At 52.3% G+C, this 550315-nt stretch overlaps 10 protein-coding genes, 1 long non-coding RNA gene, 1 other non-coding gene and 1 pseudogene across 20 annotated transcripts; 7 read left to right on the top strand and 6 right to left on the bottom strand.

The window, feature by feature from the left end:
- The first annotated feature begins 6506 nt into the window (after positions 1–6506).
- PGD (phosphogluconate dehydrogenase) lies at positions 6507–22343 on the top strand. Its single transcript, XM_032863372.1, has 13 exons — positions 6507–6593; positions 7217–7292; positions 8088–8267; positions 10576–10641; positions 11777–11895; positions 13004–13073; positions 15258–15392; positions 17510–17699; positions 20930–21060; positions 21237–21370; positions 21535–21634; positions 21773–21895; positions 21980–22343. The coding sequence occupies exons 1-13, from the start codon at positions 6586–6588 to the stop codon at positions 22097–22099; spliced, it is 1452 nt and encodes a 483-aa protein (XP_032719263.1). The 5' UTR covers positions 6507–6585; the 3' UTR covers positions 22100–22343.
- A 6754-nt stretch (positions 22344–29097) lies between these two features.
- On the top strand, positions 29098–39017 carry CENPS (centromere protein S). Its single transcript, XM_032863373.1, is given in 6 exon segments — positions 29098–29166; positions 29169–29369; positions 32085–32208; positions 32904–32937; positions 37036–37102; positions 38763–39017. Coding segments are annotated over 6 exon segments (633 nt in total). The 3' UTR covers positions 38901–39017.
- A 4343-nt stretch (positions 39018–43360) lies between these two features.
- LOC116871041 (cortistatin-like) lies at positions 43361–45207 on the top strand. Of its 2 annotated transcripts, none has more exons than XM_032863374.1 (2): positions 43361–43741; positions 44925–45207. In XM_032863374.1, the coding sequence occupies exons 1-2, from the start codon at positions 43637–43639 to the stop codon at positions 45138–45140; spliced, it is 321 nt and encodes a 106-aa protein (XP_032719265.1). In that variant the 5' UTR covers positions 43361–43636; the 3' UTR covers positions 45141–45207. The 2 variants fall into 2 exon arrangements, with proteins under 2 accessions (XP_032719265.1, XP_032719266.1); XM_032863375.1 differs by having other exon boundaries at positions 44934–45207.
- A 5594-nt stretch (positions 45208–50801) lies between these two features.
- DFFA (DNA fragmentation factor subunit alpha) lies at positions 50802–58916 on the bottom strand. Of its 2 annotated transcripts, XM_032863377.1 has the most exons (6): positions 58723–58916; positions 56860–57021; positions 55446–55588; positions 52669–52858; positions 52298–52449; positions 51309–51594 (listed from the first exon to the last, which is right to left on the bottom strand). In XM_032863377.1, exons 1-6 carry the CDS (start codon positions 58844–58846, stop codon positions 51382–51384), a joined length of 984 nt encoding a protein of 327 aa, XP_032719268.1. In that variant the 5' UTR covers positions 58847–58916; the 3' UTR covers positions 51309–51381. The 2 variants fall into 2 exon arrangements, with proteins under 2 accessions (XP_032719267.1, XP_032719268.1); XM_032863376.1 differs by lacking the exon at positions 52298–52449 and having other exon boundaries at positions 50802–51594.
- A 1739-nt stretch (positions 58917–60655) lies between these two features.
- On the top strand, positions 60656–196337 carry PEX14 (peroxisomal biogenesis factor 14). Of its 2 annotated transcripts, XM_032863379.1 has the most exons (9): positions 60656–60740; positions 74608–74655; positions 110024–110108; positions 168766–168894; positions 185301–185386; positions 188309–188411; positions 189561–189658; positions 193372–193463; positions 195359–196337. In XM_032863379.1, the coding sequence occupies exons 1-9, from the start codon at positions 60705–60707 to the stop codon at positions 195804–195806; spliced, it is 1125 nt and encodes a 374-aa protein (XP_032719270.1). In that variant the 5' UTR covers positions 60656–60704; the 3' UTR covers positions 195807–196337. The 2 variants fall into 2 exon arrangements, with proteins under 2 accessions (XP_032719270.1, XP_032719271.1); XM_032863380.1 differs by lacking the exons at positions 188309–188411; positions 189561–189658.
- On the bottom strand, positions 70429–70535 carry LOC116871407. Its single transcript, XR_004383380.1, has one exon. It is a non-coding gene; the product is annotated as a U6 spliceosomal RNA (small nuclear RNA).
- Positions 196338–204562: 8225 nt separating the features above from the next.
- CASZ1 (castor zinc finger 1) lies at positions 204563–349479 on the bottom strand. 3 transcript variants are annotated; one of them, XM_032863382.1, is made up of 21 exons: positions 349352–349479; positions 316710–316859; positions 269075–269126; positions 257235–257273; positions 228973–229449; positions 225058–225892; positions 224016–224084; positions 222398–222488; positions 221545–221709; positions 220496–220668; positions 219478–220322; positions 217029–217164; positions 216718–216781; positions 215264–215418; positions 215037–215159; positions 213774–214112; positions 212041–212239; positions 211187–211358; positions 209364–209515; positions 209016–209157; positions 204563–206360 (listed from the first exon to the last, which is right to left on the bottom strand). In XM_032863382.1, exons 4-21 carry the CDS (start codon positions 257248–257250, stop codon positions 205240–205242), a joined length of 5274 nt encoding a protein of 1757 aa, XP_032719273.1. In that variant the 5' UTR covers positions 257251–257273; positions 269075–269126; positions 316710–316859; positions 349352–349479; the 3' UTR covers positions 204563–205239. The 3 variants fall into 3 exon arrangements, with proteins under 3 accessions (XP_032719273.1, XP_032719272.1, XP_032719274.1); XM_032863383.1 differs by lacking the exons at positions 269075–269126; positions 316710–316859; positions 349352–349479 and adding exons at positions 208096–208396; positions 257717–257895 and having other exon boundaries at positions 206250–206360; XM_032863381.1 differs by lacking the exons at positions 269075–269126; positions 316710–316859; positions 349352–349479 and adding an exon at positions 257717–257896.
- A 125537-nt stretch (positions 349480–475016) lies between these two features.
- On the top strand, positions 475017–475093 carry LOC116871412 (annotated as a pseudogene).
- A 37096-nt stretch (positions 475094–512189) lies between these two features.
- TARDBP (TAR DNA binding protein) lies at positions 512190–518531 on the top strand. Of its 2 annotated transcripts, none has more exons than XM_032863389.1 (6): positions 512190–512308; positions 513309–513556; positions 515228–515391; positions 516568–516708; positions 517433–517603; positions 517972–518531. In XM_032863389.1, the coding sequence occupies exons 2-6, from the start codon at positions 513319–513321 to the stop codon at positions 518500–518502; spliced, it is 1245 nt and encodes a 414-aa protein (XP_032719280.1). In that variant the 5' UTR covers positions 512190–512308; positions 513309–513318; the 3' UTR covers positions 518503–518531. The 2 variants fall into 2 exon arrangements, with proteins under 2 accessions (XP_032719280.1, XP_032719279.1); XM_032863388.1 differs by having other exon boundaries at positions 512191–512308; positions 513305–513556; positions 517972–518530.
- Positions 518532–518879: 348 nt separating this feature from the next.
- LOC116871047 lies at positions 518880–520032 on the top strand. The gene is made up of 2 exons (XR_004383332.1): positions 518880–519179; positions 519912–520032. It is a non-coding gene; the product is annotated as an uncharacterized LOC116871047 (long non-coding RNA).
- A 2599-nt stretch (positions 520033–522631) lies between these two features.
- On the bottom strand, positions 522632–523791 carry LOC116871337 (mannan-binding lectin serine protease 2-like). Its single transcript, XM_032864028.1, has 2 exons — positions 523769–523791; positions 522632–523434 (listed from the first exon to the last, which is right to left on the bottom strand). The coding sequence occupies exons 1-2, from the start codon at positions 523789–523791 to the stop codon at positions 522648–522650; spliced, it is 810 nt and encodes a 269-aa protein (XP_032719919.1). The 3' UTR covers positions 522632–522647.
- A 644-nt stretch (positions 523792–524435) lies between these two features.
- On the bottom strand, positions 524436–536615 carry MASP2 (mannan binding lectin serine peptidase 2). Of its 3 annotated transcripts, XM_032863384.1 has the most exons (10): positions 536548–536615; positions 536233–536461; positions 535918–536095; positions 534952–535083; positions 532925–533121; positions 532704–532851; positions 528923–529041; positions 527429–527507; positions 525236–525370; positions 524436–524732 (listed from the first exon to the last, which is right to left on the bottom strand). In XM_032863384.1, the coding sequence occupies exons 1-10, from the start codon at positions 536550–536552 to the stop codon at positions 524626–524628; spliced, it is 1329 nt and encodes a 442-aa protein (XP_032719275.1). In that variant the 5' UTR covers positions 536553–536615; the 3' UTR covers positions 524436–524625. The 3 variants fall into 3 exon arrangements, with proteins under 3 accessions (XP_032719275.1, XP_032719277.1, XP_032719276.1); XM_032863386.1 differs by lacking the exons at positions 524436–524732; positions 525236–525370; positions 527429–527507; ... (1 more) ...; positions 532704–532851; positions 532925–533121 and adding an exon at positions 534237–534355; XM_032863385.1 differs by lacking the exons at positions 524436–524732; positions 525236–525370; positions 527429–527507; ... (1 more) ...; positions 532704–532851; positions 532925–533121 and adding an exon at positions 534603–534641.
- A 5530-nt stretch (positions 536616–542145) lies between these two features.
- SRM (spermidine synthase) lies at positions 542146–546222 on the bottom strand. The gene is made up of 8 exons (XM_032863390.1): positions 546033–546222; positions 545337–545457; positions 544729–544821; positions 543756–543909; positions 543045–543128; positions 542787–542932; positions 542559–542681; positions 542146–542448 (listed from the first exon to the last, which is right to left on the bottom strand). Exons 1-8 carry the CDS (start codon positions 546197–546199, stop codon positions 542428–542430), a joined length of 909 nt encoding a protein of 302 aa, XP_032719281.1. The 5' UTR covers positions 546200–546222; the 3' UTR covers positions 542146–542427.
- Positions 546223–550315: the final 4093 nt, after the last annotated feature.

Raw genomic sequence — 550315 nt, forward strand, 5'->3', positions numbered from 1 at the left:
ATGTGATGACAAGAGAATGGCACTTTACCTCTGCGGCATTCTTCCACAAAACCCACAACCCCAGTTTAACCAAGAGAAAAAACATGAAAAAAAAAATCCAAATCGAAGGGCATTCTATAAAATCCTTGACCAGCATTCCTCAAAATGAAGGTTACGAGGGGCACTTGGCGAAGTTGGTGGAGCACGTGACTTGATCTCAGGTTTGTAAGTTCGAACCCCATGTTGGGAGTAGACATTACTTAAGAATAAAATCTTAAAAAAAAAAAGGTCATTAAAAACAAGAAAAGACCAAGAAATTGTCATAGCCCAGAGGAAATAAGACAAGATAGCTAAATATAATGAATCCTGGTTAGCCCCAAACAGGAAAAGTGCATTTGTAGAAAACACTGTTCTAATGAAGTCTGGAGTTCGGTGAACGGTATTATACCAACGTTGTGCTTTCTTAGTTGTGACTTTCCCACTACCCCTGCTTATGCTCTACGTCTCTCTCTCTGTCAAATAAATAAATGAAATCTTAAAAAAATAAAAATAAAAACAAACAATGAAGGGGCTCCTGGGTGGCTCAGATGGTGAAGCCTCTGACTCTTGGTTTTGGCGTAGGTCATGATCTCAGGATCATGAGATCGAGACCCTCATTGGACTTAGCACTGGGTATGGAGACTGCTTAAGATTCTCTCTCTCCCTTTCCCTTCCTGCTTCCTTCTCTCTCTCTAAACAAAACAAGACAAAACAAAACAGCCAAAAAAAAAAAAAAAAGGAAAAGATTTGAATGGATATTTCATCAGGGACAATACATGAATAGCAAATGAGCATTTGAAAATATGCTCATCATCATTAGACATTAGGGAGATGCAAACTGAAGCCACAAGGAGCTACCCCCTCATACCCACTGGGATGGCTGGAATCACTCAGACAGCACCAAGCGCTGGTGAGGGTGCGGAGAATCAGAAAGGCTCCCACACTGCCCACAGGGATGGGGAATGGTGTGGCCACTGTGGAAACAGCTCAGCCCCTCCTCAGAAGTTAAACACGCACCACAGGGGCCGTTTCTGCGGAGTGTCTACCCAAGAGAAATGAAAACATGCCCACACAACAATTTTGTATGTGAATGTTCAAAATTTATTCATTTACTTTTATTTATTTATTACTGCTTTATTTATTACTTTTATTTATTTACTTTTTAATTAATTTATTTATTTGCATTTCCAAACGTCCATCAACAGGTAGACAAATTGCGTGGCTAGATTACGCACAGCGGACTACCACTGGGCGATAAACAGCAACGTATCGTTCAGTTGTGCGGCAGCACGGACAAAGTCAGAAACGTGCTGCGTGGAAGAAGCCAGACACGAAACATCACACCCTCCAGTCCTACGAAGATTCTAGGATGGGCAAAACCACAGAGACCAGAGGTTGCCTGAGGCTGGTGGGTGGGAGTAGAGGTTGACTACAGACAGGCACAAGGGAACATTTTTGGGGTGACAGGGACTGGTGAGTGTCACACTGCTGTATAAATTAACTAAAGGTCGTCCAACCATACACCTACCATCTAGGGATTGTATGGCCCATAAACTACACTTCGAAACATCTTTTTTTCTTTTTCAGCTTTATTGAGGTATGGTAGGAAATTTAAAGTCTATCTCCTGATGATTTGATATACACACACTGTGAAAGGTGGCATCCCATCTAGTCAATGCTTCTATCATCTTATTACTTGTGTATGTACGGATCTTTGGGAAAACATGTCAGTTCTACTCTCTCAACAAGGGTCAACCATACAGTATCATGTTATCAGGTATAGGGACCGTGTCAACATCACATCTCAGAACTTGCTCGTCTCCCAGCTGAAAGTCTGTGTCCTTTCACCAGTCCCTTCTTTCCCGCACTGCCCTATACGTCAATAGATCTTTTTTTTTTTTTTTTAAGGATAGTTCTATGAAGAAGTTGTGACATAATTTTTTTTATGTAAGCTCTATGCCCAACATGGGGCTTGAACTCACGACCCCGAGATCAAGAGTCACAGACTCCTCCAACTGAACCCACCTGTCAGCCCAGCATACGATTTTAAGCCAGCGTGCCGATAGAGTTTATCATTCAAGCCAGAACAGTTTAGAGAGTGAGAAGGATTGCTAACTAAAGCTATGCAGGAAAACAGGTGTGAATGAAGAGTGTTCCAGACATCTGCATGAACTGTGCCCCTTTAATGATTTTTTTAAAATTTTTATTTTTTTAAAGATTTTATTTATTCATTTGACAGAGATCACAAGTAGGCAGAGAGGCAGGCAAAGGGAAAGGAAGGGAAGCAGGCTCCCCGCTGAGCAGAGAGACCCGGGACCACGACCCTAGCCGAAGGCAGAAGCCTCAACCCACTGAGCCACCCAGGCACCCCTGTACCCCTTTAAAAAAACAAAACAAAACAGTATAAACCAGACATTTGACAGCAACAGTTAGTGAGTGGCCATCCATTGTGTGTAAAGCACAGGAAGGTGCTAGAAACACACAGGACCGAGATAGACATGGTGTGTCTGCTGCTGCCCCCTACCTGGGATCCCCGAAAGGGATGTAGGGCAGAGACAATGACTATGGGGAAGAGGATAGGCTGCTTGGAATGATACGCATTTGGATGAGGAAGACATACTGCGCGATTCATGGGTAGGTCAGGGGAAGTTTTTCCGTAGCAAACAACTCAAACAATGGAGCATTTTGTCACCAGCTGAGTTAGAACTGCTCAGAAGCCTTGCAGGAAGCTGCAAAGTTGCTTTTCTGCATCTATCCCCAGAAGGCTGGGAGAAGCCTGGGAGAAATGTTTTGATTCAATCCTATTTTCCACTACAGTGTGCATCTCTTCTGTGTCCATTCCATAGAAAAAGACAGAGGGTAGCATGTCCCTGTTTTGTCATTTCATCCTAGAGCTACCCTCTGAGGTTTTGTCCTTCCTGTTTTACACATGAAACTCTTGAGACTCGATAACTGGCCTCAAATTGCATAGCTGGAAAGAAGTGGAACCGGAGCGAGCTAAGGACAGTGTGACAGCAAGACCCACTCTTCCCCTTCTCTATCAAGCAGCTTCTGGATCATCTGAGCAGCCGTCTGATGGGACTTCTGCACGCTGTCCTACCACTGAGTCTGTCTCCAGACTCCAGGGTCCACTGAGGGGGACCTTGGAGAGCATCTAATCTGTCCCTAGAGGGGCAGTTCTGATGTACGTCTCTGATTAAGGCAGTCTCGGCTCTCTGAACCCCAATTTCCTCCTCTCTGAAACAGGAGTTGGGCTAGATCTGTGGTTTGCAAACCACTGCTCTCAGACCCTTTTATACTCTTAAAAAGGACTGATGATACAGAGAGCTTTTGTTTCTATTCTATGAATATTTACTCTTTAAGAAATCAAAATGGAGAAAATTTTGAGTAACAATTTCCCAAAACAAAAGGAAACTCAGTGTTTTACAGTTTGTTTTACAGTTGTGAAACCTAATGTCTGGCTTACTACAGTTTAAGACAGCTGGATTCTCTTACTTGCTTCTGCATTTAATCTCTTCCATACCACCTGTCTCAGAGCCTCTAGAAAACTCCATCGGACACTTGTTAAGAGAACGAGGATGAAAAAGGCAAGTCACATCTTGCTAATCCTATCGAAATAGCTTTGTGCCCACTTCTCCCTGAAGAGGGTACCAGGGACCTTCACGGTCATGGGCCACCCTTCAAGAACTATTGCAAAAGGTGATCCAGAGACCATCTGGAGTGAGAATCACGGGGATGAGAAAATGCACTTCCAGACCTACCCCAGATCTGTGAAATCGGAGTTCATATTTATCAAGCTTCTTTGCACACTGGAGTGTGGACACACTTCATTGGGAGAACTCCAAGATTCCTGCCAGCTAGGTCCACCAAACTACAAGGTCGCCGAAGCTGGGGTGAAGACCCAGGTCTCGGCCTCAGCGGTGACCAGTGGCCAGTGATGGCAGCGGCTCTGCCCTCCCTGGTTTAGCCTGCTCCGTCAGCTGCCCGTCTCCATGTTCACTTTCTTCCCCTTTCAGGGAGGTATTAAGGGCAGCCAGGCATCTCGCTTGTAGCTTTAAAATTCATTCTGGGGCATCTGGGTGGCTCAGTCCATTAAGTGTCTGTCTTCGGCTCAGGTCATGATCTCAGGGTCCTGGGATCGAGCCCCACATCGGGCTCCCTGCTCAGCGGGGAGTCTGCTTCTCCCTCTTCCTCTGCCCCTCCTCTCTCTCATGTGCTCTCGCTTTCAAATAAATAAATAAAATCTATTTTTTTTAAAAGCTACTGTTCCTCTTTAAAAAAATAAAATACATCCTGGGCTTTATTGGCGAAAATCAAAAACAAACAACAACAGGTGTTGGCACAGGAGGTAGAGGAAGAGGAAACCTCTTGCATTGTTGGTGGGAACGCAAACTGGTGCAGCCACTCTGGAAGACAGCATGGAGGTTCCTCAAAAAGTTAAAAATAGAGCTACCTTATGATCCAATAATTCCACTACTGGCTATTTACCCAGAGAATAAGAAAACATGAATTCGAGGGGCGCCTGGGTGGCTCAGTCGGTTAAGCATCCGACTCTTGATCTCAGCTCAGGTCTTGATCTCAGGGTCATGAGTTCAAGCCCTGAGTTGGGCTCTATGCTGGGTGTTGTGCCTACTTGAAAAAAAATGCACTAATTTGAAAAGATGTATGCACCCTTATGTTTATAGCAGCAGTACTTCCAGTAACCAAACTATGGAAGCATCCCAGTGTCTGTCGATGGATGAATGGATAAAGACGATGTGGTAAATATATATAAAAGATTTCTATCGGAATCTTACTCAGCCTTAGAAAGATGAAATCTTGCCTTTTGCAACACGGATGGAGCTAGAGAGTATCATGCTAAGTGAAGTCAGTCAGTCAGAGAAAGACAAATACCAAATGATTTCACTCACATGTAGAACTTAAGAAACAAAACAAATGAAAAACAGACAAGCCCAAAACCAGACTCTTAACTGTAGAGAATAAACTAATGGTCACCAGAGCCGGCCGGGGGGGGGGGGGGGGGGGGGGCGGGGTGTGTGAAACAGGTGGAAGGGATTAAGAGGGTAGTTATTATGGGGTGCCTGGCTGGCTTAGGTGGTAGAGCGTGTGACTCTTCAAGCCCCTCATTGGGGGTAAAGATTACTTTTTTTAAAAAGGGTACACTTATTGCGATCAGCACTAAGTAACGTATAGAATTCTTGAGTCACTACGCTGCATACCTGAGACATATTAAAATACTGCAGATTAACTATACTGGAATTAAAAAAAAATGACTAATGCTGAACCAATACATAATTAAAATAAATTCTGGGCTTGCTTCCAAGCCCGTATTTCTGCAACCAGGAAAAGCAAGGAATGAAGGAAACGGTCTCACGGGACAGGGACTTTTTCTTCCTCAGAAGGAAGTTCTGTTGTAATCTTGGCCCCACCTGGACATTGTACAGTGGGTCAACCACAGGGTTCATGAACACCACCCTCCACGCAGGAGAGGAGAGAAAGGAAAATTCGAACTTCAGGACTGTAAGGCCTGGCTGGTACAAAATGGGCAAACAGGGAAGCAACTCAAGGAAAAGAACAAATTAACAGAATGCCTTTAGTGCAGAAAATAATACAGGAAAATTTCTACATCCAAGACAGATCCTGAGATTTTAAATATTCAGAGTGAGATTCCATTAGCACTCAAAAATACTGTTAACTGTGATTTACTCAGACCTAACTTCCAACAGGAAAAGACAACGATAATGGGACACAGCTTACAGGTAAGTTATTACACTGTCTCTCTTAAAACCTGTATTACAAAGTAACTTGTGCAGTTGCTGGGATGGAACTAGCTTTGGCCCTGAATGGGTCACAACTGGGCCACTAACTAGCCATGAACCAGCTGCGTGACTTTTGTTTCTGGTGAGCACTTACTACGTGCAAGGGTGCAAGGTACATGTTAGATGATATGAAGCATTCACAGAAGAAAAAAAAATCATAAAATGTACTGGAGGCGCCAACCCGAGTGTCCTCTGCTCCGGGGTCCGGGAGGAGCCGCCCGCCGTCCCTCCGCCGGTGACCGCGAGCCGCCGGGCCCCCAGTGCCCGTCCCGGGAGCCCCCACCGCGCCCCCTGTGTCGGTCCCGGGAGTCCCCTGCTCCCGACCCGGCCCCCTCGCTTGTCCCGGCGCCCCCGCTCCCTCCAGCGGTCCTCGCGCCCCGCCCACGCCCCCGTGCCCGTCCCTGGTGCCTCCCGGCCTCCTCCACCTGTCCCGCCTCCTCCACCAGTCCCAGGCGCCCCCGCCCTGCCGGCCACTGCGTTGCCATCGATGTGTTCGGCGCTCTCCTGAGCCGGCCCCGGGAGTGGGCGGGTCCGTTTGCCTCAGGTGGTCTAACAGGCGCCGGGAAGGGCCAATGGCGTAGCTACAAGACCCGCCTCTTCCTTCCGATTGGTCGGCGCCGGAAGGCCGCGGCCAAGGCCCTGGGGGCCAGAGCAGGAGCGGGACTCAGCCTCGGTCGCCGCGCCGCGCGCTCTCCGCTCTTCCGCTCCGTCCGCTCCTGTCGAGTCTGCCGCCGCCGCTGCCGCCGCCATGGCCCAGTGAGTGACGGCCCGCGGGCCGCGGAGGAACTTTCTGGGGGCCGGCGCGGAGGGCGGAGCCACCCCTGACGTCGCCTTGACCACGGGGGTCGCGGGAGTCCGGCCTCGTGGCGCCCGGAGTCCCGGACCTTCAGTGTCCCAGCCCCGTCGGGCCCAGGCCCTCTGTCTCTCGCGGCGGCGCCGGGCGAATCCCCGTGTCCAGAAAGGGCCCGGCGGGGAGGGGTCCGGCATGGCCGAGGGAAACCCGGGCCGGAGCCGGAGGGGAAGTGCTTGGACGGTCAGCGGCTGTGCCTGCGGGGCTTCTGCCCGGCGTGGGGGCGTGGGGGACGGGGGCGGCCGCAGTGAGTCATTAGCGGGTGGCCTGGGGCAGAGCAGAGGTTGCACGCCCTCCTGCAGGATTAGTGGGTCTCAAGGGAACTCACCGTCTGGTGAAGTGGGGAGCGCAGGGTGGCCCGTCTGCAGTGGCCTGGGCGGTGCACGCCTGGTTCTCAAGGGTGAAGGGGGCTAGGGGAAGAGGGAAGGCAGATTGTTCATAGGAAAAGCTAGGACGCTCTGGGTCTCTGCGTTGGAATGGGTTAAGTGGAGCTGACACGTTTTCTTTGTTCTCTTTCCTGGTCTTTTAGAGCCGATATTGCACTGATTGGACTGGCTGTCATGGGCCAGAACTTAATTTTGAACATGAATGACCACGGCTTTGTGGTAAGTCCAGAGGACACACACTTGTCTTGTGGGTTCTTGGTGTGTCTTGGTACGCTGCTGCTGATTTCCAAGATCCTATGCAGCTGCCACTTCTGACAGATCCCCTGTTGCTGCTCATGAGGTTTTGCCAAGGAAGGACAAGCACCAGTTCGCGTGTGGACAGCGGGGCTGGGGCCGGGGGTAGCTCCACCGTTCTCTGAAGGAGAGTCTGCTAAATGCATCTGTACGGTTGCAGCCGGAATAAACCTACCCAGATCTTTCTTTTCTTTTTTTAAGATTTTATTTATTTATTTGAGAGAGCGGGAAAAGGGAAGTATGAGGCAGGGGTGAGGGGCAGAGGGAGAGGGAGAAGCAGACTCCCTGTGGGCGGGGCTCTATCCCAGGACCCCAGGATCATTACCTGACGGGAAGACAGACGCTTAAGTGACTGAGCCACCCAGATGCCCCATCTTGCCCATAGCTGGAGGAGGAGAAATCCGCCCTGGGTTGGTAGAGCTCTAACGTCATTGTCTAGTGAGAACTGGGGTGAGTGAAAATTTAAACAGTACAAACACTAAGCTTGTTCTGATACAAAGAGTATTGGTGACAAAAGATAACAGTTTGCAGCATCGAGTCCCTTGATTTGAATCCGAGTCCCAATCAGCTGGTGACAGACTTCAGCCTGATTTGCCTCGGGCAGCTGACCTTTGCTTCTGTTCCTTTCTCTGCGGTAGAAGTTTCACTGCCACTTAATCTAGGGTCTGAAAGGTCTTCGGTGTCCCGGATCTCCTGAGCAGACCTTTTTTTTCCTTCTAGGTTTGTGCTTTCAATAGGACAGTCTCCAAAGTTGATGATTTCTTGGCCAATGAGGCAAAGGGAACCAAAGTGGTCGGTGCTCACTCCTTGGAGGAGATGGTCTCGAAGCTGAAGAAGCCGAGGCGGGTCATACTGCTGGTGAAGGCCGGCCAGGCTGTGGACGATTTCATCGACAAACTGGTGAGGCCAGCTCTGCTCCCAGCTGCTGCTGGCGGGGCAGCTTTTCTCTTGCAGTCTGTCAGCTATGTCACCGCTTTTTACTTAAGAGATTTTTTTTTTTTTTTTGCCTCTTTGGTGTCTGGATGTGAGCTGCTTAGTTCAGACAAAACAGTGCTTCGATGTCTCGGTGTTGGTTAACCTGATGGGCACGGATTAAGTCACCGCGTATCCTCAGGTGGTAATAATTCCATATATATGAAATTTTGGGACACCAAGAGACATTTCAATTAGAATTCACTAACAGTAGGAGTAGAAGTAGTAGGGAGCTTGGTCTGTATCATCGATGGTCAAAAAAGTTTACTGTTTTGGTTGTGGATTATGCGTGCTTAGAGCTGTTCACCAATAAACCATGGTATCCAAATTTAGAAGTAGATTTCACTTTTTTCAGCATTTGTATAAAGTAACAGTATGTAAATTGTTGTATAACTTAATATAAATGATGAGATCCCCTTAGGGAATGCTAGGGATACCTACATGCTGGGTCCTTATTTCTTTTTTTTTTTTTTAAAGATTTTTTATTTTATTTATGAGAGAGAGAGAGAGAGCGAGCACAGGCAGACAGAATGGCAGGCAGAGGCAGAAGGAGAAGCAGGCTTCCCATAGAGCAAGGAGCCCGATGTGGGACTCGATCCCAGGACGCTGGGATCATGACCTGAGCCGAAGGCAGCTGCTTAACCAACTGAGCCACCCAGGCGTCCCCTTGGGTCCTTATTTCTGAATGATTTGTTGCCTCTAGCAGGTATGTCTTTTTTGGAAGGAAAAAAACCTATGTGTATGGGCTGCAATGGCCTTGCGAGGACAGGAGGGTGACCCTCGGGCAGGCGCCCAAGAGAGGGCCTCTGTTGTACTTCTGGCCCTGAGCCTCGGCTGTAGGGGCACTGCTTTGTGTAGGGCTCATTCTGTTTCTGTAACACATCTGAGGCTGACGGGTCCTGTTGGCCCCAGGGCTAGGGGGCGGTGGGTTTCCCTGCGTGCTTCACCAGGCTGTGCCCTCACCGAAGGGCCGATGGCCACTCACCCACTGGGATGGCAGTGGGAGGGGAGGAGCCAATGGCGACAACAGGTTCTTCCCCAGGGAATGTCCCCAACAGCGTTTTGTTGAAGCGCTGTTGCTGTGAGTGGTTTCTGGGGCGCCTGTGGGGCTCTTCCTCAGCACAACTCACCGCCAGTCAGTCGGTGGAGACAAGCTCGCCGCCAGTGCCCGGCAGCCTTCGCGTGCTTTTCCCACCAGCAAAACCCACAAAACCACACACAGCATATGGGCGAAGGGGAACGGGTGGAAACAGCTTACGAAGATAACTCAAATTCTCAGTGACAGCTCTGGAAAAACCAAGGCATTAGCTGTGAGAACGTAGGGATAGACAAAGGCAAGGGATGAACAGTTCCTTTTCTGTGGGAGTCCTGTTAACAGTGGGGGGGGGGTCTCCGCAGGGAGCAGAATTTGTAACCAGTGTATTACCACTTTGAAAAAGAATGACCTAGAAAGGAAGAATGCTGTGATAAGGAAAGGACACACCAAGCTTTTCGTGTAGCGAGATGCTAAGCTGATCATGATTAGGTATACACAGAATGGACTGGAAGGCCGTAGCTTATTCTCCAGCATAAGAAAGTACGAAGCCACGTTCACTGGATCCTTGTGCGGGGAGACAGAAGAATAACTAGTAAAGCCAGCCTCGTCGTGCCCTGTAGGAAGATGTGCTTGTCCAAGGCCTGGTCTCCTCCTGCCACCTCCAGACGGGACTGGTCATGGAGTCAGGCACCAGACCCGCTGATGGCTGTTTACCGGGCCCCTCCGCTGCTGTGGGCAGATTCTACAGGAAATGATGGGACCCTTTAGAACAAGTCCCATTGCTGGGATTTGGGACTGTAAGACAGCCGGTGGCACCCAGTGGAAACAAAATTTTTCAAGCAGGTTTTGGTTGTTGTAAAATTTTAAATCCCGTTCTTTTTTTTTTTTTTTTTTAATATTTTATTCATTTATTTGACAGAGAGAGAGATCACAAGTAGGCAGAGCAGCAGGCAGAGAGAGAGGGGGAAGCAGGCTCCCTGCTAAGCAGGGAGCCCGATGTGGGGCTCGATCCCAGGACCCTGAGATCATGACCTGAACCAAAGGCAGAGGCTTAACCCACTGAGACACCCAGGCGCCCCAACATGTGCTTTTAGATTGGATTTATCTGGGATAAATTCTTGTTTGTTTTAATTGGTCAAGGTACGTTCTATTTTGTCTTCCATTTCTTTGGCCCACTGTAATGCTTGCGTCTGGTTACAGGTACCATTGTTGGACACTGGTGACATCATCATTGATGGAGGAAATTCTGAATACAGGGACACCACAGTAAGTATTCTTCAGTCTTGAGTTCTTCCTGGTTCTGAGAACATTCTAGAAAAAAGTATCAGCATTGCATACGTGCTAAAAGACTGGACCGTCCTTCTGCAGTACTGATCCTGGGGCTTGGTGCAGACGCTGCTGTCCTCAGCCTCTGTTTCTGCTAGGACGTACTTGAGGTCACCGCAGGCATATGTGTAACTCAGAAGGAGGGCTTCCCCGTGGATGCAGGAGGTGGATGGTTCGTGCTTAGCTCTTCCCTTCTCCGCCAGCAGCCCATGGTTGAGAACCACAGCTTTAATGGCCTCGTGTTCTGGGAGAAGACCCTGTATCGTCCTAAGTGCCAAGTGGCAGGAAGTCATACTTGTATGAAGCCAACTCTTAAAAACCAAACCCGCACCCCCAAAGCCCACCAGCTCTTAATGGAGTCTGATGGTACTAGACCTTCCAGGAAAATGAGATTTATTTATTATTTCCCTTTGGGGGAAGGGTAGCTATTTTAAACTTCCATGGATTTTTTTTTTTTTTTAATATTTTGCTTATTTATTTGTCAGAGTGAGAGAGCACAACCAGAGGGAATGGGAGGGAGAGGGAGAAGCAGGCCCCCTGCCGAGCAAGGAGCCTGATGTGGGACTCGATCCCAGGACCCTGGGATCATGACCTGAGCCAAAGGCAGTGCTTAACCAACTGAGCCACCCAAGTGCCCCAGATTTTTTTTTAATTAAGTAATTTCTATGCCCTCAAACTCACAACCCTGAGATCAAGAGTCACACGCTTTACTGACTGAGCCAGCCAGGCTCCCTGGATTTTTTTTTTTTTTTTTTTTTGTCCTGACTCCCAAACTGAGGGTATTAAATCTCTTTTTAAAATTATTTATTTCTTTTTATTATTTGTTTATTTTTTTAAGTAGGCTCCACACCCAACGTGGGGCTTGAACTCATAACCCTGAGATCAAAAGCTGCATGCTCTACCACTGAGCCAGCCAGGTGCCCCAGGATAAAATTTCTGGAATGACCAGGTTATTCTTGGTCTGGGGTCATTTCATGTCCTGGGTGGGCTCTCCATATCTGTCTTATACCTCCTCTCATCCACTGGGAGAAATTGTCATATGGAAGCATAATGAAATTCTTTTTCTCTCATGTAGAGACGATGTCGTGACCTCAAGGCCAAGGGAATCTTGTTTGTGGGGAGCGGAGTCAGTGGTGGAGAGGAGGGGGCCCGGTATGGCCCCTCACTTATGCCAGGAGGGGACAAGGAAGCCTGGTGAGTATCAAAGGTGCCACCCGTTTCAGCATAAGGGAGCCTGAGCTGTGAGGGGAGTGAGCCTTGGGTACCTCTTGCCACCCTGATCTCTGCGGGGCCTGAGTGGTGGAGATGCCAGGAATAGTTCTTCTGTCTGTACATTTACTGCTTTGACATCCTGTGTGCGAGGTTCTCTTCTGCCCTTTGTTCTCTGCTATTCCCTCCAAGACTGATACTAGAAGCTCTGAACAGGCTTACCGAGTTCAAGGGCTTTAAGGAAGCCGTTTGAATAATGTCCTGGGCGCTGTGTGGACTAGGAAGTAAAGTCTGCCTCTCTAAGTGGTGCCCAGTCCTAAGATAACTACTCATTTAATAATCATGAGTGATGGAAAAATCTGATGGGGCCTATTTTGTCCCTGGGAGAGTGAGGTGGAGGTTTTGTATCTGACTTGGAGACAAAACAAGTTTTACACTGTGCACTGTGCTGTCCGTAAGGGGAAGTGTTGGCCATGGCATCGGTGATGTAAGAGCAGGGGTGCACGAGGCGCAAGGGGGGGTGGTGAGCGGGACAGAACCAAAATGAAAAGGTACAAGTAATAATCACGCCTGACTCAGATGGAGGGAAACCCGCTGCTGAGGTTGCAGAGAGAGCAACCAGACGGAGGGAGGTGGGTGAGAAGAGAAAGAAAAAAGGGATCCTTTTGAGGGAGACATGGAAAGGTACCATTCTTTTCTTTTTTTTTTTCTTTTTTTTGGTACCATTCTTTTCTGAATGAGTTTGATTTCCAGTGTGCTAGAATTATATTAGGGGTTAAAGTAAGGAGTGATCAAACCTGATTCCCAGAGGTAAAGGGTTTCCTGGGGAAGGTTATTCTTTACATTAGCTATCTGATGAGTTACTTGGGATTCTGTGCAGTATGTGAGATCTAAGAATTTTATTTATTTATTTATTCGAGGGGGAGAGAGAGAGTGAGTCAGTGTGGGGAGAGGCAGAGGGGGGGAGAGAATCCCAAGCAGACTCCCCACCCCCCATCCGCAAGAAAACGATTGGGGTGGGGGGTCCTTGAGTATTTAACTGAGATCTCGGTCCCTCTTTTCAGCAGCTAAACTACATGGTTCCTTCCCACAGGCCCCACATCAAGGCAATCTTCCAAGGCATCGCCGCAAAAGTAGGAACGGGGGAACCCTGCTGTGACTGGGCAAGTTCTGGCTCCTCTTTCAAGCCGGCTGGTAACACGGGCACAGACGGGACAAAGCGCACAGAGCCAGGACCACCTGGGGGGGCCACAGTTAGTTTGGTGACCAGCGTCACAGTGTTGACGTCGCTAGTGCAGCGATGGCCTAGGACATGAGCCTCTTTTACGTGGCCTTGCTGCCGCCTGAGTATTTCAGAGCCTTGAGGCTGGTGTTAAAAACAGCCCTGCTCCATTCATCTAGACGTTGGATTCTTCAAGAAGGCACAGCAGGGACGAGGTGAAGCGAGACTCGTGTCATTAGCTATGTGACTTCACGAAAATGAAGAAAGTGTCACAGTCAAAGGTGGGCTTTGCCTGCCTGCACAGAAGGAGGAGGATTGAGGGGCTGGTGCGGTGCGCTCAGAGGTCCAGGCCACGGATGTGGAAAATCTTTCCCACAGCTCGGGATCAGGTGTTCTGTGCTCGAACAGAGCCTGCAACATCAGGCCTTCCGCGCGCATGAAGCAGGAGGGAGGCCTGGGCTTGTTCCTGTGCGCCACCCTCCCTGTGTTTCGTGTTGCCGCTAAGATCAGTTCTGTCCCTACTGCAGACTCAGGCCGTGCCACGGGTGGGCAGAGCGCCAGGCTGAGAGACCTGACCTGTCACCCCGGCCCTCCGTCCACTGTGGGCCGTTAGCGAGTCAGTCAGGAAAGTATGCGGGCTTCAGTCTTTGGTCCCTAAAATGTGAGGAGGGGCGTGGTCTCCGAGGTCTCTAGCTCCTAGTCCGCTCTGTTAGTTTTACTTCATGTGAGGGAGGTAAAAGGTAGAAATGGAGGAGGCCTGAGGCAGACGAGCAATGAGGGGGAGGCCCGACCGTGCCCGGGGACGGCCGCGGGAACCCCCGGTCTGGTCCGTGCCTCTTCACCAGTGTCCCCGAGTCCGGCCTGGTCTGCTTAGGGTGGAGAGGGGCGGGGCTGGACCTGGAGGGTTGAGGATGTTCTCATTAGTGTCAAGGACTAGGAAGGGAACGTTCCAGCCTCAACAGTGAATTACTGCAGTGAAAGGACAGCTGCAGTCACTGCTTTGTAGACACACTTGGGACAGAATCATGATGAGAAGCCAGTACTGGCCCTGCTGGGTCTTGACCGAGTTGGGGGCTGACATTCCAGAGCCCCTGGGCTTACTCTCCGGCTGTTGAGAAAGCTGGTGTGGATACTGAGAGCAGACGCTCCTTCGTTCACTCGGAAGACGGTACTGGCCGTGGTACTTGGCGGCCACAGAAGGCATCAGGATCCGAAGGGGGCAGGTCAGCTGTGGAAACGCAGATGGCGGAAGTCTCCGACAGATGGGTCAGTCGTACGAATCCCAGCGGTGACAGCAGAGAGCATGCAGGTCAAGCAAACCTCGGGCCACCGCGCACGTGGATGCCTGTTATGGAGATGGCTGCGCCCACTGTGGAGCTCGTCACCACCGAATGTTTGACCCTAAAACTCCCTTTGTTCTGATGCCTGGCCCACCGAGTGATTTTCAGATGCTTTGGTTCCCCGGGCAGCTCGTCTGTAGGGACAGAACGTGCCGTTGGGACTGAGACTTGTAACCACTAAAATCTGTAGTTACTTTAACTGAATTCACAGACTGGTGTTCCAACTGTATGCGTCCCGCCAGCTTTCTCATAAACTCGTATCTCGTTAGTGGAGACGCGCTGGCACGAACACATTTCGAGGCTTACCACGTGGACGGCCAGACCGGGGATCCAGGGTCATTTTACCCCTTGGTAGCCCCGTAGCAGCAACTACAACACAGTTACATGTTTTCTAACTTGCCGGTGGTTTAATCAGCCAACGGGCTGTAAGCCCCGGCGGTGGGAGAGTGGTAACTTCGGGAAGAGGGGGTCTTTCACTGAGCGAGGGCCCTTCCTAGTAAGGGAGGGCGGGAGATGCAGGCTCATGAGCTGCACGTGCTTGTTGTGAGTTGGGAGGCTTGGAAAAAGCTCGAGAGAAACAAGTTCAGAATGAGTTTGAAAGAACACTCGACTGGATGGGAGCTTTTATTGAATTGTTACGTAGTGATGCTTAGTGTTAAAATACTACAGATATTTCCCTCCAACCTGTTATTTTTTGTATGGGGAGGAGCCTTGCCAAAGAATGTGCCGTGGGCTTTCCCGGGGTCCTGCCTCTGAAGGCTGCCTGGTGCCTGTTGCCTTGACAGGTGGGAGACGAAGGAGCCGGCCACTTCGTCAAGATGGTGCACAACGGGATCGAGTACGGGGACATGCAGCTCATCTGTGAGGCCTACCACCTGATGAAGGACGTGCTGGCCATGGAGCACGACGAGATGGCAAAGGTGAGTCCCGGGCCTGCGTCTGGGCTGCAGCGGGCCCCTCCTGCTCAGGTGAGAGGGATTTGCCTGCAGTAGTAAAGCCTTCCTCTGCCTCCTCCCAGTGGTCATGCTGGTGGGAGGATGGACTCAGCCCAAGGGCACCTGGGAGGCTCCGTCGGTGAAGTGTCAGCCTTCAGCTCAGGTCGTGATCGCAGGGTCCTGGGATAGAGTCCCGCATTGAGCTTAGCGGAGAGCCTGCTTCTCCCTCTCCTCCCCGAGCACGCACCCTCTCTTACTCTCATTCTCTCAAGTAAATAAAAATTTTAAAAATCTTAAAAAAAAAAAAAAAGATGGACAGCCTGATTGAAGGGAAGCTGTACAATAGGATAGCTAGCCACAGAGCCAGATGTCCCCCGAGAACCTTGGCATTGATCACTAGCACCATTTAGTGGCCCTTCTGTGTCGGGCCTGTGTGCTTTCATGGTCGTTATCTCATTTGGTCCCGCATCGTCCCACGGGGGAGGCGGAATGGAAGCTTGCTTTCCTGGTCAGGTTGGGACTGGCTGTTGGACAGTTAATCAAAAGTTAGTCAAAGTGGGGGAAACATAAACATCCCCCCCCCAGGGCGCCTGGGTGGCTCAGTGGGTTAAAGCCTCCGCCTTCAGTTCAGGTCATGATCCCAGAGTCCTAGGATCGAGCCCCACATCAGGCTCTCTGCTCAGCAGGGAGCCTGCTTCCCCCTCTCTCTCTGCCTGCTGCTCTGCCTACTTGTGATCTCTGTCTGTCAAATAAATAAAATCTTAAAAAGAAAAAATCCCTCCCCCAACATTTTATTAGGAACCAGATGTTCAAAGACACAGCAAAGTTGAAAGAATTTGGTTGTGAGCATTTGTGTGCATAACACGCACATTGTCCTACTAGCATTTTACTTGCTTTGTCGAATGTCCCTCTTTTATCAGGTTGATCTTTTGAAAATACATTTCAAGGGGCGCTTTGGTGGCTCAGTGGGTTAAAGCCTCTGCCTTCGGCTCAGGTCATGATCTCAGGGTCCTGGGATCGAGCCCTGCATCGCGCTTTCAGCTCCTGGGCGAGCCTGCTTGCACCCACCCCCCCCACCTTTGCCTGCTTCTCTGCCTGCTTGTGATCTCTGTCAAATAAATAAAATCTTTTTTAAAAATAAAAAAAATTAAAAAATAAAAATACATTTCAAGGCTAGCACCAGTACTCTTTTCTCTGAAGACTTCAGCATTGTCACTAGGTAAACATTTATTTTAACTGGAAATAGAGGAAGACACATTCCTCACCCATCCAGTCCTTTCCGCCAAGTGTGGCTCTGCTGGCCAACGTCCTAGTCCTCTTTCTCGTCGTCTAAGGTTTCCCCTTCCAGCGCCTTCAAGTGATCGAGTGATTTAGGGACACTTCCTTGCAAGGTGCACGCTGCAGAATTCTTCCAGAGTTTTTACAGTTTTTCCCCCTAATGTTTTTGTTTTAAAGTTTATTTTTTTAGTAATCTCTATACCCAAGATGGGGCTTGAACTCAGAACCCCGAGATCCAGAGCTGCAGCCTCCCCTGACTGAACCCCCTCCCCGGCCGCCCCTCCTCCCAACTTTGAAACGTGTCATCCTTGCTCTCTTTCATTGACTTGCCTTCACTCTTCTTTCTTAAAACAATTTAACTTTATTTTCGTAGAAACAGTGCTTCTCTTGTTGTGTGTTCAGATGTAATCAATTTACTGAAAACAACGTATTTATGGATACCAGTGCTGTCCTATATGCTGGGAACTGTTCTCGGTGTTGGGGACATAATAGCAAAACACCCAAAGCCCCTGCCCCCTGGCCGCACGGAGCTGGGACACACAACAGTCGCTCTGCGGCAGTGTGCAGCTGGCTGGCGGGAGCTTATGCAGGAGAGGAGGGGGGCGTAAAGAGGTCCGGTGAGCAGGGACGGCCTCCGAGGAGGCGACGGTGTGAGCAAGCACAGCTGGCTCGTGGGGAGCAGCAAACTCGACTCGGGAGCGGGGCTCAGCCCCGAATATGGAGCGAGTCGTGAGCACCAGTCGCTGCAGACGAAAGCCGGGGGCCCAGGGGCTTCTGCGTGGGCCTGGTTTCTCTCACGCTGTTCCTCCCACGTCCCGCGCTAGGTGTTTGAGGAATGGAATAAGACAGAGCTCGACTCCTTCCTCATCGAGATCACAGCCAACATCCTCAAGTTCCGAGACACTGACGGCGGACACCTGCTGCCGAAGATCAGGGACAGCGCGGGCCAGAAGGGCACGGGCAAGTGGACGGCCATCTCGGCCCTGGAGTACGGCGTTCCCGTCACCCTCATCGGTAACGTGCGCTCCTCGCCGAAGCCCCTCGTCTTTCGCTCTTGCTGTGCTTCTGGGATGCTGGTGTAGACCGGCCCCTGGGGACCGGCCTCCGGGAGCCTGTGTGCGGCGCTCAGTAGCCTTCAGTGCTTTCCGCTCCTCCAGCGCGAGAGCCTGTGCTCTAGCCTCTCCTCCTGCCACCCTTCTCTCGGCCATAGGGGCTCTGAGGGGCACTTGGGAGTTGCTGGCTTTCTTATCCAGTTCGACCTTCCAGTTGGCTTTGTCTTGGGGACTGAACTGTGGTCAGTGACCTCCATGACCTTCTAATGGGGAAGGTCCCGGTAACGAAATTGTTCATGAATGACATGAGCTTCCGTCCTCAACATTTGTTAATATTTTGCTGTGGTTCCCCCTCCCCGATACTTATTTTTTATTTTATTTACTTAGTTATTTTAAAAAGATTTTATTTATTTGACAGAGATCACAATAGAGAGGCAGGCAGAAGGAGAGGGAGAAGCAGGCTCCCCACTGACCAGAGAGCCCGATGTGGGGCTCGATCCCAGGACCCTGAGATCATGACCTGAGCCGAAGGCAGAGACTTTAACCCACTGAGCCGCCCAGGCGCCCCTATTTTTTATTTTATTTAAAGGTTACTTATTTTTAAGTTATTTCTACACCCAACGTGGGGCCTGAACTCATGACCCTGAGGACAACAGTCACATGCTCTTCCTACTGAACCAGCCAGGCACCCTTCCCCCAGATATTTTAAAAATAAAATATAGCCTATACATTTCAGGTCCTTTAGGAACTCTCTTCCTTTGTTCCTTCCCCTTTGTTTAAAGAAAGCCACGATCCGGACCATTGGTGTGTGTCCTTTTCATGGATGTTGTGTTTTAGAGCAGCGAGCTCAGCCTCGAACTGGAAGATACAGGGCGATGGAAATCGTAGAAAGCAGAAACGAACAGATAGCAGATAACAAGAGGATTCATGAAACAAGTTGGTCCTTTAAGAATAAAACAGATAGACTTCTGGCAAGATTGAAAACAGTAGAACAAGGTGCCTGGCGTGCTGAATGAAAGGCTCATCTCCGCTCCTGGCAATACGGCCCCCCCTCCAAAAACAGATTTTCCTCTCTGCTCGGCTGGTTAGAGGCTGCCTCCCCCCCCGGAGTCTCCTCCCACCTTTCCTTTTCCTATGGATTAGGCCTCCCCTCGGCAGGGCTGCGAGCCACGCAAGAAGTGGGTCGCTTAGCCACCTTGGTGCAGAGGGCTGCGGCCACTCTTGAGCTAACGTGAGGGCTGCCCAGGGCAGGGGAGCGAGGGCACAGCCACCAGGAACAGTTTCTTAGTCACTGACACCAGTGGAAGGGCGAGGGAGGGTCAGAAACAATCCTGCTCTCAGGTGGGAGAGGCCCACTTCTCCGGGTCGGAGGCAGGCCAGGCTTCGTCCCTGGGTGGGCACCCTTGGTGTTTGCTGGACCAACAGGGAAGGAAGTCTTCGAGCTGACCCTTGGGTAACACGGGGTGTTGTGCCACCCTGGCCTCCTTGCGCCAGCCATGTCACACTGACACTTCCGTCCCCTGGTGCCTAGTCATCGTGTGTGTGCAAGGCTGGCGAGGGCGAGCCCACCGGGCCGCCCCGTGACGCCGGTGTGTGTGTTCCGAGTTTGGACAGTGCTGTTGGGTGTGTGGCCAGTCCCCTTCCCTCAAAAACAAAGCCCAGAGGTTTTACTTCATCTTATCTGCGGGGGACAGATTCGTATGTGTAATTTACTCTAATTGTGTAATGTGTCAGTTGAGCAAGTCGGCTTTTCTAAGGGCAAATTTTTGAGAAGGTGAAATATCTTGATATTAAAATCCCATATTAAAATGTTGTTCATTCAAATGAAGCAAAATTATGGTGATTGTACTGGAAAAGAAATTTAAATAATTAGAAAATGGGGTTTTGGGGGCTCCTGGGTGGCTCAGATGAAGTGTCACCTTCGTTTCAGATCATGATCCCGGGGTCCTGGGATCGAGTCCCGTGTCGGGCTCCCTGCTCGGTGGGGAGCCTGCTTCTCCCTCTGCTGCTCCCCCTGCTTGTGCGCTCTGTCTCTATCAAAATAAATAAAATCTTAAAAAAAAAATGGAGTTTTTTGAGGGGCGAGTCTGCTGTTTCTCCGTGTACTGGCTGCTGCAGACAACCCCCAGGCCAGGGTGACACCAGTGTCGTTGAGCACTGCGCGAAGTTCAAGGCTGCCTGCTGCAAGCTAGTTTTCAAGGGCCAGTGAGTGCTGCTAAAGAAGAGAGTCTTTGGTGAACATTCCAAAATCAAACCCCTCCCAAGTGAAATTGAAATTTTCTTTTTACTTTTTTAAAAAGATTTTATTTATCCGTTTGTCAGAGAGAGAGAGAGAGAGAGCAAGCACTGGCAGATGGAGGCAGAGGGAGAAGCAGGCTCCCTGCTGAGCAAGGAGCCCGATGTGAGACTCGATCCCAGGACGCTGGGATCATGACCTGAGCCGAAGGCAGCTGCTTAACCCACTGAGCCACCCAGGCGCCCCTGAAATTGAAATTTTACATATGGACCAGCAGAGTAATTCTGAACCAAAGTGGTTTTACTTCCTTGTTTTTTCCCTAGAACTCCTCCCGTTTACTTTTTTTAAGATTGTATTTTTAAGTAACCTCCATACCAATGTGGAACTCAAACTTACAACCCCAAGATCAAGAGGCGCAAGCTCTACTGGCTGAGCCTGCCAGGCGCTCAGAGCTCCCCTTGGGAACTGCACATTGATCTTTGTGACTGTACTTGTGTTCATGCTGGAAGATTGATTTCTTTGGAGTTTTTATTATCAAATCAACTGTCTAGAGGTTTTTATAAGTTTAAAACTTTTTATAAGTTTGAAAATTCTTTTTTTTTTTTTTTAAATTTTGTTTATTTATTTGACAGAGGTCACAGCAGGCAGAGAGGTGGGGAGGAAGCAGGCTCCCCTCTGAGCAGAGAGCCCGATGTGGGGCTCGATCCCAGGACCCTGAGATCATGACCTGAGCCGAAGGCAGAGGCCCAATCCACTAAGCCACCTAGGTGCCCCAAGTTTGAAAATTCTTTCTGAGCCAGGTTCAGTTCTGTGGCCTAAGGTTGAGACTTCAGCTCTTGGTACAACTGGAAATCTGTTCCTTTACTAATTTCCCTCATTCTTTCTGGCGTCTGTGTACTCTTTTCCCGTCGGCTTCATGAGTGAGCTCCTGTCATGCTCTCCCCTCCGCTCCGCAGGAGAAGCGGTTTTTGCTCGATGCTTGTCATCTCTGAAGGACGAGAGGATTCAAGCCAGCAAAAAGTTGACGGGTCCCCAGAAGATCCAGTTTGAAGGTGATAAGAAAGCGTTCCTGGAGGATACTCGGAAGGTGGGGCCCAGTCCCTGACCGTGGTGGCTGTGAGTGCCTTGAGTGGCAGTGGGGGCGGGAGGCCGCGGGAGGCCGCAGAGTCCAGCCGTGTCCTGTTGCCACCGTCCACGCTAGGCCCGGCCTGCTGGCGGGGAGGACGCAGCTAACTCAGCTCACACGGGTCCATCGTCCCTTAGGCCCTCTACGCTTCCAAGATCATCTCGTACGCGCAAGGCTTTATGCTGCTGAGACAGGCGGCCACGGAATTCGGCTGGACCCTCAACTACGGCGGCATCGCCCTGATGTGGAGAGGGGGCTGCATCATCAGGAGGTAAGTGTGCGGCACACGCCCCCCCCCACCCCTCACCGTGCCCCCGAGTGGTGCTGTCAGCACCTGAGTGGACAGTCTCCCTGCCGACTCCTTCCCCTGCTTCCTGCCGGGCGCTCAGTGCGCCCAGGTTAAGGCGGTGCTTTCTTCCCTCCTGATCATTTCAGCGTGTTCCTAGGAAAGATAAAGGATGCATTTGACCGGAACCCACAACTTCAGAATCTCCTGCTCGATGACTTCTTTAAGTCCGCTGTCGAGAACTGCCAGGTAGGCCGCCCAGAGCTGGGTGCGGGGGTTTGGTTTTTCACTTCCCAGCCTCGGCGCTTGTGGAATTCTGCCACTTGGGAAGGAAGCAGGCGTCTTCCCTGCGGGCTGACCCCTCGTCTTTGGCGTGTTTTGGCTCAGGGCGCGTGGCGGCGGGCTGTGAGCACCGGGGTCCAGGCGGGCATCCCGATGCCCTGCTTCACCACCGCCCTGTCCTTCTACGACGGGTACAGACACGACGTGCTGCCGGCCAACCTCCTCCAGGTGAGCTGCCCGAGCAGGTGGTCGGCGCTTACCGGGTGGTGGCCCGTCCCTGTCACTCCAACCACCCGACTTCTTGTTTTCTAGGCTCAGCGGGATTACTTCGGGGCTCACACTTACGAACTCTTAGCCAAACCCGGACAGTTTATCCACACTAACTGGACGGGCCATGGGGGCAGCGTGTCGTCCTCGTCATACAATGCCTGATCAGACCAGTCACCTGCCATGGTTCCCGGGACGGGGGGAGACATTCCAGGGGCTGCCCGATGCTGCTCACCCAGCCCTCCGCCCCACTCTCTGCTCAGACCTTTTCTAAGATAGTCTCCTAAGGGAGTCCTGACAAGGTCACGTGAGTGTCCATGTGAAGTGGCCCTGGGAGAAGCACGGTGCCCTCTGCCCTGGCGTCCTGGGGCCGAGCAGGAGGCCAGCCTGTACACGCCCGTGTGCCCTGGCCCCACGCCGCCAAGTGCCGCCGAGTGCCCTGCTCAAGGCACGCGTTGGGGGGGCGTCGCTCAGACTGGAACGTTTGTGTCACGTGGTAGGTTTCCCGCTTTTCTCCACATAATAAAAGGTAGATCCTACGTGTGCCTGTTCTCAGTGCTCTCCCTCGGCCACGCGGAGCCGCCAGTTTCCTCCCACTGGAGCCCGTTTCCTTCCAGCCTCGTGCGCTTTTTCCTCTCCATTTTCTTTTTAACCCACTGAGCCCCCCAGGCGCCCCATCTCCGTTTCCTTTTTAAAAAGACTCCCAGAGAATACAAGAAACACAGCAGGGTTTAGCATCCTGGTTACCTGTGCGGGGAAGGACGAGGAGGCGACACGGGACACGAATGTTTTCTTGGGTTGGGTGCTGGTGTGTGGCTGTCCGTGGAAGAGTCTTCGTGCCTTCTCTGTGTCACACTTCATGCTGAACGCGTCAGGAACTACATTTAAACGACGTGTGCCCCCCTAAGCCGGGCTCGTGGGACCTGGGCATTCTTAGCGACCTGGGCCTAGTCTTCAAATTGGGCTGTTCGCTTTATCTTGTTTACTCAAGAGAAAGAATCCTACTGGCGTGCTTACTTACTGGTAGGGTTACGTGGCCTGGGGCCAGTGGAATTGCTTTATTACAACAGCTTAACTCCTGAAGAGTTCTCTGGAACGCTCTACACAGTCCTGAGAGAATCCTAGCATAGAGCAGTGCTTCCTTGTTTTGACAGCTGGCGTTACTCTGGCCTCTGACCGCTTTCAGAAAAGCGCAGGGGCTCGCAGAGCTGACCCGAGAGCCCGTCCTTTTCATTAAATACTCAGCTTTTGAAGTTCTCAGGCTGGATGTGAAGCCTTAGCTAGACACGGCCCTGTCGCCCCGCCCCCACCTTCAGATCTCAGAGGTGCTGAGTCACTGCCCGTGACAGTGTTTTTTCTTTCTTAAAAGATTTTATTTATTTGTCAGCGAGAGCGCGCAGGCACATGGGAGAAGGAGCGGTAGGCAGAGGGAGAAGCAGGCTCCTTGTTCAGCAGGGAGCCCGATGTGGGGCTCGATCCCAGGACCCCCGGATCATGACCTGAGCTGAAGGCAGACACTTACGCGACTAAGTGTCCCAGGTGTCCCGACAGGGCCTTTTTTTTTTTTTTTTTTTTTTTTTTTTCCCCGGGCCCCATGCTGCCTTATTTTTTTGCGGAGCGTTCAGTGATTCTCTTGTTACATAGAACACCCAGTGCTCGTCACACACGTGCCCTCGCCCCTGACGGGGTTCTATTTTAGGGGATGTGAACCCCTCGATGCAGCGTTTCTCACAGGTGATCTCTGACCACCTGTGCTGAGGCAGGCAGTTGCCCCTCGGGTGGAGAGCGAGTCCTTCGAGAGAAACGCTAGGGAGGGGCGGGAGGCCAAGTGTCAACAGCGTGTGACGTAGAGCTGGACTGTCCAGAAGAGTGAAATCCTACTACCGCGTGCAGCAGAACTGACCCTGCTCAGCACCCAGAAGCTACGGAGCTTCAGATCCAGCCCCTCCCTGCCCCCTGCCCCCCTCTGCCGAACCCCTGACGCTCCCTGCCCTCAGTTTTCCCGTGTGTAAAACGGGATCATAGGGCCTGTCTGCTCACGGCTATTTTGAAGACTCGAGTAAGAACAGGCCAGCACCTGCAGGCAGTGAGCCCCTCTGTGGCATTACTATTCCCGCTTCGGGCTGCCCCTGTCCCTGACGCAGCGGGGTTTCTGCCAGTTGGAAACCACATTTGCGTCCCAGCAGCCCGTGGCGAGTTCACTCTGCAAACCAGGCCTCGGGAGGCTCCTGGTGGGCTCCCCTGCGTCTGCTGGTGGGGCGTGTAGGTCGAGACCGACATCCTCCACGGGCCAGAGGAGGCCGGTGGCGCTTCTCTGGTTGTGGTCAACCCCCCAGCCCCGGAGGAGGGTCTCGAGAAAAAGGGCAGATTCGGATTCAGCAGGATGGGGTGCGGCCCCGCGCTGTGCGTGTCTCATGAGCTCCCCGCTGCTGCCGCGGTGGCCCCTGGACCCGAGAAGGGCCTGGGCGCACGCCCCAACTCTGTTGGCCAGGGGTGGCACCGGAGGCCTCTGACCGCCACTTCCTCATCTGCGAAGCAGGTTAAAAACCACTTCCCCGTCCCCGGGGACGGTAATGCTGTGTGAAGTGGTTGGCCCAGCACCTGGCCCAGCACCTGGCCCAGCAAGGCCATAATGAAAGGCAGCTGTTCTCACTGTGGGAGGCTAACGGCCTCTGCCCATGCCCTTGGTGGGGAGACTGTTCCTACCGGATCGGCTTTTGGGCTTCTTGAATTTTATATCCCGTGACTGACATGAAGAACAGGTCCGTAAGAACTGTTAGCTCCGGTAAGGCCTGCCCGGATGCCCCGCTAGGGGCCCGGGTCCCCTGCCCAGCCCCGCTGCCAACTCACCGCCGCGCTGCACGTTACTGACCCTCTGGGCCCCAGTGCTTTCTCAGTGGCACAGAGGCCACTGCGTACGGTCCCGGTCCGCCTCCTCTTACCCGGCTCCTGCGGGGGGTGAGCTGGTCCGCAGTTCCCAACACGGTGGCAGTGGCCACACTGGGGTTCCGCCTTCCGCCGAGTCTGTGTCCTTCGGCCTGGCCACACGGGGACAAGCCGGTGTCTACTCCAGGAAAGGGCCTCTCTGGGGGCAGACATCCTAGGCCTATTCGTTTCGGGACACAGACAAGTTGGTTATAAAGAGCGACAGGTCAGACGGGAGCAGACAGCATTTCTCAGCAAGGAGACTTCTGGCAGGGGTGGGCGAGTCACACATTCCTGGAGGAAGATGTGGAGCCCCCCCCCCCCCTTTCAGGACAGGCAGAGAGGCCTTCGGGATAAAGGTACTATGTTGGTGAGTACACTCACACGTACGTTAGCGCGTCTGTGTTCGCTGCCTGGTAATCCTGTGTGCTGTCGCAGTTACCGCCGCGGGGTACGTTACAAAGCTCCCGAAGAGCGGGTAATAACCATTATTACCCTAATTCTGTGGGTCAGGAACTGGAAGGCACAGAGGGCATAGCTCGTCTTGTTCGATGGTCTCTGGGGCTCAGCACAAAGACCTGAAAGCTCGGGGACACTCCATGACCAGGGACACTCCGAGGTGTCTGTCCTCTTTGTTCATCTGGTGGCCAGTGCTGGCTGCTGGCTGGGACCTCAGCGAGGCTGAGGAAGGTACGTGTGGCCTCACCGGGTGGCCTTGGGCCGCCTAATGGCCTGGCAGCCCCGGGCTGGGTTAACGTCTTACCTGGGGGCGCAGCTCCAAAGCGGAGTGTTCTGGCGAACAAAGCGGACATGACCTTGCTTTTTAAGACCTAACGGTGGATGTGGTGCCGCATTGTTTCAGCCACGTTCTGTCAGTTACGAGCAGGTCATAAGCACCCCAAATTCAAAAGGGGGATGGCAGCGCGGCAAGGTTCTAGGGGAAGCATTTGGGTCAGGAGAGGGTAGCTCGATTTTTTGAGCCAATGGCTGCCACATATGCTTTTCTGGAAAAAGGTGATTTGTTACACGAAGCCAGGAGCTCTGGCCCTATTCGGGAGTTTTCCCGAGCATCTCACACCATATCGATGGCACATCCAGGAATATAATCAGAACTGTGGGCCAGGCACTGTTTTAAGGGACTCATTTACTGCAACACCCCCCGAAACAGGTACTATCGTTACCCCAGTTTACAAACGAGGAACTGGGATGTGAAGGAACTTGTCCAAGGTCCCAGGCCCCTGAAGCCCCGTCGCCAGAACACGGCCGCCCCGCGCACCACCCTCCTGCTCCTCGGGCACATTCACTCCTCCACGTGGCCCCCCGCACACTTACTGGCACCTCCACGTGCCAGGCACGGTGTCAGGGACCCCGCATCCATGCAGGGAGCAGACAGAAGGTCCTGAATCCTTATGACGGCCAACAGAGATCCAGTGTTCAGAGTCAGCATTTATAGGGCAGTTTTGGAGGAAATAAGTGATGACTGTTAGTGAACTAAGTGTTCAGGGCACCCTGTTTAATGCAGCTGAAAAGGATCCAGGAAACCCGCAAAGGCCCGTCTGACGTAGGGCGAGGGCTCAGAAGCCAGGCGGCCGCTCGTCAGATCTGGGCTCCACCACTTCCTAATGTGTCAGCCTCGAGCAAATCCTCTCGCCTCTGTGACCCTGGCCCCTCACGTATCAAATGGGGCCTCAGTACCCACCGTGAGGGCGCCTAGAACAGCCCGGGATCCTAGTAAGCTCCAGGGAAGGGCAGGCTCACCCCTGGCAGGACCAGCCTGGTGTCACAATGTGGCACAAGGCTGACATCTAGTGGCCATTGTCGTGGCTGGGTCTTCACCCGGCAAAATTGCTCCATCTGAATTGATCCGTTTTCTGTGCCATAACGTCTCAGCTCCAGACCTCCTCTATCAGACTCTGAAGTGCGTGGGGCCCCCACAGACCCCTAGAATGATGTTCTTTTGCCCTGGGAAGCAACTGATTTGTTTATACATATAGATAGATGTGTGTGTGTGTGTGTGTGTGTGTGTGTATTTTTTTAGAGAGGGCGGGGTGGGCAGAGCGGGAGGGAGAGAATCCCAAGCGGACTTCACACCTAGCACGGAGCCCGATGCAGGCCTCAGTCTCATGATACCGAGATCACAACCTGAGCCGAAACCAAGAAGAGGACGTCTAACCGACCGAGCCACCCACGCGCCCCGGCAAGCAGCTGCTTTAAAATGGGGTAACATGCAAGGTACAAAGCACAGACAGGGCCCAGGAGATAACTGTGACTATTTCGTGAGCACTTAGGTGCAATTTCGGCCTCACAACCACTCTCTGACGTTAGTACTAGGGTCCCCACTTTATAAATGCAGGAACTGGGGCTTGGAGAGGTTCTGTGGCTTGCCCTGGGTCATAAAGCTTGTGACAGGGGCTGGACTCTGGACCTGAGGTCTTGGCCTAGGGCTGGAGCTCCCCACCTTCTCCCAGCCCACTCCACACCCCGTACCCCAGGGCCCCCTTCTTTCCTGCTGGAGACCAGAGAGTGGCAGCAGGGGGAGCAGAGTGGCTACTGACTGGCAGAACTGGGCGTGCTAAGGCAGAGGCCGCACGTCCGGGACATCCCATGAGAGGTTGACCCTGCATGGCACTGGGGACCGTCCCAGAAGACTGGACACTGGGATTCTCTCAGGGAGCAAGAGAGAAGAGGCTGGAGGCAGCTGTCATCTCAGATCCAATGGAAATTGATCAGAAGGCCAATTCCTCCTAAAAGAGGTTCTCTGGTCTCAGCCATCTGCACACTTGTAGGGCTTGGGGGGCACTTCTGTGGAAGAGGAAGGCCAGGAGTGGCTTATGGGCTTACCTTTAATTGTAAAACACGCACACACTTGTTGAGAAATGTGGAATACAGGAAAATATGAAGTGAAAATCTGAGTGCCTTTCTCTGCCCTCTCCTCAACTCACTGCTCAGAAGTCAACTGTGTTTATCACGTGTCCTTCTGGCTCTTTTATTCCCACATCTCCATACAGGTGCGCACGATCTTTTATTTAAAAAACAAAAAAGGTTATTTGGTTCATACCAGTCTGTCTGCAAGTTTTCTCTCCCTTAACGTCATCATTCTATAAACTGACAATTAAAATACGTTAGAGCTTTGTGTTTCTAAGAACCCTTTGTAGACATTTTGAAAAATAAAATCTCCGGGTTCGGTGAATAACCAGCCCTCATAGCTGTGTGTGTCAGATCGCTGTGGGATTCCGCAGAGACGTGGTCCGCTTGCAGGTGAGGAGTCAAAGGGAAATCCCTGTGGGATTCTGCCCCACAACTTCTCCCCCTGCCCCCAACTTTCTCCACACAGGTGGCAAGCAGGGAGGTTGCCTGAGTGTTCGCTCCGTTGAGCACACCCCGAGCGCCGTGCTTTTCTTCCTTAGTTCCGTATTTGTCAGGAAAGGCCGGCGATTTCCTCTGCACCAGGAAGGGGTTGGAAATACCCGCAGCGGCTCTCAAAGCTCACCTCCCGCTGTAACCAGGAATGAACACAACCCTAAGCCTTAAGTGTGCGGAGGCCCAAGGGCAGTGTCTGCTCCCTAATGACTGCAGCGACCCCAGAAAAATATACAACCAGGTCAAAGGCCTTTTTAAAAAACTGGGGGCCCTGGGGCGCCAGGCTGGCTCCGGAGGTGGAGCTCGGACTCCTGATTTCAGAGCACGATCTCAGATTCCACGTGTCTCCGAGTCTGCTTTCTCCCTCTCCCTCTGCCCACGCGCAAGCTCTCGTTCTCTCTTTAAATAAATCATTAAAAAAAAAAAAAAAAAAAAAGTTGAGGGCCCTGGAGCACCTGGCTGGCTCAGTTGGACCAGCATGAAGTCTCTGGGCGCGTGAGTTCGAGCCCCATGTTAAGCAGAGGTTACTTTTTTTTTTTTTTTAATTTGGGGGCCCTTGGACTGCTGATGAGTGACTGAGCCTCTGCTGTGTCACCTACTCATTGACTGCGCTGCCGAATGGGACAGTCATCCAGCAGATGTCTGCAGACTGACGTCCTGACGCGGCTGTTGGCGACACAGTTACGGACACGGGATGGATTCTGCAAGGCCTGAGAAAGTTAGAGCCACACGCATTTTACAGGGAAGGGTGCCGCCCGGCGACGCTGTCCCTGCACATACGCGTTCTTTCCGACCGCTCGACTGAGCCTCCAGCCAGGGGCCGAGCGGCGGGGAGCCGGTGGGGGGCCAGCGCGGCAGGGGGCCAGCGCGGCGGGGAGATGGCTTTGCGCCGCCGGGCCCCGCCCCCGGACCACGAAGGAACGTTCCCGGAACGGCCGCCAGAGGGCGCGCGCGCGGCGCGACGACCTGGAGCTTCGCGCTTTGTCCCCCCGCGCGGCCCGTCGCCCGGCGCCGCGGCGGGAAATACGACGCGCTCCTCCCGGCCACCACCTCCTTCTGCTCTCGCGCGCCTGCCGGGGTCTGCCCTGCTGTGATGGAGGAGGAGGAAGAGGGAGCGGCCGAGGAGCAGCAGCGATTCTCCTACCGACAGGTACGGGAAAGTCGGGTCCCCGCCGGGCTGGAGGGGGACGGCGTCGAGCTTCCGGAGAGGGAAAGCCCCCGAAGCCTCCGCCGCGCGCTCCCTGGGGCGCGTTCCCGGGGGCGGAGAGTGCGCTCCGGCCGCCTGCGCCTGCGCCAGCTGGGCTGCCGCGGGCGGTGCTGGGCTGCGGTCTCCAGGGCAACGCGGGTCGGAGTCGGGCGGAAGGGGGGGCACCTCCTGGCTGGGACAGCCCTTCTCAAGACAGGGCTCTGGTGAGGATAGGGTGTGCGCCCCGAAAGGGGATCCAGGCGAAGCCTTCCGCGCGTGGCCCGGCTCGTCGCCGCCGGGACGTGCGCGCTCCGACCTGCAGACGCGGGGACGGCGTGCGAGCGGGATGGCCGGCCGGCTCCTTCCCGCGTGGGTCCCAGCCCCGGCCCCGCAGCCCGAGCGGCGCGCGGCTCTGCCCCGGCCGGGCCGACCCGCTTGCAGAAGCCGAGCGACCGGAACCACCTCCCAGGGCGGTTGCGGGCCGCGCCAGGACCCAGCGCCCGGCGCGGAGGCCCGAGACCGAACCGCACCGCCCCGAGGAGATAAAAAGCCAGAACCAGGGCGGCCGCCCCGAAGAGGGTGAACTGAAGAGCCGGGAATGAGCTCAGTGCCCGGGAGCTGTTTGCGCACCGGCTCCCTTTCTCTTGGGAAGCGCACGGTTTCGGGAGAAGTTGCGAGAATAGTGCACGCAGCAGCCGCGTGCCCCTCACCCGGAGTCACCCGTTGCTAGCGCTTGGCGGCATTTACTCCTTGGCTCTTTTTTCTGAGTCATCGGAGATTTCATTGCGGGCATCTTCACACTTGCCCCTTAAGCTTTAGTACCTTCGTGCGCCTCGCCCAGTGGCCGCGGTGTGCGTTTTCGTCCGTGACCTCCAGTACCGCGCTCAGGCAGTTCCCTGTTGGGAAAATCCAGGCGCCCGACCTGCCGTCCGTTCGCACAGTTCCCCGGTGGTCCCGAAGCCGTTTCTCCTACTGGTCTTCTTGCTCTCATCCAGGATCCAGTCAAGGGGCTAACGTCAATTTAGACATCCTGTCTCTTTGATCTTCCCGGGAACAGTTCTCCTCCACCTTCTTTGTCTTTCCTGACGTGGACGGTTTTGAAGAGCCCACGGATGGCGAAGGTGTCCCGGGAGATCAGCTCTGAGAGCTGGGCTGCCTTCTCCAGTTTTGTATTCTCAGACCCTAGTACAGAGCCTGGCCTCCCATGGACAGTCGGTGCTCGCTGAAGAAATGAGTAAGGCTGCAGAGATGGGCCGAGCAGGCTCCCGCTCATTCCTCCCCCTGTGCTTGGCGCTGGGTGGACAGGAGGGAAGGAAACGGACAGGGTCCTGCCCTTGAGGAATTCAGGATCTAGGGATTCAGCCTTGAAGTGCAGTGTTGTCTGCAACACTGAAGAAGGCACTTGGCCCCGTCCAGGAAGCGTGCAGAAGGAGGAGGGACAGAAAACTTCTGGAACATTCAGAAGGCTCCCTGTCCTGTTCTTCTAATGACACCCCCACATGTACATAAAAAAGATGACCGGGGAGGCTTTTTATCCCTCTCAGGGTGATGGCCTCTTTGTCTTCTACCATAGGCCTCAACTTACCTTTTTTTTTTTTTTTTAAGATTTTATTTATCTATTTGACAGATCACAAGTAGGCAGAGAAGCAGGCAGAGAGAGAGGAGGAAGCAGGCTCCCCGCTGAGCAGAGAGCCCGATGCAGGGCTTGATCCCAGAACCTGGGATCATGACCCGAGCCGAAGGCAGAGGCTTTAACCCACTGAGCCACCCAGGCGCCCCTCAACTTACCTTTTGACATCCGAAACTAAGAAAGGTCATTGCCCTTGCTTATCTGTCTGGCCTTTCCCTGGGGGTCCTGGACCCATGTTTCTGCAGTTCCTCTTCCTCGTCTCAGCTGTGAACACCTGCTAGGAGAATTTATGCTGTTTGGGGGTCAGCTGCCCCCCCGTCCAGTTCAGTTCTGTCTCTCGCATAGAGAAGGAGCACATCCAAGGGTGCAGTAAGTTTGTTGACAGCAGACTGAGATCTTGGCCTGGCTTTGTTTTGCTTCTTTGCTCTTCTGCAAGGGAAAGCTCTGTTCTTGAGTATCTAAAAGGGTTGCTAAGGAACAGTGAGGGTCCTGGTAAGGAACAGGGAGGGCTAGCAAGCCAACAAATCAAAAGAAGGTAGATGTGTCCTCATAGGCCTTTCCCAGCATGGTCCTGAGCATTTGTCCGTTGTCGCATGCGGGCCTGAGGCTGGCAGAGACTCGCAGCAGAGGGATGGGATCCTTTCGCATTTCACTAGAGGAACCCTTGTCTGCTTTTTCACTGTTCCCGAAACACCTAGCATATGCCTTTGCTCAGTAGGAATGGGTACACGTTTGTGGAACATCTGGGAGAAGTCATGCAGGTATTTTGCAAATGCGAATCTCACTTTTATCCCCGCTGACCTGCCATTGTAATTCCTTATCTTTACTTGGCCTAAATCATAACCATTAGCCAGGAAGTAATGTTTCTCCAAGTCACACTCCAGAGGGCCTCACTGATTTATTAGTACACTTGAAAAGTCACGCAGCCATTATGGAAAGTGCTGAAGGAATTAGGCCGAGCAGAGCCTCTCCTCGGTCTTAATTTTCAGAGACGCGGAGAGCCTTTCTCTGCAACCTCACCCATGAAGTATTTTGCTTTTTTGCTTCAGAGGCTGAAAGCAGCTGTCCACTACACTGTTGGTTGTCTCTGCGAGGAGGTCGCATCGGACAAAGAGGTGCCTTTCAGCAAACAAACCATCGCAGCAATCTCGGAGCTGACCTTCCGCCAGTGCGGTATGAAGCCAGGGCCGCCTTCTCTGTGGATAGAAATCTCCCAAGTAGCTTTGCGCGGGAGAAACGTGTGGCTGGTCTTACCAACAGATGGAGAACATTACCATCGGGTGCTATTCATGAAACATTCCTTTTCCTGGCTGTAAGATTCAGATGTTTTACGGAAACATCTACTTCTGTTACCTAACACTGGGCATGAACCCCTTTATTTCTTCTGTTTTAAACTGGCTGGGATATTAGTGTAATAGACATTGTAATAAACATGGCATTTTTATTTCATTGCTTTATAACAGTTTTAGATCGCCCATGCCATGTTCATATGACAGCTGAGCTTGTGACATTGGTATCTGCCCGACATCCAGGAAAATGAATGTCCTCTCAAGCCTTAACTTGTAGCAAAATTTAAAGCTAAGGGCTAGTTTCATGGAAGGAGAGGTGTGGCCACAGTGACCACAGTTATGGCAAGGAGGTCGTAATGAATAAAATACACAACCCAGGCTAAAGGCTCCCAAAATAGAAAAAGCCAAAAACAGCGAAAAGCTCCTGTCCAGGGATGGGGCGGCCCGAAGTGCCTCCTCCCGCCGCGGAAGGGGCTTGTTGCATTAGTCACTGCGTTGTGGGAGCTGAGGTTGCACTTTGCCTCCTTCCGAAATAAGATTGACATGAAGATCGCTAAAGTACTTCTTTTTCTCTTTCAGAAACTTTTGCCAAAGACCTTGAAATGTTTGCAAGGTGGGTAGAGAGCTTGCGCGTCTGATGCCGTGTGTGGTGACGTCCTATTCGCGCTCTCCGTCTGGTGGTGCATTTCCGAGAGCTTTCAGGTTGTGTGTGTGTATGTGTGTGTTTGTGTGTGTGTGTGGATTTGTTGGAAGCTCATCCCTCATCGTGATTCTGCAAGAATAGAACATCTGCTTTAATCACATTCATTCAGACTTGATTTGGCATTTTTTTTTTTTTTTTTTAAAATATCTTCTGAGTACTTTTTGTCAAAGAAGCAGAGTTGTTCAGTTCCCGGTTAAAAAGGAACAAAGAACAGCTGGAGGGCTAGGAGCGCGCAGGGCGTGTGTGTCCCGCAGGGCACCCTGTGCCCGGTGGCACAGCGCCCAGTACCCAGCTGCCAGCACCCAGCACCCGCCCGCTCTCAGCCCCAGGTTCGCGGCGTCTGTCACCAAAGAGACACACTCCTTGAGAAGTGGGTGACTTGCTTTCAGCGGGGACCCTTGAGCTTTTACATGTGATTTACACTCATCTCTTCAATTAGTATCTCAGGTAATTGAAAACAATCGCAACAAACTGCTTTTACGGAGCAGTTTGAGTGACGGGGGCCGCGAAGGGCTAACACTTTCCAATTTGCTCCCACCTCTGAGGCGGTGCCAGCCTCTCCCACAGCCCAAGCTTTCACCTTGCTCCTCTCAGCTCTTTGTTGCTGGGGTGAGTATTTTGAATGAATTAAAGCAGTAGGGTCTCAGAGGGCAGACTCTAAATCTTTCCTGTCCCTGTGTATATGAATCCCTAAAAACCGCTCAGCATCGCCAACTTGGCCAAAAGGGGTAAGATAACATTACGGGATACTAACAGCGCCAGCCTTTTCTTCGTTGTAAATTCAGGTGGTGGATCCTTAAGCGGCGCCCACTACCTCCCCCACCGTGTCCCCTGCGATTACATGTGTCCCCCCTCTTGCCATGTCTTTCCTTTTTTCGGAAAATACAACTTCTGTTTATTACGAAGGGAGGCATAGAAATTAAATATGTAAGCACGTGATTATTTGGTTTGAACATAAAATTGATCAGCACCGAGCTGGGTTTCTGCGTCTCAGCACCACTGGCGTTTTGGCCCGGCTTGTTCCAGGTTGCGGTGGGGCCTGTCTTGCACATTGGAGCGCGTTTCTGGGCCTCTCCGGCCTCGCCCTGGTAGATGCCAGCAGGAAGCCCCCAGTCACGACTTTACCTGCCTTTTCTATGTTCGCTGTGGGAAAAGACAACAAGCGTTTTTAGATGCTTCGGTAAAAATACTAGAAATAAGAACAGAATTGGAAATATTTAGCATTGTAATACATTAAGCTTTCAGGACTCTGTGTTTTATGATTGCATAAAGGTTGATTTTCTTTTGCTGGCTGCTTGGTGGGTGGGGGGAGAGGGGTGTGTGTCACTAGACTGTGAGCTAGGGAGGTGTGTGTAGCTTAGACTGGAAGCTCCCCAGGGAAGGGCGTTACCTAAGTCAGGGGATCTGTGTAAGGAGGCTGTCTGGCTGCTGTTGTCTAAGTGGGAGAGGAAGAGGCTTACTAAGGGATGCCTCCCCTCTGTGTCCTCCAGAGCTGTTCCCGCTCCCCCTGTCCTCTGAACCCTGAGCCAACACAACTGTGGATTTTCTTTGAAGACTCGTCCTTTGTCTATTTTCATAATACTAAAGTTTGCTGTCATATAAAAAAAAATCCTGTTTTAAAGTTTATCACAAGGTGGGGGTAAGGGAGCTCCTGGTGGCCCAGTCCGTTAAGCATCTGCCTTTGGCTCAGGGCCTGATCCTGGGGTCCTGGGATCCAGCCCCGCATCGGGCTCCCTGCTCAGCGGGGAGCCTGCTTCTCCCTCTGCCTCTCCTCCCTGCTCATGCTCACTGTCTCACTCGTTCTCTCTCAGATAAATAAATAAAATTTATTTATTTATTTATTTATTTATTTGACAATGAGAGATCACAAGTAGAGAGGCAGGCAGAGAGAGAGGGAGAAGCAGGCTCCCTGCTGAGCAGAGAGAACCCGATGTGGGGCTCGATCCCAGGACCCTGAGACCATGACCTGAGCCGAAGGCAGAGGCTTTAACCCACCGAGCCACCCAGGTGCCCCAATAAATAAAATTTTTTAAAAAATTAAGTTTTATCACGGAATAGAATTGATATTCCCAGAAGGTAAGCTTTGTTTATCCTGTGGCTTTGTGTTTTCCCCGAGGCCACTGTCTTCTAGAACTGTGAGTCCTGCAAGGAGTCTGAAGGACTGCTTCAGGCAGCTGTGTATTAAATGGTCTTTGTAAGCTGGCTGGGGACCTAACCGGGATCTGTAACATTGTTTCCATGAGAAAAGGGGTTTAAATTTGATACAATTCACCTGTGGAAAATTATTTCCCAATTTAAGTTGTGAATTTCCTTTACTTGGCTTTGAAATCTCCAGTCACCTGATACCATTAACGGGTTAAAGATGTCACATTTTGAAGAAGATAGATAGGAGACAGTAAATAGATTCTAGGAACATTTTGGGAATAGTCTTTAAAACCTGTGTTGCTAAAAGTGTTACATGAAAAACTGCTTTGTAATTTTCCCCCTGGGTAATTTTCTGGAGTCGTCTGTTTGATTTAGAGAGTGTCTGATGTGCGGGGCCGCTCTGTTTAGGGAGGCGCTGGCATTAAAGCGGGGTGCAGAGCTGGCACATACCAAGCTGCGTAGTGGAGAGGCTCGGCCTTGCGGTTTCCCGAACATGCCTTGCGAACAGATCAATGAACCTCACTCTGCAAACAGGTCACTATGCTGCTTCCTCCTGCTTGTTCCTTTTGTGGCACTTTGCGAAGCATGTGAAAACCAGCAGGGCAGCCTGAGCGCATGGCTGAGGACCACGCTGTGTCCATGGCACCTAACCGCCCCCTCCCCCCCTCCTGGTACGTCTGTGGCCCGGCACCCTGCTTTGTGGCGGCTCTGATCTCCCCGTCTGACTGTTCCCCTTCTCTGCTGGGCCTTGCGGATGGCTAATTAGAAGTTGTCTCCTGAAGTGGAATCTGTCGCCACAGGCAGATGCTGTCAGTGGTGAGGGGAGGACATGGGCCACCTGCACATTTAGCGGGATGTGATGGTTTAGTTCGGCCAAATTATGGAATGTAATTTCTGTGATTTTATCTTTAACGGAGCAAATAGTCAGTGAGGACTGTGTTGGCCAGTCTACTGGTTATCAAGCTTACGAAGATGCTTACTTATTCCTGTGGGCAAAGTTTCCGCTTATTTTTGGCGGAAGTGAGAAATGGCAAGAAATGGTGTAATTAGGGGCGCCTGCGTGGCTCAGGTCATGATCCCGGAGTCCTGGGATCGAGTCCCATGTCGGTGTCCCTGCTCGGTGGGGAGTCTGCTTCTCTCTCTCCCTCTACTCCTTCCCCCTGCTCATGCTCTCTCGTTCTCTCTCTCAAGTGAATAAATAAAAATCTTTAAAAAATGGTGTAATTAGAGCAATAAATTATTCACTAGAGCTTATTATCTGAAATTACCTTTTAAAGCAAAGTTAAGAGGTCTGGAATGAGAATTTGAGTCCAAGTTGTGAGCAGGACACATTCCCCCGTTGAAAGGACGTTCTTCATTCTAGCTCGGCTGTGTCTTGCTGGGAGGTGGGGGGGGGGACGTTTGCCCAAGCTGCTTCCTGTCATTCAGCCCTCAGAGAAGAGCTTCTGTGTCTTGGGATCTTTGTTTTTCTGCTTCACATCAGTTTAAGCAGAGGCGATCTTTGTGCCGTGACGTACGGTGCCACTTTCTCTTTCCGCTAAAGGCGTGCGCAGACGTGCCGTGTGTGCCTCCTGCGGTGTCCGTGTGGCCGTTGTGCCCAAGCAAGTGCCCACTTGGGCCCCCGTGACCTCGGGCGGAGGACGACAGATGGGCTGCTGCTTCCTTGGTCTCTTTATTTAATTAGTGTCTTGGCGAAGTCACTCCACTCATTTTTATGTCATTGTTGCTTAATGAATTTAATCTAAAAAGATGGGCTACTTAGAGATCCTTGCTAGTTTGGAGTCTGACCATGAACTTTTGGGTTTCATCAAAACTCAAAGTGATACTAAACATTTGGGTGAATTGTTCCTGCCCTTTCTACAGACACGCGAAAAGAAGCACAATTAACACCGAAGATGTGAAGCTCTTAGCCAGGAGGAGTAATTCACTGGTGAGAGATGAATTTCTTTCCTCACTCCCCTTTCCCATCAGAATACATTATTCCCAATTAATCACTTCCAGCCATGAAGCGATTCCCCAGGGCACCTTGCATTAAAAACGAGAGACGGTTGAACCATTCAGACCTGCCCGCAATTTATAGTCTCTCTTTCATTATGATGGATCTTGCTAAGCCAATTTGAAATTTTCTAATCAGCACTCTCTAGATTTCATAATTTGCCTTTTTCGTAACATCTCAAAACTTTGGCCCTGTGTTTCATTTAGCGCACGGTGTCAGAGACAGGCCACAGGCTAGAGCGTGTGGGGAGAGTTGTGCTGCGGTGCCCGCAGCTCTGATGGGCCGGGTATGGAAGGAGGGTCCGCACAGCCAGAATGGGCAGAAAACTGAGCAGGTTTCTATCTCTCCAGAGAAATCTAGACGTCGTCTTGGCCACACCCTCAATTTCCAGCTGATGCTGTGATCACCCCTGACCAGTGGCTGCAACCTGGGGCAGCCCCAGGGCAGCCGAGGTTTTCTGACTTTGTCTGATCCTGGCGGTGAGGATCCTTTCCATTCCCCATCCTGAGAGCGCCACCAGGGCAAATCTCTGTCTCTTCTCTGCTCCATCTGCGGTGCCTAGGATAGGGCCTGGCATACAGCAGGAGCTCAATAAGTAGTTGCATAACAGTTGACAGTTTACAGGGGGCTTTTGTAGGTATTATTTTACATATATTATTTAAACCTCATAACCACCCCCTGAGGATTTTTCGTAACATAATTTATTAGCCCGATTTTACAGGGGTGGCCGCTGGAGTTCCGGAACCTCGCAGAGCTAAACACGGAGCTCTCGGGTGGGCAGCCGAACCCGGACGATCTAGCCCGGAATCTGGTGCTGCTTCCACTGGGCTCTCTTTCCTAATACCCTCTCTCCAAAGTAGAAGTCAAGGTTAAGGATGATGTGATTTCTAAGGAAAACAGCTAAGGTGGCAGGTGGTGCTGTGTGTCCGCAGGAAAGATACTTCCCTCTCTCCAGCCGTTCTGTGCGGGTCACGGCTGGTAGCTGGCCGGATTTGGCGAGCCGGGTCTGCCTTTTGCAAGGGAATGGGCAGTGCCAGTCATCTTAGAATATTAGCTGGGAAGTTATCTGTTTGTTGGACATAGGTCTACTTCCAAATACTGTTTCTATTTTGGGCTTTTAATTCTTTTTTTCATGACAGAGTTGTGGAGTTGGTAAAATTTTATGCAGTTTCATAAAATTCTCCTCGATGGCTGGGCCTGGAGTTATTTCCCCGTATCCCAGGCCCTGGTGCGTAGGAGCTGCTCGGCGATGTTAGTGGGACGCGCTGAGGGGGTGTGGATGGTCCTGGGGCCTGGCAGTATACGGAGGCCTGGCGTGCCTTCTGCTCGCCCCACATTTGAATTCTTCCGATCACTCGAGGAGCTCCTGCCTGTTGGGTAGTAGCATGGGCAGCCGTCGTGTGATGTCTGGAGTTGACTACTTCTTCCAGAAACAAATTGGAAGTTCTGTTTCACTCTGAGGAATGTAACCCAGGGTTTTCCCCCCAGGGGGCGGTTAGGAGGGGTGTAGACTCCCTTCCCCCTCCTAGGCTTATAGAGTGGCTTCACAACCAGCCAAAATGTAATTCTTTAATTTTTTTTTTTTTTTTGGTAGCTAAAATACATCACAGAGAAAAACGAAGAGCTCACTCAGTTTAACACAGAACAAAAAGCAAAGAAGAAGAAGAAGCTAGAGGACGACAACACAAAGTCAGTGGCTGTGGCCGCGGCTGCGGACAAGGACGGTTCTTGACCCTGTGGCCACCGGCAGACGGGGCCTCCGGCAGGGGGTGCGGCAGGGAGCAGCGCTGCCACAAAGGGATTTTCGAAGGGATCAGTAGAGATTAAAATAAAAGGCTAAGAGGCTTGCTGGGCTGCATTCTCTGAGTCATTGGCTGCAAAAGCTAGTGTCCGAGCGGGAGACGCTAGAGCAGAGGGCTCCCTGTGTGTCCCCCCCCCCCCCGCTGCACCAGCACAGGGATCCATGTGGTCACTGGCGTCGATCATCAAGTGGTGGCCACAGTGCCATGTGCTTGACTTTTTCAAGCAAATATCTTCTTTATTCTTTATTCAAACTTCTCCTTAAAGTTGCTTTGTTAGTTCCATCGCTCGCCGGTGTGGCTTCTAAGCCTGCATCACGTGTGACCAGGAGGTAAATGGGACGCTCACAGGTGCACGTTTGGAAAATGTCCGTTTTCAAAGGTGATTTTCTCCAGAAACAGAGCTTATGCCACTTTTCTCTGGCCATCTTGTAGTTTAACTGTGGTTCTATGGGGTGAAGACTTTGCTTGAGAGGAAAACCTCCATTCGCCAACGCTTCCGTGGCGGGGGGCTCTGGTTCGGTCTGTGAGGGCTGGAGCTTCCAGTCCTGCTGTCTCCTCTGCGGGGTGTCGGGGGCGCCCAGGGCATGCCCGTGCCTGCTGGGGCAGGAGGGACAAGGAACGGGACTGCATTCGGGAGCCCTCTCAGGGCCAGGCTTCCCTGGGGCTCCGCATAGCACCTCCGTGTCCCCTCACGGCCTTACGGGATGGATCTGATTCTCCCCACTTTACTGATGTGCAGACAGGCTTGAAGAGGTTGGCGCGCTGCCCAGGTCTGCTGACTGGTTGAGACAGTCTTCACCCTGGGGGGGTGCTCACGCCCAAAGAGGGGGAAGAGAACAGGACAGGTGTTCTGGATAGGACAGATACGGATCAGCAAAAGACACCCCACAACAATTGGCTCTCGAGGGGACACATAAGCTGTGGGCACAGGAGGGCCCCGAACACAAGCTTCACAGTCACACTGTGTCAAGTGTCACACCAGGTGAGAGAAGGGAATCCTAAAGCTTCTGTCCTGAGCGTCCTGCTCCCAAGATCCGTATGGCGCAGCTTCCTTTCCGGGTCGGCTCTGTCTGTCCGCATCAGGCGACGCGGGCGGCTGGACGCGGCAGGGCCACAGATGGGGATGGACCTCCGGGTCTCACGACTCCAGTGGCGGTGTGACTCCCTGTAGCTCTGTCTTCTCATCAGCGAGATAGGGCGTGCGTGACAGAGAGAATGAGGAGGACTGCTGTTGGGGTTCTCGTTTTTATGGCTTCCATAGCTCTCTGAACTCCGCATCCATGGGACTGGAAGTGGAGAACTCTGGGTGCCGTGGGGGTCCCGCGTCTAGTTACAGGGCAGGGGGGAGGGGATGGGGGGGACCCTGGCCCTGGCGATGAAGTTTTCTAGCCAAGTCTGAAACTCAACTTGATGTTCATGTAATCTTTTGGTGTATGTGCACATTTATGTATGATTATGTTTTTGAAGATTTCATTTATTTGCGAGAGAGAGAGAGAGTGAGAGAGAGAGCACGTATGGGGAGGGGAGGAGAGGAGAGGGAGAGGCAAACTCTCTGAGGAGCTGGGAGCTCGATCACACCTGAGATCATGACCTGAGCTGAAGGCAGATGCTTCACCCACTGAGTCACCCACATGTCCTGTTTATACTTCAGATGAGAAGGCTTACAACACGTTTTTCATGGCTTGTAGCACAGGAGGGGTCAGACTCTGCGAGGAAGAGCCGACTCCCTTTCCTGGGTTCTCTGGAGCGCCCCCCCCCCCCCCCCCCCGCATATGCTCCATGTGGGGTTTTGCTCACTCTGGAATGTCCACAGTGATCATTCTGTGTGATTCCATCTTTGGGGACAGATGGCAGAAGGGACTTGTGGAGGGCCCTGCCTCCGCGGGCTGGCTTCCTCAGAGTCCTAGAAGCTCCCCTAAACTTGAACCTATTAACCTTTTACCAGGCGATGAACCAGATAAGGAAGTGGGTGTCTTTGGAAGGAATGTGTCCTGGTCACATAGAAGGGGGCAACTTCCATTTTTAATACTTGCTGTCTTCTTGTTAGACTAGTTTCTTGAAGCACTTGAAATAAAGGGCCGCTGGTGACGTGTTATTACTGAAATTCAGCGGAGTCAGGGAACTTTGAAAGCCTCCCTTTCTGCACACAGCGGCAGCTGGAACGCGCCGGGAGAGGTCTGCGCGGGCTCGAGCACAGCTGAGGCTTTAAAACCCGTAAGGCCCAGGGGCGCCCGGGTGGCTCAGTGGTTTAAGCCTGTGCCTTCGGCTCAGATCATGATCCCAGAGTCCTGGGATCGGGCCCCGTACCAGGATCTGCTCAGCGAGGAGCCTGCTTTCTCCTCTCTCTCCGCCTACTTGTGATCTCTGTCAAATAAATAAATAAAATCTTTAAATAAAAAATAATAAATAAAACCTGTAAGGCCCAGAAAGCCTCCACTGGGACATGCTTCTTCCTTTACTGAACTGTGGAATTTCTAAAGAGCCCCTCGGGGTCCTTTAGTCCAGGTTCCCCACCACCTGGGAACTCCCGCAACATTCTCCAGGGACAAGAGCCCTTCCGGTGATGGGGCGCTCGCCCTTAGGTTTCTTCTGTACTTAGAGAAAAGTCCCACCCTCAAACTTTCTCGGTTCCATTTGGACCTTTAGAAGGAGCACTCTTGTTTAAAATAATTCAGGACTGAGCTCCTTCTAATCAGAAATTCCCATTTGACATCTTTCCAGGAACACGTTCTTGCCTAAAACCTTAGGTTATCAGCTTCCGGAGGGCAGGCTCTGGGCTGCACAGGTGAGGGCGGGTGCCTCCTGCGGTGTGGGGCTCGCGGCAGGCACCCAGGATACCCGGACCCCGGCGTGTAAGATGTGCTGGTGGAATAAGTGGGAGCGCTTGGGTTGCTCGGCTCTTGTCGGGCGGGGGACTCCCACATGGAGAAGGACGGAGGATGTCTTCTTCTTAGCGCTGCCCGATGTCCGTGCCTCTCGTGGGCTCCGCGTGGGCTGGGTGCTTCACGGGCGGTACCTTTGTTGGTCCTCGCAACAGCTCTTTGAGGGGGTAAGTAGGTACTGTCTTTTTGTAGCCCCATTTTACAGATAAGGCAACAGGCCACAGAGAGGCCAGGAGCCAAGCCTTCAGCCCTCTCCTGGAAGGACCAAGACCGGTGGCCGCTGGCTTAAAGGCCGCCCCTAATGAGGGCACGTGGCCTTCCTCCACCCGTGGCACCCACCCTCCCCGGCACACTCCCATCGCGCTGGAGCCGCCTTCCGTTCGTGGGCTGTGGGCGCTCCCCGCTGGCTAGGCTCTCCCGGCCCTGCTGGCCTGGGCGGCGTGGGTCCTGCGCAGCTCTGTGGATGCGTGCTGGGTGCTCGGAGCGTCCAAGAAGTCGGTCCAGTAAACTCGGCAAGAGGAAGCCGGCCGAGCTGCTGTGAATTTCTCATCTGTAAAATCTCTCCATCTGGGGGGCACCCGGCAGCCTTAGTCAGTAAGGGAGGGGATCCTTGATCTCAGGGTCATGAGTTCAAGCCCCATGCTGGGCATGGAGTCTATTGAATTAAAAAAAAAACCTCAATTTTTAATACCGTTTGTGGGAATTTTCTTAGGCAAAAAAACCATTATTTTCGTATAGAAAGAAAGGACCAAGCAGCCTGCGGTGATGACTCCTTGGGCCACGCCCGTTTGGCCTAGAGTCGCCACAAGCCTCCGCAGAGCTGGGTTGAAGATGGAGATTTCCCGGGGGGGTGGGGGGGGGACAGGGGCGTGAACTAGGACTTTGGAAAACGGAGAGAGTCCGTCCGTCTTCACTCTTGGAGAGAGCCGTCCCCTCGGCGGCTTCCCTCTTCCACTTGGAACCTGGCCGTGGCTGCTGGCCCGTGTGGCAGGTCTGTGGCCAGTGACTCAGTTTACCAGCTGTCTCGGTTGGACGAAGACGGTCTGCGCATTTGCCTGTGGAATTCTGAAACCGGGGCCAGGGAAGGGGAAGCCCCGGCGGGCGGCGCAGGGGGCGACTCCACGCTCCGGCCTTCCCGGAAGAGCGGGTCAAGCGCAGGTCATCGAGTCGGAAGTAGCAGGTCCCGCCGGGGCGGCCCCGCGCTCCGGAACCTGCCGCCCTGTGGTCTGGGTTTGCAGCCTCGCTGCCTGCGGTTCGGGGAGAACCGCCGGGTGCCCCGAGCGCCTCCCTGCACCCCCCAGGCCCCGCCTCGTCTCTTCGGCCCACGGCGGATCCCGTCACACCTCACGTGGGCGGAATTGCGGCTCCTCGGCTCCTCGGCCGCCGCTGATTTTCTATTGTGGGAAATCACTCGGCTTTGTGCTCCCGCTTCCTGCCGCGGCGCGCGTGGTCGCGAGGAAGCGGGGCCGCGGGGGCGGCGCACGTGTCCTGCCAAGTCAGCAGCCCCGCTCCCAGCTCGCGCCCCGTCGGCGGCTTTAATGAAGGGGTTAACTCTGTTCCAAAAGCGCTTTTGTGGGCTGATGGCTTCGGCAGGTGCGTCACTGCCTGAGTGTGAGGGAAGCGGGGGCACAGGCTTTTGACAGGCACAGAGACCCGAAACACAGCCGCAGGTGGAGCGTAATTAAAATGCCCCCCGCACCCCACCCCTCCACCAGACCCAAGTGCACAAAACACCGACTTCGGGGCTGCCCAAGACGAGCAGCCCCAGAGCTTCGGCCCTCAGAATGCCGCCACCTCTCTGCTTGCTGCTGCTGCTGCTGCTGTCGTCGGGGGCCACAGCCCCGGCCGCCCTGCCCCTGGAAGGTGGCCTCGAGGGACACGACGACCAAGTGAGTAGCGCGACGGGGCAGGCGAGCCCGCTTTCTGGGCGGCTGGTTCCTTGGCCTCCTCGGATCGCCCCCGTCTCCGGGGCCGAGTGTGTGTAGGACAGTCAGCAGGCAGGGCTGACCCTTGCGGTGTGCCCTTCAGCTGTCCCCGGGGCCCGGGATGTCCCCTCTTAGACCACGGGTTCTCGTTTACCTTCGGCGGTCCCAGCAACCTGCAGGGAGCTCGGACACTCAAGGGGGAGCCTCCCTGCCCGGCCATCTCCATCGTGCCATCTTTGAAACAGCCCGCATTATTCACACATGCTTCTAGAATCTTAATTTATAGGTATGGGACTCTTCTCACTGGCGCAGATTCATCGACACCATTATAGTTTCTGTTGTGAGAATTCGTAACTTTGTAAGGTGATTTATTTTTCTCTCCCCCCCCCCATTTTGAAAAAGTTCCAAGAAAGAGTACATAAAGTTGGCCATTAAAAATGGATTTTTCGGGACGCCTGGGTGGCTCAGTTGGTTAAGCAGCTGCCTTCGGCTCAGGTCATGATCCCAGCGTCTTGGGATCGAGTCCCACATCGGGCTCCTTGCTTGGCAGGGAGCCTGCTTCTCCCTCTGCCTCTGCCTACTACTCTGTCTGCCTGTGCTCGCTCGCTCACTCTCTCTCTCTAACAAATAAATAAATAAAATCTTAAAAAAAAAAAAAAAAATGGATTTTTCTCTAAAATTACCAGATGAGTTTCAGACAAGTCATTTATCATCAGGTTACTCCTAGAAGCTTTCTAAGGAATTTGAAAGAGGGGAATATCACGTCTCAATCTGATCTGTCTCAAAGAGTAATTTGTGGACATCCAGGAGTCAGACTGGGCACTTGGCGGCGGGGAAAATGATAGATTTCCTGACCTCTTCTAATGAAGGACCTCAGCCAAGATTATGGGCCAAACAAGCCATTTGTTTTCTTTGAAAATTCTTAACTTTTCCTTCTCTAATTAGAACTATTTCATTAAAGTGTTCTCTTAAGTTCTTCATCCTTTATTTTATTTTTTAACTTTCTCATCCTTTAAATGGAAATGTGATTTATTCTTCTGAAACATCTATTTTTTTTTTAAAGGAAGGAATTATGGATCTTTTAATGCTGGCTGAACCAGATGGTTGATTATATTTCTTTCCTTTGTTCTCTGCTTCTTTTTAAAAGCATCTGCAGGAAGGGATGGAAATGAAGAAAAACAGCCTCTTGACTTTCCTGGCTGGGTGGTACCAGTGGGTGTCCCAGGCGGGTGCAGCTTCCTTCACAGGAGGGGGAGCCGGGGAGGCGGCCAAGCGACAGGGCGTCCCACCCCCTCAGCGGTCACTGCGGGAGAAGACACCGTGCAAGGATTTCTTCTGGAAGACCTTCTCCTCCTGCAAATAAAACTCCACCCCCGATCGCTCATGCAAAGGAGTGTAACGAACCATCTGAATAAAATGTATTAACAGCTGTGATCTTTCTTCTACTTCCCGTGTAATATGAAAAGTTTTATTTATTTATATCTTAAAATATTTTATTTTTAGGGGCGCCTGGGTGGCTCAGTGGGTTAAAGCCTCTGCTTTCAGCTCAGGTCATGATCCCAGGGTCCTGGGATCAAGGCCTGCATTGGGCTCTCTGCTCAGCAGGGAGCCTGCTTCCCCCCCCCCTCTCTGCCTGCCTCTCTGCCTGCTTGTGATCTCTGTCAAAAAAATAAAAATCTTAAAAATATATATTTTATTTTTAGTAATCGCCACACCCAACGTGAGGCTTGAATTCAGAACCCCAGGATTGAGAGTCCTGTGCTCCACTGACTGAGCCAGGAGGGCGCTCCCCAAAGTGAACATTTTTGATAAAGATGTTCATGTTTTCTGCTGTATGGGACCCACTGGGCTTTCTTTCCACCTTCGTTATGCGCTTGGAAGGTCTTCCCTTGTCTCCCTTCCTTTGATTTAAAACGGCTAAAGGTAACATATTTAGGAATCTAGAGTGATGTCTTACTCAGTTTGTTTTCATAGAAATTGTCTAATTTTAAAAAATATTTCCCTCATATTAGAAGCAAATTTTTAACATTGTGCTCCAATGTTACTTCTTGTGTTTTGGCGAAAACCAATTTAAAAACAAATGTCATGCTCTCAAGCATGATCTCCTGTTCACATACTTATAAGAGTTCCATTCAAACCTGCTCTGATAAAATACCCACACTGGTTTTCATTAGCAACTTAATTTTAATTTGTTACAGTTCTTTCATGGATCAGGGCTTCTACATTTGCGTCTTGAAGAATGAAGTCTGTTTGTTCCAAGGCCTTATTTCAAACCAAATACACAGCAGGGCTGCTGTCTGGCCTGATTGCCTCAACTTCTAATTCCAGACTATCAGGACCACAGGGTCCAGGCTTTGTTCCGTGACAGATGCACACATGTATTTTTTTTTTAATATATTTATTTATGTAAGACAGAGCGTGCACACAAGCAGGGGGAGCGGCAGGCAGAGGGAGAAGCAGGCTCCCCGCAGAGCAGGGAGCCCGATGCGAGACTTGATCCCAGGACCCCGGGATCATGACCTGAGCCGAAGGCAGACGCTTCACCGACTGAGCCCCCCAGGCGCCCCCAGATTCATATATGTATTGATATCGTTATGTGTATAATTGTGATATTTTCCCTCCACAGAAGGGACAATGAGTGATGGCTACACAGGAGGGGGGTTTCTTTTTCTATGATATGAGGCCGAGCAGCTGTCAAGCCGCACGTGGACTGGGATTTGGGGCTGGTCCAGTGAAATGAGGGGTGAACAAGTCAGTCAGTTTCTAAACCCCCAATCAGGTCTTTATTCTCCCCAGAGCCCCAACGTCCTCGCTTGATTCCGTGTATCGTTTATGGCTCTTGAATGACAGACTCTAACGGAAACTTCCAGGGTGATGGTATTTCGATGCTAAACTTCGAAGTTCAGAGAGTGCTTTGGAGTTACAGGAAGTTTCTGAGGGTCTGCTACGAGGAAGCTTGGCAAAGGCTGGCTGGAGGAGCATCGTCATCGTCTTCTCTGGACGCCAGGGGAGCAGGCGCGGAGAAGTACTGCTGACCGTTCCATTCTGTTTTCTGCGGCGCTGAGCTCGTGTTCGTAATTACTAGCTGAGTAAAGTATAATGTGTTCGAGCAGCCTTAATAGCACCCGCACTTCCAAACACAGCAGCTTTAAGAGACCGGTAATTGGGTCAGTGCCCTGGTGCAGGATGCCAGCCTGAAGGGCTAGCTAACCTTCAGAACTTGGTCTTTTAAGACTTTTCTAGAAGAAATAGCATGCTCATTGTTTTTCAGTTTCAACTGGGGTCATACGTACAGAGTCCTTAGGATTGGGGACTTTTAACTTTGAACTAAGTAATATCTGAAGGATAATGAGGCTATGCTAATGAGACTGGCAGGACATCTGTCAAGTCTAAGCTTACCTTATTTGGTTCGGGGGCTTAATAAAACGTTAACTGGCCGCAACTGTATGGTAGGCTAGATTAATATGCTCATGATGAATACATTAGGGTGAAACAGGTATATTAGGGTAATTTTCTACCGTCAGGTTTCGGGTAGACTTTTCTCGAAGTATACCTTTGTGTAGCTCCACATAGACAAGTGTGTAGATGTGGTCATCAGCACCTGGACAGCTTGTAATTCATTCTTGCGCACTTCTTTTTTAAAAACTTGTTATTTGAGAGCGAAGCACAGATGAGCAGGGGTTAAGGGCAGAGGGGGAGAGAGAGAATCTCAAGTAGACTCCATGCTGTGTGCAGAGCCCAATGCGAGGCTCGATCCCATGACCCTGAGGTCATGAGATCATGGGCTGAAATCAAGAGTCATATGTTCAACTGACGGAGCCACCCAGGCACCCCTCTTGCATTTATTTCTAATATTTGGCACCAGAATGGATCCTTAACTGCTGAGAAAGAATTCAGTGTGACACGAACACTCGACAGAAATCCTTCCTAGTAGTCCCATTTCAGGACTAATGGCAAACCATTCTAGGCTTTAGGAAACTCAGACCAATAGGTTCATGGGAGACACTTAAAAAACTTGATTTAGTAGCACCTGCTGAAGGGATCACCCACATCCTAATACCAGCTTCTTCAGTAGAGCTATGGGTTCCATTTTTAAAAAGTTTATTTCAATAACCTCTACAGCCAGTGTGGGGCTCAAACTCTTGAGGTCAAGAGTTGCACGCTCTGCCAACTGAGCCAGCCGGGAGCCCCTGGGTTCCATTTTGAACAAATCAGAAGAGGAAGAGTTAGGTAGGTTTTAAAAAGAAGGAAAATTTCAGTTTCTAGATGAGAAAGGAAGAGGAAATGGGCAGCTGGGCTCCCCGCTATTTCTAGCTTGTCGTAACTCTAATAAAAGTAACACTGACTTATCTTTTCCACTTATAATTAGTTAAGGGATCAAAAATACATGTGCTTGTCTTGTTAAAATAATTGTAAACTGGAGGAAAAGCTACATTTTGGTGATAGTTCTTAGAAAACTGTTGGGAAATACTGAGGAAAATACATTATCTGTCCACTAACCTGTTGGTTCATTTCCTTGTAATTGCAAAGTGTGCTCTTTTTAAAAAAATATTTTATTTTCGAGTAATCCCTACAACCTGCATGGGGCTTGAACTCACAACCCTGACGTCCAGAGTAACATGTTCTATACTGACAGAGCCAGCTGGGCGCCCCTGCAAAGTGTGTTCTGATTTAGTTTGAGCAAACAGTGAACTCTGAGGTTCTGCAATCCAAAAATTCAGTGCATTTCCTGGGAATGAGTCTATCCCCCTCATTGGAAGCCTTCCAGTGCGACGGAGGACCCCACTGTCAGAGGACTCAGGCGTGGCTGGGTGTTGAGAAATACCACTTATAAAGTCCTTAAAAACTTCAAGTAATGCAAGACGCAGCAAGTGGGCGCCTGGGTGGCTCAGGCCCTTAAGCATCTGCCTTCAGCTCAGGTCATGTTCCCAGAGTCCTGGGATTGAGTCCCACATCGGGTTTCCTGATCAGTGGGGAGCCTGCTTCTCCCTCTGCTCCTCCCCACACTCACGCTTGCTTGCTCTCTCTCTCTCTCTCACACACACACACAAATAAATGGATAAAATCTTAAAAAAAAAAAAAAGAAAAAAAAGACACAGCAAGATATTTTAAGGCAAAACCCTACAAATAAAATAGAATGGAGAAAAACCCTGAAGCCCCCCCCCCCCAAAAAAGAATAAAAGAAAAAATTGAGTGGATGGCTAAGAAATAAAAGAGCTAAACAATCTGGTTAGTAAAGGCACATTAATCATTTTTGTAATTAAGGAAGGTTTTCTTTTCCCAGACTGCTATTATTTTATCCCTTTCTCTCTGGAAAATAGAAAAACTCATTAGTTTTTTTTCCCTTTTGCTTTTCCCCAGAAATTAAAGGTTCCTAAGCGGTGATTAGCACAACTCCTGTCAAAGCCAATTGCCTAATGGGGATCGACATTTGACTTGAGCTGAAAGAACGGAATGTGGCTAATGCAGAGTTCAGTAGTCCCAGCTGCTTCCTTTGACATTCTTTTCTCCTACCGTAAGAACAGGCTGCCCTGCTCGCTCTCTCCTATTTTTAGACATTTTGCTGGCTGCTACGTTTCTGTTCTAGAAGGCCTGGAGGCACATCAGTGCAGGGAAGGTGAATGGCACTGGGGGCAGTATAATGCGTTTGCGGCTGCAAGCGCTATGCATTTTGGGCCCGAGTTTGCAGACTAAGGTCTTCACTCTGTGGATCCATAGCTAGGGGCCCCCTCACGCAGCTCTGTCTTTGCTCCTGCCCTGCCCCCGGGGGGAATAAGGGAACCTGCTCTCCAGCCTGTGCTAGGTACTGGGCTCCTCCTCAGACACTACTTCATTTAACCCTTTCAACAGTGGGCTTGGTTCCCTCCAAGTCTACAGTACTTTCTCCATTATTCTACGCAGCCAAGAGGCTTGGTGGATTGGTTTCTAGCATAGCATACCAGCACCAACACCCAGGCCAGCCACCGAGAGCTCTCCTGTGGATCGGACACACATCCCTAAAGACCGTATTTTTTAACTCAGTGGGGCAAAGATGGAGATGACGTTAGGACTGGTGAGTAGAGGTGCCACTGTTCCTGGAATCCAGGCTTCCTTTACCGCTGGGCTCACTGTGCAGTGCTCGCGGGGCTGTTTACTGCGCTTACACCACCAGCACTGCGCCCGCGGTCAGAAATCTTTTGGCAGTTGTGTTGTAGGCACAGGAGGACTTTTCCAGTTCGAGCTGACTCCCACTTCTTAGGTTGGTGTGACAAAACCAGTGATCTGGATGCAGAAGGAAGAGTGTGTGGACCCAAGAGAAAACACCTGTAAGTGGGAAGATCACTGGGAACCCGGTGGCTCAGTCATCATCAGTCATGATCCTGGGGTCCTGGGATCAAGCCCTGCATCGGGCTCCCTGACTGGCAGGGAGTCTGCTTCTCCCTCTCCCTCTGCCGCTCTCCCCAGTTTGTGCGTGTGCTTTCTCTAATAAGTAAATAAAATCTTTAAAAAAATAAGTGGGAAGAGTACTGGAATTCGAACCAGAATCCTGGCCCTCCAATTAGCCTCCTGGCATGGGGCCAGTCTCTGTGCCGCACCGAGCACAGCTTTGCTCATGTGTGTGAGACGACGAGCCACACCCTGGCCAGCTCACTCAGTTTTGCGAGGCTCCAGGATGGTCAGTGCTGGCACGGAGCAGACTGCAATGTACCAGAAGAATCCCCCGCTGGCATTAGTGCCCCTCCAGGGGCATCCTGAAAGTGTGTGGGGATGTTTTCAGTTGACTCAGGGCCTGCAGACTGCCACTGGCATTGAGTGGGTGGAGGGAGGTGGGCGATGCCAGTTCTGCCTGCCTGTGCAGGATGATTCTGGACAACAACGAAGAACTGGCCCATAGCATGCATGAATTTGAATGTCATGCTGGACATTCATCTGGATGGAAATCTGTTCCAAGTCAGAGTACAAAACCTGAAGACCAAGTTTGTACAGAAATAGGAAGTATACAAACCAGAAGGCTCTGCTTTGTACCCAGAGAGACTCACAGTCATATCACATGGAGATCGATTTAATGACCTTTCATCCCCCCTGCTGATGAAACATATTAGAAAACTGGAAACAGTCTCACAGTGGTAACAGATATAATTTCACAATTAGAAATGGCAAATTGCACTCACCATATGTCCCTGTGGTCTGCAAACTTAATATGTGTCTTTATACAAACCAAAAAACTCATTAACTTGAGACGCGAGTTTGTGGCCGTACATCAACTCCATTCTGTCACCTTCTCGACTATCATTTGTACTTAGAATTCTGCAGTTCTGGCTTCAGAACAAGGATAGTGCATCTGAAATTTTTTTTCACTGTCCTTGACAGTTTCTTTCAAACAGAGAACGTAAGAAGCTGTCATCAGAAGAGGCGGGGTTCTGTTGACACAGCCTCGTCATTCGAACAGGTGGAAGGGCTCTTCTGGAAGGGAAGGAGGCCAGTCCTCCGGCCTGTTCCGGGAGAACACCCTGTAAGGTGGGGGTGGAAGGGTGGGGCGGCTAACAGTAAGGCAGCAGCTCGGGGAATTAGGTTGAAGGTATTTCTTGTGAATAAAAACAAGGTCACAGGTTCTCCAGCAGCGGCTACGCAGGCTCTTGTTTGGCTTGCTTGGGCTCCCTCGGTTCTCCAGGTGGCGAGCTCTTCCTCGAGGACATGCTCCGGAGAGAACGCAGGCTCTGCACCTGCTGGAGACGCAGGCTGAGCTCCTGGTGACAGGCCTGCTGCACTGTTTCCGTCTTCTTTACGTCCCAGCTCAAGGCAACGGCAAGCGCTCTGGGGTCTTCCTTGGTGACCAACTGCGGCAAGAACAAGAGCCACTGAGAACCACCACCTCTCCTCTCAGGCTCCCATGGGCTTCTTTAGGGGAACAAGACCAGGCCGCACCAGCCTGGGCTACGTCCTGGCACGGAAATGGCAGAGTTTTCTTTCGCATTTGGCGGCCACAGGCCTTTTTTTTACCCTCCAACACCGCCAGGAAAGGATCTCTGGAAAGGCAAGTCCTCCACTTATAGGAAATGTAGCCCAGTGCAAGTCAACAGGTTTCCTTCCTCCCAGAGACACCAGGGAGGTGCTTGGGACAGGGACAAGGATGAAGAACGAGAAGTGGCATCCAGCTTCTGGTTCCGTGGCTGTGGAGCCAGCACAAGAGGACCCCCGCAGGCGGGCCTTTCACTACATCCCACATGTGCCTCACCGACTACGGATCATCCTCCGGGGCCGAAAGAACCAGACACCTGAGCCCTGCCATTCCTCCCTGTCAACGTTTGCTCACTCCATAACCCGCTGTGCCCCAGAGAATAATGTTTGACGATCTGAGGGAGTGCACCCCGTTTTGCTCAAGCCATGTGATATAGATTAAATGAGATGCTTTGCAAATGGGCAGCTGTGAGTCAGGGTCTGCAGAGGTGGAAAGTGCCCACGCACGCACCTCTGGAGGGCAACACTGCACCCCCGGGGGGAGTGGCTCGGTGCAGCTCAGGGTCCCTGGTTCTCGCCCACCTCCAAATCCCGGCTAGACAGACTCAGCTCTGGGGCCGGCTTCTCCTTCAGTGCGGTAAGGACCTGGCCGGTAAGGGTGACTCCGGAGGAGCTCTCGCGGTTAGTCCCCGCATCGACTGCATCCATGTCGTCACTGAAGCCGGCGCTGGACTCTGCAAAGCAGATGTGACGGAGACAGCACACGGTGTGAGCGCACCGCCACACACCCAGCAATCAGTCAGGCAGGACAGAAGCAAGTCATTTCATTTCAGGACACCAGCAGCTGCGGCTGCTCTCCTGTCTGACCCCATTATAAACACCGGTTCTCTCCCCAGGAAAGGCTCTCCAGGCCCTCGGCCCTCAGGGGGACTCCCCTGGCCAGTGGTTCCTACCTTGCTGCTTTGACAAGATGCTGCCCTCCTTCTCCAAAGCCTGGAGGTAGAGCTCCAAGAGCTGCTTGGACTGACGGGCTTCCTCCCTCTGGTCAAGCACCTGCTGGAGGGCGTTCTGAAGCCCCTGCACTGTGATGCAGCTTTGGCAGAGCTCCCGAGCCAGGTCTGAACACGGAACGTCCATGAGCACCTAATGAGCAAAACAGACTTTAAGAAACCTACAAATCGGGGTGCCTGGGTGGCTCAGTGGGTTAAGCCTCTGCCTTCAGCTCAGGTCATGATCTCAGTGTCCTGGGATCGAGCCCAGGGTGGGAGCAGGCGCCCCTCTCTCTCTAGCTGCTCTCTGCCTACTTGTGATCTCTCTCTGTCAAATAAATAAATAAATAAATAAAATCTTAAAAAAAAAAAAAAAAAAAAAAAAAAAAGAAACCTACAAAAACTTTCAAAATCCAATGGCCCTGACCCGGCAGGCTCTCTCCTTCCTTCAGCAATTCGTGTCCTTGCCGCCTCTAGGGAACCTGCCAATGTTTGCCAACTACACGTCTGGGTATTTATTCTATAGAAAGCATGTGGGTGAGATGACACTGGTCTAAGTTTTAGGTCACGCTGTCTGGACCAGCAGGACTGATGATAGCCCAAAGGTCCACCCAATGGGGATGACTCCTTAAGTAAGTCATGGTACACCACAAAATGGAATACCATGCAGTGGTAAAAAAGAACAAGTGTTTTTCAGATACTGATCTAGAATAATCTCTGAATATCTTTTTATAAAAGATTTATTTATGGGGCACCTGGGTGGCTCAGTCATTCAGCGTCTGCCTTCGGCTCAGGTCATGATCCCAGGGTCCTGGGATCGAGCCCTGAGTCGGGGTCCCTGCTCAGCGGGCAATCTGCTTCTCTCTCTCCCACTCCCCAGGCTTGTGTTCCCTCTCTCACTGTGTCTCTGTCAAATAAATAAATAAAATCTTTCAAAAATATAAAATAAAATGAGTTGTTTGTCTGGAAAAAAAAAGATTTATTTTTTTTAAGAGAGAGAGCACATGTGCATGCGTGAGCAGTGATGGGGGACAGAGAGGGAGGGAAAATCTCCAGCAGCCCCCCTGCTGAGCATGGAGCCTGTAGCGGGTCTCAATCTCATGACCCTGAGATCGTGCCCTGAGCCAAAATCAGGCTGGAGGCTCGACCGACTGAGCCACCAAAGTGCCCCTCTCCAAATATTTCTTTAAAAAAGAGTAAATATGCTTCCACTTGTGTAATATAGGGGAGAAGAAAATATACTTGTATTTACTAGTATACGAAATAGCCCTAGAATGGGAATCTGAGAGATTGGTTATCTCTGGGAAGGGAAATGTAGTGGCTGGGGCAGGAGTAAGATTTTTCATGTATACCCCTCCCCCTCCCCAGCACCTCCTCCCACCCCCCTCCGACCAGGCCAGGCAAACAGCTTTATTGAGATATAATTCACACACCTCACAATTCACCCATAGGACGGGCATACCTAGGCGGGTTTAGCACCTTCACAAAGCTGTGCAGTCATCGCCACGATCCAGTTCAGAACATTTTCACCACCCCGAGAAGAACTGTACCTACTAGCAGTTACTCCCTGTTTCTTCTCCAAGTTCCCCCAACTGCAGCCCGAGGCAGTCCACTCGCCTACCTTCTATCTCTATGGATTTGGCTATTCTGGCCCCTTCATAGAAACGCAGCTATAAATCCGTGGTCTTACACGTCTGGCTTCTCTCACTTAGCACGGTATTTTGAAGGCTTGTCCATGTCACAGCGCGTGTTAATACAGCATTCCTCTAAGGGCTGAATGACACACCATCGTGTGGCTGGGCCACATTGTACTCACCCGTTTATCAGTGCCTGGCCTTTGGGTTGCTTTCACTCCTGGGCTACCAGGATAGCTTTCCATCCCCTCGGATTTTGAGCCATGTGACTGTATTCATATTATTTATTCAAATATATAAGCTTGTAAGTTTAAAAATTACCGAAGCCACTCCTTGAAGGGGCCTCCCTTGACCTCCCCATCTAGACCACTGGCTGCTCTCGGCACACTGGCTCACGGGCTCCCCATCCAAGACGCTTCCGTCCATAGAATTCGGAGTCTGGCTTGTTCACCACTGCACCCCCTGGACAGGACCCTGCCAGGTAGAGGGCAGGGGCTCAAGAAATATTTTTGGGAATTAACACATACTATTTTTATCCCAGTTTTATTGGACAGGAAATGTAGGCAAAGAGGCTAAGTTACTGGCTCAAAGTCGTAGTGAAGGAGCTGGGATTTCTTTTGGCTCCTCTCATGCTCCTTGGTGCTACGTCCTTAACTCCCCGCCCCCCCTCTGTGAGCCTAAATAGGTCTAGTGGGGCCTGGACATCTGTATTTTCTTTTCTTTCTTTTTTAAGATCTTATTGATTTATTTTGAGAGAGACGGAGAGTGAGAGAGGAGGGGGAGGAGCAGAGGGAGAGAGAATCTCAAGCAGATTTCGTGCTGAACACAGAGCCTGATGCGGGGCTCCATTTCAGCACTGTGAGATCGTGACCTGAGCCAAAATCAACAGTCGGACACTTAACGGACCGCACCCCCCAGGTGCCCCTGAGCTTCTGTATTTTCTACTCTAGATGCGAGAATTAGAAAATGAAGAGTGTTGGTTGTCACCAAAGCAGTGCTTGAAAATTAAGAAATAATGAAATTATTCGGGCAAGATGCATGGAAACTAAGGGTCTGGGGGCAGCGGAGGCTAGGTGAGCGTGGCTTCGGGCTGTGGAGGGGGCTTACCTGGAGGTCTTCCTCGGACAGGAGGATGATGCCGGACAGGTCCTCCTTCAGCTGCCTGGCCACATTCTTCCACTTCAGCCCTGCCCCGCTGTCTGTTTCATCCACATCAAAGGACTCTTGGGAAACCCACGCTGTGCCTCCATCTGACATGGGGGGAAGCCAGTCACAGGCAGACCCGAGGTGCTATGTTCACCTCCTCCTCCAACACACAGGCCTCGAGGATACTGTGCGTGCTTCCCTGACCATTTAGGATAATTTCAGTGGTGAAGGAAGAGTCTTTCCTCAGGGGTTCAGAGGAAAGCCAATCCTCATCTAGGACCTCTATTTTCCCTTCTTTCCCACCTTTGATTTTTTCCTGTTTGAAACTGCTCTGTATCCTTCTTATGGAAAGAAGCCACTTAAAACCTGCTACACGGTCACGCACACCCAGGACCCTACCACACTACCCTTTAGGTGGGCTGTATTTCTGCGTGCACCCCGTTTCCGTACACAAAAACGTTCATTGTCCCCAGGGCTTTCTCCTGTGCTTGCAGTTAGTCTCATCCTTGACTGGAGGAGCTGAAGCCACTGTCTGCTGTCCCTGGGGCTGAGTACAAACGCGGCTGGCAGAGCCACTGCTGGAGGGTGACTTCCTCAATTTGGCGGCATGGTGGCTTTCTCCAATGGGGACATTTCTTAGCCTTTGATCCTTGCTCATCAATATTAGTCCCCTTTGTATCTCCAGTGATGATGATGGTGTAACACTTACTGAGAGCTTTCTGTGGGTCAGGCAAGATCTACAGGCTTTTTATCAGTGGTTCTCAACTGGGAATGATTTTGCCTCCCCCCAGAAGACATTTCACAATGTCTGAAGGCATTTTTGGTTGTCACAATCGGGGTAAAGAGATACTGCTGGCATCTAGCCGGCAAAGGCCAAGGTTGCTGCTCACATCCTGCGATGGACAGAACAGTCCCCACAACAAAGAATTCTCCAGCACAAAATGTCAATAGTACTGTCGAGAAAGCCTGGTTTGGTATATATTACGTTCTATCAGCCCTACCACACCTAGGAGAGAGAGGTACTATGTTATTACCTCAGTAAGATGCTAAGAAGTTAGGGAACTTGCTCAAGGTCACATGGCTAGCAAATAGTACTCTGGAGTGAATCTGGACAGCTTGACTCTGCCTGGATCTCCCTGCCATCCCGCATTTTAGTTACTGTTGGTCTTTAAGTTATTTGAGAACCGGGCTCACGTCTCATTCATCTTTATCCCAAGACTCAGCACCACGCCGCGGCATGCAGAAGGGGCTCAGTGAATGCTGGCTGCGTCAATGCTGAACCAGACAAACAGCAACTAGGCGTCTGTGCAGTAAAACGAATCCCGGTGGATGTTGTATTGCATAGATGACTTTATATGTGGCCAGGGTTTCTTACCTGAATTGCTGTACACCCACTTCTCATTATTGGCCAACGCTACAAACTTGGTATTGGAAGGTAAACACAGGAAGTAATCGTCATCATCCACGATGGTGCCATCCTCTGCCAGAACCAGGGTGACTGGAGCCAGGGACTTATCAATGGCCAGAATGTCACAGGCTGAGAGGAATAAAATATTTGGCAATTGACAAAGTATCCATAAGGAAATTACATCTGTCCCTGTACTCTCACTAATATATGCTCCCAGAGCATAGCAGAATTCCTGGTAGTTAACGTAACTACAATAACTAAAACTACTGGCAAATATACCACTTACCACATGCCTGGTACTAAGTGCTTCTCGTATACAGTATTCTCCTAAAAATCCTCTAAGTATGGATGATTGTTATTCCCATTTTACAGATGTCAAACCCAAGGCCCAGGGAGGTTAAGTAACTTGTCCAAAGTCACACAGTAAGTGTCAGAGCTGAGATTTAAACCCACAGACTGACTCCTGAGGTAGCTTCTCTACATCCACGTTAGAAGGCCCTCACACAGCTTTACTTGAAAGACGGTTTTGGTTTGAAAAACAAAGCAAAGTCTGATTTGATTCCATGGGAACGAGCAGTCTTTCATTCATTTACTCGGTGGTCATCTTAAATCCTCCTGTGTCAAAAGTCAAAAGAAAGAAAGAAAGAAAAGAGAGAAAGGAAAGAAAAGAAGGAAAAGGAAAGAAAAAAAAAAAGAATAGAAAAAAGGAAATGCTTTGTGTTCTTTGAAGCATTGATCTCTGCATCCTTTCTAACCTACAGGAAGGCACAAGAGAAGCAGAAGTTTGTATCAGTAGCTTCTCATCTTTATTGTCACAGGGCAAGAGGCTTGTCCAGGGAGATCTGCACCTCCCATTTGGTGATGACAAAGTCTAAAATGCGACTGGGATGAGAGTGAGCAGCAAAGTCGCCACGAGATGACATATATGGCTGGGCAATGCTGTCCAGGACCCAGATAGAACTGCAAGTCTTGCAAAGGCTGAGCTCCAGAGAAGACAAACACTTAACACAAGCTTCTGTGCCCAGCGCATCCAGCTAATGCACTCAAGGGGAACTAAAACTTAAGCACCCTAATGTCCAGAAAAATATGTTCACGTTGGTATGGCAGAAACCATCTCACTAAAGCATCTATAACGCTTTGGCAGCTCCTGGGTCTCTGAAAGATTCCTGTCTGGTATCTTTCGGGTCTTGGTGACTCTGAGAAAAAGCACTAAACACTGACATCCCCTTTGACTACATCCTGTAAAGCAGGGCTGGAAATATTATACCCATTTTGCGGATGAGAAAACTGAGGGTCGCGGGCTGCTTAAGTACAAGGTCAAGCGGCTAGTCAGTGTGGGGCCGGGACTCAGAACTCTGGTCATTCACAGCACCTGCTCCTTGCCTCAACTCCAGAATGGTCCGTAGCATTTCCCTCTTGGCCGCACAAGTGCCTGCCAGAACTGACGGTGGAAAGGCGCTACCACCCCGCCCGGGCGCTCAGCTGGGGGCGCGAGGATCACCGTAGGGAGCCCGGGTGGCAGGAATACACCCCGGGCTGGGTCTGGTCCGAGGTCTGAGTGATTTTAGGCAATGCACCCAAGTGGAGTCGGTCTTAATTTGCATATTGCTTCCCGTCTACCTTCCCGCCATCAGGAGTCTCACACGAGATAATCGCTTTGAAACTTGGCAATCGCTGTGCCCACGTCGGTTATTTCCGTCCCAAGCCGCTCCCGCTGACCCGGCTTCGCCCCTGCCAGACATCCTCACCCGGGCCCGCTCCCCGCAGCCACAGCCCCGGCCCCGGCCTCGACCCCGGCCCCCACAGCCTCCGCCCGCGTCCCTCGCCCACCCTTGCTCCTCAGCTCCTCGAGACAGGAGGCCGCCACGCCATGCTGCTCTCGGCTGTGGTTGCGGCGCAGCAGACAAGGCTTCAGAGCCCGGGTCTCAGTCTCGGCTTCCCCGACCACCTCCATTCTCTTCAGGGTGGGACCTGACTGACTCGAGGAAGTCAGGGAAGTTCGGCGCGGCGCCCTCCTCCCACCCGCGGCGTGCAGGGAGATGTAGTTCTCTTTGCGGCAAATCACGCGTACCACCAAGGTACGCCGGGAGATGTAGTCTTAGTTGCGGCTAATCACGTACGGCTTCGGGGGCATGCCGGGAGCTGTAGTCTCTTGGTTCGAAGCCTACTTCGTTATGTTGCTCAGTTCGGCCCAGGGGAGTGTTTTTGTACTTTATATTTAGGAGTTTCAGTACCGGGATCAAAATGAGGTCAACAGGGATTTATTTTGCATTATGAAAGACACGCATATATACTCCCTTGTGTTTTTAGAGCACTCTTGTTTACATATATAGATGCATAATGTTAATATTTAAATGGAACAATCTGTCATTGTACTGTATTAACTTGTTTTCCCTCTCCAAACTGAAAAGATCTGTAAGATGTCCCAACTTTCAGGATAATCTGAAGGAAGTCAGTTTAAAAATTGATGACTGTAGTTTTCAGTCCTGCTGAAAATGTAACAGAGAAGCATAAAATACATTTCCACCAGTTCGATTCCCTGCTTTAGCTGTGCAAATTGGGTTGGGATCCCGGAACAAATTGCTTACACAACTAGATTAAACATTAAGGTCTCAAAGAAAGCAGAGGGGAAAGGGAAAATGTGAACCGCATCATAGTTTGAGATTGTCCAGATGCTGCTTGGCAATAAATTCATCTTCATTCTAATACTGCTAGTTACCCACTCTGAAAAAATTAAACATTAAAATAATGATAAAAAAAATCAGGGGCACCTGGGAGGCTCAGTGGGTTAAGCCTCTGCCTTTGGCTCAGGTCAAGACCTCAGAGTCCTGGGATGGAGCCCTGCGGGGGGGGGGGGGGGGGGCTGTGCTCAGCGGGGAGCCTGCTCCCCCCATCCCCCCGCCTTGCCTACTTGTGATCTCTCTCTCTCAGACAAATAAATAAACAAAATCTTAAAAAATTAAAAAAAAAATCAAAAAGTTTCCTCGTTTAAAAGTGGGGGCATATTATGTAAACAAGAAATAGTCCATATTCATTGAGTCTCTTTCATGTTTTGTTTATAAGAAAATAAGATATCTCCTAAGGAAAGAGTAGGCATTTAAAACAGCTTTTGGTAGGGGGAATTGCTACTTGAGGCAACCGTTTTGAACACTCCATAATCAATCACAAGACACAACTGCAATACGAACTAAGTTCTAATACATGCAATCTTTTCGTGTAATTTTATAGTTAGCTTAAAAATCTAACTACTATAAAGTAAGAATGTGGAAGCCTCTCCTCTCCAAAAAAAAAAAAAAACAAACCTCCATTCAGCGTTCTCCTAAAAGACCTGCAAACCTTTATCAGAATCCTATCTCCAAGATGCTGTAGTTGTGTGTGCAGGAGCTGAGTCCTGGATCTTTTTATTTCTAGCGGTTACCAAAGTGCCTGGCAAATAGTAGGCATTCAACAAAGGGTACTGAACTGAACCATAAATTAATTAATTTCCAAGTTTCTTCCCATTCATTCATTTATTAAAGACTTCGTGAGTCCCTGCCTGTACCCAAGGCATCGTGGGGATGGGCAGAGATTTAATTCAATGAGAATAATACACATATAAAAATGCATAAAGGACGGACTTAGGATCTTCCTGGCCAGCGGAGACCTAGTGGCAATAGCGTGAGGTGACCGAGACGTGGGAGTTCACGCTCCTCCCAAGTGCCTGCCATCGACCAGCTCAGTTCCGGCTACTTCGGTCTGGGCGTGTGTGCGAGAGCGAGGGCGCTTGGGAGAAGCCTCGCCCAGCGGCGATAGATTAGTTAGGCCTCAGAAAGATGGCGTCCTCGGAGCAGGCAGAGCAGCCGAGCCAGGTAAGGGGAGTGGGACTGCCCTGCCGTAGTGGCGGGGACCCTGGCTGGAGGGGGCGCTCGGCGTGCGGCTGGCAGCCGGGCGGGGGCCCAGAGCCTCCGCAGCGAGTGGCCCCGACCTCTTGCCCCCTCCTCGGCCCCGCCCCTTCTCAGGTCCTAGCCGTCCGGCCCCTCCCCCGGTGACCCCTCTTAGACCACATTCCCGAGCTCGGGCTCGGGGGCACCCACGGGCCCCCACTTCCAGCCTGAGGGCCCCTCGGGCCCCACTTGCACTTGGCCGGGACGGTGGCAGGACCCTTGAGAAGCCTCCAGCCCTGAGCTGTAAGGGCCCCTGCTTGAGAAGATAGGGGTGAGAGGCTCGATCGTTCTCGGTTGTCCCCTCCCAAGGAGGGCCCTGACTCCATCAGGGTTCCCACTTTCCCACAGCCTCCGCCTCGCTGAAGTGGCCCCACTGCCAGCCTCTTTGTCACCTTTGCGCTTTCCCTGCCAAATTGGAGGGTCGGAAACGTACTTGGACCCTCGCAGTGCGTTGGTAGGAAAGGGACTCACTTGTAAACAACAGACGCCACCAGGCTTTTGGTTGAGGATCCGTCCTTGCTTCCCAGAGTTTGGTTTTCTCTGCCAAAGGACTCCGTTCTAGCTTTTCAGACACCGATTCAGCTAACTCCCATTCCATTTAGGGGACCTTGAGGGCCAGTGCTCTTGCCTGTGCATCTGCTGTCGGGAAGCAGTGGATGATAAGGCCTAGGAAAGGATTTGAAATTCAGAGGTGGGGTGGGCTGGAGTGAGATGGATGGGGTAAGCGGTACCTAGCATTTACTGAGGGTGTGCTGTCATGCTGGGGACAAATTAACGTTTATGGTTGTTTAGTGCTCATTATGACCTTTATGAAAATCAGGCTATTAACCGCCATTTCACAGAAGTGGATGCTTAAGGTCTGTAACATGCCCTAAATCATGTGTCTGATTGGGTCTGGATTTAAACCCAGATGTGTGACTCCACTAGTTACCACACATGCTTAAATTTAGTTAGGATTAGACAGAGGAAGAAGAAAATGGTTCCAGTCTGGACTTCATCATTCACCTCCCACCTCCTTGAAACACCTGTAGACTTTTCACAGGTTACTGGTATTTTCCTTCCTTGGAAGAAGAACACTGCTTAAAGTTTCTTACTGTTATATTCTTCATGATAAGTCTATTACAGGAATAGCACTTAAGAGGAGCTGTGTGTTCCCCAGACCAGCTTCTGTTAGCAGAGTGCGTGATTCAGAAAGATGTCTGGATTGTAAATTATGGGAAATAACTAAGACTGATTCTGGCCTTCTCACTGTCAGAAATTCTGGAGTGTAGGAGTGTCTCAGAGGAGGGGGCCTTCTTTCTTGCCTTCTCCCTCTTAGCTTGCTCAAATGCTGAGGCTTCTCAGAATCTAGGCCTTTCTGAACTGTTATATGTTAGGAATGTTCACAGCCTGAGATTAAAGGGGTCTTCAGTCCTGATTCTTCTAGGACTTTTAGTTTGCCAGTGCTATGAAGGTTACTAAAACGCTTGCCACTTGGAACCGTTGTGGTGCCCGAGGATTCCTTTGGTTCTGGAAATTGTCCTCTCGGTATGTGTAGAAGGGATCTAAGGTCCTTTTCAGAGGGTTTGGCCAGCACTTGTTTGGTTTGGTTTTCAGCTCTGCTTCTCCTTTGCCCTCCTTTCCAAAGCTGGTAGAGATGGGATTGCATCAGAATACGCTGGCAGTCTTGGGAGAATTTGAGCTCTTCATGCCAAATTCTGTCACCGTCTAACAATAAGCTGCAAATGCACACTTATTAAATGAACTAACTCTTTTCAGCAGTTGCTTGTCATTTTATTTTCAAGTCCTGATCTACTTGGCTTCCCATTCCTCCAGTCAAAGCAGAATGGAATTGAAGGGACTATTTGGATGATTCCCTGCAAACCTGGTCTGTAAGAAAGAACACATTTTGCCTTTGGGGCTGAGTCAGTATTTGTTTCATAGAAGGTCTGTTGGTTGGCTGTGTGGCCTCAGTCTCTCATTTTGAAAGATACAGGGTGATACCCAACCCTTTCTTCCTTTGAGAGACAGTGTAGAACAGTGGTGTGGGCACCAAAGCCATCCCTATTGGCTTAGAATCCTAGCCCCACTACTTAACAGCTGTGTGATCTTGGGCAAGGTACTTCTTTGGCTTTAGTTTCTCCATCTGCACAATAGGAATAACACCAGTGCCTATCTCAAAGGATTTCTCTGAGAATAAATGAACTCACTTAATTAATTAATTAATTAAAAATATTTATTTGTTTATTTATTTTTAAGATTTTATTTATTTATTTGACAGACAGAGATCACAAGTAGGCAGAGAGGCAGGCAGAGAGAGGGGGAGGGAAGCAGGCTCCCCACTGAGCAGAGAGCCTGACGCGGGGCTCCATTGCAGGACCCCAGGATCATGACCTGAGCTGAAGGCAGAGGCTTTAACCCTCTGAGCCACCCAGGAGCCCCTATTTTAAAGATTTATTTATTTGAAAGAGAGAGTGCACACGTGTGCGCTAGCAGGTGTGGGGCAGAGGGAGAGGGAGACAGAGTCTCAAGTAGACTTCCCACTGAGTGTGGAGCCCGATAGGGACTTGATCCCACAACCCTGAGATCATGACCTGAGCCGAAACCAAGAGTCAGACACTTAACCAATTGAGCCACCTAGGTGCTTCTAAATTAACTTAATTTTAGAACAGTGCTTGACATAGTGTGTTATCTGTTATTATTGCATTCATTAAACTCTGGATTTTCACTTACAAATGAGAAATCTTTTTTCAAGTCTTATAATGTTTTTTTTGGGGGGGTATGATTTTTCACATATTGACTGCCAGCCCACTAAAGTTCTTCTTTTATTTGTTTTGGAGTCATTTCCTTCCAATTTAAAGGAATATCCTGAATGTTTATTCTAGTTGTCCTTTGTGACTTTTGGAAATCAGTAACATACTTGCTTTTTTTCATAATGGTGGTCGTTTTAGTCTTTCTCCAGGACGGTGTGTTGGAGTTGGAAGTCAGATTTATTGCTTCCTACCCTTGCTCTGCTTTCTTCATGTTACTCTGGTGTGCATGGTTGATCTTACGAGAGGCCCTTCTAGTCTGTCTGTATGTGGTGTGGCCCATAGGAACAGGAGCTGTTATCCCTGTTTCTGTACTTCCCCACCAGTGGTCTTCAATGAAGAGCAGAAGCACGGTTCAGTCTGATTGTTTAGTGGTTATTGACTGTTGAATATATTACAGAACATAGATTTCAAATCTGTCAAGATTTCCTGGATGTAGTATATTTGGGACTGAGAAAACCCAGGAGCAGGGAAGGGAGAAGAACCCAGTGAGGACAGTAGGGAGTAGAAGAGCATGACCTTGTATCCTGACAGACTTTGAACTCCAGCACTCACGCGTATCAGACTTGCCACTCCACCTCTCTGACCCTGTTTTCCCCTTTGTAAAATAGCAGTTAACCTGCAGGGTTGTTCTGAGGGTCGACTGAAATCGTGGACATAAAGAGTATCTGCTTCAGTCGGTGTTCAGTCTGCCTTGGTTCCCTTCTCCGAGAATCTGTGGGTAGTTTTGGAAATCTGCTGAACTCTTGAATCACAGTAGTTCAAACGAGATACTTTCCCCCTCACCTTTTTTCTATTTTGAAAAATTTCCAACCTCTAGAAATGTTGAAAAAATTATACAGAGAACTCTTGTAAAACTCCTATGAAAACTTCAAGATACACTGTTTACATTTTGCTGAATTTGCTTTATTCTGTCTCTTTACATATTTTTTTTTTAAAGATTTGAGGGTGAGTTACGGACATCATACCTCACCTTGTCATAAGAGTGAGGTTACTCTCTTATATAACCGTGATACCGTTATCACACAAGAAATTTAGTGTTGAAGGGTGCCTGGGTGGCTCAGTGGGTTAAAGCCTCTGCCTTCGGCTCAGGTCGTGATCCCAGGGTCCTGGGATTGAGCCCCATCGGGCTTTCTGCTCAGCGGGGAGCCTGCTTCCTCTTCTCTTTCTGCCTGCCTCTCTGCCTACTTGTGATCTCTGTCTGTCAAATAAATAAATAAAATCTTAAGAAAGAAAAGAAATTTAGTATTGATAAAATCTTATTTACTAATACAGTCCACATTCAGATTCTCCCAATTAAGAAAAATCCAAATCCAATCAAGAAATAGGGATTGCATTGATTTTTCTCTTTCATATGCTTTAATCTAGAATGATACCCTAGTCTTTAAATTTTTTCTTTTTCTTTTCTTTTTTTTAACTGAAGTTTAACATATACTCAGAAAGTGTACAAATTATGAGTCCGGCCTAGTGAATTCTAACAGTGAAAATACTTGTGTAACCAGTACTTACATTAAGAAATCAAACATTACCAGGACTTCAGAAGCCCCTTTGGTGTCCCTCCTGTCCAACCCCCTAAAGGTTGCCCCCATGATGACTTAAAATTCATACATTAATTTAATAGCTTATTGAGTGACAAAGTCCTTAAGGCCAAAAACTTTACTGTGGAATTCTAAGAGGTGTGTTGTGGTCAGTTTAATGAGTTTTGACAAATGTATATACCTGTGTAACCACCACCACGGTCAAGAGCAAAATAATTCCAATTTTCCTAAGTGTCCCCTTATGCTTTGTCCCAGTAAATTCTAGCCTTTGGCCTCAGGAAATCTGAACTACTTTCTGTCATATTGATTATATTTGTCTTTCCTAGAATTACATATGAATGAACTCATAGTGTATGTGTTCTTTTATGTCTCACTTCTTTTGCTCAGAGTAATGTCTGTGAAGCTTACATTGTTGTATCAGTAATTCATTATTTTTTATTAGTATGTAATATTCTCTTGTATAGACATACCACAATTTGTTGATCTGTTAGTTTATGGACATTTGGATTCTGTTAATTATCTATTTCTGCATAATAGCATTACAGCAAATTTACATAAATTACCAAAAAGAGCACACATTTTTTTGTTTCAGTTTCTACGAGTCAGGACACAGTTTAGCTGAGTCTGACAAGACAAGAAATCAAGGTGTCTGCCGGGGCTGTGATCTCATCTGGGTGTTGGCTGGGGACGGATCTGCTTTTGAGCTTGTGTGGCTGTTGGCAGCATTTAGTTCCTTATGGCCTGCGGACTGAGGACCTCAGTTATTGGCAGTGAGCCAGAGGCTACCAACATGTTTTTTGCCACAGGGGTCTTCCTAACATGGTCTCTTGGCTTCTTCAAAGCCAGTGGGGAAGAGAGTCTCTTAGCAAAATGGACATTATAGTCTTACATAATGTAACCACATACATGTAATTACGTTCATCCTGTCATGTTTGCCATGTCCTGTTGGCCAAAAGCAAGTCACAGGTCCTGCCCGCTCTCAGTGGGACCACACAGGGGCAGAATACTAGGAAGTGGGGGTCCTGGGAATTACCTTTGAGTCTGTTCCCCCACGTGATTGGTTGTAGTGGGGCTGCTCTGAATACTCATGTATTCTGAGAAGATATGTTTTCATCTTTTTTGGTAAGACCGTATGAGTGGAATTGCTGGGTCATATGGTAAGTATATGTTTAGTCTTATCGTAAACTGCCCAAGTGTTTTTACACAGTTGTGCTTTTTATTCTCACCAGCAGTATACGAACATTCCACTGTCCTACATCCATACCCACATTTGGTATTGTGTCTTTTTAATTTTAGCCATTCTACTGAGTATGTATGTGGTGGTATTTCCTTGTGGGTTTTTTGTGATGACTAATAACATTAGGATCTTTTCATGTGCGTATTGGTAGAGACTGGGGTTCACCCCCCCCCATATGGATATGACTTATTCCAGTATCATTTCTTGAACAGGTTACCCTTCCTCCATTGAATTATCTTGCCACCTTTGTCAAAAATTAAAAAATTGGGGGCACCTGGGTGGCTTAGTCAGTTAGGTGTCTACCTTCGGCTCATGTTGTGATCCTGGATCTAGTCCTGGGATTGAGCCCCACATCGGGCTTCCTGCTCAGCAGAGAGTCTGCCTCTCCCTCTGCTCCTCACCCGACTCATGCTCTCTATCTCAAATAAATAAATAAATCTTTTTAAAAAATTTAAAAATTGTATATGCGTAGGTCAGTTTCTGAGCTCTGTTTCGTTTCATTTATCTCTATGTCTCTCCTAATGCAAATGATATGCTGTCTTGATTGCTGTAGATTTATAGTAGATCTTAAAATCAGGTAGTGTAATGTCTTTTGACTGATTTTTCAGAATTGTGTTAGCTTTGGTCCATGGCATTTCCATACAAATTTTCATTTCATTTCATTTCACTTATTATTATTTTTTAATATTTTACTTATTCATTTGAGAGAAAGAAATAAAGCATGAGCAGGGGGAGGGGCAGAAGAAGAGGGAGAAGCAAACTCCCTGCTGAGCAGGGTGCCCGACACAGTGTTCAATCCCAGGACCCCAAGATCATGACCTGAGATGAAGACAGATGCTTAACTGACTGAGCCACCCAAGCACCCCTTCATACAAATTTAGAATCACTTTATCAATTCTTACAGAAAAGCTTGCTGGAATTTTTGTTGGGATTGTGTAGAATCTATAGATCAGTGTGGGGGAGAATTGACATCTTGGCAATATTGATCTTTTTTTTTTTTAAGATTTTATTTATTTATTTGACAGACAGAGATCACAAGTAGGCAGAGAAGCAGGCAGAGAGAGAGGAGGAAGCAGGCTCCCCGCTGAGCAGAGAGCCCGATGCGGGGCTCGATCCCAGTACCCTGGGATCGTGACCTGAGCTGAAGGCAGAGGCTTTAATCCACTGAGCTACCCAGGCACCCCGTCAATATTGATCTTTTAATTCATTAACATGATACGTGTCTCATTTAGGTTGTCTTTTATTTTTCTCAGTAGTGTTTTGTAGCTTTAAGTTTGTGGGTCATGTACACATTTTGTTAAATTTCCCTTCTAATATTTCATATTTTGGCATGCTGTTTATGGTTGTCATGTTAAAATTTCATTTTTAATTGTTGAATGCTAGTATACAGAAATAAAATAAATTATATCATTGTTTACAATAGTCATACTATGGAAACAGCCCAAATGTCCATTGATAGATAAATGAATAAAGAAAGTGTGATATATATTTATATATATGTATATATATGAATATATAATGGAATTTTAAAAAATATTTTATTTATTTACTTGAGAGTGATAGAGCATGCACTAGGGGCAGAGGGACAAGCAGACTCCCCGCTGAGCAGGGAGCCAGATGTGGGGCTCAATCCCAGGACCCCGGGACCGTGATCTGAGTCGAAGGCAGACACTTAACTGACTGAGCCACCCAGGCGCCCGTATATAATGGAATGTTAATTCAACTATAAAAAAAGAATGAAATCTTGCCATTTGCAACAACGTAGGTTGAGCTAGAGAGTATAATGCTAAGTGAAATAAGTTAGAGAAAGACAAACACCATATAATTTCACTCATATGTGGAATTTAAGAAATAAACAAGCAGAGGGAAAAAAATAAGAGAGACAAACCGAGAAACAGACTCTTAACTGTAGAGAACAGACTGATGGTTGCCAGAGGGGAGATGTGTGGGGGGATGGGTGAAATAGGTGATGGGGATTAAAGAGTGCACTCATCATGATAAAAAAAATAATAATAAAATAAATAAAATTGAGTTTGTATATTGGTCTCGTATCTGTAACCTTGTTAGACTCACTTATAATTCTAATAGCTTTTTTGGTAGATTGTGTGATTTCTCTGTAGATGATCCTCTCATCTGCAAATGAAGATAGCTTTACTTACTGCTTTCCAATTTATATGCTTTCTAGGACTTCTCATACAGTGTTAAGAGGAGTATTGAGAATAGATATTCTTTTTTTTTTTTTAAGATTTTTATTTATTTATTTATTTGACAGAGAGAGGGAGAGATCACAAGTAGGCAGAGAGGCAGGCAGAGAGAGGGGGAAGCAGGCTCCCCACTGACCAGAGAGCCCGATGTGGGGCTCGATTCCAGGACCCTGAGATCATGACCTGAGCCGAAGGCAGAGGCTTTAACCAGCTGAGCCACCCAGGCACCCCAAGAATAGATATTCTTGCCTTATTCTTTATCTTAGAAAATTCAGTCTTTACATTTAAATATGATATTAGCTGTAAGTTTTTTTGAAGGTGCCCTTTATCAAATGGAGGAGATTTAATTTTTTTCAGCTTTTTGATTTGCTGAGTATTTTTGAAAAAATTATGTGTTTTGACTGTTGGCATGTGCTCTTTTTGCTATCTGTTGTTCCTGTTGTTTTCTTTATTAATATGATGCTTCATATTGATTGATTTTCAAATGTTAAACCAACTTACTGTTTGTGGAATAAATCCTACTTGGTTATGATGTGTTATCCATTTTATATATTGCTGGATTTGGTTTGTTAGTATTTTATGAAGGGTTTCGTCATTTATGTTTAAGAGAGATATTGATTTGTAGTTTTCTTTTGTGTGTGTGAAATCTTTGTCTAGTTTTGGTATTAAGGTCATGTTGCAAGGTAATGTTGCCCTCATAGAATGAATTGGGAAATTTTACTGTTTTTTTCTTTCTTTTTTCTAAAATAGTTTGTGTAAGGATTCCTGGGTGGCTCAGTTGGTTGGGTCACTGCCTTCGGCTCGGGTCATGATCCCAGGGTCCTGGGATCGAGTCCCACATTGGGCTCCTTGCTCAGCAGGGAGCCTGCTTCTCTCTCTGCCTCTGCCTGTGTTTGTTCTCTCTCTCTCTCTCTCTCTCTATCTCTGACAAATAAATAAATAAATAAATAAAATCTTAAAAAAAAAAGTTTGTATAAGATTGGTTGTATTTTTTCCTTAAATGTTTACTAGAATTCACCACTGAAGCCACCTGGGCCTATAATTTTTTTTTTTTAAGTTTCATTACATATTAATTTCTATTTTGTTTTATTATTTTTAAAAAGATTTTATTTATTTATTTGACAGAGAGAGAGAGAGAGATCACAAGTAGGCAGAGAGGCAGGCAGAGAGTGGGGGGGGGAAGCAGGCCCCCTGCTGAGCAGAGAGCCCGATGCAGGGCTCAGTCCCAGGATCCTGAGATCATGACCTGAGCCAAAGGCAGAGGCTTTGACCCACTGAGCCACCCATGAACCCCTATTTATTTATTTTTAATGATTTTATTTATTTTGAGAGCGAGCGAGCATGCGAATAGGGGGAGGGCAGAGGGAGAGGGAGAGAGAATTTCGGGCAGACCCTTTAAAGGTCATGATCCTGGAGTCCTGGGATGGAGTCCCACATCAGGCTCTTTCCTCAACAGGGTGTCTGCTTATCCCTCTGACTTTCCCCCTCTCCTGATCGCTCCCTCTCATTCTCTCTCTCTCAAATAAATAAATAAAATCTTAAAAAAAAAAAAAAACTAGAAATCTATAATAGAAAAAAAATCTGGAAAGATCCCAAATGTTTGGAAATTAAACAACAGATTTCTAAATTATGGGGGAAAGAAGAAATCATAGAGAAGTAAAATATTCTGAGCTGAACAAAAATGAAAACAATATAATTTAAATTTGTGGAATGCAACCAAAGCAGTGCTGGGAAGGAAATAACATTTTGAGTACCATACTAACTTTAGAAAATATGCTAGAGAAATAAGAGCAAATGAAACCCAAAATAGAAGGAAAGAAATAAATGAGAAATTCTACACGTTGCAAAAAACACGGAATGCTTTCAGATTTGCATGTCATCTTTGTGCAGTGGCTGTGCTAATCTTCTCTGTGTTGTTCCAATTTTAGTATATGTGCTGCTGAAGCAAGCACGTACTTTATTTTGTATTTCTTTTTGAAATATATTTTCACTGGATAATAGAATTCTGGGTTGACAGGTTTCCCCTCAGAGGCATTTTAAAGATACAGTGCTATTATATTTTTTATTTGGGTTGCATATCTTCTGATTAGAAGTCTGAATTCATTCTTGGTCTTGATTAATATTTGTAGGTAATGGTTTTCTTTGTTTTCTGGCTGCTTGTAAGATTTCTCCCTTTTCATGGGTTTTTAGCAGTTTGATTGTATAGTGCTTTAGAATGCTATGTGTTTGCTTTGCTTAGGATTTGTTGAGATTCTTGGATTTTGGAGTTTGTAGTTTTCATCAAACTTGGAGAATTTTCATCCATTATTTCTTCAAGTATTTTTTGTTCTTTTTCTTTTTTTTCTCTGCCCTTCATTTTGGTCAGTTTCTGTTGCTGTGTCTTCAAGTTCACTTACCTTTTTTTCTGCAGTATCTAATCTACTGTCATTCCCATTTGGTGAAATTTTTATTTCAGATACTATATTTTCATCTCTTGAAGCTCTACTTTTGTTTTATGCAATATATTTATTTCTCTCCTTACTACAATCCTGTTTTCCTTTGAATTTTCTTTTTATTGAGGCATAATTGACATATGTCATATTAGTTTCAGGCATGCAACATAACGATTCAGGTATGTATTTTTAGAATTGCATTAAGTTCTTGAATAAAGTTATGACACTTGTCTTAATGTTGTCTGTAAATGATTTCTTCTAATTTTTCTTATTATTATGGATCACACTTCCCTGCCTTTTGACATCTTTGAGATTATTATTATTTTTTAAAGATTTTATTTATTCATTTGACAGATCACAAGTAGGCACAGAGATGGGTAGAGAGAGAGGAGGAAGCACGCTCCCCGCTGAGCAGAGAGCCTGATGTGGGGCTCGATCCCAGGACCCTGAGATCATGACCCGAGCCGAAGGCAGAGGCTTAACCCACTGAGCCACCCAGGCGCCCCCATCTTTGAGATTATTGATTGGGTGCTGGATGCTGTGAATTTTTACATTGTTGAGGGTCTGGATTTTGTGGTCTTATTTTGAAGAGTGTTGAGATTTGTTCTGGTAGGTAGTTGGGTTACTTTTGGTTCATTTTGATCCCATCAAGTCCCGTTTTTAAGCTTTGTTAGGGTGGACCTAGGATGGCCTTTACCCTAAGGATAGTCTGCCCTTCCCCTACCAGGCTGTGGTCCTTCCAGGTCTCCACTGAGTGCTCTGACCGAATAGTGAGGACACCCCGTTCTGGTGCTCTTGGCTCACAAGGGCCTGTGAGGGTTCCGGGGGCCATTCACCTCACGGTTTCTTCATTGCTGTTTCTCAGCCAGTGGAGTTTCACTCTGTGCTTGCACACGTGTTACTGTACACACATTTACTCAGGGAGCCTCTGTGCAGGTTTCTGGAGCTCTCTTTTGGCATAGCCCTCTCCTTTCTACAACTTGGTCTTACAACTTTCAGCTGCCTTAGCCTCCCTGAACCCTAATCTCTGTTTCCTCAACTCAGCAAGAGACCGCCTTGCTCTGCTGGGATTCCCCCCACCCCGCCGGCCCCATTCCCCTTCTTCGTCTGAAACATGCCTCTTGGCAGAAAACCAGAGTGACCGTAGGGTCATATCATTTGTTTCTGTTCTGTCCGGAATCAGTACTATCCAGTGTCTACAAACAGTGGTGTCCTGTGTTTTGTTTAGTTTTCTAATTGTTCACAGTGGGAGGTTAAATCTGGTCCCAGACTACATCACAGACAGAGCAGAAGTCTGGCGGTTGTATTTGAGCGGAGGAGCGAGAGCATATACCTTCTGTCCGCTCATCTCACCCTGAACGTGAGGTGGTGGGATTTTCCCCATTATTCCCACAGGTGGGGAGACTGAGGTTCGGGGAGGTTGAGCAATAGCCCCACAGTCACTCACTTATTGCTGCCAAAGTTCATGCACTTGCCTCTGTGCCAGCGCCTCTCAAAAAATAATTGTTGAATTGAACCTTATTCTTCCCTGCAAAGAACTACAGACCAGACTGGCATAGGATGTGCTCAGAGCTACCCAGCCTCGGGGCAGGCGTGGGACAGGGTGTTCAGACAGGTGCTCGGACCTGAGCTGTGTGTGCCATCGGTCTTTGTCGTTCCTCAAGGTCAGCACCTGGGCACACCTTCTGGCTGGGGGAGGTCGGCGCCTGGGCATCAGGAGAGAGAGCACCTTTGTGCCTATCAAATCGGGAGCATCTCTCTGCCACTGGGGTCTTTTTTGGTCTGTTCGTTTTTTTAAAACAGTCTTACGCTCTTGCTCTTGTGGCCACATTGAGAGGGTTTTCTGTGTTAGAGCCATTGTTGTAGTGGTTTGCTGGGGTGGGCGGGGGCGAGATCTGATTATTACTGTTTTGAAATTACAGTCTGTTTGCAGCGTGGAAAATGAATTAGAAGAAGCCAGCCGACATGGATGTGGGTGAACGGTTGCGAAGGCTCTTGGCAGTGGTCCAGGGAGGAGATTTTGGAAGCTTTGACCGAAGTGATGGCAGTAGAAGTGGCGAGAAGTGGACGGACTGATTCCATGGATATTTAGGAAGGAATGTTGGCAGGACTTGATAATGTGTTAGCTCTGGTGAGTGGGAGAGGAAGAGTTGTCCAGAATGGTCCTTTGGACCCGGGTTTGTGTATTTTGCTGGAAGACTGTGCCATTCTTGCAGACAGGGAACACTGGAAGAGGACCTGTGGCAGAGGGAGAGGATCGGGAACCTGAGGAGGAACTTGTTGAATCCAGAGGAGGCCGGAAGTTCGGCTGAATGGAGAACTCGGAGGGAGTCAGGGCTAGAGGTCTAAATGCGGGAGGTTATTCCTGCCCACTGGGAGCCTTAGGAGGGAGCGAGCAGGGTGGGGGAGGGGAGGCAGGGACCAGGAGCTCAGATTCCCTGAGACTTTCCACTTGGTTTCATGCGGGCTGACCTCGTCCTGGGACTTCGGATGAGGAGACAGAGTCTTTCTCCTAGCAGAGTCCTTGTCATTGTGCTATGTGCCAGCCATTCGGGGGCAACGGCGAGCAAGGAGATCTTTGGGGACCCTCTGTGGACTGGACTCTTTCCTCTCCCACCTTCCCCCCACCCCAGCAGGAGGCCTGGCACTTGCCATCTGAATGAGGTGGGAGGAGTGTGGAGGCCGGAGGCTGGCTCTGGAGACCCACAGATGAGCTGCACTTGTCTGGATATTATCTGTAGATAATTGGAAATTGGCTTGAACATCAGTAACAGTAAACTAATCAGAACTCCCTCAAACTGCTTGTTCTAGTCTTTTGGAGATTTGTGAGTTTCCTCTGAGTCTGTCTGTCTCTGTCTCTTCCTTTCTCTAAATTTGGCCAGATCATCAGCTAAGGGTTGGAGGCAAATGGGAGATTCAGTGAGAGGAGAGGGTAACAGACTGCGGCCGGCGAGTGGGCCGCATACTCCTTGCCGGCTGGTTGGTCTTTAGGCCCGTCACTAGCTTATTTACACAGCAGGTTCCAGCTTCCTTACTGCTGGGGATTGGGGTCTTCAGTGATAGGTGATAGTAGGAACCATTGTCCCTAGTTTCTTTGCTTCCTGACTCCAAGTAGATGCCCAGAGAAAATCCAGATTGTGGGTACCTGGGGCCCTCTTGTGGCTGGATCTTGTTCTCCACTTCGTCTCTGCTTTTCCTGGACGCTCGGTGGGAAGATGGCAAAAGGGAATTTTCCCTCTCACGTGAAGCCTTTCCCCCGGACTTTGCTTTTCCTGTGGCTCTTGTGATGGTCCGCAGCCCTCGCTGCTCACCTGCTGATCTCGGGCCCTCCTAAGCCAAACCTAGCCTTCTCCTTGAGGCGCTGTGGCAGTGAATGCAGAAGCAGTCTCTTCACGTTCACCAGTACATTCAGACTCCGTGGGCGGGCCGCTTCCTACAGGCAGCCCACCGTGGAGCCCTCTACAGTCTGAGAGCTGGTGAGAAGTAGGAGGAACAGGTGCTGGTGTGTGGCTTGAGAATGGCATATCTTTGGTTTTTGGATGTCCATTGGGTGGCACTGTGATCTTATTTTTGTTTCTGTTTTTCTTTGCAGCCAAGCTCTACTCCAGGAAGTGAAAATGTGGTGCCTCGAGAGCCTCTGGTAAGTACCCAAGATGTGTAGTATCGTTTCTAGTCATGAAAATACTGTGCGAGTGTGGAGAGACCCTAGGACCCGGTAGTTTTGCCTCCTCATTGTCTCCTCAAAAGTAAGTGCTGTGTGGAGACTAACTTAGTGACCTTTGACTTATGTCTTACTGTCTGGCATGTAGGGGTTAGTGGGCTGCCTCCTTAGGAAAGCCTGGTCTTTTCTGGAAGGGAAAGCATCCACTGCAGGGTGTGGAGCACTGCTTTGTTTGTTGCTGATCAGTAGTGATCAGTGGGACGCCCGAACCTTTTGGAGGTGGAGTTGGGACCAAGTTGCTACTTGATAGTCTGAAATAGCCATTTTGCTCTTTAGGGTGAGGGCGCGGTGCAGTGGCCTTTGAGGAACAGGTAAGGCAGGGAGTTCTGTGTTTGCCTGGTGGCTCATTTGTGATGCTCACTACCAACAAGAAGTACTTCTAGTACTGACAGGGCAGTGGCCTCCTGAGTACTGAATGAAGGTAACCCTTCTTCACGAAGTGCTTTTGCTTTGATGTTCTGAGCCCCAGTCCCTGCCAGCAAACCCCCCCCCACCCCCCGCCATTTTCATCCCGGCTTGCATTTCAGGGCCCGCCGCAAATCCTGTTTGTTGGGTAGCAAGACCTGTTCTGCACTAACCAGATAAGTTTTATGGCGGGCCCGCTTTTAGAGCTTTGTCTTTGTTTGGATGGTGATAGCAAGCTCAGGGATGCACCGCCCAGCTTTGGTTTCCCAGGCCTGGTTTTCTTGCCTCTCCTCCAGCAGTAGTGGGAGGAGGTGATGTGAGGCCCTTAGCTGCGTGAATAGGCCTGAATTCTAGCCCGCACTCAGGCTTTCCAAGGCAGAAGGTGAGTTGGGTTTGGCGGAGGCTGAAAGACCAGGGTGATGCAAGCCCTGCTGCGGCTGTTTCAGGGAAGTGTGGTTGTCTTCTGTGACACCCGCTGTTACCAAGCGTTACCGAGTCCAGCTCCCTTCCCACCACATCCCACAGTGCCTTCAGTTCACTCTTGGTATTGCCTGGGTTTGTCCTGGAGGTCAGGGAGGTGGAAAAGCCAAAGGCTTCAGAAGGGCTTCCCCTTGCCAGGCCCTTAGCTAGGAAGCTGGAGTGTTCTTCTGGGGCCTGTCAGTGCCCCGCAGGCTGGAGTTGTGGTTGGTTTTGGATTAAAGTCCAAATTGAACGCTGTAGTCCTCTGCAGCCCTACCTCCTCAGTCTCCTTTTACATTTTTGTCTACTGACCTGACTACTAACCCCCAGCAAAGCTGGCTGGTCCTTCTTTTGCAGCATGATTGTGTCAACACTTGGGGGTTCTTTCTAGCAGCGAGCGCTAAGCAGTGGCAGCCTTGCCGATTTCTGGGCATTTGGAGCCCTGCAGCCCCTTTGCTCGGCTCGTGTTTCTGCATGCTGTTCTTTTTCCTGCTCTACTCTTCATCTGCTTGGTGTTTGGTTGGATTTTCATTTCTTTCTTTTCTGGGAGGCCCCGAGCAGTCTTCAAGCCCTAGTAGCCTGTGATCGTCCAGAGTTCAGACTTATTCTCTCCAGGCCAACTCTACAATTACCTTATATTTAATTAATATTTTTTTCCCCTCTTTACGTACTTGCTGCATAATTGCTCAGAGGAAAGAAAACACATAGCAGCAATTTATATATATATAAAAAAACAATAATTAAAAAAAAAAACCCGAAATAAACTCCCATCTCATTTGGGCTGATCCTATGAGTTGGGTAATTAGGGCCCTATTAAAAGGTAGACCCTTTCTCCTTCCCCCCCTTTTTTTTTATTAATTTTTTTATATTAAACTCCCACAGTCTCTCAGTCATGCCCTTATTGCTTTTGGCCAACCATTCGCAGTGGCCTGATTAAATGAGGGCACCAGCCGAGTTGTATGGTCTTGTGTGAGCTACTTCTGCCTCTCGAGAGCAGTGGTGGGAGGGTGCCAGGCAGTGGGGCGGGCCGAGGACTAGCGAGGACTCATGGCGCGTAGGGGTACAGGACTTTGAGCTGGCAGTAGGCTGGATGAGAGTCACAGGGTGCTGGCGAAGGGATGGGGTGCTATCCCCCACCCACAGAAAGCCCACAGCCCTCTGTCTGAGTCTGCCTTCCCTAGGGGAGGTTTCTCAGGCGTGTGTGTTAGCCGTCTCTCGGATGCTCAGGAGGAACAGACAATTGAAGAAAAATTAAGGCTTCTTCTTAGGTAATTTATGCATTTTATTGGGGGAAGAAAAGGCATTTGTACACATGAAACAATTAGTAGACAGCACAAGACCATATATAATTTTAGCAAACAGTACAAAATCGCATATAATTTGGTGCAGAATTGCCTGTCTGGGAGTATAAGAGCCCTCATTATTCAGTGAAGGAAGAGTTCTGCCCGGGTTATACTTAGGGATGTTTTTTGGTGAAACTTGAAGCGAGGTCTTGAGGAGTAGGATTTTCCCATGTTGGGGGAGCACCCTGCTAAGTTGCTTTTGGTTTTGTTTTTAACTGAGAGCATATTTTCCATAAAATTCTTCCATGGAAGCTGCCTGTTCTCTACACTGGAAGGGCTGAGCATGGGATACTGAAGGCATCTCCTCTTACTCTTGGTCTCCAGAACTATATGATGACTTTGGAGTAAATTTTCCCTTTATTGGGGAAGTGAGTTGTGACCAAAGAGGCTCCGAGGAGTGGTCAGTACAGCACAGATGGCATGGACAGGTGATATTCTGGGGTTCACACTAGTTTTTTGCTTTATCTGCTGGAGAAGGAGGGCCTGATTTTCATTTCTGCCCTCTCTGGCCCTATCGAACCAAGTTGTGATTGTGGTTGTGAGGAGTATTGCCTTGTAGTCTCTGAAGGACGCATTGATGTTTTTCGCCACCCCCTTGTCCAGGTGACAGGTGACACCCACACATTGACTGCATGTTACCTTCCCTTGCCCCTCAGTCCTCCTCCCTGCCATGAAAAAAACCACCCCAGCAACCCCGGCCATATGAGTGAGATAGTTGCCCTATAATGTCGTAATGCCCTCGGTGGTGGAGATTGCTGAACAGACTGGTCTTGATAAATTCTGTAAACTCCCAGTTGAAATTCCCTTATTATTGACGATAAAACTCTGCCCAAGTTAAAATGGCTGATTGCTGTTTCTACTTCATATTTTCTTCCCTGAGCTTTGCCTCCTGGGGCAAGGAGCTTTGGCAGTCCTCCAGAGTATTGACTTCCAGCTCCCCCCACCCCCCAGCCAGTTGTAAACCTTCCGTAAATTCTCTCAGACCCAAGTTTTCTCATCCCCTGTGGTGGGCATGTGCTCGGGCCTTGGGTCAGGTCCTGCATGGCTCTTGCAGGATCAAGCCCCACGTGGCTGATGGGTCTTTAAATGGGTTGTTTGCACAGAGTAACTGGGGTTCTGTCTTGCTGGGATTCAGAAACTAGGTGGCTTTTTTTAAAGATTTTATTTGTTTATTTGACAGAGAGAGAGAGAGAAAGAGTGTGTGTGTGTGTGTGTGTGTGCAAGCTGGGGGAGTGGCAGGGAGAGGGAGAAGAAGGCTCCCCGTTGAGCAGAGAGCCCGACATGGGGCTCGATCTCAGCACCTTGGGATCATGACCTGAGCCGAAGGCAGATGCTTAACCTACTGAGCTACCCAGGCTCCCCAGAAACTAGGGTTAAGTAACCATTTTTTAGTCATCTGAGTTTAGGTTATTTGAAGTGAGCAATCAATAAAGTTTCATGTGTACCTTGCTCACTGGTTTCAACACAAGCTCCTCAATACCCAGCGGTCCTAGAAGCTGCCTGTTTTATATGATGCTTAAACTAGCATTTTGGCTTTTTGCTCCTTGACACCAAGTTCTTCCTAATGGGTGTGTCTTCTGCCATTCTTTCTTCCTCTGACTTAAGGTATAGTTTTTTGGTTCTGTTTTGGTTTTTATCCTTACCCTGCATCCCTCCACCTCAATACTCCCAAACTACAATGAATTTATTTTTATAAAATATGATGGTCATTTCTACTTTACCACCTTCCCTAGGCTTAATTGTTTTTAGTAGGGTGAATTATTATTAAAAATAAGGATGCCCTGCACTCGCAGAGCCTGGCCACATCTCAGCTTCGCCCTCGAAGTACAGAATATCCTGTAGCCTCCGGTTTCTGCTTGAGGCTGATGGAAACTTGCCCTGGGGTCCTACATCATGGATCCGATCTCAGTCCTTCTCGGGAAACTCATCTACCTTATGCCTGGGACACCGGAGATACTCTGTTTGGTTTTTGAAGTCAGTTAATCAGAGGCCAGTAATCAAAAGGCCATTAATCATTAATATCTTGCTGAATTCAGGGAGTTTGTGAACTCTTCTTTAAGAATACCTATGGCTAGTTGCCTATCTCCTAGAGACCTTGAAGAGTGTATTCCTGGCACTCACCCTGTATTTGTAGCTTTTGTGGCTAGAGTACTTTGGTCGTACCTCCTGGCGGGCTCACCAGGGACAGGTGCTTCTCGTGTCTTGTCCCCACCAAAAATCTCTGAAGGATGACATCCACATGCTCAACCCATTTCTTAGTGTACACTCATGTGCCCATGTGTATATGTACGTGTGTGTATGTAGGATGTATAATGGATATATTTCATAAATGCCAAAGCAGTTGGCAGAGAAATAAAATGGATTAAAAAAAAAAAGATTTTATTTTTAAGTAATCTCTGTACCTGATCTGGGGCTTGAACTCAAAACCCCGAGATCAAAGGTAGCATACTCTACCGACTGAACCAGCCAGATGGCCCAAATTCATTTTAATATTGTGTTCATGAAGATACATTCATAAGCTCAGGGGCAGTGAAACTGGCCCATTTAGAGATTTCAGAAAATTGTCATTTTCTTTAGGAAAAACAAATCAATATGGCAGATCTAAAGAATTAAGCATCATTATTGTGAGGATCTGTCGTGGTTGAGTCCTGTGCTCAGTTAGGTTTACTCAAGTGAGCTGTAATTTCAAGTCAGGGTCATCTGTCTGGGTACAGGTGAGTGGGGATGACATCATAGGGCTAATCCTAAATCCGCTGTACTTACTTCTTTTTAAAAAGTGAATCATCTACAGATGTTAGTACTTAAACCATTACTAGCAGCACATGGGGGGGGTGGGTGAGCCCCTCACAACTGCTGCTGAGAAACTTGGGACTGAAATCAGGAGCAGACAACTGAAGGGTGGGGATGGCGGGACACCCCTCTGATGACACGCCTTTGTCATGGGAGCAGGCCTGAGGCCTGGTGCCTTTCAGATAGGGAAGGTGGTTGGCTCTCCTTTCCCACTCTTAATAGATGGTGGAAATCCTACAGTGATGAAAATGCTTATTTTGACACTGACACCCTTTGTGGGGAGGGTGCCAGAGAGTTCCACAGGTCACGGGGAGAGGAAGCTGATGAGAGTTCTCGGTGCTGGACGAACATGAGAAAAGCCTCATTCTGGCTCTGGGTGGATTGTCTATAATCTCTAGGCCACTTACTGATTTTGAAATTACTGTCTCTCCCTGCTTTGTCCTTCCTGTTCTAGAGGAGGTTTATTGAATAGATTAGGTGGAGGCCCTTCAAGTTCTTTCCTCTTTCAGGTGAATGAAGAGGTGCTTTTCTTCAGTTTTAAGGTATCCTTTTATAAATCATTATTAGACGAATCGAAACTCTTAGGAATAATAATTAGGGAAATGGAATTTGAAATAGTTACTCAGCTTTGTTTATACTTTGGGTTCCGGGCTTTTATGGAAATACCTGCCATTTGTCAGAGTTCCTGTAGTCAGAGGCCCTGTCTGGTGACCAACCCAGCAAGTGTCCTGGGGACCCAGGAGCCGAGCGCCCCCGTGTCTTTTGCAGAGTCGCACAGAGACTGGACGAATTCAGCCCATAATCTTGTCACCTGCATCATTCGTCCAGAAGGACAGGCTGCGGTTGCCCGCTGTCTCCTGGAGATGTTCTTGGTCATTGCTGAAGAGGGGGTAAAGGAAGCTCTTGCTTGGGCAGAGGGACAGTCAAAGGTTTTTCTTCTGCTGCAGATCGATCATTATCTTATTTGAAAGACTTTCACTTAGAGGCATTTTTTTTTAAGTGCCACCTAAAGGATGGGTGTTCCATACGCCAACTCCGTAAATCTCTCACGAGCCCCTGGTTTCAGGACCGCCGAATGTCACGTACTGAGGACTGCCAGGTGCCCTGCGTTTTCCGGGATAATTTCAGTTGAAATATCTTCACGCATTCTCCAACCACGCAGACCAGTTTGGGTTTGAGAAATACGGTCCTGTAGTTCAGAACCACTTCTGCGCTCTGGGAAGCCGCGGGAAGATGAAGTAGTGCTTTGCAGGAGGTCGCATTCGCCGCCCTGCCTTCTCCCCTCCCAGCTCTCCCTTCTTTTATGGTTTGTAGTTATCACCGAGATTTATGCTTGTTGCTCCACAAATCTTCTCCCTGCCATTATGAGTTTGTCTCAACAGCCTAGAGATGGGGCTGACACTGAGTGATTCTTGAGGTAAATCTACCCGGGGGCGCTCTGTGACGCTCAGAGTCACACAGGAGCTAACTCATAGCCCCCAGTGGGCCGGATAAATTGCCCTTGTCGAAAAAAAGACGTGCTGCCACCTTTGTGAGCTCTTGCCTTAGCAGTGTCCCTGGTGGCACAGGGGCCTGTTTGTGCTTACTGAGTCTGGGGGGTGGCGCTCTGGGTCCCAGTCACACCCTTCACCCAGCAGTGTCTGTCAAGAGGCCCTTCTCTATCTCTCTGCTTCTCTCCCCCCTCCCTGTCTCTCTCTCTCTCTCAGTCCCCTGTGACCCCAGTGGGCTGCAGCAACAGGATCTCTGGGGGGACAGGCCAGCTTTCTGCAGCCTGGTGGGGAGGAGCTGCTGACAGGAGCGGCGTGCACCCTGATGGTTTGTACAAATGGCTTAGTTTGTCCACATTTCACTGCAGATGGATTTTGGTGGAAAAGGGGAAAAAGTAGACCGCACGTCTTAAACATCGTTTCTCCCCTTTCCTTATACTTTGTCTTTGCAGCATCCTTTTGGCTTCTGTGTACTTTCAAGACTTATTTCAAACCTCTTGTCATGTGAGGCACCAGCATCAGTAAATACGTATTTTTTAAAGTATCAAGAGCTCACATTAGACAACCCCTTGAGGCGGTTGTCCTGCTGTTTGGCACCAGGAGGCGCTGCTCTAGGAGGCCTGGGGGGCTCCGAACAGGCAGCTCCTGGCCCGTCCCATCCACCCCCACTCTACAGACCATGAGGTCCTCAGCTCGCCCTGAACCTGTGCGTGCCCATCTTATTTGTTAGCGAATGAGGCAGTTTTGTTAAATATGCTGTAAACACGCGAAATACAGAAGTGCGCAGAGGGAGCTACAAATACGGGGTGATTTGTAAACACGAACGTGAAAAGAAGGTTCTGGGGAAGCTAAGCCGAATGCTTTGGTCCATGTGAATTTACCAAAAGAGAATGACTTCTCAAGTGTGAGCAAGATGACAGTTAAACTGGGGGAAGATCATAAAAATCCAGAAGTATCTAGTACTTTGATTTGCCTTACTGGTGTCTTTAAGTTCTCACTTTGCTTTAGAAATTGCAAAGGGTGTGTCATGGGTGGGGTTAATGCAAGAAAGATGTCTGGGAACTTCAGTCTGTGGGCCCACACTCAAAGAAAAGGGCTTGGCTCCACATCAAAAGATTAGCAAATGACTGTACGTTTATAGGTTTTGAGTTAATGTAAAATGTTTAAGGTATGTGGAGTAGGCTCTGTTTTTAATGATTCCTGGCTTTAACCGATTTTTTGATTAACTGACCAATTACCAGCTCTGATGCCCTAGGTCAGGAGGGGTCTCCCGTGCATTTTTGCTGGGCTTGGTGCTGGTCTCTTCATTTTTGTTAGTTTGCTTCACCCTAACAAGCAGGAGAGAACTGAACTACTCTTTTCCTCAGTTTACAGCGAGGAAACCAGCCCAGGGCAGTCCAGTTCCTATAGCTTGCAAGGGGCGGGACTGGGAGTGACCCCCCCCCCAAGTGCAGGTGCGGACAGCCGAGCTCTCTCATCTGGGTCACAGGCAGGGACAGCGTGCTGACCTCCGTCTGCCTCCAGCCAGGGTGCAGGAGGGGCCTCGGCTCTGTTCAGGGACTGCCGGGTGAGTCTGGGCCGCCTCTGAAGCTGCTGCCTTCGTGCGCGCTCCCCGGTTGGAGTCCTTCGTACGCATCTTTGCTGTTGAAAAGGCACCTATTAATTTATCAGAGGTGATGTGGGCCTCCTCGTGCTGGAGGAGGCGTCTGTGCCCATGTACCTCACTAATGACAGGTTAAGGGATGGAGGAGAGATAATAGGGTCTTTTCAGCCGTGCCTCTAGAGCCAAGTGCTGTGTCCCTGCTAGCTTCTAGGGGGCAGCAGCTGCTTGCTGGTTTACCTCCTGCGGGCGGAGGAAAGGTTCCACAATTGAGCCCTTTGCCTTCCACTCGAGCTCCGAGCTCCGCAGTGGAGCTCCGCAGTGGTGCGGGGCTGTGCAGGTCTCCGGGAGTCGCCTGAACCCGCATGAGTAAAGAATTCGCAGGATCCAGGGCACTCCATCCCTGCTTCCTCTGCCCCCCTCAGGTAGATCCTTTATCTGCGTTCCCATCAACACCCATAAATCCCTCACTGTCACAGTGAACAGCAGAGTTCGCTTGCTTTGAAGATAAGAGACATAGAGACGTTGTTAAGAGGGTAAAATCTCTTTGTCAGATCTTACTTGTTGCCATTGATAACCCACTCTAGTAACGTGTAGATGTTTTGAAAATTTCCCCTGTGGGCACGTGTCTTTTCTCTGTTGGGAACAAGACTGTCACATGCTGGATTACCTGTTCTTCCTCTGGGCGCGTTCCCCGGCTTCCCTCCCCTTCTCTCCCCCACCCCAGCCGGGGTTTACAGAGGTGTGTATGTTTTCGGTTCTAAATGACTCACTTTCATGAGCACATCCAAGGAGAGACTTTGGATTTGCTGGTTTTTTGAGACGTTGGGGTCCAGGTGTGCACATGGCTAACTTGTGCCTGGTGTTGGAGTGACAAGCACCCGCCCTCCCGCACGCCGGCATTTCACCGGGGCCTTGGCTCTCAGGTCATCCAGCCCTGTGGCTCAGGCGAGAGGCGGAAGGGGGAAGGCTTGGTTGCAGGCAGAGCTGCATGGTTGCAGTACACACTGAGAAGCAAATTGGCCACGACATTTCAGCCCTGGGAGGTTTATTTAGGATTAGCTAAGAATTCTCAGCCCTGACTCCACTGTGGGAGGAGCTGGTGACTGACGGCCGCTCTCGGGGCTCTGCCTGCTTGCGGGGCTTTCATCTGACGACCCCCGAGCACTGGGGAAGGGTGGGAGTTTCCATGCCAGCTCCCAGAGTGGCTTTCCTCAAAGACAAAGGCATGCCTCTTCACCTCACCTCTCCAGCTCTCTCTCTGTTGTCTCTCTGAAAAATGGCAGTTAATAGAACCTGCTAATGAACAGAAGAAATAACTAGAAATAGTGGCAAGTCATTTGACAGTGGAGTGGTTTATAACTTCTGTTTATCAAATGATTATAATTATTATTATTGTTATCTCTATTGGATTTTTGAAGAACTCAGCCTGGTCTCCAGAGCCCCATTGATACTGCCTTTTCTTATTTTCTTCATCATGTCTAGAAAATAACTTTATTCCAGTGAAATCCAGATCTGTAGTCCTCCTCCCCCCGGGCCCCCCACGCCCTGGCTCCGTCTCTCCCCTCTCTGCTTATCTTCCGTGGCCTCAGCGGGCTCCATCAGGTGGGGTATCCCCCACTGACCAGCCTGGCAGAGCTAATACTGGCTGCAGGAACGCTGCGGTGTTTGTTTTTGCCGTTCCTGGATTTGGTTTAATGTACAATTGATTTTTTTAATGTATTTAATCATTTTTTTCTTACCTCATAAGGATTAACCTGCACAAACCTCATTTTATCCTAAGTGTGGCTTTGGGAGGAAGGGAGAAGAAAATTGAGTTTCTCTAGCTTATTTTTATTCTTTCACTTTTTATTTTCCGAATGGCTTTTCCTGCTGAAGCAGCTCCGTAAAATACAATGTATTTTAGGGGCCATTACTTACTCATTACTAACTGGTCTCTCCTGCTTCCCTTTGTCTGTGAACTAAATACAGGGGGCCTAAAGATAATTGGTAGCTCTATCACAGACTCGCCAATTATAGATCAACAGGGAAGACAGCCCCGTGATGGTTTGTGGTCGCCACTGGCTGCCCACCTAGCAAATGTGAGTTATCCCTCCGTATCTGCCACCGGGCTGGGCTTGACTGCAACAGGCCTTTCCTAATTTTGCACCTTGGCTTTCCTAATTGCTGCACATGGTTTCCCTGATTTACAAATGTCAGCTTCACTTTATTTCTCCCTGTGAGTGGTTCTCACGTCCGTCTTGGTCTTCTTATTAGTTCCTGCATCTTTGTTATGTCTGTGAAGTATTAACATAGGTTTTGTTTCTGTTTTTCTTTGCGGTTCCCTGTGGGCCTAGAATGGTTAGGTGGCAGGCTGCAGATAAAAGATGCTCTTGAAATTAGTGCTTTTCTGTAGTTTGGTCTGCTGAGTCCAAGTAAAGGCAAGTCTTTGTGGGTGCCCAGTTTCGTCCCCTTTTCGAGTGTTTATCTGATTTGTATGAGAGGAGGCCCAGGACGGGGGAGGAGAGTTGCACCTCACTGTTAGGTTACCAAGCTCTGGTGGAAGGCCGTCAGGTGCAGACATAGCATGGGAGTCCCCATGTCATGCAGCCGAATTTCCAAGCAGAATGCATATTTCGTTCGTTTGTCTCCTGGGTATTTGGCATCCCATCTGTGGGATGGGAAAACATCCTTATAGCTCTGCTCTGGGCAGGAAGTAGGCGCTCAGTACATTTCTGTGGAATGTGTGTGTGTGTGTGTGTGTGTGTGTGTGTACGCGTGCAAGCGTGCATAGACTCACTTCGGTCGGTGGTGATAAGCCCAGGAGCTGGAGGGCACAGCTGCTACCTGGCTCCGATGGGGTCTCAGGGTGTGAGGCTCCCACTGGTGCCTACATACGCGGGTGTGTAGTGTATCATTGCCACGTAAGCAACATAAAGCGGGCGTTTTATGACAGGGAACATCAGAGGAAACATTAGAGCTGAGACCTTTATAGCCTTTCCATTATTATGGTTTAAATCTTGACAGTCTTTATTCGCAGTGACACTGGGACCAGCAACGACCGAGCTCACTCCCACCGCCCTGTCCTCTCTCCACATCCTGTTCCGTCGCTGTGATAGGCATCGCGAGTGTGCGGGCAGCAGGGCCGCTCTGCAGTTTGTCTAGAAACAGCCTCTTTTGACTCAGAAGTTGGAAACCAGATGACTCACTGTTCTGTTTGTTTTATTGTAACTGTCATTTTGTAAAATGCCCTGAAAGCTTTAAACTGTAAATGCCAAAGTGGGCTTTTCGTCTTTCTTTTTCAGTTTGTTTCCTCTTGGGTTATCTCTCATCTTTTCTCTCCTCTCCTTTCTCCTTCCCTTTGATACTTTGTTTCTCTTTCATTACTCTCTCTCTACTCTCTCTCTTTCCCCCCTCCTCCCTGCCTTCTCTCTCTGCCTTTTGAGGGCTGTCTCGGGCCTCTGCAGTTGAGGCGGCCTGCTAACATCATGCTGCTCTCTGTCCCGCCACCTCATTGAGAGTCTACACCCTCCAGTTTTTGTGAGGGGCTTAGACTTGGAAACAAACATCTGCCCACGTCAAAGTTTATGAAGTACTTGTTGGTGGCAGCTCTAGAAGCTGAGTGCCATGTCAGATCATAACAGCTACTCACCTTCCGTGAATCTACGTTTTGCACAGTGGGTACATCCTGGGTCTGCCCACATACCCATCTCCGCCCTTATGGGTGCCACAATCATGGTGAGAGCACAGGATTTCCTACGACTGACTGGAGGACCAGGTACCAGTCTCCCTCAGCAAAGTGCTGATTTCCGTGAGAGGTCTTGAGCGGGCATGCCAACCATTTTTGCTCCACGATGTCATTTAACTGGAATTCTTGAAGTCAAGAGCACCTGCTGAGTCCTATAGCTTAGGTGGGATGTTGGGATCTAAATTTTTAAGGACCTGAGCTCTCAAACCAGGACTTGCAGGATCTTTTTTCCAGCAGTTTCTGACACCTTGGCACTTGGCTGAGTCACCTGATTGATGACATGAACATCACTGGGTGTTAAACACCTGGCCAGGGAAACAGGGACCCTCAGTGGATTCCCCCAAAGGATGGCAGACAGATTGTGGAATTTTAATGAAGGTGGGGTGGGTCCCCGATGTTCATCTGCTTTGGAGCATAGCAGAATCCCAGCATTAACTTCAGGATTGTCGGTTGGAAGCCTGCACCGGTGTCAGTGGTTCTATTCCGTGTCGGTCAGGTCCATAAATCCAACAGGACTAATTTTAGAAGGAGCTAGTTAGAATGAAAAGGAGCAAAAACTTCAAACGCGCAGGAACCTCTCTTAATCGGATACTCCTTGTTGTTTTTCTTCTTCTTTTAAAGGCTTTTGGTCTGTTTTGGCCTTCAGAGTGAGCCACCCTCTGAAGTCTGTTATAATTAAACTTCTTTCCTATATGTGTCCAAGGAAGGAGAGTGTTTCTCAAGTTGTGAATCAGGGCAGGGTGGGGGAAATGGGCTGTCGTTATAATATTTAATAGATTGATGGCTGTGAGTTTTAAAAATGAGTTCTGTGTATCTGTCTGCTGGGTGGCATTCAACATAGATGCTCAGTTTCTCACCCACTTGGCTTTATGTCTGATTCCAACACGACCGCCATCCCTGCTGCTGGAAAACAGAAAACCACAGGCTGTTAACTTAATACTCTTCTCTTCTGGGGCTAGGGTGGGAGCAGGGTGGGAGTGGGTAGGCAGGAATGGGGAGGGGGGCAGGGGCTTCACATCAAGATACTCTCACTCCCCACTGGAGACAGATGTTCCCTTGTTCCAGCCGACCTTTGAGCAAGGATTCCAGAGTTTCTGGCCATTTTAATTAAACCTCAACAAGAGGTGCCTGGAAAGCCTGTGTATGACCTGGACATTTACTCCTCGGGACCAGGAGCAGCCTGCCAAGTGTCCGTTGCAGGCTCCCCCCAGATTCCCTGCCTATGGATGATTTCTCCCTTCCTGGGCAGGGCGTGTTGGAGAAGCAGAAGGATCATTTAGTGCTCATGGCTTCTCTGCTGAGCTATCCAGCGGGGGTGCCAATTCTTCCATTTAGCTGACTATTATATAGCCCTTAAAAGGGAAGGGTTTATTTTAGCTGGCTGCTATATTGATTGCTACAGGGACGTTTCTATTTTCACTGGCTGCTATATTGACTGGGAAAGGGAAAGGGGCCGTATTGCCGGGAGCTGTCATATTGACTGTTACAGAAAAGATCTGTATTTAAGCAGTACCAGTGCACTGGGATCTCCCAGGCAGGATATTAATGCTAATTCATCCGCTCACCCCCTGCTGCCAGTGTTATTTGTTTAAATCTGTAGATTCCCACAGCGCGTTTATATCCTCACTAGAGTGAGCTCTGCTCCCTGTAATTATTTAACATTATATGCTGATATAAATTGTAACAGTTAAAGAATGGTAATGAGTAGCCAAAAAGAAAAGAAGAAAAAAGAAGAGAAGGAAACAGGGGAAAATGGGGGAAAAACAAAAGAAAGGGAGAAGATATATTAAAAACACATATGATGTGTACGTATGAGAGGCGTGTACGTGTACACGTATGACATTAGAAACAGAGTCAGTTTCTAAAACAGCAGCGTACAACTTGTGGCAGCCTTTCTCCCACTTCAAGTTGACTTGTACAGTGCGGCAGAGTCCCTGCCTTGTGCATTGGTGTGTGTGCGCGTGCACACGTGTGCTCACATCCCCCGTCAGAAAGAGACTGTACTGATGTGTGTTCTCTGCAGTTTGCACACACGTGTATTATCACACGCAGTGTGTATATGTACTCCGTGTAGCAGCAGGAAATTTATCCATTAACAATTCAGTTTCTTTAAATATTTTTATTTTTTTGATAGACAGAGATCACAAGTAGGCAGAGAGGCAGGCAGAGAGGAAGGGAAGCAGGCTCCCTGCTGAGCAGAGAGCCAGGGACCCTGGGATCATGACCTGAGCCGAAGGCAGAGGCTTTAACCCACTGAGCCACCCCGGCGCCCCAGCAATTCAGTTTCTTGATGACTACCTGATATCTGAGTTTCTTTCCAGCTTCTGCGTTTGGGCAGGAACTCTGGGCCCGAGACCCATCTCTGGGAGAGCCACAGGGAATGCTCAGTTGGGATTGAACCAACAGGCCATTGGGTGTCACTGTCGCTCTGTTGGCTGTAGTTAAAAGAGGGCTTTTCTGCTGGGGAAGCTGGATCTCACACGAAGTTCTACTCAAGTTGGAGGTGTTGTCTTTGAGTTGTTTGTCTGAATTTTGAGACACCCTCCCCACCCCCGTTGTAGAAATGGTTGTTTTTTTTGCTGTGTTAAGCCCTGGCATTTATATTGTTCTTGAAAACTGTGTGCAGATGGCCAGTTTGGCTATCACCTGGAGCATGCAGGATGAGGACTTCCCCTGAATAGAAAACTTCCGCCTTCATAGAAAGAGCCCGCTCAACAGCATTCTGGAAACCCTTGTTGAACGAGGAGAGGGGGTTTGGGCAAGAGCTTGAAAACAGAGGAAGAGAAATCTCCTAGCATTGTCTAAATTCGGTGAGTGCCTGCAGCTCCTCTGCTGCCTGTCCTGGCCTCGTGGAGGTGGGAAGTGTGCTGAGCGCCAAGCTGCCGCCCGGTCTCGGAGGAGCGGACGTGCTCCTCCAGCTGGCTGCTCCGGCAAGCGTGGAGCCGTGCCAGGCTTCACCACAATTCATACTGTGTCAGTTTAATAAATGCACTACTTAAATTATGAAATTACAAAAGAAAAAAGAGAATGCACTTATTCAGACTCTTAATACATTAAAAATAAGGCATTAAAACTCTGACTTTTTTTTTTTTCTTCCAGAATCAATAATGAACAGGAAGGGTTGTAGACATTAACAGTCATGGACATTCAAACTCTTATACATAAATTATCTCAGAAAAATGCACATAAGACTTGAATAATGTAAATACATTAATGCATTTAATAATTTAAACATTAAAGCGCAAGCAGGAATTTGAGGCAGAGGCTGTTCTGAGGTAAGGGATTGGTCCTAGAATGTGTGTGTCCTAGGATCGATGGGTGATTTCCCCTAGAGACACCCTGGGAAGAGAGTGCCTGGCTTGCTGGTGTGAGTTCCCATGCCAAGAATCCCTGGGCATTTCTGATCTCAGCTGCCTCCCAGCCCTGCATTTTCATATGTCCCGACCTTCATCCTCAATTCCGTGTTCTCACTAGTTCTGTGCTTCTAATTGTTTGTTCGAAAATCAAATGCTTCCACTTCAAAAACCAGTGAACTTTGAGAGTGTCTTGGTTGGAAAACCAAGCCAAATTAAAAAAAATCCTTCACCCAGCTCTGGCTGCTTGTGTCTGGGAATACGGAAGTGCTTATTCTCATCATCTGGCTGTGCGCTCAGCCCGGACCTCCCCGCAGCCCCACAGTCAGTGGGGCCAGGTCGCAGTGCACTGATGGATTTGGAGACACATCTGATGGGAGTGCAGAAGTGACGTGTGGTGTCGGCGGCTCGGTGTTGGGCATGAAGGCCACAGGTCGCCCCGCCAGGAAACAAGACAGGTGCCGTGGTGTTAGACTCAGTGGTCGGTGACTGCTGGTGCCTCACCTCGATTTGAGGGTTTAACCACCAGAGAGACTGATGTTACTGTTTTGTTCCCCTGTCTTCCAAAATTGTATTCACAACAGCAGAAACACTGGAAAGTTAAAACCCCCTTTTCTGGCAGAATACACAATGACTGGATTCAGTCTTTGGCATCTGCACTGTAGAGTGCCCTAGGAAAAACTCGGAAGCCAAGTGTTCATTTGTCCGGCCCGCCGCTGTTTCCCGGTAGCTCCCCAGCATCGTTTGATAGCCCGAATCACATGCGAAACTGGCAGAACCACAGCAAGTGCGTTACCGGGCACGGAGTCTGAGAACTTTTTCTCCACCTGTGGAGGAGGTGTGTTCACTGGGTCAGTGACGCAGGTTTGCTCCCCTGGGTTTGCCGTGGGCCTGAGGGACCCTTGAGAAATGGTTATCAGATGGTAGTGACCAGACAGAACCTGTTTTCGTGATTGCCAGATCCGTTAGAGACTCTCACCTGGATCTCCGATCTCCTACCTGAAACTTGACCTGGGGTCATCTTGATTTGACCTAGGCCTTGTCTGTTCTGGCATCTGTGGCTTTGTCTGCAACCAATTCCAGGCTCTGTTGCAGCCAAAGGCAGCTGCTCTCCAGCGACCAGCGATTGTGGTTAGAAGCCAGCTTGTAGCCATTCTCAGGACCGGCCGTAGACTGTCCTGGTGTGGGGACCGGACAAACAGCGTTGGGCTGTGCTGCCCAGACAGCCAGAAGGAAAACCAGTTTTTGTTTTTGTTTTTTTAAAGAGTTTATTTATTTATTTGACAGAGATCACAAGTAGGCAGAGAAGCGGGTGGGGGTTGCGGGGTGGGGTTACAGTGAAGCAGGCTCCCCGCTGAGCAGAGAGCCCAATGCAGGCTCGATCCCAGGACCCTGAGATCATGACCTGAGCCGAAGGCAGAGACTTTAACCCACCGAGCCACCCAGGCACCCCAGGAAAACCAGTTCTTTAAAAACTGGTAATCAAGTGTTGGTTTTGAAGGGAGTAGTGTCAGGAATGGGTGAGGAGCCTGGGAAGAGATCTTGAGGTCATTTTGTCACCCTTGGGAGGTACACAGTTCTTCTCCACACCTTGTAAACAGTGTCTTCAGGTCATGATCCCTTCCCCATCTGTTTTGCCTTAAAGAGGCATGGCCTTCCTGGCCAGTTTCTTTTCAGCTTCAGGATGAGATGTCAATCCCAGGTCTGTTTTGTTTCTTTCTTTTTTTTTTTTTTTTAAGATTTTATTTATTTATTTGACAGACAGAGATCACAAGTAGGCTGAGAGGCAGGCAGAGAGAGAGGAGGAAGCAGGCTCCCTGCTGAGCAGAGAGCCCGATGTGGGGCTCGATCTCAGGACCCTGGGATCATGACCTGAGCCGAAGGCAGAGGCTTTAACCCACTGAGCCACCCAGGCGCCCGTTTTGTTTATTTCTTTTCAGAGTTTTTCAAAGCCCAGGCCTGGTCCCTCTGTTGCTTGTCGACTGGAGACTGGACTCGTGAATAGTGGCTGTCTTTCCCGCCTGCACTCCCCCCTTCATCCTGGCGCAGGGAAGAAAGTGAAATCGGGGAGCACTCGGATCAGGGGGAATCTAATTCTCTCCGGGTTAAATCTAATCTAATTCTCCCTGGTCACACCCAGGGAGGCTTGCTTCTCTTCCCTTAAGTTCCAAGAAATGTTTTATGGCCTTAACCGCATAATATGCTCGTGCCAGATTGGGACGCGTAGCAGAGGTGATGGTAGGGGGAGGGGACACAACCTCACTCTCTTGTTGGAGGTGCACCGTGCTGGCTGCCGTCAGGCGGAGTGACTAGATAGCACTGATTGGGGGTCAGTTCACCCCTGTGATATATCCCTTATGCAGATTTCCTTTGAAGAGTGAGGAGTCAGGTTCATTAATTAAAGGAGCCTGGCTCGAGCGCCCTGTAATTATAGGTGCTAGAAATCTGAATTTTAAGAGGTCTGTGCAGCTGCATTTTGAAAAATGTTAGGGAGGCACCGAGAAGTACAGGCTGTGGGCAAGAATGTGGCTGAACCAGATTTGGGAGGTTCAGGTTTTGGCAGAATTCCCCTTTAAATTCATATTTATTCTTTTTTTTTTTTTTTTTTTAATGGGAAGCTGAAGCTCTGATTTTTATTTATTTATTATTGTTACTGTGATTATTTTTGGGGATGAAATTTACACCCTGTGACAGGCTGGTATTGTCAGAGTATGGAGGCAAAAATTATAAATTAGAAGACGCTTTGTTTTTAAGGAAGCAAAGGATATCTTTGGGTTCTAGGGATGCAGTGTTTGAAAAAATTAAGTAACTTCTTTCTTGAAATGAGTGAGGGGGAAGGGAACAGGAGGTTATTTTGAATGCGATATATAGAGAGCAGTCCCTCTCTATATGTGCGGGACTCTAGAATCTTTATGCCTCCTTCTTTTCCCCAGAACAGTGTCCCCTCTGCCATAAATCACCTTTTGATGTGAACCCAGAGGTATAAACAGAAAACTTCAGACCTTTGTGGGAAGTCCTGACCTGTCCCTTTTCTTTCTCATTTCCTTAATTATTTGTAGGTTGACCTTTTGCTTTGGGTGGTTTCTCTCTCTCCTTTTTTTTTTTTTTAATTTTTCTGTTTGATTTATAAGGTCTCTTCTTACTTCTTGTTAAAAGCCTTTATTTTGGACCGTGACTGTTTTCATCTCTGTTAATTAACACAGCTAATTTGGAATATGGATAGGAGGAGGAAAATGAAGATGTGTAGGGGTCCCTCACTCACTTCCCCCAAGAAGGAAAGAGGAGGCAGGCGGTGAGTGGGGTCTCACCAGAGACCTGTGCGGCCAAACACGCGGCTCAGACACACAAACCCGAGGCCTCTGTGAGCCTCCTTTGTCCTTACTGGCCGTCTTTTTGGGGGTCTTGCAAACGTTATCCCATTTCATAGTGTGGACCCTGCCTCTCCTTTGGGAATTACAAGAGGCTGAGGAAATATTTTTAATGAATAAATACACACAGATATATATATATATATATATATGTGTATATATATATATAAATATAAATGTTAAAAGATAACCTTCTGTACTCTTTTCTTCCATTCGCTTATGTGCATATACTGGGAAATCTAGTGAACCCATAAACTGTGGAGTAGAACAAAAGTCTCAAAGGCTGTCATTTGCTGCATTTACAATATGCAGATTGCAATTCCAATTAGATTGAAACCTCTATTTAGCAGAGTGGTTTTGTGAAATAAATAACTTTTGAAGAAGGCCTACTACATATAATAAATACCTATTTTTCCTTCACTCGCTGGCATCGAGCTTCCTGCCTTCCAAACACTTGCCCTGAAGTGCTGATTCAGAAGCAGGCGGCATCTTTGGGCTCTTTACAGAAGAAATGCTTCTCCCTTGCTTTCCTGGCACAGGGATTTCATCCTTGATTTACAGGGCTCAGCTTGTTAGCGCCGGCAAAGGGGAGATGGTGTGAAGGTCATTATGTCCGTTTTGTCCTCTTGGAGAGAGAATGAGGGTGTGTGTGTCTCCCTGTGTGCGTGCGGTGGTAGTGGTGGGGTTCTGGTGCCCCCCGCTCTGTCCAAATGAGTCAGCCAAAACTCTTGTGTCTCTTTCCCACCCTCTCTACTACATGTCATCCAACAGGGGGTGAGTGATTTTGAAAGCCTAATTCAGAATTTCAGGAAGAGTAGTGCACCACCTAGTAGAGAGCTTCCTCGTGGCGCCCCCCCTTTCATCCTCCTCCCCTTCTCAGCCCAGGCGTGACAAACTGGCGGGTAATGAACAGATCAGGTCCTCCTATTAGGCAAGTCCCAGGGCTGGAAGCTGCTCTCGCTTTGTGCAGGTCCTTTAGTAGCTCTGCGCTTGTGGGTGGTGGTGCTCTAAGTGGCCCTAGTAGAGGGCAGTGAGTGCTTTGGGGAAAAGCGAACAGAACGCTCTTTGGAAGAGAGAGTGCTTAAAAGGGAGAGAGGGGGGCAGTAGGTGCCCAGCTTGAAAGCACCTGGTGAAAATACTTGGACTTGCACGGTTGCGGTCCTGAACACCGTTGCCTGTCTCAGCATCGGTCCTCTGGGTTATAATAGGATGCCTGATTACACAGAACATTTTGAGGGCCACTTAGTCCCAGGTTGGGCTGTGCATTAGGCGGCTAATCCCTTGCCCTAACGCCGGACTAGAATCGCAAAATTGGAAGTAAGCCGTGTGTTGTCTTCCAGCTTTGGCGGTAAATGATTGTTATAGGTGCTGCCCTGTGTGGCTTTTTCTCAGCTCCCCAACTTCTCTTTTCCCAGTGGAAAGAAAAATTCATTATGAGAGTGTCTTCTTCTACGTACCAGTGACTTTTAAACATGACTTTTCTACTTACCTTATGTGGCTGCTTTTCTCATCTTTGTGATTTGAAATATTGACATGTAGATTAATATAGTAATGTGCAGGGGTTACACATAGGCTCAGGTCCTCGGGCCTGGCATGTTGGAGCAGAAAGAAATACCTAATTGCATCAAAACCACTCTAAGTTCATATATGTGGAACCCATCAAGCTGAAAGCATCCAGACAGCATCTGCTGTTATCAAATCACTCGCGAATCCAGCTAATTAAAATAGAGCTTCATTTTTCTGAACCATTGTTTGGCAGGAATTCGAAACGGGTCTAACCCAATTTCTGCGTGTTTATGAGCCTTTATTATATCAGAGGTACTTTTCTGTAAATGTACAGGGCAGCGTTAAATGAATTGACCCGCGCGGTATTGCTGTAGACGCACTGTGGACTTGCTAATGATCTCTCCTCCAGCTTTCTGGTTTTCAGACAGACTCCGGAAAGCTTCATGCTTGCCTTTTCTATCTTCTGCTCTTTGTCCTCCTCCTACTCTTCTTTTTTTTTTTTTAATTTTCAGTTTTTAGCTTTTACTTTTGACTGTCTTGCTTTTTTTTTTTTTTTTTTTAAACAGGACACACTTTTCATATTTGCTCCCTCAATGTTTGCTTTTTCCATTTCTTCGGTTTTTTTCTTTCTTCCGCCCTTCCTGTTCACCTGTGCTTCCCGGGGATGGGATTTGCGGGCTCTTGATTTCTCGCTGTTCCCTATTCCTTCTTCCCCCTCCCTTGTCTCTCCTCCCATCTCTTGCCTTTGACATTCTCTTCATCGCCTTTCCTGGAACCTTCTCTTTCTCCTTTTTCACCCCCTCCCATTTTTCGCAATAAAACGTTCTTACGCCTTTGTCTCCACATGCAGATGCAGATTAGGGCAGAAAGTCGGTGCCTGTGGAGGTAGAGGCATTGGCTGGTGGGAGGTGATGTCAGCCTGTTTTGTTTCTCTGAATTTGCTTGCATGCTTTATTTTCGGTTTTTAAAAGATTTTTCAAACCACATCTACTCTAGTTTATAGTCTAATAATCTTACTTTGAAGATCAAAAGTGTGGTATAAATGCTAACTTATTCTTCCACGTGACACTTCGGCGCGGCGCGTCTCTCAGCAGCCTTAGTTCCATTTTACAGATGAGGAAGTAGAAACAGGAAAGGTAAGCACCTCTTGGAAAGTTACCAGAGAAGTTGGTGACTGAGTTAGAATTAGAACCAGGTCAAGTTTGGCTCTGCTTTGTTAATGATCCCTCCTTATCAGAGCTTACTCTTTGCCCTGTAAGAGTCCTTTGTAAGAAAGGGCGAGAGGACACTGCTCTGCCTTTTTGCCCTTCTCTTCGTGTTCTTCCTTTTAGCCTTGTGAAGTTTTTTACATTTATAGTCTTTAGACGTTAAATGAATTTCTAGGTAATGCCTGGGAAAGGAGGAGGCCAAACCATTTACGGGCTGGTAAAAACCCATCCCTTACAGTCTTGAAGCAGAGCGCTCACTTTCTGCTTCCAGCAGCTTCCAGTAAGTGGGTCCACGTCACATGCGCTGGCCCCAGTGATCAGAGCATTGTAGGAAGCACTGCCGTATTTGATTGAATTTAGCCATTCGGGAGTGACGTGTATATGAAGTCGTCTCTTGCATTACTGTGGCCTTTATTATTGCTAATGCATTCTGACATTACAGGTGTAGCCTTGGCCCTCCCACAAAGGGCAAGGCTGCTCTTACCAGGCTTAAGAGCAGAATTCATGAAGCTGTTATACAGTGAAACTGGTGTTCACATTTAGTTAATAAGCAGAGTAAGGGAGATGCTTTTATGGAAAAGATAGCCAAGTGACAGAGGCCTTTCCTAATTTCTCACCCAGCATTGTTTCAAAAACTGGATCTGTTATTGTCCTCCTACAGAGAACTGGGGCCGAATGGATAGAAGGCTCAGGAAAGTAGATTTCAGCTCTGTTTAAAGAAGGACTCCTAAGGGGCACCTAGCCTTCTTAGTCAGTAGAGGATGGGACTATTGGTCTCAGGGGTGTGAGTCTGAGCCCCACATTGGATGTAGAGATTACTTAAAAAAAAAAAAAAGGACTCCTGAAAATGAATTGACAGCCTCTTGAGACTGTGTTCTCTTGTTTCTCTTATTTTATCTTTAAGCATTGACGAGGAAGCCCATGATCATTTGTCTAGGTTGTTGAAGAGAGGAGAGTCTTAGATCATATGAGGGACCAGATGGCCCAAGATCCCTTTTGACTCCTTTCCTTCTCCTGGATTGTAACAGCAAAAGCCATATCTCTGCTTGTTGTAGCTGGTTTTGTCAGGGCCTGGTGTGCTGTGTGGAACCGGTGGGTGCTCAGCCACGAGTCATTATTTAGTCTTGGGCTTCCCGCTTCCTAATCTAACTTGAATCAAAACTGTTCTTGTTCAGGAAAACCACCATCTCTTGCTCCCTCCTGGATGAGTCACAGGCACAGTGAGATGGCCATCCAGATCCAAACAAAACACTTTGAAACTTTGGGCTGGGAATGACATAAAATGGGTTATATACTTTCTTACTTTATTAGGCAGAGGATCTGGAATATAATTTAGTCCTCATGACTCAGTATTGTCATTGTAGATATAAATGTTTATACTGTGTTACAAGTGTAGCTCTGCTTTCAAAAACTGTTGGACTGTAGACATGTTGTATGACTCCACCTATGTCGAATGGCCCCCAACTAATAAACTTTGAGTTTTTTATTTGCTTTCTATAGGTGTTTCTTTCTTGACATTTGTTGCTAGACTTCTTCCACGGTCTGGTCTTTGTCCCCTAAGTATATCTCTGTTAGCTAGCTTGTTTCTCTTTTCTCGTTTACAGTATTAAAACTGCAAATGGCTATCAGATAACTAAGCCTGTATGTAAAGTAAGTTGTAAGTAAGTAGTGTGAGTAAAGCTTTGCTAGGTCCAAAATACGTGGAATCTGTCATTTCTTTTTTGACAATGGCGATTTTCACCCCTTTCCTTCTCTCCTTCTTCTCTGTTGGTTTTTTTTACCCCCCCCCCCTTTTTTTTTATTTGGGTGAGATTAAAGAGCTGAGCTCCAGAAGGGTTGGGTCTTATCCTTGATTCTCCTTGACCTGAGCCCGTATTCCAGGGTGAGGTATCAGAACAGGCCTGCTGCCTCTGGGAGTCAGCTGAGAAGTGATAGACTGGATGGCAGAAGGGTCCAGAAGGTGTCTGCGTAAGCTCTCGTTTTACGGAAATGAAGGAATGAATCTACGGCCGGAGTGGGACTTGAGAGGCTGGGTCTCAGGACATGTTAGTGTTAGGGCTGGACTCTGTGTGCAGGTGTCTTGAGACCCAGCCTGCTTTTTGTTCTGCCATCCTACCAGGTTCCGTTCCTTATCAATTTTGAGCAGAACGTGGGTGAATGAGGAAATACTGGGTTTGTGCAAGGTAAAGTTATGGAGAAAACCTCTCTGCTGGCTAGGGGCAGGTTCATATGAAAGTACATAAAACCAAAAATGGTTTCTGTTTGTTGCACTGTTTGGCTGTGTTTGCACTCAAGGCTGATATCGATATTGTAGGAGAAGCTTTAATCCTTTCATTCAAATTTACAAGAAATGCTGTTTCCTTTTAGTTAAAAAAAAAAAAAAAAAGTCCAAGAGAGCATTTGATTTGAGGAACCAAAAGTCTAGAAAATGTATCCGGGAGTCCTCGTCAATTTGGGGCATAATGAAATATAAAAAATACTCAATAAAAGCTCCTTTATTACTTTAACTGTTTAAATGTGGAGTTTTTAGCCATCAGGTTAATGTTTTGGTATCATTTTTTTATTTGATTGTGAGCACTTTTCCAGGTAGCTCTGCCACTCGAGCGCTAATCAGATTCCCACAGATGAATGGTGCTAGCTGCAGTCTGACATCACCGCAGTTTTGCTTCGACATTATTTTATTTGGTTTTCCTGTAAAAGTTAATAACTCTGTGTCCGTGTGTTTAAACAGGCAGGAAGAGGGAGAGAAAGGACAATGAGCAGAGAACGGTGAGCGAGGTCTCAGAAAGCTTCTGCCAGACTGAGGAAATGTAGGGATTTTTGTGATTTCAGAGTATTTCACCCTCCTGGTGGGGTGTGGAGAATCAAGAAGGTTGCAGAGCAAGATGGTAATTCATAATCCTTCAGATAACAAAACGTGAACTTCTCTGTTTCCCAGACAGAGCTGGAAGGAACTGGAAACGAGCTACTGTTGATTTAGAGGGGGAGGAGCAAGGTGCTCAACAGAACTGATTTGCTTAATGGTGAAAATTGTTTAAATGTTGTGTTGATTGTAAGTAAATTAGGTACTCAGTTTAGATGACCAAGATTGGTAAGAACATCAGATGTCGGGTGTAGAGAGCCTCCGTTTGATCTGTCCATCAGAGGTGGGAGGTCTGTAATGAGGGCCTCATGGCCAAGGTGGCTCTGGTGTCTAGTAGGCTTCTCTTGAATCTTTTATCTTTGAAGGTGTATTTTTTTTTTTTATTGGTAGCATTGTTAATAATAGGAATGTTCACCATGTTTAGTGAAAGATAACAGAATGGTTCAAGGCCATGATAATTACCATTTGATTCTTCCTGTGAGCCGTGGATTTCCTTGCTGAGCTAAAAGTTTTTAAATTGGGGCTTATCAGAGGAGGCAACTGGAGTGATAGTGTTTGATTCACACTCTCTTTTCTGAGTGGCCTGTGGGTACGAATCTGACAGTGGGGGTGAGAGTTCCACAGCCCTTGTTTCAGTGCTTCTGGAAGACATAAGAAGAGCGATGCCTTTCTCCCCATCTGTGTCCGAGGCATAGCTTGACTTGCTTCTCTATTCTGTACTCGTGGCGTCGACAAGTTCCTCCTAAAGTCAGCTACAGCAGCATGACCTACATCAGATATCCCTTTCTTAGAAGATAGAAGCTGGCCACCAAGTTTCTTATCTCTCATGGATGACAGATAGCCAGAGTCGGTTCTACCGATGTGGCCCATCTCTGTGGACAGCCTATTCCTGTCTGCTCTCTGGGGCTCATGTGCTTGGGGAGGAGGGTGCTTTTCCTCTGAGAGGAGCTGATTTCATTTCACTCGTTTCTAGAAACTGTTTCTAATCCCTATCATCTTACTATAAATTTGAAGATTTTTGAGTCTGCCAGTATAAGGAATCATACTTTTGGATCTCATAGTTTTATTTTTTTCCTCTTAGGCTATAAAAGAACCTAAACTAAGAGCAGAAACTAGGACTTGGTGGTCTTCTGTTAGTGCAGATGTTAACTGTTTACTTACCTGGGCTCTCCAGCGGATGTAAGGGTGATTTAAAGGCTTTCCGTGTTTGTCATTTTATATTTATTTATTCATTGGTATGCAAAATATTTTACATTTAAAATAAGATTTATCTGTTTATTAGAGAGAGAGCGAACATGAGCAGGAGGGGCAGAGGGAGAGGGAGGGGGACTCTGAAGCAGACTCTGTGCTCGGGGTTCGATCTCATGACCCTGAGATCATAACCTGAGCCAAAAACCAAGAGTCAGAGGCTTAACTGACTGTACCACCTGGGCAGCCTGTATACAAGATATTTCAAATAACACACTATCCGGTTAAGCAATATCCAGTCTCAAGGCCAAGGCTATTGCACGTGAGTTAGAATGGAGTCCAGGCGGCCCAGCTGAAAATTCCTCTTTTCTTTCTTTCTTTTTTCTTTTGTTGTTTTGGAAGAGTACAGATTAATTCAGTAGGTTAACTAGGGAATGCTCCATGTAAAGAGGGCAGATGAAGTACAAAAGCAAAAAAGTACAGCATAATGTCACAGTGTGGAAAGAGCTAGACCTTGTCTCTCCTTTTGTGTGTTGCATCGCACTAAAGAAGAGCTAGAGGCATACTTGCTTCTGTTATGAAAACAGTTTTCTCTCTTCTTTTACTGCTGTCCGTCGTCTGTCTGCTTATTTGCTCAGTCCCAGTACACGTGTATAGTGGTACCAGGACTGTTGACTTGCACTCCCCGGGAAACAACTGTGTTAACCACACGTCAGTGCTTACGTATGGTTCCTTTAGTCCTCAGACTACAGTCTGCACTTGTTTCCTGAGGTACGTTCGTAATTTTCCCCACATGCCCTTCAATGAACTTACGTCCTACACCTGAAACACAGATTCTTTTTTTATTTTTTATTATTTTTTTAATTTTTAAAAAGATTTTATTTATTTATTTGACAGAGATCACAAGTAGGCAGAGAGGCAGGCAGAGAGAGAGGGGGAAGCAGGCTCCCGGCAGAGCAGAGAGCCTGATGTGGGGCTCTATCCCAGAACCCTGAGATCATGACCTGAGCCGAAGGCAGAGGCTTTAACCCACTGAGCCACCCACGCACTCCCGCCAGATGCTTTTTTTAAAATAAATTTTTACCCCCTTCACCCATTTCTTCTATCCCTCAGCCCCTGTCTCTGGCAACTACTAATCTGTTCTCCCTATCTATGAGCTTGTGGTGGTGGTGGTGTTGCTTTTGTTTTAAGATTTTATTTATTTATTTGAGCAGCGGGGAGGGACAGAAGGAGAGGGCGAGGGAATCCCAAGCAGACTCCCTGCTGAGTGTGGAGCCCAACAGGGGGCTCCCTGCCACCACCTTGAGACCCTGACCTAAGCAGAAACCAGGAGTCCGACGCTTAACTGACTAAGCCACTCAGGCGCCCCTTATTTGTTTTTTTTGTCTTTTTTTTTTTTAAATTCCACATATAACAGAGATTATATGGTATTTGTCTTTGTCTGACTTCACTTGGCATAATACCCTTCAAGTTCTTCCAGGTTGTCACAGATGGCAAGATTTTGTTCTTTTCTTTTATGGCTGTATAATACTCCTCCATGTGTGTGCACTTGTGTGTGGGGGGGGCAGGGAGAGAGAAGGAGAAAGAGAGAAAGGAAGAACACACGTAATAATTTCTTTATCCATTCACCCATTGGACATTTAGGTTGTTTCCATAGCTTGGCTATTGTAAATAATGCCATTTGTCATTTTAAATTCTTTTCTTGCTGTCTTTGCATTCAAACTGTTTCTAGGCTATGTCTGTTTCTATTGTATTCAAATCTATTTTTTAACATTATGTCTTTCTAGTTTTTTTGTAGCATGTCTGGTAGGAGTGTTTTTTAGTGATGCCTCAAAGGTTTTAGTGTTGTGTTGTATGTGGGGTGACTGTAGACAGAATTTTTTGGTCCAGAGCTTTTCTTCCGTGGAATCCAGGAGCCCATCTCATTGCCCTCCGAGCCCAAGGTGCTAAGCCAACCTAAAGGGGCCCTGTCCTGCACCGCCTGATGGTCATCCGTTTGGTGTCCAGCCTCTACCATCTCTATCTATGCCATAACCTTTGTCCCCTTTCTAGTCGTCCCACATCTCGATAATGCATGACCGGAGAGAGCTTTGCCAATCTCCGTGTGGCCCCGACGTCAAAAGTAGGGGGACTTGAGGCACATCTGAGAAGTAGTGGTGTTGGGGAGCCGTAACCTTCAGAAAACAGAAAATTCAGCCTGCGGGGGTGGAGAGGCACAGGGAAGCAGAAGCAGTGGTATCATTAGGAAGGTCCTGGGGACTGAGTGCTACGTATTTTTAGTGTTGGAGTCACCGGCCACCGTCACTGAGTGAGCTCACAGTTCTCCTAGGGAGCATCTTGGACACTGAGTCATTACATTCCTTTGGAGTGATTCAACTCAACAGCTTGACACCTTCATTAATTTTACAACACGAAGCCTCGGTGCTCTCTGCTTCCTCTTTAGCGGCGCAGGAAATTAGAGGAATATAGAAAATGCAGAACCTAGGGAAACTGGCAGAAGGAGCAGTCAAGGAGCTGTTGAAAGACACCGTGTTAAGGAATTGAACTCCTTGCCTTTTCTTGGTATCTCTTGGGACCGAGCACCCAACTCTTGCCACACATCTCTGGCACATAAACCTTTTATTTCTGTTCCTGGCACGCCGGCTGGACCTCCGACTTGCAGCCAGCTCGTTTGCCTTCTGCGCTGAGGTCACTGCTACCGTGATCCGTGTATAATGGCATTTTCCTCCTCTTTTCAGTATGGAGGCTATTACAGTTTCTTCTCTAAGCAGGACTTCAAACAATTTGCTGCCAGTTGGATTTCAAAGCCAAGGAAAAGGCAAATGTCATCCTTTTTTCCTCCCCTCTTTGGGTAACTGCTTTGTTGGTTGCATCAAAAATTAGAGGGGCTGCTATCTAAATTCAGGTGGGGAATGCATGGGGACAAGGCATTTAAATTTGCTTTTCTTTCTCCCTGAAGGAGAAAATTCTTTTCCTTCTCAACCTTTCCTAAAAAGGAACTTTGATCTTCTCAACCCAGAAGCCAGGGTTTTCATTTCCTCTCCGGCAAGCGGCAAGCGTGTGCACTCCGGCCCTGTGTGCGGCAGGCATGGTGACAGGCGAGCTGGCGGCCAGCTCCTGCCTCAGCTCTGCGGCCAGCTCCCCGTGGGCTGCAGGCTGGCACCGGAGTACCCTCCAGAGTCACCCTCGCGCCCTGAAATCACTGTCACTTGATAGTAAACCACGCACGTTGGCTTGAGATGCTTTTTATTTCCACACACATTTCTGGAAGAACTAGTTTAATCAAATAACAAAACAATGACATGGTGACAGACAGTTCATGCAATATTTTTAACTCGGGCCAAGAAGAAAAATGTAAATGCAGAGGTATTTCACTTTGAAAGGTAGTTTTGGTGCACACGACGTTGCCACTTTTCATAAAGGCTTTTACTACATATATCAGTGTGTTTTAAGAGAGACTAGGGTCAATAATGCGTGCTTTGGAATTCCCTAAATATAGATTTACACAGCAGACCTTAAAAATATTATGTTCTATCATGTCAACTCTCATGCACTCCTACCAGATACATTTTATTTCTTTAATGTGAAAAACAAAAGGACAGAGGAAAGTAAAACAAAGGAAATTAGGGCCCACAAGCTTAATTAGTATAGGGTTGGAACCCAAATCAACAATGGGAAGGACACAGTGACAAAAACCAGGAAATTCCAAGTTGAAAGAGAAGCTCCTTCCTTTAACTCCTTGAGTGCTAGGGCGCTTGCTAGCGTACTCCTTGCCCAGGTGCAGGAGGCTGGCTCTAGTACAACGCACTGTCTTTAGCTTTGAACTTCCTGGCTTTTGTTGACTTCCCCCTCTCCTTTCCCCCCTTGATGTAAATGAAACATACCTGTGTGTGTGTGTGTGTGTGTGTGTGTGTGTGTTAACTGTAGATAAATGGGCTAGAAGTACCTCTTGATTTTGTAACCCTCAGAGAAGGAGAAAGAGTGAAAAAAAAAATTCCTGTCACTGTCATCTGTTCATTTTTAATGAGCAATTTTAAAAAATTGAAAATAAAAGAGGAAAATGAATAGGTGTTGAACCAGCCCGTGATATGTAAATGCCAACTAGTAATTACCTAAAACCTCAATTTTCATTCTGTTTCATCTTGCAAAACATTTCATTTTCCCTGAGTGAAAACACTTCACTGGGGCTGTGCGAGTCAGCGGGGCGGCTGCCCCTGGCCTGCGCGGCCGCCGGCTCCGGCTAGGGGGCACTTTGGCTCTGCGCTTGGGCTGCCCGAGCAGCGCGTCCACCTCAAGGTTATTCCCCTCTTGCCATTCCAGTGGTTTTGCTCCGTGCGTTCCGTGGCGCCCCTCCCCCCGCTCCCACTGTCTGGTTTGGGGAGCCTCGTTCCTCCTTGTCCTTGCACGGACGGGATCGTATTGAATTTTGGCTGACCGAGCCTTCCTGTGCATATTAACTTTCCCCTCACCTGCCTGCGAGCCCCTCGGCTTCCGAGGGGCACCTCGCACTCTTCCGAGCGGCTTTTCTGCCAGGCCCCCTTCCTCCCTGTGGGATTTCAAACGCAGCAGTCTCAGTTTTTATGTTTACTGCTGCTGCTTTTTCTTCTTTCTTTTCATTTGGGCGACTGGGGGGAGGATGGGGGGCGGCCCCCCTGGTTCTGAGCTCACACGCGTTTGCTCCCGTGCCGTACTTAGAATGAGGGTTCTGACATTTCTTTTGCGGGCTCATAGATTTCCTTTTGTTGTGGTCTAGGATCTGACCCCTGGTGGGTGCATTCGCGCAGCGTCTCTCTGTGTGGCTCATGGGTGCCCCTGCTCCTAGGGCCGTTACCCTTCTCAGCCCCTTCCCTAGCTAGAAGGAGAGCAAGGAGGCTTGAAAGAGCCTGAGATGGGCGGCTGCAGATTAGAGAAGATTCTGGATGCCGAGAGCCAGAATTATGTTGTCCTAGGACCCTGGATCTCAGAGTGCTTTGCCTGGAATCTCAAGGAACACGGCCTCTTTAGTGAGATATATAGCTTCATAATTAGCCCGTTGCATTTTTTCACGAGTGCTAGCATCAGCGTTCTACGATGTGTTTCTCTGATTAACAGCTGCTTTGCAACTATTTCCTTGTGCCACCGATGACCATATTTGTCAAGGAACTCCTGACAGAGTACTGATTTCTTACTAAAATGCAGCATTTCTGTTTGAAGAGGGTGCTCTCATTCTCAGCGCTACTCAGCTTTTAAAGTCAGTCCTTGTTAAAACTCCACTTGGCTTTGGTCTAACGCTTGTTAACAGGATTCTGGGTATCTACCTACTTCAGAGCTCGAGCATAGGAACCTTTCACAGCAATTTAATCTTCTGAGCAGCGCACGTGCGGCCGCGCAGCCTCGGGAGTGGGGTTTCCGGGCCGCACATCGGTCATTTCTTTTGCCCTCTGGTTGTGATCTCTCTGGGTTAAAAAGGACTTGGCTTTGGTTGTTGGTGTCATTAATTTTTGAATATTTTTAATATTTTAAAATGGCTAATGAAGGCTCACAGTTTAGGAGATAGATGTGTATGTAGCACACAGGAGTGCTGGAGTTGGTGGCATTCCAAATAAGTGTCACTGGAGACAATGCATCCGGTTTACATGTCAGGTGCAAAGTGCTCAGGCTTCCTCACACCCCAGGCTCGTTATTAGGCAAGCTCTGTTCTCCCGTCCCCCTGGTGCAGAAAATAAAGTGTGCGTTCTGAAGATCACAGTGTGCAGGTCTTTTGTAGGAGAGTGGGAAACACATAGGAAGCACCTCTCCAGCGAGGACTGCCAGAACCTTGATTCTTCTCACCAGGGATTACTTACCCTACACAGTGCATTTAACAGCCCATAGTTCATTGTAGAGAGCCTCTGAGTATACCATATTCCATTGATTTACAGTGACAAATCCTGGGCTCTCAAAGAGGGATCTCGCGATTGGCCGATCATCTGGGGTCCATAGGGACGTTCAGCCCCAAGTACCCTCTTCCTCCTGGATGCAGCGGTCCCTCTGGCATGTCCAGTGTGGAGGTGGGCAGTCACTTTAATGGCAAACAGGGAAAATGACTAAATCTCACTAAGACTGAGGAGTTGGTGATGCCAGGATGGTTTTTATTTTGCTTTTTGGGGTAGGGAGGCAGAAGATAGGGTCACAGGAATAGGAGTGGCAAGAAACTTTGCTTCTGTTTTCTTCTGAGTTTGTCACCTGTATTTTTGTGACTCCAGCTCCTGGTAATTCAAGGTGCATTCATTAGGAACTCTCGGTGCAAGAGGATGGGAAAGGAACGCTGATTCCACGTTTCTCGTGGGCTCAACAGTGAGTGGCTTCCCACAGCGGCATCAGGTGCTTTGCACCAGACTTTTCCCTGGCTTGCTGCACTCCCACAACATGTGCAATAAAGTTCCTGTCTCCGTTTTACATCTTTGACATTGAGGCGGAAGATTTGGCCTGAATTTATGTTATTTAGTTGGGCACAAATATAACCCATGAATAGTCACATTCATCTCCTAATTAGAAAATCAAACGATAATACAGGACAGGCTGCAGGCACCCCATCACGGCGGCCAACAAAAGCATGCTGTGTGTGTTGGGCCTCTGCAGAGGAAGAGTCAGTTGAGTTGCTTCATGAAGTTAATGAAAAGTGTCCAACAATGGGTGAATGAAAGATGCGGCGAGCAGCACTGGCAGTTATTAGTGTGCTAAAATCTTCGCATTGTGGGTAAAGATTTGGGGGAAATCTTGGGCCATCTGTAGATGAATCAGCGGCCATATAAAATTCCAGATTGGACAGGCCTTTTCCAAAACCCTTTTGTGGCGCCAGGGCCTCAGGCGGCGGGGTGGGGTCGGGGGACGGGGGCAGTAAAGAGTAGCCAAAGAAATAATCAGTGAAGGCAGAGGGAGGTTTTCCCGTGTTCACACTTACACGGAGCTGCTTCTCTGGGTATCTTTCTTATTCAGCACATTATGTTGAGGCTGTTAGTTTGGATGCTTTATATTTTTGCGTCTGGCGTAGCGATACCGCCGCTGTTAAATGTGTGATTTGCCTGTCGCCTGCATTTTCAGACAAAGATCAAGAGGAACATAAACAAGCCCCAAATATACTTTATGTAGGTGTTTGGCAGTATGATTTTATATGGCTTGAAATTAGTGAATGGAAACTTTAAAAGAAATTGTTCATATTTTTGCAAGTTTGAAGTGTGCCGGGACTTTGTCAAATTCCCGTTAAAATAAATACGTCAATTTCATCTCCCTTCTGAATTCATTTATCTTGCTTTTTTAAAAGGTGTTTTCTACTTTACCTGATGTTTAAATTGGATTCGCTCGTTTATGCTGTTCTTTGCTATATCCCCCACGTTTTTCTTAAATGAATTACTAATGACAGAGCACTCCATCATTCCCTCTCTACAGCCACTTTAAGGAAAGCATGGTGATCTAAACCTTTTAACCTATTAAAGATGATTTTTCCCAATTGAATCAGACCCACCACAGGTGTAATAACTAATCATTTAAACTACACCTGCTATTATGTATTTTTAAGCCATTATGCGTGTTGGATAGATGATAATTCATGTTTATTGCATTGTCCGATGGATCCGTTTTGCCTACACTAGGCTGATTAATGTATTTAAAGAAATAAGAGATGCAATTTTTAAAAAAAAATTGATGGAATGCGCCAAGCACTGCATTGAGTGCACCATTAAACCCATCAGAACTTTGCTCTCTGACCAGAAATGCATATACCAAGGACTATATTAAAAAAGCAAGGTGAAACCTGTGCATTTTAGTGGTGGGATTCTGTTTTCTTTCTCTGTCATGGAAAATTTTGGAAGGATGAAGGAAAGGTCGATGCTTCTATGGGTAAATGAGAGGAGCCGTGCCGTTAATATCTGCTGCTTAAGGCCCGCTCATCCACATTCCCTCTGACACCTGGTGCACACGCCAGCGCGTGCACTCTCTGCCGCATGATACTGGTGCCGTAATTGTCTTGTGTGTAGAAGGTGTGTTTTTCCTCCAGAGGAAGAACAGTCATCCTTGAGCCATGTGAGCCAGGCCGATGGCCACTGACCCCGTGGGGCCTGTGACTGTGTAGCTGTCCACTCCTTCCTGGACATGGGCCTCTCTTCCTCTTGTCTCTCACCTTCCTCCTTCCCCACATCCTCTCCCCACTTCTCCTCTCCCCACTTCTGCCTCCCCTTCTGGTCCAGCTCCTCTGCTTTCTCTGCCTGTCCCATGGCCACCTTCTCCCCTGTCGCTCTGTCCTCCTCCCCTCTTCTGTTTTCCGCTTCTTTCTCTCCCTTCTCCCATCGATTCATTAAAATGCACCCATTTTGTCGATGTCTATCAGATTTTTCTTAGATTTGGTACCACCCGAGGGGGGTACATGCGGAATCTGGAGCATCGGTTCCTCTCTGGTCCAGAGCTGGTTGGCTACCACCGCAGCTCATGATGGGTGCTAAGAGGTTTGCAGTGCTGGACGGATTACAGCCAGTCTCCAGGAACATGAATGTGTCCTATCGCCGCTGGGCCTGCATCTGAAGGTCTGGGACACCTGAATTCATCCTTCAGGGTGAATGTCTCGGGCAGCCTCCAATAGAGGGATTACAGGGGAAGGTACATAAGGGAATTGACCTGGCTTCCCTCCCCCGCATTTATCCTCATATCTTTTGTTACCAGAGAGGTCTGGCTGGTCTCAGGATTAAATTCATATAAAATATGAGGGGAATACTTGTGAGTTGTCGTCCTTTGATAGTCACAGTACTTCGTGTTGAGTCTCTGGGTAGCTGCCACCCTGAGTCTGAAGGATCTTAGAAAAGTTCCTTATATTTGGTCCCTTACAAATGTTTTCTTTCAACAGCTTGGGAGTGAACGCCGGGGTCTGTTGACTTTACCTGTAACGCGAGAGTGTATTATTCTTTTGGTGTTGATGAGATGAGTAATGCCAGTCATTTAAAATGGCCCCTTTCCTCTGTGGGGCAGGTTGTCATGTCCCACCCATTGCAGTAGTGCCTGGGATGGAGCACACACAAGTGATGTGCAAAACACATGCCTCGTGTGTGCCGAGTGGCGCGAAGGCTAATACCTTCAGTGGTTTTCCTTCCACCCCTTCCTTGGCTTATTTGCAGATATGAAGATTTCATTAAATAATATCATTACCAGAGATGGGGGAGCATCTGTCAGTCTGTCAGCTTTTAGCCATGAAACTCCAAACTTTGTCCTTTGAAGTCTCTTCAGTATCTAGCTCCGTTGCATAAGAGGGACCAGCGCGAATGGCCGTGTGCGTCGTCTCTTATGTAATCCTTCCCAGCCGGTCTGTGCTCAGCACTTTGCCAGGCTCTGTGGAGGCAGCTTGGTCTCTTCTCCTCCGATGCTTGCAGTGTAGTTGGGGAGGCAGCCTGAACATTAGAAGACAGTATAATTATGTCTTCAATTATATGGTACACACTACGAGCATTAAAGAATTTAAGAAAAGAGGGAGATCAGAGATGGCTTGCTTACTTAGGGAAGGCTTCGCGGAGTTAGCACAGCTATAAAAGGGCCGTGCTGGTGTGCATGTGTGTGTGTGTGTGTGTACATGTGTACGTGTGTGTGTGTGTGTGATGTTTAAACTGGTAGAGGCGAGAAGAGAGACCTTTTAGAACAAGGGCATAGCGCGAGCGCAAGGATCGTGACATGGATGAACATCGCCAGGAGAGGCTACCTGCCGAGGAGCAGGAACATTCAGCTTGAACAGGGAGAAAAGGAAAAGATTATGGCAGGTCTTAAAAGCTAGGCTGAGGGGATTAGGTTTGATAGAAACAGATACAGGAAGCCAGTGGGAACTGACATAGTCTCTTATTTAGGTAGATTTTCAATGTGAGAAACAACTGATTATATATTTGACCACAGTGCTGTGCTTATTTCTGTGGACCTAGGATAAACTGGTGGGATTTTTAATCATGAAATTCAGACTATTGAAGTTTACTTTTCTCTCTCTTTTATCTCCCTGACCAGATTGCCACAGCAGTGAAGTTTCTACAGAATTCCCGGGTCCGCCAGAGCCCACTTGCAACCAGGAGAGCATTTCTTAAGAAGAAAGGTACAGGTTCCCCATGGCCGTGCAGCGTGGCCTGCAGAAAGGGACTGGGGACGGGACAGATGGAAACCCTGGTGTTGCTGGAGGGACCTTCCGTAGCTGTCCCATTGGTGTGGGGGTGAGGGGAGCCCCCTCAGTGGGAATGCAGGCTTCTCTCCTTACAGTGGAGCAGAGAGACGATACTGTCTGGATGACCCGGCACCAGATGTAAGGCCAACAGCTTAGCCCAGGACAGCCCGGCATGGGCAGCAAGAAGAGGCCCACTGGATAAGACCGGAGGACTCCTGCTTCTGGTCCGTTCCTCTGCTAATACGACCCAGGCTACACAGAGACTAGCTTTAGGTTAGGAGGTCGGCTGCCTCAGTAAAGAATCAGGAAGAAAGAAATTGAAGGACGAGGGAAATGAGATGACTAAACAAGGTCAGGTTAAGGTCAAGCTTGGGGTCAGTCTGATTTACGGATTGAAGTGGTAAATTACTGGTTTTATGGTATTTCTGTAAGCAGGGATTAAATGGGTCTTGACAAATTCAATATTGTCCAAAGCAGAAAGAATCTCTTCTGGCTCTGTTGCAATTTAGGATTTTTTCTTGTTCTGTAAAATAGAAAGCAGACCCCACAACAAACAAAAAAAGGAATGTGACTTTTTTACTCTTTGAACATCTGATTTTCTAGAAAGCTGGAAAGTTATATAAAGGCTCTTATACACTATGGTGGGGGGAGCGTTTTCTTCCTCCTCCTCCTCCTCCCCCTCCCCCTGCCCAGCCCTGGCAAACAAAACTCTCTTTCCTTCAGGAGCTGGAATGTCAGCTTCAGAATTCGAGGTTGTGAGCTTTAAGTCAGCCGTGGGTGGCTGGAATAGAAGACGGAGTGGTTTGGTGGTGTTTCCTCCATCTGCCCCATGGCATCCCACTGCAGAGATGCTCGCAGGACCATGTCCCAGGCCTGCACCCTTGGGGTCGGGGCAGAACGAGCCTGAAGCTCTCCATTTGCAGGCATCTGTTCAGAGGTAGCCTTAGGGCTGGCCTCTGCGACGGAGTTGGTGAGGGGCGCTGTGCATTTGCAGGCGGCATCGCGCTCGCCCCCATCAGTGGGAGGTTATTACAATTTGGAGTGTGTTGGCCGGCCTCTCTACTCCGCAACCATCATGCCATAAAAGAGTTTTTCCTTGAAATATGTGTACCTATGGGGAGTAATTAATCATAAAAGCTTGGGGATTTCAGCTCTCTCATCAAAGCATCGAAGCCAGGGAAAGCTGAGCCTAAAAGCTGTGCTGATTACCCGGGGTAACCTGAGACAGAATCTATGGTTGCCGAGAGATCCTCTGCCCCAGTATATTGTGCGGTATTATAACTGCCTGATCTTCTCTCCCACTGACAATGACCAGTTATTCCTCATTTTCTCTCAAACGCAGCTGGGTTAGAATTTCATTTGCAGAAGGTATTTAGAGCAATTTAGAGACAAATGTCTCTGGTGTTTGCTCGGCACTTCCCCACCGCAGGCTTTGCTGAGCAGTTTTAGTATCGGGAGCTCCATCTAATCTGTTTAATTTTAATAAATCCCTGACTGGGAGAGGGAGAGGGAAAAAAGGAGAGAGAGAGAGAAACTCTGGACCAAATAATACTTCTTTTGAGTTAGTTGGCTGATAATTACTGTGGAGAGGAAACTGTTTTGTGCAATTATTATCTGTTGCTCCTTTAAAAATAACACAAAACAAAACTGATCAATTAGTTAACCCATCGAAGAGTGTTTGCCCTACACATGCCCCATTCTGGGTCCCGGGGACTCCGCAGAGAAGAGGGCAGACAGCGACCCTGCCCTCGCCGGGCTGACATTCTAAGGGGAAGGCAGACATTTAACCAATGAGAAAACAAGATCATAGTATGTAGAGTGGCAGGTGCCACAGAGAAAGACAATGCCGGGCGCGCAGGGCTGAGGAGCACCAGCACTGGGGCGGGGTGGGGGGGGGAGCTTCGGCTTGCACACCTGGACACGGCCCCCGGAGCATGCCTCTCTGAGAGGGTGATGAGTACTGGCCAGTGTGCAGTGGGTGCAGTTCCTCCTCGACCCCTGATGTGGGTGAGAGTTTTTAGAATTTCAGGCAGCAGGAACCCGGAGAGGCCTCTTACCCTTCTTCCTCTAAAGAGAGCCACAGGAGTCTACCCTGCGCCTCTGTCCAGAATCACTGGCCGTAATCACCCATCTCCATTATCCTGTAAAATGCTGCTTCAGTCAGTAATTATCTGTTTCCGAGTTGAGTCCCAGTAGGGTTAGTTCTGGCAGGACCTTTTCTGGGCAGAGGATTCCAAGATTTGATTGGAGTCTGGGGAAGAAGCGCCCCTATGTGGATTTACACTTCACTTTTTAAACTTCCGACTGTTCGGTGGGTCAGGTGTACACGGTCTGCTGCTGGCGCTGACGGGGTGAGGGAGGAGGGGCTTTGGGAGAGGAGCCAGCATCTCCCCTGTCCCTAACGGTGCTTGGGAAGGAAAGAGAACTGGCTGGCTGGTGTGTAGGGGCGGGGAGAGTGTCATAAGGGGAGGGACCAAGGTTCTGGCATCCTCCCCCCCCCGGCGCCCCGCAGGGCTCATTGCAGGGGTGGGTTTGGAGCGCTGGCTTTGGGTGAGCTCGCAGCTACTGTAGTCTTGGCTTTTCCTAGCAAATGTCACTTCAGGGAATTGCAGTGGAGCACTGCCTTGAATTATAATCTTGACTTTCTTTTTTTTAATAAACATCTCTTTCCTGAAAAGGCAAATCCAATTTTGTTTTTCTTTTAATATTATTTAATATTTAATATAGAAATTGAGGTCCCTGTAGTGCATGTCAGTTCAGTGGAAAATGAGGGTTACTTTAGGCACATCAGCTGAGTTTGTTTTAATGTGAAGCCTCAGCCCGGAGCAGGGCTGCAGCCTGCCTCTGTCACTGACAGGTTACATGTTGTGCTTTCTGATGCAGGGTTCTGGGGGCACCGGGGGCAGGCTAGTGGGGAGTGGATGGAATAGGCAGGCAAGAGCATTGGTTTGCAAAGGTCTTCTGTGTTTGTGGTTTTTTGGTTTTGTTTTGTTTTTGTGTTTTGAGTTCTCTCTTAGATGCTTTAAAGTCTGAATATGGAGTCATTAATGAGAAACATGAAGTTATTGGAATCATTTATCATTTTCCTTGAAGTTTGTACTGCCATTTTGTGTAATTTACAACATTTCTTTCTTTTATCGGGAATTTTTTGGATGGCAGAGAAAAGCAGCTGTTCACCTTCGGAGTATTAGAATAAACGTTTTTGTTTTCCTTCCAAGCACTCGATTTTGCATACGGCACCTCAGCCACACAGGCAGCCACGCATGAGCGTCACAGGAATGTGCGTGGGGTTTATGCCCTCCTGGAACTGGACCACGTACGGAGGCCGTTCTCACCAGGAAGGCATCATGTCTGGGCTTTAAGTGGGTTGCAGTTCAGGAGGTTAGAGCAGCTTAAACACAGCCATAGAATCGGTCCAGAAAGTTGAAGGCTTGGACAGTGTTGTCAGTAGGCTTCCGTTGATTTGACACCCTATCCGACCACAAAGTGTAGGAGGCAGGCTGCTTCCAAACATGTTGGCAGCCTGAGTGTAAGGTGGGTAAAAGTGATGCCTATTCGTTGTGGGGGGCATGAGGGGAGTAGGTGAGGTGGGTGGGGAAGATAGCGCTGCCTGGTAGCTTACTCCTAATATATGTGTTGCAGAGCAGGCTTCTAGAGAAATGAGCATCATTCACTTCTGTGTAATCCTTTATAATGGGGCCGGGGTGGTGTTGGATGAGACTTGTGCTCCTTGTGCCTTTCTCAAGTGTGTAAGTAAAGGGCTGTGTTCTTGCTCATCTAATAAATAGTCCAGGGGGAAAGGAAAACTAAACAAAAGAGACACACCACCATCCTTTCTCATTCTAAAAGGTGAAACAAGATCTTATCTTTCTTCTGTTCCTGGAAGCGGAACCCCTAATAGCAAAGCTGCCTCCTTGCTGGAAATGAACTTGAGGAAGAAACCTGATGGTCTCAACCTTGGGAGTGGGGTAGAGGTGAAGGGCTGATCTCGATGGAGTATTTCAAGGGGGAGTAAATTCTTACACAGATTTCAATTTAACTCTCTTTTATTACTTTTCTTTTTTATCATTTACATCCATTTCATGAGGTAGTTTGCATGTCCTTGGATGGAATCTCGTTACCATGAAAGCTTTTTTAGCATTGATTTCATAACAGTCTTAATTTAATAGCTCCGTCATTACTGAGAAGCTCTGGGAGTGGGGCCCTGGCTTTCCAGGTCACTGACCTTTTAATTACAAACCTTGTTCTGATGGCCAGGTTATCGACTGGACAGCTCCCAGCTTGTGCCCCCAGGATGAGAACGAAAATAACTGTTTCCTCCCCCATCTCTAGGAAAAAAAAATTGTAACCTCATGTGTTTCTAAAATTAATTTTCTCCTTCAGCTTTACTTTGTAATTAATTCTTTAATGTGTCTTAGTGAAGCCAGAAGTATTTTTATAACGCTGTTTTTTCTAGAGCTTGGGTCCAGCAGAGCGCTTGAGGGGGCAGGGAAGGAAGACCCCATGCTTGGCTGTGGCCCATTTCCTCACCCTCAGAAACTTCTGTGGCTGAGCTGAAAGGCAGGGTATTGGCTTTGTGAGGGGTTGTCTGGCCCTTCTGATTCTTTCTTAATGAGATGTGGATTGTGGCATCGAGACTCAGATCCATTCCTGCATTTGCTGGAGTAATTGTGTCTTTTCTGTCATGGACATCTTATTTCTCTGTTTTTTAAAAAGTAATCTCTACCCCCAATATGGGGCTTGAGCCCAGGACCCCAAAGTCAAGAGTCACATGCTCCACCGACTGAGCCTGCTGGGTGCCCCTAACACGGACATTTTAAAAAGATGCTCCCCTTCTGGGCAAAGACGGGGATTAGGTGATTTTTCTCATTGTCTTACCTCTCTGTTAGTCAGAGATGACTGGAAGAAACCAAATACCCGACCTCGAGAGTTCTGCTCAGTAAAGAGGTTGAGCTGAATTAGATGGTCTGGGTTCTCTCTCACTGATGATGAAGAGGCAAAGAAAGAGGAGAGGATGGTGGCTGGTGAGTAGGGTGGCCACTGGCTCTGGTTTGCTCCACACTGTCGGGGCTTTCACACTGGAACTCCTGTGTCCTGGAATTCCTGTGTTCCTTAGGCCTAGGCACACGGGTCACCCCACCCTGGCAGGGCAAGCCTTACCCCGGAGTGTGAGTGACCCAGAGAGACAAACTGGGTGTGCTTTTGGAAGCTGGAGGAGGAACTTCACCAGCAGTCAGTCCCCGAGAGTCCCGCCTGCAGTCCAGTGGCATTTCCTCAGACACTGCCTGCTGTCACTCCCCTGGAGCCCAGCCCGGCGTGGGTGCGTGGGTCCCGTGCGGAGAGCCTCTGGGGCTGGGGCCGCGCCCTGCCGGCGAGTGAGGAGCTGCCCGTGCCCGAGCAGACAGGGCTGTGTACGGCAGCCGCAGGCTTGTTCCTGAGGATGATTGAGCACCTCCATCCATCTGTTGTGAACGGACCGTCTTCCTTCCCTGCCAGTCTTGCATCTGCAAATCCGTCACCTGCTGTTCTGGACCAGCCTATCCATCACACTGACTGGTGTTCCCCCCATCAATTTTCCTGCTCCCCTTGTTATCCAAACTTGTCTTAAACTCCAGAGATTTTTTTCAGCATCCAGGATGAGAGCTGCAGCAGCTAGACCAGCGGAAGGCTGTAGAAACGGGGACGCCATGGCTTCCCTGTTTAGAGGGGGAGCTGGTAGCACTTGTTCCCCTAAGAGTCACGTGGTTCCTACACTTCAACCTACCACGGGGGACCACGGCCCAGAGGAGCTTTGGGGGTGGGGTGGGGTGGGCAAAGCTCTTTTGGATTTACCCAGTTGCTTTGTGGTTTTTCCCGAAAATGAAGAATGATTCCTCTTTTCTTAACCTTGTGTGCCTGCAACAAGGCCACAAAGAAAAGCAAAGTGACATTATCACGTATGGTAGTAGTAGTTTTGAAGTTTTTTTTCTTTTGGAAAGGTAAGCTATGTACGTGGCTTCAAATATTAAAACCATAAGGAAAGATATGTGGTAAAAAATTAGTCTTCCTTTTGTCTCTTTTTCCCGTGCCCATCATTCTCTTTTCCAGAGGATGCTTCTGTTTATTCACAGTTTCTTCTGTATCATTCCCAAGATCATCTATCCATATAAAAGCACGTTAATATTTATTACTCCTCTCAGAGAAGCACAAACACTTTAAATACAGTAATAGCATATTTTGCACTTCACCTTTACACTTGACATTACATTTGGGCATTCATTCCACATCAGCACCTACGGATCGGACTCATTCTTCTCAGTGGCTGCGTAGTACTCCAGGATGAGTGTATATCAGACATTTTTTTTAACCAGTCCCAAATTAGTGGACATTTAGATTGGTTTCTGCCTTCTGCGAATGCCCCAGCGAATATTCTCGTGTCGACGTTGTTGACCCCGTGTCAGTTGGCACGATGCTAAAGTAGAAGCGTTTTGCATACGTGAGTAGGCCAGGGTACATTTTTCTTGCTTAAGGTTTTGTGAGACTTTGAATAGAAAGAATATAGAAATAATATAAAACTGTTTTCTAATATAAACGGGACTATAGGTAGAAAGAAATTAATAAGAGAGAAAAGGCTGCGTAACAAATTGTCATTAACGCTTAGCACAGATTTGGATTCCGAGAGGATGTTCTGGTCATTGGTTACAGGAAAAATGCTTTCTAAAAGAATCTTTTTTCAGCCCCTTTTTGAAGGGATGTGGGCTCAGAAATTTACTTTTTGATGGAAAAAAGCATTCAAATAAATGGAAAGCTTCAGAAACTTGGCTGCAACCTGTTCCAAATGGAACATACGGCTTAGTGTTCTTTTGTTGTTATTGGACATTTTACGGGTCTTTGGCCATTGGTTAGGTGGTTGGTCTTTATTCAGTACCTGTTGTGTGCAGAGTGTTACCAGGTTAGGCACTTCCTGAGAGAAGAATGAAGCACCTGTCTTTCACAGTGTAAGAGGCTCCTTAGAAGGAGGAGGGGACGGGGGTGGAGTGCCTCTGAACAGTGTCTACACGGACCCGCAAAGGGCACCAGAGTCTCAGTGAGAAGGCGGCCCTGTCCCACCAGGACAGACCGGCGTGTAAAGCTCGCTGGGCTGTGAGTCCCCCGAGGGCAGAGACTGTCTCACTCATCCCAGCTTCCTCCATCGCCAGCGGAGCAAGCCCCAGTGCGAGGCTAAGGCTAAAGAGGGAGGGCCTGGGCAAACTAGGAATACAAGGTGCTTACCAGGACGAGTTGCAGAAGGAGTTCGTTTTTTTTTGACTCGACAGCTGCACACATCTGTTCGTCTCCGGCGCACATGTAAGGCGGTTTCAGGACTGCTAGCTTGTTCGCCGTCACCGACTGGAGTATGGTGTTTGTATGCAGTTCTTTTTGTCTTTAGCCTTGTAGTGTCAATGCAAATGCTCTTTTCCAGTTACTTAGGTCAGCAGAGTTCCTTCTTAACTGTCTTAACATGGACAAACTGGGAAGCGGTGGGTGTAGATGGTCAAAAGAGTGGGGAGGTCTGTGTTCGGGAGCGAGGCTTACGTAGAGGCTTACGTGCTGTTAGCTGGGTTGGCCCCTGGGCTCTGCAGAGAGGAGAATTGAGGTTGGCGAGATGGGCAACAAGGTAGGAGCCAGCCTTAGGACTCAGTATTATAAATCACAGTTGACAGCAGTATTTGAACCAGTTGAAACTCTGTCACGGTGCTATCGAGGAAGTTAACTCTGGGCTCTGCATTTAAGCTGAATAGGCCTGAATAGAACCCAGAGAGAAGAGAAGGCGCTGCCACGTCTCTTGTCAAGTTGGAGGATCTGGATGGGGAAGGTGGCAGCAAAGATGGAAATCAGAATGCCAGCACAGGGGGCGCCCGGGGGGCTCAGTCAGTTAAGTGTCTGCCTTCGGCTCAGGTCATGATCTCAGGGTCCTGGGATCGAGGCCCGGATTGGCCTCCCTGCTCAGTGGGGAGCCTGCTTCCCCCTCTGCCGCCACCCCCGCCGCCTGCTCGTGCTCTCTCTCTTGCTCTCAGTGAAATACAATCTTAAAAAAAAAAAGCCAGCATATTTATGTAAAGAATTTTAAGATTTACAAAACACAGATTAATTTCTTCTTCACTGTGGTCTTTTAGTAGGCAAGTTAGTAAACTTTTGTTGAAGGAATGAATATGTGATTTAATGAATCTCCCATTTTATAGATGAGGACACGGAGGCTCAGAAAGATTAGGTAGTGCAAATACGTGGCAGAAGTAGAGGTAGGACCAAGTCTTCTGGCTAGAATTCTTTGAACTCTGCCCCATTATTTCTGGGAAGAAAGGACAGAGCTACAGACATTGTAGGAAAAAGAGTAAGCCATGCTCAGTAGTAGACTGGGTGTGAGAGGTGAAGGAGACAGGACGGAAGGAGACTCAGGGTGGTTTTGGTGGGTTAAGCAGCTTTACAGAGGTCTAATTGAGAAAGAATAAACTATATATATTTAAATTGTGCAACATTGAAATTTTTGACATGTGTATAGCTGTGAAACCATCACTGTAGTCAAGATAGTGAGCACCCTGGTCACACCCAGTTGTTTCCTCCTGCCTTCCTTCTGCCACCCCCCACTCTGGTTCCCATGTAAGCTCCCTTCTGCTTTCTTTCACATAGATTACTTCGCGTTTTCCAGAATTTTATATAAATGGGATTGTAGCTGTGTATACGTTTTGGTCTGGCTCTTTTCACACAGCATAATTACTCTGAGGTTGTCTACGTTGTTATGTGTGTTAGCGTTTCGTTCCTTTTTTATTGCTGAATAGTATTCCATTGCTTGGATAGAATACGACTTGTTTATCCATTCACCTGTTGAGGATTATTTGAGTTTCTGGTTTTTAGCTAATAAAAATAAAGCTGCTTTGAATATTTGTGTATAAGTCTTTGTAGGGACATATGATTCTTTTTCTCTAGAGCAGGTACTCAGGGGTAGAATGTCTGGATCCTGTGATAGGTGTATGTTTAACTCTTGAACAAATTTCCAAACGGTTTTCAAAGGTGGTTGTGCCATTTTGTTCTCCCCAGTCGGGTATGAGTGTGTAGGTTTGGAGCCTGGAGAAGAGGAAGATGCAGGTGTCATATTTATAATGTCTTTTCAGTGGTAAAACCACGTGGCTCTGGAAGCATTGTTAAAAGAGACTAAATAATAGGTATGTTTGGAGTACTCCAGCGTGGGAGGTAAGAGTGCACAGGCTGTCTAGGTTGAAATGCTAACGTCACTACTTTCTAGCTGTGTGGCCCTGGATGAAATACTTACCCTCACTGTGCTGTGGTTTATCTATCTGTAAAATGGGGTTAATGGTAGCATTTACTACAAAAGGTTCTTGTAAGGATTAAATGAAAATAAGGTGAAAAGCACTTAGCAGAGTGCCTGGTGCTGAAAATAAGGGCTTAGTTGACGATGACCATGATATGACAGAGTATATCCTGTTAGAAGGCAGACTCTTAATGGGGTGCCGTCAGTTTGCTGTCATGTTATGTTTTTTTTTTTTTAATTTATTTATTTGACAGAGCTCACAAGTACGCAGGGAGTCAGGCAGTGTGGGGGAGGAAAGCAGGCTCCCTGCTGAGCAGAGAGCCTGATGCGGGGCTCGATCCCAGAACCCTGGGATCATGACCTGAGCCGAAGGCAGAGTCTTAACCCACTGAGCCACCCAGGCGCCTCACTCTCATGTTATGTTAAAAAGACACCTGTGTTGGTATCATAAAAATCCACGTCATGAGAACCTCTAGGAATTTTGAGCAGAGGGGGATTTAATAGAGGCAGTTAGAAGCTTGCTCGCTATAGAAAGGGCTGGAGAGGGGAATCAAAGCCAGGCCTCCAGGAATGACTTTCAGAGCATGGAAGGAATGACTTGCCGGGGGGTGCCGCTCCGCCCCCTGTTCAGTCAGGAAAGCGGGGAATCGGGAGGCTGCCACCAGAACGTTCAAGTTCAAGAGCACACCCTCGTAGCTGTAGCTGTGACTCAGGGATCAGGAAGTTGCCGCTGCCACCACTGCAGTGTGTTCTACATCCGTAGAAACAGTGACAGGACATTAGGGTGTGAACTTGGCTTCTGCCTCTGTAAAATTGCCCCCAACTCCCGCGAAGCGAGGGCTAGAGATTGGGCACTGCGATAGGGAACCTAGGTATTTCCAGTATCTGGCTTGCCGATTGGCCCATGTTCGCCACAGTCAGAAGCAGCAGATACAGGTCTTTGACTTCGTTTCCGCTTTTCAGATCACCTGTGAGTGCTCCTAACTCCCATCCAGAACCCTTGCTGCCATGGAGTCTAGGGAGGGTAGCCTTTAGCATCCGGCGTCTCTAATAGAGGAAGGCACACTTGGAAGAGGTGGGAGTGGACGCTGAGCGCCATTGGAGGAGCCCGGAGAAAAAAAAAGATTCACACATACAACATATTTGCCCCCAAACAGCTTCTAAGCGCCTCTTGATCACAAGCCTCTTTCTTACTGAAGGCTTAACTGGGGATTTTTCAAGCCATTTAGATAAACGGTCTGCAAAATGAGGGAGGCATTCGTTGGGCTCCGAAACACTCTAATAAAAAAGTTCCCAAGAGAGTTCATGGTTTCAGTCTTCAAGCAGGTGGCGGTGGTTTAGTTGTCGATCTGAAGTACTTCATTCTACAAAGAGCAAGTTGTGTGTATGGAGGGTTTTGTGTTCAGTCACCTGTTTTGAGAAGAGCTGGCCCGTTCGTTGTTAACGGAAGCCGTGTAGTGATGTGTCCTCAGTTTGTCCGAGAGATAAATATTGACGTGTTTTTTATCGCCACTGGCTTTCTGAGCTGTTGTAAGAGTACTTGTCAGTCCTTCCTGGCTCACTTAGGGATGGGGTCGTAATGAGATTCAGCTGCTAAGGGTGGGCACTCGAGTTTTTCACCAAAGGGACTCCATGGTACGTGGGTTTGTCCGGGAAATGTGGAACGTTTAACCTAAGGTCTGACATGAGGCAATCTCTGCTTTACAATGTTTTATGTTGACTGGACTAGTTAGAAAGATTTTCAACTAACTTTGAATAGTATTCATTCACGTACCAGTCCGTTATTGTATTAACATTTGTGAGTCTCTCCTGCTGTGTGTGTGTGCATGTGCTAAGAGTATCTGTGTTTGCGAAGCATGAGTTAGTGTGTTTTTATTTATTTATTTATAAAAAGATTTTATTTATTTATTTGACAGACAGAGATCACAAGTAGTCTGAGAGGCAGGCAGAGAGAGAGGGGGAAGCAGGCTTCCCACCGAGGAGAGAGCCTAACTCCGGGCTCGATCCCAGGACCCTGGGATCATGACCTGAGCCAAAGGCAGAGGCTTTAACCCACTGAGCCACCCAGGCGCCCCTAGTGTGCTTTTGTTTTAAATTTACTTTTCGTTGTAGGCTTGCTAGGTTGGTCAGTCGACAGTTCTATCTTCTTTCCATTTGGGGTAGTGAGTAGAGGTCGCTTCTAATGGTCCCGAGGCCGCAGTGTGATGGGGCAAGCAGGCTCCTGTTTCCATTCAACAACTCGACGACTTTTTCCCTTCTAACTTTCCACAGGCCTGCGTCTGGTTTCGAAACCAGCCTGGTAGGCGCTAGTCTTCTCAGATGTCGCTCCTTTCATCAGACAGAAGACTTGTGAGCGCTCCAGTCTCTTACTGTTAATTATTCTTTTTAGTTTGAAAGCCCTTTCGAGCAATCTTTCTGTAATTAGATTGTCGAGGAGATTGTCTGTAGTAAGACGGTGGTCTTTAAGTTTTGTGTAGATTTTCAGTTTGTTAAATGATTGCAAAGGCTTTCATTCATAAAGTTGAAGTTTACTTTATCATGGCATTTCAGGGGAAAAAAATCATGACCCTCTGTGATAAATTAAATATCACAACCACACAAATGTCATCTTTTCAACAAAACCTAAAAGTGCAGAGGAACGGGCTCTCGTCCACTCTGGTTTGGGCTTCAAGCTGGATCTGTGCTCTCAGCCGACAGGAAAAATATTTTACCACTGACAGGGGTAAACCTGTGAAGCTGAAGAACAAAGCCTTACCCTCTCCTGCTTTGCGAGTCACAAACAGAATTGTCAATTAAATTATTCTAATTGCAAAATTTGGGGTCTTGGCCGAAAGAACACAGGTTGAGTTTGAAGAAGAGGCTGTTAGAAAAATCGGTTTAACTTACAAACGGAGCTAATTTGTATAGAATGTAATTGAAAGAGAATAAATATGGAGATTCATGATGACCTCTTTTGAGTCCATTTCTGATATTTACTTACAGTTTTTTTCAGTCAGAGCCTCTCCGTGAAGCAGTCCTGAAAAGAGCAGACTAAGTACTAAAATAGCACAGAAAATAGTGCCGTCGTGTGCAAGACCAGAATGCCTGATTTTGAAAGATTTTTACCCTTCATTCATGCATTCATCCAGCAAGTATTTATTGAGCCTGTTTTTTTACAAGGCGTTTTGCTGGCCCTAGGACCAAGAATATCAGGGTTGATAAAATGCAGCATTCTGGGGTGGAGACGGAAGCGCGAAATGTGCAGAATTGTCACAGTGAAGCAAAGGTGCTCTGATAGAGGGTATTGGGAGGGCGGGGGCAGGAGTGTTTGCATCGGGAAGGTCGCTGAAACCGGGCTACAGAGAACAAGAGTGTTGGCCGAGCAACAGCCATCTCAGAGACTCCAAGGCAGAAAAGGAGCCTGATGTGATCCAAGAACGCATAGTAGTCATGAGCAAAAAGAAGAGTGACATCTTACCAGCTTCCGTCTGGAGAAGCCATTGAAAAGAAAAGTTCCGTTGGAGTTTCATATCCATCAGTCTGTAATGTTTCATATCACCAACGACCAAATTCATCCCTGTTCTCCAGGCATTCCTAGCATGTAGTCTGCTGAGCACTGTGCTGAGTGCACGCAGTGGGGACACGTCATCGGAGAACTTGGTGCTGAGACTGTAGAAACTACTTGGGATGCAGTTACCGTGACTCATAAGCAAGCCCGAGGTGACACCGCCTGTAGGATCACCGCTAGCCTGTATAGATTGCTTTACATTTAAAAAAGTGTTCTCACATACGTTTACTCATTTAATCTTCATGCTAACCCGAATTCGTTCCTCAAAAAAAGTGCCCGTGACTGTGAAGGCTTTGGGCCGCCCGCAGAAGCTGAGGAACAGGTGTCTGCCATCTCTGAGCTGCTGAATGTCAGTGCACCGTCTGCTCATGCGGCCTGGGGCGCTCTCCTTGAAGACTCCTGTCATTAGCAAGGAAAGCCGGAGTGACCGCAGAGGTGGTTTATTTCCTGCATGCCTTTTCACATACATTTCTGTGATCAGGAATAGAAGTTGGATGTAATTTTAGTTTTATTTAGTGGGATTTTCTCGCTGCCTTCTGCGAGCGTTCTTGCCTAGAGAGCTTATTCTTGTGTTGGAGGAGAGGAAGGTTCGGGTTTGAGAGGACGGCTGCGTTCAGGAACACTGTTTGACTTTGTTCTGTGTGGAGGCTTTTCTCAGGACAGTAAAGGGTAAACAGGGTGATCTCTGCTCTAGTGGAGAGGTCGAGTGGTCGCATCACACAATCTTCTAGAGCATCTTGCAGCAAATACATGGGTTATATTAAAAATTGCAATCATATCATTTTTTATAGTAAATTGCTGACCTTATGCCGTAGAATCAGCTTTATTGAATTTCGCCAAAAATGCGTTTATAATTCTGCCATACACACATGATATTCATGTCCTTGCTGTCCATGTGGAAATGTCCCTCTTTATGATGTTAAACAAATTAAATCGACTTTCTCCTGAGCTGCTGTGCCTCACCTTTAAGATCCACTCTCAGGAGCTGAACCCCCACGGAGCAGAGCTCACCTCCGTCAGCGCGGATGTCATCACGTTACCCAGAACACCGGAGTCTGGTGCCCTAGGAAGCCTTGCCCCAGCGACACAGACCTGGCTTTGAGATTATTTTGAGGTGGTTCCGGGGCCGTTAATGTGTATCGCGCGTACAGCTGAACGCTAACAAGGCCTTACCATAATTGCTCTGTTTGGTTTGAGGAAATGGTAGGTATTTGTTTAAAAGCATCTCATGATGAGCTGAGAGTAGTACACACAGTACGGTTGGTTCTCAGCAACTCGCTGGTGAATACTCATCGCAGAAGTTTAATCCTGGATCAGTTCTTTAATTCTCCGTAGCTCTGCTCCCTTTCCAGCCAGGGACGGATCCAGGATGCAAACTAGTTTTCAGGTCAGTCTGACAACAAACATGGTCAGGAAGTTATAAAGCATTTTCAGGTCAAACAAGCATTTTTAAATATTCTGGTTCTTAGAATCATAGCTCTGAGTTTGTTTCTCTTTTATATGGACTGTTAGGTATATGTCTATATATGTCTTTTACGAATTGCTAGTTCCCAGTTTCATACACAGAGACAGTATGATTCAGTAGGAAATCCATCCATCCATTCTCTAATTTAGTAAATGCCCGTTTTCTCTGTGGCCAACATTGGTGCTAAGCGCTGAAAATATAAAAATAAGATTTAATATTCGTGGTCTACTGAGGTCCCATGATGTGTAAACAGGCGTCGTATGCATGGTAACTGATTACAGGGCTCTAATAGGGGTATGTGGAGGGGCCCAGAGGAGGGGGTGACCAGTTCTTTGGTGGGGCAGGAGGATTAGAGTGGAAGGGTTAGAAAAGGCATCATTATAGGGGAAGTTACCCTTATAGGTCTCCCCAAGAGGATTAGTTAGTTGTCTTTAGGGTTTGGGGAGCAGTGGCTGACTTTAATCTCTGCAGGGATGTCATTTTCTCTGACAGCAGGAATGGCCTGGAGATGCAGGAAACAGGCTGGAAAGTTGGAGAGGTAGAAAGGGGTCAGACCTTAGGTATAGTAACTTGGGGTTTGGATTTTATTACGTGGACGGTGGGGAAGCACTGAAGGTTTTATGTTGAGTAATGTGTGCTGTTTGTGTTTGAGAAAGCTTTCTCTGGAGGCTGGGTAGGCAGTTGGGAGTTTGGTGCAGTAATTCAGGTGAGAAATGATGGTTGGACAAGGGCAGTTGTTGTGGGTTGGAGAGGATGGGTTAGGGACAGTAGGGAAGTAGAATCTGCAGGCGTTGGTGGCGGAGTGATGGAAGGAGTGCAGGCGTGAGAAGTGTCTGCGCTCACTGTCAAGGTTTTGGCCTGGGGACCTGGGTGGAGGAGAGCAGATAGAGTGGAGAGAGTACTGGTCCTGGAGTCAGACAACATGAGGTCCAGAGAGGGTCCCCGTGTGATTAGTGCTTACACCGGAGGCTGCACCACAGTGTGTCACTGTCAGACACCAGTGGCGTGGTGTGGGTCTCCTGGCTTTCATATTACTTTCACGTGGTGACTGTCAGATGTGCCCTCTGTGCAGACACTGATGAGTGGTCTCACTGACATTGGAAGCTCTCTGAAGCTAGAGAAGATGGCATTTGTGAAGCAAGTGGTATTTTATCTGGAAATGGCTTCTCTCTCTCTCTCTCGCTCTCTTTTTTTTTAAGATTTTTAAAATTGATTTGACAGAGATCACAAGTAGGCAGAGATCACAAGTAGGCAGAGAGGCAGGCAGAGAGAGGGGGGAAGCAGGCTCCCTGCTGAGCAGAGAGCCCGATGCGGGGCTCGATCCCAGGACCCTGAGATCATGACCTGAGCGGAAGGCAGAGGCTTAACCCACTGAGCCACCCAGGCGCCCCTGGAAATGGCTTCTCTATGAGAAGGCTGTCACTGTTTCCTGGTGAAGCCTGCCTCTCCTTTCGAAGAAGAGGGTCCCACTGAATCGGATCAGGATCATGGTGGGCTGCCACTGGAAACACTTCTTCCAGAAAGCTCCTCTCTCCCCTGCCATCTGTCCTGTTTGGCTGTTTATTTTATTTATTTATTTGGTCCTTTTATATTTGTATGTATTTCCACTAACCTACTCATGATTGCCAGTAGGCTCTGCTGATGTCTCCACGAGTGTCAAGGCCTCCCTGCACAGTGTACAACCTGATGGTGACAGCGACCTGACCCTGCATGTACCTTGGTTTTCTGGTAGCAGATGGCCTTCTTGGTACCTTAACTCTTATGAATCTATGAGTCAGAGGGGTAAAAAGCATGTGGAGCTCAGACACAAAGCCTGAGGCAGCAGCTCCAGCAGGAGTGAGAGCGAAAGAGACCCAGTTAGTGCTGTTAGTGATGGATGACTCCCTGGGAGGTCGCAGAGCTCAGTGCAGGTCCCCTGGAGGAGGAATGGGGAAGAGCATTTTCTTCCTCAGACTGCTCTTCTGGTGCTGGTCCAGCTCCACCCCAGGTGCAGACACTCAGCCACAGACTGCCCTGTGGCTGCCTTCCGAGCCATGCCTCGGGCAGAGTGCACTTGTTTTGGTGGTGGGTTATGATCTGCAGTTTTATTTATTTATTTATATTTTAAAAGAATTATTTATTTGTTTATTTGACACAGAGAGAGCACAAATAGTCAGAGTGGGAGGCAGAGGGAGAGGGAGAAGCAGGCTCCCCGCTGAGCAGAGAGCCCAATGTGGGGCTCGATCCCAGGACCCTGAGATCATGATCTGAGCCGACGGCAGCCGCTTAACCGACTGAGCCAGCCCGGTACCCTGTGATCTGCAGTTTTAGAAATCATGTAGGTTGCACACCTTTTTCAAAAAAGCATACATGAGAGCAAGTTTCTTCCCTGTAGAGATCTTGCTCAGTTGGCTTTTGTCCAGTCTTTTCATGGAAAACAGCCTCCATATTTGTATTGGGGCAGCTTTAAAGCTGGACGTCTCCAGAATTCACCCCTCTGGTCCCTGCATTAGCGTCATCTGCAGGACGGCTCCTTGTCCCCACGCGCCCCCCTCCCCCCAGCCCGGTCAGGTCTCTCACTGACCATTTCTGTTGGGGATGGTCACTGTCGTCGTCCGCTTTGATGGCTTTCGCCTCTTCTGCTTTTTTTTTTAGATTAAGATTTTAAAACATTATATTAAAAAGAAATTGTTAGTGAATGGTTTGGATGTGTGGTATTGGCATCCTTTCCCCTCTGGTAACTTTTCAAGACATTGACCTAAAGAGCCTTTCTCCTTCCTCCTTCCCTGCGCACATGGTGGCGGTGGGAGGGGGGGATGGGGAAAACTATGGAGAAAAACATGTTAAAGATGACTTCCAGTGCAAAACGAGAGGGAAAAATCAATGTTTAAGGAAACCCAAAAAAAGCACCTCTCATTATAGTAATTAAATGGCAGCATTTAACCTATCAGAATGTTCTGCATGTGTGAGAGACAAGCCGGGGAGCTGTGGGTTTGAAATTACAGCTCTAATCCTCAGGGAAGAGAATAGTTAAATAATTTGTTTTTGAGGTGCAAGAGCAGAGCCGGGGAGATTGTGAGTGTGCGTGTGCGTGCGCGCGCGCGCGTGTGCCCCCGTGAGGGTGAGGGGCCTCGGTGCCTGTGTTTACCGAGAATACCCTGGAGATCAGTATTTATCAGCACCTGTGTGCTGTCAAGCTGCCCCTGGTGTGCGTGAGTCCGCACATGAGCTCCGTGAACAAGCTGCTGTTGCCCGTTCATTAGGTTTCCAGAAGAGTCCGGGTCTCACCTGTGGCCAGGCGTTGCATCATAACCGTAGGACTTGCTTCACGCTGGCCCTCTGGGACCCACAGGAATAGATTGGAGAGGAGGCCAGGTGAGACAGAAAGAGAGACAGGAATTAGGGAAGGAAGGAAGCGGAATAATTTTAAAGAATGTGCATGGCACAGCCTGTCAGGACAAAGCATTCCGACTTACAGGGCTGGCACTCGCAGGCCAGGCTGGACATTCAGTGAGCGCAGGGCCAGAGGGAGAGGGGCCGCCCTCTCCTTTTGGCCTCCTCTGCCAGTGTTCACGGCTGCTGCCAGGGTTTGTCCTACGCCGTGATGCAGCGCTGGGGTCTCTGTGAATGACGGGGATTAGTCGTGGGTCCTGTCTGCCCGGCAGTGGCGTGACCTTTGTCTCTCCGTGCCCCGGCTGCACTTCGTGCTACTCTTAACGCTCTGGCCTCTGCGGGCTGCTCTGTTTCTTCCCGGTTAGTCCCAGAGCTTGGCAGCTGCAGGCAGAATTCCACAGGATAGGCTGACACATAGCAAAGGGGAGCCGTGCACATCTGTCCCCGTGCCCCTCATTAGGGCATGAGCTCTTCGGTGACTTGGGGTGGAGGTGCTGAGATGCTGTGTTCCTTTTAGGCTCACAGTCCCCGCCGGTCTCTATGAGAGTACGAAGGGTTTCTATTATACTAATAAGGAGCCCTGGGGACTCTGGTTACAGTGTGATAATCGTCCCCTTGGAGAGCCTGAGGCAGCCTGTGTGCGCTGACCTCATCCTGGGGGAGAGCTGATGAAACTCGGGCGGCCGCGCTGCCTGGCCTGGAGGGGGAGGGCAGGGTTGCCGGGTTTTTCTTCTCCTGCTTCATTATTATCACTCTTGCTTGTCTTTGGGGCATTTCATCAAAACTTATTCAGTTTTGCATAAGAACTTTCAAGAGCTGATGAACCGAATGGAAAATTTTCTGTAGTAACTCAGTACAGCAACTCACTTCACAAATACCAGCTAATTAATCCTCAGAGCACCCTGGGGACCGTGGAGGGGATCATAAGGGCAGTGACATTTTTAAATTTCCATTTTATAGACTGAGAGACTGAGGTACCTGGAAGAATCTGTGACTTGGGTCCAAGGTGGGGGGGGGGCGGTTGCCACAGATCAAGCAGCTGAACTTAGAGTTTCTCTGCCTTTTGGCTTCTGTTGGACCTGCTGGGTCCCACCTTAGAGGCATTGAGAAAACCACCAGGATTTTGCTTCTCCTCCCATCCTTCCCCTGATCCCCACGTGATGCTGTGTCTGGGACCCAAGTTCATGTTCATTAACTCCAGATCCCTGCCATCCGTTGTCATTGCTGCCTGGTATCTGTGGAGAGTCTGTGCCGCCGCTTGCTTTAGCCGGTCCCCTAAGTGGACATCTAGGTGATTTCTGCTTGTTGCCACTATAGCAACCCTTCTTTAATATCCTTGAGAAATAGGCATTTTCTTCCTTTTTGGAGTAAAGACCTTAGAGTGGAACTCTGGGGTAGGGAAATGGGCTTGTCTTCGTCTCCTTGCGCATTGCTGGCCTGTGCTTTGACAGCCTGTGCCAGCTCCCATGTCGACAGCTGCCCCTGGTGTGCGTGAGCCCGCACATGAGCTCCGTGAGCTCAGCTGCATCGTCATCACTGTGTCTTCTTCCGGGCAAGTGTAGAAGCCGCTGCCCAGGTACGCACACACCTCAACAACATAGAAATACTCACCTATTTCTCTTCTTTTATGCATTTAGTTTTTTTTTTTTAAATTTTTATTTATTTATTTGACAGAGAGAGATATCACAAGTAGATAGAGAGACAGGCAGAGAAAGAGGGGGAAGCAGGATCCCCGCTGAGCAGAGAGCTTAATGTGGGGCTCGATCCCAGGACCCTGGTATCATGACCTGAGCCGAAGGCAGAGGCTTTAAGGCATTGAGCCACCCAGGTGCCTCTGCATTTAGTTTTCTTGTATGGAATTTGATTTGTTGTTAGAAGAGCCACAGGAGAGAGAACTTTCTTCCTAGGGACCAGCTCGATTGTTCCAGCACCATTTTTCCCCGCTCATGTCACGTCACTGTTCTCATATATGAAACTCTTAAGTATGCTCATGTGCGGTCAAGGATGATCTGTTCCTGTTCTCGGATATATGTATTGCTTGTTGTATCTTGATTGCTATAGACTTGTTACATTTTTTATCGATGTAGTGTAAGTTGTACTCTCCCTTTGTACTTTGGAAGAATATTCCTGGCTTTTCTGGCCCTTGTGTACTACCTTTTTTTTTTTTTTTTTTAAGATTTTTAAAAATTTATTTGACAGAGAGAGAGGGCACAAGCAGGGTGGGCGGTAGGTGGAGGGAGGGGGAGAAGCAGGCTCCCTGCCGAGCAAAGAGCCTGACATGGGACTCAACCCCAGGACCCTGGGATCATGACCTGAGCTGAAGGCAGATGCTTAACCGACTGAGCCATCCAGGCACCCCATGGCCCTTGTGTACTTCTAAGCTTATGTCAAATCACTGTATCAGGTTTCCTCCTTTCCTCCTTGATTCCACCCCTCCCCATGCCAATCAAAAATAAAAATCCTTTTGGAATTTGGAATTACATCCAATGTAGAAATGCTTTGGGGAGAATTGGCATCTTAGCGATACACAGTTTTCCACTCATGAAGGTAGTGTATCTTTCAAGTAAACTACGGTCCTTGCTGATGAAGTTTGACACTGTTCCTTTTTTTTTTTTTTATATTTTTTTTTAAATAAACATATAATGTATTATTAGCTCCAGGGGTACAGGTCTGTGAATTGCCAGGTTTACACACTTCACAGCACTCATCATAGCACATCTATAATAGCACAATATCTATAACCCAACCACCCTCCCCGCCCACCCCCACCGCAACCCTCAGTTTGTTTTGTGAGATTAAGAGTCTTTTATGGTTTGTCTCCCTCCTGATCCCATCTTCTTTCATTTATTCTTTTCCTACCCCCCAAGCCCCCCACATTGCATCTCAATTTCCTCACATCACACTGTTCTTGCATTTACACTTACAGGGCCTTAATTTTTTTATATTTTCGAATCTTTGCCAATATTTAGGAAATCTATGGATTTTTATGCTTTAAAAATTATCTTACTGTATTCTTTTTAGTAGTCCTAATTGTTCTTATTGGTTTTCTTAGTAACACATTATGTGGAAATAACATTTTCTCTTTCCAGTGTTATATGACTTTGTTATTATTTTGACTGGGCCTCCCAGAACAGGATTAATCAAATACATGTGCTCAAGGAAGTGAAATGTTTCTCTTCAAAGCATCAGTTTAGAAACGAAAGGCATAGGAATATGAAAGAAATAATAACAATCCCTAGACTTTTAACCTATGCTAGCCAATATGTATTCTTTGACCAAAAATGTTTGACATGCTTGTAACAAGTTGGTATTAGACATTATTTCCATTTTTTCAGGCGGAAAAGCTGAAAGACAGTGGACATGATTTCCAAAGTCACTTGGCCAGTAGATCAGTGACTAGACTCTAGAAGTGTTGCTCTCTTTGTGAAACAGAGCCACCACCTCGAAGAGGGAGGTGGAAGGGCTGGTGGCCAATAGAGCTGCTGCCCTTGCCAGCACCACCACAGCCCTTCCTACAAACACCGTAAAGTCTGGGGCAAAAGGGCAAGTATTGACTTAAAGAGTACGTAAGAGAATACCATGGGACATCAAAGGTGACCTCTCCTGTCTCAAGGAGGTGTGCACTAATGGCACCTTCTGTGTCCTCAGGCTGCTGCTACCCTCACCCTGAGACAGATTATGGCAATGGATGGAACATGGAGTCGTTTGATTAATGTGGGACTGGAATAACTGCAGGGTAGGGCACTGGGGCTGCCATTGTCACCAGATCTTGTCTCTCTGTGCATTGTCACCAGATGGTAAGATTTGAACTTTGCTTTTAGCTGTCTCTTCCCTGCACAGAAACTTGGGGTAGCTCTTTGTCTTTTTTTTTTTTTAAGATTTATTCATTGAGAGAGCGAGTGAGTGAGCAAGCGTGCATGTGGGCGCACCAGTGGGAGGGGCAGAGGGCGAGGGAGAGAGAGAGAATCCCTAGCAGACTCCCCACTGAGCGCCAAGCCCGACTTGGGGTTTGATCTCACAACCCCAAGCTCAGTCAACTTCGCACCCAAGCACCCCTGTAGTTCTTCATTGCTTATAGGATCAGATCCTGCCTGTGCATACTCTTTCCAACCTGGGCTTCTTCTTTTATTTATTTATTGCCATCTTTTTATTTTGAATAAAATTTATTTCTTAACTACTGAAGAATTGAATAGTGCACTCAACATCCCGATACCTCAGATACCTCTTATCCAGTCTCTCAGTTGTTAACATTTTGCCACACTTGCTTTCTCGCTTTCTCACTCTTTCTATACACACACACTTATTTTTCCTCTTTTAAAAGTAAGTTGCAGGTACCATGACACTTCAACCCCAGTTACGTCAGCATGTCTCCCCAAATAGGGCGTTCTCTCATGTGACCACAGCACCTTGTCACACCTAGGAGATTAACACTAATTCCATAAAATGGTCTCACATGGAGCCCATACTTATATTTTCCTAGTCCCCAAATTTCTTCTGTACCCTGTAGTCTGGGGCTCATGCAGGGCATTTTACTGCTGTGTCTCTTCATCAGGAGCTATTCTCTTGCCTTTTCTTGTTTTACTTGTCATTGACTGTCTCGAAAAGGTCAGTCAGGTCAGTTTTATAGCATATTATACATACTGGATTTGTCTCATTGTTTCCCCTTGATAAGGTTGAAATTAAACATTTTTGGCAAGGATACTTGATAAGCAATATCATGTCTTTATCATTGTATCACATCAGAAGGTGAGAAATGTCAGATTCTTGCTAATGGTGGCATTACGTCGATCACTTGGTTCGTCAGGTAGCTACCGGATTTCGCCACTGTAAAATTCTCCTTTGTAATGAGTAAGTCATCTGAGACATGCTTCTTTGAGGGCATGTTCTCTTAGTGCTGAAGAACCTGTCATTGGGTGGTTCTAGCGACCACTGGAGATCCTTGCTCGAATCAGCTGTTTCTTTGGGATTTTAAAAATAGTAATTTTCTAATTTTATTGTTTTATATACATTCATTGCGTAGTATTTTTCTATAAAGAAGAACTTTCTCACCTTTCCTTTTCTGTCTGTCTCTCTTGATCTCACTTTCCTTTGAGTATCACCATATACTCTTTAGTTCAGAGTATTACAGTTCATTATTATCATATTTCATTTTAATGCTCACATTGTTCCAAGTTAGATCAGTGGGTGCCTCATTCAGGTTAGCTCCTGGGTCCTTTGCTTTTTGGCACAAATGTCTCAGGTGCACCTTTTACTGTTTGTGACCTAAGCCAGGCATCTGACATTTTCCTCAAGTGTTGTTTAGTAGGAACGTTACTTAGAAGCTGGGAACTGGACACTGGTTTTACAAACACACACACACACACACACACACACACACACTGTTTTCTTTTTTTCACATGATAACTTATGTATATACGTATACATGCAATTCAAACAATATTACAAGATTTTCCTTTTGTCTCTTATTTTGCATTTATATATTTTCTTATAGTGAAAAACTGGATTTTTCAGAAGTTTTGTACAGTTATCATTTATTGTTTCTCATAAAGAAAAATGGTTTTTAAGTTACAAACTAATATTATCATCAATATTTCTCTCACTGAGGAGCTTAAGAAAGCTTTGAGCTATCTTTGCAGTTCTTTCTGTCCTTAGAGTAGATTAGAAGTTTTCTAAGTTTTAGGTCTGTGGAGCTCTGGGGTCCCCCACAACCTTTTCAGGGATTCAGGTCAGAATGATTGTCAAAGCCAGCAGTAAGACATTATTTACCTCTTCACCATGTTGACATTGGCAGTGACCCTGCAGAAGCAAGGTTGGGTAAACCTGCTGGCCTCTCGCTGTAGTTTCTACTGCTGTGCACTGGCGGTTTAAAAAAATGCCATTTCACTGAAGACCGTCCTTGATGAAAGAGTGAAAATGATTAATTTCATTAAATCTTGCCACTTGAGTATGCATCTTTGTAATATTCATGTGACGAAATAGGAAATAGGCATTAAGTACTCCTGCATTCGTAGCAGAGTGGGTGCCTGAGGAGAAGTTCTCGTGTGATCATTTGAGTTATGAGCTGAACTAGCTGCTTATTTTCTTGGATATCAGTTTTACTTGAGGGAGTGACAGAGACGCTGTGATCAAGTCAGACTTCAGTGTTTGGAAGACACGGTTTCAAAAAAAAAAATGAATAAAATGAGCCTGTTGTTTTGTGGGAAGCATACTGATAGTATTTGTTGTCAGTAATAAAAGTTGAACTTTCAAATGAAATTAGAATTTTGGAAAAACATATATCCACCACCTAGGAACTAGGAAGTTTCCCCACAGTTAATGAATTCTGAGGAGATAATGGTGATCTGATGAGTGTGCTGTTTTGATAGTATATAAAAAGTATGTTGGGGCACCTGTGTGGCTCAGTGGGTTAAGCATCTTGACTTCAGCTCAGGTCATAATCTGGGGGTCCTGAGATCGAGCCCCATGTTGGGCTCCCTGCTCAGCGGGCAGTCTGCTTCTCCCTCTGCCTCTGCCCCAACTCTGTCCCTGACGCATGCTCACGCTCTCTCTCTCAAATACAAAATAAAGAAATAAATAAAAGACTCCTCTCTTTTTGCGCTATATATTTGTACTAGTCTGTATTTTCTTCTTTTGCTTCAGCCAAACCAACATATCACAGCAGATATGAGAATCCTATTGTCTTCCATTAAGCCAGACATAAAAGAGATTTGCAGAAAAGTTAAATTGTGCTACCCTTCTCAGTAATTATTTTTTGTTCTGGAAACTACTTCTTTTTTTTAAGATTACTATTTGAGAGAGCATGTGCAATTGTGCGTGCAAGTGGGTGGAGTGGCAGAGGAAGAGAATCTTCAAGCAGAGTCCCCGCTGAGGGGCAGAGGGGCTCAGTCTCATGGCACATGAGACCATGACCTGAGCTGAAATCAAGGCTCGGATGGTTAACTGACTGAGCCACCCAGGAGCCCCTACTTATGTTGTTTTGTTTTGTTTTTTAATAAAAATATTACTCATATTAATATGTAGTAAGTTTATTACTATTATTTTTAACTGAATGATTTTTAAATTTCTTAAGTTTTGATATTTTTTTTAAAGACTTTTTTTTTTTTAAGATTTTTTATTTATTTATTTGACAGACAAAGAGATCACAAGTAGGCAGAGAGGCAGGCAGAGAGAGAGAGGAGGAAGCAGGCTCCCCGCCAAGCAGAGAGCCTGAGGCCAGGCTCGATCCCAGGACCCTGGAATCATGACCTGAGCCAAAGGCAGAGGCTTAATCCACTGAGCCACCCAGGCGCCCCAAGACTTTTTAATTAATCTCTGCACCCAGCGCCGGGGCAGAACTCACAACCCGGGAATCAAGAGTCACGTGCTCTTCTGACTGAGTCAGCCAAGCACCCCGTTCAGTTTTGATTTTTTAATTGAGGAATAATTGACATACAATATTATATTAGTTTCAGGTGTCCAACGTAGTGACTCAGTATTTATATACATTATGAAATGGTTGCCAGGACAAGGCTGGTTACCATCTGTCACCATACAAAGTGGTTACAGTGTTATTGACTATCTTCCCTTTGCTGTACATTGTATCCCTGTGTCTTACTTACTTTGTAACTAGAAGGTTGTGCATCTTAATCCTGTTCACTGATTTTGTTCACCTCCCTCCCCCTTCCCTCTGGCAGCCCTCAATTCTCTGTCTCTAATGGGTCTATTTCTGCTTTATTTTTTTAGATTTATGTAGAAGTGAAATCATACAGTATTTGTCTTTGATATTTCACTTAGCCTAAGATCCTCTAGGTTCATCCATATTATCATAAATGGCAAGATTTCATTCATTTTTTAATGGCTGAGTAATATTCTCTTGTTTATATACCAGATTTTCTTTATCTGTTCATCGGTTGGAAGACCCCTTAGCTTGCTTCAGATCTTGGCTGTTGCAGACAATGCTGTGATGAACATAGGAGTGTGTATATCTCTTTGAATTAGAGTTTTCAATTTCTTTGAATAAGCACCTAGAAGTAGAATTGCTAGATTGTAGGATAGATTTATTTTTAATGTTTTGAGGAAACTCCATACTGTTTTCCATTGTGTTTGCACTAATTTACATTCCCACCAACAGTGTAGGAGGGTTCCGTTTTCTCTGTATCTTTGCCAACACTTGTTCTTTCTTGTCTTTTTGATAACAGCCCTTCTGACAGGTGTGAGGTGATACTTCATTTTGGTTTTAATGTGCATTTCCCTGATGGTTAGTGATGTTGAGCATCTTTTTTATGTGCCTGTTGGCCATCTGTATGTCTTGTTTGGAAAAATCTCTATTTTTAGGTCATCTGTCTATTTTTTAATTGGATTGTTTGTAGTTTTCTTTTTTAAGATTTTATTTATTTGACAGAGAGAGAGAGAGATCACAAGTACTCAGAGAGGCAGGCAGAGAGAGAGAGGGAAGCAGGCTCCCTGCTGAACAGAGAGCTCGGTGTGGGGCTCAATCCCAGGACCCTGAGATTATGAGCTGAGGTGAAGGCAGAGGCTTAACCCACTGAGCCACCCAGGTGCCCCTGTTTGTGTTTTTGATATTGAGGTATATATATGCTTTATACGTTTTAGATGTTAACCACTTAGGGTCTATTATCTGCAAATATCTTCTCCCAATTAGGAGGTTGTCTTTTTGTTTCATTGATGGTTTCCTTGGCTGTGTAAAATCTTTTTAGTTTAATGTAGTGTCAGTTGTTTATTTCTGCTTTTGTTGTCTTTCTCTGAGGAGACAGATCTAGAATATTACTAAGACCAACGTCAAATAACTTACAGCCTTTTTCTTCTGGGAGCATTATGGTTTCAGGTCTTAAAGTCTTTAATCCATTTTGAATTTGTTTTTGTATGTGGTGTAAGAAAATGGTCCAGTTTTATCTTTTTATATGTAGCTGTCCAATTTTCTCAGTACCATTTATTGAAGAGACTACCTTTCCCCGATTGTATATTCTTGTCTTCTGTATTGCAGATTAATTGGCCATATATAGTGGGCTTATTTCTGGGGTCTTCGTTCCATTGATCTTTGTGTCTGTTTTTGTGCTAGTCCCATACTGTTTTGATTATTGTAGCTTTGTAGTATAGTTTGAAATCTGGGAGCATGATATATCCTCCAGCTTGTTCCTTCTCAAGATCACTTTAGCTAGTCAGGACATTTTGTGATTCCATACAAATTTTAGGATTATTTGTTCTAGTTCTGTAAAAAATACCACTGGTGTTTTGATAGGGATTGCATTAAATCTGTAGATTGCTTTAGGTACTGTGGACATTTTAACAGTATTCTTTTTTTTTTTTTTAAGGTTTTTGTTTATTTGAGAGAGAGAAGGTGAGAGAGAGGGAGAGTACAAGTGGGGTGAGGGGCAAAGGGAGAGGGAGGAGAAGCAGACTCCCTGCTGAGCAGGGAGCCTGATGAGGGGCTCAGTCCTAGGACCCTGAGATCATCACCTGAGTCGAAGGCAGATGCTTAACTGTTGGAGCCACCCAGACACCCCTTAACGATATTAATTCTTTCAATCCATGAACATGGCTATCTTTCTATTTATTTGTGTTGTCTTTAAATTGTTTAATCAGTGTCATAGTTTTCAGAGTATGGGTCTTTCACCTTCTTGGTTTAATTCCTAGATATTTTATTCTTTTGGATACAATTATAAGTGGGATTGTTAGTTTCTTGTTCTGGTAGTTATTGGTGTGTAGAAACACAATAGATTTCTCTATGTTGATATTTTATCCTGCAACTTTACTGAATTCATTTATTCTGATAGTTTCTGGGTGGAGGCTTTAGGGTTTTCTATATATAGTATCATGTCATCGGCAAACAATGATAGTTCTACTTTTCCCTTACCAATTTGGATGCTGTTTATTTCTTTCCCCTGCCTAATTGCTGTGGTTAGGATTTCCAATTCTGTATTGACTAAAAGTAACAAGAGTGGACATCCTTGTCTTGATCTTGATCTTAGAGGAAAAACTTTTAACTCTTCACTAATTGAGTATGATATTAGTTGTAGGTATTTGTAATATATGGCTTTTATTATGTTGAGGTACATTCTCTCTCTACCTACTTTGTTGAGAGTTTTTATCGTAAGTGGATACTGAATTTGTCAAGTGCTTTTTCTTCATCTACTGAGATGATGATTTGTTTTTAAAAAAGATTTATTTTAGAGAGAGCGAGAGCGTAAGGGGAGTGGCAGAGGGAGAGAGAGGGAATCTCCAGAAGACTTTGCACTGAGCAGGGAGCCTGATGCAGGGCTTGATCTCACGACCCTGAGATCATGACCTGAGCTGAAATCAGAGTCAGACACTTAACCGACTGCGCCACCCAGGAGTCCCAGATGATCTGATTTTTATCCTTTGTTATGTTGATGTGGTGTGTCATGTTGATTGATTTGTGGATATCGAACCATCTTTGCATCCTTGGATTAAATTTCACATGATGGTGGTTTATGATCCTCTTAACATATTGCTGAATGCAGTTTTGCAGATTTTTGCACCTTTGTTCACCAGGAATATTGGCTTGTGTGGGTTTTGTTTTGTTTTTGGTTTTGTTTTGTTTTGTAGTGTCTTTGGTTTAGGTATCAGGGTACTGCTGATCTCAGAATGAGCATGGAAGCATACCTTCCTCTTGAGTTTTTTGGAACAGTTTGAGAATGATAACTATTAACTCTTAAAATGTTTGATATAATTTACCCGTGAAGCCATCTGGTCATGGACTTTTGTTTGTTGGGAGTTTTTTTTTATTATAGATGCAGTTTCATTACTAGTAATCAGCTGTTCATATTTTCTCTATCTTCCTGATTCAGTCTTGGAAGATTGTATATTTCTAGGAAATATTTCTTCTAGATTGTCCAGTTTGTTGATGTATAATTGTTTGTAGTAGTCTTCTTTATCCTTTGTATTTCTGTGGTATTGGTAACTTCTCTTTCATTTCTGATTTTATTTATTTGGACTCTCTCTCTTTTTTCTTGAAGAGTATTGCTAAAGGGTTATCAGTTATCTTTTCAAAGAACCAGCTCTTAGTTTCATTAGTCTTTTTTTTTTTTCTTAAGTTTTTGTTTCATTTATTTCTTCTCCAATCTGTATTATTTTCTTCTTCCATCTACTTACTTTGGGCTTCGTTTGTTCTTTTTTTAAGTTTCTGTAGGTGTAAGGTAGATTGTTTATTTGAGACTTTTCATATTTCTTGAGGTAGGCCTCTATTGCTGTAACCTTCCCTCTTAGAATTGCTTTTGCTGCATCCCATAGAGTTTGGAACATTGTGTTTTCATTTTTATTTATCTCAAGGTAATCTTTCATTTTTTAAATTTCTTCATTGACCCATTGATTGTTTAATAGCACATTGTTCATTCTCAACATGTTTGTGTGCTTTTTTTTTTTTTTTTTTCCCAGTTCTTTCCTTGTAACTGATTTCTAGTTTCATGAAATTGTGGGCAGAAAAGATGTTTGCTATGATTTCAGTCTTAAATTTATTGAGACTTACTTCGTAGCCTAACATGTGATCTGTCCTAGAGAATGTTCCATGTGCACTTGAGAAGAATGTGTATTCTGTAGTTTTGGATGGAATGTTCTATATCTATCTATCAAGTCCATCTGGTCTAATGTATTGTTCAAGGCCAGTGTTTCCTTATTAATTTCCTGTCTGGATGATCTAGCCACTGACATAATGGGGTGTTAAAGTTCCATACTGTTGTGTTGCTGTCAGTTTCTCCCTTTGCATCTGTTAGTGTTTGTTCCATATATTTTAGGAATTCTGATTTTGATTTTTAATATGGTTAAGTATCAACGCATATGATCTTTACTAAAAAAAGTTGTTTGAAATCCTTAATAGTTTCTAAGAGTATGAGGAGGTCAGGAGATTAAAATGTTTGAGAACCACTGCCCTTGAGATTGCAGTACACATCTTTATTCACTGAAGTTTCATATCAGTGAGGATCTGTACCGTTTCCCAGCGTGCTTGCTCCTTAGAACACTTCACTTCTCTTTATTGTCTTCCTGCCTTTTGTGTTATTTTTGTAATTTAGTACAACATAGATTTCAAACCCTATAATATATATATTATATATATAATAACCAACATTAAACAACATTATAATGTATAATAAACATTATTGTTGTTATTATATACAGTCTATATTTATTTGTATTTGGTTTTACTTTGTTCTTCATACCTTCCTGCATTTCTGCCATGTGTCTAGGATCATTTTCCTCTGTCTGAAGAACTCCTTGAGTGTTTCATTTAGTGCAGGTCTGCTGGTGACGAATCCTCTGATTTTATCTGTTTGAAAATGACATCATTTCTCTTCATTTTTTTAAAAGGCTTTTGATTTTGAAATGATTCTCTCTCTTTTTTTTTTTAAGATTTTATTTATTTATTTGACAGAGAGAGATCACAAGTAGGCAGAGAGGCAGGCAGAGAGAGAGGGGGGGGAAGCAGGCTCCCCGCTGAGCAGAGAGCCGATGCGGGGCTCGATCCCAGGACCCTGAGACCATGACCTGAGCCGAAGGCAGCGGCTTAACCCACTGAGCCACCCAGGCGCCCTGAAATGATTCTCTTAATACTTAATATATTTTTTAAAGATTTTATTTATTAGAGAGAGAGAGTACACAAGTGGGTGAAGGGGCAGAGGGAGAGCATCTCAGGCAGTCTCCGTGCTGAGTGTGGAGCCCGTCATGGGGCTTGATCTCATGACCCTGAGATCATGACCCGAGCCGAAACCAAGAGTTGGTCACTCAACTGATTGAGCCACCCACCCAGTCACCCCTCCTTAATCAAATTTTTAAATAAATTGCAATAGTAGCACAATGAATTCCCATATACCTTTCACCCAGATTCCTCAAATGTTGACATTTACTTCACCATATATACTTTCTCCCCACTTCCTTTCCCCTTCCCTTCTCCCTTCTGTAGACACATGTGCACATGCATCAAAATCAGGAAAATAATTTGATAAAGTTCAATCATGTAATCAATGCACCTAGTTCAGTTGTGAACTAATAATGATATATCATATATATATATATATATACATATATATGATATATATAAAATAATAAAATAGAGTCAGTTGTCCTAATAATGTCCTTTGTAGCAAAAAAGAAATTTCTTTCCTGGTCTGCCATCCAGTCCATGATCTTGAGTTGCTTATGACTGCTGTTATCTCATTAGGCTCCTCTAACTTGGAACACAAAAGGCTTTGTCTTTTGTGGTCTTGAAATTTTTGTAGGATAAGAGGGCAGTTTTGTACTCTGTACCTCAGTTTGCATCTCTGCTCTTTCCTGAGGACTAGATTTAGTTCCTGTACTTTGCGTGGGAATACCGTGGCCGTGGTACTCTGTTGTTCTCAGGGCGTTGTGTAAGGAGGTATATGACACTGGTGTGTCCCACTGTTGGTGGTTTCACTTTGGTTTGTTGGCTGAGGTGGTGCCTCCCAGGTTTCTCCACTAGAGAGTTAAGATTTTTTCCCTTTTGTAATTAATAAGTATCTTTTGAGAGATACTTTGAGATTTTGTAAATATCCTATTTTTAATCAACTTTCATCCACTCTTTTTACCATTAATGATTCTTAATCAGTTATTGTGGGGGTTGCTGAATCCTCCTATCGGCTGCCTCGGATAAATTATTATGAGGGTTGCTGAATGGTGATTTTCTGATCCTTTCTTTTGAAATAAGTTCTTGCTGGTACAGAATTCTAGATTGGCAGTGGTTTTCTTTCAGCGCTTTGAAGATGTTATTTCATTATTTTCTGGCTCCCATTGTCATTTATCAGTCTTATTATTGCTTCTTTGAAGGTAATACGTCTTTTTCTTCTTTAGTTGCTTTTAAGATTTTTCTTTTTCTTTTTAAAGCAGTTTTACTGTGATTTGCCTAAGGTGTTTTCTTTATAGTTATCCTGCTTGAGTTTTATAGAGCCTTTGAATATGTGCCTTGATTGCTTTTTGTTAGCTTTATAAAATTATTGACCATTATATCTTTAAATATGGCTTCTGCTTTGCTCTTATTTAGTTCTCTTTCTTGGACTTCAATTAAGATTATGTAAGAGCGTTTTTTCCATGTTCGATATGTCCGTATGTCTTTTATGCTCTGTTCTGTGTTCTCCATCCATTTCCTCTTTTTTCTCTTTACCGACCTATCTTCTAGTTAACTAATCCTCTCTTTTGCTGCGTCCAGTCTGCTGGTAAACTATCTATTGAGTTCTTAATTTTAGTAAGTACATTTTACAGCTGTAGAGTTTCCATTTGATTCCTTTGCGTCTACTCTGATTGTCTCTGTGTACAGTGTCACATTATCTTACAATACGTTTAATTTGGGTTAATCTTCCCTCATTGTCTTTTCAATTACTCAGAATTTATTTTTTGGCTTTTTTTTTTTAAGATTTTATTTATTTATTTATTTGACAGAGAGAGAGAGAGAGAGAGAGAGAGAGATGGCAAGAGGGACTACAAGCAGGGGGAGTGGGAGAGGGAGAAGCAGACTTACTGCTGAGCAGGGAGCCCATTGCAGGGCTTGATCCCAGGATGCTGGGATCGTGACCTGAGCTGAAGGCAGATGCTTAATGACTGAGCCACCCATGTACCCTTTTTTGGTTATTCTTATTACTTCCTGTATAATTTTCAAAATTAGCTTGCCTAGTTAGAAAAAAGACTTAAGACTGTTAATGTTTTAAATATTGGAATCATATTAAATTTATAGCTTAGTTTAGGCCAGATGAAATCTTTATAATATTGACACTTCCTGTGTAAGAGTAAGGTAACCCCTTCCATGTATTCAAGATTTCTTTAATATCCCTTAATATCTTTATATAGATCTTGCCCATTTACTTCTAAATTTATGTTCTGGTATTTTTCTTTTGTTTCTGCTTAAGTGGTATCTGTTCTTTCATTATGTCCTCCATCCAGCCTTTAATAAATTTATTTTATTTTATTTTTTTAAGATTTTATTTATTTATTGGAGAGAGAGAGCATGACCAGGGGAAGGGGCAGGAGAGAGAGAGAGAGAATCTCAAGCCGACTCCCTGCTCAGTACAGAGCCCAGCATGGGGCTCAGTCTCATGACCCAGAGATCAGGACCTGAGCTGAAATCGAAGAGTCACTGACTGAGCCACCCAGGTGCCCCCAACCTTTCAATTTAAAGGTGATTTTCATATACAGTTGGCCCTTGAGCAATGTGGGGTTTAGGGGTACCACCCCATCCATCCTGTGCAGTTGCAAATCTGTGTATAACTTTTGACCCCCCCAACACTTCATGGCTAATCAACAGTGTTGATCAGAAGCCATACTGATAATAGTTGATTATTACTTATTTTGTATGTTATATATATTATATACTGTATTCTTATAATAAAGTAAACGAGAAAAAACAAAATGTTATAAAGGAAATCATATGGAAGAGAAGTTTCACTTATAGTACAGGATAGAAAAACCGCATGTTAGTGCACCTACTCAGTTCAAACCCATGTTGTTCAGGGTCAGCTGTACTGATTTTGAATGCAAACATGTGACTGTATGATTTATAAAAGGTGTTTTCCTTCCTCTTTTTTCAGTTGACTCCTATTAGTTTTCCTGGCATATCAGTTTTCTAGGTACTATTGGGAAATCACATTTTCACCTGTTCCTTTACAGTGTTTCTGTCTCTTCTCTTCTTATCCAGTGGCATCATCTAATACCTCCAGAAAAGTAAATAATACAATGCTTTGTGAACATCTTTGTCCTGTTCTTGGCTCTAAATGAAATACATTTATGTTTCCCTGTTAAACATGATGTCAGCTTCGGAGAGTGACACTAACCCACATATATACAAGTACTCCTGCATCTGTCTGTCTCCCTCTCCCCACCTTCCCATCATACTAAGGAAATATTTATTAAGAGTTTTTACTGTTCTTGGGGTGTGGCAGGTTGCTTAATGTTCTATATACTTATCAATAAGGAATCCTCAGAATTTCTGCTGGAGCTGCAAAATTCCCCGCAGTATCATCAAAAACATCAGGTGACTAATTTTTTTCTTGGTGCCATTTGCTCTCTTGCTCTAGTCTGAACTTTTTGCTCTCTAGGCCTGCTGTGTAGCTGTCACCCTTCTGCCGTTATTCTGGATAGTCCCTTTATCTCTCTCTTCTGATCAGTTTCCTCTTGTCCCGCTTCCTTGTGTTCTTTCTTGGATTGCTTCGGTTTGGTGGAACAAATCTTTCCAAAGCTTCCTAAGGAGCATGTAGAAAGAGGGGAGTAAACATTTTTAGACCTAGCATTTCTGAAAATGTTCTTAATTTTACCTTCATGTTTCATGTTTAAGTTGGCTGGGTTTAGAGTTTTAATTTGGAAGTATGTTGCATCAGAATTTTGAGGGTACCTGCTGTTGTCCTCTAACCGTCCAGCGTTGCCGCTGAGAAGTCTGATGCCATTCAGATTCCTGATCCTTTCTTTGAGAACTGTTAGTTTCCCTCTGAAAGTTTACTTCTTTTTTTTTTTCCTTTCTTTCTTTTTGAAGATTTTATTTATGAGAGAGAGAGAGCTCCCAAGTTGGGGGGAGGGCCCGAGGAAGAGGGAGGAGCAAACTCCCTGCTGACATTCGGGGCTTGATCCCCTCAGGTTCCTGACCTGAGCCAAGAGCTGATGCTCAACCAACTTTGCCACCCAGGTGCCCCTGAGGGTTTACTTCTTATCTTTATTCTACATATTCTGAATTTCACTGAAATTTTCCCTGTGCATTAGGGAGGTTCCACCCCCCCCCATTCACCGTGTTCATCATTTGCTGACCTTTCATTAGAAAACTCATATCCTTTAGCTTTGTGGAATGTTCCTATACTATTTCTTAATAATTTTCTCTCCTTTGTGTTCTGTGTTTTGTTTTACAGAAATTCCTGTTGGACTTTAGATGTCCTGGGTTGACTCTCAAATATTTTCAAAAACTTTTTCTTTCCTGTTTTCCATCCTTTTGGGGGGTTTGCCCTGCTTTGTGGCTAGTTCCTTCCAATATTTTATCTTCTAATAATTTTATCTTTCAATATCACTCTTGAAAAAAGGCAGGGGTTTTTTGTTTGTTTTTTTTGCTCAGATCTTTAAATATCTTCTTTTTCTCTGAGTGTTCTCTTTTTCTGACATTCTGTTCTTGTTTCTTGGCTGCAACATTTTTTTCCTCTGAGAATTTTTTTTTTTTTCTGTTGCCTAAGTAATTTGTTTCCTCTGAATTCTTTTTTATTGTTTTCGGGGCTCTGATTTTCATTTTTAAGATTTTGTTTAAATGTCTGGTGATCCTTTACTGTCTAATATTTAGACAGAGGCTGTAAAAAAATTATTTGAACTATTTGGAATAGTTTGGGCATGAATCCTTTTTATCATGTTAATATAGAATGAGTTAAAATCACAATCAGAGCTGTGTGTTCAAGCTGCCATATCCAGCCAGAAGTCTCCTTTAAAAGGGGATTTCTTTCTTTCTTTTTTTTAAGATTTTATTTATTTATTTGACAGAGAGACATCGCAAGTAGGCAGAGAGGCAAGCAGAGAGAGAGAGGAGGAAGCAGGCTCCCTGCCGAGCAGAGAGCCCGATGCGGGGGCTGGATCTCAGGACCCTGAGATCATGACCTGAGCTGAAGGCAGAGGCTTAACCCACTGAGCCACCCAGGCACCCTTTAAAGGGGATTTCAAGACCTATTTTGACTCTACAGAATTTTCATTGTATAAATAACTAAAATCTCTGGCTAAAATGTGATTTCATTTTATGTTCAATGTATTAACAGTAATTGCTTCTGGATGGTATTATGTAGGTGATTTTTCTCATTTGGCTTCTTTCAGCTTTTCTCCGTTAAAATAGTTGTTTTCAGTTTTGGAATATTACTTTCATAATCAGAAAAATAGCAAAAGGACTGAGTCTTCTTCCTGTTCCTTCCCTTAAACACCATCATTCTATAGGATATTTGGAAAAATTGAAGCAAAAAATGGAGTTTAATTTATTTAGTGCAATCAGGTGGCTAGATACTGGACACAAGTTAGAGATTTTTATTCAGTTGTTTCCTCAAATCAAGAATTTTCTGAAATTAAGGGCTGAGAGACCCGACTTGTTAAACTGCTCAGTAGATTTCATGAGGATAGGAATGATATCTTTCTTGTTTACTGATTTGTCTTCAGCTCCAATATAGTGTCTGATTTAGTAGGCTTTCTATAATACATTTTTTTAAAAGATTTTTAATTTGTTTATTGAGAGAGAGAGAGAGAGAGAGAGAGCGAGAGATAGAGCATGAGGGGGGAGGGTGTGTGGAAGAAGCAGGCTCCCCAGCTGAGCAGGGAGCCTGACACGGGGCTTGATCCCAGAACCCTGGGATCATGACCTGAGCCAAAGGCAGCTTCTTAACTGCTGAGCCGCCCAGGAGCCCCATCTGTAGTACATGCTGATAAACAGATAAGTTAACAGAACATGCCATTGCTCAAAAAAATGGTTTTGGAATAATCAGATACTTATGTGAAAAAGTCAGCTTTGATTCTTACCTCACAACAAACATAAACAATAAAGGTAAATCTGCGAAGTTTCTAGAAAAACACAGCAGAGTATCTTCATAATCTTTGAGTGAACAAAGATTTCTTATTTAGCCACAAAACCTACTACCATAAAAAGAAAAAAAAAAGCTACATCAAAAGTAAAAACTTTTATTCATGAAACAGTAACAGTGAGAGCAAAAGGACAAACCATACATCTGGGAAAAAGTATTCATGATATATATATGTGACAGAGGTCTTGTATCTAGAATGTATAAAGAACTCCTACAGATCAATAAGAAAAAGTCAAATAACCTGGTTTTAAAAAGTGTTCAGAAGGGGCACCTGGGTGGCACAGTTGGTTAAGTGTCTGACTCTTGATTTTGGCTTAGATCATGATCTCAGGGTTGTGAGATGGAGCCCTGAGTCAGCCTCCCTGCTCAGCATGGAGTCGCTGTCTCTCTCCCTCTCCGTCGTCCCTCCCCCTGCTCATGCTCGTTTGTCTTCTCTCTCTCAAATAAATAAAATTTTTTAAAAAGTGTTCAGAAGATTTGAAACAGATGTTTTATTAAAGAGCATTTCCAAATGATTGATGAGCTTATAAAAAAGATGCCCAACATCATAACTTACAGGAGTAATATAATTCAAAACCGCAGCAAGTCACCACCGTATGCCTACCAGAACGACTAAAATTTTAAAAAAACTGAGAATACCAAGTGTCGACATGAATGTGGAACAGCTGTAACCCTCATACTTTGTTGGTGGGCGTGCAGCCACTTTGAAGAAAACTGTCATTTTCCACTGAAGTTAGATATATCCTTGTTCTGTGACCTAGCAATTTTAGGTACTGGGTACAGACCCAAAAGATAGGCGTATATATAGCCATGAAAAGACATGTGCACGAATATATATATCAGTTTTCACTTCTATTCAAAATAGCCTAAACCTGGAGGGAAGTGTCCATCAGCAGAATAATGGATAATAGACACATAATAGAATATTACACAGAATCAATTGCTGCTTTGTGCATCCAAAAGGATGAATCTTAAAGCATTTTGTCGAGGAAATCAGATGTAAAATAACAGTTTTTATATGAAGTTCCAGGACAGGGCAGACTACTATTAAGAATCAGAGTAATAGTTTTTGCCTTGAGGAGGGTGTGCACAGGAAGGGCTGCCTTACTGCATACTAAGAAGTGTTCTGGGTCACCATCCGAGTGGTGCTTACGCAGTATATGCATATGGACAGATTCTCCAAGCTGTGGACATAAGAGTAACTGGTATATTATCTCTCAATTTTTAAAAAAATATTTTACCCATTTTTTGGGCAGAGAGACAGCAAGAGAGGAAACATAAGCAGGGGGAGTGGGAGAGGGAGGACAGGTTTCCCTCCCAGCAGGGAGACTGATGCAGGGCTCTATCCCAGGACCCTGGGATCATGACCCGAGAGCCGAAGGCAGACACTTAATGACTGAGCTGCTCAGGCGTCCCTTATTTCTCAATTTTAAAAAACAGGGCTCATTCTTATTAGACTAGAGGAAAATAGGATTTAGAACTTTCAAATCACATTCAGAGGGAAGAAAATGATCAGATCAAAGATCAGGAAAGGAAAAACAAAAACAAACTAGAGGCAGTGAACACAATAAGTATTTGTGGGATTAAAACAATCCCCTATTAAACAAGAGATCCCAGACCCACTACAACCTGAGGGAAAAAACAAAGGCCAGTTTTATGCTGTTTATGGGAGAAACACTTTGAAATGAAACAACATAGGAAAATTGAAAACAAGGGATGGGCGGGATGTAATGAGCAAATGCGATCCAAAAGCAGCAGAATTGGCACTATTTATATATGACAGATTAGAAATTCCGGGTTAGAAAATATTAAAAAGAATCATCAGTTTGTACATTACAAAGTTCACTTCAGCCAGAAGACATAATAACCATGAAACTTTATGCACTTGAGAACATTTAATAAAACTATATAGAGCAGAAGCTTTTAGAAATAACAAGAAGGGGCACCTGGGTGCCTCAGTTGTAAGCATCTGCCTTCGGCTCGGGTCATGATCCCAAGGTCCATGGATAGAGCGCCACATCGGGCTCCCTGCTCAGTGGGAAGCCTGCTTCTCCCTCTCCCAATCCCACTGCTTGCGTTCCCTCTCTCGCTGTGTCTCTATTAAATAAATAAACAAAATCTTATAAAAAAAAAACAAACAGAAATACAAGAATTTAAAACTGCATGGTGGAAGATATTAACATACTTCAGAATTTAATATACCAACGTCACAAAATAAATAGGAATGTGAAATAATTGGATAACAATGAATAAATTTGCATATAAATATGTAGAATTTTGTACCCACCAAACAGGGAATATTCAATTTTTCATCATGTATGTCATCTATAAAAAGGTAAATTGACCGCAAAAAAAAAATCTCAAAGTCCAAAGGCAGAAATCATTTAACACCCCCTTCTCTGCCCAAAAGACAATAAAAGTAAGACTTACAGTAAGAAGACCTGTAAGAAAATTTGGCCACTGGAAAACTTATAACATTTTTCTACAGAATTCCTTTCATCTGTTTTGTTTGGATTTTTCTAACATTCTTCTTTTAGCTTCTTGAGATGAGTATTTTATTTTCTTTCTTAATTTTTATTTTTAGGAATTAGAAAAAAGTACCCAGAGATATCTAATACTCCCTCAAAATAGATTCCTGAAATGAGGAAGTATTGACTCACAAAGAATGATTTTTTTTTTTTAAAGACTCTGGATACATAACAATAGTTTTCTGCGTAATATTACCAATTCCTTCACCAGGGTCTGAGAGTCTTAGTGTACTAAATGTGTCTCGTCCCTAAAAAACAACAAAACAGGAACAAGATCACTTTCTCAGATTACTTTCATTTGCATTTATTTGATTAGTAACACAGTTGAACTTTTATAATATGTTTATTTCTTCTCAGAAAGCTCATTCAATCCTTTATTTTCTACTGGGATATTAGTGCTTTACTTATTGATTTTTAAATGCCCTTTATATATTAAGAATATTAATTCTTTGTCATGTTTGCAAACATTTTCCCCATTGTTCCTTGCCTTTTATGTTTTTTAATATATAAAAGTGATTATTTTCACATAATCAAATCTATCAATCTTCTAATAACTTCTCTATTATTTTTATGAAAGAGATTCCTTTCCCATAATTATTAAATAATAATAATTATAGTAACAACAACAGCAACAGCTAACATTTATTGAGGGGTGATTATGTGTCAGGCAATGGGCTAAGTGACTTTATTTAATCATAAGAGCCCTGTGAGGTGGGTATTTTTTTTATTATCTTGTTATATTTCAGAAAGAAACTAATGAGAGAGGTTCAGTAGTTTATCCACAAATATCAAACCAGCAACAAGTTAAATATTCACATACATTTTATTTCAGTATATGGTTTAAGTTTTATATTTAACTCTTTGATTCCTGAATTTAATGAAGTGATATGAAGTGACATTCTTCAAATATCAGTTTTCCCAAAAATGTTCTTCAGATAGTTTTTCCCCATTTGTTTGTTTTGCTTCCTTTATCATATATTAAATTTTAGTATATAACAAGGTCTCTTTCAAAGGTATCTGTTGTATTTATTGGCCTATACACTTTTACACAAGTGCCACAATGTTTTAATTTCTATATCTTTATCATTAGTATTAATATATACAAGAACAAAATTCATTCCATCATTTTTCTCCTCCAGAAACATTCTGGGGGCACCTCAGTAGTATATTTGGTTAAGTGTTTGATTTTAACTCAGATCATGATCTCAGGATTGTGGGCTCAAGCCCTGTGTCGGGCTTCGTGCTCAGCAGGGAGTCTGCTCGAGACTTTTCTCTTTTCCACTCCCCCTTCCCTGCTTGCCATGTGTGCACTCTTTCTCTCTAAGACACAAATCAATCTTAACAAAAAAAAAACCCAAAACATTCTGAGTTAGAGTTCTGGCTTTCAGTCATAACCAAGTAGTTTGTATCAGAATAACATTCCCACCAATAACAGATAAAAATTCTGGACAACATATTTTGAAAATGCTATTTGAAGGCAAAGAAAGCAACTAAATGCAATCAGAAATTGGAAGTGGATTTGATTCTTGAGAGAAGGAATCACTTTGGGTGAGAGCCAACTCTGTATGCCTTATCCTTGAGGGATTCTGTCCGTTAAGTTCTAGCAAGTAGAAGTTAAACAGAAAGCTGCTACCATGTTGGTTTGAGGAATTGGGGGATGGATTTCAAAGATGCCAGATTGGCTAGAACTTAGAAATGGAAATTACAGGAAGAAGAACTTTGGAGGGAGTAACCCCAGCCTGCATAGAAACACCCTTCAAATTGTAGGCTAACTCCTGAACTGCCCATGCACAGGGCAGGTGTCCCAGGTTCCAGGCTGATTTCAGCAGCTATCTACTATAGGAAAGGCAGCATTTAGAGCTTGAGTCTTATCAGGTTAGAGGGTCTTCATAAACCCTTTGGGCTTTCATTTTAATCTGCAGAAGGAGCACCCAGTAGGAGGAAACAGGTAGGAAATGCCTACGACTATGGCATTTTCCCTAGGATTAAGGATTAAGCACAAAAAAGAAATAGGTATAAAATGGCCTGCCCCAGATTAAGATGATCTGCCAGTAATTTGACTGCCTACTGGGATAAAACTCAGGTCTTTAGAAGGAGACAGCAGGATCCAGAGCCTCTACAGCCTACCATCCACAATATCCAGTATAAAATAAAGACTTTCTAGACATGCAAAGATGAGCAAACAGGAACCTGCGACTCTTACTTAAAGTGAGAATCAATAGAAATAGACTCACAGATGCACACACAAAAACACTTTAAAATAGCTGGAAAATACATTGAGTATATGTGAAAAGTATGGGTGAAAGGATGAAGAGGTGGGAAGTTGCTGTATAGATACGGAAGCTGTAAGGAAGAACGAGGTGAAATCTTAGAACTGAAAAAGATAATACTTGTCACTGAGATTTCACTGGATGGGACTAATAGCCAGCTGGGCACAAGAGAAGAAAGGATCAGTGATCTTAAAGACAGGTCAGTAGAAGTCATCCAAACTAGAGTACCGAGAGGGAGAAAAGATTGAAAAAATAGGACCAGACCTTCACTGATCAAGTTGGCTAATACTCGGGTAATCACAACCTCCAAATCTGAGAAGAATGAGGCTGAAAAATATTTAAAGAAGTGTCAGGGCGCCTGGGTGGCTCAGTGGGTTAAAGCCTCTGCCTTTGGCTCAGGTCATGATCCCAGGGTCCTGGGATTGAGTCCCACATAGGGCTCTCTGCTTGGCGGGGAGCCTGCTTTCCCCTCTCTCTCTCTGTCTGCCTCTCTGCCTACTTGTGATCTCTGTCTGTCAAATAAATAAAATCTTTTTAAAAATATTTGAAGAAATGTTGGCCAAAAAACTTCCAATTTTGGTTAAAACATGCACACACAGAGCAACCAGGAAGCATGGCCAACCTCAAGCAGGATAAATACAGAGAAAATTACATATATTATGTTATAGTGAAGCTGCTGGATACTAAAGACAAGAAAAAAGAACAGTAATCAGAATGATGCAGTCAGAGTTACAGTCAGAAGTTAGGTAGTCCATTAGACAGTGGAATAACATCTTCTAAAAACTGAAAAAAAAGACCATCAACCTAGAATTCTGTACACAGTAAAAATATCTGTTAATATGAAGAAGAAATAATGGTATTTCTAGTAAAAGCTAAGAGAGATTGTTGCTAGTAGACATGCATTATAATATCAGTGGAAGATCTTCATACTGAAGAGAAACTAATACCAGGAGGAAATTTGGATCCTCAGACAGAATAAAGAGCATAGGGAATGTGAAATTTGTGGGTGAATACAAAATACTATTTTTATTATTTTTTTCTTAAGAAAAAAGTTGTCTAAAGCAAGAAGATACTTTTGGATTTATAGCACATACATGTATGTGTATATGTGATGAACATTAGAACAACAGCACAGAAGGCACAAGGAGGTGTAAATGAAATTGATTCCTAATAAAATGTGTTAATATGTACAATATGGCACATATAATAATATGTATCATATTAAGGCCCTTAATATGTAAAGCGGTAGAACATTAATTCAGAGTAGACCCTGATGAGTTATGGAAACATACTGAAATCCCTAGAGGAGGTAGTTTAAATGGATTTCCAAGAAGTAGAGGAGACAGAATCAAACATTCCTTATTCTTACTTATACATCTTTTTTTTTTTTTTTTAAGATTAGTTATTTATTTGAGAGAGAGAGAGGGAGGGAGAGAAAGCACAGAGAGAAAGGGAGAAGCAGACTCCCCGCTGAGCCGGGAGCCCGAAATGGGGCTTGAGCGCAGGAGCCTGAGATCATGACCCGAGCTGAAGGCAGCCACTTAACCAACTGAGCCACCCAGGCCTCCCTTACTTGTACATTCTTATGTGCTTACGCAAGATAACCTTTTGGAACTTTGGAAAATATTTAAAATAATTGGAATTTTTATTGATCAAATCTTTCAAATTAATTTGAAAAGACTATTCCATTTATTTCATTATTTTTATTTCTTTCTTTCTTTGAGAGGGAGGGATAGGTAGGGGAAGAGAGAGAGGGAAAGAGGGAGAAAGAGGATCTCAGGCAGGCTCCACGCTCAGCGCAGACCCTGATGTGGGGTTCGATCCCTGGACCTTGAGATCATGACCTGAGCTGAGACCAAGAGTTGGATATTTAACCCACGGAGTCACCCAGGTGCCCCATCAACATTCTTCCTTCTCTTGCAGGGTTTTCTTTATATAAATCTAACATACTTTAAGATTACTCATAGTAATTTTTAAAAACCTAGCACTTTTTTTTGTCTCTGTTAACTCAATTTGTTCTACTAATTACTTTTTATTTTGCTTATAAAAGTAAAGATCATGATGATTTGAAAGAAAAAAAAAGATTACTCATAGTAATTTTATATTTCTTGTAGCTATTGTGAAAGGTATTGATCATCATTTTAATTTTTTTTTTAGATTTTTTTAATTTATTCATTTGACACACAGAGAGAGAGAGAGAGAGAGATCACAAGTAGGCAGAGAGAGGAGGAAGCAGGCTCTCTGCTGAGCAGAGAGCCCGATGTGGGGCTCGATCCCAGGACCCTGAGATAATGACCTGAGCTGAAGGCAGAGGCTTAACCCACTGAGCCACCCAGGCGCCCCCATCATTTTAATTTTTAATTACTTGTTGCTGGTATGTAGGAATGCTCTTGAATTTTTTAAAAGTATATATTATAAATCTAGCTATGTCATTAAACTTTTGTATTGAATTGATTTTTTTTTTGGATATGTAATCCTGTTGTCTACAAGTGATTATTTTGTGATCTTCTTTCCAGTTCTTAAATATTTTAATTTTATATCCTGCCTTATCACGTGGGGTAGAACTTCAGAAATAATATTACATGCCTATTGTGGCAGTGGTAATGAGTTTTATATACATAACTTTATTTTAAAAAGAGAAAAAAAGAGATTGTCCCCACATGTTACAAGTATATCTTTCAGTTATTAGCGATCTGCAGTCCATTAAATACCAGTAGGCTTTATTCACGTTTACTGACACACTGAACAACTGTTCAGTGACTGCCCACGACAGGTTGATCCATATGTTAGGCTTTGGGGATACAGCAGTGAGTAAGACAGTAAAAGTCAAAGTTCAACAATGTTAGACTCCTTAGAAAACCATCCAAGACAAAAGGAAGGTTACAAAACCACCTATGTTTGGCAACCAGAGGAGACTCCGGTGGTGGAAGAGAGAACCCAGGACAAGGGACAAGACTGGAGTAGGATTGGAAGGAGTGTGCGGTGCGTGGAGCATCAGGGAGGGGACTGAAGAGTACAAGGCCTGTCGGGCTGGGGAGCAAACTAGTTTGCCCTAGTGCAGGGTGAATACACAGTTTTACATTCACCTCTGGGACGCCTTGGAGGTTCTAAAGAGATGTTTCAAGGGCAAAGAGGGGTCAAGAAAGTCAGACTCTGGGTTTGCTCCATGTGCCAGCTGGCTTTCCCCAAACCTGAGCAGCTGTTTTGCATATCAGGTTTCCATTGATTTATTTCTTCCGCACAGTTTTGTTGAACACCTGAATAAGTGCCCGTAGAATCTAGGCGGTTATTCTAGGTCCTGGGAATACAGCAGTGAATGAAATGGGCCCCATCTCTGCCTTCAGGGAGCTTCCATTCTAGCGGTGGGAAGGAAAGGAGACCGTTAGGGGAAGAAAATGTAACCGTAATGTAAGGGGAGTAAGAGCAATAGAGAGTTCTTAGAAGGTTGTGATTTTAAATGGAATGGTCTGGAAAGTCTCCACCAAGGTGACATTTAAGCAAAAACTTGAAGAAAAGGAGGAAGCAAGCCATGCAGATTTCTGGGCAGAAAGAGTTCCTGGAAAAGGGAACCATCTGTACAAAAGCCTGAAGAGGGAGCTTGCCTGGCAAATTCTAGGAACAGAAAGGAGGCCAGAGTGCAGGCAAGGTGGGTCACAGTGAGAGCTGAAGACACAGCATTGGTAGGAGGTGAGGTTGTGTAGAGCAGCACTGATCCACAGGAAGACCTCGGTTTTACTTTTTTAACAAAATGGAGACCATCATAGGGTTTAAGCAGAGGACTTACATAATCTGACTTAAGCTTTTATAGGATCACCTTGGCTGCCACCGTAAGAGTAGACAGTTGGAGAACAATAATGGAAACTGAGAGAGCAGTCACATCCCTGGCTGTTACGTGGTGGTAAATCCAGCAGACTATCCTGATTTGTTGGATCTGAAGTCTGAAAGAGAAGCAGAAGTTAAGGATGACTCTCAGGGTTTTGGCCTTGTGACTAGAAGGATGGAGTCGCCATTAATCTTGGTGGGGCAAGATGAGGAGCTAGGTGGGTTTGAGGTCTCTATCAGGCATACAGGTGAAGCCGCAGGTGGGCAGACAGATTACTGTGAATATAGAGTTCAGAGGGGAGGTCTGAGCTGCAGATAAAAACTCAGCAGTGTTAACTTCTTGATTTTGATAGTTGTACTGTAGTTATGTATGAGCATGGACTCCCTGCCCCAGAGTCAGGAAATGAATACTGAAATACTTAGGGAGGAGGGGGCGTCCTGTCTGTAACATAGTCTTAAACAGTTCAGGGAAAAAAACTAGGTAGATAGATTGATAGAGAATAATAAAGCAGATTTAACATTTGAAGAACCCAGGGGGAAAATATATGAGATTTCTTTGTACTAAGCCTGAAATTATTTCACAATAGAACACTTTTTAAAAGTGAGGGAAAATACAGATATTCCAGATAAACAAAACTGAGGGAATTCATTGCCAGCACACCTGCACTGAAAGGAACACTAATGGGGTTTTCGGACAGAAAGAAAGTGATCCTACCTGAAGACGCAGAAATGCAGGCAGGCAAGGGTAGGGACAAATAGAAATGGATATTGGCTGTATAAAATAACACAGTGTCTTTCTTGTGGGGTTTAAGACGCACGTATAAATGTGATGAGTGACAGTAACACAGGCAGAAGGATGGATGAAAGTGTTGGAATTGCTGACAAAATGGTAACATTTCTCATTTATATGAAACGATAGTAAGTCAGGGGTGTATGATGGCATCTAGGGCATCAGTTTCAGACACTTTGAGCCTCGGACCCCGTTCACTTTTAAGAATCCAGGGCCCCCCATTAGGCAAATACAACAGTGGCTATCATTGCAGACGCACAGTCCACCAATGGATGATGAAATGAGAGGGGAAAGTTTGAGAGTCTCTCCTCTAAGCTATTTAGTAGCTATACAAGGAAGGTTTGTAACACTGTGGTGAAGAAATCCATCAAAAATCACCTTGTCTACAAGCCGATGGAGGGGAAAGCTGAATTAAAAAGTTGGCAAAAAGAGAAAGGAGGACATTAAACAGATCAAAAGGAAAACAAATTGTGGGATGAAAGAGATAAACCCCCAAATTTCAGTATTCATGTTAGATGTAAATAGACTAACTACTCCCATAAAAGCAAAGTTTGTCAAGCTTAGATTAAAAAAAAAAAAAAAAAAAGCTAACCCCCATCAGTGCTGCTTACATCAAACATACCTTTAATGAAAAGACACATAGGATTAAGAGTAAAATGATGGGAAAAGATACTACGCGAACACTAACCAAAGAAACCAGGTACTAATATCAGACAAGATAGACTTCAAAGTGGAGTGAGAGGTAAGGAAATTTCAGAATGATCAATCACCAGGAAGATTTGACATTTCTAAGTATGTATATACCAAATAACACCACTCGATTATACAGAAAGCAAAAAATGGACAGAACTGAAAAGAGAACTAGACAAATCTGCTATCACAATGGAAAGTTTAAAAAAAAAACCTCTTTCTTAATAACTGATAGTACACACAGGCAGCAGTCAAGTTTCTAACAGCACAGTTAACCAACTTACCACATTTATGTATCTGTGTATAAATGGCGTGTATCTGTACATACATGTACATGGCGCTGTACCCAGGGAAGACAGTAAGTATGTAGAAAGACAGTTCAACCTCATTAGTCATCAGAGAAATGCAGATTAAATTCAGAATGAGGTAATCACTTCACACCCACCAGAATGGCCAAGATGGAAAACCCCTGAACTTTGGTGTTGGGCGGAACGGCTAGAACTCTCCTGCCCTCCTCACGTGAGTGGAAGTTGGCGTGACCACTTTGGAAACTTGACAGTGTTCGACTGAGAACGCGCACACCCCACGTGAGCGAGCCGTTCCCCGCCGAAGTCTGTGTAGAAACGTGGTCAGCAGCACTGCTGTGGAACAAGCAGATACGTTGTCGCTCATGCTTGTCCTGTGTCAGGGTACTGTACGGCAGTGGGAGGGCGGGAACCAGGCGCATCACACAGGCGTCATGTTGAATTGTTCCATTTATATGTAGTTCAGAAATGGGCACATTTCATCCGTGGTGGTAGAAGTTCAGTAGTGACAGGGAGGACACATGAGAGCTGCTCCCAGGGGCTGTTGTTTTATTATTATAATTTTTTAATCTAGGTGGTGGCTACATGGAGATTTTCACTGTGTGAAAATACATCAGGCTGTCCGCTTAAAATGTGTGCTCCTCTCTGTGTATATGGAAAGCTAACAGAAGTTTACTTAAAACTACAATGAGGCTATTCTTTCACCTTTCAGGATGACAAAGAAAAAGCTTGATAGCATCATGCAGGCAAAGTCGTGGGAAACACATGCACGCCCGTGGGAAGTAAATGGAAACCACTCTCAGGAGGGTCAGTCAATGTTGATCAAAATTAGAGCTGCACATATCAGAGTCTACTTCCAGGGACAACTTGTACATGTACAAGTGGTACATATAAGGACTTGTTTTGGGGCTTTGTAGTATATGTACAATAGGGGACAAGTTAAATAAATCATGGTATAGCCACAAAATGGATTGCCTTATAGTCAGTAAGTAGAATGAGAGAGCGCTACAGATGCTTGTAAGAAATGCTCCCTAAGATGTATTAATTACAAATAGCAACTTGTAGAATAGTGTTTACACCATGTTATTATTTGTACCAAAAATATGCATGTGCATATATACGCTAACATATGAAATGTACATTATATGGATATGGAAAGGCACTTTCATATTCAGACTATCTCTAGAAGACACCTAAGAAACGAGTAGCAGTGGTTGTCTCTGGGAAGATCTAACGGCGTGGCCAGCTGGCAGGAGTGGGAGGGCGACAGCTTTTCACTATATACCCTTTTGTATCTTCAGAATACAGAATTGTACTGTGGAAATATATCTGTTGAATATTTCTAAAACAATTGTTAAAAATCCCGTAGGTGGTGTTTCGCAGGATACCGCTGTGTCGCTTCTTAGTAAGTCTGGTACGGCCACATTTTTCTTCCCATTGAAGCAGATCTTTGGTTTAACACCAGACGACACAGTTGGCTTTGCATATGGGTGCCAAGATGTATGGGGAAAATGTTCCTGGTGTCAGGATGCTCTGACTGTAGGTAGGGCGTGTGGGAATGAGTTGATGAGCAGACAGCAAATTCATTCGTCCTGTGTCATGCCTGCTTGCAAACACAACACTCCTTGAATGGAATGGTGGGCCCTCCCTGCGACTTGTAGTGTAATTTCCCTTCTCTCTTCTGAACATGTATAAGTTGGATTCAGATTAAGTTAAAAACGATGCAACTCTCCTGCTTCCTTTTGTTCTTTTTTTAAATGTAATTAAGATCAAGCTATGAATATAACATCTGCTTTTTATGTCTTAATGTATCAAAAGCATTTTCCCATGCCATCAGAAATTGTTCATGAGAATGTGCACAGTTGAATAATATCACATTACTGAAATGTGTCCTAATTTGTCTAATCAGTCCTCTTTGGACATTTATGTTGTTTAAATGTTTTGCTTTTCTTAAAAATAAGGTGAGGAACCGTCTTTGCACAGTAGTTTTATACTACGTTATTTTATTATTTCCTAGAAGCAAAATTGTTGAATCAAAGGGTTATGAACATTTTTATTTTTAAGATTTTATTTATTTGGAGGGGGAGGGACAAAGGTAGAGGGAGAGAGAGAATCTCAAGCAGATGTCATACTGAGCACAGAACCCAGCATGGGGCTTGATCTCAAGACTCTGAGATCATGACCTGAGCCGAAACCAAGAGTCGGATGCTCAACCCACTGAGCCATCCAGGCGCCCCTGAACATTTTTAATACTGTTGAGATAAAGTGCTGACTTATCTTCTAGAAGCTTCTCGGTTTGCACTTCACAGCAAACTTCTCAGTTGGCACTTCCTTTGCCAGCTTTGGGGTATTCTCATGCCAAAAAGTCATTTTTATTTTGAAGAAATTCAATCTTAATAACTTTACCAACACATCTGAATGATACACCCGGAGCGAGGGCAGGATGTCAGTGTCTCCTTTCAACATGAATAAAGGTTTGGAATACTTCCCTTCTGTTGTCTGGAGTCGTGCAGATTCCTGAGCATCTGAGTTGGATTCAGATGCTGGGACTGGGACCTGAGCTAGACCACTTACTGTCCCGGTAGCTCAGCTTCCTTACCTGTAAACTGGGAGCCAAAGGGGCTACCCCTGCCACCACTCACTGCATGGGCTACACGCTGCACAGGCCCACGAGAGGCCATGGGCACAGTGACATGGGGCCCTGCTCCTGTTTGGGATTCAAACAGTTAAAAATACAAAAACTCCTTAAATTATTCTTTGACACTTGGGCTTAATAAATTTTGGTTGTTGTTTCTAGGAGAGTGGAAATGTGAATGAATTTTACTTTTCGTATTTTTATTTTCTGCGTGTTCTGCAGTTGACGTGCTATTTTTACTGTCAATAGACACATCTATGTATTACAGATCTTATGTTTATATATTATACAATATTACATGTTTTATATTATAAATAGAAGACAGACAAAATATTCTTTCAGCATAAGAAATTGAGGCGGGAAGAGGTCTAAAGGAGGCTGCCATTTAACAGGTAGGGAAGATGAGGTCTTGGTTCTCACACTGCCTAGCAAAATAAGCACTCAAATATTTATGCATTTGGTTGAATACTAAATATTTATCTCTGCGCTAGTAGTGTTGACTGTAGCAACCAATACCAAAGTCATTTGTGCTACACAATAGGTCGTGACAAAGTAATTGATGTACTGTATTGGCCTATTAGGACATAGAATGTTTTAATGTGTTAATATCAGATTAACGTGAGGACTTTTAAAAAAATTTGATAGCTGCATAGTAATTTAAAACTTCAGGAAGTAAGTTGAAAGCCAAATAGTAAGCCTTTTCATCATATATTTAAGATTCAAGATGTTAAAGAAAATCCCAAATGAACATTGAACCATCACAGCATTCAGCTGAGTGACTGTGTCTTGGTACCCTGAGCTCTTGTGCCACCGTTCTCCTTAAGGAACAAAAATCTCCACCTTGATTTGGGTCCCGTAGTAAGTTGTTTCCCCAATCAGTAACATATGAAACAGCTTATGGCTGTCCCTACCATCCCAAAGCAAATGTTTGTTTTGTTGCAGTGATGGAAACATTTCCATTGGCGAAGCAAATATTTAGAGCTGAAAGAAACATTTGGGCAGCCAGGATGTGTCAAAATAGAACAGATGCCTGCCTTTTAAAAACACACATTAAAAAAAAAAAAGAAGAAAGAAAGAAAGCTACCTTGTACTTGGCTGCTGTGGTTACAGCCACAACAGGTTAAGCAAGAAATTAGAAAATGTGGATATCATTCTAATCTGTTTCTGGGCTCGTCTCTATACCTTTTTCTATCTTGGTTTTTCTCTTCCAGGAAATGGGTATAACCCTTTTAAGTGATCTTGCTCCAGATTCAGGGTTTTGGGTTTTTTTTTCCCCCTTCTAGATATTTTTTTGTTCCTAAAAAGTAATTTATCCTTTTGGGGCACTGTGGTGGCTCAGTGGGTTAAAGCCTCTGCCTTCAGCTCAGGTCATGATCTCAGGGTCCTGGGACGGAGCCCTGCAACAGGGCTCCCTGCTCAGTGGGGAGCCTGCTTCCCCCTCTCTCTGTGCCTGCCTCTCTGCCTACTTGTGATCTCTGTCAAATAAATAAAATCTTTAAAAAGAAAAGGTAATTTATACTTTTGAATTGGAAATATATTCACATGGAATACAGTTCCTAAGGATAGACAGTGTAAAGTCTGCCTTCAGCCTCTGTCCCCAGCTAAGTCCCTTCTCTGACTGTAACCAGAGTTACCTCTGTCCTCTCTCTCTCTCTCTCTCTCTCTATTTTATGCCTGCAGTGACTAACTAGATATGTTTTTATGTGTGTAGATACAAATATTTATTTTTTTAACACAGAAGTTCTATATACCTTTTACCTTGTTTTCTCCCTATGGTCATATGTATTCTTTTTGTTTTTCTTTTTGAGGTGATTGATTTTAAGAGTTTGCTTATCAAAAATGTTCTAGTTGTGACAGATAGTAGAGGGGAGCAGGCATGTCAGGCTGCTCATACTTAATACCCGCCCCCCCCCCCAAAAAGAACTCAGTGTTGAAAATCTGGTTCTGCCTCTGGGCTCACCAGGGGCTGTAGATGAGTCACTGTCCCTCTCCATATCATTTTCTCTTGATTTTTAAAACAGAAGAAAAAGGAAAGGATTTCTTGCTTGGATGTCAAAGGTGGGAAAAAAAAATTTTTTTTTAAATATACTTCTTTGCCTCTTCTAAAACAGGTGCAGGATTCAAGTATAGTTAAAAGTGATTATTAATTTGGGTTTTCTGCCTGTGCACAAACATACCTTTGGCTTACGTGCCCTTGGCATTGAAATAGCTATGATTCCTGATTATCACACCCTTCGGTCTTTAAAGACACAGTTCCTTCCCCAGGATTTGTTCAGTGCACCATGGCAGGGCTGACTTAGCCTGTTGCCAAGGTCCTGCTGGCACAGATACTGCCGTCCACAGCCGGCAACAGTATTTGCCGTGCTATTAATCCTTTGGAATTGATGATCAAATAACAAAATCAACTCCTCTTTGTTTTTGTTTTTAATTTAGCGGAGAGGGATTAAAAGAAAAAAAAAAAACCTTCAGACTATAGATCTAAAAATAGACATCGTGGCTGCTGATTGGAAACCCTCCCAGTCTTTCATATGAGAGATCTCAATTTGTGTTACACCAAGGGGCAGCTCACTTCTGTCTTGTTCACCAGTTATACTACTCCCCAGAGAAGCTCAATAAATTTTATAGGGAAGTTTCCTCCTTAGGCGGAAGGAGCTAAGCTAGGTGACTGGTGTGGCTGAAGTAATTTAGGGCTCCGAGGGAGTACGTCTGGCTGTGGAATAGCGTATCCGAAGTAAATGTACAAAACTTGTGATCCTGGCCATTGATGCTGCTGAGCACCGGGTCCCGTGGCCCCCGCCTGTCTGATTTGGAGTGAAATTGATCCCTGAAACTTGCATTTAATTCACGGCTCTGACAGTCCTGCAGTCTTCACTGGTGGAGGCTGCAAAGCCTGTCTGCTGGTGTGCTGGCGTTTTCACCACCAACTGTTTGAAACATCCAAACTTGGACTTGGCTGAGTTTTTACATCTCTCGTCTGCCTCTCTGAGACGCAGAGGGATCCTCTTCCTCTGGCATCAGGGGAGCAGACTGCCTTCCCTTTCAGACTTACAGTGGAGCAAGGCTTCCCGGTTCCTCGGTCTTGAAGCTAACAGTGCAATACATTTTGCACTGGCTTTTTACTCAGTGATTTATACTAGGAGACGTGCTGGGTGATATCCAGTGTCCTTTTGTCTTTGTGTTTATTTTTCTTGCACATTTAATGTATTTAAAGGATATATTGTCTTTATGGTTCACTGGGATAAGGACGGGGTTGGTGCAAGTTTTAATGAGAGGTCCCTGGCACCCTGTGTTGAGATGAGAATTATATTCATGGTTGGGTATCTTTCTTTCTTTCCTTAGGTGGCAGGAGGCAGTGTTTTGCTGCTTTTTCAAATAGCATTTCTACCTAACGATTTTTAGAAGGGTACTGTGAGGACATTCAATTTCAGGGCATCACCAGCAACTTTTCTCCTGTTGTTTGAACTTTTCCTCGTTTAAGGAGACAGGAAAGTCTCATGTCTTGTTCCTGAATTTACGTATTAGTGTCAGGATGGTGGAGACCGGTCCTACCATCGGGTCAATTTTTATAAAAACTCTTTCATTCGTGAGGTAATGATATTTGGAACTAGTTTTCTCAAAAACTGTTTTCGCCGCTTGGGAATAGTTAATCAGTAGGGGAGAAAGCACTTGGCTTATTTGCTTAATATTTTAACCAAGTGAATTAGACAGGTTGGGGGGCTGGGGGAGGGGATAAGAAAGTGGGTGGGGGAGGCCCCATAAACAAGGTGATATATAATATTTTTTTTGTTCTCCTTTTAAATAAATACCGATCAGCTTTATGTTCAGAGACAATAGGAGCCGTTGGCTTAAATTTGCAGTTTACTGTATTTATGGCTGTAATATCAAGGTGCTGCCGTCGTAATTTCATGCCCCAATGAGAAGAGCAAGGTCGAAGCAAATGCTTCCATCGGCATCTGCTAACACACTGACTCATAAACAAGGCCCGGCTGGATCAGGTGGCACGGAATAATACAGGCTAATGAAATACAGCACAGCTTTCCATTACTGTTAGTTTTTACAGTGTCGTCATTACGTGTAATTTATGTTTAAAAAATTCAATTTTATACAAGGCACTGGGAAATAGGGGTCTACAGGTCATCCAACGACTTTTAGAGGCTCTGAGAGTCCTTATTGTACTCTACTGTTCCAACAAAATGTTAATAAAATAAAATAAAAATACTTTTTCCCCTCCCCCCCCAAGCCTTTTCTGAGAGAGTTGATTTTTCTTTTAATTTGGGGAGTATTTTTAGCCAGCTGTCTTCTCTGCCTCATCTCCTCTCAGAGTGCGCATGGGGAGATAACTAGTCGTGTTCTCCGAGAGGTGACCCCCGCACGGTCTCTGCGCGTCCCAGATGAATCACCCAAGTCCTGTACATGGGCAGACTGTGACAGGGGAGGAAGATGACCCCAGTGACCAGCCCGCAGCTGCTGCCCTTTGCTGCCGGCCCTCTGGCCCTCTTCCCTAATCCCAACCAGACTTGACCTTTTTATTATAAAACTCAGGCCCGGCTGGAAGGTGCCGTCGGGTGTTCATTACCTTGCTTATTTCCAAACTATTCCTAACCCCGCTGTCCCGGTCGTTGTTTGACCTACAAGATGCAGAGAATGCTGCTGTCTGCTGTCACCCGTCTCTCTGCTTCACCTGCATAGGGCCAGGCCCCGTGGCAGTGCTCTGCGGTCACTGGGGACAGCACCAAGGTGACTTATTCTGAGAAGCCCATGCACTGCCCGTCCTGCAGGGAAAAACTCTTCCCGGTGCCCAGTTTTGTCTGAGTCCGTGGGAAAGGACCTGCAGCCTTGTGCTCCGAGCCAGCAGGCTGCAGCTCACAAAGTCAACCCGTTTGGTTTTGTTTGCATTTGAACCGAAACCTTTAGAAAAAGAAAACAAATCTGCCTATTTTCTAGGGGATACAAATAAGCAGGTGTGGTAGCCCCAAGGCACTTCAGTTGCCCGCAGCAGTAACAAGGGGCTTTATTAATCAATAGCTTGTAGCTTGCTTTCTCTGTTCTTTGAAAAGAATCCCACCCTGGAGAAAGTGTTGGGAAAGAAATCTTTGGCCAGCTCCTGCACAGGGGCAGCAGCCATCTCCTTATAAAGGGCACTGGTTCTGGAAGTAGATTCCAGACAACCGAGAACAAGGAGTCCACCCTGATGGCTGGTGCCTGGGACCTTAGTTTGCACGATGTGCACTGAGAGCTCTCAGTTTTGCCAGTCAGTAAACTGTGGCCTTTTCTTTTCTTTTCTTTTCTTTTCTTTTCTTTCTTTCTTTCTTTCTTTTTTTTTAAATTTTAAAGATTTTACTTCTTTGAGAGAGAGAGAGAATGAGCAGTGGTAGGGGCAGAGGGAGAAGCAGATGCCCCAGCAGAGAGAGAGCTGGACGTGTGGCTCGATCCCAGGATCCTGAGATCATGACTTGAGCCGAAGGCAAACGCTTCACCGACTGAGCCACCCAGGCGCCCCCAGACACCTGCGGTCTTAAAGGTGAAATGACACTGCCTCTCAGAGGCAGGCGTCCTGGCCTTCTCACTTTGGACAGGTGCCCTCACTCCTTTCTCCTCCTCTTGGCTAAAGCTAGTGAGTGGACAGAATACCTGAGCGGGACTTTTAGTTTTATTCTCTGTCAATGATACGTTTTAACGGTCACAGACCAGGGCTGGTAGCTCTTGGAATTGGCAAGTGGCAGGGGTCGACGTTACTGAAAGCATGTGAATGCAAAGTGCTAGTGATATCACGTAATGCAAGCTGATACTCCAGCTGAAAGAAAATCTTGGGCTTTACTTTATCGAAATTGGCTGATTCTTCCAAAGGTGGCAGCTAAAGAAGACTTGAGGACAGGAGGTTTTCTTGCCCAGGGACGATGACACCCTTTGCCCCCATCTCTGCTCTGCTCAGCCCTTGCACGGTCCCTCTGCGGTTAGATTTTTCCTTGCAGATAGCAATCAACTGGAAGGAAGTGTGTGTGTCTAATTTGCATGAGATTATTTAAAACAACAACAAAAAAAGGTCTGCATTAGTCAGGGTGATGGTAAACAACGCAGAGATGCCTTTTATAATATAGCCTGTGCCTCAGCCTTCACAGCCAAATATAATTCACTTCCAGTTGGCGGTTTCCTTTATTATTCCTTTTAACCTTTGGGATTCTGCAAGGTCTCCATCTAAGCTCTCCGTCGCTTGTCTCACGTGGGCGGGCGGGGACCTGGGTGTCCTGTGTGTGGGTCCTGAAGCTGTCCCTCTTCCTGAAGGCAGGGTCGGTTCAGCACCAGGAGCCCATGACTGCATAGTTAACTGCTGTGTTCTGAAGGAGATGACACCCCTTCCAGCCGAGTCTCCGTGAGTCCCATATGAGTCCCCTGAGTTGAGAGAGTCCTGAACCTGAGCCTGAACCTAGCTGGCCAGTGCCCCCGAGCTGGGGACACTCCGAGTAAGGGGGCTCTGAGAGAAGCATGGGCACCCGCCTGTGAGAGGCCTCTGGATTTACTGGGACTTAGAATATTAGAACGATGCGGGGACACTACCCTTGTCATTCCGGAGTTGTACAAAAAGTTGTCCCGGTGTCATTTGCAGATAGGATGCAAGCGTTCTGTTCCTGTGCTGTTTTGGTCTCTAGCCTCCCAACGCCATTCGTCAGCCCTCACCTGGAGATGAGAGTGCCACGTGGGGCTCAGAGAGACCATCGAGTGCTTCTCTCAACCTCTCACAAGCTTGAAGACTTAAGACGTGGTCTCCGAAGCTGCCGTTTGTTGTTTCTGTGCTAGAAGGGGCAGTCACCGGGCCCCAGAGAGAGCCGTGGAGCCGCGGGTTGTCAAGCCAGCAGCACCGTGCCCTGCCTCTCGGGTTCTGAGGCACGTTTTCCCCCTCCTTGGGTTTAGTTGTTGTTCTTTATCTGTTAAATGAACTCAGTGGCTGGGATCATGGTCCAGCTCTGAAATTATATTATTCAGTGAGATCATGAAAATGCTTTTTTTTTTTAAATTTTTTTTTTTTTTTACAAGAAGAAAAGTGATTCATTTTATGTAACTAAATCAAAATCCTGGCTCTCCGGAGGACTGGGGATATCAGAATTCCAGCCAATGTAAATTTAGAGCATCAAATGATAAGGTCTCTGAAAAACAAGAGCTTGGAAGGAAGTGCTGATGCCCTTTAAACCGCGGCCTCACTAGTGGGCTCGGCCGCAATAATGCAAGGAACATGTTTTATTAGGAAAATAGGCTTTGTAAGAGCTGTGGGCCAGAGGGCAGAGCAACGGGCAGGGAGTGCTGTCCCTTTAACCAGCTCCACTCTCAGGGCCTCAGCACAGCCCGTGACTTACTGTATATTTCCCCAGCGTTAACCATTATCGTACTTGTTTATATTTGAAAGAGCCAAAAGGGAAAATGAGAAAGCAACTGAATGCTCCTTTTGGGAAAATTATCCTCATTTGCAGCCAGCGGCTGACAAGGCACACGAACCACCAGTTTATGAAATCCCGGGGTATACCATTGACCACCCGTCCCCGCCCATGCCGCTCGCGTGCCTGCTTCTCCTGCGGCTTATGATGAACTCGTTACAACCGGGTCTTTCCTCCCAGAACTCTGAAGGGGTTCCCCTTCCCTTTTGGAAGTTGAGGGCCGTGCCTCCAAGCTGGGAGAACCTGAGAGACACAAGCTCGGGGTTCCTGCCTGTCTGTCCTGCCCCCCGTTTCTCTCCGGAGGCCTTGGGGGCAAGCCGGGAATTTGGGAGGAGGAACGGCCCAGTATAGCCCCGCATACTTTTGTACTCGAAGGTGCTGGACGCCGGCCTTTTCATCTACCCTGGCAATGCGTGGAGAGCGGGGTGTGCTGTGGGGGGAGGAGGGCCAGCAGCACTCTGGCTTCCCAGAGGGGCGGCCTTGCCCACCACTGGCTGGCTCCCCTGGGTGCGGAGGGGGAAGGGGCGGGGCCGAGGTTTCAAAGGGGGCACAGTCCTCAACTGCTCAGCGCAGGGAGGGGCAGGGCCCGCAGTCAGAGTAGTTCAGGCCTTGTCGCCGACCTGAGCAGCGGCAGAGGCGCTCAGCCTGCCACACGCCAGTGTGGTGTGGGCAGCGCTGGGCTTCGGAGCATTAATGTGCCCCATCTGTCAGCCCCTTGGCACAAAGCTGGAAGATGCCGGTCCTCCGTGTACTTCCTCTCCCCGCGGGGCGGATCCACCGTGCTGCGGGCCGCCAGGTGGGGAGAAGCTCTCTGCCCTCGTGTAAAGGCTCTGTGTGGCAGCTGCCCTGGATCCTGGGATTCCTGGAACAGCATGGGCCGGCCAGAGGGGTGTCTGCAGACTTCGCAATACGTCCCCACTGCTCCCACTCTCGGTAGCCTGAGCACTTTTGTGCCCACTGTACCCACTCTCGGACCGGCCTTGCGGGGCAAGTCTTTCTCACACCTGTGCGCCACACCTGTTCCTTTTCTTCGGTGGGTAGCTACTCTCGTCCTCTTCCCACAGGGCCAGCGTCTCCAGTTGGCCGCAGCCGTGTGCCCCTGGAAGTGGGGTCACGTCCGGCCCACCCGGGCCTGTTACTCTCCCATGGGCAGATCCTCGCCACACCCATCAGCCACTGCAGATGGTGCCCTGCCATTCCCGGCCGTCCTGAGCACAGCGCGATGCTGTCGAGAGAATTAAGACAAAGAGAAGCGGAAAAGCTAGCCAAGGGCGGTACAGGCAGCCTGTGCTAGGCTAGAGCAATAACCATCTGAAAGTTTGGGCCTGGCCTTGTTTTGATCTGTTTTCTTGTTTTATTTTCTTCTTTACATTCTATATCCCATTCATACTAATCACAGTCAGTCCTGATTTTTCTTTTTATTTCTGCATTTGTCATAAAATAAAGCAAATTATTCCCGTCTTCGGAAACGATCGAGACTAATTAGTCGTCTCACCCAATAATTAGTTTTTTGTTTCCCTGTCTGTTTTCATGCATTATTGTTAGTTTTTCCCCCTCTTTTTTTTAACACCATTACAGATTAAAATGAGTCACATTTGCAGTTGATGGTATCTGTTTTCAGGGGAAGAATGGAGAATTGCAGTACGGAGCGACTTCAAAAGCAGCAATAAACTCAAGGATAAATTAAGGAAATTGAATGAGCCACATTTGGAAGCAGTGTGGAGGCTAATATTCTGTCGCTTAAGGTTAAATTGCAACTGAGAGAGGTTCCGGAGAATCCGAAATCGGAGAGGAAACTTACCAGGATGCTAGGCACTCTGTGGCTCTCAGGGTCTTTTCTCAATGAAGATTTCGTTGCGTCCAGGGACAGTGGCAAAAGGTATTCACCTGCAATTATGTCCTCTTCTCCCCCCAGGGCTGACAGATGAAGAGATTGATTTGGCTTTCCAGCAGTCGGGCACGGCTGCCGATGAGCCTCCGTCCTTGGGCCCGGCCACACAGGTGGTTCCTGTCCAGCCCCCTCACCTCATTTCTCAGCCGTACAGTAAGTCATCCGCTCCGACTCCTGCTTTGACCTTGACTGGGGTTCAGAATTCTGGCCAAAGAGCAGTGCTTCCCAGCTCCCAAACTCAGAAAGCCAGGGGGGTTTAACCGGGACTGGTAGACTAGCTCTTGGGTTTTTCCAAAGGAATGTGCCACACCCAAATCCTCTCCTAGACAAGCTTTTAAGTATGTGACAAAGGTTTAAGAAGAGACAAGGGACCAGAATAAATGAGTATATTGTGTTGTTTCAAGTATTTTGGTTACAAGTAAGAAAGTATTTCTTGGTTCTGTTTCTGTTTTCTTACATCATGCTTTGCCTGTCACTCTTTCATCAAGTACATGAACGTCTGATTCATGACCCTGTTCTCGTTTGCTCACTGAAATGATTCCTCTCCTGATTTTACTTTTTGAAGTTAATATTAGTAGATTTGGGGTGGCTCCTTCCTTCTTCCCTTTTTCCTTCCTCCCTTCCTCCCTTCTTCTGGCTATACCATGTATATTTGTGTGGTGACAGTCTCTTAGAGAATTTCAAATTAAATGTAAAGGTCCTTTTTGAGTTAGCTTTTAATTATGACATGAGAACATACCCATGTTGTTTTTAAGTGAAGCTGTTTGAGGAATAATGCTTCTTCAAACTAGTAATAAATGTACAATCTCCAAAATACGGCTAGAACCCCTTAAGTCACTTACGAAAAGTCGAAAAAGATTAAAATTCACTTCAGAGTGATGGAAAATGGCTCAAGTTTCATGTCTTTAACATAACTCAGCCTTGGATCTGTTGTCTTTCAAAATGCCTTTTCTGAAATTGTCTTCATTTTAATTGTCTATCTCGGAAGTTTTATTTTTTCAAAACTTGTTAATTTAAAACAGTGTTAGAGATCAGATTTTGGGAGGCATAACAAAATGCCTTCCAAGCCAGGCTTGTTTGGACCCCAGCACGTGGCCCCTTACTTTGCCGTCCTTATGGGTTCAGGCAGTGCAGGGGGCTGGGTGGTGGGTTGTGGTGTCACAGATCTCAGTTAGACATCTCCTTTTGCTTTCTGGGTAAGGCTGAATGGGCGAGGTCGGGGGAACACGAATTCAAGTTCACTTCATCTGTAGTCACCTTGTCTCACAAACCACTGGCATCCTCTGACCTCTGAGACCCAAGAAATGGTGCTCAGCGGTGAGCCTTGTACTGGAGCTTCTCAGTCAGGAGCAACCACTTGTCGGCCTGCGACTCACGTCTCCTTCCTGGCCAGCGTTCTTTCCCATCTCTTGTGTTTGTTTTGGGTCACTAAACACACTCTCCATGTTTCTTCTATCCAAAGACTAGGTCTCCACACTTTTCCTTTAGTTGTATCCCTGGGCCCAGTCATTTAATGGGATTTGTTGAGGACAGGCAGTGGCAGCTGGGGTGCAGAATTTTCTAAGACGCACATCTGTTCTATTCCAGCTGTTTCCTCCATGGCTTAAAACCAAACAGGTCTCTCGGCTACTTGGAAACTTCTTGCTCAGAACAAATTGTTCTGGTTGGTCGCAGAGTTGGCCGAAAACCTCATGCGCGAGTCTACTTTTGGTAGACACAAGGGGTTAAACTGTTGGTCTTTCTGAAAGGGGGGGGTGGAGGGGGACAGTGCCGTCATCTAGATTCTTCTGTCCAGGTCTCTCCGAGAAGAAGCATTACACGTTTAGGTATTTAGGTAGGAGTATTTTTAAGAGTCTCCCAGCCCTAAAAATAAAATACATCTTCTTAGAGACAGACTCCTTCCTGCTTTGACGCTAGTATAAAAACAATGGTAATGGCAATTTTAAATCCCTGAAGTTTCTGCTTGTCATTGTCGAGCTTCGTTGCTCTTGTACTGTTACACGGCTCCTTTCAGCTCCGGGGGTGACTCTACCTCTTCACTTCTGTACTTTTGCCAAGAGGTGTCAAAACTGCTCAAAAGGAAAAAAAAAAAAAAAAGCTTGATTTTGATTAATATAGAGAAACAAGACTTTGCCTGACTGATAATAAAACTGATAAATGACATTTGAATTACTTGTAGCGGTAATTTATTACATAAAATATCTTTTATTTGACATGCGATTAGTTGCTGGAAGCATCACTCAATCTGACTAGTTTAAACATGCTCTAAAATGAACCCCAGTAAAAACCAGGGCTGTCTGCTGCTGGCGTTATGAAATATACTAATCCTGGAGTGAGGAAAAAATCTGACTTTAAATATTTAAATGATTAATTGGGTTTATATATTTTTTTTACCTTTCTAACCCCCTTAATTACAAGCAAACTCAGGGGAGTTTCTGAACTAGGTGTGCAATCTGCAAGCTTATCACCGAGGCATTGTCTGCGTCCTGGGAGGGATTTATGGCCTCCGCTCATGTGTAGTCCTGCCCATTTCACATCTAGAGCCCCTTCCTTTCCATGTCTTGGCTCTTTAAGGACAGATACTCCATCTCTGAACCTTAGCCTAGAAAATGGGATTCTCTGGGCTCAGCCCCAGATGCTCACATCTTGGGGAGGGGTAAGCTTTTTCAAGACCGCCCCGGGGAGCCCGGTGCTCTTGGGTGATCACCTCTGGACCCACTGGCCCTTCTGCTTTGGTGGCAGATGTCCCACCCTGTACCTCTTTTGGTGTCTCTGCTCTTTGGTGAATGTGGTTGACCTTGAGATGGTAGTAAATGCCTGTGTCAGCAAAGAGAACTTGGACACCTGCCAGAAAGGCACCAGGTCAATCCATCCGTGTTTGCTAAGCATCTACTGTGTGTCATCAGAGATACAAAACATGATCCTTAAAAATCTTACAGGCTCTCTGGGAGAGAAAAGATGAACTCTTAAGAAAAGGATAATAATCGAAGACATTGTGATTTAATGCCAAAATTAATTATACAGACAAGAAATTCTGTAAGAATACAGAAAAGAGAAAAATTAATGTGGGCTAGAGAAGTCAGAGAAGTCTTTGTGAAAGCAGTAGGAGGTTGACATTGAGGGGAAGCTCGATGTCACCTGGTGTGAGAATAAACCAGTGTTGTCAGGGCTCAGAGGAAAGTCAGGCAGAGCTCTGGAAAAGTCAGACTGGGATTTAAGAGGAAATCTGACGTTCTCTGCTTCTCGTTTTGCTTTCTTTTTGTCCAACTTTGAATCAGGAATCGGTACGTGTGTATATCCACAGCGCCTACCCAGTTCTGAACATAAAGTTCTGATAAGTGCTTGATTGATTTGCTGCAAGCTGATTTTTCTTCTTTCCTCCCAAAGAAACAAGAAGCAAGGTAGCTTTGGGATTTAGGCAGGGCCATTGTAAATTTTGTAGGATAATGTTTTTTTCTTAGGCTTAAATATTTTCCCTCACTGTCTTTGTTAACCAACTTAGGTCTTTCAAAGAGTGACCTGTAGAGCTTCAGTTAGGATGTACGTGTGTGAGGTTATTGAAAGGCTTTGCATTTGATTAGAAATCTCGAGATTGTGGGTTCTTTCTCACTGTGCTTCTTCATAGCCCTGTTTAGCAACCTATACTTACTTGACTATCTTCATTCACTGAGCAAGCATTTATTATTTTATTCCTGCTATGGGCCAGGCACTGTGCTAGACCCCTGCGGTGAAGAGATTAATAAGACCTACTTGTGGGGCACTTGGGTGGCTCAGTTGGTTGAGCGACTGCCTTCAGCTCAGGTCATGATCCTGGAGTCCTAGGATCGAGTCCCACATCGGGCTCCCAGCTCCACAGGGAGTCTGCTTCTCCCTCTGACCTTCTCCTCGCTCATGCTCTCTCTCACTGTCTCTCTCTCTCTCTCTCTCTCAAATAAATAAATAAATAAATAAAAAGACCTACTTGCTTTCTCTTGTTTTTCCTGTTGAGCAGAAAAGGCAGTTAAGCAAACAGCGGTGCCTGCAAAGTAGGTCCAGGTGAAGCCAGTGGCGCAGATGAGGCAAAGGGGCACTTCAGACTGAGGGAGAGGCTTAACTGGGTGGGCGGAGGGGGACATGGTCAGTTCATTGACCAACCAAGATGGGTTAGAGCAACCAGGCTAGGAAGGCAAAGGCATATGGACCGTCAGAAGTACATTGATTTTTTTTTTTTTTTACATCAAAATGTGTCACCTAATCATTCTTGAGGCTGTATTACCTGTCTGACCATATTATTCTTAGACGAATATGAAAATTACTGGTATCATCTGAGAGGATGCTGTGTGGAGAGTTCGGGAAGGTGTTCTGGGAGTGTGTGAGGGGCTGTCCAGATGCTCTGCTGGCGTGCCTTCCCCTCTTTGCCCGGCCAGCTCGTTGCTGTCCCTCAGGGTCGGGGGCAGCCGCCAGCTCCTCCAGGGACGCTCTCAGATGCCTCTGTTCCAGCAGGACGGAGGTTCCCTTTGGCCTGTGCTCAGTCCCCTGTTTCCTGCCATACTACCCTTAAGTGTGTATTCACTTGTCTTTTATGTCGGAGTTCTTGGAATTAGAGGCTTTTTTTCTTTTTTCAAAATCTGTAGCCCAACACTCAGCCTCAGCTCTGAAAGCGCTTGTTGAATGGGTGGGTGGTAGTGGAGATGTGCGTGGGAATCGACAGGCTGTTCCTGTAACACCGCCAGCGGGGGTGCCAGAGGGGGCTTCCCAGGCAGCCAGCGAGTGGGGCCTCCTGTGTGCTCGGCCATGCGGGCTGCGGGAGCGGAGGACGGGCCTTGCCTTCAGGAGGCCGCCATTTGACCATTTAGAGGAAAGCCCAGTGCTTGCGGGAGTCCCGCGAGGACTAACCCATGCCATCTTGCTGGGGGCGATGGGGACAGCTTTCGGAATTTATGAAGGCACATCTTGCTTTTGACTTACATAAGAGTGTTTGGTTTGTGTATTGAAGGAAATATTTCTCTAATTTCTAGGAAATTATGTTTTTTCTTTTGTCCATGTGATTGATTTAATAAGTAGTTTAGCATTTCAAGAGCTAGCACCCTGTGTGTTCTGTGCTTTGTATTTCTCCCATTGCGGTGCCATGTGGGTGCCGCATAAGGGCCATCTGTAGACACTGAGGAGGGCAAGTGTCGCAGGAAAGAACCAAGTAAAGGAACCCATGCCTTAGGTTTCTTAGGCCGCTGAAAGCGTCTTTGGTACTGGTGGTAGGTAGAATTCTATCTTTGCCCACAGTGCAGCCTGTGTTTGTTTTACAAGTTTCTGCAACAAATAACAGGAAACCCAAGACAGAAGTGGCCTTAAACGAGATGGAAGACTATTTCTCAGTTCTGTGAACGTGCTCTGCACCCCGACACCTGGCCGGCAGCCGGCTTGTGCTCCGGGGGGACTGCTCCAGCCCCAGCTGTCCCTTCTGCTGTCCAGCCAGCACGAGGAGGGACAGGAGGGAGAAGGGTCAGCCTTCTAAGGACACACGGCCACACCCTCTGCACAGGAGGCTGAGAAGTGCAGTCCTTGTCCTGGTGGGCACGTTCCCAGCTTTTCCTATCCCGCGGAAGGTTTGAGTGAGAAAACACTGACTGCAGGATGATGGTTTCCCTTGGGTGGAGAGGAGCACATGGCTAGTTTCAGTGGTATCTGAAAAGCTTTAGCTGGTAGAGTAGGTGGGTTTAGGATTGCTAATTTATCATGCTTCATAACTTATATAAATGTTATATTCTTTTGTATGTATCAGAAATTGCTGGGGGAGGCACTTTAAAAAGTTGAATGTGGGGGCGCCTGGGTGGCTCAGTGGGTTAAAGCCTCTGCCTTTGGCTCAGGTCATGATCTCAGAGTCCTGGGATCGAGCCCCGCATCGGGCTCTGGTTAGCGGGGAGCCTGCTTGCCTCCCTCTCTCTGCCTGCTTCTCTGCCTACTTGTGATCTCTCTCTTTAATAAATAAATAAAATCTTAAAAAAAAAAAAGTTGAATGTGAATTCTCAGGTCTTGCTTCTCCCCTTGGTGTCAGCTGCCAGCCAAGCAGAGGGAGAACCCGGAGCCCATGCTGTGGCTGTTGTTCTCAGTCACTGCTGGCTCCCTTTACCTCTTCTCTTCGTTTTAAAAATTCTGACCTTTTTTTTTTTTTCATCTTTATCGGTTTTATTGAGGTATAATTTACCTAAAATAAAACACATGTATTTTATTTGTATGATTCTGAGCTTCGACAGGTGGACACTCCCATGTGGGCATCACCACATTGCAGAACATTGGCGGTACCCCAGAACATTCCCTTGTGCCCTGTTCCCAGCCAGCCTGACTCTGGGGCAACCCTTGGTCTGCCATGTTGCTTCTGACTAGACTTCTCTTTCCTGGTTTTTTTTTTATAAATGGAATCATACAGTATGTACTCTCTCTGGTCTGATCTTTTGCTCAGCATAATGTTTTTGAGCTTTATTCAAGTCGCTGTGCATAATGGGGTTCCTTCCTTGTTACTACTGAGCGGTTTCCCGTGGTGGGGATGGGCCACGTTCGTCCGTTCACTGGCGGACGGCCTGTGGGGCTGTGGGCTGTCTCCAGTTCTGAGCTATGATGCTCAAAGCTCTTGGGAATGTTCGTGTACAAGTCTGTATGTTTTTATGTCTCCTGGGTAAATGCCTTGGAGTGGAGTTGCTGGCTCATACGTTAAGTGAATGTCTGTCTCGATAAGAAACTGCCAAACTCGGGGCGCCTGGGTGGCTCAGTGGGTTAAGCCTCAGCCTTCGGCTCAGGTCATGCTCTCAGGTTAATGGGATCGAGCCCCGCATCTGGGTCTCTGCTTGGCAGGGAGCCTGCTTCTCCCCTGCCCCCGCCGCCTGCCTCTCTGCCTACCTGTGATCTCTGTCAAATAAATAAATAAAATCTTTAAAAAACAAACAAACGAAAACTGCCAAACTTGTTTACAAAGCGGTCGCACCATTTCCCATCCCCGTCAGCAACGTGTGAAAGATGTGGTCGCCCTGTAGCCTCGCTGTTGGATGTTTTCCGTCTTTTCTAACGCCAGCAGTTTTCACGAGTATACAGTGGTATCTCACAGCGCTTTGAGTTTACGTTTCCAGGACGGCTAATCACGTTGAGCGTCTCTTTACGAGCTCACTGGGCATTTGCGTAGCTTCTTCCGTGAAGCGGCTGTTCCCATCTTTTGCCAATTTTTAATCATCTTCTTGAGTTGGAAGAGTTCTTCCCATCTTCTGGATTCATGTGCTTTGTTGGATGTCTGTTTGTCAGTATTTCCTTGTGGCCCGTGGCTACCTTTTTCTTTTTGACATTGTCTTTTGGAAAAGGTTTAAAAATTGATGATGTCCGTTTATCTTTGGGTTTCTTTTTTTTTGTTTTGTTGTTGTTGTTTTCACAGCTTACGGTTTTGGTGTCTTATCTGTGATAACTTTACTTCCCCCAACTTTGGAGAGGTTTTAAAAATTTTTTTTAAATTTTTCTATTTTTTAAATTTTTATTTTTTTAATTACTTTTCAGTGTACTAGAATTCATTGTTTATGCACCACACCCAGTGCTCCATGCAATACGTGCCCTCCACAATACCCACCACCAGGCTGCCCAACTTCCTACCCTCGCCCCTCCAAAACCCTCAGGTTGTTTTTCAGAGTCCGTAGTCTCTCATGGTTCATCTCCCCCTCCAATTTCCCTCCACTCCCTTCTCCTCTCCATCTCCCCATGTCCTCCATGTTATTTCTTATGCTCCACAAATAAGTGAAACCCTATGATAATAAAAATTTTTTTACACGAAGCTACGGAAGTGCATTTTACATATCATAACACTCACCCGTCTCAGAGGTGCAGTTCCTGACTTTCCGTGTCTTACTGAGTGGCACACTCGTAATCAGTGTGAGCACTTTCCTTCCCAGATGAGATCCTCTGCGTCTGTGTACCGAGACTCTCACCACCCACCCCAGGCAGGCACTAATCTGTCTCTGTAAATCTACCTCTTCTGGACATTTCTGGTAAATGGAATCATCCTATATGTGGTCCCCCCGCCTGCCTCCTTTCAGTGAGCGCTTTTGTGGCTTCTCCGCGGGCTGGCGTCCAGCAGCACTTCCTTTGTATTGCTTTCCTCTGCACCCGCTGTATGGGCAGACCATCTCGCGTCTAGCAGCTCACCGGCTGACCCACAGTTAGGTTACCTTCAGTTTTGGCCAACCTGAACCACACCACTGAGAGCACTTGTGTGCAAGTCTGACGCGGGTGTACGTTTTCAGTCCTCTTGCGTAGACCTCTGGGAGTTAAATCGCTAGGTCATATGGCAGTTTTGTATTTCTGGATTTTTCTTAATTTTTCTTTCTAGTCAGCTTTCTTGAAGTATGATTTTTTTTTAAAGATTTTATTTATTTATTTGACAGACAGATCACAAGCAGGCAGAGAGGCAGGCAGAGAGAGTGGGGAAGAAGCAGGCTCCCTGCTGAGCAGAGAGCCCAATGCGGGGCTCGATCCCAGGACCCTGAGATCATGACCCGAGCCAAAGGCAGAGGCTTAACCCACTGAGCCACCAGGTGCCCCTGAAGTATGATTTATACACAAGAAGATTAATCAATTTTAGGGGTGCCTGGGTGGCTCGGTTAAGCATCTGCCTTTGGCTCAGGTCATCATCTCGGGGTCCTGGGATCGAGCCCCTTATCGGCCTCCCTGCTCCGCGGGGAGCCTGCTCCTCCCTCTCCCCCGCCCCTCCCCTGCTTGTGTGTGTGCACGCTTTCTCTTTCTCTCTCGCAAATAAATAAATAATCTTTAAAGAAAAAGAATCAATTTTAAGTGTATAGTTTGGTGAGTTCACAAGTTGTAACTCATTTAACTCATGTCACCAACACTACAATTACAATATAGTAAATTCCCATGACCCCAGGAAGTATCTTTGTGCTCCCTGCCCCGCACCAGTTTTCTCCCCAACATCGCGTTCTTTCGACCCAGCAGTCTACTTTGGATCATGCAATTTCCGCCTTCCAGAAATTTTCACGTAAATGGCATCATGTAGCAGGTAGTCTTTTGTGTCTAGTGTCTTTACCTCAAGGTAATTCTTTGAGACTGATCCTTTGAGATATATAGACCGATCAGATCTCACACACACACACACACACATACACACATAAATACACACGTTTCTGTGACATATTACCCCCCCACCTTCCTTTAAAATATAAAAACCATTCTGAACTCACAGCTGGATAGAAGTAGGCCAAGGTGGGGTTTAGCCAAGGGGGCAGTTTGCTAACTCCTATTACCCCCCTCTTTGGATATACCACAATTTGTTTGTCCATCAACCATTGATAGTTGTTTGGGTTTCTAGTTTGGGGCTCTTACGAGTAATGAATTCACGTGCAAGTGCAAGCATGCTTCCTTCTCTCCCAGTTTCACACCTGGGAGTAGATTGCCTTAGCCACATGTTAGGTGGATGTTTGACTTTGTAAGAAATTATAAGACTAGTTTGCAAAGTGGTTACACCATTTTACACTCCCTTCCACGATGCAGGAGAATTTAAGTTGCTCTGCATCCTTGTCTGCACTTGGTATTCTCAGGTTTTAAGTTTAGCCATCCTAGAAATATGTGTGTAATAGAACCTCATCATACTTTTAATTTGTATCTCTGTAATGACTACTAGTGATATTTTCATGTGCTTATTGGCCATACGTAGGTCTCTCATGGAGCATCTCTTCCAGTCTTGCACTTTCTTCCAGATCATGTCGTATGGATGTAGCCCTTTATCAAGTACATGTTTTGCAGATATTCCCCCCCACCCCCAGCCCGTGATGTGCCTTTTTGTTTTCTTGGCAGTGTCTTTTGAAAAGCCCCGATTCAAGCTTTTGATCATGTCCATTTTATTCTTTTTTTCCCCTTTTATGGCTCATTCTTTTTGTTTTTTAAGATGTCTTTGCCCACCCCAAAGATTTTCTTCTCTGGTTTCTTACAGCAGCTTTAGAGTTTTTGCTTTTTGGCCTCAGCGTGTGATCTGTTTTGAGTTCATGCTTACGTATGACACAAGGGGAGGGTCGAGATTCGGTTTCCTTCCTCCGTGGCTCTCCACTTGTCCCGGCACAGGTGTTACACAGATTATTCTTTCCCCGTAGAATTAAGTGGGCTTCTTCGTCAGAAGAATCCTGGACTAGATAAGCCTCGGCCTATTCCTGGGCTCTTCTGAATTCTTAGAGTTTAATTAGAACTCGTATATTTTAATCTGTGAGCGAGGATATAGATATGACTGTCAGTGTCCTTCCTGCCTGAAGATGACACTAGCGATAGCGTAGTGGTCCATGCGAAGTGGGAAGATTGTCTTTCACAGGATGTTCATGTGAAGACAGGCCTTGGATTTTCAGAGGTGACTGCTGTGGGGCTACTGTGGTGTCTTTGCCTCACAGCTGTCCAGGTGCTTCTGTTTGGAGCTGTTGTGTTTCTAGCTCCTGCTCTCTGGTCGGTGTATCCTTCCAGCTGCCGCCAGCCATGCTCTGCCGTGGGCCTCAGTGAGCCCTCCACACGGTGGCCAGCCCCCCACAATTCCACCCGTTACAACTGTCCCGTGGGTCGCCGGCCTTGGTGTGTGTCGCTAGCCCCACCCCTCCGTGCTGTAACAAGCCTGGGTTTGGCAGACTGGCTTGATGCCAGGACCTTGCTGTGGAAGAGCCTGTCTTATTTAATTTTCAGGGTGGCTTGTTGGGATGATTTGAGCAGCTAGATGCGGCACCGTGTGGCATCACAGCCCCAGCCTTGGGGAGCGTGGAGGGGGCCTTGCCCCGCACTCAGGCTGTCGGCCTCCCCGAGGACTTGACAGTTTCTCCGCATGGTCAGAAGCTCCCCAGACTGCCGCAGCAGGACGATCCTGGGCCGTCTCCAGCTCTTCTCTGCTGATGACCCGTTAGTGGATGCGGCATTTCCATGGCATCCGTGAGTCCAGGTGCATGACCAGGTGGCTTCAAGTTCAACATTGCTGTGATGTGTGTGGGATTGCCAGCCCCACACGTGCTACCTGATGTTTGTCTCGCCTACTAGGTGAGAATTTCTTGGTCAGCAGAGGTTTGACTAAAGGAATAGAGTCATGTTGGTTTACATGTGTTCATGGAATGGTTAGGGAGTCCCAGGGAATGCGTCTCTCCTGCCCCCGACGGGACCACCATACGCTGTGGAGTCACTTTTGGTCAGCCGGACCTCCGCGGAGAGTGTCCAAGCTCCTGCTAGCTGACAGAGTCCTTGGGAGGTGAGAGAAGCCGTTGAGGTTCGAAGAACCCCACGCTCTTCTCCCTGCGCGTTTGTCCTCAGACCTCGTTGCTGCCCGAGGCAGCGGACCAGGGCCAGCAATGCCCGTGCGGGGAGACACCTGCTGCCACCATTGACCTCTCATTCTTCGTGAGATGCCAGTGATGGGGTCTTGGTAAAATACTGGGCCATTCAGCTCATGAGCTGGTCGCGCCTGTTGCGGGAGTGCTGTGGACAATTTGAACCTGAGCGACAGTAAACATATCATTGTTCCTCCGTTCTTCCAACGTAGCAGAGCTCTGCCACCTTCAGTCAAGTGGCCTGTGCTTGACGAGAAGAGGAGAACGTCCTTGGGAGCCGTTGGGTTGGTGGTGTGGAACCAGGATCTCTGATCTCGGGCTTCGTGTCAGCTTTGTACGCAGACAGGCCTCTGCGTCCAGACTGGAGGCTCTGAAGCTTTTAAAAAACTCATTCCTTCCCACTCCTCTTTCTTCTGAATGAGAGCAGAAAAGTGACCGGCCCCATTTTCTGCCCTCGACTATAAAATACTGGACCTTCGAGGAGTGTGGGGACCTGCTGCCCTGCTCTCTGTGCTCTTGTGGGGGTCTGCACCCGCTTTGGGAAAGATGGGCCCCAGGGTCGGTGGCAGACAGGACTCCAGATGGTCACGGCTGGGGCTCTGAGCCAGTTTGGGATTGCACCGAACGCTTTCCCGGGAGCCCCCGTCTGTTACCCTTTGGAAGGCATGCGGCAGGTCAGAGTTCCCTCCGTCTTCGTTTCTCTCTTTTTTCATTTCGCCACAAGACAGAATTGTATCACACATCTCCAAAACGAGTAAAATGGCATTTCAGCTTCTTGTCTTTATAGACTCTCTGAACTTTAGGAAAGATCATTCTGGTCCCTTTTCATTAATAATGAAAACCAAGGGGCAATAAAATGTTCTTAACGCGAGCATGTCAGGAACGAGGTGCGGTGCGGCGGGTGAAGGGTGCGGCCGGCAGGGAGCCACAGGTGTTGCTTGGTGCTGAGGAGGTCAGCGCTCTGGGGAGGCGGCTGCAGCTGTCGCCGGGGCTCTGGTTCGCAGACCCGTGAACTGCCAGTACCTGTTCAGCCGTCCAGCTCCGGCGCACGGGATGAGAGGCTGCGCTTCTCAAGACAGTGTACGTGTGCGGCAAGAAGGACCCAGGCCGACTTCGGGTTTGTTAGTTTCTTGCCCGGTTGCTGCTGTTCTCTTGCAAGGTTTTGAGGGGGCATTTGAGAAGTGGGTGGTGAATACAGAATTCCGGACACGTGCCTGTCTTGAAGGTGCTCTCTCGGATGACTTTGACAGCACGGATGAATGTTCTGCGCATGGATGAAAGCCCTCCTGGCCAGCGACTCTCTCGAAGAGTGATAAGGTTACTCTGTCTCTACTTTTTCCTCCTAAAAATGAGCTCGTGCTGGATGTCGGGTGTTGTATCAGGGCACTCAGAGCAGAGTGGACTTGGAATGAGACAAACGAGAAGGTTGCCCGGAACTCAGAGCCTCCTGGCTCCACCAGGTCAGGGTGAAAGGTCCATCCACGGTCTCAGTGGTCTCAGAGCTTACGATTTAATGAGTCGCAGCTTGGCCACGTAGACGCTTGCTGGCTGGGCCACATAGACGCTTGCTGCCTGGGGGTGTTCCCACAGCAGAGCCTCAGAGTTCCTTCCCTCCTTTCTTGTTAAGAGAGGGAGTCGGGGGAGGGACAGAGGGAGAGAGAGAATCCCAAGCAGGCTTCACACCCAGCATGGAGCCCGGGACGGGGCTCCATCCCAGGACCATGAGGTCATGACCTGAGCCGAAATCAAGAGTCGGACATTTAACCGCCTGAGACTGAGCCACCCAGACACCCCGGTGGAGCTCCTTTCTGGAGACAGTTTCTGTGACCCTGCGTGTCACCACACAACCCTGGGAGGGAGTGGGGATGTCCTGGCTTGCCATAACCCACACCCCAGAGCCCATGAGAGCATGGACGGATACATTTATATAAACATGGATACGCTACACACCAGGAGACACCATAAGCAGAGTCAAAAGGAAAATATACTGGGAAGGATTTTTGCAATTTTTTAAAAGGATTTTATTTATTTGAGAGAGAGAGAGTGAGTGCACAAGCAGGGGGAATGGCAGGCAGAGGGAGAAGCAGACTCCCCGCTGAGCAGGGAGCCCAATGCGGGACTCAGTCCTAGGACCCAATCATGACCTGAGCCAAAGGTAGACGCTTAACCGACTGAGCCCCACAGGCGTCCCGGACTTTTACAACTTCTGTCAGAGACAGGGGGTTTATTTTCCAGGCTCCTCCATCACTGTCACCTCTGCCTCCTGAAAGCCATATTCAGCTGTATAAGAAGTTTCTATAAATTGATGAGGACATTGCTAAAGACATTGAGTAGGGAAGTAGGAATCGTACACAATACGCCATAAAGGACAGGTAGTGCAGGGATGCTCGGTCCTCCCTCAAAGCGAGGTGCGTGCAAATGAAAACGGGCTTGAAGTAGTCTCTTCTGGTTTAGTACGGGCAGCAGTCCGGTGTGATGAGCCCATGGTGTTGGCGGCCATGAGGGGATAGGCACTCTGGGACATGGCTGGTGGGAGTGGACCGGTTCAGCTCCCAGGGAGGACTATTTAAAAATCTCTTTCAGGGGTGCCTTCGGCTCAGGTCATGATCCCAGGGTCCTGGGATCAAGCCCCTCATGGAGCTCTCTGCTCAGTGTGGAGCCTGCTTCCTCCTCTCTCTCTGCCTGCTTCTCTGCCTACTTGTGATCTGTCAAATAAATAAATAAAATCTTTAAAAAAAATAAAAAAAAAATCTCTTTCAGAATTGCACATTGCATGTACCTCCAACCCAGGCTCCTAGGAATTCACGTGTACAGGTGTCCTCGTACATACATGTGAGATGATATGTGTACACGGCCCTTAGGGGCAGCATTGTGTGACATAGTAGAGGCTGGAAATCAGTGGGGAATGGCTTCAATGGAGTATTACGCAGCTCTAGGCAAAAAAGCAGGATGAGAGGTAGGAGGAACGAGAAGGAAAATAGTGCATATCTGTGTTGCCTTATATGTGCGTAAGAAGTCTCGGGCCAAACAGACAGGAAGCTGTTCATGGGGACTCGTGATGGTGGAGGAAACCTGTTGGCAGGAGGGTGACGGATGCTCTGTGCCGTTTAGACCACATGTATCCATGAACCACTCAAAAGTTGCCAAACAAAGAAGGGAGCTGGGGGCTGAGGGAGAGGCCACCTGGTGATTACAGTGTGTGCGCAAGACTCCAGGGCTGGGCCACCTTGGGAGGCTGGTTTGGGGTCCACAGGCCATGCTGGCGGTGGGGGAAACTGGCCAAGGAGAGACTCCTCCAGGCCCCTGCGTCACAGTCACATCTGCTTCCTGAAACCCCATTCAGCAGCTCCGGGAGGAGGAAGGGTCTCCCTCGCCCCTTGGAGGTCTTTGACCCTTGGGTCCCCCTGCCACTGAGCCTGGAGAAGGTCCCTCTCCTGTTCCCCTTTGTCAGGAGATGCCAGGATATGACGAGTACCTGGCGAGCTTGTGGGCGCGGGGAGAGGTGAAGGCTGAGACACACACAGTCTGTCCCCGCAGGTGCCCACGGTGCTCTGCTCCGGGAGCCGCGGTGCACTTTTCAGGAAGTTGGGGACAGCTGCTGCCCTTCTCTCTTCACTTTTTTGCTCCCAAATGTGCGTCCAGACCCCAGCTTCCTTGTCATAACGGCAGGCCCCGGGTGCGCGCCCTCTGGATAACTTGCCGTGGGCACTGAGGTCTGATTCTGCAGACGCGATCGGTGTCCTGCCCCGCCGATCATTCTGGAAATGGTGTGCGGTGCCTTCGTGGCGATGGCTTGAGAGGAGGCAGAGCGTCCGGGGAGATTGTGGACATGCAAGCCCTTTGTGAACCGTCTGTGGGAAAGATCATGAGGTAGAAACCTCCGCTCTCCTCCTGTGGGATTGGAATTCCGTTCAGGAGTCGGGGGAGCCCCTGAGATGGTGTTCTAGAGCCCCAGGCCGGGGACCTGCTCCTGCAGGGGGACTGGCTGCCCGTGTCCGGTTCCCACCCAACAGCAGCCTGTGTTCTCCTGAGCCTCTTGTCCTCTCCCGGTTGGTCTTACCTCTTGTAGCCCTTGTCAGGAGCCTCCTCCCACCTCGAGGTATCGCCCCTCGAACGACCCCGCGTTGTTCTCCCAGAATGTAAGCTGACTGCGCCACTCCCAGATTCAGAGCCTTCAGTGACTCTACTGCCTGTGACAGGATGATCGGGTGGCCCGGCCCCGCTCTCCACCTGGCGGCTGGGTGTCCCACCTCTTTCCCCCCACACCCCCTCCACCACTCCCTCTAGGTTGACTCCTCTCCGTTCTCGCCCGTCTCCCCTCTTGGGTAGGCCCACTTGCTCACTTGGGGCCACACCAGCTGCCTTCTCTCCTTTGAGCCCAGTCAACCCCTGCCTTGGCACTTGCTTGCCCCCTTCCTTGAGCTCTGTCCCTGGGACCCCACATGTTTCAGCGTCTGCCTCCTCCAAGACCCTGCCACCCCCGGCTCCCCTCTCTGGCCCTCCCCCGCAACATGGCCCCATTGGGCCTTCTTTTTGTTGTTGTTTAAAGATTCTGTTTATTTAAGTAATATTTCCACCCAGTGTGGGGCTCGAACTCAGGACCCCGAGATCAAGACTTGTATGGGTCTGCCTGGCCCCCCTCCGCACTGAGCCTTCCTGGTCACTCTCTGGAGTTACTTTGTTCTGTCGTCGTTGTGAGCGCCTGCTGCATGGTTCAGGGTGGCGCAGGCCAGGGCACCGGGGTCTCGTCACCCCACGCCCCTGGGCCTGCAGCACTGTCGGGCACACAGCTGACGCTTCGTGAAGTCTTGAACACACAGATGGTTCTGTCTCTTCCTTGTCCCTCCCCTCTTCTGAGGTGGCTCTTAGCTCATCCCTGTCTGCACTGGGGTGTGGGAACGCGTATTTATGCACACCCAAGTGTGTTTGTGTCAGCCTCACAGGACCCTTTGTTCCCGGAGAGTGGAGACCATGTCCTAGGTCTGCAGATCGCCTCTGCCACCTGACTGCCGCCCTGGGACTTGGCTCCCGGCTACCCACCTCCACCCAGCAGATGCGCGGTTGAGGCGGGTTGTTCCGAGAGCCTCGACCGAAGAAGGGGACGCGGCCAGGTCGCTGTTCCCACTGGCACGTGCTGCGTCCTACAGTTGCGTGTCGCAGTTGCTGATCCTTCGAGATGGTGCACGTGCCCTCCCCTGCCCGGGAAGGACGCGTGCACTTCTCCTGACGCACCTTTTCTCCCAACCTCAGGCCCCGTCGGGTCCCGATGGAGAGACTACGGTGCCTTGGCTATCATCACGGCAGGCATTGCGTTCGGCTTTCACCAGCTCTACAAGGTACGTCCGCCCTTCCCTGTGCTCCCCACCCCAGCATTCAGCCCCACTCACCCCGCCCCCCTGTCCTGAGGTTGATCTGTGTCGAGGTGCCCAGCCCTGGAACACAATGGCAGGAGAGCGGCTGTCCGGGGGCAGAGTACGCATGAGCACATTTTCTGTGGGCGGCGTCTGGTTCCTTCTCCGTCCCCTGCCACCACCTGGGCAGGTGCCCTGACGACTTCAGACCCTGCTCATCTGCTACACTGGGCATCTCTCCTCAGAGTCCCCACTGTGCAGAGTGACCGTGGGGCCTGTCCATCAGCAGGCCGTGTCGGGTACTTAGAACAGTGCCCAGCATACGCTGAGTAGTCGGAACATTTTTTATAGACAGAATGACAAGGTTGTTGAGAGCAGGGGCACTGGAGCCCAGCGGCTGTGTTGCATCCCGGCTCTGCCACTTAGCAGGAGCTCAGTGGTCTCATATGTAAAATGGGGACAGCTGTATCTACCTCACAAGGCTGTGGTGAAGCTCCTTTGGAAAGTCTGTGTGCCCGGCACACAGGAACCACTCTCTATGCTGTTCCCAGGATCTTATTTATGGGCTCTGGTTTTGTCTTCTATGTATTGTAAATCTAGGATTTTCCCCCCAAACTTCATAGTCAACCCTCAGAATCCCAGACTTGGTTGCTTCCAACAGAACTGCAGGCATGAAATGAACATGTGCTTCCTTGATATCAAATACTAACCAGATACAAACTACCAGATACTAACTTTGACTAGAAGCAGGCAGGTCTTTTCTGGAGGATACAGAGCCAGGGTAGGTCCCGGAGATAAAAGGCAAAACAGTGGCCAGAGGACTTGCTCTCTGCTGTTCCTGGAGAGAAGGCCTCCTTCCTCCCGACGCTGCCTGCAGCTCCTGCCTTAGAATCTGAATGGACGCCCAGCCTCGCTGTTGTCACTTTTAGTGCGTGAGACATGTTTCAACTCCGGGATTAATTTTTGACTTCTGCAAAAGCTAGTGACAGGGTTGTTGCAGAGTATACTTTTCTCAGTGGAACGTCTATTCTTGGAATTGGAAATTTCCATGTCAAAAATCCAGAAGCAAAATGTTTTAGGTCCCGGGACTTCTCCCCTTGACCCGATGCCCTTCCCTTACCCTGTGTGCCGAAAGCCTATTTCCAGTTGCTGTGTACAGTCACTAAGAAGAGTAAAAGTCTAAGCCACAATTCTCAAAATAATGTCCCAGCTCTACTAAGCGGTACCTAATGATCACGTGGCCGCCGTCGGACAGCCTGTGGTCTGCTGGAGGCAGCATAGTTCCTGTTGCAGCGAAGAAGACATATCTTCATTTTTTCCCACGAAGCTCTGATCTTTATTCTTTGCCTTAAAAAATGAAAGAGACGTTGAAAGACCAGTGGCCGTAGCGAGGAGAATTTTTTTAGTTTCTTTAAATTAAAAAAAAAAAAAAGAGGTAAGAGGCGTCACCTTGTTTTGTAACCGTGTAACGATTTAGGCTAGGGGAGCGTGTGCTCTTTCCTTTGGTTTTTTTGATCTCAGAGGTTTTCGCGTGTTACATGTGTAAGAATCCCTGACTTATCCTTGGGAAACTCTCAGCCTGGAAAGTAAGGCTGCATTTGGTGAGTTTCCGCTCAGCTGTGGGTAATAACTCACATAGTGGTTGAAAAGCACTTTGCGAAATAGAAAATGCTTCTGTGTGTTTGCTAAATAATGATCCGCGCTCCGGAGTCGCTCCCGAAGGGAGTCTCCCGCAGACACCTAGTGAGAGAGCCCTCCTTCCCCTTCCCTAGTACGGAACCCTTAATGGAGAAGTCGCTGCCTTTTTTCCCCATCTGGGCCCCAAATGGAGTAGGAAGCCAAGTGCTTTGGTCCCACCTGCCAGTTACCCCACCTGCCGGCCCGTGCTGCCTCCAGTGCCTGCTCCCCCCAACCCATTAAAGCCAGAGACTTGAGCTCACGCTTCCGAAACAAGAGGCATCAAATACAGAGCTTCCGGGGTGTGATGCCCGTGTTCTGTCACCCAGCCCTCCCAGCGGCCGCCCTGCTACCGACCTTTCCCCCTTCCCACCTTGAAGCAGGCAGCCAGTTACCAGCGACGCCCCACTTGCCTTCTTCTGGAATGTTCCAAGACCCGCATCCTCGCCTGGGCTTCCCAAATTCTGGGCCACCTTGTTTGGTTGCCCTGTGGCATCTGCTTCCTTCTCCCCAGGGTCAGTTTCTTCAGGTTCTGCCCCTTCCTGTGCCTTCTGGCCTTGTGTCTGGAAGAATTTTACTGCATCTGACTCTTACCCAAAGTACGCTGGTTCCGAGGGTTCTGAGATCTCAAGGCTTAGTTTAGAAATAACTGAGGTGTGACCTCCTTCGCTGGCCTCAGAATACCGTGTATTGTTCCCTTGTAAAAGGACCAAAGGCCCAGAAATCTGCTGTGGATTTTCATCTAGTTTCTTGAATAATTTTTTTGTTTGTTTTATTTTGCTCATTTGTCTCTGGTGGATCATTCACTTGGGTCAAAATGTTTAAAGGATCAGAAAAGTGTGCAGTTGAAAGCGTCCCTCCTGCTGTTGCCCGGAGGCCACCAGGGGTGTCACTGTCTTGTATCACCTTCTACATTTTTATCTTACAGCTTTCAAAGCAGAATCTTAAATATTTTTTGTTACAGAAATATACGTAGCATCATGGAGGTAATTAAATAAAAGGGCCCAAAATAGACTGACTTGACTTTAACTTGTCCCTACTTCCTGGTCCTCGTCCTTATGCAGAATCTTAATCAGCCTCGTAACTTTCAAGCGTCTCATTTATGGTGTTTGCGTCGGGTTTCCGAAGCCCAGAGGTGACAGAGAGAAGTGGGTGGGCAGAATTTGCAAGGTGGCTGGAGAATGACCCCCTGCGTGCGCCCGCTGCTCATGCCCACCCTGCTCCTTCTAGAGATACCTGCTCCCTCTCATCATGGGTGGCCGAGAGGACAGGAAGCACCTGGAAAGGATGGAGGCGAGTCTCTCGGAGCTGAGTGGCAGCGTGGCACAGACAGGTAAAGATTAATGACTCCATCAAGTTGCCCCTCCGAGCCTCCGCGAGCAGCCCCTTCTCTGCCCCGCCCCTCCCCCTCCGTCTCCACTTTATGTGGTGACTTCATTTATCTGCTCTGAGAATCTGTTCACATTTGCAAATGAAGCCGCCGTCATTTCGGTTTAATTTGAAATTGCTTGTTTACTGTCGGCGCGGCCTCAATTAATTATGTTTTTACGGAAAGGCTCCCAACCTCAGAATATTAATAAGGGGAATAAAATGACAGCCTTTCTAAGGGCTGTAAAGTTCATTTTTAATTTCTGCTTCTGTGAGGTTTTCAGGGGGGTTTTCGGCGGTTTTTCCCCCTTCCCTCTAAGAATCCAGCTCGGGGTCAAGAAAGGCTGTAATTACTGCGGCTCCGAGGACCCCAGCCACCTCCTCTGTCATCGACTCCACAGGGCTGGCGTTCATTACCCGGTGCCCCAGCTATGGCCCAGATTAGCTGGGACCTGTCGCACCAGAGGTGGCTTTTCCTCTTTATAAACTTGTTTACTAGATGGAGGCTCTGAAACTAAAAACTCCCACAAGCTCCAGAGCCACTGTCCCAGGCAGGAGGAGCCTGTCCCCGCCGGAGTGCGTTCGCAGAGCCCTCAGAAACGCTGTGGTGTGTCGGCCCCTGGGGGCCCATGGCTCCTACAGGGTCCGCTGACACCGTGATGGGGGGTGGTGGGGGGCACCTGCAGCCTCGGGACTGGAGGTGGAGGGCAGGGCTGTAGCCTTGAACTGCTCCCAGGGTCGCAGACCTGAGATGCGTTTCTGCCAGCACGGGAGAGTCCGCAGGTCCCACCAGGACGCGGTGAGGGGCTGTGATGAGGGAGCATGGAAGTCGGCGGAGCCGAGCAAATCATAAGCACATGTAATTGGAGGGGAGAGGTTTCGGACGGATATACTGTTGACCACGGACAAGTGCACAATGGAAAGATGGAGTGGGAATGCTAGAGGTTAGATACGGTGCAGGTAGATGGCCCAGAGCGCAGATAAATTACATGCATTGCGGGGTGGGGGGGGGTGTCTGCAGATCAATGAGATGAGGCAGCTCTAGGTGTGTGGACAGAGAGAGAAGAATCCATGTGTATCATTTAACAGAGATGCGACTGCTTTCTCCTCCCAGTGACTCAGTTACAGATGACTTTAGCGTCCGTCCAGGAGCTGCTGATTCAGCAGCAGCAGAAGGTCCAGGAGCTCGCCCATGAACTGGCTGCAGCCAAGGTACTCGTCCCGTCCCTGACCCTCTCCGGATCCAGGTCTGCCCTGCTCGGGGCTCGGCCCAGGGCTTTTGTGCCCGGTTCACTGCATTCCGTGGGGGCCGACTCTGTCTTTTCTCATGCCCGGTACACGGCAGGGGCCCACACCGTCCTCTGCGGAGAATGGAGGCAGTCACCTTCTTTGTGTCCCTTCCTAGCAGAGCGGGGGGAAGCAGCTCTTTGCCTGTGGCCCTCCCGTGGGAGCACACACCCAAGCTCTGGACATGGTTGGGGTAGACACAGGATGGTCTCCACAAGCATGTTAGGTCACAGAGAAGTAGGGGGAGTGTGCTAGGTGCCCAGTGAAGTCTGCTACAATGGGCAGATTCTCTGCACCCAGCTCTCTTGAGTCACATGAAATCAGGTGACCCCCAAAGGCGCACTAGCTGGGAGCGCCTGGGGCAGTTTCCGTGCCTCACTGCCCACATCTGAGTCGTCTCAGCAGTATGAGAGCCTAGGGTCAGACCGCCTGGGTTGAAGTCTGCGTCTGCCACGGGGCAGCTGTGTGAGCACGGGCAGGTTCCTTAACCTTCCTGAGTCTTCATTTCCTCACCTGTAAAATGAAGCTGTAATGGTTCCACCTTCATTGTCTGTGCCCACAGCAGGGGCTCCTGTCGGCAGCCAGCCTGCCTGTCTGTGGGTGCGTGATGGGTCATTCCTGGGGCACTGTCTTGGACAGGCGCAGTCCAAGAGACACTGGTCCAGGGGCTCCAGGATGTCCTCTGTGCTCCCCACTCCCTCCTCTTCCCCATGCTGCTTTCTGGTTGCTTCCACGCACAGCCCGTACAGTCAAGGAACCTCCTCTGAGTGGCTCTCCCAGGAGAAGCCCCGCCCAGCGCAGAACCACAGGGGAGCCCGCACTCAAATCTTTTGCATTTGCGAAACCAAGTGAAACAGGAATCTTTCCGTTTCTGATGGAATCCGGGGTGCTTCCTATGAAGAGGGTCCCCAAGAATCCCCTTCAAGTGCGTTGCCTGCATTTCTTCCTCAGATGGCTGTGGTTGCCCGTGGCCACCTCTAGCCACCTTGCGTGCTCCCCATGGGCGGGCAGCCCATAAAGCAGCCGGGAAGGCTGGGGTATGGCCCCCACCCTGCTCTCTATTATCTTTGGGAGCGGTGGCCTGCCAATGGCCAGAAGCCATTCCGGAAATTGGCAAACTGTTTGCAGACCTTAAGCATTAAGATCAAGACCACATGTTGCATTTTAAGGGGGTGGGGGGCAAGATGGTGCTTGGAGGCTGAGAGCTGGCTCTCTGAGTTTCTCGTGCTTGCTTCCCTGACGGTGCCCCCCGCGCCCTGCCCGTCCTCAGCCCCCTTTCATCCTCTCCTGTACTGAAGCGGGGCTCACTGGTGTGGTGTCTGAACCAAACGCGTGAAGACTTCGGTTACCCCATAAACCAGCGACTCAGAGCTGTGTTTTCTCAGCTGTAATATAAGTTTTTATATCTGGTTTCCGAACTCCTACTGCAGCACTGTAAAAAATTAAAAAGAAGAGCGTTAAGTAATTAAAAAACCTACATAAAACTGAAGGCTGAGAGTTTTCTACAACTGTTTTTGAAAGAGACTGGCTGAAAAGCCCCAGATGTCAGATTTTATTTCTAAATCCTGGCATCTGGCACCATATGCGTTTGGAAATTTGAGTCCTTTGTAGGCCGGTGAGTGGAAATTGCTCCCTTGTTAATGGGCTGCTATGGCTTTCAAGGTCTCGGAGAAGCCAGAACGGTGGCTCCTGGGTCTGCGCCGTCTGGTGGTCTGGAGTAAGGACCCCGAGGGGATGTGTGTGCGGGCGACTGGTGTTTGCGGGGGGCTGCGTGCGCTCCCTCCCAGACCTCCAGCCCCTCTGCAGGGCTTCTCCCGTAGAGGAGTGCTTGCCCGAGTGGGGCCCCTACCCCAGGTCAGAGGGCCCCCCCACCCTCGCCAGGCTGGGGGGAACAGCCGGGGTCCCTCCCCTCTGCCAGTCTGGGCCTCCCTACATTCTCCTGAACTTACAGTTCCGGTTTCTGGGTCAGGCCAGGGTAGAGGCGTCAGGGAAGCCGGGTCTTGCACAACTCATCCCTGTACCGCCAGGCTGGCGGATGCAGCCCACACACCTGGGCCCATCACACCTGGAATTGCCCATAAACACTTCATGGGCCACGTGGCCACCAGCAACTGCCATTTGGGGGACCACTGTGTGGACTTTCCTCTTCTCCGTCTAACCCAACAAGATTTGCCGAAGAAAGGTGTGGTTCTCTGAAGTTTATTTGGAAAATGGTCAAGGATGGTATTTGTCCGAGGGGTTGTGGCCGTTTCTCCCGCGGGCCCTCTTCAGGGAGGGAATTGGCGTTAGGTCCTGGGACAGCTTCTTTCTCTGCTGAGCCTTCAGGATCATCCCAAAGTGGTAGCTGTGGACGGGTGGTGTGGCCCGCGCGTTTTGGAACTTTGCAGATAGCAGGGTACAGCCTGGGGGCCTGACCTTGCTGCGGCAGGAACCGCGGGCTGCCCGGCAGCGTGGGAAGGTGCTTCCGAGGTGAAGCCTGCCTTCTGGCCTGCTTGGGGCTGGAGCTGGGGGCCGGGCCGGGCAGGTGCTCAGCCGTCTCCCCGGCCCTCCAGCACAGGCGGCACCTCAGGGATACTGCGGGTCTGGTTCCAGATCTCCACAGTAAAGCCAGTGTTGCAATGAAGTGAGTCAGAGTACTTTTTTGGTTTCCCAGTGCAAATGAAAGTTATGTTTACACTATAGTCTATTAAGGGTGTAATAGCATTATACCCCCAAAACGTGCATACCTTTTAATTTAAAAATACTTTATTGCTAAAAATTGCTAACCGTCACTTGAGCTTTCAATGAGTTACATGCACTGATCATAGAGCACTATAGCAAACACAACCATAATGAAAAAGTTTGAAATACTGCGAGAATTGCCGAAACGTGACCCAGACACACAAAGTGAGCAGATGGTGTTGGGAAAATGGTGCCGACAGACTTGCTCGACGCAGGGCTGCCCACAAACCTTCACTTGGTAAAAACACACCCTACCTGCGGAGCACCGCGAAATGAGGTGGGCTGTCCGACGTGGGTCGTGGCGGACACCGGTCTCGGCCCCGGGGTTCCCTCCTGTGTGTGCTGGGATTGTCTCTGCAGGGAGGGCGGCTCCGGGGTAGCAGCCCGTGTGGAGCTCGAATTCACTTAGTTGATTAGTTTAGTTTTAATGGGACATTTCAAACACGGGCGGAAATGGAAGGCCGCAGAGCGGACAGCGTGCTGCTGGCACACCGTGGGGCATGGTCTCGGCCCCCCCGGCCCAGAGCCCCTAGCTCACTTGGTGGCACACACCAGACAGGGGATCACTTTCTCCTGCAGACACTTCCGTCTGTAGCTCTTGGGGATAAGGGCCCTTGTGTTGCCGTTGTTTTACACAGTCCGAATACCGTTGTTACGGATCTAAGCACGCGTCACAATTACCAGCATCGTCAGATGCCCAGACAGAGGGTGCCATCCCTGGAACAGAGACACCCAGTGGCAGAACCTTCCCAAGGGGTCTCCATTCTGTGTCCAGGACATAGCAGGCCCTGGGTGTCGCACTCACGCCCTGGGTCCTCTAGAAGCGGCAGCCCCTCCTGCCACCCGGGCGTCTGAGCACCGTGGGGCAGGGGGGAGGTGCCACTCTGATACTTGTTCTCCCATGTTTTGACTTTCAGGCCACCACATCTACCAACTGGATCCTGGAGTCTCAGAATATCAATGAGCTCAAGTCGGAAATTAACTCGTTGAAAGGGCTGCTTTTAAATCGGTAGGAGGAGAGCGGGTGTGGGCTGTGGAGCCGGCGCTCCGGGGGCCCGGCCAGCTGTCATGGGAAGGGGCGCGTCTCCCCTAGGGGCCCCTGTCCATCCAGTGCCTGATGGAGCTGGGCGACTCAGGCATTGAGTTTGGGAATCTTCGGAGCTTCTGCCTTCCCTCCTTGGGAGGCCCCCTCCCTCCCCACTCCATGGGGGACGGTGTGCAGTGCCCCCAAGTTCTCAAGCACAACAGTTCCTCGGCCCTGTCAAGACCTGCTCAGGAATACCTGGATCCAAAATGCAGGACCTGGGACGAAGGAGAGCATCCCTGTCCTGAAACAGGGCCTCCAGGCAGGGACACCACCTCCTCCTCCGCCCTGAGCCCCAGCACAGGCCGCTCGGGGACAGTTTGGCCCCAGAGAAGTTTTTTGCCAAAAGGCCAGGGAGTCCTTGGTTGGAAGGATTCTAGATTCGAGGCGGGGACAGAAACAGTGCCAGCCACCCCCTCCCCTAGCTCCTTTGGTCTCCTTCTGCTGTCCCTCTGCGGTGCTGAGGTGCTGGCACCTTCCATGAGCCCCCACAGGGGAGGCTGTGTGACCAGTGCTGCCCTGAGTGGAGGGTGACCCACTTGGCCTAGTTTTAAAACCGCAAGCCCTGTGTCCCAGGAGCCACTCCGTCCTGGGATGGGTACTGGGACAGTGGGTCACTTTACCTGAGGGGCAGCGAGGGCGCTTCAGGTGGCCTTGCCTGCATTTTCAGTTCTCCGGGGCTTCGTGGGGACTCCGTGAGGTGGTCCAAAGGCACCAGGTGGCCCTTCACTTGGGGTCAAAGGTGGGGGCTGTGGGGTCTTGTGGCCCCAACTAGGGGATCCAGGCCTCCAAGGCACCTACTTATAGGCCCTCTCTAAGGGAAAGAATGCGGCCCTAAGAGAGGTGTGTCACGAGAAGTCCTTTGTTTCTGAACCTTGGAGATACGAGCCTTGGAGGTCAGAGGGACAGAGTGTGGGCCTTTGGGGGAATGTTGGAGCCAGAGAAAGCTCGAAGCGCTCATCTTGTTAGCATCTAGGCCACGATTACTCTGTGCTCTCCGTGCTGTGGGATCCGAGGGGAAGAGCTGTTCTGGGACCAGCACTGGTGGACAGTGTGCCCGGGAGAGAGCAGGCTTTTGTCCTCTTGGCTCAGGCAGAGATGGGCCCGTGTGCCCTAGACCATCGCCAAGTGGACCTGACCTCCCAGGTCCCTTGTGGAATCGGCTTTGGGCCTGCTGGCTGCGGGCTGCAGGCTGCGGGCCCAGGGCTCAGGGTGGGGAAGCGGGAGCAGAGAAGCGACTTCCCTGTCCAGTGTGGAGCTCAGAGGTTTTCTAGCAAAGTGCACCAGTGTTACCCTTCTGGTTGGGAGGTTTCTGACCCCACGGCCGGTGGCCAGGTCGGTCTTCCCACTTCCGGCCAGACCGTGGACAAGGTAGATGGAGTCGAGGCCACGTGGCTTGTGTTCCCAATTCTCTGGCTCAGTCTCAGCACCCTGCTGGCTCCCCGTCCTCACCGCCCCTGCTCCAGGGCCGAAGGGCCAGCGGGGAGCGGGCTTTGGTGGGGGCAGCCCCTGGGGCCAGCTGGCCAGTCCCTGCCAGGGAAGGTCGGCCCAATCCCAGCGGGGAGGGCCTGAGAGGGACCGAGAGTGGGGCCGCAGCGGCACAGGCCTCCCCTGGCTTCCACCGCAGCTGCTCCAGCCTCCTGCTGGTCAAGAGGCCTTCTTTCGGGGAAGCCAGCAGGGAGGGAGGTGAGGGGCTGAGCTCCATCCTGTCGCCTGCTCAGTGGCCCTGGGGGAGCGCTGTGCCCAGGGGATGGGGGCTGGGGCTCTGCTCAGGGCCCCAGGGTCCTGGCACCAGCCCTGCTTCTCGTCCCCTCCGTCAGGAGGCAGTTCCCGCCGTCGCCCTCAGCTCCGAAGATCCCGTCTTGGCAGATCCCGGTCAAGACCCCGTCACCCTCCAGCCCCGCGGCTGCCAACCACCACAGCAGCAGTGACATCTCGCCCGTCAGCAACGAGTCCACGTCGTCCTCGCCCGTGAAGGAGGGCCACAGCCCCGAGGGCTCCACGGCCACCTACCACCTGCTGGGCCCCCAGGAGGAGGGCCAGGGCGTGGTGGACGTCAAGAGCCAGGTGCGGATGGAGGTACAGGGCGAGGAGGAGAAGAGGGAGGACGAGGAGGATGAGGAGGATGAGGACGTGAGCCACGTGGACGAGGAGGACTGCCTCGGGGTGCAGAGGGAGGACCGCCGGGGCGGGGACGGGCAGATCAATGAGCAGGTGGAGAAGCTGCGCCGGCCGGAGGGCGCCAGCAACGAGAATGAGCGGGACTAGGCCCCGGGGTGGTCCCCCGCCAGAGGGATGCCGGGGCCTGGCTCCTTCTCCGGCTCTGGGAGGGCGGCCTCGACCTGTGTCCGGGCACAGCCGTTGCAGCCTCCGTGGGGCCTGAGCCCTGTGCGTGGGGTCGCGTTTCCGTGCGGCCAGCTGCCCCTCACCCGAATGCAAGCCCCAGCCCGCCACTTCCTCGGCTCAGCCCCAGCCCCATGGGCCTGTGACCTCGTGCTCATGCCCGGCGGGGGGCGCCGAGTGCTCTGGGCTCCAGCCCCCCTGAGCCCCGGCTCCCGGACAGAGGTCTTGGCCAGGGGTGTACCTGCGGGCATCTCAGCTAACCGAACACCGTGCATGACCAGAGGTAGCTGAATTACCTGGCTCCAGGTCCCTGTGGGGGCAGGGCTGCCCTGATGTGTCTGCTGTCCTGCCGCCCTCTTGTCCAGCCGTGGCTCCTTGATCTGCCTCACAAGGGGCAGGGGGCCGTCCTGTCATGTCTCCGGAAGTCACAGCCCCGTGCTCTTCTCTCTCGGCTGGGGGCCCGGTATCGTCCAGGTGATGCTGCCCCATGCACTGCCCCGGCCCCACCATGCCCCGTCATCCTTCCAGACGAATGAAATCATACTGCACTTCCACCGTCCTCGCTTGCTGCGTTGTGGCCCAGCTAACCCCGTGGCGGGACGTGGTTCGCTCTCCCACGTAGGAGGCGGGTGCCAGGGCCTCCCTCTCCGCCCTTCCCACCCAGAAACACATGTTCATTTGTGTGATCAGGTAGAGGTTTCAGAATACAAGATGCTACTGTATATAATTGTAATAAATACGAGTTGTCACTATTTAATTCCTGCCTGTGGCTCCCTGTCTGTCGTGGTACTCTGTGCCCGGTGGCACTGGGGCTGTCCCAGGTGCGCCCTGGGGTGAGGGGGCGGCTGGGGGCCCAGGCCTGGGCAGCCCTGCCCTTGGGGCCAACGGGTGGCGGTCCCCTTCCCGAGGCGGGTTTTGTGAGCTGCGCGCTGCCTGCTGGAGTGTGGTCCTCGGTGCCGAAGGGCGACATCCTGATGCAGGAGGAGAAGGGACCTCATGTTACTGTATATAGACCTGGTGTGGAGTGTGATGAGCTCTCCTTCCTTAAATGGATGCATGTGCTCCCAGGAGAGCGCGTGTCTCGCTCTGTCTTCCTCCCCCGTCTCCCGCTCTCCCTCCCTGTCTCCCGTTAACCTTCACACAGCGCTCAGCTGTGCCCGGAAAAACAGCACGCGACCCTCCTTCCGAGGAGCCCCCGCTCCCTCCAGCCCCCACCCGTGCTGTGGCCAGGCGTGGGGACAGAGGGGACGGCCACCTCCAGGTGCCTGTGTAGATACAGAGTGAGGACAGACACAGTGCAGGACACGCGGCCGTGGGGGCGGAGCCCTGCAGCGCGCTCTGTCCCCGCTGTGGGCGCGCGCCTCGGGGGCCTGCTGACCGCCGCGCTTGTGCCGCTGCCCGCTGCCCGGCCTCGCGCCCGCCGGTGGCCCCGGGCAAGGAGGGGCCGCGGATCGATGGGTGACAGACTCGGCGCTGGGGCTGTTCTGGCTCAGGAGACATTTCTTCTCCTCCCTGCTCACGTTTTGGGGGCTCAGAGCCCAGTCCCCTCCCCGCCGCTGCAGACTCATTCCTGGCTCCGGGGCCCGCGGCACCATGCAGGGTCCGCGACAGTGATTTAGCTCTTCCCGCTCCGCCTGACCGTCCAGCCCTCTGGCTGCCTCTCAGGTGTCACCTTGGATGCCATAATCTCCCACAACATCCCTGCGGTCCCTTGTCCCCACCACGTCCTCCCTAGGCCCAGCAGATCCCACAGTGAGAGGCCCCTTGCCGCCTCGGCTGCCGCCTTGGCTGCCCCCGAAGCAGCCAGGCTTCTCAAGTCTGCGGGGGCCACACCGGTCTGGGGCGGGGACTCCCCCGTGTTGGGGAGCTGGGTGGGGGGACCGGAGACAAACGAGCAGAGGGTGGAAGCCTGGGCCCAGCCCTCAGCCTCTGCGGGATGTGGCCGGAGACCGAGCTGCCTGCTGTCGGACCCCCGGGCCACTGCCTCTCCTCAGGGAATGGAAACCCCAGGTCCTCGGTGGGGTGGGTGCTTTGGGGGTCCCCCCATTCAGCTCTTCAGCTTGGTGACCATTTGTCACCGTCTCTAACTTGGTCTCGGGGCTTCACAGAGGTCCGCCCTGCAGTGGCCCCAGACGGGGAGAGCAGAGGGCAGGGAGCCCGGGGAGGGGCTGGCCGGAGCCGTCGGGGTGGGTGTGCCGGGCAAGCGGGCAGGCAGCGGCCCCCCCGAGTCGGGGCGACCCGAGGCCTCGCCATCCCCAGCCTGGGGCAGCGGGGTTCACTGGGTGGGCAGGGCCCTGGGGCTCACGTGCGGGGGATGGGGAAGGAAATCTGGACCTGGAGGCCTTTTGCCCTGCGGGTCCTGAGCTCCAGTGTCAGCTTTTGAGGACAGAGAGTCTGGCGAGATTTCAGGGAGGAAAAAACCCCTCCCCAAAACGGCGTGAGTGCTACCTAATAAAGGCAGCTGCTGGACGGAGGGAAAACAGCCCTTTGAAAAAAAAAAGCCTTTCATTAGAAAAATAATGCATTTCATCCAAATAAGGTAAAAATATTTGGAATGGGGCAGAAGTGAGCAGCAGGCAGCGCCCGTCAGGCCTTTCTGGAAGGGGGAAGATTATTAAACTCAGTGACAATGTAGTTTTGTAAAGTGTCTTTTAGGAAGGAACCAGCCCCAGCTCTGGGAGGCTGCGGGGCCGCTGTCCCGGCCCCGAGGCCTCCGCCACCGACCCCCTGTGACTCCCAGGCTCTGCCTCCGCCGTTGCCGAAGCCCACCTGGCCAGCCCGGCCTCCTGCGCTCTGGGGCCCCGTCCCCTGGGGCTGGAAGAAGAGCTTTCTGGGGGCGGGAGGGGCTGCGTTTGGAGTGTTGGGTGTTTGTCCCACGGTGGAAGCACAGCGCAGAGGTTTAAAAAGTCCCGTCAGTACAGAAAGGAGTAGAGAGCACAGGTCTCCCCTCCTCTCCGGCTGGGTGTGCAGCTGTGCCTGCGGGCCTCCCCCCTGTATTTTAGTAAAGACCTGAGTGGTCCTGTGACCTGCTTGTCATGTGTCTTTGGGGGCTCACACCAAGCGGGAGTGGAGGGCTTCTCTAGAAGCTTCCTCTCCCACCCTTGCCCTTCGCCCAGCCAGGAGCGCTGAGGTTGATTCTTGGGTTCTGGGTTTTTGGGTCTGGTCCCAGAACCGCCCTCTCCTCTGGTGACTGACCCAGCCCTGCCCCTGCCCTCCTCCTGCCTCAGCCCTGCCCCAGCTCTACCCCTGCCCCAGAGCCCGAGGAGGAGGAAGGGCAGGCAGGAGACGTTTTCTGACAACCTGACCTCAGGAGTTTACTTAATCCTTAGTGTTTCTTCGTCTGTTTGTTTAAGACAGTTTCTGCCAAGGCACCCAGGGAAGAGGGTCGAGGGCTCCAGGCAGCAGAAACGAAGGTGCTGGTGAGACCTTGCAGGTGCGGCTGCGGCCTGGGGTGCTCACGTGGGGGGAGACCCCAGTCCTGCAACTCGGCCTTGCACAGCTGTCTCCCACCCTGGGGTCAGCCGCCCCTGCTGGGGAGGGGGCGGGGGGGCCGGCCACCGGGGAGACACCCTCAGGGTGTGGTGCTGGGATGGGACGGACACCCCCATCTGTGGAAGGGCCTGAGCTGGGGGGTGCTGTCCGCAGCCCCCGGGGCCCCCCAGCCCCCAGCTCCCTGACCGCCCTCCAGCATCGTGGGTGCCTTTCACCTGGATTATGAACAAATCTTATTAGTTACTGAGCACTTTAAAGTTCAGGCTTTTCTAGAAGAAGAGATAAGATTTTACTCTTTCGTAAGGGGAATGTCTGAAGCCCTTCCTTGCTCCCTGGCAAGTCCTGGAAGGGCCTTCTTCGTGTGACAGCCACATTTTTAAATCCCCCGCAAACTCACGTGTCCGGCCTCTGCCTCCCCCAGCCAGCGGCCCCGGGAGAGTGGTTTCCAGCATTTAGCAGTTCCGGGGATGCTTGAGAGGGGCTCTGGCCGGGGCCGAGCGGGTTCTTGGGTGGGGAGAAAGCTTTGGACTTCCCAAGGCCACGAGGCCGCGTGTCTCCCCCGAGAGGCAGGGGGTGCGGGGCTCACAGAAGCAGCAGCTGGGGCGCGCTGCCCCAGGCGCCGTCTGCCTCCCGTGCTGGCTGCGGGCCTCCTGGGAGCTGCTTCCTGTCTGGCCCACGGAGAAGGTGGGGCAGCTCCTCCCAGCGAGAGTGGCACGGGCCTGGCCCCACAAGGTCCCCAGGGCTCCAGCCCGTCTGAAGGGCCCTGCTGTCCACCTGCTTCCGGGAGGCCTGACCTGGGCCTCGGGGCGGCCACACTTCTTCTGCCACCCGCTGTGCCCTGGTCCCGGGGCCAAGGGTGCCTGAGGGGCCAGGGCCACCTCACGGGGGCCGGCGAGCGGGCCGCCTTTGCCCAGGTCGACTGGGCATGCTGGCGACGGGGCCCGGGGAGGGGGCCGGCCTGTCGCTGGGTCCGGGCGGGGATGGGGCAAGGAGGCTCGTGAATGCCGGGCCCGACTCCCGTGGATGGATGACTCAGCTGCGGGTGGCACCCAAGCCGGGCCAGGTCTGTGGGAGGCGGGCAGGCTGCTGAGCTCAGCGTGAGCCTGTGCAGCTGGTTCTGGCTCTTTCCGAGAGCTTACAAAACTCTTCAGTTTGTCCCAGTTTGGGGGGTAGGAGCATCACACCACCGCAGCTCATGAAATCCAAGAATGAAGACGTGTTTTACTGCGCTTCCTCCTGGGTCAGACGGGGGGTGGGGGTGGGGGGGAAGCGGTGCGCTGCTGCAGGTGCAAGCCCCTCCCTCTTGGGGGTGGAGGAACATGGTCTCGGCGGGCACCGGCTCCTGGTGGGTGATGTGGCCACTTCTCTCTGCCCTCATCTGGGGGCCGTGCCTGGGACTCGGGGCAGGGAGCTGGCCTGGTGCAGCCTCCTGATGGTTCCCAGGTCCTTGTCCCCTGTAGGGTGTTTGGAGGGGCACCTCGAGACCGTGTGCCCGCCTCCTTGGGCCGGGTACAAGGCCCTCCTGATCTATCTGGTGATCTGGTGCCTGCCTTGTCCTGAGTCAGGCTTGGAAGCCGGGCCTGCCCGCACCTCGGCTGGGCCACCCTCCTGTCCACTGTGTGTGGGTCTGCCGAGATCCGTCTGGGCCGGGAAGACCTGGGGGGAACTGGGGAGGGAGCGTTAGTGTTTGGGGGGGGGGGATCTGTTCCGAGCCCTCCTTCCTTCCCTGGGCCCCAGGAGTCCCTGAGAGGCAGCTGATGCGGGAGCCCCCTCGAGCTGGCCCTCCAAGGCCTGCCTGGGCCCTGCCCCCCAGCCCCCTGCTGCAGCAGCACCCAAGGGCAGCCCTGCGGCCGCGCCACCCACTCACCAGCTGAGGTCTGGGCTTGGCTCCGTGCCGCCCCTCGGGCCCCATGGGAGGGCTGCTCGGCCCACCAGGGCCTGTGAAGCTCCAATAATGGTTTTAATTTGTTGAACTTGTGTTTTATCCCATAAATTAGTCACTGTTTTATTTAACAGAATCGAGATATCCACAAACAATAGGCGAGTTCCAACTTGAACATTTTAATAAGACAGAAAAAAGTATATATTTTCGCGTCTGTTACAAACATATTTATGTAAATAGCCTGTGGGCCGCGTTCCAGGAAGAAAGAAGAAAAGGAAGGGCCTTCTGTGCTGGGGCTGGGCTGGAAAGGAGGCTTTTGCGGTGGGAAGGACACCGAGCAGGGTGCTGATCAGTGCGGCCCTGGGGAACTCTGGGGGGGAGAGGCAGCCCCTGCGCAGGTCCTGCTGCCGCACCCCGCACCCCCAGCCCTGGCAGGCTGCTGGCCAGCCAGGAAAGCGGGGCCCCTGGTTCCCGCCTCAGGAAGGTGGGTGTGCTCAGTGCAGGGCTGTGACACGCAGGGAGGTGGTCCTCTAAGTGGAAGGACTTGGGGGATCCCACACATGTCCACCCCCCGCACCGCCGCCCGTGGGGCTTTGGGATGCTTTGGCCACCTGGAAGGAGGTCAGCTCAGGGCAAGGCCGGCAAGATGGTGCCGACGATGAGGGCTAATGGGAAGTGGGTCACCATTTAGAAGTGTCAGGGAATACCAGGCCTGCGCTCTGGGCCAGCCTGGTATTGATCCTGCCGCCACCCACGCTTGCGAGGGAGCCCCCCTGCCAAGGGGCCACCAGGGGCAGCAGCTCAGGCCCGGGGCTGGTGGCTGCGGACCTAGGAATCAGCCCCCTCTGGCTCTGCCCCCGTGTGCTCCGGGCAGGAGCTGAGCCAGCATCCGGATCGGATCCGGGTACGCGCCGTTCCCAGCCCAGGCAGGTCCCTGCAGGAAGGAGGAAGGAGCCGAAGGAGGCGGCAGAGGGATGACCCTGCCAAGCGCCTGCCCAGTAGCCCTGGCCATGAGGAGTTGGGGCCGGCCAGGGTCTCAGGGGGCCCAGGGAGCCCATGGAACCTTTGCCTGAGGCTAGAGGCTTCCGTGCCAGTCGGCTGTGCCCTCCAGCAGCCCCTGAGCCTCACGCAGGGGCTTCAGGCAGCGCTGGGGAAGGAGGCTGCCCTTTGAGTGCACAGGGCCTGAGCGCCCCACCGCCTGTGCCCAGCAACCGGTAGGAAATTGGGCCCATCCCAGGGCGAAACTGGTCTGCCCCTTTCCCGCCAGGGTTGAGGGGTGACTGACTCCCTCCATGCCGCCCTGGCCTGTGGAGCCCGGCTGTGGCTGGGCCACGCTGCACAGCTGGGTCCCTGCCAGCCACTTGGGGCTGATTTTTTTAAAAATAAAAGATCATTTGATAGATTTTTTTCCAGTTTTTATTGAGTGAAAATGTCAAACCTTGCATCAGTCATGCAAAAAAAAAAAAAAAATCAAATAAATAAAACACATATATTAAATTTCTAATAGCACTAAATTCAAGTGGAAAAATATTCAGTTAACCAGGTGCCGAGGAGACCAGATTCAAGTAATCAGAGCACACGCTGTTGAGTTCGGTTTTCACGTTCTGCATTTTTCGTCTCAAAACCTCTCTATATATCTCTATATATCTATATATGTATATACATATAGATATATACACACATATGTGCATACATATTATTTTGTATTTATATATATACACATACATAGTTATAAAACATTAAAAAGAGCATTGGTGGATCAAGCATTGTTTTCCCCACAGAAAGAAAAGAAAACAAAAATTACACATTAAAATTCAAAATGAGCTAGCAATGGCTTGTAGTCCTAGTGTGCAACATGAAGGTTACAAAAGGCTAGACTTCGCACTGTCGGCATCTTCGATTTTCTTTTTTCTTTTTAATTCTGCTACATTGAAAAATGTTTTTGTGTTTTGTTTTTTTGTTTTCTCTTTTTTTGTTTGTTTTCCTTTATAAAACTCCCTCCACACACCCAGCGGTTCGGCGGTGGGGCACAGAGTCTGGGCAGGTGCCTGGCAGCCGCGTGCGGCGCCCACAGAATTCAGGAGGCTCCGGTAGGGGCTGTTTTAGACAACGACTTGCTGCCTGTTGAATCAGGTCCGCTCCGTGTGGCCGCTCCTCCCTCCCTCTCCAGTGCAGATGATCCTGGCTCTCTGGCTGTGGGCAGCCAAGAGGACACACACACACACACACACACACACACACACACACACACTCAGGCACAAACACGCGCGCACACACACACAGACAAAAAAACAAAAACAAAAACAAAAAACCAGTTCCCCTGCCATCTGGGGCTCCCCTTGGAGATCTGCGGGGAGGCTCTGGGTGACAGGCCTCCTCCAGGCTGGGCATGGCTCTCTCCCTGTGGCCGAGTCTCAGGGTCCCACCTGAGCCAGGCTGGTGGCCAGGACTGGAGACACGGGACGCTCGGGCCTTCTGCCCTCATCCCTGTCCCCGTCACAGCCACTGGCCACCTGGTGACCTCCCCCCACCACCCTGCCAAGCTGGGCTCAGTGACCTCATCCACTCTGGGAATGGGGGATGTTTTGCAAAGGGAAGCAAATCTGGGTGGGTTGCACCAGTAAAGAAGCATCCCAAACAAACAAAAAATAAAAACAAACTGGGGAAAAAAAAAAAAAAGCCTTATAAAGCCACACGCATAACCAATAGAGAAAAACTCAATTGTTAAGTTAACTACAAACTTGTATCAACAGTAATAGTCCTTTTTCCTTGTTTCTACAAAATTCAAGTTAAAAGTTGGAATCACGCAGCTCCCGTCAGTGCTAGTGTAAGGACAGACAGCCTCAGACTGGTAAGGCCTCGAAAATCAATGCGAAACGAAATCCCACGTGAGCGATTGCACTCGGTCTCCAACCTCAGGGCTGGTCCGAGGCGGGCCTGTGCTCTCAGGGCCCGCCTGCCTTTTTTTTTTTTTTTTTCGTTTTTTTGTTCTATGTAGAATAATAACCTTTACAGGAAAAATACTGTACAACTTTCTCGCATTTTTCCCCCCATTTTGAATATTAAAGCCCCAAACAGTGGTATCCTTCCTGTTCCCCCCACGTGGGTGGCTGAAACCCCTGTGCGGCCCAGCACCCCAGCACCCGCTGCTCGTTGGTTTGGAAGCACACCCAGCCTCCGCCTCCCCCCAGGGGGAGAGGCTGGGGCCTGGGAGTCACCGATGGGCAGGCGGAGGGCCCCAGCCCTCGGGAGCAGATGCCAAGGCTGGGCCCCGCGGTGGGGCGCAGCGCCTCAGCCTCCCAGCTCGCCTAATTCTTCCATGAGGTTCCCTCCGCGGTCCCTGCAGTGTCGCCTCTGCCCCGCCCCCCCCAACGCCCCAGGGCCCGGAGGAGGCTTCTTAGCTGCATGAATGGAAGGCCCTGCCAGATGCTGCTGGGGCCGCCTCTGGGGGTGAGGGGTGGGGGTCCGCGGTGACCCCCAGCGCCCTTCCCAGTCCTGAGCAATGAGGAATCCCACCGGCCTGGTCGTGGGGCCCGGGGTCCGGCCGCGGGGAGGAGCGCGCGGGGGCGGCTGCCCGGTCGTCGGCGCCCGCCTGGCCCTGGGGGGTGGGGGCCCCTGCTCCTCGGTCCCACCCCGGACAAGAGCACCTTCTGTTTCCCTGAAGAAGAAGATCCCCGAAGTGCAGCCAGAGGAGGGTCGCTCGCAGCCTGTCCTTCCAGCCGCGGGCCGCGCGCCACGGGCGGGGCGGGGGCGGCCCCGGAGCACCAGAGGGAGGCCCCCGCCTCTGTCCTGAGACGGACTCGGGGTCCGGAAGCACCGGCGGGGCCGCCCCGAGCCCGGCAGCGGGGGCGACCGTCTCGCTCTGGACCGAGGGCAGCGCTGCCCAGACACAGCATCTCTTACGAAGGGAATCGCAGTGGCCACCAGGGCAGGGGCGCGGGCGAGGCGGCCCCGGCCCCGGGCCCCCCCACCCCCGACGGCCGGCTAGGGAGAGGCTGCGGCGGGCGCGGGGGCCGCCAGCTCCGGGCTCCGCGCCCCGGGCCCCGCGGCCGCCGCCGTCGCCGCCTCAGCCAGCGACTCCTCCGAGTCGGTGCGCAGGTCCTCGTCGTCGTCGTCGTCCTCGTCGTCGTCGTCCTCGTCGTCGTCGTCCTCGTCGTCGTCGTCGTCGTCGTCCGCCTCCTCCTCGGGCAGCTCCAGCTCCTCCTCCTCGTCGTCCTGCGATGACTCCCCGGCGGCGGGGCCAGGTGCCGGCGCGGCGGGGCCATCGCGGGGCCCGGGGCCGTCGGGCGGGCCGGGGTCGCCGGGATCGCCCACGTCGCCCAGCCCCAGCGCCCCCGGCCCGCCGGCAGCGGCGGCGGCGGCGGCGGCGGGCGGCAGGAAGAGCAGGGCGCCCCCGGGCTCGGCACCCAGCGACAGCGCCCCGTCCAGGCCGACGGCGGCGCCCGGGGACGCGGCGGGCGGCTCCCCGCGCTCCTGCTTCTCGTGCTTGCGCTTGTGCGAGTCCATCTGCGACATGCCCACCACCGTGTGGCGGCAGCCCGGGTAGGTGCAGTGGAAGTGCGAGCACTTGAGCTTGTACTTGCAGTCGGGCACCGCGCAGTCGGCGCTCGAGCTGAACTGGCAGAAGCCCGCCGCGCTGATCACGTCCTGCTTGCCGTGGTGCTTGCGGTGCGCCGTGACCTTGGTGCTGTCGGTGCAGCGGAAGCGGCACCGCAGGCAGTGGAAGTGCGTGCTGCTGCCGGAGAAGGGGCAGTCGGCGAAGTGGCAGCTGAGTGAGGCCTTGAAGCGCTTGAAGTCGTCCAGCACGAGGTTGTCCACGCGGTCGTGGTGCTGCGCGTGCTTGTACATGTGCGTGCGCCCGCAGAACTTGTAGCCGCAGTTCTCCCGCGTGCAGTGGTAGTGGGTGACCTTGAGCGAAAACTGGCACGCTGCGTCCTTGCAGTCCTCGTAGAGGTCAAAGCGCCGGAAGCCCTCCAGCATCATGCCCTCGTCCAGCATCTTCCGCGAGGAGGCCGTCTTGCGCCTCTTGCCGAAGGGCGACATGTCCTCAATGATCCAGAAGCGCTTTTTGGCCCCGGAGGCTGTCGGCATGGAGATGGTGTTCCCTGGGGAGGGGCGGGGGGAGGTCAGTGCCCCCGGGGCACCATTCTCAGCCTGGCACCACGGCCAGAGGGTGCCCCTGGGGGGGGGGGTCACCGCCTTGGCTCCTGCGGCCCCAAGGGGGCTCTAGGGGCCTCTGCCCTCCCCCTCCCCAGAAGAGCCCGGGAGCCCCAGGCTTTCCCTTGCGCCATCCCATGTCTGCAGGATAACCGCACAGGCATCCGCCTGGGGTGGCAGAGCAAGTAGCTCGGGGCGGGGGGGTGGGGGGATGTGGTGGCTGCTTCCTGGCCAGTTTGGGTGGGAAGTGAGGACACGTCCTGGTGCTAATTGAAGCTGAAGGGGGAATCTAGGTCGGCAGAGTATAATTACTCAGGTTGGACGAGGGCCAGGACGCCATCATGCACCCGCCTCTAATGAGGGACAAGCCAGCTCCTTCTCTGGCTGGCTAACCAGTTCCCCTGGCTGCCCACCTGTCTGCCCAGGGGACCAGCCTACTTGCAAAAGGGAGGCCAGGCACCCCGGTGCTGTTTGGGACTGTAACTCCCTGCCCCGAGGGACACCTTCCCCTCTGTACCAGAAGGTTCTTTAAGATCTTGTTGGGGTCTTCTGGCCCCAGTTAGCCGGGAGAGGGCAGCTCTGCTGAGGGCCCGGGGCCAGAGTAGGGGCTCAGCCAACAGATGGGTGCCCATCTGTGCCCTCCCTCCTGGACCCGACTGCTTCCCTAGACTTAGGGTGCCCTATAGCCAGGGCTGCCTGACTGGCAGTGTGGCTCTTCTTCCGCTATCCCCTTTCTGGGATACACCGTGGGCCCTGTGGCTGCAGGGTGAGGGGTGCGGCACAGGATACCTGGGAAGGGGTGGCCATCCTAGGGCTCCCTGCCCCACAGCCTAGAAACCAGAGGGAAAGCTCCAGGGCCCAGCCCTAGCCAGGGTCAAGGGTGGGCATCCCCTCAGGCTTCTCCCATGTAGCTGCCCCATTCAGCCCACCAGGAACCTGCCTAGAAGGCCCAGCCTGCACGGCCCCACTGGGCTGCACCGTCCACTAAGGTATAGACCCAGTCACCTACCCTTAGCTGGTGAAACCAAGGCCTGCCATGGGTTGTGGGTGCCCAGCAGAGGACAAGGGACGGCCTGGGGCTAGGAGATCAGGTGTGTGAGCAGCAGCTGCTGTCACAGGGTCCTGTCTGGTTATGCTAGTGACAGCTTTCCATGGGCTGAATTCCATGGGGGGGGGGGGGGGCCTCTACCTTGCTCTCTGCCACAGCCCCAGGTCTGCACAGTACTGGCCTGGCACTCGGGCAGAATGGGAGGCACAAATGAGTGAGGGCAGGTGCAGAGCTGGGGTGGTAAGTACAGCAAAGGAGAGGGAAGGTAGGTCTCATCCCTGCACAGCATTGGATGTGTGGAGGTGGGGGGTGGGAAGAGGAGGTCCCTCTGCCAGCAAGCACTGCCTGGGGCTGGGCCCTGAAGACCCCCTGCCTCTCCCTGCTTGGCCCCAGGGATGGGGTTCAGGCTGCCGTCAGGACCTTGCCTGGACCCAGTGCAGGCAGGAGTCGAGAGGAGCTGTCCGCGGGGCAGGACTAGGCTCTCCGGTTTCGGGCTGGGGGTACTGGGCTGTGAGGGGCACAAGGTGGCCTGGTCCTCGGCCCAGCAAAGCCACAGAAAAAGGTCAGGTGCCGGATCATGGCCTTGAGGGTCGGCTGGGGTGACAGACACCAGTGAGGAGATGTGTGCGAATTACCTGCGGCATCCTGAACTAGGGGTACGTCACTTTTTACTGGAGTTGGAGTGGCAGTGGCGGGCGGGAAGCGGGGGGGGGCTGCCGACAGGGTGGCCCAGGCCCCGCGTGGCTCCGAGAGTGGCACTGAGCAGAGAGTATGAGAGACAGGGCGGAGAAAAGAGGCATGGGAGGGAGGGGAGGGGTGCCCGGAGCACGGCGGCTGAGAAGGATGGGGTCAGTGGGGGCTGCGGAGCCCCGCGGGCAGCCTCGTCGCCAGCGGCAGCAGGAGGAGGAAGAGGAGGTGGAAGAGGAGCCGGGCAGCCTGGAGAGGGTGGAGAAAAGCAGAAAAAAAAAAAAAAAAAAAAGAAAACCAAAACAAAGAAAAAACAAACAAAAAAGAACCCGAATGAGAAACCCAATGGCAGAAGCAAGTATGATATGAAAACATGTGGACAGAGGAGGAGCAGAGAGGCAACGCGAGAGAGTAGGGAAGGAGGTGGCAGGGGGAGGAGAGAACGGGAGGGGGAGGCTGTGCAGGGGGAGGTCACGGCGGCCTCGGGGTGGGCCTGTGGCCCAGCCCAGCCTGGGGCGGAGTCCGTTCTGGGCCAGCCGCTGGGGTGGTGGGCCAGGTGCCTGGGCCCCCGGTTCTGGCATATCCCGGCCTACCTGCCCTCCGGGCGGAGGGCTGTGCTACTCTGTTTGTGCTCGGAGAGGACAACCCAGGGTCCCCTCCTGGAAACTGAAGCCAAGGGCTAAGTGCTGGCAGGAGATGGCCTCTTCAACCTATGTCCCAAAGGCTCCCCCGTGCCACACGCGGAGGCCGGCTCTGGCTCCCTCTGAGGCCACTTGACCATGACCCTCCAGTCCTCAGGGGGACCCAGCAGTGCCTGGGGACCTGGAAGGGAGGGGCCCGTCTGGAAGTCCCCATTCCCCGCACTCACCGGCCGCAGTGCTTTCGTTGCCCACCGGGGTGCTGGAGCAGCTCCGGTCCATGGTGGACGACTCGGAGGACACGGCGCCAGGGCTGCAGCCCGTGTAGTCCATGTAGTCATCTGTCTCCGCATCCATCAGGCTCGGGGGGCCCTGGAAGCAAGCAGGGGAGCCCTGAGGAAGCTGGGCTGGCAGTGGAGCTGCCCCCCCCCGGGGGGGGTGGGCTGTCGCTTTGGGGTGGTGTGCACCACCCCCACCTGGAAGCAAGAACAGGCTGCCTCCCGTGATGCCCTGTCGCCACCCCGGCGCAGGGGAAGAGGTGCGGGTGGCGGCCAGCCCGCCCCACCCCGGGCTCTCACCTGGGCGGGGGGCGCGCGATCGAAGTTCTTCCCCAGCATCCTCCGCATGTGCTTCCGGGCGTGGGAGGTCATCTGGTGCTTGAGCAGGAAGGAGAACTGGCAGCCCTCCCGGATGCAGTGGAAGTGGCTGTTCACCTGGTTGTACTTGCAGCCTGTGGGCAGAGCCCCGCCCGGCCATGAGCGCCCGCCACACCTGCTGCGGGTCACAGCGTCTGGGCCCCGGGGAAGTGTGGCCCGCAGTGAAAACGGCGTCCCCCCATCTCCTCCTCCAAGGGCTTGTACTCCACCCCATCCCCGGGGGGGCATGAGGGCGTGTGCCATGGCAGGCTGGGCCCCCATCCCCGGCCCCTCCTGGGGCTCCAGGCGAGAGACCTTAGTGACCCATCCACCAGGTCAGCCCCCTCCCAGCAAGCGAGATGTGTCCCCCAGTCCCCTCTGGGGAGCCCCGGTGCCTGTCCCCGGCTCTGTTTAGGCCTCTGCCCTGCCCCCACCACCTCCTCTTGGCTCTGGGCTGAGAACAAACAGCGGGCAGGGCTGAGCCAGTGTCGGCACAGGGCAGGTGAAGGCCTGCCCGTCTCCATGGCGCCAGGGCTGGCCAGGTGTCTTATATCACCCCCCAGCTTTGTTTGGCCCCAACTACCACCCAAACCCCCCAAAGTTGAGTAAATACAGACAGCTACGGAGCTCCCCGACACCCGTAAGCTGAGCCTGAGGACAGCACGGGCCACCGAATATTGACATCTGTTGCCACGGTTACCAACCCTCTCCGGGGCCATGAATTCTTCTTGAATTAATACTTGAAAGAAAGGTTTGTTTCCTGCCTTTCTCTGGCAGTCGCCCCGGGTGTCTCACCCTCTCCCTCTGGAAGGGGCAGTCAGCAGAGGCAGCGGCCCCACCTCGGCTCTGGCCACCTGAGTCCCAGCAGGCCCAGCCTGCAGCCCAGAGGTCTGCTTGCCTGCCTCATGGCCTCCTGCCTTCCAGGTTCCAGTTTGTTCCTGGCAGATTCCTGCCCCCACTCAGCAGGCCTGGGAACACACGGATCTATCCCGAGGCAGATGGGTGGGCTTGGCCTCTGCCCGCTCATGGCGGAGCCCAAAAGACACCCCCACTCAGGGGCCATGGCTGGGGGCTGTGGCCGGCTTTCCAGCTGAGGGCCCAGCTCTCAAAGCGGACTCCGTTCCCCGGCATCTGCTGAGAAGCTCAGGGCACATGTGGTCTCCTTCCTGACACTACGGCCACCTCCCTCTGGGTCGCCCAGATCGCAGACACTCTGGGCTGACCCACAGTGCCCCTGCTTGTCCCACCAGCTCCCCCCAACCAAGCAGGGTGCTGGCCAGAGCAGATATTCCAAACCCTGACTGCCACCAGCCCTGCCACCTCCTGCAACAGTGCGTTCCACTCACAGCCGTCCCTCGATGACATGTGCTACACGACCACGGGAGCAGACAAAGCAGGGTCCGCTCTGGACAAAGCCCTTGTCGTGTAAGCCCGGGAAAGAGATCCCAGGGCGGGCCACTTTAGGAACTCCTACATTACCCGCATGGCCTCAAGGGAAAAGGAAAGAGCAGCAGGTTCAGGGCCTGACTCTGCCCATGTGGCGTTTTCCCCGGGGGATGTGGGGGCTGGCTGGGGCACTCCAAGTCACCCTTGCCCCGATTCTAGGGCTCTTTTTTTGGACGGTTTTCCCCAGCCTGTGAGATCTGGGACGTTAACGAGCCGCAGAGCCTGAGAGGCAGGGAGGAGAGGTGGGTACCAGGAGAAGGGGCCAGAGCTGCACCCCGCCACCTGCTGCAAGCTGCCTCCCCAGTCCCGGCTGCCCGTACCTAGCCTGCCACACTCTTCGCGCTTGGTGAAGTACTTAAACCCGTTGGCCGCCCGCCGCTCGGCCTTCTCATGCTTCTTTATGTGCCATGGCAACTTGGTGGTGATGTTGGTCACGAAGTAGCAGCCGGTCCGGAGGCAGTGGTAGTGTCCGCGCATCCGGAACTCGCAGTGCTGCAGGAAGGGGCGGAGGGGTGGGGGTCAGGAGCAGGCCAGTGGCCTCTGTGAGCTCCCACCTGGCCCCCGCCTCTGGGCCATGGCAGGCCCTCCTCTGTGCTCAGAATCAGGAAACATGATCAGGTACAGGCCTTTCACGTGTCCAAAAGCAGTATGTCCCTTTTGTCATTTCACTGAAACATCGACCTGGTGATTTGCCCACCGCTACTGATCTCACACCCGGAGCAGACATCACTAATCTATCCCCGTGCTCTTCCCCGCATCACTCAGCTCTGGGATCAGACTCCTCCTCAAGGCGTTCTGACAAACCCCTACTAGTCTCAGGGTAGGCCTTTATGAAGGTGAACTTGATCTGCCCTTCCTGCCTGGGGCATGGACAGTTCAATCTCTAGCTGTCCAGTGGGCTAGGCATCTGGGGAGAGGGAGCACAGTTCCAGAGTGGGTGGAATGATGGCAGGCATGGAGCAGTGGTCCAGCATGAGGTCCCCACCGAGGGCTAGAATGACGTGACGACCCTCACCAACAGAGCCCCAGTTTGGACCCCTGCCCAGGAGCCTCCAAAAGCCCAAGCCCGTCGCCGCCCTTTCCAGGGCGGAGGGCATAAGGCAGGAATTCCTGCCGGGCGGAGCTGGTCCCAGGCCCTGCCCCGGCCCCGGCCCTCCCCGGCTCCCATGCTAACCTGGTTGGGGCAGAGACACTGCAGGGAGTAGTATGCGAACTGGTCTCGCACGTTCACCAGGTTGTTGCTGGGGTTGATGTGGTCCAGGCAGTGCGACTCGGCCTTGCCGGAGGTTTTACACACGTACTTGCAGTTCCCAAAGAGACAGTGGAAGTGGAACTTGTTGGCGTACTTGCAGTCCGTCGTGAGGCAAGGGTCGCTGGAATGAAACCACAGCCCAGAAGGTCACTGGCATTGCCAGGGCCCTCCCTTCTGACATCCTGACATTTGTCGTGTCGGGGTTTTGCTCCCTCATCCCCCATGGCGCAGCCCAGAGGAATGGCCCCTGGGCTGCCCTTCTGAGCAGCAAGTGGCTTTGGCCAGAGGAGACTACAGATCCCAGCATGCACTCCTGCCTGCTTTTTGGACTGGATGGGGCAGTAAAGATTGCACTGTGCTGGCTGCCCAGAGCATTGCATGCTGGGACACGTAGTTTCCATGGCCACATCTCAGGATTATAGATAAGGACGGCTGCAGTAACCTCTTGGATGTGAAAATGAGAGATGGTGCTGCCAGCTCTGGCGGGGGGCCAGTGAGGGCCTGGCTGGCCTGGCACGGGCACTGCCCTGGGTGTGGCTGACTGACAGGGTGCAGATGGGTGGGCAGCCCTACCAGGAAGCTCAGCTACCACGGGGCCCTGGCCATTGGGAATGTGTGCCTGTGTTGGGTCCTGCCGAGGCGCATGGCTGCCAGGGGCCCCCCAAAGTTGGCCCAGGGTGTGGGGCTCCCATCCACTCAGAGGGCCTCACAGGCCGGCTGAGTGGTAGAGCTCGGGGAGCAGAGGGGTGCTGGGCCAAGCCCCCGTGCTGGCCGGCCCCAGGAGCAGCAGCCCTGCCCCACGGCCTGCCCCATGGGCGGGCAGACAGGTGGGGAGGACGCTGTACGCTGGCCTTCCACCCTGGCCCCCCGCATGGCTGGCCCCACGGTAGCCCCGGGGTGGGCACCTGACCACACTGTGGAAACTAAGAGGGCTGCCGCTGAGGGGAGGCGGCACGGAGGAAAGGAAGCCCGGGGAGGAACGGAGAGGAGTGCAGGTCCCCTTCCATGCCATAGCCCAGCCCCAGGTGCTCAGAGAGGGAGGACAGCTGCCACTCAGGCCGTGTGTTGTTCACATCCAATTTATTACTTTTATTGAGAACAGGAAACCGCACACGTAACGATACAGAGTCACCGTTCTCGCCACAAGGCACCACCACCATCCAGTGAGGAGGGGCCCTTTCGCCCCTGAGAGCTCAGGCCATCATGCAGATGGGCGCGGGCCCGGCGGGTGCCTAGCCCCCTCGCCCCCACCCATGACTTCTCTTGTTCTGCAAAGGGTCGGCCATGAACATGAGCCACAGAGACCAACAAGGAGGCCCAGGGCAAGACGCAGCCCTCCTTGTGAGGCAAGGACTGCCACTCCCAGCCCACCTAAGCTGGTCCTCGCAGTGTCAACACTGCCCCTCTGGAACAGCGGCCACGACCACCACCATCTCCCCCCACCCCAGCTGGCCACTCTGGGAACAATGCGGGGAGGTCTGAGCAGCAGCATCTTTGGCTAGAAGGACATTGCCCAGTGACGGTGTCCCAGAGAGGCTGGGGACAGCCAGGGCTAAGTGCAGGGTGAGGAGTTGGGCCTCCTCGGCTGCCCTTGCTAGCACCTACTCCCAAGACATGCGGGGGACACGGGACTCCCGGCTCATCGAGGGACTCACTTCTCCTGGAACTGGAGGAATCCGGGTTTGACCTGGGGCTTGGCGTTTTCTAGAGAAGTCGTTGCCAAGGGCGAAGTGGGCAGGTGAGGCACTGACGCTGGAATCTGAGGCATCTGGGGGATGGTGGAAGCCAGCTGCTTCCAGGCGAGCAGCGTGGGGGTGGAGGGCACAGCAGCCGGGCTGGGAGTGGGACCCTCCAGGGAGGATACTGTGGCTGTGGTGACAGGAGGCGCTGGAGGGGATGACGGGGCCAAGGCAGGTTTGGTCTCAGCAGCCGAGGTGGGGAAGGAGGCCTCCGTGTTTCCCTTCACTGCTCCTCCCTCCGTCCGGAAGTGGAAGCTGCAATAGGCCGGAGCCACGTCTCAGGTGGGGAGTGACAAGGGCCCTGAGCAGCTAGCCTTTCCTGGGGTCTGATCTCATCACAAACCTTGGGGCCCAGTGTCCCCCTGCCAAGTCTCCAACCCTAGGCGTGATCCTACCAGGAAGGAAGGATGGACAAGTGGTTGTATCCTCTGGGCCTGAACTTGGGCTCCTGGCTCTGCCACAACGGCACCTTCCTACCTGTGACCTTCCTGCTGTGGCTGTCCCTAGCTCCTCCCTACACGGAGTGGGGCAGGGGAGAGGGACACCAGGCCCTGGTGCACAAAGTCCATGCTTCCAGAATCTGCTCTGAGAATTAAAGGCGGGTCTCAGCCTTTGGTGAAGCTGGCTCATCTGCAGACGAGCATCTGGGGCTGCCTAGGAGGGAGCAGAGCCCAGCCTCGGTCTGTTTGAAATGTCCACAAGTTCTGGGTTCAGTTATGCTGGGCGGCTGGACTGCTGCTTTTCAGCTCAGTGGGTTTACAAATTAATTTCATTATCTTTAGGTCAAAGAGAATCGACAAATCTACAACTGGGGCTTAGAAAGATCTTCACTCCGGGTCCCTGACTGGTCAGAGCAGGGTCTCTCTGGCTAACTGCAGGAAACATCTGTGGTCCGGCTGCACTGGGCGGGAGGAGCTGAAACAGACCCTGCTCCAGGTCTCTAAGTAGGGCCTGGGCGGACTCAGAGGGCCCTGCTGGGAGTTGAACTGGTGGAAGGGAGGGGAAGTCCGCCTTTCTCTCAGGCAGTACCTTCTAAGAAGCCAGCTCAGCTTCTGAGGTCTGGTGGGAGCTGCACACAGGGCAGCTAGAGGCCTGCGCAGCCCCCGGCCCCACCCAGCCTGGAGTCTGGCTGGGATGAATGAGGCTGAGTTGCCATGGGCCCTGGGGACCCCCACTCACTTGGCGTGCTTGATGGCCCCGTCCAGGGTGCTGAAAAGCGCGCCACACTCCTCCACCACGCAGTGGAAGTGGGCCTTGTGCAGGAAGTCACACTGGGCGTCACAGAAGTCCTTGGTGCCAAACCTGGCAGAGGAACCGCTGGTCAGAGGAGACCCTGGGGGCACTGGCCACCATGAAGGGTGGGCGTGGCCCTCCCTGCGCCTTTGCTCTGCCAGGAAACCCCTCACCTTCGAAGGTACACCTTCCAGGGCTCGGACAGCTTCTCCTGAACCAGCGCCTTCACAGCCTTGCCCAGGAAGGGCGAGGACTCCATGGCGGTACTGCCCTCTGCTTCCGTCTTGATGTTCAACAGGCTGCCGAGGTTGGGGTTGCCCTGAGACATCTGCGAAGGGCACAGGGGCTGTGCTTGAGGCTGGGAGCCTCAGGACACAAACGTGGCCGCCCTGGGAGCAGGAGGAGCTCTGGGCCCCTCGGACCTCTCACAACGGACCAGAGCCACAGAGAGGAGCGGAGGCCTGGCCACAGCCAAGCCTGCTCTGAATGGAGGTCGCTGCAGGCAACGTGCAGCACTATCCTGGCCCCATGGAGATGTCCGGACTCCTCCACACAAACCCCGGGGTGCTACGATCCATCACTCAAGTAAGGCCAAGACTCCAGGCACACACTCCAGCCTAGCTTTTCCCAGACTTTGTGGCTCCCTGGTTATTTTCCTGCCAGGTTTTCAAAAGAAGTGCAGGAGGAGGGGGGGGAGCCCCTATGAATTCCTTGAGAACAAGAGAAGGCACACAAAGGAGGAGCAGAAAGGGAGGGAGGGAGGCTCACAGGGTGAGATCAAGATGGCTCACTGCTGCTGGGCCCAGAGGGGGAGTGGGGGGGCGTGTAAAGGCTCGACACACATGGGGCGTGGGGGCCTGACAGGAAAGAACCAGAGGATGCAGGGGGCAGTGACCCAAGAAGGGAAAAGGAGAGCAAGAGAGCTAGGAGGGAGGGAGGGAGGGAGGGAAGGTAGAGGGCATGGGGCCTGGGGCGGAGGGCAGAGGGTGGCAGGGGGCTCCTTTCCTGCCAAGGGCCCAGCCGGGACCCCCGTCCGTGAGGTCCGGCCTGGGCCCGGCTCCTTCAGCAGTCACTTGTGTGCGGTAACCAAATTAATCTTGCTGTAGTCAAATTTATCATGTGAAGGGGGAAAATATATTTGAGATGATGTATAATTTACAAAGACCCTGCATTATTTAAAATAAATATTCTGGAGCGACCTCTGCGGAAGGCGTCCGAGACCATTACTCAACCCGAAAAGTGGAAATTGATGCTTTGCTCCCACTTTAGGGCCCCTCCCCCACCTCTTTTTAAACAAACAAAAAAATATATAAAATAAATAAATAAAATTAATAACTGAGAGCAGAAGAAGTTAGAGGGTTCTGGAAAAGCTTTTGGAGCCCTCCATCTGAAGGGAAAAAAAGGGTGTCAGAGGCTGGAATATATTTCTTCAGCCAGTTCATTAAATTAATTTGTAAGCAGTGGCTCTGAAATTATATCCGATGAAAAATGGCCTCAAAATTTAAATGGTACAAACTCATCTTATTAGAGGCAAAACATTAAAAAACAAACACATCCCCCCCACCCCCCAGCATAGCTTTAATTTCTCTGGGTGGGGGACGGGGGGCGTGTGATGGATGGTCCTTACCTTATTCATAAGCGAGGATAAAAGAGATGAATTTGCCGGGACTGCGTGGCCATTTGATTCATTACTGGAACACACAGACCAAGGGGCTTTAGCTTGGATGTACGCGGGCCGGAGCCCGCACACTCACCCTTCCCAGTCCACTCCTTGGGCCCTGGCCCCCACTCCCCCCCCCCCCACCAGGCTCCATCTGCCTGGGCAGGAGGATGACTCCCGCTAAGAGGGGTCGCTGTCGCTGGCTGGCCTCTGTGGGCTCTGCCTCCAGGGGTGCTGTCCCAGAGCCTGTCGCCTGGAGCAGAGCTGGGAGGCCTCACCTGGGCTCCTTCACAGTCAGGTCTAAACTGCGGTCCTGGGAGACCTCGTGGGGAACCGGGGCACCAGCGTTCTCACCGGGCTCCTGCTTCACCGGGGCCGGGGGAAACCTGGCGGGGGTGGCCTGCTGCCCGCTTCCTACAGGGGAGGGGAAGGAAGATGGTGTTAGAGTGGTTGAGGGCTTCCTCTGGGCATAAACCTGAACCCCCTACCCTGCCGGGCAGGGAGGACAGTGGGCTGGGTGGGCTGGGGCTGTGGGGGAGCCCTGGCTGCTGGTCAGCGATTCTCCCCACTGACATGATCGCTTGTGACGCTTACCCCTGTGTGGCAATTCTTCAAGTGATAATTATTGCAAAATTATGTCAAAGTTGTCCTGGCTCAGGGCCTCCTGGAGGAGAAGGGCGGGAGGCTGGGGAGGGGGCTGGCACGGGGGTGGGGGCCCTTCATTTTCTCCACCGACTGTCATAGTCAATTTGTGGGGCTGCCGCTTAGGCTTTTATTAAAGACTCTGTTAATGCTGAGGCAAAGTGGCAGATCTAGACTGGGAGCTGTGCCCCCTCCGCGGTCCCTGTCCCACTGTTGCCGGGGCGACGGCCCTGCCTTCCACTGAGCATGCCTAGGAGGGGCGTCTGCCCTGTCAGTGATACAGAAGCGGACAGCCAATCAGAGTGGTTCAAACTACGTGACCTCGGCTGTCAAGCTGTCTGGGGCAGGGAGAGGAGGCCCACCGGGGCCGGGCTGGGCTGCATCGGGGCTAGGTGGGAGCTGGCGGGGTGCAGCCCTTGGGGGAAAGGCTGAGCAGAAGAAATTGCTGATGGAAACGTGTCCACTGAGTCCTGTTCCACAATCCCCAAGTGGCTCAAATATTACTTTGCCCCAAGGCACTGCGGCTCACAGAGGGCTGGTTCACAGGCAGGAAGTGGCATTTTATTAAAAAATCAAGGAAAACGGGCCCCCTCCCCTTCCCTTGACCTTTGTTTTGGGGGAAGGAGATTTTTCTAATGAAAAGGAAGAATTTGCCAGTCTGGCCACGGAGCCCCTTGTGGCCCTGAAGTGGGTCCCACCCCAGCCGGCAGGCAGCTGGCCAGAGGGGCTCGGCCCCAGGGTGGTCCTGCTGTCCCTCCCACACCTGGAACGAAAGGTGGATCACTCCACTTCCAGCTGACAGGAGCGTCCCACAGGGGACAGACGAGTTTTTGGAACTCAGCATCCACATGCCGGGAGGTCCCCAAAGTCACTTGCTCGAGGTGCCCCAGGACATTGCCTGGCCCCGTCGCCCAGTACTGGCTGGCCTTCCGGGAGGTCTGGGCAGATCCCTGGGATAGGCCGCAGGGTCTTTAGGGTTTGGGGGTTCTCGAGAGGCTCTCACGGAGGAGCAGGGGCCTAGGGTTCAGGAGCTGGCCCACGGAGGTCCAAGTCCAGTGCCCGTGAGCAGACTATCCCCACTGGTCCTTCAGCTCCACAAGGCAGGACTCTGGGTCCCTGCTGTGCCCCAGCACTGGCCAGGTGTGTGGCCCCTGGCAAGCACAGTGGTTGTTGAGTGAGTGGATGGAGTGGCAGCTGACTTCTGTCAGCCAAGTGCCAAAGGGAGGCTGGGGGCCACAGGGGACAGGAGCCAGGTAAACAGAAAAGCCAAAGAGCTCCAGAGACACAGAAGACGTTTACAAAGAGTAAAAATGTGAGAGAGGAGAACCATGCCCCACAGCAAGCCAGAGGGCGGGCGGAGGTGTCACCAGGAGCCTCGGGCTGTGTTGTCCCACGTGGCAGCCACTGGCCAGGCGTGACTCAGTTAAACTAATTCCAGTAGAAATCCAGTTCCCTGGCCACACAGCCAACCTCAAGCACTCAGCAGCCACCTGTGACTAGCGACTACATACGGGACAGAACAGAATGTTTTCCAGAGCCGCAGAAAGTTCTACCCGATGGCACCGACTGACGGGGAGAGACTGGCAAGATGTCCCTGGCCTCGAGGGGCTGGCCAAGAGTGAATCCCAAGGATCCCTGAAGTCTGGCCACCCCACTGGCCACCCCTGAAGTCCTGCCCTCTCCAGGGACACAGAGGGGGCCCTAGGGAGACATGGGCCTCTGGACTGCTCTCATCAGTGGCCAGACGTGGTATGAGGTAAGGTGAAAAATCAGAGCAGTGGGCAAGGACCAGTTGCCCCCCAGATGCGAAGGCTTAACCACCTCTGCTTCACAGATGAGGGACCAGAGCTGCCTGGGGTGGGGTGGGCAGGCCAGAACGAGCCCCCCCCCCCCAAGAGCAAATAAACAGTAGGAAGCAGAGACCAGGCAAGTTGGGGGTCTGAGCAGGCAGGGACCGTGGGTGTGGGAGTAGAAAGACCCCTCGTCAGCCTCCACCCCCACTCCCACTCTGCTCCGCAAACTGATGCTGTGGGCTCCGGGGGCCTGCGAGCCGCCTGCTTCCTGGGCAGGGCCCAGCCTGCTCACCTGGGTCAAAAGTGGCAGAGGGCTTGAGGGCAGCAGCGGCCAGCCTGGCCATCATGGGTGAGATGAGGCCCTTGCTCGCTGAGATCCTTTCCATGATAGAGGCGGGGGGCACCGGGACAGAGGAGGCAGCCGCAGGGGCAGAATCGCCGGCTCCCGAGGCAGCCAGAGCAGGTGTGTCAGCGGCTGCTGAGGCCGCTGCCCCCGATGACATGGCCCCCAGGAGGCCAGGGGTGCCCACAGGCAGGGAGGCACCACTCCGGCCAGGTAGGATGGGGAAGTAGGGGGCGGCGGTGGGCAGGCCCGAGTTGGAGAGGGCCAGTGCCAGCGGGATGGACGCGGGCAGGCCCTGGGACAGCAGCCCGGAGATCTTGCTGTTGGGAGGCTTGGTGGCACCAGGCACGGCCTCAGCAGTGGCAGTGGCGGCAGCGGCCAGGGAGGCGGAGGACTGCTGGCTGGTCGGAGAGGCGCTGAGGCTGGAGTTCTTGCTGCTCAAGGCCGAGAAGTCGACCAGGTCGTCGTTGCTCGACTCCTCGTGCTCCGTGTCCTTGGTGCCCAGCAGCGAGGACGGCAGCCCCAGCGCGCCCGAGGAGCGGACGTGCCTGCGCTCGTGCTTGCGCTTGTGCGAGGTCATCTGGCTGGTGGAGGTGAAGGTGAAGCCGCAGCCGGCACGGATGCAGTGGAAGTGGTTGGTGGCCTTGCTGTACACGCAGCCCTCGTACCTGCACTCCTCGTACTTGTAGAACTTCTTGAAGCCGTCCTTGGCGTACGCGTCGTCCTTGATGTGGTAGCTTTTGTGCTTCTCGATGTCACACTTGTTCTTGAAGGTGAATGTGCAGCCAGGGCGCCTGGATGGGACGTCGGGAGCCTGTTGCAGGGCCTCGGGGAAGGGGGAGCCCAGGAGGAGCTTCTGGGCGGACCCCCGCCCCTGTGCCCACTGCCTTGAGGAAGCAGGACCCCAAGCCCCGCACAGGCGCACCGGCCTGAGCCCATCCCTCCCCCTGGTTGGCACCCCACTCACCTGCAGTGGAAATGGGTGGTCTTCTGCCCGTAGAACTGGCAGTCAGCTGTGCCGCAGTCCTCAGTCGCTCGGAAGCGCTGGAAGCCGTCATTGATGAGCTGAGTGTTCTTCTTGTGGAAGTTCTCGTGGGTCATCACATCTGATGTGCTGGTATACACTTTGTTACAGCCCACCTGCAGGCAGGACGGCCGTGGGGGCAACTGAGGCCAGGAGCCCTTGGGCCCAGGCCAGAGCAGCCGTGCTGTGGCTACTGACCTCCCTGCTCAGGGTCTTTGGCCCTGTAAACGTCCCCCTGGGCCGTGGGGAGTCTCTAACAACCTCTCCAGCCCTCCAGGCCTTGCCTGTGCTGAGGGCCGGCTTGTCCTCAGGGCCTCTCCTATGCCCTCTCCGGGTAGAGGTGTGGCAGTCCCCTCCTGCAGGAAGTGACTTTGGGGCCCTCATTGGTGCCTCTCTTTCCATAGCCCCTAGCGGTGGGCAGGGTTGGACCTGGGGGGCCTGGCAGTCACCTTCAGCCCAGGGACTCAATTAGTGGACAGTTCCTGGCACGGGGCCCTCCCCACCCGACCCGGGCTGGGCCAAGGCAGGCAACGTTGCCATATTGAGTAAAAACCCGTGGAATCCGAGCGCTCTTGAAGGCTGGGCCGTGCCAGTGTCTGCACCATCTCAGGGCCCGGAGACCGAGCCCCCCTCTGCTCCTGGCCCAGGTTGTTCCATGGAGCCCATAACAACCCCCTGACAAATACCGGGGGACGCACGCCTGCTGCTATGTGCAACCCCCAGCCACTTGCCCGGGACCTGACACCTTGAAAAAGCCCAGACTCTGCGTGGCATTAAAACAGAGAATTAAACAAAAACCTCCTCGGGAACCATTGGCGATGCAGCTCTTGGTGTTAAAGCCTGAAAAATGTGGGTCTGTATAAACAGCTCCCTGAATTTCGCCCGCACCAATTAAGGCCACGGGTGGCCCCGCCCCCGCCCGGCCCCGCCCCCGGCCCCGCCCCCGCCCCCGGCCCCGCCCCGGCCCCGCCCGGCCCGCCGCTGGTGGGCACCTGCATGCAGTGATAGTGGGTGCTCTTTCCGTTGAGGTGGCAGCCGTGGTAGTAGACGCTGCAGTCGTCCAGCGGGCTGAAACGCATGAAGCCGTGCTGCAGGGAGTTGTCGCGCTTTTTGTGCATGTTGTAGTGGCGGATCACGTCCTGCTTGCTCGTGAACCTCTGTGGGACAGTGCCACGTGGGTCGGGGCGGCCAGCCAGGGGGGGCTGGCCCCTACCCTTGCCCCCACAGCCCAGACCGCGGGCCCTAAGCTCTCCCAGGGAACAATCCTGCTTCAGGCAGAGGCAGCCCGCGTGGCCTCTAGTCCAGCACCGGGGACCCAGTCGGAGCCATTCCAGTGGTTCCGGAGCCCACACCCCCCAACCCTGTCCTGCCTGACCTCCCGCCAGGCTCCCCGCAGTCATGCCCAGGAGCGGAAAAGCTCAGAGTGGGCTGGGCCCCTCAGGCAGGGGCTCTGGGGGCTGAGGACAACTTTTGCCTCTGGGCCCCCTGGTGAGCAAGAGGGGACGCTCTGCACGGACCAGAGGTGGTTTGACCATAAGCAACAATCTGTCTGGGCCTCAGTGTGATCATCGGTTAGATGGGGCAGGAGTCCTGACTTCACGAGGACACTGGGAGGCATCCAAAAGGGGCCTCAGCCCGCGGGCTCCATCCCTGGGGCAGGGTGGGCTCCTAGGGAATGGGAGCTTCTGTTACTGTCCCGGGGGTGCAGAAGGCTCTGGATCCTATCAGATGGCTTTCTGGGTTCTCTGCCTGCTTGGGTTCAGCGCCCCCAACACACCTGTGAAAAGCTTGTCTGCCCCTTGGGGCTGGCATGCGGGGGCAGGGCTGGTGCCCACCGGGCCCTACCTGGTAGTTGCACTCGGGATCCAGGCAATGGTAGTGCTCTCGGTACTGGTAGGCGCAGTGGATGTGGCCACAGTGCTGACTGCCCGAGAACCTGCAGGGAGGAGGCGAGGTGGGCTCAGGCCTCTCTGGCCAGCAGCCCTAGGGAGGACACTTCCCAGGCTCTCGGCCCGAGCAGCTGAGAAAAATCTGTGCCTACACCTCAGGGAAGTGCTGCTGGGGTTCAGAGGCTCTGTGTTGGGGTGCAGGGGTAGGAGGCAGAGGTAATCTGTAGGGGTGAAATGGCAGAGGCCTAAAAAAGGCAGGGGACGTGACTGCACCTGTTATGAATCCCAGAGCCACTGAACAGCAGACCTTTGCCCCCTGCCCTGGGGATGAGGGCCCAGGGAGGCACACAAGCCTAGCACCCAGGTGGGAAGGAAGAAGCCAGGGCAGGCCAAAAGTCAGAGCAGAGACAGGGGAAGAGGCTGGGATAGGATAGGGTTGGATGGGATGTGGGGAGGCGGTGAGGGCAGGAGCCCCCATGGTGGCCCGACTGCCTTTCCTGCAGGGGCCACCGCTGGCCCCCCACCCAGGGCTCAGCTAGGTGCAGCAGATACAGGCTGGGAGGGCCCGGCTGCTGAGAGGTGTTAAAGCCTCTCTCTTTCCTAGGCTTTCCTGACACTTGAAACAGCCCAGGGTTATGAATTTTTAAAGTGCAGCATCTGTTCGGCGCCCTGCGGCAGGGAGGCTATGCTCCAGCCAACCCGGCAGCCGGGAGCCCCGTGCGGCCCGGCTGCGGCCTGCCTCCTGGGAAACCCTGTGCCTTCTCCAGGCCCCGAAGGCGCCGGCTACCCTGGGGAGGCCGCTCTGGGGGAGAGCCCGTGATGACAGCAGGGAGGGAGACGGGTCTCAGCCGGCAGGACAGAGCTGGAGACCCCCTTATGCGGAGAGAACGGCTTTGCAAATACAAATTTACGCTGAAGCTGCCAAAAGGGCCATCTGCTGAGGCCCTAATAATAATGATAATAATAATAATAGAGAGAACGGAGGGAAGCTGAAAAGACAGAGAAGGGTGGGAAGAACTGGGCAGATCAGCAGAAAGACAGAGGCTGGGGAGAGCTCCTGCCATGTGCTGCCCCATCGGCTGCTGGCAGTGAGGGACCTGATTTGGCGGAAATCTCTCAAGGTGAAGGTTCTCGACCTGCCCATCCCACTGCCTCAGAAATGTACAGGAGCGGGTCTGGAGTCGGGCGGTGGGGCCTGGTTTAGGGACCACACTGAGGCCAGGTCAGGGAGGACCATCGCCCACACCCCTTCTCATCCCCAAGGGTTCGGCGCTGGTCTGTATCCCACCCAAGACTCTGTAAGCGATTGTGGGGCTCTGGGCTCCCCTGTGGCCTTCGGACACTGTGGCACTGCCTAGGGCTTGAGGACATACAGCCCAGAACACATTAAGGGGCAAGGGCTCTGAGATGGGGCGGGGTCCCTCAGGGGAATTTGAGGGCAGAAGTGCACAAGAGTGGGGAAGCAGCAGGCACCTTGGCACTGGCGCTCAGACGGACCTATGGTCCCACAGTCCCCAGGCGTTCCTGGCACCACCCACCTTCTCTCCATGGCCATCTCCTCCCCAGGGGCCTACCTGGCAATATATTTCTGGTAAATGTTTACATCTTCAGTGACAGCTGGTTTATCTGTGGGCAATCCATTCCTGGCAAGAGATACACAGGGCACAGCTGATTAGCGGGCGGGGGTAGCTTCATGCCCCAGGAGCATCTAGGGGGCAGCTCCCTGCCCTGGGGCCCTGACCCTTCCCTCTCTTGCTCTGTCGTGTTCTGAGGCCCTCAAGGTGGGATTGAAAAGTGCTTTCAGCAGAACCTTGGCTCAGGTTCAAGAAGCCCAACTGAGGCAAAGACAGGGCCACCCAAGCTGGCTGGCTGGAGGGCTCCACCTGAGTGGTGGGCCTGACCTGGAGTCCAGCTGGGTAGAAAGCCTTGGAAGCGGGGGCCTGGCCCCTGTTGCACACTGGAGTCAGGAGGATGCTGGGAAGACCCCAGGGGAAGGGGCGAGAGCAGTGCCAAGAAAGTGTGGTTAGCTGGTCAGAAGCCCCCCTCCCAGGCCAGAAGGCAGCTCCCTCGATCACTCCCAGGTTGGGGTCTGTCTCCAGGCAGACAGCAGCAACACACAACTGATCCAGGGAGCAGTTTGCCATGGCCTGGGTGTTAGCAAGAGTGGGCTCTCCCCCACCCCAGACTCGTGCCTTCTCTCGCTGCTTCTAGCCTGGGAGCCATGGTCACCAGCTTGGAGCCCAGAACCCCTAACCCGGACTGGGGCTTCCCCAGCCAACTGTGAGTCTACATCCAAGGCGGAGAAAGCCTGTCACTGGGAAACAGGGGTCACAGAAGTCCCTGGTGTGCATGTTGGTGGATGAGCACATGCGAGAGCAAGTATGCACACTGTGAAATGTCTGGCCCATGAACTGAGCATGAGCGATTACGTGTGTGTGTATGTAAGTGTGCATGTGTGTGCACACATGTGTGCAAGCATGTGTATGAGAACATGTGTATGGGCGTGGTGGATACGTCTGACGTATGAGTGGATGTGTGCCCAAGGCTAGCCTTCTGAGGCAGAGAGTGGCCTTCCCGGCGACTCTAGTCCCAAGTTCAGGACAGGGGGTGCCTTACTTGACAGTGGAGACAGTTCCCGTGGTGATGGAGTCTGTTTTGGAGAAGGTCGACTTCAGGTACTCAGGAGTGTTGAAGGGCAGGGAGGCAGGTGGCTCAGGCCCTGGCCCAGGGGCGCTGGGAGCACTGGGCACACTGGGGAGGGGCGCAGGGGCCAGGCTGGGGGTGGGTGGGACCTTGGCGGGGCCTGGCTTCTGGATGGCCCGGACGTCGTACTTGGAGGGGCGCCCCACCTTGCCCGTCTTGAAGGCAATGGCCCCGCCCATATCGGGGCTGCCCTCCCCGGGCTTGAAGAGATGGAGGTATTTGACGTTCTCCAGGTCATACTTGGATGGCTTCTTGTAAGTGCTTCCGTTCTGGGGCCGCAGGTTGTCGCCTGTCTTCAGTTTTTGGATGAAGAAGTCGTACTTGGAGGCTCGGGCCACCAGGCCCTGCATGGGGACGCTGCTGTGTGACGGCAGGGGCAGGATGGTAGCCTTGGTCTCCAGGTGGGCTGTGCTGCTGGGCAGCCGCAGGCCAGGCAGGGGACCCGTCCCCTCCTTGCCCGCCCGCTCCTCGGCCTTGGTGCTGTGGGCCGGCCAGGAGAGCTGCTCGCCGGCCTTGAGCTTGCGGATGTACTCCTCGTATTTGGAGAAGCGTGCCCGCTTGCTGAGGGCGTCCTCGGAAGCAGGCAGCACGGAGGAGGTGGCCACCTCAGGGGTGGAGCCCGCCTGTAGCTTCTCGAAGCTGATCTTCCTGGCCAGCTCGTCCCTCGTGTTCTGGTCATCGTAGCCGAACATGCCGAGGAATTCAGTCATGGTGGAAGCCGCGTAGTCCCGGAGCGAGGAGGCCTCTCCTGTAGCACAGGGAGAGCCTAGTCACCTCTGGGAGGGAGCAGGGTGGCTGAGGGCTGGGGCGGTGCCCCCTCCCCACGAGCCCCCACCCACAGAGGGAGGAGGCTGGCGTGGGGAGGGGGCGGAGCACGACATGATCTATGGACATTTGGCTCACTTGTTAGGTTTTACGACTCTTAAATTAATTTGTTTAAAAAAAAAGTAATTAATACCGGGGTAAAATAAAACGAGTTCATCAATGCCAGGAAAATCAATTTCCTAAATGTTCTGGCCGATGGCTTTTCAGTACATTAAACAAAGTTTCATAAATGTCTCCTCTCTCTTGCCTTGGCCTAATATGAAAGAGAAGTCACTTTACTGGAAGTAACGCCAGATCCCAACCTGCCTCCTTGGGGTGGGGTGACACAGGGGCTGGGGACAGGTAGGAACGTGGGGTGGCGGCTGGGCAGTCAGGAGGGACCCCAGGAGCTGAAGGAGCCACTGGAGACAGGGATGGGTTGGGACTGGCTGAGCCCACCTGGCGGACTCTCCCTGGCCCCCCACAAGTGGACATACAGCCCCTCATCCCTGGGAGGTGGACAGTTTGCCCCAAGCCTCCCCACGAGCGGGTCTCTTGACTCCTCAGCGGCCCCCCGGTGACTGAGGGTCCCAGACAGCAGGGCGGAGGGGGCAGGGCCCTGCTGAGGTATCTACTCAGACTCATTCAGGGCTCCTTGCCCCAGTGAAGATTTATGACGGGGGGAGTCCTATGCACCTCCCCTGGCCATCCACTGCTCGCGTGTGAGGGTGGTCCCCTGAGGAGAGTCCGGGACCGAGAGGCTGGGCCTGCCAGCCCTAGCAGCGCTCACTGCAGCGCGTCTGGGGGCCCCCTGTGCCCAGTCCGGGGCGACTTCTCCACAGGGATGTGAGCAAACACACGTGCACACGTGCACACACGCACACACACGCACGTCCCTGGCTACCTGCCCAGCTCTACAGACACACACGCGCGGATACAAACCACCCCAAATCCTGCACGCGTCTCCCTAGGACGAGTCTCCTGGTGGTGGAGGCAAGCTGATCCTATTCTGCCGGGGTTTTTCCTGTGGGGACCCGCCTCCTTGCACACACGACCTTCCACCACAGCAGACGTGTGGCTTCCAGGCATGCCCAGACCTGCTCATCCCGTGCAGAAACTCACTCCACACCTACTACGCGCTGTGCCTGAATCAGGGGCAGGTGCACCTAGAGTGAGGCCCACACCCGCCTCAGGGACACACACGTTCTCTCCATTCTCGCCTGAACCAGCAAGGCCGGGCGTACTCGGCAGCAGGACACTGGGACAGCCGGGGAAGGCGTGGCTGCAAACGAGGTGGCCCAGGACCCCAGCACGGTGGCCGATTATGGGGGGCCACCACCCAACCCCATCCCCGCCTACCAGGTCCGTGTGAGAAGGACAGTCACAGGCAGCACCTGCCCCCCAGGGTGGGCAGAGTAAGTCCAGGAGCCAACAGGTGGCCGTTCCTTGGACAGGGTGGCCAGTGGGCCACTGTCCTGACCTCAGGCTACGTGGGGTGGGGGGCCCAGCCTGGGAGGAGTGGGCTCTGGTTGCTAGATTCTGTGGTTCAGGGACCAGGGAAAGGGGCTAAAAATAGCAGGAGGCAGCTGAGCCCTCACTATATATGGCAGAGAGACAGAAGGCTTTGAAGGGCAGGCAGCTTAGTGGAGGGAGGGGGCCTGGTGAGGGTCTAGGGCAGCCCCTGCATTCCTGAGCCCCCAGGCCCAGAGAAGGTGGCCCACCCCAGTCCCGGTGGGCGGCTAGGGCTCCAGCTGGTTCTATCTGGTGCCCCAGGCTGAGCAGACTGCCCCAGGTGTCAGACTACAGTCCCTCGGGGCCTCTAACCGAGGAGGAACGATGCCTGCCTGGATCATGAGGCCACTGGCAGCTCCAGTCCTGCTTCCTACGGTCCCAGCTCTCCACTTGCAGGGAGAGAAGGGAGAAGTCAGGGCAGAGCTGGTCCTGGGAGGGGCTGGGGCCCTGACGGGACAAGCGGCCCTGTCCCTGTCCCTGTCCCTCCCTCTCCTCTGGCTCAGCACAATCACCTTGTGTCTGGGAACGGCAAGGGCTTTTCCTATCAGAGGAAACTGAAGGTCACACTTTTCCTCATTGATCTTGCAATGTTTGTTAATTACTCTGTCACTGATGTGGCGAAGGATAATTAAACAGCTCTGTTTATATCTTATATGCATAATTATGTGGCTGCGCAGGGCTCCCCGCGCAGGGAGGAGATGCGCCCCTCGCTGCAGGGGGAAGGGGATCAGGGAGCAGGCAGGGGAGGCTCGGGGCGCCAAGCATAGGTCTGAGAAGGAGGCTGGGAGCTGGAGAAAAGACCCCAGACCTGGGGTTCCGTCCTAGCGGTGGGGACCATGGGCCCTCCAACCGAAACCACAGGCCCTCCCTCCCAGGAGGGGAAGGAGCTCCGGCTGCTCCAAGTTGTGAGGACAAGGAGACGGCTGCAAAGCCAGGCCTTAGCCATCTCACGTGCGGGGAAAGAGGTCAGCCAGAGGAGCGTGTCCCGGGCAGGTGGGTATAATGGGATATTCGGGCTGGGCCGGGTGGGGCCATCCTGCTGCCCTGGGCCTCACCCCTGAGAGGTCCTGCCTGGGACAGCCAGTGTCCTTGGTGAGGGGAAGGCTTCCAGGAGAGGGCAGGGGAGGGTGGGACAGCAGACCCATCCTGGAGCAGAGCAGCCCTGCCCCCCCGGCCCCCAGCAGATTTCTCTGATGCAGGTGTGGAGAGACAGTCCCACCATCTGTCCTCCATCCTGTGTCCCTGCGGCTATCAGACCCACTGTGCTCACGGCGGCCCCCAGCCCGGCTCACACTGGGAAGCTTCCCTCCCACCCCAAAAAAGTCTCCCCTGTTCTTGCCACTACCTTGGCCCCAGACCCCCATAGCAGGAGAACTGGTGGGGCAGAATGAGGTACCCATAAGGGGAGCATGAGTGGGGGAAGCGGGCAGGTTCTGCAGACCCCCCACTCCTTCCCCTCCAGGGTCATGCCATCCATCTATCCTTCTGTCTGTCCGGGGCTCAGACACCTACCTGAAGCCTGCTTGGCACTGGGGCTGCTGTCGTCCTTGGAGGCTGCTCCACTAGACTCCTTCTCCTCTGCCGCGCCACTGCCGTCCCTGGAGGGCTCTTCGCCATGGTCCTCCTCGTCACTGCAGCCCTGGGGCTGCACCATGTAGACGCCCTCCGGGGGCAGCTCCAGGCCCTCGCGGCCGATCCGCCCCAGGCTGGGCACGGGCACAGGCTCCTCACTGTACTCGCCATTGACCCACTTCTCGATCACTGCCCGCCTCTTGTCTTCCTCGCTGCGGGCGCCCCGGGCCACGCCGGCCTCGCGGTCCCGCGGCCGCAGCGGGCTGCCCTCGGCCTGGGGACCCGCCTCCGCCCCCTTCTCCACCACCACCTGGCGGCTCAGCTTGGCGCAGATGGCGTTGAGCTTCAGGCCGCCTTTGCGCTTGGCCGCCATCGAGGGCTTGCCTGCGGGCGGGTCGGTGCACCGGGTGCCTTCAGCTGTGGACAGACAGAGAGGTCAGAGGCGGGCACGTGCCAGGCTCGGCCCCCCAACCCCCGGCAGCCCCCAGGCCCTAGGTCTTCCCAATCCTGCCTTCCTCGCACTGCCCTGAGCCTGGATGGTGGGGCTTCGGACCCCTCCCCAGACCGTGAAGCCCGGGGCCCAGCTCGCCCAGAGCTACGTGCCCGGAGGTGGGCACTGGGTGGGCCTGGACGGGGTGGTTCAAGGAGAGCTTGTTTGTAAATGAGCATACACATGGACAATCTTCAAACACCAGGGGCAGGCTTTCCTCAGCACCTGGTTTCTGGAAGCATTTCCTACACCTGTTTGGCCCTCAGTTCCTCTCCTGAGAGGCAGGCCAGACAGGACCCCAGATAGAGGAGACAACGTGTCCTCGGACACTCAAGGATACTGAGGCACGCACGCCGGCTGAGGGGCCGGTCACTGGGGAGCACTGGCAAGTGACAGTGGCCTGACTACTTGAGAGCCTCTGCCACGCGGGGAGGAGGCAGCTGAGAGCCCGGGAGCAGCGCGCACCAACCTCCTGCTCCCCCGTCCCAGTCACAAGGGGCTGGCACCCTTGCCCACCTGAGCATCTCATCCCTGGCCGGCCCTCCCGGACCCCTACTTCCGCTCACTGGAGAGCTCCGATAGCTCTTCCTTCGCCCCTGGCTACCCAGGGCCCTCCAAAGGCCTCTGTTTTTCCTCCCACCCCTCCCCTTCACAGACCCGCTCGAATTCTCTGGCCATTTCCCTTCCCCAAGCCTCAGTGAGGGCCATTCCAGGCAAAGCTCCTCACAGCCGCTCCGAGAACGGCTCATCCCTGTCCGGGGATCTCACCCTGCCTGCTCGGCCTCGGCCAGCTCCCGCAGCCCTCCAAGGCCTGGCTGATTCCGGGAAGCCCACAGCCCAGCCTGGAGAAGCCACAGCTGGAAGAGGTTGGGTTCCTCAGATCCCCAGCAGGGAGCCCGAAGGCTGCAGGCGCAGCGCCGAACTCCTGCACAAGACGGAAACTCTACTGAAGGCTGCCCGAGGTGTTGCCACCTCTGTCACGGCTGCTGAGCAGGGGCGCCCAGGGTCCGGGGTGGGGGTCCAGCGCCCAGCAAGTCTCCTCACCACACAGCCTGTGACCTGCCACAGGGCCAAGTGTGGACACACATACGCCTGCTTGCGTGCCTGTCTGTCCTCCGCCCTTCCATCCATCCATTTAGTCAGCTCCTGCTGTGTGCCAGATCCCGTGGTGGGCCCCACACGCAGGTTCAGCCCAAACCGGCTTTGGGCACGGGGGGCCCTGCTGGGGTCTCTCAGTGGTGGGACCCCCTTGCGTGGGCTTGTCTGAGTCTCCACCCACAGGGGTCAAAAGGCTGAGTGAGGGCAGGGGCTTTACTCCCCAGGCCGTGGGCAGAAGGGGCTCCCCTATAATGGGTCAAAACCCCCACACCTGGAAGGCGCCCGAGAGGCACGCTCAGACAGGATGACCGCACCTGGGCCTCCCCAGGGACCCTGTCGGAGGAGACTCGGCTTGCGTGCACAGGTGCTCCTACGATGTCCAGCAGCCCCAGAGCTGCCCCGCAGCCGGCCGCCGGTGCACAAGGCCTCACGAAGCCCAGGGGCCCGGCGACCTGCCCAGTCCAGGCAGCACCCTGCCAGAGAAGGCTCTGCTCCACCCCCAGTCCTGGGGGCCTGGCTCTGCCGGGCCCCACCCTTGCCCAGGCCAGGGGCCCACTCTACCCAAGTTCACCCAGATCTCCAAGTCTGTGCTGCCCACACCCAAGTCTCCAAGCACTGACGTGGGCTCCTCCTCAAAGTGCGGCGATGGGTCCCCTATTCACACTGTCCCACCTAACCGCTGGGCTGGCTGCCAGGCTGCACGACACCAAGTTTCCTCCAGCAGACTCACAGGCAGCGGGCCTCACCTGGCCCCCTCTGTCCTTTGCCCTGGTGGGGAAGGGAAGCGGGGGGAGCAGGGGAGCCTGCTCTATTTTTACCAGGAGGTAAGCAGCCAAGTGTATATGGCAGACAGCAAATGGATCTATAAATATTTATCCCAAGGAAGAGGGAAGCAGAAGCTCCCAGGGCTGCACTTGCCGCTGGTGACACCCCCTCCCCGGGCTCCCACCCATCCTGGAGCCTCCTGGGACTTGGGCCCACCCTCCCCTGGTCTCGGCCCTGTGCCTGGCTCCCTCCCTCCTGGGCCCCCACCAGCTGCAAGGCAGCTGTGCACCCAGGGCCCACCCCCAGCCCGCAGGCCCCTTTGCTCCGCCTACACCCCCCACACCTGCCCTCCAGCTGCCGCTCTGCCCCAGCCCACCTGCCTTCCAGATGTTGCCCTCCCTCTGACTCTACTCCTGGCCCCAGGGGTAGAGGAGGAGAAGGCATGTGGGCCGGGGGAGCAAGGCGGGAGGCAGAGGCTAGGGCAGCAGTAGGGAGTATGAAAGAGCTAAGGTCCAAGTTGCCTGCCCACCCGTCCGCCTTCCGGCCCACTCCGTGGAGCTCTTCTCCCCTCCCCCTCCCACAGGGCCCTGGGACATACAGACCACCCCCTCGTGGTCTGACCCCAGGCTCCTGTCCATGTAAACATTCCCCCGACTTTCTTCCCTAAAATATAAACGCCGTGGCCAGGCCTCAATGGGAGGAAGCCATCCGTCCCCGGCCCTGTCACTGCCCCTTTCATCTCCTTCCCGCCACCAGCCTGCCCGCTGCTCTATTTACACTGGACACTTCCTCTGGGAACAATACTGCCCAGGAGGCAGGCTTCGGCCAGAGGGTGGGAAGGCAAGGGGACTCCTGCCCTGCTTACTCAGGGCCGGGCTCCAGAAAGGAGGCAAGGGGTGAGGCAGCTCAGGTGGGCCCAGCCAGGCCCGGGGCAAGGGGCGGCCAGGACCTGCACATAGGTAGCAAGCCCAGCGGCTCTCCCAGACTCTCACCCTTGGCCCCGGTGGCTCTGGCCTCGTTGGGTGAGGCTCCGGAGGTGGCACAGCTCCAGGACATAGCCTGGTTCTCCCCCTTGCTAGCTCAGGACCCTGGGTGGTCTCTCTCCCCGAGAAAGGGCCACGGGGCTATAAGGTGGGAGAGCTGTGGCAAGCAAGGACCTGAGAAAAGGCTGCTGAGCTCCGGTGGGGACAAGCAAGCAGGTGTGATGCACATCTAGGCACAAGATCCCAAGACCTGGAAACCTCACCCGGCGCAGAAGAGAGAGGGGAGAGCAGAGAGGCTGGGGGGGTCTGGTGGGGGACAGGCTGCCCACTCAGCAAAAACAGCACCACCCTCCCGTCAGCTCCCAGTGTCTGACCCTTCCCTCCCAGGGCTCCAAACTCCACCAGCCCACCTGCAAGCCGCTTTCCTCTCTGAGCTGAGCAGATCCTGGCGGCAGGCAGCTGGGGGCAGAAATCGGACATACATTTCTGGGTACTATCTCACCATATGCCTCACGATGACCCAGCCAAGCAGGGACTGCCATCATCCCATTTGATGGAAGAGGCAACTGATCCCGGAGCCGCGCAGACACCCCAGAGCCTGGGCTCACAAAGGCCCCAGGATCAGCAAGGCGCTGGAACTGCCACCACGTCCCCAGTTCGGGCTCCTGGGTGGGCTGTAGGAAGTCCTGGGCCTCTCTGCCCCGTCTCCTCCTCACTCCCACTCCTGGTTCCCATAACACAGAGCCCCCTAAAGTGTTAACTGCAATGGGTAAAATGGTGCAGCAGATTGCTACAATAAATAATTTACTGATATTTATAAATATTCAAATCAGCCAGCTTCAGAAATCAAATGAAGGGAGGGCCTCGGGAGAAGGGCCCGTTATGGCAGGAATCTCATCACTCCCTCCAAAGGCTGAGGAGGCCAGGGCTCCTGCCAGTTACGGGGGAGACAGGGGGGCTCCTATAGCTGCACCTGGGCCCCTGGTCCCTCATCTCAGGGGACTAAGGGGTTGGGGGTGGCTGGGACAGCTCCACCCCCTGGCCTGGTTGGGGCCAGGCCCTTCCCTGACCTGTGCAGCCCACACTCAAGGGGATGAGAAGCTCCAGTGCCCTGTGCCCAAGGCCTGGGTCTCCAAGTTGCCTGTCCTGCTGTGGGCGGAGGTGAGGGGGGCGGTCCCTGGGGGCTGGGCAGGCCTGGCAGCGCCCCCCCCCCTGCACTCGTGAGTAATGTGTTTCGGGGCTGGGCGGCCTGTCAGCTACCAGGCTCCGGGTGCTTTATGGGCTCTGCCTGGTGGCTTTGAACTCCCTGGTAGGAAATAAAGTTCTCCCTGTGCGTCCCTTCTAAACATTTCACTCAGTGGAAACGGTGTTTAAGAAAAATGAGGACATATTTCTTCCTAAGGATGCAGTGTCCCCTTTGGGCAGCCTAATGCCCGCTGTATATCAGGGGGTGGGGAGGCAGGGCCTGGGCACCCGTCCCCTGGGGTGGGGATGCTCCAGGGCCCACCTGTCCATGGCCAGGCAGCTCAGGGGCCACGGGCACCGCCAGGCCACTGGTGGCTGCCCTGTCCCACAGCCCGGAGGGACAGGGCAGCTGACCGGCTCTGAATACCCGGCCTATGCCAGAGACCACACCGGGCACTTCACAGTGTCGCTTCAGTGGACGCCCCCCCACCCATCCCCATGAGGCTTTTGACCTGTCCCCATTTCCAGATGAGGAAGCAGAGCCTGGTGAGATTGGTAACTGCCCAATTGGTACTCACCCCCCATGTCAGTGCTGGAACTGGACTCCCACGGGGCTCGGATGTCCCCGGTCATGGTCTAACACCCCACACACCCCTCCCACAGCCTCCCAGTCTGAGTGGTGGCAATGTTGGAGCCTCCACCCTGTCATCCCTAAGAACCTGAACTTGATGGGCCACAGGCCCCAGTTTTGGGGGGGGGGTGCATCTATGTTTGTTCAACAACCCCTCTGAGTTCCTTCTAGAGGCCAGGCTCTGGGCTTAATCCTCTGGACACGACGTGAGCAAGAAAGACTGTCCTGGTTCCTGCCATCACAGCCAGCCCAAATTTAGACAAGGGGGCAGACATTCACGTCATTATAAGCACGACTGCTGTGGTGGAAGGTCCAGGTGCCACAGGGGCAGTGAGCCTGGGGAGTCAGAAGATCCTCCTAGGGACAGGTGTCCCATTTTCTGCTCCCCCCAAGCTCCTTGACCATCCCTCCCACCTCTCTCCTTGCCCCCACTGCCAGCCTAGTTTGCTCCCCTATCTTCTATCTTCTTCAGCTGTGACCCCCTCCCCTAGCCAGCACCTGTCCCCTAGGAGAGGGTGTCCCCCTCTCTCGGGCCGAAGTGCACCCCCAGCTTAGAACAGAAGGGTCATCTAGCTTTTGTGGGCAGGAGCAATAGCCACTGCTCCCCAGGGCTCTCAGCCAGGCCTGCTGGTCCCCAGCAGCGTTAAGACGGGAACTGGGGGGGCCCTGGCCACCGGGCCCTACTTGCCCCCCTTTGTTTATTTATTTATTATGATTTTTTAGTCCAGTTAAAAGGTTTACTATCCAGACGCGTCTAAGTGGCCTCACTTAGCGTAAGTAACTCTATAAATCAGGGCAACTGTTAGCATCCACCGCGCGGGCTGGCTATCAATCTCCCCCAGGTCACAGCCAAACAGGAAGGGGAGAAAAAAAGAGCTACCACCCAGGGGAGATTTAAAACACACACACACACACACACACACACACGCGCGCGCGCGCGCTCGAGGCACACACACATGCACTGTGCACGCGCGCGCATACTCGGGCGGCTCCGTATTTGTACAATCATGTTAGAAGTCACACATGCACACGCAGAGCGGCCCGGAAACTGGTCGTGCCACGTGTGGTCACGATAACAGAGCACCAACAAGGCTCCTGCAGCCGAACAGGGAGTCAGAGCCCGAGGGCAGGGAGCCTCCGTGGGGCCCCCAAGGCCTGGCGCTCACTGCTGGAGCTGCCCTGCTGGGGGAAGTGGCTCTGAAGGGCCGGGGAGGGGCTCCGCTTGGTCCCCTCTGCTCTCTGTGGCCCCTGCCTCTGCAAACCCAAAGGGCCGAGCCGTTCCCCTTTTGCGTGCCCAAGGTAAGCAGCAGGGAGGCTGGGGCTCGCTGTGGTCCCGGGTCTTTGCCAGCCGCGCCCGAGGCCGGGCATGCCCCCGACACAGGGTGGCACCATCTGAAGGAGTGACTAGCTGCCTCGGAGGGTGCCAAGGCTAGGAGAGCGGCCGGAGCCACCTGTCTATAGGGACGCCCCACCTTTTTCCTCCCCTAGGTGTGGCTGCATGTGCACGTAGATTGGACACAGGCTCCTACCGTCATCACCCCGAGAGGCCCCAGACCTGGAAGGACCCACTGGCTGGGCCACAGCAGGCAGCGGAGTGGGAGAGGCCGCCCCTGGCCTCCTCTGTGGATCCCCAAGGCCAGACAAGGCGGCCCGAGGGGGGACGGCCCACCCGGGACCCACCTCTCCAACCTCACCCTGGAGGCCTCCCGGCTCACCCGCCCGCCTGCCCGCAGCATCTCCCGTGAACTCTATTTCTCTTTCCTCTCTGAAAACAACTGAGCTGTAAATACTGTTTAACCTTCTCCCCCCCTCCCCCCCACCCCCTCCCCTCCGCACTATAAAAACACAAATATGCCATAACTCAGCCGGCCTGGCCGCCCAGCCTCCAACATGCCCCGCGCCCGGGCCTCTCAGGAAGGTCATTACAAACGACTTTCCGATTCACTGCTCCTGAAATAATTTTGTGTATTAAAACCTGAATCTGCACTTTCTGGGGCCGAAAGCCTCGCTTAATTATGGCGGGTGTCCTTGGGACGGACAGTGATCCTTCACTCGCCAGCCCGCTCCAGCCCTCCGCCCGCCAGCCCGCCCCCCTCCCTGGGCCCAATCTGTTTTCAAAGTGTGTCTGTCCTTTATTAAATTGTTTTCTTTTCCACATTATCAGTTGCCATGGAGACCTCATCTCTCGGATTATTTGAATTTCATTATATCTATTGATTTGGGAGCATTTCATCTTTTTTATTGTTTTTCTGTCAATTTTCAAAACGAATAACCATCTAATTTGCGTCAGTGCTGATTATGTTTGTCCCTCAATAGAGGTCGGCAGCTGCGCTGGGGAAACAAATCAATGAAAAACCATCATAAAACTCCCCACTCCAGTCTCCGGGATGTGTGGGTGACATTCCACGCCTGTGAGAGACACACTCATCAGCTCCAAGTTCGGCTACGGTGGCAGCGCTCAGCTCCACGTCCGCCTCTTCTGGCCTTAATATTTAATTTCGCGATTTGGGCCATTATTAGTGGTGTTTTTATTAGTGCGTGTGCATGTGAGTGTCTGGTGGTGGGCCGGCTGTTCCGTTAATTTGTGGGTGAGGCTGGGAAAGCCCAGAGGAGGGCAGGGCGGACGGTGCTGGGGGTGCGGTGGGAAGTGGAAGGAGCAGGAGGGGAGCCCCGAGGAGGGGGGTGGGGGGCCCCGGGGAACGGAAGGACCATGCCGAGGGCCCGGAAAAGGGGGGTCGCAGAAGGGGGACCAAGCGAAGGGGAGGAAAAGAGGGAATTCAAATTGCTTACTTTGTTGGTTTTTTTTAAATAATTTATGCAATTTTAAGCATTTATGTATAAATTTTTTAATAAGCCACCCTGGAGCAGGATGGCCATTAACATCCCAACGTCCTTCTGTCCAATGGGCTGGCGGAGAGGATCAATTTCTGAGAGTACTTTCCCTTTTTTATGACATGATAAAATGCTTTTAAAGCAACTTACACAAATATGGAAATTTTTTTTTCTTTTTTCCCTGTCCCCTCTCCCTTCCCCTAACAGCCTTCTTATCCACCAGGGTGCGGGGCAGTGGGGTGGGGGTGTATGTGTGTGCACGCACGCGGGGACACGCGCGCACACGTGTGCGCGCGCGCACACACACACACACACACACATACTTGCTTGTGCTCCTCCTGCTCCCTCTCCTGCTGGGGAGGGGGGCTGCGGGGGGGCTGGCAGGGAGACAGCCCCAGTTCTAACTGGAACTGGCCGCCTGTCCTTCTAACAAGGGCATAAACTTTCATTACCCATGCACGCAGTCAAAGACAATTTAGGGAAACGCGCTGCTTGGAAAAGGAAAACCTCAGCGAATCGTGACCCACGCCGCTGCCATCTGGGGGGCTCTAGCCTCCAGCTCCAGGGAGCCTGGGCCCTGAACCTCTGGCCCTGCCCACTGGGAGGGTCAGGGAGGGGCCCTCGTGGGGTAGCAGCCTGTGGAGGGAGGGGAGAGAGCAGAGGGAGAGCAAGGGTCTCTGCCTTGGCTGGCCAACACCTGGGCAGACCAGAGGGCAGTGCCCCTTGCTGTGCTCTCCCCCAACACGCCTTCACCAGCCCCACCAGGCATGGGCCTCTGAGGGCAAGCATGGGGTCCTGCCCTTCTGCACCCAGTGCTGGCACAGAGCAGAAGCTTAGCTCTGTGGATGGATGGATGGATGGATGCGCGGGCAGATGGAGGGACTGAGCGAAGACAAAGTAGGAAACCAGGCCCAGATGCCCTCAGACCCCAGCAGGAGACTCACAGATGCTGGAGAAAGGCTCCCTGTTCAGGTTATCTCCTGCTCTGGAAAGGGGGATGGGACAGGAGTGCCTCTGGGTAGAGAGGATGGGGGGCACTGGAGCAAGAGGGGCGGCCTGGCTACCATCGCCCCTACCCTAGGCCCGAGTCCCAACTCCCTGAGATGGAGCCAGGTCTTGTGAGGAAGAGAGCATGTGTCCTACGCCCAGTCTTGGGGACAACCCTCACTTCCATGTCCCCTTCCCCTTGCAGCCCTTCCTCCCTATGGCGAGCAGGAGGAGGGGCCCAAGTGGGGAGCCCCGCCCCAGGGCTGAGGGGGATGGTCCCGGTTCCCAGCACAGAGCCTGGAGCCTTTCCCTGCCTTGCCATTGCCAGACAGTGCCTGGCCCTCCCATAACACCCATGCTTGGGCACTGGGGACTCTGGCTGCATCCAGATCAAACTGAGACCAGAAACTCGGTCCTCCTCTTAAAGCTTGCCACTTCTGACAGAGTTTGGTCTCTGCCCTGGAACTCAGTGTCCTCCTCTGAAACAGGGCTCTTGAAAGGATAGCATCGAGTGACCGGTCTGGCACAGCACCATGGAGCACGTGGGGCCTGCCCCTTTACTGGACAGTGACTGTGGGCAGGGTCCCTGTGTCGGGAGCAGGGAGGGCTGCTCCCTCTCAGACCTGGGGGCAGACGCGGGCAGGGCAGAGAGTCCAGCCTCCCCGAGCTCTAGGAACTCTGGGTCCTCCTGCTTCTCCCAACCCCCAAAGCCCTTTTTACTCCTGGGGCCCTCAGCTGTCCAGGCTACTGAGGCCTGAGTGCCCTCCCGCCCTCGAGTCCCGGAGCATCTCCTCGGAAGCATCTCTCCCTCTGGACGGGCCTGACCCTTGGCAGTCCAGGAAGGGCCCCTCAGCGTCCTTGGAGGCAGCAGCAAGGGGCACCCTTGCTGTCTCCAGGCCACCCTAGCCCTTGGTGGGGACCTGAGGGGAGCCCACCCTCCGCACCTTCTGTGTTCAGATGCCCCCCCCAACTGTCATTAAAATAACAAGTTTCTGTTACAATCTAAACATTCCCACATCGCATAAAGGGTTATATTACACCCGAGTCACTCCCGGGCCCGTGTTTGCACAGAAAAGCTCACGGCAGGTCCCCCCTCCTGACGAAGTGACTTATTAAAGTTTAAACAGTAATTAACAGAACAATAAAAATAAAGGGATGTTTGGGGAGTCATACGCACACAGGGTTTTTGGCAGTGCCAGCAGTTTTTCAGTGCCCTGTGCTGGCAGCAAAATGCGACTGTGAAGCTGGGGGGACGGAGGACGGGGCCGGGCCGGGGCCAGGGAGGCTTCAGGCCTGAGGGGTAAGGAAGCTTGGCCAGACTGGAGGGAGGGGAAGCAGGGCCCGGGACGCTCACGCGAAGCTGTGCGGGGGGTCACCATCCCCACCTCCTCAGACCCAGAGGAGCAGGGTCGGTACCCCGGGAGCAGGAGAGAGAGAGAAGGCCTGACGCCGGCAGGAAACGGCCAAGCCCAGGCTTTGCCATGCCAGAGCCCAGCTTGGCCCCGGGCACTTCCGGGAGCCCAGTGCCTTGGTCACATCCAGCCAACTCCAGCGTGGCCCTGGCTGGGCGAGCCCTGTGGGCATCACCAGACCCTGCCGAGAATGATTCCCAGGGCTGGACCCCGGCCACTCTGGGCCCCTCTCCCCGTCGGGCAGGTAGCTCTCCCGGCTCCTGTGGCTGGGGCACCGCATACCCCTGAGATCTCTCTGGGAGCTTCTGGCCACTACGAAGCACGAGCAAGGACTCAGGGGAGAGACCCTGGTCTCTGCACTCGGTGGCAGGGAGATCAGCCCACTCAGGCTGGGCCCCAAAGGGAGGAAGCTCGGGGCTATCGAGGCCAGGGTGGGCCCCGCTGGGGGGAGTCCTCACGTAAAGACTGCCTCAGGGAGCCGGGCCTGGAGGGCTGGTCCAAGGCCAAGCCAGTCATCCTTCACCCTCTCTGGTTCTCCCTGCACAAGCTCCGCCTAGAGGCTCAGACACCTGGCCATAGGGATGGCAGAGAGCCAGGAAGGAGCCCTGGAAAGAGGAGGGGCTCCACCTGGACAAGGCCAGCACGTTGTGCTTTTTCCTAAAGCCGTAGGGGCCAGAGAGGAAGGGGGGAACCCCTGGAGGCCACAGTGCATGTGTGTTCTCAAACGCCGGCCGGGTGACGGGAACCAGGTGCTGCTGGGCGGGCCTCGGACTTAGCAGCCCCCAGATGCCCTCACTTCATCCCTCTCCCAGACTCCTTGGGCTGTCCTGGGCTGTACTGTGGGGCGTTCTCTCTCTCTCTCTCTCTCTGACCTTATAATCTCAGAGCCCGGGGCTAGTCTTGAGGACCTCGCCTCCGTGCCCACTGCCTATGCCTGTCCTTCCCAGAGAAGGCCCTGCACAAAGCTCTCTCCTCACCGCGCAGGATTCATTCCCAAAGCGGTTTTGGGTACAGCACCCGCAACTGCAGTTCTTCCCACAAGGGCAGAGCAAAGGGCCAATTTGGGGACACCATGACGCCCTCAAGAGCACTCTTGACCCTTCTCTTGGCCTCTTCCACCTCCCTGTGCCTCAGTGCACCAACCTGTCCAGGCCTGCCGGGGCATCTGACCTCTGCTGGAGCCTCTCTCCACCGTGGTGGCTGCCCCCAGTGGCCCGGACCAGCACCAAGCCAAGACCGGCCCCTGGACCAGCGAAAGCAGCCCCACTGGGTCGCTGGCACTGGGTCCCAGGCCAATTCCCCTGCATCACAGCTATGGGGGCAGACATGAGCTTCTGAGAGCCACACGTGGAGGTGAGGCGCTGGGTCGGTGCCAGATATGCTCTCTTAGCTCTGTGTCTCCTGGGATCTAGTTCCTGGGCAGCTGGCAGGCAAAAAGGGCAGGGACTCTGGCTCTGAGTGGCCCCCATGGTGCAGGGCCGTGCCCCTGCCTCTCACCAAGTTCCCGCAGGTACATCTAGGGGAGTGCTGGGCCTAAATGACCTCCCTGCCGCCTGGGCTTTAGGCACGAAGAACTTTGCCCTGAAGACGTGGAGAAGAGCCAGTAGGAGAAGGGCTCTCCTCCCCCTCTTTCCTGGGCAGAGTGCTTTGGGGCTCCACCCCCGCCCCAAGATGAGTGACTCATGGTAGAGTAGAGGGTCAGACAGAGAGAACTCAAGAAGGGGGCAGGCGATGCTTCCCAATCCCCCAGCGGCTCAGCTTGGGAGCCAGCCTGGAAGGAAGTCAAGGGCTCAATCCCCCCATTGCTCCTGGAGGAGGCCCCCCACCAAGTCACCCAGCACCAAAGCTGGGGTGGAGCCGGCAGACACAGTCAGGGTTAGGATAAGGACTGCTGGAAGGAGGGCAGGTGGGGCCAGTGGGCTTCTAACAGGTGTGTTGTAATGTGGGGGCAAATTGGGAGAAGACTGCTCATCCTAATCTGCTCTGTTTCTAGAATCTTCCACCTTTTCCCTTATCCCAGGGGCATGGCAAGGAGCTCTGGCTGGACAAGGAGCTCCAAGGGTTGCACCAATCAGAGCACAGGTTGCCCTAGATTTGCATAGACCTTTAGAACTGGAAGGGAACTGAGGCCCAGGAGGTTGAGAGGCTCGACCGTTAGAAGCCCACGTCACTAACTCGGGAGGACCAGACAAATCCAGAGGCTCAGCTCCCCACCTGGGCCCCTCCCATGACCAGCAGATCAAATTGCTCCCCATTGGTGCTTTAAAGGGGAACTTTCTGCGGCCCTCGCAGACTGACTGCTCCAGGACCCACTGGCCCCAAACCCCACAAGGGCTTCCCTGCTGGAAAAGCTTCAACCCCATAGTGGCCCACCTGGGCAAGGACCCCAAATGGCTCTGAACCAACACTTCCAGGGTGCAGGGCCTGCGAGGGGTGCATGCGGCCTGGCTCACGCCCTGGAAAAGGGGCAGGACATGGGGGTGGCCATCTGAGGGAGAGCCTGCCTGGGCTCAGGGCGGGGAGCATGTGTGTTCGAGGGAGGGGACCCTCCTCTTGCAGAGACTGAGACCCCCAGATCTTGCAATTTGTTCTGTGAAGGGGAAAACAGGGCCAAGCACCATTCTGGGATTTAGAGGAAAGGCCTGTGAGAGAAGCAGCCCCGGGCGAGAAGGTGGGGACGGCAGCAGGTGGCAGAGGGGTGCCATGGGGGACGCTGCCGTCCTACCCTCCCTACAGCCCATCTCCACAATCCCCTTGCTGAGGCTGCCAACGACATGAGGGGACTAATTTAGGAGTATTTTTAAAACTGTGGCCCTGGTGGAGGGGTTTAGCAGTTGTCAGCCATCTGGAGTAAGGAATTACCGTCACCTCCCTGATCCTATAGCCCTAAACCCAAAGCTGGTTACAGCTCAAGGGGAAGGCAGCAGGTGGGTGGGGTGGGGGCCTGTCCCAGGGAGGTGGCCCCAGGCCTGGGGAGCCCCTCCCTTTGCCCTGGGAGGGGGCCTGGGTCTGGGGAGGGGGCTGGAGAGCCCGGTGTCCTCTGTGCCCACTCAGGCTCCCCCGCCTGCTCACGCGCGCTCACTCCCCGGGCCGCGCCGGCTCGCGCAGGGGCCGTCAGGTAAATTAGATCTGAAAGCTGACAATTTCTGACCATATTTCCTTGATTATTTCAAACAAATGCACAGCAGCCGCTGTAAGGAGATTAAAGTGACATAAACGTCCCGAGTGGGAGGGGGGAGGGCAGAGGATTCAGGTCACCCCCATCCGTCCCCCGCCTGACAGACGCTATATCGCTATCCAATCCAATAAAAAATCCCCCCCTTTTGCTTTAATTAATTTTACAGCTAGCTTGCTTAATTACTTTCAATCAAAATCCTCCTGCCATCGCAAAATTAGAGATGGTTGAGCTCCATTAGCCTAAATTCTTCATTTCCATATAGAAAAGAGGCTGTCTGCGTAGCCAGCCTGGGCCCCTGGCAGGACAGACGCCCGTCTGCCAGCCCGCTGCCAGCCAGCCCACTCCTGGCCTGCGCTCCCTGGCTGGCTGTGGTCTGGGCATTTCCCCCATCCCACTCCACCACTGCTCCGGGGGGTGGGGGGCAGGCAAAGTTGAGGTCCAGGAGGGGTACACGCCCCCAGGCCCCCAACCCTTCCCCTGACTCACGCAGAGACTGCGAAGCAGAGCAGGGCTGGACAGCCAGGGCCTGGGGCCGGCAGCTCCTGGCTGAAGGAATGGCGGATCCTGGGATCCTGCTTTCCTGCTCAGGGGCCCCTGCTGCTCCCTGGAGGAGCCTAGTCCCCTGGCCGCCCAAGCCCCCCATGGGACCCTTCTAAGTCCCCTGCCTCAGGCCTCTTCAGGAAGCAGAGCTCCTGAGAGGACAGAAGCCCTTCCTGCCTTGCACTTAGGCCCTGGTTGGTGGAGACCCCTGGAACCCACAGCACCCAGGGTCCCCTCCCTGCTTTCTCCAGGCTGGAGTCCTTGCTCACTATCTGAGCGACTCCAGGGCCAGCTGTCTCAATGGTGCTAACAGACCATGCAAGCAGCCCCCACAGACTCTAGTGTTCTCCAGGGGGCCCCGTGTGGGCCCCTCCTCGTCCTCTCATATCCCTGGTTCCCAGTTTGCAACAGCTGCTCCTCCACCCCCAGCCTGGGTCGGGTGGGTGGCGGCTCTGGGCTCTGTCCACATCCTGTGCCTGCACTGGCTCTCTTCTCCTCTCCTCCACCTGCCTCCTCCTCGCAGCCCCCAACCCCAACTCCGGAAGCTCCACTTCAGGTTTTCTATCCTACAGCCCTGAGTGTCACCACAGGGTCCGGCCCAACCTGGGCTCCAGCTGATTAAGGATCTGCAACAGGATGTAGGGATTACAGTAAAACCTGGCTCCGGATCTACAGGGGCAGGGGGCCAAGTCCTGGCTCTGGGACTCCCCTCCTCTCCCATTTCTGCACGCCTCCTTCCTCTCGCCTACCCAAGGGCCTGGAAGGCTGACCCTCTGGGACCTTCCTGGGGTCTGGGCTGGACTCTGAGAAGTGGATGACAAGGGGTGGCATTATGGGACCCAGGCCAAATCTAGCAAAAAGGCAGTGTGGGGATAGTGTGGGGATGGGGTGGGGATGGGGAGTTACGGCTGAAATCTGCCCTGGACCATTTAACAATGGACCCGGGAGCTAACCTGGTCCTCCTCAGGGAACAGGTATGGAGGCAAGGTGTCCCGGGGCTGACCTCTGGGCACAGGTGGAGCAAGGTAGGGAAGAAATCGCTCTAAAGGCTCCGTGAGGCCCTTCTAGACAGCGGGCCTTATGGCTGCCCCATTGCTATGGCTGAATGACTCTGGGGTGTGGGGCCAGCTCAGGTTGGGTGAGGAAACTGACCCTGGACCCCCAGAGCCTGGCTTCCCGGACACCAGGGGCGCCCTGCTCTGTCTCTGGGCTCCTCACTTCTAAGGGTCGGTCACATCCTCCTCTTTCACAGCCCGGCTGAGTTTCTCTGATACATCCCAAGTACCCACAGGCAGATACTTCCCAGAGTCCAGCTGGCCCTAGGGACTCGGGGAGCACGGTTCCAGGTGTCAGAGGGCTCAGAGTCTCCTGGGGAAGACATACCAGCCTCGGAGCCTTCTGCGCACCATGGAAGGCCAGCTGTGAGTTCGAGGAGGGCCTCATGGAGGCCAGCAGGTGCAGGAGGTAAGAGGCGGGTAGTAAGCAGATACCCGGACTCGTGCCACAGTCCCAGCTGGACTCCCCTGGGCTCCAGCAGCAGCTCTGCGCCCCCCGTGGGTCTGCACACTCTCTCCTGCCCCCTCTTCATTGAGGCATCGGGAGGACGAACTGGGAGCAGCCCACCCCTCCATGGCACTTGCTGACTTCCGGGCTGAGCCCATTCCTGCTCTGCCGTCAAGCGCGGTCCGGGCACAGACAGGTCTACCTGGTAGGAGGGGGCTGGAAGAGCCAGTCCCGGGCCAGTCGGCCAGAGCTTGAAGGAGCACGGCCCTCGTGGGCTGGCACGATTCACCGCCCAGCCCTGGCCCGCCCGCCAGCACCTGTGGAACGGGGAACAGCAGCCCCACCCCCACAACCTCCTTCAGTTCAGGGCCCAGCTAACCCCACGGGGACCTCCATGCAGCCATGCACCCTTCCGGCATCCCAGGTGAAATTTCACTTCTTCCTGGAAGCCCTCTGAGATCACCACACTCTGTAGGGCCCTGGCCTCCTCCTCTCCTGACGCCCTGCTCCGTGTGCAGCTTGGTAATGACTTTCTTTCTTTTCTTTTTTTTTTTTTTAATATTTATGTATTTATTTGACAGAGATCACAAGTAGGCAGAGAGGCAGGCAGAGAGAGAGAGAGGAGGAAACAGGCTCCCCGCGAAGCAGAGAGCCCGATGTGGGGCTCGATCCCAGGACCCTGGGATCATGACCTGAGCCGAAGGCAGAGGCTTTAACCCACAGAGCCACCCAGGCGCCCCTGGTAATGACTTTCTTAAGGACCCTCCTATCTCCTTAGACTGCAGGATCTGTAGGACGGGACTACTGTTTTAGCAGAGCGCCTGACCCAAATAAATATTTACTGAATGAATACAAAAAACTAAGTGCTTCTTAAGTTCATGAGGGGAAGAGCAGGGACGGGGTTGGGCGGGGGTGGTTGTGGCCGGGTTTCTGTACCAAGCAGGCCCCGTGGAGCTCTAGGAACCTCTCCTTCCTGGTGTGGGACAGAGGCTGAAGCTTTTGGGTCTCTGACCCTCTTGCGCCTCAGGCTCACCTCCAAATGCCCTTCGCAGGGCTCTGCCTCGAGAACAAAAGAGGCCCCAGTTGTTCCAACATTTCTCTGGGAGAGGAACAACTGTTACCAGCCAGGCCCCTTCGGAATCAATCCAGCAACTGTTTGCACTGTGCTGCCCGGCTCTCCCTCCACCTCCTGTCTCTGTCCCAAAAAGGAGAAAAGAAATTGAAAAAAGATGGGGGGAAAATCCCATCCACAGCCCCACCACCTCCCTGCAGCCCCTCTCAAGTCTGTCTGAAAATGTTATTAACACACAGAGGGCACAGGGACAGACACCTGCCAAACAACTGCAAACAACCGGGACAGCCACAGCAGAGGGTGAGGCTTGTGAGATCAGGACCCAAAAAAAGGAGAAGGGAGTGCAGGCTGCGGGGAGAGATCAAAGCGGAGGGAGGGGCTGTGGAGGGCAGTGGGAGAGCTGGGAGAGCAGGGAAAGCTGGCCCTGCCCAGGAGAACAGCTCCAGGGTGAGGGAGGGAGAGGCCAAGGCCAGCAGAGACCCCGGAATTGGAGGCTCCCTGAGGCCAGGCTGAATGGAGAGGCAGGAGGCTTCTGTGGGGGCAGTGGCTACGACGTGTGGGAGAAGAGGGAAGGAGAAGTTGACTGGGGAGGAGAGAGAGAGGTCTATTAAAAACCTCTCAGTGCATAACACAAAATGTCAGGGTTTATAGCTTCATTCTTGGCATTGCCGGGACCGAGAACCCTGCACAGAAATGTCACCGCTTGTCATGTTTAATCACCTGCTGTTTGTTAACACCTTCCCTGCAAGGAGCCTGTCTCAAGCTGCCCCTGGGCCCCAAGGGACCCCGAAACAGAAACCATCCTGGGTCCCTTCTCTGGGCTCTTGGCCCTGCCCTGGGGTCTCCCCCAAAGTGACCCTTCCAATCAGGCAGGCCCAGGGAAAGGGGCCCATGCAGACTGAGCAAGAGGCTGTACCCTCTGGCCGGGGGCTGGGTGTTCCCAGGCTGCCTGTTTCCTGTCTCCTGCTCCGTCCACCGGCCTTTCTAGAGCTGGCTGGCCGGCTGTCCCCTCTGTCTAACCCAGCCTCACTCCCTCCCCTCCAGGGGTGAGAGAAGATGAACAGAGGAGGGCCCACTCAGATCCCCAAAGGCAGGAGTTCCCCAGTCAGTCTGCTTGAACAGCAACTGCCGTAGAACACGGAACATTCGCAGCTCCTGTCCCTGTAGTTACAACCCAGGCTCACACCAGCTGAGGTTCCGGCTTGGCTCACTCTTGGAACATGCTTTCCTGAGTTGTTTAGACTAGGAATTCTCAGTCCTAATGCCCCATAATTCCTTCCTCTGGGGTGGCGGTGTGTGGGGGGGGTGATAGGTGTGCTGTAGGAGCCTGGAAGAGGCCACTCAAGCAGCCTTAGTCCGCCCCAGAGCGCCCGGCCGCTCCCTCCCTCCCTCCGAAAGCAGTGTGGGCAACACGGGGAAAGGAGCGGGTCCTCTCTAGGATTACACCTGCCATACTCAGTACAGCCCCTGGGCTCAAACCCCAGGCAGGGACAGCAGCAAGTTTATCCTCTATGGTTCCCAAGGAGGCCCCATTGCTTCTAGAAGCCGTGAAGGCCAATGGTGATATGCACCCCTTCGCTGAGCTGCAAGTGTCTCCTGGTGAACCAGGGGAAACATCCTGATCTTCCCTCCAGCGAAGTCTATGCGTACACAGAAACACATCTGACAAACACGCTTTTGCTGTCCTATCTCCTAGGGGAATGCCCATTCATTTAGACTCTCCTCCTGAAGGGCCCAGGGTCCAGTCTGCTCATTTCCATTTCACCAAAGAGACAAGTCAGGATGTTTTCCCACTCCTCTGCAACCCTTCCCTGCAAACAGAAGGGGAGTCCCTTTTTTAGGAGATAGGCAGTAACGAGTGCCTCGAGGGGAGGCTTCCTCCAAAAAGCTCAAAATGTAACCGTGTGAAAAAGTGCATTTTATTCTGCAGGGAAGGCCCAGGGTGTGCCACAGGTTACAGGCGGGATCTAGGGGGGACCCAGAGATGTTTGGGGCAGTGGGCCCAACAGCACGGGAGATATCTAGGACTGGGCTGCCAGCAGAGGGGTCCTCCGGCAAGACTCTATTCCCCATGGGAGGCAGCCCCACTCCCTGACCTATCCCTGTCTCTGAGCCACAGGACAACTCCCTGTCTTTCTCCCGGGGACTGCGGTATTAGACGTGGAGAGCTCGGAATCTCTCGGAAGGCGGGTAGGCACTAGGTAAACTTGCAGGTGCTCTGCTGTCGTGATCCTGCCCCGGGAGCCCATCCTTGCCATAGGGGGAAGGGCTCAGCGGAAAGGGGCGGGGCATGGAGGTGGGTGCCCAGGGGCAAGTCCCTTCCTGCGCCCAGCAGAGGCTCCGAGGCAGTGCCTCTTCCCGCCTGGGACCTCGTCCCGCCTGGGAAGGCTTGTGTCATACCCGCTTGAGTTCACACGCGCCTCGCCAAAGGCAGCAGCCCTAGAAGCTGGGGGTTTTAGGTGGTGCCTGTCGTAAATCACCCATCCTGGACAGAGAGCAGTCTAGTCCAGGAGGTGCTTGGGCTCTCCGGGACCCCAAGGGAGGGGCCGTGTCAATCAGCCTGTCCACCCGCCTCCAGAACTCAGGTATTCACAAGATGTGGGTCTTTCCGGTCCTGGGCGAACTAGGGCGGCTGGTCACCATGCTGGGATCTGGAAAGTGCTCCTGAAGCTCTGTGTTCTTGAGTGTCAAGAGACGTGCTCTCTTGATGCCCAAAACGTGCTCCTGGGTGAACTGACTACCCAGAGCCTTCTCATGCCTGAGGGACATCAGACTCGAGCCTCTCCCACCTGAGGGCTTTGAAAAGCCGGTCCCCAGCATTGATGGCGACTTGAGCACGCATGGGACATGTCCTCTTGGCTCAGCAGGCCATGGTGAAGCGTGAGAGGAGCCGGGGGGCAGGGCCTGGCCTGAGGTTTAGGGGACCCCGACTCTAGACCTGTTCTACCCAAGCCACTTGGCTTTATCTGATGAGCACACGGCCTCCCAGCCAGGCCCTCTGGTATAACCCTTCCATTAACTTACTATTCGATGGGAAATTACGCCTCACCCAGGAATATAAGTTTTCATCTTATTTTAAGTTAGATTCTTAAAGCAATTAGCAAGGCATCTGGCGATGACCTCACTGCTGTGGCTGGGCCCCGCAGGGGAGGAGGGCTGCCCTGAAGCTGCACAGACCCCGGGCTCCAGGCCATGAGGGGAGCTCAGGGAGAGCTGGGAGCCCCTAGACACCTGTCCTGGGTCCTGGGAGGGAAGTTGGTCGCGGGGCACGCAGTACTGTCTGATACTCGCTATTTGTGGAAAAATGCCTTTCCAGCACCACCTGCCCCGTGAAGTTCCCGGTGGCAGTTGCTGAAAAGCCTCAGCAGCTGGGACCGCGGGCACATTTTCTATTTTTAATTGTTTGATTCGGAATATTAACTCATCTAGGTCCGCTCCCAAGACACACTTCCCAGCCAGAGGGTTTCCCCCATTTCCCAGACCTTCCTCTCTTTCTCCCTCTCGAGTCAGAAATCAACTTTGAAATTAAAAATTGGAGACGCAGACCTCGGTGAGTTTGCAAAGGATCGGGGCACTGGGGAGAAAAAGAAAGCAGGCGCTCCTCACCCAGAGGCTCCCCCACGGGCCCCTGCTCTTCTTTCTGAGCCACTGACCCAAAGTTTTGGGGCAGCAGCTACGGGCTCGAGCACACATAAGCACTGTCCCGGAGCCCGACTCGTCCCGGCTGAAGAAGACTCCGTCTCTCCCCCACCCCTCCCGGTCAGCCCCATGGACTGGCTGCTCACTTGTCAATCTCCAGGGCCACCCAGAGGGGCTGGGGTCACTCAGGAGGCCCCTAGGGAAGAAGGCACGTGCCCCTGGGTGCAGACGGCCTTGGCAAGAGGCTGACTTTCCTTTTAGCTTCCATCTCCGAAAGGAAGGGAGGGCCGCGTCTCTATGGAGCCCAGAGGAGAACCTGCCAGAAACTCCTCTGTGGGAGCAACACCAAGGGCTCCCAGCCCAGTCCACCAGCGGGAAAGTCACACACGCCAGCCTGAGCCAAGTGTCACTCGAGCTTGAGGCGGACCACACTGCTGGGAAGAGACTGTTAGGGCCAAACCCAAACACTTTGGCCTCCTCACCCCATCCTAGGGGGCCCCCCAACAGCACCGGGACCACTCAATCTCCTTTCCCCTGCATGCCCTTGGCCCCCCTGCGACGGTCCTCCTTCTCAAGGTCACGGGGCTGTCCACACCAGGAATATTTACTCACCAGACTGGCCCTGTTAGCAGCACTCACCACAAATATGCTTTCTGATAAAGTTGGCAGAAAAAAAGTTCTAGTGCTCAAAGCAATGTCAGAAATCATCCCCCACCCCCATCAAGGGAGGGCGAGGTGAGGCCTGCAACCGGGCTGCACAGCCTGGCCGGAGGAGTCCTGGGGGAGGCTTCTGTCACTCTCACGGGTCTCCTTCCTGTGCTACTTCCCAACATATAGCCTGTTGCTAGGGCACCAAGGGCTGGGGACGGTTCTGAGCGAGCTCTGGGTCTCAGCCCCCAAAGGGTACAGCTCAGAAGCCAGGCCATGGTGAGCGGTCCACTGCTTCCACCGGCCAGGAGCCCTCTTGGTGGCCTCTGGAGGACAAGGCCAGAGGCCTCTTACCTCTGCTTCTCCCTGGGCCGTCTCACCTCACTGAGCCCCCTTTCCACCCACCCGCCCTCCCTCAGTGCACATGGGCCTTAATGTTTTTATTACCTGTTTGACTCGCTGCCTTATTGCTTCTCCCCTTAATGGGGCCGTAACCGTGGAAACGAGGAATAAACGGCCACCAGAAAATGAGATGATTAAACAGGTCACCCTGGCAAAACAAACTCAGCCAAGGAACCTCTGGGGGTGGGGAGGGGAGGCTATCCCTCCCCCCACCCACGGCCAGAAGGCTCAGACCAGACAGGGGACCAGCATCCTTGTCCTTAGAACTAGGGCAGATACGCTGGGGCGCCCCCTGCTGGGCAGCAGGGCACCTGGCCAACCCCTCCCCCAGGCAGCCCACCTGGCTTGCTGTGGCCCTGGGCTGAGGGGGTGACAGGGAGGCAGGCCCTGGTCTACCGGCAGGTGATGATCTAGCCAAGGAGATGTACTTCCGGCAGCCATGAGGTGGTGGACCCCCACTTACTCATCGCCAGTTTGCACGCAGCACATTCCCTCCCGGGGGGGCCCCCGAAAGCCCTATAAGGAAAGGCCAATGTGGGCTAAAGCTCAGCTCAAGAAGGTTTCCTCTGGGAATCCCCGGTCTTTAGCAACACAAATGCGTCCACTCCTCTGCTCTACTCTGCTCCCCCAAAGCCAGTCAGTGCCCTAGCCTCAGGCCAGAAGGCAACAGGGAGGGCCCTCTTGGCTTTCAGGAGAATCTCAGCAGCCTGCAGCCCATGGCACCAGCCGAGACTGTGGGGCCAGAAGAATTCCCAGGAGGCAGCCCATGGGATGCTCTAAGAACCACAGCCAGCTCAGGAGGGGCCCCAACGCCACGCCAGGGGACAGAGGTCCGAGGTCTCGGCAATGCAGGCTGGGCCCTCTTTTTGGCACAGCGTCTACCTAGTTGGAGGGCTCCTGGGACCTGGGAGGTCCTGGGACAAGGACCTACAGAGGATGGACATGTTGCTGTGAGGTCTGCTTGGGGGGAGATGGAGGGGGGGCGGTGGAGTCCCAGACCATACATCAGTCACTGCCTGCTTGCCCTTCACAGGGTAGCAGGCTGCAGGCACCAAAGACCCTCCCAGGCCCAAGCCAGAGTCACAGTGAGTAGCTAGCTAATGGAGGCCCCCATCTAACCATAAAATGCCTATCTTTATCCTTGGACCCCCTTCGTGTCATCCTTAATCCCAGCCCTACTCCTTCCTGTAAACCAGGCTATAGAAAGCTCTCAAGGAGCTAAAACCCAGGTCCCAGGGGAACCGGCCAATGTTTCCTGCCTGCCTCCTTCTGCCCCCACTAAGAAGCCGGGAGGCACTTGGCGAAGAGGTACATCAATCAATCAATTCCACCAGCACTAACAGTGGGAAGGCGCGAGACCAGCCCCAGACCGAGTGCTGGGAGGGGATGTCAACACAGAGCTAACTCTAATGGTGGCCATTAGAAGCAGGAGTAGCAGAAGCAAGCACTTTGCTTGACCTTCTGGGGGCCAAGGTCCAGAAGTCTGAGTGCCACCTGGACGTCCACACCCCTGCCGTGGGTCTAACCAGATCCTCAGAGATGCAGGCCCCCAGCCAGCCTCTTATCTGCTATGTCTTTCCAGGGCCAACTGGGTATGAGGCTGTAAGGAGGAGGGACGAAGTAGGCAGGAGGTCCTGCCTTTAGGGAGCTGGGCGGCCTGGAGGAAAAGGGCAGAAGGCTGTGGTTGCACGATGGGACGCAGGAGTTCTTCTGGGGGCGAGAGGGGTGGGTGGCCAGGGACTAGAAGGCAAGGGAAGCAAGGCCGTGTGAATCCCAGAAGGTGCTGGGGGGGTGCAGGGAACATCCCGCCTATGTCCTCTGTCCCACTACTTCCCATCCTTTACCAAGTTCAAAGGCCACTCCTTCACAGAGCTCCTGGGGCTCTCCGCCCTGTGCTCCTCTGCCCCTGGTGGCAGATGGACACACCTGTCTCCCTCCACCAGACGGCAGGGAAGGACAGGGAAGGACCAGGCGGCTTTGCTGCTACGGCAACTCTAGCAGGTTCTATCCTAACACGTTCTGAATAGCCAGCCTCACCACCTGCATGGGGTCTCCTCCAGACAGGGGACACTATGAGCTGATGAACGCAGGGGGCGACGATGACCCCCGAGGATGCCACCGGGAAGCCAGAAGGTGAATGCTGGACCAAGTGCCTGCCTTTCCCAATCGGTCCAAGGGATGCAGGCCGTCCTCTGCCCCTGGGCTGGCCAGCCTTCTCCTCCTCCCCTGCTCCTTACTCCTCCTGCCGTACCCTGGTCCAGGGACCCCGGGACAGCTGCTGCTTGCCTTGGGGGACCCACAGGCTGGAAATACTAGAGAGCAACTTCCTCCACCACTGCCCTCCCCAACCCCAAAGATGAGAAGGAGATGCGTCCCCCACCAGGGCGGTCAAGGTTTGAAAACCAGCTCAGAGAGGGCAGCGGTGAAGGACAAGGCTGGGGGCCCTGGGTTGGGGGTAGGGAGGAGAAACGGCCCGACCCCTCTAAGCATGGCTGGCCTGCCAGAGGAGGCTGATGGGGGGGCAGGCGCACCCCTAACCTGGCAGGGTCCAGGCGGAGGAGCTGGCGCCCAGAATCTTCCCGGGCCCCACCCGATCCCCAGCCCAGGGACTTGAGCCAGGGGCAGCAGCTTTAATGAGGAGATGCTGCTGCGTGACTCAGCCCTCCAAAGGTGTCTCCATTTATTTTATTTTTCCATCATAAAAACCCAAGCTGCAACTCAGCCAGATTCCCTGGCCATGGGGGATGGGCAAACAGTGGCAGCGATGGCGAGGCGGCAAAGAGGTCTGGCTAAGTGGCCCCAGTGCCCTTTTCGGAGAGGAGAGTTAATGGGTTCTCCTGGCTGGTCCCTACAGGAATAAACGGCCCAGGGTGGGGCCCTTCTAGGGATCCTTCCAGATCTATCTGCCCTTGCTGCCTCTGCCTCCTGTTGTAAGAACGGTTATGCCAGGGCTTTTATCCTGTGTTCTGCTCTGACGTCTCACAACCAGGACTGGGGCTGGTGCGAGGGCCACCCGGCAGTCCAGAGCCCCGGGTCTCAAATGCCTTCTTCCAAAGAGAAGACCCAAACCATGTGCTTCTCACCCCATCCCCTCAACCACCCCCCACTCCCCTGAGCCATGAACTGCCCCCACTGAAGCTTCCCAGTAAGATCCAGCTGGGAGCTGGAGAGCCAGAGACCTTAAAGGTCATCTGATGCTCCAGTCCCCGCACACGTCACAGCCAGCCTCTGTCTGAATGGTACCAGGAAACTCACTACTTCCGAGTCAGCCCATTCTGTCCTTGGCTCTGACTGCTCCTTCCTGCCAAGATGGCACCCACCCCTTGCGGCAGACTGGCAGAACCGGTGCACAGCCTGACTGCAGGGCCTGGCCCCAGCTTAGACTGGTCGAGTGGGTGTATCTGGCCAAGTAAAGGCTTGAGGAAGGAAAATTGAGGACAACCTGCTCAGGCTTCCTCCACCGCTGAGGCTGGGGCTGGGAGGCAATCGTGGGGGTTGGGTGGGGGTAGGGCTGTCCTGGCCCAGAGTTCCAGCAGAGCTTATCCGAGGGAAAAAGAAGCAGGCCTGGCTCAGCGAGCAGCCCCAATTCCTCCCACTGACCTCACCTTGACCCCAAGACTACCAAGTGGACAGTGCCACCCCTCTCTGGCCCTCCATCTGTGGCCATCCCCTTGAACTCACTCTCTTGCCTCTTTGGCCCTTGACCTGGCAGGGCCTAGATTGGATCCTGACATACAGCTCTAGCCCTGGACAGCCTCTCTTCTTCTCATGCTCTCCCTGGGCAGAGTACAGGCACTTACAAGCAGACCCTGAGAATCAAGGGCAAAGTCCTTCCCAAAGCTTCACTGTTGCTTCACGGCCCTTGTGCCCCTGCCTCCAGTCTTGTTGGGGCCGAGTCATCAGCCTAGTGGGGCCTAACCCTGGGGAGCTTCCCAACTGCAGGATGGATTTACCTGTGTCTGAAAGCTCCCTCCCCCTCTCCCTTCCCCTGCCCGGCTCCCTCCCCCAGGGAAATCACTCTAAAAGGGCCTAATGGAACTATGTCCTCCTCTCTTCCTCTCTCTCCTCCCTCCCTCCTCTCTTTCCCTTTCCTTTTTTTTTTTATTAGCATTTGTGGAATTTATTCCCAAACTCTCCTAATCTTCCGTACACAACCATTTGATTTGCATAACCCAACCCCCTCTCATAAAAACTGGCTGCTAGTTTAATTAAAAAATGTAAATTTGCTGTCATCTCGGGGCCTGGTGAATTAGGACGACATCGGCATTTTTTATTGCTAAAGACGTCCAGATTGATCCAGCCCTTGGCTGAACTATGGTGGGGGAATAGGGGTCCACATGGCCCCTTAGGGTCCTGAGGTCCTGTTGTCCCCTCCTGAGAAGCCTAGGTTCTGCCACCACTGAATGGCTTCTGAACGGAATGCTTTAGGACCTGGACCTGTCCGAGGCAGGACAGGATATTAACCCGTAATCCAATGCTTGTAGGGTCCCTGGTGCCAGCAACCTCTTTGGAGCCTGTGCCTCCAGTCTTGTCCTGTGCTACAGACGCTCTCGGTAGAAGCTGTCCAGGGTCCCCCCAAAGAAGAGAGCCCCTCACAGTCCCAGCAATGAACCCTGGCCAGTAGTGAAACCACGGGCCATGGCTGGGTCCAGAAGTACCTTCCAGATCTTGAGGGAAGGTGAGCACGGAGTCACGCCAGAGATGGGCTCTGAGGGGGATCTCAGAGTTCCCACCTGCTTCCCTTTTTTTGTGAAGAGAGAGAAAAAAAATGTTTTTCTTCTGAAGTTCTGAAATTAAGTGAAACTTCCAAATTCAAAGAAAAGGCTGAGATGGTCTCACCAGATGACTCCTCCAGGAAGCAGTCAGAACTCTGACACCCAAACCTCCCCTCACTGAGTGGCCAGATACAGGTCTGGGTCCTGCTGGGGAGAGCCCTGCTCCAGCTAGAGAACGTAGCAGTCCATCTCAGTGGCTCTTCCAGGTTCTAGGAAAAGTTTCCAGAGCCTATGCCTGGAGCGCTGGGAGAAGTCAGTCTCCCTAAGGCCCAGGAGAGATGCTCTAAGAGGTTCTGCACATGCAGGCCCGGTAGGCTCTCTCTCCAGTCGGGGACACCTTCCAGAAGGGCTTCGGAGTCATGCGCTCACAGCAGACTGGGAGGCACTGTTTGGGGTAACGGCAGGAGGATGGACGTCCGCTCTAGCTGGCAGCCAAGTTAGAGGGAGGAAGACAAGGAGGGTCCACCTTCCAGCTGAGTAATGCCCAGGTCCACTGTGCCCGCCCACAAGCAGAGGCCCATCTGTAAGACTGCTTCTTGGCTGGTTGGGTGGGGGCCCTTTTTCTGAAGAAAGGGGGTGGGGCCCGAGGGAAGGAGGTGATGAGACACCTGATTAGAGTGGGGGTGGACTGCCTCTCTGGGGTGTGGAGGCCAGGGAGGGGCAGGGTGGCAGCACTGGCCTTAGATACCTTCACTGATTTGCCCAGCAGGGGGTGTCACACCTTCCCTGGGCACAGAGGTCCTGAGGCCCTCCACAGACCCGAGATCGCACCTGGTTGGACACTGTCACAAAACTCTGAGACATCTCCCTCCCCACAAAACACACACCCACTTCCCAAAGCTGACCACCATGTCACCCACCCTGGGCCCCACAGTGCTGCCTCCTTCCTGTTCTCTCCGCCTACTCCCCTTTGACCTCAGAAGGTCAAATGTCAGCTCATGGGTCCCAAGGGGCAATGCCATGAACTTGAGCCCATTATAAACAACAACCCAACTGCCACCTCTCCTTCTATAAATGAGACACAAGGGTTCAGAGATCAACCTCAATGAATGATAAGCCTATTTCTTACGGACTTCTTTCAAAAACGTTTAAGAAGACAACGGTGGCTTTTGTTAGGCTAGGATCTGAGGGTCCTGGTCACAATGTGGTTTCAACAAAGAGGGCTAATTGAGAGCCTATGGTAAACCTCACTCTGGCCTCAGGTGCCCCCTCAGGAACCCCAGATGGGAAGAGAAGCAAAATATTGAAAAAAATTAAATTAAAACTGAAAAAAACACCAACATATCAGGATAAACTGCTCCAAGCCAGCATCAGGCTATCTGGAACCCTAGCCTAGGTGCCATACTAGGCCCCCCAAAACCCAGAGTCCAAATTTAGTAGTTTGCCTGGTGTATCCCCTGGGGGGGAGCTCAAAAGGGGGATGGGAGAGAGTCCTGGGCCCCTCACTTTGAACTGATAACAGCAGCCTCATCCCACGGATTCTCAGGTGAAAAATACTCATTAGCCATAATAAGCAGCTTGATCATCCGACACAGCCTTGTCCCAAATAAATTAAATTCCTTTACCTTGAGACAGTCGCCCCGAAACCAGACTAACCACCTTTCCCAACAGGACGCTGCTTTCAAAAACTAAACCACCCCCCACTAAAAAAATAAAAACACACACCCCACAGCCTGACACACAATCTTTGCAGGAGAAAAAGAAAAACACACCACACACTAAACACGGAGCCATTCAAAAAACACGGAGAACAAAAACCCCCACAAAAACCCCCTAAATCCTCTCTTTGGGTGCCCCCCAGCTCCCTCTCCCCTCTCTTCTTTCATAATGACAAGCATCAAATTAGTCACAGTCACTAAGCAAGTAACAAATAATAACAATAATATCATCCGAAGCCTCGCAATCCAGAAACCAGGGCGAGAAGCGCAGCGGGCGCCGGACCCTCTCCAGGCCAGCCCCCACCCCCTGCTCAGCTGCTACTTCATTGGGCTAAAAATACTAACTTCCGTAAAAGAACCGAAAGAAAAGTGAAAGAGCCTCCCCTCGTTCCCACCGCCGGTACCTGTACCAAGATCCATTCTCCTCTCTTTGGTCCCAAACTCTTCGAGGAACGCCAAAAACAGAAGGGAAAGAAAAAACATCTGTTTAGTCTCTCGCAGTGGCCCCCGCCGCCCCTCTCCCGCCCCCCTCCGCTCGCCGCAACCCCCAGCGAGGGCCGGACGAGTCCCCGGGACCCGAACGGCAGTGACAGGGGGACCCGGGAGGGAGAGCGAAAGTTTCTCCCTCCCTCCCTCCCCCGTCGCTCTCACGCTCCGGCATTGCACACTCGGAGCAGCTCCTCTCGGCTCTCGAGTTTATTAAACTAAAAGAGAAACTATTTATAGACGCGGCCCGGGTCGGGGGGCCCGAGCTGCCCGAGAGGCCGAGGGGGGGCCCCCCGCCTGCGCCCGTCCCGTCCCGGCCCCGCCCGCGCCCCCCGCCCGCGCCGGGGTCGAGCCCCGCGGCTGCGCCCCCTGCCCTCCCCCGCCCCACTGCCGTACTCACCATAGTCGGAGAGTCGAAAGCCGAATTCACTTAAATAATCAACTTTCATAATACTTAATTAATGCCTAATTGCAACTGATTACTCCCCGAATAACAAGTTGTTTTAAAGCCCTGATGTCATTGCTCCTGACGGTAACACTCAGGGTAACAGTTTGGCAGGAGGGAGCGGGCGGGCGGGAGCGGCCGGGGGCGCTGCCAGGCGCCGAGGTGATTGGCAGGGCGGCCGCGGCGCCGCCTCCTCCGGGCCGAGCCGCGCCGCCCCGGCAGGTGAAAGAGCAGAGCTCGGCCCGCCCGCGCGCGCGCCCGCCCGCCCGCCGCGGTGCTGGAGTGAATGGGCGCGCGCTCGCCCGTCCGCCGGCCGCGCCGCACGCGCGCCCCGCCGCGTGCGCGCTCGCGGGCGGCTCCGCACACCCGCTCGGGCGGCCCGCCTCATTGGTTCAGTGATTCCCCAAACCTTAGACTTCGGGAGTAGGGAGGCGGGGACTCGGCGCGCGGACCCGGGCGGCAGGGGCGAGGCGGGCGGCGCTCGCGTCCCCGCGCCAACTCTGGCCGGACAACGGCGGGCTCGCGCGCCCGGGTCCCGGCCCCGCGCGCGCCCCTCGACGGCGGCCGCGCGCGGACTCGCTCCGGGCGCCGGCAGGCCCAAGGCTCGCGGGGCGAGCGGCCGCGCAAACTTTTCCGCGAGGGCGGACGCAGGTGTGAGCGCCTCGGGGTCGCGCCTGCTCGGTCGCGCGCCCCCGTGCTCCCTCTCGAGCGCCCTGTGGGCTCTAGGTGAGGCGGTACCAGGGCTTGTGTTTCCCCTCCTACCCGACTCTCATGGTGGGGGTGGTGGCCGGGCTCTTTGGTCGCAAGGAGGCTACCGGGAGGTGGGCCTGGCGGGGTGGGGGGCGGGAAGGGGGAGAGGACACGCGCTTTGGCCTCGCGCAGCTCTGCCTGCCATCTGCAGCAGGTTCCAAGGAGAGCCAGGACCCCTAGCTTCCGCCACTTGGGCTTGGCTGTCCCTTGAAATGAGCGCTAGAGCCCTGCCAACTGTGCCTACCCAGGCCGCCTAAATATCCCTGCTCTCCGCCCGGGGTCTTTCTCCTCCTCCTCGGCCCCAATTCGGCCCCCCAGCCCTGCAATGGGGCCCCGAGGGCAGCCAGTACCTCACTCCGCTGGGCAGCCTGCAGTCCAAGCTCCCACCACAGATCCTTGACATCAATTGGGCTTCCCTCCCACCCTCTTGCCTCATTAAGAACCTTGGCATGGAGGGGAAAGCCACCCTTGAACCAAGGAACCAGCCTCCTGCCACCTGACCCTCGGCAAACTAGCCTCCTGCCACCTGACCCTCGGCAATGGCCGCATTTCCTGTCTGCCATTTCATCTCTGGACAAGGGTTCCTGTGCTCTCTTTGGCCCTCCTCCTTTTCTCTCAGAGAAAGTACTTTGGTGGGTCTCTCTGTGCCCAGACATCCCTGCTAGGGCCAGATACGTTGAAATTCCTTAAATTTTAGTGATCCAAGTTACCCAAATTCCTTAAATTTTAGTGATCCAAGTTACCCAATGGACGTGGCGGGGTGGGGGGGCGCTCAGGAAGGAGGCAGTCAGGTGAGCAAGAACATGGGCAGCTTTGCTAGTACAGTACCTAGATCTCACTGTCACAAGCTCTTTGTCACTTGTGTCTCCACGCTGCCACCTTCCTCTCCTCCTGTTTTAGGAAAGGCCACACTGCCTCCAATTAGGGCAAGGGACTAGACCCTGGGTTTTCTCTGGTCTTTGGGCAGCATTCAGCAAAATGGCACTGGCCTATTGTTGCAATATTTCTATTTTGCAAAAGGAGAGGCCCAGGGAAACCTTGGGGCAAAGAAGTCAGAGACTAACCAATCTACTTGTTCTCCCACTTTCCCCTTATTTTTCTTAGTTTTTTTTTTTTTTTTTTTTTTTTTTTAGGTTCCAAATGGCTTCACAGGGAGTTAGCATCTCCTCCCTATTTGACTGCCTTCCCTGATGCCTTCTTGGCAAGCCCCTTTCCTGGTTGCCACATGCAACCCTCTACCCTTCACGCCTGCCCTGTTCCTATGTAGGAAAAGTAACTAGAGAGGCCCAGACACTTTGCTGACAGTCCCCTGTCCTTAAAACCCTGAATAACCAAGCCTTATGCTATCCGGAGACCAGGACAAGCATGGGTATAGGGCAATCACGCACAGAAGACTGTGAGCTCTGCTCCCCACGCAGGATCTCAGAGAGGACTCCGTGTCCAGGACTACTCCAGAGTATACACAGGCCTCTGGCTGCTCTCACCCACGACTCTCCAAAGCAAGGCTTACGGCTTTGGGTTGTAACAACAGGCACTCGGTCCCGAACCCCAGTCCTGGGCAACTGGGGTGAGGCAGAGTAAGAGTCACAGAGGAGTGGAGGGATGATTTCTGGGTTTATTTGATGATGCACGTATGGGAGGCCCCCTGCATATGTGACCCACACGACCTCCTGGCTGTGTCTAAGCATCCTTCTGGGCTTCTGCTGCTGGTGGTTGGGGCGTGGGAGGGCGTAACTTCCAGTTACCTAGGCAAGGCCAAGAGGGTTGGCTGCGCAGCGACTTTGGGGCCTCTGATGGACAAAAGCTGGAGGCACCCATCAGGCACAGTGGTGGAGGGGGGTGTGGGCGGCCCGAAGAGCCTCTGTTCTGCCAAGGCGACAGGCGCAATCAGCCACTACAGGCTTAAGAGGCCTCACCCAAGAGCAGAGGACAGGCCAGAGAGGCCCAGAGAATGAGGCCATCTTGGTGTGTTATGATTTAAGAAAGTCTGAGAAGAAGGCTGAGGCATCGAGGTCATGAGGTGTGAGTCAGAGGCTGCATAATGGAGGGGTCCCCAGACTTCTCCCTCTTTCTTTCTCTTTGGATGTGCGCTTGTAGGAAGGGGAGAGGCCCAGAGCTCTGCCATCTCTGAGGCTATGGCTCATTTTTGCCTTGAGGACCCCGATGAGGGGACACCTCTTAGACCCTAAGGCCAGGCCACAGTGAGGACATTTGTGCCCAGGACTCAGGTCACGGAAAGCCCAATGCCTCAATTCCTCCCAGTCTCGAGGCCCCAGCTCCTCCTCACGCACTCCATCCCATCCCCAAGAGAAGACGCGGAGCTGTGCACGGCAAATCCCAGCCACCGGGCCCCTCACACGAGTCCAGGAAAAACCGTCAGCTCTCCCCAGGACGGCTTCCACACTTGGCTCCTGGTCCCCTCACACCCCCAGAGCACGCCCACTCATTCTCTATCCCTCCCGAGCCCGGGGCCTTCTCACTCACCAGCCTGTTTACACACCAGGTATCTCAGGCTTTATCTGCTCTCATTCTGAATTTGTAACTTTCACATAAACTTGAACAAAGCTCCTTTTGTTCCTGCACCCCACCCCAGGATCCCAATAAACTGGTTCCCTCCGAGGCGACTGGGCCAGGGCACGGAAGTCTTGGCCAAAGGGCTGTGTGTGCATGTGAACAAGCATGTTCGCACCTGCGATGGAGTCCGTGTGTTTGCGTGTGAGCGCACTGCTTGGGCTGACAGAGGGAGGGTATCAGGGAGAGCATCGAGTGAGCAAAGTGTGGGCAGGAAACATTGTGGCACGGGACGGTCCGCCAGGCCGCAAGAGGCCATGGGCCAGGGATGGGTGGGTGTCCGGGCAGGGGGCACACAGGGATGGAGAAGGTGCAAAGGGCCGAGAGGAGCAGGGGAGTGGGTGGTGGAGTGAGGGGCCGAGGCCAGGCTCAGGCTAAGTATAAGGCAGATACAGGGATCGCATTATGGCCCATGTAGGGGCTGGCACAGCCGCGCGCTCGGCCCCGTAATCCTGTTAGCCAGCAATCTCCATTCCGAAAGAGCTTCATTTCTTTGTGAATATTTGTAAACTAGATATCTAATGGAAAATTATAGGAAAATTATAGTGAAATTCATGACGGAGAAATCCGATTATCCCTAATTCAATTATGCCATCTTAGCCCACACAGCACATTTCCCATTTTTTTCCCATAAATACCGATGCCAGGGGTCCCGGTAATCAAATAAAATTGAAAATCATCTTCCCATTAAATTCAATTAGCCGCAATTTCTAAAGCCTATCAGAGATTTTAATTACTAAATTATAAAATTCTCCAATGCTAAATTGAAACCAAAAAAATTGCACATCCTTATATTTCAGAGAAAAAAAAAGGGGGCCAGCAAAATCCTTGAAAAAGAATGCCCTCCTTTCTGTACCCAGCTCCAAGGCAGGCTCCCCACCCAGAGGGACCTCATATCGCTGCCTACTTGCCCAGTTGGGGTTGCAGCCAGGGGCAGGAGGAGAGGTCTCTGCCCGGGGAGGGGCTAAGGCATATTCATTTAGCAGAGGGACAAACCACACCTCCAACTCTAAGCTTTGGCTTGGCGGGCCCCTAGGGAGGACCTGCCTTCCTTGCTGGCTGTCCCGGCTCCCGAGATACTCTCTACTCTGTCCCCCCATGGAGACAGTCTAGAACTGCCACCTTCTTGGACCACGGACAGGGCTCAGGCTCAGGTCGGGGCTTGGCCTCGGGGCTCTGCATGTTCTAGGGCGGCAGGCCAGAGGCAGCACAGGGTTCCCTCACCACGTTGCGGGGCCCCCGGATAGCCTGGGCTGGGACAGAGGTGGGAGTGGGATGGAGGCCGGTGTTGAGGGTAGACAGCTATGGCGGGATGGTTCCGTGGCCCCGAGTCTCCTCTGAAGAATACCCAAGGCCCATAGGTCCTGGCAGTGTACCAGCCTCCTAGGAGAGCTGGGGGTGGGCCTGGCCCCAGCCTGGCCTCTCTTCCACTGCAGCTCATTCTCTGTTCTCCTTGCCCTCTTCTGGAAAGCGGACAGCCCCGAGCTGGCCAAGGGGCATATGCCCCAGCCCAGTGGTAGCCCTCGCTTTTTGGCTGCTTCTCCTTTTAGGGAAGTGGTGGCCATAACCCCAACAGTAGCCCTCCACTCTCTCCCCCACTTACCCAGCTCTAAAGGGTGCTCTAGAAGTCAGGAGAGCCTGGGGACGTGGCATCGGTGGCGGCATAGAGTGACCCCCGAGGTGGGTGGCTGGGGTGGCAGCCGAGGGGCCGGGCGGTTCCTGGGCAGCCAACGGCCGAGTTGCCAGCAGCCCAGCGCCCTGGGAGCAGGGAGAAGCTTTAATTTGCCAGGCAGTCAGGAGTGCCAGCAGGGGAGGCACCCGCAAACAAAACAAAAACAAAAAAGTTAATTATCTTTGGCTTTTTCTTAATAAATATCCAAACTGGCCGGGCCGGATCCTCCGCTTTGGAGGGAGAGAGGAGAAGGAGGAAAAAACCCCAAACCAAATCCAACAGACTCATTCTCTGGTCTACCTTTCCCTTTGTGTCTCCTCCTGTATTCATCTCTTATCAGAGGCGGGATGAGTTTCAGATTAATGTCCAAATTTTGCAAGTCAAGAGTATGGCCACCAAAAAAAAAAAATAAATAAATAAATAAAAATTTCTTTTTGAAGCTTTGGGGTGGGCCAGAAGGGGTGTAAAGAAGTAAGAGGCTGGGGGAGGACAGGACAGGAGCAAAGGAGAGAGCGAGAGTCGGACGGAAAGAGTGTGATGTGGTGCTGAGCTTCTCCAGTTCCCCTGTGGGCACCACAGGGCCCAGCCTGTGGCCCCAACCCGGGCGGGACCTGTTCTGGAATGTTGTGTTGGCATTGGATTTTAGTTACAACAATCAGCTACAGGAGATGTGGAGATTTCTCCTTTTAAAACCCTGAAACAACCGAGGTCTCACTGGCCACTCCAGCTCCCCTGCTGCCCTTGGATCCTGTGCCAACCCTCCCTTCCAGGAGCTGGGCTGGGGAAGAGAAGGTGCTAGAGGAGGACGTTGGCCGTCCTTCTGCGGGGTGTGAGATTTTTCTGTATGGGCTCACAAAGGTACCTAGGGAGAGAGATGCGTGTTGCCGCCTGGGCCTACGTGTTTGGATGGTGCTTGTACACGCCTGAGCCTGGGCTGTTAGAAACGTGTGGCGGGGGAGAGGGGGTGGGGGTGGCTGGGGCAGCCAGGACATGGGGCAGACAGTCCTTCAAGGAGCACTGACTCTGGAGGAACCCACTACCTCGGTTCACACTGTCGCTCCCTCACTCACTGGCTGTGCCACCTTGACCAAATCACTGATCCTCTCTGAGCCTCCATTTTCTCAGCATCAAAGGGAATAATTAGTGACTGCCTCGGGCTGGGGGTCAAAGAGGAATGTGGAGTGACTGCTAATGAGTATGGGGTTTCTTTCTGGAGTGATGGAAATATTCTAAAATTAGATAGTGATGGTGATCACACGATATTGGGAATATACTAAAAAACCACTGAATTGTACACTTGGCATGTAAATTACAGCTCAGAGAAGTGGATTATAACAAAGTGGGGATGAAATGGGGGGGGAAGAACAATAGCACGGCACAGAGTGGGGGTAGAGGGCACAGCATGTAGCCTGGCACAGAGTAAGCACTCAGTAAGTACTGGTGAGCAGAGATGAACATGGACCTGGCTGGATGGGTTGGCGTCCTGGGCCCTGGGCTGGGTGCCAACAGACATCTACCTGGGTCCCCAGCACTGGTCCAGCAGGTCGTTGAGCAAGCTGAGCCACCCGCCCCTACATGGATGGGGTCCCGGGTGGCTGTTCCCTGGCAGGGATGGGAGAGGGCATGGCCCTCCTCCTGCCTCTCTGCCCAGGTCCCTGGAGAGGAGGCTGCCCACCGTGGCAGGCAGACTCTGCCGTTCACTTTCCTCGTCTCACAGAGCACTCATATTTTCCATGTGCAGCAGACCGTGAATTCACCTTCATACTAGTTACAGGGTTATTTAGCTTCTCCTGACACTGACAATCACCAAACTTTAATTCGCTGCTTGGCTTCTCCCTGCTGTGCCCTCTGCCCACCCCCAAAATCCCTGGGAGAGGGTGGGAAGGATCTAGTCCGGCCCCCTGTTGCCAGAGCCTGCCCTTCCGAGTGATGGAGTGACAGCGGGAGGGGGTGCTCAGAAGAAGATGATGGGCAGAGAGTGGGGGCGGAGAGTAGGGGGGAAACAGTGCGGGAGAGAGGAAGTAGCACCAGGGCTAAGGGGAGCTTCCGTCCTGCTCCTCCGGCCTGACACTAATGTATTCAACGCGGCATCCATCCTATTGTGAATGAAGATTCGGCTGACCGGGCTTTGGGTCTGAGGGCTGGGAGCCCCAGCCAGGACCTTCAAGGCCGGGGCTCACTGAGCTCCCAGGACCGGGCGGCTGGAATGGACTGGCTCGTTTGCCTGATTGCTGGATGAGGAGGTGCCCGCCCGGGAACCCAGGAGGGAGCCCGTTTTTACTAACCCGAGAAGCCAGCTTTCGTTTTCCTCTGCCTCCCCCATGCCAGGTCCTCCATGGGGCTAAGCCTGCCTGCCTTGCAGAAGCTTCTCTCTGGCTTACTACTCCGCTGCCTACATCCCCTCTCTCGGCCTCCCGAAGTGGTCACCAGTATCTTTCCTCAAAGCCCCTGAGACAAGCGAAGGAGTGCCAGTTTGATCTGAAAACCCTCTGGTGGGACCAGAGGATTCCCTTATTCCCCAAATCCAAGCTGGTTCCATCAGCCACTCATTAGTCAGAGTCCCAGGAGCAGAGAGCCAAGCCGAGAGGATTCTCTAAGACCAGAGCCTGGGGAAGGACCTGGGCTAGGAGGCTCCGAGGAGAAGGAGAGGGACAGCAGGGCTGAGCCAGGAGGAGGGGAGGTACTGGGAGATCGATCCCTGGGGGGTGGGGGGGACCAGGCTGTGTCTGCTTCCACCCAACCTCATTCCGCCGCCCCACCCCTGCCCGCGGGGGAAGTGGCCATGGTGGCCGGGGCAAGAGAGATGTCACCGGGCCAATGGCAGAGAAGGGAGAAGGAGCTTGTTGACTGTAAACTGTCCATTATGGCTCAGATTATAAGCATATTGCGCAGGGCTCTCTGCACGATGCCGAGGAATCCAATACGCTGAAAGGTTAATGCAATCAATTAGGGTGACAAGGAAGTAAAGTAAAGCCTTCGGAGTAGATGAAAAGGAGAGAGAGAGAGAGCGTGTGCGCGCGCTGTGGAGTTGGGGGTGACAGTATGGGTAGTGGGAAGGCCAGGAGGGAGAGAAACCAGCGGGATGCTGGCAGAGGGAAAGCGATGGACAAAAGACCGGGAGCCCAAGAAAAGAGGGCAGTGAGAGAGCCGGCAGCAGAAGCAGCAAGAATAGGCAGCCAGTGGACAAGCTCTGGCCTCAAACCTCCGACTGCCGCCCAGCTTCACCTTCCCTCTTTCACCCTCCTTCACCACCCCCTCCCCCGGCCCCTTCTCCACGAGCTGCTCCCTTAGGGCTTGGAGCCAGGCTCCCAGATCAGCTCACAGCACCAGTAACGTGTCAGAGCAGCCTTGGTCCCTGCCCCTGTGCGCAACAAGGACCCACCACACAACTTCCGGCGCCTTCTCAAATGGAACTATGGCCTCGTTGCCACCTTCTCCAGAATGGGCCCATGTTCAAATGCAGACTCTCCCCTTGGCCTGCTTCACTCCCAGCAGCACCCATGAACACAACCTTCACGGCTCTCCCCTGAGTACCTAGTTCCTCCTTGCAACAGCCTGGGAAGCAAAGAACATGGTGCAGGGCGCCCTTTACAGAGAGAAAGACAGGTGCTCAGAAAAGTTGTGTGGTTTCCCAGAGCCTGCCGCAGCGGAGAACCCTGCAGGGGAGGGCACAGAGGACCCCGCACTGACCTGGGAACCCCAATGCCACTCAGCCTGCCACCCGCGGGGCTTTTCTTTCCAGGGCACCCACTGGAGTGAGGAGACTCATCTTCCCCAAGAAGTCAGCCTCACAAGTCCTTGGGCAGGGGTGGAGAACCCCTGAGAACCTGTCCGGGGATGGCGAGGGCTCTGGGAGGTGAAAAGCTACGGGGAAAGGAGGGAATGTGAGCTCTTCCTACTGGTCAGGCCCCAGGCCAAACACCTTTGACCACGTGAACTCACTCATCCCCGTAATTTTGTCTGCAAAAGTAGTTGTTTTGGGGGGCGCCTGGGTGGCTCCGTGGGTTAAGCATCTGAGTCTCGATTTCGGTTCAGGCCATCCTCTTAGCATCCTGAGATCCAGTCCCGCATCAGGCTCTGCGTTGAGTGCAGAGTCTGCCTGAGGTTCTCTCCCTCTCCTCCTCCCCCCAACCACAGGCACACTCTCTCAAATAAATATACAAATCTCAAAAAAAAAAAAAGTAGCTATTCTGCTCACTTTACAGAAGAGGAAACTGGACGTGAGAGCTTAGTAAAGACAGAAGGCTACGCTGGGCTCCTGGAATGGGATGCCCAGCTCTCAGGAAATGGTGGCTGTCAAAGGAAAGGCAAACCTGGACTTGTAGGTGGGTGGGACTGAGCAGAGGACGAGGCCCTGAGGAGGGTAGAGAGGGAGGGCAGCCCCTAGTAGACCAGGTCTGCCAAGTAGCCCGCAGCCCCCAGGAGGGGCTCCCACACCACTGCTGGAACCCCTCGGAGCAACCCCATGGAAGACAAGAGCACAGGGCGGGTGAGAGGCAATACTGTGGACTTAATGCCAGGAGACTCTAGACTTAAAAATGGTTACTGTGGTAATTTTCACTTTAGGTATATTTTGCCAGTTTGAAAAAAAAAAAAGAGCAGAGGTCAAGAGACAGCAATCTTTTCCCATAAAGGCTTAGAAAGTATTTACACTTTGGGGCCAAACCTTCTCTCCTAGCTGCTCAGTTCTGCCACTGTGCAGGAAGCTGCAGCCACGCCCCACATGCAAACGAGTGGGCGTGGCTATGTGCCAATAAAATTTTATTTACAAAAACAGGCCTTGGGCCTCCAGAGAACAGAAGCACCTAAGGCTCATTTTCAAGATCCAGGATGCTGTCCCGCTGCCTGGGGACAGGAGTATCCGATCTGGACCTTGCCCAGAGTGGAGGGAAGGGCTGGGCAGAGGCCTCAGGTGGAAGTCAGGCTCTCATGATCAGCAGAGGATAGATTAAAAGAAGAGAAAGAACAGGTGCTGACAGGGGGAACCCCATGTCCCCGAAACGGGTCTGGCACCCAGCCTGCCGAGAAGCCCTTCACCTGGCTTCGGATCGCCATGGATGATATGCAGGGGCAGGCGGTGGTGACTTGGAGCTCTCTCTCTACGTTCTAGGAGTCTCGACACAAGAGAGGCATTACGCTATGGCAAAGAAGGGATGGGAGTGGGCAGCGGAGGGCCAGGCTGGCCAGAGGGGACGCCAGGGGAGAGGAAGGCGAGGGCTGTAACCAGGGTGGAGCTGGCGGCAAAGGGAGGAATCTATGGGCCCCAGTGAGAGCGCAGGGCGCGGGCCGGGCCTGCCCTACACCGGCCGCCTCTGATCACGTTTTCAGGGCCACTGCCCGCAGGCACAGACAATGCTGGGGGAGCCTTTGAAGTCCGAAAGGGATGCCGCGGTGGGAGCCGCACGAATCTCCTCCCTTCCCCCCATCCTCCCGGGGGAGGGGGCCAGCAGGACAAAACCCGGAGCCGGTCACAGCCAGGCCCGAAATGCGGGAGACAAAGGGAAAACAAACAGGTTTGGAGCCAGGCGCACGGTGCCCTGTCTGTCCCCCGCCCCGCCAAGCCAGGATGATGGATGGCTGCAGCCAGCCAGCTCGCCCGCCGGGCGGGTCCCGCTATTTACATAACACTGGCGTTCCACCGGTCACCTCTGACACTGCGCTGCCTGGGGCCGAGGCCCGGTGGCCCCCGAGGTTCCTTGAGCCACTGGCGAGCAGGGGGAGGGACTGAGACAGCCTGTGAAGGCCCAGCCAGACGGGGGAAGCCCTGGGTCTGGGAAGGGCAGGTCAGCAGCCAGATCTGGGCTCAGGATCTACAGCTTCCTCCCTACCAGCCACTCATGGGGAGGGGAGGAGGCCACCGAGGACCTGCAGCTTCAAGGAGAGAGGCAGGGCTGGAGTTCTAGGGCTTTCAAGTCCACGAGGCTCCCCAAGAGCTAGAAGCAGAGCTTCTAGAGAGAGCCGGCAGAGGCTGCCACAGTGGGCAGACGGCGCTGTGCAGAACCGGGGCTGGCATCGACAGGCGGCCGAACCCCGGCACCAGGGAGGCTTCTGTGCCACACCACCTCGAACGCATTCCATGCCCACAGTCCACTAGCCAGGTGCCCCCGGCCCATTTCCTGCCTAAGAGCCAATCTGACATGTTCCTACGGGGCCATCGTTTCTGGCCAGGTTCAAATGGGCAGTGTGGCTCTGATCCCGTCTCCATCTTCCCAGTCCCCCCTGGGTGCTCCGCATGACAGGACCCAGCCCTGAGTGACTCCAGCACCGGCTCTCCGGTGCAGGCGGGAGGACAGCATAACAGGGAAGGGTCTCGGCCTTACCTCGCAGCGGGTCCTAGAGGCTCCTCTTTAACAGCAGGGGCGTCACTTCATCCTGGGGAGGGAGAGAGAAAAGCCGGTTAGTCTTTCAAGGCAGGACGCCGGCAACCCCCTCGTGCGTGCCCTCCATCCCGCTGTGTGCCCAGGGGCTCCCTGACACAATGGGCCAAGGGGCTGATATTCCAGGACTGGCAAAGGGGGTCAAAAATGGATTTTGGATCATTTAAGTAGATTCCAACCAAAATTTGAAAAAGTTCAGGAAGCAGTGGGGCTGATGCCAGGGGAAATAAGGTCCTCGGGACACACCCCTAACCAAAGCGGGAACGGTCATACCCTACTGCACACACGTCTGCGGAGGCAGAGACAGAAGTCTGTTGGTGGCCGGGGAGCGGGGGACAGGGGCTAAACTGAGGGGCCTGGGACGGCAGAACACAGCAGCACCCATTCCTTCACTGTCTTCCCCAGCCCCTGGGAATAAAAATGGCACATGCCAAGCTGTTCACTACTGTAAGTAAGAGACAGAGGGCAAAGATGGGCCAGGGGCCACATCACCAAGAAGCCTCACCTCCCAGGAACAGACTATGACGGTACCTTCTACCTTGAGGTCCTACCAAGGAGACGAACCCACCCACGCCGGGGGCCCACGCTAGGGGCCCATGTAAGGAAAGGGACACGGTCCAACAACGGAGAGGATCTTTAGCCAACATATAACTCAGCCCAGCTTGCCAGGCTCAGATCCTCCTGCCCGGAGCTTGAGTTTGGAAAGACAGACTCCTGATGTGGATAAAAAGCCCAAGGAGCCCTTGGTCCCCCACCCCGACTCCCACCCCCACCCTCCTGCCCCGAGGCCTCAGAACCCTACCCCTACTCGGGAAAGACTTTTCTGTTTATTACGTGTTTTCCTCCCCACTCCCTCACTTGTGGCTTATCAATGATGCAAGAGGAATAACACCAATTTCCTTAGGCTGTGTAATCCCCAAATCAGATTGGGGGGATTGCAAGAGGTGAGGTGACCTTGTACAGGGCTCCCGGAATGCCACCCAGTCCTGCTGCCTGCCCTCTCTTTCCCAGGACATATTTAGACAGATAATGCTAATTGTACTTGACAAGTCCTCCTAAGGAGGGCTGGGTCTTCTGCCAGCTTTCGCGGCCTTTGCTGGGCTGCCTGGGCAGAGGGGCCTACCCAGGCAGAACCCACCCTGCCAGGCACAGGGCTCTGGGGGGTGCCGGGCTGTTGGGAAGGCTGCCCCCCACAAGGGGGGCCTCCTAGGCCGACCCACCCAGAGGGTGAGAGGCCGGGGGTCCAGCAGAGGGCTGGACCGACTGAGATAGGGGGCAGTAGAGAGGAAGGGGGAGGCTCTGAGGTAGGAGAGTGGAAAGAGCAAGAGGCCAGAGAAGGGAGCTGGGGGACACGGAGGCCGAGCAGGGCGGGGCTGCAGGGCAGGGGCTGGAGAGCTCGGCCTCGGCTGAGAGACTCTGGGCAGACCTGGCTGTCAGAACCCGGCCGCGTGTCCATCCCACACTTGCTGCCTGAGATCTCTCCGGGTGCCCTGGCCAGCCTCCCTTGAACCCCCAAAGCCCCCCAACCCCGTAACTCCAGTATCTCCCTTCCACCACCTTTTTCTCCCCTCCCATCCTCCCCTGCAACTGTGCATTTATTAATTCATGAGGCACTAATTAGTTCTTTGTTTAATTTTGTGTTAAACAGACTGACCGGAATGATAACGACTTGCAGCACGGTGTTGCCGTCCCCAACCGCCCCTGTTTTCTGACAACAAGGGAGCGAGGGAGGCCGGAGCTCTGAACCCAAATCCCTCAGCAGTTGCACTTCATTAAGTCAAAATGTGACAAGAAGCTTAGAGAGCAACTTGCAGATCCGATCGCACACAACAATCACAGGAAACTTTGCGGGAGTTGGCCCGGCGGGGGTGGGGGGGGAGGGGGGAGTGTGGGGGGAGGAAGGGGGAGGGGCAGGGATGCTGCCCGTGGGGCCCAACCGGAGGTGGCGCCTCTCATGGGCCCTGGGGCAGGTGGCCTGGCAGACAGGAGCAGCGGGGCGGCTGGGTGCGTTTTGGAACCCCAGGGGGAGCCTGAGAAGTTCAACTTCTCTCTTTTCTTCCTCTCCCCTACCCCCCCTGCTCCCAGGCATCTTCTCCTGTCTCTCTCTGCACCCCCACTGTCCCTGACGTCTGGTCTAGCCTGTGTGAGCTAGTGGCCGGGCACACTCAGGGCCCCGCAGAGGACCAGAAGAGCGCTGGGGCTCAGGAAGGGCTTCTGCAAGGCCAGGGAAAAGACACAGCGTGGGAAAACACAGAGGAGAGCAGGAAGCTCTAGGTTTGACTGAGAAAGAAAAGTAACGCGTGCTCAGGGATCATGGCCCATGCGTCTCTTCTCTGCCAGCTGTCCACGCACTGCCCCTCTGGCCCATCCACCCATGTGATGGTCTTTCTCTTAAGTACTCCAACCAGAAAACTGAGGACCGAAAGGTTGAGTTCTGTGTCGAGGTGCCCGGGAAATCAGATACAGAACCAGGTCCTGGAGCTCCCAGATGGAGGCAGGCAGCTGAGCTAACCAGGCCAACAGCCGGAAGACTGGATCCCTCCTGTCCATGTGAAAAAGCAGAAGCCTGGCCCCAGAGGTGCCAAGCTGCTAACCCCACTGGCCCGTGGCCCGAGTGAGGATGGGTGGGAGCACAGTCAAGCCAGCCCCACCCCAGTCTGAAGGCAGGGCCCCTGCCCTCCCTTTATACCGGGCCCTAATTTCTGCAGATGTGGACGACACCATCTGTGAATGAGAACATGGGAGGGGTGTGAGGAGGAGGAGAAGAACAGAAGTGCCCAGAGAAAGTTGCCAGTTATGTGCCTCATGTGCCAAGAGTCCATTGCCTTCTTCCCATTGGCCACTGCACGCCAGGTGCGGTCCGGCCCTGGCTGTGAGCGCTGTGCTTCCGCAGCCCGGCCGGCCGGCCCACGGGCCCCCCAGCTCAGCCTGGCCTGCCCTCGCCCGGCCAGTGCTGGAGTGCGGTGGTCTCTCCCTGAGCCTCACAGCCCTGGGCTGGCTTCTGTTAATTCGCTGTCAGGCTGCCTAAGCAAACCAATTAAAACTAATCATTAATTATAAAAGAGAGTGAGGAGAGTAGAAGAGAGAAGAGAAGGTGAACATCTGAGGTGGGAAGGAGGAGAGGGAAAAGGGAAGGAGAGGGGAGACCCCTGAGGGCCAGCAGGGAGCTCTGGGGAGGGGGCGGTAGCCCGGGGGGTAGGATACTAGAGGCTCCTCTGGGCCCAAGGAGTACTGGGGTGGAAGGAGGGCTGGATGGAGCCCAGAGCTTTGGAGAGGGGCTGCCTCCGGTGAGGGGGTGGAGGGACAGGCCAGGAGAGGAGGGAAGGGGCAGAGGGAAGGGTGAGGAAGCTGCTGTGCCCAGCATGCCGGGACCTGAGGAGGCCTCACCCAGCTGTAGTCCCCTCTGGCTGGAGCCACCGACTATCCCGGCCTTGGCTTCGGAGTGTCTCCCCCACAGCTCCCCAGCCCCATATGTATGAGGCTCAGCTGATTATGCAGCCCCAGGCCAGGCTCCTCGGCCCCTGCCGCCCCTACCTGCTTCCCCAACCCTCTCAGGCCATGGCGGCTCGGGGCAGCTGTCGGCTGCCCATCTACCCCCCAATGCCGTCCCCTGCCCCCTCCCCCATCCTCACACACACCCCTTTCACAGGAGCTGAGGCCATGTCAGCCGGCAGCTTGAGGAGGGGGGCAGCACAGACAAGGGGCAGTGTCATGGAAACGGGCACTTTCCCCGAGAAATATTCTGTTTGGCCTCCTTCCTGCATTGAGGAGCTGTCAGGAGCCTGAGTGAGAGCCACACCACCCCGGGACCAGGCGTGACAAAACCTATTTTCTGCCTCAAATTTGATTGATTAAAAAACTTTTTAGGAAAACCATGTTAAAAGAGTGAAAGAGGGAGAGAGAGAGAGAGAGTGAGAGAGAGGGAGGGAGGCAGGGAGGAATAGAGGGGGAGAAAAGAAAGGATGGAAAGTTCTGCCAGGGAGAGAAAGGCCGCAGGCAGGCAGGGGCTGAGCAGTTACCCCCGCAAACAGGCTGGGGGATGTGGGTCAGTGGGACAGCCGCAGTGTAACCAAGCAAAACGGAAAGGTCAAAGGAAGCCTGAAACTTTTACACAGTGGTTAGCAGGACAAAGAGGGGTCCAAGGGCTCTGCACAATCCAGCAGGTGTCTGTCCCCTCTTAGGGAAAGGGACCTACACCCCAAGGCAGGCAGGGGGCGGGCCCCCAGCACCAGGAGTCTGAGCAGGTTTCTGGATGAATTCTGGGGGTGGGGTGAGTGGGGAACTGATTTCCTAACACAGTCTGGGCTGGAATTTGGCCAGAATCCTGAAAAATCTGTACAGGGTCAACAGGGAGAGAGGGTCCAGTCGTTTGGGGGCAGGAAAGGGGCTTTCCCACCTTGATCTGTCAAGTCTTGGCTCAGGAAAGATGTTTAATAAATACATAAATGAAAATCAGGGAAGTTCTCAGCTGACTCCCACCAGCCCCAGGGCCTCTCGCTCACCCTCTCTGCCTTAGACATCCCCTGCCCAGTCCTTGGTCCCTTTGCCGGATGATGCCCTGAAAATCCCCATTCCTGGCTTGCCCTCTCTCTTCTTCCTGTCTCAGAAACTGAGGCCAACCCGGCTGGGTTGTGATGTGATCAGCCTGTGATGGGATGGGAGGCCCCTGCCTTACACTCTCAGGCTTCCAGAAGGGGAGCCAGCCTCCCCACCCCTCCTGAGACCCCGCGAGAGGAAGAAACTTTTCCGTTTCCCAGAGGCCCAGCCTGATCATTGAAGGCAGAAGTGCCTGAGGTCTTCCTGGTGGGGCCCATCCTCTCCCTACTCAGAGGGAACCAGCTCGACAGTGGGGTTTGCACGTGCTTCCCCATCCGAGAGCCTCGAAGGTCAAGGCGAGGAGTCATTCTGGCCAGACCATCAGCAAGAAAGTTTCCTGGGAGGAGTGCTCGGCAATGTCCAATCCAGTCCTTGCCAGCTCAGAGCTCAATGAGGGTAAGGCAGTGCCTCCTTGGAAAGACGGTCATATTCTGCCACATAGATGCACAGAAAGACAACACCTGCTCTGGGCGTTGCCCAACCCCTCCACCAAGTGAATTGACCCTAGATCTCCCTCTGTCCCCTGCTCTGTAGTGGTCTTAGAAATTCAGGGAGTGCATATGGTGTGCATGGGGTGCGGTGCTAGGCATGCGGAAGAGAAAACGTCCAGCACATGGGAGCGAGAGCAGAGTCAGGGTGGAGGGACTACAATCTTGCCTCTGTCACTTATAACCACGGGATCTGGCAGGACAGCCTGCTTAACCTTTTCCAGGCCTCAGCTCCTTTAATGAAAAGTAGGGGCAGAAATGCCCACCTCAAAGGCAGTTGGTTCCCTGAGTCTCCCCTGAGTACGCACCACATGCTGGATACGGTCCTCGGCCTAGAGAACTGTGGAAAACCAAAGACAGTCCTCACGGAGCTTCTGTGCTCACGGCTGTGGCCAAGATTTATTGAAATAACACTCTGCACTCCCCACACATGGGGAGTGCTCAAGCTACGTTCGTACCTTTCAGGGTTCCTGCCTGGAAGAAGCTGGGGGGAGATGAAGGCATAAGCCCAAAAGAATGGAAAATGGACCCAAGTAAACTTGGACACGGACATTCACAGATGCTCTTCTCACAAGAGCCCAAAGGCAAACAATAGCCCAAACGTGCACCAGCGGATGACGGGATGAACGAGGTGGGGCGGAACCACACTGTGGAATATTGGGCAGCTGTAGAAAGGAACGGGGTCCTCAGACACACCCCAGCGTGGCTGCGCCTCGAGAACGCACTAAGTGAGAGAAGCCAGACGCAGAGGGCGCGGATTGTCCCATTGTGTGTACCTGGATTATCCAGAGCTGGCAAATCCATGGGGACAGAGGACAAGTGAGTGGTTGGCAGGGGTAGGGCGAAGGGGGACTGGGGAGTGGCCACTAACGGGCATGGGGTTTCTGTCTGGGGTGATGACCAATTCCCGGAACTGGATGTTGGCGAGGGTTGCACGACACCGTGAAGGTGCTTAATGCTACTGAATCATATGGTTTAAAATAGTGACGATGGTAAATTTTAGGGGACGTCCCTTTTACCCCAATGAGGTAAAATAAGAAAGCCAAAGAATCGGCGGCAGAAGCAGTCCTGGCAGCTTGAGAAAGGAGAAAGATGGCCCCTGCGTGGCAGCTCAGCCTGGGTGTTACAAGGTCAATTGTCACAACTCAGACGGTCCCTTATCCTCGAAAATGGCAGGCGCCCCTGCCCAGGGACTTCCTAGGCTTCTGCGAGATGCGGTTTATGACCGCCAAGGGGAAAAAAGACAATGTGGAAAGGCGAAGGTGGCTCCAGGGGGGGGCCTCCCGGCAGCCTACGTCACTTAAGAGCCCAGGATTCCCTATCCCGGATGCTCCGGTTCCCGCGAACACGCGTGCGTCCCGTCTGGTGAGCGGAGCCCAATGCACATGGCCCTGGCCAGCCGTCTCTGCCAGGGTCCCCCAATGACTTCCGCTTCTGCTCAGATGCCTGGTGTGACACGACACGCTGCCCTCTGGATGGGGAAGGAGGGTCTGGATCAAGGACTTCCCCACCCACAGGGCTAAGGGCCCCCCCACCAAAGGATGGGGTTCCACCTGGCAGGGAAAGCCTGGGACACTGGGTGCGCCGGGCCCTGGGGGCAGCCCCCCGAGCCCTCTCCCCGCCCTCCTGCCCGCATCCTGAATGCGTGTGCGCACGGAAACCCCTGCCTTGGCCCGGGAACTGTCAGGAGATCAACAAACAAAAGCTGCCTCTTGACAGGGAGTCATTTATATTTTAGCTTCGTTCCATTATCCTAACGAATCCTTCATCAGCAGATGCAATATTAACAGCAGAAAATCAGCTCATTACATCCGGGGGGAGTTCATCAAGGCGGCAATCATGTATGCAGCTCCCCAAGCCTGCGAGCGGCCAGTGTGGCTGTTATTTATTTATTTTGTTAGTTATTTATTTAATTTTGGGGGTTCTTTCCACATAATTGCGCCGCATCTCAGATCTTTAATAAATAATTTGTAGGTCCTGAACTGCAGACAGCTTTGCTCTCTGCCATGAGAGCCTGCATTAGCCAAAATATTTACCAATATTTAGAAGTCATTAGAATCGGGAGGGAAGTGAGGAGGGGTACTCTGTTCTCCCACAAACAGCCTGGTTTGGGGCTAACGTGCTGGGCCCTCACTCCGATCCTCTGACCCCATCTCCTGGTCTGAGAGGAACCGTTCTGGATGGGATGGATGCTGCTGCAGGGCAGGCCTGCGTCACCTGCTTGGGCTCACTTGGTTTGAGGGGGTTTCCTGGGAGCTCTTAGACACACAGGGCACAGAGGTACTGCGGGGTGCTCACGGCTCATGGGGCCGGCTGCTGGAAGGGCCCTCGCGGGTGCAGGGGTGGGCACCTTGGCTTGGCACGCCGCAGCATCCTGTAGGAAAGGCACTCCCCGGGTCCGCCCAGCACTGGGGAGCTCAGCGAGGGAAGCCTGACCCCCTCCTCTCAGCTTTCCCAAGGCTATGCCTTCAACATCAAAGGACAGGAAAGTTCAGTGGCTGCAGAAGGCAGACTTGTCCCATTTTACAGATGCGGAAACTGAGGTTCAACCAACTTAATTAAGCTCTCTCCCCAAGGCGGCACCACTAGGCAGAGGCCTAGAACCAGGGTTTAGACCCAGAAGGGGCTCTGCTGCACTTCCATTGTTTCCGCAGGGCCCGAGGCTTCCAACGATACAGCCCAGCTTCCCAAAGGCTCCTGGCTCCAGCCCACAGGGCTGAGGTGGCCACTGGGCCTGATGGGCACCCCCGCCACCACCCCTGGGCTGGCCATGCTTTCACAGGTTTTTCCCAGCGGGGGCTGGATTTCTGCCCAGCCAGGAATGTGCTCCCGGGATGTCAATTCTAATCTCCCCAGCGCTCTGACAGAATTAAGCTTCAGTTTGTCCGACAACATCCCAAAGTTTCAGAAATCCAGGGCAGACTCTCTAATCAGGCTGGAGGACAAAGGTCTGGCCTGACCCTGTCACTTCCATTTACTCCTCCTGTCTGTCTCCCGGCTGCGGCCTTTCCACAGCTTCCTTCACCCTCTGCCCTTCCCTGGCCGGCTCAGCTCCCCCCCTCTCCTCCAAGCTCCCCTGTTTCTCCGCCCAGCATTTCCCCTCTCCGGGCTAATCCTGGGGCTCCACTATATGAAGCGCCTGGCTGGCCTCACCTCGGCCAGGTGACCTCCGGGTCACTGCCTCTAGAGAGCACATGGGCCCAGCCCCTCCTCGGCTCCAGGTGAAGTGTGCTTAGGGCAGAGCTGTTCTCAAACTCTGCCTCCCCTTGCCTTGGGTCAGCCTGACTTTGGGTCCCCCGCAACTGCTCCTGCATCTTCTGGCCTCAGCCAGCCTCCGCCCAGTTAGGAGGGCCCTGGGAAGTCTTGGCCCTTTAGCCATGTTTGGGGACAGCTATGTGGGCAGAGATGTCCCCACTTCAACCAACCCCTTGAGGCACCGAGAGGGACACTGGGAAGAGATAAGGGGTTGCGGCAGCCCTGGACCGGGGATAGGTAGGGCCCGTGGTGACCACCCCGAGCCCTCAGCTCTGCCAGGCCATGGCACCCCAGAAAGGGGTGAGGGGCCCAGCAGCTAGGGAGCGGCGCTAGCTGGGCGGAGGACAGTCCCCAGGAAACCGCAGAAACAGAGGTGCCTCCTTTTCTACTATACACAGCACCCAACTCACTGCTCTCCACATGGCTCTCATCTGGACCCAGGAGGTGGTACCTGCCTCCGTTTCTGGAAAGAATTGGAATAGGCCCAACCTTCATAGAACACACAAAGAGGCGTCGTGGGGACTGCGGCTTAAATTCCATCTGCTCACATCGAAAGGTGCACACGGAGCTGAGGGCAAAGGGAGGGCAGGGGCAGTCCTTGAGCCAGAAAGCCAGATCAAGAGGGGCTCCCCGAGAGAAAGAGGCAAGAAGAAACATACAGGGGCAGAAAGAAGGCTTGAGGAGGAAGAGACTGGAGTGGAAATGTCGCTCTGTCCTTCTGCTGACCCTCCAGAATGTACAGAAATCTAGAGTGGCCAGGATAGGGGGCTCCCCCAGAGCCACCCAGCTGGCAGAGAGCTTGGAAAGTCCTGGAATGTTGCAGTAGGCGAGGCCTGCCAAAGCGCCTCCAGCTTCCTCCTGTGACCTGGGCAGAGACTTGACCCTGGGCAGGGATCCTCCTCTCCCCTGCTTCCTCGGCCATACGGAGGGACAGACCCCCTTTCCAGAGTTGCAGCTCGCCGTGCCTGCGGGTCTCTCCTGCATTCTGCCTTCACCAGCTCAGCTCGAAGGATTCACCTAGAGACTGAGGTGGGTTGGGATGGCAGAGGGACAGGAGGAACAGATAAAAGCAGCCAAGGAGAACGAAAGGTCTCTTTCACCAGCCCTTTCCCCGGAAGAATGAAGATACTTCTTGCACTTTTGCCAAAAACCAGAAAAATCTACAAAGGCCACCAGCGGAGAATGGAAGAACACCTGCCTGTTAGCACTTTCCAGAAAGCCCCTGCGATTCCCACTGCTCCCACCAGCCCTCCCACCCCTTGCAGCTCCACAACCCCCCAAACTTCCAAGCTGGCTCCTCGGCCCTCCCGCCCGCCTTGCCTTCTCTCCCCCGCTGTGCTGGGTGTTGGTGAGATGTTGGGTTTTTTCTTTTTTGCAATTTATCAGCGGATTGTGTGGAGCTGAGTGGTGTGAGCCTCACCCTGCTAAATAAAGCTTTGGTATTTCTGATAAAGCCATCAAATTCCTTATCACACTGACACAAAGTGCATTTAAAGAGACAGACACCCTGTCCCTCCCGCCCCACCCGCCCCTACCCCCTCCACTCAGTTCAGATTTCCAGCTGCTCTGGCTCTTCTGGATCAGACACCAAATAGAGCTTCTGAGGATGTGGAGTGGGGTCGGGGAGAGGGCTCAGGGTGGAAGCCAAGGGGCCAGCTGCCCTCTCTGACTCCCACCCACCCACCCATGTCAGAGCAGCCGGCACCCAGACCAGGGACTCGGGTCTGCAGGGAGTGGCATGTACTTCCTGCCCCAACTCTGGAAGCAGAAGGAAGCTATCAATAGAAACGTCCTACAACAGGGGACGTCCTCATAAACAGAACAATCCTGTGTTAGGACAACCGCCGGCAGCGGGAGGAAGAGGTCCTGACGAGCCGCTGGACCAGCAAGGCTGCTCAGTTGACGGGAACATGTCCGGTCACTGTGCCCACAGCAGTACCGAAGGGGGTGCCCCGGCCGTGGTGCTGCCCAAGATGGGGTGTCCCGGGAGTACCAGGTGGAGTGCCCTGGCCATGGCACTGCCAAAAGGGGGTGCCCGGGCCATGGTAGTGACAAAGGGGAGTGCCCCAGCTATGGCAGTGCCAAAGTGGTGTAAAAGGAAGACCAAGAGGGGCCGCTGGACCCCACTCAATATAGGGCTGGCCAGCGTTCACATCAAGCTCGACTCCTCCCACTGCCCCATGAGGTGGGGGACAGACGAGGAAACCAAGGCTGGCCCAAGGCCACAGAGCCAGTGGCAGGCCCCAGCAGGGGTTCCAGCCCAGGCTGGCCAACAGCTCTGTGGAGTGAAAGACCCTCTTCCCCTAATTGATTTGCCAAGCTCATGTCTACCTCCTCGTTTATGATCCCACAAAGACAGGCCTTCCTGTATCCCACGGCCCCCTCCCACCTCCCCGGCCCTAACTCGGCAGCCCAGGCCCTGCGCCCACACACAGCCTGTTGGTTGAGGAATCAAATTTATTATTTTTAATTATTTTGATTTATCAAAGCAGCAGCTACAATCATATTAAACCAACTTGGCTTCTTGGCATTTAACAGATACGCTGCTGCAGGACTCCCCCAGACTCCATAAAACACCCAGCCTGTCCGCGGGCTCCTCAAGGAGGGCACCCAATGCCCCTTCTCCAAGAACCCCAAATTTGAGGGCCACGAGATACCCCCACCTGCCCTGCCAGAAACACATGCTGACAAAGTTGCTGACAGCCAGAGAGGAAAAGGAACAAGCTGGGCAAAGCTGTCAGGTCCTTTGGGAACTGATTGCTTCCATTCCAAAGTCCTGACCTCCTGAGGAGTGGGCAGTAGATCTAAGCACCTGCCCCCTTAGCTGGCATGTGTGGGGGGTCTGTCTTATCCCAGGCCCGTGTCTGGGCCCTCAACAGAGATGAGCCAGATTACTCCTTGGGAGGAACGACCGCCCCCTCTTTGCAAGGGAAGAAATCCTGCCCAAGGTACACAGCTCAAAAAAACAACCAGGCCGTGTCCAGGCTGATTCATTTTGAATGAAAAGCCCTGGTTCTTTCTACCATACCTCTGTGCCTTCCCCCCAGACCCGGGAGTGTTTCTGCCCAAGCACCGTGGTTAGTGGATGAAGATGGCGAAAGCAAAAGAACCCTGAAGTTCAGGGGCGCCTGGGTGGCTCAGTGGGTTAAAGCCTCTGCCTTCAGCTCAGGTCATGATTTCGGGGTCCTGGGATCGAGCCCCGCATCCGGCTCTCTGCTGAGTGGGAAGCCTGCTTCCCCCTCTCTCTCCGCCTGCCTCTCTGACTACTGGTGATCTCTGTCTGTCAAATAAATAAATAAAATCTTTAAAAAAAAGAAAAAGAACCCTGAAGTTCAAGGTGATGACCCAAGGCTGCACACACCAAACATTCAGAATCTGGGTGCTTGGGAGAAGGGGTCCCTAGAAGCAGCACTGTGGGGCAGGCAACACCAACCCAATAGCCTTCCACTGGAGGCTTGGGCCCACCGCAGGGAGTAAGGAGACGCTGGTCTGCTTTTCGGGTGGGGCGGGGTGGGGGGAGTAGCACAGGTGAGTGGCTTCTCAGCTCAGCCAGGGAGCTGACCACACCCTCAGGGCCAGCCCAATCCCAAGGGAGCCCAGGAGCCCAGGGCCCTGCATGGCAAGGACCAGCAGGGTGTGGGAACAGGGGAAGTGGGCACTTCACAGTTCTAAGCAAAACCGCACACCAGGAGCATAGGTGGGCCTGGAACAGACCCCTCCGGTTCAGGGGCCCACAGAACCCCCAGGAGTCAGCCCCCTGCAAGTCTTGTGAACACGGGCCGGCCTCTCTCGGTGGGGTGAGAGGAGGCAGCAGTGCTGAGACAGAGTCTCAACTCACGTCCTCTGATTTCATATGTGGAAATTATAGTCAGCTGCCATCCAACCAGGATCCAGACCCCACTGGTCCCCACAGCCCAGAGGCCCCACAGGCTTATGTGAAGACTGCGGCTGTCGCTGCAGGTTCTGAACCCTGATGGCACCCACGGGCACCTTATCCGGTCCCTCTGAGGTCAAGTTTCCTTATCTATCAAATGCATGGGCTGATAGTAGCAGTGATGATTCGGGGAGACAATGAGTGCCAAGCTTAGCCAAGTGTCTGCACATTTCCTATGTGCAAAAAGTAGTGGCAATCAACCTTGTCGTCATTGTCACCATCATCATCATCACCACCTAAACACAAGAGATTGTGGCTTTAGGCCCAGTGAGGGCAGAGAGACTGGGGAACAAATTTGATATTGCTGACGGGCCTCACTGCTGCGCTCCTCGAAGAGTCCAGGGGAGCTCCGAAATGTCTAGAGGAGGCTGTCCCTGGTGCCTGCCCAGCCCACAAGGACCTAGAATTGAAGGTGGGAGTGGGGGGGACCAGGATGACTCTCTGGGAGTCACATTTGCCTATCAAAAACTCTACGTTCACTCAGCTTTCCTGGGGAACTCATGCCCTAATATGGGCCCAGCAGCTTTCTGGGTTATTTCGAGTGAGTGCTTGTGATAATGACTCCAGGCTTTGCTTCTACTGCCCCCAGAAAACTTTCCATGTGGGGACAGGAAGGATGGCAGGCGCAGGGAAGCCCGAGGTCAGAGAGCATGCCAGAAAGGAGGCACAGATGGTTAAGCCAAGCGGAAAGGAAGAGCAAGAGGCCAGAGGAGCAGCTGACCCAGAGGTCAAGGTGGTAGGGGGGACAGAGAGCTGGGCAAAGCAAGCCAAGATCCCCAAGACACAGGTGGGCACTGAACCACTCCCTCTGCCCACTACTCCTTGCCCCTGGGAAACGCACCCGGGACAATAGTCAGGATGGCACCCTACCTCCTTGCCCACATCTCTGGTAGGGGTCCCTTTTGCACAGAGGTCAAGTCGGGCTCCTGGGCCACCCTGAGATGCCTTGGGGCCCCTGGGCTCCTGGATTGATTTACATATTAATGATCTTCTGCCCAAGCTTGGCCCAGGACTCCAGCCCGCACAGGGTTAACTCAGACAGAGGGGCTGGCTTGCCTTCACTCTACCTCAATTTCTACTGCACCCATCACCTACCTCCCCCACCCCCTGATCTTAAGAAAAAAAACCCATCAAAATAACTATTTTATGTCTCCAAATATGCAGATCATTTTCTTTAATGAAAGATGCTTGACGTCTCCGATCCAATTAATATGCAAATGCAGGAGAGGATTTATTTGTGACATTCTGTCTGGGTGAGAGAAAACAAAAAAGGCCTGTTAACCAAAACACTAATTGCTGTGACTGATTGTCACATATCATCATTTTCATAGGATCTCCTCCATTCCTCGCTCTCAGGGAGCTCGAAACCAGGACTCGTCCACGTAGGCATCCAGGAGAAGCAGGGCAGACCGGCTGCTTGTCTGTGTGGCCCCTCCCCACCAGACCTATGTCTGGGGCCAGCTGCCTGCTTCTGGTCCCACGGGGCGGCTGGTGACCCTAACCTCCTACAGGACTTTGGCAGTGGTTCTCCCTTCCTACGTGAGCTTCGTTCAGGTGTTGGCCCGCGAACCGGGGAGAGGGAGGCTCGGGGTCTGCTGGGTCTGATAGGCTGGGGCGGGCCTCAGACAGGCCACCTTTCTGCCTCATTCCTGGCCAGGTGCTTTTTTGCTTTCCACTCCCTCCTGCTAGGAAGCTTTTAGAGGAAGGAGCGGGAGCGTCTTTGGGTCCTGCAGATGCCCAACCCCAACTCCCTTCTCCTGCTTCTCCAGATATATTTCTCACAGCACTTGTTGAGAGAAGCCACCTGGGGAAACTGAGGCATGGCACCCTCCCCTTAGATGACACAGGGAGTCTATGGAAATGTCTGAAATGCCTGGGCACACACGCCAGCTAGGCAGACATTTGCATGTCAGCCCCCACCTGGTGACCTCACTGAAGGGGGTGGGTCAGCTGCCACAGCCCAGGCACCTCTGAGCCACTTAGACCCCTCAGTAGGACATGGGGCTTCCTTTTCCTTTAGAGGGAATGGGGAAGGGAATGAGTGGTGATGGGCATCCTTATTACCAAAGGCCAAACGGAAATGGTAAAGACAGTTTCTTGCTCAAGATGCCAGGTGAAGAACAAGAGGGTTCCAGGTGTGACACACTTTTCCCCCATACAAGGGGCCAGTGGACCAGGGAAGACCAGAGGGCATTGCCTTGTGGCTCAGGAGCTTGGAAGGCTGGTCTCTTGCCATTTGTGCTCAAACATTCTGGACACTCAGAAGGCCTCTACTACCTTCCTGCCTCCTCTCTAGAACCCCACCGAGTTCCCAAGGACATTGAAAACAGGGGTTGGGCAGCCAGTGTGGGCAAGGCCAAAGGGCCATGCGGGTCCCCGAGCACCGCTGCGGGTGCTGGGCACAGCTGAGGGCACAGTGAGGGACTCTGTGGGCCTCCTGCAGGGCAAGTCCCCCGAGGGCCACTGAAGCCACAACCACCTAGCGGGCACTGACACACATCTGCCCAGGGCTCTGCAGTTGTCTCTGGCCTGGGCCGCGGTGGTGGCGACAGGGAGGTGGCTCCATCCCAGTTGACTCCCATCCCCGACGTCCCCCGCTCCTGCCCTGGCCCAGCTGCCTGCCTCCGGCAATCCGACATGGGCCTCCAGGAAGAGCTGGCGCCAGGGCAGCACGGGGCAGACACTCTCCCCCCAAAAGGCCTGCCCCCGCACCCCAGGAACAGGCTCAACAGGATGCCGTGCGGGGGAGCTTGGAAGCCTTCCGGGAAGAGCGCGGCCCTGGCACCGGTCCCGCGGGGAAGGAGGTGAGCTGGGTCTGCCACTCCGTCTGCCGCTCACCTGACTCGCGCCCACGGCGGCTCAGCACCAATGGGGTGTGCGTGGGCGCAGACGGGAGGCGCGCATCATGGCGCCAGGAGCCAAAGGGGGAAGGGCAGGCGGCTGGGGAGTGGCGGCAGGTGGGCTGGTCAGCTGAAGAGTGCTGACTTCGCCCCAGGCGGGAGGGCCCCACCTGCCAGTGGGGAACCCAAGAAAGGGTCTTCTGGAACACTGGGCCTCGCCCTCCCCTGGCCGCAAGTGCCCGCTTTCCCCTTGGCCTGTTCTCCACCGCTGGCCCGGTGAGAGAGGACAGGCCTTGTTTTGACTTTGCATGTGTCCACCCCACAGGCGCTCCCAGGCACAGCCAGTGGGGCACTGGGGTGTGCGGAACAGCGATATGGTCTCGCGGTGCCATGACCTAGAGTCCCTTTAAAACCAACCCATCTGTCTGGTAAACCTGCCCATAAAACAAAGGAGTACATGGCCGTGGCTCTGAGCATCGTGTTAAGGTCAGACGCCTGCCCCTCAGCCCACTGCTTCACCCTTCCCCCGGTGTCCAGCCTGGGAGCAGCACACGCCCAGCTGGACACGGACGCCTGACCTACGGAAGGCATGATGACAGGGTCCGGGTCAAGCTAGACCAGCTTCCTGGCACAGGGCAGAGAGGACCTGCCCTTCACAGGTGCCCTTGCCTGGGAAGGACAAGACCCCAGGGCACCAAACTGGAAGCACCTTCCCTCCCTCTGTCTTCCTTGGCTCCGTCTCCCATTTTTTTTCTCCCCAAGTGGTATGGGTCCAGAGCCAGAAGCCTAGGAAACTTGTCTGATTTGTTGCATTTCCCCTAACTTCCACCCGCAATGTGGCTGCTCCCGGAGTCTGCTTTACACCAGCGGCCGCAGGTGGCCACCCCGTTCAGCACGGCCCTGGCTTCATGCACCTCCTTCCCCAAAGCCCTCTTTCTCTGGGACCTCGGGGTTCTCACCAAGTCCAAACCACATCAGCCTTGGTCAGCCCCAATCCTGGGGTCTCCTAGGGTCTCCCAGATCATTCAGGTTCTTGGTAGGGAAGAGTCTAGAATCTGTTCTCAATCTGAGACCTAGGAGCTCTTTCACCCTGGGTCACTTTCAGAGAGGTAGAAGCGTCCCCCCATCTTTGCTGTAAAGGGTAGAACGTCAACGCCATACTAACGTTAAAAATACCCCAGCACACAATCCACGGGGTTAGAGCAAAGGCCACATGGTCAGAGCCGGACTATAAATAACCAGCAAATCATTTCCCAGAGCCGCGGCCCCCTCCCCAGCACCAAGAACCTTTCTGAGGAAATCAAAGTGAACACAACTGTTACCAAGTCACTACTAAAATATTTACCAGCCTGGCCAAGTGCCGAAGGTGCTTGGCATGAGTGTTTGCTTATTTACAAGGCTGTTTTAAAGGGTAGAAAGCAAAATAAGGTAACCTGAGCTACTAAATGGAGGGGCCAGGTGGTACCTACCAGCTGTCAGCTGTCCCAGGCACACGGGGAGCTGGGCGAGTGTGGGTGCAGAGTCCCACAAAATGGGCCGGAAAAGCAGAGACAGGCTTTGGAGCTCCAGAATAACCCAATCAGCAGTGGGGAGCTCGGGGCTCTCAGTTGTGGGTGTGTGTGGGGGTTCTCCTTGGCCCCAAACACCAGCTAACGCAAGCCCCCAACCCGCTCCTGGACTTCCACATCCACACTCAGAGGGGAAACAGGGGTCACCACCCTTTTCGGGGGGGGTACCCAGGCAAGGAGAGGGGAAGTAGAGGAAGGCGGGCGGTGGGGCCCCCCAGAGGACGCCATAAGAGGATCCAGGGGGAACTTGAGGGAGAGAACTGCGCTCAAGTGTTCTCATCTTCCTCCTCTTCCTCTTTCTTTGAAGTTCCCTTGTGGTTTGAATTTCATTTTGATTTTCTCAACTTTGGCAGATTGGAGTTGAAATAACCTACAAATTACTTAATGTGTTGTAAATCTGGGGGAATTCAGGAGTAATGGGGACCACATGTTGGCCCAGAGGAAGCCCACAGAGGGCTGAGGGAAGGCGGATCTCACAGACACACAGGTGGCTGTCCCAGGCAGGGACCCTGGATGCCCGAGGTCCCCTGGAAGGAGGGGCCGTGGGCGCCCCTGCAGGTGGGGTAGCCTTCCTGAGTGGGCCAGGGAGCTCCGGATGGACGCAGAGAGAGCGTGTTAAGACAGCGGGCTGACCAAGTCGCTGTCTGGGGCAGCCTGGTGACCCTGGACAGGGGGCAGCCAAGTAGGCCGCATGCCAGGTGCCTGCCAGGCCCCTCGGCTTCACCAAAGCCGCTGCGCTGGCCTTGCTCCCCTCTGGCCTCCCGCTGCCTGTGTGTGGCTGTCAGCTGAGCTCCCACCGCCCTCCCCCCCTCCCGCCCTCCCTCTTCAGCAGATTTCTCTCAAGTACTAAGCCATATGGTTCCAGTTAAGCTCCATATTTTTCCTTGTCGATTGAAGAGACACACTTTCCTCTTTGCCAGACAGTTTGCAGATTGCTCTGTTGGCTCAATTTCTTATTGGATTTCTCAAAAAACCTGACATTTTAAATTAATTTACAGCCACAACAAAAAGAGTTCAGAATTTTAATGGTGTTGTAAGTAATTTTTAGGTAATCCACTCCAGATTTTGATATTAACCTTTGAAACTGGAGTTCATTCAGCTACTATGTTACAATACCCAGTCAGATTCCAGGCCTGGGGGAGGCCAGGCTGGGCTAGGAGGCAGAAGTGGGGTTCTGGGGGAGCCCTTTCTGCCAGGAAAGCCCAGGGGGATGGTGCCTGGGGAATCCTAGACCAGTGGGTGACAGTGACAGAGGGCCCGGAGGGCATGGCCTTGTAAGACAGTGGGGCAGATGCTGGAGAGTAAATGTGGGGGCAAGGGGACCTGCGGAACATTCTAGAAAGACAAGCCAACTCGGCAGAGGGCAGCAACCCCAGAATCCCTCAGTAGCAAGAGCAAGGCTCACGGTAGGGGTGTGCCCTATGAGAGAGGATCCACCTCAGTGCACCAGGAAATAATAATGATAATAGTAATAATAATGGTGACCGCTAACATTTGCTGAGCTCGCTGTTTGTCAGGCAGCATATGAAGTGCTTCACAGGCTCTAGCTCATCCGCTCCTCACACCACCTCTGGGGTAGCCACTGTCACAGCTACAAACACTAATGTGCCTTGTTCACGTGTGTAGAGGGCTGTATCCCAAGCAGATCAAAGCCCTTTACACCCACCGCCTCATTCAATGAGACAGGAGCTAGGCTATTCATATCCGCATTTTACAGAGGAGGAAATGAGGCTCTGAAAGGTGAAGCCAGGCCTCCGCTGTTTGGCCTCTCCTGACCAACAGCCAGAGAGTTCTGGGACCCCAGCCTGCCCCGGCTGAGCCCGCACCGTGTGGTCCCTTGTCCCCAGTGCGACGAGACCACCCCATATGATCCTTCCGGCGGGGGCTAGTGCAAGGTGGCGAGGAGGTGTGGTCCTCCAGGCAGGCCAGGCTGGGCCCTGCCCTGCCACCTCTTCCCCGCGCTGCCCTGGGTCGGCTGAAGGCCGCATGCCAGTCCGGACAGAGGAAATGCTGGGCATGGGAGAGGCGCCCTCGCCAGTGTCTTTACTAGGCTCTGGCACTGAGCAGCCCCTGCCTGGGTACCGAGCCAGCTTACTACAGCAGCAGATTGCTCACATTCCTTCTCGGCAGGAGCTTCCCGGGGCACCCAGGAAAGGAGAAGCAAAGACAGAGCCCCAGCCAAGGCTTTTCCGGCCCCTGGAGGGCTCTCACGCCAGCAGCGACCCAGAGCTCTGAAGGGAGGCCAAAGACAGGCTGGACCGGGCCTGCCCTGAAACTGGGGTGGCTCCCTCGGCCTTCTCGTATTGGGGGAGAACGGCTCAGGGTGGGGGGGGCGGGGAGGTGTTGGAATCAACCCCCACGAAGCCCATTGAGATGTCATGTAAATAGTGCTGTGTGGGCGCTAGGGGGGCTCCCCCCTACCCCATCATCAAAGCTAGGAGAAAGGAAAGAGCTGATGGCTGGGTGGGGGGATGGGATGGGAAGGTTTTCACTTTACCGGCCCTGCCTGTGAACAGAGCCCCAGGGCACACGAGTGTGAGAATGAAGGACCCAGGACTGAAGTGAAGGCAGAGAGGGGAGTGGTGGGAGCCAGGGTCAAGGCCTACAACTTGTCAGGGAGGGTAGGGGGGAGCGAGAGGGCCATGGGAGAACTGGGCCGAGGTAACGTGGGGCCCATGGCAGTGCCAGGTCTGGGCGACCAGGGTGTCATGCAGAGCCTTGGCCACGAGGCCATGAGGCCTACATATGCCCTTCAAGCCCAGCCCACAGCCCCAGTATAGGAAGTGGCCCTGGGACCCCATGCTCTGGCCAGGTCATCCGTCCATCCATCCATCTACCCACAACCACTGGTTGTTTGCTTATTCTGGGTGCCAGGCACAGACTCCAGAACCCCAGCCCTTTCATCCTCGGGGACCTGAGAAATCAGTGTGGCCTAAGGGTGCTGAACAAATGCAGACCCAAGGTCCACTCTCGGACAGGCTCTACCCTCCTGGGTCCCCTCCTTGCTCCCCTCCGACCCAAGTTGGATTCCTAGACTCCAAGGAGAAAAACCTCCTGAGATGCTGGGAACCATGAGCTTCTGACTTTCCCCGACTCCCGTGGAGAAAGGAGACCTGGGGCCCCAATTTCCGGATGGTCGGCATCCCGGAGAGAGAAGGTCCGGGCCTCGAAGCTGGCCTTTGCCTGCTTCCTGAGCACAGAAGGGCCAGGCAGCAGCTGCCAGGCCACCCGTGCCCAGACTGTGCCCGTGCCCAGACTGTGCAGACCTTGGAACCTGTGGAGCCCCTGGCTAGCGGCCAGACAGCATGTATGAGTATCAGGGGGTGAGGTGGGGGGGGTTGAGAATTCAGGCTTTCCGTGCCCCCGGCACCATGCCAACACGTGGAAGGTTGAACTCACCCCTGGCGGGATGCCACGTGCCCAAGGAGTGGGCATCTGCTGGCATGGCATTGTGTAAAGAACTAGGGGTCCAAGCACCGCCTGTCGCTCCGGGCTTTCCCTGACACGTCACAGGGGTATGTCTGCTCCTTCCCCGCATGGCATGGAGTACAGGGGCCCCCAAATGTCCCTTTGGCGCAATGCCCACCGCATACCATGGGCCATCCCCATTGGCACCCGGCCGCACGTGGAAGAGCTCAGACACTCTGCTGGACCCCAGCCAGGCTCGGAATGGTTCTCCCTGCTGGCTCGAGGCCATAAACGGGGCATCTCCGTGTTTGGGCCCATGGTACCATCTTTTCACTATGGCAGCCCAGAGGACCGCCCCACCTCCCACTCTGTCCACAGACAACCATCTTTGGCCATTTTATGGACCATGGGATGATGTTAGAAGCCTTTGTCAAATTAGTTGCAACATAGGTACTATATGTGAAAATTAAAATGAATGTCCTCCTACAGTCACTGGGACAACCCACCCAACAGAGTAAATTTTCATTTGCGTTCCCACTGAGGGAGCAAACCCCAGAAACTTTCTGAATTGTACCCCACCCCCGCCCTCCCCCGAGTTGTCTACTGGCCTCTTGCTCTCTTTCCAAGTCTTTCTTTCTTGGCTTTTTTTTAAATTATTTTATTTTTTATTTCCCCCTCTGGGTCAGGTTAAAGCGCTCCTGAGGGGTGACTGACGGGGGTTGCCATGGAGACCCTGGCTTGAAAAAAAGCCTCGTTAGTTGCCAACTCTGTGTGTTGTTGTTTTACAACTGTGACCGACCGTCACATGAGAGGGGGGACAGCTGGGGGCCGGGCAGCACAAAGGGGAATGGCTTTTTAATGGAGCGCCTGGCCAGCGCTTGAAGACTCAATAAAGAGTTGCTGGCGAGTCCCCTCACTGGGCCTGGCCCAGCACACGGGAGCCAGAGGCCCTTTGTTCCTCAGGAGCTGGGATGGGAAAGTTGAGAAAACCAGCCACTGGGAGGTGAAAACAAGAGGCCTTCCCCCACCACTCACAGGACAGCTATTTTCCCTCTCTCTCAGGGTGCCGAGATGGAGGGGACAAAACCCAGTGTCTCGGACAGGTTGCCATGCTGGGCCGGGGGGGCGGTGACTGGAAGGCAGCTGGGGGAATCCGAGTGGGGAAGCAGAGGGAGGAGAAGGGGGCAGGGGGGCCTGCCTCTGGCTCCTGCATGCCGCCCCCCAAGCCCCCAGCGTGAAGGCAGGTGGCCGCTGGGAAACTGGGCCGCTGTGGGGTGGGGACAGAGAGAGCCTAAGCTCAACACAGGCTGGGCCCTCATGGGAAACCAGGGGGCTACAGGAGGGTTTTCTGGGGGAAGGAGGCCCTGTAGGAGTGATTCAGGCCACGGCCAGGAGGGTGCCAGTGTCCATGGACACAGACCGCAGGGTGGTTCCTGTCCCACTCCCTGGGCCACCTGTGAGGACCTCCTTGATGTCTCTCCCCACAGCAGCTCTTGATGGGCCCTGTCCCCAGGGGGCCCAAGGGAGGGGCTGAATCCGGCCAAGACCTTAGCTTTTTCTGATGGGAGAGACAAGGTGCTAGAGAAAAACGCTTTTCTTCAGCCCTGACCAGAGAGACAGACAGAGATGGAGAGCGAGAGAGGGACACTGGGGTGTCTTAGGGTGACGGTTCTCAAAGTGTGGCCCGTTGGCCTCTGGGGGTTCCTGAGAACTTTTCATAAAGATGGAAAGGTGTAACTGCTTTTCTCACTGCGGCAACCCGGGCATTGAGGGTGGGAAGCAGTGGCAGGTAAAACCGCTGGTGCCCCCACACCAAGCAGTGTGCCTGCGGTCACTGTGGTCGTCATCGCTGTAGCCTTGCTGGGAAAGAAGAGCTGTATTCACTTAAGAATGTCCTGGATGAAGCTATAAAAATTGTTAATTTTTATGAAATCTTACCCCTGGAGTACTTGTCTTTTTAACATTCTGAGGGATGGTAAGGGAAATACACACAAAGCTCTTGCTGTGTCCTGACATCCAGGGCTTGGCCTCGAGGACAGGTACTCCCGTGACTACGCTGAGAACCACTTTTATCACCAAACGCCACCTGAACCTGAAAGAGTGACTGACAAACAAACCCTGATTTTTTTGAATTTGGGTATCTGGCAGACATTTTCTCAAAAGTGAACAAAGTCAGACTGTCACTTCAAAGGGGAAACAAAACTGACAGTATTTGTCACTAGTAATAAAATCTGAGCTTTCAAGTGAAAATGAGACTTTTGGATAAAAATCTCGGGCACCATGACTCTGACAGTGTCCTACAACTCAACCAGTCACGTGTTCCGATGAGACCGGTGATGATAGCAAGGAATGTCATTTTCTAGAACATCATGGCATGAAACGTGTCGACATTCAGAAGATCTGCATTCCTCAGTGAACCAGTATTTTCTGAATGACCCACGCATCAGGTTACAAAATCACGCATTGGGAAATGATTCATTCAAAGTGCAAGGCAGACCAGTGGGTTTTAATGGGAGAGTGTGCAAAGTTCAGAGCCATGGTTTCAAGATTCCACACTGCACCCGACCTTTGAGAAGCCATCACTGGCCGAGTTTTAGTGTAATAGCAAAGAAGAGCAGCCACCGTGATCTGCAAAGTCCACTTCAATAGTCCTCCCTTTGCCAAACACACATCCGTGGGAAGCTGGATTTTTTCCACAGCCTGACCAAAACAATGTATCAGCCAGGACTGAAGACAGAAGCACATCTGAGAGCCCGGCTGTCCTCTGTTAAGTCAGACACTAAAGAAGCTTACGAACACGTCACGCATTAATGTGTTACCACTGTTATCTTTACAGAAATTAGTAAGTTCCAAATTTTTGTTCTCCGTTGTAACTTCTCATACACTGAATATCCACAGCAATTGGCCACACGAAGCCAAAGCTCCTTGGGGTCCTCAATACTTTTTAAGAGCGTCAAGGGGCGCTGAGACCAATGGTTCTAGAACCACTGGCTTAAGGCATGGGAAACAGATAGGAAGAGGGCAGAGGGCATGTGTTGTCACGTTTTGTGGAGCAGGGCACAGGCAGGAATCATTCTCTGCCCCCACAGTTGGCCTTGGACTCAGTAAAGGCGTTTGAGAATTCTACACTGCATCCTATGGCGACAGACACAACCTTGGGCGGGATGGTGACATGGGTGAGGGGGTCCTGGAAGGTAGTAGAAGAGCCACCCGGAGGCCCCGAGTGAGCAGAGGGCGAGGGAGAGGAGGTGGCCACTTCCGAGTTGGCCTGGGAGAGGTGGGGCAGCTTGGGAATCCGGGCTACAGGGGAAGGAACACGCCCTGGGCCCCACTGCTCCATCAGAAAGTAAAGAGGAGCTGGTGGAGAGGGTGCCTAAGAATTTAGAGCTGAACAGGGAGGGATTCCTGCCACCAGTGTGCAATTCACAGGATGCCCCGGGCCCCTTCCCAGGGACGTGTTAATTACCTTCCCCCACTGGTCCCCATGGGTAACCAGGCTGGAAATGAGCAGAGGCAGTCTCCAGCTCGCTTTCCTCTGTTCTGGCTGGGAAAACCAACGATCCTCAGTCCCAACCTTGGCTCTGGTGCAGAGATGTGGAATTTTCCAGGAAAACTTCAAAATCATCACTGAGAGGAAAGACAGTTGAAAACTGATCTCGAAGAGGGGAAAGAAAATTAAAGGGCAGGCTGGGTTCCCCAGGTACCCCCGGAACACAGGGCACTGGGGATGTGAATGCTGAAACTATGTGTTTTCATCTCACACACAAAGTCCCCAGGCCAGCACCCAAACTTGACCTGGCATCCCTGGTCATCACTTCCTCCCAGGATTTGAAGCTAGGGGACCCACAGGCCTTATGGTTTCTGCTGAGAGTAGCATCTTAGAGGTAGTCTCTGGACAGTCAACCAGCCAAACATCTAGGGTCTGATATCCCAAACAGAGGTGAGGGTACAGCACTCCACCAGACACACCTGTAGGCCCATCCATCCCACAGACAGCCATGAGAGCTGGCTTTGCACCAGACACCATATTACATGCTAGGAGCCCATCAGGGACAATGGCAGGAAGCCCTCGACCCCCACAGATCTCACTCTCAGAGAAGGAACCAGGCCACTGGGGCAGACACCTTGCCTGCAGAGCTGTGGGAACACAGGAAGAGAACCCGAATGCAGCCTTGGGCCATCAGGGAAGGTATCTGGAGGACCTGCTCAGAAGAGACAATACAGTGTAGGTGGTAGGAGCCTTGGGTTTGAAGCCTACTTCTTAGCTCTGTGATTCCAAGCCTTGACCCCTCCCCTAGAAATTAAGATGATATTAGTATCTGTATCAAGGGTTGCTAAAGAATTAAGTGAAATAATGCAGGTAAAGAGCATGAGATGGGGATTGCCACATAAATGTTAAGCATTCTGTTTACAACCATGCCAGGTCCTAGTCTTACCCTTGATAAGTCCACCCAGAGCAGACCCCGGACTGGCCCATACCAGGCCAAGCTGCCAGTGCCGGGTAGGAGCACTGATAGACCGCCTGGGCCAATCAGCCTCAACCCTGACCCTTTCCATACAGCAGGCACACCCGGGTTGGAAGGGTTCAACCCCAGGGCCTGGTCTGGCAGATGACAAGCAGAGGTGGCGGTTGCCCACCTCTCCTGGGTCTGTGGAGCGTCAAGCACGACTCAGTGCTGATCTTGATGAATGTTATCTTCCAGCATGGAAACTCCAAGTCACCTGCCTGGGAAGAAGCAGGGAAAAAAAAATCCCATGGCCATGCCCTCCCCTGGAAAAAAAAAAAAAAAATTTCTAGGAAACAAAATACAACGACATCTTTTTATTTTGTTTTTTTCGGTAATTATACTAAAGATGAAAAACTCATAATAAACATCTCCCAGTCCCCACCTGCTAACAGTAATTATAATAGACTCAACAATAAATGGTAAAGCAGGGCAGAGCTGCATCTCGGGAATTCTCTAGGGCATGTGGATTAGCTCGGAAAGCCTGAATGATTAAAATACACTAATTAAAATTTTGTGTTCCTTGGTAACTCGTCTGCCTGGGCCCCTGGTGTTGGCAAAATGGGAATTAACGTGACAAAAGCAACACAGAGGGTTTTTGTTTTAAATAAAGAAAAAAAGAGAGAGAGAGAGAGAGAGAGAGAGGGAGAAGGGAAGATCTATATAAACAAGTTAGACACCAGGAGAAAAGAAAGACGAGGTGGTTTTCTTTTTCTAACTGGAGCACCAAGATGTTTGGGACAGCAAAGTGTAAGGGACAGGGTCTGGGGCCTGGAAGGGAGTCCCTCTGCCTGCTCTGGGGTCCTGTGCGGGGCACGAGGAGCATGTGTCCAGGGGTCACTGTTTAAAAACAATTACTGGAGAGAGGAGGGTGGGAGGGAGAGAAGTGGGGGCAGCAGGCGCCCACCCAGTCCGGCTTTCCAACGACATTCCTCTAGGGCAGGCCACATACCCCCAACTCCCCACCCCACGGCCAACGGGACCCTGGGAGGACGCAAGGGAGCTTCTACCCCATTGCAGTTGCACAAAAGAAATTGAACACTTTTGAGTTGCCCTTAGCAACCTAATTGCATCAGTACATTGCACACAGGAGCCAAAGTAACTGAATTTTGATGAAAAGACGGCGGTAATTTACGGCATCACAAAATTAGTTGTCATGGCGACGGGTTAATTACATCTCAAATTAACAATGCAAGTGTGGTGAAATTAAATATAAATCATATTTTCTGCATAAATTATAGGGGTTGATTAGACCGGGGCTCTGGGAGAGGGAAAGGTTGAGCCGCCACGGGCCCCAAGCTGCATTCTGAGCTGCTGAGAGAGGCGCCTGCAAATGCGGGCGCGGATGGGGAGCTCTTGGAGGGGACGGGGGACCCGCGGAGTCAGGCGCCGGGGCTGCCGAGGCTGCCTCCCTCTGCTCCTGCTGCCACTCGCAGGCTCAGCTGGCTCCACGCAGTGCCAGGGCTGTCCCCAAAGTTTGCTTCTGTTTGGATCAAACTTTGACCGGGGGAGGGGGCGGGCGAGGAGGAGGAGGAGGAGGAGGAGGACAGACGGCAGGTGCCTCTTAGCTGAGTATCGGGGACAGAAGTTCTACCTTCAACCATCCCAGATGACTTTCCCGCTTTCTGTGCCCTGAGCCCTCGGAGAACCCTCCACAGATGGCCGGCTTAACCTCCCTCTCTCCAGTTAAATGGGGTCAAATGGTTTCTGAGTCACAGGCATCTGCCTACCAGGGGACAGGCCCCATGCCACCCGCCAGGCAAACCGCGCATGGCCAGGGCTGTACCGAACGGGCAGCCTTCATTGTAGGTGTCCAGGGTATCCAGAGACAGACCGTTGGCGGGGGCGGGGGGGGGGGCAGCGAGCAAATCTGGCTGAAGAATGAGCTTTTCGAGCCAGCTCTGGTCAGGGAGTCACCCTGCTCCCCGCTCCCCAGGGGCAGGGCAGGCTGACCCTGCCTTCTTTGAATGGGGGAAGAACAGCAGAGAGCAAGAAGCAGAAGAGACCCCGAAAAGCACCATGGGCATGTCCCCTGGGGGCTCTGCCAGCAACACGAAGCCCCGGTGCCTGGGCCCCGGTGCCACCCACCTGTCGCAGAGGGCCAGTCCTGCCATTGAGCACTAGCTCTGGGCCAGGTGCTCATCGGAACCCTCTGGGTGGTAGAGGGTTTAGAATCGTGCCTCCCTCCTCCCGCTCCTGGCCTTGTTTCTTGGCTTCTGGGGATCACGCCGTAGAACTCTGGTTCCCAGATGAAAGCCCCATTTGCTACCCGGACAAAGGTATCATGAGGCAATAAACCAGGAGTTCCAAGCTTTGGTGATCAGTGACTCACTGGAGAACCTCCTTAAACCTGTAGGCTCATCAGGCCCCGGCTTCGGAGAATCTGATGTTGTAACTGGAGGGACCAGAATCCGAGTTTTTAACCTGTCCCCCCGAGAGCCTGAGGTAGGCGGCCCGAGGCCCACACTTAAGAGGCACAGGCAACACGGTCTGTGATCCCAGTCCGCAGATGAGGCAACGGAGGCCCAGCGGGGTTAAGCCACTTGCAGATAAGGCAGGACTGAGATTTGAAGCCACCTCAGAGCTGTCACCTGTAACATGCAATGCCCTTCTCCCAAGGTCGTGTTAGGCACGGGGCCAGGCCACGTGGGAAACACAGGGACCAATGGAGCCACAAGCCCGTCCTTGAGGAATGCACTGTCTAGTGAGGACACAGAGGGTCAAGCAAACACATACGGCCCGACGTGTCCAATCCGTCACTAAGGGACAGGGACATGGGAGCACGGGAGCGACAGTGGGGACAAAGGGAAGGCAGGGATCAACACGCAGTGAGGCACTCCCCCCAGGGGCCGGGCTGAGCACCCCGCTGGGTGTACCACACTTCACCGGGCCCAGGTGGGAGGAGTTTCCTGAAAGGCCCTGCAGAGAGATGGGGCGGAGGAAGGAAGAGAAGGCCCTTGGCGGTCCCCTGACCACGGATGTGCATGTGCAGCTCATGAATATTTCAGCGGCCATTTATTTATCCCTGCACCATCCAGCTGCTGGGGCCACAGACCCAAGGTGGGTAAATATAGCCACTGGGCGATCAATGAGGCATCCGCTCCCCACCAGCCACATCCATTAGGCCCCTCGTTCCCACAGCCTGCTGGCTGGGCACCCTGTCCTGCTCAATTGGTTTCCGATTTTCATTAGCGGTGGAGGCACAGCCCCGCTCCAAGGCTGGGCGTCCCCCTCACCCCTCTGGGCCCTCCCCCCTCAGGCTGGGCATGGCGCCCGGGGCTGCCTGCCGTCAGCCTGGAGGGGCCGTTCAGAGAGCCCAGCCCACCACCAGAGTGGTGAAGCTGGGACGTGCAGATCTCAGCAGCCAGACCTTGCTTCCCTGGGCGACGCAGAGGGTGGCGGGGTTTCCCTAGGACTCCGACACCCACATCAGGACCAGCCGGTGAGCATGAGCTGGTTCTAGAAAGCTGAGGTTCTCATTTGCTGGCTCTGAAGTTTCTGGGAGGCCTCCACTTTCCACACCTGGAGTGAGGGAGCCCAGGGGGAGTCTGGTGGCTGTAGTGTTGGGCTGCCACAAGGTGACCCCAGCTCTCTCGGCCCCCACTCTTCCCCTGAGCCGGAAGTTGCACCCAGGCCACCCTGGCCGCCTGTCCTCCAGGGTTGGGTCTGGCTCCAACCTCCTGTCCAGTGGGCTACCATGCTCTCTTCAAGGGCCTCATATCAGACTGGAAGGTGCTAACCAATTCCCAGTGCCCGCTCCTCTTGCCGGGCGGAGCGCCCCTCACGCAGGCTGGGCTCAGCACCTGGGGACACTGTGCTCAGCTGGGTGGAGATTCCAGGGGTGGTCTCAGCCCTGGTTGGGGTCCGGGTGCCTACTGCTTCATCTGACAAACGGTTCCTCAACACCACGATGTGCCAGACATTGTCCTGGGGGTACAGGTGTGAACGAGACAGACCCGAATCCCTGCCTTCATGGGGCTTAGCCTTGGTGGGGGGGGGGGGGGGGGGGGGGGGGAACAAATAAGTGAGTGAACCAAAAACTGCTGAGCTCTGGGGGACAATAAAATAAGGACTGTGATACAGAGTGATAGAGGACAGAGGTGGGATTACTTGAGTTGCCTCTGAGGAGGTGACATTCAAACCAGATACCAGAAAGATAAAAGGGAACAGGGCAGCCTGGGCCTTCCAGTTGAGGAAGGTGGGGAAGGTCTCTGTCCCAGGGGGCTGACGCAGCAGAAAATGCCAGAAGGAGCACCCCCTTGGTGCCAGGTGCCCAAAGGCTTAGGCCAGTGGCTGGTAGGACAGGCGCCCTGAGGCTTACCGAGCATCCCCATGGCCTGGGAAAGGGTAAGAGGGGTAGAATGGAGAGAGGAGGACAATGGCTGGCAGAGGACCAGGGACATGAGGGCACCTGCCCAGTTGCTGTGAACACAGGGCCCTCCTCCAGGGCCACCGCCAGGACAGAAGGGAACCGGGTGGCCTGCGTGGGGTCCTGCCTGCAAGGGGAGGCTGGAAGGCCAGGGGATGACTAAGAGCCTCTTGACTCCACCCCAGGCCAGCCCCAGAGATGGATGGCCTTGACCTTCCTGTCCGCTTGCCACGAAGACACAAAGGGTGGGGTGGGAGGTGAGAGGCAAAGAGTGAGCATGAATTCCAGAGGGAGCAGAAGAGGGAGGCAGGCCTGTGCCTTTAAAAGAATTTTCATTTAAAGGCTCTTCTCTCTTCTACCATTTCAGTGATCTATATGCAAATATGCTAATGCATGCAAATTAAGACACCACTTTTAGTCCCAATTTAATAGAAAGCATTAAAATACCATTTTTTTTTCCAAAAAACTCCATATGCATGAAGGAAGGATTTTTTTTTCTTTTTTTTTCTTTCTTTTTTTTTTTTTTTTTTTTTCACTTTTCACTAAAGTCACATTCCAGCAGCAATTTTATGCTGTCAAAATGTTCTCCACGAGGGGAGATGTGACTGGCTTCTCTGAGAGCCAGTCACAGGAAGCTTGGGCTCTGCTTCTTGTTGAGTTTTTCTTTTCTTTTTTTTTTTTCATTTTGGGGGGGTGTCAGAGGGGGGGGAAAAAAAGAAAGGAAGGAACAACAGAAAACAAGACACCCAAGAATTTTCTGATGGGTAGTTTCTAATTCCGGGCCAGGGTGCAGTCCACTCTGTATCAAGTGTGTCACTCAACCACAGCCACCAAAGACATGCGCGCATGCGGGCCGTCTGGGTGTGTGTGCACGTGGGTCACTCCTGCTCTCGGGTGTGGGCGCAGAGAGAGTGGGCAGGTGCCCCTCTGTGTATGTCACTTGGTGGGAACATCCTCCCAGTGGCCTGGAACTGACAGCCACACACACCTCAGGAGGGCAGTGCCCTTGGAGAGGAGAGGACAGCAGAGGGCACCGGGGCTGAGGGAAAGGTGCCAGGGGCCGGGGGACGTGTGCTGGCCGCTCGGCAGCCCCAGCCGCACATCAAGGACGGCGTATTTTCACTCCACTCGCTGCTCTGTAATTAAACTCGGCTGCTCCCACTTGGTCTAACAGAACTTTTCCAGAGCGCCCCAACCCTCCCCCCATCTAAGGAGCCCATTCCCCCTTCCCCAGCCTTGCTGGCCCCTGGGTCTTTCCAGAGACCCTTCAAGAGACTTCAGATTCTTGATCTGAAAGGCCTTTGTCAAAACCACGGGCGCCCAGTCCCTGAACGGTCGCTGTGGGCCATCTCTCCCAACTCACTGGGTCCACTCCCCGGGGTTCCTCTCCGGATTAGACCCCCAAGCCTCTGGCACCTGCACTCCGCCAGCTCCTCCACTGTCCCTGGCTTTTCCTTCTGGGCTGAAGTTGGTCAGGGCCTGAGCTCTGGGAAGCTGCAAGGTGCTCTGATCCCAGCTGGGGGCCTCCTGAAGGGGTGACACTCGGCCATTCGGGGGAAAGGGGGAAAGGCCACCCTGCTGTGTGTGGGGCACCCCTGGCAGGCAAGGCCTCAGTCCCGGGTCACAACGGGTCCTCATTTCACAGTTACGGTGAACACTGACTCCCACCACCCTCTGCAGAAGGGCGGCGCCAAGGGCCCACCTAGGGGATCGTCAGCGGCTGGCGCCTTTACTCTTCTCAGTGACCCTATGGCATCAGAATGACCCGTTCCAAGTTACAAATACAGAAAAGCAAGGCCAAGGGAGGTGAGGCCACTTGTCCAAAGTCTCACAGAAACGACTGCCAACTGGCGGTGCGGCCTGTGGGTCTGTCCCACTCCCAGAAACAGCTGGAAGGCCAGGGGTCACACTCCCCACCCCGGCTCTGCCCCGTCCCAGTTAGGAACCCCGCCAGCGCCACGCGGGGCTCCAGGTCTCCATCTGTAGAATGGGAGAGGGAGGCCGCGCTCGTACTTGGCTTTTTTGGCTCCATCTGTTCACAACTGTGTAACAGATGGAAGAGAATCTGGGGCGGGGGGTGTTCTCCCCAAGCCCGGGAGGTAAGGCAGACTGGCTCCCCCAGGCCGCCTCACGCTGTGGAAGAGGCCCTGAATGGGCCAGGAGGTTAAGCAGGGCTCAGGAAAGTGGGGAGAGAAGGATCCAGAAGCAGGAGACTGAGGAAGAGAAGCTGAAAACTGGGGGTAAGAGGGCCTTAATGAAATCAGAAAAATACTTAGATGGAGCTTTAAGGGATAATGAGGCAGAAACCCCATTCCAGAGAACTGTTCAAAGGGAAAAAAGAGCAAAGAACAGAAAGAAGACCCCCGGGCAGTGGCTGGGGGAGGGCAGAGGACAGGGACATGCAGCAGACACAGGTACGCGAGTGCCCACACGGGCCCCGGGCTAGGCGTGCAGGGAGGGGGGCTCGGCACACACGGGGTTCTCCAGTGCACATGAGAAGGCAGGAGGGAACAGCGGAGCTGGGCTGACGCGCCGGGCCGCCTAGCAGAAGCCATGGTGCAAAAAGGTTGAGATATTTACCGGAAGTACATCGGTTGGTGCCAAAGCCCTGGTTTTATTGTCAGGGAAAAAACAAACCCAACCACCGAAACTCGTCCTCAACTGAGAATCCACGCAGAGGGAAACGATTTCCCCATCAAACCAGTTTTATTGGATGTAAATATCTAATTATTTGTACCAGGCCCTGGAATGCCAGACATTTTGCAGCTTTTATAACATGTGTAGGAGTCTTTACAAACGACATACATGCAACTATACACATATATATCGTTATATAGAGAGTTATATATAAATATAGCTATATATTAATGAACTTGATTTGAATTTCATCTGAATTTTTTGCTTAGCGGGCAGTTTTTTGTGTTGTTTTTTTTTTTTCTCCCCCTGAACCTGGGAAAGAGCTAGAACACTTTGGTGCTGCTCAGACCCTCTTTCTGGGGGGCATATTTCTGAGCCCTAATGTACCTGACCCAGAAAGCTCCAGGGAAAGGGCCACTGTGCTGTATGCGATGACACACGTGCCCGCCCCTCCCATGGCCACTCGGTGGCTCTGAACCGCACACTGGCTCACAACACTTCACAACCACGGATGCACGGCTGCAAGTCGATACCTCACACATGACACAAACATGATGTCCCAAACAGACAGACAAAAGTATTGACTTTTCAGACACAAAGAGCACCATCACGCTTCGTAGCAAGCCCGTTGTCGGCTTTGCACAAACCGTGGAGGGCGACAAAGAACTGGGCAGAGGGGCGGGAGGGGGAAGGGGAGAGGGGGAGAGAGGGGGAACTTGTCTTGTGGGGAATAATGTAGATCAGCCTGTCATCTGGAGACCCATCTTCATCTAGAATTAATGCACTAAAGTTCTTTTGTTTTTCCCCTAAATGGTTTTAAAGAGACGGGTGAATGCTCCGTCCGGACCCGGGGGCTTGGTGTGCAGCTGGCCCGGCCTCTGGAAAGTGAACAGGCGGCCCATTCTCGCCAGGCCTGAGTCCATTATCTTTCTTTCCCTGGCCCACCCTGCTGCCGCCTGGTCTTCTCCCAACTTGTAGAAAGAAAGTTACACATGTCTGGCTTTCACGGTTCCCGGCCTGGGCAGCATCACACAGCAGAGCCCTCGGCTGGGCAAACTGGGGGCAGGAGAAGGGGTGCGGCCTGCAAGGGCTGTGAATCCAGGTGCCGGGGTCAGCGCCGGGGGTAGGGGGGAGGCTGGCGGCAGTCTCCCAGAGACAGTGCTAAGAGAGCATGTAGGGAGGGCGGAGGTCGGCTCCCCCGAGACAGGAGTCCCTTGCAGCTGAGGACAGAGGGGCAGAGGCTAGGGAATGGAGGAGACTGGGCATCAACCACAGAATTCTGGGGGGCCCTGAAGGAAATCACGGTCCGGGGAAACTGTCCCTTGAGAACCAAGGGCCGAAGGACCCAGTCCCGTTTGAGTGATATTTGGGGAGACTGTAGCCAGGGGTTGGCTGTCGTCATGGGTGGTGAGAAGAAAACCACATTTCCAAATGTCTCTGTCTCAGTCCTACGGATTTTCGGGGAGAAAGGGCTCAAAATCCAGCTGAGCCCCGGACGTCTACCGAGAACCCTCTGAGAATGCCCGCACACCCTCTGCTTAGAGACCCGCACTCCGGGGGCTGGGCCGGGGACCCAGGGGCCGAGAACAGACAGTAGCAACAGGAACAGAGTTGAGCCATTTCAATAATTCATATACCAGATGGATTCTTTTCCTGCCTTTTTTTTTTTCTATAAAAATAAGGAAGGTGGCAGGAGTGGGTCTTAACGACAGTCTCCAAAATGGGGGGAGGAAGGGGAAGCGGAGAAAACATAGAAATCAAACCCCTTGTTTGTGCCCGTCCCCTTCCCTGGAGAACCCTGGTCTACCGACAGGAGGGCAGGAAGAACAGAATGCCCTGTGGGGCCGAGATCAGAGGCGTCATTTAGGTTCTCTATGAGCAGAGAGCAAGAAGCAAGGAAAATGGTTGAAGGAAGGGAGGGAGAGAGAGAGAGGAGCACGGAGCATGGGGTGGAGGGGGGGAGGCAGGCAGAAGAGGGTTCCGACCTTCTGTGAAGGATATAAAAAATCCAGCCGCCTCGGGGGACACCCAACTATCTAGCATATTGCTGTTAAAATGTCTGCAAAATTTAATACACTTGGCATGCCATCTAATCAGTCCTTGGAAACTCGGGCACTCTCTCCCTCCTATCTGTCGTCAAACTGCCTTAGACCTCAAGCCTATGGGGTTCCCGCCTCCACCCTGTCCCCCGATTTTAGATAAAGCTGCCCCCCCATAAAACCAGCTGCTGTGGCTTTTAGGACATGTTTCATCCTGAAGTTCGCTCAAGGTCCAGAATCTACAAGGTTTTCTAGGAAGCAGGCGGTGCCAGAGCGAGCCAGAGGTGGGGTCCTGGGGCCAGGACTTTGGTCCCCAGACTTCTTGGGGTGGGTGGGTGGGGTGCATTAGTAGGAGAGAGAATGAACGTGAGGGGCAGCATGTACTGCCACGGGAGCGTGGTCCCAGACAGCCAGGCAAAGGCCGCTCTGTCTGGGGGAGCTGGCGATAGCCATTCACTCGGATCTTCTTTAAGTGGCGGCCTGGGACACTGAGAGCGGTGGCCTCACCTGAGCGCACGCACACGCCACTGCACGTGTGGACCTATGCCCGCCTGGGCGCTCTATCAGTCCATCCATTATTGGGAAACTTTGGTGAACCCCACAAGGTTCTGTGGCTACTCCAAGTCCCCAACAACCCACCAGGAAGTTTCCAGATCAGCCCCAGGAGTGGCCGCCTGACCTTCCTCCCCAAGCGTGGCAATTGGAGCCCAGCACGACTTGGATACTTTGGTGGGTCACCACCTGCTTCGACTTGACCAGGAGAGATCTGTGGAGCTCCTGAAGGGGCCTGGAGGATCAATGCCCAGAACCTTCCCTCCACCCTATGGAAATGGAGTTTGTACCAAATTCTCTTTATTCTTTTCTTTCCCCCCTCACCTCTGACTGACTTAAAGTCTCAGGAGAACTTAAGGAGGCCTGGAGGACCCTGACAGACTCAGGGAACCCCAGAAAGCCCGCACCATGCTAAGGCAATGGTTCTTCATAAGAGAGGGGTCAGGCAGGGCAGGCCAAGAATCAGAAGAACTCAGAATCCCCTCCATCTGCAGGAGAAAGCCACAGTGGCTGGGGACCCAGAGCACAAGAGACCCCTTGTGAAATTCCCTGCCCCTCACCACGCAGGCAGGAGTGTTGGCAAACAAGAGAAGGGAGCTCAAGAGGGTGGGGAGAGGGGGTGCCGTCCGGGTGGGCAACCCACACAGTTACCCAGGGCCCCATGCTCAGGAGAGCACATGCTGACACTGCCATGAAATCACTATTTTTTTTTTTAAGATTTATTCATTTATTTGAGAAAGAGAGAGGGAAAGGGAGGAGCAGAAGGAGAGGGAGAAGGAGAATCACAAGCAGACTCCCTGACATGGGGCTTGGTCCCAGCACCAAGTTCATGACCTGAGCCGAAACCGAGTTGGGCACCCAACCGACTGAGCCACCCAGGCACCCTTGTCATGAAATTCTTAGTAGTTAGAACAAGGGCCCCCATATTTTCATTTTGCACTGGGCCCCTCAAATTATGAAGCTGGTCCTAGGTGTGGGTTTTGGGAGATCAGAGGATCTGGATTAGAATCCCAAAGCTCTGCCCCCATAAGCCAAGTGACATCAGAAAAGCTACTTATTATCTCTGGCGGCAGGGAGCCTCGCCTATCAAGTGGGGTGATCACACCTGCTCTCACGGTGGCCGGGGGAACCAAGATGGGCAGAGTGGGGGGGGGAGATTTGGAAACATGATTACATGATCCTGCCAAACATGAGGTGTGTTGACCAAGAGGGAAAAGTGAGGCCGGTCATTCATGTTGGTAGTGGCTTCCTCCCACCCCAAGGATGACCTTCCCCCCTGTGGCAAGATGTCTGCTTTCAAAGCAGTGTGGTAGGGAAGCCTGTGCCATATGCCCAACCCGCTGGCCCCATTCTCAGTTGAAGAAACTGGGACAGAGTCAACAGATGACCTGCCTGTTGTCACAGAGCTGCCTCCAGGCAGGGCAAGGTTGAGGACATACTGTTCCTGCTGTCCAGGCTCTGCTCTGGCCACAGGACACTTGAGATGGGGACAGGATTTGGAATGGGGAAGGACGGAAAGGCTTCATTCCATTCTATCATACACACACACGCACACACAACTCGGGCACACATGTGTGTGTGTACACACGGCGAAATTAAAGCTGAGAACTTGGCCAAAAAGAAAAATCCTACCCCTGTTCCATCGAAACTTATTTTAGGGCGGGAGGTAATTGCCAAAGACCCAAATAAAAAGCCAACCACAGGCTGTAAACGGTTCCAAGTCTTTAATTAGACCCCAAGAAAAAATAGTGGCAAAAGGAAAATGAACGTAGGAGAAGGCTCCCTGAGGAGGGATTACGCGTGTGGTCCCTTCCCCCTTCCCAGGGCCGGGGCTTGGGATGAAGGCTAGCCTTCCTGCGGCGGGCACTGGAGTGTTGGCACTGCCCATCGTGAGGGCAGGCACGAAGCCAAGCATGGCACACCCCAGGCGAGGGCCAGGCTTGGTCTTAGGTCCTTCACCCAGGGCTTTCCTAGGCCCCAGCCTGAGGAGGCTCGCCCAGCGTTGGGGCGCCATGAGGCTGAAGGGAAGGGAAACTCTCTACCAGCCCTGGAGGTGAGGGAGCAAGGAAAGAGGTAAAGCTTTGGGTCTGGAATGGCCTTTGACTCACTGAAAGATGTGCCCATCAAGTCACAAGGCCCGGCTCGTTGGCCACCAACCAATCTACCCACATGACACAGCTCCCATTCCCCGGAGCTATCCTCCCATCTGTGACTCTAGACCCTTGTCCTGGGTCCATGAGGAACTGGGTAGTCCTGAGGTCATGTAAGCAAAGCAGATGCCCCAAGGCCTCCCTTCACCCGGGCCCTCCACGTGAGGGTGGGCTCTCAGGAACCCTCGGGGTGACAACGTGCCCGGGCAAGGAAAGCACACACGGCCCCTAGGCTCCAGGTGGCACTGGCCACCCCACGATCCTGCCCAAAGCCCCTGCCCTGCCCTGGCCCTTGGAGGACACAGGGGACCCTGGACTGGGTTTGTGGGTCTGGAAAGAAAAGTAAAGGTAAGGGTGTGCCGAGGAAAGTGTCCATACTCTTCCCCCTCCTACCACCAGATGCAACTCAGCAGACTAAGCAAATCCCACGGCGGGGGGATCGTGCTAAGCAGCAAGGCCAGCACGAACCCCACCACGGCCGAAGCACTGGCTGGCATCAATATCATAACAGCAGCTGGTCCCCATGGCAGGAGAGAGGCGCTGTGCCCAGGACCTGGGGAAGAACCCGGGAGGGTAATGAGCCCCAGCCTGCCTCAAGCCCACCGGTGGGATCAGGTGGCTTGACCCCCAACCTGTGAGGCATGGCAGGATGGTAAGGGGGCTTTCCAACTAAAGCTAGCCAGCGACAATTGGGCACGTCCAAGGGAGGGACAGGAAGACCCTGCCTCACTGCTGGCATCCAAAGCAGTGGTACAACCATGTTGAAGACCCCCGTCCTGCTTTGTCCCACATCACCCCAGTGACCACACCCACACCTGGCTCCCCTACCAGAACGGGCACTCAGGCTGAGTGGGGAGCACGGTGCTCTCCTGGATTTCCTCTGCACTACCCCCCACCGCCTCTTCTAAGCCTAGGCTAGGAGGACATGCTCCAGAAACCCCACCAAATGGATGGGCCAGCCCTTGCCTGCTGCAAAGACGACCTGGAGTGGGGGGCCGGGCCCCACCAGATATGCTGTGTTCTTTACCAGTATCCTTTCCCAGCTCTCGAACAGAATGTCAGGGATGGGAGATAACCAGCGGGGGAGGCCAGACAGCACGGAGCACTCCCTGTTTATTAATAAGCTATTTATCACCAGCAATGAAGGCAGGAGCACCTAAGGGGCCCAGACCCTGTTGTGAGCACTGTAGAGGCCATACCCCTGCAGAGAGGGAACTGTCACATCCATTTTACAGAGGAGGGCATTGAGGCTGAGCATGGTGACGTGATGGCCACACGTGAACCAAGGGTGGTCCTGACTGCAGCCCAGGTGGGCCCGGTTCCAAAGCCTGTCTCTCACCACCAGCCCCTTCTGCCACCCAGGGTCTCTGGTCTGACCCCTGGCGCTAGGCCTGGTTGGCCCATTCCCACGGGCTGCTGGATTCTCTGGTTACTGGTTTAATGCATATGCCTTGAGTGCTCAGAGTGTAAAGCAGGTGATAAGCATGACTCTTCCTAGCTACCCACCATGGTGAAGGTCAAGGCCTGCGTGGCCCGAGCAAGCTGGAAGGTCTTTCCAGGAGGAGAAGCAGGTGTGAATCTGACCTTCCAAGGTGGTCCCCACATCACCATCTGGTCAAGTGGGCCTCCCTGCTGGCACCTTCCTGTTTGCCTTGCTCTGTGCGGCTAGACAGGCTTCCAGCCATCAGGATAGGTGGAATTCCTCCTGCACGAGCCCTGTGGCCACTGCTTCCCAACTTCCTTCCCAGCTTGGGAATAGGACAGGAGAAGCAGTCCAAGCTCCTAGCGGAGGCAGCAGGAGTCCTGCTAATTATTTCACTCTCCATCTTCCCCAAGTGTTCCCCAGACAGAACCAGATGGTCCCAGCGATGTGCCCCATCCTCCCCTTAAAATGACATGACATCTTCACCTTACACCCTGCCTCCAGCTTCCCCTTCTATATTGCATAAAGCCCCCCCAAACCCCTTCTCTGCCTCAGCCTGTCCTGGGCCCAGAGAGCCTCAGGAGGATGGGGAGGACGATGAGAACTCTGATCCTGGTTTGCAGTGGAGAGAGTTCTAAGGGGAGCCAAAGTTTAGACAAGACTCCACTTTCTTCTTGCCTTCAAACAATTCAGCAAGGGGATGGGGGACCCAGGGCTGAGTCTGCCCCTATTTCTTGGAAGTGTTAAGAGATGACTCTGTGTCCAAAACCACTAACTTAAAACCCGACAATCAAAGCTGGCTGGCCCGCCCTCCCCTGCAGAGGAGTGGCTCCAATCAGAAACAAAACACTCACTGGTGGCCAGCCTGTGTAGACACACTCACCCAGACATAGAGTGATGGAACAGCAGGGTCCCAGGGCAAGGAGCTAGGGACAATCGAGGCTGAGAAGCCTTGCTGTGTCCCAGAGGCCCTGGGGTGGGGATGGCCCTGTTTCAGGAGGCCACCCAATGCCCCAGTGCCAGCACCTGTGAGGTGTAGACTCTGGCTGGTGAACCTGACCCACTCTTCTGGGCATAGGTTTTCCCGCTTGTAAAATGAACCTGAGCTGCATGACCCCAGGGGTCGCAGGGAGCAGGCCAGAGCTGCTACACGGGAGAGGCGGGTCACGGGCCTGCTCCCACTCAGCCCTCAGAGGTGCCAGCTGTGATTATCATTGTCACGATTATTATTATTATTAGCAACATTTTCAGGCGCATCATTCTTTTGGATTCCAAACATTCTATGTGCCTCCTCTCAGAACTACAGAGTGATGGGGTAGATCTGAGCTTATGGCCTAGAAAAGCCACATTTCCCGAAATGTTGAGCCCAGAATTGAAACTAGAGAGGAGAGAGAGGGCAGTGACGATTTGATTCGAGGCTGTGAGGGGTCTGGCCAGGTTGCATAAGCCTGAGTGACCCCAAACTGGCCCACTCGGGCCCCACAAGGCACCCAGCTCAGAGCATCCAGAACTCGGACCCCCGGCTGCATCATCCAGGCCCACAGCGGAGTTGGGGGAGAGGATCTTTGGGACGAAACACAATTATCTCAGGCAGCAAGGGTTAACGCCGGGGCTGGGAGAGGCCAGGCAGCACGGAGCACTCCCTGTTTATTAATAAGCTATTTATCACCAGCTTTGCTTTTAATGCCATTTGGGCTTAATGTCGTTAATGAAATATAAATGCCCATGCTAACGATGTGGGTCAGAGGCAGCACGGGCAGCAGACGGCTCGCGAAACAGGGCCAAACCGCCGGGCACGCTGGGGAAGAGGCTGAGAGCTCGGCAGGAGAAAGAGGTTCCCACCGGCTCGGCACCCCCAGCCCCCTCTGCTCCTGCGCCGGGAGCTTCCTCAGCTGGCAGTGCCGGGAAGGGCTGGGAGGAGGGCAGCCCAGGGGCTGGGGGAGAGGAGGCCTCGAGGGCACGGGCAGCCGTTACCTCCTAGAGGACAGAACGGAGCGGGAGTGAGAGCGCTCCCACCTCGGGGGCACCGCCTGCCTGGCATCGGGCTCCTTGGCTACAGGCGGCTGGACTACCACCAGCTGGCAGTGGGCCCCTCTCCCCGCCCTGAGCGCCCTGACCACTGGGAACAGAGCCAGGGTGAGAAGGGTCATGACAGGGAATAGGAAGGATCCCACAGCAAGGACGGACTCCAAGGAAGACCACCCCTAGCATGACATCCCAGGCTGCCCTGGCTTTGGCTGCTTGGCGGCCTTGGGGGTGGGCCCCAAGAGGTCCGCACATGGGCATTTCCGTCCCGTGCCCTGAGGCCCTGGAACCTGGTGGGGGCCCTGCGTGGCAGGCTGTTGTCCCTGACCTCCTACCTGACCTGGCCTGGCCTGGCCCTGCCCACACTGTGGGGCCTCCCTGCTGACCTCTTCCTGGGCTTAGAGCAGACAGGTGTCCTTAGCAAATGACGGCCACCTAGCCCAGCTGACCCCAGCAACTTCACACCTTCCCCTCTGGAGAGGCCCCAGACTCTTTCCAGCCATCAGCACCCCTCCCGGTCATCGCTCCCCCACTCCCACCAGGGGGAAGCAGCCTTGGGACTTCCTTCTGGGCCCAGAGGTCATGCATCCTTTGGAGGAAACTTGGATTCTACTCATCCAAGGGCCACCTGGGCCCAAATATAGGTCAGAGACTCCTGCAAGCAGCTGGCCTCTGTTCCATCCTCCTCGTCCTGCAGCAGCAGGCCCGTGGAGGTCTCTGGCCTGGTCCTCCCTTGCTCCCTAAGAGTACTACCTCTTCCAGGGGGAGCTCCAGGCTGCTCTTGGGAGAGAGCCCAGAAGCCTCCTCCATCCCTCCCTGCTCAGGACGGATTGTCTGAGAAAATGCAGGACGACCACTGGCGAGATCTGAACTTCAGATAAATCCCACATACTTTTTTGGTGTACGTCCCCGATATTACACGGAACATGCTTCTACTCAAACTTACTTGTGGTTTATCTGAAATGCAAATCTCACGGAGCATCCTGTATTTTTTTTTTTCCCCAGTTTTTATTTTAATCCCAGTTTTGTAGCATACAGCATTCTGCTAGTTTCGGGAGTCCGGCTCCCAGCCTGTATTTTTTTATTTGCGGAATCTGGCCTCTCTCTCCCACTTCTCAGCCAGGAACACCTGGCAGGTGGCTGAGCAGGACTGTAGGGGGCAGTGAGGGAGAACGGAGATCCCTGCCCATCTTGGGACAACCATCCATTCAAGAGGCTGCTTGTCACTGTCCCCCCACTTCCGCCCTCAGCCTCTCCCCTCAGTGGTCACTACAGCATAGCCTGGTGCCGCGGCTCACCTGTGGGGGTCCCTTCTCCCTGCACCCCTCAAAGTCACCTCCGTGTCCCCAAGGAGTACAGGGCTCATTTGCTAGGGCTTGGTGGAGCTCAGCTCAGCGGCTAATCCCCTGGGTGGCTCCTGTCAGATTATTAATTAGCTAAAGCGGATCGGTCCTGGAACAACATGCGCTTGGACTTCAGATAAAGCAGGCCAGGGAAGCTGGGCGGGGGGCTGCTTAAAGTGACAAGAGCCTGTTTCTGAACCACTCCCTGAGGAGGACTGAGGGGGGCAGGCAGAGGCTAGGGAGGGTGGTTTGCAACAGAGCCCTCGGTACTCCCCTCCCCTGCTCAGAAGCGCCCACCCGGGAGGCAGTGGGTGCCAATGCACCGAGGGACCACACCTAGGGACCCCAGAGAGGAGGAGTCGGTGACAGTTGGGTCTTGCTTTTTAATACAGAGTTTGTGCCTAATCAGATCGAGTCAGCCAGAACTCTTCCAAAAGCTTCTTATTTCACTTGGGGTAACGGCGACGAGGCCTGTGGGATCTGGGATCCCCCACACACCCCCATGACCTCATGTGGCATCTGCCCCATGAGCCGCCTTCTGGCAAGTTGGGCTGCTCTTGCGCCCAGGAGTTCACTTGCTGTTCCCCCTGTTGCAACACTTTTCTTCCAGGTATTAAGGAGCTGGACTTGCTCCCTCACCTCCTCCATCCTTACCGAGATGTCACCATCCCAGTGCTGTGTCCCCCAGATGCCACGCCTAGAATTAGAAACCATCCCTTCCACTCCCGCCGCACGCTCTCCCCAACCTATTCTCCAAACCTGCTGGTTTTCTCCTGGACACACGTGACCATCCAACAAATACCGCATTTCTTTATCTCATTTGTCATTTGCCTCCCCCCACTAAAATGCAAATCCCACAGCACTGTTCATTCACTGCTGTGGTTCGGGTCCAGTTCGCCGTGTCTCTCGGTGAGGCTTGATGAATGAATGAATACGAGGAATGAATGACTGCGACTGAAGGTCGAGATTTGGACCACCACCTCTTCCGGCTCTGAGCTGATTGTGGCTGAACCCTGGGCCGCCCTGGGGGCTTCCCCGGGCACCCGTCTCCCCAATTCCTCCTTCCCCAGCTCTGCCCCCTTGAGGGAGGCGGTCCTCTCAGCTGGTCCTATCATTTTCCCTAAGCTGCATTTCCGGCTCCAGGTCTCCTGAGGGATGGCCCCAGGGACCCATCTCCCTGCCACCCAGACCCTCCCCTCCCAGCTGGGCCTGCTAGGGGCTCTGCCCCAGAAGCAGGGGTGGGGGGTGGTGGCAGTGAGGATTGAGGGAAGAGGAGAGAGAGCGGGAACTCCCAGCTGCTGCCCATGCCCAGCTCAGCTGCCGGCAAACTCCTGGGCTTGGATTGTTTTGACTTGAGTCGGTGAAGCTGAAATATTGAGTCACGACGGCCCTAAACTTCATTACCAGCTTTTAGCGCAGATTACTAAGGGAAAAAAGTTGCTTTTAATTGCTTCTCCCGATTAGCATTTCTGGAGGAGAAACTAGTGATTAATTACACCTTCCCATTTCCACTCGCCCTGGCCACAGGGGTCCCAACCCCAGGTTGCCATATGGAGGCTCAGGGGCAGAAAAGGCACCTGCTCCCTAGGGGCCAGGAAACCAAATGAGAGAAAACTTGAGTGGGGAGTGGAAGGTGAGGAACCTGCCCGGAGCTGATTTATCGGAGAAGCAGTAGCTGGTGGAGTGAAGTGGCCACACAAGGGTCTCCACACTGGGCTGCCCCAGGCCTCCGTGTGGTGTCCTCTGGGCTGGAGGGCTTTCTAGACCTTTCTACACCTGGGTAGATTCTGGGATAATAGAGCCCAGAGAAGATGAGGAAAACAAGATCTGCAGAAGCCCCAAGATCTGCCAGAAAGGATGACGTGTTCACAGCCCCCCGGACTTCCTCTCTGGGAGCAGACCGATGGTGGTCTTCCAACAGCACCCGAGCGCTCTCCCTGTGGAGGCCCCAAGGTCACGAGGATGGAGGCAGGGCAGAAGGGCTTCTTGCCTTGTCCACCGTACATTAACCCTCCCAAAGCTATGGGCGTCACCAAATGAAGAGAGGCTCCGAGGTAGCTCCAGGCAGGTAGGAACGGCTGGTCCTTCCCCATCCCTTTCCCCTTGGGTCTGCACCTGGTGGGACCCAGGGGCTTCCTGATTTCTGAGTCTGCTAGGAGACAAGGGAGAACTGAGAAAGCAGGTCCAGGGCTGGGGAGTCCACAACATCAGGGCTGAAGTCCCACCCCAGATAGAAACCAGAAGGATCAATGACACTTCCCAAGCCTTGTGTTCAGCCATCCCCCCAGGCGAAAAGTGCTCCGGGTGGGGGGCAGAGGGCTCGGGCCCCCAAGTCCCGCAGCCAGCTCCTCTCCTGATCACCCCCTAGCCCAGCTGCTGGCCTCAAGTGGCCAGCCCCACATCAGATCAGAGCCCGGGAGGAAGGAATTAGAACTGTCCAGTCTGGTTACGAGTGAAGGCCACGGATCTAGTACAGGCCATGGAGGCAGAAAGCCAAAGAGCCTCCCATGCGCGCAGACGCAGACACACACGGCTGCCCGCCCAGATGCACCCTCCCCTGGGGCTCAGCCCAGCGTTCTGATGTTGGCAGACACACCCAGGAAGGCTGGCTGCCACCCGCTCAGAGCCAGGCGGAGGCACCAGCTGCCCGCTCGGGATATCCCTGTCACCCTCTGCGAGATGTCGCCAGCGTGCCCTTCTGCTCCCTCCTGTCACTCCCCCTGGAGGTCAAGCCTCCAGAGCTTTCCTGGAGGGCTGAGCTGGCCCATATGGCTGGGAATATGTTGCCAACATGGGCAAGTACTCACTGGGGCCCCCGCAGCCGGCTGTGACAGCTCCGTGCTCCCTCCCGCCAGACCTCTGGCTTGCTGTTTGGGATGCGTGACACTCAGCGAGGAGGGCCCAGGGTCACTTCCCTGTGATAGCATCACTGTTTGGGGTTGCCTGTCTCACCTGAGCCCCAGCAGATGATACCAAGACCCAGGAGCATCGAGCCTTGTATCAGAGGCCCAGAGAAAAGGGACAGTGGCCCAAATCAAATCTTATGGGGGTACCCATGGGAATCCACACTGTGAATTGTGAAAAGACTTGCTACATGCAAGGACTGCCAGGATCCCTGCCCATATGCTGGGGCTGGGAGCTGAGATGGCCCCAGCGGAAATGAGGTCTTAGACAAATCCTTTCCTCGGTCCTGGGTGACTGGAAGCCTGGGGGAGGGTACGCAGATGCTCAGCCCTTGAGAACACAGATCCTGTTCAAGACCACAGTGACAAGAGCAATATGAACTAGACCCAACCTCAGACCCAGCACCGATCCCATGGAGCAGAGGCACAAACCAGGCTCCAGTGCAGTCTTCGGGGCCAAAAGGATGGCGAGCTTGGAAATCCCAGCTGAAAATGATGCCAGAGATGAGCGGGCCTCTGGCCTTCCCTCTGCACAGTGCCGGCCAAGATGTGCCTAACCCACTCAACCACGCTCTCTCAGCAACCAGCCCCGGGCCCCGGGTGGTGCTTCTCCCTAATCCACAAAACACAAGGCCTCTGAAAGGCCTGGGAAGTTCCTGGCACTGGCAGGGTGGGGGCAAGAGAGGGGAGGAGATGCGGGGCGACATCAGGGCGCCCGGAATCTGGGGCTGGCCTGGCTCCTCTCTTCACAGTTCGCTCCCACAGCAAGTGCTAATCACCCTCCCTCTCAATGCATGGACCCTGAGCCCTTCAGGGCGGCCCACCTCCTGGTGTCAGCGCCCACAGCAGTCTCCCCTTGGGCCTCCTGCTTTTTCCCCGTCCCCTGTGCAATCCAGTCTTCCCGCTGCAGCCCCAGCCAGTTTTCAAAGCAAAACCCAGATTGCTTTCCCTCTGTGCTGAAAACCCTCCAGCGGCTTCCTGTCACCTGAAGAATAAAACGCCAGCTTGCCTGGGCTCAGCGACACCTACAAACCCGGTCCCCGTCCCGGCCACTAGGACCTTCCCGTCTGTTACCAAATGTACTGAGCTCAGACCACCTCAGGACCTTTTGACCAGTTGTTTTCTTTCTGGAATATTCTACCTGCACCTCCGATGGCTGTCTACTTCCTCTCCTTCCATCTCAGCTGCCTGTCACCTCCTCAAAAGGGCCACTCGGGACATCCGAGTGATGTCCATAAGAGTCAGAACTGTTTTCTCCACTCTACCCCTAATGACTGGAAGACAGGCCCTCGGTTTCTGTTGATTAAACATAACCAGATATTACGCGGCACGGCCAGAAATGGGGAGAGTCTGAACTAGACAGGAGCAGGCCTGTGGACAGGGCCTGAGTGTAGACTTGCTCCTGGCCCACACTCCGGGGTGGTGAGGAAGGACCCTTCTGAGACCATGGGTCAGCCCTGTCCCAGAGGACGTGGGCCTGTGGCCAAACCCAGTCCCTGGGAAGAGGTGGGCGAAGACAGAGCGGCTTAGCCACGGCATCCCCTCTCAGGGCCCTCGGAGTTCCCAAGCTTTAGTATGAAGCCTTAGACGGCCGATGCCAGGATGCGGGAGCCCCACAGGACTCGTGAAGCCCGTCCCCTAGGCCAGCCTGACCCCTGGGAGTCAACAATGAGTGGAAACTTCAGAAAGGGAAAAACTAATAGGCATGTTTTGCTGAGGGAACGAAGAAAACAAAAAGCCTGCCACTGAGAACAGAACAGGCAACAGTCCCCCTTCAAAGGGGGCCACACGCACTTTGGCAACCTGCTCGTGAGTTGGGCCCAGATGGGGCCTGGGAGGCCAGCCGGAGGCTTGAAGACACATGGGCCTGCTTTCTCAGGACCCCTGATCATCAGAGGTGCCGAGTCAGGCAAGAAGGACCCAAGAAGTGTAGAGCCATCCAGGTGCTCATGCCAAACACCCAGCAAGACCGAGATGCCAAGAGTCTCGACACTGCCATCAGAGGACAATGGCGGCACATCTTAAATGCGGATGGACCAACTCCCGGCGTGTGATTGCATTCTAGACACCAGGAAGGAGAGTCTCGGCCACCCAGTTGCTCCACTGCAGTAACCCAAGGCGACATTTACATCTGATTTGCAAATCCCTGCTCTGTATCCAAGGCTTCTGCTGGTCCCTGAGGTGGCATGGCCCGGAACGAAGCAGGCCCACAGCTTCAGGGACCTCTCAAACCCCAGTGGGCACCAACGTACCCATCACTGCCAAGTGCTTCCTCCCTGGAAGTTCAAAGTCCAGAGTTGCAGAGCCTGGCCACGGAGGGAGGGGCAAGACACACCTGCCCATGGCACCCACGGGGAGGGACGGGACTGGTAAGTAAGTTGGGGCTGCTGACTCCCATCCGGCGCACACAGAAGGAGTGGCTTACAGCCTTGCCCTCCCTGCCATTTTCTAGACCCTCCACCTTGGCCCCTGTCCTAACACCATTCCCATCAACTTCATCAGCACCCAACCCCTCTGGACTGGCTTCCTTGGGATCCCAAGGGAACACTGAACAAGGACCAACACATGGTAAGTCACCCGCTGTGTGGCAACCTCCCACCACAAAACCCACCAAGTCTGCTGCCTGCAGGGAGATGTCTGACAGCACTAGCCTCACATACGACCCTTCCCTGCTGTAAGGGACAGGCTTTCGGCGAGGGGCAATTTCTGAGCCGGGATCAAAAGACACCCGTGGGATGTGCCTGGGTGGCTCAGCTGGTTGAGAATCAGACTCTTGATTTTGGCTCAGGTCGTGATGTCAGGGCCTTAGGATCGAGCCCAGCACTGGGCTCCGGGCTGTGTGCCCAGCAGAGTCTGCTTGAGATTCTCTCTCTTCCTCTGCCCCTCCCTGGGCTTGCATATACACACACACAAACACACACACACAAACTCTCTCAATAAATGAATAAAATCTCCAGGGGGAAAAAAAAAAAGACACCTGTGGCTTCTCCTCTCAGGAAGGTCCTGCCTGGGCTGCAGGACCACCCATAAGAGCTCCCACAAGTCACACCTGAGCTCAGAGCAGCTCTGTGACCTCTGGCTTGCAGACGGACCAGACCTATGGCTCCCAGAGAGGATGCACAGAAATGACCCAACACTTAGCTCCAGGAGTGCTGTCTGCTAGGGCACAGGCCTTGCCTACAGCACCCGCGTGCTGCTGGCACCATTCAATGTCATACACTGGTAATGTTGGGAGGATTTTAAAGGCCAGTTATTCTAATATCCTTATTTTACCCATGGCCAAACCAGATCTGGAGGGGAGAAAGCAGAGACTCAATGTCAAAGCCAGGGCCAATACGCCTGGTCCTGTTCCTAGGCCAGGGCTCTGTCCTCAATCCTACATCTTCTTATTTTCACCTAGGGTGCCTGAGCTGCCGCCATCCAGGTCAGAACCCTCTGAGAAGGGCCTCCTTGTGCCTTCTTCTAAGAAGGAAGCCCCAAACTGGCCAAGCACAGCCCCCACCCCCATTTCCCAACCATATCCTGGGCATCAGGAGCAGCTACCTTTGCATCCCAAGAGGCCGGTGTCCGAAGTCCACTCCAATGCTGGGGTTACAGGATCCCCTTCTATGGGAGGGGGTTGACAACCGTGGCGGCTGAAAGGGCAGGTGAGATGGAAGGAGTCTTTGCTTTCAGTCAACGAGTTCTGTTTGCCTACCAGAACGAAGAGGGAGAACAGATTATTAGGCTACAGTGGAGACCCACAAAACTATTCCAGGGAAGAGGACAACAGATGGCGTGATGCCGACATCTCACACCGCAACCTGCCAGCAGTTGCTGGTAAGAGAGCCTCGGACTCTGCCTGCCAGTCAGCAGACCGCATCGCCATGCTACGTCCGTGATCGACCCGACGACCAGGGCCCCCTTTGCACAATCACTAGCCAATCGCTAAGCAGCTGTGCCACTGAACAAAAGAATCAGACAGGTAGGAGCCATGATAGGCCGATCAGATGCCACCCCGGCTGGTAACAGAGGGATCGCACCCAAAGCTCCGCGCCCCAGGGGGAAGGTCAGCCTGACAATGGATCGCTCGGACCCTGGAGGCCAGATCAGAGCCACGCAACCGCACGAAGCCTTGGGCTCTCCAGCCTCCACTCCCTCCAGACTTTCCCCAGACCAGCTCCCAGCTGCTCTCATGACCCCCCAGTGGCCGTGTGGGAGTCTCTAAAAACGGAATCGACAGGTGTCTCTGCAACGACCCCGGATGGTCAGTTTGGTTTCTTCTGCCCCCCCGCCCCCAACTCCCCACCAATCGTGCTGGCCCCGTGCCATCTCATCCCCACTGAACAGAACAGAGGACGCAGGCACATACCGAGAGGGGCTGCGGAGATTCGTGTCATAGGTGGCGGGCCAAAAAAAGGTGGCCAAAGAAAGTTGGTGCCCTGCTACCGGCAACCTTTGTGTCAATTTAAGCAAATATTGTGGTGTTTCCATGGTGATTCCTGTTTTGAATATCCACTACACTCACTTTTTAAAAGGGCTTTTCCTGTTTGCATTTCAACTTCAAATCCGTAAATATTTTCAGCCTTTTTAGAAAAATCGGCCAGTGCGCGTTCAAACACAAGCACAGCACCTGACCTCGGTGCACAAGCTTCCAGGCCCAGAGGTCCGGCCGCATGGATGGGAGTGGGGTGTGGAATCCCCAAGGGGGTTCTCTATCTGCTCCCACACCCACCCCCCTTGCACATGGGGTTGGCATCAGGGAGGGTGGTGGCTGAAATTCCGGTCCCTTCCTTCCCCTCCTTGGCTGGGGGATGGCAGCGTCCAGGGTGCCTGTGTGCTCCCAGAGCGTGTGAGTGTGCTCAGCCTGTCTCCATGGTGTGGTGTGGTGTGGGCAGCAAGCAGTGGGTTCTCCAACATGACCCAGCCCTTGGATCCCCGAGCCTCCCTGGAGGGCAGGAACCCCTCCTCTCCTATCTCCCAAGGTTGGGCCCAGAGTGGAAGCGGTGGTTGGGCTGTGAAGGTGAGAGGTCTCAGCAGCAGCTCCCCCCTGCCTCTGCTCTGGGGCACTGCCACCGTGATGGGCCAGTGACAGTGGCCCCGGGGCTTGAATCAGCCTGGCTCCCACCCCACCCTTCGGCACCATACAGGGTTAACAGCGGGTTTCCTGGTTTCCATGGATTCCCGCCAAGCCCCTAATGTGAGTTTCGTGTGATTTGGGGGAAGTGGATTTCCTTTGTTTTCCAGTTTGGGAATATTTTTTTCTTTAAAAAAGAGGAAAAAACACTTTAATGGGAACTTCAGGGCCACTGGGAGACTTACTCTTCTGGGCTCTGACATTCCCCTGCCTGTTGGTCCAGAATCCTCCAGAGCTCTGGGCAGCCCACCCACCAACCAAATATCTCCAAGCCAGAGAGAAAGGGGTGCCTCAGACCACCGCCAGCTCCCTGCCCCCAGAACATTCTTGGGCTGGGGGAGGGGGGCTCCAGCACCATTCTAATATGCCATCAGAACGGCCCCCGCCTCTCCTGAAAGCCAACATCTTGTACAGGTGGCCCACACTCTCCCCTTGCAGACATACACATTTCCCAGGGAAAAGGTCAAGAAAAGCACTCCCAGCTCCCTGAGTCCTGGCAAGGAGCTTTCTAGAAAGACCAGACCCTGGGGGTGCCTGGGTGGTTCAGTGGGTTAAGCCTCTGCCTTTGGTTCAGGTCATGGTCCCAGGATCCTGGGATTGAGCCCCGCATCGGGCTCTCTGCTCAGCAGGGAGTCTGCTTCCCTCTCTGTTTCTGCCTGCCTCTCTGCCTACTTGTGATCTCTCTCTCTCTGTCAAACCAATAAATAAAAAATAATTAAAAAAAAGAAAGACCAGAGCCTGACCACACACAAATGGGAATGTGAACGATACTAGGCTCTTGTGCGCTGGCTCAGAAGGGGATTCTAGTATCAGGAGAAGAGGGGTTTCTAGACCCTGGTGGGGCCCTTGTCTGGCCTCTTCCAGCTGAGGCAGGGGCCTACCCAGGGCAGAGGGAGCTTCTCACCTTAGCAGCTGAACAACTGAAGAAAGGGTGTGGCCAGGGCTCTTCCTCCCCCTCCTGCTCAGTCTTCCCCATTCCTGCCATCCTCCAGCCCTGCCAGGGTGCGGCCTTGCTCAGGGACTGTCCCCAAGCAAGTGGCCTGACCTATTTACCAAACCAGGGCACAGGCCTCGGGGCCTGCCATGGACGGGGCCCTCCCACGGCACAGGCCCCTAGGGCCATGGTGGCAGCAGGAATCTCGGTCAGTAGGTAGAGAGCCCAGAGGACAGAGCTCTCTGGCCAGCGGCTCTGGGGTGAAGGGGTGAGAAGCCATGTGCAGGTACAGAAATAACACTGGGCCGAGAATCAGAAGACACAGGTCTGAGTCCCAGTCAGGCCACTATAGACCTCTCCAGGGCCCCATTTCCTCACACCTTCTTCCCTCCTACCTAGCAGCTGTGGTAGGGCATCCCCAAGGGAGGGGCAAGGTGCTAAGAGCGCTCCAGAAACTTCTCCAGTCCCACCACCTTCTCCTTCCACACTTCTTCAAGGTAACCTTCCAGAATCCGCTCCAAGCAGGCCCATATACTTCTCTGCTCTCTTCCTCACGCATCCTTCACTGTGGCATTTAAATCTGTATGGGACTAAAGCAATTTGTTCATGAGTCTGTCCCCACCATTGGGTTTTTAACTCCTCAAGTGCAGAGACCAGGTCCTAATTATCTTTGTGTCCGCAGCATTTAGCACAACAGCTGGCCCACGGTGGGCAGCGTAGGTGTTTGCGGAACTGAACTCATGTCCCTGATCTCACGTCACAATCAGATGGGCCCGGCACAGCTTCCTCCCTCTCTAATGACAGAACACTCCACGGCCGTTTTTCCTGCTCCACTCCCTCTGGTTCCCCTAAGCCCCCACCCGCATCTAGATCTTCTCATTCCTGCATCAGCACTGCGAACGAACAACTCCCAGGTTCAAGGGGAGTGCTTGGTGACCCGATCCTCCCCCGACTGATGCCAGTAGAACGGACTGAGCAGCTCCTATGTGACGGAGAGCATGCCGGGAGTGCAGGGCACACCAGCTGAGCGGTTTTCACCCTCTGCCAACAGGTCCACGTGATGCCTTCTATTTACCAAGCCCCGTGCTAAGTGTTCTACACGTGTGATCTCGCCACATCTTTACAACGCAAGGTAGGAAGGACTAGAGTCCCCGTGGATTGATTAGGGAAGGGAGGCACGGAGATATGAAGTGACTTGCCAAAGGTCACACGGCTCAGGCCTGGACTCAGGGCTGACAGGCTCCCAGGCCCAACTCACATGAAAGTTCCCCTCTGTCCCCACCCCTGGTCTCAGCATCGACCCATACCTAAGGCTTTTTCTGCTCCTGGATCTCAGTCCTCCTGCCCCCAGACAGTTCTCCCTCAAACCCCCTAGAGCCAGCAGGAAGCGCCCAGAGGTCACAGCCAGAGGGAAGACAAAGGTCATGCTTACGTGCTTCCTTCTGGCTGGGCTGTGAATGGGGGCAAGTGAGGCCTATGGGGAGGTGCCTGGGGAGCAGGAGAAACACCTGAAGCTACTTGGTAAATGGGTCCCAGCCAAGGGCATGGCCTCCTGGAGGGGAAAGGGGCTGAGCCGCCCACTGCTGTCATTTGGTGAGATGGGGACAGGAAGGCCACCCAGAAGAAGGCCGCTCTGAGTCAGAAGGTTCTGTGGGAATGCAACAGCTTCCATTTCTTCTCTCCAAACCAGCAAGAGTGGCGGGGGGGGGGGGGGGAAAGCAAGGGGGCTCCCCCGGGGGGAATGAGCGTAGGGGGGTAAGGGGCACAGAGATTTCTGCTGCCTCCTCCACACAGGGACCTCCTATTACCAGGCCCCTCTGCCAAGGAGATGTGGGACTGAGAAGCAGGGACACAGGAACTTCTGATTTTCATCTGGGTGAATGCATACGGTGAGGGGGCCCAGCATCTCCCCAAAGGAAAGAAGACAACAGGAGGTGACAGGGAAAGATCTACACCCGAGAGGATAAAGGGTTGAAAGATCAGGCCAGGATGGGGGCAGGACAGAGCCCTAATGAGCAGATTTCATAAACCACCGGGAGTGAAAACAAAAACACAGACGTGTACATTGCCCAACTTCAGGCTGTATGGAAAAGGGGGGAAAAAAAAACAATAAAAAAATCCACATCTTAATACAAAAATCCTACATGATGTGTTGTGGCACGAAAGTGTTTTTCACTGCATTTTTCATCCGTGATCTCACACAGCCTACGACGGGTCCGCCCAAAGCAGAAGGTATTTGATGGTACACAAACAGAGCAAACACATACACAATTAACCAAAACAAGGGCAGCAAATATCCAAATTGGTCCGAGCAGGCATCTCAGGACTTCGGGTGGCCACCGGAGATGGCTACGTTGGCTCTGCGGATGGGCCCCTCGATTTCTAAGGGAGAAATAAGGAGGGACAAGAGTGCAGCTCAAATGGAAGAAAACTCGGAGTTCTGAATTCTCAGAACCCCGCAAGCGGAACTCCGGGCCAGCTGCTTATGTGACACAAGGTGCTGTCCTGCTGCCGACGGGGGAGAGGGAAGGGACCCACGCCCCGGACGCCCCTCCTGCCTCGCTCACCCCAGTTACTATCCGTCTCCTTTTTGTTCCACCCCTCCCCCCTTTTAATTGTTGGATGAGTTTACAGAGCTGTGTGCCAAAGACAATCAACTCTAGGGAACAGAGTTCTACAAAAAGGGCGTGTCGCCAGAGGGAGCCGGATATCCATGGAAACCACCACCTTTTCAGGGCAGCCTAGGTGAAGCCAGGATGAGGGGGATGGTGCAGCGGTAGGGAGAGGACACTCCACGCAGAACAGGGCCCCAGAAAATGCTGGGCTTCCCGATGATCCGAAGGAGCCCCATGAAGTGTGGAGGGTCAGGAGGAAGGGCCGGCCAGAGACCACCATGATGGCAGGGCTCTTGCAGCTCACGTGAGCACACACGTGCAGGCACACGCACAGGGGCCACCCCTGCCAGATCCTGGGGACAACACGACACGGAAGTTTAGTGTACAAGCCCCGGAGCCAGGCCGTCAGTCAGGAATCCAGGCTCTGCCATTTACAATTTGGGTGACCTGGGGCAACTGACTTTAACTTCTCTGTGCCTCAGTTTCCCCATCTGTAAAATGGAATCATAAATCAAAAAGGCTAAATGAAGGCGGGGATAAGGGTCTCCAGACTCTGCTGCAGTGCAGGAAAATAACAGTTGATGTTTATCAAGTAGTACATACTAAGGATTTTAACCCATTAATACGTATCATCATCACAAGAACCCAACGAGGTGGGTTATCATCTTGACTGGAGAGCTGAGGAGCTAAGACTCAGGGAGGGATGTGACCCACCCAAGGTCACACACTCAGAAGCGGACTGAACCCAGGCCTGTCGGCCACCTTTGCACCATACTGCTTGACAAGGAGAGGCAGGGGGAAGGAGTTGGGGAGGGAGTGAGGGAGGGATGGGCTTCCAGGAGGTTCTCTTTCCAGACTGGACCCCTGGGTGCATAGCAGTGGGACCCAGACATGTTTCTCTCAAGCTTCCAAAGGGAAAACAGAAATTTTCCAAGCCAGGGACTGCAGATGGAAAGAACAAGCAGCAGGGGAAAGCTGAGGTGGTCACGTTCTTCCGGAGTTCCCATCCCAGTCCTGACTAAAGGAGGCCCTCTGGATCTCCCCAGTGCCCACGCGGGCATGTCTAGAATCAAGACCTCCCTGGAGGGAACAGAGCAGCGCCTCCCAGCCACAGAAGCCCAAAGCCTGGGAAAGGTCTTTCTTCTGGGTCGGAGCCCTGCAAACAGCCCAACTGTCTGCCTTCCCAGAAGCTAGCCAGATCCCTGCAGGGGATGGGGCACAGGCAAGGGAAGTAAAGGGGAGCACAGGCTTCCCCAATGGCAGGTGTAGGCTGGAATCACAGGCTGCCGCCTGAGTGGTCTGGTCCTCTCCCTGCTCCGGAGACGGAGGCCACGCAGGCTTGGTGGCTCAGCCCTTTCTGCCATCGACCACCCAAACTCATTCAGATATTTCCTCTCTCACTTGCTTTTTAAAAAAAATTTAATGTTCTCTATAATTCATCCGTCCCAGAAGATAATCGATAGAGCCCGTAATGAAAATCTGAGCCATATTTTATGATCCGCTGCGAGCAGAAAGGGCCACATCAGCAGGTCCGGTTTGGGCTCTGCCTATCTGTCTTGCCCGCCGCTCCGGGGATTACACTTCCCCAGCGGGTCCTGCCCACCCACAGCCCCCATCCGGAGCGAGGCCCTCAGCCACGTGACCGGGGCGTGGACCACCCCGCAGGAGAAAAGGCTGGGGCCACGACCCCGGGACCCCAACGCTCCCCCCAGCACCCTGCTGCAGGATGCCACCTGCCATCGCGAGGTCTTCCTGAAGCGGCCCCGGGCCGGGACCCCCAGCACCCCCACCCTGCCACCTCACCCCCACCTTTAGTTCCGGCCCTTCCCGAAGCCTGAAGACCCTTACTAGGATCAGGAGGCCTGAGCTGGGGACCCCCAACCACAACATTCATCCCCACCGAGAAAGGCTGCCGGCTCCCTGGGGGCTCCCTGAGTGGGGGAGGGGCCTCGGCGGAGGGAGGCGGGCTTCGAGGTACACCTGGGATTCTCCAATCAGTGGAGGGCGGGTCATTATTGCTCGTTTTTACTACCTCGGACACGTTCCTCCTCTCCCTGGTCTGGGAACTGTGAGGTGACGATGTGGATGAGCCAGCCTGAGGGGGACACACTGGGGGTTCAGGGGAGGCAGCCTCCTCCTGCTCTGCCAGGGCCAACTGAGGGCAAGCAGAGCCCCGCCCCTTGCCCTGGCACCACCACCGGGAGCCAATCAGCAGGCAAGGCTCTGCTCCTCCCAGAACCCCTTGCTGCCTAGCACCAATCAGAGAGCGCCACAGCTCCTGAACTGGGCAACCCCAGCAGGCCCAATCAGAGCCCAGAGGATGCTCCAACACCCCAGGAACAAAGCCTCAAGCCAATGAGAAGGGCGATTCCCACCTCACAAACTACTATGCAGCCATCAACACCCATTTACCCAAAGCAAGAAAACTCAGATGGCTCTGTTGTTTAGAATGCGGTCTAGTAGAACTTTCGGGGCTGTCCAGTATGGGCAGCCACTGGCCATGTGTGGCTGCGGAGTCCTTGAAGTCCGGCGGGTGTGACGGTGGCGCTTAATTTTTTTATTTGACTTAATTTAAACAGCGACACGTGGCTAGAGGCTACAGCATTGGGCCGCACGGGGTTAGACAGAGAATTTCATCGATGTCGGAAAAAAATTCTTAATAAAAAATTTAAAAGCCTATTATCCCAAAGCAATGGAATAATCATTATTAACTACAATAACAGAAATAGTGAATGTTTACGGGCACTGTGTGCCAGGCTCGGTGCTCAATATTTTATGCGGATCCTCACACTGAATCTGCCCACTTCCAAGTTGCAGACGACCACGATCCCCACTCTATAGGCGAGGACACTGGGATTCAGCAAGCTTGAGTAACCCACCCGAAGTCGCCCTGTTGGGTGGTGGCAATATTGGGTTTCAAACCCAGGTCTCTCTGTTCCCCTAGCTCATGTGTTTAACGAGTGCACTGCATATTTTAAAATTATTTTCTTTACACTTTCTTTGTATTTTCCAATGAGCCATAAGCATGCATTACATAATCAAGGAGAAAAATGTGTTTTTTAAGACCCTAAAAAGAGGCAAATCCTTCCTCCCCTGGTGGGGAGTGTAGAGAGAGATCTCTGGGACCCCTGACCAACTGGGCCTCCCACTTTCAGATGGAGAAAGAGAAGGAGGTGAGGTCAAGGGTCCCCTCCATCCCTCATGCTCCCACTGCCCAGATGCCAACACTGAGGCGGCAGGGGTGGGGGGGGTGCCCACAGACCATGCCGGGGCCTAGGCTCCTCCAGCAGCCAGGCTGCCAGCTGGATCCGGGTTCCTCCCAGCCCCACCCCAGAGTCAGTTCCTAACAGGTTTCTCAGCAGGTTTGCAACCACCACCCAGGTCTGCATCTTAAAGAAGGCAGCAGGCCACAGGGCTGTCTGCAAAAGACAGTGCACACCATTCTTACTATGGACCACCTTTCCCACTGCGTTCTAGGAGAGCCAGGAACTCTGGGCCAGCAGCCCAAGCCTGGGGACACCCTGTCTTCCCTCTGTGAGCATGGACAGGCTTGTTCTTCCCAGGGTGGGGCGGGGGGCAGCCACTGCCTTCCTTTGCTCCCTCTTGGGACTGCATCTAGGCTCAGAACAAGGGGGACGATGAAAATCCTCTTGAAAGGTCTGTGATGAAAGAAGCAGCCCCAAAAAAGAAATGGAACCAGGGAAGAGTCCAAGTTGTTTTTGTTTTTTTTTCCATAGCACCAACTAGGGGGTGTGGGATAGCGATAACCCAACTCAGTCTCATTTCCATTTCAGCTGCCCCCTCTCTCCCACCAATCCCAGATGGGCAGACCAGTTCTCCTTTTGGGCTAGGCAGGATAAATGTCCTTACTTAAAAGGGTTTTTTTTTTTTTCTTATTATTATTATGGATTTTCGGTTCCCTGCTGTCTGCCGTTCTCTGTCATTTCCAATCTACCTTAAGATCCTCTTGGATTTATATATTTATTTTTTGGGTTGGTTTCAGGTGCTTCTAGTTTATCAAACAATCAGCCCTGTGAGGTACACTGGGTGTTTCCAGAAATTACATCACAAAAAATCATGCAATTAAAGTGTAAGGGAAAAAAAAACATAGCTGTTGCTTCACTTTGTATTTTAATTAGCGACTTATTGTAAACGTAGACTTTTAAAATGGAGGTGCCTAAGCAAAGCCAGTAAACAAGTTTTTCTAATGAATTAATTTCACCTCTTCCCTCCTCCTCCTCCTTCTCCTCCTCCTCCTCCCCACTAGCCCAACTGTCATCTTCCAGAACTTCTTGGCCCTCTTTTTATCTATTCCACTTTTTAATCCTTGCCCAACACATACTAGAAAAAGAATACCCCAAAATAAAATTAGGAGCCCAGCTTGTATGATCACAGAAGAAGCCTGGCTGGTGAGCATCCTGGCTGAGGACCTGGTGTGCCACACCCTCTGTCCTGTCCCCGGCCCTGCAAACCCCTCTCTGCCAGGCCCCAGAGATCCCTCTGCTCCTTTCGGTGCCCTGCACTCAGAAAGGGAGAGAGAAGAAGCCCAGCGCAGTGCCGACTGTCCAGGCAATGGGGACAGGGTGGACCCCTGGAAAATCTGCAGCAGGATCGAGGGTAGACCACCTGAAGAGTGAGGGAAAACCAAGCCATCTCCCCACCGCCTGGAGGAAGAAGGGGAGAGAAAGAAGAGGGAGCCTGCAGCTAGGGAAAGAGAAGCTGAAATTGGAAGGGTCTGTCTAGGTCACGTGGCAGCTCAGAGACAGGACACACCCATCAGTTCCAGGTACCCAGGCTGCCACCGCCGGTGACGTTCCTGAAGGTTGCTGTAGAGTCCTGCCTCTCCCTTCCTAGAAAGTTCCCAGCCTTGGGGATGGTGGTGGATGGGGAGAGTAAATTAATCTGCACCTTTAGCCTAGTTTCCAAAAGAGAAGGCTGAGCATGGGGATGGAGTCCGCAGGAATGGGAGACAAGCCTCGGATGTCCCAAAGAAGGGAAGATCCCTGGAAGCCACCTCTGCCCCAGATCAGAAAGTGAACATCACCGGGTGACTGAATGTCCCCGTTCACTGGGGAGTCTCTGAGCCCTCCTGTTGCTCCTCCCCGAGGCCAGGCCAGCTTAACTAGGGCTGCCAGGAGCACACAGCCTCCCTAGTCCTGCCTCTCCAAAACCAGTGTGGAGACACCATGGAGAAGCAGGTTTGCCTTGCAGACTGTCTCCTAGGGCGAACCAGGCTAGTTAGCGTGGTGAGCAGAACTGCACGCTGGCCTTTCGTATTCTGAGTGGGAAGAATCCGAATGATGTCCCGTCCTCGGGAGAGGCTGTCATTCACCTGCTCATTCCCATCGCACACCGTCCTCAAGGTGGGGTCCTCCTTGCTTCTGACACTAAGCCTACTCTGGGGTTCCCTCCCCTAGATGACAGCAGGTGGCCGCAAGACGAAACTGGTGGGGAAAGGGGCAATCAAGAAGGCTCTAGAACACCTGGCAGCAGAGTCCTGGCCTCCCACTCACTAAGATTCCCAGAGAAAGGAAGGAGGAGAGGAAGGAAGAACCAGAGAGGAAGGGGCTGGACCTCCATGTCATCGAGCACCGGTGGGAAGCCAGACCCAGCCTCGCGACAGATCCTGCTCGGTTCAGCTTCAATCGGAAAGGAAAGCTCCCATCAAACATGGGCTGGGCAGGGATGTGGGCACCGAGATTAGGAATTTGGAAAACCATCTGAGGAACCTGGCCCTGGGAAGACAGCAACAGGATTTAATACCTTATCCCTGCTGTCTGGTAAACACCCTGAACCATCCCCGCACTCCGTTAGGCAGCCTCGGATCCTCAGGTGTGCCGGCGACGGGCAGGTAGAGACAGACGTGGGCAGAGACAGGAAGGGAGGGGGTGTGGGCCGGGGGGGGGGGGGGGGGGGGAGGAGCTGGCCTGGGAGGTAGGATGGGTGGCAGCCAAGCCAGACAGTCAATGAAACAGCTGACAGGTGCAGGGAAGGGGGGCAGGGAGAAGAGAAAGGTGAGCCGGGGGTTTGCAATACTTGGGGATGCCACCGTCACACCCCAGGGGGCTGAGTAGGATGATGGGAAGGGTCACGGGCTTGTGGGCCAAAGACCTAGAAGTTCTGGCCACCTTTTCACCCGATTAAAAGGGCATCTGGGGAGACGCTGTGGACCAGGCCACGGGCTCCCCCAAACCAAACAGGACAAAGCAGCAGATAGGGAGCTAGCTTCTGGGGCTTACCAATGTCACCTATGACAGCGACCCGCGGTGTCCTCTAGGGTCACTCTCTTCCTCCAACACACGTGCATAGACCTCACGCTGAGAAGAAAGTCCGGTCCTTCTATTGCAGGCTGGAACTGACATGCGGAAGCCAGTGTTGAGAGGAAGCAGGGAGGACAGGGAGCAGCCCTCGAGCTGCACGGAGGAGCCTCAACTCTCCAGGGGTGGCCTGGGGGCCATTAAGAGCAGATGAACAGAAAAGAGTTGCCCAGGGTCCTGGCTGTTCCTCGGGGTGGTCGGAGGCGAACCACCTTGGCTAGGATCGTGGCACAGAGGTCGAGCCTGACAGGGGCTCCAGGAGCCACTTCCACTGCTAGGCCCAAGCGGGCCACACCACTAATCTGCTTTTCCCATTTCTGTCTGCTCCTTGATGTAATTAGAGTTTGGGATTGAAATCCACCCGGAGTGTAAACCCCCCCCCCAACCTGATGCACTCTCTAAATGCTTGGGTACACAGCAGCACACCTCCCCGCTCCCTGAGAATCGGAGACTATTTCAAAAGTGAAAAGTCGCACCTCTTTTCAGTGTCCTCATCTCTGGTTTCTTTCAGCAACCCTCTCAAAGCTGTCCTCACCCTGGCCGCCTCGGCCACTCAGGTCCTCCCCCTCTCTATCCCCTCAGCCACCGGGGCCTCCTGGGCAGCACCCAGCAGGGGAACAAAGAGGTTCCTGGCCTGTTACAGGGCTGGGTCTGGAGTCCCTTGTCTTTTGCACGAACACCATGATCCCAAGAAATGCCACCTACAGACCCTGGATCCAAAAGGAAGCTGAGAGGCCCAGATGCAGAACTTTCCTGCCCTAAGCAAAACGGTTCGGGGTGCTGGCTTTGCTGCTGGTGATTTCCTGGCACCCCAGTCTGCTCCAAACATGACCGTGTAGGCCCGACTATAGCTTGTGCCTACCCTCCTCTGCTCCAGTGCCAAGTTCCCTGCAAACTCACAGAGTGCTGACACCCAGAGCTCACACCGTCTGCAGTGAGAGGAATCTCTGATTGCCTTCTGCCACCATTCTCCTCCAGTTTCTCAGCTCTGGTCTTGCCAGTATCAACACTTTGAAATCTTTGCATTAAACACACAGACACACACACACACATACACACACATACACACACACACACACACACATACACTACACTCCCAGACGAGAGACAGAGAACACACTGACAAAAAACCCACAGGACCTAGGGTTGGGGCTGGAAACCGGTGTCACCAGCTCACTGTTTCCCCCACATCAGGCAGGCGGCCAGAGAACCCTGGGCAACACGTGTCACAGACCTCGCCAGACATCGGTACACTTGTTCGGGTCCCTACCCTTTGGAAGCTGGTCCCCCAGTGCATTGCTTCGGGCCACTGCTGCTGATAATTTCTCAGAGATAAACAAACCGGTTTGAATAAAACAAGAACCAACCTGAAGTCTTCACCCAAAACTCAAAATGAAACTCTCCGATCTCCTGTTTCCTTCCCTTCTCCACCTTCTTATGCCATCATCATGTTCCCTAAAACTCAGACAACTGGATTTTTAAAAAATTCAGTTCTCTAGCCTTTTTGTTCATGAATATGACCGTACCTGGGCCCAACCTGATGGGATGCTGGCTTTTACCGAAAAACGTTTTGCTTTCTTTCTCTTAAGTATGCACAGGTCAGAAGGAAGAACAGACAAGGGGAACATGCCTTGGAACATGGACTGGTGTCCCGCCTGGGTCCTTTTCCCCAAGCTCCTTTTAGCCTCAGGTCTTTCCCCCACACCCCATGACTCCCCTCAATTGTCAGCCGCTTAGAAAAAGGGGTGGGGGGGAGCCTGTGTGGCTCAGTGGGTTAAAGCCTCTGCCTTCAGCTCAGGTCATGATCCCAGGGTCCTGGGATCGAGCCCCACATCGGGCTCTCTGCTCAGCAGGGAGCCTGCTTCCTCCTCTCTCTCTGCCTGCCTCGCTGCCTGCTTGTGACCTCTGTCTGTCAAATAAATAAATACAATCTTTAAAAAAAAAAAAAAAAAGACCAGACATCTGGTCTACCCCTCCTTTCTAGGCACAGAGGAAAGAGTTGCTCAGTTCCCTCTGAGAAGTCACCTGGTTAATCGAGGCTCAATGTCAAGAAAGACAGGAAGGAAGCCAAAGGGCAGAGAGGAAAGACACAGCTCTGAGGTCTGTGGCCACATGTGTCTCCCCACAGGCTCAGTGAGTGACATGCTCGCCTACCCCCAGAATCGTTCGTGCCTGACACGCCCTCACCCACCTCCCCATCCACCCAGTAAGACCTCTGTGCCCCTCCAGCCTTTCTGTGGAACGCGGTCTGCTTTCTGCTCTGAGGTAGTCTGGAACCTCTGCCAGGGCTCCCGCCTCCCAAGTCCCCATCAGTGGGGTCTGCTTGGTCCCTGTAGCTAATTTACACCCGTCAGGGTTTAAAATAGCAGAGGCATAAATGAAAAGTCCAATTTCTTCAAATTTGCATTGTAAAACCATCCTTCAACTTCCTTGAAATAAATTTTACTATTTTATTAGTGCAAACAAAATGGTAATAAAACACTAATACAGCGCCTTGTATCCAGGGGAAGAGCTAAAATTAACATAGCGCGAGCAGTGTTTGCTATTACATTCAATTACCTTTTTACTTGAGATTTACATTCTCATCCCCTTAATCTCCATAGTAGTGGCTTCAAAATCATTCCTCCCAGGCTCTGCCCTTCCGGAGCCCCCACAGCTGGAAGCCAGGCCTCCCGCCCAGATGGCGCTCACCCTGGGCATGGCGCCTACCCCCTTCACCACAGCTGCCTCTGGTCAGAGGGTACCACTTCTCTCCCCTGCTCGTATTTCCTCACGCCCCAGCCTCTCAGTGCTCAGCAAGTTCAAACCAAAGGGCTCGGACACAAGGCACATTCAGATACACGGTTATCAATAAGCAGGTGCATGAGGCATGGGCTGGGGCATTGTTTCACAAGTCGGCAGAGGCTCTTCTTGGCATAAGAAAGGGGCCAGGAGCTCGTGGAAGCCCTGAGGAGACTGGCACCTCTCGTTTGACAGGTTGTGGGAGAGGGTTTGCTGTGTGGCATGGCTGGGGACTGGATTGTGGCAGGAAGCTCAGCTGTCCTGACGTGGGACAGGACGGGAACCACTGGGGACAGCCTCAGACAGACAGCAAAGCTGAGGACTTGGGACGTGGCGGCTCACAGTGACAGAGGCAGGGGGCTCGCCCTCCAGTGCTCTTTCTTCCACAGAGACAGACCCTAAAACCGGACCGGTCACTCCAACCACAGCCACAAAGTGTCTGATGCTCCAAGAGGGTCCCTTTGTTTCCCGGAAGAGGTAAAAAAGCAGAATTCCTTGTCTGGGACCAGCCAGCCTTACCCCGAGCCACTGGTGCAGATGACCATGTTTCCAAGTGGCCCCAAACACTGTCCTGGTTCCAGATCTGTCACTGACTAGCTGTGTGATCGTGGACAAGGTGCCTCTCCTCTCTGGGCCTCAGTCTCTCCATCTGTGAAAGAGACACAATAGCATCTGCTCTGCCTTCTTCCAAGGCATGATCACTGTGACTAGAAGATCAAGAAAGCCCATCAAAGCCCACAGAGCCTGGAAGCTCAACAGCAAATCCATTCCCAAGATGGCCTGGACGAGGAGGGACAGGGGAGGCAGGGCCGGGGCCCCAATAGGGCCTCAGACATAGACACCTGAGTTCCAGTCCAGGCCGCCACAGACGTCTGCGTCTTTGCCTCTAACCCAAAAGACTCCTTTCTCTTACTGGTCAAACCACTGCCAAGAACCTGGATTATGCCTATGGAATCCTTTGAACTACTCTTGAAGAAAGAATCACCAATCTGCCCAGGGTCCAGACCGCCTGAGGGGTTCATTAGGAGAAATGGTTTGGGGCAGGGAGACAAGGTAATACAGGAAAAAAATTGATGTAAAGCCCCCTCCCCCCATAAGCCTTGCTTAGCCCAGCCATTACAACTGGAGAAAAAAGTGGTCGGGGGAAACACATGCACACGCACACACAGTCACATACATAATCACACAACCACACGCAATATCACTCACACCCTATTAGACACGCAATCTCACATACACAATCACCCATGCCCTCCTCCCCATTCCCCACTCTACCCTCCCAAGGTCTTTCTTCCTGAATCTCAAGCTTAAAACCTCTTCCAATGGACACTGGGAGGAACATTGTACTCCAAGCTGGTCCAAGCCAAACTCATCCTGATTCCCGATTCACATGGAATTCTGAGCCCCACTCGCACAAAGCTGCTTCAGGGATACCAGGAGGTAGGAACCTCCCTTAACACAACCAGCAGCGGGGGCAAAGGCTGCTGGCAGTTAGGCATGATTGGCCAGAACAGCCAAGAGAAACACTGACGTTCACTAGAGCCCAACCTGGCTGTCCTTGCTCCAGCCCTTTCGGCTCCTCCGTTCCTGCCCTCATCATGTTCTGGCCCAGAGATGAGATTCATGCAGTAGCTTTCTTACTTAACAAAGGGCAAAACCCACTGTAAGAAACAACCCCACGCACAATACACGAGGAGCTTTATTTGGTTCAAACTGGTCCTCTGCATTTTTTCCGCCTTATTTTTTTCTCCCCAGGGGGAAACAAAAGAAAGTTTGTTGGTGAGCCTCAAACGTTTCTTGGGCCTTGTCCGAGTTCTACCTTGTTTTTCTTCTCCTTTCTATCTGCCCCTCAACCCCCACCCCGCCCTCCCTGCCTCCCCACCTTGAATAAATAAAGCACCCGAAGCCAGCACGGGCTGGGAAGGAAAGTACAAACTATCTCATAATTTTATAATTTTTTTCATACACTGGCCTAGGGTTTTGGGCAAAGGACAAAAGCTATTGTTGAACAGCATAACACGAAGGTCTGAGTCACCGATACGCCTCGGCTTCTGGAGATCTCATAGGTTTCTGCCGCTGCCACAGCCGGTGAGCTCAGCACCCTGCGGGGGCCGTGGGAGCAGGCGCCCTCCCGCCTGGCGCTGCCCCGCCCCCGCCCCCTCCCCCTCCCCGGGCTCCCTCCTGGGCCGCCACGTTGGCTTTGTTGGTTTTTAATCACAGGGGAGAATTTAAAGAAAATGTTGTGAAATAAAAAACAAATCACCGTGGTCCCACCGCTCACGCTGTAATTTTCATTTTGGAGGATTACCTTCCAAGCTTCGTCCGTATGCATTTGTGATTTTTATATAGTTTCTATAGTGGCGTGCACTTGGCCTTCGGTGTTTTGTTTTGTTTTTTTTTTTCACTCACATAATAAACATTTTCCCAGGTTTCGAAATCATCTTCAACATTATTACCTGTAGAGGTGACACAGTATTTCTTCCGCCCTGTTACTCTTGGGTTGACGCTAGGAAGCCAGAGGGGGAAAAGGGGCCTGCGGGAGACCTTTCCACGAATGGAACCATTTAGCCACATACTGGTGGCCGCGGTGGGGGCTTTGCCCGAATGATCTGGATTACCCTGGCCTTGGAGTGTGAACCTGGAAGACAGGCAGAGGCTCCACCAAAACCCTCCCCATCCTGTACCGGGCCATGCACGCCTCTGCCCTCCTGCCCAGAGAGACGCTGGTTCCAACAACGGCCTTCATCCTGACGCTGACCTTCACCCCCACGAGCCGTACTTCCTCTTTATAAAGCGCCCTGGCAGCAAAAGGCCCATGACAACACTCTGCTCTCCATTTTTATATCTGAATATCGCAAAGCACTTAGCAAAGACTTTCATTTTCTCATTACCCCAAGGAGAGGAGGTCATTCGGGAAAATGGTACAAATATTCCCATTTGTCAAAAGCAAGGAGGAAGTGAGTTAAAAGGAAAATTCTACCACTTAACTGCGCCCGATCAGCCCAGGAGGGAACGCAAGGGCCTTCTCTGCCTCTCCATGCACCCAGTTTGCTTTTTCCGATGCAACTTCAGGAACCTCGTTACGGAAAAGATGGCTCAGGGCCAAAGCCAGGTTTCCATTTTGCTGAGAATCAATCATTCCCCGGTGGCCCCAGCTCAGGAGACCCTCTTACTTCTCAACTAAAACCATATTCTCTTATGATTATAATCATGTAAAATGTATATTATACAAATATATACAGTCACCAAAGAGGGGAAAAAGACCCCAGAAGACACCAAATGCTAAAGGAGGTGATATTACAATAGTCAAATTATGAGTGAATGTTTTCCCTTTTTTTATTCTCAAAAACTATTTAAAATATGGTTATATTCTCCAAGCACATGGAGAAAAACATCAAAAATCATCAGAATCAGCATAAGCATCAGAATCGTATCAGCCTGCGTTCAAAGGCTGGCTCTCCTCTAGGCAGCTGGGTTATCTCAGGCAAACTACTTAGCCTCTCTGAGCCTTATTTCAGGACTGGTACAGCAGGAGTCGAGCCACCACCTGCCCTGTGTCCTTCAGTCCCACAGAACGTCACGGTCCAGCATCTGACACCTGGTTGGCACTCAGAAAATGTCTATTTCCTTCACCTTTTAATAAACGGAAAAGGTAAAATCACCTCCGCTTGCTTGCTGCCCCTTGGGGACAAAAGCAAGAGGCTTCACCCGCATCCCCTCCACCTTCCTCCTACATCCTTCATCCCTTCTCCTGGCTCCCGTCACTCCCCCAGCAAGTCCCCAACACAGCCCTCAGGCTGCTGGTCCCAGCTCTCCTGGGACCCTCCTGGGACTCACCTGGAGGGCTTGCAGGGCAGGGGGGTCTGGGGGACGACAACACGAGCCCTGCTCTGACCTCCTCCACCAGGTCAGGCCCAGGCGAGCCCCTCCAGGGAGTAAACAGGCCTCGTGGAAGGACTCACTCGTTAGACACACTGGGCGATCCCCAGGTTTGCGCCTTCCTGGCGGCCGCTGTCCAGGAACAGGTGCCAGGCTGCAAAGGCCACCTGCTCCTGGGGGAGGGCAAGGGCCATGCTCCCGACCGCAGAGGGGAGGCCAAGGAGAATCAAGATGGTGCCAGTGTCTGGGAGCCAACGCCTCCCTGGGCCAGGCAGGCCAGGCCAGCCCAGGGGCTGCCACTTTGGGGGGGGTTAGTGAACTCAGCCCTGAGTGTGGCAAGCCTTCTCCCTGCTCCCCTCCAGTGCTCTGTACTGGGCTGACACGTTCATGTTCATGTTCACTCTGCTGGTTAGGCAAGTATGCTTCGGCAGAACTCTGGTGGCCACAGCCTCTGGGCTGGGGTGCCAAGACTCCAGCCTGGCCCGGGGCGTCCTGGAACCTGAATACAGCAACAGGCCTGAGCCCTCCACCTTCCTGCCTTCCTGCTAACAGACGGGGAGCGAGGAGTCATCATAGTGATGGTTGCCCTCATGGCTACCCCTAGTTCAAGGCGCCAGGCCTCTTACCAAGGGCCTCACCAGCATTATTTCATTTAATCCCAGCAGCAACCCCATGCTGGAGGCACTACGATCGCTCTCCTTTTACAAGGAAGGAAACTGAGCCTTGCAAGGGTTAGGGAAGTGCCTAAAGTCACAGTACTAATAAAGGAGGAACTAGGAATTTTAACGTTGCACTCAAGGATCCCACAGTGCCTCGGCAAGGGGGCCATTCTCCCGCACTCCACGGGACCTCTTCCAGAAAGGGAACCTCCTGAGAGGCATCCACAGCCACTGGGGGACACAGGACCCACCCCCCAAATCAGGCTGAGATCCTGCCAAAATGAGTGCTTCTCCTTGCCTCTTGCCCCTGAGGAAGAAGAGGTACTGCACATCCCCACAGAGAGAGGAGGGTCGAGTGAATGAGCTAAATTCTATGTATTTAGAAACATACAGACCTTACACCTGTAAGGTGGCTATGTCCGTCCCTGGCTCTCTTGGGCATGTTGAAGTGGGGAGGTCTAGGGACATGGGACCTTTGCAAGGGCCAAGTACAAGTAAATGTCTGTTGACCAACTTACTAGTGTGCGCATGGCGGAGAGGGAAAATACGGTGGGGGGTGTGGTGGAAGAACAGGGCCCACGGTACATCCAAACCATCGAACCTGTGCGCCTTCTTTGCAGACCAGGCATGACACCAGCTCAAGATGAGGCACCCTTTCTTTTGAAATTCAAATAGGCCTGTCATGGAGGCTGGACGTGGGGACCCCCGGACAAGGCTCCCCCGTGGCCAGCATTGGGTCCCGTGGAAGCCGGTGGAGCCTAGCAGGGTGGGGGCCCGGTGGTGGGCCACCCGGGCCAGACAGTCTCCAATCGTGCTGAGCACAGCACATCGCTTCATTCAGGAACCCAGAGTAAAACGTACAGCTGGGTCTCGAGTTGATTCAGCCTTTAACTCGTTCGGGATCGCTGGTGGAGCCACTGAGGCGACGGGGAGGGGGTGAGGCCATCCCTGGGGAAGTGGGCAGGTTGGGGGCGAACCCCTGCTGATAATGTGGATATGTACGAAAAGAAACGGTGATTTTTTTTTTCAAAAACCCTCTAAAAAACCCGACGAGCCTTGGGGGTTTAGGGAGGGATGAGTGAGTTTGCATTCGGTGGGGGACAGGGGTGGGGAAGCTTGTTTTCTACCCACTGCCAAATTCTCATTTACTGTCAGCTCCAATCCATTCAGAACTCACTGACTCAATTGCCTTTTCACGGGGAAAGGAGCCTACACAATACAGGGGACTTTTCAGTTCCATATTAGCACACAGGGCACTGGGCAATGTCCAGGAATAAACACACACGTCCCTCCCAGAGGCCACGGCCCCCACCCTCAGCCCCAAACAATCCAGCCAACCCCGCCTGGGCCACATCTGCTCTCCCCTATTTTAATACTTTGGGTGGTTGTTTTATTTATTTATTTTTTAATGTATTTTGACCAGTAGAGAAGTGTGTGTGTGTGTGTGTGCGTGTGTGTGTGTGTGTGTGTGTCTGTGTGTACACGCACACATGGGCACAATTTTCTGTGTGCTGGGAAAAGTAGGGGCTCTCACAAGTAGAAAGGCTTGTAAGAGTTAATTCTAGGGTAGTTCCAACTCTTCTTTTTGCCCAAAGAAAGAAGGGATGGGGAGAGATGGAAAGAGATCCAAATTAGGCTTCCAGAAGGTAGGGATTTTGGCCGGGGCGGGGGGTGGGGGGGTGAGGGGGTGGAGGGGTGTGTGGGGGGTAGGCTCCATTTAACCTAATTCTGGAAAGTGTTGATTGTAGAGAAATTAGCATGTGGTCTGGGAATGTCCCTAAGAACTTGGCAGCCACAAAAGCTCTTCAATAATCACATTAAAATAATATCAACAGTAATAATATAATTATTATAAAAACCGGGGTCCCCATTTTCCAAGTGTTCACAATGAGCCCAGCACTCTACTAAGTGCTCTCACCCATAGGCTCAGGCCATGATCCCAAAGACCCACCGAGCAGATGCTGTCTCCCAGTAGCCCACATCCGCACAATCAGACAGTTATGGCCTCCACCCCAAGTCAAAACGACAGCGAGTGAGAAAAGAATTTAAATCCCATTCTGCCAACTGTAGCCCCACCATCTCGCCCTGACCTGGGAGAGAAGAAACCTGTAGGGGATTCTAGAGAGGAGGAGGGCCCAGCACCACAAAGGTCTTGGCTGCAGGCTGGGAGCCCAGCCCCTGCCTCCACCACTGTCCTCTGGGGGCTCCTGCATCCCTTTAGCCTAGGCCCTAGGAAGGAAGCTCCCGCCCCTCTCATACCCCCCTTGTCCAATAGAACTTGACAGTGATGCTGGAAATGTTCCTTATCTGTGCAGCCCAACACAGTAGCCACGAGTGGTCATGGAGTACTTGAAATGTGGCTAGTTCACTGAAGAACTGAAATTTTCACTTCAGTTCCTTTTAATTGCCGCATGGGCTAGGGGCCGCCAACTGGCCAGTCCAGATCCAGAATCCCTCCAGCTGCCCCTTTCCCTCCCAGCCAAGAGCGATGTTGGAAATAAACTTAAAAGCGTCAAAAGATAGAAGTGTGGCCCACTTGCAAGGTCCCTGCTCAGACACCAAGCCTCTCCTCCATCCTGGAATAGCCCTCCAAAAATCACAGGTCTACCTCCAACTTATCTCTCTCCTTCCCTCCCTCCCTCGCTCCCATCTTTCTTTTTCTTTTCTTCTTTTTTTTCCTTTTCTTTCCCTTCTTTTCCTTCCATCCTTCCTCCCTCCCTCCCTCCTCCCCTCCCTCCCTCCTTCTCCTTCCATCCGTCCTTCTCTCTCTCCATTTCTTCTTCCTTCTTTCTTTCCTTTCTTCCTACCTTTCTTTACTCCCTCCCTTCTGTCCTTTCTTTCTTAGAAAAAAAAAGCATCAGTTTAATTAGATAAATCCTCTGAGCACGTGGCCTGGAGTTCGTCATGGAAATTAACCTGCTCCCAGATCGCAGATAGTGAAACAAGAACCGGGGTGTTCTGGCATAGCACAGTGAAATGGGAGAGGCTGGTGGCGATTCACACAACTCATCTTCTGTAAGTGCCCCTCGCCCCTCCAGTGCCCCTTGCTTCGCAGCCCCCACGTCCTTGGCTCCCTAGGTCACTACCTCCAAGCAACCTCTGCTTCTTCTCCTGGCCCCTCCCTCCCCAACTCCTCAGGCCCCGGGCTGCTCCCCATGGCAGGACCACCCAAGGGCAGCGGGGAAGCCTGGGCTCCATCCCCACCATGCCCCATTTCCCTCCAGCTCTGCCCTCTGGCTGAGCACCGAGCTTAGCCTTCCATGCGAGATAGTCCAGGGATCAGCTTGGGCTCCTCGAATTTTCACCCCGCAGTCCCCACTGTGTGCTGCTCCCCCAGCTAAGTGAATTCCAGAAATAATGCTCCAAGTCAAACCTCAGTGCATGGGGGCTATGACTACTGTCCTTTTCTCTGTGCTCACAGGTGGAATTCCAACCCCATTTTACAGATGCAGGAACAAAGGATTAGAGAAATTAATCTGCCTAAGCAAGAGAAACATGGTTCGCATTGGGTCCAGCCTGACTCCAAAAGTAGGCTCTCTACCCCTCTGCTGTCTATGTCGTCTTCCACATCATCTCTGCCAGGGCAGCCCACAAGCGCTGGCACCCAGGGCCCGCAGGCTCTCCGCATGAAACTCTCAGGCCCCCAGCACCTCACTGCCGTTCCCAGGGGCTTCTTCCACCAGCCCCCTTGCCTCCCGTCCCCAAAAGCTCCTGTGAGGAGCCTCCCTGCCTCCCCAGCTCCAGAAACATCTACTCTGGCCACACGGAGGACAAGAAACCAATGGCCCCTCTCCCATTTGGGGTGGGATGCCAAAGGTGGGCACAGTCTCGCTTCTCGACACCTTCTGACTCGTCGCCAAAACCACCAGGAGGCCTCAAGGTAGCCCCGAAAGATAAAATGCAAACTCAGAACTTCCAATGAACACCATCACACCCCACACCTTCGGGAGTCCCAGCCCCCAGATATAGAGAGTGGGTTCTCCCTTCTCTCTCACCCACAGCATGCCCTGGTGGGCAGCAGGTGTGTCCACACTCCCTCCCACGCGAGTCTGAAACACACACAGGGGCTGGGCGGGTTCTGAATACTTCGCAAGTCTCAGCTCATCTGATCCTCACATCAACCCCACAAGGCTGGCAGTGTTATCCCCATTTTACAGATGAGAACACTGAGGCACAGGCTAGTTAAATAACTGATGTAAGGACATGACTTTGATCCCCAGGTAATTAGGTTCAGAACGCATGATCTATAAAGATACACAGCTCTTCAAGGGATCCCTCATCCTGCCTGAAAAGCAACTACCCACCCCGCCCCCCAACTCAGCCCCAAGCTCCCGAGGATGAGAACCAAAAAACACAACCTGATACAAACATGCAGCCCCAGCACCACACACACCATGTCCAGGCCCCTGGCTTTCTGGAATCCCTGATACCATATTATATAAAACGGACTCATCTGACGCTGGGGGCACCCTGCGCTTGACGGGACCATGATCAATTCTCCATCACGTTTCACGATTTCAACGAATGTTCACAGCTACGAGGCCAGCTGACCGGCAGAGCGACCCTGTCAGGGAAATCGGGTCGGAGGCCATTTGATAAGAGAGGAAACCGAGGCCCAGAGAGGTCAAATGACTCGCCCAAGACCACACAGTGATTTACTGCAGAGCCAGACCGGGAACACGGTCCCCTGACCCCTACAACTAGGCCTCAGTGGGGCTCCGGACCACCCAGGTCCCACCCCGTCCCCTCATGCCAGACCAGGGATGCTGGGCTCGGCCCATGGTCCCCTGAGGGATCAGATTTCCCTGAAATTCCCAAAGGAGCCTCTGGGACTAGTAGGTCCGGAAATGGCCCTCACATAGCGAGTGAGCTGCACAGCTGAGCTCCCCAGGGCTGAGGGGGGCAGGCGGAGCTGGAGACGCTGGAGCGGCCCCCGTGGGTACTCTGCCAGCAATTAGTGCCGGGGAAGGGTGCCAGCCTGGCAGAGCTGATTCCCCCACCCCTCCTTCCCATCACACACACACACAGACACACACACATACGCACACTCACACACGCACACGCACACACGCGTTTACCCACCCCGAGACCAGCAGAGAAGCTGTGCGCCTTCCTTTCGGTAAATCTCATCAGCGAGCACACGCAGGGCATGCAATTTGGTCATTACTGCTTTTAAACAACAGAAAAGCAGAATCCACCCGCCATTAACCCGTCCTGCTCTCCCTCCAGGTTTCACACCAGCTCAGTCACCAGCCTTCATCTCCAACTCCCACGCACCCCCTTTTGCATGCTCCCCAGAAGTTGCTTTCCAAACGAAACACAGAGTTAAAACACACACACACTCTCTCTCTCTCTCACACACACACACACACACACACACACAACCTGCCTACTCTAAGTCAAACCTGAATTGTATCTCTTGCCTGCTCTGTCCCCAGAGAAAATCATCCAAGGTTTGGACATGACTTTGGCTAAGACCCTTCCTCAGATAACCCTAGAAATCCTATAGTATACCTGCCAGACGAGGGGGGGGGAGGCTGCCTTTGTCCCAGAGAGGGGAATCTACCTGAGCAGGTGTGGGTTCTTCAGGCGGAACTCTGAGTGCTGGCCCCAGTCCACTTGCGGGGGACCCTGGATCACAGTTGATGTGGCTCTGCTCCCCCAGTACGGGGGTAGGCAGGGGTGCGAATGGACATGAGACCTGATTTCGCTCCTCACTTCCTTACCACCCCCCAAAACAGTCTTGGAGAATTGGAAAGAAGCCCACCAGAGCCAAGGACCCCTTAGCTGGGTTTATAAGACCTGTGAAACCCCTCAAACAGTAAGGAGTATCTATGCTTAGGAGATCTTGTTTTATGAAGAGGATTCTCAGAGGGGGCACATGAACTCGAAAGAGGAAGAAGCAGAGACACCCCCCCAGACCACTAGCACAGTGGGCTCAGCAGTGTCGCATGCCCCCACTATCCCTCTCCAGTGGCCCTGATCAGCTGCCTCTCTGGCCCCCGGGGGCTTCCTCCTCGCCTGGCCGGGAAGCCGGTCATCAGGAGCGCTGGCCCCGGGAGCTGTGCCAAGCCCCTGTGCCAAGGCCCACTCACCCTCCTGCCAGTGTGCCAGGATGGCCGCAGGCCCAACAGAGGACAGGCACGGCAGAGCCCACCAGCGGGGAGGAGAGAGGAAGCCAGCGGCTGTCTTGGAAAACCTCGAAGATCCTCTAAGCCACCTAGTGTCCAGAGCTGAGCTCTGGCCGTGGCTCTGTCCCTCCCGCTTAGCAGGGCGGACAATGCAGGGGAGCCCAAGGGAGCAGGACAAGCCACCCTCCCTCCTCTTCCAGGGACCCGAGGCCAGGGTGCTGGGGGCTGAGCCTGCTGGGGAGACAGGGCCCCGGAAAGAGGAAAAGCCCTGTGCCCCTGCTCCCCACCCCAACCCAAGGCGGGGCAGACCCAGTGCTGATGATACCCTCACCCCTGCTCCTCGCCTCAGCGAGTCACCCTCTCCTGGAGATCCCCAGTGTCCTCTCAGACAATCAGCTGGCGGGGCTCCTCTGGGTTCCCCCCACCCCAGCCTCCAGGCCTCCCACAGAAACTCCCAAACGCTGGGCCCACCACTCCCCCAGGACTGCTTGCCCCCCTCCTCTGCTCTCTCTTTTCTCTGTGTCCTCAAGACTCCTCTCACCTTGAGAAGTGTTAGGATTACCCAGCATTTACACTCAACGCTCTTCTTTATTCCTTAAGGCTTATTAAGAATGATAATGAGTTCCAAAGGAGCCACACGTCTCTCTCTCTCTCCCTCTCTCTCTCTTCTCTATCCTTCCCTCTCTCCCCCCCCCCCCCTTTGCTCTCTTTCTCTACGTGTCTTTTCCACCAAAGACACACAGGACAAATCCAGACCAAAAGGAAAAAAAATTCCGACAATATGGACCAAGGGCACTTGAGGATTTATATTCCATAAATCCATTTCTCTTCTTCCCTCTCCCTAGTTGTTCTCAATTATTGAGATTAAACACACACACACACACACACACACACACACACACACACACACACAAAACCCTCCCCCTTCTACTCCCCACCCTCCAGGCCACCCCTCACTCTGCTGGACTTTGAGCAGGGGGAACTGGAGAAGGGCCCGGCTTGCCTGCACAACCTCGTTAACGTCCGGCTCTTAAACGGTTGATTAATTTCTGCAGAATTTATGACAGGCTTCAGCTTCCCCCCTGCCCCCCCCCACCCCACAGAGTGGCCTCAACACCACAGCAACTTAACTTGGTGAACTTGACTGGGGCATGATTGGGGGACAGAGCTGGGATGCCCCCCACCCCTTGCCAGTGGCTTCCTGCAGCCGGAACCGCAGGCAGCCCAGCGCCAGACAGAAGACACAGAATGCCAAAGGCCAGGTGGGAGACAGACCCGCACGAAGAGACAGACCCGCACGAGGAACGGCATGGCACCCGCAGGGGGGTGGGGGGCGGTCCCCAGGCACCCAGAAGCCATGGCTAACTTTTGGCTCTGTGCAACTTTCTAATTCCAAAACAGGGAAGCTGTTAGAATATGGGACAATGAGGAAAGGAACCGGAGAGGCTGAAAATGATGTCCAAGTTCACGCCCACCGAGCCACACCACGCATCCCAGCAGAGGGACCGGCCTTATCGGTCTGCCGGGCTGCCCTTCAGAGAAGGGGAAGAACAGATCCTAATGAAATTACAGTTTTTAAAATGTCTATAAATTAAATCTCCCCCCCCCAACCCGGATCGCTCGCGTGCTCTCTCTCTCTCTCTCTGAATCTCCCGGTGAGCTCCCTCCTTTACAAGGCTTGTTTGCCTCTCTACGGTTCCCTCTGCTCATGTCTGCTTTTCTGATATAGACATCAAGAGGTTACGGGCTCAATTACAGCTCCGTTTGAGTCTCAGCACCAGACTCGCCTGGCCTTCTCTTCTGCTCTTCAGAAACCAGATACCAAAGAAATCTCTCTTCTGCTTTATATTTTTATTTTTAATGCCAAAAGCCTCAAGATTCATTCAGTTGACTCACGGCCTTTTTTAACTTACTTCAAATGGTGGGGGGGGGACCCTTTTTAATTGTGTCCGAGTATAAATATCATGGAAATGCTTTTCTCTGTATCTCATTCCCCTTTCTTAAGGACACACACAAAACCTTAGCGATATGTGGAATTTCAAAATGGGGGGGGACACAGTACAAGTATGCTTAATTAATGCATGTCTGTGTGGGGGGAGGAAAGAGAGCTGCTGGAGAGTGTCAGTTGGACATCTAGTGTATTTCTAAAGTTAAGGAGTGACATCATAAGACTTCTTATTAGCAAAAAAGTCCATTTGAAAAGGGTGGAACATACATGGTGATTGTTTTTTAAAGGAAAACGTTTCTTCTGCCTTCCATAACACTGTCTCTTGATACAGAAGATAGGCCGTCTATACGTTACATCCTTAAAAAGCCACCCCCTCCCCAAAAAGTGAAAAAAATCCAAGTCACAGTCAATCATCATAGTGGATTCCCGAGAAGCAGAAAGCAGTTTCGAATTGTGGGTCTAAGGGGAAAAAACAAACAACCCCTCCCGTATAATTCTGGAAATATGAACCAGAGGGGATTCCAAAAAGTACTTTTCCAGGAAAAAACACTTGAGACAAAGGCTGGAGAAAGCTGAAGCTCAAGGTGGATCAAAAAAGGAAAAAAACTGTCTTTCCAATTAACTAGACTGGGAAAAAGAAAGGGGGGGGGACACACATTAATACCAACTCATTAATTCTTTCCTGTAAACAATTTAATTAAATTCTGCTAAATACAGGAGAAATACTCATTTTGGAGGGCGTCCCCCCCACCTCAAAAGCAAATTCCTGCAGGTTACTCCCCCCCATGCCAACACTTCCCCTGCTGTACAACCTTCAAATGGATTTCCAGCCCAGGCGTGGACTCTACACTGCTCGCAGCTCTGCCAGAATGACAGCCTCATATGTCTGAAAGCTGACACTTCAGCTTTTAAAAGAAATGGGGGAAAATAAGCTGTTGACTTCTTGGTTAAAGTATTTTCTTGTTCTAACTCATGTTCTTATGTCACTGGGCTAAAAAAAAGAGAGAGAGAGAGAAGAGAGAAGAGAGAGATATGACTTTCCTTGAATGATCTGTTTAACCTAAGCCAGAGGAAAAAAAAGAAAGTCATTAATTACTTATGTGAGCTATTGCTTCAGAAAGACAATAAACCTGCCCGGTCGCCATGGATATGACATATTTGCTCTGAAAACAACACAATAATTAGCAAAGGGGAAAGATACAAGGAGAATATGCAAACTCCTGAGTTTAAAGCCACAGTGCTCTTTTCTCCCGTAAGCCTGTTCTGTTTGCAATCCAAATCAAACAAATTTTTAAAATATAGCAAAGGGGGAAAAAGCAGGAACGGCTCCTCTCTCCTCTGAGCCGAGAAGCAACAACCACGCCACCCCCTTCTAAAATAAAATAATGTAAAAGAGAACCAGGATGGCATGGGGGGGGGGTCAAGTATTGACTCTTTTATTTCCTATAGCAGGGGTGGAGTCTGAGGTTTGTTTTTGCTTCTTTCTTTTTTTTTTTAAAGTGTGCTCTTATTCAGCTTTGGACCTTCTGGCCAGATATAAATTTATTTATGAAAGCCAAATGCCCTGTGTGTGCCTCACCCCTCCCCAAACTAAATGGAAATGTGAAGGGGTGGAGGTGGGGGGACTGTTCTTGAAAAAGCAAAACAGTATACCCAGAAAGCATCAGCTCTAGAGAGGGACATCCACTCCCCCCACCTCCAAGAAAATGGAACCCGGGCCTTACTTTAAAATTAAAAATGCATTAAATGGTTTTACCTACAACTTAGTCCCAGAGGATCATTAGGAAATGCAATCGCTTTGTATCATATCTGTCAGCGTGATAAATACTGAGTACAGAGTAGGTTTGCAATTTTTCAAAGTGTCACAGACCAAGATAATTTTTTTTTTCTGCCTTACTTTCTTAGTTCACTGCACCCACCCCCTCAAAGTCAGGAGTCTACCAAAAATACCTGAGAAGAACACAGGAAAAGAAAAGAAGAAAAAAAGTTAGGCTTTTATACACGGGACAGAGGTTACTGATCTTCCCCCCACCCAAAAAGTGGGGAATCAGGACTGTCAAATATTTGGATATTTTAAAAAAATTTTAAAGTACTCCACTAAGTTTGAGTAGAAACTTTCCCCCTCTTCTCAGAGGCTAATTTTCCAAAAACAGATGGTCAGGATCTAAAAGAGAAGCAAATATACCTCAACCCCCACAGGCAGAGAAATCTAACTTTGAACTTCCTTTTAAATTAAAAAAAAGGGGGGGGGGGAGCAGATAAACTATTAATAAGTATGAAAAATTAGCTGAGCTACAAGTTTTGTTTTTCTTATTAAAAAAAATTCTTTCAACACAAGGGGAGCAGATACAAAGGAGAGGTTCACATTCGACTGACTACCTATTTTTTTTTAACAATAGTTGTTTTTTTTTTTGTTTTAGATTGGACTCTTTGATCTTGAAAGAATTTTGCTCTTATACGATGGGGAAGATGGGGGTGAAATGATCTGTTTTAAATGATGATGCAACTTCGGGATCAAAGCCTTCGCTCTCTTCTAGCCATAATAAGCTGTACTTGCCACAAAGCGCGAGTCTCCGGCTCCACTCCTTCGTAAGAAGGAAATAAAATGCACGGAGACTCAGGGAAAGACGCGAAGTCTCTGCAAGGTGCAAAGTCTAAAAAAACAAAAATCAAAAAGACAGAGAGAGAGAGAGAGGCACTGCCCCTTTAAACGTTTTAGTGCATATGGAGTTTGATTTCTGAAAGAGATCAGTTTAACATCTCCATAGAAACCAGCAACAGATTATCATCAACAGAATAAATAACTAGTCTAATAAATTAAACAGGAGGCATAAGATCGCTGGAAACCTGATTACTGAAGTTCAACAATATTCCCCATAAACTCTCGTTAACCGCCTCTAAGGTGGCTAACAAGATGGGGGTGGGGGGGCCATCTCTCCAGCTCGCGGGATCCCGGGAGAGGCGGTGGCCGCCGCCCGGGGAGGGAAAAGTTCCCCATCCTGCCCTGCAGAGGGTCTGAGAGCTCGAGTGAGGGGCAAACCGTACAGCCGAAGTTTGGCAAGTGGGAAAGCGGCTGGCGTCGGGGGAGGTAGCGCGAGTCGCGGGAGATGGCGCGGGACGCGACGCCCGCCCGGGACGCACCTCCTGGCCGCCACCAAGGCGCAAACCCGGAGCTTTGCGCTCGGGCGCCGAATGGCCCAGCGCCCCCTCTGGGCACGTGGAGCGCAGCCCCGGCGCAGCCCCCGGGGACCAACTACCCCCCTCACCACGCCCGGCGCAGCTGCTCCTGCTCAGCCCGGACAGCTCCCTTTAGGACGGCGACGTGTGTGGGGTGTGTGTGCGTGTGTGTGTCTGTGCGCGCGCGCGCACGCGCGCGTGTGTTTTGTGTGTGTGTGTGTGTGTGTGTGTCTGTGCGCGCGCGCGCGCGCCGTGGGGTGGGCGGGGGGGGGCCGCCAGTTTACCCGGCGATCTGTTTCCCAGTCCCCTCGCGCACTCTTACCGAGCGCCTGTACTAGCTCCGAGATGTCCTAAATTTACCAACTTTGCTTCACGACTACGCTTGGCCTTTTCCCCCCTCGCCGCCCCCATCTCTTTGAGTGTACCGGGTGTTGGAGGGACAACCACAGGCTCTGGGGGTCGTGCCCCCAGACTCCGCTGAGACAGCGACGCATAATTACCCCCCCGTCGCCCCTTGATCCAGCTGGGTTTGGGGGAGCTCCGGGCTTGTTGGAGGGGTGTTTTCGCTGCTTCCCTGGTGGACAAATGATACGCACCCGCACACGCACCCGCACCCTCCCCAGCGTGACTGGAAGGAGGTCCTCGCCGCACCCAGGGCCCGCTTCCCAAGCTGAGGCTGGGTCCCGAAGAACTTGTGTAGAGGGAGAAGCGGCCCCCTGCCTCCCTCGGCACTCTTCTCCTCCCCCAACTTCGGACCTGGGTCGGGGACGACTTGGAAGAAGAATCTGCGCCCACCCCCTAGAGAAAAATCTATTATTATTATCTTAATCTACGCCCCCGAAGTGTCCCTCCCGCCGTGATTGACGGCGCATACACCTGTTCCCTCGCCGAGAAGCTCCCAGCGCTGGGGACAGACGTTCGCCCAAATGCTCCGCAGCGACCCAGCGCCCGCTCGCCGCCCTCGCCGGCCAGCCCCCGCCCTATGCCCCAGCGCGCCCCTGCCCGCACCTTGCCACCCCGGCAGCCGACCCCTCCCCTCCCAGGCCCGGCTCCGCAGTCCGCCCGCTCCCGGCCGCGCTGGCTTCGGGAACAGAGAAAGAACAGAAAGCAAAACTTCCTGGCGGCCGACGGCCATCAGCTGCACATTCTGCAAATGCCACCGAGTAAAAATAAACCGGCCGCCGCTCCGCCCGGCCGGCTCACCCCGGGCGCACGACTCGGCGCCCTGCCCCGGGAGCTCCCTATCGGTCCGACCCGGTCCCCCATTCCGGCGCGCCCCCTGGAGCCCCGCTTCGCGACGCTCCTCCGCCAGCCACCACGCGCTCCTCTGCCCTGAAGGTCGACTCCAAGTGACCGGGTGGTCCGTCCAGCCCTCTTCCCTTCGGTGCCCCCTTTCTCCCCCACGAGAGGCTCTTCTCTCTGTCCTCCCCCTCGTGCCTATTTCAGCCGCGCGTCCCTGGATTCACGGATTCCTCTCCGCAACTGCTAAGCCCCGGGGTCACCCTCAGCCCACCCTGGGGCACAGACCCCGCCAGACCCTCTCCCACCTCGGCTGAGCCCCCTGGGAGCGCACCGCTCTACCCGCCTGCCGGCCCGCCAGCCCAAAGTCCCACATCCCCGGGCGCAACTTCTCTCCCAGCGCACACAACAACCGCGGCAACTCCCCCGAACTTTTCCCCGGACCCAGGCGGGCTCTGGCGGACAGCCGCATGGCCGTGAGCCGGTGCCCCGGCTCCCTGTGCCCAGCACTGCCAGCCCCGAGCCCCGGGAAGGCTGGGGTGGGGGTGGGGGGAGTGAGGAGCGCCACTTGCCGCGCCCGGAGCAGCGCACTTGAGACAAACTTCCCAGGCACGAATGAAAAAGGGGGCGCCGCTCCCCCCAGCCAAGCAACCCTTCGCCTTCGTTTTCCCACCCGGAGGCACCCCTTGGCACCCCGCGCCTAAGTGAACACTGCCTACCTCTGCCGGTGGCACCTACACCTTGGTATGGGGGCACAAGAGTCGGCTGGAGGGGTTCCCCACCCACCCCTTCCCCTGGGCAAAGTCTTGCAAAGTCACCCCAGGCACCCCTCACGCCTGCCTCCTCTGCCCTGACGGGCGCTCGAACCCCTGCAGCCGGGGGTGGGGGTGGGGGGGGCGTAGGGGGAAGGAGTGATTACCCGGTATTGGCGAGCACCTGCCCCCCCCCAGCCTGCAGCGCGGGGGGCGCCCCCACCCTATTCGCAAAGTCCTGCACTCGCGCCTGGCACCTCCCCCTCTTCTCCCCTACCCCGCCGCCCCCTCAGCTGGAGTAAGTGACCCCCAGGAGCAGCAGCCCTCCCCTCTCCCCGAGCCGCGCGCTGGGCATTCCCCTGGCCGCGGCGGGCGACGCGCCGCCCCGCGCCCGGATGCCAGCCCTCCGTGCCCCCTGCCTCCCGCACTGCCGGAGTTGGGTGGCAGCCGCCGCGCGCAGGCAGGCTGGCTGGCTGGCTCTCTCGCTCGCTCGCTCGCCCGCTCCCTGCTGCAAGCGGCAGCCCCGGGACTGGGGGGGCTGCACCGGGACAGGGGGCGAGGCGGGGAAGCACCTCGGGAGGCCCCGGGAGCTGAGGGGCGTGGGGGGCCGCGGCGGAGAGAGCGCCGAGTCTCTTACCTGCACTTGGGGCGGCTTTGGGTGACTTTCCAAGTCCGGGGGAAAAATGTGTGTGTGTTTGGGATGGAGCGCCGCGGGCGCGCATGCGCTGCCCAAAGTTGCCGGATCCCGGATTTTTCGCTCCCAGTCTCCGCTCTCGCCCGCTGTGATTATGGAATTCTCCGCGGCCGAGCGGGCGAGTGGGTGGCATGCAAAACCCGGGCCGGATCGCTGGGCCGGGCTCCGCTCCACCCTCACACCCCCAGACCTTCCCCTCCGGGTTTCTTCCCACCCACCGCCCGGGCTGAGCGCTGCTAGTGTGCGCAGCGGGACGCGGCCTGCGGAGGAGGATCTGAGCGCAGGGCTCCCTTTTGCGGCAGGAGAAGCTCTCCATACCCACCCACCCCGCCAAGTTGAGAGGAGCTGAGGCTGGGGGACAAGAGAGAAGGGGCAGGAGTGGGTTACTTTTCACCTGTTCTGATCCCAGAGAGCCAGTCGGCTTCGCGCTTTCCCACTGAAGACCTAGCTCTTTTCTGCAAGTTAGAATGTTAGAATTGTCGAACCCAAAGGAACGTGATGTTCTCACTGTTTGGTATCTGCTTTGCACTTACTCTTTGCAAGGGAGTTTTTCATTCAGTCCATTGTGCAAGAAATAAATCCTTAAGTGAGCAAGATAGGCCGAGAAGAATGAACCTGGTTGGGGGTGGAGGGGGTGTGAAGGCGAGAGGGTAATGAACATTAAAACAAATGAATAATATTATTTCAGAAAGTGAAAGGATCCGTGAAGAAAATAAAGCCAGGCAATTGGATAACGTGTTTTTAGGAAAGCTAATTTACCCCTCCCAGGTGAAGGAGGACGGCCTCTGTGGGGAGGGGGGACCTTCCAACCCCATTGCAGAACCCTTTTCTCCCTTTGTCCCCACACCCACCTCCCAGCTGGTCTGAGGTGGCCACACCAGGCTGAGCCTGGAGATCGGCTGCAGTCTTGGCGCTGTGGCTCTGGTCCTTCCTCCGCCAGGCCACCCCTGTCCCAGGACTGAGCTAGTCGCTGTACCTGGTTTTCTTTCTGAACAAGGACATGATGGAAATAACATAAGACGTGAAAGAAATGGGTAAACACTCCGGTGGTGAGAGAAGTGAAAAATTGACCACCATAGTAAACGAAATAACTAAACAATTTGTTGAATAAATGAATACAAATTCAAAGTGTGACCCACAGTTTGGAGAGTGCATTAAACTAAGAGGAAATGCCACAGGCTAGTAAATGGTGTTGCTGGCTGGTAGACTTTGGGACCTAATCTGCAAGGTTTCGGCAAAGCTTCTCAGGACCGGAAGTTTCCAGAAGCCCTGGATGGTAATTGCCCAAGACAGAGACATCCGCTGGGATGCATTCCATGCCCTGCCTTAAACTGGAAGTTTATTGGTAAATGCATAGAGACTGGGGACTCCATGGCCCTCTGGCCTTGAAGTGGCCAGGATTTGCCCTGTTCTCTAATAAAACCTCCAGATTTGGGAGAGGAGGCCCAATCATGCCCTTATCCCATAGTTGCCAAGTGATCTCTACTTGTTTTGGACCGGCTGGGAAAAAAAAACACACCAAAAGAACCCTCAAAAGTACAGCTTGTCTCCTTCCCACCTGGAACGGGTCTGAGAATCCCATGTTTGGGATTTGTCCACACAGGAAGGCCAGATTTGAGGGTGAGACACACCTCTCAGGTTCAGAGAATTTCTCCCCTCTTTAACCCTGTAATTAACAGGATGCAGCAACACATCAATAATTAACACTTCCCATGGACCACTGACCCATTACTCTCTACCACCACCCCATGCCATCAGATCAGTCCCCTGTTTCAGGAGTTGCTGTCTGGCCTACCACACATAAGACCCTTGTGTCTGGTGACTCAGCAGTACACACAGCCCCAAAGATCTCAAGCCCGATCCCTCCATTCTGCAGAAGGAAAAACTGAGGCACAGTGAGGGTAATGACCTGAGTAGTGGTGAGGGAGGTTTTCTAGCTTTGGATCTGAGGCTAATTCCACTCCTGGGGCTATATGGAGAAGTGGCTCACAGCTTGTACTTCCGGGTCAGACCCTAGCTACTCACCAGCGGGGTGACCTTGAGTAAGGCATATGACCCCTCTGCGCCTCAGTTGCCTCAACCGTAAAATGGGGACAATAATAGTACTGCCGCCTGGGCTTGTTGGGAGACTAAAATGAGTTAATGCAGGAAAAGTGCTTGAGCCAAGCGAGTGATCGATAAATGCCAGTAATTGTCATTGCACCTTGGGACATCCGGTGCTCCCTCTACTTCTCATTTCTTCCTGTCCTCTCTCCTTTCCTTCTTCTCCTCTGTCCTTTCCTTCCTCCAGAACGGCTGGAGGTGTCTTTTGCCGCCTGCCCTGCCGGTGAAGAGCAGGTCCTTCCCAGGGAAGACACAAAGGTCTGATCGCTAGTTTTCGCCTTCCTGCTTTCTCACTAGAAGCCTCACCCCCCTCCCAACAGCCATGTCTCAAGCACCAAAGTTTTATTAAGACATTTATTCTTCCATCCATTTTTTTCTCAGCTACTTCACAATTCTCCCGTCCTCTGGGGAGGACCTCCTCTGAAGGAACCTCATCTGGGAGGGGGAAGCTGGAAACAGTGACAAGAGTGGGAGGGGGGAGGAGGACTTTGGGGTGAGGTGAACAGGGACTCTAACTCTTCCTTTCCAGACCACCCCCCAACTCAAAAAAATTTTTGTTTTAAACAAAGCAAGGGACTAAGAGAGAACACCATACCTAAAATGTGGCCCTGGTCTCTCAAGCCTCTTGCTGTCTTGTTCCACCCCCATCTCCCCAACTGGCCTTGCAGAGACCGAAATCACATGCTATTTTCCTCATCTGCTTCATCTTAGCATGTCCTGAGCTTTCCATAAAATAAAATACAAACTCTTCCCCATGGTCAACAAGATCTAACACTGCCTGTCCCTGGCCTCCCCTCAGTCTCATTGTCCTGACGCACTAGCTTCTTGCTGTCCTGGAAAACTAAGCTTATCCCTACCCCAGGGCCTTTGCACTTGTTTCCTCTGCCTGGAAGGCCCGTTCTGTGCCTGCTTCCTTGACATCACTTAGGTCTCTGCTCACATGTCACCTCCTCAGGGATGCTTTCTCCCTGAAGTAGTTCTCTAGCTTTCTCTCTCGCCTTACCCTGTTGGAGTGTTTACAATAATTTTGCTTATTCATTTTGTTCTCATATTTCCTGTCCAGTTGCCCCTGCTAGAATGGGAGCTCCTGGGAGGCAGGGACTTTGTTCTGTGTCCCTTCATGTCCTCAGCACCTCAAACTGTGCCTGGTGCATAGAAGACCTTCACTCTCTTTGAGTCAGGCACCAAATCAAGAGGAGTCTACACGGTTCCTGTCCTCGAGGAGCCCATGCTACAGGAAAAGAACAACCAAGTTCCTAGGACAAAGTTTGGGGAAAGGAGGAGGAGCTGGTACAACCCAGGAATTGCCAGAAGTTGCCAGGTTGGCACGGGGGCTTTGCCGAGTTTCCCACTCCCTGACCTGAGGCCAGGGGTCAACAGTGGGGAGAGAGTAGGTTCTGCGAAACCAGGCCCCAGCAGAATAGCCTCCATAGGCAGAAGGGGGGTAGAGTCAGCAAGGGACCCTATGGAAGTCATCTATCTAGCCCCTGTCTCCACCGAGAGCCTCTTCTGAGTCTCGAGAGGAAGACCCCCTCCTCTTGCCCTTACCAACTTCCCCACTGGACTGTGAGCTTCCTGAGCAGAGGATCTGGGCCTTTTTGGCAGAAGCCAGGGTGACAAGCACAGTTCCTGGCACCCAGGAGTCTCCTGATGATTGTTGCACAAAGACATTGGTCTGTCTCAGTCTGCGTAATTGGGAAAGACTTGAAAGAAGAAATCACAGCTCAGCCTCCTAGTCACAGTCATTTGGTTTCTGGCCCCTCTGCATTGACGGAAAGCAACACCCAGCCGGACGTTAATCGTTACTATTTGCCGAGTGGTTGTCGTGCACCAGGCACCAGGCTAAGCGCTTGGGTCATCTTATTAGACCCTCACAACAGCTGCGGAGGGGGGGGTTGTTTATATAATACACCCATTATACAGATGAGGAGGGCAAGGCACAGAGTAACTTTCCCAAGGCTGAACTGGGCTGTCTGAACCCAGAACCAATGTTTTTCACATTTGGGCTGGGAGGTGACTTAGCCCAGAGCAACAAGCATTTTTTTTACCCCTACTCGGAGCTCGTAAGGAGATGAAAGTTGAAGGTGAGTGCGTTGGGAGAGGAGGAGAGAGGAAGGAGAACAGATCTGTCCTTTAACTGTAAATTGTATCTCAGTGTTGTAAAAGACGAAAAGAGGAACCAAAGAGATTCAGGACCCAGCGCTAGATTCTGTATACAGTAAGCACTCAATAAGTGTTGACGAAGAATGATGATTTTTCATTCAAAAAATTACAGACTATGTGCTCTGTCTCCCTTTCCCCTAAGCTGCTCCTGGTCTCGAGACTCTCCTTGGCGAGGTCTCTTTTCTGGAGTCCCTGGGCCTTGCCTGGTACTAGCCTCACAGTAGGCGCTCAATAGATGTTTAGTGACTGAATAATTCAACAAATGTCCGAGATAAGTGATTATGGTGATTATTGGGCAAGTTGTAATTAAAAATGAAAAAAAAAAAAAAAAAAGCTGAGTGCATTTCTTTTATTTACAAATGCCTCTCTTGGGAGTCCTGGGAAGGGAGAATGGGAGAGGGTCTTTTTCCCAAAAGCCAAGCGTGGTTCCTGAATCCCATCCAAGTCGATGAGCTTGACAAATCCTTCCAACTCCCCTCCACCCCCCACCCTGGTTTCCTTATTCTTTTTGCAAAGTACACGATTATTTGTTTCTGACTATATATTTATAATACGTGCTTAGCGTAGGAAAGTCACAAAACACAGATAAACAGGAAGAAGAAAATTTACATCATCTGTAATCCCACCATCCATGAATAATCACTGTGGATGTTTTGGTGTACTTCCTGCCAGTCTAGGTTTTTTGCTTCATTCACTTGCAATTTTTCGCTGCATTTTGTTTTATAAAATCAGAATGGCGCCAAACACACCTATCCGCGGCAGCGGCTGTGTGTTAGCCTGCCACGTGCATGGAGCGTGGACATTTCTGCAACCACCGGCTGGATTCTTGCTGGCCGGATTGTAGAGGGTGTCCTAATTTGCCGAACCAGTCCCTCACTCTGAGAAATTTTGGACATCAGACTCCTTTCTAATACTTTCCAATATTCTGAAGAATTCTAATGAATATTCTTGTCCAGAAAGAATCATGCACCATCCTTAAAATGGAAATTTTATTATTTTATTTATTTTCATTCCCGTTGCCAATTGCCCCTTCCGGGGAAAGGCCATGTGGATTTGCTCTCCCACTGGCCATGTTCTCCCGGGAAGCTCTCCAACCTTTGGTATTCGCTCTCTCCTTTTATTTTTTATTTATTTATTTTTTTTTAATTTTAACCCCTGTTAATTTAATGGGTGAAAGAGTCTGTGATTCTGGTAATGAACCTTGTTAGAACCATGCTGGCCACAAGCAGGGGCTGCTTCAAGGTTTGAGCGGCCGTGTTCAGACTTGCAGGCTCGGGCAGAGATGAGCAGAAGGGCAGACTCCCGGAGCTGAGGGCAGAGTCCTTTTGCAGAACATCTACCTGAGCCCAGGCTTCTTGGCCATCCGCTCAACCGTCGGGGGCGGAGGGGTGGGGCCTGTCTCAGTCTTTCAGCCTCTGCAGAGATGAGCGCTGGCTGCCTCCCACCTCTCTGCACCCACACCTTCCAGAAACCTCTCTCTCGACAGAGGAGCCTTAGGGATTTCTGTGCCATAAATACTATCTGTTTTCCGAGCTCAGGATCCACACATTGTACCTGCTTTCGCTTTCCCTACCTGGCCTCTCACTGAGCTCCCGTTCAAGCTTCTTCTTTCCAGTTCTTCTAATTAAGTCACTTTTGAGGGGTTTGTGTTTACCCCTGCCTGATCACAGGAGAATGGCAGGTGACTAATTTTTTCCCTTGTAAGAAATATTTTCCAATCCCAGGGTTTCTGGTGTCTATGGCCCTTTTCAGTTTTAACATCCTCTGAACCATCTTACTTTAAAAAAAAAAAAAAAAAAGACAGCTTTACATTTCTGAAGAAAAGGGTAATTCACATTCCATGCTAATGGTTCAGGAAACATAAAAAAATACACATAGAAATATCATGCAGAAAATTAAAAAAAAAAAACCCACATTCAGAAAGTCATGTATTTGGATGTGACTTGGATTTAAAACAAACAAACAAACACTAGAAGAATAAATTTAAATGAACCCCCCTCTCCCTCCCCTACCTCTTTTGGGGCCCACCCCAGCGGTGGGCCTGGGCGATTGGAGGATGTGTGTGGATAGGAGTGACTTTCATGCCCAGCAGTGAGGTGTGCGTCTGATTTTATCTGCAACGGGGAAAGTGTGTGTCTGAAGGTGTCCACACGTGCAGAGCTCCATGTCCCTTTAAAGGAGGGTTTGGTCATAGAGGTATGGCCGGGCGCTGTTTGCACACCACAAGATCGTGCTCATGCTGTCAGCAGACACCTGAACGCAGAGAAGTACAGCCAGGTGAAGGGCAGGGCTGACTGCTGACATCACCTCTTACCCAAAGATCCACGGGCAACACCTGACCCCTCCCACGCCTGCCGGGGAGGGGCAGGCCTGGCCCGGGATGGGAGGGGGGACGCTGGGGAGCCAGGGGGACCCCATGATGGAGAAGCAGAAGGGCCCACCTGTGCTTGGAGCAAAAGCCACGCTCCCGCGGCCACCACGGAGCGCGTTCTTGCCACGGGCCCACGTGCTCCCCTGTCGCCCCTGCCCCTTCCTGCCCCGCCTCGCCCAGATCCGAAATCAGCGCGGTCCTCCGGGGGCGAAAGCAGAACGGACCGGCCCTGGCAGGGCTGCCTAGGCCCCCGGGATGTGATCCCGCATGAGGTCGGCGTGGCGGGACCACGGCCCGGGGAACCTGCTCTGAGATTCCGGAAGTAGCCATGTTTCCTCCCGTGGCACCTGCGCAGGTGCCAGCCACCGCCCGTGGCACGGTGTCTCAGAGGGCGGGGCTGGCCGGGGAGGCAGGAAAGAGCTGTTTTGCTGAGGAGGTGCCTTCGTGTCACACGGACGTGCCAGGTAGCTGGAAGTGGGTGGGGGAGGGCTGGCCCGCTGCGCCGGCCTGGCCAGGATGTGAGCGACTCCGACCCGCCTCTCCAGCCTCCCCTCTCGACATTCTGTCTGTTGCGCGCTTGCACAGCCTCTGTTCCAGCCACACGGACCTGCAGAGAGATCCTCCAGGCCTTTGTCCAAGCTGTTCCTCCTGCCCTGAAGGCCTTCCTTCCCTTTCTTTACTTGTCCTGCTCCCACTTGCCCGTTAGGACCAAAGGAGGTATCACCTCTTCCAGGGAGCCTTCCCCGATGTCCTCCTGCCCTAAATTGACTTGGAGGCCGCTGTTTGGGCTCCCACCGCCCTCTTGTTTCCTGTGTGCCAATACTTGTCACACTGTATTATAATTATCTTCTCGCAGCAGACTATGTATGTGATTTTTAAGTCTGTGTTTAAATAATGGGTCTATGGGAGTGTGGATTTCTGAATTGGGTAACATGGGTTCAAACTCTGCCTCTGCTACTTACTAGCTTACTACATACTAGCCATATGACGTTGGGCAGGTTCCTGACCTCCCTCAGCTTACAGTACTCATCTGTAAAATGGCAACACAATCAGTGTCTGCTTCACACAGCACTGTCAGAAGAATGAGTGCAGGTAATTCATGCAAAGCACTTAGCCTGGATTCACACATAACAGTATTATAATAATCTAGCAAAATGCTTGGAAAATGTCTGGGGAACGAGCAGCACCTCTGTGTTTGATGTACACGTGTGTGTGTATGTGTGGTAGGTAAATACCAGGGCATGGGGGGAGGGCCAGCATCTAAAGGAGCAGGTCCTGTATGGATGTGTGTCCACTCTGAAGGGTAATGGGCTGGTTATTTATGGTCATGGCTTAAGAAAAAAAAAAAAAGACAAACCAGTGTTCAGTAATGACAAAGTAATTACCTTTTTATTATTTTTTCAATAGGATTCTGAGGCAGCGTGGGCCTTGGCTATGGCCAGAACAGCCGGGCTTTGAGAATATCCTGATGTTTTGATCTACCCCCATTCCAACTGCCCAGGCAGGGAAAAGGTTGGAGAGGGCTAAGGGATGGTCCTAAACGTGGCGGGGGGAAGGGGGGTCTGGGACAGATGGAGAGGGACTGCCCAGACTACAGAACAGGAGGTAGAGTTCTTCCAAGTTCTGGCTGAATTGTCTGCCTTGAAGGGACCAGACTCTGAGTCTAGAACATTTAATAGAGGGTATTCCAGAGGAGACAGTTGAGGCCCAGAGGGAGGAAGCCCCGGGTCACCTGGGACCATGCAGCAAGTCAGTGACAGAGTAGGAGCAGAGCTCCGGTCCCCCAACCCCAGACCGATGCTCTTTACCGCATGACTCACTTGAACATAGCGCCTTCTTGGTCCCAGAGCTCTGCCTCAAATTTCTACCTGAAAGGGATCTGACTTGCTAGTAGGTGATTTATTTCTGGGGTCTTTCAGGAGATTGTTGGAAACCCCAGATGTTAAGTGATTGTTAAGTGATGTAACTGTGATTGGTTTATCTATCTGGTAGTAAGCTAATGGCTAGTGAGGGGACCAGATCAGCTTAGCCTCTATTCATCTACCCATCATCCTTCCATCCATCTGTCCATCCATCCATATCCACCATCCACTCATCTGTCCGTCCATCCATCTGTGTCCACCATCCACCCATCCATCCAACCATCCATTCATCATCCATCTGTCCATCCATCCATCCATCCATCCATCATCCATCCATCCATCATCCATCCATCCATCCATCCATCTGTCCGTCCATCCATCCATCTATCCATCCACTCACCAATCCATATTTCTTACAAACACCTGGTGAGTGTCCCCATGTACCAGGAGCCTTGCTAAGACCTGAGTACCTGGGGATGCTGAGATGCACAAAACCAAACACCAGGAACAGGCTATGAAGAAAAGTCAGTTTCAAGTGCAAGTACATGACAGGTGGCTTGACAGGGAGTCAAGCCCCCGAGTTCCAGGTCCAGCTCTGCCACTAGTTTGCTGGGGTGTCTTGTATATGTCCCTTCATTCTCTCTTTACTATGATTTCCTCTTCTATCCACTGAAAGGGTTGGACTAGCTCAGAGGACAGGCAGACGCTACACAGAGAAGATCCCTTGGACTGGCAGCCTTTTGAGAGGGATGTTGTGAAGCTCCAAGGGGGCAGGGGACAGGGGGTCCCTTGATTTATAGTGAGAGGATGAGGAGCAGAAAATTCTGGAATAAAGAAGAGGAAATGAGGATGGAGAGTGTGCTCCAGCTCCACCCTGCTCTCTGGGTCTTCAAACACTTACTCTCCTATTCTGACCCTGCCTGTGGGTCACTTAGAACCGGGTATCTATTCCCAGGTAACTGACAAGGCCCCTGTCCCTTTGTCCTCCCTTCCCCAGCCCCCAGCCCCTGCCTCCTCGCAGCTGTCATAACCCACACGTAGCACTCTGCCCTCCGGAATTTATTTTAAGGTCTTGGCTGTTTATTTATTTTATTTAGAGATTTCTCGGTGCTTTGAGGGGAGGAAAATTCGAATGGGGTGATTATGAAATACTATTTCACCTCGCTGTTCATTCACAACAAACAAAGAGAAATGATTGGTGATTAAAAATGCATTCTCTCTGCTTGTTTTCTTTTGTTTTACCATTATGGAAATATTATAAATACTGAATACTAATCTGGACCTGCGGGGACCTCACAGACCTTCCAGAAACCAAGGCTCCTGCTCTTCCCTGAGGCAACCTCATGCTGTCCTCTCAGGCACAAAACTATGGCTCAGACCCTCCCAAGAGGGTCCCAGGTAGGCCAGGAGGCTCTGGCGCTCCGTCCTCACAGGACAGGTGTTATAAGTGTCTCCCCCATTTCCTTGTCCTGGTTCCCTGCTTAAGCAGAACCGGTCAAGGAAAGCAGAGGTGTGAATATCAAGTCCAAAAGTCACGACCATGGGGTTTTACTCCCAGAGTCAGACTGCCCGAGCCCCACTCCCTGCCCCACCACTTCCTGGCTGTGTGACCTTGGGCACCTTGCTCCACTTCTCTGAGCTTCCGTTTTGTCCTCTGTAAGACAGTGGTGAAAGTGGTACCCTAGCAGAGCGAAGCCCTCCTAAATGTTGGTTCCCAGAGTGATTAATATTCTTTACCCTTCTTTTGAGGGCTCAGTTTCTCCTTCTGGAAGGGGAGAGAACTGCGCTGGCGGTCCTCGCCGTCCCCCCGCCCCCCAGCTCTGATAGGAAAGGCTTCTGGCTCCAGGATGGGGTGCAGTGGGGACATCCTCACCCACCTTGACTCTGTCGGAGACCTTGGCTCCTTCCTGGGAACACAGCCGGTACCTGTTCGGAGGCCTCCTAATCAGAACCTGCTTTCCGTGGCCTCTTTCAGAGCCATAAACCTGGCACTTCCCCATTTATGTCGATCACAAACAAATAAATAAGAGCCAAAGGGCCCGATCCAATTCCAAAGTGTTACACCAAGTCCAGATAAACAGCGAGTTCTGTGGCGTCCGCGTTCCTTTTATCTTTCACTTTATTTAACCAAATTAACTGCTCTCCATGTCCCCTGCGTGTGAGTGTCTCTCTCTGTCATATAAAATACAATCACGCCTGCTTGCTACATGTTTCAGATACTTTATCATTAACATCAATTCCAGCCAAATTAGGAGTTTCTCCCAACATAATTGCCCTTCCCATTATCCAGCACTTTATTTTTTCAAAGCACTTTCCAACCATTAATTAGTTAACCCTTAGGACGCCCCAGAGCCGGCGCTCAATGTCACCCTCCTTGTCTCCCAGCTGGGAAGGGGGGGGCGGGGGTCAGGTGGTTTGTTGGAAGTCACCCTGGATGTGGGGGCTGGGGGCTAGGGTGGGACCTTGGAAATCCTCCCTCCAGTCTCAGACCCTGTCTCAGCTGGCCGGATCCAGGCCTGCGCAGCAACTGACTTTCATCTGATCTGAGTTGGCAGAGCCCGCGGGGGCCGGCGACGGGGCGGGGGGGTCCTCAACACCTTTAAGTCGGCTCATTCCTGATTCTCTCTATGGCTCGCCCAAGGAAGGAGGGAGCAGAATGAAGGAGTGTGGCTGGGTGATGGTGCCTTCTTTGCTTCAGGGAGCCCCAGGGCAAAAGGAGGAGAGACCAAGAGAACAAGAGACCCCTTGGAATGTCCAGGAAGTGAAGTGACTTTGGCATATGGTTATGGGTGCTGATAACCAAGGTTAGGGGGCTGGGGGTGTCTGGAGGATTGGCTCTTTTGGGCGCCCTTACCACAGGGGGTCCAGACCTTTCTTTCCACCGAGGCTTTGGACGCGTCCTCGGCTAGGTGTAGCCCCGGTTTTCATGGGCCCCAGGTAGGCGGGTCAATGAAGACTGGGTGCAGACATCCTGGGAAGATTCAGGGGGAGCCATCTAGGGAAAACAAAATGATTTACTTCTTGGACCGAGTTCTGCCTTGTCAAGATGAACTCTGCTCGCGGCTGCTTGAGATACACTGTCGAACCACCGATATTTTACATTTATGGCCTCTCCATCGTCCTAACTTCTTTAATGATTTTTTTTTTTTTCTTAAAATCCATGAACTGGCTCCCACAGGGACACTGCCAGGAACCCTCAGAGAGGTTGTCCAAGCTTCTCGTGACCTCAGAGCCTGGTGAGTTTCCCAGCGCTTCTGTTCCCGCATCTCCCCTTCCTGCCCATTGCCTTGAGGCTGGGGCCACGCATGCTCAGGCAGCCTTGCAGAGAAGACACCAGCCACCAGCCTGGGGACACGCCTCTGCCTTCCCTCCACTTGCCCTGTGCCACCGTGCTGTGGGCAATGGGACTGCAGGGAGCTTTTCCAACCCAAGGAAGGGACTCCCTGGAGCGCACGCTGACTACCTGGTCTCTGTGCTCAGACACTGTGGGGTCCGAATCTCAGGTCCACTTACTAGCAGTTTGACCTTGGGCAAGGTGACCTCTCTAAGCCTCCTTTTTTCAGCTCCCAAATGGAGTTGTTTGGAGGGCCAAGGGCGATAAAGCATGTGGGGGGGCTCAGCACCCCACAGTGGACGTGAGCTATCCTTTTGGTCGAGGAGCAGATTATAGGCTGTCCTGTGGCTTTCATTCTTCCAACCCCCAGTCTGTCACTGCGTCTCCATCCTCTTTCTTCCAGGCTCTGGTCTGGATCCCTAAAGCAAGGCGATAGGACTGGACCATGCCCTCGTTCTCAAACCCTTCATCTCCCAGAAAAGAGTGGGCACATAGAGTGGGTGAGATGTGGTTGGCCCCAAGGCCCCAACCTGCTGCCCCAGATGCGTTCCCTTCCACGAGGCCCTCCTGCGAGAGGCTCCGCCGTTGCCACGTGCCAGAAGCCCCCTGAGGGCAGGACAATGTCGGGTCCATCCAGCGGTGCGTCCTGAGCCCCTCCCCCAGTGCCCAGCGGGTAGCAGCTCCTCCAGGACTCAGTGACTGTTCACACTGGCCATGGCCATGGACCTCTGTGCTCTTCCTTCTGGGCAGGTTCCTTCCTTCCCCTGGGCTCTTCCTTCCTTCCGGATTTTTCTTTCCTTTGCCCTTCCTTTCCCTTCCCTTCCCTTCCCTTCCCTTCCCTTCCCTTCCTTTCTCTCCTCTTCTCTTCTCCTCTCCTCTCCTCGTTTCTTTTCTCTTAAGCTTCTGGAGTTCTGTGCAATAACAGGTAACAGCTTGAGACCGACCTAAGCCATGGGGGACTCTCTCCCCACGCCCCTTGCCTTTGTAGCTTCACTGAAAACAAGGATCCCACTCATTACCCTCCAACCAATGATGTCCCTGAACCCCGCGTTCATCTGCTCATTTCTTCATTCTGTAAACGTGCACTGAGGGCTCGGGGAGGCTGACCTGGGTTGGAATCTTGGCTCAACCCCTTAGCAGCTGGAAGAACTTCTCAAGAGACTTAACCACACTCTCCTGGGTTCCTCATCGGTGAGGGGGAAAAGAGCACCCGTCTCTCCCATGAGGGGTCCACGGTGAGGAGTTGAGACAGAAGGAATGCCCAGCACTTAGCATGTGCCTGGCACATAGTAGGTCCTGCAAATATGGCAGGGATTTTCACGAAGGGTAAGACTCTGTGAGGACCACAGTGGCTGCAGCTGAATGTGAGTGTCTGTAAAGATTTCTGTAACAGATAAAGGATTCCGTAGGACCATCAGCCAATTTTGGTTCCTAAATAACACAATCCCTGAAATTTTATGACATGCTATCAATTTACAGAGCACTCGACTGGAGACGCAGTCTCCTGCAGGACCTGCCATCCTCCTTCCACCTATGAAAATCAAAACTCAGAGAGGTTGTGTGGCTTTCTTCAGGTCACAGAGTAGAGCCATGTGGTCCACCAGAGAACCTCAGACTCAGTTCTGGGCACCTCCCTCTACCACTCCCCTACTCTGCCTTACAGCCACCCCCAACCTCCACCCCTTGGTAATACCTTTCCCTTACACCGGGGTAGCCTGGGACCTTCTCTGGCACCCATGGATGGTCAACTAACATTCTAAGGGGCTGAAATGCATTCCCCCACCCCCAAGACCCAGGGGGTCATGCTAGAGACCCTACTGATGCCTCTTCCGTGACAGCAAGGAATGAAAACCATCTGTGGGGCCCAGCATCTTCAGGGGATGTCGAGGGAGAAGGACCATGCCAATGTGTTTGGAAAAGAAGGACTGGATTTGGCTACCTCTGCCCATGGCTCCCCTGACAAGGACCCATTGAGACCTATAGCCACGTCCCTAAGTCCTGGCCCGGAGTGGGGGAGTCCTCCCAAGCAGTCCCACCAGCCCTGCCCCCAGCCTGGCACGGCCCCAGCAGCCAAGGGATGGAACCATCTTTCCAGGTGGGTCCTCAGAGCAAATCTGGGCTCTGAGTAATGGAGGTAGGGACCACCTGCCTGGCCTGCAGCCCCCTGCCCCTCAGTTCTCCTGGAGCCCTTACTCCCCCTCCTCCTACCCATACTCAGCCGAGTGGGGCTCAGCCTGCGGCATGCCCAGAGCTGAGGGTTTTGACTTACAGCATCGCACTGAAGGCTCCCTCTGCCCCTTTGAGACAGTCTGTTGTCAGCCCCATTCTACCGATGGTCTGACGAAGGCTTGGAGAGGTTTGTGCAACCCTGCCCTCAGCACCCGGGCCTGTGCTGGGCAGTGCCCAGGAAATGTCTGCGGGAGAAATAAAAACACAACCAAGAGAGTGGATGAATGAAAGAGAAGAGCTCCTTTCAGTGGGGGGCAACCACAGGCCAGCCACGGTCTGCCGAGTTTCCCCCGAGTTAGCTTGTTTAATCTCTGCTGCAGTCCTATGGGCAGGTACAGCGATCATCACCTCAGCACAAAACAAGACCCAAGGAGATTAAGTGACTCCCTTGGGGCACACGGGTCGCAGGCAGTGGGGCCGGGAGTCACCCCAGACTGTCTAGCTGCAGAGCCCACCTTGTGATTGTTCTCAGCTGTGGGGGTAAGTGAGTGGGTGTGGGGGTGGATGAGGGTTTGGGGGTCCAGGAGCTCTGCCCCCTGGGTCTCTCTCTGCCTCTGCAGCACCGGTGTTCCCAGCTGGCATCCAAGCAAGGGGAAGCGTTTCTTCTAAGTCCTGACCGCTCTCCCAGGCACATTCCCACCGTTACCTACACAGGGAATTAAGACTCAAATCCTCGTTTGACACGATGCAGAAGGATGCTAAGTACTTAAGCGCTAATTAATTAGTGAGCTGTACCCGCTGCCACCAGCCGCTGGAGGAAACCTCAAACAGACCCCCAGAGCGAGCACCAGCGCTCTCCCTGCCACGGAGGCCAAGGCACCGGCCAAGTATAGGGGACAGAGAGGAGGGGGCTCCACGGGCAGCCCCAGGCCCAGCCTCTGCAGAGAAGGGGGTCCAGGCCAGGTCTGACCCCTGCCTTCGGGTCTTCAGAACCCCGTGGGAGCTGGAGTTCTGGGACCCTGTCGTGGCCGGAGCCCTGAATGTGACTCACCCGTGATGAGCAAGCCTGAGTTTGTCTGACTTCACAACAGGCTCTCAAAGGAAAGCAAGATTCCGGGGGCCACACTGACCCCCCCACATCTGGGGAAATTTCTGGGACCCTTTAGATAAGCCGGAAGAATCTTCTTGCCCCAAACCAGCCGGTATGTGTTTGTCAGGGGTGGGACCTCCAGTCATCCGGGCCTCCCAAGACGGGTAGGCAAGGGCACCATAAAGCCAGCCACACGGAGGGAACAGTTAAAGACAGGGCTCTCTCCACCTCTCTTGACCTTGGTCTTACCATCTGTAGTTGGCCAAGGTCAATCACCCAGATGGGGCCGAGAGTAACTGAAAGCTAGGGCTTTGGAAACCCACTGGGTTTACCTTGCTGCACTGCCCCTTCCCAGCTGCATGATCTCACGCAGGTCAGTTTCTGAGCCTCCGTTTTCTCAGCTGTGAAATGGGCCTCCCGGTCACCGTCACTCAATAAATGGTGGCAGTGGTAGTAGCGGATGTGGTCAGCCTCCTCCTCATCATCTCCAAGGAATCATCCCTGTGGACTCTCAATGCTCGGAGCCCTGCAGGGTGACCATTCATCCTGGTTTGCTCCAGACTCTCCCAGTTCTAGCACTGACAGTCCCATCACAAGAAACCCCACAGTCCAGAGCAAACTGGGGCAGTCCGTCAAACTCCCTAGTGCCCTTGAGAGGGTGGAAATAGAGGGAGGTCTGGTGTTCGGGGGTAATCCTGCTCTCCCCATAAAAACTCCTCTCAAGTCAGGGCTTCCTTGGATCCCAGTCCCTGAGGGCCCCTCCCCAGAGGTGGCTGGACTTGGGAGGGGCAGACAGGGGGACCCAGAGTCCCCGGAGAAGAATCTGTAGGCATCAGGGCCCTGGGACCGGGGCTGCAGCTCTGATAATACCCCAGCCTGCGTCAGCTGTGCGTCCCGCCTCCTGGAATATTTGCTCAGCAACCAGCCCAGAAACGGCATTGTTCAGGACAAAAATACAAAACACTGGGCTGGGGCTTGTTGTTTTTTATTTGCTGTCCAAATTCCTCTGGGCCCTGGGGAGGGGAGCCCGCGTCTCTGCGCTGCCACCCCAAGGACAGGCAGAGGCAGGAGCTGGCCCGCCCGGGTTCTGTTCCCCACCTGGACCCCCAGGAGCAAGGGAATAGGTCCTCAGGCTCCCGGGGTGCTCAGAAGGAGGAACTTCAGCCCGGTAGCAGAGGCAGGGCAGTATCTGGTTAAGCTGGAGTAGCCGTCCTTCCTGGTGCTTTTGCTAAAGCCTCCCGACCCTGCAGGAAGGAAGTCTCAGCCCATTTTACAGAGGAGGAGGTTGAGGCCCAGAGCGTTCAGCAGAGGCAACATCTAAACCAAAGCCGGTCGGGGCGGGGGTGAGAAAGGGAATGGCTTATGTGGCATCTCAGAGGAGGCGGTCTTCCCAGAAGTGGGCCTCCTCTTTATACTTGTGTTTGCTCATGAAACACCTTTACAGAGGGCTGAGAAAGCGGCCTGGGGGAATTAGGGGTGGGGGGGGGGCTTTGCCCTTTCTCCAGAACTCTCTGGCCCTCAGAGAGCATGGCTTCCCTCTGTGCCCAGTGCCCACGCTCCCCCTGCCCCAGCCAGGAGCCCCCCGCCCAGCACCCAGGTGGGACGCCCCAGGGCCCAGCCCTCTCCCCCTTGCCCGTGCACAGGAGGGAGGGCGGGAGGCGGGCCCGGCTCACCTTCCAAGGCTGGCGGCTTGGCATGCAAATGGGCGTGGAGCAGAGACTGAGTGTGCCCGGGGACAGGCGCGTGCGACTGACGGAGGCCGGGCAGGGCCAGGCTGGCTGCCGGACGCCCTTCCTGCTCTGGACCCTCGGGATGCATCACCTTCTGTGTCTTCAGAGCAGCTCCTTGAGGTCAACTCATCCTTATCCCCACGTTCCGGAAACAGAGGGAAGGAAACTGAGGCTCGGGAAGCCAGATAAATGACAATCGTCACTTAGTGGCATGGCGTGGGCTCAGGCCTGTCTGACCCTCAACTTGGCATAACCCGGGTCTGCCCTGCAGTGTTAAGAGACGGCTCTGGGGTCAGGCCTGTCAGGGTCCAATCCTGACTTGCTCATGGCTGTCACATCAATATGTCACTGGTCTGTGCCTCTGTTTCTTCACCTGGAAGATGAGGCAATGACACGACCTCCTTACAGGTGATCACAAGGGCCAGTAAGCTAGTGCTGGGCACATAGCGGGTGCTTGGCGGAGGGTGGCCGTGTTGTCACCCCTGTAGCTAGAGTAAGAACATTGTTACTTTATGACCCAGGCTGCCTCTTTGAAAGCAGTGAGGCTGGCAGGGGTCCCCCAGGGCTGGGGCTCCGTGGGCTGGGGATCCCGCATCACACTCACATCTGGTCTTCTACATGCTCTCCCTCTCCCCATTTCTTGGAAAGACTTTTCTCATCCTCAGCCCCCAGTTCTGGACTATTCTAAATGCCCTGGTCTTGCCAGGACCACTCAAGACTACCTTGCCTGTGGCCTGAGCACGTGCGTCCTGACGCACCCCTGCTCTCACAGGTGCCCACCACCCTTCCCTGGGGACCTGGCCTGAGGCCTGGGACCCAGGTTCTCACCCCCAGCTCCTTCTCAAACTTGAGCAAGTCTGGCCCTAGTTCTGGGCCCCCCAGCGCTCCCATGTGGAAGTTGAAGACAAGACTGAATGAGCCCCAAGCATCCCCGGAGGCTAAGATCTGGAAGCCCCAGACTGTCCCAGATGAGGAAGGAAGAGTGGTAAATGCAGCTGACCTCAGGCTCTTCGGGAATCCTACAGCTGCCCAACAGGACACCGGCCCCCCGGCTGGTCCTGCTGACTGGCCATGGGTGCAACAGGGCCCCAAGCCCATTAGAGGCTCCCGGGGCCTGTACGATGGTCCAGTCTAGCCTCCATCACACGACTCACGAGGTCCCACCTAGTGGGGTCTAGCCTCCCTCCCCCACCCTGCCCTCCCCTCTCTCCTCCGTGGCTTCCCCTTTCCAACACTGACCTTCTGCTCTCCCTCAAAAGTGCCATGTCACCTTGGTCCTGGCCCTGGCTCATGGCATGGCCTTCCTAGGAATGGTCTCCCCCTACCCAGCTCCCTGCCCCTAACCCTTCTCTCCCCTGCCCTCTCCCCCTCCCCTTCCATTGTCAGCTCTGCAAAGACACCGCACTAGCTACCCACCTTAGGCTGGGTAGCTTTTCCTGAGTGTGAGATCACCTGGTCCCTGCCCTCGAGAAGCTTAGCATCCAGGAGAGGGAATGACGCCAACCCACAGGTACCGGGTCATTCATTCATTCTTCACCCAGCAAGTACTTTTTGAGGACCTACTGTGAGCGGGCACCAGGGCTGAACCTAGGGCGGCTGCACCCCTAGGGCTAGAGACCTGGGGACCTGGGGGCACAGGAGGGTGCTCGTGCTACTTAGAAAAGTGCTGTGGGAATGTACGAGGAGATCTCCCTCCCTGATGAGGCTGGGCTGTGTGTTGCTACTGTTTTCTCACCCACCCCCAACCCAGAGAGCCTGGCGCAAGGACCGGCTCGCAGGAGGGGCTCGGTGAGCGTGACCGAAGAGGACTGCACAAGGCACAGAGGTCTCATTCGAGCTTTGCAGTCTCGGGGTTGGTGTGGGGGTGGGGGGACGGTTGGGGCCTGCAGAAGCCGGAGAGGCCTTTCTGGGGAGGCTCTAAGGAGCAGGGCCTTGGAGACGGGCACTCTCTAGGTATGGTGGGGACGAGGCTCAGGGTGGGGGAGCAGGGGCTGTGGTTGAAAACGGGGTGGGGGGAAGGGGGCATTGGCACAAACTTTGGGGCTGAGGGTCTTGTCTGTGAATTCTATTTAGGAAAGATCCAGGCTGCCCACCTGGCCACCGTCATGCCTGGGACCCCCTAAGTCCTGCTCTGGCTGGGGATGACAGGGAGCCCCAGCTCTCGGAAGTGAGGAAAACTGTGTCTGTAGTCAAAGATGTGGGCTCCTTCCCCCGAGCCCCAGAGCATGGGGAGTGCCCTGGGCAGGGCTTGCCCAGGCCTGGCGCTCAGGCTGCGCCCTCTGCCCTGGGACGTCCTGTACCAAGAAGGACCTATTAAAGGGACAAAGGTCCTCGCTGGGTGCAGGCACCCCAGCTCAGCCCTGGCAGCTGGCCCGGGTTCGGGCTGCGGCAGGAACCCCCACTCTCAGGGCAGAGAGGGAAAGAGCGGGGTCCTCAGGCTGTCTCCCTTCGGGCTCAGCCACCCAAGTTACGGGAGGCCAGGAGGCCTCTTGGCAGGTTCTCCCCACAGGCAGGAGGCAGGTAAGTCTAGACCCTGCAATCTAGCAGTCATGAGTCAGAATCTTGACTCTGTCCCTAAGCAGCTGCGTGATCTTGGGCAAGCTGCTTGACCTCTCTGAGCCTTAGTTCGCTCATCTCTGAGTAAAATGGGGTTAAGAATAATACCTATGATTTAAGATTTGTGGAGAAAATGCTCGGGACACTTGCTACAGAGCCCATCCCCAAATAGGGGCTCGGTTAACAGTAGCTGTTCCCTGCTGTGTTTGGAGAGGGGGATGGACAGACGGACACCACACGTGAGGCTCTAGGTCCCCAGAGAAAAGGGAGCAGCTCTGAGATACTTCGAGAGATGGGAGGCTTCATCCTTTCCCCAGACGACCCAAGGGAGCCAGCCGGGGGGTGGGGTGATGAAAGTGGCCTCAGATGCCGCGGGGCCGGACCGAGGTCTCCTGCAGGGGACACGGGCTTCGGTATCGCTGAATCAGGGCGTGGGGCAATCAGCTGTTAGAAAGTGGAGTCGGGTTTATTATTGCTGAATGTTATCATCCCTGATAAGAACTAGATTAAAAGGAGGGCGGGGGAGGCAGAGGCGGGGTGAGGGGTGGGGGAGAAGCAAAGGGCAGCATTGGTCTTGCTGAGCAAGCCCTCTGGCCTGGGCCTGGCGGGGACCCCGGAACCAAGCCCCTTCCTTGGAGACTCTGGGCAGAGACGGCGGGGCTGCCGAGCCTGGCGAGGGGGTTGCGGGCACCCGCCTGGTAGAACAGGGTGGGGCGGGGGGCAGGGACTTTGCAAGCTGAGGGCTTGGCACAGGGACACAGTTCCCCCCCCCCCGGCGCCAGCCATCATCGGGGGGCTGCCTGCTTAAAGGACCCAAAGGAGGGGCAGAACTGAATGCCGATCCCGGTTCCGCCCTATCAGCCGGGTGGCCGCGAGTAAGCCACTTCAGCTCTGCCGGCCGTGGTGTCCCCATCTGTCAACCACGCTGATGACTGCTCCTACTCCGAGGCTCAGGGGGAGGATTAACTGAGGTAAAGGAGGCAGCGCGCCTGTGACACAGAAACACTTCCTCCCTCCTCCCGCCAAGCCCTTTAGCGCCGCAGGACTGAAGGAGGCTCTGACATAGACACGGGCCTGCCCACTGCTTCCCTCGTCCCTTTCCCTCTCCCTCTTGCCATCCCAGGGTTCTGGTCATGGGACCGTTGACCCTCTGCCCCATTCATTCCAAAGCTTCCTGACCTTTCACCACTGCCGCCCGAGGCCGGCAAGGCCCAGTAGTCCCATTTTACAGATAGGGAAACTGAACCCAGAGAGGATCGTGGTTTGCCCAAACACCACAGTTGGAACTGGGGACTCCTAGCTCTCTGTTCAGGGCACTTTGCCTTCTTGGCCAGCCTCCCTGCCCCTTTGGCACCTAGTGGTGGGGGGAGTGCCTGGCCTGGGTGGGCCCCAGACTCCTGGGGTGTCAGGTTGGTGTGGCTGTGGGGCCCCCTGCCCCTAGAGGTATCTCTGCCCCAGGACAGGACTTCCCAGGACGGGCCCCACAGGCATTCCTTGCCATCAGGGAAGGCTATAAAAAGCAACACTTTTCAGCCCCAGAGTGTGACCTATGCGACTTCACAGAATCCAGAGAAAAACAGAGATAACCTTGGGAAGGCCTGACCTTCCAGAGGAGTGGGGACAGGAAGGGGGCGCCCCTGGGCTTGGCCTGGGTTTAGGATGGGTCATGGGGGCATGGTCTAAAATGAAAAACAGAGCTTCTTGGTAGTAGTTAGAACAATAATTACTATTATTACCATTAATTATTAGTCAAATTATTATTAGTAGTAATAGTATTGCCACTGGATATTCAGGACTGGTGGCCCCGTGCACTGATGCCTAGGTCCTCCCAGCTGCGCATGACGTGGACCCTTTTACTCTCTCATTTGACAGTCCAGGGGACTGAGGCTCAGAGAGAACCAGCGACCTGTCCAAGGTGACACCACATCCCGCTGCAGTCACATCTACCTTGTCTGCTCTTCCAACACTCACTCATTCGGGCTCTGTCTGCCTGAAGACCTCCAGCCATGCTGTTCCCTTTTCTCCCACCTCCTTATCCCTCAGACTGTGGCTGGAATGTCACTTCCTTGGTCTGTCCCTCCCACATACACAGAACACCTACTGTATGACCAGCGCTGCTCCAGCCACTGATGACACAGCAGCTAACGGCACTGACAGACTCCTCCGTCCTTGAGGGGCTGGTGTCCGGGGTAGACCAGAAAACCCTGAGTGTCTCTAGCCAGGGGAACTGTCCCCCTGCAGAGCTACTGCCTCACGCTTGGGGGACACAAATCGGCAAGATAAACTTAGTGTATCATCCCAGTACATCACTTTCTTAAATTGGCCTGGGGCGGGGAATCATGGGGGCTTGTGGGAAGAAGCATTATCTTTTATTTAAGCAGCACGGATCCATTATGGGATAGCCTCTCAGATGTCTGTCACATTTTTAACTTGGGGAGACCCCTAGAGCTTCACTGTCAGCTCGCCCAGGCTAGGGGCGCTCTTGGTGGCTCTTTGGGGGAGAAGGTTGGAGACCTCACATCCAAGGGATGGAGCTGTCCTAGCCTGAGGAAGCCAGGTATCCAGAGGCCCCTGGATCCCTCTGGCTGAGCCCAGAGCCTCGAGGTCAGGAGGGCGTTGAGCGCCGGGGCTCAAGCTGGGGCTCTGCTCCTGCCTGCCGTTCGAGCCCTCACCCCTCTGGGTCTTCTCGGTCTTGGGGATGAAGTGATGCACTTGAACTAGAGCTTCTTTGGGAGTCCAGCAGGCGGGAAAAACCTGTCTGACTCTAAGGCCAGAATTGGTTGACCCGCTCATCAGTCCCATGCCACCTCCCAGACCCCTCCCCGTGGTCTTCTCTCCCCCGCCCCGCACCCTGCGTCCCCATCCTCACCCCCGACCTGGTGGTACCTCCTGCCTGAGGCCGACTGAAGGCAAAGACCACCCCAGGCTCAGAGAGGAGAAAGAGGAGAGGCAGGAGGAAGGTCACATTTCTGACTTGGCCCGCTGCCTGGTTTTCATTAGGCCCACTGCCTAATTTTCCTGGACGGCACTTGCTTTCTTGGCTAGTTCTCCCCTCTTTCCTAACCGTTTCAGAGGAAAGAGCTGTCACACCCCCAGCCCCATTGCTGCCGCTGGTATCGCGGCCTGAAGTGTTTTCCTGCTGTGTCACCTCCGTGTCTCTCGCTGCCACGGAGGCCACATCTCCTGTACCTGGAGTCCCCGGGCACAGAGAACAGCAGCTCAGACGTACCCAGACTTGAAGAATAACACTAATTATGACCATTAGCATTTATTGAGCACCTACCGTGGGCTGTGAACTCGGTGACTTCCTCCAACGACCTCATGGAGTAAGGCTACCGTCATTGCTCCCATTTCATCAATGGGAAAACTGAGGCTCACAGTTGTTACGCAATGGAGGTGGGACCCCACATCAATGCCACCACCCACCATGCCCTCGGGACTCCGAGAGCCTTCGAATATCCCTCTTCTGGTTAAGTGCACCTTTCCTCTACCCCTACACCCTTGTCTTCTGGATCTCTCCCTGTCTGCTCCAGAATGGGGATTAAGGGTAAAGGCCAAAAGCCCAGACACAATGCCTTCGAGGTACACACAACCCGTTTGAAAGGTGAAGGAGATGAGGCTGCTCAGGGAGGACTTTGGGCCCCCAAAACCAGTTTCTGGGGCCAGGGAGGGGCTGGACCTCTTTCTGGGAGCAAGATCAGCTGAAGGTAGCCTCAAGGGGAAATCGAGTCACCTGGGAAAGGATGAGGAGCTTCATGGGGCGAAGCAGGGTCGAGAGGTCGTGCTGGAAGCATGTCATTCCCATAGGGGTACTCCGTGGGTGTGGAGCGGGGAAGAGGGGGCTTGGAACTCTGGCTGATGTCCTAGCTAGATGGGGGGACTGCAGTCCCTCCATCAGAAGGGGGCGCGGGAACAGGCTGCTCCCACCAACCGCAGTACCAGCCCCTCCCCCCCAGAAAGGGCTGCCCAGCTCGCCTGGGACCCAGCACTCGGCAGGTACCAGTGGGGCTGCCCAGCTCCTCCAGACAGGCCTGCGATAAAAATCCTGCAGTGATCTGTGTCAGAGAGAGAGAGAGAGAAGGGGAAAAACACCCTCCAGTGCCTGACATTCTTTTTAGGATGCCCATAAAAAATAATGTGACCTGTAAAACCGGCAAGCTGCTTCTCAACCCGTGACACCGGGGCCCCCATGCCCCACTCCCACTCCCCAGGTCCACTCTCTCACCCTCGGGCCGAGGGCATTACCCTAGGAATCCCTGAGGGTTCAGGCCTTCAGAGCGCTGGGGACCCTCAGGCCGGGGGAGAGAGCAACCCCAAACCACTGTGGTCTGCCCACGTGGGGCCCCTTCCTCCACTTCCTCCTCTGCACCCCCGCCCCTTCCCGGGGCCCTCGGGTCAGCAGAGCTGCTGCTGCCAGGCCAGGGGGCGGGAATGTGCTGGGACAGGTGTGTTCTGCTTTTGCTCTCTCGCTCTCCCAGGTGAGTCACCCCGTGGGAGTGTGTTGATGAATCCGAACCCCGGCTCTTTGTTTGGAGCTCCTGGGAATTCGCGAATGGGGGGTAGACACCCCGGCCATCTGTGGCCGGGTGGCACTGAGAGCTGGGAGTTAGGAGCCAGAGGTGCTGGTCCCAGTCTTGTCACCAGCCGGCTGCTCAAAAAGGTGTCCATTTGGAGACGATTTGGGTCTGGGTTTCTCTACCTTGAAAATGGGCATAACAATCGTGTCCTTTGTAATTTTGCTGGAAGGCAATAAAGTGGGTATGTCCTAGCAAGGGTAGTTTCTGGGATGGTGACACTAACTGCCATTTCCCGAGTGTCTACTATGTACCAGGCACTGAACGGGGTGGTTTACAGTCCACTCTCCCCGCAGCTTGAGGGGGTCTGTGAGATTACCATCCCTTCTGCTAAAGGAGGAGACTGAGGCTCAGAGAGGTTAAGTAACTCCCCTCAGGCCACAAGGCATACACCCAATGGCCAGGCTCCCTGGCCACCCACAGTGGGAATTAAGGACATTCCTGCAAATGCCAGGCACAGTGATCACAGCCGAGCCCCTTCCCTGCCCTGTAGGTGAGGCCAGTCCAGAATGAAACCAGGTGTTCCCCTCCCCAGTTTCCTCTAGACATGGCCTGCCCCTGCCAGCGACCTAATGGAAGTCACAGCATCCTCCCAGTGCCCTGCCTCCCCAGCCCTGCCCCAACTCCCAGAGGCCTTGGCTTCTCCCAGCTCCCTCCCGTGGGCGGGCAGGGCTTAACGCTGTGTCCCAAAACCCAGAGGTACATGCGTCATGGCTACGGAGCCTTCCAGATCTGCCTCGGGAAGGGCCCACCGGCCAGATTTCCCAATTTCCTGGACTCCACATCTTCACCCTAGCCAGGGGAGCGAGAGCCTCCTTGGGTCCCCAAGGCTGTGGGAGGACAGACCCTGGGAACACCCTTCCTTGGTGGGGGCTGGAAATCTGAGTTGCGTTCATACTCTCCCTTGGGCACATTTCCTGGGGTTCATCCGTCATTTCTGTACCCTTCAGCAGGGCAGTGAGGCAAGGCTTTAAATGTTCCCTCCCTGGGGTGCTGGGGGGGGGTGGCTCAGGCGGTTAAGCGTCGACTCTTTGATTCTTGGTTCACATCATGATCTCAGGGTCATGATCTCGGGGTCTTGAGATCAAGCCCTGACTCTAGCTCTGCGCTCAGCAGGGAGTCTGCTTGGGATTCTCTGTCTCCCTCTCTCTTTGCCCCTCCCACTTCCCTCCCCCTTGCACCTGAGCACACGCCCTCTCTAAAATTGATTAATAAATAAATCTTAAAAAATATAAATAAATGCTCCCTCCCAGGGCAGAAGCCCCAGGACCCACGCTTCTGTCCTCCCTTACATTTCTCTAAGCATCTCGTTCCCTATGTGGCTTAGGAATTCCACTGTCTCATCGTGCCCTCAGAGTGACAAGACGACAATGGCAGCGGGAGTCATGGGTCGAGCATGTGTTCTGTATTAGATGCTCTCCAGACTGTCACTCACATCAGCCCCATTTTACGGATGAGGGAACGGGGATGTCCTGAGGGCAAATGACTTGCCTAAGGTCATAGAGAGAGTCAGTGGCAGAGCCAGGATTCAGAACCCACATCTCTGGGCACAAAGGCTCCGGCTTTTAACCACCAAGGTTGCTTCCAGCTCCAGCGGCTGGCAAGTCTTTTGCTGATCCTGTCTGCGTGCAGAACGGCCTGGCATACAGTGGGGGTCCGACCAGTGCTTACAGAGAGGATGAACGTACGGAGAGGTTTGGAGTGTGTGCAGATGGGAGAGTGAATCAGCAAGGGAATGAATGAATGACCTTAGCTCTCACCATAACCGCGAGAGAGGAGCAGCATTGATCCTCGTGCATCAGATGAGGAAATTGGGGCTCAGAGAGGGAAAGCAACACGCTTGGGGTCCCACGGTGAGCTGAGGCAGAGACGACGATCAAGCCTCCTGACCCCTCCCCCAGGAGCCCTTCCCACCTCTCTCCTCTGGTTGTCCCAGCTGCTCTCTGGGCCCTGCTCTGCCTCCCATCTCCGAGGGAGGCTGCGGGCACAGCGTCTTTAAGCTGCCCTTTGAGGGACGAGCCAAGGAGGGGGCTGGGGAGGGGGCCTCCACCCAGCACGCAGGGCAAGGAGCCCAAACCCGTCTGTCTGAGATGGGGTCAGTGTGGGGGGTCTTTCTCTGCAAGCACTTACGGCACAATTGATGGGAGAAGCTCTCATCAAACAAGGGACAAATCATAAAGTTCGGGAGATGGAAATTAGGCACGGACAAACGACCCAGGTGCAAGGGAGAGATTTATGGGGGAGGCTGTATTCTAGCTAATGATTTCTGCTAATGATTCTCCGAAGTGTACAGTGGCACAGAGCCCGCGCTCCATGGGGTGACGTGAACCCTGCGGGCCGGATGAAGGACATTCTTGGGGAGACAGGGATGGCAAGGGGATGATGAAGAATGACGGAGGCACCCCCACATCCCCAGCGCCCCCTCCCTCGACAGTGGCTGGAGGGGATGGGGGTTCTTGGGGTGTGAACGGGCTCGGCCGGAGATTAATCGCTCGACCTGGCTCTTTGGCTCTTTCTCCACTTGCCCTGAAAGTGCCTCCCGGCCTGGCAGCTCTGAGCGTTGGCGGGGTCTGCCCACTGCTGACACACACATTTTCAGAGCCCACCACCATCTTTCATTCCACCAGCCCCCTCGCAGACGCAGGGTTCTGGCTGCAAATGGTCCCTCCCTCCTTCCCAGTCCTCCCCTCAGGAAGAGCCGTCTTCTCAAAAATGCCACCTGCCCCGACTTCATGACCCTTCTTGTTCACCCTCAAGGGTCAATGCCATGCAGGCGGCCACCTCCACCGTGGCAAGGTCGGGGGGCTCCGCCGGCCTCTGGTCCTGGGGCACCCGGCCCTTCTCTGTTTTCCTCCACCACCTGAACTAGGGACGCTGACCCTCTTGGCTGGGACAGTCCCTCCCCAATTTACCTTCAGTCCTACTTACGGCCGACCACATCCCGACCTCCTGGTTCTGCAGTGCAGGGCCCTCGGGGAACAGCAAGGCTCTGTCTTTCAAATCCATGACCAGAGAACATTCACAGTACTTAATTCACGGGGGTCAAATCGCCAGGGAATTCCATTGGCTTTCTTAGAATCCCTCTGTGTTTTCCGACTTCTCCTCAATGAGTGCGTGTGTGTCTATTTTTTTTTTTTTAAAGTGAAGAATGAAAAGGAGAAGATGAGCGGCTGTGAGAAAGAAGGAATGGAGTCCCCCCATGTCACTGCTCAGCCTGCTTCTGCCTTGGCTTTGCCGTGCTGAGCCCCCACCAGATGCCCAGGACTGGCTCACACCCACGAGCTCACAAATTCCTCACATTGGCCCTAAAAGAGGGGTTTACTAGTTCCCCCATTTTTCAGATGGGAAAACTGAGGTTCATCAAGGTAAAGCGCTTATTCAAGTCCTCATGGTTCATAGATGGCCCCAGGTGACGCTTCAGCCCAGGTCTCCTGCATTCACACCCAGGCTACTTCCACGGCGTCGAACCCTTGCCCACCATCCGCACCAGCTCATGGCCTGTGAGCTGAGACCCTTCTTGGCAGAAGGAGCTGGAGGAGCACAGGGGGAGGTGGAGGCCGAGATGCCTGGCTGGAAGGGCCAGAGGGAAAGCAATTTCCATGTGCAGCATGAAGGAATTGGTTAATTACAGCCCAGCAAGGACCCCTGTCTGGTCACAGCCATTGAAAGCTACCTAAATGTAGCTTTCACTGGCCACGGAGAAATGTTCAGAATACATTGGAAGCGAAAAAGGCAGATCTGAACACTGGGAGACAGATCGTCCTGTTTCCACCAGTGGAGAAAGACCTCTGTGGGCACGGAGGCAGAGAATCAGCCCCCACATCCCCGGTGTCAGCCACGAGGAGGGAAGATTTTGGGGGAGTTTTACTTCTGTGTCACCTGAGCCTCATGCAACAAACATACGTGGCCTTAACAATCGCGGGGTGGGGAGCTCAGCAAAGCGACATTCATCTGGAAAACAAGAAAAGAAGTAGCCCTGGGAGTGGGCCAGAGGCGATGTCCAGTTGGGGACCTTGTGTTGGAGCCCGGGCTCCGGCCATGTTTGTCACTTGTTCTCAGAGCATCACTCCTGACCGTGGGGGAGGGATTTCTCCTTGGAATCCACTCTCCCCCACAGCCTGTCCTCCTTGGCCCACCTGCCACCCCCTCCGGGTGTGAGCAAAGGCCAGAGTGAAAACGAGACATGAAACTCGAACCTGGGTAACCAGCGTGGCGCTGATGGCGGATAAGGAGGGCTCACCGCTCACCAGCTGGGCGCCCCCCACCCTGGGAGCCATCCCTTCCCTCTCATCACCTTCCCCTTGCATCCCAGGCCCTGTGTGGGGATGTGACGCCAGGAGTGCCCCCCCACCCCTCCACCGAGAACGCAGACTGAGAGACGCCCGTTATCCTGCACGGCCCTGTGGACTCAGGCGGCAGCTCTAGAAGGCGCCTGTGACAACGAGCAAGTCCATCCATGTGACTGGCGGGAGAGATCCGATTGGCTGCTGAGAGAAGAGAGCCCTGGTGGGCTTGGACCTGGGACAGGGACGTGGGGTTCCCCGGCCAGGGCACTCACACAGGAGGGAGGACCCCTAGAGAGCTAGGAGGGTGCGATACACGCCAACCGCGCAAAGCATCATGGGAAAATCTCATGCTCTCCCATCAGAGTGATACAGCTGAGATCCCTGCCTGACCGTGCCTAGCTCTGCAACCTTGGGCCAGCCACTCACCTTCTCTGAGCCTCCTTTCCATCCCCGTAAAATGGGATAATAATCATAACAACCTCGCCCAGCATATAGAGCGATTAGACTCTATGCACACAAAGCAGTGTGTAACTGGTAAGTCCTCAAGAAATGAAGCTATTACTGTTGTCATCGAACGTGGAGACAGAAGGCCTAGGAGGCCCAGAGCGCTTGTCTGGCGTAGGAGGAATCTGGGGCTGAGTAGTCGCAGTGTCGGCCTGGCCCACCCAATGACAGGGTGGGGGTTGGGGAGGGTGAGAACAGGAAGAGGAAGGGGAAGGGGAGTCACTGGGGAGATGACAGAGATAAAGATATGTCCTGATCTTTCCCCATCTGGGTCACCAGCTGCACCCCAGGGGTGATGACTCAACTAGTGAGGAAAAGTCCCCACCCAAAGACTCGTCCCACAGGCTGTGGCCCAGTCCCACGGGCACAACAGACACACGCCAGGGAGGCCCATGGAGTGATGCCCAGGGTCATCGGTCTGCCCCATGGCTCACACATCCCCTCATCTCTTCCCCCGCAGCCGGGGCTGAGGACCGGGAGCTGGCTAAGTGACTTCCCTGAGACGGGGCAGACGCAAAGACAAGAAGGAGTTTGCAGGACTACACAGCAAGTCCCGTAGGCTCCATCCCATTCACACCCAGAGAGGTCAAGTCGCCTGCCCAAGCTTCCACAGTCAGCCAAGGTTCCGTGTTAGAGCTGGGAAGCCAAGATCTTGCCTGTGATGGCAGGGTGCCCAGAGTCTGGCTGGAGATGGCACTAGTCTGAGTCGTTTTACTCCTACAACCCGAGAACCATGGAATGTTCGGCAGGAGTGGCCCTGGGGCCCCTGGCGTTCAGAGGATGCTTCCGCAAGGCTCCCAAGAACCAGATCCATGGGTGTTTTCACTGCAGACCCGGCCCCGGGAGTGAGAGATAGACAATCCCACTTATCCACATGCCCCTGGGGACTTGCCTCATCCCTGAGCTCCCCAAACGCGGCTCCTTCCACTGGGAACAGCTTGTTCTTGCCTCCACAGTCCTTCGGCACGCCTGTTTAAAGCCCTGTCCTCCTCCAGGGAGCCTCCCTGAGCCATTATGGACCTCAGGCCCCATGCCTGGATGCAGTGTCCCTGACTCTGGGGGCTGGGTTACTTCTTCAGCCTTATTTCTCCTTTTCTCCAAGGTGTGTGTGTGTGTGTGTGTGTGTGTGTGTGTGTATCACCTCGTTGGTTTCTTCATGTCATTTACCACTGCGTGTGCCTGTCTTATCCCCCAGCTAGGCTCGAAGCTCCCAGAGAGTGGCAACCATGTCATCACTGTCCTCCATCCCCAATCCCCTGAAAGGGCCCTTGCCCACAACAGGAGGGTTCCAGCACCCTCCTGGGACTCACAGACCAGGCCCGCCTTGCTCTAAGCAAAAGTAACTCTTTTAAGTGGCTGATCCAGCACTCAGGGATGGGGAGGATCATTCACTTTTAAGAAAGTCTTTGCTTCAGAGAAGGATGCTGGCAGAGGCCCTCAAACGGCCAGCTCTCCCAGTACCTGCCAAATGTATTTGTCTGCAAAGATTCCCCCTTGCCTGCCGGCTCTGCTCTGAGAGTCTTGGGCTGGGTTCACCAGCAGCCTGAGAAGCCCACATACCTACCTGCTCTTTGGTGTGGCACTCAAGGCCTTCCCCTGTCTAGCGCCAGTGTGCCTTTCTTAATAGAAATAAAAATGACGGTGGTTGACATTCGCCAAGTTCCTACTCTGGGAGGACAGCTGACATCGTTGTCACTCATTCATTCCTCAGGTGACTCTCCGATGAATTCTCCTCTGTCATTCTCACCGTAGAGAGGGAGACAGAAAATCTAAAATGTCCAGAAAGGGGATGGGATTTGAGCCCCGTTTGCTGGGTGTCCCCGGGCACAGCCCTAATCCCAGGGCCACACAAGTCCCTGTAGCTGTAGCCTCTCCTACCAGCAAGCTGGCCAGCCCTGTCAATGCCGACCAGAAGCCTCAGTATACACCCTGCCTGAAAGTTCTCCCCCTGCTTGTCCTGGGGTCCACCTCCTCTTTATCTTTCCTGAGCCAGCTCGAACGTCACCCCCTCCAACCTGCCACCCAGAACTAGGGCCACTGTGGCGGCCCTGAGTTCAGATCCTTGTGTGACACCAGTGACACAGCCCGAGGGTTGCCTAAGTCTGTCACCCTTGCTGAACCAGGAGCCCAGCCATGCCATCGGGATGGCTCAGACCTACTCGGATACTCAGCTGATAGTGAACACGTACTAGACCCCAGGACTCATGGTGAACAAGACAGACAAGGCCTTGAACTCCCGGAGCCCAAACCCGAGAAGGAGAGGCAGACAATGCATGTGTTGACAAGATCGTTTCAGATAGCCACGAGCAAACGAGGTGATGTTCCAGAGAGAGCCTCAGCAGACAGACGTCACTCCGGTCTTTAGCAAGTGAGTCCTGCTCTGAGCCTGACTCGGCCCTGATGTTTGGTTGGCCCCATCTGTCACTCACTCACCCACTGACTCACTCATTCATTTGTGGACTCATTGAATCACTAGTTCACTGAGCGCAGACCGTGTGGGGTGTTGCCTTCCAGCGCCCCGGGCTCTCTCTGCGGAAGGCAAACCTGCTCCGAGTCCCCATGAGCCCAGGGAGACTGAGGCCAGGGCGGGGAGAGAGCCAGGGGGTGCTCCATGGTCTAGACCATCTCCACTCCCTCTGATCAGTCATGCTTCCTAATTCAATAAGGTGAGAAGGAGCATAATTTGATCATATTTGTTTTGCATCACTGCAAAAACAGAAAATGAAGGGCTGCAGAACCGCGCCAATTTACTTCATCCGACCTTGATTAAAAGAAAATTAATTGTCGCATCTCTCAGGATATCACAGGCAGCAGCCAATGGCTCTCCAGGATACCACAAAGAGAGGGAAAGGCAGCGCGAGAAGCTCCCGTGCCCTTTTCTCTAACCACTTCCAGCCCGGCTGGCAGCAGACATCCAAGCTGCCGTGGCCTCGTGCAGCGCGGGTGACTGATGGCGAAGGGGTGGGGGGGTCGAGCGGGGTGTCCCTGAGCCCTTCCTCTTCCCTCCCACACACTTGGGGTTCTGTGCACCCCCATGCCTGTCTGCTGCCCAGAAAAGATTCTGTGGGCTGGAGCCCTACCCCAAAAGCCCTCTGGGGCTCTCCTCCCTCCCCAAAGTTGGCAGATGTCCTGGGGAGAAGCCCCCCACCAGAAGGGGCCTCCCAAAGAGCCAGGCCCCCTAGGGCTTACCCCACCCCCACTGCAGGCTGCCCAGCCCGGCTCAGAGAGGGAAGGAAGGAGGGAGGGGGCTTGGTGCTGCCCGAGTGAGCCAGGGCAGGGGGGCGGCTGGTGTCAGTGGGGAGAGCATCTCATGAAAAGTTAATGCCCCCTTGCAGGTTGTTGATTTTTGTTTGTTTTTCTCTTTTTGCCAGAAGAGAAGCCTCTTTCATTAGCCCAGACTGTCATTACCCAGCATTAAATTTTCATAGAGCGGGCGGGAGGCCGGGCAAGGGGAGGCAGGCAGGGGGGGTAGGCTGGGGGGTCCCTTGGCTGGGCCTGCTGGGGGCTAAGACTGGCTCCCCTGGGTTCCGGGCTGCATGCTACCAGGTCTTCATAATCATAATGGCTTTTCTCTGTCCCCACTAGGTATTCAATATGACACGGACTGTATTGCCTTTGATCTTCCTAATGCCCCTATAGGGTGTGTCCAATGATTATCCCCATTCTACAGATGAGAAACTGAGGCTCAGAGCCCTTGTGTCTCTTGCCCATTACAGCCAGCAAGTGATGGTGTCACTGATATGGGCTCAGAGGCAAAGAGAGGACCAGGGAGGTGGTGGGTTTGGAGGGGCTGGGGGCACAGACCTCAGGGCAGGGACTCAGGGTGTGGCTGGGGTGCTCTACCTTGGGAAGAGCCGCGGGAACCTAGCCCCTAGCTCGACCCCTGGTGGCGGGTGGGCTGCCGCTCTCCTTGCGCCTGCTGCCCGTGCCCCGCCAGGCAGGTGTCAGAGCCTCCACAATGGTGCACCTGGCGTGGGCGCCAGGCCTGCCCATTCAGCCCTGAACAATCACTGCTCCGCAGCCGCCGGCCCAGCGGCCTCCAGGGGCTGGAGGACAGGAGGGCAGCAGATGGGCCCCGGGTGTCAGATTTCCAGTCCCGGGGTTGGGGGTGAGGGGCGGCCCAGGATGGGTTGGGGGAGGGGTCAGGCTCCTCCCCACCCTTCAGCGGCCCCTCCCAACCTCGGGTCCCTGAGGGAGAGTAGGAGGGACAGAATTAGGGGTTGGGGGGGACTGTCAGCCCACCACCACTGCCATCTAGAGCAGGGCAGAGGGGGAACACCGGCCCCAGGCCAGACTGGGCTGACCGGTGGAACCGGTGGGCTTCTCGCAGTGCTGGGGAATCCCGAGAAGGCTGTACTCTGGCCCAAGGTACCACCCACTGGAGCAGTGCACAGAACCACTCTGAGCCTCAGTTTCTTCATCTGTAAAATGGGTGTCTACCCACTAAATATATACAGAGCACTTGCTATGTGCCTGGCACAGCCCTGGGCACGAGACGAGCAACAACGGGGGTGATAAAACAGATCCAAGTCCCCGCCCCACAGAGCTCACATCCTAGTGTAAGAGACAGACAATCGTCAAGACAAAGAAATTAATTACCTCGCAGGATTAGGAGGGAAGCCAAGGAAGTGCAGTGAGGGGTTACAACTTGAAACAGGAGATCAATCCCCAAAAAAGGTCTGGAGCGACCCAGGCAGATCTGAGGGAAAGGCATTCCTGGCAGAGGGAATGGCAGGTGGCTGGTGAGAGGACTGCTCATAGGATTTGGGGGCGGAGGGAGCTGGAGAAGGGGACACAGGTGAAGTGCTTAGAACAAAAAACATGCTAACAACAGTGCTGATGGTGACTCTTGTCACACTCCTTTGCAGATGCGTTTATCCAGTGCATGGCTTCGGAGCCCCAGAAATGTAGACTTGTCACCCCCATTTTCCAGATGAGAATACTGAGGATCAAGAAGGGGAGCACCGTCAGTCATGGCCCAGGTGCTGGGTGCTGAGCTCCCCTGTTCTGGGTCAGGGGTGAGGACATGGTGCCATCAAGACCACCCCAGTGCTGCGGAGCCAGACAGACAGAGAACGGGACGGGGAAGGTGGGGAAAGGGCGAGTGTCCCATAGCTGGTGCGGGTGTGGCCCATCTCTGGAGGGGTCTCCGGTGTGTTTCCTCCCCCTGCAGCTTGGAAGACCTTCTGTGTGGCTCTGAGCTTGGCTCTGAGGCACCAGGTGCCTGTCGGGGTGGAGACAGGAGGATCTGAGAAGGAGCGGGAGAGAGTCCAACCTTCTCCTGTTACGGAAGGGGAAACCGAAGCCCTGAGGATGCCTTTGGAAAAGCCCCTGCCCATCCCTGGCCTCAGTGACTGCATCTGTGCCATGAGGCTGGGGCCCTCGTGAGTAGAAAGTACCCACGGCTGGAGGGGTCGAAGGGATTCCCTTCATCTAAGGCCCGGAAGCAGGAGCCTCAGAGATCAAGTCTCTGCCGTGGGCCTGGCATGCGTGGGAGGGTCCTTGGGAGGAGGAAGCCCTCCCTGTGAGCGAGTGAGGGTGCTCCTGCGGGCCCCGGGGCCAAGGGCAGGGCGCCTGGCCCCGATGCAGATGGGGACCAAGGAGAGGCTGCAGAAGGCGGCTTGCCTACTACGCCTACACCTGCGGTGGCCTCATTTCCTTGGGGGACAAGCCACGTTTCTCCTTGGAGGGATGTCACGCAGGCTGCGGGACACTTTGCTGGGCCAGGAGAGGGCCGCCGGCAGACACGGGGTGTCCCAGAAACCTGGCTTAAACCTGAGCTCTGCCCCTTGCTCGCGTGTGACCCCAGCTCTTGGTATGGCCTCCCCATGCCCTCGGGGGGTTGGGGTGGAGAACTTGCTGAGAGTGCACGCTGGGCCCTCGCACAACCTGGCCACAGGGTCAGCGTGGGCACTCTCGTTAGTGCTCCGTGACCTGGGAGTGCCGAGGCAGCCAGGAAGGGTCATGGGGCTCGAAGCGTTCAGGGCGTCACCCAAGGTGACAGAGCCCAAAGTGCAGGAGCCAGGATTTGAATTCAGGTCCGTGTTGTTCCTGGGCCCTTGGCCGCTTCTCTGGTGCACAGCGTGGAGGGCAAGGCCCAGGGGAAGGCAAGGGCAATGAGGGGCACTCAGGCCCCTCCAAGGCCCAGCAGGTCCCCAGGGACTCCCCCACTGGTGGGCTTGGGTCCTGCCGGTGCCAGCAGATGAGGGAGGAGGGCACCCTGCTTCCCCTCCACGCCTCCCCCTGAGCTTGGCTGGGTTCCTCCTCTCCCATCCCCCACATATTCATTCTAGGAACAAAGGCAAGGCGGGCACACCCCCACTCCTGGCGGTGCTGGTTATCTAATTCTCTACCCCACAATTACTACTTCCGGAGGGAGGCATTACCCAGGGAGCGCCCACCCTCTTGTCTGTCCCAGAGGCTGTCGGGGGTGTTTGTAGTGGGGGGTCCCCATCCATTCAGGGAAACCCATGGGGCGCCACGCTGGGCCCTGACGGCTGGCCTCCTGGGCAGCCTCCAAGAAGCGGCCCTCCCGTCGGTCTCTGTAGGTCAGTCAGTAAGTGGGTCTGTCTGTCTGTTGGTTGGTCTGAGCACCCAGTCTGCCCACGGCCCCACCCAGCTGCCTCTCCCAGGACCCCGGACTCTTGGCCTGGATGGGTTATAGGTCCACAGGTTCCCACGAGTTCAAGGCCCCCACGAGTTCAAGGTTAGGTGTGTGCAGGCGTGTGAGTGGGTGTGTGCTAACACGTGCAAGTGGTTGTGTGTGCAGACAAGTGTGCTACAGAGTGTGTGAATGTGCAATACAAAGACGTGACTGTGTGTAGGTACATGCGACAAAGTGAAAGTGTGCAAAGATGTCTGTGAACACTTACGTGGGTAACACGAATTATTGCATGAGTGAGTGTGCCGATGAGTGTGACAGGGTGTGGCTGAGTGTGGACAGGGTTAGCGAGGCCGGAGCAGGAGGAGGGGGGCCCACTCCCTATCAGGGGAGCAGGCTGGGCCCCCCAGTGGGAAGGAGGGGGGATGGCCCCCAGGTTAGTAGGCAGGGACCTTGGAACTAGCTGCAGCCAGAGGCCTGCTTCCTCTCGCTGCTGGAGCTCCCATCCTTCCTGTGAGAGGGAAGGAAGTGCTCACCTAGGGCAGGTCGGGCTGGTTGCAGATGCAAAAAGGCTCAGTGCTGATTTGCATCTTTCATTTGCATATATTTCCATAAGGCCTACTGATTGGTTATTTGAAAGCCCCCCCCCCCAGCCCCTGCCTGCTTGCGAGGGCCCTGCTTGGAAAAAGAAGCAAGATTGGGTTCTGCTTGACAGAGGGCTCAAGCTAACTCACCCATAAGCCTGGTCTGGGTGGGATCTGGCCTTAGGGACTCCTCACTAGCGCAGAGCAAATAACAGTCTTTAGGTCTCCCGACATCTAGAAGGTGCTCCCTGGCCATCCGGTCTATGAATGAGCAAAGGCATGAATAGGGCAAAGCAGTCTTAGATCTTCAGGTGCGGTCTTAGGGGATGGGATCCCCAGAAGCTCTAAGCTGGGGTCTGGTCCCCTGGGCCAGTGAGGCCAGCCCTGGGGGAGGCTGCTGGGGGAAACCCGAGGTCTGCTAGTCAGGACCCTGCCTCTGGCTTTGCCTCCTGCCTCCCCACCATCCCTTCCCCTTCTCCCTCCAGTCCTCGATACGAAGATGGGATCCAGAGCCATGACTTCCTCTCTCCAGATCAGGCCCAGATGCCTGGTCATGCATTTTTGGAAACCCTTTCTGTTTGCCCCCCGCCTCGGAGTCTCCCAGTCGCCCAGAGGGCGGGTAGCAAGAGTGGGCAGATTCTCAGGGAGGAGGGAAAACCTGAGATGCCCGCAGAGGGGTGTGTGTGTGTGTGTTGGTGTGTACACAACTGCATATGCCTGTGAGCGCAAGAGTGTGGCGAGTCAAAGGCCCGCTTACTGTGGGTGGGTGTGACACAGTCTCTGCGGGCGGGGGAGGGAGTAGACATGCATCCCGGGCGTGGCACGTTCGCGGACCTGTGGGTCTGAGTGCTCGGGGCTTCATCCGTGTGCCGGGCACGCGTGCTCAGTAACATGTCAGGGAAAAATACAAGTTTTCAACATGAAAGGCCTCCATGCCCCTTCCCATCACCTAAATCGCCTAATTTTTCCTTATGGTGAACTACTCGTGACACAAATTGGCCATGCTTCTTTTCTCAGCAAAACCTCACACACGTGCGTGTGTAAGCATGGGGCCCCGAGTGGCTGTATCGCAGATGTGGGCCCTTCTGTGTAAGCACGTGAGAAATGAATGCGTGTACGCACAGCCACCCAGAGGGACTGCAAACACGCTCATGTTCACACCCACGGGGGCTCTGTCTGGGTTTGGGCGCACGCCCGACCGCAGGCACAGACTGCCCGTATGCCTCTATGGGGGGCTCCTGTGTGAGTGCTGGGCAGGTGTGCACGTGTGGGCACAGGTGGGTGTACGAGGGCCCCGTGGCTGCGCCTGCACATGGGCGTGGGCACACAGGGTGTGCGTGACCGTGGGCAGTGGGTGTGTGTATGGTCCAGCGCGTGTTTGCACATCGGGAGTCGGGGATGTTTAGTAATGAAATCCCTTTTCATCCTCCCGCACCTGTCTCCTTCTGAAAGCTGAGAGAACAGACGTCAAACGGGACAAGGGCTGGATTGAATACAGCCCAGCCTGAAATATTTATTAGCTCGCGACTCCGCTCAATGGAGGAGAAGGAAGGCCAGCTAGTCCACCCAGCAGGGCTCACAGCGGGGACATTTTTCAACAGGGACTTCTTATATTTCAGCAACGCACCACTCTGTCCAAAAACGGGAGAGTTTTCACTGGGCCCGTGTGGGGTTCTCTAGAGCTCTCGTTAAGGACCCACAGGCCAGAGAGCAAACCTGAGCGTGCTTACCCTCTGTCACCCACTCGTCCCCTCCTGGGGCCCCTCCTCAGGCAAAGTCCTGACGAGCCTGTGGGTAATCATGCTGGCCCTTGCCAGCACTGTCCTTGGGGCCCTCGCTATGTCCCCGGCGCCGCGCCTGGGGTTGTCCCTATGTTCTCTCATCTGATCATCACAAAAACTCAACGAGCTAAGTGTCAGCTAAGCCACTAGGCTAGTCGGAAACATTTAACAGAGAAGGGAACCGAGGTTCAGAGTAATGAAGTAACTTGCTCAAGGTCACAAGCTGCTTAGTGGTGAAGCCAGGATTTGAACCCAGGAAATCAGGCCCCCAAGGGCAAACCATCAACTGTTACACCTGTTGCCTCCTACGTGAACCAGCGGGGCCTACTGTGTGCACTGCGCTCAGAAGCATTCCGAGGCTGTATCTGAGGTCAGTGAGGAAGAGTAGAGCGGTACGTCCGTGATGTCTGCCATGGTGGCAGGAGATGGCTCTGTGTGAGCTGTCCCCAATTCTCACCCCGCCCCACGACCTGCTCATCATGAAGTCTTCTCTTCGTATAAATGGTAACTCAGTGCCTCTTGACTGCCAGGCCAAAGCTCTATTGAAGTCTTTCTCTACTGTCCTTTCTCTCTACCCCACATCCAACCTCTAGGCAAACCCTGGTGTCTCTACTTTCAAAGATACGTATCCATACTCCCGCCACCTCTCCCCAACTACATGGATGTCACCCTAGTTTGGGTCACTAACATTTCCTCCTTGGATTATTGCAATGGCTCCCCAGTCTCCCTCCTGTCAATCTTGCCCCGCGAGGTCCAGAGAGAACCTTCTAAAACCCTATTCAGTTCTGCCATTCCTCTAGGTTCTCAAGATTCCCATCTTCCCCAGTGTAAAAGCCAATGTCTTGACCTTGTCCACAAAACCCAAACTCACGGACCTCATGTGCTGATCTAAGCTCAGCTCATTCCCGTTACATTGGCTGGCTTGTTCTTCCTTGAACACTACAGGCATCCTTTAGGGCCTTTGACCATCCTCTTCTTCTGCCTGGAATCTCTTTCCCCAGACACCCGACCATGCCTCTTGCTCCCTTGTCTCCTTTAGGCTCTACTCCAATGTCAGGTTATCAGACCCACCCTATGGAAAACTTCCTTCCCCTGAGTCTGGCACTCCCTTTCCCCCTTATCTTATTTAATTGTTCTCCTTAGCTTTTATTTGACATTCTATATATTTGTTATTTTCATCCATTTCAATAGTTGGCAAATATTTATTGAATATTTGTGCCGAGCACTGATCTTCCATCACAAATTAGTTTTCAGCAATTTGCCTATGATGTCCCCAGGTGTGTTTCTCTTGGGGTTCATGAAGCTTTTGAGGATTGGAGGGGATAAGAGTTTCATCAAATTTGGAAAAAAATTTAGCAGTATTTCTTCAAATATCTTTTCCTACCATCTCCTTCTGGAACTCGATTACACATATGTTAGACCTCTTGGTGTTGTCCCATGGGTCCCTGAGGCTCTGTTACGTCTTCCCACCACCCCCCAGTTGTCTTCCCCTCTGCATTTTATTTTAGGTCATTTCTACTGTGAATCTCTAAGGTCAATTAATTTGAAGATTTTTTTAAAAAATTAATTTATTTGACAGACAGAGATCACAAGTAGGCAGAGAGGCAGGCAGAGAGAGAGGGGAAAGGAGGCTCCCTGCTGAGCAGCTGGTTGCAGGGCTCGATCCCAGGACCTGAGATCATGACCTGAGCCGAAGGCAGAGGCTTTAACCCACTGAATCACGCAGGCACCTCTGGTCACTGAATTTAAACAGCAGTGTCTAACCTGCTGTTAATCCCTTCCAGGATACTTTTCATTTCAGATAATGTCTTTACCACCTCTAGAATTTGAGAGTCCTTCTTACATTTTTAAACTTCCCTCATCATGTTTTTGCTTTTCCTCTACCGTCTCGAACGTGGAGAGATTTTTAATAACAGTTATTCTAAACGTTCTCATCTGCTGATCCCAACTGTGACATTTCTGAGTCTCTCTCTATTGAGTGGCATTTTTTTAAGATTTTATTTTATTTTTTAAAATATTATTTATTTATTTGACAGAGAGAGAGACACACACACACACCGCGAGAGAGGGAACACAAGTAGGGAGAGTGGGAGAGGTAGAAGCAGGCTTCCTGCCAAGTGGGGAGCCTGATGCAGGGCTCAATCCCAGGACCCTGAGATCGTGACCTGAGCCAAAGGCAGACGCTTAACAACTGAGCCACCCAGGTGCCCTAAGATTTTATTTTTAAGTCATCTCTACACCCAGCATGGGGCTCGAACTCACAATCCCGAGATCAAGAGTTGCTGGCTCTACCAACCGAGCCCACCAGGTTCCCCAGAACTTTACTGATAACAATTTCTCCTGGTTGTGCATCATATTTTTCTCCTTCTTGGCTTACTTGGTAATATTTATCGGGTGCTGGACATTTTTTAAATAATTCTTTTATTTTGGAATAACTTCAGACTTCTGGAAAAGTTGCAGACATGGTACAGAAAGTTTGCATATATGTCCTATTCGATATCTCTCATTGTTGACATCTTAATGACCATGGTACATTAGACAAAGCTAAGCAACTGACATTAGCATGTTACAAGGAACAAATGAACTCCACATTACAATGAACTACAATGTATTTGGGATTCACCAATTTTCCCATTAATGTCCTCTTTCCATTCCAGGATCTAACCCTGAATAACACATTCCATTGAATTTGTCACATCTCCCCAAAGTCCTCTGGTCTGTATCAATTTCTTAGTCTCTTCTTATTTTTCATGACCTCAACTGTCTTGAGGAGTACTGGTCCAGGTAGCTTATAGAATGTCTGTTGTTTTTCTCATGATTAGATTGGAGTTATGGATCTTTGGGAAGAGTATCATCAAGGAGAAGAGCTCGTTTTAGGGCATCATAGTAGGAGTAGCTGATATTGACATGACATCACTGGTGTCGTTAAACTTCATCCCTGGGTTAAGGTGGTGTTTGTCAGGTTTCTCCACTGTAAGGTTATGATTTTTTCCTTTCCTTACTCTATTCTTTGGAAACAAGTCACTGGGTCTAGACAACACTAAAAGGGAATTAAGCCTTACCTCCCATAGGAAGGACATTGATATACATTTTTCGGAATTCTTCCGTAAGGAAGATTTACCCATTCTCCACCCACCCCTTTCTTCAGTCAATCTTATGTTTATATCAGTATGGACTTACATATTTATTTTATATTTTGGATTATAATCCAATACCACGCTATTTATTTTATTGTCTAAATTGTTCCTGCTTTGGTTAGTGGGAGTTCTTTGAGTTTGCTTCCTGTGTCCCTTTGACATACCTCATAATTTTGGTTTTACAGCACTTCCTTACTTTCCAGTGATAGGAGATGGTCTGGCTCATTTTGAGTTTTCCCTACTCCGGTCCTAAAATCTCTCACTTCTTCTTTTGTTGGGGAATGGTATTAAAAACCAAGATCTTGGGGTGCCTGGGTGACTCAGTGGATTAAAGCCTCTGCCTTCGGCTCGGGTCATGGTCCCAGGGTCCTGGGATCGAGCCCCACATCAGGCCCTCTGCTCAGCAGGGGGTCTGCTTCTCCCCCTCCCCTCTCTCTGCCTGTCTCTCTGCCTACTTGTGATCTTTGTCTGTCAAATAAATAAACAAATAAATCTTAAACAAACAAACAAACAAACAAACAAGATCTGGCTGGAGATGTCTGTTGCTATTGGCATATCAATGCCTCTAGGCCCTTCCATCAGACACAACCCACGTATGTGCACATGTTGATCATTTGTTCTCCATTATTCCATCTGTATCTACATTACACCAAACATGAATTTGTACTGATGTCTGTACCTAATCTAATCCACAGAGTTCAGTCTAACTCCCCTTAATCTGTAACTCCCTCCCCAGCCACGAGGAACCCAGTTTCCAGCGTTCACCATCCACTTACTTATTTGTCCCACCAACATTTTAAATTTGACATGGTTGGAGACTGGATTTGGTTACATTCCTTTAAATATTACTGGCTGCGTTCCAAGGCGAGTTAGACTGCATGGAGTTGGCTTGACGCCATGAAGGAAGGCTTGCTTTTAAGCTTTGTTAATGTCAGTTCAGCGAAGCCTTACGCTGGGGCTCAGTTGGCCCCATTCCTAAAGCAATGTTCTTCCAAGGACTCTGCCTGATGCCCCATGTAGCGGGGAGTCTTTCTACTCCGGTGGTCCGAGAGAGGACCTCTCTTCACATCTGTGCACACACACTCTGCATGGACTTCCTCTTCCACATTTGGCTCCAAAATTCAGTCTCCTAGCCTCCCTGAACCCAAATTGCATCTCCTCATCTCAGGGAGACCACCAGGCTCCACTTGGCTTTCCTCTATTCCTTCCCTGTCCCCGTACCTTCGCTGGCCTGGTGCTATTCTCTAGGCGGTAAGCTGGGGGTGATCTCGGGCTCACATCGTGTTTTCCTCCTCTTAGGGGTCACTGTCCTGTGCCAGCTGCTGTCCAATGTCGGAAAACCATGGTTTCATAGATTTTCTCCAGTTTTCTAACACTTGAGGTGAGAGGATAAATCCCAGTCCTGATACTCCATCTGTCCAGAACATAAGTCCAATCACTGTTCTAGAGGCCGGGGATGCAGTAGCAAGCAACTAGACAAAAAGTCCCTGCCCTGTGGAGCTTGCTTTCTAATGCAGGGGTCAGCAGACTTCTGTGAAAAGCCAGATAGTAAATATTTAGGCTTTGTGGGCCAAGAGGCAAAATCTAGTTGTAACCATGTCACTGTGATTTGTAGCATGTTGGGCAGCAAGCAGAGAGTGCCACATACGGTCTCGGCCACCACTGCTCAGCTCTGCCATTACAGTGTGAAAGCAGCCAGAGACAGTACGTAAATGAATGAGCATGGCCGTGTTCCAATAAAACTTTATTTATGGGTATTGAAATTTGGATTTTATATCATTTTTGTGTGTCACAAAATACTATTCTTTTTATTTTTTTTCTTTAACTATTTAAGAATGTAAAAACCATTCTTAGCTCACCAGCTGTACGTAAACAGGCAGTGAGCCAGAGCTGAAGGACTGTGGTTTGCCAGGCTCTGATCTGGTGGGAGAGATGGAAGAAAAGAAGATGTTAAGAATACTGTATTTTAGACAATCTGAGCCAAGGAAAAGCAAAGCCCAACAAAGCAAAAGGGGGCAGGGGGAAATCTTGGACAAGATGTTCAAGCTTCCCTGAAAAGGTGATTTTGTGTTGTAACCTGGATTAAGTGTGAGAATGAGCTACCTGGTGTTTATAGTAAGTAAGCGAGAGGTCAATTTGCCATTGGTCTAGCACCTGCCTCTCTGATCAGACTGGGCTCCCTGAGAGAGTGGAGACTACTTGTGTCCCTGCCTGGTTCAGAACAGGTGCTTAGTTAATACGTGTGTGTGTATGTGTGTGTGTGTGTGTGTGTGTGTGTGTGAGAGAAAGAGAGAGAGAGAGGGAGACTTCACTGACCAAATGTATATCCATAGGCATCAGGCAGGTTCAAATTCAAGTTCAGCCACCTGCCCACCATGAAACTTGAGGTAAGCTAATTTACCTCTCTGAGCCTCGTTTCCCATCGATCAAACGAAGGGCACCCCACCAGATGGTTGTGGGATTTATATGAGACGGCATATGGAATGTGCCTGGCTTGTCCTGATGGTTGGTAACAGGCTGCTATTTTATCAGAAAGAGACAAGGATCTGCCGTGGAGCAGCCTCTAGGCTGTGTCTGTGAAGACGGAACCCTGGGCTCCCTGCTCCCTGCCCATCACCTCTGTCCCGAGAGGTCTTGGATGCTCCACAGCTGGGCCCAAAGCACAGGGATCCCCCACCCAATTCACTGTAGGGAAGTGGACAGAGGAAGGAGCACTGGGCCAGGAGTCCAGAGCCCCAAGTTCTAGTCCTGACAGCATCACTTCCTCCTTTGAAACTCTGGGCAGGTCTATACCTTTTGACTGGACAGTGATTCCTGAGAGAAGGAAAATGAACAAGATGGGCCCCACGACTGTCCCAGCTCATTGCCTGAAGAATAAGTAAATCAGTAAAAAGAAGAAACTAGGAAGCAGTGGAGCCAGGATTCAAAACGAAGCCTCAGGCCTAACCAGCATGTAGATCTGCTTCTCCCAGCTCCCAGCCAGCTTCGGCCCGGGCGGCTGCCCTGGAAAGGGATGGGAGCCGGGAGACCCACGGTGGTCTTGCCGCGGTCGCTTCCTGGCCACGTGGCCCCAGATGTCCGACTGGAGGGTGGATGCTGCCTGCAGGCTGAGTCCTTCCTCTGCTTCTGTCATCCGGGCTAATGTCACCTCCCCAAGAGTCTCCTGCCCCGTCCATGACCGCCATGAAGACAGGGCTCATGTTGGCTCACGCAGCCGGCTCAGAGTCTGGCCGCTTATAGGTGCTCAGAACATACTTGCGGAATGGATGAAGCCAAAGGAGCTCAGAGATTTTCAGTCCCGCACCATGCTGCGCCCCGTGACACAGATTTGGGGGAGCTAAAGGCCACGTGGGGGCGGGCTTGCCAAGGGTCGCTGGGACTTGGAAGCCGAACATGGCTTGTTCCCCGACTGTGCACTGCTCCTGTCTTGAGCCTTAGTTTCCACATCAGGACAATGGGCTGCCGTGGGCTCTCAGTGAGGGCTGGGGCACAGCAACCGGCTCCAGCCCTTTTTCTTTGTGATTCTGTGGCATGATGCAAAAGGGGAGGGGGCCCTACTTTATTGTTATGACCAATAACGGTACCCCGGACTTGTATTTTCATGGACCCCCTCCCCCAGAAGGTATAAACAGGATGATATAAATCTGCTTGCACTGACAGATCCTGAGATGTACGAAAGCAAGGAGGGCTCTAACCTGATCATCCAGGACCTGGAGAGGTGAGGCTACTTGTCCTAGGGCTCCTGGTCGGTGGCCTGGCTGTACCCACCCCAGCCACCCCCAGAGCCCAGGATGCTCTCCCTCCCTTGTTCCCTGGGTCTGCTGGCCAAAATCCAGCCTGTGCCCCCACCCCCACCCCACTTCCCCTGAGCTTGGCTGACTCTTCCAAGGCAGGCCCCCAGGGAGGCCCCGGTCCCTGGTCGGGGAAGGGACAAGTCAAGGACAGACAAGGCTGGTTTGGTTCTGATGCTGTTAAATTCACGGTGCCCAGTCAGCCATTAGTCAGCCCCTCGGGACAGACAGAGCATTAAAGGGGGCTCAGCCCACAGGAGCTGCTTGGCTGTTACATCCCAGCCCCAAATCCTCCCTTTGCTGGCCCTAGACTGACGGGGAGCCAGGCCCACCTACGTTCTGTCCTCGCTCTTGAGACTTGAGGCCTGTGCCTACCGGAGAGCTGAGCAGCAGAGTCAAAAGGGGTGCAGGCATGGTGGGGGAGGGGCTTGAATCACCTTGTGACCAAGACCAATAAATATGGCATTTCCTGAGCTCTCCCTGAGTCAGGGGGCTGGAGGTAAAGGCAGGTGTCGGCCCACAGCCAGCTTACACTCAGTCTAATTGTGGAGCGAGACAGATAACCAGGGTACAGCACCAGGATCCAGCCAACCCAGAGGAGGTGGGGGACCCCCCTGAGGCTGCTCACCCAGGAGGCCATCCGCTGTGCTAGCCAGGGCAGGGGTGGGGTGGGGGAGTGGGGGAGAGGGCCAGCAGGGTTACTAAAGGGGAGAAGAGGAGAGAGTAAATCCCAGGCTAAGTAGTGAATCCGGGGCACCTGGGTGGCTCAGTCAGTAAGCCTCTGCCTTCAGCTCAGATCTTGGTCTCAGGGTCCCGGGATCGAGCCCCACATCTGGCTCCCTGCTTGGCGGGAGGCCTGCTTCTCCCTCTCCCACTCCCCTGCTTGTTTTCCCTGTCTCGCTGTGTCTCTCTCTCTGTCAAATAAATAAAATCTTAAAAATAAATAAATAATAAAAAAATGTGAGTCGCAGGACACATGGGAAGAAGTAATATTTGGGCCCTTAATACAGACAGGAGCCCCAGGGCCCCCGGTTCCTCCATCAGACCCTCCAACTCTGGTGTCCCTGAGCTACTCCCACCGCCGTGGCTCACGCTGTCGTCCCTGTGGAGAGTCCAGAGCCTGCAGGTCCTCTAGGTCACGAGGCCCACCTTGGGCCCACACCAGGCCTAGACAAACAACAACTCCCACCCAAGCTCTCCGCTGGCAGACCTGGATGTGCACCCTGTGCCCTCAAGTCCTGACTTCGTCTAGCACTCAGTCCTTCGAATCCTTTGGCTTCTTGTCCTGTTTCTGTCCATACCAAATTGTGACTTGACAGTCTCTTAACGGGCATGATTAAGATCTACCACGTTCCTGCCTAGGACTATACTGAGCCAAATAATCCTTTTGGTTTGATTCGGCGATCACCATGACAACCAGCAGAGGATCGCCATCTTTGATCAGTCCGATCACCACCATCACTAGCCTTACCCCAGGCCCCAACCAGCGCTCTCATCACTCCCACCATCAGCTCCACCACATTCACCACCATGGTCACCACCACCGTGATCGCCACCATCACCACCACCACCACCACCACAATCACCACCATGGTCACCACCACGGTGATCACCACCATGACCACCCCCACCATCACCACTATCACCACCATGACCACCCCCACCATCACCACCATCACCACCACAATCACTGCCATCACTGCCACAATCACCATGGGTACATGCTTATCAACATCTGTACCCCCCATGTGCCACCAGCACCCTTGTCCCATGACCCCCCTTCTCCCTCATCATCTCTCCTGGTTATCATCATCGTCTTCATCATCCTGCCACCATCTGTCATCTTATGTAACCTACAAGAAGAACTTTTAAAGGCCCATTCCCTAGCCCCCCACCAGGGGACCAATGATCATAGGTCTGGTCCTGTTTTCTAGTGCTTCTAAATTGAGGACCTGTGCTGCTCTGAGGGCCGGGCATGCGGAGGGTGGGTTGTAAGAGTCCTTCCTTCCCAGCCACTCCTGCTGAGCTCAGCCAGACCAAACTCTTACAGGTGTCCCCAGGGCTGTGCTCTTGTTTGCCTCTGTGCCCTGCCCTGTCTGTTTCCTTCACTTGCATTGTTTTTCCCCTTGACACCTCCACGAACCAGCCCCTGATAACTCAAGACCCAGCCCCTCGAGGAAGCATTTTGCCCCAAGACCAGGTCTGCTCCCAGGACCCATTCTGCCCACAGAGATCAGGAGCCGTGGCACCCGTGGCTCACTTGTCTTACTGCCCTGCTGTCTGCCCCGCTAGATGGGGAGCTCGGGGGCAGGCGGATTCTGCTCCGGCTTTACAGCCCTGGCACGGAGCCTGGCTCAGCGCAGGAGCTCTGGGAGTACCTGTTGAATAAATGAACACTTGTGAAGACCCTGTATGAGATGCCCACCCATCCCTACCCGGCCTCGGGATCCTGACCCAGACAGCTTTCGGCAGGAAAGAAGAGGGGACCATGTTCTGTATTTCTCAGGGTGGAGTCAAGGAGGGGAGCAAAGGAGGAGGAGACCCTGGAGGGGAGTGGGGGGTGAAGTTTGGTAAAACTTCCCCGGAGTGGAGAGGCCTGGCTCAGATATGCTCCATTGGCTGAGGAGCCCTCTCCAGCCGCAGCCTCCAGGCCGGGATGTTTGGGGAAGTGGGGTCAGGGGTTCAACTGCCCACCGGCCTGGCCCTCTCCTCGGGGACCCTCCAGCAGGGGAGGTGGAGGAAGAGGCAGGCCAGCACCCCTTGCAGCCACGCGCGCTGTGGCCTCCACTCGACCCCTTTAAGACAGCCTGGGAGGCTTCCCTTTGCTTGTTGAAACTGTTCAGTTTTCGGACAGGACAGAGGAGGGGGGCGGGGGAGAGGTCACACCTGTTGTGGAACTTGAGAGAAGGCTTATTTATAAATGTTCAGGGCTCGGGATTCTTGCGGAGCTGATGTCCGGAGGGGAAGGTCACCAAAATGCTTGTTTATAAAAGCAACAGCAACTGGGAGCACCATAAACGGGCTAAACGATGAAATTAACAAGCTACCCGAGGGGGGGGGCCGGTGGGGCAAGGCCTGGCTGGGGTGTCGCCACTGGGCAGAGCCCCAGGCCTGCCTCCAGGCCAGGTCCCTCCCCGGCCTCGGCCGCCCTGCCTGCCCCCCATGGCCCAGCTGGGCTCCACAGACACTCCCACCCCAAGCCTGCCCTTGCCCCGCCCCCACCCTGGGACACGCAGCTCACAAAGCTCTTGCTAGGCCACCGTCACGTGGGCACTTCTGGGCCCCCCACCCCTCGTGGCCTCCCCAGTGCGTCACAATTGTGCCAGATTGGGAAGTTTTTGGTTTTCGGTTTTGGTGGAGTTTGTTGGGGTTTGGGGGGTTTTGTTGTTGTTTGTTTGTTTGCTTTTGGCTTTCAGGCCAGACACAGGCTGCCTTGCCGAGGGGAGGGCCCCCCTGGAAGTGGCAGAGGGCAGGCACTTCCCCCATGCACACCCCCTCCCAGGACTGTCTGTCCAATTCCCAGTTTCAGGAAAGCTGTGTTTTCCTTGGGTGACTGATGGCTGAACAGGTGGCTTCTGGGTTGGAGAGTGTCAAGTGAACCGCGGCCAGAGAAGTGGCCCTTTGACGGTTCACTTTCACCGCTTGCCTGGTCCTTGGCTGCTGATGGCTCGAGGGCCTCCCCCTCCCCGGGAGGGCGTGCGTCCGGCTGCCCACCCGTCCAGGCCCCGCAGCCCTCCAGCCGGGGCCATCTGCACACAGAGTCCTCACCGAGGGGGCACGGGGACAGCTGAGGGGGAAACTGAGCCCTGCCCCAGCCCTGCACAGCATCACACACTCACATGCGTGCCCACCCCACACATGTGATCACAGACTCGGGAACAGTAACAGGAGGACACGCATTCTCTCGAGAGCAGGACACCTGCCCCCCCCTCTCAATTTTCCATCAGATTTCAAGTGTTGGCCAAACGGCTCTGTGCCTAGCAGTGTGCTCGCAGCCCTTGGCCCAACATGCAGACCCGCTGAGCCCCAACGCTCGCTCAGTCTGTCCGTCTGCCTTGCGCACGCGCACGCGCACTCGCTCCCCGCCAGCCTCATGCTCTGGCATCTTGGCTGCGGTCCCCCTCATCGTCGGTCTGTCTGTGTCTGAGGAGTCACCCGTGGCCGCTCCCTCCTTTTTTTTTTTTTTTTTAAGATTTTATTTATTTACTTGACAGAGGGAGAGAGATCACAAGTAGGCAGAGAGGCAGGCAGAGAGAGAGAGAGGAGGAAGCAGGCTCCCTGCTGAGCAGAGAGTCCCATGTGGGGCTCGATCCCAGGACTCTGGGATCATGACCTGAGCCAAAGGCAGAGGCTTTAACCCACTGAGCCACCCAGGCGCCCCCACTCCCTCCTTCTGTCCGGCATCTTTCGGTGTCCCTCTGGCTCTGCTTCTGTGTCCCTGGTCTTCTCTTTGCTCTCCTCACCCTCCTGAATCTTTTTCTAGATAAATCTGTCTCTTTTTGTCTTTCTCTGCCTCTGTGTCTGTCTGTCTTTCCCCACTCCCTCCCGCCTGTCTGTCACAGAACCCCCATGCCCTTCCGGCCCATGGACCCCTGTAGGCTGGAAGGCTTGTCGTCCAGCTCAGCCCCCTCAGATCTGTTTTCTCCCTCAGCCTCATGACACAGAATTTTTGAGAGTTGCTGCACTTTAGCCTGGCCCTTGCCAAGGGCCCTGCAGGGTGGCATAGGCAGTCCTCGAGGGCCACTGTGTCCTCCTCTGCCCAGGGCATGCGCAGGCCTGGCTCGGATACCTTGTAGCTTGGGTTGCGGGTGGGCTGCCGGCCTCTGGCCTGTCCTTGCTGCCAGAGTCTGTGAGGCCCTGAGATGTGGGTGACTTGGGGCCACATGGACTAGGGCAGTGGTACTGGGGCTGTGGGAGGGGGCGCTGGCAAAGTTTCTTCTTCATCCTCCTTGGCCACTGTCACAAGCTCCCCGAAATCCCCAGCACCCTGCAAAACCTACCTGGAATGATGGTCTTCGGCTCTCTGTTCAAGGGCTGCAGCCTCCCTGGGGAAGGGAGGTCAGGCCACTGGTTTTTTAATTTATTTTTTTTTTTAATATTTTACTTGGGGCACCTGGGTGGCTCAGTGGTTTAAAGCCTCTGCCTTTGGCTCAGGTCATGATTCCAGGGTCCTGGGATCGAGCCCCGAATCGTGCTCTCTGCTCAGCAGGGAGCCTGCTTCCCCCTCTCTCTCTACCTTGCCTCTCTGCCTACTTGTGATCTCTGTCTAATAAATAAATAAATAAACCTTTAAAAAGTAAAAAATAAAAATATTTTACTTATTTGAGAGAGAGAGCGAGCATGAGCAGGGGGGCAGAGGCAGAAGGAGAGGGAGAAGCAGACTCCCTGCTGAGCAGGGAGCCTGACATGGGACTTGATCCCAGGACCCTGGGATTATGACCCAAGCCAAAGGCAGCCACTTAACCAACTGAGCCACTCAGGTGCCCCGGGCCACTGTTTAGACTCTGAGGAGGGACAGCTGAGCCGGGCTGGGGATGCTTCAGTCCCGAGGGCTGGGGGAGAAGCCGGCAGGAGGTGAGGGGGCCTAGACACCGTGCACAGCCTTGGGCAGGCAGAAAAGGAAAAGCCCGGGAGGGGACACAATGGGAACCCAGGTTGGAAAGGGCCCTGCACCCCATCCCCATGCCCTCCATCAGCACCTCACAGCTCCTGAATCCACAGGGAGGCAGGAAAAATCCATTCTGGTGACCAAATAGGGACAGGACCATGGGCAGGGCAGGATTTGTTCCTGAGGCCCAAGACAGAAGTAAGGTGGGTCCAGGAGACCGCCCGCCCCCAGTACCTTTGAATCTTCCCTCCTTGTGCCCTTTGCCTCCCGCTCTTCTGCATGGGTCTCCTTCCGTGACTCCTTCGTTCCACAAGTCTTCATTGAGCACCTGCTATGTGCCAGGCTCTACTCCAGGTGCCCTGATAAACCCACAGTCTAGAGAGAGAGACAGACAATAAGCAAGAAAACAAATATTTAGTTACAGGCCAGGATAAGCTCAGTGAAGGAGCAGAGAGCAGGCTCCCCTGGAGATAACGGGACAGGAGGTGGCAGAAGGCCCTGAGGAATGGCCACGTGAGCCTCAAGACTCTCCTCTCCTGGGAGAACACCTCCTCCAGGTAGGAGGCCAGGAGTCCCACACTGGACCTCACCACAGACTGTGGGCGGAGCCTTAGCAGATGAATAGTTATGCGAACTTCAGCTGTGAGTTCACCTGTTGAAGACCTACATGAACCAAGTGCCCTGCAGTTTGGTCTCTTTTCACGTATGGACCAACTGAGAGGAACATACTAGTAAAAGAAGACTTTTAAAGATGAGAAAACTGAGGCTCAGAGAGGTTGAGGGGTTTGTTTAACGTCACCCAGCCGGTGAGAGGCAGAAGCAGGATCTGTGTGGTCCCTGCCTGCCCGTGTCCATCCTTCCGGATTCTCCTTCCCCTCAAGGGGCTGTGTCCTCTCCCAGGAAAGGGAATCGGCCTGTGCCCTGGTGAGGCATGAGGAGGAGTTGGAGGAAGAAGGTTCTGATCCCTTTTCCAGGGCTTCTGGCCCCAGCTTCTCCTCTACTGTGAACTGTGGACCCCACGGTCCCCAGAGACTCCCAGATGGCTCAGGGCCCCAGCCTCCCCATCGCAGCCTAGGCTCAGAGCCTGCAGGGTGCAGGAGCCTAGGCTGCCGATGGGGAGGCTGGGAACCAGTTCTCCAGTCTTTGTCTTCTCCAGACAACCATTAGCATATGCGCAATGCAATTACCTTTCAGCTCTCCTGGCCTGGGCTGACACGGAGGTCCCATCCCCAGTGATTTGGGGGAAAGGGGGGTTATTACAACTCACAAAACCTTAAATTAAGAATGAATAAGGGGAAGCATCGCATGCCACTTCTGAAGGGCTGCCAGCCGGGGCTGAGGTGGGCGACGGGTGTATTATATTCCTCGTTGACGGAGGAGCTGATGGATGGGCGGATGGCGGCGAAGACGGGGTTCCGCTCGTACCTGCCCTTGGTGTGGGCCCTGCGCATGCCCAGTCTTGCCTGCTGGGTGTGGACAGCCAGACCCCAGATAGCCCCTTACGGAGGTAGGATTCGCAAAGGGAAGAAGTGGGGCTTGATTTGGACCGGATTGAGGGGGTGGGGGTGTGTGGGATCAGAGGTATTCCCGGGAAAGGTGAAGTAGAGCCTGAGGGTTGAAAAGAAGGGAGGCAGGTCAAGTGGGGACTACAGCGATCCAGGCAGAGGGACCAGCTTGTGCCAAAGTCCTGTGATGGAGGGACCCGTCACATGGGTGGTCCATGTGGCCCATGGCAGGCCAACAGTTGGAAAGGCTGTGGAGACCGCCAGAAATGGAGCTGGAGAGGAGCGGATGACCCTGGGGACGTTGGCATGGTCCACTCCCCGAGGAGCCGCCTTGGCCAACGTACAGATTCGGGGTCAACCCCAAGAGTACAGGAGAAGAGTACGACTTAGCTGCGATGCGTTTTAACACGGTTTCTCTGGCCACTGGGCAGAGCACAGACTGGAGTTGGCAGGCGACTTTGGGGACACTCTGGGAGGCCCTGCAGTGTTCCCAGGAGAGGGATGGTGGCGAGGGAGGGAATGTTGCAGGCTGACTGGTCCGGCCCAGGTGGGGGTGCGGCTTGGGGAGGCGGGGGGATCCCAGATGGGCAAGCCGCTGGGGGTCGGTGTGAGGGTAGAGAGACAGCCAGGTTCACGTTTGGGTGCGAAGGTCACAACCTTCCTGAACTTCAATTTCCTCAATCTGTAAAGCGTGACAGGAGTCCTGGCTCCCCTGTGGGAAGGTCAGCACTAAGCTAACAGGTGTGGGAGTCCTAGGGGGTTGGGGGCGTGAGCCACCCTGAAAGTGCATGAAGGTGCAAGGCACAGACCCCACTTGTCCAATGGGGCTAATGGCAGGCAGTGGGGGTGGGCAGGGGATGGGTAGGACCCCCCCGTAGCTGCTTCCCAGCCAAGTGTCCACAGCCTTGTCCTTTGCCCACCGTGAGCCTTAGCTTCCTGGAGAGGGGCCTCCTAGCTCTAATGCCCTTGGAAAAGGAAAAGACCCCTGGCCTGCCCCCAGCCCAGTGTTGGGGGAGGGGAGGTCTGGGGATGGTTAGATGTGACCTGCCCACCCCTGGGTGATTGAGCAGGAAGCTTCCACACACCAGCAGAGCAGCCTGAAGCCAAAGCTATCTCCTTCTTCACTAGAGCCTGGAGTTGAAGGTGGAGTTCAGAGATCCTCTCCGCTCCCATCCCACCCCCTCTCCTGTTGGTCAGGAGGGGCCCTCTGCCTCCCTCAGCTCCGGGGCCCTGTGCCTGGGGGATCCTACCACCCTGCACACACCTGCCGGCTTGCAACTTGGCCTGGAGCTGGGAGAAGCAGTGGCTTCGAGGTCAGTGGAGATGAGCTCACAGGCAGGAGAAAGATGGGGCTGAGATACCCCCACCACCCTCTATGGGCATGGGGGCACAGAGGGCTCCCTTCAAAGCTCTGTGCCCCCTTGGCTGCAGGGGAGTGGGGGTGGGAAGGAGAGAGCACCCCCCTTCCCCCAGCCGGGAGCCCTGGGCCGCTGCTCGTATATCTGTCCCCGGATAATGTATATCCAGCTTATGGAAAATATTCATAATGCTCCTTACACCAAACTGGCCCCCTTCCACAGTGCGTGATCTAAAATTAAATCCATTTCAAATATACAGTAGATCGAGTCAAGCTAATATAAATGAAACATGATTAATAGGCAGAACGCTGTCCTCCTTCACAGGGACAAGGAGGCAGGGCCGGGGCCCCTCTCCCTCTCCCTCCTCACAGCTCCTAAACCACCCCCCTGCAAAGCCTCCGAGCCCCTCTCCCCCAGACTCCCACACTCTCCCCCAGCCTGAACCGCGAACCAACCCTGGGATTCACCCAAACGGTGCTGGGCCATTAGAGCAGAGCTGCTCAGAGAGTGGACTTTGACGTCAGCTCGGAGCTGAGACTTGAAGCACGTGACTTGGCATCTCGGGTCGGGGCTCAGTTTTCTCATCTATACAATGGGATCTTAAAGTCCCCTGCCTGTTGCGGTCATCTTAAGCGAGATGAGAACGCTGGGAAGGCACAAGAGAGCTGGAACCCTCATAAAGACATTAAGCACGGTCCTGTCTTGTCGCCCCCTCCCCACCACCCCGCACCAAGGTCTACTCCTTCTGTCCCCAACGGGAGTCAGGCTCTGTGCCCCCTGCTGGCCCCCTGACCAGCCAGCAGAACCAGGGCCAGCCAGAATTCCTGCCATTGCAGGGATACGCTGGGTGGGTTATTTTTAGTTCATTGGCAAGTGACTGTTACTGACCAAATGTTCCCACCACTGGGGACAGACTCTGTGAAGAGGGTACTTGTGTGCTGAATGCAGGGCGGGGAGGGGCGTTTGGGGCCTGTCCCCAGGGGCTCCACGAGCCTCCCTTTCGCACACACGTTTGGACACGGGTCCTGTGGCCACCGAGAGAGGGGGGAAGCCGAAGGGCCTGGCTGGGTCAGGCAAGCACGAGTGCCTGGCCTTTCTGTCCCTCCCAGCTGGGAACGTGGCCGCCTCCCACTAAGGGCGCGCCTCGGCGTGGAAACGAGAAACAATATCACCCTTGGAGAGCAGTATACGCTCAGCTCTTGGCCAGCACATCATGTTCCTCCCTTCAGGAAAGACCTAGGCTTGTGATGGCTGAGCGCGTGTGCACATGTGTGTACGGGTGTCTGGTCACTGCTCTCCCGGGGACATCCTGCTCCAGGGAATGGGGGGGTGCCCTTTCTACCTGCCTGCCCTCCCCCACGCTCGGTGTTCTGGGTCTCGGGCCCCACACCATCATCCCCACGGTGGGTGGTCTGAACGTCCTTGTCCTTGTGTACTTGCCCCAGTGGGAGAACCCCGCCTTTATCGCGAGCCCAGGACAGTCCTCCAACCATCCATCCCTGGCGCACTCACCCCTGGGCTGCTCTTTTCTTCTCCCTGGAGGGTGGGGAAGGGGGCGAGCCCCATGGGGGGGGGGTGCCGATGGCTTTTTCCTTGTCATTGGCCATTTGCTGCCTGCTTCAGCAGGCGTGTTTTGAGCGTGTTTGCATAAAGTGGATGCAGGCTGCTATTCCGTGATGAATTCTATGAATACTAATCCGCTACTACCCTTGACCTTGGGGTCACTGAAAGATCAAAACCAAACCATTTAATATTTTCCTTTTGCAGATCAATAGAAGCATAAATTCCCCCTCAATGACAAGTATAATTTCAAACAGATCTATAGGAGGCAGGCATGCATTTCCAGCCGGAGACGCTCGCAGCCTGCTTTGCCTTTTGGGGAGCAAACGAGGAGTTTCTTGCCTTTTCTACCATTGAATTTCTTTTTGCCTTTTTTATGGCTCTGAAATGCTATTTTCAGCAGCTGCTGTCATATAAATATCTCTTGTTTTTCTTCTCCTCTTTCCCTCCTGGTGAAAAGGGCAGGGGACCTATTGAAAATTCTGCTTTATCTCTTTCAGTCGGGTTCAAGTACAGGTCGAATAATCGATCCCTCCTCCTTTTCTTTTTTAAGTTTCCTGTCGTTCTTTTGGCCGGATCAGCAGCCGAGAGGCATCGGGAGGGAGAGGGCAGCTCCGAGCCCGCCGCGTCCGTGTGCGCCTGCACGTGCAGGCGGGCGGTCTGAGATGGGGGGGTGGGGGGTGCGGAGCATGTGCGTGCATGTGTGTGTACCTCCGTGTACACGACAGGAAACGCTCATGCCGGTTCAAATTCTCACTCAGAACTTGAGGAGACAGGAAATGGGAAATCATCAAAGAGAAGTGAAGGGCATGAGGGGGCATCGTTAACCCTGCCCCATCCAGGCCGAGCTGGGGTGGGGCCAGGAGTATCTCCCTGCCGGCCACGCCGTGGCTCCGTGGTTCTGTGGCTCCGTGGCTCTGTGGCTCCGTGGCTCCGTGGCTCCGTGGCTCCAGGTCCCCCTTGCCCGAGCGCCTCTTATGAACAGCAACTCTGAGAAGGGAAAAGAAGATGCAAAAGGAAGGAGGGGGTGCCGCTGGCGAAACAAAACCAAACAAAACAGGAGGCAGAGGGGAAAATGCAAAAGAAAAGAGAGAGAATTAAACCATTAATCTGCCCGGATTTTCCACTTCACAGAGTAATCAGTCTGGAAGGGACTGAAATAAAGTGGAATGCAGGATTGCTACCACCTCCTCCCTCCAGTTCACATTGCTTATTGGCAGAAAAGCAGGGAGCCTAGCGGGCAACCTCCCTGCCCCCAGCAAAGGCTCCCCCGGTGTCTGCCCGGGGTGGTGGTGGTGGGGGTGGACAAGGACCCCAGCGCTCAGCCGCAGCCACCCCATGCCTCGACACCCGGGCGACGGCCGCCCTGAGCTAGAGGAGCAAAACCAAGATGATTTAATTTATAGAAAGGACAAGGATGTCGTGTAGCAGATTTAATCATCGGAGAGTTTAAAAAAAAATAAGGACTGGGCTAATGTCGTAATTTACATTTCAGGATAATAAAGAGAGAAAGACAGAAAAGGAAGGGCCCATAGCCTTCAAGAGGGAGCGAGGAAGGAGGCCGACCAGGGGGCCGAGGGAACCCAATAGATTTGCCTGAAATACCAATAAATTTAAAAACAAACCCAGAAAGCTAAAGACAGCCCCTGGAAAGTGCTGGGAAAATGGACCATCGATTTCAGACTTGATCTGCATTTTGTATTTTAATAATGCTCTCTCTGTCTTTCCTTTTCCCTCTCTCCCTCTCTCCCTCTCTCTCTCTCTCTCTTTTGCAAAATATAAAAGCTGATCTGATAAATATTAATTTGAACCATCATAATGTATTTGAAAATTCCAGCTAAAATGTCACCACATGGAACATTAATGTAATATTTCAAGGCCCTGAGAGCAATACTCATATTGATTGCATTTATTTCACTCTGGGGAGGAGAGATAATTCTTCAATGTGGGACACATCTGGGAGCCAAGGAGGCAGGGGCTGAGGGGAGAAATGCGAAATTATATATGGTCATAAAAAATACAAAACAGAAAATCCTCCCCAAAACTCTCCCCTCTCCGCAGCGCCCCACACCCAAACTTGGCTTTTTAATTTCCCAGCACCAGGCAGGGCAGAGGGAGGCAGAAAGCCCATATGCCTTTGGGCAAAGGACACACGCTGGGGTGTGTGTGTGTGCCTCGGGGTGCTATGGGTGCAGAATTAGGCAGCCTTTCTTGGGCCCCGCTGCATGGGCCCTGCCTCCCCTACACTGTCTCCTGGGAAGGCGTCAGGGCCCAGCTGGGGATGGACAGACGACAGGGGGACTGGCCTAGCTGGGACCCCCTGAGCCGCTGGGTGAAAGTTTGTGAATGCCTGAATGCTGTGGGGTCCTGGGAGGAGGAGGAGAGGGAGAGGAGGGGAGGGCAGAGGAGGGGAGGCGAGGGGAGACACCCTTCCACCCCAGCAAGGATAGAAGAAAGGGAGGAAAGACAGCAGGGCAGAGAGAAAGGAGAGAGGAGAGACAGGGACAGGCATGTGTGAGAAAGGAGGGAGAGAGGACACAGGGAATGAGGGAGAAAAGGAGGAAGAGGCAGTGGGGAGGGGTGAGGGTGAGGGTGGGGGGCGCGGGCGTCTGCAGTCCGGCTCCTCTCACTGTCATTAAGGATATTGATGTGCTCAGGCGTCAACGAGTCTTTGCACAAGTGAAAGGAAATCCGATGCTGGTGATGACCCCGAGCCCACGCCCTCCATGCCCCCTGCCCGCAGGCCCAAAGCCAGCAGGGGACCTGGGAGGCCGCCAGGAGGTGGGGGCAGGGGATGGCGAGACCCTCATGGAAGACCCCGTGCTGAGGCTCCCCAGCCCAGGGTCTGTGCAGGGGTGGGGAGGGGGTGCCTTTCAACACAGATGCCCCTGCTCCAGGCCTGGCTGCCTGGCCTCCTCCCGGGCTTCACCCATACCTGCAGCCCAGAGGCAGGCTGGGAGGGGTTGCCCTCCTGGCTGAGCCCTGGGTCCCCTCAGGACCTCCCCCTTCTCCCTGTTTCTCGGGGTGGTGGGGGCTGACCTCTCTATAGCACCCCTAGAAGGCCAGAGGCTGGACAAGGAGAAAGACAGACCCCAGAGGCCCAGGGACTGGCCAAGGTCAGGTTCATCCAGGCCATTCTTCCGGCCTCTACACAAATGTCACCTTCTCCCAGAAGCCCTCCGTGACCACCCAAACAGTCCCCAACACACACCCGCTGTCAGGCCTGCGTGTTTTGTTTTATTCAAAGCCCTTGCCACTACCTGGAATTATCTTAATTATGCGTTTACATGCATTTTATCAGTCTCCCCCCCCCACCCCCCCGCTTGGAGATGAAGTTTTGTCAGGATGGGGACCTTGCCTACCTTGGTCACCCTTACAGCCCCTACACCTCGCACAGAGCAGAGCTCCCTTAGGTGTGGGTTGGCGGATGGAAGGAAGGACGGAAGGAAGGGGAGACGAACGGACGGACGGATGCACGGACAGATGGAGGGATGGACGCTGAAAGCCCTGCCGGTCCGCGAAACCACACACCATCCTCGCCTGAGCACACCCCCGCCCCGCCCCCAGGCCGTGTGACCCCGCATCGCCCCCACCCCCGACCCCTCCCAGCCCCAGCTCCCGCTGCCGCCCGCCGCCCGCCGCCCAGGCTGCGCACCCCCGCCTCCCCTGAGCCGTCACTCGCGGAGCTGCCACAATATTGTGAAGGCTCCGCGCTCCCGCTCCTCCGCGCAGCCCGCAGCCCGCGCGGGGAAAGCGAGGGAGGCGGCGGCGGCGGCGCGGGCGGCGGGCGGCGGGCGGTTCAGCGATGAATAATGCATGACCAAGGCGCCCCCTACCGGCGGCCGCGGGCTCCGCGGGGACACGGCCCCGCAGCGCCCGGGGCCGAGCGTGGACCAGGCAGACCGGGCCGGTTCTCCCCGCACGCCTCCCCGCCACGCCCCGCCACCGTCCTCCCTCCCCGGCCCAGCCGCCCAGCGCTCGCCCTCCCCGGATCGCCCTCCCTCCCTCCCTCCCTCCGTGTCTGGAGCTGGGGGCGGCCTCCACCCACCCGGAGACTGAGGACCGAGTTTGGGGAGGAGGCGGGGCGGGCTGCGCAGCGCCTGGGACCTCCCGCGTTGGGATCCCGGGCTGGGGCGGGGTGGGAGGATGGGGAAGCCCACTCCCACCCACCCCCGGGCTCCTGAACTAGGACTTGGCCCGGGTTAGGAAGGCAGCCTTGGAGAAGGACCAGCTGGAAGGCCAGAGAGAGCAGAGGACGTGACTTAATTCATTTATAAAAATTAGCAGGACTGATTTGGTGACATTTTTGTCTCTATAGCTCATGGTAAATATCTAAATATATAATTATTTGATTAAGTTAATGATATTTTTAAAAATAGGGCAATTTCACAAGTGTTTCCAAGTTTCTGTAGAACATTTAGAACAATAAGATATCTTTTTTTTTTTTTTTCCTTTTAAAGTTAAAATGAAACACAGGAAAGCCCACTGGGTCCCTGAGGCTATCTGTCAATTTAGAACACGGGTCGTGGTGGTGTCTTCCTTAGGGCTCCTTTCTGGGGGGAATGGACTCTCTTGGCAGCCCTCCACCTGGAAATGGCAGGTGGCAGAGGACACAGGCCAAGAGCAGGCCCCTGCCAGGCCTGGGGTGCCCCCAAGATGGCTGTGATCTCTGGGGGTCTGCACACTGCCTGTGCTCTGGGCCCACTGCCTCCTCCTGACAAGCAGGTCATAAGAAGGGGAGCAGAGGTCTTAGCTGAGCTTTCCAGCTGCTGATCTAGCTCCCAGTCATGCGGGCCCTGGAGACATTGGGAACAGATTCTACTGAAAGCCCCACTCCCCCAGACACTCCTGCTTTTGCCTGCCCCACTGTCCAGCTTCAGTGAGCCAGAAGGGTGGGGCAGCCATTCCAGAGGCTGGGACCTTGGGCCTCTGGGTCACATCTCCAGCCCATCTGTTGAGCACCTGCTGAAAGTCTGTCCCGTTTGGGGATCTCTAGTCCCAGCAACACCCTGCAAAGTAGGACTGCAGACCCTATCTGCATGCTACAGATGACGAGACAGGCTCAGAGAGGTACCATCATGAGCCCAAGATCACACAGCAGACCTGAACTCAGTCTTACACTCTACAGAAACTGAGGCTAGAATGGAACAGGAGACTTGGAGCAGGGAGGCGGAATGCCATCCTTCTACCCAGAGAGCCCTCTTTGTGTCCTGGACCCCAGCCCCGGAAGTTAGACTTGGACCTTGAGCTGGACCACATGCCCCCTGGATCGGGCCAGCACTTGGTCTGGGCCACTAGAAACAGGTTGCAAGTCAAGTGCCCGGGGGGCCCGGACTGGTAACAACACACATGGGAAATGTACAGTCCCCCAGGAACTTCCCAAACAGTCTTGGTTCTTTTTTTTTTTTTTTTTTAAGATTTTATTTATTTGACAGACAGAGATCACAAGTAGGCAGAGAGGCAGGCAGAGAGAGAGATGGGGAAGCAGGCTCCCCACTGAGCAGAGAGCCCGATGCAGGGCTTGATCCCAGGACCCTGGGATCATGACCTAAGCCAAAGGCAGAGGCTTTAACCCACTGAGCCATCCAGGCGCCCCAACAGCCTTGGTTCTTAAGAGGATAACAGTTCAAGGTCGTGAGGACAACCTGTAAGCAATCTTCACCTTGGAATCTTGCTCCTTCAAGCACGGCCCAGGGTTCCAGGCCCTGGTTTCCTTCTGCTCTGCTCTGTTAGCTCCACTGAGGAGTCTCACGTCTCTGTGCCTGGCTTTCTTCATCTGTCAAGTTGGGAAGGAAAGCAGTGCTGGTGTCCCACAGGCTTGCATGGGCCGGGTGAGATGAGGGGTGAGCAGGGTTTTGTAGGGCAACCCAGCCTCCTCGGGGAGAATTCTGGTTAGTAAGCAGGGGTCCTCCCACGGATGCTGTCTTGGTTTGGGCTTCCCCGAAAGCAGACCAACCACCTGGGTGTGTGACATTTGGGAGAACGGTGAGTGAATGGGGAGATAGGACGGGAAGGGGGGACCGTGTGCAGTTGCTGCTGTGGACAACTGGGGTTCACTTCACCGGCGAATCCTGCATAGGCGAGAGCCCATCTCAGGACTGTCCCAAGGAGTGCGTGTGTTGACGGTAGAGCGGCTGCGGTATTTATCCAGCAACTTCCATCTGTTGCTGGTTGTGAGGCATGGGGACCAAGCTTGCTCCTATGGCCAGAGGGATGTCCTTGGGGTGCTTCAGTCAGAGTGATGGGGCCTGTCTGGTAAAAGTTGCAGGTGCTTTCTGGGACAGGCTGAAGGATTTGACAGGGGTCCAGTTATACTTGTCATCCTCAGTGCCTACCTTAGCCCATACTGAGGCCCTGGAGTCAGAGATGGCCAGACTCAGCCTTAGCCCTGCTGGAGGGTAGAGAGGAAGCCCACTTTTCGAGAGAATTAGTGCTAGAGAATTAGGGGCATGGGGTTGTTTAGGAGCCCAAAGACGGGGTACTTACTCAATTAACCTGGGGGCTGAGAAGGCTTCCTGGAGGAGGGGACATTTTCCTCACAGAATCACGAGTCAGAGACTATGCCGGGGTCCAAGGGGCCTCCTCCCACACTGTCCCCTGTGCTCCAAAGTTCCTCTGGCTGGTAGCTGATACCGTGTTGCTGGTTGCTGTGCTGGGCCCGCAGCAGTGCCCCCTCCATCATCCTGGACTCCAGGACAGCTGTCCTGTGGCCCAGACACTCATGGCAGGTAGTAAGGAGAGAGGCCAGTTCTGGACCGAGGACCTGAGGAGCTGCCTGCAATTAGCCAGCAAGAAGTTCCCAAAGCTTCCAGAATGCCTGCAGAGTTTGCTTTAAGTAGGGCCACGGGCCCATTCGGACCTCCTGACTCAGAACATTCAAGGGAGGATGTGAGCGTCTACATTTTCAAGCAAGCACCCCAGGGTCTTGTGGTGAGGCCAGCAGACTTGGGTTGAGGACCCATCCCCTACTCCAAGATGAGCTACTGGCCACCTCCCGCAAATTTGGGGGAGTTGCCACAAGACTTCCCGGGGCTTCGAGTCCTGGGAACATCCCTCCTGCCCCCCCATCTTCCCTGCATCACCCCTCCCACACCTTGGACCTGTGGAGCTAAGGCCAAATAAAGGGGGCGAGAAAGAGGAGACAGCCTCTCCAGGGATGTCCTCCCCCTCTCTGGGAGCTCCACCTGGCAAAGACCCCCGACCTCTGTTCCCTGCAGAGCATAGAGAAGTGCAGGACGCTTCTGTGAATGAATCTGTGACCTCCCATTCATTCATATGCATGGATCAGATTTTGGAAATGCAATTAATTACCTGTTGTTGTGTCTGCTTTAATTATTGTCGTGTTTTCTATGCACTCTACACAACCTAATAAACAGCTGGAGAAACAAGATCCTCGTGGGGGCCGGGGCTCAGGAGAAACTGGGCTCTGCCTCCAGCCCTGGGAAGCTCTTTCCAACCTGTCCTTCATGATGGCATCCATTCATTCGCTTGCTTGTGTATTCATTCACTCTCCAGTCAGTAAGTCATTGATTCATTCACACAGTCCCTCATTCATTCAGAAATAAATTCATTCATTCATTCATTCATTCATTCACTTATCCAGTGAATACATATTACATAGCATGTGACAAGCTCCAGGAAAGGTGCCAGGGAAGTCATGATAAATAAAACACGAAGGTTCCTGCCTCTGAGGAGCTGACAATCTGGTGGGAGAGACAGACCCATGCAAGGTATACAAATAGAGCTAGGATAGTCAGGGAGGACTTCTTGGAGGAGGCAACATGTAACCCCGCTTCCTGATTTATTCATTTGCTTTTTCGTCCATTTGGGCAGAGCAGACTCTATTCCTAGAAAGGGCTAGAGATGGAAGGCTCAGTTCTGAGCCAAGTCCTAGGGCAAGAGACAACCTGGAGCCAAATTATTACAGGGTAATGGAAAACCTGGAGGTGAAGGAATGAACCAAGTGAGATGGGAACATGGAAGCTGGAGAAACTGCCAAAAAAGGTTTTCCTTGGGAGGAGGCATGGAAGGGGTCATCCAGGACTCACGAAAGGTGACTAATCTGAGCCCCCGGAGGACAGCCTCATCAGGGTGCACGTCCCAGCTGCTTTGAATAAGGACTGGCCGGCAGGTCCCCATTACAAGCGCTAGGCACCGTGGTGGTGGCAGAGAGAGGAAGGGGAGGACAGGTGACTAAAGCTTCCTGGTTCCCAGCCCCCTGGACGGACTCTGATGCTCACTTGGAGTCTGTGGGAGCTTGGTAAGGCTGGGCCTTTGCAAAGGAGCAGAAATTTATCAGCCAGAGAAGCGTACCCAGAGATAAGCCCCGCATTCACAGAGACCTAGGGGCAGGAGGGAACAGGCGTGCTTGGGGAGGGGGAGAAGCCTGGCTCCTGGCAGAAGATGGTGCCTTGGGCCCAGCAGGTGGGAGAACAGGTAGCAGATCACGGGGTGGGGGCGGGGTGGGGAGCATCGCTGGGGAGAGGTGGGAGCGAAACTGAAAGCACTCAGGAGCCATCGATGGTCTGCACGTGGGGGAAGCACCTGTCAGAGCTGAGTATCACGTGTTTGTTTACAGACGTGTTTGCCTGCTGTGGGCAGGGAATAGGGTAATAAGCAAGATGTGGCCTTGACCTATACAGAATGAGTGATGCCAAGGGGGCCCGGCTCAAGAGGTAAGAGTGCCGTTGGAGTGACCGTCCCAGGTGCCCAGGAGCCCAGAAGAGCAGCTTGGGCTTGGGACAGGAAAAGTAAAAGCCTATAATATATAATATATATGTTTATATATAATATATATTATATGTATATATACAATATTCGAGGTATAAATACCTCGAATTTATCAAGTCCTCCTGCCACGCCAGATGCCTCCCATTCGTTATCCATTAATAATAACCATAGCAGGAACGGCAGCTATAACTAAGTCTTATTCTGTGCTGGCTTCTTTCTATTCCATGTGCTTTTACCCACATTACATTATCGTCACTGTCCCCACTGGACCCACGAGGACCTGGAGGCTCAGAACAGAGTGACTTCTCTGAGGAGCCGGTGGCTGGGCCAGGATATGAACTCAGAAGTTCCCAGTCCCTCAGTCGAGGCTGGCTTCACCCCTCCCTTCACCCTCATCCCTCCCCCACCTACCCCGCCAGCCCCCTGCTCCACCAAAGGATGGGCTGGGGTCCCAGAGCTCCGGGTGGGCTCTGGGGATGAGCCCACGGCCTGGTCTCTCCCCTCAGGCGGCCTCTGGCTGCCGCATTCCCCTTCTGCCGACCGAGGCTGGTGTTTTATGAACCCAGAACCGCAGCAAGATTCTCCTATTAATTTATTGGTATTGCTAATTAAACATCATATTCGCAAATGTAAATTTCCTAATGGCCTCCCTTCCATTTCCGAAGCTTCCTTAAAGAGCCTTCTTGTTATGCTTGTCAATTGAAACCAATTAAATCACGCCGGATGGGTGGGCTTTGGCTGGCTCAGGGGTCACTGAGGGGCCCCGGGGCCTCTGGACAGAGTCTGGCTGAGGCCTTTCTTGACCTCAGAGGAAAACTGGGCAGGCAGTGTTGGGGACACAGGGACAGAGAGCTCTTGAGGGTCATCGGCCTTCTCCCTGACATGCCCTGGCCAAGAACAGGTTCTCTTCTTACTGCGTGTGCCTTCCGGGTGGAGCCTGTGGCTGTTCCCAAGGCTGGGTGGTGGGGAGGCCAGGGCTAGGACGAGTGAGGGTGGGGAAGTTTGGGGGGTGGGAGAGGATCCAATGGGAGGATCCAAGGAGTGAATGACAGGGCTGGGAGGGGCCTCAGAGGATTTTCCATTCACACCCCTAGTTTGAAAATGGGGAAACTGAGGCACGGGGGAGGAAGTGACTTGGCCAAGGCTCCCAGAGTCGTGAAGTAGAGGAGCTGGGACTTAACCAGAGGTCTGTCTCTGATCCCTTGGAGAATCTGGTGTGGTAGGTGCCTTCACTCCTACGAAGAGATTGCGTAATTGCTGGGACCTGCTACCCCAACTCACTCACTGCATAGTGTTTGGAACAACGGCTCTTGGCTCAGAAGCACTGCTTTTGAACCCCCATTCAGCAAGCTCTCTGTCTCTGTGGACCTCAGTCTCCCTCTCCGTAAAATGGGGCAACAGTCTTTCCCAACCAGGGTTGCCAGGAGGATTGTTTGACCAGGCATGTGAGCCAGCACTCTAACGGGTGGCCCAGATCAAGACAAATCTCGTTTTGAGAGCCCAGTGGGGCAGGGGCGCCGGCGGGCCTTGGGACAGGGTGCCACGAGGACCCAGGGATGCTGGGAGAGGTGAACCGCACAGGCCTGGGGGCTTGGCCTCGTGTCGGAATGATGATCACTGTTTGCTCAGCACTGAGACATCGCACACGCATCATCTCTAACCCTCCCCATCCAGTGAGGTAGGTGCTGTCATTGCTCTCTTTACAGATGGGGAAACTGAGGCTTGGAAATTTGGTGACTCACCTGGCCTGGGGTTTCCTGGGCGAAGGTCTCCCTGGCGGTTGTTCTGTCTATGTTGAACAGCGGCATGGAATTTAAGAACTAACAATATCAGGCCTAGCATCCCCTCCCACCACCTCTGAGCACAGCCTCTGGAAGGACAAGCAGAAAAGAGAAGCTGTGGACAACGCCAAGTCCAAGGGCCAAGGCATTTGGTGAGAACCTGGAGGGTACAGAAGACCCCCTCCTTTGCCTTTGTCCTTTGTAGAGCTGGGGAGGGAAGCTGGTGGGGGTGGGGATAAGTGAGGGGCGCTGCCCAAATGCCAGGAAGCTTCCACCTCGCCCCAGCCCTCTGTGGCCCACACGGCTTTTATGTGTCAGTATCTTTAGGGGACCAGTGGGTAATTTGAGTGTTTTTGTTCCTGCCTGGGAATCTCCATTAAGGAAAGTTTTAAAAATACACTCTATTGTTGTTTATTATTAATGGTAATGACACAGGGAGTGAGGCTGCCCATCAGCTCCCTGTTGTCTCAGGCTCCCAACGTGCTGGGGCTGAGCAGCCACAACCAAAAGCCTTCCATAGAGTGTGATCTGGGCTCAGGCACAGGACTGGGCCCTGGGGTGTCCAGACATTAAAACAATTTTTTTTATTGTGGTGAAATACACGGAGCCTGAAATGTAACATTGTAAGCATTTTAAAGTATATGAGTCAGTAGCATTAAGCACATTCACAATGTTATGTGACCATTCGGTTCCAGAAATTTTTCATCACTCCAAAAAGTAACCTTATACTCATTAAGCAGTCACTCCCCATTTCCCCATTCCCCAGGCAGCCACTAATCTGCCTTCTGTCGCTAAGGATTTCCTTTTTCTTGGTTTGCCTACTCTGTACCCATTCAACGCTAACTCCCCTAACCCCTGCTCCTAGTCCCTGGTAACCACCATTCTACTTCTGTGTCTGGATTTGCCTGTTCTCCGTACTGCGTATAAATGGAATCATGCACCATCTGGCCTTTTGTGTCTGGCTTTTTGTTTTCCAGGTTTATCCGTGTTGTGGCATATACCAGGACCTCATTCCAGTTTATAGCAGAATAATGTTTCATTGCATGGATATACCCCATTTTGTCCATCCATCCACTCATCCATCCACCCATCCATCCGTCCATCCACCCACCCACTCATCCATCCATCCATCCATCTTTCCTTCCGTCCATCCATCCTTCCTTCCTTCCAAAATCCATCCTTCCTTCCATCCAACCATCCACTCATCCATCCATCCATCCATGGACATTTGGGCTGTTGCCACCTTTCAGGCACTGTGAATAATGCAGCTATGAGATGTCCAGATCCTGAGGATAGAGTTATCTGGATTCTGAGCAAAGAGATGTCTTGATTCTGGTGAGTAAATATCTTGATAGCAGATAAAAGGATATCCACAAAGGCTGGCTATGAGAGTGTCTGCGTGCTGGACCTGAAGGTGTGAGGGTGTCCAGACTTTAAATTCCCAGCTCAGGGGTCTGAAGGACCACCTGGGTGCTCTCATTAGGTAGGTAAGCTGTCATAGGGCTCAACCCTAAGCCCCAGGGAAACTATCTGCTGCTTGAAAAGGTACAAATTTAGGGCACCTGCCTGGCTCAGTTGGTAGAGCATGGGATTCTTGATCTCCCGGTGGAGAGTTCGAGCCCTATGTTGGGTGTAGAGTTTACTTAAAAAAAAAAAAAAAAAGGTGCGGGTTCCTTGAGGTCGGGGGACGAGGGACTGGGGAGTACCCCTCAGACATGGAAGCCTGCGGGAGGATGGGGCTGGATAAAATGAACTTCTGAGGGCCCTTTAGGGCTGGTATTCAGGCTGGAGTCTCTCCCTAACAGGGCAGAACCCTGGTGCATAGATCATAATGCCAAAGAGAGATAGGCCTTGCCATTGTCCTGTTCAAGTGCCCCACCCAGAGCATTTTAGACATGGGGAAACTGAGGCCAGGAAAAAGAAATGACGTCTTCATTAGCGTCACCAATACCATCATAACTACTGCTGACTGGCACTTCCTGTGTTCCTGGTACCGCATTCAGCACGAGCTCCCTTAAACCACGCACTTAGTTGGGGCGCCTGGGTGGCTCAGTGGGTTAAAGCCTCTGCCTTCGGCTCAGGTCATGATCCCAGGGTCCTCGGATCGAGCCTCACATCGGGCTCTCTGCTTAGCAGGGAGCCTGCTTCTTCCTCTCTCTCTGCCTGCTTCTCTGCCTACTTGTGATCTCTGTCAAGTAAATAAATAAAATCTTTAAAAAAAAAAAACACCACATACTTAGTGAAGGGCGTTCTAATGTGATTCCCATTTTACAAATGAAAACAGGAAGTTTCAGAAAGGTGAACCCCTTATCTAAATTTTAGGGAAGGGGTGGAAATTCTCAGGTGTCCTAAAGGGAACCAGAGGTTTTCTGGCTAAGTTTCCACATCCCTGTGGCCAGTGACAACTGTCCTTGAGGTTGGCACTGAGTCACCCTTGCCCAAGGGGTTGGCTCAGCACCTGTGGAGCCTCCTGCCGGCATCCCTATCTCTCAGCCTGTCCCCTTGGTAAGTCTAGCTCCCTGAGCCTCGGTGTGCACATCTGTAAAGCGGGGTGACTTGCAGATACCTGCTGCAGAGTGTTTAAGCGTTAAGTGAGTTGACATACCCACGTGGCTTGGGTAGAGCTTGGCACACAGGGAGTGCTCCAAAAATGTAGCCTAGACAAAAATGGCCTGCCTTTGTGGGCACCCCCTGGTCTCCCCCATGTGGGAAGAGCTGGCCCGGAGATCAAGGGAGCCTGGTGCTGCCCCCTGGGACTCAGAGCTGAGAAGGAGTGGCACTCACGGTCTCCACGGGATAATCAGAGAGGACACCACCTTAATTCCACCTCCATCAGACCTCCACCAGAAGACACGACCCTTTCACCTCATCAATATTCAAGAGCTTAACAAAAAAAGCTATAACTAGGGAAGTCAGAAATAATGGAATGCAGTATTGATTATTTTATGGTGCGATTAGGGGTAATTACATCTCTCAAATTTTATTTTAATGTTACTTTCTACTACTTTTAGCCTTTTAAAATTATCCCAAACATCCCCATTTAATGGAACACACATGCCTTCAATTTCAATGTGAAATACTTTTTTTCTGCTAAAGTGTGACCTCAATATATTTGAAAACATAAATTACACCATGTATAAACCATAAAAAATGAATGATGAATTTAATTCTGGTGGAGCGTGAGGGATTGAGGAGGCAGGCGGGCGGAGGCGCTGTTTATCCAGTGCGGAGGGGACAGTCAGAGGTGGGAGGGAGCAGCGGGGGCCAGAGAGGCTGCCTGACCTTCAGGGGCACCAGAACGGGGCTCAGAGCTCTTGGACGCAGGCCAGGGAGGGACTCAGCGGCTGTGCCTGCCCAACCTCTCTTAGTGACCTTGCAGCCAGTTCCTCTGCCCACCTTTCCTGGGTGGCCAGTTTCCAAAACACCTGCCCGGCCGCCTCCCAGTGCAACTCGTCCACAACAGGCAGTGTGGTGTGGCCACAAACGTGCTGCTGCTGTTTGATTGGTCCATTAGACAGATGAGCAAACTAAGGGGGCAAGGGCTCCCCTCCGGGAACTGGGCAGGGAACTACTGCAGGGCTCGGGGCTGGCTGTGGAGCCAGAACTGGGGACTCTGCAGTCCGAGAGCTTCAAGCTGCCAGAGGGAGAAAAGTCTGTTGTCACTGCCCACATCCCCATGGACATCTGGGCAGGGAGCAGAGTCCCATAGGCTTTGGGACCAGAGAGCCCTGAGTTCAAATCCTGACTTCTTCTAGGAATGCTAGGACGAGTCTTTACCCCTGAAAAGCCCCTAACAGGATACCCCTGTTCTTCTCTCCCCACCCCCCCAACCCCCGTCCAGTGTCTATGCTGGGGTGGGGGAGGGGGGTAGGAGGCTTTGGACTTGGGTATGGGGGTTTTCTCCTGATCTCTGGGGCAAGACCTTGGCACCTTAGTTCTGGGCTTTTCTGGCTCTCCTCCTTCCCCTTTCTTCCAGGTGACTCGCAGCTCATTTTTTGGGGGCCCTGCGCACCCCCCCAGCTACATGGTGAGCCCTGGGGGGAGGGCAAAGGTCCATTCGCCTCGTTCATTGTTGTACCTCCAGCCAACAGCAGTGATAGGAACTCGGGAGTACAGTAGGAATGAAATGTTCTGGTCAGCCGGTGACCAGGTTGCCAACTCCAATGGTCAGCTTGGGGCCTTCCCCAGCGTATCAGAGCATTTTACCCCAGAGTGGGCCACCCTGCTTGCAGAAGCTTTCAGGCCATGGTTTCTGGGACAGACACCCGCCCCCCGCCCCGCCCTCCACTCTTCCTCCAGCCTCCCTCATTGCTTCTTCTGGCCTCCTGGGCGATTCTGCCTCAAACTTTTCATTGTGGAGGCTCGGTGGCATGTCCTGGGGTCTCTGCTCCACCACACTCACTCCCACGGTGACCTCATTCCACTGATGCCTTTTTAACCAGCATCCAGACCAGCGCTGTTCAACGGAAATATCACACAAGCCTCTTGGACAATGAAGCATTTTTTCAGTAGCCACATTTTTTTAAGTACACAAAAAAAGTGAAATGAACATAAATACTGTATTTTATCTAACTGAATATATTCAAAATATGATCATTTCCACTCATCAGTGGAGCTGTTTTAGGTTTTGTTCTTTTTTTTTTTTTTCCCCCACCCTGAGCCTTTGAAATCTGGTGTGCATTTTATACCGAGAGAGCATCTCAGTCGGACTGGCTGCCTTTTAGGTGGTCACCGGACCCCTGTGGTTCACAGCCGTCCTGCCAGCAGCGAAGGTCTCTGCATGGTTTCCAGCACCTGTGTCCAGCCCAGATCTCTCTTCTCTACTGGGGACAGGACTGTTTCCTCCTACTCAGCGGCTCCATGTAGAGGTCTAAGAGCATCTCAAACACCAAACAGTTCAAAGCTGAGCTCCTGATCCCCCCCACCACCAGCCTTCTTGCCCCTGTAAAATGGCGGCCCCTGCCTTCCAAAGCTCCAATCAAAACCCCTGAAGTCATCCTTGACTCCTCTCTTCTCCGACCCACCCAGTCTATCAGCAAATCCTGTCTATCTTCAAAATATGTCCAGAATCTGACTTCTCCTTTCCTCCACGCTTCCACGCTGGTCCCCCTGGGTAACTGTAGTCTCCATCCCCCCTGGTCGTCGTAAGTCAACTCTTACTCTGACCCCTACAATCTATGCTCCTCCCAGACCACAGGGGTCCAGTTAAAGCATAAATTGGTTCCTGTCACAATTCTGTCCCCAGCTCCCTCAGGGTCAAAGTTCAAGTCCATACATTAGGGCTCAAAACACACAAATATGTTCTTGCCTTTGCACGGCCTATTCCCTGAGCTCAGATGGCTCTTCTAGACATCTACAAGGCCAACGTCCTCATCTCCTTTGAGTTTTGACTGAAATATCACCTGTTCATTGAAGTCTTTCCTTCCTTTTCTATTTTAAATAGCCATTCTCTCCTCATCCCCTGCCCTTCCTTTATTTCTCATAGATCACATAACTTACCTATGTATTGTATTGATTAACTGCCTTTCTCACCAGAATGGCAGCTCCATGAGGCCAGAAATTTCTGTCCTTTTGCTGTTCCATTCACTGCCTCACCCACACACAGGGTGCCTGGCCCATATTAAACACTCACAAATATTCAATGGATAAATGAATAATATTCACTGCCAAATGGATAACAAGTTGAACCAGGACCACTTGTTGAATTCTGCTTATTTGAAATGTCATCTCTATCATAAAGTAAACTTTCATATAAACACGGACCTGTTTCTTTCCATTGATCCATCTACCTGATCTGATTTCAATACTATACTGTTTCTTAAAGTTTTGTTTGTTTGTTTGTTTTTTTAAGTAATCTCTATGCCCAACATGGGGCTTGAACTCATGACCCTGAAATCAAGAGTTGTATGCTCTACCAACTGAGCCGGTCAGGTGCTCCTCCAACACACACTGTTTTAATTACTATGACTCTACAATGTATTCTGCCAACTGTTCAACTATTCACGTTTGAATTTCTTAAATTACTCATTCCCTTTTCATATACATTCTATCACTTTTGATAAAAACATTAGATTTATTAGGTAATTTAAGAAGATTTATTATTTAATTAATTAGATTTATTAGATTAGATTTATTAGTTTATTTATTTATTTATTTATTTTTTAAAGATTTTATTTATTTATTTGACAGAGCGAGAGATCACAAGTAGAGAGGCAGGCAGAGAAAGAGAGAGAGGGAAGCAGGCTCATCGCTGAGCAAAGAGCCCCATGCGGGACTTGATCCCAGGACCCTGGGATCATGACCTGAGCCGAAGGCAGCGGCTTAACCCACTGAGCCACCCAGGCGCCCCAAGATTTATTAGTTAATTTAAGGAGAATTTATTTTACTTCAAAATTGTCATCACACCCAAAATATATCGCTCCATGTACCTTTTAATACTAGAGTAAATATTAGAGGAAACTATTTTCACAAACTTGGGATACGAAAAATAAGACATGAAACCTGGGAGCCAAAAAGGAAGAGGGTTGCACTCTTTGTATAGACATGAAATTTAACATTTCTGTGTGAATAAAGACTGAACCATGAGAAAAATAATCCACATCCAGACTATATAAGTCTGGATTTCCACCTCTAGGGCTTTAAAAAAACTCACCTGGGTACACAAAGATGTGTGTAAGGATGTTTACATGTTTTGTAAGAGAAAACATTTCTGAAAACCATATATGTCCATCCATCAAGTATGGGGATAAATACTGATAACCCAGCCACACTATGAAACCTTGAATAGCTACTTAAAAATAGTGTAGTGGGGGGTGCCTGGGTGGCTCAGTGGGTTAAGCCTCTGCCTTCAGCTCAGGTCATGATCTCAGAGTCCTGGGATCGAACCCCGCATCGGGCTCTCTCACAGCGGGAAGCATGCTTCCCCCTCTCTCTCTGCCCGCCTCTCTGCCTATTTGTGATCTTTCTCTGTCAAATAAATAAAAATTTAAAATTCTAGATAAAATACTGAAATTACTTAAAAAAAAATAGTGTAGGGGGTGCAGGGCACCTGGGTGGTTAAGTCTGTTAAGCGTCTGACTCTTGATTTCGGCTCAGGTTGATTTCAGGGTTGTGAGGTCGAGCCCCACATTGGGCTCCGTGAGGGTCATGAGCCTGCTTAAGATTCTCTCTCTCCCTCTCCCTCTGCCCCCTAGAATAATAATAATAACAAAATTTTTTAAAGGTTTTATTTATTTACAGCGATCACAAGTAGGCAGAAAGGCAGGCAGAGAGAGAGAAGGAAGCAGGCTCCCTGCTGAGCAGAGAGCCCGATGCGGGGCTCGATCCCAAGACCTTGAGATCATGACCTGAGCCGAAGGCAGAAGCTTTAACCCACTGAGCCACCCAGGCACCCCAATAATAATAAATTTTTTAAAAATTACTTTAAAATAGTGAGGTTGATCTATAAAGATCATGAAAAGCTCTCCAAAGCATACGTCAAGTCCAAAGACGCAAGTCAGAACAATAAGTGGGTTGTGATGCCATTTGTTTAAAAGACAATTAAGATGTTTGAAAAAGGGGCAAAGAGTTTGAACAAACATTCCTTCAAAGAAGATACACAAATGTCTGAAAAGTATGTGAAAAGATGCTCAGCATCATTAGCCATTAGGGACACGCACGTCAAAACCACAATGAGATCCCACTTCAGACACGCTAACAAAGCTATAATCCAAAAGACAGATTACAGCAAGTGCTGGTGAAGCTGGGGGGAATTCGGAGCCCTCGTACATGGCTGATGGGACTGTAACAGATCACAGTCCCTTTTAAAAACAACCTGGGATGCCTGGGTGGCTCAGTGGGTTAAGCCTCTGCTTTTGGCCCAGGTCATGATCTCAGGGTCCTGGGATGGAGCCACGCATCTCTGCTCAGCAGGGAGCCTGTTTCCCCCTCTCTCTCTGCCTGCCTCTCTGCCTACTTGTGATCTCTGTCAAATAAATAAACAAAATCTTAAAAGAAAAAAAAAAGAAAAAGAAAAACAGCCTGGCAGTTCCTCAAAAGGCTAAACACAGAGTTACCACGTAACCCAGAAATTCTACTCTAGGTAGACACCGGAGAGAAACGAAAACATATGTCCACAAAAAAAACTTGTACATAAATGTTTGTAACAGCATTATTCATTACAGCCCCAAAGGAGAAACAACCCAGATGTCCATCAGCTGATGAATGCATGAGTAAAACGTGGTAAGTCTGTACAAGGGCAGATCACTGGGCACTAGGAAGGAAGGACTCCTACACGCCAGGACAGGGATGAGCCTTGAAAGCATTATACTTAAGTGAAAAAGCCCCACATGAGAGACCACATGTTGTATGGTTCCATTTATAGGAAAGAGCCAGAATAGGCAAATCCATAGAGACCAAAAGATTAGTGGTTGCCTAGGGCTGGGGAAATTGAGGGGAACAGAGAGCTGAAACTAGTGGGTACAGGGATTCTTTTTGGGGTGATGAAAATGTTCCAGAATGGGTGTGATGATGGTTGCACAACTCTGAATATACCAAAAACCATTGAATCCGACACTTTGAGCGAATCGTATGGTGTGTAAATGATCAAACAGCTAATTAAAATTGATGCTTTCTCACTGGTTAATCATAGCTCTGGGTGTGAAATCTCGCCCACAAGCCCAGCACCCCTCTGGATCAACCTCCTTTTAAAGTCAGGAACAATCCAAGATGAACAATATACCAACATTTGAGTTTTTATTTTTTTTTTAAGATTTTGTTTATTTATTTGACAGAGAGAGATCACAAGTAGGCAGAGAGCCAGGCAGAGAGAGAGGAGGAAGCAGGTTCCCTGCTGAGCAGAGAGCTGGATGGGGGACTCCATCCAAGGACCCTGAGATCATGACCTGAGCCTAAGGCAGAGGCTTTAACCCACTGAGCCACCGGGCGCCCCTATTTTATTTTTAAATATTTTATTTTTAAGCAATCTTTGCACCAAAGGTGGGGCTCGAACCCACAACCCAGACACCAAGAGCAACACATGCCACCGACTGAGCGGCCAGGAGCCCCAGAACAGCAACATTTTAAATAAAAAAGGATCGTTTTCTCCCTTTGCTGCAAGGCCCCACTATGGCTCTGCTTGACAGTTACAGACCTTGCACTTAAAATGTTGATATATTTTTGTTCACGGATTTTTTTTTTTTTGCATTAAGTTTGCTTTCTAAAAATATTGCATTAAAGTATTATTTTGATCCTGACTTTTTAGTTGGGGGGCACTCCTCAAGTTTTGCCGCCCAGTGCCTCATTTGCCCCACCGTTGGTCCCCCTGGCCTTGGCTTTGTCCCCAAAGGAGCCTCCTGGGACTCCCAGGCTCCCAGCGGCGAGAGGAGCTGCAAAGGGGAGCCCGGGAGGGGGTGGGGGGGAGTTGGGGGGACGGGAGGCCGCCAAGCCACGGCCCCCAGGCTGCGGATAAAGGCCAAAGCCTCCCGGCTGGGGCGGCTGATCGGTCGTCCCCGAGACCCCGACGCGGAGAGCCGGAGACCGCGAGCGGGGAAGGATAGGGGCCGACGGGGCCCGCGGAACCAGGACAGGGGCAGGGAGCGAGAGATGGGAGAGAGCGAGCGGCGAGCCCCCAGCGGCGGAGAGGAGCCCGGGGCGACCCCCGGCGGGGCGCCCTCCTCCCCGCGTCGCCCGCCGCCGCCCCCCGCGCGGGAGGCCCCGGAACGACCGGGCAGAGGCGCCCGGGGGAGGGGGCGCTCCCGGCCGCCCGCCGCCTGATGCGTATCGATCGGCGCCCGGGGTCGGCGCGGGGGCACCAGCTGCTGGCGGGCGGGGCGACCGCACATTAGCGCGGCCGGGGACCACTCCCCGGAACCCGGGCAGCGCAGCCCATTAGACGCCCCCGGCCGGCCGCGCGACCCCCGCGCGGGCGGGGCGAGCTGGCTCCGCGGAGGCGGCCCCTGCGGCGGGCGGGCCGGGAGGGGATGCGGGGACCCGACCCCGCGGGTCCGACCCGCGTTCGCCCCATGTCGGGTCCGCACAGCTGGTCCCCTGTCTGTCGGGCGGTCCAGCCTCGAGGCCTTGGCGCGTGCTGTGCCCCCTGCGGGACACCCGTGGGTCCTCCCACCGCTCCTGACCAAGCCCCCCTCGCTCATTCTTTGGCTCTCCGCTTAGAAGTAGGCTCCGGGGGGGGGCCTTCCTGACCACCCTCTCTCCCCACACCTAATGGGGTACCTGTGCACTTCTCACCGGCCCCCTAAACAGTCCGCAGGACAACTGACCCCCCTTCTCATAGTTGGGATCGTGGGTGGATCTCCCCGGGGGAGTGGTGTGTCTGTGAGCTCTTTGGGGGCTACTCCTTGTGTCACATCTTCCTGACCATCCGGGCACCCCTGTAGCAGGGGTGAAGGAAGGAAAGAAGAAACACAAAGGCTAGTGGGAAGCACCATCCGCAGAGCCCACGGGGTCTTATCCTTGAGTATGGGGGAGGGGGGTGGGCACCATTAGGGTAGATAGTTCTAGTTCTGCCACTTAGTAGCTGTGTGACCTTGGGCAAATTGTTTGACCTCTCTGGGCCTCCGTTTCCCCATCTGTAGCTTTGTTCAGGTTTTTGAATCCTAATTCCTGCACCGCAGAAGACACGCCCTCCCCTCCCCCACAGGGATTAGTACCCGGGCTGGGAAGGGGAGTGGAAACCCCATAAGGTTTCTCACACAGAGGGTATGAGATGCTCCAGTGGGGTCGGGGTGTGTGTGTTGGGGTTGGGAACTGGCTGTCCTCACTGGCTGCTGCTGGTGGGGGTCTACAACCAGAACTTTCTGGCCACAGGGACTCTCCTGCCTTCAGGGTCTTTCTCACCAGCTTCTCGTGCACACGACTTCTTCCTCAACCCTGTTTGCCCAACTACCACCCTGTCCTCTGCGCCTTGACCAGTAAGAGTCCTTGAAAGAGGCACCTGAGCTCCCTGTTCTCCAGTCCCCACCCCTCCCCCATCTTCTCTTGAACCGGATCCCTGCAGCTGCCCTCCGCCAGGACACCTGTGGGTCGGCGGAGCTAAAGCCCAGTGGTCAGTTCTCTCCTCTCGGTTTTACTGGAACAGGCTGGTCAGTTCCACCCTTGGGAACATCTTCTTACTTGGCTTGTTCTCTCCCGTGTCCAAGCTGCTCCTTCTGCTCCCAGAGGGAATTAGAGACTGGGTCTTCTGCCCCTTCTCCGTGTCAAATCTCCCCCTCCAGGACCCCCCACTCCACAACCAGTACCATGGCTCCTTAAACACCAGTATATGCTGGCAACTCCCAGATCTGCGTCTCAAGCTCAAACATCTCTCCAGAGCTCCAAGCTTGCCTCTGATCTGTCTTCCTTAAGAAAAACGGTGTCATCCTTAAGAAAGGAAATGAAACTTTTTGAAAAACTTCATACTGCACATTATTCTGTAAGCAGGCTGGCCACAGGAAAGCAGAATGAGCTGCCCACTCATTCCAGGCTGCGCTGGGCAACCCCAGACTGGCCCTCCTATAAAGCAGGGGCAGGAGAGGAGAACAAAGAGAGGCAGGAGGGGAGAGGTGGAGAGAGCCCTAGGTCTGGGGCTTAATCAGTAGCATCCAGCTTAAATTCATATGAATGGCAGTTCCATAAATCAGACTTCTTGTTAAATCTGTAGCCAGAGCATATGTATCCCGTTAGGAAGCAGTGAAGCTTCTGGAGCGTGGCTGTGTCCCCTCACTCCCCTCAGCTTGGCCCAGATCTGCCCGGGAGGAGCTTTCCAGGTAGTGGTAGCCCTCAATGGGGACACACTCATATTCACACTCTTGCTCACTCATACCCAAGTGCTAAGGCAACGGTCCTACTCCAAACACACCCACCACCCCAGGGAGGCTGGGGCAGGCTTAGAGTTGGCAGGCTTTAAGTTAGAGGCTTAAAATAGATATATTTTAAAAATATATCCAGGGTATGCGGGGAAATCAGTCCTTTGAGAGAGCCTAGTAAACAAGAAGAGCAGCTTCAGGAGTGCCCTGAGCATGGTTGCAACAGCCAAATCTAAGATCAGAATGAAACCCCCTTGGGGATGCTGCCCTGGTGCAGTGTACAACCTGTGCAACCTTACATAGCAATCCTACTAATAAGTGCCTGTATTATTCAGGAGAGGATAAATTATTCTGTGATAACAAACAACATCAAGGAGCACCTGGGTGGCTCAGTCAGTTGAGTGTCTGACTCTTGATTTCAGCTCAGGCCAAGATCTCAGGGTTGAGCTCTGCATTGGGTTCCACGCTCAGTGGGGAGCCTGCTTGAGGATTCTCTTTCCCCCTCTCCTTCTGCTCCTCCCTGCTCTTCTGCATTCTATATATCTCTCTCAAATAAATAAATAATTCTTCTAAAAAAATAAAAATCTCAGTGTCTTAGAACAACAAACTTTTTTTTTTTAAAGATTTATTTATTTGACAGAGAGAGAGCACAAGTAGGCAGAGCAGCAGATGGAGGGAGAGGGAGAAGCAGGCTCCCTGCTGAGCAGAGAACCTGACACAAGGCTCCATCCCAGGACCCCGGGGTCATGACCTGAGCAGAAGGTAGACGCTTAATCCACTGAGCCACCCAGGTGCCTTCAAATATTTATTTCTGATGAGACATGTCCAGGGCAGGTGGGCAGAGGACTTTCCTCCGTGGGTCACTCGGGGGCCCTGGCTGGTGGAGGTTGTACCCCAGAAGGTGCTCAGTAAGGGATCAGTAGAGATGGAGGAAATAAAACCCTAGCCCAGGAGTTACACACATCGCTCTCACCCACAACTCCTTGACCAGAGCTCATTTGTGGTCATGTCTAACTTCAAGCTGGTAGGACATCCCCTCCTCCTGGAGGCCCGACAGAAGGAACAGGCTAGGAGGCTAACAGTGATGTCTGCCTTAGTGTCCAGAATGGGTTGAGTTCAACCCATTCAAACCAAATTCCTCCCACACTTTTCTCAGCTGGACTAAATGCATCCCCACCCCCCGCCACCCAACACCCCCGCCCCCGCCCGCTCCAGGGCTCAAGTGCCATACTGTGGAGACATTCTTGAGTCCTTAATGTCCCATAGCCAAGCAGTTTATAAATCCTGTCAACTCCATTTTTAAAAATATATCCAGAAGGAAACCACTTCTTTCCACCCCACACTCCCAGCCTGGTCTACACCGCCATCTCCAGCCTCCATTGTCGCAGGGGCCTTCCAGTGGCCACCTTTGCCCCTTACAGAGGTTCTCCACCCACTAGGCGGAGGGATCCTGTTGGATTAGGTCCTGTTAGAGTAGGATCACATCACTACTCTGCTCCAAAACCTTCCAGGGCTCCCACCTCTCTGGGAGAAAAGTCCAAGCCCTTACAGTGGCCCTTGGAGCCCTGAGACCTGACCCTCTGATCCATCTGACCTCTCTCCTCCCACACTCCACCTCTCACTCGATTCCAGCCTCACTGGCCTCCTTGCTGCCCCTTCCACAGTCAGCTCACTGTTGCCTCAGGACATTTGCACCTGCAGATCCTTCTATCTGGAGTATTCTCCCATCAGATCACAGGAGATCTCCCTCCCTCACCTCCTTCAAGACTTTGTTCTAGAGGCACCTGGGTGGCTGGCAGTTAAACATCTGCCTTTGGCTCAGGTCATAATCCCAGAGTCCTGGGATCGAGCCCCGAGTTGGGCTCCCGGCTCAGTGGGGAGTCTGCTTCTCCCTTTCCCTCCCCCACCCCAACTTGTGCTTTCTCTCTCACTCAGTCTCTCTCAAGTAAATAAATAAAATCTTTCAAAAAAAGACTTTGTTCTAATGTCTCTTTCTCAGTGAGTCCTTCCCTGACCCCTTCCCTCCCACATTTTAAATTGCACATCTACCTCTGCATTTCCTCTCCATTTTATTTTTTGCCGGGAGACTTATCACTTTCTAATCGTCTAAAGATTTCATTTATTGTGTTTATCATCTATCTTCCCAAATGGAATGTAGGGCAGAGATTTTCATCCATCTGTTTCACGGCTATATGCCCATCAACTGTAATAGCGCCTGGCACATAGTAGGTGCTCAGAAAAAACTTTGTTGAATGAATGGCTAGACCAAAGCATGGCATAGGGGTTAAGGGCTCAGCCTTTGGAATGAGGCTGCAACTAGCTTTGCCACTTACTACCATGGAATTTGAGGCAGTTTGCTTCACTTCCTCACCTTCGGTTTGCTCCTCTGTACAATGGGCGTAAGAATAGTACCCACCACTTGGAGCTGTGTGTTTCAATGAGCTAATGGGTACAGAGTGGTCTGCACCATGCCTTGCAAAGAAATGCATAGTGTATATTGGCTGTTACCATTTCAAAACTCTACAATTCCACTTCTATCCACTTAAAGAAACAGAGATCGTTCTGATTATGGACAAAGATTTACATCTGATAGGGTTCATCACAGTGTTCTTTGAAATATACAAAATCAGGAACAATCTGAATTTCTAAGAAGACGGGATTTGTTGAATAAAATATGGTACAGCCTTTGGAGAGAGATGAGGCAGCCAATAAAACTCAGGTTCTCAAAGAATATTTAATGGCATGTCCACAGTGTAACGGGAAGTGAAAAAGTAGTATATAATTCTTAAACGGAGTAGTGGATATCTGGCTGTCCATTTTATTATTGTTCTTTAACTGGTGCGTATATTCTTTAATAGTATTATGTAATTCATAAGGATGCAGGAAAAAAGCAGGATACAAGACTATATGATCCCAATTTTTTTTTAAGATTTTATTTTTTAAAGTCATCTCCACACCCAATGTGGGGCTCGAACTCACAACCGTGATAGAGTCGCACGCTCCACTGACTGAGCTGGCCGGGTGCCCCTCTGTAAATTTAGATTTACGTGTTTTTGTGCACTTCCCGACAGGCTTACACGTTCCTAAGAAAAAGAAAGACTGGAAAGATATAGACCAAAATGTTAACAGTGGTTCCTTCTGGGTGGTGAGATATTAAAAGATCTAAACAACCTTTTTTCTTCTTTGTTATATTTTGCAGGTCTCTCACAATGAACGGGGAAACTGCAATGCTTGGGTAATCAGGACAAAGGGGATTTTAAAGACATAGGGCAGAGTTTTCCAAATGCTGGTGCCACAGCATATGACAAGGTGAAGTTTTCGTGGGGTCAGGGAACTGTGACTACGGCACAAGCAGCCTCACCTCTGCAGGCCTTATCAGAGCCTCTACTATAGCGCCCATGACAGCTGTCAGTAAGAGGGCGCTCCTTGCCTCACAAGGGATTCGTGGCAAGTCTCTGCATATGAAGTGGTGTGGGGAGTGCTTGAGGGCCAACCTTATGCTTTGTGGGGCCTCTGGGGGCTGTGCTGGTCTCTCTAGGTGTCCCCAGACAGGGTCTGGAGCTTGGAGTCTGCCTCTTTGCCTTTTCTTTCTACTGACCCCAATGTACCTGTCTCTGGGTCACTCTCACCCAGGGGTCCCCAACTGCTTTGAGCTCCAGGGGCACTAACTGGGTGGTTAACTTGGGTGGGGGTTCTTAATGCTCCCATGATTTCATGATTGTATTTGGATGACAGAAATGATCTGTCCTCCCAGCTGACCCACAAGGTTCCTGGCGGCGAGGCTGCCTCTGAGGGCCTCCCTGGGTCTCACAGGGCACCCGGCACAGCCTGGCTGTGTGCAAACGTGCCATCAGGAAGCCCACCCCCGCTGCTCTCGCTGCCCCCTGCTCCCAGAGCCTGCCTCCATTCCCTCACCCAAGTGGGTACAGCCAGCCTACAATTCTCACATGCCCACTTCTCCCTTCCTCTCTGAAGACCTCCCCTGCCCATTCCCTCCTGCAAAAAGTCCCCCATGATTCTCAGTGTGGACGGAAGCCATCTCCTCTGCTGTTGCTAGAAAGAGCTACTTCTCCCCACACCCACCCATGCCAGGCCCAGGGGCACGGAGACCAATGCGACAAACACAGGGGCATCCAGCCTGTTTTTCTGGAGCATCAGGAATCCAGGTGCCTTCCTGGGGTTGGCTGCCTGCTGACTCACCCAGAGTCTGAATCATTTCTCTTTCCTAGGTTTTGGTGTGCCCATCTCTCCGATAGGAACAGGAGAGAGAGGGAAAAAAAAAAAAAGTTGCTGTTTCTAATCACTGGAGAGCGCGTTGTCCCGGTGCACACACTGGGGACTGCTCCAACACCACGAGTCACCCCTGCTGCGGGTGTTACCTGGGGGCACACACACATCCAGGCGCCCCTGTGACGGGCACACCTGCGTCAAGGGCTCACTTTTGTGGGCGTGATGCCTCGAGGGCCTGGCTCTGTCCCCGTGCGTGCGTGTGTGTGTGTGCGTGTGTATGTGTGTGCGCGTCCATGAAGAGAAGTGCGTGGAGGTGGAAGACATGGGAATCAGAAGCAGTAGAATGATCTAGTTGGTGGACCCTCCCTTCCCCCCAGCCCCAGTAGTCACTGCAAAATTCAGACCAAGCAAGGGACAGCTGAGGAGTCCACCCCTCCCTGAGTCAAGCCAGCCACTCCGAGGGGAAGACCAGGACCCTGAGGGGCCAGAGGATCCCTTCCCCGTGTTGCTGGACCCCCAGGGCCCTCTCTCTGTTCCCCCACAGCAAGGCTGAGCAGCTGGGGAACACCTCCCACCCTGCCCAGAGAGACCTAACTTTGACTCCCAGCCACAGACAAATGGAGTGAGGACCCCTGGCGCCCCACCCCCCTCCCCTCGTGGCCACTCTTCCTGCAAAATCAATCATCCTGCCGCTTCGTTTTCGGGAAGTGGGGGCAGGCAGGAGGGCTCTCGGGGCACCCGCTCCCTGGAGGGGTGGCAGCCCAGGGCGGGTGGAGGACAGGGTTTGCAGGCGCTGGAGGGATGCCGGCCACAGCAACTCCCAGCAGACTCCTGTCCCAAGTTCTCGGCCCCTTCCCCGATGGCCAGGCCCTGAGCTGAGCTCCTGGAGCCCGTGGGAGTCACTGGGGCTCTGCCAAGGGTGTGGCAGACACGGCTGGACAGGGAACAGCCCCCAGGAGGTTGGGGTTGGCGGTGGGTGTGGGGTGGGGGGAGGTGAGTGTAACTGACTTTGCCGTGTTAAGTGCCTCCTGAGTGGGAAGTTGGACCTGATTCATTCCTCCGTGTGTTGGGAGCCTTCCCCACACCCTAGTGGGCGGGGCAGGTGACGGAGCAGCCTCCTCCGCCCTCCAGGAGCGAGTGTTAGGATACCGGGAGTCTCCTGGGTGGGTGAGGCGGGGGTGGAATTGTGAGGAAGAGCCCCAGGCACCTGCTTCACAGGCTGGCCTCTGCTGCCGCCTGGGATTTTACCATTACCAGCTCCCCACCCCAGAGGGGATACCTCCCCTGCTCCCCTTTTGTCACAGGGAAATGCCCCAGGGTGGGGCACAGCTAAAGGGCCGTCCTCTCTACTACCCACTACCCGCCCACACTGTGTCTACAGGAAAAAGACAGCTAAGGCTTACGTTTGCACGGGGCTTTAGCAGGTCAAAGGACCCTGTGCAGGCGGGCAGGGCGGCAGGCAGCATGATTTTCAGCCCCATTTTACAGAGGAAGTAACTGAGGCTCAGGGAGGCCCACCTGTCTGAGCAAATGAGTAAATGGCAACGGGGTCAGGGTCGGCGGGGCCAGAGGCACAGGGAAGAACGCCTGAGTGTGCAGAGTGTGTGGTGGGAGGTGGGGAGGGCTGAAGTGGGAAGGAGGAGGGCAGTCTACCAGGAGATGAGTTGTTCTTGTGGGAAGAGCACTAAACCAGGAGTCCTATAGCCTGGGTAGAGCGCTGGCTCTTGCACTGACTCGCCTGGCAAGCTGTGTCTCCTCCCTGGGCCTCCACTTCTCCTTCTGTAAAATGGAGCTAATAATCCCTGCCCTACCCTGCCCTGCCCTGCCTGTGGGATGTTGTAGGGAACAAACCAGTGCTACTGGATAGGACAGCTTTGGAAACTGCAGACAGCGAGCTGTCCATGTGCGGGAGTCGTCAGCCCACGGCTGCCTTCCAGCAGCGCTGGGCCCAGGGCGAGGCGCCCCAGCTGGCCCCAGGGTTCCAGAGCCTGGAACTTGGCCATCTCGCAGTTTCCGAGCCACGTCCTTGGCCCACCAGCCCCTTTTCTAGACTTTTGAGCTACTGGATCGCAGCGGCGCGCTAAGTAGGGAACAGAGCCCCCCGCACCCCGGGATCCAACCGGGGGCCGCCTCGGCCCTCCCTGGGCCAGACTGCCAATGTGAATATTAGCTGGTGTGAACTAATTTGATGGTGCTGATAAAGGCTAGGCTGCCTGGGGCCTCGGAGCCCCACCCAGCATCCCCTCCGCCCTCCCGATAACATCGAGGCTGAGTTGTCCCGGCTCCCCGTTCTCGGGTGACGAAATCCCCACCCAGGCTTGGTTGAGCTGGCTAGCTCTGCAGTTACCAAATCGCTGTAATTGAGATTAATTTGGGTGCTTGATTGGGTCAGCCCTCACAGGCACCCATTAATTAGTGGGGGAAGCCAAAACCCCAACAGCTGGGCCCTGCACCCAGCAGGGGCTGGAGGCACTCTCTGGGTAGGGGCTGCTGAGAGATGCCCAGGGGAATACGTGGTGGGGTGTGGGGGGCACACTGGGAAGATCTTCCACACCCCCACGCCCCCCCCCCCCCGACAGCCTGCTCCCTCCTGAGCCCTTTCTCCCCTGCCCCTCAGACTGGGGCCCTAAGGCAGCTCTGGGTCTCCAAGGGTTAAAGGGCTCATTACAGGGGTGGGGAGAGGTGTGTGTAGGGGGGTGCTCAGAGGCCTCTTGGACATCAAACAGCTCTTGCAAAACTTCTAGATGAGTTAAGTGCAAATGAATTTGAAACAGACAATGAAGTTCCCTTTAGAGACACCTGGGCAGAAAAATGAAGGGAAAAGTGCCCCAGGGAGAGCTCATTTGTGGATTTTTTTTTTTTTCCTGAACCCAAAACATACAGGGAAAAACAAACCCACCCGTCTACACTGGGTGCCAGAGGCGGGCTGCTGGCGCGCCCTGACTCGGTGCTGGACTGGCAGGGGGCTGGGCACGCATGGGAGGCCGGGGAGCAGGTATGCCAGTGGAGAGCTCCAACCGGAAGTGCTGGGCACACACATGCTGGGGTGGGAGCCGGGGGAGGGGTGCGGCGGGGAGGCAGCTGCCCTGGCATGGAGCAGAGCCCAGCTCACTCAGGGAGGATGAGGGCACTCGAGGGTGGGCAGCTGGACGGAAGCTACGTGGAGATGGGGAGGGCAGGGTCTGTCTGTGGCAAGGGGCAGAGCCCAGGGTCCCGGAGGGTGGCAGCGGGCAGGGCTCCCCCGTCACGTGAGTGCTCCCAGCCTGGGCGAGGTCCTCCAGATTGCCGGGCAGGTGCCCCGCCCGCCCTGTCCCACTCACCTGACTTGCTCTGGTTAATTGCCGGGGTGTTTTATTTTTTTCCCTGTGAATCTCAGAGAGGGACAAAAGCAGGCTCTGAGTCACCAAGAACCGGCCCCCACTTCCACCCACTCTGGAGCCTGGTCCTAGCCCCCACCCTCCCCGAGGCTTAGGACCCTGAGGCAGCTGGGGCCTGGCCCAGCATGTCTGCAGGGAGCCCCAGACCCTGCTGAGTCTTCTAGGTGTCCCCATCACTGTCCGGCGCCCTGGGGCGCAGGGCGTGTGACTTCCCTGGGGGGCCTAATGGAGCAGCCTTCTCCATACAGCGCATTTGCAATTCATGGCTCCAGCCGAGATTGCATTAGGGCCCGGCTGTCACTAGTGATGAATGTCGCTTGTTTTCCAGAAAAAAACGGACCCTGGATGCAGAGTGACAGAGCCCAGGGAGGCACCCGGCCCTTCCCTGGCCTGATCACCAGGGCATGGCCGGAGGCCATCACCAGCGGCCTGTCAGTAGCCTTGGAACTTGACTCCTTCTTAGGGCTCTCAGGGGTTCCACACAGACTCTTCTGTTCAGCAAGCCCTTTGCACTCCCTGCCCCGCACGGTTCCCGCAACGGTTCCCACCAAGGCCCTGCCGGAGAGGCTCAACCTCAGTGGTTCCACCTGATAGACAACAGACTGAGGTCTGCAGGAGGCTGGCTGGAGGTGAACCAGAGAGTGGCCCAGGAGCGTGCAGGCTCAGGGGGCTTCCAGAGGGGGATGTCTGAGTGCTCTGGGGGGAGGCCGGTGGAAGGGGGAGAGAAGAAGCCTCCGTAGGCTCAGCCACCCCTACTTCACCCTAGCGCAGAGATAAGGGCCCCGCCTGGGCGCCCAGAGCGCCTACCTGCCCCCTGGCCTGCCCCAGTTCTGCCTTCTCTCTCCCTGGCAACTCCCTTCCTGTCTGAAAGAGGAGATCTCACAGCTCTGGGCAGTACCTCTTGCTAGCTGCTAACTTTGATGGGGGCAAAGGGAGTTCTTTCCTTCCCATCCCACCCGATCGCAGGCCCACAGCCAGGTCAGGGAGAGCAGAGAACTCGGGCGCGGGGATTAGCTGGACGTCTTTTCTAGGACTCCTCCCGCCTGTCCCTGACCCTCGACTTCTCCCCAGGCCTTTTGGAGCAGAGAAGCCTGGATAGGCCTCCTCGGTGACTTATTCTGGCTCAAGAACCCACAAGGGCTCCCACTTTCCCAAAGTCCCATATTTAATTCTGTTTCCCCTCTGCTCCTGCCCTTACCTTCTGCAGGGACACAGACAGAAAAAAATAATCCCATCCGCGAGGGTCCTGTCAGGTCCTTCCATTCATTGGGAAAAGAAAAACAGCTCACTTGAAGGCAGCTTTCATCATGGGCCCGTTCACCTCTGAGATTTCACACTTTTAGCCAGAAGTAGTGGAAACCGGCAATGCTAATCCCCTTGTCCCAGATGACAAAACCGAGGCAGAACACCCCTGGCAAGAAGGAGGCAGGGACTCTGTCTTGGGCTACAAGTGCTGCTTTGTTCCCTCATGGATCCCAGGCCCTGGACTTGTGCTCTGACTGTAGTAGGTGTTTGCTGAAAGAGTTTGAGAATGAACGGATGCTCTCAACATGTGGGAGCTGTGGGCGCTGGAGAGGCTGAGCCGCAGGGCCAGGCACTCAGGGCCCGGTGCTGCCCTCTCCCCTGACCCTCCTGCCTCCCCTGTGCCCTAGGTCTGGGGAGAGGCCACCTGCAGACATAGGCTCATGGTCTCCCCCTCCAGCAGAGGCATCTGCTGGGAGTGGGAGCTGGGCTCTCCCCCCAACCGAAGGCCTGGTTCTTTGGCACCCAGCCCTGCAGCCCCAAACCCATCCAAAAGGACTAGGGCCGTGCAGACCACAAGGAAAACATTGCTCTGGAGGTCTGGAGGCCAAGTGAGACCCCAGATAGCCATTATTACAGCAGCCACGGCAGCCGTCTACCACTCGAATGGGCCCTTCCTATGAGAAGCTACCCAGGCAGCTAAGTATCCTTCTCCCCATTTCACAGATGTGAAGTAAGATTCATGACTCAGAGGTGTTTTGGAACCAGAGCGAGTGTACCTGGCCCCATCCCTGCTCCTCCTGACGTCCATCATTGCTGGGCTCGTGAAGCAGCAGGTACCACCCCCTTGTGGGCCCTCCCCTCCCCAGTTGGAGCTCCTGTCCTGGTATCTTTGTCCCATGTGGAAGGCTCCACGCCGTCCAGCTGCCCGCCCTGCCTGGTCGAGGGTGGTCCCAGGGACGTCGTTGTCCTCGGGCTTCCCTCCCTGTCAGTCCAATACTTGGGTTGTCCTTGATGACAAGGCCAGAGGTCCAGCTCTGGATCCCCCTGAGCGACCCTTACCTGGCTCTAGAGTCCAGGGATCAGACAGGTTCCCAGAACCCAGCTGTGCCAAGTCCTTGCCCCTCCTCCGTAGGGGCAGCTGTGGGTCCATCTACACAGCTCTGCAGCGTGCCAGAGCCCAAAGCTCAGGGTCAACGTCATCCCCGCCCTCCAAGTGCACCTTGCGAGAGAAGCCGGGAGCCCCTGCAAGGAGAACACTGGTTCTAGAATGCGCTGGCTGTGCCAAGCCCAAACCTGTGTGACCTTGTTTTAATCGTGGTGTCACTCTGAACTCCAGCTTTCTCCTTCATAAAATGGGCATGACCATGCCTTACAGGGAACGGGGGTAAGCAGGGCTCACGTCAGCTGTATGTAAAGCCCTTGGTGCACAGTAGGTGCTTTGAGAAGTGGGGGTCGATGATTCCATCCGTCCTGTAACTGGGCAGAGGCTTGGTACTCTGAGCCAGTGGGCACCAGCCCTCCAGGTCCCTGGGTCCTATCCACTCCTGTCATCCATCGACGCGGCCCTGCCCCTTCCAAGGCCATCTGTCAGCACCGGCTGCCATCAGGGCACCATCCAAGGCCCCAGATGCCCCCAGGGGCCCTGCCACGTCCCGTCCTCCAGGGCCGGACTCCCCCAGCTGCCTTCAGGCCCTCACCAACAAGGACAGCAGCAGGCACCCCTTCCTCCTCATCCCAGGGGGCTTCCGCAGCCACAGGGGCTCCTCGACCAAAGCCTGGGGCCCAGGGACCAGCCTAGAGGCCCCTCCGCTCCCGCCCCCTGCCCCCTCCCGTCCCCCCGCCAGACCACATCCTGCCGGCAGCCCCGCGTCTATTTCATCAAGCCAAGGATTGCTTTTTAAATAAATCTAAAAAACTCCACTTCCTCCTTGGCAAGTTCATTTTAAGTCATTTTATCTCTTTCCCCCCTATATTTTTCCCAAATAATGTGATTAAGTGACTCAGCGCCGGCTGCCTCTGGCAGGCCTGGCCTCTAATTCAGTTTGAGGACGGCCACCTTTGACCCTACTCCACTCAGGCTAAGAGAACACTTAAGCGCTGTTCTACCACTTCCTACAGAGAGAGGCTGGGGGCGGGGGGCGCGGCGAGGGGTGGGGGGCGGCGGTGGCGGGGGCTGGGGGGGGGAGCGAAACAAACTTTCACATAAAATTATGGTATATGGATAATTGAGAAGTTTAAAAACATGAATCTAATTGTACAGTCCCCGGAGAAACCCATATCGAGCCACCCTATAAGAGGCCTGGAATCTCCCGATGATGATTTATTGCTAAATCCTAGTATTTTTCAATACATTATAGTTTTTAAATTGTGTTTAAATTGAGTGTAGAGGAGCAGAGGCCATTAGGAGATGCAGAAATGATGATTATATTTAAATATTCATGCACGCAGTACCTTATTATTGAATCTGAACACTAACAAAATCAATATTAAGTGCGGTTTGACATGAATTTATTTATGAATTTCGACTTTCTAAGTACTGTATTTTTTCACTCAAAAATTGTGAGTATAATGTAGTAATGATATCAAAACACAGTGTCAGAGAGCATTAGCTGGGGAGGTTATAAACCTCTGGATTAGGGGGCCCCAGATTGCCCTCAAAAGTGCTTAGTACACAAAACCCAATTCTTTTTTTTTTTTTTTCCCTTCCCTGTTTCTGAATCGTGCAAATCCACATATACTCCGGGGAGGGCGGGCGGGGAGGGTGGGGAGGAAGGGAGGCTCGGCTGGAGTGGCGGGCGGAGCGCGGGCACTCGGCTCAGCCTTAGCCAGAGGGGGGTAGGGGATCCGTGGTCCTCTGCTGGGTTCTCCCCTGAGCTCGACACCCAGGAAGCAGCACCTCTAGCTGAAGGGCTGGGGGTGTCCCGGGGGCCCCAGGTGGGGAGGGTCTGAGGGTTCCTTTATTTTTCCCCGACTTTTGATCCTAGAGGCAGGGTGGAAGCTGGTAGGGTCTGGCCCCATGGAAACCAACTCCTAAGGATATAGAAAGAGAGGCTTTGCCCACCCAGATTCTGGGTCCTGCCACTGGGTGTGTAAACAGGGCAGAGTGTTAAGACTACCTCCTCTTGCAAGGCCCATCACGACCTCCTGCCCACACTTTGGCCACGATGTTGGCAAAGATGTTGGGTGGGGGGCTTGTCACCTGTCCGGGGGATCCCTGTTCCTTCTCTCCATCCATAGCTTCTCCTTCCTGTGGCCTGGGACCCTTCCCCTACCTGCTTCCCCTGCACCACTCCTGCCCAGGAGGCCACCGCCATCGGGGGGTGCACCCCCAACCCTTCTAGACACTCGATGTCTGCCTGTTGACCAAGCCCCCGAGCCCCCGCACCGCCATGCCAGCCAGTAGTGGTCCCTGGATACATGGAACCACTTTGCCATGCCTCGTTCTTACACACCACAGGGACCTGTGTAGACACATATACCTCGACACCCAAAACCCTTACGTCACCCCCCCTAAGAAACATTCACCTGGACAGGTGTTACCTAGCGCCCGTGCTAGTGCATATCCCCGGACACGCAGTCAGACTGCAATCATCTTTACACAGAGCCCCGCGCACCTTGGCACCCAGACGCCCCGACACAGATACACCCCCACTTCCCAACACACAGAGTGCTCAGCACCCGCATGCCCCTGCCCTGGAGCTGGCTGGGGGCCAGGTGAGCCAAGCAGCCATCCGACAGGCAGCGGTGGACACAACCTGAGCCCCGGGTCAAAAAGCACTTAGAAGCCTTGATTCAGAAAGAATATTCATCAGCCTTTGGTCGGGAGGGGGAAGAAGCCCACACAAGGGGAGGGGGAGAAAAAAAACTCAACCCCGACCCTAAACTCTTTTCCAGTAAATCGATGTATTTTGCTATAATTTTATTAGGAATATAAAAGGAGCCTTTTCAAAAGTGCTTAGGACGCAAAAAAAAGAGGCGGGCGATGGAAACATTAGTCTGTCTGTATTAGCAATCCCATAGTCACATTTTATTGTTACTGTCAGGATGCAAAAGCTGTGCTTAAAACAAAATAATACATAATGTATTACTGAGGCATAAACATCAGTGAGCCGCGAGTGGCCGGCGTTTTTATTTTAAAAAGGAGATGCAAGGGGAAAAAAAGATTGAGGGACATTGGGTGGGGGAAGGGTGCAGCAGCCTCTGGGGACCAGCGAGTCGTGCGCTGGGATCCCAGGCTAGGAGGACTGGGGAGCCCAGAGCAGCGATGGGGGCTGACCCCCCAGGGATGACTTCAATCACAATGTCATCCTCTTATCAGTTCCTCCCAGAAAAAAACTTGCCCCCCAGAGTAGCCCCAGGTTCAGGGACCTCCCACCTTCCGGCTTCACCCTCAACACCCTAAGGCTGATAAAGCTCTGGCCCTTTGTCCTGCCCCCACCGTGACCTTCACTGCATCCCAGGGAAGGAGTCTGGGCAGCCGTTCTTGTCCACATTTTACAGTTAAAGACATTGAGGCTCAAAGCGGAGAGGGGGTGCAGTTACTGATTCCAGGTCACACAGCCAGTGACCCATGTGGTCAGGACTAGAATCCAGGGCAGAGTCCCAGAGACCCAGTTCCATGCCCTTACCATGGTACCCAGCTACCCAGGTGCTTGGCAGTCTCCAGACTGGGCCCCTGGGCCCTCGGGTTGGGGTCTGTCTGTCCCACCCTTGCCCGTATAATCCATTTGCTAAAATCGGCCAGTGTCATCTTCCAAACAGCAAACCACCTCTTATCTAATACTCTCCAAGCACATTCCATCCCACCCAGGCAACGTTCCGTACCCCAGAACGTTGCATCCCTGGTCTGGCCCTGCCCTTCTCTTGTTGCCTCCTTTCCCACTCCCTGTCCCTTGTTCATTCTGTAGCGGGGCTACTGATCTTTGCTCTTTTCCTCCAGCCACTAAGCTTGCTCTGGCCTTAGAATCTGGGATCCTGCTGTTACGCCTGCCTGAAGTCTTTTCTGGCCCTTTCCATTGAATGCTGCCTCCTCCAAGAAGCCCTCCAGGATCACTCAATCTAAACTAGACTCTCCATTACTTTTCACGCTACCTGTCTGCTTACATTCACTTGTTTTTTCGCCAGTTTCTTCCAAACTAGAGCATAAGGCCCAGTGAGGCAAGGATCTCCTTGGTCTTCTTCACTGCAGTGTCCCCAGTACCTGGTACTATCCGTGTGTAGACAGAAGGCTGGATGGATGGACGCTGTCATTGTGGCCAAGCCTAGAGCACATCTGGCCCATGACCCATCCTGCTCTGTTTCCCAAAGCCCCCAGGGCAAGCCCAGCTTCCCACATTTGGGGGTTCCATCACTCCACCAGAGCCAGGGCCCCCAGTCTGGGCCTGACCCATCATAGCCTGTGCAGTTAGACAAGGCCTCCCCATTTCAGCGCCGTATGGACACAGCACTGCCTGTAACATCTGGAAGGGCTCCTCCTCCATCCTGTGCCTCTCCCTCCCCAGAAGTTTCTCCCAGCTCCTCTTGGCACTTGGGGGGAGCTGGCTCTGCCTCTCCACCTCGGTTTCTCTTCTAGGTCCTGACCCCCTCCTAGTACTCCTGCTTCCATTTCCTGGCCCCTTGGTGGGACAGCTGCTGGGGGATTGGGAGGAGCAGGGACTTTTCTACCACAGCCTCCATCCTGCCGTAAGGTCCTTGTTTCTCTCTCCACACCCACCCCTGCCTCCCAAGCCAGCGCCCTCCCTCTGAAGACTTCCTCAGAGCTTCAGGCCAGCTCTGGGACCCCATCCTTCACTCAGGAGGACACAAAACCCTTAGGAGAGAGCTTCAGGGAAGCATCGGTTAAGAGTAGAACCAGGCTCTGCTTCTTATTAGCTATGTGACTTGGACACATAGCTTCAACCTCAGTTTCCTTATCTGTAAAATGGGGCAAGGATGGTGCCTACCTCCTCCGGCCTTCGTGAGGCTTGCAGGGGAGTGTGAGGTCATGTATGAAAATCCACTAGCTTAGAGCTCAGCATTTAGGGGCTGCTCTGCCATTCGAAGGAAGGGCCATGGCGGCAGGAAGCCCAGCCAGCACCAGAACGTATGATATGGGGACCCACCCCCACCTGTCCCCACCCCTGAGAACTTGCAGGGGGCAGAGTGGAGGGGGGAGCTCCCCACTGTCTCAGAGCACTTGGTGCCACCTAGTGGTAGGCAGGGGCACCAGGGGGCCTGGCAGGGGCAGGTGGGGCTTTGGGGCAGGATGGAGACCAGAGAAGGAACCAGGAACAGGGATCTGCCACCTCTCTGGGCACTGCCTGGGGCCAGTGTGCACCCAAGAGGCTACCCACCCCCGGGTCTGCCGTCCATGTGGGAGAGCAGAACAGGGAAGGGACACCTCCAGGACACCCAGTGCCCAGCTCAGGAGTCCCGGGTCAGCCCCCACCCAGCCACAGCTCAGATGTCTGTACTCCCACCGAGAGACACCGAGAGTGAGGCAGGAAGGGGCTAAGAGTGTCTTCTGCAGCCCCCCAGTAGCCGCAGCCTCCTGCCTCACAGCCCTTGCTCCTCGGGGCCTGGAACAGCAAGATGTCCCGCGTGTCCGCGGGGATGACCCTGTTCATTCATGCACCAGTCCTTGTGGGCAGCACAGAGCTCTTGAGTCCCAGCTGTGTGCCAGGACACCAGGAGTGCAGACCGGACAAGACACCTGCTCGTTTGTAATTCTGGGGGGTTTACATGGTGTGTGCGGTGGGGGCTGGCGGAGGGCAGGTAAGGAGAGGGAGAAGAGGGGGCAGAAAAGCCAAGAGCTCCAATTCATGGTGTGTTTAAACCAGCACAGATGGTTAAAGTGCTGGGGCCCCTAGGGTGGGGGTGGGGACAGGGTGCCAAGTTGGGGAGGCTGTGATGGAATGGCATATTAGGGCCCCTGCACTGCCCCAGCCTCCCCAGGCGAGGAAGGCCTGGGGCTCGGGGCTGCCACGCTGCCTGACGCTCTCCCTGCTGTGTGATTTTGGGTGGGCTGCTTAACGTCTCTGAGCCCTCTGTGCTTCATCTCTACTGAAATGAGGCACAATAAGAACTACCATCTTGCGGCTCCCGGGTGGCTCAGTCGGTTAAGCATCCGACTCTTGGCTTCAGCTCGGGTCATGATCTCAGGGTCGTGAGATGGGTCTGCTTGAGATTCTGTCTCTCCCTCTGCCTCTGCCCCTCTCCACGCTTGTCCACTCTCCTTCTCTCTCTCAAATAATAAGTAAATAAATCTTAAAAAAAAAAAAAAAAAGCTACTCTCTTACCACCTGATGGATGGGGTTGTCCCCGGGACTGAACGAGGCTCAGAACACAGGCAGATCTGTGGCTCGGATGGAAGTCTCAGCTCTGGGACCTTCTGCTTCTTAAGACCCCGCCCCGTCGTCTTCATATGTGTCTGCCCAGAGCCAAGAGACACCAGGGGCTGGGGGCCTGCTGCATATCCGTGTAGACATGCCCAGGTGGTCTCACGAACCAGCGCTGAGCCCGGACAGGTGGGCGAGGCCGCGAGCGTGCCAGGCCCTGCGTATCCAGGACGCCCGACCCACGTGGCCTCTTCGCACGTGGTAAGCATGCACACGCGAGCCTGTGAACACGACCCTGTGTGTGCCCGTGTGTCTGCTGGGCTGGGGGTCTGTCCCTGTGACCACGTGCATCCCCGCGTGAAGTCAGGATTGCACAGGGCAGGACTGTGCTCACCTGATTACCGCCATCACAGGTCACTGGGGGTGAAGTGTCACTCACCCACTCCTCTCAGCCTGTCCCCAGCCTGGCCTCTGCCAGAGCTGGGGGTGAGGGGAGCTTCCAGCCCACCACAGAGCAGGCTCATGGCCCCATCCTGGTGCCTACTCATCTACGGGGTTCGGCCCCTGGGGTGGGGGTACCTGCCCAAAGCAGGGATGGCGAAAGAGACCAGGGAGGCCATACCCCCCTCTTCTGCCATCATTGTTACAGGCAGTGCCAAGGTTGGCTCTTTGTGCCGTGGTGTCAGCTGTGGCAGCTCTGAGCTCTGCCCTGCCCAGAAATACACAAGGATGGGAGGCCGGGAGATCTCTGGGATCAGCCAGACCTGGGTTCTAATTTCCAGCCCCATCTCTCCATGGCTGTGTGACCTTGGACAAGTCATGCAACTTCTCTGAGCCTCATTCCCTCCCCTATGAAACAGCAATAAAGATATTCACCCCTGCAGGGAACTGATGGGAACTGATGGCAGGAGAACACGTGACACCCAGCCCCTTGTGCCTGGCAAGTTCCCATCAAGGGCGGCTTCTATCACATTAATGGCCTGACTGGTGGGGAACACGGAGCCCCTTGCACGCACCCCACAGTCTTCATATCCTCCAAGCAGCTCCCCACAGCGTTTGCTTTATTGCTGTTTCCATTCTCCAGATGAGGAAACTGAGGCTTTCTGAGTGATTTGCCCGAGTCACACCAGTGAGGAAGAGAAGTGGACTGACAGGCAGGCAGGCAGACTACAAACCTTTGCCCTTGCCCCTCAGTGGTCCTGGACCTGCCCTCAAGGTACACCTGCTCCCAGCAGACCCTCAGTCATGCCTGGGTTCAGTCCCCAGGGCTGCATTTTGCTGAGTCTCGCCAGAATTCCAACAAAGTCCATGAAAAGGAGCCAAGATGGCCAGACAGAACTTCCTTCCCATAGCCATCCCTGCCCCATTCCCTGTCCGGTTATCAACCTGTGCATCTGTGCCAGGAAAACCGCCTCACCCTTCTCGAAGTATCCCAGAGAAAATGAGCTGGAGGAGCCCCAGTCTCCTCTTCATCCAACATTCTCCTTTCACAGTGGGGGGAAACTGAGGCCTGGAAATGGGAAAGCCCAACCCCAGGTCACTCAGAGTGCAGATCAGGCCCTCGTGTCCAACGGTGATCCCTACAATGGGAGCTCAGGGGACAGGCAAGCGTGGCCCCCGAACTTCAAGGAAGGACCACCAGGCTCCCTGGGACAGCATGCATCCTCTGTTCCTTCCACTCAGTCAGAGGAGCCTGTGACTTTGCCAGACACAAGGGCCCCAGGTGCTGGCTGGGGTAGGAAGCAAGGGTGCCTGGGAGAAACAGGGTCTGTGGCCTGCTCCCCAAAATTTCACAGCCCATTGGGGGAACCTGGGACTGCTAAAATAGTAGAAATCGGTGAGATGAACCTTGCAGGGAAACGGAAGAGCACCTCACCAGCTATAAGATATCAGGGAAGTCTTCCTGGAGGAGGAGACTCTCAGCCAGAGTTTGAGCTACTTCTTAAAGGAAGAGTCAGACATTTGCCTGGAAAATGGAGAAGGAAGGACATTCCAGGCCGGGGGAAGAGTGCAGCCAAAGGCAGGGAGTGTGGGAGAACATGGCCTGTTCTCTCCAGGGAGGGAAATACATGTGGGAAAATAGAGAGGTCCATGCGAGATTGTTCTAGTAACTATGGCTGCATAACACCCAACTTGGAAAACTTAGTGGTTTCAGAGACCCGTCTCACCAGGGCCATAGACCGAGTGGGGCAGGAACTCGAATAGGGCATGACGAGTCTACAGCCTCATCTGGAAGACCCAGAGGCTGGAATCCTTGACGGCTCTTGTTCACACATCTGGCTTTGGCCGGAGCCTCCGCTGGGCTCTTGGCCAGAACCCTCCGCACCGCCTCTCTCTATGGTCTCTCCGTGTGTCTCCTGCACGGCACGGTGCCGGGGTCCCAAAGACTGGCGTCCCAAGAGAACAAGACTGTAGTGCATGCAAGTTCAACGATCGAGCTTCGGGAGGCCCAGAGTGTCACGGCCGTCCTGTCCATGGGTTGAGGCATTCCCAGAGATCTGCCCACATTCAAGGGGAGGGTCGCAGACCCCACCCCTGGCAGGCAGGGCTGTCGCGATCACACTGAGCATGTACTCGTGGGAGGAGAGATGGGGTGGCGACATCTTTGGCAAACGATCACCAGAGATCACGTACATCCTGAGTGCCGGGTTCATGGAGCGGACGTCCCCCAGGACAGGAGGGCAGCAAAGCCTCTCTGGGCATAAACAGCAAAGAAGACAGGAAACCTTGCGGGTCTGGTCACCAATCAGGGATGGAAGCTGACATCTCGTTTTATGATTTCCCGGATGGCTCACCAAGGATGCTGCAAGGCCGCATCCCTAGGTCCTGGTGCCCACACAACACAACCTGGAAAGGCCTCGAGGCCCGGTACCTTCCTGGAGCCCCTTATCCTGGGCTGAGGGTCCCTGTTTGTGGGGGGTCTTGCTGAGCACAGTAATGGGGGTAGCAGCAGGAGGGGGCTCTCTGTTCCCACACCACAGCCTCCTAGGCAGGCCCAGGACACCTCCCAGCAGGTGGTAAACTTCACCGAAGGACCAGCTGTCCTCTCTGGCGTCAAAGACCGGGAGTTGGGGCAGAGCGAGGGGGCGTGTCTCCTAGACCCTGCCAGGCTGGGCCTTGCATCTCCCTGCCCCCATGGACCTCAGGGCTGGGACCGGGGTGGCCTGTCACCTTCAGAACCCTTCCTTGTCATCAGATTCACAGGTCCAGGCCACAGGACTCACATGTTACGAGGGTCTCCCTCCCTCACTGGGCTGCCTCCATGCGCAAAGGAACAACTGAGGCAGGGCTGGGCCCCCCAGCCTGATCAACTCGGTAACTCATTATCCGCCTAGAAGGCTGTCTCCCCAGCTTCCCTGCGAGCAGCCGAGGGTTGGCACAGCCCACCACAGAACCTGGCACCTGTTAGGTGAACAAATGAATGAATGAATGAATGAATGAATCTTTGTAAGGATCTGTCTTCCCGGTGCACAGCACTGTGCTTGGCCCACGGAGGGGCTCAGTCGGCACTTACCGGAGGAATGAATGAATGAATGGGTTTTAGTCTTCTCTGGATTCCAGCACGTAGCAGATACTCAAGGTTTGTGGAAGTGGAATGACAAAGCAATCCCCCGTGGGCCTCTCTGGTCTGATGGACCTTTGCTCCGACTGGCCCACGGAGCCCCAGCCTTGAGACATCGGGAGGGTCTGGGATCTGGGGGCTGTGGCCATGCTTTTCCTGCCCCCGACCCCACCCTGTCCAGGGCAGGGATGAGGGTGAGGAGCCTTCTTTCCCCCAGCACAGGACAGTCGGGTCACAGGCGGGAGGAAGAATGGGGAGAGGCAGACAACCCGGACCCTTCCTGCAGGGTTGACACCAGGGCCCCCCCCACTCCCGGGGGGGCATCTCTGAAGGCCCCTCCCCTGCCAACCAGGCCATCCCTGTGAGTGTCCCCAGTGGGAATGTCTTCCCACAGTCCCCCACTCCCCCAGAGCCTGGCTTCCCGCCCCGCAGTGTGCTCAGTGAGTCGGGGGCGGGGTGGGGGGGCAAGTCAAGGGGGAGACAGAATCCTTCCTGACAGTTTAAAGAGTTTTGGCATTTTCACGAGGGCACATGTAATATTTAAATTACTTCCCCCCAGCACGCCCTCATGACTGCCTTGGCTTCCCCAGGTGAATTTGTAGGCGCTGAAATGGTCTAATTTCCCACACAAGCCATGTCAAATATAATTTGGGTGCAAAGTTGGTAATTATACGTAACATCAGTCTGATGTTAAAAACACTGAAAAATTTAGCAAGAAGACACTACTGGAGAGACATAAGTCTGAGGCCCAGCCAGAAAAAGGCAGGCCTGGGCCCCACCGAAGCCAAAGTCTTTAATTAATAATGGCATGTTTTCAGGGACTCAAAGGACGCAGGTCCCCAACTGTCTGAAACTCCTTTGTCTACCAATTACCAGCATTTGGGGGGAGAGGCAAAGAGGAAGTCATGGGGGAGCACCCAGATCCTGGCTGAGAAGGGGCTGGGGTTTGGGTCGGGCCTACACCTCACCTGCAGGCCAGGGTACTGCCACCCGGTGACCCCACTCTGCTCACCTGTCACCAGAAACCAAGTCCAGGGTCAGCTGCCGGAGAGGCATGTCGCCCCGGGCTCTGTGGGAGAATTGCGGGGAAGGGGGGAGGTTTGGCTGTAGGCCAAGCAGCCCGGCAAGGCTCAGACGGTCCATAAAAGCAATGCCTGTGCCCCTCTTGGTTTGGAGGGGCTTTTTTCTTTTCTTTGCAAAGAGTTTAATGGGCTGTTTCTGGGAGGACAGGGACCACATCTTGTTTGCTCGCCCCTGTGTCCGTAGCACCTGGCACATAGTAAACGCTCAAAAAGTACGTGCTAAAGGAAGGTATTGTGTGAAGCAGGCTCTAATGACCCCTCACCCGAGCTCTGTGTGGTCCAAGTGAGACCCGGAATTCCTTCCTGCCCTGAAAAAAACACAGCAGACATCTGAGAGGTTAAGGGATCAGGATCCCAGCCTGGATTAGAATTACACAGTTCCATACTTACAAGCCCCGTGGTCTTGGAATGATCACCCAAACCTCAGTTCCTCACCTGTAAAATAGGCACAAGAAGAGATCTACCTCCTGGGACAATCAGGAATTCTGCATAAGCCTTTCCGTGTAAAGCACTCTGAGCAGCACAGGGCAGGGAGCTCTTGTTTTGCTAAGGGACAGGGTGACATGGGGCTTTGTAGAATTTCTCTTTGGAAACGGTTTCCAAAGGCTGTCCCAGGAAGAGGGGAGCAGGGGCAGCCAGGGAGGTGGAGGAGGCTGGAGTAAAGAGATCCCAGTAGACAGTTTGGAAATTTTGCTGCTGTCGGGGACATGACCAAAATACCTTCTTCCTTGATTGCTTATGAACCTTCGATAAAATAGCTTCCGTCTTGTGCTACACGCACGGAGCTACGTCTGTTGGGACGTCTGGTCTCCTGTGGGGCAAGGATGTGAGTTTGTGGCACCTGTCGGCGGGGTGGGGGAGCAGGGGGCAGGCACACCCTGAGGTGGGCCCTGTTACCATTACCAACATTTTCTCGATACAAGAGCAAGGCTCAGACAGGTTAAATGATGGCCCCACACGTCACACTTTGGCACAGTGGGTTCCCCCTCTGACTCTGCTCGTAACCCACCGAAATTCATATCCGAGGATTTTGCCCCATGGTGAGAAGAGCCACAGCTGACACGAAGCACTTCCTGAGAGCCGGACGTCCTGTGTGCCTCACTTCATACCAATGGCCCGGGAGGTAAGCATGGGTGGCATCCCCCTCTCACCGATGAGGAAGCAGAGCCACAGGGCTTAAGTAACCTGCCCAGATCACAGGATGTGGGAAGTAGAATGAAATCCAGGCTGATCCCAGAGGAGCCCCTAACCGGGAACCCCCAACCCAGCTAAGCCTTCCACATAGAGTTTCCCAGACCTGCACATTAGAATCATCTGGGGACCTTTCAAACCAGTGACGCCCAGCCCTGGGTGCTACCTGGGGAGGAGGGTTTTTTTTAACTGCCCGGTTATCTTAATGTTGGGACTCCCTGCCTTCGCTGGGCTTCAACTAAGTCCTCTGAAGCTTCTTCGACTTCCATCCTGATCCAATGCCAGGGCTGACCCAGCGGGTTGCAGTGAGGTGGAGCTTGGGGTTCTCTTTTTCTAACGAGCCCCCAGGGAAGGATGAGGTTGTTCGTTCAAGGACCCCATCAAGGCTCCTGAGCTTGTCTGCACATTGGAATCTGCTACGGAGTTTTTAAAAATCCAAATGCCAAGTTCCGAGCCCAGAGATTCTGATGTCATTGGAAAAGGATCGCTAGAGATTCTTGGGATGCTTTGGAAAAAATGTCAGTGCCCAGGCCACACCCTAGATGGGTTAAATCAGTCTCTGGGGGGTGTCTTGTTGGCTTAGTTCATAAAGCATGCAACTCTCCATCAGGAGGTCATGAGTTCAAGTCCTGCGTTGGGCATGGAGCCTACTTTTAAAAAAATAATAATCATAAATGAAAATAATTTGAAAATCAATCAGTCAGAGTCTCTGGGGTGGCACCTGGCCACCAATATTTTTTAAAGCACCCCAGGGTTGAGCACGATAGCTTTGCACGGTTAGAACCAAATCTGATCAAACCTGGGCTTTGATTTCATTCTTCAGTAGTTCAGAGTCACTGGGTCTGGGGTGAAGCCCGGGGGGGTGGGGGGGGTCCAGCATTCTCAATACACTTCCCTGGGGATGCTGACACAGGTGGACCCCAGGTCATGTGTGAAGAAATGCCCTTTTATCTTCCTCATCCTTAGTCCCTGCTCAGCGAGCCCCTCTAAGCAGCACTCCCCAACCTCAATCATCAGGAAGTCTTCATGGGGCTGGTGGGGGGCCATTCCCTGGGATACCAGGACATGTGGAGATGAGAAAGGCCACAGAAGGAGACCAGAGGCAAGGCCAAGGAGGACCCAGCCCAGACTGTAGGCTTCCATCGCCCCTTTTGTGGTTGACCAGCCCTCAGAGGTCAGCTTTGCCCTGGATCGGGCAAGGAGGCAGGACTCCTGGCTTCTGAAGAAGGCGGAGTAGGGCAGCGGCTGGAAAACCAGACAGGAGGACTCCCGTCTAGCCAGTTCCTGCCTCTGGCTCCCTGAGCCACCCACTTGGGCAAGTCACGACAGCCCCTCACCCATGCCTCCATTCTTGCATTTCTAAAATAAAGGAAATAATCTCACCCCACCTCACCTTGTATGTGTGATTGTGTGTGTTTATTTTTAGATTAAAGTAGTAACTGCTCAAGGCAAGGTATTCAAACAGATCAGAAGCATGTTAAGTGAAAAGTCTCTTTCAGAGGTACCACTGTTAATAGTTTCTTGTGTGTGGTTCCAGACATTTTCTTTGCGTGTACAAACATACATCTGTATATCCTTTTTAAAAAAGATGGAATCTTGGATGTTGCAATTTGTTTTTCGGACTTAGCGATATGTCATGGGGATCTTTCCATGGAAATCCATAGAGACCTGCCTCATTCTGCTTGAGTCTGGCACAGTATGGACCTATCCTTGTCAATTTCACCATCCTCCTATCCGTTGACATTCAGACTGTTTTCATTTCATTTTTTTTCCCACAATAGAGAACAGTGCAACAGACACCATGATGTGGGTGCTTCCGAAAACTTCCACAAGTATGTCCATGGCACATTTTTGGGGAAGGGCACTGAAGTTCACCTGACTTCCCTTTTTTCTCTTCCATTTTAGTAGAAATTGTCAAGCAGGAGTCTCCAACAGGCATGGATCCTTAATGAGAAGGGACAAGTTGGTGACAAATAGCAACTCTGGTCAGAGAGGACAGGGCTGCCATGAATTTTGTATCGCAGTAGGATTTCACCTAGAAACTAGTCAACCACACCTCACTCCCTCCATTATTACCACCAGCACCCACACTATCTTCAAGTCATAGCTGTGAGCATTGCTATCCCCCACCAGCCAGACCACTGACCCCGTGCCATCACCATAACCACCAACACCATCATTTCCACATCAGCCCATGTTCTCAGTTGCAGACAGCAGAACCCACTCTGATTTGAGTGAAAAGGGTAGTAGGCAAATGCCTAAATGTAAAATGTAAAACTGTAAAACTCCTAGGGGGGTGGAAATGTAAGAGAAAGTCTTTAAGATCTTGAGTTAAGAAAAGATTTCTTAGGACAAAAGCACAGACCATAAAAGAAAAAAAAAAGATGAGTTTAATTTCATCAAAATTAGAAATGACAGGGCGCTTAGGTGGCTCAGTGGGTTAAGGCTCTGCCTTCGGCTCAGGTCATGATCCCAGGGTCTGGGGATCGAGCCCCGCATCAGGCTCTCTGCTCAGCAGGGAGCCTGCTTCCCCTTCTCTCTCTGCCTGCCTCTCTGCCTACTTGTGATCTCTGTCTGTCAGGTGAATAAATAAAATATTTAAAAAAAAAAAAAGAAAAGAAAAGAAAATGAGAAGACAAGCCAGAAACTGAAAGGGAACATTTCCGAAATGCCTGTGTGATCAAGGACTGGTAGCCAGATATAAAAAGAACTGTCAAAACTCAAAAACAAGAAAGGAGACAGCTCAGTAAAAATACGGGTTAAAGAATTGAATAGGCACGTCAGCGAGAGGACACACAGATAGAGAACAAGCACATGAAAGATACTTAACGTCATTAGTCATGGGAACACGAACACTACACACTAAAGCCACAATGAGATACCAGCACACACCTCTTAGATTGCCTTGAATTTTAAAACTTACCAATATGAAATATAGGCGAGGACGAAGAACAAGTGCAAAGCTCGTGCATCCCTGGTACGAACACAAAGTAGTGCGGCCACTTTGGAAAGCTGTCAGGTCGGTAGGTTCTGATCAAGTTAAACATGCATGACCCACCAATGTATGACCCACCAACGCCACTCTGGTTATTAACCAGACAGAAACTGAGATACGGAGCCTCCCGAAAACCTGTACGTGAATGTTCGTAGAAGCTTTATTCGTTATCAGAGACTGGAAACGATCCCAATGTCCCTATCAGGCGATCAGACAAGCAAGGATGGATGGTACATCCGTTCAAGTACGACCCAACCAAAAAAAGGAACAAATCGCCGATATGGGCCACACCATGATGGTCCTCAAAGGCATTATACTAAGAGAAAGAAGGCAGATCCCAAAGGCTGCATATTGTATAATTCAATTCATATGATGTTCCAGAAATGGCAAATGCGTAGCAACGGAAATCAGATGAATGGCCACAAAAGGCTGGAAGTAAGGAAGGCACAACAGTGATGTGCTCTTAATGTCTAATGACCGGCTTGTGAGAGCTACACGTGTGTGTATGTATATTTGCGTGTATGTGTACATATACGTATATTCATGTGTGTGTACACATATGTGGATATGTTGCTGTGTGCACAGCAAGTATATACACATATACATGTTTATTATAAATCTTACCAATATAGAAGATGTGTAGCACATTTTTTTTTATATTTAGGTGAAAGTCACATAACATACAATCAACCATTTTAAAGTATACAATTCAAAGGCATTTGGTGCATTCACAATGTTAAGCAACCAACACCTCTCTCTAGTTTCACAACATTTCATATCTTCTAAAACCCCATATCCATTGGGTGGTGATTGCTGCCCTTTTTCCCCTCCGCCATTGCTTGGCAACTACTGCCTTGCTCTCTGTCTCTATGGCTTTGCCTGTTTCGGACATCTCATGTAATGGAATCATATGACATGTGAACTTTGTGTCTGGCTCCTATCACTCAGCGTGTTTTCAAGGCTCACCCAGGTTGTAGTCTATCTGGGAACTTTGTTCCTTTTCATGGCTGAATAATATTCCACTGTATGGATGTACCACAGTTGGTTTATCTGTTGATGGACATCTGGGTTGTCTTCAGCCTTTGGCTGTATGAATAATGCTGCTGTAAACATTCATGTATAAGTTTCTATGTATATGTATGTTTTTATTTCTCTTGGGTCTATCCCTAGGTATAAAATTGTTGGGTCAGACAGTAATACTGTGCTTAAATTTCCAAGGAATTGCTAAACTGTTTTCCATGGTGGTGACACCATTTTACATTCCTGTCAGTGATGTGCAAGGGTTACTATTTCTCCATATCCTCATCAACAAATATTATTTTCCTTAAAAAAAAAAAAAAAGATTACAGGGCTGCCTGGGTGACTCAGTTGGTTGGGTGTTTGACTCTTGGTTTTGGGTTGGGTCCTTATCTCATGGGTTGTGGGATTAGAGTCCCATATCAGGCTCATCACTCAGCAGGGAGTCTGCTTGAAAGATTCTAGAAAAAAGGGAAGAAAGAAAGAAAGAAAGAAAGAAAGAAAGAAAGAAAGAGAGGAGGGAAGGAAAGAAAGAGGAGGAAGAGAAGGAAGGAAGGAAGGACAGACAGAAGGAAGGAAAAAAGAGAGGGAGGGAGGGAGGAAGGAAGAAAGAAGGAGAGAGGGTGGAAGAAAGAAAGGTTAAGGAAGGAAGGAAGGAGAAAGAAAAGAAAAGAGAGGGAGGGAGCAAGGAAGAAAGGAAGGAAGAGGGAGGGAGGGAGGAAGAAAGGTAGAGAAAGAAAGAAAGAAGAAAGAAAGAAAGAAAGAAATCCTCTCCCTCTCTCCCTTCCCCCACTTGTGCTTTCTCCCTCTCTCTCTCTCTCAAAAATAAAAAATTCTTTTTTAAAAATTGCAATCATTGCAACAATTGCAATTTTTTAAACATTACAACCCACTGTGTGGTTCAGTGGGTTAAAGCCTCTGCCTTTGGCTCAGGTCATGATCCCAGGCTCCTGGGATTGAACCCCACATTGGGCTCTCTGCTCAGCAAGGAGCCTGCCTCCCCCTCTCTCTCTGCCTTCCTCTCTGCCTACTTGCGATCTCTGTCTGTCAAATAAACAAATAAAATCTTAAAAAAAATTGCAATCATTCTAGTGAGTATGAGGTGGTATCTCACTGTGGTTTAATTTGCATTTCCTTAATGACAAATGGTATTAAATACCTTTACACATGTTTCTTGGCCATTTGTATATCTTCTTGGAAGAAATGTCTGTTCTATTCTTTTGCTCATTCTTAAATTGGATTGGATGTCTTTTTGTTGTTGATTTTTAAGTGTTCCTTAGATGTTCTGGATATTAAACCCTTATCAGATACATGTTCTGCAAATATTTTCTCCCATTCCGTAGGTTGTCTTTTCACATTCTTGACAATATCCTTTGATGCACAAACATTTTAATCTGATGAAGTCCAATTTATCCATTTTTCTTTCACTTACTGCTTGTGCTTTTGTTGTCAAGTCCAAGAATCCATTGCCAAATCCAAGATCATGGAGATTTACTCCTGTATTTCCAATAATAGTTTTATAGTTTTTGCTCTTATATTTAGGTCACTGACCCATTTTTGTGTTAATTTCGGTATAAAGAGTGAGGTTGGGGTCCAATTTCATCCTTTTATTTATTTATTTTTAAGATTTTAAGTTGTCTCTACACCCAACGTGGGTCTCGAACTCACAACCCTGGGATCAAGAGTCACATTTTCCATCTACTGAGGCAGCCAGGCGCCCCATCCTGTTACATGTGGATATCCAGCCATCCCAGCACCCCTGGTTGCCCCCTTGAATGGTCTGGGCACCCTTGTGGAAAATCAACTGCTCACAGATGTTTGGGTCTATTTCCGGACTCTCACTTCTACTCCCTGGCTTATATATCTATACTCATGCCAATACCGCACTGTATTGATTACTGTCACTTTGCAGTGACTTGAAATTGGGAAGTGCGATCCTTATTATGAGCTGAACTCTGTCCTCCCCATCCTCCAAATTCATAGGTTGAAGTCCTGACCTCCAGTAACTCAGCTTGTGACTATATTTGGAGATAGAGTCTTTGGAGAGGTGATTCAATTAAAATTAGGTCGGGGCGCCTGGGTGGCTCAGTGGGTTAGGCCTCTGCCTTCAGCTCGGGTCATGGTCTCAGGGTCCTGGGATTGAGCCCCGCGTCGGGCTCTCTGCTCGGCGGGGAGCCTGCTTCCTCCTCTCTCCCTCTTTGCCTGCCTCTCTGCCTACTTGCGATCTCTCTCTGTCAAATAAATAAATAAAATCTTTAAAAAAAATTTAAAATTAGGTCACTAAGGTAGGCCCTAACCCAATATCACCAGTGTTGGAACGTGAAGAGGAAATTTGGACACAGACATGCACAGAGAGAAGATCATGAGAAAGCACACGGAAGAGAAGATGGCCATCTACAACCCAAGGAGAGAGGCTGCAGAGGAAACCAAACCTGCCCAACACCTTGATCTCAGCCTTCCACTCTCCAAAATGATGAGAAAATACATTTCTGCTGTTCAAGCCACCCATTCTGCAGGACATTGTTTTGGCTACCCTAGCAGACGCCTACACCCTTTTGCTTTTCTTTTCCAATATTCTCTTAGCCATTTGGGGCTCCTTTTAATTTTATAGGATTCTGAGGATCAGCGTTTCCATCCCTACAAACAAGACTGTTGGAATTTTGAATGGGATTGCTTTGGACTGTACATCTCTTTGAGGAATACTGCCATCTTAACAGTATTAAATGTTCCAATCTCTGATCTTGGGCTGTCTTCCTACTTATTTAAGTCTTTACTAATTCTTTCAGCAATGTTTTATAGTTTTCAGCATGCAAGTCTTTTGCCTCCTTGGGTTTTTTTTTTTTTTTTTTTTCCAGATCAGTGTTTCCTAGGTATGGGATTCTTTTGGATGTTGTTGTAAATGGAATTACTTTCTTTATTTCCTTTCCACGTTGTTCATTGCATTTATAGAAACACAACTGAGTTCTGTGTGTCGATCTTTTACCCTGCAACTTTGCTGAATTTATAGCTCACAATTTACAAATAAAATTACACATTTCATACAGCCAAATGATGCTCATAGAATGCTCTAGTTAATTTGGCCAAATTCGTGTGTCTGTAGCCAACCTGGGGCTGCAATTAACAAAAAAGTGTGTTCCAACATGAATATTGGTTGATATTTTCTTTAACATTAAAGAACAAGAACTAAAACTCCCCGCTGTCACCAAGCTTCGACTCTGAAGCCTGAAACTATCTCCCCCCACCAAGTTAATCTCTGCATTAATAAGACTTTTTTAAAATTTTATTTTTTCACTGTTCCAAGATTCATTGTTTATGCACCACACCCAGTGCTCCATGCAATACATGCCCTCCTTAATACCCACCACCAGGCTCACCCAACCCCCACCCCCCCTCCCCTCCAAAACCCTCAGTTTGTTTCTCAGAGTCCACAGTCTCTCATGGTTCATCTCCCCTCTAATTTCCCCCAATTCACTTTTCCTTTCCTTCTCCTAATGTAATAAGACTTTTTAAAAGAGATTATTTATTTATTTGAGAGAGAGAGAGATAGTGAGAGAAAGCATAAGCCAGAGAAGGGGAGAAGGAGAGGGAGAATGATCCCAGGACCCCGGGATCATGACCTGAGCTGAAGGCAGATGCTTAACTGACTGAGCCACCCAGGCACCCCAATAAGATTTTTTTTTTTAAAAAGGTTTACTTAGGGGCACCAGGGTGGCTCAGTCATTGAGTGTCTGCCTTTGGCTTAGGTCATGATCCTAGGCTCCTGGGATAGAGCCCTGCATCAGGCTCCCTGCTTAGCGGGAGCCTGCTTCTCCCTCTCCCACTCCTTCTGCTTGTGTTCCCTCTCTCGCTGTGTCTCTCTCTGTCAAATAAATAAATAAAATCTTTTTAAGAATGTTCATTTTTAAAAAAAAGGTTTACTTACTTTTTTGAGAAAGAATGAGCATGCGCATGAGTTGGGGGAGGGGCAGGGGAAGAGCCCGCCACGGGGCTGCATCTCAGAACCCAGGGAATCATGATCTGAGCTGAAATCAAGAGTCCCATGCCCAACCAACTGAGCTACTCAGGCCTCCCTACGTTAATAAGACTTTTCTGTTCTGTTGTCTTTATGCCATTCCAAGAGACTTGCTCAGGTAGATGACTTGACTATTCATTACATAGACTTCCCTAAAGACCCATCAATTCTTCAGGGGAAAACATCAACAGACAGTTTGCACCTTTAGATTCCTCTACTCCCTTGTGTTGAAAAACCCTTAGCTTGCTGTCTCCACCAATTCTGGACTGTTCTCTTGTGACTTTAATTCAATCCCAATCAAACCCCAGCACTGAAATACTCTCCTTCAACCAAACTCACAATTCCCAGTATATTCTGATTGTGCCTGCCCACCTTGAGATACTGACAAAGCTCTGGTGTGGTATTCTTCCTAACCGTGGCAAGCAATAAACTCAGCTTGGTCTTATCAACACGATCGTTGCACTGGGGTAGGATCGCGGGGGCAGGGGGCATCCTTTGACAATTATAAGACAGAACCAAAACCACTAAGACATATGCCAAGAACTTCCTTCATTCATCAGTGATCGGGTGGCTCCTTTGCTAAACGGGACACTAGTTTTTAAATCCTGGAAGAGCATTCCCTTAATTCTTTGGTGTAATTCACAAAGTAATGGCCCCAGACACAAAGCTCCTTGAAGTTTGGTGTGCATGACTCACATTTTCTCCATTACTCTCTAGGTCTCAACGATGGGCAAAGCAAACCCTGATTCGCGGCCTTCGTCAATTTCTCTGGCATCAATACTCCCACCATGGCCCATTTCATGCTACCAACACTAAGTCACCAGACTCTGTTGAGAAGAGCTTCCCAGCGGCACATCATTAGCTAGTATTTCTACCATACAGTTACAATAAACACCATCTCAGGGGCATAAATAATAAAACGTAGCAAAATAATTAGGACGTGACGAGTTTATTACCTTTGTTTTTAATATAAGATATTTGTTAATTTATATAATTTAATACTTAATAATGGCTACATTAAACAGCCAGCTTGCAAAGTTTCTGAAAATTCAACAGTTGCCTCTCACCCACGGGTACAGCCAGCTTCAGCACACCACTGGGACTGACCACAGAGTGGTACTTTGGGGGGCACCCGGCTGGCTCATTCAGCAGGGCATGTGACTTTTTTTCTTTTTTTAAAAAGATTTTATTTATTATTTGACAGCGAGACACACAGAGAGATAGGGAACACAAGCAGGGGGAGTGGGAGAGGGAGAAGCAGGCTTCCTGCTGAGCAGAGCCTGATGCGGGGCTCGATCTCAGGGCCCTGGGATCAGGACCTAAGTAATGACTGAGTGACCCACGCACCCCAGCATGTGACTCTTGGTCTCAGGATCAGGAGTTCAAGCCCCACACTGGGGATAGAGCTTGCTTAAAATAAATAAGAGCGCCTGGGTGGCTCAGTCAGATGAGCAACCAAATCTTGGTTTCAGCTCAGGTCATGATCTCAGGGCCCTGGGATCAGGACCCTGCTTTGGGCTCTGCACTGGGCTCCGAGCTCTGCACAGAGTCTGCTTGGGACTTTCTCTCCCTCTACCTCTGCTCTTCCCCTGCCCACACCTCACCCCACCCTGTACTCTCTTTCTATAATAAATGGGTGGATCTTTAAGAAAAAAAAGTTTACAGGTGCCTGGGTGGGTCAGTCAGTTAAGTGTCTGCATCTAGCTCACGTTGTGATCCTGGAGTCCTGGGATCCAGCCCTGCACCGAGGTCCCTGCACAGTGGGGTGCCTGCTTCTCCCTCTTCCTCTGCCCCTCCCCCACCATTCATGCTTGCTCTCTTTCTCTCACTCACTATCTCTCTCTCTCTCTCCAATACATAAAATCTTTTTTTTTCCTTTTTAAGTTTAGGGGTGCTTGGGTGGCTCAGTCGTTAAGTGTGTGCCTCCAGCTCAGGTCATAATCCCAGGGTCCTGGGATTGAGCCCCGCTTCCTGCTCCCTGCTCATCAGGAAGTCTGCTTCTCCCTCTCCCACTCCCCCTGCTTGTGTTCCCTCTCTCACTCTCTCTATCAAATAAATAAATCAATCTTTTTTTTTAAGTTTATAAATAAATAAATACAATAAACAAAGTGGCACTTGGAAACTTTTGAGGGTGACCAAAATGTTCCACATCTTGATTGTGGTGGTAGCTGTAAGGCCCTATAAGCTTGTCAGGACAGATAGAACTTTACACAAGAAAAGGCTAATTTTACCGTATATGTCATGCTTCAGTAGTCTGAAACAAGGGGGTATTTGGCAGCTGGCATCCTCTCTCGTGGCACCCCAGAACCAGACCTGGAGGCAGGCGTAGCACCCAGCACTTTTCTGCTGGAGGGGCTTTTGCAACTGTCCCGGAGCTCCCGGAGTTGGCCAGGACGTCCCCCGACCGGCCGCCCCAGGCCCTTGCCATCTCTGCTCCAGCAGCACTGAGCCCGCCCCTCCCTCTTCCAAAGCGAAACTCTGAGCCTGTGCGGGATTGGTGGAGGCAAGTCACGTGGCCACGCTCTAGCTGCAAGGGAGGCTGGGAGCGGGCATGTCTGAGTTCTTCCTCAGGAGAGCAGAGTTCAGTATGGGGAATGCCGCCAATCTAGGAACAGGGTTCTCAGGACGCTGAGCGGGCACAGGAGCACAAAAACGGTCCCCTGCAATGACCACCGCTTACAGTCACCAGCACACAATATCATCCCAGTTATTATCAAAAACCTGGCTCTGGCCCTTCTGTGGGCAGGTGCCCCGTTAGAACCCACAGATGGGGACAGGTGTCAGACAGGCCCCTTCCTAGAGGAGCTTGCCATCTGGTGGGAAGACCTGGGGACCTGCCCTGCAGGGCAGCCTGTGCACTGGCCAGGAGAGGGAGGGCTTCCTGGAGAAGGGGACATGGCAGCTGAGCTTTGAGGGTGGGAGAGACCTAGACAGGAGCAACCCAGAAGGAGGGCACCTTCACCAGAGGGCCCGTGTGGGCAAAGGCTTGGAACAAGAATGTGCTCATCCTGCTAGGGGGCTTGGCTGGTGCAGAAGCGTAGGCGGTGTTTCTCAAAAGTCTTGACCTCAGCTTCCGAGTAAGGAACACATTTTGCGTTGCAGCACGCTCATAGAGACACACACACACATGAACCAGGGAAAGGTTCACATGGCAGTTCTCACTCTGCCACATGCCATGTGTCTGATATTTTCTACACTAACTTATCCTATTTTGTTATTTTTTTTCAAATCCAATTCACCACTCATGAAATTGACCTCAGGACCCATCAGTTCTATGGGGCCCGTGGAGCTGAGGGGAGACGCAAGAGCAGGGCAATGGGAGGTTTGAAGACCAAAACCACAACATTCGGACTCTACCCTGTAGATTCTTGTGTGGTATGCTGATTGGAAATGATCGATATACATCATCTATCAATATTTAAAATGCACATAACTTTTGACCCAGCAGTTCCGCTTCAAGGAATGCAGCCTAGAGAAAGACCCACCAAGGAGCTCGGAGAGGTGCAAACAAGGATGTTTGCTATGACACTGGAAAGTCAGATGCAACTAAGTGGAATAGTATGCAGCCCTTCCAAAGACTCACTATCGGTCACGGAGAGAAGTCCAGGAGCCGGGGAAGGGGAGACAAAGTCAAGTCACAGAGCCAGATAGACCGTTTGCTCTCAGTTTTGGATAAACCACACCTGTATGTGTGTGTACATTCACGTGTATGGGTGCCTTTTACAAGGAAATTTAGAAATTAGGAGGAAATTTGGACACATGCTACATATATCAAGCCAGATATATACCTCTCCAAGTGGCCCTAGGAGTAGAGAGGGTTGGGGGCTTATGGGGGAGAGGTTGGGGTCTGGACAGGCTTAGGAGTATTGGAAGATGTGGGCAAGGAGGTTTCCCCATTACTCTCAGTGCTGAGTGCAGGGGGCAGTGGACAGAGTGGGTGTCTGAGTAGCTCATTGAAAGAGACAGTTATAATCCCCCACCTGAATAAATAGTGGGGGCTCTGGGAACCCAGAAAAGGTGCTTCATCAGAGAATCAGGGAGGGCATCCTGGAAGAAGTGGCAGGAGTTTGGAGTATGAGTAATGAGACTGAACAGTGCTTGTGGGAGATTAGGAGGAATTATCCTCTGCAGCCCAGAGCCTGGACCCTCAAGCATCCCCTGGGCTGGCGGCTGAGTGAGGAGAGGGCTGGGCCTGGCTGGGGACTGACAGCCAGAACACCACCACCCATGAGGTTTCTGTTCAGTACCCCCCTCCTCCCCCCAAGACTGGCCGCAGGGCACTATGGGAGCAGTTATGCAAATCACCTCCCCAGTGTGGGTCTCATTACCTTTCAGTGGCTGGCAGCTGCAGAACCCCATTGGCCTGGAGGGGGTTGGGGGAGGTTGCGGGAGCACACCGCCTCACCCCTTCTACCCCGCCCTCCTGCATGAGCCTCCGACCCCAATCACATCTGGTCCACATCGGCCCTGTGTGGTTCCAATCGTGCCACTTCCTGCTACTGTCTCTGGACACCCCCAACCCCTGCCCCTCCTGCACCCCTTCCCTCAGCATTCAGTGAGTTCTGCACAGTGGGGTCCCCGACAGTCTCATGGGTGTCCCCTAGAACCCTACCATGAACAAGATGGGTCATCTCCCTCTGCCAGCTGTACCTCCTGGCCATTGTCTACTCTTCTACTCTGACTGTACCCCCCACCCCCCGGCTGGGGTGTCCTGCGTTCTGATAGCATGCACCCAACCACATCCCTCCAGGTCCACCCCAGACCTCTAGGAGCCCCACTATCCTCTCTCCTGGGTCCCCCTCACTTCTTAGGGAGGGGCCTCTTGTGTCAGGCGCTGTGCTGGGCTCCCCCAAACCCCCACCCAGGCCTCCCTGGGAGGTCCTTGGTGAGAGTGAACAAAAGGAGGTGCGTTTACTGGAGGGCAGTTCTCTCCAAAAGAGAAAGTCCTAAGGCCACTCTAGGGGCCACTGGACCTCAGGGACAAAGCTGGGAGAGGGTATCAGGGAACAAAGGGATGAGGGAACCGGAAGCAGGGGGGGATGGGTTGGGGGGAGGTGCTTATCTCAGAAAGCAGGCGATCCTGGCACCAGGTGGATCCAGAGAAGTGACTTGGAGGGTAAGTCAGTGGGAAGCGTGGCTCTCTCCAGTGCAGGACTGTCGGGCTGACAGGCACTCTACAGAATTTGTCCCGCATTGTCCCTAACTGCTGATGCACAGTAGCCCTGTTTTGCCAGCAGCAGCCCCATTTTACAGATGAGAAAGCTGAGGCCTGACGAGGTCAAATAACTACCCAAGGTCACACAACTGGTAAGCAATGAAGCCCAGGAGTCTCTTAATCTCCTTGCTGTTCAGAGGTCAAGGGCACCCCCCCACCCCCTGCAGAGCCGGGGTTCTCTAATTCCAGCTGCCCCTAACTGGACTAGACTCTGGACTAGGAGCTCCTTGAAGGCAAGGAATGGGGCCAGGGTTCATCTGGGTCTCCCCTGCAGCCGGCACTAGACATTCAGTCCTTGACTCACTCATTCCGCTTGTTTTTACTGTGCAGCGTGTCAGAGTCCCGTGCCAAAACCTGTCGGAGCCTCATGCCCCTCCCCTGCAGAATGAGAAGGTTGTCCGGAGCTGAGAGGTCCAGATCAAAGAAGGTGGGCCACATCGGTACTTTCCTATCTTCTAGGAGTCAGACTTAAAGGATTAAAAAGTAACAGGTGAACTTATTTTAAAAATATACCTTGTAAAGTAATAATAACAATAACAACAACAACAACAACAATAATAAAATAACTAAAAAGGGATGCCTGGGTGGCTCAGTTAGTTAATCATCTGACCCTTGGTATCAGCTCAGGTCCCGATCTCCAGGTCGTGAGTTCAAGCTGTGCACTGCACTCCATGTTGGTTGTGGAGCCTACTTAAAAAAACCAACAAACAAAAAGAACTAAAAACATACCCTTTGAACCGAGTCCCCCAAAATATTGTCATTTCAGCACGGAGCCCATGTAAACTTGATAAGTGAGACATGTTATATGCTTTTGCTCCTATTGGGTCCAAGGTGCGTATATGACCCTTCCCAGACCACCTTTGTCCAGACCGGCCACACAGTCTGGTGCTCAGTAGCCACACGGGGCCATCATGGTGGACAGCGTGGCTCCCTATCGGAAGGTTCTAGAGAGATCAGATGGCGAAGTGTGTGTGAGCCCTTGGTTCCCAGCCTGGCCCACAGTCGGAACAAGCATCAGTGCGAGGCCCCCAACCCCCTTCCTCCCTCAGCTCAGCAGAGCATCCCCTTTCCTCCTTTGTGGCCGTGAGTTTGGGCCCCTGTGGGGTACCCCTGGGACTGAGGCTCTGCTGGCTTTCCAGGAAGGAGCAGGAGGGAGGGAGAGAGCAGGCTGGGGCCTCGAGGAGGGAGCTGCTGCCGCCTGGCACGGGGACAGAGTTTGTTTGCACCTCTTTGAAGCCAGAGATGAAAGCGGGGCCCACATGGCTGTCTTTGATTCCCTCCTCCCTGGGCCCCCGCGCAGCTGCAGCCGAGCCTGGCCCCGTTCTGCGTTCTGCGCGCTGCCCCAGGGGGAGCAAAAGAGGCCCCAGACCAAGGGTCTTCCTCCCCTGGGTGGCTTGGGGGAGAAGCAGAGGGAACAGCCTCCATCCTGGGGGATCTGACCACAGACACAGACAGACCTGCCCAGGAAGGGACAGTGACAGGCTTCCTGGAGAAGAGGGACCACGTGTGATGTGTAGAACTTAGGGACACCTGCTGCCCCAAACCTTTCTTCAGCCAGTGCCCAAGGGTCCATCATGAGCGGTCAGTCCTTAGGAATAAACACAGGAAAAGAGAGTTGGGTGAACCGCTTGACCTCGTAACCCTCTTTAACAAATATTTACTGATGGCCTACTGTGTGCTGGGCACTGCTCTAGGTGCCCGGCTGGCACGTACTACAGAGCAGATGGAATGAAATGGAGCGTGCAAAGTGGTTAGCGTGGTGTCTGGCACATAGACATTGCTGAGCACACGTCATCCTGCATCACCATCATCATCATCACCATCATCACCATCATCATCGTCATCATCATCACGGCCAAGTTCTGCAGGGTCTCTTAACCACTCCCAGGCAAGAGAACCAGCTGCTAGAATGGGGCCCACACCCCAGGGCTAATCCGCCAAGCTCTGGCCTGAGCTCTGCTTCCTCCTATCTCCTAGGTGCCCTGGGGGCAGCCCTTGGCCTGGGGGGAGGCAAGACCACTGACCTTGACCAGTGACCGCTGTGACCCAAGAATGGTGGCTCAGACCAGAGATATGCTCCTGGCCAGCATGGAGGCAAAGCCACATCTGGGATGTGGCATGCCCCTCCCCTGTCCCAGGCAGGCAGAGCCTCCAGAACCTTCCTCAAGCTGCCATCAGGGGCTGGGGCAGCTGCTCTACCAGGGGTGTGGCTTCTGCAATCCGGCTCCATATCATCCGCAGCAGCATGGTCCAGGGTTCCTGGGTCCTGACCCCTTTCCAAACAGCCTCTGGCATCTCCCAGCCAGCCCAGCTCTGAGGAGGAACCAGCTTCATCCTCCTCCCACTCCTGGAAGCGGGTGCTGCAGGCACCATGGCGGGCCCGGCATCCTTGCCCACGCACGGAGGATCAGTGAGCCCCTCCTGGGCAGGGCCCTCTCTCCTGATCCCCTCTTTGTTGACATCTTGCTGCTTCTCATGAGTCAGGGAAGAGGTGGTAAAGCCAGGGCTGGAGAGAGGAGCAAAGTAGGGAAGAATGGAGTCCAGAGCGCTCGTGACGACCACTGGCTTGGTGGGGGGCTGATGCAGACCCTTCCCAGACGCGTCTCTCTCTCCCTTGCGTCATTGTTTCCAGGCAGGTGTGGTTGTCCCCATTTTACAGATGGGGAAATGGAGGCTGACAGGGGCGGAGACACTCACCTGCAGGCACACAGTGGGGAGGGAGGGAGGGCAGCCAGGAGTCGGACCCACGTCTGGCTGATTTCGAAGTCTGTGTTTGTTCTATCCAGACACACTGCCAAGGAACTCAGCCGTCTTCCCCAGGAGCGCAGAGCAGCCCCAGGTCGCTCCTCCAAAGCCTGAAACTCTAAAGCCAAGAAGCCTGCCTTAAAGACAGATGCGATGGAGCAGGAAGAAGTCTGGCCTTGGAGACAGACACCTGCTGGGACTCTCCCCAAACCCTGGGACCTGGGGCCCGGCACCTCACCTCCAGACCTTCCCCTCCGCGCCCCACCAAGGAAAGGGCTCAGAGAACACGGGACTTCGGGGAGCGTGTACAGCGGGCAGGATGGCTTCAGGGGGCCCATCGCCTCCTTCTTTTATCCCAGCGGTGGTAGATGAGTTGACTGTGTGTAAGACAGAGAGAGACACCAGCGCTCGGAAGTCCCAGTTCTGCGAATACTTTTGCTTAGGCTGTGTCTCTGTGTGTGACAGAAAGAGTGCTGACTGAAGGGACAGTACTAAGTGAAATCGGGGTGGGGGGATGGGGGGGTGGTGGGGAAGGGCATGGCATATTGGCATGCCCACTTCTGGGAGACTAGAGCGGATGTGATGACCAGTGTCCGCCAGAGAGGGATCCCAGGCAGTGAGGGGTTGGAAGCGGGATGTGGGGGACCCCCATGAAGGCCTGTGTGCGAGAGAGAGAGAGAGAGAGAGAGAGAGAGAGAGAGAGAAAGAGGGAAGGGGGGCAGGGAGGTGGGGCAGAGGGACAGAGGCGAGCTGGACTCAAGGACCGGCCCCAGCGGCCAGCCGTCTGTACTCCGCCCGGTGCCACCGGGAGCCACTGGAGGCCACATTGCCGCCTCCCCTCCCCAGGCCGGGCGGTCCGCAGCTGGCTGATGTAAAACACACATGTTTTGACTGAAGCTGCTCTCCCCCCACCTCCTGAAAAACGCCAACATTAAAGGGAGTGTAGCTTTGTAAAACTGAAACTGTAAAACGCTTCTGAAACCCAGCCCGGGGGATTAAAGAAACCACATGAAAAGGGACTTGGGACGACCTGGATGCTGACTTCCTGTTCAGAAGTTCGCTCAACATGTGCCTCCCACCCGGCCAGGGGCGTGTAGTGAGGAGGAGGAGGAGGAGGAGGAGGAAGACCAGGGCCAGTGAGGCCTTGGGGGAGGGGGGTCTGCAGAAGTCCAGTGCTCACAAGGTCCAAGGCCTGACAATCTCGTGGCGACTCCATCCTTCCCCACTGCTCCCCTCCACCGACCACCCCACCAGGCTTCTGACCTCCAGGAGCTCTGAGAAGGTGCCCTATTGCCCTTGACCTTGGGACCCTGCCCTACAGTTACAAAGGGATCGGGTGTCGAACAGACCAGTCGCCCACAATCTACTTCCCTGCCCCTGTCAGTCTCCCCTGCTGCTCCCGACACGCTGTCCCTGGCCCTGGACCCTTGGACCCCAGCTCAGTCTCCCAGTCAATCCTGGCTAAGGGCTTCCCCCAGGCACCGGGGCTTCGATTGCAAGTTCAAGTCTCAGCTCTGCCCCTTATTCTCCAGGAGACACCCAAGGAGCTACCCTTGGGAACTCTGTACCTTTTCCCTCCCCACGTCACCCGGCAGTGTGTGTGTGTGCAAGGATGCTGTGATCGGGATGGCACAAGCTGGTTCTCACTCTGCTCTCACAAGCCTGAGGCTGGAGAATCCCCCCATGCATCTCCCTCTTGCTACATGGCCTTGGCCAAGTCACATCCTGTCTCTGGGCTCAGGACCCTCATCCTTGGAAAAAGAAGGTAGGGTGGGCTGGGTCAGAGGGAAAGCCTGTGCTATGGCCACACACACACACACACACACCCATCATCTACCCTCCGTGATGGACAAACACTCACCCCCCATCACACACACACACATCACACGGACACACACACCACAGGCCACTTGGTGGCCACCACCAGCCCCATCTTCATTACCACCCTCCCTCCATTATATAAACTCCCTGTGCCCTCCAGTGTCCCCCGCAATCACTTACCTAATATTAGGATATTAAAAAATATGGCAAGATTTTAAGAGACTTATTAAAATGCAATTAGCAGCGTGTACGACTTAAGCAGGAAGATTATTTTTAAAAATGACTTGATTGTGCAGAATACCACGCACCTTCCTGAGGCCGTAAACCTGCCAATCACACACATGCTCAAAGGAAGAGGTTTCCTCGCTTTCTCTTTGTCCTTCAGGGTTTTCTCCTGCCCCGGGTGACCATGAAGGCTGTGGTCCTCCAACCACCAGACAGACAGACAGACACACACACACGCATGCACACACGCACACACGCAACGCGAGCACATTCTGAGCCCGCCACCCACCCGCAAAAGACCCCTCAGAAGGAAGCTAAAGGGTTAATCGGGTCCAAAGTCAAGCCCAGAGAAGTTTGGAGAAGCCAGCCAGAGGGTAGGCAAGGGGATGGAGAAGACCCTAACACACCCATGACCCTCAGCCCCATGACGATTTGGACTAGCAGAGGCTGCAGTCAGAGTAAGGACGGTAAACAGTCCTGGCTGCGAAGGGGCTGGGGGTGGGAAGGCCTGAAGGGAGGAGGGAGAGGTCTAGGTTTTGGGTTACAGCTGACCCCCTCTGAGCCTCGGAGACCCCCTGCGCACGGTGCCCATGGCGCCCCCCTCCCCGCCCCCGCCCTAGCTGGAACGGTGGGTTATGCTGCCCCCTGCCGCCCGCTCTCCACACTGCAGCCCCGCTGCCGGGACCCGGCTGCGGAGCGAAGGAACTCGCGCGGTCCGGGCCGACCCTTCTGCAGCCTCGGGGTTCGCGAGAAGGACCCCGGATCTTCCAGGCTCTACCGTGAAGAGAACCGCGCATCTGGCAACGAAACGTGGGGACGGTTCTCCGATCCGCCTCCCCCCACCCTGGCTGCCCCACCCCTGGCTGAAGGAGTTTATCAAATGTGTTTGCTACTTCCTGGCATTAGGCTCCCGCTGGCACTTTTATTCCAACCATAAAAAGGCTATTTCATTGAGAAATAAAGTCCCATCTCCCTGACGTGTGACTCCTTTCAGAGCTCTCAGCCGCCAGGCAGAATTTATGTTTCCCGGATGCTCTCTCCTGGGATTGCAACTGGAAATTGGGGAGAGGGGACTGGAAGGGGGGCATTTCCTCTCTTGTTGATGGACTTGTACTTGTTCCTTTGGTCTGAGGAGCTCTGGACACGCAAGGTGCCCAGGAGAGAGCCTTTGCCTTGGAGTGAGGAGGCCGGTGTTTGAACCCCTGGTTCTGCCACCCATTAGCTGTGTGACCTTGGGCAAGGTCCTGGGCCTTGTTTTCTCATCCATAAAATGGGAAGAGCAGTTCCTCTCTTCCTCAGAGAGATGGAGCTAGATGCCCCGAGTACTTAGAAGCTGTACAGATGTCTAGTACAGTTACCATGGAGGCAGAGGAATTCTCTGACTTGGGGGGACACGGGGGGAGCTGTTGGTGACACAGATTTTTCCCAAGCAGTGAGGGGGCCTCAACTACTCTGTGCATCAGAGTCACCAAGGAGGGCTTGTTAAAACACAGGTAACTGGTCCCCAGCCTTGTGTTTTGGGATCTACAGGTCTGGGATGGAGACCAAGAACTCGTTTTTTATTATGGATTTCTTAGGTGATGCTGATGCTGCTAGTCTGGAGACCCCACTTTGAGAACCGTTTTTTTTTTTTGAGAACTTCGAGATCTTGGATGTAGGGCCCTTCAGCCTGGAGAGGAATGATGAGCCGGTGGGAGGTCACCTTTGGAGCAAGGTCACGGTGGACCTGGGCCAGCTACATGAGAGTAAGAATCTGTCCGTATCGTCCCATCTTGTCCCCCCACTGGGCTTGGCCTGTGTCTCTGGTGGCCCCCACTGTCAGAGACCAGATCTGTGAGCAGCACAGAGGTCAGGCAGTGCCAGGGGTGAGGCTGAGCTGGTTCTCTGGGGATGGACTATCATGGGGGAGGCGTTCTGGCAGACCTACACGGGAGACTCTCGACGTGTCTTCCCAGGAGTGGAAATTGCCTGGCCATCCACTCCTCTTCCCTGTTTCAGCCTGTTGCTCGAAAACAGAAGCCCAGAGGAATGAACTGACTTGCTCAAGGTCACACGGCTTGGGCAGGACACCCAGAAAAAGCCCTTGCCACCACATTGACTCTCTGGCCATGCAGTAATTTTGAGGATTATGAAGTTGATGACTCCAATTCCAGTTTAAGTCATATTCAAATACCCCACGGAGACTTGCCACTAAAGCTAGAAGAGCACGTTGTCATAGAAGTCTGCCGTGGAAGCGGCTAAAATCTGGGAATTCAAGACCTTCGGGGAGGGAACAGCAACGAGCCTATATGTTGCAAGGCGTGGAAACTGGCCCAGGGTTGCTCTGTGTAACAGGCAGAGCAATAAAGGCATCACAGACCCCGATGGGATGAAAAAGATGGGGACCCGAGCACCTGCGGGGGAGAGGGAATCACGCAATGCCTAACCTCCCCAAATCCCAGAGTGTCTGAGATCCTGCCCTGCAGGGTACTGACCTGGAGGGGAAGAGCCTCTCTTTGCTGGGACCTCCCTGATCACAGACACATCGGCCATCAGGAAATGAGTGCCAGACCTGGAAGTTCTCCACGGGATGAGTGGCGTTCCCCCAAGCACGAGAACACTTGTACCCGTGCCCATGCCATCCTGGGATCGGGTACAAGTGCCACCCAGGCCCTGCAAGACCCAGAGCCCCAGTCTGTCATGGGTCTGGGGCTGTCCCATATTGAGGGAGAACAGGAGACTCCCCAGAAGCCTGAGCGCTTTCTAATGCAATGTGGTGTGTCCCGGTTTTGAGTCAGTGCGCGGCGGAGCAAGGGGAGAGAAGAGGAGGAAAGTGGTTGGTGGCAGCTGCGCCGCCCGCTGAGCTGGGCCAAGTTCCCAGACCCGTGTAGCCTCGTAGCTTGGTGCCCGCTGGGGGCAGAGTCATTTATGCCAGGTAAAGGCTGGCGATTTCATTAACTTCCTTTCCTTTGTCTCGTCTCCAAGCACACAGGGCGGTTAAACATGCAGAGGACTTGGTAAAGGGTCAGCCACAGGATCCTTTATAGGATCCTTTTGGGTTGGGGGAGGGGGGTGTCCCTGGTCTTTGAGGTCCCAAAGCTAGGTGGTTCTGCAGAGATGTAAAAGGGGAGGACGGAGATGGGGGCCTGGGAGACAGACAGACGGACAGACAGAGACAGAACCTGCAGACCAGCGTGGTGACCTGTCCCATGTATTACCTGCAGCCCCAGTCATCAGGAGAGAGGCCTTTTGAGTCACCTTTCCTTCCGGGGTGGGGAGCGGGGTTGGCCTCTCTCAGCCAGGGCCTCCCTCCCCTGTCCCCTTTCAGCTGCTCCTGCCCTCTGATGTCCACTTTCCAGCAAGCTCTTTAAAGCCAGAATAAAATCTGGGCCCCTGCATGCCTGCGCCTCCCTCCCACTCCCTCCAGTTCACTCCAGCAGCTTCCGTGAACTGCTTTCTGTCCTTCCAAACCTCCTCAGAGCCCTTGGACTTGCTGTCCCTCTGTCTGGATGCCCTGGCCCTCCACTCTTTCCCTGTTTCCCCTTCAGATGGAACGGCCGTGACTGTCCCGCCCCAACCTATGCCCCATCCAGGCTGCGTGTTTCGGTCCCTTCAGAGCACTCAGTGCCATCTGAATTGTCCACGGGTGGCTTTATTGTCTGTCTCCAACCCCCACCCCCCGCCCCACACACTCACACACTCACACACATGTGTGCCCACTAGAACGTCCGCTCCCACAGGAGGGACTTTCTCCGTCCAACTCACGGTTCCCTTCCCAGTAGCTGGAACAGTGTCTGGCACGGAGAACACACTCCCTAAACATCTGTCCAGTGACAGGGGCCATGACAGGCCCTCTGAGAAGGCAGCTGGGGTCTGGAGAACCAGGCAGCCGTGAGCCCACAATATCAGCACTGGGTTCTAACCCGCTTCCCCACCAGCTTATGAACATGACCTTCTAACCCTGAGCTGTGGGCTCCCGGAAGGTGATGCCAGCCCTTCTTTCCTCCCCCAGGCCAGGCCACCCAGCCAGATGCCCGGGGCAGCCGCCATGGCCTTGGGCCTCCTCCTGCTGACTTCCCCTGTAGGTGTCAGGCTTGCCTTGGTACGGGGGCCGCCGTCCCTGGGCAGCGGGCCGCCCCGCAGGGGAACCGCCTGGCAGGGCGGAGGGGGGAAGAGGGGGTTGGCCTTGGAGTCACGGCTCCGATTCAAGAAGGGAAATCATCCGAGCTTTTAAAAAATTAAATGGAGTCAGTAATTTGATTTCAGAGAGAAGCTGAAAACCTCGTAATGGCAAGAGCGGCTCAATTCCGTGGTGAAAAGGAAAAGCCTTAAATGGGGCTATTAAGCTTTTGCCTGGGATGGATCTGCCCGGAGAAGGAGGAAGGAGGGGGGCGGGCAAGCAGGGAGAAGTCGTCCTGGAGGTAGAGACCGTTTATCAGCCAAGACAACCCTGATTATTTATTTATTTATTTGTTTCGCGTTCCGGGCGGTGCCCACGGCCTCCTCTCCTTGGCAGCGTTTCAAATCCCACTTCCAGCGCTGGGCCGGCCCGGAGGGGGCGGGGGGCGCCGCCCTTCCAGGGAAGCACCCGGTGCTGCTCCCACTCAGGCCACAGCTGGGCTTCGGGAGCACCGGTGTCCCCGGAGGTCAGCGGGGGTCACCGGAGCTGCCCGAGCCAGCGGGTTACCAGCTGCCGCCATGGGAACCAGAGACAGAGAGCAGTGAGTCATGAAAACAAAGCAGTAATGCGCCCCGTTCTCCTCTCATGGGGTCCTCGCAAGACCTAGGGTCGTGGCCCCGGAGGCCCAGGGGACGGCATCTCATGTAGGATCTTATCACCCAGCGCCCCCAGAGATGTCTGAGCTACGGCTGAGGGCCCTCTGTGCTCTCCTGGAACGAGCAGACATCCCCCCTGCCTGGGCCTGGGAGCCCTGCGGTTTGGCTGCTCTGATTTGCCTGAACAGCAACCAGAGCAGCCCCGAGAATGGCTTACAGGTTCTGAGCACGTGCTGGGTGCAGAGTCCTGCGCTCCAGGCTTTGCGTTTCCTCACTTACCCCTCAACAGCCCCAACTATTCTCACCCCCATTTGACTGATGAGGAAACCGAGGCACAGAGAGGTTAGCGCCTTGCCCAATGCCACACAGCCGAAGAGAGGAGAGACCACAGCAGCCTGGCGACACGGTGTGCACGCTTTCTCCCTTTCCGCCCCCTAGGCCTGCATCACCACGTTTCACAGGGAGCAGGCGAGCACAGGGACGCTGGAGGTCCCAGCCGGCGGACGCAGAAGGCCCAAATACTGTCCTCCCCTCTCCTTTGTGCTTAGCATCCCCTGGGGCACTCCTGGGACTCACCCCAGCAAGGGGACCTCAGAGAAGGCTCTCCACGTTCTGCTGAAGCTCCGAAGGCCTATGACTTTCAGGACTGGTTGCCTTTGGGTTGTGTCGGCTCCCGCTAGGGTGTCCCCCGGTGAGCAGAAAGAGTTTCCAGGCTTGGCCAGGCTGGACCAGGAAAAGTCCACAGAAGCCCACGGGCTCTGAGTTTGCTGGATGTGGGCGCGGCCCTGCACTCAGTCTGCTCCACTGGCCAGGGGCTGACTTGAGGCCTCGGGCTCTCTCTCGCCCTCCCTCCCACAAAGCTGCACTGGGCTCCTTAGAGGTGCAGGCCGGTGAACTCCCCAGAAGACCTGTCGGGGGCTGCCTGCTGCGGCAGCTGCTGGGTGCCCACCGCGTGCCTCCCCGAGGGCTCCGGCGGACACTGGGCCTGGCTGCTCCCACCGCGCCTCAGACGTGCTCACGTGGAACAGTGACTGGAGCATCCGTTCCCGGCAGGAGGATGAATCCCGGTCCTGCTGTGTCCTGACTTGGTCCTGGGATGGCAGGTCTAGGTGCCCCTTAGTCTCCTTCCCGGTGGCCCTAAGGCCTCCATCATGGCAGGTATCCCCTGGGGCTCTCTGGAGGGACAGCAGGAAGCTAATGCCCGATCAGCCAGGCTGGTCATCAAGGGCCTTGTCAAAGGCCGGACCTCCTGGCCGGCCTGGCCGGGTCCCCCTCGCCTGGGCTAGTTTGCAGCCACATCCCCCCCAACAAGATTCCCAGCAGGAGGGGCCTTCCAGGTGGCTGGGCAGAGCCAGGCCTTATAGCTCCTAGACTGTCAGGGTGACAGATGGCCTTGAGACCAGGAATGCTTCAGACTGTTTGGATGCCCGGAGAGGCAGCCGAGGAGAGGAGACATGGGAGAACAAATCAATAGTCAGGCAGTGGGAGCCAAGGAGGCGGGACAAGGGGACCAGGGCCGGCCTAGGCAGCTCGTGTGGACTCTAAGGACAGTGCAGCTGAAGGCAGGCAGGTCCCGAGAGCCCCACATTCCCTGGGAGGAGCCCAGGGCCCATGCTTTTTGCACAGGTCTGGCTATTTGCAGGAATGGTCCAAACCCCTTCTTCCGCATCGGAGAGAGAAAAAGCATTAGAAGTAAGAGGAGGTGAGCTTAGGCCCTGTCGAGGACGGCAGCCCAGAGACGGCCTTCAGGAGCTGTGCCCTCAGGCTGCTGCCCCGGGCCTGCTCGCAGGCTCCAGCCACAAGGGCTTTGAGGCTCGGTTTTCCTTTCTCCGGGTGCACAGCGGCTCACCCTACCCACCACCTCCTTTTGCCCGGGGGAGAGCCAGGCAGGAGAGCTGGAGGGGAGCCGCCCTCAGATGGCAGCTCTCGGGGACCCTGCTTTCTCTGGGGAATATTCTGAATTTGTGGAGGAGGCTTGGCCAGAGGTCGGAGTGGAGCTCCCTTGGGAATAATGGTGGTGAAGAAGAAGGGTCTTGGGCCTGGCTGGGCCCACCGACACCTTGCAGGAATGAGGCCCCTCAGAGGAAATGGCGGTGGGGAGGCCAGGTGATGGGCTGGGCTTTGGAAGGCTCGAGAGCAAAGCTCTGACAAAGCCCTTCCCAGGGGCCACCAACGGCAGCCGATCCCACAGATCGCAACTGGGGACAGACAGCAGACGGCATTCCTGCCGGAAGAGTCTCCTCTCTTAGGAATGGGGGAGAGGGAGCAGTCCTCAGTACGGCAGTTCAGGCAGACAACTCCTCTCCAGAACTTTCCAGAAAGGAAGCAGGGATCGGCTCTCCTCCCCAAAGAGACATGATCTTCCTGGCACCCTGGTGAAAGGGCCACGCATGTCCCCCTTTTACAGATGGGAAAATAGAGGCTTTGGGAGCTCAAATTCAAGCACTGGGTTAGGAACCTACCTTCATTGGCTGAATTTCACAGACCCTGGACCTAGAGTCCTTGTTGAGAATACATGAGTGTCAGAATCTATTTTCAAAATAGAATCGCAGAATTGTACATTTTCTGTACGGACCCACCTGGTCCCAACTCCTGCTCCTGCTTGTTGCCACCCGCTGGTTTCCTCTTCGAGTCATTCCCTACTTTGAGGCCACGTACATCAGCCCAGCCCCAAGAACCACACAAAACCAGACTCTGCCAGGCCCCTACTGACCTTCTGGGCCAGACCATTCTTTGCTGTGGGCTCCTGTGCACCACGGGATGTCTAGCAGCGCCTGCGGCCTTCGCCCACCAGATGTTGGTGGCCTCAAGAATGTCTCCAGACATTGCTAAATGTCTCATGGGAGGCAGGCGCGCGCGCGCACACACACACACACACGCACACACACACATTGAGAACTGCCGGGTTAAATCTTGCCAATTCTGGTTCATAGGTCAAGTACAGCCTCAGATATGTTTGCTTTGGGTCTTTTTTTTTTTTTAATTTTATTTATTTATTTGAGAGAGAGCGAGAGAGCGTGAGCAGGGGGAGAGGAAGAAGCAGGCTCCCTACTGAGCTGGGAGCCCCTCATGGGGCTCCATCCTAGGCCCCCAGGATCATGATGTGAGCCAAAGGCAGATGCTTAACCAATTGAGCCCCCCAGGCGCCCTGACATGCAGCAGGTCTTAAATATTTTTTAGATTAACCGATTAAATTTTGTAACCAGCTTCTCCTGGAAAACCAGAAGATTGGGCGGGGTCTGGTGGCCACCAGCCCACCAGCGTCTCCACCAGGCCCTGTCCTATCCCTGGCCTTCAGCACCCTTTGGTGGGCAGCTGGTTCGCTTCCCCTCCCTCATTTACACTCCCTGCCTGACCCCTAGAGGCATCTTTGTCAGAACCCCTGCTTGAAAATGTCAAATAGTTACAGTTTAACCATCCGGCTGGGTTCTCTTCTCCAAGCTGGACAGACCCTTGTTTCCACTGTCCTTGACATCTACGAGCTTAAATAATTAGGATTTCTACTGTAGGTTCTAACCACTTTGCGGGGGGTGCGGGGAGGAGAGTGGGGGCGGTGGGAGGGATGAAAAAGACTCTGTAACCACAGAAGTCTCAGGCAATCCCGGTGCATTAAATATTCCAATGCCTTCGTCATATGTTTACACAGAGAATTGTCCTTTGTCTAAAACGTTTTTAAAAAATTCCTAGTGAAAATGTAGTCTAACAAGTGTCTATTAAGTGCTTACTAAGGGGAAGGCGGTATGATAAGTCCCAGGAACAATAAAATGCTGAACAAGACACAGACCTTGACCTTAAAGGGTTCCCATACAAGAGGGAGACAGGGGCATGAGCCAATAACCGTAACAAAAATAGAAAAACCTAGAAGCAACAATACAGAGAAGTTTAGCATGGCCCCTGAGCAAAGAGGACACACAGATTCGTGAAGAGTTCCATATTTTAAAAGAAGGAAGGAAGGAAGGGAGGAAGTGGGGGGAGGAAGGGAGGGAGGGAGGGGGGGGGGGGGACAGGGGAGGTACAGGGAAGGTGTGCTGGGAGCCCTGGAGAGGATAGATTCATTCTGGCTGCTGATATTAAATTAATAAAATGAGGAAGAGAACATTCTTTCCCCATGTAAATCTTTCCAGAGAGGCCAAAAGGTCTTCCTAAATCGTTCTCATCACTGTTGCTGAACTATTTTTTTTTTAAGATTTTATTTATTTTATCTGACAGACAGAGATCACAAGTAGGCAGAGAGGCAGGCAGAGAGAGAGAGGAGGAAGCAGGCTCCCTGCTGAGCAGAGAGCCCGATGCGGGGCTCTATCCCAGGATCCTGGGATCATGACCCGAGCCGAAGGCAGAGGCTTTAACCCACTGAGCCACCCAGGCGCCCCAGTTGCTGAACTATTTTTGTATTTTATTTACTATGTCCCTATAGAGAACGTACCCTCGCTTCAAAGCCTGGGACCAAGGTCATCTGCCCCTTGGCATCTCCCCCAAACCCACCTGCCCTCCTTTATAACACTCCGGACATTTCTCTCCTCCCCTTCCAGACTGACTGCCGCTTGAGAGCCAGGGCTGAAGCTGGTGGCCTCTGTTCCCTCCCCAGCTTCATACGGGCCCTCCCACTGCCAAGTGCTTTGTGAATATTTGTCGGATATAGATCTAGCCCTCCCTTTCCAAAGTCAATGTCAATGCTGCAGGAAACTGTTAAAATAAAAACAGCCAAAATGTGTAAAAACTTTCAAGAAACATTTCCATTCTCTGCAGACTGTTAGAACTCATCCCCCACCCCGCTTTTTCCCTTTGTTTCTAATTCTGAATTTGGGGCTAGATGTGGTAGGCAGTCCCCCTTTTAATCTTTAAATATAGTTCTGAATATAATTACATTTTTATGCAGCACCGAAACATCATATCCTGGTAACGGGGCATTCTTGCGCTATTAACATCTGCGTTAAATCTCCTCCGCGTCTGTCTTCTATTGAGGACAGTTGTGAAGTCTTAGATGAAAGTGATCGACATCATTTGTGAATTATGTGTATTTCCTTACGCTGTATATCAATGGGTTTTGCTCCTGGTGGTTTTGCGAAAACCAGGTTGTCTGGTAGCCGGGCTTTCGCTGAAAACCCCTTTTAAGACATGGATCCTAGCATCCTGGCACAGAGGACATACGCTGGGTCTAGAAGACCATTCGTCCTGGATTAAGAAATAAGTCGCGTCCAGCAGTGGTCTTTGCCAAAGAGCTTGATCCCTCTTGTAAGTGACCTGAGGAACTGCAGCCCGCCCAGAGAGCCGGGCGGATCAAAATGTAAATGGCACATCTTGTGCAAGGAACTCTGTTAACCTCCTACCCCCGCCATCTACGGAAGGTCCTCCCTACAGGTACGCGTATTCCCATTTTGCAGAGGAAAACACTGAGGCTCAACAAGGTTAAGTGACACGCAGAGGTCCTGCGGGCCGCTAGGAAGGGGTTGGGGACTAAGTGGGGATGTGCCCCGTGTTTGACTCCAGAGCCAGTGGCCACATCACCACTTGGCCACCAGGCCACATGTGCTCCCGTGCTAGTGTTAGCCAGCGTGTCTGACACCGTTTAAGGCTGGGTGCGGAACCAGTCAGGCCTGGAAAGGGAAGCCTCGTCACAGGAGAAAGAACCGCAGGGCCAGGGAAGGAGGATTCGTGTGGTGTGTGCCCGGGGAACACCGTGATGGGCCTCAGTCACCCCCATGTTGGAAGAAGCTCTCCAGCATCCAGGGGATGGGGGCAGCTGTCTCGGCAAATGCCAGGCTACCTAGAGGAAGCCTGCTTTCCCGAGGCTTTTGGGGCCTCCTGGCCTCGTGGTGGGGCCACAGACTCAGTTGCAAATGGCAGCGTAGCCCCTGTGCCCTATGGTTACCGTCCCAGGGGGCCACCCTGGCAAGAGCACCAGGTCCCGGGGTATCAGCGGTGAAGGTCCAGCTTCCCCGGTCCCACAGTTCTGCTTCCACGTCTCTGATTCTGCTTGGTGTCAGTGGCCTGAAGAAGAAGGGGCCGCCACAAGGGTCAGGACAGCCGAAGCCACCATCAGGTCACTGAGCTGGACCCAGAGCACCTTAGCCACCAAGTGGCTGAACACCCCCGAGTCGCTGTTTTGGGTCCCTGGGAAAGTGCAGGACAGTGGACTTGGGAATTTTAGGCTCAGGCTTTCCCCCCAAGTGGGAGACTTATTTTTGATGAGATCCGGTCTCTGCTTTGGGATGGGAAGCAAGAGCTCTGACTCTGGCTGGCACGACCCTGGGATTTGGAAGGATACGTGACACAGAAAAACGCACACTTTGAGGCGCATGGGTGGCTCAGTGTGTTAAGCGTCTGACTCTTGATCTCGGCTCAGGACTTGATCTCAGGGTCGTGAGTTCAAGTCCGGCGTTGGGTTCCACACTGGGGTGGAGCCTACTTGAAAAGAAAAGAAAAGAAAAAAAGTAAAAAAGAAAAATAGACACTTTGCAGGTATGGGGACAAAAGGGTAGAGCCAGGACCTCAGCCAGGGGCCATGGCCACAGCCAGCACAGCACACTTCCTGATCGGTGACATGAGATTTCTTGATGCTTGGTGTCACTGCCTGGCGGAAGAAAAAGTCCATCCCCAAACATCCAGGGGACCCTGCCATCTGTGAAGGCCTATCAGGAAGCAGATGCCAGGAGCCGGACCGCCCCCCAGAAGCTGCAGAAATACCTCTACCGAGACGGTCTTTAGCTCTGAGCGACCCAGCCTGGGGCCCGGTCCTCACCAAAGCTGCTCTTAAGAAACAAAGCTCGCATCAATTGTTTACACTTTAGCAAGAATTTCCTGTGTCAGCCTTCTCGTGGGGGCGTTTTAAGCCAGCTCTGCAGTGGCTTAAATGCAAGCACTGCCTCCCATAAGCAGTTTCAGGCATCATGAGCCAGGAAAGAGATGTTTGGGGGCTTGGCAGGGCCATCCCTAGTGCCTTAGAATCACCAGAGCCCCGTCGTGAAACTTGGTCCAGGATGAAATTCTCTCTTGGCCCTCTCTGACCCAGCCACTCGGAAGGAAGCCTCCGGTCCACTCAGCTTTGCACGCACAGTTCCTTAGAATCTAAACTTCCCAAAGGTAGGAAGTGCTTTTCCAGATTCTAGACCTTTCCGTATTTTACCCCGGGCTCAACAAAGTAGCTGTTACCTACAGGGTCTGGATTGGGGTCCCAAACTGGTGGATCACGGAGCCCCAGAGGGCCTGCCGGAGGCTGCAGACCCTCTCCCATCTTTTTTCTCAGACCCTCCCGGAGCCATCTCGGGACCTCCCCAGAGTATAAAGACTCCGGGTTTGGAAGTCTCTAATAGATGATTACTCTTTGCGTCTATATGCCACACCTAACCCAGACCCCATGCACACTCACACCCTCCAGGACAGCCGGGGTCTCTCTGTCCCAAGCAATTCAGGGATGCACGGTCAAGGTTGGGACTTTGGAGAGGCGAGGTGGGGTGGGGCCTTGGGGGTCGGTACCCAGAAGAGGGAGGAACCGAGAAGGGATGGGACGGGAGAGAGAGAGGTGAAGCCAGAAAGGGTGGACTTAGGGGCCCAACCCCGTTGGACCACTCCTTCCAGAAAGAGACTCGCCGCACACGGGCCCCCGCCCACTTCCAGACCAGCCTCTAGCCTAAACCCCCAGGTGTCACAGAGCCAGGGCCAGGGGCTGCCGCTCCAATGCCATCAGGAAATATTATTTAGCCCGGATATTTTTAGCAGGAGTCGAGCTCCGAGCAAATGTCATGTGAGCCGTCTTCTCTTACACGGCAACTTTGGGCTATTTAAAGAGATGGTAATTACGCTCCTGCCACCATGATCAGGGCGGGCTGAATCCGTGATTACAGGAGCCCCTCATCTGCCATGCGGAGCACTTCACGCTAATGGAGCCCAATTTTCGAAGCCGCCTGCCTAAATCTGTCCGGCGTCCCAGCTGGACATTTCAATTGGCCCCGGGGCGGCGGGGCCTGGGGGGCAGCAGACTGTTCTTTGGGGCCTCGTAGCTGCCCCCAACAGCGGCTCCGACAGTGGGCTCAGCCACAAGACCCCCCTGACCACCAGGCTGGGCAGGACTGCTGCCCCCCACTGGCCTCCCGCCTCTGAAGCAGATTTTGGCTCGTAATGGGGGACGTACTGATGCCCCCCCAGAAGCCCATCAGGCCGGCATCTTTCAGAGGACCCTTCAGCAACCCCTGAAGCCTACAGCGGCCTTGGGGTCTGAAGAAACAGGACCTACTCATCAAGGGTCTGACCAAGGAGATGTGGACACTAGGAGGTCAAGGACAAGGTCCACTGAGGGGACACTCAGGAGCGTGACGGGGTCAAGGAGGGGACGGGCAGGAGCAGGAGACAGGGCAGCAGGCCACTCGGGGAGGAAGGCAACTAGACCCTTGCGGGGAGCGGATGCCTCGTAGGAGGGCTTGGCACACAGTAGGCCCCTCACTGGGCGGCACATGGGTGAGAGAACGAGTGTGTGGTCACCCCAGCCGGCCATGCCCACCAGGAGGCCCGGATTCCGTCTGGCCAGGCACACCTGGGGTCCCGTTCTCGGTTCCCTCGGCACTGCTTTAGTGGACATCGGCCATGGGAGACTTGAATCGAGGCGGGTGTCTGGATGGAGGGAGTGGGACAGGAGGGAGTCCCCAGACCCTATCCTAGAAGGACTGGCAGGAGGTATTCAGGAGACTTGAGGAAGGGAGAGCTAGCTAACTTCAAATATTCGAAAGGATGTAAAAATGGAGAAGGGCCCGGCTCCTTCCAGAGGCTGCTGAGAACAGACCCGGGACCAGCCTCAGGGCAGTGGGGACAGACAGCTCAGCCGAAGAAACTGGTAGTCTTGCAGTGGGATGGCCCTCCCTGGCCCTGGAGGCTTTTCGGAGAATCATAGCACTGGAGGGACCTCAGAGGGATCTCCTTCCCCGCCTCTGCCCAAAGCCCGGACCCCCTCCCCCCAGCTTTCCTCGGATGGCCTCAGGCCTCTGCCTGGAGGGCACCAGGGGAAGCTTCCAGCTTCGGCTGCCAAGACACAAGCCCAGAAGAGCTGGCACTGTCCGCCAGCCCCTCTCCAAAGGAGAACAGAAGTCAGAACCTTCTGCCTTGGGGTGTCCCCGAGCACCAGGCCAGCAGAACCTTCCAGAAAGTTGCTCCTGCCCCACGTACCTGGCCAGTGGCGCTTCCCAGGGGGCAGTGTCAGGGAGACTGCAGAACAAAGAGGAAGCAACAAACTCCTGGCAAGCGGTGAGCAAAGGTGAGTGAGTAAACATTTCTGCCTGAGCGCATAAGCGCTGGCAATTACCCCAGCAGGAGGCCGGCGAGAGAGCGGTGCCGGCTGGGTTGTTTGCTCATTAAGACAAGAAAATCATTTATGTTCTGGGACTCAAGTGTCAACAGACCCAGAGAAATGTCGTTGCCTCAGCTGCCGCCCTGGGGCCGGCCAAGGGGGCAGCTGGGGTCCCGGGCACAGCTGGCGGGCCAAGAGCGGGTGTGCGAGGCACAGACGCGCTCCGGGACCCACTTTCCATCAGGGTTGTCTCCCAGACCCTCCTGCCTTGCTTTCCTCCCTCGCCCCTTCTCCTTCCTTCTCAGATCCAGCAATCAAGGGTGGAAAGAGGGCGGCCGTGGGCCACGCAAGCACACCCGTGGCACCGTACTTAAGGGGACCTCCCATCCCAGTTTCCTCCCATCCCTGGTTCCCCTGCTGTGGGACTTTCAAGTTCCCACACTAGGATAGTCCCAGGTCGACCACTATGGCTGGTCCCCGTGCAGCCCACGAGCCCCGCCACCACCCCATAGGGGGGCACCGTTCTCCCCATTTCACAGGTGGTGATGAAGATGACAGCGTGGGCAGGGAAGGAAGGTTCTGGAGCTCCTGCTGCAGCCACGTCCTCACCCACCACCCAGTGTTCTCCCACTTCTCTCTCCTTTCTCCTGCCCCCTTGTATTTGCTTCAGACCTGGGCAGGGAGGGCGTCACAGACCCTGGGAGATCACCTGACCGACCCCTGAGCTGGAACAAGACAGGGAGATGAGGCTCCGGGGACCGACTCACCTCAGTGACACCCTCCCCAGACCACCCCCTACTCCTCCAGACAAGGGACAGACAGGGGCTCCCAGCAACAGAAGGAAGAAAGCAGGCAGGAGGAGACCTAGCCAGCTCAGCCTCCTGGGGGCCCCAGCCCTGCTACCCCCTTGGCCCTAGGGCCCCGCGGGAGCCCTACCCCCGCTCAGGGCGCCTGGCGAGCCCCTCCGTTTCCCTGTCTTTGCAGATGCCACCTCCACTTGGGCAGCACAGAGGCTGGAATGGGGAGGATGCCCGAGGGGTGGTGAGAGGGCAAGACGATTCGCCATTTCCACTGGCCCCTACCAGAGCCGTCCTGCTGTTCCCACACTCCTGGAATAAGGCAGGGAAGCCCCCGGAGGCTGGGCTTTAAGGAGGGAACCGATTCTGCTTCAACAAGGAAGGGAAGTAGCGATCAGCACCGTGCCCTTTAAGGCCCCACGCAGAGGCTATATTTAGGGCCGAGGACATTCCGCAGGACCTCGGGCAGCCTTCACTGGGAGCAATCGCTAATCACTGCATTGAGTTTACCGGAGCCCCTGGGCACACTTAACCCAGGGCAATGAATAGTTATTGCTGGCCTCCCGCTCGGGGCCTGTGGGCACACTTAAGCAAGAGCGCGGATCGCTGCTAGCGGGCACGGCCCGGGTACACCCTTGGGCACCCTGCACCTGCAGTGGGGAGAGGCATAGTATTAAATATCTCTGTGCCCTGTGCCCACAGCTGCATTTAGCCAAGGGCAAGGCCGGTGAAACGGCTTTAATTAAAACTTAATGCAAGTTCAAGGTGCAGGCACAGAAGCAGCGGCTGCAGAAGTCACCAGGAATGAATCAGTCAACTCGACGAGGTCTCAGGTGGGGGAGGGGGTGGTGGGGAGGGGAGACCAGGGCAGCGGAGACCTGTCTTCTGCCTCGTGCCTGCTGCCCGCCGCTCGGTGTTCGTGTTCTGGGATGCGGGGTCTCCGCGCACTCCCACACTTCACTGGGTGAAGGACGCCGGGCATCCCGGCTTCTAAGGCAGGTTGTGGGGGACAAAGCAGGTGCCCGGGCCCAGCATGTCCTGCTTTTCTCGTAACTCAGCCGGTGATGCGTGACACCGGCCACACCGTCCCCCTGGCGGTAGCTCCTAGAATTACAGGCTCAGCGCAGCGGGAGAAGTGACCAGCCAGGAGCGTGGAAGGTCATTGCCTGGGGGCAATGCTTGGGGCTCAGGGGTAGAGCCCAGAGGTCCTTAGGAGGAACAAGAGCAGGACAGTGAGCAGGGGAAACCGTGCCCATTCAGCCCCTGCTCCTTAAGAGTGGGAAGCGAGGAATATGCAAGCTGTCTGTCTATCCACCCGGGGTTCCAAGCTCAAGGAGCTCAAGTTTCCTATCCTGGGGACGCCCCCAGAAGTGGGGTTCCTCCTGCCACAGAGCTCTTGTTAAAATTTAGACCAGAGGGGAACACAGCTATAAGCTCTTCCTGGGGCAAGGGTCCATGACTCATTTGAATCTGTTACCCTAGTAGTAGCACAGTTTCTGGCATACAGTAGGTGCTACATAAATGCTCTTTAAATGATCAGCAAGAGTCACAGGTGGCCTTCTCTCTCCCAACTCCTCCTCTTCCCTCCTTTCCCTTCCCTCAACTTCCCTTCCCCAGTCCCATCTTCCCTTACTCCCAGGCAGAGGGTTGCACACCAGTATCCCCCAGGCCACCAAATCCAGCTTTCTTTCTTTCTTTTTTTTTTTTTTTGAGCCACTTCATGTTTGCAACATTAAAATCAACTTTTTAAAATTAGAAGATTTCCCATATAATTACAGATGTTCAGTTTCTCGTGAAAAGGTAAACCATATGGCCGTCAGGGCTGGGGTGGCACAGAGGGGCAGGGGGGGAGGGCGGTGCCTGGTTCCCAGTCCAGGTCACTGTGTGCTTCCACATCTCTCGGCTCCGTTCTCTAGAATCTGTAGAACTGGGACAATTGCCTAGGATCGCTCTGAAAATGAAATGAGTTAGTATCTGCAAAACAGTTAGAACAGGGCCCGGCATAGCACGGGTGCCGTGAAAGTATTCACTAAATAAAGACAGGAGTAAAATTCTTGACTGCCTCCTCAGCCCGGCGTTTCTGGGGCGGGTTTGGCCCCTGGCGGCATTGGCATCTGTAACCACCGGCCATCCACATCCTGCCGGGCTCGCAGACGCTCCCACGGGACTCGAGAGGAACCTGAGGGCAAGGAGCCCGCAAGGCAGTGAAGGAGCTCACCTGGCGGGAACCTCCGAGTCCCGGTCTCTGACACGGAGACATTGCACCCGACTGCACCTGCCGTCCTTTTATGGCTCGAAGTCTATAATTCCTTGACGTTCCCTGGCTCAAGAAGGAGCATCTGAACTCGCCATTTTTTGTTCAGTCTAGTGAGGAGGAACACAAGGACATCGTGTTGCAGCGTCAGTGGTCACCCCAGCGCTCCTGCTGTCCCCCGTGTCATTCACACGCCTGCTCTCCTCCCCCGTCCCCTCCCAAGTCGCTCCGACAAACCAGGTGGGCACCAGTCAGTCCCCACAAATATCTGTGGGGGAGCAAGACCACGCAGCACCCCAGCTGCCACCTCTCTGGCCCGGCCATGTCTCAAGGCCCAGGAGCCCCAGTCTTTGGAGAGAAGCCCAAAGGGCTTGGGATGTCTCCCCCGCAACATCGCATGTCCCTCTGGGCCCTCTGAGCCTCTTACCTGAACAGACGTGGGCCCAGCAGACGCTGGCCTGGCCCAGCCTGGACATTATCCCTGGACCCTTCATTGTGCAGCACACACGCTGCTCAAACCTTTCCACCCCTGTCTGAAATATTCTCATTTCCAACCTGTAATTTGCTTTCTGGAAGCAGGGCAAAATTCCTGTGCGCGACTAGAAGAGAAAAACGCAGTTAACAAGCCACAATTAGAGGTCGGTGACTATTCCCAGCAAGTATGGTTACCATCAACGGACTGGAATCTGGGCGGGCCTCTTGCAGGAGGGCTGGGCAGTGAGACCAGGGCTGTGGGGCGGGGGAGCCTGGGGCTGGTGTCTGGGTTCCTACAGAGCCACCCCCACCAGGAAGGCCTCAGGGCTGGGGACTTTTGAAGATTTCAGGAAGGTCAGATCTGGGCACAGAGAACAAGAGATTATGCTTGAACGTCCCTTGACAGGTGACAAATGTTGGTTCAGCCCTTATCTTCTTCGACCGCTACAAATGACTCCCAAAGTAGGCTGTCCTATACCCATTTCATAGATGAGGCGGGTGAGGCTCAGAGTAGGTCAGGGACTAAGCCAACATGGTAACAAGGTGCGGTGGGGAGTTAGGGGGATGTCACAGAGGAGGTGACCAAAGAAAGGAAGAGAAAGAGAAGGCATAGGTTACTGCCTGTGATTTCTGGGTACCTCCCCATCCCCAACCTGGTGACCATGGCCCCCTTGTGGGAAACTCTGGGCTTGATCAGGGAAGGGAGGACAAAAAAAGGAAGGAGAGGGAAAATGGTTATGAGGAAAAGAGGAAAATATGAGGGGCCTGGGGGGCAGGTGGCCCCTTCTCAGGGGCCAGGCCGAGGGATTAAAGCAATTGGAGCACCTGGGAGCTAGGACCCGCCCCACCCCCGCCCCCAGGCCTTCAACAGCTGCACATCAGGGCGACTCCTCATCCTCCAGCCCTGGAAGGTGAGTTGGAAACCCAGGTAACTGGCATCAGCCCAGCCCTCAGACCCTAGCCCCCAAAACTCACCTCTCTGCACCTTCCCTGGGCCGGGTCAAGGCCGTGCGGCTCCTGAAGCTTGTGCAATTTGGGGGAATTTCCTTTAGGAAAAAGAATATAAAAATGTCTTCTGCCAAGGTGACAGAGTCATGTGGTCTTGTGAGCACAGAAGGGACCAGAGCTAGTGAGGCGCCCTGGGGCTTATCCTCCCTCAGCTCTGTCAGTCAGCCTCTGTGAATCTGGCGGTGCTCTTTATTCACGTTATTAAGTACTTATCAAGTGCCTACTGGGTACCAGACCCAAAGGCAAACACTGTGGGTAGGTCCCACTGTCCCCCAACCCACCAAAGACACTCCAGGTCCAGCCCGAGACAGCTGTGTGAGCAGCTACATTATTCATCTGGGGGACAGGTGCACCGAGAAAAGCAGGTTTAACGCACAGAGGTGGTCAACTATCAGGAAGACTGCCTGGAGGAGGCAGCCTCTGAGCTGGGGTAACACACCCAGCAGTCCTAGCGACCCCCAGAGGCTACTTCTCTACAAGGTCAGAAACCTCAGATACCCAGATATAAACCTAGAAGCTCCCTATCTGGAGTGAAGAAAATTAGCGGTCGTAGGACAAGGCTGAAAAGGTGAACACCAGCAGGAAATCCTATCCATTCTACTTCCAAAATATAGCTAGAATCCCACCCCTTCTCCCTGCTCTGGTCCCTGGCCTGCATTTCTGCCCCTGCCTTCCTTTACTCGTCGAGCCCCTGATTGTCTGTACCTCACACAGCAGCCATCCAGATCCTGGTCCACACTAGGTCAGATGATGTCATGCCCTCTGCTCAAACCTCCCCATTTCTCACTCTGAGGAAAAGCTGAAGTCCCAGAAGGCCCACAGGATTTGCCCCTTGCTTCCCTGAACTCCGTTTCCATTTCCCTACCTCCCTCCTGCTCCCCACTGGCCTCCCTGCTCTTTCTCAAGCATGCCAGGCACACGCCTGCCTCAGGGCCTTTGCACTGACCAAATCTTCTGCCTGGAGCTGCCTTCTCTTAGATAACCACATGGCTCACTCCCCCACCTCCCTCAAGTCTCTGTGCAAAGGTCACCTTCTCAACGAGGTCTCCCCTCTTCTTGCCTTTGGTCTACAAACACTGCTTCCTTTTTCTGGAACCCTGATGAGCTTAATTGACTTATCTATTATGCCTGGTGCTTGTCTCCCCACACCCAAATGTGGCTCCATGGACCGGGAGTGTTGGTTTGGTTCATCACTCTATCCCTAGCATCGAGAGCAGTGTTTGGCATGTAGAGGGCTCACAATAAATATTTGTTGAATGAGGGAAGTAGAAAGAGGGAGAGCTCCGGGCAGAGAGATCTTTATCGTCTCCTTTGGATTTTCTCTACTTTCTGTAATTACCTTGTATTGCTTTTGTCATGATTTTGTTTCCAAGTTGCTTTTTAAAAGCTCACCGTTTCACTCTCAAATCCTTGACTCCGTGGTGGGAGATGAATACGCTATTTCAGAAAACCCCAGAAGACTTTGTAGGGGGGGGTTTCTCTGGTGACATGCGCTCCTTTTAAAAGCACGCAGCTTCCACCTCTATGTTTAGCAAGAGATCAAGGCCGTGCCTCTGGCAGAGGTAGGCTCTGGGAGGAGGAAGATCACTGGGGAAATAAAGTGTCTAAGCCTGGATGTGCAAATTGACCTGGATCGTTTTAGTTTTGCATTCACGTTTGCACTTTGTAAATATTTGCCTGGCGTCCCGCTGCTCACACCTGCTTGCTGTCCCCTCAAGTTTATGGAAGGCACCAGGCACTGTCATGTCTCTGTCTCCACCTGGCCCTGGCTGGCGCTGCCTTCGGAAGAAAACTCTCCGGCGAAAGCCACAGGTGTCTCTGACAGCGCCTAAAACTAATGGCCTGTGGCTGGCCGCTGTGACTAATTCTCTGATTATTGACTTTATGATTTTACGCTTAAAACTTCTTTATAATAACACACAGAAATGTTTAATGGGCTCTATCCAGAGCCATAAAAATTACTTATTGAACAAGCGTTTTAAAACTATTAATCTATTGTTTTCCATTAATAATGGCTCTCCAAAGAACAGGCGACAGCTTAATGTATCCACAGCATTTCTCCCCGAAAAGGGGCCTTTTAATAGAGAATTGCCACTCCCGAGGCTTCGCGGGTTGGCTGGCTATCGGGCAGCTGATGCTCCCAGCCAGATTTAGGCTCCACCGGTCCCTGAAAGTGCTTTAAGGATGTCCTTCGTAATCCGCAAGGGGGCCCTGAGAGATTTTCCTAGTGTCTGAGAGAGATGGAAAAGACCTTCTCCCCAGTCTCTCTGTCTGTGCAAAAGAGGAATTTCTAGGGCCTGTTCTGCAGTGCCCACACTGGAGGACACAGAGGGAAGGGGGCAATTTGCACATCTCTCTACTCTTGTTCCATCCAGAAGATTCCAGAATGACCTGCGGTACCCACCCCCTTTCCTACTTCGGTTGGCAAATCCACACCTGAAAGGCCCATTTTCTGCCGCGTCAGGGAAGCAGTCCCCTTCACCAAGCCTGGGATGGCTTCCTGCCTCAGGTGTGTCAAAGGCAGCCCCATAGCCCCACATCATTTACTTTTCCGGGTGATTTAGGTTTTGAAGCATGTAAACACCGGATGGGCATTTCTTCTAGGGTTTCAGGATGCTCGTTCATTCACCAAATGTTTATTGAGTGTCTACTAAGTACCAGACAGTGTTCTTGGCTCTGGAGATACAGCAGTAAACCAGGAACATGTGGGGCTTGCCCTCATGGAGCTCTCCTCTGTGGGGGAGCATAGACAACAAAGGTCCTTGTAAGTAGCGGCGAGTGCTAAGAAGCCAATGGGCTGAGGTTGTGACTGGGGTGGGCGGGGACTACGTTAGATGGAGAGTCAAGAGGCTTCTTGGGAAGATGGCCTTTGAGCAGAGAGGTGAAAGACAGGAACACACCAGCAGTGAGAAATGGGGGAGGAGCATTGCAGGCAGGGGAAAGGCAGTACAAAGGCCCTGGGGTGAGGTATACAGACAGGCATCTCTCCCCGAGTGAAGGCCTACCAATCCAACAGCTGTTCCCTACCTGGCAAGGGCAGAATTCTGCTCAGCCATGTCCTCAAACTCTCTACATGGCTCCAAGGAAATCCACAGGGAAAAAGCACTTGACCTTATCTGTGGAATGAGAAGACACATCTGAGAATGAAGGAAGAATTTCTCCTCCCAGCCTTACTTTAATGGAATGGATAGGAAGGGACACATAGGAGTCATATTCTCAACCCGGAAGGGACACGTTACTCCATGCAGAGGTCACAGTTCATAGATTATTAGAGGACAATTGTCTTAGGGTGGGACTTCTCAAACCTCAGGGTGCCTACAAATCACCTGGGGGTCTTTTTAAAAGAGAGATTCCGATTCAGTAGAATCAAGGTAGGGCCTGAGATTCAGCGACTCAAACAAGCTCCCAGGAGATGATGATGCTCCCAGGTGATGGGGTTCAGGGACCACACTTTACATAGAGATATCCTGAAGGTCATTAAATCCAACCATTAGGTTTTACAGGGGGAGACAAGGAGAGACGTGACTTAATGGTGAGACTGGAACACTGAAGCCAGAGCACCTGGGTGTGAATACCTCTGTTCTGTGTGTATATGCATATGTGTGTACTGGTGGCTCAGTTACGGTTTCTTCCTGTGATTTGGTTGTATGATGACAATGGTGGTGATGATGGTGATGTTGGCAAAGATGGTGATGATGATGGTGGTGGTGATGGTGGCAATGACAGTGATGACTGGGGCTCCTGTGTGGCTTGGTTGAGTATCAGACTTTTGATTTTGGCTTGGGTCATGATCTCAGTCATCAGATCAAGCCCCACATTGGGCTCTGTGCCCAGTGTGGAGTCTGCTTGAGATTCTCTCTCCCTCCCCCTTTGCCCTTACTCCCCCTGCCCCCAAAAAGATGGTGATGATGATGGTGATGGTGATGGTGGTGATCATGGTGGTAATGATGGTGGTGGTGACAATAATGATGATAGTGGTGATGATGGTGGCAATGATGGTGATGGTGGTGGTGATGGTGATGATAGAGATGATGATAGTGATGATGGTGGAGGTGATGGTCATGGTGACAATGATGGTGGGGGTGATGGTGGTGATGGTGGTGATGGTGATGATATGGATGACGGTGGTGATGATGATAGTGATGATGGAAGTGATGATGGTGGATGTGATGGTTGTGGTGACGATGATGGTGGGGTGGTGGTGGTGACAATAGTGACGATGGTGGTGATGATGGTGGGAATGATGGTGATGATGGTGGCAATGATGGTGGAGATGATGGTGATGACTGGACTTCGTAAAGTGGATGTGAGAGTTGAGTATATACTATGGTCTTTACAGGGTGGTTATCCCAGAGAGTGGTACCTAAAGCTGACAGCTCTTATGTTGGCAATCACTGTCACCCAGAGATAGAAGGACTTCTCTATGGTCACAGAGCAGTAGAACCAGATGCCCAAGCATCCCTACTATCACTTTCCAGCTCATCACATAGTCAAACAAATTAGAGTGTCAGAAATCAAATAAACGTTAGAACACACATGACCCTGAATCCACATTGTACCCATCGTAGTGTTCCTCTGCTGGGATGGGAGGCAAATCTTCCCTCCGGCAGCCTGCAGGATCATCACTGTAGACACAGCCTCCCATTGTCTGGGAGAGTTGGTGGCGGGGAAGGGGATTCTGAGCGGAATCTGCACAGCATAGATGTAGGATAGCCCTAGTGCAGTTTAAAAGATGTGAGTAGGCCTGAGTAGGAATGTGCTTATTGGTCACTTGACTCATAGTAGTTGGGTGGGAGCAGGCCAGGGCATCCTGGAGTTTCACAGCACAGCTGAGGACTCCAGGTAGTGGGCACAGCCCATGCACAGGCTAGAGGAAAGAAGCAGTACACGGTGTCCTGGTGGAACTCCCACTCCAACCTCTGCTCACCCCATCCCAATCCAGCCTTCAGATGGCATCCAAGAAGAATCTTGAAAATATGAGATCATGCCAGTCCCTTCTGAGGATGCTTCAACAGCTCCCCCACTGCCCTTGGAAAAATCCAAACACTTGCACAACCCCCATGGCCCTGCCCACCTCTCTGAATCTTCCATCACCACATTCTGGCCAAGATGGTCTTTTCTCTACCTCAGGGCCTCCACACATGCTGTTCCCCCTGCCTAAACACTGTTCCTCATTCTTCACATGGCTGGTTCTTCTTCATGCAGTAGGTCTCAGCTTCAGGGTCATCCCCATGGAGTACCCTCCCTGACTACCTCCATCTATTCTCTACCCTGGCCTTGTGTTTATTTCCTTCCTGGCTCACATCACTGTTGAGAGCTCTGTTATCCGGTGGCTTACAAAGATTTCTGTATATTTCTCCCACTTGAGGTCAGAGAAGTGCAGAGACATTTGTCTCCCACTCAAGTGAGGATGAGCTCGAGGAGGGCAAGGGCCATAAATATCTGTCCACACTCTGCTCCCAAGCCTCTTCCATTCAACTGTTCCTGGGACACAGTAGCTGCTCAGTAAATATTGGACCAGGAAATGGCTATGCCTGGATCCTAGTATGCCCAAGAAAAGAGGAATGCTGGAAGGAATTTGTGGGGGATTTCTTTTGTTTCCCTTCTTCCCAAAACACATAACCAATGAGCTCCATGGAAAGGCACAGCTGTGTCTCACTCACTCACTGTCGCACCCCCAACGCCTTGCCCTGGGCCTGGTGTCCATGGATCCCTGATAAAGACGTGTTAAATATGTGTTTTCACCCCAAGTGCGCTGCAGTTTCCTGTAACCAGAGAAGCAACGATATCAATTGTGATAGCTTGGCCACAGTAAGTAGAATCTTGTTGGCTGTGACAGATTCCCAAACAGGTCCCTACCCATGCCTCCTTAATTGTACAGAGTTGATAGAGACCTTAAACTCAGTGTACTCTAGACTTGACTTCTCCGACAACTGGAGAGATGGGCAGTTGGAAAAAATCTCATCTCCTGGGTTAATGTCTCTCTCAACAGAGACATTAAAGCTGCCAGGAAGAACATGAGATGCATGGGCTCCTAGAGCTGGGATGTCAGGGGTCAGACTCTAATTCTAGCTACATGGCCCAGGCAAGTCCTTTAGCATCTCCCAGACTCTACTTCCTCTTCTGCAAAATGGACGCATGTGCAGTAAAGAACAAACCTTGCCTATAGAAAGGGTTGGCCCTTGACCCTTAGCTCCCAGGAGGCACATTCTAGGCCCTTGGAAAATATTTTGCCTGATAAATATCTTTGTTTCCCTAGAGGTCTTGGGCCACACCAGATGGCCTAATGGCGTGACTTATGTCATGTCATCTCAACCTTTGGAGGGTTAGAGACGACGGCCAGCCAGGAAGATGGTCAGCCACGGCCACGTGACTGACCTCTAGTAAAAACTCTGGACACCGAGTAAGCCTCTCCAGTTGGCGATTCTCTGCATCTATGTCACACATTGTTGCTAGAAGTTAGCACTGTTTGCTCACTTCCCCGGGAGAAGGACAAGCAGAACCTTGGACCCGCATGTCTCCCAGATTTGGCCCTGTGCCCCTCTTTCTTTGGCTGATCTTAATCTGTATCCTTTGGCTGTAATGAGCCTTAACAGGGAGTATGGTGACTTTTCTGGATTCTCCGAGTCCTTTTTGTGAATGGCAGAAACTAAGTGAGGTCTCGAGGACCCCTGAATTTTGAAGGTGGTATCAAAAGCAAGGGTGGTCCTGGGGACTCCGGAACCTTTCAGGACAACACCAGCAACTCCCCCGCTGGGTAGCAAGGAAATGAAATGAGACCGTGCATGTGAAACCCTTAGCTCGTGGCCTGGCCTGGAATGTGTGTCCAACAGGTACATGTTCCTCCTCCTAGAATCTTCTAGGTGGTCTCGTGGCCACGTGCAGAGACTCTGGAGATCTGCCTGGGCCGAGGTCCTGGCTCTCCCCCTCACTGATGTGGGAACCGGTACTCATCCCCCGCTCCTCTGGACCTCAGTTCCCTCCCCTAAAAGTCATGCTGTCCCAAGAATGAACTCAGGGACACAAAATTCTAGAGGCAGGCCTGGAGCATCCCATGTTCCGTGTGCGGGATTTTATTATACCAGCACTGCTAAACTCTGCGTCAGGATCCGGGCTCCAACCCTCTTTCCGGCAGTTGACCTCCAGCACTTGACCTCAGGGAACCCCAGCTCCTTGTCGGGAGGAGGAGACTGAAATCCGTGCTTCTGCCGAGGGCTTTCTCACTCACTCGCAAAGTTACTCAATCTCACCAGGTTGCTCAGCAGGATGCTCTGTGGGGAAATGCCCGAAGCCCGACGCAAGCTCTAAACACACAATTTATTTACCCGTCAGAGATGTCAAGTGCAGGGCTTGGCCTGGCCTTGTTTAGCCCGAAAGGGAAGATCCGTGGGAACAACATGGGTTGAACACAAACAAGACAGATGGCCGGCCCAGCAGGAGAGAAGGGGCCGGGGAAGGGAGTGAGTGGTGGTCTACGGCCGACCCTCCTACCTTCATTCAGTCCTTGAGGTTTATCTGGAACACCCACCCGGGGCAGTGACCAAGGCGGGGAAAGACACCTCCCCTAAAAAAATGAGTCAAGAAATAAATGAACAAAATCATCTCAGAGGATGGTCCAGGTCTAAAGGAAGTAAAACGGCGACGAGACGTGAGGGTTTGGGCTGCGCAAGGTCAGGGTTAAAAGATAATTTTCAAAAAAGGGAACATCGTAACTCTCATGCAGATTAAAAAAAAAAAAAAAAAAGAACCCACGTTAAAGACTTTATTTAACACATTATTAATGAGGGAACCAGGCAGATGCTACAACCAGTTCAAAGGAGAAATCAAAGAACAGACACATTTCTAGATGAGGAATGTTAAAATGAATTTGCAAATAGATTCAAAACTGGCTTCTTCCTTATTCCGCAGAAGGGGGTGGAAGTCCATTGAACCGCCCCGATGCAATTTATTTTGCCTGTCCAGAGACGAGAATCATTCGCATTGCCGTGGGATATCTACAACTTATAACACCATAAAATAGCTCGGAGGCAATGGTATCCGAGGAGTGAGACAGCAGCGAAAGTGTCCTATAAACAATGCAGTTTTCCACTGGACGCATGCAATAGCTTTTTTTTTTTTTTTTTTTTGCTGTTGTTTATTCCAATTTTTCTTGTCAGGTAGCAAACATCGCTGGGAAATGACAGGTGAGTCGAGATGGTGTGCCAAGGAATTCCAAGCAGGGATTTGGGGAGGGGCTGTCCCCAGCGCAGAGAACAGTGGGTGTAAAGATTGTGGGGCAGGGAACGAGTTTGGTGCGTTTAAGGAAGGCTCAGCGAGACTGGAGCCAGTGACAAGGAGCCGAATGGTGGGCACCAGGCGGGAAGACCAGGAAGGGACCAGACCACAGAGCCCAGACTGAACCTTCATTCAGAATGAGGGGAAACCCTAGAGAATTCTGAGTGAGCCAGGAAGAGGATCTCTTCCTTATGTTGTCAAAGAATCTTTTTTGGCCACTAAGAAAGTAGCTATTGCAAAAGGACTGTAGACAAGAGTCTGAATTTCTCGGGAAGAGTTTTCTTTTGGGGAGTTCAGGAAACAATCTCGGAGCCAGAAACTGGAAAGAAGGACGGACAACAGTGGCAGAAATCGGAGGGTAGGAGCAGGGAGAAATCTCCTTCCTCCTGATGGGAATCACGTGGCTCCAACCACTCTGGGCACCTGGTCGAACCTGCCTACGCGGACCCGCGCCCATCCTCTGACCTGCAGCGACCGATTCCGCTCCAACGGTAACGCAAACACGTGGGCGCTTGAACACGTGGACGAGAGCGTTCGCCCCCGGCATTTTCCTGAAACTGAGAACTGTTCAAATGCTCTCTTCACCCAGTGGGTTCCTGTGAGCTGATACAGATGTAGGGGGGCACCACGGATGAGCCTCCGAAACACTTTGCTGAGCGAAAGGAACCCAACACAGAAGCATACACGCTCACTGGTCACATGTAGCAAGAGTTCCAGAAGAGACAAAACCAGCCCTTGGGTTTGGAAATCTGGACAGTGGCGACCTTCGGGGAGGAAGGCAAGAGTAATGAAAGGTTGGGAAGAATCCAAAAAGGGCCTCCAAGGAGCGGATCTTTTTATTTCTTGTCCTGGGCGGTGGTCCTCAGAGCAGTGACTTGAATTATTCAATAAAATGTACAATGAATTGTACAATTGCACAAAATTTTGCAGAACTTGTGCAATTGTACAAACATGTTCAATTGAATTGTACAATGAAATGAATTCAGCAACCACAGAGCTGAAGAGAAAAAATGTGAAATTCTTAGAAGTGGAACCCCAAAGTGCTCGGTTTCTTCAGCAGAAAACTGGGTGTTGTCTAGCGCCCCCTTCAGGATTGTTTTAGTCTATGCACTTTTCATCATCTGAGCTATTTTACAACTCAAGTTGTTTAAAAAAAAAAAAAAAAAAGACAACTCTCTACATTGTTGAGCTTTGGAAATAATGCAAATGACTCTTGTCCCAAAAAATACATATGGTGTCTAGCAGAGTTGCAGTTGGCTACGGACCTCTGGACGTCGACCAATGTTGTATCTACAAAGCTGTTCCATTCCAGCATTCCTGGCTGCCTGCCACCCCACGGTAACATGGTACCGGCTCCCTCATTAGAGAATGAGGCCAATAAAATCTCTGAAACACTCTCATTTTATATGTGCAGGAAAGTCGTGCTGATACCCTTTGAAAAACTTTCTCCTTTCACAAAATCTGTATGTTTTCCTGTGTGAACGTTAGACTTCCGTTTAAAAACAATTTAACTAAAAAAGTTAAATTCAGGGATGTCTGGAAGGCTCAGTCCATTAAGCACCTGCCTTAGGCTCAGTCATGATCCCAGAGCCCTGGGATCGAGTCCCACATTGGGCTCCCTGCTCAGTGGGGAGGCTGCTTCTCCCTCTGCCTGCCTCTCTCTTTCTCTCTCTCTGACAAATAAATAAATAATTTTTTTTTTAAAGTTACATTCAAGGGGCGCCTGGGTGGCTCAGTGGGTTAAAGCCTCTGCCTTCGGCTCAGGTCATGATCCCAGAGTCCTGGGATCGAGCCCCGCATCTGGCTCTCTGCTCAGCAGGAAGACTGCTTCCCTTCCTCTCTCTCTGCCTGACTGTCTGCCTACTTGTGATCTCTGTCTGTCAAATAAATAAAAACTTAAAAAAAAAAAGTTACATTCAAAAGGGCAGGAAAGGTCACCCCAGTTCTATGTGAGGCTGCTATCATCAGGCCCTTCAGTACCTGGGTGGGACGGGGCCAGGCCAACTGCCAAGAGTGGGTTGGCAAAGAATGACAGGGGCATGTCCCCAGGCTGGAATCTGAGCTAGAGGAGCCAAAGGCTAGGCTTCCGGCAGCCTAATTTCATTCATTGAACTCAAAAGTGTGGAGCCCCTCTTCTAGAAGGTGGGGTCCCTCCACCACCAGGCCATTCTGCTGGCTGGCCTGAGGATGCTGAACCTGTTGGGGCCTCCCTCTGGTTCCCAGCAGGGGGAAGCGCTATTATTATTTGATTAATTCACAAAACAAAGACCTGGTTGGAGCAACTGGGTTTGAAGTAAGGTCCTCGGAGGGCGAGTAAATCTGAAACTGTAACAGAGAAATAAACTAGGGAAGGAGAAGAGGCTGTCCCTGACAGTTAGTACCATCCTCGTGGGGAAATTCCCACCTCTGGCTTCACATTAAGGAAAGCTGCATAAAATCCGACCTTGCAAGAGGCCAGGGACACGGGCGAGGTGGCAGACGGCCACCCCTCCTTCTGTAGCTTCTCTAAAACTCCTCCTGGAGCTTCTGACCCTGGTGAAGATTGACATGTGGTTGGGAGAAAGATGTGGGTTTGGGGTTTTGCCCCCTCGCTTCTGCAACCCAGCTGAGGCGGCCCTGTGAAGTTGCCCGTCCCAGCCTTGGGGTGGGGACCACACTCCATCCCAAAGCTGAACCCCCTTGTTGGGCATCCTTGAGGAGTGGGAAGGAGGGAGGGGGACTGCTTCCAGGCTACCTCTGAACTTCCCCTGCCTCCCCCCCAATGGTGGGAGCCAGATATTGTTAACATTCAAGTCTCTGGAGGCCTCCCTCCCGAGTCCCTGGAAGGAGCCATTCCAAGTCTTGCTTAAAAGTGGCTGTCCGCTGGAGAGGACAGGCAGTAGCTCTGATGCAAAGAAGAATGAGATTTTTTCTCTGTACCCTCGCCATTCAGTAGCCCATGACCACAACCCCATCATTTGAAACGTCCTTGAAATCAAGCATCTCTTGGTCAGCTTGAACCCTCATTTGTCTTAAGAATCCCTCCAAGAAACACAAAGAGGGTTCTGTTTCCTCCGTGTTCTGGAGAACTCGAGATCTGGGAAGCAGGCACCCCAAGAAAGCCCACCCCTCAGGGCAGCCCCAGACCCGGTCCAGTCTCACACATTTGGGCCCCCCCTTCCCACTATGAGAAAGGAGACCACAGACCCCAGGTGGAGCCATTTGCGTGAGGCCCTGTAGCAGCAAAGCAAGACGTAATGCCTCCCCTGACTCCACGCACAACCTCCCTCAGAAGGGCGACCTTCAACCAGCCAGCCCGGAGTTTCCTGGCCAGCCCCTGGAAATGACCCACAGACCCTCCGTTCCCCTCAAGACGTGGGCCTTGCCTAAGTGCATTCCCTGTTAATGATTTCCTCTTTTCTGTTCCCTCTTGGCCTTACAAGCTTTTCCATTCCTTCCGTTCCACGGAGCTCCCTTCCATTTGCCAGATGGGTGCTGCAGATTCGCGAACTGCCACATGAAGCCAATTTGACCTTCAGATTTATGAGGATGAATTTGGTGTTGTTTTTTTTTAGCACCACGGAGATGTGAGGTTTCAGGCTTCCAATGGAAAATATCTGGTCTCAGCTCCGAAGTGTGTGGGAAGGTGCAGAGCTCCACGGGGTTCTCCCAACTCAACAGTGACCAGGTACGGCCTTTCTGGATGGCTTAGGTAAGGGACCCTTAGCAGACAGCTGCTGGGGACCCCCACATCCTTGAGCTTGGCTACTCTCTCCTGCCCTGGACAAATGTATCCAGAAGCAGAACCAGGAGCACAAAGGAAAGGTCAGCCTCTTTCCTTCCCTTCCAGCGCAGGTCTCAAAGGGCATTGTGGTGCCAGAAAGCACAGGTGGATACCACCATCTCTCAGCAGCCCCCCCCCAGTGGCCCCCTACTCTGGTGAGATTAGCTGCTTCAGCCCTGGGAGCTCAAGGAAGAACGGATGCCCAGGAGGGTGACAAGAGATAGACGCCCTAGAAAGGCAAGGCTCCTCCCTCAGCTTGAAGGAGAAAGTTCTGTAGGGAAGAGAAAAAGTTCCTCCACTTCTTAGGGTCCCTGGCAACACTGGGGTCTGCAAATCAACCCAACAAAGACAGATTATAGGAGATAAACACACACATTAATTTAATATGAGTTTTATGAGATGTGGGAGCCTTCCTAAAGAAATAGAGACCGGGGGGCACCTGGGTGGCTCAGTGGGTTAAGCCTCTGCCTTTGGCTCAGGTTGTGATCCCAGGGTCCTGGGATCGAGCCCTGCATCAGGCTCTCTGCTCAGCAGGGATTCTGCTTCCCCCTCTCTCCCTGCCTGCCTCTTTGCCTACTTGTGATCTCTGTCTGTCAAATAAATAAATAAAATCTTAAAAAAAAATGGAGACCTGAAAAAATGATTAAACCTGACTGTTTTCGTGCTAGTTTGATGAAGAGTGGACAGATATGACAGGGCAAAGGGGTGCATGCGCAGGGTAGCGAACTGGGGGAGACCTGGCAAGGCCCGTTGCTTGGATCCCTCCCGGTGTCCCTCCGTCCTGGGGATAAGGACGATCCTTTCCTCAAAGTCTAGGAGGAGGTCCCCTCTCCCAGGGAGTTTCTGTGACCTGCTTTAGGGGAAGATAGAAGGGCCACCTGTACTTGCCATGTTCTCAAACTCCTTCAGCTTTACAATTTTAATATACCAAAGTGCCCCGTTTTAAGGGAGCGTGTCCTGACCCTGTGGGCTGTGTCTGGGCCAGAAAAAGAAACTCAGAAGCCAAGTTTAACTTGAGGAACAGTCATGTTCTCTTGACCCAACTTCCCAAAAACCTCCCCAGGGCCCCTCCCGGTGGAGTCTAGAAGTTGCTGAGAGCAGCCACACCAGCCAGCTGAGGCTTGGAGGGTTTCTGGGAGAATGAATGCAGAATTTCTGAATGAAGCAGCCGCGGTGAGAGACATCACGAATACAGGAGGGAAATGAACAGACTTGAGGTGTTTGTAGGGTCACTGTGGCTGCTGGGTTGAGAATGGCCTGGAAGGGGTGAGGGAAGAGGTGAGGAAAGCAGCTGAGAGCCGGGTCCCATCATCCATCCAGGAGACACGTGTCTCCTGAACGTATGTGGCCCCTCCAGCCTTCCAGTCCTGCCTTGTGCAGTCTGCACCCTGCTCTCCCACCCAACCCTCCCTGCACGTGGCAAGACTCTATGGAATGAGCATTCTCGGAGCTTTCCAGGACTAACAATGTGTGTGCCTGGATCTTCTTGGGGGATATTTTTAAGCGTGTGGTGCTTTAGTCCCACAAAGCCAAGCTCCCAATAAGACTGGGAAGAAGAACCTGACCAGAAACTGGGAGACCCATCCCGGCCTTTATGGAGGTAATTGGGTCCTGAGCTAGTCTGACCGGTGTCCTTATAAGAGGAGTTAGGATCCAAACACATGCCAAGGGAAGCTGTGAGGACACGGAGAAGACAACCACCCACAAGCCCAGGAGACGGGCCTCAGAGGAAATGTACCCTGCAGACACCTTGATCTTGGACTTCCAGCCTCTAGACTGTGAGACCATAAATTTCTGTGGCTTAGGCCGCCTGGTCTGTGGTCCTTGGTTACAGTCCTTTGAACTCACAGCCCTGAGATCAAGCATCATATGCTCTACAGACGAAGCCAGCCAGGCACCTGGAGCTCCTTTTTCAAATGAGCCAGAAGAACGTCATCCCGGCTACATCAAAACTGGGGGGGAGGGGGCACTTGGGATAATACGTTTTTTTTTTTTAATCGGATCTCTCCCCTTACCCAGAATTTCCTTATGCTAATTTTTTTAAAGATTTTATTTATTCGTTTGACAGACAGAGATCACAAGTAGGCAGAGAGGCAGGCAGAGAGATAGGGGGAAGCAGGCTGCCCGCTGAGCAGAGAGCCCGATAGGGGGCTCGATCCCAGGAACCTGAGACCATGACCTGAGCCGAAGGCAGAGGCTTAACCCACTGAGCCACCCAGGCGCCCCTCCTTATGCTAATTTTTAACATACAGAAAAGTCAATGTGTCCAATGAACCCTCGTCTCTATCCCCGCTACCCTCATCCGTGTCCCTGCTGCCCTTGTCTCTATCCCTGCTACCTAGATTCCACTTGGATTGTTGATCTGCTGCTCCGTGTTGGATTCTCTCTCCTTTTAACGCAGCTCTCTGTTCACCACCATTCCTGAATCCCACATTGCTGCGGACTTATCAAGAGCCTCCTGGGCAGACGTGGGGCTGGGAGTCGAGACCCAGCGTGCTGTGTGGAACCTGGGTGCTGGCTGGGTCTGTCCACGCACAGATGACATTCAGCAGAAGCCAACAAGGGCAGATCCCACAGCGGCTTAAACCTTCCCAGGGACTGGAAGGCCCAGAAGGCCCCACTCAGGAATGCCAAGGCCAAGTGCACAACTCGCTGGGAGACGTGACAGGGGACCACCCCTGAGGGCTTGTGGAAGCTTTAAAAAGAGAAGAAGAGATGGGAATTGAAAAGCAGATTTTCTTGCCAATTTTGACAACCTAAACCCCATTCCTCCTATACACAGCCCCCTCCACACACCCTTCTGCACACCCTAACACTAGGGCTTCACACGCACCCTGACCCACACAAACACACAGGAAGGACTGCTGTCTTGGATATTCTTGGAGGACACAGTTTCACTCCGATCTTTCATCTGGGCTCAAATTTCCTCTCTCTATTCAGGGGAAAAAAATCACACTTTCAAAACTGCCTTTGCTCCACAGATTGGAAGCCCCAGGAACTGGCTGATCCCAAGGCCCTGTGCGGCTTCACCGTGGTTTTATTTATGAACACCCTCCCTCTCTTGCAAATGAGAAATTGCGAAATCCTTTTTAAACTGAGGGCTCTTCTACCGACTGAGCCGGTTTTTCCAAAAAGCAGAAACCACTGACCCACTGGCGGGTTTCTTTTGACATTTAGACGTCAAAGACTAATAAAATAGACTTAACTCCCATTGCCAAGCTTCCAAGGCATTTTAAACGTGCCCATCTCGGTGAGATCTGGCACCATCATTACCACTTTATAGATGTGGAAACCAACATTTATCCAAACGATGATCAGGCCTGCTGAAAAATTCCCCAGTGAGTCAATTTTAAAACACACACAGGCTGGGAACCAAGAAATGAATAGTCAACTAGTCGTGATATAGGAACATGACTTTCTTCCTTGCTCTGTGAGGAGCGATTTAATCGATTCTAGGGACCAGTTCCTTCTCCCCCTGGAACAGAATGCAAATCTTTGACTCTCCTTGCCTCCAAGAGGGGAGCCTGGCTCTGGTGTGCCTCTAGAGCCAGACCCAGTTCTAGGACTCAGAGCATTTCATCTGGGGATCCTGACCTAGGGTCCACCCCAAGGCCTGAATAGAATCTGGGGGTCCTTGAATTGGATGGGGGAAAAAATTTCCACTAACTTCATTTTTTTAAAGATTTTATTTATTTATTTGACAGAGAGACAGTGAGAGAAGGAACACAAGCAGAGGGAGCATCAGGGAGAGGGAGAAGCAGACTCCCTACTGAGCAGGGAGCCCGATGTGAGACTCTATCCCAGGACCCTGGGATCATGACCTGAGCCGAAGGCAGAGGCTTAACCAACTGAGCCACCCAGGCACCTTATGACATGCTTCTTAAAACGTTATTTAGAGAAGGGGTCCATAGGCTTCCTCAACCACCATGTGTAACACACAAAAGGTGAAGAAACCTGGTGAGACAGACATTAGAAAGATGGGCTCAGAGAAGTTAAAACACTTGCACGAGGTTGCCCAGCTAGGATTCAAGACCTGCTCAGTCAGGCTTCCGAGCCCACCTGTATGGTATGACTTCCCTTTCTCTGAGATGACTTAGACTCTGATTTTAATGGGCATCTGGTGCCTTCCCAGAGAGGCCGTGCAGGGAACGAAGACATCTTATAACCCAGCAGTGACTCCTAAATGTGAGTTTCTCTGCGAAAACTTCTTTATTCCCCCTTGTTTGGAAAATGGGCTAGTTAGATTTCAAGAAGCAAATTAAGAGTCAAGAGCCCAGATTCTAGAAATATTCAAATTCACTAGAGATGGGAGAAATGCAAATTACAACCACATTAGGAGAGAGCATTTTACACTCATCAAAATGGCAAAAATTAAGAAGGTGGAGATGAGAGGGTAGAGTGGTGGCAATACTGCAGACAGGCAGGAGAGATCGAGATGCTGAGAATCCAGAAGCCACAACGGGTCGGGGGTGGAGCTCACACACACACACACACACACACACACACACACCCCTGCCTGCCAGAGCTGGTCTTCTCTGGCAAACGGAGATGACATTACCTACTTCGCAGGATTGTTGTGAGGGTTCCAACCGCTGCTGATGCCAGGTACTGGGAAGGACACCCGAGTCCAGTAAGGGTTCCATGAACACAGCACCACCCCCTGGAAGCTCCCAGCGGGCAAGGACTTTTCTCTGTTCATTGGTTGTGTCCCCAGTGCCCAGGATAATCGACCTCTCTGTAAGTCAAGTGCTCGATCAATATTTGTTGAATAAATGATGCATTTGCGAATGGTATGCGGAGAGGAAAGCTCTCAGCACTGCCTGATGGAATGTTCAAATAGTGGGAAAAAAAAGGGGGGGGGAATCTCGGAAATGGTGACCACACAGAAGGAAGGAAAGTTAAGCGTGTTTCCGCTGCCTGCGCCAGCTGTCTCACTAAGATGTGGCTCAGGGAGGTCCTTCCTCTGGTTCATGACAGGTAAACCAGGGGCAAGCTGGACACTTGCAGGGGAATGAGAGGTTAAAACGAGGGAGTCACACAATAGAACATCACAGTAGTCAGATGCGGTCACCCAGGGGTGCTTGGGTGGCGCAGGTGGTTGAGCGTCGGATGATTGATTTTTGGTTCAGGTCACGAGCCTGGGGTGGCGAGATCAAGCCCTGCCTCAGGGTCCGCACTCCTGTGGAGTCTGCTTGAGATTCTCTCTCTCCCTCTCCATCTCCCTCTGCCCCTCCTCCCGCCACCCCCCTGCAGCCGCAAACACACTCTCTCTCAAATAAATAAATAAATAAATAATCTTTTTAAAAAATTATTTAAGGGACACCTGGGTGGCTTAGTGGGTTGGGCCTCTGCCTTTGGGTCAGGTCATGGTCTCGCGGTCTTAGGATCAAGCCCTATATGGGGTTCTTTTCTCAGCGGGGAGCCTGCTTCCCCCACCACTGCCTGCCTCTCTGCCTACTTGTGATCTCTGTCAAATAAATAAATAAAATCTTTAAAAAAAAATTATTTAAAAAAAGGAAGCCGTCACCCAGAGCACAGCTCAGCACACCTTTTTATAAAAGGCCAGATAGTGGGGTGCCTGAGGGTGACACAATCAGTAAATGTCTGCCTTCAGCTCAGGTCATGATTTCAGAGTTCTGGGATGGAGCCCCCAGGTCAGGCTCCCTGCTCCATGGGGAGTCTGCTTCTCCCTGTGCCTCTGCCTCTCCCCCTGGCTTGGGCTCACTCCCTCTCTCTCTCAGAGAAATAAATACAATCTTTTAAAAAAGAAAGAAAGAAAGAAAGAAAGAAAAAATAAAAGGCCAGATAGTATGGGATACCTCGGTGGCTCAGTCAGTTAAGCATCCGACTCCTGATTTCAGCTCAGGTCATGATCTCAGGGTTGTGGGATCGAGCCCCACATCAGGCTCTGAGCTCAGCACGAGTCTACTTCAGATTCTCTCTCCCTTCCCCTCTGCTCATCACCCCCCACTCACTCACACTCTCTCTAAAATAAATTAAAACATATAATCTTAAAACAAAAAAAACAGAGAGTAAATATTTTAGACTTTTGGGACCATAGGGTCTCTGTGGCAGCCTTAGATGATATGCAAATGAGTGGGCAGGGCTGTTTTAATGAAACTATGGACATTGAAATTTGAATTTCATATTATTTGCATGTGTCACAAAATATTCTTCTTTTGATCTTTTCTCTCCCCAACCAGTTGAAAATCTTTGATTCCACAGAAACTGTACAACTTGGCTGTACAGAAACTGTGGTGGCCCAGATCTGGCCCAAGTTTGTTGAGCCCTGTTCTAGATGTGCATTCATAACGTGACAAATTCTAAAAACACGACAAACATAGCTGGTGATCTCAGGCACGATGACAATCCAGAGTCGACCACACATCCTAGTTTTCCAGGGACAGACAGATAGTTTGCACTAAGCTGTCCCAGGTCTCTTTCACTCTCTAAAAGTCCCAGATGGGGGGACGCCTGGGTGGCTCAGTTGGTTGAGCCACTGCCTTCGGCTAGGGTCATGATCCCAGGGTCCTGGGATCAAGTCCTGCACTGGGCTCCTTGCTCCGAGGGGAGCCTGCTTCTCTCTCTGCCTCTGCCTGCCACTCTGCCTGCTTGTGTGAGCTCTCTCTCTCTCTCTCTCTGACAAATAAATAAATAAAATCTTTAAAAAAAAAGTCCCAGATGGGGTGATGAATATATGCACCCGTCCACCCATTAGACTGTCACTTTTTTAATATAAATTAAAAACATATGCTCACTACTGTACTCCAACATCTAGAGCAGGGCTCAGCAATCATTTTCCTGTAAAGGACCAGATAGTAAATATTTGAGGTCTCGTGCCATAAAGCCGATGCCCCATGAGGACAACATATAAATGGGTGAACGTGACCGTGTACCCCTAAACCTGATGGACACTGAAATTCGAATTTCACATATCACGAAATATTCTTCTTTTGATTTTGTTTCAACTAAGTATGTAAAAACCGATTTTAGCTTGTGTGTTGTACAAAATCGGGCAATAGGCTGTTGTGTGTTGACGCTGGGTCGGGGATACCACCTGGCACATGGCAAGCACGGCATAAATGTCTGGTTTTGCTGAGTACATTCACTGAACAACCGTACCTGCTTTGCGAAGCCAGGGAAACTTAAGGACAGATAGCAAATACCGGAGTGAGGGTCCTGGGGGAAGATGGGAGTGGATAGGGATTAGGAATAAGTGGGGGAAATAGTGAAATAAGAGAGACTTGGCTCAAATGGAAGAGGATGGTGGGTCATGAAGTGTGGGGCTCGGTAAACTCAACACCACTTCCAAGGCCCAGAAAGGAAAAGACAAAGACAAAGACAGAGTCAAAGAAAGGAAGGCTCTGAAGCTGGAAAGCCTTGATTTGAAATCCCAGCGCTGTCCTCACTATCTGGGGATCTTGAGCAAGTTAACCTCTCAAAGGTTCTTTGTACAATGCAACCAAATGCAGTACCTACTCCATAGAGCCATTGTGAGAATTACACGAACCCATCCATGTAAAGTGCTTGGAACAGTGTCTGGCACTTAGTAAATGGTCAATAGATCTGACAATGTTGTGACTGTTTTCTATAAAGAATAGAAAAAGACATGTTTGGGGAGGAGGTGGGCCAAATGGGTGAAGGGGAGTGGGAGACACAGGCTTCCAGTGATGGAATGAATAAGTCATGGGGATGAAACCACAGCACAGCGAATGGTATTTTAATAGTGCTACATGGTGAAGAGGGTAGTCACACTCATGGTGAGCACAGGAAAATGTAGAGTTGTTGAATCACTATGTTGTATACCTGAAACTCATGTAACGTTCAGTGTCAGCTATACACAAATAAAAGTAGGTTTTTCCCCAGGGTTCCAAATAAGGCAGGATGATTGATTGATTGATTGATTAGATCAACTGATTGATTAGAGGTGATTAAGAGGACAGGTTCTGGAGTCAAGAACACCAGCTCTGCCATGTACAGGCTGTGTGACCTTGGCCAGGTTACATGGTCTCTCTGTGCTTCAGTTTCCTTGGCTGGGAAGTGCTAATAATAGTCATACTTGCCTCATAGGTTTGAGGTAAGAATTATTCAAAACAGAGCCTCGCATATAACTACTCAAATAAATTAGTATGTTACCACTCTGGACCCACAATTTCTGCCCCAGGAAAAGTAACAAAAAGAGTCAGAACAAAAACCCCCTGCGAAATACTCCGAAAAGTACCAGGAGGTGGGCCGTGGATTCTGAGCAAAAATTCTGTTCAGAAAACCTCTAACATGAAAGACAAAACCACAATAAACAAACAGAAAATAATTATCCTGATGGAACAGACATAATGTTGTGTGCAAAAAAAAAATCAAGGAAACTATCATTAATGTCCTCAGAGAGTTAAATAAAATATTACTTCTGTGCGAGAAGAATCGTGGCTATAATTGAGGAGAAATCAACAAATAAGGGGCGCCTGGGTGGCTCAGTGGTTTAAAGCCTCTGCCTTCGGCTCAGGTCATGGTCCTGGGGTCCTGGGTTCGAGGATCGAGCCCCACATTGGACTCTCTGCTCCGCGGGGAGCCTGCTTTCTCCTCACTCTCTCTGCCTGCCTCTCTGCCTACTTGAGATCTCTGCCTGTCAAATAAATAAATAAAATCTTAAAAAAAAGAAAAAGAAAAAGAAATCAACAAATAAGAAAGATCTCTGGGAAAATAAAAATATAGATTTTTTTAAAAGCCAATAGAAAGATTGAAGGTAAAGTTGGAGAAGTTCCACAGAAAGTAGAATGAAAAGGAAAATTTGCACAACAGAAGAAAGTTGTTTTTTTTTGTTTTTTTTTTTAATGGTGGCTCATGACAGCAACAGCTAGCTCATAAAAAGACAATCAAGAAAACAGTAGAGAAGTGAGTGTTAAAGTAATACCACAACAAACTTTTCTGGAGCTGAAGAACAAGGACATCTAGAATGAAAAGATTATCATAGGGACGCCTGGGTGGCTCAGTTGGTTGGACAACTGCCTTCAGCTCAGGTCATGATCCCGGGGTCCCGGGATCGAGTCCCACATTGGGCTCCCAGCTCCATGGGGAGTCTCTTCTCCCTCTGACCTTCTCCTCGCTCATGCTCTCTCTCACTGTCTCGCTTTCAAATAAATAAATAAAATCTTTAAAAAAAAAAAAAAGATTATCATATTCCTGGGACAATGAGCAACAACAAAAAAGATCTCTGGGAAAATGAAGTCATCATCTTCAATTCCAGGCTGCGAGTGATAAGGAAAAGATCATGAATGTTTCAGGTAGAACATGCAGATTATACGAATGACCAAGAAAGCAATAAGATTTCTCAAAAGCAGCAAGAGAAGCTAGAGGGTAATGGGAATATGTCTTCAAAGTGTTGAGAAAAAAATGATTTTCAACCTAAAATTCTATATGCAACCCGACTGTCAGTCAAGTGTGATCATTGAATAAAGCCATTTTCAAACATGAAGGACATCGACTGTTGACAGAGTTGACTTAAGGAAAACTTTGAGAGGTTCATACAGCTTTTTGAGGATGTAGATGTGGATGTTCAAGGAGAACAAAACAAGTGGAAAAAACAAGGCAATTACTAACTCCAGGAAAAAGAAAAAGTTGCACAAGAAAGGATACTTCTTGGGTCAGTATTGAATAAAATTTACTTCATTATAATAATGAAAACATTGAGGAGTGCCTGGGTGGCTCAGTGGGTTAAAGCCTCTGCCTTCGGCTCAGGTCATGATCCTGGGGTCCTGGGATCGAGCCCCGCATCGGGCTCTCTGCTCAGCAGGGAACCTGCTTCCCTTCCTCTCTCTCTGCCTGCCTCTCTGCCTACTTGTGATCTCTGTCTGTCAAATAAATAAATTAAAAAAATAATGAAAACATTGAGTGTGTACTTAACTAAACATTGTGATATTATTAAGATGATGGAGGACATGATACAGGAATGTTTGAGAGGAAAGCCTTCACTCATAATAAGTAATCAACAGATAACCTCTAAAATGAATGAATCAAAATTTTGCAGAGTAGATTTATTATTTAAATATATGTAAGTATATATATGAGGAGAATAAGGGACTGCAGTTTTTTGTTATTGGTATTTTTGCACTAATTGGTTGTTTAAAGAAATAATTTTAAAAAAAGAAGACCTAGGCCAAACTAGGAAACGTTTCATAACTTTGGCAGGTTCTGAGGCACTTAAATTAAAAGAAAGTAAATCGTGATGAGACAAAAATACCTTGCCTTGGTATTATGTGTTTTTACTTTTCAAAAATGCTGTGATAACCTTAGTAGCAATGAGTACAACTAACGCCCAAATTCTAGTTTCTAAATGCCTTTCCTGACTAAAAGGAATCAGAGCTCTTTAGAGGAATGGCAGATTCCAGGGCTGGTGCAGGGAAGGTATAAGGTGAACTTTTTGTGCCAGAAAGCAAGAACATGGTCAGAGACTAATAGGGACACATTAAAATGACCCAAAGCTAGTTTAAAGGGCTCCCCAGGCCACCATTAGGACAATTTGATCATTAAAAACACTAATGACTGTAACCTATTGTAAATCATTGAATAAATAAAATCCAAGAGTTCATAATGACTATCAAAAAAAGAGAGGGGGGTGGTGTCTGGCTAACTCAGTCAGTGAAGCATCCAACTCTCTCTCTCTCTCTTTTTTAAGATTTTATTTATTTATTTGAGAAAGAGAGAGAGAGAGTGAGAAGGAACATGTGAGGGGAGAAGGTCAGAGGGAGAAGCAGACTCACCGCGGAGCTGGGAGCCCGATGTGGGACTTGATCCCAGCACTCCGGGATCATAACCTGAGCCGAAGGCAGTGGCTTAACCAACTGAGCCATCCAACTCTTGACCTCAGGATTGTAAGTTCAAGCCCCATGTTGGGTGTAGAGATTACTTAAATAAAATCTTTGGGGCACCTGGGTGGCTCATTTATCTGACTCTTGATCTCAGCTCAGGTCTGGATATCAGGGTCATGAGTTCAAGCCCCGTGTTAGGCTCCATACTGGGTTTGGAGCCTACTTGATAAATGTTTTTTTAAAGAAAAAGGAGATAGAGAAAACAAAGTTCTTGTGTTAACACTGGAGGTAATTATTACGTCAACCTATTCTGAAAATTGATAAAAAGTAAGTGTTTAGAAGGAATTGTAGTTCATCCCCAGCTGGTGAAGGAAAGTTCTTTACACAGGAATATAGAGGGAATGATAGCATTTTAAAATTTGCCATTTTGCAACCCCAGTGAAGGTACTGAACCAGGCAAATATTGTCAGTGGATGCAAACCCATTAAGTGAAAGGTTGTAGGCCAATGGGATATTGGCCTGTGCCCAAGTATCACCCAGAGATTACTTGCAAATTGCAGAGAGGGAAAATACGCTTTTTCTGGAGAGATCTGGTGGTCACAGTCCTTTTTTTTTTTTTTTTAAGATTTTATTTATTTATTTGACAGACAGAGATCTCAAGTAGGCAGAGAGGCAGGCAGAAAGAGGAAGGGAAGCAGACTACCCACTGAGCAGAGAGCCCAATGTGGGGCCCGATTCCACGACCCCGAGGTCGTGACCCCAGGTGAAGGCAGAGGTTTTAAGCCACTGAGCCACCCAGGCGCCCCTGGTGGTCACAGTCTTAACCAAAAATCTAACTTAGCATCACTGAGAGTGAGGCAACCAGGCATTATGTGTTCCTGACCGGATGCAATGAAACAGACATGCCTTTACTCACAAAGTATTCTCACCATTGTGTCTAACCTAAAGTGATCATGTCTTTAAACCTAACTTTCTGTACGCAGGAAAAATAGGGGAGAGAGGAATGAGCTAGGTAATGCCAGGAGGAACCAACCAAATGAATCTAAAATGTATAGCATTTTAGATATTTTAAAAATATCTTTATTTTAAAGTCAGATGTCTTTAAAAAAGTCAGTATCCTGGAGGGGGAGATTCTTCTAGATTTAAAATGACTAAGGGAGGGGCGCCTGGGTGGCTCAGTAGGTTAAAGCCTCTGCCTTTGTCTCAGGTCATGATCTCAGGGTCCTGGGATCAAGCACCGCATTTGGCTCTCTGCTCAGCGGGGAGCCTGCTTCCCTTCCTCTCTCTGCCTGCCTCTCTGCCTACTTGTGGTCTCTGTCTGTCAAATAAATAAACAAAATCTTTAAAAAAAATTTTTAGAGAAATCTAAGTCAGACCTAGACCAGTTGGAGAGGCAGCTTCTAATGTCGGTGGAACCAAAAAACACAGGGACTAAGAGAAAAGTAAATCTTGAAGTTACTCTTATTTAAATACTTTCATTATCTTGGTATTTCTTGTAGTGTTCAAGAATGCATTTAGAGTTCCATTCTGTACACTTTCTGGAGCTGGCAGAGCTGGGAATCTGAGGGGGGAAGGGGAGGTGAGGCAGCGTGGACTAGTAAGTGGGGTGAGAACTGGGGCCCGTTCCCAGGTACTCTGGTTCCCTTCCCAGTGTCCTTTCCTTCCAGTTGAGAATCCTCATCCTTATACGGGAAGCCACCACCTAAAAGAACTATTAGGGAGCCCCTTAGTCCCGCAGCATCTTCCTAGCACTGGCACACATGTGCTTTATTTAGGTCTCCCGGGATCATCTTCTAATTAACTCTCTGTCCCTGGATTCTGGACCACTCCATGCCCACGGTGGCTGGCCTTCATTTTTCTTTTCTTTTTTTCTTTTTTTTTTAAGATTTTTAAATTATTTATTTGACAGAGAGAGAGAAAGAGAGAGAGAGAGATCACAAGTAGGCAGAGAGGCAGGCGTCGGTGGGGGATAGGGGAGCAGGCTCTCCACTGAGCAGAGAGCCTGACAAGGGGCTCGATCCCAGGACCCTGGGATCATGACCCGAGCCGAAGGCAGAGGCTTTAACCCACTGAGCCACCTAGGTGCCCCTGGCCTTCATTTTTCTTGTGTGTCTTTTACATTGTAGTTTTGGCACAATGCTGGATGAGGCGTGAGAGCTCCGTCTATCTTTTCTGACCTATTGTCTTCAGAAAGCACTTAATAAATGCTCAGAAGAGGGGCTCCTGGTTGACTCAGTGGGTTAAGCCTCTGCCTTTGGCTCAGGTCAGGATCTCAGAGTCCTGGCATCAAGCCCCACATCGGGCTCTCTGCTCCGCAGGGGGCCTTCTCCCCTCTCTCTCTCTGCCTGCCTCTCTGCCTACTTGTGATCTCTTTCTCTGTGTCAAATAAATAAATCTTTTAAAATAATAAATAAATAAATAAATGCTCAGAAGAGAAGAGATGGGTAAGAACAGATATGTTTGGCTTTCTAACAATCCTCAAGCTTAACGTATAAGGGCTATGAACAAAGAAACAAACAAACCAGGAGAACTTACAAAACACATTTTAAGGAAGCAGAACGTTTACCAATCATGACGGCAGGGCTGAAACCCAGAGATGAGCTCCAGCTAGAGCAGGAGGACTCCACTGTTCAGCCTCCCTCTGACCTTATCATTGATTCTCTTCCCGAAGGAGTGTTTGTTCTCTTCAAGACTGTGTTTGCTGGCCTGAAACTTCTGGGGGAAGGGACAGCTTTTGTGGTTTTGTCCCTGTTTGATTTTTCTCCAGTTTCTGCATACCCTGCTCCTCCCACCTATGGCTGGTCTCCAAGGCCCACAGAGCTGCCCACACCAAATGCCTCAGTCTCAATCATGGCACAGAGAACATGTGGCCCAGGAACACAGCTTCAGGGACAGATAGACCTGGGAGAGGAATTTATAGCTGGGTGACGCATTTGGGGATCTGTTTGACCTCAGGCGACTCTCACGGCCTCTGAGACTCAGTTTCTTCTGCAGAGTGGAGAGATAATAAAACGAACTTTTTTTTTTAATTTTAAATTTTTTATTTTTTTTAAAGATTTTATTTATTTGATAGACAGAGATCACAGGTAGGCAGAGAGGCAGGCAGAGAGAGAGTAAGGGAAGCAGGCTCCCTGCGGAGCAGAGAGCCGGATGTGAGACTCGATCCCAGGAGTCTGGGATCACGACCGGAGCCAAAGGCAGAGGCTTCAACCCACTGAGCCACCCAGGCACCCGATAAAACGAGCTTCTTCCCCCAAAATGGCTGAGTGTATGAGTTCAGATGACCCAGGCCTCCATGCTTCATCCGGTGCTTCAAAATGTTAGTGACCATCGGCGCCCATGTGCCCAAACTCTGCTGTCCTCTGTGTGCTGGGCCGCCCCCGAGGCCGGTAAAGGATCCGCAATCTGTCTTCCTCCACGCTCTCTTCCCTTATCTCTGAAAATTGACTCAGCCGATATCTGGTTAGCAGAAACAGCACCCACCCAGACTTGCCCTTGCCCGTCTTAGTGTTTATTCCCTAGGAGGCTGTCCGGGAGGCCGTGGAGCTCCTCCACTTCGGAGTCAGACTGCCTGGGTTCAAATCCCAGTCCCACCATTGACTGGCCCTGTGGGGTTGGGCAGGGCCTGTCCTATTACAGGAAAAGCACAGTGTTATTATTAGAGGCCTGGAGCTGGAGTATGTTACCATTAGAGTTGGGGCTCAAATCCCAGGTCCGCCATTTACTGCCTGGGTGACCTCATGCAAGATACTTAACCTCTGTGTGCCTCAGTTTTCTCCTCACCTGTACATGCGAATTTTATCAATAGTACCTTCCGTACACGAGACTATCGAGGTAGATGGTAGGCGCTATCATTTGTTTGTTTGAAATAAAGTCATTCTCTCCAGGTGTGGAGCTTGCCTAGGGGAGTGGGGAGAGGATGCACCCGGCTGGCTTTTTAAACAAAGGTTGCTTGACTTTCCGGCTCTCTCTTGCCTCTCCAAAGTCAGGAAGACCCGGGACCCGGCTCCCCGCCCCCGTCTAGCACCGCCCCCTTCTGGCCCCGCCCCGCCCCACCTCACCTGGTCCCGCCCTGTCCCTCCTAGTCCTGCCCCTGAGCTAGTCTCGCGTATTTTCAGAGTGCGCGAGCTCGGGCCGGGACCGGGGGCCGACGGTTGGTCCGGCGAAGCCATCTGTCACGCTACGTGGGGGGAGCCAACAGTCTAGGCTTCCTTGTTTTTTCAATTTTGGGGTTTCCTCGCCCAGATTTTTGGTCATATTATAGCGTTAAGTCCTCCCCGTTTGCTCAGTCTCTCAGCAGGGAGCGCTGCCTCTCTGGGAGAAGGTCATTGTGCCTCTGTGCGGCGTCCTTCCCCTCCTGACGCGGAGCCGGTGGGAGAAGACGACGGCCGGCGGGGGGAGGAGGCGGCTCTAGCGCCATTTTGTGGGAGCGAAGCGGTAGCTGGGCTGCTCCTGGATCCCTCGCTGCTTCGGTTTCCCTGTCGGGCTTCCTAGCAGCGGCCTAGCGGGTGAGTCGCGAGCGCTTCTCACTGAGGACACCCTGGGCGTCTCGGCTCCCGCGCTGCGCGGCCCGAGGCGGACGCAGCGGGTTCCGCCCTCGCCCCGGGAAGGGAGCCGTGGGGCCGGGCCTGCCTCGTCCTGCCTGAGCGGCCTCGCGCGGGCGCGTCGTTAGGGCCCGGCGCGGGGTGGCAGCCGGCGCCGGAGCAGGGACAATTGGCCCGCGGTGCCGTGCAGTCCGAGGCGGAGCTTTGGCCTGGCCTCCGGCCCGAGCCGTGCCCTGGGCCTCCAGCATCCGGCACGCCTGGGGCCCCCGGCAGCCTAGGCCCTGGGTCCCCGCGTCTGTACCTCGGGCCGCGCTTAAAAACTCCTCCCTCGGCCCCCACGCACTGGCTTCTGGGAGGTGGCGGCCCGCGTCGCTAAGGACTTGTCGTCGCTGTCCTTGGATCAAGTTTGGGGAACTCCCCCCGGAAGCCCCCCAATGAGGAACAGGGAGGAACTTTTTTCCTGCTCTCCTCCTGCTCACTGCTTGCGTTCCTCCTCGACACGGCTTCTGCATCGCGTTCTTAGGGACATGTGCTCTGATCCCCACACACGTCTCAGCGTAGGTTCTCCTCGGCCCCCCAGGATGACTGACTTCTTTCTAGTGGCATATAGCACAGCTGTAATAAGTGAATAGCTTGTTTGCTGTCATCTCTGCGTCCCCTTCCTCCCCGCCACGCCCCTTGTCACCAGCGTGCTCCGTCGGACTGACGGGTTCCCGATGCAGCATCTGATGCATAGCGGGCACTGGGCACGTGTCTATCGCGGGAATGAACTCACAAGGCACTGTCCTTGCCTTGGCCTCGTTTCAGTGATCACCAACACCTATAAGAACCCGAACCCTAAAGTTCTTCTAGAAGTCCTAGAACGTTAGCGCGGTAGTGTGTAGTGTGTGTTCGGATGATTTTTAAGGAAAAAGTCTTCCACCTGAGTGTATGTCATTAACATGTCTTTTTCCCTTTAAGAAAGGTAAGAAAAGATGTCCGAGTATATTCGGGTAACTGAAGATGAGAATGACGAGCCCATTGAAATACCATCAGAAGACGACGGGACAGTGCTGCTGTCCACGGTTACAGCCCAGTTTCCCGGCGCGTGTGGGCTGCGCTACCGGAATCCAGTGTCGCAGTGTATGAGAGGTGTCCGGCTGGTGGAGGGAATTCTGCATGCCCCCGATGCTGGCTGGGGGAACCTAGTGTATGTTGTCAACTATCCCAAAGGTTTGTTGCCATTTGCTTTTGCAATTCTAAACTGTGGTGTTTGTGTCTCCTCTGAGTTGGTGCAGCGCCTCATGTCACGGTGAAACCTCTCCTGTAACCCCAGTATTTATTTAAACTTTGCTAATAGACTGGTTTGGAACGTCTCTAGTCTAAATTAGTGAAAAGTGGAGATAGAGAATGTTTTTCTAAAGAGAAAGCTATGTATTTAATTATCTGGACAAATATGCCAAGTTAATGCTGAATTTAAAGAAAACTAAGACTGTTTTGTGAAGATGAGTCTTTTGTCAATAGATTCTTTCAAAGTGCCCCGATACTTAGTTCTGGTTTTTGTCCTTGCAAGCTTATATCATTGGTTCAGTTAATCTGATTTTTCCCTCCTTAAAGGATAATCAAGAGCAGGAATCCAAATCTTGAATTAGTGCACTTTTAATTTGGGGTTTTGGTCTTATTCTCATTGCCACTTAACACTGGTGTCCTAGATCTAAAAAAAAGCATTAAGTTTGTGGAGGAAACAGGTACATTTTGGTAGTAAGAATTTGCTTTAGTTACTTTTGCTGTGTTACTTTTATTATAACTCCGTGTTGCAAAAAGTATCCTGTTTGATTAGTATGCAAGACTTTGCCTTTCCCTTTGAGAACATTTTTAACAGTATCAAGTTAGTTTTTCTTTAGTATGCTGTTACCTGAATGTGAAATGTTGTTTAGATCCAGATAGGTCTGTGTGGGTTCATCAGTTGTAACAAATGTACGTCTTGGATGGGGCAGGAATATCACGATAATGGGGGAAGTTGTGCACCTGTGGAGGTAAAAGGGGAGGTGTGGGCGATCTCTGCCTTCCTTTCCACTTTGCTGTGGACTTAAAACTGCTCTAAAAAATAAAGTCTAGGGTTGCCTGGGGGGCTCAGTCTGTTGGGCGTCTGCCCTCAGCTCAAGTTGTGATCTCGGGGCCCTGGGATGGAGCCCAGCATCAGGCTTTCTGGTCAGTGGGGAGCCTGCTTCTCCCTCTCACTCTCCCACTGTGTGCATGTGCGTTCACTCTCTCTCAAAAAGAATAAATGAAAAATCTGTAGAATTAAAGATCGTCTATTTCTTAAAACTCATTCAGTTCTTCCACTTCCTTTCTGAATACTGTTTTTTAAAAATAACCCAAGACTTTCTTTTTTATTACAAAATCAACATGAGTTCATGGTTGAACGCTTAGAAAAGAAAGAAAAAGAAAATTGAAGTCGCCCTTGAATATACAGCTGGAGATAAAAGTTGGGTCGTTTTTTGGTATATAACTTTTTAAAGTTACAGGCATTAAAGTAGTTACGCAGCTCTAATAGGCACAAAGTGTAGCATGCCTTTTTAGCCTGTTGTTTTTCCCCTTACTATGTTTTTAGAGTCCGAGTGAAGTGGGATTATTTTTGTTTTGCTGTGCCTTTCGAGTGGGGAGAGCAAACCATCATAATCTTAAGACCACATAAAACCAGAGGTGCCTTCGCACCCGCAAAGCCCCTCAGCCGCTTCCCCAGTCCCTCCGTCCGGCTGTGAGAGCTGACGTCACTCTGCGAAAGTTTTCAATATCTTACGCTTAGAATCTTTTTGCTCATTGTTGTTAGGTGTAGGAGCCGATGTGTTTTAAGACATGTTAAGTGAGGAGTTCTGAAAGGTCTCTGCTCATTTTGTTTAGATAACAAAAGAAAAATGGATGAGACAGATGCTTCATCAGCAGTGAAAGTGAAAAGAGCTGTCCAGAAAACGTCTGATTTAATAGTGTTGGGTCTTCCATGGAAAACGACTGAACAGGATCTAAAAGAATATTTTAGTACCTTTGGAGAAGTTCTCATGGTTCAGGTAAACTTTGATTTCATAGAACGATTTCTCTCTTCCCATGAATGAACAGCCAGAATTCCTATAGTTTGGTGACCCTGCCTGCCCTTCGCGCCCAGCAGACAGTATTTTTGTGTTTATTACATGCATACATAAGGGAGGCCGAAAAGAAATACGGGTTGGGATGCCTGGGGGGCTCAGTGGGTAGAGTACACAACTCTTGATCTCCGGGTTGTGAGTTCAAGCCCCATGTTGGGCCTAGAGCCTCCTTAAACAAAAACCAAACTTGGGTTATACTGTTTCCCATTATGCATATAGCCTATATTTTTGCCTTTGATGTTATAAAATCCTCCTACATAAAAGGCTCAAGGGCCTGTTTTTCCTTTTTTTTAAGATTTTAATTTTTTGAGACAGAGCATGCGCAAGAGCGGGGGTAGGGGCAAGGGGAGAGGGAGAAGCAGACTCCCCACTGAGCAGGGAGCCCAATGCAGGGCTTGATACCACAACCCTGAGATTATAACCTGGGCTGAAGACAGGTGCTTAACTGAGTGAGCCACCCAGGTGCCCATAGCCTGTTTCTTTATAACTTACATTGCTGGGAGATCAAAAAGCACTTATTTTTAAAGGTGGGGGCACTTGGCTGGTTCATTTGGGGGAGCATGTGACTTGATCTCAGGGTTGTGAGATCTCAGGGTTGAGAGATTACTAAAATAAACTCTAAAAAGAAAAATACTTTTTTTCTGCTTTTCCCACTTAGGATTTGTAAATATTAGATCTAATATATATTTGCATTCTAAAACATTTTGTTAAAATTCTGTTTTGTGACATGATTAACTATTAACATGGTCTAGATTCAATGTTTATCCTCCTCTTTTTTACCTCAAGAATAACTTGGTCTGAGTTTTACTTTGTTTTATTTATTTATTTATTTATTTATTAAGATTTTATTTAGTCATTTGATAGGGAACACAAGCAGGGGGAGTGGGAGAGGAAGAAACAGGCCTCCCGCTGAGTAGGGAGCCCAACCTGGGGCTCAATTCCATCATGACCTGAGCTGAAGGCAGACACTTGAACGACATGGTTTAAATTTTAATTGAGCAACTCCCGTCAAAATGAATCCATTCAAATTACCAAGGAACTGATTTGGGGGGGGGGTCCTAGTTAATTTCATTGGTTTTGGGGGTTTTTTTTTCTCCCTAGGTCAAGAAGGATATTAAAACTGGTCATTCAAAGGGGTTTGGCTTTGTTCGTTTTACGGAATATGAAACCCAGGTTAAAGTAATGTCACAGCGGCATATGATAGACGGACGGTGGTGTGACTGTAAGCTTCCTAATTCTAAGGTACTTTGCTCTTTTTTTCCTGTGGTTTGGGACTTTTTGCTGACAAACTCCCTTAGAAGACATTGTAAAATGACACATAAAATGCACTTGGAAAAGGTGGTGGCTGGTGGATTCCTGAAACCTTCTGCCTTGTTAAAGCCTTAGTACCTGCATGTGTGCTGAATATTTTGTTTGTTTGAAATCTTTGGTTTATCATCCCTCTAAACTAAAAGTTTTTTGTTGTATTCTTTTTCTTGTTATTTTTAGTGAGTGAACAGTTTTCTTACGTAGATACACATTAAAACGCAAGGACGGTCAGAATACCTTAATCTTATCATGAAGGCCTGACTGGTTTCAGGCAAGCAGGACTGACTAGGACAGTCAGCGTCTTTGCCAGGGCATTTCTGTCATTGGCTTTCCTTAATCCAAATAGATAGTCGTGAACTTCAAACTTTAAAATGTGGGGACCACTGGCAGGCTCAGTTGGTAGAGTGTGTGACTCTTGATCTCAGAGTTGTGAATTCAAGCCCCGTGCTGGGTGCAGAGAAAACTTAAAAATTAGGTTTTTTAAAAAAATAAAATGTTTTTCCTCACCGAAGTTTTCAAAAGATGCGCTGGTGCAGAAAACTGAGAATGTACCTACTTCGTTAATGACTAAGAGAAAAGGCAGGTAACTTTTGTTAGATCCTCTTTTCTTGGCTCGTAGAATATTTCTCATAGTTTTCTTTTCTTTCGACTCGCCCAGCAAAGCCCGGACGAGCCTCTGAGAAGCAGGAAGGTGTTCGTCGGGCGCTGCACGGAGGACATGACCGCCGACGAGCTGCGCCAGTTCTTCTGCCAGTACGGGGAAGTGGTAGACGTCTTCATTCCCAAACCGTTCAGGGCCTTTGCCTTTGTTACGTTTGCAGACGATCAGGTATTTTTCTCTTTAATAATTTTGTCCCGACTCTGTTAGGTAATTGTCTTGAACTTCTCCCACGCCGCCAGTTGCCGTCCTTAGCTGAGCTACGGGATAGGTGGGTCTAGATGGTCATGATAAACCCTTGCGATACGTTTTCAGTGTGAGGCAGTTAACTCGGAGAGCTCTGTTTCTTGAGAGTAAGCGGACAGATCGCTGCTGCCTTCCCAGAGCTAAAGGCGGTTTTGTGGGTTTGAATGAAATGAGCGGTCGTTGCTTATTTGTCCGCCGGCTTAGACAGTGGCTTGAAATCTAAGTGTTATTGCTACCTTGATGCGTGAGTCAGTGGTTTAATCTCCCTTATCTCCGCCCCTTATTTCTTACAGGTTGCCCAGTCTCTTTGTGGAGAGGACTTGATCATTAAAGGAATCAGCGTGCACATATCCAATGCTGAACCTAAGCACAATAGCAATAGACAGTTAGAAAGAAGTGGAAGATTCGGTGGTAATCCAGGTGGCTTTGGGAATCAGGGTGGGTTTGGTAACAGTAGAGGGGGTGGGGCTGGCCTGGGGAACAATCAAGGAAGTAATATGGGCGGAGGGATGAACTTCGGTGCTTTCAGCATTAATCCAGCGATGATGGCTGCGGCCCAGGCAGCGCTGCAGAGCAGCTGGGGCATGATGGGCATGCTGGCCAGTCAGCAGAACCAGTCGGGCCCGTCGGGGAACAACCAAAGCCAAGGCAACATGCAGAGGGAGCCAAATCAGGCCTTTGGTTCTGGAAATAACTCCTATAGCGGTTCTAATTCCGGCGCAGCCATTGGTTGGGGATCCGCATCGAACGCGGGGTCGGGCAGCGGTTTTAATGGAGGGTTTGGCTCGAGCATGGATTCCAAGTCGTCTGGCTGGGGGATGTAGAGAGGGGGCGGTAGAGACTGGCGGGGATTGAGATTTTTCTAAACACATGGTAAGTATATTGTAAGATACACGCGTACTAAGAATCCTCAAAATTGCTTTGTCCAGTGTGGAGTATATTCAACAGTATTTTTGACAGTTTTCTTTAGAAAAAGAGGAAAAGCTAAAGGAATTTTATAAGTTTTGTTACATAAAGGGTTGAAATACTGAGTGTTTGGAAGTGAACTGCTGTTTGCCTGATGGGTAAAAACCAACGCACTACAGTTGATATCAAAAGGTTTCTCCTGTAATCTTTTATCCCTGCACTTGTCAAGCGAATTCTTTGCATGTTCAAATGGAAACCATTGGTCAGAACCACATTCTTTCCTCCTTGTTTTAATTTGAACCCCGCCGTATGGATTTTTCCCTTAGCAAAGTCTCCTTCTTGGAGACGATGGTGTCACAGTGTTTGGTTCTTTCTGGTTTTGTTCTTGTTTTTTTAACACTTGTTTCCCTTCACATGCAAAAGTACAATATGAAGCCTTCATTTAATCTCTGCAGTTCATCTCATTTCAAATGTTTATGGAAGAAGCACTTCATTGAAAGTAGTGCTGTAAATGTTCCACCACAGGAATGCTTCTGTCTGCACGCTTCCTCACTCAAGAACTCGTCAGCACGCTGCGCAGGCTGCGTCTTTGACGGTGGGTGTCCCATTTTTATCCGCTACTCTTTATTTCATGGAGTCGTATCAACGCTATGAACGCAAGGCTGTGATATGGATCCAGAAGGCTGTTTGAACTTTTGAAACCTTGTGTGGGATTGATGGTGGTGCCGAGGCATGAAAGGCTAGTATGAGCGAGAAAAGGAGAGAGCGCGTGCAGAGACTTGGTGGTGCATAATGGATATTTTTTAACTTGGCGAGATGTGTCTCTCAATCCTGTGGCTTTGGTGAGAGAGTGTGCAGAGAGCAATGATAGCAAATAATGTACGAATGTTTTTTGCATTCAAAGGACATCCACATCTGTTGGAAGACTAAGTGAGTTTTGTTCCTAGATGACCCACGTTAGCTGAATGTGTTAAGTGAAACGATTACTTGTACTTCCCCCACCCCTTTGTCAACTGCTGTGAATGCTGTATGGTGTGTGTTCTCTTCTGTTACTGATCTGTAAGTGTGGTCACGTGAACTGAAGCTGGTGGGGTGAGAACATGGACGAGCTTGTGGCGTGCTTTGCAGGAGTACTTGGAAGCAGAGTTCACCAGTGAGCTCGGGGTGTCGCAGAGAAGGGTGGAAGTTCTCATGTCTGTTAGCTACCCATAAGAATGCTGTTTGATGCAGTTTTGTGTCCTGTGCTTGGATGCTTTTTATAAGAGTTGTCAATGTTGGAAATTCTTAAATAAAACTGATTTAAATAATATGTGTCTTTGTTTTGCAGCCCTGAATGCAAAGAATTCATAGCAGTTAATTCCCCTTTTTTGACCCTTTTGAGATGGAACTTTCATAAAGTTTCTTGGCAATAGTTTATTTTGCTTCAAATAAACTTATTTGAAAAGTTGTCTCAAGTCAAATGGATTCATCACCTGTCATGCATTGACACCTGATACCCAGACTTAATTGCTATTTGTTCTTGCATTGTCCAAAGTGAAAGTTTTTTTTTGTTGTTTTTTTTGTTGTTGTTTTTTGTTTTTGTTTTTTTCTTTTTAAATCTAGTTTTTAATAAGTCTGGGTGACCGCACCTAAAATGGTAAGCAGTACCCTCCGGCTTTTTACTAGTGCCTCTGTGCATTTGGGTGATGTTCTATTTACATGGCCTGTATAAATCTCCATTGGGACTCAATGCCTTCTAAAAATATTCTTATTTGGGGGAGTGGGAAGAACTCTGTTAATTATTTTCAAGTGCTTTGTAGCAAAGCATAGCAGTCGAAAAGAAGGGCATATCAGCACCTTCCTAGTTTGGGATTTGAAAAGTGGAATTAATTGCAGTAGGGATAAAGTAGAAGAAACCACAAATTATCTTGTGCCTGAAATCCATTATAGAGCCTGATAGCTTTAAGAACTAGCAGGGTGGGTTGTCTGTCTGGAAGTGTTAAGTGAAATGGGCTTTGTACCCCACAAGTGGGGGACTAGAGTAAGGTTGAATAAAATCGTTTACAAACTCAGATTAGACTCTCACGATGCATTGTGAAGTATGTAAAAGCAATAATTACGGATTCTCTGTTGTACTTTTTATGTAACTGCAGTGAGAGTTGAGCTTGCTTTCTGATGGAAGAGTGTGAACGGTTTTGTGTTGGTAGTTTTACCTGATGCCCGTATCTGGTCAGATTATGATAAATAGGTTTGTCATTTTGAAGTTCCGTGTTTGAAACTTTTAGAAATGAAGTCGTCCTTTAGACTTGTGATCGCCACGTTGTTTCGTTATTCAGTTTCCTCTGTAAAAGGATCTTGCATTGTTTGAATTTTTTTTTCTGCATCTAAATTGCATGATTTCCAAACCCTGTACCATCTGAATTTTGCATTTTAGCACTTGCACTATTACTCAGCAGCAGTAACATGGTAACACTTAAAATGGTATTCGGGGACCTCCAAAGACTAAACTGTCAAGCCTGCAAGGAGCCCAGGGGTAAGTTCACTTGTCGATGGCATGGTTTTGATCCCTTATTTACACTTGTTGTCAATCTAGTTACCAGTCTTAGAAGGCTCTCGATGTGGACCAGCCTTCTGCTAACATGTTTGTGGTACCAGGAGCTGTGGGTATTTAATTCTACCCTAGAAAAAAGAGAAAGAAAACGAAGTCTAGAAGTAAACTATTTGACAAAGATTTGTTTTTAAAAGTCTGTTTGGTCAACTCAGTGCGTTAATTCTCAAAACTTTTTGAACCAGTTGAATAAAAAATTTGTTGTCACCACAGTTTAGTGTCTGGAGTCTTACTGGAAAAATAGTTTCTTTTTTATATGTGACAAAGGCGATGGAAAGTTGCCGTTCAAAAGTGAGTCTCAAGAAGGTCCCCCTTTAATGAGCACCAGAGAAATTGGGCCAAAAGTCAACAGTGAATTTTTACACGAGTGGTAGTTATTTGGCTAGAATGAACCCCTTTGTTAAATGTTAACCTATTAGAACTTCTTAAGGAGGAACAGCCAGTGAAAACGACCTTAGCTCTTTAAGGTTAAATCGGCTTAAATTGTGTCCTTTGGAAAAAGAAGATGTACATGATAATTAGAATAATTTGTTGTTGAGTACTAGGTGAGTAGCTCTTAACGGTGTATGAGTTCTATACTTAGCTATTGTATGGTATGTGATCTGTTGTTTGTTAAGCGTGCCCAAGTATTTCCATGTTCATTGTAAGAAGGAAAAAAACCAACTGTAGATTTATCTGTTAAACCACCACTTAATTCTGACGTATTTCTTCTTAAGAAGATGCCACATTTGATTCAGCTCTTTTCTATATGTGAATATTATTCAGGTTATTTCCAAGTGCCAGAACATCCTCACAGCTAAATTAAATTCTTAACATTGGAATTACTAGGTCAAAGACTATATGCATGCTGTCAGGGCTTTTCAGATATTTCCAAATTGTCCTTTAGAAAATGTATATTGTCTTCAACAGTGTGAAATAGTGCTATTCCATGTTCCTTTTTGTCTGCCAATTTGATAAGTGAAAAATTCTATCTCACCATTTGTGCTATTGGTTTTTAAACATGGGAGTCAGTCAGCACCTAAGCCAAAGTATCCATGTGTCCAGTTTATTTACAAAAAAAAAAAAAATCATGATTCAAGGCTATCCGTGAACCAGCTTTGCTATAATATATAAAGTTCTGTTAGAAATCAATAAGAACAAGCCCCCAAACGGAAAATTAGAGAACATGAACAGGCAATCTGTAGAAATGTAGAGAAACAGTACAAAAGATACTGGACTTGTAAGTAATTAAATGCATATTTAGCCAGTGAGTTTCTGTTGGATTGGCAAAGGTGATCCCGCCTAATCATCTGTGTCCCCTTGAGTCAAAGAGTAAGGGGTGAAAAACTGACGAGTGGGAAGGGCGGGCTGATTCGTGGTGTGGCAGTGGTTTGGGGTTAGAGCGACAACTGCCAAGTTCGTGGCTCTCAGGCCACATGGCTACTAAGAGCTTTTGCAGGGATTTTTAAAACTAAGGAATCGTTGAAGACCTACAAATTAAAAATTACTAATTATGTCCTTGATCCAGGGAATGTAGTTAATAACTTTGGTGTAGACTCCATATTGATTTGCTTCCCCACAATTGGTGGAACCCCAGGACACTATTCCTCCCACAAACCATCTCTGTGTCTCATTATCCAGAAACACTAGCGCCCCCCCACTGTCCCCTCTGCAGCTGTCCTTGCCCCCGCCGTCTAAGCCAGCGCAGAGCATGTTCTCTGTCACCCTCCCCCCCGGAAAGGCCAGCTTCTCGTACGCGGCGGTGCATTTCTGACGGTCGACAATTGGTATGTCAACAAACATTAGATTTCTGGCAAGAAAACCCCTCTGGGTTAACCCCCATCCTGATGCAGTTCCAACGTCCTCTGTCCTCATGAAGGATTCGGCCTCCTTTCCTGGCAAGCAGATAGGCAGGATGTTGCTGTTGATTGCAACTCTGTTCTTCAGTTTAATCAGTGCTATGTCGTTATCGAAGCCAGCGCCATGAGTATAACCTTCATGTATAAAAATGGCCTCAGCCCAGGCTTGTGTGTAATGAGGCGACAGTCTCTTCAGGGTACCCAGTCTGATGTCCAAGGAGGAGGCCGCTTCCTTCTGCGCGTACACCGCGTGCGCCGCCGTTAGGATCCAGCTGTCCCGCAGGAGCGCGCCCGCTGCCGTGGTCTGGCCTAGTACCAGCACTTGCCAGGGGAAGTCCCCGAGCTGTGCCTTCTGCCCTCCGTATATTCGACCTCCCGTGGTACGAGTTGAGACTCCACACACTGGGGAAAGAAGCAGACACAGCCTTTACAGAGACCCAGTGGTGGGTTTTCCCATGGCTGTTACCACTTCGGAATGTGTGATGTCCTCCAAAAGTCGGGGTAGTTGGGCTTCCACCCAAGCCAGCAGGGGCTTTTAAAACACAGTTCGGAGACCCAGTAAAACCTCTTGGCATTAGCTCTTCAGAGAATGAGGGGAGAGGAGCTTTAACTTTTAGAAACTGATTTGTTCGGCTGAAATAATTTGGCCTACACAATTTGGAAGATCACTTAATAGGGCAAACAAATTGAGCTGATGTAGTGGGTGATGGGATCAGAAAGTGAAAGGAAATGACCTTTTCGTTGCTGCTTTTTTCCTACTCGGATGATGGGGTGTTTACCATGTAGTGCTGGGAAAGCAGGAACTAAGGTCACTGTCCCAGGTTTGCAAAATTCTTTTCACCTTTGAACATTTAAGTGTTCTAAAAATCAGAAAGTTGCAGTTGTAGCCAGGAACCTTCAGGAACAGAAATTACTATTTTTGGTCTAGTTGATTCTTCCAAACTAAATTTTATTCTCTATGGCTAACTGTATATGCTCATTAACGTAGCGACTGTGTTCCCTGTTGTGGCAGAGTACTGGCTTTAAAACCTACGAATGTTGTGTCAGCTAAGATGTAGGGGTTGTTTTTTTGTTTTTGTTTTTGTTTTTGTTTTTTTTTAACCAATTTAAGCCAAATAACAAAGGGGTAATGAATATATTACTTCCTTTCTGATTTTTTAAATCACTGTACTCAACCATATCAGAGCCAATTCTGGTAAAAAAAAAAAAAGTCCTATTTAAAAGGCAAATTGCATTAATGTTTAAAAACTAGATGTCATTGAAAACAATTGCTTAGGGAAATAATGAAGTTATTAGCTTTGGGTTTTAATAGCAGTTTTACAGGGAAGAAAAGTAACTCCACAGCAGAACTCGAGTTTATAAATGTATAAATGCTTCAAGATAATTTTTAAAATCATTTAATTTTTTACGCTTGCCTAGTTGTAAGGTCAGAAATAACCAAGTGACTGATGCAGTCAGCACCCAGCAACCTCTCCGTCCGTCCAGAAGGGGGATAATGAGAACGTATTATTTGGAAATAACCACTTGGTTTAAGAGCCAAGTGCTGAAGCTGCAATTCAGCCGACCACAGCTAAAGCTCTGCTGATTGTCTCCCACCCAGTTCTACTTTCCATCAATTACGAATCTCTTGTATAAATGTATCCATTACCAGGCTCACAGACGGGGAGTGATTTTTCTCCTTTGGAGCTCGTCCAGAATCCATCAGCCTCACACACGTATTTACCTGCAAATCATTGGAAAAGCAAAAATGTTGAACTGCATGTATAAGGTGGTTGTCATTTGCTTGAATACCCCCTTGAAAAATGTTGATTCTTGAGCATCAGTGGGAAAGAGAGGTGTCTAACCGTTTTACATGATTTCATAAATAGGAGGTCTCTGCATTAACCATGTTTGCTTGCAAAGTGGAAACCTTTTAGATGTGTAACTTGAATATGTATCAAGATCTCAAGTGCTTAATGATAAGGTTTTGACTTGTTAAATTAAACCATTTGGAATATATTGTGTGTTTGTAGTAGTCATTTACTAGATAAGATCTGTTTTCAGATTCCTGCAAATTGACATTAAAGTCACTTCAGCTGTAATATTTCACTTAGCGGGCGGGAGAAGTGCCTTTTAATCTTTTGTGTAGCCTTAGCCAAAAATGTCGGCTCAAGTTTATTTTCAGATCGCGAGGGAGGGCTTCTTTTCCAGACAGCACACACCCCCAACTTTGCAGAGTCTGCTCACCGTCGTTAGGGGTCATTGTGTAGAAGACCTCGTTACAGTGGTACTGAATCACGGCTCTGTACGTGGTCACTTCGGGGCCTGTGATGTACTGCACTCGGCCCGTGGGCAGGTCATCAGGAGGGCCACAGTCAACAACTAGGAAACACGGGAGGAGGAGGAGTCCGGGTGTACGGACGGTAAGAAGACGAGACCCACAGGTGGTTGTGCTGCGGTGCTGTGGCTCCAAGCCGTATCCGTGTCTCTCCCCTCCCCATGTCCTCCCCCGCCCCCCCGACCACCACCACCACCACCACCACCGGGATGGACATCCTCCATCTCTCTCAAAAGGGAGGGAATCGCCTTAGTGTGATTTAAAAGCCTCACCCTCCTGCCTGTTCCGGACTAAACGGCTAGAGTGAGGTGAGGCCCCTGGGTCGGAGCCCTGCGATTCCCTTCACAAAGGAAGGGAATTTGAAACCACTGGACTCCTCAGTGCCCTGACTTCCTATTTTTAAAGATTTCATTTATTTGAGAGCACAAGCAGCAGGGAGTGGGAGAAGCAGGGAGCCGGATGTAGGAATCAGTCCTGGGACCCTGGGGTCATGACCACAGCTGAAGGCAGATAGTTAACGGGCTGAGCCACACAGGTGCCCAGCACCTGACTTTGAACCTCAGGGTCTGTCTCAGAGCAGCTGCCGGCCCAGCCTGCATGGGCCTGCCCGGGCTGGGTCCCGGAAAGTGGTCCTCGGTTTGCAGTTCGGTTGGCCTTAAAGGTCAAAGAACCATACAAAGAACGACCTGGCTTCTTGAGCTCCTTTTCATCAATGTGTAGGAGACCCGCAAGTCATAATACCTGGACTTTGCATCAGAATGCACACCTGTGTGAGGCCAGAACGTGTGAAACACCTGCCCAGTTTGGAGCCCAAGTGACTGAGTCTAGAAGTCCTGCTTCCCACAGTAGAGCTAAAACAACCAATGGATTTCTCTGGGTATTTTAAAAGGTTACATTTAAGTAGTTTTCAGCGAACTTATAGCTGTGTGCTTGGTTCCGTGGCAAGAGTTTTGTCCACCTCTCTGTAGAGGAGGTGCCCACACCTACCTCACCCCAAGTGAGGTTCAGATCCAGACCTCTCACTCCCAGCTCTACTGCTTTCGAACTGAGGATTGACAGTCTCACTGGTGGGAACGTAAACTTAGGAAACGATATTTAACTTCCCCAGGAATTCTGTAGAAACCTTTGCACAAAGTATGTGCAAATACATTTACAGGAGTGTTCACTGCAGCGGTGTGTGTGACAGTGAAAATCTGGGAGACGGCGGTGGGCGCGACGTGCTGTCCTTAACAAGGATGAGCGAGCGGCTCTGCTAATACTCAGACTGCTGTGGAGAGAGATCCCGACGAGACGGAGGCAAAAAGCACAGTGCCGTCAGACTTAGCATCCCATTTTGGTTAAAAAGTATGGAATAGTCTGTTAAGTGTCTGCCTTTGGCTCAGGTCATGATCCCAGGGTCCTGGGATGGAGCCCCACGAGGCAGGGGCGGGGTAAGGGGCTGCTCCGCTCTCCCCCAGCTTGTGCTCTCTTTGTGTCTAATGAATAAATTTTTTAAAAATCTTAAAAATAAATTTTAGAAAAGTATATAATGGTGAAATAGTGTATACAGCACAGGAATGAAGGAAAGGGCCCTGAACCCTCAGTGGTAGCTTGGGGATTTGGGCAAGAGAGGGGGGGTCTCACTATGCTTTTGTAAATTTACTTTTTCTAATTAACATGTATTTTATAATTGAAAAAATATTTAAAATAAGATGTGATGCTTGCAAAATGGCAATGTACCCCCTCACCGCAGTCTCGTGTGGAGTGTTCACACACAGCTACACCCATCCCTCCAGATGGTGTTTACGCACATGTGAGACAGGTGTGTGATGGGAGGGATATGAGGACAGTGGGATTATGGGTATTAAAATGTTTCGTTCTCTCTTTCCCATCCTCAGTGAATATTTTACACTTGGAAAAATATTTTTAAAAGATCACACTCTTCCAAAGGAAATAATTTTGCTGGTAGCTCGGTTCCATTTTGACCCCATTAAATGCACGGAGAAGCTGGGGAAGAGAAGCAGATTTGGAGTTCAAGCCCTGCTAAGGAGAACCGCTTCAGAAGCAGCACTCCAGGCAAAGCTGCAGAAGCGGTCCCAGGACCTGTGGTCACGTGGCCTTACTGCTGCACGTGGGCATCGGCTGGTCCCAAGATCCATCTTTCTGACAGACCGCAGCAAAGGATTTCAGGGGCAAAGCACCCTAAAGAAGAATTCAGCAAATATTACTTACCTGGTTTACATCAGGACACCACACCCCAAGGCTGTGCTCCTACAGCGGTTCCTCTGGGTGGGGGTGGGTGCCCGGAGCGGGATGCCACACCCACGTTGACAGGACACATCCCAACAGCTCTGAGGGATTTGTCGCCTATGGGATAGCTCTCCTCTTTTAAGATGCATTTGGCACCGCAGGAATCCCGTGTGCGCCTCTGCCGTAGCTTAGGAATATGTCTTGCTTTCTCTTTAAGGCCAAGAACACGTCCGATCTCACAGGTTCCTGCCGATTTGCCACCAGTTCTTTATGTAAAGTGCCAAAAGGGGGTGGTGGGAATCTGGGTAAGACCAACCCGCTCCGACAGGGAGCCTGTGGGCCTGGATTTTTCTAGCCTGGGGCCGTAAACCACAGGCCGGTTATTAACAGCACTTTGATAGGTTTCACATGTGTGCTCTCAGTTTTTATCGCTAGTGGTGTTTGCAGAGAAATATTTTTCTAAAGTTTATGAAAGATCACTTTGGCGGAAAGAAGCCTTTATGCTCCCAAGGAGAGCAGGATGATTTTTTTCTGCCCCAGATCAGAAACAGAGGTTTGCAGTCCCGGGAGCTGGGGAAAGAGCCTGCCTAGGGAATTTTGCAAGGTGGGGAAAGTGCCTTTTTTTTTTTTTTTTTTTTTTTTTTTGATTTGTCCCTCCACAGGACTGGATTGAATAGCTAGCTATCATTTCAACGTTATTACTTTTTACCGCTGGGATTCAGTGACAATTTTGAAGAACATAAAGAGGACGTGTTAATCTCTTACCTGTGCCCCTAAAGCAACACACGAAGCATTTTTAAAAATTACCCTCCCTCTCCCTTAACAGAGGTCACTATTTATAACTTTGCAGAATATACTCTTTCCCGGGGCCGTTTAATTTTGTTGTGGGCCCAGGAGTGGTGGCCGGGAAAGGTCATCACGTGGCCAGGCGGACGGGCCTGATCTAATGCAAGCGCGGTCTCGCAGAGCAGGTGGCACGAGGATGGCAAATGCATCCTTCGCTTGTTTCAGCCGCTTTTCGAGAGCTGCTGTGATGTGTGAACAGGGAAAAGCCCATTTGAATCACCAGCTTCCAGTCAAAAGCCTTTTCAAAGCTTTTTAAAAATTTTTTATTTTTAAATTTCTTTTCAGTGTTCCTTTCAAGCTTTTTGTTTAAAGGCACGATTCTTAAGAAAAAAAATTCTCCATAGCCATCTCTCTTCTCCACCGAATTTGCTTTGCTTTGTTCAGTCACAGCCAAAAGAAACCAGCGTGCTGACTCCAGCTCTTTCCCCACTTTCGCATATAAATTCTTTGCTGATAGCACTACGTACGCGCATCAGACCGACCGCGGTCCTGCCGTACTCACGGGGCTGTAATGAACTTACTTGGAGAAGCTCGTAGCCGGTCTCGCAGAAGACGGCGAAGCGGTCCTTCAGGATGTACTCGGCTTGCACCGGCGCGATGTGGCCATTAGGTGGCGCCACGGGACCAGGGCAGGGCTGAGCTGTTGCGGGCGGGGCGGAGAGGGAGGCCGGGCTGAGCGAGGGGTTTTGACGCTGTCTCCAGCCGGCCGCTCTGAATTCAGCCACTGAAAGGTCCTGATTTACGCACGGAACCCTTAACACAGGGGAAGAGCTCGCCGCAAGTCGGATGGAGTTGCTCAGATTTAAAACCAAAGGCAAGATTGCACTGGGTCGCTTATTGCACAAATTAGGGTTTGTAGCCGGGCCTGGGTCTCAGCCGAAGTTCCCAGAAAGGCAGGCACGAGCGGCCTGAAAGGAGCCAGAGCGGCCCCCACACCCTGCAGGGCAGCGTCTGCTCTGCGCTGCCGCAAACCAAGCTACAGCGTCCGCTGGAGGAGGAGAGCTAGACCGCATTCCCAGCGGTTATTTTCAACTCTCTGTGCCTGTTTCCTCACCGGTAAGATGGGGAGGTGAGAAGAGCCACTCACCCTCCAGGGCCGTCCGAACACCAGATGTAAAGCACTTGGCTGGTGCTTGGCTGAGCGCTGGACAAGAGTGGGCACAGGTGACCCCGCCCACAACAGCCCTGTGGCACGGCCTTAGGCCTCGAGGGAGACTGCCCTCCACTCCGGCCCCCAAACCCTGGCCTGACGTCACCCCAAGCCTTCAGCCCACCCCCAACTGCTACCACTCAGCCTGCGCCAGTCTCCTGCTGAGTCCCCTTCTCCCTCCAGGTGCTGGGCTCTGTGTCCCAGGGCAGCTCTCAGTCCCTGCAGGCCCAAAGACCCCACCTCCAGGGAAAGCCCTGGCCGCTGGCTGGCACCCTCCCTCCTTCGCACAAGCCTCTACGTTCTGGCCTGGCCCTGCCCCCACCAGCCTGGAAGACCTGAGACCCCCTTTGAGTGGCTCTAAAACCAGCACTTCAGTTGCACAAGTTTTATTACTTTGACCTACAGGAAAATGAAAGACTTTCAAAAATGAAAGCGCTAGGCTCCGTCCTCCCAACCAGTCTTGCCCCTTCCCACCTTTCTAACAGAGGTGGCCCAAGGCTTAATCTTTTCTAATCCAATTTTTTAATTTAAAAAACTACCCCAGTCTCTATAATCCAATTACCACTCCCGCTATGCCACACCCTGCACCCAATGCTTTCCCTACATTAGCCCATGAATGGACACCTTTTGAAGGAGACATTGTCCTTAATTGAAATAATTGGGACATTAAGGTTCAGAAAAGTTATGTGAGAGGTTCAGTGACACATAGCCGGGAAACAGGTTTGTGCCTGGGCATAAACCTAGGCAGTCCAACATTCAAACCTGAGCTCTGAGTTTCCTGGATAGATGGTTGGATGGATGGATGGATGGATGGGTGGATGGTTGGATGGATGGTTGAATAAGTGGGTGGATGGATGGGTGGGTGGATGGGTGGAAAGAAGGAAGGAAGGGTGGGAGGAAGGATGGATGGATGAAAGGATAGATGGAAGGATGGATGGATGGAAGGAAGGAAGGATGGATGGATGGAAGGAAGGATGGGTAGAAGGATGGAAGGAAGGAAAGAAGGGAGGGAGGAAAGGTGGGTTTTGGAAGGAAGAAAGGATGGATAGAAGGAAGGAAAGATGGATGGAAGGAAGGAAGGTTGGATGAATGGATAGATGGAAGGATGGATGGAAGAAAGGATGGATGGATGGATGGATGGATGGAAAGAAGAAGGAAGCCAAGGCAGGAGAAGTAGGGAGATAGGCTCTTCCCCTAGGAGAAGGTGATCTTACCTAGAACAATCTTTCCTTTTGTTTATTATCTTTCTTGTCCCACCTTCCTTCCATGAAAACCCTCCATTTTGTACAACTCCCTTCAGAGCTCCCCTCCACCTGTAGATGGGATGCTGCCCAATTAATGAATCATTTAATAAAGCAGATTAGATCTTCAAATTTACTCAGTGGGATTTTGTTTCTGATGGATGGATATGAAGGGTGGGAGAATATGGCCCTCCAGAATATGCTTCTTTGGCATGCCGATTATTTTGAGCTGATTATTTTCAGAAATAGCAGACAAAAGGGGCGCCTGGGTGGCTCAGTGGGTTAAAGCCTCTGCCTCCGGCTCAGGTCATGATCCCATGGTTCTGGGATGGAGCCCAACATCAGGCTTTCTGCTTGGCAGGGAGCCTGCTTCCACCTCTCTCTCTGCCTGCCTCTCTGCCTACTTGTGATCTCTGTCTGTCAAATAAGTAAATAAAATCTTAAAAAAAAAAAAAAAGAAATAGCAGACAAAGGAGAAGCTCTGAAAACAGAGTAGAAGTTTTCCTTCTGTAAGAGAACTTTATATTCACAAAAGAAATGTCCATTAAGAGTGTCTCCCTCTCTGTTCCAGGAGAAGGACAATTAAATCACTAGAAACTCGTCCCTGGAGAAGGCATGTCTTTTATCTGTGTAACAAACCTTATTTTGTTTACCGTAGTTTTCTCAGCACCTCCCCATACTGCCTTCCCCCAGGCCCTCCTCTCTTTTGTATTTAACTGAAGATGGTACTGATGTCTTGAGTTCTAAGTTCCCATTCTCCCGTGGGTAATCTCCCATGCATGCATGAGACATACACCTTAAAAAACGTGCTTGTTTTTCTCCTGTCAATCTGTCTCTTGGTCCTAGCCAAGGATTGAGGAGGGCTGAGGGAAAATTGTTTTTTCCTCTCCTACAGATGGAAGGAGGGCTGGTTGAGTGGATGGGTACATGGAAGAAGGGAGGGAGGGAGGGAAGGAGGGGTAAAGAGAGGGATAGGGATGGGTGGGGTGGCATTTCCCCTTGGGGACCACTGTCTCACAGACCACCCCCACTCCAACCTCATTTGTCTTTTGAAGGAGTTCAGGACACATGACCCCTAAATATGGCACCTGGCATGTTGAATATTTTAAGCTGAAAGAGTCTGAGAAAACAGAAACAAGGGGTCCCTTGGACCTCCACCCCCTCCCTCACCCTTCTTCCCCATCACAGTCAGAAGACCCTCGTGTACGGCCACGTGACAGGTGCCCTCCCTATACCTGGAGGGAAGGAGCATCCTTGTCTCCAAAGACAAAGGGAGCCAAGAAGAAGCCAAAGAAAGAGGCTTTGCTAAGTTTCCCCCATTTACAACACTTGCTTTAACCTGTCATTTTCCCCCATGACTGTATCCTCTTCTGCAAAACCCCCACACAAGCCTAACTGTTCCTCTGGGTCTTTCCTTCCTTTTGAAGTCTCCCATGCCATGTAGACCTCACATTACGTAAGTGTGAATGATTTTCTCCTGTTGTTTTTTCTGTGTGTGTGTGTGTGTGTGTGTGTATGTTGTTGTTGTTTTTTTTTTTAAGATTTTATTTATTTATTTGACAGATGGAGATTGTAAGTAGGCAGAGAGGAAGGCAGAGAGAGAGGGAGGGAAGCACGCTCCCTGCCGAGCAGAGATCCTGATGCGGGGCTCGATCCCAGGACTCTGGGATCATGACTTGAGCAGAAGGCAGAGGCTTTAACCCACTGAGCAACCTAGGCACCCCTGATTTTTTATGTTGATCTGTCTTTGTCAGTTTACTTTTCAGCCTCGGCCAGGAATCCTAGAGGGCTGAGGAAATTTTCTCCTCCCCTACACTTCCCAGGCCTTGCCAGGAAGAGTCCCATCCTATGTAACTCCTTGGCACTCCAGGAAGAGCTTCTTGTCAGGATCCAAGACCCACTCGCCCTCACCTGTGCTGGTGTAGTGGATCTTCCAGCCTGTGTGGTCCCCCGACTCATCAGTGACAAAGATGATGGTCACGGCATTGCTTTTAGTTTCAATCCTAGGGGGCAACGCTGTCCCACAAAATGGGCCATATTCCTTCTTGTCTGTTTGAATCTGAAAGCAGAAGGCGCCCTGTCACCTCAGGACCTGACAGAGCCAGAGGAGGTCTAGACCCCAGGAACCGGACCTTGAGGGAATCGTAGGGGCACTGGGTGTCCGGGTGCGTCTCCACATCAAAGGACCCCACAAAGTCCAGGATGATGCTGAACCCTTCCTCCAGGTGGATGCCGTAGGAGCAACTTGAGAGTTTGGGGTACGGTTGTGGGTATTCAGGGCTGCTGAGCACCCCCGACCTGTCGGCGAAGACCTGACCTGAACACAGGGCTAAGAGAGGATGGTCACTGTGAGAGGGGACCCAGCAGCCGGGCTCCGCCCCCTGGCTGCCCTCACTGCCCTCTGGCCCAGTCAGATGGAACACCCCCCCTCAGGGCTGAAGGAACAATCTGGAGTTTCTAGGGCTTCCTGGCTTTGACTGAAACGGGTGGCGCTTGGGCACACGGCCTCCAGGCCCCACCCACACTCCCAGGGGCTCCTGAACCTGGGGAGTCCTGGGCCAGAGTCAGGACTCTGGGGCTGACGAAGCGAAGGTTAGATTCTGCCGAGGGGGAAGGAGACAAGGGGGTCCCTCAGCCAGCCCAGACCCCGACAACTCCCACATTCACCCACCACGGGGCTCCCACCCACACCAGCTGGGAGCAGTCCGGCCTTCCCTGGGTCCCCACGGGGAACAGAGGTGCCTCCCTTGGTCCACTTTCCCTCGTGCCCTGGGTCTGGGCACTGCCCTGGGGGTTAGTTGAGGGAAATTCAAGTTCACACTTATCAAAAGCATGTCTGGTGCCCTCTTTCCCCGCCAGGCCAGCTGGTCGTGCCCTTGCAGAGCGAGCTTCCGCATCAGCCCCGGGAGGCACCGGCCCATCCCCTCCCCAGACTGCAGAAGGCATTTGAGCTGGGAGGCTTCCAGAAGTGAGGGGTCCCAGCACAGCCTGCCTTCCTCCGTGCGCTGTTCCCCACGGGGCAGAGGGAATGGCCCCCAGATGTGGGGGGCCATCGTGCCCATCTCCCTGGGCCTCTCTGCTCTGGGTCAGGCTCCTCCAGCCCAGCACACCTGGGACATGAGTGGTCCCCTTAACAGGAGCTGTCCAAGGATGCTCCCAGCTCAGCCCCTGGGGAGCCGGTGGGGGAGTGAGAGAGTCTCCCTGTGTGAACCCGGCCAAGCCCTCGTCCCTCTCTGGGCCTCAGTGCCCCATCTTCAGAATGGATGGGGGGTGGTGGGCAAGCCTTTTTGGCAAATGGGCCAGTGGCCCCATGGAGGGTGTTCCCACCGGCTAGGGTTCATCCGGGCTGTGATGAGGGGAGGGAGGGAGGGGAGGAGGCCAGGGGGCATATCGCTGCCCTCCCCCCACCGTGCCACCCAAGAGACACGAAACAGTAGGTGGAGGTGGAGGCAGATTTATTGTTAGGTCCACGGAGGGTCGGATGGGGTGGACCGGGGGTGGCAGGCAGTGGCCGTCTCGGCCTGACACAGACCGGAGCCAGAGATGAGGCTAGGGGCTCTGCTCTGGAAGAGAGGACAGAGAGACAGGGAGAGCCACTGGGGGAGAGACACCAGGCAGGGGGAGGCAGGGGCAGCACTGAGCCTTGGGGCTGCGCACTCCCCAGGGCACCCTTGGGTTTCCCATCTGGGTACTTGGCACCTGGCAGGAGCTCGGAGGAGGCGGGAAGTAGAGGCCAAAGGGGTCTGCCTGCTGGGGATCCAGCCACTCTGAGCACGCCCTGCCCCCTACCGGGAAGTTTCATGCAGGGAAGCCTGTGTTAGCCGGGCCTGTGTTCCCCGTTCCTCCAACCTGGGAGCCCCAGGAGGGCAAGATGCCTGTAGCAGGCGCCCAGAGCCCAGACAGGGAGGTACATAGTGGGAGCCCAGCACAGGTGATCCAAGTGATGGGCTGAAGACCAGAGAGGGAGCCCAGGATGGAACGGGGGAGGGGGAGGGAGTATGGATGTGCATGGATGGACAGATGGCCCAGTAGGCCAAGGGCCGTCCCTCCCATCCCTGGGCAGAGCACTTACGGCTTTTAGGAGCTGGCTGTATTCTGGGCCAGGGGGGTGCTGGGCTGGGCACGGTGTCTGCCCCATACCTTCCCTGGCCCCGCTCACCTGAGCAGGTGCGCTTGTTCTCGTGGAGGACGTAGCCCCAGCGGCAGGAGCAGTAGAAGCCACCCAGGTGGTTGTGGCAGTGGTGGTCGCAGGGAGCAGCCTGTCCTGGGGCCACCTGGCACTCGTCAATGTCTGGGGGAGGGGCAGGTCAGGCAGGTGGTCAGAGGGCAGGAGACGAGGCGGTCTGGGGGCCTGGGAGCTGACAGCCTCGAGGCTGACCCAAGAGGAGCCCCATGTTTGGAGGTGGCTGGGGCCTGGCCGAGTATTGGACAGGCCTAGGGTCATGATAACGTCCTCAGAACGCCTGGAGGTAGATGTCACTACCCCCTTTTCCGAACGAGTGATGGGTTAAGTGTCCTGCTCAAAGTTAGCCGGCTGGTGCAGCCAGCTGTCGAACCCAACAAGCAGGTCTGTGACCCATGTTCCAGCAAATCCTGCTGCTGACTCCTGAGGAGCACAGAGAGGTGCGGCCACCTGCCCAAGGTCACACAGCTGGTCCCTGCAGGAACCCCTATCTGACATCAAGTGTTCCACTCGAAGCCCGTGTATGGGGAGCACCACTCATGGGGAGCACTACACATGGGGAACACCAGGCTGCAGGTTCTCAGTGGGGCTCAGGCGGGTGGGGCTGACCTTCCCATCCAGAGGTGGACTCACTGGGCCCTAGCGTCATGGGAGTCGGGGGGCGCCCTAGGAGTACATCCCGGGCCTAGTCCGTCCCCCGCTCAGCACCTCCACACACCATCGGGCTCAGCCGGAGCGGGGCACGGTCATGGCCATTACTGATATTTGCCCTGGGGCTGGTGGTGGACGGAGGTGTGGACTCCTTGCCCGCTAGTTTGGCAGGAACCCAGCCTCAGGGAGGTGTGGGACTGAAGGGAGAGTTGGCCTGACCTAAGACTGAGTCACTCCCACGGGCAGACGGGCCACGTCGTGTCTCCCCACCTCGGCCTCCTCTCGCCTCACCCTCTGCTGCATAGAAGGCCTCAAAGCCCGTGAACGGCCTCTCGTTGGAGTAGTCGGAGCGGAAGGTCACGTCTAGGCTGGAGGCCGGCGAGTAGAAGGTGTCATTGCCAGGGGCGCGCTCCGTGTCCGTGCTCTCCTGCCCGCACAGCGTGGCCAGCACCTGGGTCCCTGAGCTCAGCTGTAGGGTTGGAGTCACAGGAAGGGAGGGCGAGATGCAAGGCCCACCACCCCTCCCTCCGAGGCCAGACCCTGCTCCCAGAGGTCCCCGTCCCCCTGCCCTTGCGAAGGTCCCAGTCTCCCCCATGCTGGTGGCACCTTGACGTAGTCATACTCGCAGAGGTAGGAGAGCTCCAGGTGGAAGTGGGTGAAGTAGAGGCGCAGACGGTAGCCAGGGGGTGCGGTCAGGGTCCAGCGCCGCTCCTGGTTGTTGGCGTACTCCCCGGGGAAGCCAGGGGACACCAGGCGCCCAAACACCGGCTCAGGCCACTGTGGGCCCGGGGGTGTGGCGGCCGAGCCCCACAGCAAGCCCAGGAAGACCAGCAGCCTGGGAGCAGCAGCAGAGGGGGTGGGTGAGGGCCTTGTTCTGACCCCTCGCCTCTGCTGGGGAGACCGTGGGGGGCTCCCACTCACCTCATTGTGAACCCGTACCCCTGGCCAGGCCCGGTGTGGAGCCGCACCGCGTCTCACCTTTGATCTGTTTGTCCAGTGCCTGGGCCTGCCTCCTGCCTCCCTGACCCGGGGATTCTGGGAGTTGACCCCAGGACTCTGGCTTGCCCCGAGGTTCAGGTGGGGAGGAGAGGCCACTCTGGGAGCCAGGAGCTGGACCTGGATGACAGATAATGCTGGAATAAATCCCGGCTCCGTCCCTCACCCTGAATATCCATGTTCCCCTCTTGGTGTGTGACTTCTGAGGCCAGCGGGGACCTCCATGTCAATGATCAAGACAATGATGGCTTCTAGGGAGAAATGGGGATGCGTCTACTTTGGCTCCCTCCCTCCTACATCTACTTCTCCCCTAAGCAAGATGGGGAAGAGGAATTTTAAAAACACATGTATTTTTCCCACGCGAGGAGTGGGGAATATGGGAAAGGACGCACGTCTCTAGTTTGAAAGCCGGAAAAACAGATGGACAGGTGAGACCTGCCCTCAAGAAAGTAGCTCTAAGTCAGCATTGGGATTGGGAACTGGCTTTGGAATGGACGGCACCACAGGTCCTTCTGGAAGCATTAAGAGGCCGACCATTCCCGTTTCCCATCCCCTGACCCCAGTGGAAACAAGAGGGAATAGAAGGAGGAGGGTCCCGGGCCCCCTGAGCAGGGAGGGATGTCCAGTAAACAGGGAGTTTGAGCAGACAGACTGAACGTTGACAGCCCTAGCCTTCTTCCTGATCCAGCTTCTAGAACCATGCAGCGCCCCGGGCAGGCTTCTCTCTTGTTCCTGGACAGTGTGGCCAGTCCAGGAGGAAAGACGCCAGGACACTGACTTGGAAGGTTCTCCCGGCAAATGGCTCAGCCACACCACCTTCAGTGAAAACCCAGTCATGTGCTTAGAGACTCCAAATATCTTTTTAGTCCCCACTCTTACATATGAGCAGAACAGTCGAGGAAAACCTCAGACAGAAGAACAAAAAGAAGAGGAAACTATTTAAGAAGAACATTCGGGATGCCTGGGTGGTGCAGTCAGTTAAGCCTCTGCCTTCAGCTCAGGTCGTGATCTCAGGGTCCTGGGATCGAGCCCCGCATTGGGCTCCCTGCTCAGCGGGGAGTGTGCTTCTCCCTCTGCCTGCTGCTCTCTCCCTCTCTCTCATTCTCTGACAAATAAATAAATAAAACTTAAAAAAAAAGAAAAAAGAAAAAGAGCATTCAAAGAACAAAAAATAATTTTGGGAAATAAAAAGTATGATAGAAATGAAAAGCTCCATCGAATATTTGGAAGATAAGATGGAAGAAATCTTCTAGAAAATAGAGCAGGAAAGAAATGAAAAATAGTAATGATAAAACATTAACAGATTTGTACCGTATGTCACAGGCTGAATAAGAGGAGTTCCAGACGGAAATAAAGGAAAGAGAGGAGAGGAAATTATAAAGAAAAGAAATGCAAAGAAATGTCCCCAAACAGAAGAACATGAGTTTGTTGACTAAACTTTATGTGTGACACCTCAAAAGGCTAGAGAGAAAAATGATTTTCTACACACTGAGAGAGAAGGAGAGAGGAAACAACAAACTGCATACAAAATATCAGGGAAAGAATTACTCTAGATCTCCCAAAACAACACCGGAAGCTAGCAGCCAGCGTCCGACCGAGATGGCCTTCAAAGGCTCCTGCTTTGGGGGCACCTGGGTGGCTCAGTGGGTTAAGCTTCTGCCTTCGGCTCAGGTCATGGTCTCAGGGTCCTGGGATCGAGCCCCGCATTGGGCTCTTTGCTCAGCGGGGAGCCTGCTTCCCCCCCTCTCTCTGCCTGCTTCTTTCGCTACTTGTGATCTCTCTCTCTCCCTCTGTCAAATAAATAAATAAATAAATAATCTTAAAAAAAAAAAAGATTCCTGCTTTGGTGTCCTCGCCCCTCCCAAATGGAGCAAGCCTTGGGGGCAGATTATGGCTGAAGCAGTGTGTTACTCTGGAGTTCGGCCCTATAAGACCCTGACCTTCCATCTGGCTCTGTTCGGGATCCGTTGCTCTGGGAAGCCCGTCGCCACGTTGTGAGGACACTCAGTGTCCTTATGGAGAGGTCCACGTGGGGAAGAACGGAGGTCTCCTAGCCACCACTGTTGTCATTTGCTGGTCACGTGGGGAACCGTCTGGGAAGCTGACCCCCTCGCTTCCCAGTTAAGATCAGGTGACTGTGGCCGTGGCCGGCAGCTTTACTCCAACTTTACGCATGACTCCAGGCTGGACCAGCTCGCTAAGTCACTCCCCCAAATCCTGACCCACAGAAAAGACATCACTCTGCTATGTTTGGGCTAATCTTCAACACAGCAGTAGACCATTGACACAAATGGAAAAGGGCAAATCTCAAAATGCTAAAGGAAGATGATTTCCAACATAGAATTCTAGCTCCCATCCATGCTCTATACCCATCAATCAAGCACGAAGGTGGAACAAAGACATTTCATGGCTGTCAGAGTCTTAAAACTTTGTGTCTCTTGTCCCCTTCCTCAGAAAGCTGCTATAGAAAACACTTCACCCAGACAAGGGAGTAAACCAAGAAACAGGAAGGTTTGGAGTCCAAGAAACAGGACTTCCGGTAGAGTTCTGATGGGGGTAGTCAGAAGGCTCAGGACACAACACTTGTAGGGTTTAGAGATTGAAAAAAACTTTTTCTGTAGTTTTTTTTCTTAAATGAGAGTCTTAGTTACTTTCTGGTATAAATTATAAAGGAGAAATGCATATTACGTATATTAGTATTTCCTGTTAGTGAAAATTCCATTCAATGTGATCGTGAGCTAACTATAAATCATAATGGAGCAGATACTGGGACCTCATGGCCAAAAAGGCTGATCAGCATTCTGTCCAGATCCTCATGACATGTACTGAGTCCAAAGATCTTTAAAAAAAAAAAAAATCTTTTACCAAATCTTCAAGATTTGATAAAAACTTCGTGGCTAAACTGGTGATGAATTTATTAACGATTAAGCAAATGCAAAACACCTCCAGGAGCAGGCAGCAGCAGCTTGGGGGTGGACTCAGTCTCCCGTCCCAGCTGAGAGCCGTGTTTCGTGAGCTGTGATGGCGCCAACATGGGACATGGTGCTGACCGAGGTGATCGTTTGGTTGTTGAGGGTGTGGTTGGGTCAGGGAAGGAAAGAACTAAATCCGTAGTTCCCTAGTGGAAAGTCATCGGATGATGACTGAAACCAACGAGCTGGAAGGCAGTAAGACAGGAGGATACAGACATGCAGGTAAATACCAGAACCATCTGCTGGGAGTGGTCCATGTGGCTCGTCCTGCTGGAAGCCAAGTGGCCGGGGAGGGCCGCCATTTTCCTTCCAATGATCCTCTTGCAAATACTGGAGTCCTTAAACCCGGGCAGGCTTAGTTTTGATAAATAACTAAACTTCAAAACTAGACAGCGGCAGTGGGGAGGGGGCCTGGCTGCCTGGTCAGCAGAGCATGTGACTCTTGATCTTCGGGTTGTGAGTTCGAGCCCCATGTTGAGCATAAAGTTTACTTAAAATAACGACAAAACCCAAAAAGTTCTAGACAGGATAAATTTTATCCTCGATGCCATAGGCGGGGCCTGTTCATGGCCCTCTCGGGGTTTCTGGGACCTCAGGGCTCGGGCCTCGTCTGCACCGAATGTCTCACTTCTGCTTTGGGCCATCAGTCCCTCTCTCCCGTCCCATCTGTCTAGATGTGGGGTCCAGCGCTAGTCCTTCCCGTGAACCCCTTCAAGGAGGTTTTATCAAAAGCTGGGGAAGTGGAAGGACTTCCATTGCAGACAACTTCAATGTGCAGGTCGGGCATTCTTGATTCCCCAAGGACCCCAACTTTTTCTACAATTTGGGGCCCCCTGTCCCCTTCCTCTGACCCGACGGGCAGTCCCGATTCCCACGAGTTCCTCAAGCACTGCATGACCCACACTTCTTAGCCGAGCCGGTCACAAGTGAGGAACGTTGCCCTTAATGACTTTGCCAACAGGTCAAGCGAGCCGGGGGCTGAGCAGTTCATGCCACTGAGACAACAGGGGATGGAGTTGAGATTCAGACCCAGATCCAGAGCCCCTTCCAGCAGCCTTCCACGGTCACCCTGGGGATGGACCTTCCTGGAGTTTGGTAAGATGAGCTAGGAGAGGAGAGTGAACATCTGGGGATGTCCCTGTTGGGGTGCGCTGGGATGCAGAGGAGGCACACAGGGCAGGTCAAATAGACTGGAGTGGCTCTCCGAAGGCCAGTTGCCTGGTGTCCTCTGTGTGCTTACTAGGTGTGTGGCCTTGGGCAGGTCATCTACCTTTCCCGTGCAGTTAAAGCACCTTCCTCATGGGCAGCTGCAGGGTTTAAGGAAGGAGACCTGGGTTGGGTCAGACCTTCATAATTAGCCACGGTCGCCTTCCTTTAACAGACATTCTGCCTTGTGGCTCATGTCATGTCCCCACCTGGCCTCACTGGGAGTAGGGAGACCTGGTTTTAAGATAGTTCTAGGGTTAGGGGATGGTGGGATGGCAAAGTTAGCTTGTGATCACATGTTCAAAGGGGATGGGGGTGCGTGGAGCCCAGAGAGGGCAAGTGTCCTCTCTGAAGTCTTTCTAGTTGGCTGTGCAGCTAGAGGCTTGTTCCCCTCCCCTATGATGACTGCGGTTCCAGCCCCGCCAGAAACTGCCAGGTCCAAGGTAGCTGCAGGTCGGGGGTGTTCTGGTGCCCCACCTCCCTGCCAGAGCCACTCCCTTGTCCCCTTCCTGCCAGGTCTTCCAGGTCAACCCATCCTCTGGCCATGCTTCTGCCCAGGGTAGAGAAAGGTCTTGGTGAGGTCAGCTTTTCCAAAGAGCAGGGCCCTTTCCTGCAGATCCTGAGACAGGAGTGGGCTGGAGGCACCCCCCGCCAATCTGCACCCCATTATGTGGCTATTCTCCTCCTAGGAGGGCTTCAGTCCTGGCTGGTGGGAAGGGTGAGGTGCCTGGGGAAGAAGAGGGAGATTCAGGACCTTGGAGAGGGGACAGTCCTGCACCCACAGAGTCCTGGGAAGGCCACCCACACCTGCTTTCTCAACCTCTTGACACTTTGGGCGGGGGACTTCTGGGAATTCACCAGAGCGCGCTCCTGGGTTGGCAGGTGGGATTTGAACCTAAGTCTGAATCCTGAGTCAGGGCACCTGATATGCTTAAACAGGCCCAACAACTGGACCCCGTGTACCTGCCCACTGCCTTGGGAGTGGCCCAGACAACCCTGTGAGTGACCCTCGTTCTTGAGATAGCAAAGTCCCAGAGTGGCCCCACCATGATCTTCTCAACACCACAGCCCTGGCCCCGGGGGTCTGTCACCTCTGCCCTCTGTGGGGCCTGGTGAAGGACTGACCACGGCAGTGTCTCTGGACAGACTTGGGTCCGGTCTGGTAACTGTGGTGCCCCCTAGTACCAGAGGCCAGTGGGCCAGTCCCAGGTGACACAGGAGGGCCAGGTCTTCCTGTTCACCGACACGTGGCAGACACCCGGAGGCCGAGCCCCATACACGAGAGCGCCCCACAAGAGCTGCTGGGACACCTGCCTGGGCCCATTCAAGGTCTGGGGACACATGGTTCGGAATTTGTTATAAATACACGTGTTTGGTGAGTGAGGGCGACAGAAGGTGGAGAAGGTGCTGTACACAGCTGGTAGAGGCTTGGAGGCCGGACGCCATGCCGACAGAGAGACAGACAGTCCGCCCAGCGGGGCAGCCCGGGCAGCATTCTGGGGCCTGTAACACTTGCTTGGTGGGCACACCGGCGGGGCGGGGGGGGTCTCGTCCAGGGCTTGCTGCGCCCAGGCGCCCCGGGGGCTCCCCGGCCTGAGGTCCTGGGCGGCGGTGGCAGCGCCTGGGCTCAGCTCACATCGTTCAGGGCCTGGTGGGACAGAAGGCCTGCTCAGGAGGACGCTGGGTCCCGCCGGGGCTCAGGCGCGCCCTCGGGAGGCCCCGCGTCCCCCGCCCTGCCCCGGCCAGCAGGCGGCTCACCTTGCGCGCGAACTCCGGCAGGACGAAGGCCGCCTGGTGCACGTCCGAGTTGTAGTACTTCAGCTGCATCTGCTCCACCTGCTTCTGCGTCAGCTGCTGCACGGGCTTCCGGAAGTCGGTGCTCTGGGGCCGGGGGCGCGGGCATCAGGGAAGTGCTCTCGGGCCGCCCGCAACACCCCCCCCACCCCTGCCCGGGGCGCCCCCACCGCGGGAGGGCTCGCAGCTCACGGGATTTTTGCTGCACAGCATGAAGCCTATCTGGCCGCTGGGGTAGGTGGGGATGGTGCAGTAGGCGTAGGCCACCACCGGGAAGAGCGACTTGCAGAACTGCCGCATCTGCTTGATGAGGTCCAGGTGCAGCCACTGACACTCGCCTGCGCGGGCGGCAGGGGGGCATCAGCCCCAGCGGCAGGCCTGCTCCCGGCCCATAGCAGAGGGCTGCCCCTCCGGCCCTCGCCTGCCACAAGTCCCCCCGCCCCCCCTCACCCTGGCAGCAGAGGACGCCGTTGTCCTTGAGGGCCGTCTTCATGAGCTGGTAATAGGACTCCTTGAAGAGACTCTCTGCAGGGCCTACAGAGGCGGGGACAAGGGACAAGGAGCACCTTCTGGCTGAGACCTCCCCACCCGGCTCTGGGGGCTGGTGAGCGCCGCCTACAGACCCACACAGCCACCAAGCGGGCAGGGCCAGGATTTAAAGCCCGGTCTGTGGACTCGGAAACCAACCACGAAGAGGGTGCTTTGGAGGAGTGCAGGGACCTGCTGCCTCAGTATCTGAGGGGGCTCCACGTTTCCATCCCGTTCCTAGGTGTTGGGGGAGGGGTTCTCACTGCCACTGTGTCAGGGGACTCTACACCCTGGGCCTTGGGTTGAGACTAGATCCCATCCCCTGCCCCGATGCTGGCCTATTAAGAGCGGAGAGGAGACTGAAGAGGAAGCTGGGGCCTCTGTGGGCCAAAGCCAGCGCCCCGCTCTCCTCCAGGCTCCCAATCCCCTTGTAACTTTGGGCAGAACTGTGCTCTCCCTTCTCTGGGGAGCCAGGTCTGGGGTGGGGGAGGGAGCGACCAAGAAGGGAATGGTGCAGCTCGAGCTCTGGACCCCCTCTGTCTTCCACTCTGCAAATCAGCTGTGGGCACAGAGGGAGGGCTGGAGCCACTGCACCGTGGCTGCCAGCAGGCCCAAGGCCCCTCCCTTGCTTACCCATAGGGTCTGAGGAGTCAGTGATGATAACATCGAAGGCATCCTGGTTCTGTTTCATGAACTCGAAACCGTCGCCCACGTGCAGGGTCAGCTTGGAGCTGGAGTAGCCCACAGCCATGCCCGGCAGGAACTTCTTAGAGACCTGGATGACATCCTGGGGAAGGAGGAGGGACCCGGCTGGGACGTGGGGGCTGGGGGCCCACCAGTGCTCCTTTAGATAGTCTGGTCACTTGGGCAAGCCATTCAATTTGCAGAGACCCGGTATCCTGCTGCCTCCCCCGCCATCATGGGGGGCTGGCTCCTGCCTCCTGAACTTGCTTCGCACTATCCCCGTTCTCTGTCCCTGGACCAGACTGTCCCATCTGAGTGACTTTTTTGCTGGGTCAGAGGAAGGGGAGTTCAGCCTCTGCCAGGAGGGCCTTCCCCTGCCCCCACATGGCGAGCTGCTTCTCATCCAGGCCTCGGCTGAAACCCATCTCCTCCAGGCGAGTGCCGACCAGCCTTCACTTCTAATCTCTTGAGCCTGTCTTTTCCTTCCACACTCTGCTCCCCACCGTGCCTCTGAGGACTCCTCCTCGCTAGAATATCAATTCAGGGGGCATGGACTCGAGCTGTCCGTTCACCACTCTATCCCAGCACCTAGAGCGTTGGCTGCCACTTAACAGGTGCTCATTAAAAACGTGCTGAACGAAAAGGGTGGACACACAAGTAGTTGCAATGCCCCTGGGACTTGACTTAAAACCAGCGTAGTCTTTCTTAAAACTAAGAATGAAAAACTAAGTCTTAGTCTAAGAACCAGCATCTCGGCACACCTACTACCTGCCAGGCCCTTTGCTACCTGGTTTTCCTACCGAATCCTTCCAACACATTCTTGAGAGGAACAAAGACACTGAGCACTGCTGAGCGACGCGCCAAAGGGTACACAGCCAATTCAGGGTGGAACAGGGATTCGAACCCAGAGCCAGGCACTCACCTCATCAATCTCACACTGGACCACAGATTCCACGGAGGAATGTTTCAACACCTCCCGCAGGACTCCTCCATCCCCACCCCCGATGATCAGCACCTAGGAGTGGCAGCTTTATTCAGAAACACAGCCCCAAGCCTGAGCACCAGCCCCACCAAACAGGCTCCAGCAGGACTCGGGGGGCCTGGGCGCGCACAGGGCAGAGGCACTCGCACAACCCAACCCGAACAGATGGTTTCTCAACTCCTCTGATGCATAGACAGACCTCGTTACTTCATTTGCTACTCTCAGAGACGCTTTCCTGCCCCGGGAACCTGGCACGAGGTGTCCCCTTTTCCTGGAAACTCCTCCCAGGGCTGCTCCTTCTGATGAAGCAGGCCTCAGCCAGAACCCTTTGCTCCCAGAGGCTGTGGCAGCCCCCACCCCTTGTGAAGTGGGCCACTGGGCCCCACTTCCTGCCCCAGTCCTTGCTAGCACTTTCTGACAACCATTTAGGAAGCCCCTGGGCTGAGTTGGACACAGCTGAGGCCTTCTGCCCTGTTCCGTGGGACACTGAGGAGTGGGGCTTCCCGGTCCCAAGCTGGGGGGCTGCATCTTGGTGGGAGCCGGGGTACCTTGCGAGGGTTGGGGTGGCTGCAAAGGGGCAGGTTGGCTATCATCTCCTGGTAGGAGAACTCGTCCCGCTCCGTGCACTGGATGACGCCGTCCAACACCAGCACGTTGCCGTAGCTCTTACTGAAGGCGGGAGTGACAGTCAGGGACCTGGGTCCCCTGGAGTGGGGGCAATGGGCCCCCACTCCCCCCCCATGAGAAGAATCTCCCCCAACCTGCCAAGGGGTCCCAGGAGTGAGTGCTGGGGGGTGACACGTGGCGAGGGCCGGCAGGCAGGCCCGCTGGGTGGGGGTGGGGGTGGACTCAGGGTCCCGGCTCTGACGTGTCCCGGACTGACACGTGGAGCTCGGCGCGTGGGGCCGGCGCAGACTCCGGCTCCCGCCCCGCCGGAGAGGACCGCGCGAAACGCCGGCCCCCTGCCCGGAGAGACGGGATGCAGGGTGGGGAGGGGGTCCCGGGAGGGGCCGGGCCTAGTTCCTCAGAACTTCTGACAGTTTTGCAGGGGGAGGGGCGGGGACAGAGGCGGCCCGAGGGGCGCCCGGAGGTAAAGGGCGCCGACAGGGGTCCGGCAGGAAGAGGGGCGCCCGGGGCTGAGACCGGGGCAGGAAGAGTCCCGGCTGGCTTCGGGGCGGCGGGCAGCGCGCGGTCTGGGCCGAGGGCCGCCGCAGGCGCTCGGGGTCCGGGGCCAGCGGTGGTACCTGCGGAAGACAAGGATATCCTGGTACCGCGAGCGCTGATGGTGTAGCAGCTGCTCCACCTGCAGCGACAGGGCCTGGCCGGGCCACAGGCTGCACGTCTCGCGGAACCACCCCTCGTGGATGTCAGCGGGGCCGAAGGCGGCGGGGCCGTCGGGGTCGGGTTCCATGGCGGGCGGGCGGGCGGGCGGCGCGGGGCGCGGGCCCGGGACTGCAGGCCGCGCGGAGCCGCAGCACAACGGGACCAGCTCCGCCCGCCGCCCGTGCGGCAACCTAACGCGGCCGGCGGGGCGGGGCCCATTCGTAGGGGGCGGGACCCAGTCCAGCCAATGGAGGCGCGAGCGCGGGCGCACGGCGACCCCCGAGGCCCCGCCCCCGCCGGCAGTCGGAGCGCGCTCATTGGCTGCCGGTGCAGAGCGCGGTGCCCAGTGGCTGGGGCGGACCGTCCGTCGGCGGCAGCAGGGTAGTGCGGCTCGCTCCGAGGGGCCACGTGGGGGCCGGGGCCGGGCGGCCGGGCCCGGGTTCCGGCTCGGGGCGGGCGGGACCGGCGGAGGGAATCCGGGTATGTCCTGGGGTACGGCCCCGGCTGGGGCCCTGCCCCGTTTCTGGGGTCCGGGAGGCGCCGAGGGCCGCAGAGGTGCCCGGCGCGGACTTTTCCGAGCGCTGGGACGAGAGGGCCGCCGACTTGAGCCTTCGGGATGCGGAACCCGGCGCGGGCGGCTGCACTGGTCGGCGCAGAGTTACGTTGTTGCGCCGGGGCGGTGGGGTAGGATGGATCTCTCGCCGCGACCCTAAACGTGGCTCCTTGCTGGACTTGAACGGAGCCTGTGGCTCGGCCAGGGCGCACTGAGGGTTTTTATGTACTTGAGGACCAACACAGCTCCCTGACTTTAGGGAGATCTAGCCATTTTCTCTGGATTCTCCGACCCGTGAGCCCTGCGGCTGCTGGAGAAGGAGTTCTTTTCTAAACGAGTTTCTAAATTTACCAGCCGTGTCCCGGAAGAGGCCAACACATGCATATTCAGCAACAAATAAGACTGGCACACTTTTTTTTTTTTCAAACACAAATGGCTTTGCTCTTTGAAGGGTGGGCGGGAACGTGCTGTTTTTAGAAAAATGTCAAGGAACTTCTCTGAATCAAATTAAGCATGCTAATTACCAAATATTAAATGCTAATTGCTCTATATGCATAGTTCTTCGCATGCCAGGGAAGGGAGAGGAGACTGGGAGAAGCTACTGGGGACATGACAGGGATGTTTTTGACTGACAGTTCTGCAGCCTCCACTTGGAGGTGGGAAGCATGTTCTCTGTAAAATCAGGTGAATAACACACGAGTGTTTATCATGTAGCCCAAGCCGCAAGGCTTACAGCAACAATGTGTCTCGGTTGACTTGAAGCTCCTTAACCAAGACAATAGAAGAGTTGCTAGGAGATGTCTCATAGGGAGCGGTTTCTGGACCGAGGTCATTTGGGTAAGATACAGTCAACCCCTCTGTCCTGCAGGCTTGCCTGGGTTCAGTCCAGTACTTCCTCCATCAGGACATTTACACCTCTGAGCTGTGATTGCCTGTTCACTTGTGTGTCCCCTGAACCAGACTGTGAGCTCGATGAGAGAGACTAGGGATGGTGTCCCTAGCCGGCAGCACTGGAGAGCAGGCTGAGTTGGCGCTGGAGGCCCCGGGCGCTGGTCCAGGCACTTCGTAGTCAGCTGTCTTGGCCTTCTTCCAGGGATTGCACAGCCGAGACCAGCCTGGGGCCCTGGCATTCCAGGGGCGCTGCAAGGCGGGGGCGGGGGCAGCGGAAGATCGAGTCCACCCATCCCATTCCTCCTGCAGGCTGAACAAAGCTGCTCCAGCACATATATCCTCAGAGGAGAAGGACCATCAATGACACCTTTTCCCTTCCTGTAGAGGAGGCGAAACCACAGTTCTGGCCTCAACAGCAGCAGTGAATGGGATCTCTGGGATGGTGTGGAGCAGCAGTAGCTCAAAGCTTCCCGGCCCAAAGAAAACAAAGGCCCTGAATAAAGTGCAGACAGGAAAGTCCCTAGATGTCCAGGACCATGATCCCATGTATGTCACTCAGCTTCAGATCACAAGGAACAAAGGTGGTGGTTGTGTCAGAAGTAGCTGGCTAGCGCGACAGCCCAGTTACGTTCACAATGGATACGGGACATCAGGATGGAGAAACCCAAGGTACAGAATGAAACGTTTCCCCGAATTCAGACCCACGTGCATTTAAGATTCAGTCGCAAAGCATTACTGTCTAGTGGGTCAACTCTCCCAGCTGGTAGTGTGCGGCTGACTCACCCACCGGGAGAGGGGAGAGGTGGGCGCAAGGCTGCTGTGGAGGCCGAGATGGCAGCGGGACCACTGCAGGGTGTGTCTGTCGCCGGAGAGACTCTGCAGTTAACACCCGAGTCCTGTGTCTCAGGTACTGTGTTCAGCCAGGCAGGCTGTGAGTGGGAATGAATTTGGCCACGGCATGGGATTGCTTGGTTGAAAATGTTTTTGGCAAGCTAAGGTGCCACGTGCAGCAGTGTGGCCCTGGAGCAGAGAGCCCTCCTCCTCCATTCTCTCTCTACCCCCAACCCCACTGACCCTGCCACACCCTCTCCCGGGGCACAGCAGCAGTCCTCCCTGGCGCAGAATCCCCGAGCCTTTTGGACTGACACAAGGCCCTTGGGACATTCACGCATCCTCCCAGGGCCCTGGGGATCCAAGCGCTCTCCCCACAGCGTCAGACTCCAGTGGACGCAACTACAGCTGTTCTCCAGACATCCCCAAGGCTCTTGCCTCCATCCCGTGGCTCCGTAGTTCTGGACTTGTGGTTTTGGGGACTAGGAAAATTTCAAAAACACGTTTGGGGGTCGACATCAGGTGGCCAACTCTTTCTTTGGCAAGGAAGGACATTTAAAAAGATCTCAGCTAGTACTGTCTGTGGTCTCCCCATCTTTTTATTATAAAAGAAACAGAAAACACTGACACACATTTCCAAGTCGAGGACAAGGAATCCCCTTACCTCTCTAAGAAACTTAACATACGGTCTTTGTTCTTAGGTCGGGTCCGGTCAGTGGTGAGCCCTCTGCGGGCCACTCAGCAAAGGCCTGGGGTGCATAGCCCTGCTTACCCAGTGGTTCTCAGACTTGAGCCACCAGGGGAATCATCTGGAGAGCTCGCTGCACCCGGCTTCCGGGGCCGCTCCCTCCTGGTTGGCGGGTGTGGGTGGAGCCCGGGGTTCTGCTCCCAGCAGGTCTCTGGCAGGAGCCCACACTTAGCACTAATTACAAGGTTCTCTGGACTTTCTCCCTTACTCTTCAAGGTTGAACCCAAATGTACCTTTCGGGAAGCCTCCTCAGGCCATCCTCAGTAGAAAATCATTTCTCCCTCTTCAAAATTCCCATCTATTCCACTTTTTTCTTTTTTTTTTCAACAGCAGAGACTCTACATGGCAGATGGCTTATTGTGTCTCCGTGTCTGTTCTCTCCCAGCTCTGCACCAGAACCCTGCATGTTTAGGGGCCTGTGGACACTGAAATGATTTTCCCAGTAGCCTTTACTGTGGCACGTGACTATGTGCTGGCTGATGGGAAGTGGACACAGGCCGTATCCCTTTAAAGGGAGACTGCGTGTGCCTCTCTTCCCTTCCTTCCAGCTGACTGGAATGCGGACGTGATGGACGGAGCTAGGCCAGTTACCGAGCCCATGAGGTGGAAGCCCTGGGTTCCAGTGGAGGCTGGTAGCGCCACAAGTAAGGGCCAGAGTGAGAACTGCCAGTCGCCGCGCTAGCTCTGGACTAACTAGGACTGGAGAGAGAGAGAAAAAAAACTTCTGTTTTGCTAAGTCACCAAGAGTCTGGCTTTTCTGACAGTTGCAACCATTCTAGCCCCAACTAGTCCAAACTTCAGTCCGCTGGGGCCTAGGCTGTTCTCTGCTGTTCTGTGTGACTGGCTGCGCTCTGGCAGCCGAGCGATGTCTGGGTTCACAGCCCCTCGGGGAGCCGCACACAGCCAGTCCTCTCAATAATCTGCGAGAAGAACGTCTAAGAAAACAGGCTCCTCATTTGAGTATTTGTGAAAACAGGGGAGCCTGGGTGGCTCAGTGGGTTAAGTCTCTGCCTTCAGCTCAGGTCATGATCTCAGGGTCCTGGGCTCGAGCCCCACATCGGGCTCTCTGCTCAGCGGGGAGCCTGCTTCCCCCCACGCCCCCCCCTGCCACCACCTCTCTGCCTACTTGTGATCTCTCTGTCATATAAATATATAAAATCTTAAAAATAAATAAATATTTG

The sequence above is a fragment of the Lontra canadensis genome, unplaced genomic scaffold (genome assembly GCF_010015895.1).
Source record: "Lontra canadensis isolate GAN:19392208 unplaced genomic scaffold, GSC_riverotter_1.0 scaffold25, whole genome shotgun sequence".
Lineage (NCBI taxonomy): Eukaryota > Metazoa > Chordata > Mammalia > Carnivora > Mustelidae > Lontra > Lontra canadensis.

What these genes read in the sequence shown, in the direction of transcription:
- TARDBP (XM_032863389.1), top strand. Translation starts at nt 513,319, where the DNA reads ATGTCCGAGTATATTCGGGTAACTGAAGATGAGAATGACGAGCCCATT. An exon ending in GAGAAGTTCTCATGGTTCAG is followed by an intron (nt 515,392 to 516,567) that starts GTAAACTTTGAT and finishes TTTTCTCCCTAG; the next exon opens with GTCAAGAAGGATATTAAAAC. An exon ending in TTACGTTTGCAGACGATCAG is followed by an intron (nt 517,604 to 517,971) that starts GTATTTTTCTCT and finishes TATTTCTTACAG; the next exon opens with GTTGCCCAGTCTCTTTGTGG.
- LOC116871041 (XM_032863374.1), top strand. Translation starts at nt 43,637, where the DNA reads ATGCCGCCACCTCTCTGCTTGCTGCTGCTGCTGCTGCTGTCGTCGGGG. An exon ending in TCGAGGGACACGACGACCAA is followed by an intron (nt 43,742 to 44,924) that starts GTGAGTAGCGCG and finishes TCTTTTTAAAAG; the next exon opens with CATCTGCAGGAAGGGATGGA.
- LOC116871337 (XM_032864028.1), bottom strand. Translation starts at nt 523,791, where the DNA reads ATGGTAAACACCCCATCATCCGA. An exon ending in GTAAACACCCCATCATCCGA is followed by an intron (nt 523,435 to 523,768) that starts GTAGGAAAAAAG and finishes GTCTCTGTAAAG; the next exon opens with GCTGTGTCTGCTTCTTTCCC.
- PEX14 (XM_032863379.1), top strand. Translation starts at nt 60,705, where the DNA reads ATGGCGTCCTCGGAGCAGGCAGAGCAGCCGAGCCAG. An exon ending in AGCATTTCTTAAGAAGAAAG is followed by an intron (nt 110,109 to 168,765) that starts GTACAGGTTCCC and finishes TTCTCCCCCCAG; the next exon opens with GGCTGACAGATGAAGAGATT. An exon ending in AAAGGGCTGCTTTTAAATCG is followed by an intron (nt 193,464 to 195,358) that starts GTAGGAGGAGAG and finishes CCCCTCCGTCAG; the next exon opens with GAGGCAGTTCCCGCCGTCGC.
- PGD (XM_032863372.1), top strand. An exon ending in GGAGGGGACAAGGAAGCCTG is followed by an intron (nt 11,896 to 13,003) that starts GTGAGTATCAAA and finishes TCCTTCCCACAG; the next exon opens with GCCCCACATCAAGGCAATCT. An exon ending in AGCACGACGAGATGGCAAAG is followed by an intron (nt 15,393 to 17,509) that starts GTGAGTCCCGGG and finishes GTCCCGCGCTAG; the next exon opens with GTGTTTGAGGAATGGAATAA.
- CASZ1 (XM_032863381.1), bottom strand. Translation starts at nt 257,765, where the DNA reads ATGAAAGTTGATTATTTAAGTGAATTCGGCTTTCGACTCTCCGACTAT. An exon ending in TGGAAGGTGTACCTTCGAAG is followed by an intron (nt 215,160 to 215,263) that starts GTGAGGGGTTTC and finishes TTCCTCTGCCAG; the next exon opens with GTTTGGCACCAAGGACTTCT. An exon ending in CAACGAAAGCACTGCGGCCG is followed by an intron (nt 206,361 to 209,015) that starts GTGAGTGCGGGG and finishes GCCCCTCCCCAG; the next exon opens with GGAACACCATCTCCATGCCG.
- MASP2 (XM_032863384.1), bottom strand. An exon ending in GAACAAGCGCACCTGCTCAG is followed by an intron (nt 533,122 to 534,951) that starts GTGAGCGGGGCC and finishes ATCCTCTCTTAG; the next exon opens with CCCTGTGTTCAGGTCAGGTC. An exon ending in CCGGCTACGAGCTTCTCCAA is followed by an intron (nt 527,508 to 528,922) that starts GTAAGTTCATTA and finishes ATTCTTCTTTAG; the next exon opens with GGTGCTTTGCCCCTGAAATC.
- SRM (XM_032863390.1), bottom strand. Translation starts at nt 546,199, where the DNA reads ATGGAACCCGACCCCGACGGCCCCGCCGCCTTCGGCCCCGCTGACATC. An exon ending in GATATCCTTGTCTTCCGCAG is followed by an intron (nt 545,458 to 546,032) that starts GTACCACCGCTG and finishes TCCCGCCTTCAG; the next exon opens with TAAGAGCTACGGCAACGTGC. An exon ending in TGCCGGAGTTCGCGCGCAAG is followed by an intron (nt 542,449 to 542,558) that starts GTGAGCCGCCTG and finishes CTGTCCCACCAG; the next exon opens with GCCCTGAACGATGTGAGCTG.
- DFFA (XM_032863376.1), bottom strand. Translation starts at nt 58,846, where the DNA reads ATGGAGGTGGTCGGGGAAGCCGAGACTGAGACCCGGGCTCTGAAGCCT. An exon ending in CGAGGAGCTGAGGAGCAAGG is followed by an intron (nt 57,022 to 58,722) that starts GTGGGCGAGGGA and finishes TATTCCTCTCAG; the next exon opens with CCTGTGACATTCTGGCCATT. An exon ending in CATCTTGTCAAAGCAGCAAG is followed by an intron (nt 51,595 to 52,668) that starts GTAGGAACCACT and finishes TTCTTGCCGCAG; the next exon opens with TTGGTCACCAAGGAAGACCC.